Source organism: Natrix helvetica (assembly GCF_964273705.1).
Source record: "Natrix helvetica genome assembly, chromosome: 1".
Classification (NCBI taxonomy): Eukaryota; Metazoa; Chordata; class Lepidosauria; order Squamata; family Natricidae; genus Natrix; species Natrix helvetica.
This window is the reverse complement of record NC_138548.1, coordinates 289,005,501-289,582,216: the sequence shown is the minus strand read 5'-3', so window position 1 is coordinate 289,582,216 and position 576,716 is coordinate 289,005,501. Positions and strand designations below refer to the sequence as shown.

Genomic DNA, 576,716 nt, shown 5'->3' with positions numbered 1-576,716 from the left:
CCTCCACGTGCCGTCCACTAGACAGTGTCGCGGGGCGGCGCCTAGGAGTAGAGCCTTCTCTGTGGCGGGCCCAGCCCTGTGGAATGACCTCCCTCCGGATATTAGGAATACCTCTGACCTCCGCTCCTTTCATATTAAGCTTAAGACCCACCTATTCCAAGCAGCTGGCCTGGCTCAACTTTGATCTAACCATATCGCTCCTGACGGGTTTTTAACTGGGTATTTTAATTATATTTAATTATCTAGGGGTTTTTAAATACTGTATTTTAATTGTTTTTATTTATCAGCCGACCTCCTCCTTGTGTGTGCCTCGGTATATGTCTCTGTTATATGTTTGTTTTGTCCACATATTTATTTCATATGTTTCATTGTACGCCGCCCCGAGTCCTTCGGGAGAGGGTGCGGCTAAGAAATAAATATATTATTATTATTATTATTATTATTATTATTATTATTATTATTATTATTATTATTATTATTATTATTATTATTATTATTATTATTATTATTATAAATCCTGAAAAATAATAAATAAATAAATAAATAAATAAAGTAGTCTCCACTCAGGTCCGCCGCTAGGGCGGGAACAAGGGAATGTTCTGATTGGACGGGAGGTCTGCCAGCTCCCCATAAAAGGTGGGGGTCGGAAAGGAGCCGCGGGAGCAAGGAAGGAAGCCAGGGGGCCGCCGGAGGCCACGGGCGGCCTCCAGAAGATCAGCAGGCCGGGAAACTGGCCTCGGTACTTTGCCTATGCCTCCCCCCCCGCTGAGCTGTGATCTCCGCCTACACCCCAAGAATTGCCTCTGGGCCCCGATTGTTGATGTCTGTTTCCTCTCCCCTCTCTCTCGCTTTTTAGGAGCTCTGATTTCCAACTTACAACCTGGACTTGTACTTTGACACCCTGCTACAAATGAAACCCTGCCACAGCCATGGCTTGAAACCAACATTATAATCTACCCGAGGTCTGACCTTCTACGACTGCGAGGGTCCCCTCTCTCGCAGGCATGCCCCCCTGCCCTTGCCAGGGCCCACCTCGATGAAGGGTTTATTAACCCAGAGAGGTGGAGGAAGCGGGGGATTAGGGTTTTTTTAGTGAAATGCTTTTTAAAGGTTTTAAGGGGTTCCAGGGTGGCGGGGAGGGTTGTGTTAGGGTGTAACCAACAAGTTGGGTAGACAATATATTGCACAAGGCATGTTATGTATCTTTAAGAGAGGAGCTCTGCTAATTAGTAGATTACAGCCTTTAAATTGCAGCTGATGTTGTTGCTCTCTCTCTCTCTCTCTTGATTGCTGTATGATAACTGCTGCCTAACTGTTACTACTGTTGCTACTACTTACTGTGTGTAAGTTATTTGCTACTTGTATCCAAGTTATCTTGGTAGTATTGGACTGCTTTTTCTGTGTATGACTTTTTGGCTGTGTTTATGGATTTTGCTATATTCTTCAAAAAGTAAAGATTTATTTTGTTACTTTACTATCCATTATTCAGTGTGGTTGCTTTATCTATCGCACGCTGCGTATACTTTACAGGGTTGCTCTGTTATAACCTCGACCTGGGGTTCATTGCTAGTGCTTAATCGCACCAGTTCCTAACAGGTTGCACAGCCCAGGGGTGTGGATATTGCCAGGCGAATAGGTGGGGTCAGGAGGGAAGGGAGCGGAGCGGGGGAGGTGGGGGAAAACAGCATTCCTACAAGGGGCTCTGCAATAACGACGGTCGTAGGGAGGGGCGGGCGCGAGGACACTAGAAGAACGTGTAGTCGGTTGGGAGACCGTGGTTGCTGGACACGCCCGATCACGTGCACCAACCCCCGCAGTCTAGGTGGACAGGATCGACAGAGCCTGGGCCTTAGGCTGATGCTGTGTAACGCGAGGTCCGTGGTTAACAAGGCCCCCCTCAACAGTGACTTGATCACAGAGGGGGAGCCGGACCTCGCAGGAATAACGGAAACCTGGTTGGGCCCGGAGTGGGGTCTGCCCCTCGGGGAAATGTGCCCTCCAGGTTACCGTGTATTCCACCAGCCACGGGCCCAGGGTAGGGGCGGTGGGGTAGCGGTAATTATTTGGGAGGATCTGGCGCCGAGAAAATTCAGTGTCGCAGATATCCGGATGTGAGTCTCTGGGCGTGAGATGGGGCCCAGGGAGACAGTTGGGCCTGTTGATAGTATACTTGGCTCCTCGCTATACATCAACGGCCCTGCCCGGACTCCTCGAGCGGATCGCTGAGATGGCGGTTGAGACCCCCAAGCTATTAGTGATGGGGGACTTCAACCTGCCGTCGATGGGAGAAGCATCTGAGGTAGCTCGGGAATTCATGGCTTCCATGACAGCCATGGATCTGACTCAAGTAATTCAGGACCCCACACACGAGGGAGGCCACACACTGGACCTTGTGTTTGTCTCCGACCAGTGGACGAGTGATCTGGGAATAGGGGATTTAGCCATCACGCCCCTGTCATGGTCAGATCACTCACTTCTCCAGCTGGACTTCCCTGGCGCTACCCCCCGCCGCGGGGAGGCGGAACCAGATTGTCCTAGATGGTTCCACCCCAGGCATCTGATGGAACCGGACAGGTTCCAGGCGGAGCTTGGGCCACCTCCTGCAGACCTGTCCCGCTCCCGGGCAGAGGACCTGGTAGCTGCATGGAATAATGCGGCTGCCGGGGCCTTAGACCGGGCTGCGCCTTTGCGGCCTCTCCGGTGGCAACGATCGACCCGGGCTCCCTGGTTTAACGGGGAGCTGAGGGCGATGAAACACCACAGGAGACGCCTAGAAAGCAAGTGGAGATCCTCCCGCTCCGAATCTGACCGAACACAGGTAAGAGCCTACTTAAGGACCTACCTTGTGGCATTAAGAGTGGCCAAACGTCGATATTGTGCCACCCTTATTGCGTCCGCAGAGAACCGCCCTGCCGCCCTGTTTCGGGTGACCCGCTCCCTCCTGTCACAGGGGCAGCGGGATCCCCCCTTGCAGGGCAGGGCAGAGGAATTCGGGGAATACCTGCAGGATAAAATCGCTCAGATCCGGAGGGAATGGACCCCCTTCAGTGCTCCAGGGGGGGCGTCCGAGGCTAGTCTTGAGAGACCATGCTGTGAGGAGTTTGACCCTGTGGTCACCGAAGATTTGGACAGGTTGCGCGGGCGACTGCGAGCCACCACGTTTATTGGACCCGTGTCCCTCCTGGCTTGTACTGGCATCTCTGTGATGGGCCCTACCCTTTGGAATGACCTCCCCCCAGACATTAGGACAACGACTGACCTCCGCTCCTTCCGCACGAAACTTAAGACCCACCTGTTCCGACTAGCCGGCCTGGCTTAATTTAGAGCTTCTCCACCTCTTGGGCATTTTTAATTTTAATTTTTAACTTTAACTATCATTGGGGTTTTGAATTGTTTTAAATTATTGTAATTTATTTATTTATTGTTCCACCTCCTCCATATTGTATCGTTGTAACCGCTGCTGGTGTACGTCGCCCCGAGTCCCTTGGGGGAGAGGGGACGACTAAGAAGTCAAAATAATAAATAAATAAATAAATAAATAAATAAGTATTCAATTTTAATTCTGGTGATTGAATAAAATCACCCACTGCACTTTCCAGCATCGGGCTATCTTAATGAATAAATTCAGCCTTGGTCTCTGAACAGTTTAAGTGCTAATTCTCTTTGAATTTACTGATAATAATCTATGGACAAAATTGGACTGACAATCTGGTTATTTTGGGCAATTCCAGCTTTGCACAACTGATTGTTTCAGGAAAGAATAACTTCAGAGGATTATTTTATTATATAAATTTAGACATGATTCAAATTAATATTTCCCATACAAGTGTCTTAGCACCAGGTACTTCAACTTCTAGTAACACATTGTGGCAAATTAGTTCCACAATCCTTTATTTTACATTTATGGAGAATCCTGGATTTACAAGTTTTTGAAAACCACCCACACCTTATTTCCTATAGCCAACTTGCAATTTCACAGACAAGCCAAAACATATAGTCAAAGTAAGTTTTTAGATCCCCTCCCCCCCACCGTCCTATCTGCAATTACGAGAAATGTGTTAAATACAGTCTAGCAGAGGAAAATGGCAAGAACCTATTTTAAAATTCTTAAACACGAACACTTTTCCCAGGGAAGACCTGATTTTTTAAGAATTTGAATAACATTTGTGTGGTCGGCTACAATAAAACCCTGGCCTAAATAGTTCATGGCTCCTCTAAAACACGATAGGATTTCAGGAAATATGCACCACCCGAAAACAACCCCTCCCCGGCCCCTCAATCTACTTAAAGGCCTCTTAGTACGATGTCAAGAAGGGGGGAAAAGCGGCGGTATGGAGGGGGTTGAAAAAGACAAAACATCCATTAAACAACTGACTGCCAACGAAAGCCGCACGCGCAAGTTGCAACGCTCCGCCCCTTTTATTGCCCTGCGATTTGCTTCCAACGGCGTCTTTTTCGTTTTTCTGCTCGCGCGCTTCGGGGGCGCTCGTGCCTCCGCGGAAGCCAATAAGGAGAGCGGTGCGCCGCATGCATAGATTGCGCGCGCCGGAAGCGACTGTTTGTTGCTGAGGAGAAGTGGAGTGGATACTGGTAACTGATATTGTGGCACGGAGCTGCTGGAAGCCCGGCGACTGATCCCTTTCGTTGTGTCTGTGGGGGCAATATCAAGTAAGCCAAAGGTTTTTACTTCGAGATTCCCCTCCCCCTTCCCCGACACTCCTGTAGTGTCGGGATCAATTCTGCTTCCCGGTGCCCTTTGGGGGTCTGCATCCTGCAATTTTCCCGCTTGTTTTGCCCGAAGAAGAACATTAGAGGCCTGAGTTTAGAAGACTTCCGGTTTGCAGTTAGGGCGTTTTTTCCCCCTCTTAAATGATATTTTCGTGCACGGCGCCCATAATTCAACCAGCCTCCCCCTTGTCTTCCACTTAGATATTCCTTAATATGGAAGGAGAGAAGAGAGGTTAGCGGATTGCCCACGACTTTTCCTCGGACCAAATATTAAAAGCAATCATCATCCATGTTCGCATTCACGACCCCAAATCTGTTCCCTGCCTTATATTTGAATATAGGGCGGAGAAATTTTGCTGTTGACTCTCTTCTAAAAGTCAGTGTAGTTTTATATTTAGTGAAGAAGGAAAGAGCGGGAAGTTAGGAAAAATGTGATGTATATATAGACATATATTGGAACGACTTCTTCAGTTAGAGAGAATATACAAACACACCTAGGTATAGGTTATCAAAGTTATGTCAGGTTTTATCGTTCGTGTAATGTGATGTTTTTGTTTGTGTTACTCTAGAAGTGGATTTTTGCATAAGGCAAGGAAGTGGAGTAGATGATCTTCAATGCATTATCAAATTTGTGTATTTCTTAAAATATGTGTTATGGTTGGTAGAACCAAAAATACAATATAATCAAACGTATACATAATTGGCCCTTGACATGTACTCAACATGAGAATCTTTTTGACCAACTATCTGAACTTTTACATAATTGTAAAGTTGTGAGCAATAATATTAACAGGATATTAAAACAGTAAAGAAAACTCTTGTGTCAACCCTCTTACATTTTCTTGGGAATATATTTCAAGTGTATATATTGCGTAATGCAAATTATTTTTGTCAATTTATTTTAAATCCTATCAATATTTATAAACAGGTAGCAGATAATTCCATAATTCGTGTTAGTAAATAGTATTCTTAACCATTTGGTGTGTTGGACAGAAACGTTTTAGCTTTATTGTAATGTATGTCTTGTATGTGGTATTTAAATGCTGATTTTATTATGTTTGCAAATTTTATCTCTTCTAGCAATTTGTTCTGCTGCAATGGGTGAACCCCAGCAAGTGAGTGCCCTCCCTCCACCTCCAATGCAATATATCAAAGAATATACTGATGAAAATATTCGGAAAGGTATAGCTCCTAAGCCTCCACCACCTATTAAAGATAACTATATGATGTTTGGAAATCAGTTCCAGTGTGATGATCTAATTATCCGACCATTAGAAAGCCAGGGTATTGAAAGATTGCATCCCATGCAATTTGATCATAAAAAGGAATTAAGGAAACTCAACATGTCTATCCTGATCAACTTCTTAGATCTCTTGGATATATTAATAAGAAGCCCAGGCAGCATAAAAAGAGAAGAGAAACTGGAAGATTTAAAACTGCTATTTGTTCATGTTCATCACCTTATAAATGAATATCGACCTCACCAAGCAAGAGAGACTTTGAGAGTCATGATGGAAGTGCAGAAACGTCAGCGTTTAGAAACTGCAGAGAGATTTCAGAAACATCTAGAACGAGTTGTAGAAATGATTCAGAATTGCTTGGCTTCTCTGCCAGAAGATTTACCGCATTCAGATGGAGGAATGAGAATAAAAGCTGAACCAATGGACACTGAAGACAGCATAAACTGTATTGGATCGAATGAACAGCAAAGAACAATCTCTAGTGTAAAAAAAGATCAGGTTTTGGACAAAGATGCTAACATGTGTAGCATTATTGATGAAATGACATGAAAAATATTTGGGATTTTCAGGGAACATGCAACTGATGCTAAGGAATTAGAATATGATGTTTCTTTTCCTTTTGCTGTGACTCAACAGTAATGGAACACAATGTATAAATCAGTAAATATTGATAATTTATTTGTTTAGCTTTTGCATGTATATCTATACTTGACTTTACAGTATATCAGTCTTACTGATAACTTTACCCATTATGCTAATTATGCATATCAGTGTCCAAATTTTGCTGATGGTCATTTATTGAAATATGGAGGTACTTTAAGGAATTTAAATACATATGATGATTCCTTGTTTAGGTTAAATTAAATTAAACATGTATACAAAGTAAAAGTTAAAACAATAAATATTTTTTTTCTTGTTATGAATGTTTGTGAATTAAAGTAATTGCTTCTGATGATAAGGAAGCTTGGTGACTAACATTTATTAAAAAGAATGAAATTCTAAATTCTTTTGAGATAACTTTATCTTTAAAATATTTAACAGAAGACTTGATCCAAATTAGCCTTGTATTTTACAGGATGAGCCATATTGCTTCCCTCCTATTTAAATATAACTCAATTTTATTGGGTTGTAATACAGTTGTTCTTCAGATCGTGACTTCTTGTTAATGTTGACTTAAATATATTTGAATTACTGTGTTAAAATCTTTGTATGTGTGTTTACTAAAGAACTGGAAGTATGTAAACAGCATAGCCATAATATGTATATATTCAACATTTATACCACATAACATGCACTTAAAACATTTCTATATTTCTACACAATCAGGAAAAAAATCTATATAAAGTAGTTCTTATGGGCCAAGAAAAAAATACTTGCAAGAACAAATACTAACATATACATACCAAAGAACAAATTAAGTTGTGTAGTGTTACAAGGTAATGAAATTATTTTTGATCTCTAGAGATTGAATAATTCCATTTTACCAAATTCCATTATTTTCTGGGGAAAATGTGAGGGTGGCAGATATTTTTCTGATTTCAATCTATATAGAATTTTTACTTCGCTAGTATGGTGTAACCAGAGGTGGTTTTGTACTAATTAAAAGTATTAGAGAGAGTTAGTAACATTGGGCTTCTATTTGTCTTTACCACCAAGCTTATATTTCTTTATACCATATATCATGCAATTCAGAAAGTTTCAATTCTCAAAAGTAGCTTTCCAAAATAATACTAATTATTTTTGTGGTGACTTTTAGTGGTTGTCCCCCCCCCCCCCCCAATTTGTTCATATGTTGGGTATAAATATTTATTTTATTTTATTTGGGCTAATTTGAGTTATCTCAAAATTAGAAAATATAGTTTAGCTAACAAAGAGAACGGTAATTAAAATTCACCTCAGAAATTCAATTACCATATTATTCAGAGTATAGGACGCACCAAGATTTTGAAGAGGCAAATTAAAAAAAGTTTGCACTCTGTAATCCTCCCAAAAACAGCCCGTTTTTTGCGAAAACGGGCCTGCCCCCCCCCCAAGGCATGAATAGCCTTTAGGAGGCTTGTAGAGTACTCGGGGGGTTGGGAAAAACGAACAAAAAATGGCCCATTTTTTCTCGAAAATGGGCCCGTTTTTTGTCAAAAAAAGGCATGCATAGCCTTTAGGAGACTTATAGAGTGCTCCTCGGGGCTGGGGTGTGTGGCAAAATTGAGCAAAAAATGGCCCGGTTTTTCGCTCATTTCTGCCCTCCCCAGGCCAAAGGAGCACTCTGGAAGCCACCTAAAGGCTTTGAACAGCCATTTTGGTGAAGGGGGCAGGGTTTCAGGAGGAAAAAATTCTGTATTCAGTGTATAAGATGCACTCAGATTTTCAGCCTCCTTTTTGAGGGAAAAAAGTGTGCTTATACTCTGAAAAATATAGTATGTAACAAATGCTTATCCAAAAATTGTACTTAGATATTTTACCCTAGTATTACTAATGGTAATTGGTAGTAGTGATATTTTAGCTACTATCGTTGCAATGTTGATTCATTTACACTTTAATATTCATGAGAAAAAATTACAGTCAAATTTATAAAGAAGAGTTCAAGAAATACAAGTGGTTTTGCCTCGATGTTCCATCTTCATTTGGCATTTCAGATTTAGTAAACAACATAATTATACAGTGGCTACCAAACCAAGATAGCTTTTTCTAATGTCTTTATTTTTGCTTTTAATAATAATATAGTGCTGAGAATAGGTGAAAGCTCATGTAAAGAGAAGCAGAAAAATAGCTCTGCATTAAAAAGAATTTATAAACAACTGAAATAAGTTTAAAACAATTTATGATGGGTAACAATGGGAGTTGATTTTTTTTTCTCCCTTAATTATGTGCAGCTTGTTTATGGAGATTCCTGCAATAGTCTTAATATTAAAATATACTGTATGAGATTTTATGCCTCAGCAGGAGGCAGCACCAAGCCGACTTTGGCTGAGCTCAAAGGCTAAGTATGGATGTCTTCACTCAGCAATTGCTCATAGATTGTAAAAAGCATCAGATTTGGTAGTACCTATAAAAGGAGCAATACAATACAATAGCAGATTTGGAAGGGACCTTGGAGGTCTTCTAGTCCAACCCCCTGCCTAGGCAGGAAACCCTATACCGTTTCAGACAAATGGCTATCCAACATCATCTTAAAGACTTCCAGTGTTGGGGCATTCACAACTTCTGGAGGCAAGCTGTTCCACTGATCAATTGTTCTAACTGTCAGGAAATTTCTCCTCAGTTCTAAGTTGCTTCTCTCCTTGATCAGTTTCCACCCATTGCTTCTTGTTCTACCCACAGGTGCCTTGGAGAATAGTTTGATTCCCTCTTCTTTGTGGCAACCCCTGAGATATTGGAACACTGCTACCATGTCTCCCCAAGTCCTTCTTTTCATTAAACTAGACATACCCAGTTCCTGCAACCGTTCTTCATATGTTTTAGTCTCCAGTCCCCAATCATCTTTGTTGCTCTTCTCTGCACTCTAGTTTCTAGAGTCTCCATATCTTTTCTACATCGTGGTGACCAAAACTGAATGCAGTATTCCAAGTGTGGCCTTACCAAGGCATTATAAAGTGGTATTAACACTTCACGCGATCTTGATTCTATCCCTCTGTTTATGTAGCCTAGAACTGTGTTGGCTTTTTTGGCAGCACACTGCTGGCTCATATTTAAATGGTTGTCCACTAGGACTCCAAGATCCTCTCACAGTTACTACTATTGAGCAAGGTACCACCTAGTCTATACTTATGCATTTCATTTCATAAGATACAGAAGGATCTTGACAAACTTGAACATTGGGCACTATCTAATAAAATGAAATTCAATGGTGAAAAGAGTAAGGTTCTACATTTAGGCAACAAAAACGGAATGCACAGGTACAGTATACAGGTACCTCCAAGGTCCCTTCCAACTCTACTATTGTATTATTGTATTATTGTATTTTTCTTGCCTAAATGTAGAACCTGCTTAAAGATCACCTGCTTAAAAAGGACGCTAGTTCGGAGCCCAACCGCAGGGAGGGGGATCCCCCTCGCGTTCCTCATCTTCCCGGATGGGCTGGTAAGGGGACAGAAAAGGTTGTTCTCCAGTTGGGACGGAGAGAGGGACAGACAGACAGAGACACACACACACAGACACACACACACACACACACACAGAGTGAGTGATTGAGTGAGTGACAGACAGACAGACAGACAGACACACATATACACACAGAGTGACAGAGAGGAAGGGAGGAGAAACACAGAGAGATAGAGAGAGAGGGGGAGGGAGGGAGAGTGAGAGACAGACAGACAGAATGTGAGGGGGATCTCTCCCCTCGCGGATGGAGCCTCCTCCTTCCAATTGGGGGGATCCATGCAGAGGATTTCTTCCTCCACCCCCCAGTTGGAAACGAGGTGGCTGTCAAAGCAAGGCAGCCCCCCCCCCCCCCGCAGAAGAAGGAACAGGAGAGGAGTTCGCGCCAAACGCCTCTGCAGACGATCTTGAAAACCTGTGAGGTTGCTTTCGGAGGGGAAAGATGGGCAGCTGTGCAAAGGCTTGTTTTAAAGCTGCTGGCTCCAAGGCTGCAGGTGCCCAGGGAGGGCGGCAGGGGCAAATGCTGTCGCCTGCTCCTTCCCAAAGCAACATCGCAGGTTTTCAAGATAGTTCGGACAGGTGTTTTTTAAAAAGAAAACCATGAAAAAGCCGCAAGATCTGGAGAGAGATCCGGCCAGCCCGAGAAGACATTTCTGAGAAGAGATCTCGCCATTTTTTGCATCGGGATATGCTGCAAGGGGGGGGGGGAAAGTGAAGACCTTTTCCAGCTGGCGCAAAGGACTTCCCCGGACTTGCTTTAGTGAGTACGGGCCCGCACCTCCACCACCACCAATCCGGAAAAGGTCTTTGCTCCCTCTCTCTTGCAGCAAGCCCCGATGCAAAAAAACACCAAGGACTTGCGAGTGAGTGACAGGGGCGGGGCTTCCGGGTTCATTGACCAACCAGCAGAAACCCACCACTGCCCAGGTGGCTACATTCGGCCTATAAGGTGCACCCAGATTTTCACCCTCTTTTTTGGAGTAAAAAAGTGCATCTTATAGGGCGAAAAATATGGCAGTTCAGTGGTTCTGAGATCTCGTCTGCCAGTTCCTTCAGAACCCTGGGGTGTAATCCATCCGGTCTTGGTGATTTGAATTCATCTAGGGTAGACAGGTGCTCACTTTTCATTTTCTTCCCTATTTCAACTTGTGTTCCTAACCAGTTGGAACAACTGGGCCAACCTCCCTTTCCCTCTAACTTCACTAATTATAGAAGAATGGAATAACTGTAAAATAAATGTTCCCAACAATTATAGACAGCTTAAAATGATACTATAATTAGTGGTATTGAACACTACTGAGGAGCACTAAAAGGACCTAGAGTTGCTCTTCCTCATGGAAAGAATTTCCATCCTATGGGCAGGATTCCACCCCCAGAGCCTGGATATTGAACTCTCCTGGCCCCATTAGCTCTCTCTCTGTGTGTACATACATACATACATACATACATACATACATACATACATACATACAAACATACATCATACATACATATTAGCTGCACAAATCCCAAATGTACGTGGAGATGCATTTGCCTTGAGACCCTCAGGAACAATAAGATGGAAAGCAAGGCAAATGGCTTGAGTCTCAGAATGAAATATATAGTAACAGAATAGTGCTAAGAATAGGTGCGAGCCCAAAATTGTGCCTTCAACTTGATAGTGAGAACTGCGAAGTAAGTTACTTTGCTGCTATTATTGTTTCTCTAGTGACTATCCAAGAGAGAGTTTTCTGGATGATTAGAGGACTGTTACAATCAGGCACAGTTGATGGAGATGGGGGGATCTTCAGATGTCTGCCGTGACCAGGGACGTGCGGTCAGGGGAGGCAGGGGAGGCAGAGCCTCACCTCTCATCATGAAATAATAATATATAATAATAATATCCACAAGGGAGTTTCATATATATAAGAGGAAGAGGAGAGAGGAGGAGGAGTGGGCAACCGGCAGAGGCAGGAGGGTTCTCGGAAGCGCCAATAACTTTCCTGCCTCCGCTGTACTTTGCGCGCTCCTCGCGACTGCAATAGACGTCCAGAAGTGGCAGGGGCTTGATGACGTTGCTGCAGCTGCCATGCGCGGACAGATGGAAGTAGCCAGAGTGGTGCCGAGGCAGTCCGGCGGACGAGCGACCGAGGATCAGGCTGCCTGATCCTCTATCGCTCGCTCGCTCTTTCGTCCGGCCAGACCCCTCGGCGCCACTCTGGTTACCTCCGTCCGGCTGTGCCCAGCAGTGACGTCGGTGACGTCATCAAGATGAAGTGGCTTGGGGGCGAAGTGCTTTTCAGTGTTTTTTTGTGCGTCTGGCATTTAGGTAGATAGCCGGATGTCCTAAACACCAGACGCACAGAAAAGCACTGAAAAGCAGCTGCTGTTGGGGATCGCGGAGCGCGAGCCGGCGGAGTGCGCTCAGGAAGGCGGGGAATGGGATCACGTGTGCTGGAGGCTGAGGCAGCCTCAGCCTCTAGCACATGTGGTCCCATTCCCCGCCTTCCTGATGACGTCACCAGCCTCACCAGCCATAAACCTCACCGCACGTCACTGGCCGTGACAATGATGGAAAACCAGAAAGCAAAACCAAAGGAGCTTTCTTAAAGCTTGATGTTCATGCTTTATTGTAAAAGTTAAGGAATGGCATTCAGAGAACCACGAGTATGGATGTGTGGGACTGGTTTCAGCTGCCACAGTCTAATGATGGGCACAAGGTTTTGGAAAAAGTCTGACCACATGGATTCTTGACCTATCATGGCATGTAGAATCTAGCTAAATGGAATTGATTAGGCAATTAGTACATCTTTGAGCCATGGGCATAGTGGCCTTAATCTGGAAAACTCATCTACTCCTTAAAAAGAAAGCCTTACAATGAAACTGCTGGCTGCAGTGAACTTATTAAATTAGCTAATTCTTATTGAAGTTGATTTAAAATGTAGCTTTTTTCACAGTAGGAACCCTCCTTTTAAACATGTTTGTATATCCAAATTCATCCTGGTTTCTGCCATAATAACATCATACCTGTTTTCAGAGTTGCTTCTGCTGCACTTTTATTTTTCTATTGAGAAATATTAATTTATTCTTGTAATTGGACTACATTACACTTTGGAAGATTTGTGAGAATTTGGCCTTCGCTCTAACCAGGTCTATTTTTTAGATTAATTCCACTTCTGTGACATCTAAACAGTAATTACAAACTGCAATTATGTTGTCTTGTAAAGGTTTCATTTGCTTACATATTAAAAAGTTTCTGTCCAAAATGTATTGGCTCAAAGACTGGCCCACTCATCAAAAGTTGTGTCATGAGAATAGAGAGTACATAAAATATACAATCAGAAAGGAATGAGTTTTTTAATTGGAGTTCTCTTAATGTCATTTTTCCATTCTCTAACCTTTTATAAGGTTCTGCAAACTGTCAGCTTAAATTTTGCATAGGTTTGTTGAGAAAGTTAAGTTTATACTTGAGCAAAATTCTAAAATTAGAAATAATCTTCAGGTAGCTAGAAAAAAAACCATCCAACATATTGAATCCCTCAGACCAAAACTAATGGATTTTGGATTGATTAAATTTTAAACTAATTGTGGAACTATATGAGTTTGATAAAGCTTAATATGTACACCTAGATGGCCTCAAAAAGTAGTTCTAATGCTTTTGATAATTCTAGTCATATAGGTGGAATAATATACAGGTGGAATAAAACACCTGTATTCTGCTGTAATATAACACAATATTAATCTGTGTTTTCTATTCATAAAATATCCCTTTACCAGAAACCAATCTACTGAATTTATTTCCTCTCTTCCCCAATCTATGATCTTGGCATTTTTTTTCCTCAGGAAATTAGCACTTTTCCCAACCAAGTATAGGATTTTAACTACATCATTCTACCCCATTGTTTTATTTTTACGAATGCTTCAGAGGATAGTGTGAATTATAAAACTCACACTTAGATGGACAACATGATGCTTCACTGAATCTTACTTTAGTAGGAATGAAGTTGAGTATCCAGAACAGAATCCATGCCATAAGAATAATTTTTCTTAGCTGATTCTTTTCTCTTTTTGCATAGTGATGTAAAAATGTTGCCTGACTGAGTTTTCCCTTTTGTTCCTCTTATGGCCCAGTGAATTAGGATAAAGCCAGTCTGAGCTTCTTTCTAACACTTTTCCAGATTTAAAGCATGCTTTTGTTTTTGTTAACTGTCTTTACACTTTCCCCCTTCATTCTTTCTATGGTCCAGATGATAGAAGAAAATTGAATAAGATCAGGTTAAAAAAAGACAAGGCAACTGGAGATAAGAGTTTATTGGACAGCAAAACAGGCAATGTAGCCATGAATTAATAAGATAGCTATAGTGATATTTGTAGGAAAGCATGTTCAGGAAGCACACAACCATCTTTGCCTTGGGGGTACGTACTATGTAGGGTCCAATAGGGAGAAAATGCAGCTTTCTCACCCTGTGGGCATGATAATCTTTGCTCCTTTATGTGTTCAGGTGTTAGTTTTGGGGTGATGGGTCTGGTATCAGGTGAATCACATTGTGTGAGTAAAGGATTTCCATGTCTTCAGCAATTTTTCTTTGATTATGGTTGAGTTGCTGCTTTTGTCAATTTCTTAATGAGAAACATCCTTAAGTCAGTTTCTGCCTATGTGTCAATATAGGGGGGGGGGGGGAACTTAAGCAGTCTTTAGCATTATTGTGTGTTGGTTCACTGACCAGTCAGGAGTGGTGAGGATTTCACACAGGTATCAGGAACCTTCTGCCTCTCATTTAACATGGAATGGAACCTTCTTGTTACCCTCAGGTTCAGTTGGATAAAGTTAAAGTTGGCATGCAAGTGATAGAACAAACTATTTTATTAGAAAAAAAAGGGCTTACATTGCTCTCTACCATCTAATCCAGTGGTTCCCAAACTTTTTCAGTCCACCGCCTCCTTGGTGCTACAAACTGATCCTCAGTGCCCCCCAACCAGTGGTGGAATTCAATTTTTTAAACTACCGGTTCTGTGGCCGTGGCTTGGTGGGCGTGGCTGGGGGGGTCATGTGACTGGACGGTTTACACGACGGAAGGAAGATAGTAACAGTAAAATTCAAAACTGCAACAATTAATTGCACATTTATTCAAAATCCAATTTTAAAACCTTTTTAGTTAATGTTAATTCAACAAAATTGTTGAACATGATCCAGTGATATCAGGTTTTCAAAGTCTGATAGTCATTTATCAAGAACCTTAGTAACTAGTAACTTAGTAAACTCAATAAAATTTAGTAACAACTTCACTGTTCAGTAAATTCTTAATGTGATGGATGGGCTTGATGAAGTGATACCAGTTTCCCAATGTCTGCTTTTAAGTCACTTAGCAGGAGTCTTAAATCACCATGTTCAGTAATCTGGAGTCGATTTCTTTGCTTGGAGAGAAGTTGGATGACCACACTGAAGCCACGTTCCACCAAATATGATGTTGGAAATGCAACAAGGAGTTTCTTAACCACTGTCCATAGTGCAGGATAGCGATCAGAAATTTCTTTCTGTAACCAAAACTCTTGGTACGATTTCTTAAACCTTGGCTTCAGCTCAATGTCATTTTGCAGCTCTATGAGTTGTTCCTCCACTACCCCATCTTCCTCAGTATCTGAAAATGGATTTATCACCCAAACTGGAATTTCCATCAAAAGAAGATCCTGATATCACTCAGACATCTAAGTCTTAGAATGTCAGAGAAACAACTTTAGCTGGATAGTCACATCCCTGCAATAACCTCATTGTAATTTTCAGTTTCATTAATTTCCACAATATCAACACTAGCTTTGCTACTAACCCCTTCCAAACCATTTGCATAGTCTTTAAAGTTTGGTGGTCTAAATATCAAAAACGGTTGACTCACATCACACATCTAAGCAAAACTGAAGTACAATCTATTTTTCCTTTTTTTAAAAAAAAAATCTCAATTTTAAGATTTGTATTACTGTTTTCATCCAGTCCCCATCTAAAAATGGCAAGAAACTCTGGTGTCATTTTTTTTAAACAAAGTTTTATTGGTTTTCAAATATATAGGGAAGGGTAAATAGGTATACAAAATTTTTTGGCAGCTTTCATACTGCTGGTAGAGATCCCAGCACCGTACTCATTTATATAACATTGTACAACAAATTTATAGAAGAAAACAGTAAACCAAATCTTACTCTATATTGTTAGTCTTGTGTTCCTACATGTTTCTCTTTATCGTTTTCTAATATATCACTAACTGCTATTGTTCCAAATAATTTTATTTTTGAGATCTGAGCCTTTTCAATATTGCTTCTTCCTCCCTGTCGCCAGAGAGAGCGTCAGTGCCCCCCTCCTTCCCGTCTTGGATCTTACTGTCTTGTGTTTTACTGTCTCTTTCACTACTCCCACTCTGTCCCCCTCTGAGAGTGGAAAATTCTTTTTAATGAAGGCCTCCGCCTCCTGGACTGTATTGATTCTGATCCTGTTTCCCTCCCAGAAGATTAACATCCCCTCCGGAATCAGCCATTTAAACCAGATCCCTTTTTCATATAAATTTTTTGCTAGGGAGGAAAATTTCCTCCTTCTATCTCTTATTTTTTTCGGGATCTGTTTGAGAATGGTGATCTCTTCACCCTTATATTTCAATGGTCCCTCCCTTTGGGTCGCAAGTACCTCATCCCTTGTGGATCTCCTGACAAACTTAACATGTATCTCCCTCGGAACTTCTAGCATATGCTGAATTTATCCTATAAGCTAGATCCATATCCCACCATATTTGTTTTTTATCTCTCTTGAGATAATCTGCTAAAATTGTACTCATAATATCTTTAAGGTTTTCATTCTCTGTTTCTGGTAAGTTCTGGAATCTAAGAAAAAAGGACATTCTTTCAAATTCTACTTTTGTCTGAAAGTTTTCCATATCTATGTTTCCCTTATGCATTGCTTTCCCTTCTTCCCCCAGCCCCGCCATTCCGTCCTCTAACACCAAAATTCGTTGTGTATTTCCAGCTATATGTTCTTTAACCACTCTGAGTTCTTCTTTGATCTCAGCCCTCATTTCATTCTGTCCCTTCATAAGTTCTTTAAACATTTCTGTAACAGATAATTCCTTGGGATCCTCCCCAGCCATTGCTTTCTGCAACATTGACGATATCTTAGACTGTTGCATCGTGGGACTTGGGGCAGCCGATGAGGGGGCTGAGAGCGCTTTGCCGGTAGGGGGTTTCATTGCCGCCATTTGTTTAAGTTCAGAGATGCAAATCCTTGCCAAGGGAAGTGGTGTCAGAGGGTTTCACAGCTATGCTGGTCTCCGCACGTCTGCTCATCACCCCCTCCCCCCCCAGTTACTTTTACCCAGCAGTGTCTCCATGCAAAGGAAAAGGATGGCATGAAATATGTGACTGTTTTTTAAACCAGTGGCAAAGAGCTCTCTCGCAAGCTCAACTAGAATTCGATTGCTGGGGTTCTTTCCCCCCCTAACAACGCAGTGCACGATCTCCCCACCCACTGACCATTTAAAAAAACCCTTTCACAAGCCAAGCCAGTCAGTTAAGATGCTAGCGGTGTTGGGGGATGGGCGATTGAAGCGGCGTGCACCCCTCTCCTGGGATGAAGGCAGTGATTGGAGGGGAGGGTGGTGACGTTGCTTAAACGGAAACCCGCAGCTATTTCCAGGTTTGTTTGGGTAATTTCGTCCTTCTGCCGACGCCGACGGGCTTTAAACAGTCCATCTTCTGTTTGGCAAGTTTCTCCTTTCCATCTGAGAATTAGCTAAGGGGAAGCTACCAACCTAGGGGCGACGTCCTCTGCAGCCAACACAATACATGATATTTTTTCCCTTGCCCTCTTAACGCCCCCCTGCTGCCCCCCTTGTCTCTTAGCGCCCCCCTACGTCATCCCACCGCCCCCCAGTGGGCAGTATTGTCCACTTTGGGAACCACTGATCTAATCTAATCCTCCAGGACTTCCTCTAACAATCCAGTTTTTTGATAGATGGTCCCACTTCCCAACAAAGTCAACACCCACCCATGATTATGCGATTGAAACTTTATTTATTTTTGCTGCATTGATTGTATGGTTGCGCCTACATCCCCCCCCCCTCTCTGGATGACAATTTTTATTTTCTAAAATAGCAGTGGAGCCTGTCTATAGCTCAGAAGCCTTCTTGGAAAGAAAGAAAGAACTAGAGGTGGTGCTGGGGGTGGCAGCGGCAGTGGGGGGCAGCGGCAGTGGGGGACTATGAATAGGGATTTCCCTAGTCCAGGAATTGAGAAATCTTCCTGCCCTGGAAGGACCTGTATTCCCTTTCAAGAAGCAGATGCATACTGTGGCTGTTTTTAGAACTCTTGTTATCAGTGGAAGCTTTTATGGAGAAAAAAATAAGCTCTGATAGGAATTGCCTCTTGGTAGCACCACATTTGCCAAGAATTTGCTACGCAGCATCTAAAAATGAGACACTTTTGATAGAGAAGCTCCAACTGTAAAATTATCTTTTTGTTCAGTTTGGGGTCATGTACTTTGTAAGACTTTCATGCCATCAGTTCGGTGATCACGTGCTTGGAGTGCGCAAATGCAGCGTTAAAAATACAGTAATTTGAAGCTCAGCTGGTTACCTTCTAAGGCAGCCCCGGTAAGTAGAACAGCACAAATCAGCTGAACCAGAAAGAATGAAATATAGGACAGTATAGGGCAGGGGCAAGAGGGCGGGGCCAGCTGATCATCAGAACTACCAATTCATCCGAACTGGCAGCAGCCCACCACTGTCCATTAGACAGTGTATTTGCTTAATTAATTGCTTTAATTAAATAAGTAGTTTGAATTTATGCAGCTGCATCTTATGCTGACTCTGAATTAAGGAGGTATTTTACAGTTGTAATTTTTTTGGTATCCTCAATTTGGAATTATTATGATTGTAATGAAAAAAGGAAAATAGCATTCTGGAATAATAGAAGAACTAAAAAACAATAGTGGGATTTCAAAGCTAAAGCAAACCCAGCAGAAATCCAATTGTCAATTGGTGTGTTCTATTCTATTCTGTTCCGTTTCATCTCATCCTGTCCTGTCCCATCCAATTTGAGCATGTCCACAGTCATGTCCACACGACTGTTTCAGGCAAGACCTCTTTCTAGAGGCTGCTAAATTTATGACAGGAAGAGGAAGTTCTGCTCAAAGCTACATAAAGTGCACTGTGATTGATGACATGCAGCAGTCAGAAGTCAGAGAAGTTCAGAATCTTGTTTGGGAAACAAGCCATCTATTAATAAATAGGTAGGAAGGAATCTTTTCTACGGTTTGTTCTTTACCATGTTTTCTTGCGTGCTTCTGAAACAGATCCTGCTCATGATATTAACAGGTAACTAAATTTTCCTAAAGCTACACATAGATAACATCTTTGTAACAACATTGCTTCAGTCTTTTAGAGGATTTGGTAGTATGATTTTGGTTAGAATTTTGGCAAGTTATTGCATGTATTTTAAGACTGCCATTCCAATACTAGGATGCAAATTAGAATAGTTCACATCTGAACAAACATGATAGAATTGGGATGGATGAATGACTGAAAATTAATATATTGACATCATCTTCATATGTTATTTTTTACATGGTAGGAAACAAAGATAGTTTGCATGCTTATCTTAACCCAACACCAGCACTGTCTTCTTCAGATTATCCATTGAAGTTGATCCTATTAATTTCCAATATTACATCTGAATTATTTTTCTAATATGAGTGCAAGAAGAAGCAAAAGTCAAAATAAAATGTATATATTTTTACAAATAACATTTGCAAATTTGAGACTCCTTGATTACCCTGTGTAGGGCAACTAAGTATAGGCAGTGGGTGATCTGTAATCTTCATTAATGTCAATTGGAAAGGATTAGCTGTAATCATGTTGAGACTATATATCTAACATTAATTTCAATGTTCATGGTTATCTGTCTTAAAATAGACAGCGGCAACAACTGTGCGCTAAGAACTTCTGAGGTTTCTCAATTGAGCATTATCTCCATTGTGCAAATATGTGACTTAATTATATTTCCCCAGTTTTATAAAATAAGAATAAAATAGGAAAATGTGGCCTTCTATCCACTCTATATAGTGACAAAAATGGTGCGAAGATATAAGAAACAATCTCTGAAAAAAAAAGCTTTAAAAGTTTTAAATTGCAGGATATTATTTATTTATTTATTTATTCATTTATTTATCGCCTGTTTCCCCGGTAAGGTGACTCTTCATCATATGCTAGCTCTGAACCACAAAAGGTCTTCCTGTCATAGCAACTGAGTAATTAAGTGTTCTTTCATTTGTAGTAAGATACCACCGAATCCGCTAAGAAAACAGTTGTTTGCTATGCTGAGAAGACAATGAGTGAAGATGCTGTAGAACCTCCATCAGAAAAAGTTACAACATGTTATAAATAATGTCCTGTTTAGTAACCAACTATTACATAAACAGAAATTCCACAGTTAGGACATGTTGCTGATTTTTTTCATTTTATGAACATTTTTAAAAAGGTTACATCGCCATAAAAATTTAATTTGGAGGGAAGAAATAGAGTTCCTGGCAGGCAACCACAGAGTGTGCGTGGGTACGTGTTTTAATCAGCATTTCCATTCTGCTTTTATTTTCTTTATATTACTCAGCAAACTGAGGCAGTCATGTCATAGTATCTGCTTGGGAGGATATTTCAGATGATAAATTCATTCTTCTAAGGAAAGCTGATTAGAAGAAATATCTTTTAGAAGCCATGGCCTAATTTGTCCCAATCCAATATTGTTTTTTTTTAAAAAAATAATAATAATTGCAACATTTCTTCTACAGGTTGCTTCACATCATATGCTGAAACTGTCATACAAGGAAGAGTGGGTGAAAACATCACTTTACCCTGTGGTTATTCAGTTAAGGTTAATGGACTCACAGATACATGTTGGGGACGAAGCTGCCCTTCAGTGGGTAGTTGTCCCAATAAAATGATTAGCATTAATAAAAATCTGGAGATAGATGGGCAACTCCAAAAATACCATCTAATGGGAAGTGTCAGTCAAGGAGATGTATCTCTGACTATTGTTAACATTACAGAAGATGATGTGGGGACGTATTGTTGTCGAGTGGAATACGATGGCTTGTTCAATGATGGGAAAATGCTTTTCAAATTACTGATCAAGGAAGGTGAGCAGAAGATTTAAATTTGTCACATGCTCCTCGGTACAATACAAAGGATTATTTTTTTTAAAAAAATATGTTTGTAAGTTTGAAAAGTATTATTTTTATAAACTTCATCTAATGACTATCTCTCACTGTAGTGTCAGTACCATCTAAAATTATATACAAAATGATATTTACATGTGTTATCTATTTTGTATGTGCTATTTATGAATTATGATATAGTCATTAACATTACTGGTTGTGGGTTTCATTTGATATAGAATTCTTCTACTGTGTTCTTTATAAAATATACAACTTTATTTACACATATACACTTTGTTATGTATGTATGTATGTGTTCACCTACATGTATGTATATGAGTATGTATGTATGTATGTGTATACACACACACACAAACACAATATGGGGTGGGCAAAAATATACACCCTCCCCCCCCAAATAACCCCAGTGGACAACCCCCCCTCCAGCCGATTGGGCCAGCTGCCTGCTGCTGAGTCTTCCGGCAGCTGGGGCAGAGAGTCTTCCGGCAGCCGGGCAACAAACATAGAGCGGGAAGCGCAATCCCAGAATGACCACTGCTGGAAGACTCTTCCTCAGCTCCCAGAAGACTCAGCAGCTGGTGGCTGGCCCGACCAGCCTATCAGAAGAAGCCAACCTCAGTGGAGGGATGGCAGTGGCAGCCCTGGCCCTGCAGGGAGAGCTGGCCCAGGTTGTGGTGATGACTGGAAGGCACGTGAGTGGGGGGGGGCAGGCACTCATACAACCCCTCTTCGGCTGGGCAGAGTGCCACTCACTAAGGCAGCAAGATGAGCTCTGGTCCCCCCCCCCCACTCAAATGGCTTGGCACCTTCAGGATACCGCTGGATAAGTGAGTGGTGCTCTGCCCAGCTAGAGAGGGGGGTTGCTGGGCATCTGCTCTCTTGCGAGCATGCTTCCAAAGAGCCTGGTTCCAAAATAATAAGCCCCGTCCTCTGATATTAAGGCCAAGACTATATTTCGGAGGTCAAAAGAAAATAAGACCGTATATTCATACACACACGGACACACACATGCACACACACACACGTTTATATTTATAAGTATATGTATGGGCCTGTATTGAGAACTATCCTAAAAATACAAGTTCCAGGTGTAGCTATAAAAGAAGAGGCAGACACCACAATCTCTGGAACTTACAAATATATTATCCACTTTCATTAACCTCTGCTAACATCGTCAGAGTGTAAAAGCTACCATTGAGGAGATATTTGCCTTTATACATCATTGACCAATTTGACCATTATGCATGTGATAGATGAAATAATAAACGAATCTGGTTGATATATCAAATATGCCTGTGAAGTGGAAAGCAACAGTGTGTGGGAGGAGGCCAGAGAGAATGCTCTCAAAGCAACATCTGACATCATTCCCTTGGAATGAGCAGCCCAAGCAGTATGCGATAGGGGAGGAAGCAATAGGAGCTAAGCCTCCATCGATTAACATGTCTGAGGCAAAAATGACAGAGATAATTACAGGTGGGAAGCGGGTGTATCATGCATACAATAAATAGCCAAATTGATCAATGATGTATAAAGGTAAATATCTCCTCAATGGTAGTTTTTACACTCTGACAATGTTAGCAGAGGTTAACGAAAGTGGATAATATATTTTTAAGCTCCAGAGATTGTGATATCTGTCTCTTCTTTTATGGGTTTGTATGTCATTTGAAATGATGTGTTTCAAGTTATACGATCCAATTAAAACTATCATGAACCCCAAAAGGCATGTTCAGACAGAAATATCAGTCTAACACTGTAAGATTTGCTTAGTGGTGAAAATGGTGAATTTTGAAAAAATAGAATGAATGATCCTTACCAACTTACAAATATATATGATATTCTGTCTTCCAAAAGCTAGCTAGCTCTCCCCCACTCTCTTTCTCTCCCCCCTCCTCCTTCTCCCCCCTCTCTCTTAGAAAGATAGATAGAGTTATATGAATACAAATTTGTTTTACTCTGTATTAATACTCTTTTTCAGCATCGCTTCATACAACACCTATATATTTTAGTACGTCTAATTTTGTTTCTGAACCAAAATCAGTAGTTATTACTGAATCTCCACTCAATGTAAGTATCAATATAAAAGTGTGTATGTTTCTGTGTTGCTCTGTGTGTGCATATTAATTGGTAGCTATTTATGCTAAGTCTTCTGAAACCTAGCATGCTTTATCTACTTCTCCTTTGTGTTGTCAATTTCCAGGAATTGACTATAAATTTTAGTGAGGGTCTGAAGAAAAAAAGGGGGAAAGTGTCAGTGTCCCTGAATCATTGGGTTCCCATCCTTGCCATAACATAACCATCACGTTTCAAATGCTAGGCATCAAAAGGCATCATGATACTTCTAAGAGGTTTATTCTAGGTTATATAAATAATGGAAATAGCATTGAGAAAATACAGAATTAATTTCCTGAGGAACTCTGAGAGATGAAGAACCAGAAGAGAATCCTCGTATGGCTTTGGAGGAAGATGAAGAGCAAATTGAATCAAAATATAAGAAAGAACCCATACTATGGATTAAATTGTGGCAAGTGTTTGCCGATAGTGGCCCTGTTCCTGGTGGGAAGAGATGTGTTATTGGACTATGTGCAGGGTTACTATGAGGAACGTTATTGCTATCTGGCAAATAAAACTTCTTGGATCTGCTTAGAATTGGAATCTGAGTGGACATGTCCAGTTCAACTGCCCGAAGCAAAGTTTTATATAATTATCTTGAGTAAATTCAGTTCTTTAAAGTGTACTGAAGTTCTGCACTTTGTAAACTTGGACATCTATTAGATCCAGGAAAGGGTAATCCCTAATGCCTTGAAGGAGGCCATGTGGCATCTGCTTCTTAAGATGTTATCTTTGGACTTAATGATCCTGAGTAATTTCAATCCAGTTTCCAACCTTCCATTTTGAGGGGAAGGTGGTAGGAGAGGATGGTCAGGGTTCAGTCCCAGAAGACCCTACAGAAACACATTATCTGGACCCATACCAGTTTGCTTTCATAGTCAACATTGTTGTATTTATTAATGATCTGTGGTAGAACAGGGATGCGATTGATGCTCATCCTGGTGCTCCCAGCAGTTTCTGATATATTTGATCATGATATGCTGGGTTAGGTCAGGTATCAGCAACACACTATTATTCAGTTGTGCAATTCAATACCAGGCGGATTTTGTGATGCTGTTGAGGTCCTGACCCAATGCCTGGAGTCTGTGGAGATCTAGCTTGAGAAGAGCACACTCAGGCTCAATGTTAGCAAGAGTGAGGGACTATTTTTTTTACCTTCCCAGTTCTGGGAATATTCTATTTAACTTTGCACAGTTTGCAAAAACAAATAAAAACTCTAAATTCAAATTTAAAAAGTAAAGATTGAAGGCCAACATTATTATTATACTCAATTCTCTCCTTCTGTGACATACCTAATAAACAACCAGTGATGAAGAAAGTCCAAATCACAGTTGGAATACTATGGTGTATCCAAATACTATTAGTATCTACATCACCAAAATTCTAAGAATTATAATAAATGGAACTGCAACTATTTTATTGCTAGATAGTAAAGATACTATTTTTGCGGTCTCCCATCATGTCTCATTTTAAGATTGCTGCTAACTGCGTGGCATGGGCTTTTTTCACATCACCACTTCTTCTTTTAGCTTCTTCCTCTTCCTCTTCCTCTTCCTCTTCCTCTTTTAGCAATTTGCCAAAGTTTATCTGAAGACTTGAACAACATTTTGTGACTTTTCTTGTGACTAATTTCCCAAACAACGTAAATGTGAGAGCCGCTTGAATCTTTTGTGGATCAAATTTTGAATTTATAACTATATACTTTTAAAATTTGAATAAAACTTTCTTAAACACACACACACACGCACACCCTAGAAGTGTCAGTTCTGAGGAAGAGTTAGAAACAAATGAATGGGAAGTAATCTGATGAATGGCTTTCCTGTACTAAAATCTTGAATTAATGGGATAAATGCTCCTATAAACTTTAATGAATGCTAATAATGTTAATGATTGAAAAGGTGCTCAGAAAGGACTTCATTCTAAAGAACATAGAGAGAATTGTAGGCTGCTTGAATGATAGGAGAATTCTCATACATTGCCATCTTGCTGGCAGCCACTCTTGTGTAGTAGATCTATAAGAGTGAATTCACAGTGGAGTAGCTAGCTCAGCGACAGCCAAATAGCTTTTCTGTCTCTCCAACACCCTCTATTCACTCTGTTGTCGTAAATTTGCAAGGTAACTTGGTTAGTCTGCAGACTGTAGTTATAGTGGTAATCTCTTGGACCTTTACCTGATTGAGTGTTTTCTTCGTGAGTGTTGATATTTTTGGAAGGAAGACAAAGGCCTTCTCTAGTTTCATTTTCTAAATTAGCCATCCCATGTCCACACAAGTCCTTCTGCAGTATTTGAGTGGCTCCTAACAAACTTTGCAAAATATTATTTCAGGCAGTGAACCTTACTTATGATAGTTGATAAAAGTTCATAGATTGAGTTTACAGTTTGAGCTGTAAGCAAACATTGTCTAGAAAGGAAATCTGTCACCTTTTCCCCTTTAAATTTATTACATTTCCCTCCTGTGCAAGGAAGGCTGCTGCTGAGTTCAAAGGGGGGGGAACCATTCTCAGAGAGAGAGAGAGCAGGAAAGTTCTACACGCTGTTTGCTTTCAAGTTTGGTTTGTAAGTCCCATTCCAATGAGTCACATAAATTAAATTTATCTGATAAGGTGACTGCAGATGAGTTACTTACTGGAACAGACTGTTGGTTTGCGGTATAAGCTTCCATTTTCTGCTGCTTCAATGGCTTGGATGAACTCTATGTTGCAGAGTGATGTCACTTTCTTCTTTTCCCCATTCTTAAAAATCCTGGTTTATAGTGTTGTTAAAATGTATCTAAAACAAATAGTAGCCACACAGTATGTGCTTTTGTAAAATCCTGGCATAGATTTGTGTGTGTGTGTGTGTGTGTGTGTGTGTGTGTGTGTGTGTGTGTTTATGTATGTATGTATGTATGTATGTATGTATGTATGTATGTATGTATGTATGTATGTATGTATTTGTGTTACAACCCCAGGTATGCCCAAATATGGGAGCAAGCTCACTACTCCCTCTTTCTGTCCTTCGGCTCATTAAAGAAAATATCAGGTTCAAATCCCAGTAAGGGTATGGCTAGCTGATGAGAGCTAAATAGCTTGAAATGGATCTATACTAGTCTATATATCTATATATACTTTTGGAGGAGCTCTTTAAAGCCATTGCTGCCTGTCCTCCCAACCCTGGTTATTAATTAATTAATTTTATATTAATTAATGAATACTTAATATATTTTAGAGCTTACTGGCTCCAGTTGACTCTTGGTAGCTTTTATTAAATACACAAACACTTCAGCTCAGCGTGGTTCTACTGTGATGTTTTTTGTTTATTTGCTTTTCCAGAATATTTCATTATACACGTCTACTATAATGGTAAAGAAGCAAGCGAATAATTTACTTTATCAGATAGGCCTATACTTTGGAATTGGACTATGTGTAATTCTATTTGCCATTATAATCCTGCTACTTATAAAGCGTAAGTAATGTGACTTTTATTAAGAGGTGTTTTTTTTTTTGCGTGTGTGCTGCTCATGTAATAGTTTGTCTTGCCATACTTTATTTAGTCTTTCTTATAGGCCACTTTGGTCTCTCTGTTATTCAATAAGCCTTCATGGTATAGTAGCTTTACTACATCTTCTTCATTGTCCTTTAGATATTATTCCAATGGTTCTTTTCCCTTTTTCAGCCATCTGGTGGTTTTGCAACATTCCTCACCTACCTATTTTCCTTGATAATAGAGTCTGCATGAATGATCCATTGACATTATTTTTCTGATCTTCCTATCCAAGGCTTTTAGTTCTGCTTGAGTCTGCTCCACTATTCCAGCTGTGTATCTAATAATAACATTTGGAATTGCCCAAATGTTAATTGCCTGGATGGTATTTCCTATACACACTTTGAACTTTAAGATCTTCTTCACTCTTCATGATGTATTCACTTGTAACCTTCTTCTTGGTTTTAGTGTGTTTCATGCTCACAGCTGGAAAAATGCCCAGGTATTTGTAGTGATGTTCTTCATCCAGATTCTTGATGTTATTTCCAGAAGGGATCTTGATTCCTTCAGTTTTCACCATTTCCCCCGTTAATGGTAAGGGTAGCACATTTGTCCAGTCCAACTCCATTGCAACATCTTGGTTATAAATATGGATAGTATATCATTGAACAATTATTCTATGTCAGATGATATTTTTCTATACAGCTTTACATAATCCATATAAAGGAGGTAGGGTAACCTAGAAGATGTTTTTGATATTTGATAGTCATAGCCTTATTTTTGGAGTATAAGACGCACCCTTTTCCCTCAAAAAAGAGGCTGAAAATCTGGGTGTGTCTTATACACTGAATACAGCATTTTTTGCCTCCCGAAACCCCGTCCCATTAACCAAAATGGCCATGCAGGGCATGGATAGCTTCTAGGAAGCTTTTAGAGAGCTCCTGGGGGCTGGGGAGGGCAGAAATGAGTGGAAAATGGCCTGTTTTTTGCTCAATTTTACCCCCATCCCCAGCCACCAGGAGACCACTATAAGCGTCCTAAACGCTATACATGCATATATATTTTTTACAAAAAACTGGTCCAGTTTTGCAAAAAATGGTCTGTTTTTTGCTCGTTTTTGCCTCCCCCGAGCACTCAGCAAGCCCCCTAAAGGCTATCCATGCCTTTTTTGGGGGAAAAATGTGCCGTTTTAGGGAGGTTTGCAGAGTGTAAAAACTTTTTTTTTATTTGCCTCTTCAAAACCTTGGTGCGTCTTATACTCTGGTGCATCTTATACTCTGAAAAAAACGGTAGTTACTGCACTGGGATAGAAGCTGTTTTTCAGCCTATTTGTCCTTGTTTTTTATTGTCCTGTGCCATCTACCAGATAGTAATAGTTTAAAAGAAAGGGTGCCCAGGATGAGATGGATCTTTAAGAATGTTTTGAACTTTCTTAAGGCAGCTTTCTTAAGGTAGCTATAAAGCTCTCCCAAAGAGGGGAGAGGGCAGCCAATGATCCTCTGGGCAATTATGTTAACCCTCTGGAATGCTGTCCTATCTGCCACTGTGTAATTGGCAAACCATACACAGGTGCAGTAAGTTAAAATACTCTTCTATGGTGCAGTGGTAGAAGGTCACCAGAAGTTTTTCATTCAGTTGTTGTTCCCTGAGAAGTCTCAGGTAGTACAATCTCTGCTGGGCCCTTTTGACCAGTGCTAATATGTGAGTGCCCCAGATCAAGTCCTATTATATGATACGAGTCCCTTTTTGGGAGAGGGGGCGGTCTAGAAATCCAAGAAATAAAATAAATAAATAAATGATAACGCCCAGAAACCTAAAACTAGCTACTTGCTCCATTTGGTCTCTCTTGATAACCAAGGGCTGGTCTTAACCGAGGTATGATCTTACTAAGGTTTTATAAAGCAGTACTAATATTTCACATGATTTTGATTCTATGTGTGGGAGTCCAGATGATGTAATAAGCAAAGGTTAAAGCTTTCCACTTTTCAGAATTCTGGGGGACTCCTGACCCTGGTCAGATGTCATGACCTCTAAGACCTTCACCAACTTTCTTCTGGCTTAGCTAGATATTTCACTATGCCAGACCTCGCTAGAACATGAGTATTATCATTAAGTGAAGCAAGCAAGAGGGAAAATGGTTTTTAAAACAGTGGGAAGTGTAAAAGTTGTACTTTCAACAGGGGTACATAAATCAGGAGAGGCTGAGAAGAATTATTGCCCGGTAGGGCTTAATAATCTCCCTTTTTATAATAAACAATATTAGTAGGTTTGATTTTTGAAATTTTGATTTTGTGATTTTGTGTATGTAGTGATTTGAGCTTCACTACATGTGTGCTTTAGAAGCGGATGCTGTGCAAACGTACTCAAAGTACATGATTTGACTGCCCAGAAAAAAAGAGGAGTGATTGAATAAACCACATGACTTTCTGAAAGTAGATAATGAAAAGACATACATTGGGATTTCCTGTATATGTGTCTCATTCTTAAAATAATTGAGTAAATTGTTTCATCTTTTTTCAAGTAAAGATTATTTGTTGCTCTGATTATCTTGCAGGGTGTCTAGACAAGAAGAAGATGAGAATTAATTCTACAAGGTAATTACTATTAAATCTGTTTCTGTTGAATAGTAGGAAGAATAAAGGCCCCACTTATTGTATAACTGTTACAGGGAAACACAATACATGAATATGATATTAACAGTTCATGAATGCACTGACCTTCAAAAAGGCTGACTCCAACCTACCTTAAACATTGAAAGTCGTCACTTCAAACTTATTGGATGCACAGAAATAGTTCCCTGTATTTCAGACTACTAGCTCAGCATTCATGCACACAGGAAATGCTTCATGTGATCAAATAGATGCAAGTACAAATCTAAAAAAATAAATTAAAAAAATCCAAATTTGAAACAAGGGATTTTGAATATTTAATTTAGTTTTGTTGCCGAAAGAAAAAGAAAAACTTTGTTTAAATAAAACAATCTCAGTAGGCACTTGGTAATTTTCTTGGCATTTCTCAAGAAATAAATAAATAAAAATGTCTTTTGGGTTTGTTTTTTTTAGAAGAACATTCTGAGGAGAATGATGCCTGCTAAGATTAGTAAGAAAGGAGGAAGTAAGAAAGGAGGAAGAAAAATTGAACTAAAAAAATTTAGTTCCTATTTTTGTTTTGTTTTTGGCTTGAGATACTTTGAATGAGTTATGTAAATCCAAGCACGTTCACCCACCCACCCACCCTTATGAATTCCTTTCTAACCAACCAGATTTTCCAGAAATTGTATTATAAGAGCTGAGGTGGCGCAGTGGTTAGAGTGGAGTACGGCAGGCTATTTCAGCTGACTGCTAGCTGCAGTTCAGCAGTTCAAATCTCACCGGCTCAAGGTTGACTCAGCCTTCCATCCTTCAGAGGTGGATAAAATAAGGACCCTGATTATTGGGGGCAATATGCTGACTCTGTAAACAGCTTAGTTAGAGAGGGCTATAAAAGCTGTATGAAGCAGTATATAAATCTAAGTGCTATTGCTAGTGCTATTGCTATGACCCAAAATGGAGATTAGTTTTATTCTGAATTTTGTAGCATCTGCTGTCCTATGCCATTTTCTAATCTTTTTCCAAAACAACAACAACAACAGCATCATCATCCTGGAAGATAGCAAACTTATTGGTAGGATGCTGTTATATCATTATTAAGATGCATGAGGAGGTGAATTTATTAGCAATTTAAAAGAAGAAAACATTATATTGTATGTTGTTTAGGGCAGAACATTAAATGCAGAAAGTGAATCAAAATAGCTTCTCTTCCTCTTGCAACACTGGAACCAAATTAACTGTATTGTTAAGTTGAATCATGGAGGTTTGGCAATGAAGCTGAATAAGTGCACTCAGCATAAGTAAGCTGAATCAAGGAAATTGCAAGATGTAAAAGGTGTTATTCTACTGGATGTATAGTTAAAAATGAAAATCGCAAGAGATGATTATAATCTGCAATTTAAATGTCTTCAAAGAGGAAGGTAAGACAATGGTTGTCTGATAATCATAATGTAATATTGCATTCATGCCCAGACGGAATTCCTATGGCATGAGGGCAAGTCTATGACATAATTCACCATGGCAGTTAAATTCTAATCTGATTTGTACTTTTGATTTTTACAGTCAGGTGGCATTTACAAATTCAGCAGCTGAAGGGATTCCGTATGTTGTCAGCGCTCATGTCCATGCGACAGAAAATATTTATCACTGTTTTGAAGAATTACATGAGCAGACGCATTTCGATGAAGGCATTCTATTTGGAGCAGCACATTTGGCAAACAAATCTTGTAATAGACGTACATAGAATCAAGTTTTTGTTCATATTCATGAAATCAAATGAATGTATGTAGTATGAGGCAAGAGAATCTCTCACACAATTTTGCAGAAGAAATATTGTGCCTTGTTTAGCATCCCTCCCTATTAAAACCATGAAGGAGTCCTGCCAGTTTCAGATGATGCTCCAATACCCAGTTCTCCCTTCTTCTGACACTAAGCCCAGTGTCCTGGGCTGCTTGTTTGTCATCCATCCGCCATAGGTAGAGACAAACTGCATTAGTTTGCTTTCTCTTACTAGCTGAAATTCGGTGAAAAACAAGCAGCCATGGGATAGCTGGTTAGTACAAAATTATGAGCTCATGTTTGGCTGTTATGGTCCTATGAAGTTGGCACATACTGACCCATTACATCCCCTTTTGAGCATTTGGATGGGATATAGAAATGTAGGTAATACAGTGCTGATGGACTTAACCACAGTTGACATTTTTGGGCATAAGGTATAGATTTTACAAGATATCTCTTCATTATTATGAAATTCAGCCACAATCTTTGAAGGTGTAATAATATGTTATAGATTTAATATAAAGAGACAGAATAATAGAATCATTTGATGCCAAATATTTTTATATTTCTTTAAGACAATTCTCAGGCATTTCTTATTGTTTCTCAATGAAACTCAGTTTACCATCCATTGGTTATTTATGCCTTCTGATGTAGTATGCTGTGCTTCTCCCATATAGGTTATTTTGCTATCTTGTTTGCACTGAGTATGAATCATTTCCTTATCTTGCTTTTCTTTGTCATTAACTGTTCCCACATTCCTGTGAGCCAGGTTTGCAAATGAATGTAATTAATCTTTTTTTAAAAAATGCTTTTATTTCTGTATTACCATTACCATAGGCCAAAGGCAACAACTAATATATCCATAGGAATAAGGGCTGCATAGTAGATTGAACCATCTAATATTTGGATGGGGTTGCTTTTTTGAGAGTTTGGGGGTTGTATTTTTTTTAAAAAAACTATGACATGCCTATATCTCCCAGTTTTCCATTTCAAAATAACAAGAAAATATGCACTACTTTTCAAGAATTATGGCCACTGCTATCCTGCTCTGGAATGGGGTTTTGAGGATCAAGGGTAGTCATAAGGTTACAAATTGCTCTAATACCACCACTCAGATGATGCACTTGGAGTTATAATGTTTGCTAAGTTATATGTCTGCATTTTATTTTTCATTCTATTATCTCTTCCCAATTGAGGCACACTTTTCTTCCCATTGTACATAGTCCACATTTTATCCCTAGATTTGTCATTCTTTGATACCTAACACAAACCTAAGTGATATTGATGCTATTATATTTTAGATGATGTTCCCTCTGATAAAAATTATGTGTATTCTTTAAGTGGTCACTGAATTATCTTTGTTGGACAGTAAAGATTTTTTTAAAACAAACCACAGAAATTGGTAGAAAAGTATAGTTAACAAGGATTTTGTTGTGTTACTGTCTGATACAGAATGCTACTCGAACATCCAAGTATATTTTGTAGTTGCAGTATAACATATGCTTTATACACTTTTCCCCCATTATTATTTCCAGGGCTATCTTTCCCATTAGAAAGGTTCTAGAAAATAGGTTTGTGTGAGATGGTCCAATATATTGTTCTCGTAGGTGCTGTGTGTTTTCAGCACTAAAAAAAATGAGTTTTCTATATTAATTAGTTTTGAAGATTTCATGTTAAGTTGATTTTCAAACTGGATTTAAAAATCAAGAAGTTTCCTTTAAATTTTTTAGCATTGACCATTACAGAACTTGCTAAAGTCACATGTTAGAAAGTAAAAATAAGAACTACATTTTAATGTAACGTATTGTTAAAGAAGTAAGGAACAAAAACAGGGAACAGGACTTTTTCTGAACACTTTTGCTTTTTTAGCTGGGGAAAAAGAGAGACATTTACAGGAAAAAAACATACTGAAGTGATAAACTTGACACTTTTTAAAAATTGTAATACATTAGAAAAAAATGTCTCTTATGTCTAATGTAGAGTAAGACTGGATCGAAACAGCCCCAATACTTACCAATCCAAAAGTCATAATATATTTTGAATAAAAGGCATTGCATAGGCTTTGCTACCATCCAGATCAACTCAGTGACCCAGCCATGTTTTTAAGACCCTACAAAATGCCTGAAGTCCTAGAATGTTGTTTTCGCAAGATGATGTGATATATTAATGTAGCCATGACTTTTTCCAGGTTTACTTAGAAATGATTGGGAATAGCTTTTAATGTAGCTGTTTTAGCAATGCAGCAAGCGAAGCTTGCAGTGTTTTATTGTACATTCTATGTATTATTTTAATCCCTTCAAACATTTCTTTAATAAAAGAAGTTATATAAAAAGAAATTGCACCAATTATAAAACCTTCCTTTGATAAACATCTTCCCATTGGAGGCTACTGAAATTATTATGGGATGAGAGACTTATTCATGAAATTTTGGAAATGGCAACTTCTATAATCCATGTCATTAATCCTGGGGCAGAAAAGCAGCCTTGTGAATTATCCAGAACTAAACATTCAGTCTCTCTCTCTCTCTCTCTCTCTCTCTCTCTCTCTCTCTCTCTCTCTCTCTCTCTCTCTCTCTCTCTCTCTCTCTCTCTCTCTCTCTCTCTCTCTCTCTCTCTCTCTCTCTCTCTCTCTCCCTCCCTCCCTCCCTCCCTCCCTCCCTCCCTCTCTCTCTCTCTCTCTCTCTCTCTCTCTCTCTCTCTCTAGTATTTTCTCAGATTTTCTCTGAAACAAAAGGAAGAACGTTGTCATTTTTGCTTCCCCTTTTTCCGTGGAATTGGGAAATGAACGCTTATGCCTTATCTTTGGCATGGGATGTGTGCAGAGAGACTATAAAAACATGATTTATTGTGTTACTGCTGTTCTTCTGATTTGTGTATACACGATTTAATATTTTATATTCTCTTATGCTGTTTTTACCCTTTTTCAACTGAGAGTCCATAGAGAGTGTGTTGCTTACCTCAATATTTCTAGCACTCGGGCAGCAAGATAGGAATTTTAGTTTCAAAATAGCCATAGCCAATAATGCAAGAGCAAGAGGGAGTGGGAAGGAGCTAAGAGGAGGTGATTTACTGGATAATATATTCTCTCTTTCCTTTTACAACCATCAAATCAACAAACCAGGTTTCACTTCTGGAGAATGACCATTTAGTGTTACCTACGATCTCATGAAGGTCACTGAGGATCTTTGATGCAGGGAAAGAGACCTTTTAGAAAATAATGTTATTCTGCCCCCCCCCAAAAAACTAAAACAAAACTCAGAAATACTTTTTCAGTGACCAATATTAGAAATTCTAGTGCAGAGAACAAGAAAGAGGATAGGCAGCATTTTAGTCTGTCACAATATAGGAGTCCTGATGGCTATTTCTGGTATTTCCATTATTTCCCATGACTTTCAACTTACAGTTATGGACTGCATCTTATTTAGAAAGGACACAGGGGGAAAATGCCTTGTTAACTTCCATGTCATAATGCAGGGACATGCCTCATGTGAAAGTCAATCCATATTTAGCTACGTGCGTCAAGCTTTCCTCCTACAAGTGATGCTGGAGAGAAGTCAATACCTTTGAATGACATTGGTAGGACAAGTGTTAGAACTTAACCATGGTACTCATAGAGAGAGCACCCTGATTCAGTAAGTACCTTAACACTACCCACATTGTCTAATGAACAGGCAGGTTATGATTCCAATAACCCCCATAGACCAACCCAGAAGTCACTGGTTGTCATATCATACTGTCATGTCATGTCATATATCAATTCAGATTAATGGATTTAGGAATAAATCTCTATTTGAACCAAATTATCTTGAAGAGACTTGCTCCAGAAATGCAAATGAGAAGCAGCATAGGAACCTTAGCACCCTTTCTTTCTGCCTTGCTGTCTGTATCCCCACTTCTAATTATTTACTCAGACTTATGTCTGAATTTACAAAAGAGATCAGAGGATAGGAAACTCTATAGAATTCAAATGAATCCTGCTGGGATCTATTTAGATGGAAATGCACTGAACTAATTCATGAAGAACTGATACCAGCTGTCAGCATATTTAATGAAAGGTTAAAGAGAGTTTTCAGAGGCAACCATAAGAAGGAACTTTTCTCTAAAGGAGCCAGGGATTGAAAAGCTGGAACCCCAGGAGAAAGGAAGGCATGACACCTCTTGTAACTTTGTCAAGCAATGAAGCACTTAAATCTCAATATTCATAGTTTCCTTTCACTGGAAAAAAAAGTCCTTAGTTCTGGTTAACGATGAGTGAACTGACTCTGTTACGCTTCTGCCTTAGGCACAAAGCCAGCTAGGTGACCTTGGGCCAGTTAGCCCTAAGAAGGAAACTGTGGCAAATGACTTGTGAATCTTGCCAAGAAAACTGCAGAGACTTGTCAAAAGTCAACGTTGCCCAAAGTCAACATTGACTCGAGGTCTTCATTAGATCATTACAGCTTATGTGAAAGCTAATCAGTCAGACAGTCATTTTATTTCAGTCACTGATCTGCAAAACAAAAAGTTATTTGGGGGGGTAAAAATTAATATATTCTATATTAATATGTAGAAGGAGTATTATATGGATTTGCCACTTGATAAAGTAATAAATGCAGGATAAAAATTTAAGAGATGATATATAGATGATGATAGATAGATGGCTAGATAGATAGATATAGTTATCTAAATGAATTAAATAATTCTTTAAAATAACAAAATAGTGCAATTACTGATCTGATATATATAGAACCATTATAATATATATACTGTATATATATATATATATATATATATATATATATATATATATATATATATATATATATATATGTAGATATAGTACATACCTTTTTTTAATGAAAATTATCAGTACTTTTGATCAGTGACGTCATCAAAGTAAACAAACCCACGTGCTGATTACGTCACCAGGTCATGCCCCTAAGCGGAAGTGATGTGCACAGCCCCCACCCTCCGGATGTGGCGTACATAGCTCTCCTCCCCGGCTGGGATGTGTATAATTGACCCCCCGTGGTACAGGGTTCACAAAGGTCATAGCCCTAGCCGGATATTTGTATATTGGCCTAAGCCCATCATGATGAGTAGCCCTAACAGATAAGGCGTTGTGCAATATCCTAGCCCTATTTTTTCAGATAAGACGTGTTGAAACTTACCCCATCAGGAAAGATGGCAAGATTCTGTGTACATGATTAGTTTAACCCTAGATTAATTCTATGGACATTCAAGGGGGAGGGTGGGTTGTGAAATAAAAAATGTTTTTTATTTGTAATCATTCTCCTAAGGGCTTCATTTAAACCCACATTTTTTCCCTAGAAGGTATTTATTTCTAGGCAATGTTGGTTTTAATTTTTGTGGAGACAGGGGTCTGCATTTAACCCACCTTTATTTTTCTAAAAGGTATTTATTTCTAGGTGGATTTAAAAACATTTCCTTGAAGCCTGGGGGGGAAAAAACACAGCCCTTTTAAACCCTGCAGCTGGTTTTTACCTTTGTAAAATCTAAAGTCACATATTTTGCCAATTGCACACTCAAATACTCATGTAACCGATTTGAAGCCCACCTACAGGAAAAGACAAGGAATATTAACAGGAATTAAAATGTTCACAAGAGGAAACTCACCAGGTTGCATGCAAGGGATAAGTCTTGTTCAGGCATGCCTAGGAAATTCCCTGGCATGTCACACCCACCCGCCAACCTGACCCCCCTGTGATTCTGGGCATGCGCAAGAGACATGTGTGGGACATGTCCGGGCATGCCTTACCCACCCACCCACCCAACCCACTCCCCTGTGATTCTGGGCATGCGTAAGAGCCATGCAGGGACATGCCTGGGCATGTCATACCTCCCATGATTCCAGGCATGCGCAAGGCTCACTTGTCATTACAAGAGCTGTGTAGTTTGCCTTAATTTCAGCAGTCTCTTGAAGATGGCAACCTCAGATTCCAAAGATGTTTTTAAAACAGCAGCAAAAGCCAGCATCACATGCTCTGACACAAGACCCCAACCGCCAGAATGCAGCAAACCCTGTTGCAAAGGTTATGATAAAGAAAATTTTTTATTCAGACCTGTTTTGCATGGCTGCAGCATGGAGTGTTATAATTTTAACAATGATGTCCAGAGTACTTACCGTACAGTATGTGAAACAGTGAATGATGCTTCACTATCTTCCAGCAATGGTGAGTAAATATGTTTTTTTTGTTTTGTTTTTGTTTTTTATGATATTGTAAATGACACTGGAGTGGATAACTCACTAACAAGAGGCGATTTATATTTTGCAGACTCCAAAATAATAACTCCTAGACAACAAACTCTTCAAGACACCCCGATTTTATATTCCAGTGGTAATTACCGCGACCATAAAGCTTCTGCAGATTTTTATGATCTAGACTATAACTGGGATTCTGAGCTATCCCAGAGACCACACTATCTACCCAGTGAGCTAAAGAGCTGCAATTTGTGTAAAGACTGGTTTGCTTGCGGATGCGGACATGATTTGTGGAATACAGACACAACGAATTGTAAAATAGCGTGTTATGCACCTCTATATTCTGCTTCTGATAGTGGTGATGAGGGCTATTTTTCTGATGGAGGGGGCATGACCCTTTGAACTCTGTATAACCAATAAAAGTTTGTGTTAATGTCAACGCATGATCCATTTGTCAGTGTTCTTTCAATATAATGATGCATGAAAAAGTTCTAAGCCATATTTATTATACTCCAGGATATGTAGGGAGTTATGGAGGAGTAAATACCCTTTTTCAGGAAGCTAGAAAACATGATAAAAACCTGACCATGAAGCAAGTCAAGACGTGGCTGTCAGGGCAAGATGCTTATACGCTTCATAAGCCTGCAAGAATTAACTTTCCTAGAAATAAAACAGTAGTGTCTGGCTTAGATCATCAATGGCAGGCCGACCTCATAGATGTCTCCAAAATTTCTAAAGAGAACCAGGGAAAAAAATACATCTTAGTAGTTATCGATGTGTTATCTAAATATGCCTGGGCCTCCCCTTTATCTGATAAATCAGGGAGGGAAGTTACATCCGCCTTCCAGAATATCTTTGAAACAGGACGTGCACCCCGAAAAATACAGACAGATGCTGGTAAAGAGTTCTTGAATACGTCGCTGAAGAAACTTTTAACACGTTATGGCATTCATCATTTTGTCACCCATAGTGAAACTAAAGCAGCAGTTATAGAGAGGTTTAATAGAACCCTAAAAAACAAACTCTGGAGATATTTCACAGCTAGGAATACCCATCGGTACGTGGACATTTTGGCAGACACTCTTCAGGGGTACAATAGCACTTACCATCGTAGCATTGGGACTGCTCCTAAAGCCGTAAATTTGTCTAACGAAAGGGATGTGTGGCTGAGACTTTATGGGGTAAGTTTAAAAAGTAAAAGAAAGGAAAAGTGTCTTAAGGTGGGGGATCATGTCAGGGTATCTAGACTGAAGGGGAAGTTTGAAAAGGGCTATCAGCAAACCTATACGGATGAGATATTCATTGTCAAAGAACTGGGGACAAGGGGGGAAAGAGTGGTGTATAGATTAAATGATTACACAGGTGACCCTTTAGATGGAGCTTTTTACTTTGAGGAGCTCCAAAAGGTTCCTGCTGACCATCAGTGTATATACAGAATAGAGAAAATTATCCAAAAAAGAGGGCAGCGGAGACGCAGAGAGTTTCTAGTCAAATGGAATGGCTGGCCAGAGAAGTTCAACAGTTGGGTTAAGGCTACTGAAGTACAACATCTTTGAAATGTCAGATTTTTACATCACCCTCCCCAGCAATGCATCAGCAGAAATTTTCCCCCAAAACAAAAATTCTAATTTTACTATTCAATTAGCAAGATCGTTGGATCTTCCAGGGTCATGGGAAGTAGGTCTAGCAGAGATACAGTATCCGCATAGTTGGCACATATTAACTTCTCCTGGATATTTTGAAATTGCTAACGAAAGAAAAAAATGGCATTTTTCTTTGAGAAGCGGGTACTATAATAGCATCCGACAACTGTTAGAAAATATGAACAAGCTTATATCAAATGCCAAGGATGGACCTAAGACAACCCTACATTATGATTCAGTGGGTCGAAAAATTAATCTTAAAGGAGATGAACCGCATACCATTCTAGTTAGCGGAGAACTTGGACATCTGTTAGGTATGTTCCCAGGATTCAGCACCTTATATGTTTATACAGACATTGTAGAGCTCCAGATAGTAGGTGACTTCTATGTGCCGTTACTATGCTGTGTGCCTGTGCGGGGGCAAGACAATGATTTCATAACTGTGACCTATGACCGTCCACATTATGTGCCAGTCAGCAAACATCACATTGATACCGTTACTATAGAAATCAAAACCGACCAGGACAAAAACGTGCATTTTTATCACGGGAAGGTGATTGTCAAGCTTCATTTTAGGCCTCGGAAAAGTGAAGGATGGTTGTAAACAAGGAGCACGGGAGACCTCAAGACTACGTAGCTTACTACAGGGCACAAGCTGGGGGAGGCCTTCCATGCTTCCGAGGAGCCCCCATTATGTACGGGACCGGTTTAGGAGGGTTGTTCCGTGGACTTTTTCGAAAAGCAATGCCTTTTTTGAGGCGGGGATTAGAAATCATAAAGCCGCATGTGAAATCTGCTGCCAAAAACATCGCTAGAGATGTTGCGGGCCATCTTGTATCCCGTGTTGTTGAGAACGGGCAGGATGGATCAGGGCTGGTCATAGCCAGGAAGAATTACGCATTGGGCCCGCCTATTCCATTTAAAAAGAGAAGACTTGTGAAAAAGCCCCGTCATACCAAGAGGAAACATGCACAGAAGAGGAAACCCTGTGACAAGGAAGACATATTCTAATACATTATGGCATTTATTCATTCTGCTTCAGAGGAATGTGTTAAATCTGAACTGGATCTTTTTCAACTGGTGCCTACACAGACCAGTATTGAAAACAGTACCTATATCGAGATCCCTCCTTTATCAGCGCTAACGCCCAACGCCCCCCTGGAATTTTTCATCACAGGGCATGGTGAGCATTACACCGATTTAAACAACACCCTACTGTATGTGAGTTGCAAGATTGTAAAAGCTGACGAGTCGGATATTGATGATGGGGCAAGGGTGGCCTTGGCCAACTACCCCATAGCATCGCTGTTTAACCAGCTGGCTGTTACATTGGGAGATTGGCTCATTACACAGAGCCATCATTGCTATTCGTATAGGGCCATAATTGAACTGATTCTCAACTTTGGTGGTGATGCGTTGGGCACACAATTTACTTCTGGGGGTTTTTACAAAGATGATTCGGACCTCATGGAGAGTACTCTACTGACAGCGGCTGGGAACTCTGGTTTCAAAGCGAGAGCCAGACACACGGCCGGTAGTCGTAAATGGGACCTGCTTGGGCCTCTGCATAGTGATCTGTTTTTTCAAGACAGACTGCTAATTAATGGCGTAGATGTGAAAGTCAAACTCACAAGAAGCAGAAATGAATTTTGTGTGATGAAGGATGGCAATGAGAATTACAAAGTGCAACTCCTGGCTGCTTCTCTCTTTGTAAAACGTGTAAAAGTAGCACCCCGGGAGTGCGTCTTGGCCATGCAGAAGCTTTGCTCACCTCCAATGCCAAATACCCCATTGATCGAGTGGGGATGAAGGTTTACAGCATTCCCGCAGGTAGTCTTGTGTGTAATCAGGAAAATCTATTTCTGGGCCAACTACCTAAACAATTAGTGATTGGGTTTGTGGACAATGCAGCTTTTAGTGGGGATTATGAAAGAAATCCATTCAATTTTCAACACTGCAATGTCAGTTTTTGCGCCCTGCATTGTGATGGCGAACAGATCCCCGCAAAGCCTCTTCAGCCCGATTATGAGCATGGTCTTTTTGTGAGAGAGTACATGCAGATGGTTCAAGCAACAGGCAAAGGCATGAAAGACAGACCGATGTTAATCAGCCGGGAAGAGTTTAACCGAGGGTATACTTTGTATTGTTTTGACCTGAGTCCTGATCAGGGATGCTCTGAGCACTATTCATTGATCAGGAACGGTAACCTCAGAGCCGAAATTAGATTTGCACAGCCCCTCCCCAACACCGTTAACATGATACTCTATGCAATCTTTGAAAATCTTATTGAAATAAGTCACACAAGGAATGTACTTTTTGATTATATGTGAGTATGGATACACAGCAGCTCCTCCACTTGTTCTCTGGAAATACTACCTTTCAAGGAGTCTACCCTTGTGACCTGTTACCCCAGAGACAAATCTCCAAAAGACCTTTTGGATTAATCGTAAACACCCATCCTCACACATTTCCGGGCGAACACTGGCTGGCCCTCTACTTCCCATCTCCTGGATATGGTGAATTTTTTGATTCTTATGGAAGACCTCCGGATAGCCATGACTTTCCTGGCTCCATAGTGATGTTTTTAGAGCAGCAAGCTGAGAAGTACACATTTCACCAACGGCAATTGCAACACCCCAGTGCTGTGACCTGCGGACAACACTGTGCGTTTTTTCTACTGAACCGTATTAAAGGAGTGACCTATGAAAATATTTTAAAGATGTACTCCAATGCTGATATTAAAAATGATCAAATGGTAAAGCTGTTTGTAAAAACTATAAAGGTTGGGAGGGGGCTTGGAATCTGTAACCGTCACCAGTGCATGCAGGCATGCATGCCTTACTGTAAAATAAAGAAAAAGACTTAAACGTTTTTACGTGTATCAGTGTTTTTATTCATTTTAAAAATTGAGCCAGTCACCAAACCTGAGCTGACTTCTAGGTTTTATTGTCCAAGGGCTAGTGGGGGTGCCTGTAAACATAGGCTTCTGAGCCCCAAAAGGTGCTGTCGTCACAGAGTCAGGGCTAGCAGCAGTTTCATCCTTAACAACCAGAGTATCTTTCAACTTTTCTATTTGCTCTTTAACAGCAGTAGACCCCAACACAGAAGTTGGAACATTCACCTCTGCCATAGCATTCATAAAATCATCCCATCCTTTAGGTTTCCGCTTCTCAGTAGGGGCTTGGCGTTGCGAGGCGCCTTTCACCAAGTCTAAAATATTAGTACCGGGAACAGGTACACCTTTGTATAAAAAGGTACCGCGATCATCCCAGGTTGAGACGTCCTGGTGTTGCTTCATTTTGTTCAGCAAAAGTTCTGCATTTTTCCTATAACGAGCACTCACACCGCTTAGGATATCATCCATAGCTGTGCCCTGTGGAGTTGGATGTGGCGGCTGTTCTGGTAATGTTGGAAGTGGCTGAGGGTGTCCCGGTGGATAAATGAGATTCAGTTTGTCCTTTTCGGACTCATTTTGCCTGGTCAGTCTTAGATACCGCTGCAGTACAGAATTGTAGAGCTTAATCTTGTCATCCTCACTCAAATCAGGCCTCTGAAGGATGTTGCGCATCTCATCATCCAACCGGTTAGTGGTTGTAGTCCCCATAGTAGGTGTCCTGCCCTGTAGCTACTCCATCTGATGACGTGACACCAGATACATTTTCTCGGCATGGTCCATGGTTTAGCCTGCTAACAGGCTAGTCAACAGAGGAATAGCCGCCCCTAGTAAGGGCCCTATAAAACCACCCGACTGAAGTATGATCTGCTTCTTCTTTTTTGAGTGAAACCTTTCTATCACTCAACTTTTTAATGACACCCTTCTTACTCTTTAGAGACCGGAATTGTGAAGGTTTCAGAGGAAGATTTCCTTTTAGGGTATTCAGTGCTATTTCTGCTATTGACCCCACCAGGTCATTATTAGCATTGCATAAGATGGCTTTTCTCTGTCTTGGTCCGGTCTTTACTAAGATTTTTAAAAGCCCCCAATTTCTACGTAACCTCTCTGACATCTTAAATGAACTAGCACTAAGGTAACCAAGCTACAACTTTTTACTCTTCTTTTTCATTGTGTAAACTGTAGGCCAATCAGGGGGGAAGAGACCTGTTCTTAGCCTATAGGATTCTGGAGTGGTGGCTGACAAATCTACTAATAGGTACCCATGTGGTTTGTGAGTGGCATCTTGGAATACTTCTAAAAAATACTTTGTGTTAGTGGGGTACATCTGCCTGGCCAGTGTGACAATTTGCATCTGATCACGGGGGCTTTTGAATAATACCAAATATTTGGAATTCAGAGCTATTGTCCTCATTTTCTTACCTTGAAAAAACAGGTTTTGTAGTATGAGAATAATGCTAAGGTTTCTGTGATGAACGTACTGTGTAAAAGCCTTCTCTATTTGGTCACTGTCACCGGCAGATGCCATGAGATCATCTATCACAGCTAGAGTTATTTGATTTGGCGGAAACAAGACATCATCTTCAAAAGAAGACGGTAGACCTTCCATAAACTTAATATAAGGGAATTTATTAAGCAGATCTTTGTACAGAGGTTGCCAACAGCTATAAAACCATACAATATTTTGAGGACTTTGAGACAATACCGCATCGCCATGTTCTAACATTTGTTTGATAAAAAAAGATTTGCCAGAATTGGACGGTCCACTTATAATACAGGAAAAAAGGGTGTACAAATTGTGCAATGTTTTCCATAATCCTTAATAACCGTAAGGCAGTTTACAGTAATCCTCACTCTTTAATAACCTTTTATTATACACTACTTTTAGAGTTTTTCAGAGGACCCTTGTTTCTAGGGTCCACTGTTTCTTAATCCTGACAATCCCCAACTGTTCTACCCTGACCTCTTTTTTTCTCTCTGCATCAGACAGACAATAATCGTCTACCAAATCTTTCAAACTGTCAAAGTTAACTTTACTGCTATTACCACAATTTAGTGTGATTCCCTTCACCTTTACCACCGCTTCACCGTTGGACAAAGCATAAGCATACGTTTTGGGGCCGGCCGCAACAAACTCTGTTATCGTAGTGTTTGGTGGAATTTCGCTTGTCAGTTGTCCTAAATAATCACCCAAAGGGGGTGTCCACGCCCCCTCTCTACTTACAAAGATGACTGAATCAGTGTCATGGTACAGACACCTATCACCCAGCCCCTCCAGTAGTCTGTATAATTCCAGCCGTGCATAGGCAGTCGTAAAGCTGGCAATGAATACATTAGTGCATGAGGATTTGGTGGGGTGGTTCTTGGCTGTTTTCGACGTCACGACGGCTGTCTCTGTATCCACAAACTCACATGAGGAAACATCATAATAGGGTACAAAAAGATATTTGAATAATTCCTCAGGGTTTGTCACCACTGATGTGGTCAGGTGGTTGGTGCTCTGGCCAAACTTGCCCCACAGCGAATTTAAAAAGAGTTTGGCAATCTGTCTTTTAGCAGGATTTACTTCAATGTGGTCACGTCGTAAACGGACACTTTCCATCTTTTCGTAATCCTGAATATATTGCTCTTTATCCTGATCTGTTTTGCACCATTCAGGGTAACCACTGGCCTCCTGTTTCTGTCTACGATGCATGTTCATATATCCTGAAAATAGCTCATTTGAAGTTCTTTCAAAATGCCAGACCTCATAAATTTCAACAATTCTGTAACCTTTTTCTAAGGCTACATTCAATTCAACAGTACACCATGTCCCCGTCAGAGCTCTTTCCTCATCACTGTGTTTACAGGGGGAGGTTTGCAGCTTTTCTGTGCAGGTTGCGCACAAACTAAACATTAATTTGCCCCCTGATTTGTGAGGTAGGACTGGGAAATAGAGATTCCTTGGCGGGTACACTTTGACTTTGACTAGCCCAAAATATTGTTTTATGTCCCCAGAGTTTTGATAGATGATTTGAGGGTGCCCAACTGGATACTCCTTGGTCTTATTCACAAAAGGGTACAAACTGGTGAAATCGTAGTATAAGATTTGTTCACCAGGTTTTGGTTTGTAGTACAGACATGTAGCATTTGTTCTACCACCAAAAAAAGCATCTCGAGGATTCAAAGGAGTTGGAAGCTTATTCTCGACTAGAAACTGCTTCAAAGAGGTGTCATCCTCCACCATGGCCCGCCATTCATGTTCCCAGATGCAGCGCACAGCATAACCCTGTGCCCTGAGGTACTCTTCTTTAATCCTAGTACGGCTGTGCAGGCTGCCATATGTCGAATCAAGTAATTTGTTGAAGTCTTTTTCAGAGTAGCAGACAGGGCACCCATGAAAAAAACAGCCATGAAATTCAAAAGCCGTGGGGGTTCCATTTATGATAGCAAAACCATCCAAAAAATATTTGCCCACTTTCTTTTCACCGCCCTTCAGAGCATGTTGAATATTGATCTTCTCAGTGTGTTCTATATGCAACAACCATTGAATCGCTGGAGCTGAATACCTTTTCTGTGTATTGTGATAATTGTCCAAAGGATCTAAAGCAATGGTCTTGCTTTTCAAATACATGAACCGGTACTGAGCCATGCAGACAGATGCCAATGTGATATATTAGAAGGGGTCAATGCATTGAATCTCCTCAACAATATCCCCCCCGACCCCACAGTGGTACTCACGCTCAGTCATTTTCATCACTTGATCCCTAAATCGAATGCAGGCCTCTCTTAATATATCTACATCCTGTCTGCAATAGTAAGCCAGAGCCTTCTTTAGTTTAAACACAGTACCTCTATTAGCAGTGTGCCATTTCAGGAATTCTTCTCTCTCCCCGGGCATCATGGTTTCTGGGCTGTAATACTTGGTTTCAGGGAGTGGTCCCATGTAGTCTTGATTGGCCATTGTATTGAACAAGTGGGGGAAATATCCTTTGCAGCCTTGAAACCCCATAGCTTTTGGTAATTTGGATAATTTAAGTGGTAGAAATGACAGGCTATCGATAAACCGAATCTTATAATCTGGAAGGGTAATACACAGAAGTTTTCCCCCCTGACTTATAAGTTGAACCCTAACCTTTTCACGGATCAGCTGCCTCAGTATTAGGTACCCATCATAACCTTTGGTGTTGTGTGCGATAAAAGTACATCCTTTAAACTTATGATTTATAAATTTCTTTACAAACTGTTCTAGGCATCTAATACCATAACAATCCCACCTCACAACATCTTTATCATCCTCATCCTTCAACATATCCCTGGCGCATGTATAATTAGGTATATGTGTGCCTGTTTCTTGGCAGCATTCAAAGTCATAAATGATGTATCTTTCGCCAATTAATGGTCGGTCCAACGATTTTAGAAAGCATAAATGACCTTCCAAGCTTTCAACCTTCTCAGAGCACTGCCCACACTTGACTTCCTTGCACTTTTTGTGGGGGGTAAAGACATAAACCCCACACGTTTCACAATATTCCTTATTCTTACAGTCTACTTTTCCCTCCTTAGCGAGTTGTGTGTGCCTTTCAACACATTCCTTAGACCGACAATACACTTTGCACCTACAGCAGCACATCTTCTCCACCTCAATCTGCTGACATTCTTGCTTTAGGCAAGCTCTGCAAATATATTGACAGCGATGACTAAATTTGTGGTGGTAGGGCGTGTGGCAGAATTTACAGAAATAGCGTTCACCCAGAAAGCCCTTGATATTTTTTATACCATAGTAATGCTTGTTGTGTAATAATATAAATACTATTTTTTCTTGCTGTGGGCAACCTGTGACAAAAAACCGCCACTCATCCTGCATATAAAACAAGATCTTTATAGCGACCTGTAAATGTTTTTCAAAGATGTGTATCTGGGAAAAGTCAATCCTGTTTTCTGTGGAAATACCCAGTCTGCTGTGAAGTTCCCTGGCCCTGGTAATAATTTCTTGATTTCTAACATCAGCACCTATCAGACAGAGCAAACAGCTAGCAAAACAAAGAAATTCGCCTTCCACATTGAAATCTACTAGGTGCTGTCTTTTTTTCTCCAGTACTCTGGTGAGTAGCAAAGTGTTTAACTTCCTAAGCCCTCCTCCCTCCTTGTTCTTCACGATGGTAACAACTAATTGCAAATTACCCCCCCCCCCCCCCACAATATCTCAGCCTTACTTTGAAGCAGATTTTCAACACTGGTCAGAAAATCATCAGCATTTAAATCATTCACACACCTCCTAAGAGAAAAGAGAGGATGGTTTAAACCCTCTGCATCCAACCGGAGTTGAACAAAATCATTTGGGCCTATGTTCATAGCTACATTATTCAAAAGAATCTGTAACACATTATGAATAGCCTCTATAGCAACTACAAAGGACCGGATTTGGTCAAGATTAACAAATCTGTATCGCTGATAGTATTCCACAGCTCTGAAATTTCGGATAGGATTTTCCCATGCCTGCACCATATCCAGATAAACATTGTTCATATTCTGAGAGTTTGCAGAGCTAGAGGATTGTAGCTGAGGCATAGAATGGCATGTATCTTCTTCTGGTTGAGAGACAATCATCGAATCATAAGTAACACTGTCTGCTGGGGATGCAGGAAGTCCGGTGCCATGCATTTTTGCTTTTTTGCAGGACGGCTCTGGTTAAACAAACAAGCAAACAAACAAAAAGTTATCGCTAACATAATAAAGTAATGCCAACACACACACACACACACACACACACACACACACACACACACACACACCTTTAGTTTCTAAAAATAATACTAATAGAGTTGTAGCTGGGTAAAATGATAGATATTATACCTCCTAACATCATTCGTGTTGTGTGGCTTGTGGAAGGCTGAGGGGTCATGTTATGTGGGGACCCCTGGGGTTCTGCAGGAATTGTGAGATCCACGAATGGCTGATCGTCCTCCCATTCTGGAGGAAAAGAAAACACCCCCAATAGTCAGAATTGTTGCAGTATGTTTATAAGAATCTAAATATATGAAAGTATGAAAGATAAATACCTTCATATGCCCTCAAACATTCTGAGTCTGTCAATTCATTCTAGTGAAAAACAAACAAACAGTCAAACAAACAAGCAAGAAAGCAAGAATGTTATAAACACATTTTACATCTAAGATGGGTCAGTGTTTCAAAAAAATAGCCATAAAACTACTTACAATTGTAGCTCCCATCAAACATTCTGAATCTGTCAATTCATTCTAGTGAAAGAAAATATTCAATCAAACAAACAAGCAAGCAGGCAGACAAGAACTCTATAAAAACCATTTTGCATCTAAGTGTTTCAAAATTAGGCATAAAATTACTTACAATAGTAGCTTCCATTCTGAATAGGGGTCTTCTTAGCAGCTCAAATTGATCCAGAGGTATGGTTATGCCTGAAACCAGTAAACATGACTAGACAAGTATTGGTCCTACTTTTATACACCCTGGTGACGTCACAAATTAATCACATCAGAAAAGGGGAGTTCCTCACACCTTTTGCAAAACTGACCCCCCTGTCTATCCGGAAGATGCAGTTGAATAGAAGATAATGTTGCAAATTAATCCCGTCAGAGTTGGTGAGTTCTTCAGACTTTTTGCAAACACTGACCAGCCCTCCCCTGCCCCAACCAGCATAGGAAATCCTGAATGAATAACATCACATGAGCTTTCATTAAACTGTATCTCTGTGTTTAACATCTGACAAGATTAAACAGTAGGGTCAGCAAAAGAAAAAAACGTAATGCACCTTTCATGTGTTTTGTAAAGCACATTTTATTATAAATTTCATAGCTTTAACAGTTTCTTGTAATTAATTTCTGTTACATTCTGGCATATGATCCTCTTCAGAGCCAATGGCTATTGCCTTACCATTTGATATTTTGCAGAACCTGCAATAACAAGGCTTTATAAGTTCATTCTCTTCAATGAATCCAGGTCTTTTTCTTATTCTACGCCCACGCTTCGGAGGTTTGGGGGTCAAATTTATATCAAACAAATCTCCATCTGAGGTTGCCATCTTCAAGAGACTGCTGAAATTAAGGCAAACTACACAGCTCTTGTAATGACAAGTGAGCCTTGCGCATGCCTGGAATCATGGGAGGTATGACATGCCCAGGCATGTCCCTGCATGGCTCTTGCGCATGCCCAGAATCACAGGGGAGTGGGCTGGGTGGGTGGGTGGGTGGGTAAGGCATGCCCGGACATGTCCCACACATGTCTCTTGCGCATGCCCAGAATCACAGGGGGTCAGGTTGGCGGGTGGGTGTGACATGCCAGGGCATTTCCCAGGCATGCCTGAACAAGACTTATCCCCTGCATGCAACCTGGTGAGTTTCCTCTTGTGAACATTTTAATTCCTGTTAATATTCCTTGTCTTTTCCTGTAGGTGGGCTTCAAATCGGTTACATGAGTATTTGAGTGTGCAATTGGCAAAATATGTGACTTTAGATTTTACAAAGGTAAAAACCAGCTGCAGGGTTTAAAAGGGCTGTGTTTTTTCCCCCCCAGGCTTCAAGGAAATGTTTTTAAATCCACCTAGAAATAAATACCTTTTAGAAAAATAAAGGTGGGTTAAATGCAGACCCCTGTCTCCACAAAAATTAAAACCAACATTGCCTAGAAATAAATACCTTCTAGGGAAAAAATGTGGGTTTAAATGCAGCCCTTAGGAGAATGATTACAAATAAAAAACATTTTTTATTTCACAACCCACCCTCCCCCTTGAATGTCCATAGAATTAATCTAGGGTTAAACTAATCATGTACACAGAATCTTGCCATCTTTCCTGATGGGGTAAGTTTCAACACGTCTTATCTGAAAAAATAGGGCTAGGATATTGCACAACGCCTTATCTGTTAGGGCTACTCATCATGATGGGCTTAGGCCAATATACAAATATCCGGCTAGGGCTATGACCTTTGTGAACCCTGTACCACGGGGGGTCAATTATACACATCCCAGCCGGGGAGGAGGGCTATGTACGCCACATCCGGAGGGTGGGGGCTGTGCACGTCACTTCCGCTTAGGGGCATGATCTGGTGACGTAATCAGCACGTGGGTTTGTTTACTTTGATGACGTCACTGATCAAAAGTACTGATAATTTTCATTAAAAAAAGGTATGTACTATATCTACATATATATATCTGAAGAAAATGTGATATATAAGAAACAATAATATATGTAGTGATTATTGGTTTTAAAAATTAGAGTCCAATTATAGTGACTATTTATAATGTTAAAATGACACTGGCAGCTATTGAAAATAAGACAAAACATTGATTGAAAATTGAAATTAAATGGACAGCTGTTAGGTTACTAAGTAGTGAACTAATTTTATTGGATGCAATGTTATAATTTTTCTTTTGATTTGTTCCATACCATAGTAAAGGTATATAACCACAACAGTTAGCACTTTATATTTTAGGTTGTACTGTGCATGTAAGTACAAATTGGCTTGCATTGATGATAGGCTGATGAGCAACTGCAAGTGTAATATGATTTCTAATTTTAAAGTCACAGAGCACCATTGCCTCTTTGCCAGACAAACAAGAGATTAACTATCGTGCTTGCCACAATATGTGATATAGAGCGTTCTCAGTGTAATGAGAATTCTAAGCTATATACACTTTTTCAAAGCCTCCTTAATGATCCCAGAATCTATTTAAAAGGCTTCTGAGTGGCAATTTTTAGTGTTGTGGGGAAATGTGCAACAGCAATTACCAATGCATGTGTTAATTGTAAGTACATTTAACTTATTCAGATTTAGTTTTTTTTCTTCTTTGTGGAACATACTCAAAGGCCAAAAGTAATTGTCACTTCCAAAAATTGGGGCTTCTTACAGTAGAAGAATGCAATTAAGATAAGTTATTTTCTACAATTAGACCTAAATACTGTAGATAGTAAATGCTACCAAATGCTGTATTAGAGTTTTCCAAATGGACTAGAGTTACAGAGAATTATGTTGTATGGTGCCCTTTAGGAGATTTAACATCTGAACCTGTTCAATTTGACAATATAAGAAATAGCATTTTGCTTCTTGATTTAATTTTTTAGGACTGGCAAGTTTCTTTCACATATGTATAGCAGACTGTCACCTTCTCACTAAATTACTGGTTGATTTGGGAAGATTTGAAGCTGTTCATCTATGTTTTCTATATCTTAAAGGAAAAACAATTTATCATTTATGTGTGTGTTTTGGAATGACTTATTATATTTGCAGTGGGCTCGTGAAAAAAAGTTTGTTCAGTTAAAAAGGAAGTATTTCATTTAATGCACTGTGGGTAATCCATAGGCACTATGGCCCAAGTGGTTTTTAATTTGCTCAGATTCAATGTCAAGACTTAATAGTATTACATCCAAATGGCTTGACAAGGCAATATGGTAATTCAATCAAAAGTACTTTACTTTTCTCTGCAAAATAATTTCATATGGACCTATACCCACTGCTTAGTGAAAAATGTCTAGGCTAAACTGACAAACAGATTGACTCAGAAAAGCCTGAAGAGAGAGGATAATGATCTTAGCACCCTGATTAATATAGGCAAGCTGGAGGAAAGTCATTAAATATAAAGATATAACTGTTTTGGAAGAAGAATTGGATAATGAGGAAACAAAAGAAAGCTGCAGCAAATCCAGAAAGCAGGTGAGACAGGAAGACAAGTCCTTTAAGAGGAAAGTATTAAAAGATTATTTCACAATTAATGGAAAGTCGCAATGACTTTGTTAATAAGCCTCGCTGTTGCAGCTATTTTATTCCAATCTTTCCCTTCTTGTTTCATTAGTTCTCCTAAGACTTTTTAAAAAAGGATTCTTGAAACAAGCAAAAGCAACAGCCTTTGGGGGATTTAATAGGGCTGGGATTAATTTTTTTACTTCATCGCAAGTATATTGAACAGATATTGAATCTTGTGTTGAATTTTTATCTAAAGAAATGCTAGACATTAAAATAGGCGACAATTGTCTCTTTGAAGAAATTAGAAGACTGAATGTATATTTAAATTCTGAAAAATTAATACAATGGGAAAATCAACATGTTGAAATTGATAAAAGATGGGTGGATATTTTCAGCCATTTCAAAAATGAACATATTCCATGTGAACATTTATTTATACTTGTTCAATTTACGTTGTGCTGCCCTGGAACTAATGCAGCAGTTGAAACAGTTTTTTTCAATTGCCAATGATTTTTCGACAAGTGAGAAATCGAGATTGAATGTTGATACTCTAGCTGCAGCACTTGCCGTAAAATTCAATATGAAGGACATTTCTTGTTCAGATATTTCCAATATATTGTTAGAAGATGATACATTGACAAAAAATATTAATTCAATGGAAAAGTACTCATTTAAATAATAAACAGGCATGTAAGCATAATTACAATATAAAATGTTGCAAATGTTTTTATTATGCATATATCATATTTTAGTGTATTATTGTTGCAATGAATAAAATATTTCTTTTATTTACGATATATTTTTTCCAATTTATTTGTCCTCCTTTTCATTGTAAAAAAGTTGGTCACCTTAATATTTTGGACAATAGAACGTGTTTTGTCCTCCTTTTCATTGTAAAAAAGTTGGTCACCTTAATTACAGGCCCACTTGATTATTCTTAGATAATGACTTGCCTAACAATAAATCAAACTGTTTGATTTTAATATCTTTTTATATTATATTTTTAAAAGAAAAGTGTACAATATATAGATATTCTGCCTTTAACCATTTTAAAACTGTTATTAAACAATTAATTATTTTCAAATAATTAAAAGAGAGTTACATGATATAATATCTGTAAATCTAATATTTAAAACAATCCTAAATCAACAAGTTATCTATCTTGAGATACAGTATTTCAACACTATCTTTCTAGGCAGTACACATTCTGTATTAATCCTGAATAATTCAACTCATTTTAGCAAAGCATTAGTTAGAATTATACAGTAAAACTTTTTTTTAATATCCTCATTAAATATGACATGAATATAAAACACCCTTGAATCTATTGACAGCTCTTCAATGCATACATTAACCCAATACTACATGCCGTGATAGGATTCAGTGTCTAATTTATTATGCGGAGGAATGTTGCTGACAACCAAAAGATAAGAGTGGGAAATGTAACATTTTAAAGTATCTATTAATTTTTAAATAATAACAAAGTGCACCCACATTTCTTTGAAAAGGATGCAAGCACTTCATAAATAAGAAAGAAGTCAAGAGGACAGATGATACAAAATATCCACTGCTTATACAAAAATTAAGATTCTTGTGTTGAATCCTTATGATATGGATAACTCTCATCCCCCAAATCTCCAACCAACTGATGTAACATAGATAGCACTTCTACTACCACATCCCAGTTTGTTTCATTGCTGAGTTGAAAGCCTACCAAGTCACTTTTGGTAAAGCTGATGGCAGATTCCTAATGGAAAGATATTATAAGTGAGATGTATTTTGAATTGAGCTTCTAGTTCATCAGCATCAATCCAAATTTTCCTTTTATAAATAGAACCATCCAGTGATTTCCTTTCCCTTTTAACAAAAATCCCATGAAAGTAAATGTGACATGTTATTAGGTATGATTTATAGGGCAAGAAGCTCCATTGGAGTTATCTGTCCCAGTTAGACCACTCATTATTTACCTCCAAATTTGTACCAATTATTGACACTGGTTGTTCACTGTATTGTCTCCATTTTTTCTTGTAGAACTAAGAGGCCACAGGTTTTTTCCCCCTTTTATAAATGCAGGAGTGAATAGAATTCATCTTTGCCTATGAAAAAAAAAAACCAGTAGAGATGGAGGATAGTGATAGTCAATCTGGCCCTAGTCTTATGCCCCAGTACACACAGACTCAATAAGGCAAACTGAGGCAGGAAGATAATTTAATTAAGACTTATTCAGAATAATCTGCTAAAAGGAATTCCTCTCATTCCTCTCATTCAAACAGGGAATCCCAAAGTTGAAAGCAGCAATATTGTTTTTTTTAAAGTATTTTATGATGTAATTTTGAAAAGTAGCCAAAAGAACAAATTGTCATTTACCTATTTTGGAGAAAGAGGAAAAATACAGAACACGGGAGAATATAATTTGGTTACAACCCCCCCCCCCCCACCTGCAATGAGAAAAGTTGTGTCTTTCAATTGTGATTATGCAGGGCAATTGGAAGAAAGCATGGAGCTATCGTATCTGTGTTGCAGAAATTCAGACAACTACAACTATGTAGTGGTGCACAAATACTGAAAACAGTAATTCTTTGCTATCATCCAGTCCAATATTGTGGCTTAAAGATTGTTACTATTCTGCAAATAACATCACCATATCTTTGCGATCATGTTATTAGTGATTTTCAATTTCCCTTCTGTAGCTAAGTAACTGCTACCTCAGCCATGATATAGAAAAAAATGTTGCAAAAATAGGTTTGTGTCTATAATACTGAAGATGCAAGTTGATCAGTCCCTGGTTAAGTGCTGATATTTGCACCCTCACATTATCCAGCTAGAAGAAACATTGATCATGTAAAGCGGAATGCCTAAGAGCTGTTTCACTCTGGGTTCCCAAATAGCCTAAATATCTTTGGACTAATTGGGACCTATAGATGATACCCTTCTGTCTCAAGTTGACTGGACATATTCTGAAGCAATACACTCTTGGATCTTTACAAAGGCCCAGAAAAAACTAGGAATCTCAGGAAAATAAAAATAGTAATTAAAAAAACGCAAATTTCTCTGGAGTTTAATCAGTATCATATATTTGGAAAGCAAATGCCATAACCTTTGTGCTACTAGACCATTCATAGTAAAGTTAGTTCTAAAAGGCATGAGAAACTTTGATATGCCATTAACTCAGCTGAATTGGCATCCCTACCTCTGGAAAGTAGCCAATGAATTGCTGGGGATAGTCTGTAATAAATTGTAAGATGCTATCTCAAATGGACAGGAGTGCTCCAGGCAATATAACATGGAAAAGTATTATTTGGCTGTGGAACAGAAAAAACACACTCTTAAGTCACTTTGACAGTGAGTAGGAGTTTATTAGAGAGCAATGTTTTATCTGATTAGGCAGGAAAGCCATGTTGCAGGTCCTGTCAGTCAAGGAGTGTATGACAGGTCCTGTCAGTCAATGAATGTCATTTCTACCATGGCACTGCCCTCTGGAACCTCATCCTTCTGGAGATAAGATTGACCCCAATCCTGTTGGCCTTGGCCTTGCTCAAATCTGTGGCCCTGGGCATGTGACCATTACCTGACTATGCTGAGGGTTTTTTACAATTCTCTAGCTACTATGTGTATTATTTTGCATTGGTATATATTTATAAATATATATATGTATATTCTGTGTGTCTATCTCTGCCTCTCATCTCTCTATCTACACATGTATACATACACACATACACATGTACTCCTGCATATCTGTCTGTCTGTCTGTCTGTCTGTCTGTCTATCTATCTATCTATCTATCTATCTATCTATCTATCTATCTATCTATCTATCTATCTATCTATCTATCTATCTATCTATCTATCTATCTATCCAGTGGTGGATTCCGTACCTGTACACTGCAACGGGGGCGGGAGTCCACCACGTGCTTGTGCACTGTGTGTACATGCGCACCCACCACGCACAATGCTCCAGCTGCTCGGTGGAGTGTCGCGCAAGCACCGTACGCTCCATGTGTGTGCCCAAATGGCCTGGTTGGGTCAAACACAGGTAAGGAGGGTGGGTGGGCGGGTCCTCCGGAGCACCGTACTGGAATGGTATCTGGGCTCCCAGCAGGCACCGGTACGCCCATATTGGGGCGTACCGGCTGCAACCCACCACTGTATCTATCTATCTATCATATGTATATGTGAGTCTCACTTATTTTGGCCATGTCATGTGGGGGAATTCACTTGAGAAAGCAATTATATGGTAAAAGGAAACCAGGCCGCCAAAGAACACAATGGCTGGACATCATCAAAGTTGACCCTAGCCGGAGCACAAGAAAAACTCAAAGAAGCAGTGCAAGATCGGAAAGTGTGGAGAAAGATGTGGCCCATAGAATCACCAAGAATTGAATAGTGAATTGATGGATACCATTATCATGTTTTCATATTTTTATTTATATTTTGTTTGTTTTAATGTTGTGAGCCAGCCATAGTCTATCCCTGCAAAAAATATTGTAAAATCAGTCATGGTCATGTAATGACCCACTTAACAACTGACATGACTTACAATTGTAATTATAGACTCAATTATAATTGTAAGTCAAAGGTTACCTCTGTTTTAGGCTTAAGAAATGCTTGTTAATAATTATGATCAGTGGACGGCTTGATCTCAACAGAATGGTGATTTAAAATTGCACCTTGTGGTGATCCATTCCTTTTATATTTCCTCCCTAAGTATGAAAACAGAATAATAGAGATATCCTTATAGCTATATATTCTGAATTTGTCAAGCAGTATATAGTCCTTTCACAAGTTTAGATTTTTTAGAGTGCTCTGTCCATTAATCTGTTAAAAGAACTGGGAACAGTATATTTTATTGCAAACTATGCACTAAAAAGGAATTGTTGTTTTTGAAAGCAGAGCAGTTATAATGACATACAATCACAAGGAGGATCATAAACCTGTTAGGCCTCTGTATTTACAAAGGGCTTTGGCAACAAACAGGCATTCAAGCTTGGTTTAACTGTGAAAGCCTCTCCTTTCTGTGTTTATAGTTTTTTCCATCATTCCACTGATTTGTAACAGAAGATTTATATTTGCTGATAAGGCTTATTAATGGTTAAAAAGCTAAAATGATAAAGTTATATAGAATTTAGCAAATACTTTTTCCAAGTTAAATTGGTCTTGTTGAAGCGAGCCAAAGAGCTCTGATAATCTCTGAATACACAGCAATGGATATTTGCTTAGTAAAATATATGACTCTTTTTTTTTATATAACAAAGTTTTATTGGTTTTTTTGATATTTTACAAAGGAAAAAGGTAGGGGGAAAAGTTACAAATTTTGGCAACTGCAGTGTGCGGTAGGTGCGCCCCCCCTCCATACTCATAGTATACATTTGCACATAATTCATTATTAAGTAACAAACATATAGTCAGCATATAAATTCAGTTAATAATTTCGATCAGTTTATATCAGGTGGATTTTCTTACTCATTTTTGTGATCTGAGCTTTCTCGGTGTTGCCCCATCTCCCCCCGCCGACAGGGCTCCGGCCCCTCCCGTGTCCTGTGTATCTGATGGAGAATCATCAGGTTTTTCTAGGAGTAGTTTGTTTTTTTTCCATAAAGGCCTGCGCCTCTACGGGTGTATTAATTCTAACTCTTGTCTCCTCCCAGAATATTAGCATACCTTCAGGCATCAACCATCTAAACCACACCCCCTTCTGGTATAATTTATTCGCTAATTGCGAATAGCATTTTCTTTTTTCCCTCACTTTCTTGGGGATCTGTTTCAGAATGGTTATCTCCTTATCTTTGTATGTCAGGGCTTGCCCCCTTTGTGCACTCAGAATTTCATCTCTTGTACTTTTTCTAAGGAATTTAATGTGTACCTCCCTGGGAACGTTGTGTGTTCTAGCCTAGGCTGAGTTCACTCTATAAACCAGGTCTATTTCCCACCCCATCTGTTGTTTCTCTTTCTGGATGTATTCAGCCAAAATGTTTGTCATGATGTCCCTTATGTTTTCATCATCTACCTCCATCACATTTTGAAATCTAAGATAAAAAGACATTCTCTCAAACTCTATTTTCATCTGCTGGGTGTCAAGTTCTTTGTTTCCCTTCTGCATCCCCTCCATCCCTTCCCTCATCTCAGCCGTCCCACCCTCCAAAAGATCCAGACTCTGTGAGTTCTTATTAATTTGGGCCTGGTTCTCTTTAATTTCTTCTTTCATCTCCTTCAGTTGTTTCTTTATTTCCTCTTGCCCCTGTAGAATTTGTTGGAACATTTGTTGAAACTCCATCTCCCTAGATTTAGGTTGCATCAAAGCAGTTATCGTTGATTGTGTACTAGGACTGGAGGTTGCAGATGTCGGGGCAGAGGTAGCAAAGCCAGGCTTTCCAGGAGGTGGTCTTTTAAGAGACATTGTTTATAAAATAAAGAGTTCAGCCAGTGTAGAGAATGGTCAATCAGAGAGGCAGAACAGCCAGAAGAGTCCAGGAGACAGAGGGTCCAAGCAGAAGAGGATTTTTCTAATCACCCTGGCAATAGAGCAAATTTTTTCACTCTAGGGAGTTCAAAAGGTAGCAATCAACAAGAGATTTGTCTGAGTAGCACGGAGACAAAGACCAGAAACCTGAAGTTTTAAAGGTGGAGTCAGGTTTCACAGTTCATAAAGACAACAGAAGTGTGCCATCTTGCCCTGTCAGCTTCGGGTTTAGGTGCAACAATTAAAGTTTTCAAAGTTCAGAGTTCCCAAAGATTCCAGATCATCATTGTTTTAAGGTTTAGGTCCGAAAATTCACTTAGTAGGGGCGTGACATCATTGGTTGGCTCTCCCCCTCCTCCTTCCCCTGGGGCTAAGAGCTTAATCATTTCCAGCCGCCTGTCCAAGGGAGGGGGGGAATCCCCCTCCCTCCAGCCGCGCCTCTCCGAATCAAGCCGAAAGTAAAGTTTAAACAGCTGACTTTCTTGTTGAAGTTGTTAAAGTTGTTAAAAGGAATGGAGGGAATTCACGCCTCACCGCACCACAGCCGCATCCTTCTGTTCTCTTTTTCTCCGATCAGCCTCACAGCGAAGACGCCGGAGCGTCTCCCCTTCGTGCTCCCCAGTGCCTGGAGCGAGGCGGGGGGCCCCCCGCTGGCCGCCGCCGATCCAGGGATCCCCCGCGGTGCCTCCCCTTTGGCAGGACACCTCTACGGGGCGTCCTGTGCCCCCCAAGGAGTGGGAAGCCCACCGGGGATGCGCGGGGCGAGCAGGACTTGCCCGTCGCCGTCAGCCGCCGGAACCGGAGGTCCGTAAAATATATGACTCTTAATGGTTTTGTTCTTCCTCTCATAACATCTCAGTGAATCTCAAGAAAGTTAGAACAACCATAGAAGCACCCTGAAAATTTAATTGTTCAGACCATGTTTCTGACTTCTGAGATTCTTCTTTGAAGTGTGGATCTAATTTAGATATTTTTCTTTTCTTTTCTTTTTTTCTTTATATTTTCCACTTCCTATCAGCTTCCCCATTGAGTGTCCTTATGAGAAGCTGCCAGAGTGCCTTCCCTTCCCTATGTGCCTACAAGTTAGTGTTGCTAGGAGTCAACACTGACTTGAAGGCACATACAAACAGGGCACACCTCTTCCACTCCACCCAGTTGGGCAGTGTTGAGCTTCAGGGTTTCAAGACAGTGGCCTAGACAGCGTATTTCCTGAATGACTATACCACAACTGTGGCTGATATCTTCAGAGGAAGTTGGTCTACTATGTCGACCATAGACAGCAGATAAAAGGACTGACTGCACTCCTTTCTTTATAGTCAGGTGATCTATCTTCTGATTTGTATTTAGCTGATTTGTATATATAGGGAATACACCAAATGTTAAAAAAGGAGTCCTAAGAACCATGTATACATGGTGTGTTCCTTTTGCACTTTCAAACTAGAAGTGCAAGAAATGTGGCCTGATAGGATGAGAAAAGTGACCGTTAATGTTTCCTTGCTCTCACTTGTCCCAGGCTTCAGAGTCTCCTGTCAGCCATCCATTGACAGGAGTCTGTGACCACCTCTTATCACTATGATTGACTTTGCCTCCTCTGTGTTCAATCCCTTCTCTTTCTCTCTACCTTTCTGTACCACTTGTGGACAGAATTTGCATGTATCTTATATGTATGTATATGTGTGTGTGTGTGTGTGTATGTATATGTATATGTGTGTGTGTGTTTGTGTGTGTGTGCATGTGTATAAATAAATAATTAAAGTAACACCATAAGGCTACAAGCTTTGACCTCCCCCCCCCTTTGGGCATCCATGCAATGTCATGAAGCATGTCCCAAAAGAACAGAGTCCCAAAGGCATTTCATTGCCCCCCCCATGCTCCCTTTTCTATGGATGCTGATGTTTGCAAAGCTGATACAAGCTTCTCTGTGATTCTTTTGCTTCCTCTCCCCCCCCCCAAAATATTGAAAATGTTGTTCTACGTATGGAAGTCTTTATACTTGGGTGTATATTAAAGAATAGAATTGAATCACAAGGCACTGATTTACTTAAAATCTTTGTTCATGTAACTGTGACTGTCAATGAATGAATTAAAATGAATGATTTAATTAGAATGAATGAATGAATGAATGCACCTGAAGCAGTGGTGGAATTCAATTTTTTTACTACCAGTTCTGTGGGTGTGGCTTAGTGGGTGTGGCTTAGTGGGCATGGTGTGGCTTGGTGGGTGTGGCTTGGTGGGCCTGGCAGGGGAACAGTACTGTAAAATCTCCATTCCCTCCCCACTCCAGGGGAAGGTTATTGCAAAATCTACATTCCCTCCCAATCAGCTGGGACTCGGAAGGCAGAGTATAGATGGGGGTGGGGACAGTCAGAGATGGTATTTACTGGTTCTCTGAACTACTGAAAATATCTTCTACCATTTCTCCAGAAATGGCCAGAACCTGCTGAATACCACCTCTGACCTGAAGGCCAGACAAGGAATAATAGATGGAAACTGATCAAGGAGAGATTCAACCTAGAAATAAGGATAAATGTTCTGACAAACAACCAATGGAACAGCTTGTCTTCACAGAAGTTGTGGGAGCTTCATCACTGGAGGCTTTCAGGAAGAGACTGGACTGCCATCTGAATGAATGAATGAAGCAATCAGTTCTGATGGTTTCCAGTTCTGATGGTTTCAGTTCAAATGACAGAAAATATACTTTCTAATTGGAGAAAGCATGGAGGAGACTTAAAAAAGCAATTTCTCTTCTCAGGTGGGTCATCAAATATATTTCTTCTCTCACTTGCCATCTTGATTTAAATTAACTGAAAACTATTGGAAATATTAATCAGAACTGTTTCATTCATTTCAGTCAGGGGAAAGGAGGTGAACATTAAGCATGATATTTTACAATGAAATTGATCTGTTGTACAAATATAGTTAATTAAGGTTTCAGAACAGCACATTATTTTAATTGATAAAAGGAAGTCCCACCAAAGGTTATTAGAAAAGAGAACTCTTGAATCCATTTCTCTCCACCCGTGAACAGCCTAATGGGGTAAATTTTATATACACCGTCTCAAATGCAAGGCACATTAATGAAATGATAATTGAGCTGAGAGATGTGTCTCAAAAGCAGAGAACAAACAAAATGTTCTTCAGCTGTGTCTTTTAGGCAACTGAGGTACAGGCACCACTATGAATAACAAACAGTTATGGCTTTTAACACATCTTCGAGGGCAAGATTTACACTAGCAAAGGGATACGATTAGTTTTCCCTCTATTATTCTTTTTATCCATTTTTATATTATGCTTTTAATAAGTTATTAATAATTAACATACTTTAGACAAGCTTTTGGCATCCCCCCCTTCCCTCACAGTAGCAGAAATAGTGCCCTTATGGGACTATTAGGTAGGGAAGTTTAAGAAGTGCTACTGATAAGGAAGCTTACATTGCAAGAATTGATATGTTTTTTAAGGATAGTTGGGGCTATTTTAGCCTGATATAAGGTGATAAAAACAGACAGATGTCAGCTGACATCAGCTTCCTTACCGGTAGCGTTTTCTATTATCTCCAGTGGATGGAGAAGACGGAAAATGTGGAAGGAGATTCTGGTAGATTCAAGTATGCGATCTGGTATATGAATAGGAATCCATGGGTGCTGCATTTCCTCCTTTTGCTTTATCTAACTTTCTTTTGGGATAACTATAGTCTTATGACATATACTGTACAATTCCTAGACAGGAATCTAGTTTTCTTCATGACATCTTAATGCTTACTCTTCTGCAGTTTGCCATTTTTTTCTGACACAGTAGGGCATACACAGCTTTCAAAAGGACATTTGTGCTGACCTTTGGGAAGCTGCGTAGGGGATTTCTGTGCATTGCATACTTAAAAGTGGTTTGTTGCAAATATCTGTTCAGAAATGAATATTCTTCAAGATGACTGCAGGGAAAAGCTGATTATAGCCCTGATTCCTACAGGGAGAGAGCAAATCAGTCTACAATGTTCTCCCCAGATTAATACGCAGGAGTTGTTGATAAGGGGATGTGAGATGCAGATGAAAGAAGAATGATCTGAAACCAGCTTTAAGCAAAAATAGTGTTCCAAAGAACCGAACAAAAATGTGTTTCCTTTATAACAATCAGATGTGGTTGGATCAATTTTAATAAGGATAGTTTTTTATGTGCGAGAGTCAGGGCCGTCCCCCAGGAGAGTCTGCTACCCTATCCTCTTATTTTTTCATTGTTGCTTAAACATTAATAGAACCATTGTCATAATCTGGGACTGTGGTAAAACATAATCTCTAATTATAGCAAAGCAGTGATGAAAAACATTGGGCCACCACCCTTACAAGTAATAAGTCCGCTTCTCAGCCAAATTTCATCTAAACTAAAAGAGATAGCCATCCATCTCATTTCTGAGATTTTGGGCAATTAGCAATGCTTTAAAAACATAACATTTTTAAAATAACCACTATTATAATATTTATACAAGGCAGCTAAAGTCCTAGCCCAGTACCAGTGGGAACAGTCAAGTTATAAAAGATTTTTGGGATTATGTCACAAATCTGCATGTATTTTGTTCTGGAAACAGAATCCTTTGAAAATTACCAGAGTGCATGTAATTTATTATTCTTTTAAAGTAGCAAGTTTCTAGTTCCTCTTGTAAAAAAAGATTAAGGAACTATGATTAATTAATGTGCACAGGTCTATTACAGTGAATTTGCTTTGAAGTTTTAAACAAAAGAACATTAGGGAGAGAATGATTGGCTGTTTGTAAATAATGAAGCAACTGCTTTTTTCATGGTATTGCTGAAAGAAAGCTTCTTGATCTGTCTGGAATGTTCTCTATGAAAAAAGGCTGTAGCAGTCTGAGCAAAATGAACTTCTTATTCCCAGTGACATTTCTGTGTGTTTACGAGAAAAAACAGAAGATCAATTCAAGTCTGAGAATGAAATATAGACCAAGGGCAGCCAAGAGAACTGAAGTGAAATGGGGAGACATATTGGATTTAAGGATCTGGTGTGGGACTGCTAATCTGACTAGTATTCTGTTCAGTTTGTATGTTTGTGAAATGGACCCTAACATTTTTGGATAGCTGCATCTTTGTAATTTCTCTTTCTTAAAGAAACAAAGGCCAGAGCAGCACTGAATCTGCAACCCTTTATCTTTTGAAGAAGTGTAAAATGGGCATGAAACAATGCAAAGTTGATATGGTGCTTATTGCAGCTATAGATGATTAGAAATAGTCGTTGACCTAAAAATACATTTACAATGAGGTGACACCCTTTCCTTCTTTGATATTTAAATTATTTGCAAAAATAAAACAAAACCCAACTACTGTATTCTGTAGAACATCAATGAAAGCTATGGTAATTCAAAACAAATGTGTGTTTATTGTTCATGTGCATTTTTCTTTGCAATTAATTCAATTTGTACAAATCTGTGTTCTGTCTCCACATCAGTGCAGCAGATTGTTAAATGTTTAAGAAATGCTGCATTCTTTATCCAAAGGAAAAGACCATTATCTGCCTAAGAAATGCTTTAGAATTTGGCCAGTGGGTGCCACTATTTTCCTATAATTCAGAAGTTTCAAAGGAGCATGTTCATAATTTTGTTTATTGCCATTTCCCTGTCATATAAGTGAGAACAAGAACAATGACACTCATCATAAGATTACACCTGAAAGTATCACTAGTAAAAAAAAACTTGCTTAATTTTCTGAAACTCATTTGTATAATTCCTCCTCCATAGTTTTGCTTTATATAAGAGGACACCACTCTCATAAATTGCAGATGACAATGACTCAGAGAAGCACAGAATCCAATCAACAAACACTAACAAATAAAGAATAAAATATAATTTGGGGAGACCAAGTTTGATGTAATATAGCGGTTAAGGTGACAGATTACAAAGAGGGAAACTGAGCTCTCATCTCAGGTTTTAGGTATGGAAATCAGTTCAGTGACTTTGTATCAATCACGCTCTCTCAGTCAATAAATAAATATATAAATAAATAAAGTAAAGTAAAAGCAGGATAGCAATCAAATAATAATAAATAAATAATAAAAAATGATAAAGAAGGAAGAACAAGACAGGAAACAAACTCTGCTGAAGGAATCTATGTCATACAATCTGAGTTTGTCACCGGGACTGAAGGTTTATTCTTCCAAGTTTTCAGACTCATGATGGAGCCCATTTTCAGAGAACTTCTCCTTCTTCAGAACGGTCCTGGTGATCGATTCAAATTAGATTCTGCAGCACTATCCTGGAACATGTATATTTGCCTTCATCCACAATCTATGCAAATGGCCGTGGTGGCCACATATTGGACAGTGAGGACGCTGATTTGAAAGAGGAGTTAAAGAGGTCGTCTATCCCAAAATTGAACAGCCCTCTCTCAACAGAGGGGGAGGGATACAGCATCATCTATCTCCAGTCTACAACACAGCCAAGAAGGTTCCACAACCATTTCAATTACTCAGGTGACCCTGAGGACACACATAAACCTCCAAGTGGCCTCAACAACTCTCTAAAATAATGCAAATGACCAGCTGTCTGCAAGGAGTATAAATCCTTCCATTTCCATTCATCCAGTCAGAGCTGAAGAAGCTTCTTGGATGAGAAGCAAAACGTCTTCAAAGAAAAACAAGAAAGTCCAGTTGCCTCTTGAAAAAGCATCTTTGGGATAAGGATTGTAGAGAATCTATACTTCATATAGATGGAAAGAGCGAAGCATCTGATTTAAAGCAGGATTTGCTGTTTTAGAATCTGAATCTACTATCTGGTTCATGTTCAAAATGGAATTGGTCAAACAATTCTGAATTTTCCTTGTGTCTTTTTTTTTCTTCCCATTTTTTTGCCCTTCATTGGTTGGAGATTTGTGAAAGATGCCAGCATATATTTCTAGTGTGGAGACTTCATGCCTGTGCATGGAATTGCCCAGAAAGATATTCTGATGGCTCATCATTCCAGTACCAAGGCAAATTTCTGACTTTTTTTTAAAGAACTCCAAGAGCAATGTCACCATTGCAAGCCTTTTCTCACCTGTCTTTGGTGTTTTGGAATCAGTTCCCACCAGAATTGTTTTGGGCAACAGTTCTCTTGAACTTTGAAAAGCAGAAATGGCACGGCTTTTGAATTGAATTTTTACAATTTACAATTTTAAATCATCATTGTCGTCGTCATCATCATCATCATCACCATCACCACCACCACCACCACTTTAGCATTGTCTACCCACTGCAGGATGAAGGCCTCTTCCTCATTTCTCTAACCAATATAATCTTGAGCTTTCATTTGCCAATTGGGCCTATAATACGTGCTGGTGTCATCAATTCATTTTGTTTTAGATCTCTTTCGTGGACGTTTTTATCAAATGTGATCCATTTTATGACTGCCTTGGTCCACCTGCCATCAGTTCTTCTGTGTGATCAGCCCATTTCCACTGAAAGTCTTTTACTTCTTGATGACATCATATATTTTCATATGTTCTCTAATGCATTTCTATCTATCTTTCTACCTTATCTTGTAATGCTGAACATGTATCTGTCCATGGCTCTTTGTGCCACTCGTAGTTTTTGTATTGATTGTGAGGTTAGTATCTATATTTCACTGGCATAGGTTAGAAGCAGGTAGCACACACTGATCGAAAACTTTGCTCTTAAGGCATAGGGGGAGATTGTTCATAAAAATATGGATGTGGTTGTCAGGCATTCGGCAAGCTAAGGATAATTTTCAAAAACAACCTCCCCCCATGCCTGAAAATTTAAAATGGAAAGGGTTAATTTGATTGTACAGATGCTGATTGTGTTATAGGTCATAGGTCTTTTCATCGAGACTCTTCTTCTTTTATACTCTAATGTTGACAATTATTAGTAATTTAGTCATATGTCTTTACTACAACATATTTAGCTAGAGCCTCATGATAAACTTACTACTACTACTACTACAATGAGATCATATAAATGTCCTTATGTTTCCCTACTGGAGTAAAAGATATTTCATTCTACATGGCACACACTGCCACACACCAAAAACATTTCCTAAGCAGTAGAACACAGCTTCCGAGATCTGCAAGTGGGCATCATACACCAGCTAGAGGCTACCATATGAGGACAAATTATGCACCATACAGATCATTAGAAGGTGGGAGATACTTCCAATGTAATCTTCTAGATCCCCTACATGAATTGCCCTGTGACTGTGTAGGACAGGTGGGGAGTCAGACAAGAAGACACAAACGCATTGGTAGCCTCACATTGCAATGAACAAGGACATACATTCAATTTTGCAGCTACTAAGATTGTTGGATGAGCAGGTACTGAAACAGCCAGGGAAATAATTGAAGCCTGGAAAATGGGACCCTCATCAGTCAACAAGAGTGCTGATTTACCACTAGCTTTATAGCAATAGTATTTAGACTTAGATACCGCTTCATAGTGCTTTACAGCCCTCTCTAAGCGGTTTACAGAGTCAGCATATTGACCCCAACATTCTGGGGTCCTTATTTTACCCACCTCGGAAGGATGGAAGGCTGAGTGGGATTTGAATTGCCGAACTGCAGCTAGCAGTCAGATGAAGTAGCCTGCAGTACTGCACTCTAACCACTGCGCTACCTCAGCTCTTATCAAGTACTTAGGAGGCAAGGGCTTGGCAGTACAAGAAAATAACAGCCAATGACTTAATAACAAGACATCAACAGCCCAACCAACAACTAAAAAGCCACACAAAACCAGGCACCATATAAATACCACACATAGAATAGGCCAAAGCACACATTGTGCTAGAGAGAAGTTCCCTGAGGATGGGCTCCAGCACGAGTCCAAAAGCTCGGAAGACTAAATCTCTGGTCTTGGTGACTGATCCAGATTGGATCCTGTAAGTTTGCCTTCGTTTGTGAGATATTTTTCAGTTTGAGGAGGGAGTTCTATAGGTACTCTGATAACTACTGTTTTGTCCCAAGGATTCAGTACCTATTTGAATATATTTTCTTTATTCATGCATATATTATGGAACACATTCATTATCTTGGATACTATGCAAACATTCTCTGGAACCTATTTTTAATTAGTTTGGAAAGCAGCCGAACTTCGATGCTTTAATCAATTGCAAACTGCTGAAGTGTGGAACTCTGAGCCACGTACCTTGAATCGGGGGTCCAGCAGGTGGGAGCGTATTATTGTTTTTCCCGTAATTTGCACTCAGCAAGAACTGAACAATGGCTAAACTAGCAATAGGCTCACAAAAGAGAGACCTTGATGGTACCCCAATGGGGTTTTACTTTAAATAGCATAAAGATAATTAAACTTGACAGAGGTGAGGGACATAAATTTGATTTCTGCTGGGATTGTTTGTTATTCCTTTCTTGTTTTAAAAGTGAGCTTCAATACTAATACTATTGTTGGGTTAACTTTGGGTACTCACACACTTCTCAGTGTGGGCTAAAGTGACAGAACTGCAACAGAGAAATTTCAGAGAACTAATGAAGAAACTTGCAGTTCATTAAAATGGGAATACAATTTTGGGTACCCAACCTAGTACTATCAATATACAAAATAATCACTGTATGTCCAAAACAACATTAAAATTTACTTATTGATTTCTTTTTCTTCATTTAGTCTGGTTGGTTGGTTTAAAATAAGCCTGTATAACTTTATAGAGAGTAGGCAAGAAGTACTATCTTTATATGTGTTTCCTGATTGCCTGCTATTTTCTCACTTCATCAATTCGTTTCCTAAGATTAGATTCCTAAGGAACAACTTGCTCTGGTTCCGGGATATTAAGGCATTCACTAACTCTTAATTTGTTAATCAGTTTCTTGCCCAGTATTTTTATCCTCCCTCCTTTTGAAAATCTTGAAACATATCGTGGAAGATTTGTATTTGACTAAAAGAAGTATAGGTAAAGAGAAGCTCCTTTTTAATTTACCCTCTCCAGTAATTTTTCAATGTTCTTTTTTTCACATGCTGAAAAAGCTGCCCAGAGTCACCTTGTAGGCATTTAATAAATAAATAAATCAAATAAAAATATTTGTTTTTATTTTATAGAAAATGATAGTTTCTTTTTAAAAGTGAGGGCTCTTTCTCATTTATTACTGGAAACATTTCCTCCAAGAACACTGGGCATTGGTGTTGTCTCCATACTACATACAACTAAAAAACCTAAATTGATGTTTATAAAAATCACCTGAAGGTGGCAATATTTATATAAATCCTATATGGCTTCAGGCTATGAGTTAATTACCTTAGTTCAGAGGGCAAAGAAAGAGCCATATTCAACTGTATCATCCAGGTATGAAAAGGTTTGAGATATTATATGCAGACACAGAAAACACTTATGTGATATGTGAGTTATATTCTCCATTTATGCTCACTTATTCTCAATAATTATAGCCAAATTATAGCCTATAATAACTGTGCAAATGTAGAAATGTGAACCAAAGATATTCAAAATATAACTGTGAGTTCCACAATGTATTCTTGATTAGCTGGATAGAAATCTATTGTGGATACAGGAACTATCACTACAGTATTTTTTTTTTAAAAAAGAGGACTGTTATATTATCAGTTATTTAAAATACCGTCCAACCGAGTTCTGCTGCCTGGCTCTTTGTTCAAACTGGATTATGATTTTCTTTTCCATGCCTTTCTGGGTTCAGCAAACATTGCACATTTTCAGTAACTGCTTGTCATTGCATTGTAAGATTATAACATACTTTTTTATGATTGCATCTCCAGCAGAGGGGTCATAAGGTGCTGAGCAAAACTATGACAGTTTTTGTGGAAAACATAACACATTGGATGTTAATGTGTGATGGCTCTTATTTTGAATTTCTTTATGTGTGAAGGTAATAATCATTTATTGTTCTAACGTAGAAAGTTGAATGAGCATTATCTTTTCTTATAGCTCACATCCAGACTCTGGACATTGTGCGCCCACCTCTCTGTATGTAGTCTTTCTATTCACAGAGAGAGGAAACAGTAAATCTGAATACAGTATAAGTAATATATTGAAATACATGTAAACAGAGGGATAGAATCAAGATCATGTGAAGTACTAGTACCACTTTACAAAGCCTTAGTAAGACCACACTTAGAATACTGCATCCAGTGTTGGTCACCATATTATTAAAAAGAAGAAGTTGAGACTCTGGAAAAAGTTCAGGAAAGAGCAATAAAGATGATTAGAGGATTGAAGCTGAAACATAAGAAAGGACAGTTTCAGGAATTGGGTATGTCTAGTCTAGTAAAAAGAAGGACTAGGAGTGCATGATAGCAGCATCCCAATATTTGAGGGTCTGCAACTACGAAGAGGCATTGACCTGTTTTCCAAAGCACCAGAAAGCTAGACAAGAAACAATAGGTTGATGGAAACAAATCAAAGAGAGAAGCAACCTAGAACCAAGGAGAAACTTCCTGACAGTTAGAACAATTAACCAGGGTAACGACTTGCCTTCAGAGGTTGTGGATGCTTCACCACTGGAGGCTTTTAAGAAGAGAATGGACAGCTGTTTGCCTGGAAAGTTATAGGGTAGTGATGGCAAAACTTTTAGACACCGTGCTCAAACTGCGTGTGCATGCTTGCCCAAACTGAAAGGTGTGCATGCGCAGTCATGCGCAAACATGCATATGTGTGGACATGTGCAGACATGCATGCGTGCACAGCAGAGACCCGAAGACCAGCTGGCTGGTGGGAGGCGGAGCATTCCAACACTGGCAGTATGGCAAGAGGTAAGATCTGTTTCTTTCATGAGCTTCTGTTTCATTGTTTGCAGGGAAACAGAAGCTCACAAAAGATACACTACAGAGATCTGACACTACAGAGATCTGACCTGAGGGCTCTGTGTGCCATCTCTGCCACACGTGCCATAGGTGTGCCTATCACGGGTATAGGGTCTTCTGTTTCAGTGTACTAAAAGACCTGCAAAGTCCGTTCCAACTCTTATTTTGTTAAATATAAGAAACCAAGTAAAACCAAAACTGATGGTTTAATTCTTTCTTAGATATGATCCAATTTCTTGTATGTAATATTCCATGAAAGGCTGAGTGAGTGAGGCACCAGATTTTAGAGAAAAATAGAAAAACCATTAAAACAATCCTCCATTCAACTTTTAATGCCTTGACATACACATCAAAGGGCCTTTTTCTGAAGATCTTTGCTATTTTCCTTGCTATATGATAAAAATATAACAAATTACATTTTAGATATGCACTAGGTGTCTTTTTAGCAATAATTTTGTAATTATTTCTTATTAATTCAAATCCTAATGTGAATTAATTACACTGCTTTATAAGTACTAAACCCATATTTTCCAAGAAAATTTTTAAAAGATGTGCTGTTTGAAACCTGTACTGTGAACAGCTGGAATGTGTCTAGAGACAGAAAACATGGATATTTGCCTAATTATTTTTTTTTAAGATGGATTTTTTCCCCTTTTAATACAGTAATTGTAAGAATCACATTTTTGCATTGCTAATTCTTTAGCAGAGTGTCAGTATGGTAACCACATTTGGAAGCCTTCTGCTTGTTATACAGCTTACTGATGCATCATTAGGAAAATAAATTAATTCACTTTGCTAAATTAGAAGCATTGCCATAAGCACGGGAAATGTTAATAGGCATGTAGTCATGCAAAAATATTTGGATTTTATCTGTAATAAACACTATGCAGATGAAGTAAGCATAACACATCCATAATCTAAATACAGAGCGTGGAAGGAAAATAAAGTCTCTTTTCTCTTTGTCTTCAGGTCGTAATTTTCATCATGCAGTTTTCTCCCTAGGAACTGAACCTGATATGTGTATATTGAATTTCTAGGAAGGTAAGTGCTTAGAGGTTAAATTCTTTTCTCCTGGTGAATATGAACATGATCTATACAGCAATATAGTAAAGAATGACAAATGTTTTACAATACTGTCAGCTCTGTTTACATTCTCTTTTTTTTGTAATTTTGTATAACTGTGTGATTGAATTTCTCAGACATGGTATGTTTTTCAGTTACTTCTCACACATCTAGTGGTTTCAGATCTTCAAGGGATTTAGCTTATTCATGTGATCAGGTTGAGCTTTTAGAAATAAGTGATGGAAAAGGACACTGCATTGCAGTTGTGTTGGGAAACAGCTGATGACTTTTTTAAATGTCCACTGGCTGAAAAACAAATTGGGACAAAAAAAGGAAACCCTAGAAAATAATATTTTTTGCATCAGATATATTGATCTCAGGAAAGAGTAGTGTTTAGAAAATTCAGCAACTATGTAGAAAGGTATCCTCATTATATAATGAACAGCTAAATTTTTGTTATTATTGTGTTAGACTCTAAGATAGACAATTGCTATTTTGGTATGTTTGATTTCAGGTATCGTAAGGTCATCTTAGGTAGAAAATGTAGAGATTAAAGTCCAACACATTTGAAGGGCCTCAGGCAAGGAAAGTCTATTTTAAGACAATATAACTTGTTGCTATGCAATAAAACTGTCTCTGTGAAATTCTTGGATATGACTTGTCACTGCTATCTTTCCTCAAACATTATTAGTGCTATCATAAATAACTACCATTTATTATACTGATGTTTGAGATTCTGAGTGGCTACAAAATCAAAAATCAATGACTGAAGTGGGCAACTTTGTTTTTTAAAAATGTTGCTTCCTGAAAAACTTTTGTTGATTATGATAAACCCCTTCAAACTGAACACACAGATATAATTTCAGTTTGACAGTATCATGTAAAAATGTTGAAAATATGAAATTAATTTTAATTACATCTTTTTTTTTACACACTGCATGAATTCAGCAAGGCTGAAAGTGTTTTGCTGTGATCTTTGTTTCCAATCAGTGTCTGATGCATCTCACTGCAGTGTCCATCAATGGCCAGCCAGTACTGATGAATTCCAGTTGCCTTGATACAATTTTTTCATTGAGGCAAAGTCCTGGTGAAACCTTTCACCATATTTGTCACCCACTGCTGCTAGATTTTCAGAAAAGTCCAAATGTGAATGTAGAAAATGAATCTTCAGTGACACATTGCATTTCATGGTCTTGTATGTTGTGAGAAGTTTGTCAACCAGCTGAATGGTTTGGTGCTCTGTAGTTGCCAGAAAATTCTCAACTGCATCCTTGAATGCTTTCCAGGCAATTTGCTCTGGCCCTGCTATCAGATCTTTGAACCACTTGTCATTGATGAGACATCTTGATTGTCGATGTTGATTTATGGACCAACAAAAATGTCTTCCTTAATCTTGGCTTCAGTTACTTTTGGAAACATCTGTCTTAATCAGCAAAATCCTTTACTTTCCTTATTCATCACACACACACACATTTTCAACAATCCACCTTTTATATGAAATGAAGGCAAAATATCTTTGTTGGATCAACAAGTGGTGTATATGTCAAGTTTTTCTGGGCTGGAATCAAATCCAGCATGGCTATTTTTTTTAAAAAAAATGCAACTGTTTTGCACAGCTGTTCCATTTGCATATGTAATAACAGTACTTTGTATATCTGAGCTATATTCGAAGTAGCAAAGCCACTACTTTTAGATCTCCACAGATATTCCAGCTGTACTTGGTATATTGGATGTGCTTCAACAACAGTTCTATATTTCTTTCATATATGCAGCACAGACAACAAGTACGTTCTATGAAATGTATAATAAGCTAAATTACAGGTTATTTTTGTGATTAGCAGTCAAAACGTTTTAGAACACCCACAGGTGTTCAGGAAGCAAAATCTTTGTTGTCCAATGATTAGCCAAAGGTTAAGGCACAAAGCTAGAAACCAGGAGATCAGGAGTTGTGGTCCCATCTGAAGCACAAAGCTAAATGGGGACCTTATAGCAATAGCACTTAGACTTATGTACCACTTTGCAGTGCTTTACAACTCTCTCTAAGCAGTTTACAGAGTCAGCATATTTTCCTCAACAATCTGGGTCCTCATTTTATTGACCTTAGTGAGCCTGGTGAGATGTGAACTGCCAAATTGCAGGCAGCCATTAGTCAGCAGCAGTAGTCTGATGATCAGCCAGTTTTTGTGTAGTGCTTAAGGCATAAAACTAGAAACTAGGAAATCAGGAATTGTGGTCCCATCTGAAGCAAAAAGTAGATGGGGAACTTATGCCAGTCATTTCTCTCAGCCCTAGAAAGGAAGCAAGGGCAAACCATTTTAGAAAAACGTTGGCAAGTAAATTGCAGGGATTTGTCCAGGCAATGATCAGGAATCAACACTGACTTAGAGAGTGCGCATGTATGCATACACATATACACACAAAATGTATCTGTATCTACCATCTATCTAATGCCGTATATCCCATGGAGGCATCCAATAAGTATGAATATGGCCTCTGGAGGCTAACCTTTCTGTTTGCCTTTTTCTTTGATAAAATTTCTCAGTACTGATTTTTATTTTCCTCCTTGAATGGGAATGACCCATTTGAAGTCTTACCAGGAACCTGGAATGACAATAAAGCACACTTTATGCCTTAATCCAGGCTAAAGGGTGATTAACTTTGACTACTTTCTGAGCTGATCCTTTTTGTGGTCATATCAATATCCTTCAGGATAGGAAATGTAGAAGCAACTTTAGCAGGTGGGAAAATATATACCTTCCTAATATACTGTAGCTGTTCTAATAAAGTAGTTCTCTCTCCTAAACACACACACACACACATAATTTTCTTGCAAATAGAACATAATACTCAACATCCAGTGGCGTCTGCCAGATGCGTCCCAAAATGTACAAGATAGCAGATACGATGTTTCACACATGAACAAAAGGAGCAAGTTTCAATTACAACCCCATCTGCTTTCTTGCACATTTTGACACCCATCTCCCTGCAGACACAAAGGCAAACATCCAGACCCAGATAACAAGCTAGGAGATTTAGCATCTTTAAGACTGCCATCTTTTGATCCAAAATTTCAACAGCTCTGTTAAAACAAACAAAAACTAGGCACCCAAATGTGAGAAGAAAGAAAGAAAGAATTTCTATCACCATTAAATATTGATAAATGAAGTTTCTGTTGCACTTTGCAAACCCTAAATCTGTTAAAATCAGTTCATTTTAATGACATGAAAGTGAGAACTGTGTGAGTTGGGTGTAGGCAAAGAGCAGGAAACAGTACCCACGCATGCACCCAGCAGGAAGCACAATGATCGTTCACCTCATCAATGGATGGGAATACATTCATTGTTTGTTTCTTTGGCACTTTTAGTATATTTTGGATGTTTCAGATCAGTTGCCCATTGTCCAATGATGCAAATGAGCAAGTGGCTGCAACTCTAAAGTATCAGGCTGCTTTGTTCTGCTCTTGAAAAAAACAACCCCCTCAATCTCTGTAGTAAATTTGTCCTAAGAAGAAAAAAGACAATGCACCAATTTTGACAAACTAAACATCCTGATTGTGAGGACATGAGATAGAATTATCAGTTCTAAGATGCAAAAACCCAGATCATCCCTGTATTGCTGGAGGAGAGTTTTTAATATCTTCTTGCTGCCACCAAATGGCTGTCCAGATTTTTGAAACTGTTGAATTAAAAAGTAAGTGAAGGAATCAAACTAGGCCATTTTTGACAGTGCACCTTGGAAAACTGCTAGGTCAAGTAGAGAGTTAGTGGTTTTAGCGTTTCTCGCCTACCATCCAGTGGTTACAGATTGTAACCCAGCAACCCACATTTGGTAGACTTAAACGAGGAAGGAGATGAATGGAGCAAATCAACCTTGAAAAAAATAATTTCTGATAGCGTGCGTGGAAAGTGCCAGATTGGAGCATAGTTTATATGAATTCATAATTCTGTGTTTTGGTTGTCCCTCATCTTCCTTCCTTCATGCTCATTAAGCAGTTATTACTGGCATTGATAATTTGACTGCTTGTCAAATTTGGCACATTGTCTTCTTTCTTCTTAGGACAAATTTCCTATAGAGATTGAAGGGGTTGTTTTTCCAAAAGCAGAACAAAGCAGCCTGATGCTTGAGAGCAGTGGTTCCCAACGTGGGGCCCATGTCCCACAGGGGGGCGATTAAACCTTATTTACACCAAGTAGGAAGCATTTTAAGCTTCCTCTACGTGAGTAGAGTTCACTATTTGAGTAAAGTAAGAATTATATGTCATGGGGGGTGGGGAAAGCGGCATCAGGATTTTAGAGATGCTTAGCTGGGTCATGGCCAAAAAAAGGTTGGGAACCACTGCTTTAGAGCTTTGCTCAAAGTTACAGCCACTTGCTGATTTGCATCATTGGTCAATGGGCAACTTATCTGAAATAATACCTTTCTTTTCTTTATAATAGAACCTAAAAATAAGAAACTTTTATTGTAAGGTAAATAATTAATTTAATTAATTAGTGAAAAAGCAAACAAACCTGAAAGTCTGTTGGAGTGGCCTATTCCCAATTCCAACAGCATCACTTTTCTTTCTCTTCTCTTACCAATGCTGACTTGTTTTGATCTGGTCTCAATATCCAGTCTTCTATACTTAGCAGTATTTGTGATGACTTTTAGGAAGTTGGAATCTTCCTGCAAAGCCCTATGAGCACAAAGCAGTCTCATTACCATAGCTACAGCATCTGCAGCTTACCTTCTGCTCTGAGAGGGCTCCGTGGTTTCCTTGCCTCAAACAGAAGTTTTTTTTTTTTTTTTTACAAAAAGCCAAAAACAGAAAGAAAAACCCAAACTGAACAGCAATATCAGGGATGGCTGTAACTTTTCCTCTTTTGTTTTCTCAGCATCAGTGAGTTTCTGGAGAATTTTTTTTAATTGTAAGTTTTTAGATGAACCTTTGTAGCTTTAGACCAAAGTTTTCAGCTCTCACAGTTCTAAAGGCTGTCTAATGGTGTGTATCTCATCAGTTACAGGGAGTTTGTGAGTTCTAGTTCTGCCTTATTTACAAAGCTAGCTGGGTGACTTGGGTAGTCATTTTCCCTCAGCTCTATGAAGAAAGCAATGAAAAACTACTTCTAAATTTTATTAAAAGTTTAAAAAAACAAGATAAAAACTAATGCAAACTAATATAAAGAAAAAAGAAAGAAATTAAAGAGAAAGTTAAAAATGCAAGAAAAAAGTAAGTTTTCTTTAAGATTATAATAGTGAAAATTTCAATCCTTTCCCATTAGAAAATCTGTGCATTCTAACCCAAATATTTAGCACATTTTATTGTATATTCTTTTACTTATTCTTGTTCTGTTTCAAATTTCAATAAAAGTTTACCCATTTTAGCAATTATAGATTCTTTATCTATATATAATTCTATTTCAAAATAAGTCTTACAAAGTTCAATACCATAAACTCTTTGGTCCATTTTAAATCTTTCTGATAATAGTAAATTAGAAAACCATTAGCAACTATATCTCTCTGCTACCAATTGTTCTCTTGATTTTATTTTGTATTCCTCTTGACAAAATCATAGTATGTCATGATAAGTTAACATTTTGGTTTTTGCCTGTAATTTCTTGTCTCTAAAATGCTTCCGGTGCTAAGAAACACAACCTAGATTTCTATTTACTCCATATTCTTAATGTGGCATGTCTAACATAATGGTTTTTAAATTCCACATTAAACTTGACACTATCATGCTGCAAATATTCACCCAAATCTCAGATCATGTCCTTCTAACTCTACAAACCTTCTGTTTCTTAGCAACACCCACTCATTCATTCAAATCAAACAGCAAATCAGGTCTACCCAATCTTCCTCTTTCCTTTACATTTGTAGTACCTTATGTTTAACTTCATGATTTTCCCCCTTGCCACACAAACCTAGACACAGTATATCCTTTTGTCACCATTTAAGTAGTTCATCAGTTGTCAAAACAAAACAAAAACATCATTCTAGGCATTCATTTTTATCACAGAAATTCTCCCTAGCAATGACAGCTGTAGTTTTTCTCATCTTAATATGCCTTTTTAAACTTGATTCCATATTTTAACACAGTTATTTTGAAATAACATACAATTGATATTTGTAATGGTGATAGCCAGATATTTATTTTCTTCTTAATCTTATAACCCATTTTATTTTTTTTATTTTGCATGCCCCTCTGTTTTTGTGGGGATTTTTTCTTAACATTTTAATTTTCTGTTTGTTAATCTTAAAACTACTAATGTACCGAATTCTTTCAGTTTTCCCATTAATGTTTCAATTTCCTTTAAAGGATCTTCCAAAACCAACACTTTTGTAAAAGCCTTTAACAAGTTTATTTTTTATTCTTCACTCTCACAATCCTTTCATCTTGTCTATATCTCTATTCAATATGTCAAGGACTAAAATAAACAAGAGATGAGACAGTGGACATCTCTGTCTTGTTCCTTTTTTGTACCTCAGAAGGCTTTGTTAGATCTCCATTAATAATTATTTGTGCTTTCTGCAAAATATAAATCGATATGATCCATTTTATAAAGTTCTCTCTAAAGTTATATTTTCCAAAACTTTGAGCAAGAAATCCCAGTTCAAATTGTCAAAGGCCTTCTACATCTCTTAGAAAATCAATGCCGCTTGTTTTTTCCCATTATGTTGCTTCAAGTATTCCAAAATGCTCAACACATTTCTAATATTGTCCTTCAATTATATTTTATAGGTAAAAACCCACACCGACACTTATGAATAAATTCTTGCGAAATTATTTTCAACCCATCCGCCAAAATAGTTGTAGACAACTTGTAGTCATTATTCAATAATGACATCGGCCAGATAATTTGTAGTACTGAGGTCAGATATGGGCCAAGTCTCGTTCATTCACAGTAACTACTTCATTCCTTTTAACAGTCTCTGTTTCTTCTCCCACATTTATTTGCAAGAATAGATGGATGGGGAGGAATTGCTGTCTTCATGCTATCTTCAGGTAATACATTCAGAATGCAACAATATCTCCAATATTTCCTAGTTTTTGCTTCATAAATTATATGCGGCTGAGTTAATTGTTTACTGATGTATGATTTGTGTATTTACCCTGGGAACACTTGGCTGTTGTTAATTCTGCTTTAATGACTTGTTAAATATATATATATATATATATAGATAGATAGATAGATAGATATAGATATAGATATAGATATAGATATAGATATAGATATAGATATAGATATAGATATAGATATAGATATAGATATAGATATAGATATAGATATAGATATAGATATAGATATAGATATAGATATATAGATATATAGACTTTTTCTTGGTTCATTGGCACATTATTAGCAAGCACGAGGCCCCAGAATAAATTTCTGGCATAACTTGTTAGGTCTGAGAAGAGTCCTTCTTCAAATCCTTCACAGTCAGATCTTTTCGAAATAGGCTGGCATACAGAAGATAGACATATATAATCATAGGACTGTTCCCCCTGCTATGGTTTATATAATCCCCGAACAAATAGTTGTCCAATCCTTTATTGAAAACTTCCAGTTGTGGTGCACCCACAACTCTGGAAGGCAAGCTATTCCTTTGGTTAATTGTTCTCATAGATGATGTATTTTTCAATTTAATACACAGCTGTTGCCCCAACTAATTCATTCAACTAAAATTTCATGGATACATTCTCCTCCCCGACACACAAAGAGCCCTTCAATTTGAAGCAGACTAATATGGAAAGAATGCTTGATTTTGATCCAATGGGTCAATAGTTGCATCTTAAACTTCAGTCCTGATTTGCATCCCTTCCTGTGTGATCTTTAGGAGTGTGCTCAATTGCAACTTTACCTTGGATCTAGTTCTGTATTTGTTTGGAAGTCTGAAAGATGTTATATAGAGAGAACATACTTGGCTCATAAAAATCAATATTAGCCTTGTTGTAAGGGAGAAAAAAATCAATGAAAATTTAGCCAACACCTTTCTGGCATAACCTAAAATGGAACACTTTCCTCCAAACGTTGTGATTGCTCCAAGGAGCATCCTAGCAATGAGACAATTAACCAGTGGAACAGTGCCTTCTGAAGTTGTGGATGCTTTATCACTAGAGGTTTTTAAGAAGAGATTGGACAACATTTGTCTGAAATGGTACAGGGTCTCCTGCCTAAGCAGAAGGTTGAACTAAAAAACCTCCAAGGTCCCTTCCCCAACTATTCTATTCTATTCTATTCTATTCTATTCTATTCTATTCTATTCTATTCTATTCTATTCTATTCTATTCCCTTCCCTTCCCTTCCCTTCCCTTCCCTTCCCTTCCATTCCATTCCACTCCACTCCACTCCACTCTACTCTACTCTACTCTACTCTACTCTATTCTATTCTGAACAATGGACCTATTTTACAATTTCCACAACCATTGATTGGCATTGTACTGAAGAACTCATGATATATAAACAAAGCGAAAACATCCAGAAAGATATGCTTCATATGCTCCATTGCTCAGATTCAGCAATTCACAAGGCATAGTAATCCTGGAATATTAGGTGAAATTGGGCCCTTGTTGCACCTAATGCTAACAAATACATTCAGTCAAGGAACATTGTTTTAAGCCTGGATATCAATGGAAACATGGGTGTGTTCAGTTAGCTGGTTTATAAGCCAAGCTGTAAGAAACTTGTGTTCCGTATACATCTCTAACAAATATATACATTAATTTTGATGGATTAATGGAAAAAGGTATGACTGGATGACATCCTAAGATTAGTAGCCAACCACAAACATTCACAAGCAGTATCCAGTCATGCTTTCAAATCTAGTTTTCAGAAACAAAAATACACATTTCCAGATAATTTTTTTAGTATATTTTTGCTCATAATGGCTTGGGCTATTCTAATATTTTAACCTTTCATTGCAGCCAATCTTGAGAAAAAATAATAGCCACTAGCAAGGTGGTAATTATTTTCTGCAAGTTATACATGTGTAGTTAATGAAAAGGGGTTGCAGCACCTGAGAGACCAAATAGGAATTGAAGTAACTGTTCCTAGAATTAATGAACACTTTGCCTGTCAATCGAGGAGCAGGAGGTGTGGAATCTCTGCACCTCTGAGAAACATGTCTGCAAGACCCTGAATAAAGCTATGTGCTGTAATCAGGATCCTCGATGTGCTTTCTCTTTTGTCCTTGAAACACAATAGAGCAATCAGATTCTAATCCCATTTTCAGCATGTCTGAATTGCACCCCAGAACAGCTGCTGACCATGAGATTATCAATAATGCCTTAGTTGCTACTTTTGGGGAGGTAGGTAGGTGAAAAAGAATTTATGGCTCACAAGTACCCTAGGCCTGTCAGATGACTTTCCAATGTACCAAAACAATTGACGGCAGAATGCATCTGACTTTTCCTTTTTGACATACAGATGCATGGTATTTGCTAAGCAAATATTTGGTATGAACAAAGCAAAATGTTGGGTTTCCAGTGCTTGTTTTCTTTTGTTAACAGCCTTGTCATTCACTGTTTTTCATAACATGAACTGCTTTCATCTCAAAGATTTTATTGAGCTGTCTAGCAAGGAAAACATTCACTGGAATTTATACTTTTCCAGATTTCAGTGGGACATCAGTATTACAGTATTACAGATTATTTATATGTTGTAGCACTTTGGGCTCATAATTATGTCACAAATTCAGCATGTCTGGGGGAGATTGTTATCTTACATATAATCTGTACTGATCACACTTGATTTGCTTATTTAGGATCAAGTGTAATGACAGATACTACTACTACTACTAAATATTACATGTAAAATGTCCCCCAGACTGAAAATATTTTGCAATTGAGCTTAAAATAAAAGAGTAAGCATGGTTGTGTAACATTCTGAGTGCTGTTTACCACCAAAACTGCAGAATGATTTTAACAGACTAATAAAGATGGAAGATACCTTGGAGGTCTTTTAGTCCAGCTCCCTGTTCAAACAGGAAACCCCTATATCATTTCAGACAAATGGTTGCTTAATATCTTCTTAAAAGCCATCAGATATGGAGCACTCACAATTTCTGGAGGCAATCTACCAATTAATTATCCTCACTGACAGAAAATTTATCCTTAATTCTAGGTGGCTTCTCTGCTTTAGTTTTCATCCATTACTTCTGCTCCTGCTTTGAGGTGCTTTGGAGATTAGATTGACTCCTCTCTTCTTTGTGGCAACCCCTCAAATATTGGAACACTGTTATCATGTCACCCCTTCTTTTCATTAAACTAAGGGTAAAGGTAAAGGTTCCCCTCGCACATATGTGCTACTTGTTCCCGATTCTGGGGGGTGGTGCTCATCTCCATTTCAAAGCTCAAGAGCCAGCGCTGTCTGAAGATGTTTCTGTGGTCATGTGACCGGCATGACTAAATGCTGAAGGTGCACAGAAAGCTGTTACCTTCCCACCAAAGGTGGTTCCTATTTTTCTATTAGCATTTTTTACTTGTTTTTGAACTGCTAGGTTGGCAGAAGTTGAGACAAGTAATGGAAGCTCATTCCATTATGCCAGTGTTTCTCAAATAGTGGGGCGCCCCCCCCAGGGGGGGCGCGAGGCTCCATAAAGGGGGGCGCGAAGGCTCCCTTTCCATCTGGGTGCAAACGAGGAGCCAGGAGCAACAGGTGGGGTCCCGCCACCACGTTCAACAGTTTGCTTTTCCTCTCCCCGCTCGCGCGAAGGGCATCTGCGCTGCTGGCGCCGTCCGCCGCTTGGGTTTTTTTTTCAAAGCACGGAGGATGGATGCCGCTCTGGAAGTACGCTCTATGGTTGTGGGCTGCAGATTGTACAACCATAGAGCGTACTTCCAGAGCGGCATCAATCCTCCGTGCTTTGAAAAAAAACCCCAAGCGGCGGACGGCGCCAGCAGCGCAGATGCCCTTCGCGCGAGCGGGGAGAGGAAAAGCAAACTGTTGAACGTGGTCTATGAGTATAAATTCATTTAAAAGTCTCTTCATTCTTTCTGTCAACTTCCCTCTCCAGCCATGCAGAGCCCCATTCACTCACCTAGGGGCATTCTGAAGGCACCGAGCCGCGGGAGGTGGAGGGCGGCGAACAGGTGCTCGCGTTGCTTGGTGCCTTCCAGGTACTGCTAGGTCGGTCAGCGGCGCTGTACCCGGCTGGAAAGGGGGGTTGCCGGGCGGTTGCTCATAAGCTTGGTCACCTCATGGCTGCTGCGTTGCTGCCCAAGGCCATATTTCGTGGGTCAAAAAAATATAAGCCCCTGGGGTATTTTCGGGGAAACACGGTATCCCAAGGAACAGAAATAGCATTTTAAAAAGTCTTTTGAAAATCTCAAAGTTCCTTGTATCTGGTGGGTGTTATCCTTTATCTAAAAGGGTTCGAACTTTGAAAGATTTTTTTTCACTATTAAAGTTCATAACATGTCCTATTTATAGGAAACATTTGGACTGTATTTTTGTTTGATCCTGTTGATAGGACAAGGAAAGGATTATATCATATCATTGCAGTTGTAATTGGATTTGGAACAATAATTGTTATAGACAAATGATACTATTTACAGTCACGCGGGGGTGGGGGGGCGCGAAATGTTTTCTTCTTCCTAGGGGGGGCATGACAGAAAATAATTGAGAAGCACTGCATTATGCTAAGGATTCGAACCACCCAACTGCCGACCTTTCTGATCCACAAGCTCAGTGTCTTAGCCACTGAGTCACCATGTCCCTTTTCATTAAACTAGACATACCCAATTCTTGCAACCAATTTTCATGTGTTTTAACCTTCAGTTCCCTAATCATCTTTTAGATTCAAATGGATGAATGTTAGAACTGATTAAAAAAAAATACATTAAAATAAATTTCTTTGAAAAACAGAGACAACTGTTAAGCTCCCACTCATTGAACCAACAGATATGAAGTTAATGGGAATCATACAGTTATCCACTTGAGCCAAATCTAGCTGGAGTTTCCCGCCCCCCCAGTGTAAGTGACCCTCTGGGTCTCTCTACCAACAAATTGCAAAACATACATAGCAATTAAACTATTTAATGTTACCTTCAATTAGCACATCTCCTCTTTGAAATTATCTTATTCTTTTGTAATCTACCAGCCAGGAACAAGACTTGTAGAAACTTTTTCTTTGCTAGTGTTTTTACTTGCAGGTCATTGCTAGCCACAGTAAAAATGAATTATAAGTGCTTCTTACCCATATTAATAACTTTGCAAGACATAAGGGTGAATTTCCACCCTCATGAATTTTTTCCTCAGCCCAGTCCAGTACATTATTTTGAGACCCAGCAAAAATCGTCTCAATTTACTTATTGCCAATTCATAGTGCAATTCTATGCATATCCATTTCTGAGGGAAAGTACTTCTGAGTTCAGTAGGGCTTACTTCTAGGTAAGTAGGCACCAACAGTGCCAGCAGAGAAAAAAAAAACAAATATACTTCTCTATTAAGTGTTCAGTCAATAATTTTGTAACGATTTGAAATGTCAGAGCAGGTATGTAAAATTATATTTAACTATAAGCACTGAGGTATAGCAATGATATCAAGGATCACAGTGGAATACTGCAGGATATTAAAGTAATATGGTGCTTTTTTGAGTTTAATCAAGCTCAACTTGTGTTTCTGCATATGAGTCACGCAGTGTGACTATGTATAGCCTTTGAATAATTTTCAATACCGTAAATCTAAACCGGGCATTTTGCAAAAGGGCTTAATGTTGCTTATCACTTATTATGCCATAACCAGACAGAAACAAAAAAAAAATCAGTGAACTTACACTACAGGGAAAAGAACAAGTTATCTTGGCAAAAATTGGACCCACTTGTATAAATACATATATGAATTTTTAAGCTATTTGCAGCTGAAAAACAAGTTACTAGAACAGATGCTGTGCTTTGAGGAAAAGACTGAAAATACTGCTCTTGTGCTTGCTTTTTTGTGTGTAGAAGTAGACCTGATTCAGGTGTCCTTTCTGTTAATGATGCCAAGGACTAGTATGGCACTTCCAACATCTCAAATAACAAAGGTGTTGAGTCATTAATGTAGCATCTGTGAAAGGGAAACAGTAGAGTCAAGTTTAGTACTACTGTGTTTTATTTGTTTAAACAGATTTCTATCAACATCAGAGGAATATGATTTTACAGAATATTGACATAAAGAGGAACTAAGAAGGATTCCCCTCCCCCCCAATAATTTGATAGCAAAGATTTGAAAGGCTTGGCATGTGGATAGATCTGCATCTACATCCTGACAAAAACTTTATATGTCTGCCAGCCGTAGCTTCTGTGCTAACCAGTATTCAGGGAGGAACTGGCTTTCAGTATTGGTTTAACTAGACGTTGGCTTCCAGTTTTTTACGTACTGTTCAAGTGGTGTGATTATTGGAAAAATGAAGATGACCAATGTAGTTACTGTTAGTATGTTTTGAATGAAGAGCGCCGTGTGAGAAGCTTCACACACAAAGATATGATATACAGTCAAGACACCCCATCACACTGGTATCCCAACTAGGTGTCAGGGTTTCTTTTTCTCCTTTATAAACACTGCACTAGAAAGTGAATCAAAACATATTTATTCTTGACATTTGTTGCAAGTCTTAATTCATTCTGAGCCTTAACTTCCTTGATTTCATCTTTGCGCATTTGGGCTTTATGATAACAATAGCAATAGCACTTACATACTGCTTTACGGTACTTTATAGCCCTCTCTAAGTGGTTCACAGAGTAAGCATGTTGTCCCAACAATTTGGGTCCTCATTTTACCCACCTCAGAAGGATGGAAAGCTGAGTCATCCTTCAGCCCCTGAGATTCGATCTGCCAAATTGCAGTCAGCTGGCAGTCAGCAGAAGTAGCCTGCAGTACTGCACTCTAAGCTCTGCTCATGGTATTCTGCCTTATGTGTCCCTCTTTCCATTTTTTGTACTTGTCCCTTTTGTCTTTCAGTTTATCAGAGAGTTCTTTATGCAACCATGTTGGTTTCTTCTTGGGTTTCTTATTTTTCTTTTCAATGATACTGTGGTGGACTGAGCTTTTATAATCACATTTTTTCAGAGTTTCCTAAGTTTCTTGAATTGTTTTCCCTTTAAGATTTTCATCCCTGGAATCTTTTCCAAGCTCTCTCTATTTTTTGCTGAAATCAGCTCTTTTAAAGTCTAAGATTAAGTCTAAGTTTGACTAAGGTCTATTGCTCATGTCTGCATTATATTGAATTATAATATGTCATAGTTACTCTCCCACAAAATCCCTGCAACTTCAACCGCCTCTATCATTTCATCTCTATTAGTAAGAATTAAGTCCAATACAGCTGACTCTCATTTTCTCTTTAATCTTTAGGATGACAAAGGGTCAGCTGCTCATAAGGAACTTCTTTAATCTCCCACTTGATGCAGAGTTTGTTTCCTAGTTGATGTCAGGGTAGTTAAAGTCTCTCATTACTACTGTGGTGTTTTTCCTACATACATTAGTTATCTGATTAGTAAAAAGTTGTGTGGCTTCTAGTATTCACCTATGATAATGTGATTCTTTTGCTTTTCATATTAACCCATATGCTTTCATCCTTGGTTTATGCGTTTCTGTAGAGATATAGTGATTTTTTTTACATATAATGCAACTCCTTCTCTTTTGTTAATCTCTTTCATTTCAACAGTTTATATCCTTCCAGCAGTACATTCCAGTCATGAGTTTCATCCCACCAAGTTTTGGTAATGGCAACTATATCATATCTGTCTCATATGTTAGTACTTCAACTTCACCCTGTTTGTTTCCCACTTTATTCCCTAGACATGTTTTTTTCCCCCTTTGCTCTCCCTCAGTCCAAGCCAAAATTGCCCTATAGAATATAGACTGGTTGCAATTGATTTACTTACAAAGAACGTCATGTTCAGTTACTTTCATCCTACTATGGTTCTGCTGGACTGGTCTTCTGAGGAGGAGGAAGAGTAGACGATGAAGTAGAGCCAGGGAGCACCTAGAGAGAGGAGGTGATTCTAGTGGTATTGAAAGAAATGACTCCATTCTGGTTAAGGTTGAGTTAGCAATCTCCAGTATTCCCTATTCAGAAAGCCGAGTCCACAGGTTGGATAGTCTGTCTCAAAAGCAGGCCAGCAGTAGACTCTAAAAAGTAAGGTGCCTCAGCTTTGCATTCGGGTGGTGTCACGGCTTGGTTTATTCATTGGCTTTTCTCTGAGAGAAAATGCCAAGAATATCTTTTAAAGCTTCAGCTCTGGTGTGTTTATCTTGTTGTGCTTTAAATTCTGAACTCCACTTCACTGTGTCTCTTGTCTTATTCCTTGGACTTGTCCCTTGCTTATTGGGTTCATGGTCCTGACCTGTGCCAAGCCTTTGATTATATTACAGTTGCTGCCTTTAGATATAGGGAAAAAAAAGGATTCTAACAGTTCTGCCTGAGTTTGCATATCACTGGACTGTGGCAGGCAGCTTGCTGTCTTGTTGGTTGGGAGGAAACACCAAGTATTTATCTGGATGTTTTGATGTCTAATCCTGATTCCAGATTGGTATCTTGTTGCGCTGGTAGAAAACACTGGGTCCTTTATCTGTTGAGGTACATCTAATCCTGAATCCAGATTGGCATTATCAGTTTTGCTCTTGCCTCCCCTTCACTGAGTAAGGAGGTACTGTTAGGTAATCTCCAATTTCCATTTAACTGATTTTTATAAAGGCAGTGAGAGAAGAGGAAGACAAATCAGGTGAAGCTATGAACATGAAATCATAGTTTGGATCTAAGGAAATGACAGATAAGAAATGTGTTAGTTAGTACAATGGTGAAACCAAAGGCTCTGTAATGTGCATATCCTAATTTTTTTCAGCTCACTGCCTATTGCCCAAATGGCTGTCCAGCTCGAGCAATGTGCTCCTCAGCTAATTAGTTTTTATGCTGAGGGGGAAAAATAGCAAGGCAATCCTTTAATGTGCAACCGGGGCTTACTTTATAAGGCTCTGCAACGTTAACGGCATTTAACAGATCATAAATGTGACTTAATTGCAAATAATTCACCATAACTTATGTGGAAATCTTTTAAGATTCTAACCTTGTCTTCCTCATAGCTAGTTCCCTTTGACTGTTTCTATTAAAGGCTGCCTTGCATTTCGCCACAAAGCATTTCAAGATTCATTGGTATGTTTAAGCATTCAGAATGCCCGATTGGTCTTATTCTTACTTTGCCTTCCCTATCTGGGTGACTTTCTGCTTCCAGAATTCCAAACCAAAGAGGATGAAAGCAGCACTAGGTTAGGAAAGTTAATGTTAGCAACCAGGCTTTAAACACCATTAAAGTGAAATTCTCCCTGCTGAGCTTCTGAAGTTATTTGTACAGACAGACGAAACAATAACATGCAAAACAGAAAAACTAGGAATGGTTTTGCCTGGTAGAAATTGCAGTCAATGCTAGACAGAAATTAATACCTGCCTAAGGTAAAGGTAAAGGTTCCCTTCGCACATAAGTGCTAGTCATTCCCGACTCCAGGGGGTGGTGCTCATCTCCGTTTCAAAGCTGAAGAGCCAGCGCTGTCCGAAGACGTCTCCATGGCCATGTGGCGGGCATGACAAAATGCCAAAGGCACATGGAACGCTGTTACCTTCCTACCAAAGCTGGTCTGTATTTTTCTACTTGGATTTTTTATGTGCTTTCGAACTGCTAGTTTGGCAGAAGCTGGGACAAGTAACAGGAGCTCACTCCATTATGCAGCGCTAGGATTCAAACCCCTGAATTGCCAATCTTTCGATTGACAAACTGAGCATCTTAGCCACTGAACCACCTGCCTATCAACAACCAAATCAGTAACAGGATTTGGACTTTCATACTCCTTGTCTATTTAAACGTACTGATCTTAAAAGTGAGATTTTTTAAATGTAATTTTCTGTTACACTGGTTTCAAAACTCAGATTATATGTACATTGTTCCACTAAGATTTAATTGAAGGGGTTGTTAATTAAATTAATAACAAGTTATTATACTCTTATTTCTATGCAGTCATTTAATATGCAATATTTGACCCATCTTACTGTAATGGAACAATAAAGGATGGTGGTCACTAAAGGAAGCTCAAGATTGCTCCATTAATCCATACATTGTTTGTTTCATTGCAGAAATACCCTGATTATTGCTGAATTTTCTAAGAGGGATGTTAAAGAAGCTGGAATGGACTAAAGTGGTTTAAGCATGTAATTTTATGCTACAGTGGTGAGATTTGCCTTTGGACTGGATGTTCTAGATTAGGGAGAGACCACTGAGACAGCTGAAATAGATTAGAACTCAGATTCCTGATATTCTTGAAAGCTTCAGGAGACACCAGAGTTGGCAAGGTTGATATTTCAAGGCCCTTTTGGTCAGAATGAAAGGTAACACAAGATCTGGCATTCCCAGTGAATACCACTTTCATTATTAATTCCATCCAAACTCCACTATGGTCCATTTCAGCTTGTCTTTTAGAATTTGGGTCAGTGTTTAAAGGTGAGAACCAGAGGTGATATTCAGCAGGTTCTGACCAGTTCTGGAGAATTGATAGCGGAAATTTTGAGTAGATCAGAGAACCAGTAAATACCACCTCTGACTGGCCTTGCCCCCATCTATTCTCTGCCTCCCGAGTCCCAGCTGATCGGGAGAGAATGGGGATTTTGCAGTAACCTTCCCCTGAAGTGGGGTGGGAATGGAGATTTTACAGTATCTTTCCCCTGGAGTGAGATGGGAATGGATATTTTATAGTATCCTTCCCCTGGAGTGGGGTGGGAATGGATATTTTACAGTATCCTTCCTCTGGAGTGGGATGGGAATTGAGATTTTACAGGATCCTTCCCCTGGAGTGGGGAGGGAATGGAGATTTTACAGGATCCTTTCCCTGTCATACCCACCAAGCTATGCCCACATAACCAGTAATACATTTCTGACTTCCACCACTGGTGAGAATGCCTTCCACCACTGGTGAGAATGCCTTCCTTCATTAAATGATTCCCCTTCCCCTTAATATTCCCAAACATTGGTAATCTTGGAATACTGCAGATTGTCTCATTCTGCATTACAGGACCTTAATCACTGTATTTTTTGGACTCTGACAAGGAAAAATTATCTGATTTAGTTGTTATATATCAGTGGTGGCACGTGGAGCCATTTGTCAGGGCATGCGAGGCGCTGACCTGTCAGCTGGCCAGCGCGCATGCGCGCGCAGGCCAGCTAGGTTCACCTTTTTAAAAGCCATTTTTCGCCCTCCCCAGGCTCCAGAGGCTTTATAGGAGCCTGGGGAGGGCGAAAAGAGCCTCCTTCGCCCTCCCAGAGGGCCTCCGGAGGCTTCAGGGACCGTCCGGAGGCTTCCCTGAAGTCTTTGGAATGCTTAAAACCACCCTCCAAGCAAACCAGAAGTCACTTCCAGTTTGCTCGGAGGGTGGTTTTAAGCGTTCCGAAGGCTTCAGGGACCGTCCGGAGGCTTCCCTGACGCCTTCGGAGTGCTTAAAACCACCTTCCGAGCAAACCGGAAGTCACTTCCAGTTTGCTCGGAGGATCCTTTTGAGTGCTCTGAAGGCTTCAGGGACGGTCCCTGAAGCCTCCAGAGGGCCTCCGGGGGGCGGGGGAGGCTCTTTTTGCCCTGCCCAGGCTCCTATAAAGCTTCTGGAGCCTGGGGAGGGCGAAAAAAAGCATGTAAAAATGGGGGGGGGATCGCGGGTTGTGTGTGCATGCGCACTGGGGGTCACGCGTTGCATTATGGGTGCGGCACGCTCACACATGACCCTCCTGCGCTCCCCCCACTTGTGGCACACGAGCCAAAAAAGGTTCACCATCGCTGTTATATATCATGAAGCACAAGTCTGAAAGGTATAAAAGAAGCAGTTTGAGTTAGTTACACCTTGCAAAAATTTAGAAAAAGAAATGGCTGGGAGGCAGCTTATTGAGCTGGAGCTCTAGAGCAACTATAAGGTGCATGTTTGATTAAAAACCAGTATGGAGGAGCAGAAACTATTTGGATGCTAATACCATGAATCTCCATTCTGCAGTCTTTAAAAAAGAGATAGGCATTCAGATTTACAAATATACAATCAAAACATGATTCCACGTGGAATGGAGTGAAGTACTATGAACAGAAAGATGACATTTTGTATGGATGCCATATGATATTGTAACTTATTAACTAATGAGTGTCTATTAAAATCAAATGATTCTCTTCTTTCAACAGAGATGGTCACCCTCATAAGAAACAACTTTACACAACAAATTGTGGCTTGAAGCAAGAGGAAGTAGCAACAGATAAAATAAAATAAAATATTTTATCAAATAAAGTCAAAGAGATCTGTATTCACTGAGAGAAGCTTATTACCCAGGGCTGAAATGGAATATGATGTCCTATATATTTTAAAAAGTGTTCTCATAACTTAAAGTAATATGTCTCACAAGTTTTTTTCCCCTTGGTGAATATTATCTTACATTTTTCCAGGTGAAAAAAAATGTACAATTTCTTCCTCTTCTTCAATTGCTTTAGTTGCATTTATCCCAAATAAGCCTTTTTTATAGGGGGAGAATTCCTATTAAGTGAATGGAAGGATTTAACTTATTGTCAGGGAAAGTTGTGGCAATGAGGCATGTTGCTTTAGTTGCTGATTCCAGTACTATTTACTGGTGTCTATTGGACTGGGAGAGGTCTGGGTTAAGATTGTAGTTGCATCATCGGGTTAGGAAGCATCAGATGGAATTGTGGATATAAAATATAAGTTCTTTCCTTTAAAGAAGCAATCAAGTATGTTTCCAGCAGAATGTGTATATATATATATATATATATATATATTTGTTTTCGTAGATTTTCACGGGTGTAGGTATGCTGCCAGCAATATACATAGGGCAAACAAACAGGAGAATAAATGCACGCATCACAGAACACAAAAATGCAGTAAGAAAAAAAGAAAAAACTTCTTCCCTTTTCCAGCACCTTAAAGCTACAGGACACGAAATCAACTTTGAAGGAGCCAGGTTAATCTCCAAAACAGAACACCTCCACAAGAGAATAATCATGGAAGCCATCGAAATAGAGAAACACCCCCACAGCATGAACAAACGTGATGATACCTCCCGCCTACCAAACATCTGGAAACCAGCACTAGCCAACAAACGAACACCACCCAAGCCGTTAAAATACAAAACAACAATGCACACACAACCTGCACCAATCAGCACCAATCTACCAATCATGATACAACCACACAACCAATCATTCCACTTACTGAAACAAAGCCACCACCCCATCCCCTCCCACCAAGACTTACAGAAAGACGGCAGCTCCGTTCCCATTTTAAGCCCACAGCTTGAAGATGGCAGGTGTGATCCTGCTGAAACGTTGCAAAGACAATCTCAACCTTACACGGGAAAAGACCCTAATACAACAAAACCAGCATATATATATATATATATATATATATATATATATATATATATATATATATATATATATATATATATATATATATATATATATATATATATATATATATATATATATATATATATATATATATATATATATATATATATATATATATATATATATATATATATATATATATATATATATATATATATATATATATATATATAATGTAGGGATGTTTCTTACCTTCCAGTGATATGTCATTTCAGCAGAGGAACATTCATATTGGAGAAATTAGAAACCTAATAGTAACCAATTCCACTGACTGTGATTAATTCACCTACATTTCTTAGCATCCGTCCTTGTTTGGTGAGGCATACAAATCCTTCTTTAGCCATCAAAAGCATTCATTCAAAGTCATATGTCTTAATATTGCCTTGAAACCAATCCAGATAATTATCTGATACTATGAAAGAAACTGTAGCTAAAATACTACCATTTAATAACGGTTGCTAAATATTTCAGTTTTCCTTGTTACGTGTGACCTAAAAAATGTAAATAACAAAATGTTTAGTGTTCCTTGGAAACAACATACAGTAGAAAAACAATATCATAGATCTCTTTATAGCTCTTTAAGTAGATACATGGAGGAGCTCAATCAATAATTCCTAAGCATAAAAGCTATGCTTCAAGATTGCTCTCTGTTAGATACATTGCACCTGTCTGTGAGCTTCCCCAATGGGACCATTTAAGTTAATGGGAAAATCTAGCTGTTTGAGTTTTACCAGGATTTGGTAGTAACTGTTTTTCTATTCTGCCCTAGGAAGAGTGAACTACCAAGCTCTTAAATTTTATTATTTACCCTAAGAGAGGACCAGCTCACCAACTGTTAAAAATCTGGGAACACAATGGGAACCAACTGATGAGGTAATAGCAACATCTGTGGTTACTTGAGTCATCTTCATGAAGCTTAGGGGATTCCAGAAACTTTAAATCTTTTAATTTCACTCCTTGAGTGAAACTTCTAGCTGGAAAAAAAGGAAATATAAAAGGTTATTTTAGAGTAGGATATAAGCCAGAATGCCAGAAAAGTATACTAGAAAACAGGAACTATTTTTTTGCTCTTGGAAATCTGGAAATCTGTATGTTTTTCTCAGAATATACATCTAACAATATATAGAGAATATAACAAGCATCTCCTTGTTGCTTTTATGTATACTCTTTTGGAATGACTGATCTTCCAAATTATGCTTCTGCTGGGATCAGTTGAGCATAGAATATGGAGAAAAAATTGAAATATAGGTCTGCCACAATTATAAAAGTTAAGTGCCTATGAGTTCTAGAGCCAGGATCAATTCTTCTGCCCTAAACTAATATGTTTTGTTTTAGTTATTTCTAAAACAATGTCTGTGGCCATCCCACTCCAGAGCAACTTTACAGTGTTTGTGCATTCTCGTTCCTGGCCCTTTAAGGGGCCACCTCACAGCCCTTGCTAAGATTCAGCATACAGTGAGACTCCTTTCTATTATCAGTCGGTATTAATTTGGCATTTCTGATTCTTCTTTCATACCTGCAAATATTTTTTGCTTAGGCAATGGCCCTGGAATGAAATTAACAACAGACTATTCTCTCCTTCGTCTTCTTGTATGTTAATGAAGACTCAATCATCCAGGCCAAAAGTATCTAAAAGGGTTACCGGTAAATCATGGCACTTTAAATCATTGAGTCTTCATTAACATATTGAAATACATTTTGGGGAGAAACCCCTGCAGTTGGGGTGGCAAGAGTTGGTACATTCCAATGGCTCTCTGCCTAATTTCTTTTTTATTTTGACTGATGAAGCTACAGCACTTGGGTGACTAAGCGAATGTCTCAGATTAACAAATTTAGGTCCAGTTGCCACGATCTAACTTTTAAAGATATTTCTTCCTCTTGATTTTACTTCAGCTGATTATAAAGCAACAAGACATTATAAAGCAACCGGGAACTTCTTGGGGGAAAGGAGGGTATTTCTTTTATGGGTGGTATTAACTGAGTGGCTTTTGATACTTCCACTACTTAGAGAATGTCTGTAGTCATTTTTAAGAATGGACCTCTCCCATCCCCAATTTCAGTCACTGTAATAACATATAGGCCTAGTCATAATGAATGGGAAAAGTATGTCAGAGTTGCTCTCCTGGTTAATTTTCCCTCTCCAGGTGCCCTCCACCCTTGGTCACTCATTGTCCAATTATATTTGAATAAATAAAAATAACTGGTTGTAAAATTACCAGTCTGTTGTTATTACATCATTAGCTTGCAATAGTCTTTCCCATGCAACAGAGGAATGGTGACTTGCTGGCTTTGCAGCTACCAATGAGGGGTTTATTAACCCAGAGAGGTGGAGGAAGCGGGGGATTAGGGGTTTTTTAGTAAAATGTTTTGTAAAGCTTTTAAGGGGTTCCAGGGAGCGGGGAGGGTTGGTTTGGCCCTGGGGTATGGATACAACCAGGCCAACATGTAGGGTCAAGACGGAAGGGAGGGTCAAGACGGAAGGTAGCGAAGCGGAGCGGGTGGGAGGAAATAACATCCCTATAAGGGGAATTCCAATCACGACGGTCGTAGGGAGGGGCAGGCGCGAGGACACCAGAAGAACGTATAGTCGGTTGGCAGACCGGGGCCACTGGATACGCCCGGTCGCTTGTACCAACCCCTGCAGACTAGGTGGACAGGATCAGCAGAGCCTGGGCCTTAGGCTGATGTTATGTAACGCGAGGTCCGTGGTTAACAAGGCCCCCCTCATCAGTGACTTGATCACAGAGGGGGAGCCGGACCTCGCAGGAATAGCGGAAACCTGGTTGGGCCCGGAGGGGGGGTTGCCCCTCAGGGAAATGTGCCCTCCAGGTTACCGTGTATTCCACCAGCCACGGGCCCAAGGTAGGGGTGGGGGGGTAGCAATTATCATCCGGGACGATCTGGCACCGAGAGAATTCACTGTGTCGCAGACATCTGGTTGTGAGTCTCTGGGCGTAAAGTGGGGTCCAGGGAGTCAGTTGGGCCTGTTGATAGTATATCTGGCTCCCCGCCATACATCAACGGCCCTGCCCGAGCTCCTCGAGCGGATCGCGGAGATGGCGGTTGAGACCCCCAAACTACTAGTGATGGGGGATTTCAACCTGCCGTCAACGGGAAAGGCATCCGAGGTAGCCCGGGAATTCATGGCTTCCATGACAGCCATGGGTCTGACTCAAGTAATTCAGGACCCCACTCACGAGCGAGGCCACATTCTGGATCTTGTGTTTGTCTCCGACCAGTGGACGAGTGATCTGGGAAGAGGACATTTAGTCATCACGCCCCTGTCATGGTCAGATCACTCACTTCTCCAGCTTGACTTCCCTGGCGCTACTCCCCACCGCGGGGAGGCGGAACCAGATTATCCCAGATGGTTCCGCCCCAAGCGCCTGATGGAACCGGATAGGTTCCAGGCTGAGCTTGGGCCATTTCCTGCTGACCTGTCCCGCTCCCGGGCTGAGGACCTGGTAGCCGCATGGAATAGTGCGGCTGCCGGTGCCTTGGACCGGGTGGCGCCTTTGCGGCCTCTCCGACGGCCACGATCGACTCGGGCCCCCTGGTTTAACGGGGAGCTAAGGGCGATGAAACGCCTTAGGAGACGCCTGGAGAGTAAGTGGAGATCCTCCCGCTCCGAAGCTGACCGAACACAGGTAAGAGCCTACATAAGGACCTACCTTGTGGCAATAAGAGTGGCCAAACGTCAGTATTGTGCCACTGTTATAGCGTCCGCAGAGAACCGCCCTGCTGCCCTGTTTCGGGTGACCCGCTCCCTTCTGTCACAGGAGCAGCGGGACCCCCCATTGCAGGGCAGGGCAGAGGAATTTGGAGAGTTCCTGCAGGATAAAATCGATCATATCCGGAGAGGTTGGACCCACTCCAGTGCTCCAGTGGGGACGTCCGAGACTAGTCTTGAGAGACCATGCTGGGAGGAGTTTGACCCTGTTGTCATCAAAGATTTGGACAGGTTGCGCGGGCGACTGCGGGCCACCACATGTTTACTGGACCCGTGTCCCTCCTGGTTGGTGCTGGCCTCCTGGGAGGGCTCACGAGGCTGGCTACTGGGACTGGTGAACGCTTCGTTGGGGGAGGGCCGGATGCCGGCCGCCTTGAAAGAGGCGGTGGTCAGGCCCCTGCTCAAGAAGCCTTCTCTGGACCCAAAGGAACTAGCAAATTATCGTCCTGTCTCCAACCTTCCTTTTTTAGCAAAGGTTGTTGAGAGTGTGGTGGCTCAGCAGTTTCCGCGTCACCTGGAGGAAGATGATTATCTAGACCCGCGCCAGTCCGGCTTCCGACTCGGTCACAGCACGGAGACGGCCTTGGTCGCGTTGGTGGATGATCTCTGGAGGGCAAAGGATGAGGGTTGTTCCTCCATCCTTGTTCTATTAGATCTCTCGGCGGCCTTCGATACCATCGACCATGGTATCCTATTGCGCCGACTGGAGGGGTTGGGGATTGGAGGCACCATGCTACGGTGGTTCCACTCCTACCTCTCTGGCCGGACGCAGTGTGTGTTGATGGGGGAGCAGAGGTCGACCGCAAGGCCCCTCATTTGTGGGGTCCCACAGGGGTCGATTCTCTCGCCTCTCTTGTTCAACATATATATGAAGCCGCTGGGCGAGATCATCCGTGGTTTTGGGGTGAGTTACCATCTGTACGCTGATGATACTCAGTTGTACATTTCCACCCCAAACCACCCCAACGAGGCTGTCGAAGTGATGACCCGATGTCTGGAAGCCGTACGGGTCTGGATGGATGACAGCAGGCTCAGGCTCAACCCCTCCAAGACAGAGTGGCTGTGGTTCCCGGCTTCCCGATTCAATCAGCATATTCCATCGCTGACCATCGGGGATGAGCAATTAGCCCCGGTGGAAGAGGTGCGCAACTTGGGCGTCCTCCTTGACGATCGGCTGACCTTAGAAGATCACGTGGCGGCCGTGGCAAGGGGGGCGTTCCACCAGGTTCGCCTCGTGCGCCAGTTGCGGCCCCTTTTGGACCGGGAGGCCTTGCGCACAGTCACTCACGCGCTGGTGACGTCCCGCCTGGACTACTGTAACGCTCTCTACATGGGGCTCCCCTTGAGGTGCGCCCGGAGACTGCAGTTGGTCCAGAATGCAGCCGCGCGGGTTATTATGGGGAGATCGAGATTCTCCCATATAACACCTATCCTGCGCGAGCTGCACTGGCTTCCTGTGGCCTACCGGGTGCGCTTCAAGGTACTGGTTACCATCTTCAAAGCGCTCCATGGCACAGGGCCTAGTTACCTGCGGGATCGCGTCCTGCCCCATACATCCCTGCGACCCACTCGCTCACACAGGGAGGGGCTACTCCGGGTGCCGTCCTCTAGAGAGTGCCTGGGGACGGTGCCCAGGAGTAGGGCCTTCTCTGTGGTGGGCCCTACCCTTTGGAATGACCTCCCCCCAGACATCCGGACAACAACCGATCTTCGCTCCTTCCGTATGAAGCTGAAGACCTACCTGTTTTGTCAAGCCGGCCTGGCATAACGTTACTATCTTGCCACCCCAGGTCATTTTACAATGGGAAATTTTGTTTTTAATATTTTTGGGGTTTTAAACTTTGTAAGTATGCTTATTTATGGACTTATTTTTACCTCCTCTGCACGATTTTATGGTGCTATCTTGATTATTGCTCTGTACGTCGCCCCGAGTCCCTGTGGGGAGAGGGGGCGACTAATAAGTTCAATAAAATAAATAAATAAATAAATACCTCTTTGCATCATTTGTACAGAGTGTTCTGAGAATGTGCACAGATGATTTTTTTTTCTTTTGGAGTGGAGTGTGGAATGCAAGGGATTTTTGCTGTTTCTAGCCCTGCAGTAGCTAGAGATAGGTGGTGACTGGTTCATGTATCCCCTGCCTGATCTGAAGACCATAGTGCTGAAGGCAGCTTCAAGACAATTTGCAGGGATTACAGAGTGTGGAAAAAAATGTCACGTGACAATACTCTTGGCTGTCAGTTATAGCTGCTAATGTTCAAACACTGGGAAAATAGTTGATGGCTGGAAATATTTGCAGCTTTTCAGCCAAACCTCAAGACACGTTAATCTTAGCATCAGTGAGATTTTGCTTTTGCCAGATAAATCACTGCACCAGATGATAGTTTTCTAAATTATGTATCTGAGGAATATTTGAAAATTCCACCCCCACCATCTTTCTCTGAGAAAGAGCAGATGGTGCAAACACATCCCAGCCTCTCAAGGCAGTTGGCATTTTGCAATTACACCGGTGTATGTTCTGGTGAGATGAAAACAAAGGCCTTGCAAGGGAGGAATGAAAACTGTTTATGGGGGTGGGAGAACCAGGCAATTGCTGAAATATGTTGATTTGCAAATGTAAACATAATATGGTCCTACTAAGACAGGACAGTTCTTTTTGGAAGAGAAGGAAAACAGAGCTTCCTTGTCTTTTAATGTGTAACAAACACGCATCTTGCAATTGAGTTTTTGATTTTTGTTCTCATATTTGGTTTCCAAGCTCACATTTTAACTAATGAAGTGGGAAGGAATTAAAGGGGGGGTGGGGGAGACCTTTTCAGCAGCTGAAGCTGTCAAAATCCATACTGAAGAATACAAAGGCTTGATCAGCAAGAATAAGAGGACCGGCCTGCAATTCTCTCCAACCCCTAGCCTAGATATTACGTCATTGTCACTTTAATCTTTCCCATCTCTACTGTGTTGGAAAATCCAGCACTTTTATATAACAAACTAGCCGATAACCTGGCTATTTATTTATAGGAGGGAAATGTCTGGACCAAACATAACTTCTAATGTTGGATTTTCCCCCTTACCAGAGGGAGCCCCCTTGTGGAGTACTGTTACCACAGCAACTCCACTGCAGTGCATAGTAGAAGCCATTTTACGGCAGTACAGTAGAATCCATTTTAAGGCACAACAGGCTGTATCTTAACAGAACACACACACCCGATGGGTTTTAGGGGTGTCTTACCCCCACAATATTCCAGAGAGTAAGTCATCTGTATACCAAGTTTGGTTGAAATTGCTCGAGGAGTTATGCTGGAATACACACAAACACACAGAAACACACACACACACACACACACACACACAGAAACACACGCACACACACAGAAACACACACACACACACAAACATTTTAAATTTGGGAAACCTGTTTGTTCAAAGTTACTAGTTAGCCCCAGCATGGGTCAGTTTGCAATAAGAGTTCTATTGTGCATTATATTTTTAATGATTTGGACCCAGGGAATACAGAGCTGCTCAAGTAGTAACAAAGAATTTGGGTTTTATGCTACAGACCTGGAGTGGTATAATTTCAATAGGTATGCATTGGGAGTTGTCAGATGCCAAATTGATTAAATGGTTAGTGATCAGTAGGTGCTAAGAACATGTTTTGGCAGTTTACTAGTCATTTCTGAATTCAAGGTAAAAAAAAATTACAGCCTTACACACCCCTGTGCCTTCTGATTTGGGAGCAATGTAAAGGTTCTATTTTATTCACTTTGAAATTTTATATTTAACATATAGGGATATATGCAAATGTATAAATTGCCCAGAATTGCTGGGATTAAGGCAGCATAGAAGTTTAAATAATAATAAAATATAGTATACTCGGCATATGTAATCATGTTCTCAGTTAAAATACAGTGGGAAAGACAGTACAACATTGTTTCATTATGTGTTTAGGTCTGTTGTAATGGGAATTAGAGTAGCATATGCAATAATTTTCAGAAAAGTTATAACTCAGCTGGATTTTGTCGGTGTAGCATTTCTACAGGAAATATTTCAAAAAGCACAACAGCTTTCTCTTTGACACAGAGACAGCATTGCCTTTAGGTATTTGAATGTATTAGCTTACTGTTTTGATGCCCAAGTCTTGATTGAAATGGAATCTCCTAACCGATCATTTTGTTGAAAAAGAAATGCAGCTGTTCTTTTCTGACATATGGACTACAACATCTGACCATCCTTATAATTTATCTGTAGAACCTACCAGAGCTCTGCTCAGACTCTAGAACTGATGTTGGGATGAAATTCTGTAGCATAGCCATTGACAATTAATATATATTTTTAAAAAATTAGAAAGCTGTAGGATAAGAGGTAGGTTTCTACCAGTTCGCCCCAGATCAGGTGACTTGGTAGTGACAGCGCCAGGAGGCTCCACCTAACCACCCAGATGCTTCTGCGCATGCTGAAGCGTCACACAAGGGCACGGTAGTAAAATAAATTGAAACCCACCACTGTGTAGGATGTAAGGTAAAATTTCATTGGCACATATTCATAGATCTAAAGCAATAAATTATGCACGTCATATGTATGCATATGTATGAATAGAATGTTTTGTAAACATTAAAGTGAAATTATTTACCCCTTCTCGAATATGTTGGTACATTTATGGACATGGAAAACTTCTGTACAGGGTAAATGTTTTTGAAAAGATTGACCATTTATAGCTAGTCTTCTTCATAAAATATTTTATATATTTATTTATTTAATTAATTAATTTGTATGGCTGCTCATCTCAACACTGATTCTGGGCAGCAAACAGAATTCAAATAAAGTAAAAACAATTGCAACAATACAAAAATTAAAATACACAGCAGCTGAGAAAATATCATATCCCATAATCACATATTGATGTTAATTTGTTTTTGTTATGATTAAAAATGGAGCCGCATTTTCTTTCTTAATAATCATTATTTTATTAATATATTTTACAAGATTGCAGGTTGAAACAATTTTAAATACAAATCTTTTATACAGAAAGTGTAATAAAGTTAAAATAGTTCCTTGTGTAATCATAGCATTATTGCAATGCTTACAAAATTTTGCATAGAGTGTGCAAGGACTGATGTTACTTGATAAAAAAGCTTTTTTTTCTCACACAATCACACACATACATAAATTAAGAATAAAAAATAAGAATCCAAACAAAATGTGAACATCTCCATGAACAAAACATGATATAAAATTGTTGCGTTTACATAATGAAGGCCTTGATGTCAGACAATGCATTTTACTATAATAGATGGAAAACTCTGATGGCATATGGATGGTGTTTTAATGCTACATTCATAAACAGCTAGGATTTTGACAGCTTTAAGTTTCATTGCTTAAACCAGCAGAGAATGTATTCTGCTTTCAGTGCTCAATGCACAGTGTTTTAGTTGTTCTTAACACTAGTAATTATATGATACATTAAGCACTGCTATCCAGACAAGGCTAGCTATAAAATAAGGGGTAACTTATGATCAGGAAAATGACTGATCTGCAACCCCCAATCGATCTGTTCCGTAACTTACTACTTCCAATAGAATTGTGAACTGTGAACTCTATAAATCAATCTGAGCTAATAATAAGATGCTTGACCCAGATTTAATCATGCTTAAAACAAAACAACTGAATCAAAGAGGAAAGTAAGTATAGGGTAATTTAAATTCCATTGATTTCAACTGAATCAGTGGGTTTGGTGATTTCATTGAGTCTACTCCAAGCATGACTAAATCTGGATTCAATTTATTTTTAAACACTTAAAAACAAACACATCTCAGTTGAACACTACATCCTTTTGTGCACAGGTCACAAAGCTCAAAGTACAACTACGGGCTAGCAGTCTGTGAGTGCTTTCACACTTGGTAAAGTTTCTAGAACACAATGCAGGGTCTGGTTGATGTTGGAAACAGAATGCTAGGCTAGAAGGATCTTTGGTTTGATTCAGCAAAGTTCTTTGTTAACATGTGAACTAGTTCTGATTTTAGGACTTAAACCAAGAATCTGAAGGCATTTCAGATGTCACTTTAAAATAACATTTCAATCTCTCTCATCATATTAGTTTGCATATGCATGCCATCAGTGTAAAATTGTGAATGAAAAGTCAATTCTAATGAATGATTCACGTTAACCAATGGGAAAGTTCTACTGGTCCTGTAGATATGAAAAGTTGAATCAAAAAAACCTCAAATAATGTTACCTAGCTAATGATGAACCATTTGTCCTTTTGCTCAAATTAAGCTGAACATTAGATCAGTTTTAAACCCTAAAACCTCAGCTCAAAATTGAGGATTGTAAAGATGAAACCATATGGAATCATAATGGAGAAGTTTGAGGACACCTTTTTGAAATGAAATTTGTATAATATAATCTTAAGGAGTTTATAATATTTTAGATTAGTCACATGAATTTATGAAAAGTAGTATTACTGAAGGAGAAAAAAAACCCAAGTAGGCTCTTTAATTTAAATAGAAATTATATGCCAATGGACGTGACATGCTGCTAAACACAATTATAGTGGATGTAAGGGACACAAAAGCCATGCAAATAAGAGAGGATTCCATATAACGCATAACACAATCCTTATATTCTCTCCCCTTCCCACTGTCATTCTAATGCAGCTATTGTTGTGCTGTAAGCTACTTAGCTATTTCCCACAGTGATGGATAAATCAATATCATGGTAGCATGATTCAACCTTTTGCTCATTAAAAAGGCCTTGACAAAGGGACCAACAGGTCTTACAGAGATGTTCAGCAGTCAGTCAGCAGCCTGTCTCTCTCTATGTCTACATTTGCTTTGAAGCACTAAAGAGCTCAACTGAATTCTTTACTTTCTGCTTACTTTCTATCTACTAATTCCTCCTTAAGAATCTTTGCCGTGAATGGCAATGAATTACAAAATAAGAATAAACCTGACTGGAACTGAAAAACACCAGGCGGACTATTAGTATACGGGGTTAGATTTTCTTACAGGACCATTAGCCAACAGAAAGGGCAATAGAGAATCATTTCTTTGAGAATGAACAGGAGCATTTATAGCCTTAGTGGCGCATTGGTAGGAATGCAGTATTGCAGGCTAATTCTGCTGACTGCCAACTGGGCTTCAGAACTTCCAGTAGTTCAAATCTCACCAGCTCAAGGTTGACTCAGCCTTCCAATCTTCCAAAGTCATTAAAATGAGGACCCAGATTGCTGGGTGCAATATATTGACTCTGTAAACTGCTTAGAGAGGGCTGTAAAGCACTGTGAAGTGGAATATAAGTCTAAGTGCTATTGCTATGACAGTTAGGTTTAAGCATTTAAAATAAAGAGCTGCAGATGGTTCAATACAGGTTTAGCTCATTTATTGCAGTGAAAAAGAGCACATTTTTTGCTTCATGTTGGCTTGTGCCAAATCTGAAATCTAAATACCAATGTGCCCTTGGATGGCTGCCTTGCTCCTCACCAGCTCAGTCCTTCCTCCACCCCACTTCTCTTGAAATTACGATGATGCAAAGCAAAGGGCCAGTCTTCAGCATCATTGTTATTTACAAGAATGATTCTGGACACCGGAGAAATCCTATTTGTTTTCTTAAAAAATAAACAACAGCAAAATGTCACCTTTTGTGACCAGCCACAGCCACATTGCAGTTTGGTGGTTTACTGGTGAATTAAAGATGTTCAGAAACTGATGGGATTTTATCTATTCTTTTCTCAATAAGAAAGTGGATAGTTATCAAATTTAAGAACTGAAATAGATATGACAGAATATCTGGGGTAGAATCATTTTTCTAACTCAGTAGCAGCTGGGGGCATTTAAAATTTGATTACAGAAGCGGTGCTATGCGGGAGCAAGTAAGCAAGTAAGTAATTGAACTTTATCTCCTGCTAGCTTGTTGGTTTACATTTTGGCCCCTAATTTCTCTTGGTCCAGCAGGGAGCTGACTATCATGCCCATGTTCCTGCATTATTGCTGCCAACTGATTGGAAAAATGGGGCAGGAGCAAAAGTTAGCTTTATTCCTCAGTGTTGATACTCCTTTCAAGGCAGACTGCCTTCCATACATGTAACTGATTAGTAGTTGACATAATGATCTTAATGAATGTTCAGAGGTGAAAAATAAAATGTTAGAGGAGGTGATCATAATTTTTGATACTTTTCAACTATAAAGCCATATTGACAGTTTGTCAGCAAGTTATGCTTTAGATCAGGATCGGGCAACTTTAGGGTGGCTGGAGGGCTGATTTCAGATTTTATGGGGGGAAGGCTTTTAGATGCTAGGATTAATACAAAATAGAGGAAGCCATCTAGATGGATAGAGCCAGAATATTTTTGGATGGGCTATATGAATATTATTTTAAAATTTACATTATAGCTTTCCTGTGTGTGTAACATGACAGTTGGACCTGGGGGCTACTGTAAAGTCTTCAAGGCATCCAGATTGCCCCTTCTTGGTGCAGTGACGCAGAAGAAATGGATATCATTCCATTTTGTTCACAATATCATATAGAATAGTGTTGTGACCCAGCAGGATCCTTTGCAGCTACTGAGCGACTCAGATAGCGATGACCCCTATGAGTCGGCTATGGAGGAGGTGGAGGACCCTGGGCAGGGTTCAGATGCAGAGCAGGGACCAGAGAGGCTGGTTGACCACCAGGAGGCGCCTGAGGCATGGAGCAGTGGGGAAGACCGGAGAGAGTTTGTCTCTGACGCCAGATTAAGATGGGTGGAGAAACGAAGGCAACAGCTGCTCTGGAAACAAGCTCATAAAAGATAATGAAGCTCAGGTGGTTGGGGCGTGGCCCCTCCCAAGAGCTTATATAAACAGAGATTTTGGGAGGAGATTTCTTGCAGGACACAACCGTTTAAAGTAATCTGCAGTACGTCTGGTCTGATCTGTTTTGGATTCCTGTTTGTAACATGCTGGAGAAGCTGTTATCTTTATCTGTCGGAGTCTGGGTTGCCGCCAAGGTTCTTATCTGTGGGTTCATGTTTGGGCTTTCAGCCACCAAGATTGTAGTCCTGTTATTAAAATGTGGCATCCAGCTAAGCCTAAATCGGCATTCATTACTGGACGGAGGGGGGTCAGAACAGAATAGTATACAATGTTGTAAAGATTTTTATGACTACAGTATTACATTTCCTCTGTTCTAAAAATGGTGCTCATAAACTCTATATCATCTTCCATAGCTACAATTTAGATTCCAGTTGCAGAAAGTAACATGTTTTACACAAGTTTATATTAAATTTTTACAAGGATTCTATTAAATTTGTCTAAAAGTAGTATCATTTCTTTGTTCAAAACTCACCTTTTTGCCCTCTGACTTCAGCTTGCATTCACACCTATCACTATTCATATGAATAACTTGTTGCTGCATTGATATTGATATTAGCTTGATGGGTGTAGTATGGCTGGAAAAAACTGCAAAGCAAAATATAGTATTTGGGGTAATGCATTCGAGTGTCTGTGAATAAAATTGGGAATTTCATTAATACTCATTAAGTATCAATTATTTATTATATCAATATGGGTAACTATAATTATCCAGTGCAGCTGCCTGAAAACTCAGTCCAAAATAAAGGGTCTACTCTCAAAAACACAATAAACACTAATTTTATTATCAGCATACAAGAAAATGAACCAAATAATTCTTCAACTGAAAGTTATTAGTATAAACAATAGGAAACACCACATTGCTCCCTTTTTAAACCAGTGGACTGGTATGAAAAAAGTCCTACACAATTATTTATGATATGCATCATTATTGTTTTCAGATTGAAAACTGCTTACAGATGCTGCTTTGCTAGAGAAAAATCTTGTAAAAGCTTGCAGGAATAACACTGCTTTAGAAAGCAGTAATGCATTTACCAGCAGAAGTCTCCTGGTTTTGTTTTGTTTTTGCCTTGTCTTATCCATGATTATGACTTTAGTACAGAAAATGGAAGAAGACACAAACATGAATATAGAAAAAAAAATCTGTCACAATATAAAAAAGGATCTGACATATTGTAGTCAGCAAACTTATTCTTACAATTCACTATAAAGAAACTTTTTGAAGGACTTCAGTGTGATTTTTTTTAAAACGGGAATTGGGTGGATTTTTCTTAAAGCAGCCCAACTTTATTTCGAGTATTTGGTAGTGTAGCTATACTGCAAATATTAAAAAAATCAAATCTTTTCTTCTGGCACCTATAACATCTGGCAGAAAAATTAAGCAGATTCATCAATGGGGCATCTATTTTAGCTTTTCCTTTAGCACAGTGAAACAGCAGTAACAAAGCAAACTAAATTTGATAAAATGATCAACAACCCACTATTATCTGCAGGATCGCATCCTACCACACACGTCCCTGCGACCTATCCGCTCACACAGGGAGGGGCTCCTCCTGGTGCCGTCTGCTAGGCAATGCCAGCGGGCGACACCTAGGAGTAGATCCTTCTCTGTGATGGGCCCAACCCTCTGGAATGACCTCCCCCCAGACATTCGAACTACCACCGACCTCCGTTCCTTCCGGCAAAAGTTAAAGACTCACCTATTTCAATCAGCTGGCCTGGCACTTTCTTAGTTTTACCTCCCGGGATTTATTTATTTTAATTGGGTTTGGGGTTTTAATAGGCTTTTAACGTATTATATTTATTATTCTATTACAGTCTCACAACCTCCTTCACCTACGTATTTAATTATTTAACTGTTTTATGTATGTATTTTACAACGTATTTTAGTGACTGTACACCACCCCGAGTCCTCTCCGGGAGAGGGGGCGGTCTATAAGTGTGAATAATAAATAAATAAAAATAAATATTATCTCACCTTGCCTTTGAATTTGTAGTCTGATGTTGTTAAAAATATACTAGTGAGGAAGCAGAAAGATGAAAATATTGCCACAAAATCTATCTCCCTAATCAATTGAATTTCTGCTTCCATTAGCCCAGTGAGATGTTCTCCTATGCTATTCTTCCCTTCTGTAATCCACAGCTTTCTAATTTCCTCTAGTGGATTGAAAAGCACTCCTGAGAAAATGTTGAGGGTTATGTCAGAGATTACAGGACAAAAAGGGGTGCTATGAGATTTGAAGGACAATGGCTTCTCCATAGAAGGAATACTTGGCTCATACCGCCTTCCAGCAGGTTCTATAAGGTGTACGCTGGCAAAAGATGAGCCATTTGCAAAGTACAGGCTGCTTCATTTTTGAATGTATTTCCTTTTGGATGGAATAAGTTAAATTTGTTCCAGCAGGATTTGTGGCAGCTTCTTTTGGAACAGTAATGCTCATTTTCAGCATTTCTGAATTAACGGAAGATGATATTAGGACATTTCCCAACTGTTTTTAAGAGTTTGGGGGAAATAAATGGCAGGGGTGTGGAAGTACTTTGATTTGGCTGTTTCAGGGGTGTCAAACTCGCGGCCTGGAAGCATCTTGTACTGGTCATGACCGCCCACATTTAGTGAAGGGGGGAAAAAGTTGAGACACGTCATGTGATGACAATGTGTCACTGCGAGGTTGACACCCCTGGGATGACTTATAAAAAAGATCTTATTCAAGGCAGAATTAACTCTTGATGACTTCATAGTCACATACATCAAGGCTTCTTGGCAAAAGCATGTCACTAGTTTGCTACTGCCCTTCCTCCAGAAAAAGAAAATCAATATCCTTATCTAGAATACAGCCCTGGGATTCCCCAGCCATATACTAACCAAATATGTGTGAGAGTCAGACAGATGCTGCTACCTGTAAGCACTTCTGCATAATTGCATTATGAATCAAACAGGAATTGTAATTAGATGAACATAATAATGTAAATGAGCAATTTTTTTCTTTTCATTTTGCAGATTTTTTTGAAAAGCAACCCATGGCCCTGATTCAGATACTCTGCAGTTTGAAAATAAACTTAAAACAAATGCAAGTATCTTGATGCTTGCAAAAGCAGAGACAATTACCAAGAATACCATTTGTACTGGAGAAGGTGTTGTTTGATAGAGCCTTTGACCTCTGCAGCATAATTTATTCTCTCACAGCATTTCATTTTAAAATTGGATATAGCCATGGATGTGCTACAGCCTTTTCTCTCTTGTGTGTGTGTGTGTGTGTGTGTGTGTGTGTGTGTGTGTGTAGCTATATGGAGATATCAAATAACACTTTCTCCAGTATGAATGATATTCTTGGTAATTGTTTCTGCCTTTGGAATGAACATCAAAATGCTTGCATTTGTTTGAAGTTTACTTTCAAAAGAGTATCTGAACAAGGGACATTAGCTGCTAAAAAAGTATCCCCAACCCCCAAATAGAGATGTATGTTTAACACTGCAGTCTTAATAAATAACTACCTAGATCTAAATTCCATTTATTTTCAATGCCTTTAGTTATTTTCTATGAATGGCAACTTTTGGAGGTATACATATACTTTATAAGCTTGCTGACATATTTTAAAGTCACCTTAAATCTACATATGTTATTTAATAAAGTCCATATTAATTAGAAATACAAGCTACAGCTTTTTCAATTAGTTTTGAAATGATAAACTTTCACCGTAGTGTATGTGAAAGAGATCTGAACTGGGAGGAAGAGCAGATTAAAAAAAAGGAAAAATGACTAGGATGAAGAATGATTGGGTATGTTTAGCCTGCAGAAGAGAAGATTGTGAGAAGATGTGATAACTATCTTTTGATCAGATGTAGTGCAAGACAGAGTAAATTGTTCCAATTTGTTGCAGAAAGTAGAATAAAAAACCCCATGGATTTAAATTCCAAATAGATTTTGTTACGAGCTGCTCAGAAATGGAACATGAATTAGGAGGTAGAGAGAGGCTTAGGTATTGAAAACTGGAGTTAGAGGGCCATAATAATAGGTTCTATAATCATAGATTCCTGCACTGAGCAAGGAATTGGAGCAAATGATCTTTAAGCTATATTCAAACTCTTACATGCTATAAGTCTATGATTTTTGTAATTAAGGTTTTCATGTCACACTGAAGCTACCTCTAACTCAGTGTCCTGAGACTTCCTGCTATATGCCAATACTGTATCTGAAGTTTAATTCCTAATTTAGAGATTAAACCCACAAGTAGAAACTATTAAGGTATTGTTTAAAAATATTATCACAGGTAAGTCTAAAGTTGACTTGCCATTCTGTTTTCTAGCTTTTTATGTAATTAGCACAAAGACCCACAAGACTTCAATAAATACTGAGCAAGCTTTAAGTTGGGCACATTTCTAGAAAGCAACCAAGACTTGAAGAAAGACATTATGGGCCTAAAAGGTTCACAACTGTTCCCCATATTTTGCTTATTTGTGCGCCAGAGAATGACTTCCTAATAGATAGAGAGACTTTAAATTCTACTATTAGGGATGCCTCAGTATTAAAGAATAAGTGGAACTCTAATGCTTAAGAAGCTCTTGCTTAATTTTGATTTTAGTGCTCATGTATAACATTGGAATTAATCAAACAGAAACAATTATACCACATTAAACAATAATAGGAAATGATAACTTTATAGGGAGCCAAAGTTTGTGCGTGCATGCATGAATTTCTAAACTCTAGGTAGGAATTCAAAACTTTCCCAGGTGGTGGGCAGCCCTGTGTTGAACACATGTTGGAAGAGTTGGCTGTCTCATGATTTTTCTCAATTTGTATTTGTTACTTTAAAAAAAATGCTTTCAAATGGGGTCACGGAAGGAAAGAACCCTCGGTACCCTTTACTGGGGGAACCCTTGGGTGCTATTGATTCCTGCTATGTAATCATCAAATTAGAAGGGATCTCAAATATCATGCAGGGTGAAACCATCCTGCTTTTTACATGCTAAAACATTGTAAACAGTGACTATCCATTCTTTTTTTAAAGCTCCTGGCAAAGAGAAATTTACCACTTCATGTGGCAATCTATTGCATTGGCTGACAGCCTCTTACTATCCGGAAAGTCCTTCTCATTATTAAACTGAATCTTTTTCCTTATAGTCTCAGCCCAATGGTCCTAGTCCTGCCCTCTGGGATGACACTGAACAAGTCCACATGCTCCTCTGAACCGCTATCATACTGTATATCATCTCCAAGCTATCTTTCATAGGCTACACGTATCCAGTCCCTGTACATTATGTATTCTTATGTAGGTATGGGTATACTATTGCAAGATAAGTTGTCCCATGATTTTAAAGCTAGTTATATGAGATTAAAAATGACTATACCACACTTAACAACATGATCCCTAGCAACTGCATCTGTATGCAATTTGTGTATGCTTGATGTTTTGGGAGCTTATGATAGCAAATGATTTCATTAAGTGCTAGGTTCTCATCAGAGCATGAGTTGGTTTAATTATAAACAACCATTGCCTAAAGAGTGTTGTAATTGTTTTTAAGAATATTTTTAAATTGTGACCATTTTTCTAAATGACAACTTTTCATTTCGACTTAAAAATTACACTGACCATTGAATCAAACCAAACCAGAGAATAATGCAAACTGTTTCCAGTTAATAGGATTAGGTTACTTCTGTACAGACCATTGATATCAACCATATCTATCATACTTCTCAGATGTAAAGTTATTTTAAAGTGTGCTGAAAGTACTGCAGGCCTGTCTTCTTAACCATGGAGTTTATAGTTGGTTGAGGTATACTAAATATAACAAGAACTTTTAAGTATTTCAAAAATAAATAGCTGTAATGTAAAATGAATAACAAATATAACTGCTTGAAATCATCTACATGTCACTACATTTAACTAATGTGAATTGGAGAATAAGGTTTCTGATACTAAATCCTTACTGAGAAAACCCTTTGGATACCCATAGCTAGCATTTCAGCCTATTCTTCTTAGCCTGACTTCAGTGGAAGTCCACCATTCATATTTCTTCTTCTTGGCAACCAAAGATGAATACTAGTGGTTATTGAGAGAAAAATGGACAAAAATGCTAGTGAAAATAGCATAACAACCTTTCTTGAGCTGAAATAATTAGATAAAGCCAATAAAGTAAACTTAATCCCTCAAGACTTCTTTGAAATTCATCAAGCTCCATGGTTATTACATGGAAAAACTGGATAGTTTTTTTTTTATGGAGCAATCACTAATACAATTTGAGGTGACCACTCCAAAATTTGAGGCAACAATCCCTTTAGAGCAGCAGCCCCCAACCCTTTGGGCACCAGGGATCAGTTCATTGGAGAGAGGTTTTTTCTGTGAACCAGAAGGGGCATGGTTTTTGCATGGGGCTTTGTTTGTTTGCATGGGTTGGTTTCTGGATTGCTGCAGCCCATGCCGATCCACGGACTGGGGGTTGAGGACCTCTGTTTTAGAGTAAGAAGGTTTTTTTCCCTTGCAATTACTTTCCACAGAAGCCTGTAGAAATCTCTTTTAAAATTAAAATTGGAGAGTAGAAGAATATAAAGGGAAACAAATGTTATATTAAAATAACAAACATTTGTTAGAGGTTATCAGTTTTTAAAAGTATTAATAAAACATACTGTATATATGTCCAAATTGTTGATATATAATGCCTTATTTAAAAACATTCACACTGGTACAAATCTTAACTTTATATGGAAGGTATTTGTGACTGATCAAAATCAGAGTATACAAATAGTTAAATAATTATAATTGAGCTCCATATATTAAAAAATTTACCAATTACTTATTTTAATACTGAATCGTAACACTTTGAACATATTTTGTTTGTTATTGGGTATTATTTATTTTGGAAAAAAAAACAATATAGAGTACAATGGGAAAAAGTTATTGATCTATCTTTTCAACCAAGTGAATTGGAATAGTTTGGAGTATGGCATCCATCTTTCTCATGTCTGATTTGATAGATTTACCTGCAAAACAGGTAAGTATCTGCCATCTTTAAGGAAGCTAATTGTAAAAGCATGGTGCGTTGTTACAACCACCATTGCGGTTAAAAAAAATGACAGTCATACTACTATTGCGATTTTATGTACAATTATACATTGCATACAAATCATACTTTGAAGATTTAAGCTTCCTACAACTTAGATTGGGAAAGAGCAAAGAAAGGAAATGTTTTCTATGACTATATGTAATTTTACAAATATCAAAACACCTTCTTACATATGATTTTAAAAGAACAATAAATTAAAGCCTAGTAATTTTTAGCAAAGGAAGTAAATGACATCTTTTCCAATAGAGCTTTTGTTGTTTTTGGGATGGCAAACTTCTCCCATATTTTAAGACAGCCTTCTCTAACCCAATGTACATTAATGACTATGTTAGCTGAATTAATGGACTTTAGAACCAGGCCATGTGATGAGGTTTTATTTGTGGGAAGCCTAATTTAAATTGCTAACCAAATTCAGCACCTAAGCTTAGATTCTAAGAATCATTTGATGGTTGTTGTGAATGGCTTGTTTGTCTTACTTTTGCTATTGTATTTCTTCTCTCTCCATAAACATTCTTCATTACTGTCAATGTAGTTAACAGCCAAACTAAAGATCAGGAGCCAAATGAATATACATAAACTAGAAGAAAGTTAAGCCCTTCAGAAACAAAGAAGCAAATACCCAGATACCTGCAGTTCATTTCAATAAAATTGTTTCTTTCCTTATCGGTAAAATTGATGATAGAAGAAAAGATAAAACCTTGTCACACTGTCATATGACTATTTCCTCTGCAGCATTGAGTTCATTTACCATCATGGGCACCCTGACAAATGTTCCTTAATGAAATGAGTGAATCACTATTCAGTATGAAATGAACAACAAAAGCAAAAACACAATTCACAAACACATCTGATGATTTGAAGTTGTACCTTCAGTATAAATTTAGATGTTCATTACTCAGACAAAAACAAGATTGAGGTTACCAGTGCCTCTCAGCCTTGGCAGTTTTAGTTAAGTCTACCTCATAAGTCCGCATTCATCTTCCAAACATTGCAATCACCATTCTTTCCAACATTTAGTCTAAAGTATCAGATAAAATGGTTTTAATAATAAGATAAATATTGATGTGCTTCTCCTTGCTGAGTGCATTGACTTAAGGCATAGGCACAAGTCTCCCTCTTTTAACAGAGATGGTATATAGTTGTGTCCCAATACAATTATTATCCTGGGTGACCCCCTTGCATTTAAGTAGCTCAAAGTAGGTTGCAACAACCACTGAGTTGGCCAATGCTTTAAAGACTTAATATAGTCACTAAGGCTGCACCCTTAACTATGTAAAGTAAACCTCATAGAGCGTATTTGACCTTACTTCTGAGTAAGAATGTCTAGGATTGCACTGCAAATCTAATCTGTAACTACGCATTTTACTGTCCATCAAAAGTGCACTTTACTGGTATCTCCAAGTCTTTTTAACCAATGACTTGAAGCACCTAACTATATTTAGAAATGGCTTAATCCAAACTCCACTGAAACCATTAGTGAGAATGTTATCTAAACTGAATTCAGCTAGGAAGTGCTTGGTGTGCTCTAGATCAGAAAGCCTCAAAACTGGCTTGAGGTTTCAAGCTTGTTAGAAGAGTAACCAATAACTTATGTGTTCCCACAAATCTTGGAAGTTATAGATCAGCTAAGGAATCAATTGCATGAATCATGTGTCTTTTCCACAATGGAAAACACAAAATATTGGTGGACAGAACATAAACCACATGCTTCCTATCACCTTTTCTGAAGTGCAATTCATTTTAGGTTTTTGGTTTTAACAGTACGATTGAAAAGGTTTTTCTTTTTGCTGCTACCATTGCTTAATCACTATTTTTTTTAAAGAGTTGTTTTTAGGATTTTTTTTCCCCCAGGGAATGTTTGCAATGATCAGATGATTTGCTTCCAGGACACCATTCCCAGGCCCTTCTTGAAGCCTCTTCTGATTATATGATATATGGTGGTGCAGTAGTTAGAATGCATCATCGCAGGTTAACTCTGCTCACAGCCTGGAGTTCGATCCTGACTGGTTCAAAGTTGTCTCAACCTTCCAAGATTGGTAAAATGCAGACCCAGATTGTTTGGGGCAATATGCAGACTCTGTAAACCGCTCCAAGAGTGGTTTGTTTTATGTATGTTTTAAACTCGCTCTGTTCTTCTGTTTACTGAAGAACTTTACCTGTAGCTTGAATATCTTCTACCTTCCTTTCTACCTGTTACTTTCACGAGGAGTGCTGCCTTTGCTTTTTTGGTTTCATGTTTAGGTTGTCTTTATACACAATACTCTTTCTCCACAGATACAGATATCTATCTATATGTCCACAGACGAACCAACAGCACAGGAATCTGTGTTCAGCATCCTATAAATGTTATCTCTATCTCCCTTTCCTAGACAGCTGGGGAAACCACAGTTGCAGGTCTAGTGCCTTTACACATGACAGATTAAACCTGGGTGCAGTCTCTAGTGACATGATAGAATTTCTTCTTAGAGTTATGTAGATTAAATGTTACATGTGAACTAGCCTTTAAATTTGGAGAGGCTTGAAAACCCTTGACAAATGGAGACAAATGTTCAACAATCTGAATACTCTGGAAAGGATCTGCATCCAGTTCACTCATAGTTCTTACATTTTGATGCAGGAATGATAAATGCTACACCAAGAGGATCACCCTGGAATTTCTTGTACTGAAACCTTGTTTTTATGGAAAAGGATATATATCTATATATACTTATATCTATATATATCTATATATTTATATATTCACACACACACACACACACATGCACGCACACGCCCCCCCAACATACACACAAGTCTTTGATAGGCTTTCTGTGTTCTAGCAAAATTAAGTGGCAGCTTAACTGTCTTGCCATGAAGTCTGCTGCAAACAGTCCCTTTCAAAGGCAGATACTTGGGTTTATCTGGCAGGTGGAGCTAGATCCAGCCTGGGACAGAAACAGCTTCCCATTGGAACATACGCACAGCTCGTAGATTTTTTGATTGGATCCAGAAGGGGAGTAGGATCCCTGAGGCAATCTAGGTAGTTTGATTTTTGAAGCCTCCAACTTTATCTGAAAGAGAAGGAGGAGAAGAGGAAGGAGGAGGGGGGGGGGGAGAAAGAATGTTACTTTTGGTAAGGTTTGTGGTTTAAAACCCATGATGTAAATTAACTGCGCCTTTCGTTCTGTAGTATACATATGTATTCAGTAAAGAATCGGCAATTAGGCTAATATTAACATAGACCCCAAATATTTTATGTTATAGTTATATTTATTTAGGTACTTGCTGTTATAATTTCACATAGAATACGTGACATTCTTAAATGTGTGCGCATAAGTACATCCCATACTCTCAAGCAAATTGCTGGGCTGATTCTATCCCTATATCAATAGTGGGTTGCAGGTGGTATGCCCTGGTAATTGGTGTACCGGTGCCTGCCGGGAGCACCGGGTACCATTCCGGTACGGTGCTCTGGAGGGCCCACCCGCCTGCCTTACCTGTATTTGAGCTCTTTGGCGCTTCCGCATATGCACATGGAGCGTAGAGTGCCTGCGTGATGCTCCACTGAACAGCTGGAGCATCACGGAGGTGTCAAAGGAGGTAAGGGTGCATGTGCGCACTGCGTGCATTCATGTGGTGGATGCTGGGCCCCGTTGCACTGTATCGGTTGCAACGGAATCCGGAACCCACCACTGCCCTATACCATGGGTCAGCAACCTTAAACACTTAAAGAGCCACAAAGGCCCTAACAGGAAGTCCCCCCATTCAATTCTGGAGCCAACCAGAAGTCTGCTTCTCCCACCATGGAGTCTCCTCCAAGTGTGGTGTCCATTTTCTTCTACCTGTCCTAACCAAAATCCGTATCAGTTGTGGAGCTGACCAGGACAGGGACCTGCAGCAGAGGGATGAAAGAGCCACATGTGGCTTTAGAGCTGTGGGTTGCCATCGCCTGCCCTATACAAAGCCATAGCAAAGAGAAACATCCAGAGTTCACATCAAATAGTGCATCTTATAAATGTTGGCTAGGTAGCATGGTCTTATAGATAGATATAAGCCTGCTTATATCAGTGCTAAAAGTGATGAACAGGAAGAAAAGGAAGCTGAGGGGCTTTTTATCAAAATGTTTTATTGTGTTTTTAGGGGGTTCTAGGAAAGGGAGGGGGGATAACCAGGCCAGGAGGGAAGCCAACGCCAGACGAACAGGTGAGTCTACGAAGGAAGTGAGCGGGGTGAGGGGGGAGAGGGAACAAGTAATTCCAGTAGAGGGTTGTTTTATTACAACGGTCGCGGGGAGGGGGGGATGCGAGGACAAGAAAAGATCGCAAGGTCGGTTGGGAGACCGTGGCTGCTGGCTACGCCCGGTCGCTTGTACCAACCCCCGCAGCCTAGGTGGTCGGGAACTACAGAGCCAGGGCCTTAGGCTGATGCTCTGCAATGCAAGGTCTGTGACCAACAAGGCCCCCCTCATTAACGAGTTGATCTCGGAGGGGGAGCTAGACCTTGCAGGGATAACGGAAACCTGGTTGGGCCACGAGGGTGGTTTACCCCTCGTGGAAATGTGCCCACCGGGTTTCCGTGCATTCCATCAGCCTCGGGCCCTGGGTAAGGGTGGTGGGGTGGCGGTAGTTATACGGGATTGTCTAGAGCCGAGGGAGTTCACTGTTCCTCAGATACCCGGGTGTGAGTCGCTGGGTATGAAATGGGGCCCAGGGAGGCAGTGGGGTCTGCTGATTGTATACTTGGCTCCTCGCTATACGTCAGCGGCCCTGCCCGAGCTCCTCGAGCTGGTCTCGGAGACGGCGGTTGAGATTCCCAGACTCTTGGTTATGGGGGATTTCAACCTGCCGTCGACGGGAGCAGCGTCTGAGGTGGCTCGGGAGTTCATGGCTTCCATGACAGCCATGGGCCTGACCCAACTAATTCAGGGCCCCACACATGAAGGCGGCCACACACTGGACCTTATCTTTGTATCTGAACAGTGGACGAGTGATCTGGGAATAGGGGATTTAGAGATTATGCCCCTGTCATGGTCAGATCACTCATATCTCCGGCTCGACTTCCCTGGCGCTACCCTCCACCGCGAGGAGGCGGAACCAGTATGTTCAAGCTGGTACCGCCCCAAGCACTTGATGGAACCGGATAGGTTCCAGGCGGAGCTTGGGCCGTTACCTGTAGCCCTAACCCGCGCTCGGTCGGAGGACCTAGTCGACGCCTGGAATAGGGCGACGGCGGGGGCCTTAGACCGGGTCGCGCCTCTGCGACCTCTCCTGTGGCAGCGAGCCACCCGGGCCCCTTGGTATACCGAGGAGCTCAGGGTGATGAAGCGCCATAGGAGACGTCTAGAGAGCAGGTGGAGGTCCTCACGCTCCGAATCTGACCGAACACAGGTAAGAGCCTTTTTACGGACTTACCTTGTGGCATTGAAAGCGGCCAAATGTAGGCATTGTGCCGCTCTCATTGCGTCTGCGGATAACCGCCCTGCCGCCCTGTTTAGGGTGTCCCGCTCTCTCCTGTTGCAGGAGACGCGGGAGGCGCCCTTGCAGGGAAGAGCAGAGGAGTTTGGAGAATATCTGCAAGACAAAGTCGCTCAGATCCGGAGCGGATGGGCCCCCCCCAGTGGTCCGGACGAGCCGACATCAGTGAGTCTTGTGAGTCCACTCTGGGAGGAGTTTGACTCTGTTGCCCCCGAGGATTTAGATGGGTTACGGGGACGGCTACGACCCACCACATGTTCAATGGACCCGTGCCCCTCCTAGTTGGTACTGGCATCCTGGGAGGTGACGCGAGGCTGGCTTCTGGGCCTGGTGAACGCCTCGTTGGGTGAGGGCTTCTTACCGGCTGCCTTGAAAGAGGCGGTGGTGAAGCCCCTGCTCAAGAGGCCTTCACTTGACCCAATGGAGCTAGCTAATTATCGTCCAGTCTCTAACCTTCCCTTTTTAGCGAAGGTTGTTGAGAATGTGGTGGCGCAGCAGTTTCCACGGCACCTCGACGAATCCGTATATCTAGACCCACGCCAGTCCGGCTTCCGACCCGGGCACAGCACCGAGACAGCCTTGGTCGCGTTGGTGGATGATCTCTGGAGGGCCAGAGATAGAGGTTGTTCCTCTATCCTGGTCCTATTAGATCTCTCAGCGGCTTTTGATACCATCGACCATGGTATCCTATTGCGCCGGCTGGAGGGGATGGGAGTCGGAGGCACCGTTTTACGGTGGTTCGGCTCCTACCTCTCCGGCCGGATGCAATATGTGTTGACTGGGGGGCAGAGGTCGACCCCGAGGCCACTCTCTTGTGGGGTGCCGCAGGGGTCGGTCCTCTCGCCCCTTTTGTTCAACGCATATGTGAAGCCGCTGGGTGAGATCATCCGTGGCTTTGGGGTTGAGTACCATCTGTACGCTGATGATACTCAGCTGTACATTTCAACCCCAAGCCACCCCAACGAGACTGTCGAAGTGATGTCCCGGTGTTTGGAAGCCGTCGGGGTCTGGATGGGGGACAACAGACTCAAACTCAACCCCTCCAAGACTGAGTGGCTGTGGCTACCGGCACCTCGGTTCAGCCAGTTAATTCCATCACTGGCCATAGGGGGCGAGCAATTGCCCCCTGTGGAACGGGCGCGCAATTTGGGCGTCCTCCTAGATGCCCGGCTGTCAATGGATGATCATGTGGCAGCCGTGGCAAGGGGGGCGTTCCACCAGGTTCGCCTGGTGCGCCAATTGCGCCCCCTTCTGGACCGTGATGCCCTACGCACAGTCACTCATGCGCTGGTGACGTCTCGCCTGGACTACTGTAACGCTCTCTACATGGGGCTTCCCTTGGGACGCGCCCGAAGACTGCAGCTAGTCCAGAACGCAGCCGCGCGGGTAGTCATGGGGAGTACTAGGTACTCCCACGTAACACCTCTCCTGCGCGAGCTGCACTGGCTACCTGTGGTCTTTCGGGTGCGGTTCAAGGTTCTGATTACCATCTTTAAAGCGCTCCATGGCATAGGGCCTAGTTACCTGCGGGATCGCATCCTCCCGCACACATCCCTGCGGCCAATCCGCTCTCACAGGGAGGGCCTTCTCCTGGTGCCGTCCACGAGGCAATGCCAACGGGCGACACCGAGGAGTAGGGCCTTCTCTGTGATGGGCCCAACCCTCTGGAATGACCTCCCCCCCGACATTAGAACCACTACTGACCTCCGCTCCTTCCGACAGAAACTGAAGACACACCTGTTCCGACTGGCTGGTTTGGCATAATTTACAACGTCTACCCCCCTGGCATATACTTTTTACTGGCTTTTAGAGGGATAGTGTATAAATTGTATGATATTTTAAATTTTTATATTGTTTATTTATTAGCTGTACAGTTTTGGCCTATTTTATCCTCCTCCTATGCATACATGTATTTTATTTGGTGTTTTTTAATACGGACTGTACACCGCCCCGAGTCCCTTTCGGGAGAGGGGGCGGTATATAAGTGCTAATAAATAAATGAAAATGAAACAATATTTGCATTTATATCTACATTATATTGTAAATGTTTCTATCCCCAATACTATTTGCCTTAAAATGAAAGTCTGAATGCAAATAATCCCCCAGGATTGAATGTAGAATGATCAGGCAGTGTGAAGACAAGACCCTTTGAAGATGCTTATGCCAATACATAAATGGGGCCCTAGGAGGAGGCACTTATGATCATGAACATGATTATGCCTCTTCATGCACTATGTCTCCAGTAAGGATGGACAAATTTCGATGCATTAGTCTTTATATTAGTTTGGAAAGTCTAAATGAAAATACAATCTAAATTAATTGTTTCCCTATAAATGGTGAAAGTGGAACTACGTTTACAATTTTCACTGCTAGAAGCCCTTAATAATTGCCATAATAAACGAAGAACAGTTTTCTGCTCTTTCTACATTGTTATTTGTAGTCTTTGATACAATTTTTTTTATTCTTTCTGTTATTGTTTAATGACACACAGGAAATCCATTGTTTGAAATATATAAATATGTGAATTAAATTTCCCATAAGCAGATATTCAGTGCTAGAAAGATGCAATATTATTCGATTACAAGTGACCAACAAAATGTGCAATTACTGGGATAAAAGATGATTTTTTTGCTGATATATAATGCCCTTTAAGCATAATTAATCACAGCAAAAATTATCTACTATTCGAATTCCTAGAAATAGATTGCCTTGCAGTTGCCGTTCATCCAAATTATCTCTTAATATTTAATTTTTAAAGGATATCCTATTTGCCACACAACACTCTAAGTTATGTCCCTGTTAAAAAGAGTCTGCTTTGATAATGGCTAAGACGCTGAGCTTGTCGATCAGAAAGATCGGCGATTCGATGGTTCGAATCCCAAATATAGGTCTCCTGCATGAGCAGGGGGTTGGACTAGATGACCTCCAAGGTGCCTTCAAACTCTGTAGCTTAACTGTTAATGCCTTTTCAAAACGTGTACAGAGAAGCAAAGGAAAGTGAAGACAAGGGGGAAATCTAGACAAAGAGAGAAGTGCAGTTAGGATTTACCTTGAACTGAGTTTTATTGAGACTCACTTGCTGTATCTATTTTCAGTGTTAGGACTCAGTGAGATTCTAAAAATGTATAGCGTGTTTTCATATGCTCTCTTGGCCACCGAATTTATAGTTATTTCCAGCTCTCTGGACCAAGGCATTTTGGTCAGAACTCTTTCAATGTTTATTTCACAAATTAAGTGCAACTTGATAGTTGCAAATTTTTTTAGGAGAAATTATTACTTGAATAGTTAATTGAAAGCTTTATGGAAGCTTTTTGTAGTTTGCCAGAAAGTTGTGATTGCATTCAGTTTGTTTGCTAGGTGTCTGGGTGTGTAACTAGAGATAAGAGGGCTGTTGTGTCTATTGTTACATGAAACAGGACATTTGGGGAAGCTCTAGTTAGTTAATCGGTACAGATAAAGAGAAGGTTATGCTACTGTTGTTATTATAGTCAATGTGCTGGAGGTGAGGGTTATGAAACCTCAGACTGGAGGCTGTTACCCAGGGTTAGAGCCAGAGGTAAGCAGTATGTGTGAAGGTCCTGGTGAGGCAAATGGTCTTAAGGCAAGAAAATAGTCTATAGAGGAAAAAAAATGATCTGAGTTAATATGGGAAGTTTCTTTTCACTAAAAAAATAGTGAAATAAAGCTGATTTGAAAGTATGTTGAAAGATAGAAGGAAAAAAAAACACTTGTTCAATTCAAAACAGCACTGCTTATTCTTCTAGGATTATATGTACCACTTACTGATTACACGAATGTACTGTGAGTTGTAGATATAATATTCATTCAACATTTCCCTGAGACCTGAAAATTGTTTCAATATTCCTGCAAGTTATAAAAAGGTTGAGAAAGGCTAAAAGGTGGAAATGACTAAATTGTTGTTCTTTCTTGAGCTGAAAATTGGAATGTGTTTGTTATCATCATCAGTAGGGAAAACCAAGGAGAGATAGAAGAATAGGACACCACCCAAGGCCCAAGCAGCCACAAATGTATCTGGGCTTGACACTTTCATTATTAGGCAATGTTAAACTTTTACAGCCTTCATTGCAGAAACAGCTAGTTATAGTTGCTGCCTTATCTACACCTTTAAAAACTAAAAATCAGGACTATGCACATTCACTTCAAATAAAACTAACAAAATGTTAAGAAGTTATGATATTCATATAGTTACTTACCCAACACATTTAAATTATGTTAAAGTAACAAAGATATCTTTACACTCCGCAAGGCATGTCACTTTTGAGCACCCCTACTGTTTGGAAATTGAAAGTCGAAAAATTTGACACGCCCTATGAGTATGCAGTGTTTTGGATTCCATTTTTGAAATCGTGCTTTATAAAATGCATCAGCACAAACATACCACCAGAATGCAGCATCTTAAAGCAGCTACACGTTTTTTATCTGGAATAGTTTGGCAGTTTTTTCCAATCTTGGGAAAAGATGCAGTTGTTTCCAGGGATTGCAGGTGGGTCCTGTGTTTGTGCCTTTATACCTTCTGAAGCGCTGTTTGCATCTTGACTGCAAAGACCTTACCACAAAACCCTAGCTGTTAAATGGGGTGCTAGTAGTTTACATTTGCATGACAAGAAATTGAACTACAACTGAATATTAAAATATTGTATAGTTCCAATTATATTGAAACTGGCTTGATACACTTTGATTATTGGGTAATGGCTGAGTTATTAAATTTGTGGACTACAATTGCAAACTCCTAAATACCTTCAAAGATCTAAAGAGTTTGTTTTAACCCATTAAAAATGCTGCCAGGCTCTACAGATCAATAGGAGTGAGTTAATCCCACCTCACTAACAAAATAAATGATATAAGAGGTAATTATACTGGTCAAGAAAAACTCACTTTAAACCGTCAAACAAAATGGGAATTTAGTGGTACTACTCATTTTTACAGCTACATAAATCTGTTTCCTATAATCATTGCTATTATCCCAGCCTTTTAACACTATTGAATCAACTTGCCACTTTGTATGAGAGAAACACAGTTTGCATACAATGAGTTCCACCATCTTGATGAGGAACTTTAATATATTAACTATCCATATTTCTTTTTAAAATCAATGCTCAATGGAATTGCCAAGAGAATTTCCAGTGCTAAATGGAATTAACATCCAATTTTTAAATCTAAAAATTGCCTAAATGTACTAAGCTCTGTTCTGTACTCACTGCAAATTAAACAGCCTTGACAATAGAATGAAAGCAGAGTCCTGATCTCAGCTCTGAGGTGTACATTTTCTCCGTACCTCACCATCTTTGGATTGCAGCTTAAGCTCCGTCCTGCACGTTGCTTCCAGGTTGCCAGCTTCAGCATTAATCAAAACTCCCTTGGGAGCCTCCATCACCAAAGAGCGTGTCGGAGACTCAAGTCTGTAATATCAAAAAGGGCTCACATCAGTATCTGGGTTTTTGAGGAGGAGGAGGTGACTCATTTACAACTTGAAAAGATTTACTCTGAATTGATTCTGAATCTAAGGTAATACATTCATTTGGAAATAGCGCTAAGCAATAAGACTTGTATACCGCTTCACAGTGTTTTATAGGCTTCTCTAAGCAGTTTACAGCATATCCCCCCCCCATCTGGGACTTCATTTTATTGACTTCAGAAGGATGGAAGGCTGAGTCAACCTTAAACCAGTCAGGATCGAACCCCTGGCAGTCAGCAGAAGTAGCCTGCAATACAGCATTCTAACCACTATGCCACTACGGCTCTTGAAATACCAGTATTTCAATGACATGATGTTATATTTTCTTCATCCATTCAAGCTAAACCTTTCTATAGCAAGCATTCATAACACTTTCACATATGATGGACATAATCTACTTGCCAATTGATAAATAAGAGTTGGTGTCCAGTTTACTATAGAAAAAAAAAAGCCCCATATGTAGGCCCAGAAGGAAGAGCCTAAATGGTGTGTGAAAAAGGTTTTTAAGAAATTAACCCAGAAATGAACTATTCCTAATATATACTGCTTTTAACTTGGTAACATAGATATGCATGCACATTTCTCACATGCATATAAAATTGGGAATATCACATGAATATATAATTTTAGGTGAAGTGAGTGGCTATATAGATTTTCTAAATAAATAAAATATTATCCACAGAAGAACTCCCAACAGTGCAGCTATCTTCTATATGTATACAATATCATCTTCATATTCTCACTACCTGTACAAAAACAATTGCATAGCTCCTTTTTCAGCATGTTATTTTATCTCTAATCTCTTGAATCAAAACTGGAAAAGCAGAAATGGAGCTCCTACAGGGCTGTATTTTAAGAGGAGGGGTGGAAAAGAGCATACCCTTTCCAGACTTTGTTCAGATGGATCAATACTTTTCATTCAAGGATAACAACTAAATCTACCAGATCTGGGTTACAAAAATTGAAATGGCCGCTTACTGATAGCAAAAACTGTAGCTCTATTGCATCTACTAGTCATCTGGATTTTTAGGGCTTAATTTGCTAGTCTTAATTTTTGTTTGTATGACGTATACAATGGTGGCTACTGTTATCCAATAATCCGGGCCATTGAATTCAGTGGACAAAAACAATATAAAAATTACACTGATAAGATATTATAGTGGCGGGATGGTGGGGGAGTGAATATACTTTAGTCAGGGAACTCTCAAAAAGGCCCTTTTTGAGCAGTTAACTTTTTCTCCCAAAGTTTTTAATTTTTGAGGGAGGGCTCTCCAAAGGGGAAAATATATGGCCCCACTAATGATGGTCTGCTATCTACCAGGTAATGGTTTGATTTATTTTCATTCCAAAAGTAATGAAAAATACCTGCATTTTGTTCTTCATTTAAAAAAAAAATTCTGCCAGCAAAAAACAATCTTGAATGTAGGTTGACATAATGTAGAATATTTGAACTCTATTAAGATACTATTTAGTCATCATCAACATAGCATAAAACGTCTATATCTCTAGGTCAGGAATGGGATCATCTGTTTCTATGAAACCCACAGATAGTTATTTATAGTCCTGATTTACATTAGACAGTGGTGAGCATGATAGGTTACAAATAAGACATACTTGCTGCCTTCTGTTAATATTTAAAATCAATACTTTAAAAATCTTTAGATCTTTTTTATTTTTATCAAACCCACTTAGAAAGGATATTGAAGCTTTCACTGTGGCCTTTAACACACAATTATCTTGTGGTTAGATTCGTACCAAAGTTGCTGGATTAGCAACTGTGCTAAAAATAATTATCATGAAATACAAGCATGGAACAAGTCTACTAACTTGCTTTTCATCAAATAAAACTTCATAGCATCTGATGAATTGGGCCCTGAATTACTTAAATGTTGAACATAAAATATTTAGTAAGGAGGTTACCTATCCCTAAAGAGTCCCAGTAAGGATGAACTGGTTGGGTAGTGTATCAATTGGTCACGAGCTAATATAACATCTAAACTGTATAAGCCTCCCTTAAGAGCCTTAAGTATAATAAATACACAAGCCAGTGAAACCTTTGTAAGATTCCACAATTTCTGTACCATGTGCTGCAAATATTCTCTTCCAATGATAGATTGTTAATGCTATTGAAAAAAAATCAGATGAATGTCACTGCCTGATAATCTTCACACCTTATACACACAACCCAATAATACATAGGTACAAAAATTATTACTGTATGTCTAACAAGTGCCCAGAAATAAATGGCATTTGTCAAGGTGAGAGAGATGAATTATTATTATTATGTTGGGAGGCAAGAATTTCTTTACTATAATAAGATATTACTACAAAGAGGTATTACTACTTTAATAGTTGTACAAATAAGACTTTATGGGCTTCTCAACTTCCAACAACTCACAACTCTGGGAGGAATACAGTTAAAATATATATAAAAATGCAACACTCAAAAAGAAATGAGTGATCCCCAAGACAACATATAACCAGAAAATCCATTCAGTAGGATTCAGACCACATGTTTCCCCAAATCCTGAAAGAACAAAAGGTAATTTTGAGATCTTCAGAATGGCAAAATAGTCTCTTCCCAACTATTTGACAGCTCCCTCCAAATTTAGCTCCAACCTATCTTTTACTCATACTGTTTCCTGTTTATACATTCTGCTTTTTCCTAACATTCTAATTGTTTATTCCCCTTTTCCTTTCTTTTTTTCTTAAAATATATTTCAATGAAAGAGAGGAAAAAAAGTAGGAAGAACAGTTAACATCTTGGTCTGGTATAGAACTTAGTTATGGAAATCAACATGCTGACATTGGATACTTTCCTTGCTATACTGGTTCTTGACTTTTTTTGTGAGTGATCCTAAATACTTAGCTTAAATACTCTTTTCTTTCATGTTTGTTTCTAGAAAATTATAATCAGTCAGATTTCCTTTTCTCAGTTTGAAAATTGCTAGAGTAATTTATTGGACGTCAACCTATCAGGTTGTAGTGTGCTTTCAGAGATATCCATTCTCTTGAAGCAATCATTACTTATCCAGATTTCTAGTTTTCATTTCCTACATCATATGGAGCCTCATAAATCATTTCAGAAGGAAGACAGCATTTGAGATCATCATTTTTGCAATATTCCTATTTTTAATGGTACACACAGTGATGTTTTGTTCTTCCTTAAGTAGACTTGAAATGAATCTTCACAAGTATGTATAATTTTTGAACAATAACCTTTGCAAGAAAAATCAAATTCGCATATTATTGTGAATTCTACCTCAACTAGCCAACAAGTGATACACATTTGAGCTATAATATGTGTTTAATTTAGACGGTTTTTATTTCAAAATACTAATTTTCAGTCACAATAGCAATGTATCAAATACTTTCAAATGCTATTATATATCAAACACCAAATTCCCCTTATTACTAATGTTGTTAGGTTTTAAAAGGATCCCCTCTGAATTGTTGGAAACTTTTCAAGAATTTTGAGGTACCCGAGAATCACCGTAGAATTCATCCTTAAATCATTAGGGCCAATGAATCTCAGTTGTCCAGGTCATGGTCGTCCCAAAGGTGCTTTTTTAGGAGGCTGTTATATCTTATGGATATAATTATTTCTTTTTTAAAAATCACTGTAGCATTCCATTTTGGGCATAAAATTAGCAATTATTATCAACCAGGTTTTCCTGGTGGTAAATAATTATGTCCAAATCATTGGACATAATTATTTAGAGTCAAATCATTGTTTAAGCAAGTCCTCTCAGAATGCAATCTTTATTTTATTAAACTCAATAATTTTTCAGCCATATCTCTGTGATTCTGATATTTAAGTCTCCTCATCCAAAAAACAACGATTTCCCTCCAGGAGGACTCAAGAACAAAAGCAATAATAATACCCATTGATCAGAACTTAATTAGTCAACACACTTCTTATTTTTAAATAATGCATCTATAAATAGTTTCACTCTAATACTTGAACATCCTGTTTTGATTATGAGGATTCAATAAAAATGTTCCTATGATGAAAGTACATAGGTAGCTTGTTGGAAAAGATGTTGCCAAGAGATACAGGTAAGATTCACAATGAAATTTTCACTTTATTCTGCTGACCTCACAAAGGCAGATTGAACAGTGAAACCAATGAAGGATCTTGTTACTTACGCTAAAGAGGATTCTAACTATATGGAACAGCCTAGACTAGAGAGACATTCTATGGCTTGGTGTGTAACAACTCAGGAATGGATTCACTGAATTTGGAATGACATGCTGGAGCATAATTTCAAGATATTGTGTGTGTGTGTGTGTATGTGTGTGTGTATGTGTGTATAATACACACATGCGTGCCACACACACACCTTTTAAACAGTTACTTTGGTTCATCTGTATTCTGATGCCTGAATGTACTCATGAAACCATATTCTTCAAAAAAGCCATAGAAATATAAGTAGAAATCACCCTAAACTTGGGGAAAAGACTGATAAAATAGAAAAGCCAAACAATGCTGAGGAGGCTCGGGGTTCTGAAATCATCTTATAAACAATATTTGTAGGGCAGCATTGATCAACAAAGGCAGGCAATAGTGCTAGCATCATTGTGATTGTGGTTATCACCACAGCTACATTTTGTAATTCCAATTATATGAGTTGGCTGGTTTGCAAGTCTGTAGATGATTTGAATATTCCTGCCATTGGGTCATGCTTCTTGTTGTACTGACGATAGATCTGCTAATGATGAACTTAATAATAAGTCTTAAAATGCATCAGTTTTAATTGTTTAATTTATTATGATTGGATTTATAATCTTTCCCATTTAAAAAAGATTCTTAACTGCTAACAACAAAATATAAAGTTAAAACACTGTATGAACTTAATAATGGGAGAGATCAAAAGAAGCAAACATGATTAGTTTTGCTTTTGATAGTTACCCACATCATCCAAGATTGAAGGCATACTAAAACTGTATTGATTTTAATTGTTTTCAAAATATAACAACAGAGAAGATATTTCAAAATAGAAGAGGGAACTCTAGATCAAAAACCACTATATTAGCAAACTTATAACATTAGATTGCACACATTACAACACCCCACCACTATGGCTTGGCCAGAGTTATGTTTTCCATTCTGCTCCTTTTGATGTTTCACTCAAAGGCAGTAGGAGAAACTTGCAGTGGGAGGAACAGCCCTATTGTAAGGACCATCTATATAGAGCTCTAGATGGAAAAAGAGATGCCTGGTGTTCAAACTGGCTTTAGAAAAGGCCAAGGAGCCTGAGTCAATATTGTGATACACCCTGGATAATTGAGGAACTCAAAAAATAATTGAAAGAAGTTAGTATATGTTCTATTGATTATAGAAAGACCTTTGATTGTGTCAATCATGTCTAACTGGGGGACATACTTAGAAAATGGGAATTCCGGAAATCTCTGTATCACAACTATATACACATCTAGAACTCAAAGTACAGGCAGAACACAGTGGAAGAAACTGGCTCCAAGTTGGTCAAGAAATGAGACAAGGCTATATGCTTTTCGCTTATTTTATTGAACCTATATTAGGAATCTATCTTAAGGAAGCAGAATTGGAAGAAGATAAGGATTGAAGGACCTGGAGAACAAGGGTAGGTACAGGTCATCATGGAGAACATCCATGCAGTTGCTAAGAGATGACACTGATTTGGTGGCCCATAATCAACCAATCAGTTTATGTTCGGCTGTCTCAGGATACCATAAAGGAATATACTTATAATCTATTTCTCAACTTAGGAAAAATGGCCTATTTAGTATGAAGATGACTTGGAGCTTAAGAGTTTTTGCAGTGCCCATAAAAGGAAATAAATATTAATTATGATCACAGACCTTTCTTAATCATTGTGGTTCATGAACTGCATACACCCCTATAGAAATACCAAGATAATCAGCCTCTTTGTAAACATGCCCTCAATATCATGGCACACAATAAAATATTTATCAAGATCATTTATTGCATGGCACTAACATCAATCTTGTTTTCAATTATGTTCTAATGAAATGCACCAATTACTGTTTGAATGGTGACATACAATTGTAATCTCATTCAGCAGATAAATCTTGCTCAAACAAGCTTTTCAGCATACTTTCTTTCACAGTATTAATTACAAATATAAACAAAGACGCATTATTATCTTGGTATTCTGCAATAAATCCAGGGATTTAGTATAACATGCTCTTCTGTTTGACAGCTTTAATCACCACACAGTTTCCAACAATTATACTGCACATCCATAACAATATCCAAGATTTGGGGCAGTAGATTCTGAACTTGTTCCTGTGACCTTTTATTTAAAATGAACTACAACTCCTTTTATAGGCAGGTAAGAAAAGACACTATCTATTATAATATTTAAACTCCTTAAAAACCTCAAGTTGTTGTTTCTCTGTGTCATATAATATATGTGAGTATATGCATATTTATTTATTTATTTAGCCATGTTTATGTAGTGTATATTGGAGGTGGTGACCCTTTGAGAGCTGTACGCAACGAAATTTCATTTTAATGTATGCCGATTAGTGTACATTTAAAGTGACAATAAAGTTATTCTGTCTAAGTTTAATGCTCAAGGCTTATGCTTTCTGATATATAAAGGATGAAATTTCCATCATTGATAGTTACTGAGAATAATAATTGCAAACATGGCTTAATTAAAACTATGCACTGAATCTTGATGATGTTAAAACTCAAAAACAGATGAAGTCTGTAAACTCTCTTGATGATGAGTTAATTTTAGACCAAAAGTTATTTTAAGCCTCCATGTACATTGTTAAAAACTAGGTCTAGAAAAGAAACATATACTGTATTTTCCCATCTTTAAGATGCCCCCATATATAAGGCGCCCCCTGCCCACTTTTCTTACCCAAAATTCAGAAATCAATATTTTAAACATTAAATAGGAGACATTTATTTTGCAGAGTAAGACATTTGCTTAGCAATACCGATGTTTATTTATTTTTGTTTTCTGACATTTTTATAGGCTCAGAAAGCTCCGACATTACCGCTTCCTGTTGCACATGGGCACCGAGTACACGCTCTCCACAGCATCAGCTGATGTCAGTAAAATAAGGCTGATGATTGAAAGAAACCTGTTAGCTTGCCTTTGCAATTGGAAGTTTCGCTTGTGAGGCTAGTTTGCAGAGATAAGCTACTGGCAGTTTCTCAACCGCGGTTCTCCTCTCAGCCCCCTTGTGTATAAGATGCCCCTCCATTTTTAGGTAAATATTTTAAACAAAAAGTATTGTCTTATATACAGAAAATATGGTAAATATACATAATTACTAATGTATAAAATTAAAATTAGTGTATAAAAGAGCAACAGACTGAGGGTTTGGATGTAGAAGGTATATGCAGTGTAACCTATAGTATGCATTGGCATCTTTCAGTCTCAAAAGCCTATGGTATCGTGCTCTGGAAAGAAATCAAAGCTGGAGTGTTCTCTCCAGCACGGGGTCTGGGTAGATGAATATGGAGGATAGACTATTACCCAAGCAGCAGATCCCCCCCTCTCCATGTTGCTGAAATAGTTCAATGGAATGGCAGAGCCGATACAATTGGTTTCAGCATAGTTGTACGCAGTCATGAACTGCTTCCGGGACTCCGGCTCCAATTTTGCCTTGAGGTTGAGCCCTGAAGCCTTTTCCAGTAGTGGATATAGCCACAAGGCAGTGGAGGTTTGTAACCAGAGTTTCCCTTCTCCTAGAAGATGGTTTATCTGCTGTTGCGGCATAATGCCCACTTACTTCCGCCTTTAAAACCATTGACTGTCTTCTCCTGTAACCTTGGAAAGGGGCTCTTACAAGGTGCTACCAGCCAGGCCAGATTTTTTAAGGAAGTGTTACTCTTCCATACTGGCTCAGGAATTTTGGGAATTAAAGTCCACAAGTCAGAAAACGGCCATCATTCCCCACTCTGACTTAACACATGGAAAGTAAGCAAGTTCTTGGTAGGGAAAATAATTTGAGGCAGGTTGTTTCTACCAAAACCTAAATAGACTGAATATCCTTGACAAAGGACACCCATTGGTCTATACAGGTAATCCTCGACTTATGTACACAATTCCATTCCTAAAGAAGATAGTTATTAAGTTAGTTATGCTTCATTTTGCAACATTTTTCCCAGTTATTAAGCAAACCAATGCAGTTGTTAAGTGAATCAGGCAGTTCTTAAGTGAATTTAGCTTCCCCCATTGACTTTGCTTATTGGAAGCCAGCTGGGAAGATTACAAATGGTAATGATATAACTCCAGGCCAGTGCAACTGTCATAAATGCATGCTGGTTGCCAAGTGACCGAATTTTAACCACAGGGATGCTACAATGGTCATAAGTGTGAAAACTTTTTTCCAGTGCCATTGTAATTTTGATGGTCACTTAATGACCATCCTTAATGTAAATTAAGGACTACCTGTATCAGATTTTCTGAGTTGACCTGTCTTTTACCGCTATTCATCCACAATTGTTCCATTACTGGAGCAATGGAATTAAAAACAGAATTTGATCTCTCTCTTTCTCTCTCTCTCTCTCTCTCTCTCCCTGCCCCTCCCCTATTCCCTCCCTCTCTCTCCCTCTCCTTTGTCCCTAGGAGAAAGATAGGACTTGGAATATTATCTGTGAATTCATTTTATTCTTGAATTTAGGTGCTTATGTGGCACAAATTCCCAATATGCCATTATATTGCCATTATACACACACACACACACACACACCCATTATATTACATAAATAAGAATGTGATATTTGCAAGTGTACAAAAATCTAGGATTTTGCATAAAAAATCTGAGATATATTACATTATCTGCATGCCCTCCCATCAACTTTGGAGAAAAGGGTAAGAAATCACCATGTAATATAAACCAAAGTTTCTACAACAACCAGAAGTAAAGAACCATATGTTGCATGGCAAACTATCTCCTCAAAAGCAATGCATCACAGGTATATTAGCAACATCTGAGAAACATTGGAAAACAAGGGAAAGAAAACAATCTAACATTATATCATCAATAACAATAAAGGTGTACAACTGTAAAGGTTCTGCAAAGGTGATCTGCAGTGTGGTGTGTGTGTATGTGTGTGTGTGTGTATGTGTTGTAATTGTACATACCAGGGGTTGTAACACAAATACATATAGATATAGATATAGATATAGATATAGATATAGATATAGATATAGATATAGATATAGATATAGATATAGATATAGATATAGATATAGATATAGATATAGATATAGATATAGATATAGATATAGATATACATATACATATACATATACATATACATATACATATATATATATATATATATATATATATATATATATATATATATATGCACAGTACAATTATTCTGCTGGAAGATGCAATAAAAATATAGAAGCAGCAAATTTTGCATTTTGCTATATCAGTAAAGATGAGGATGGAAAGACTTTATGGTGTATAAATATTTGTTGAAATAGATGCAAAAATCTGTAGATAATAGCATGCACCTTATTATATGGAAATGATAATTGGGTATTTTAGGAAATAAATGAAAGTAAGTTGAATGCCATGGAAATAGGTTGCTTGAGAAGTGAATGTGTCAAAAGAGAGAGAGACAGGTTCAAGAATGACTTGGCAGGTGCAAAAGTATTACAGTATGTTGAAGAAGTTTGATCATTACATATCCTTTGTTACTGTTTGCATTTTAATTTTCTTGTGCTGGTCTTTGACCTTAATAAAGATTTTTGGTGAAACAGAATACAAGAAATGTAAAGACAAAAGCCAATGCACAAATCAATGTATGGGTGCGATGGAAGCAAGGACACAAAGACATGGAGATGTATGGAGAAGGTGCTGATATTATCCAGATATTAAAACTCTTCCCATATCCAAATATCCCACCTTTACTCTCTTTTATACAGGATGTACAATATCCCTCTTTGGAGAAAGGTCTTCTGCAGTCATGATATAAGTCTAAAATTGAAAATCTGGCTGGTCAGATGCTACATCTTTTCTATCCTGCGCTACGGAGTGGAAAGTTGGTTTCTAACAGAAAGCCACTTGAAGAGACTAAAAGCATTTGAAATGTGGATTTACAGGTGGCTGTTACATATAAGTTAAGTTGACAAAATCAGAAATGAGGAGATGATAAGTCACCTGGGAAAGCCAAGGGAAATCATCAAAACCATAAAAAAGCGAAAGTAGAATATATTGGACACATAATGCGACACCCAGAAAAATAAGCCATACTTCACTTAATTCTCCAAGGAAAAATTGAAGGCAAAAGGGATCCAGGCAGAAGGAGAACATCATGGATTCAAAATCTAAGGGACTGGTTTGGACAAAACTCAACAGCACTTTTTCGTGTGGTTGTTGATGAAAATAGGATTGCCACCATGATCGCCAACGTCCGATGAAGGATAAGGCACAACAAGAAGAAAAATCCCTCTTTGCCTACAATCTATATTGCACTGCTTGTCCTGAAAAGGAATAATATGATTGGTATGTTCCTATGAAAACTTTTTGGATAGTCAAAGGCTGGAAATAGTAGGAAGAAGTTGTTAACGAAGAAACGGACAGTTTTACAAGTAAGATATGTTTGGAAGAAAGTGACTAGGGAGGGAAACATCAAAAAGCATTCTGCATAAATGTATCTTAACAGTGGCTTTCTTTATATCCAATAAATGTTGTTCTGGGGATCCTGATATAGAATAGCTATAGAGAAACACCTTCAACAACCAAAACTGAATCAAGGAAGAAGGATGTGAGTTAGTAATTCCCTATTGAAAGATAACAAAGGTGGTTTATATTTTAAGAACATCTCTTGCAACATGCTTCCTGCTTATTTTATTTCAGGATAGAATTGGCATGCTGTAAAGACTTATGGTCTTCTTAAATTTCAGTGCCATGAGCCCATATCAACACTCTTCCTCTTGGGAAAGCCTCACAAATTCAATAGGAATCAGATTTGTGAGGGCTTTGAGGATTTTTTGAGGAAAGAACCACTGGGGATCCATAGCTGGGGAGTGGAGCTCTGTTTCTGAGCTTGATGCAGAGATCTTCCTACACTTCCAGGGATGCAGATGCCTGGAAATGCACAGTCAGAAAAGACTGCAGGGATAAGAATGCTTCCTTGAAGAGAAAGATTTTTCTTAGGTGTAATTAAGTTTTTACAACAGTAAAGGAGTGGTTAAAAATAGTTGAAATGGAAAAGGGCTTAAGTTACCTCAAAGTCATAATTCAAAACTAAGCTTGGAATATTTCCAAAATGACCAGAGGTTTTGCACACCTCTATTAGTAAGAAACATTTCTTACTGGCACTGAAAGATTAACAACTGTGCCTTGAATACAAAAGCATTAAAGCCTTCACTGCTGGAACAATGTATGACATTATTCTTACTGTCTGTGGTTGCTCTTTACTGCTCACCTCCTAACTCATGAATTCATCCATGCCGAGCCATCAAGCCCTTCACAGTATGCTTTTCAGAATACAATCTGACAGTGTTTGCCTCACTTCGTCTTTCTCTTTCTGCATATCTTCAGAGCCAGCTCTTAGAGTAATTGATTCCTTACTAATTGGAACCACAACCTTAAAAACGTAACAGTCAGCAACCACAAACTTAAAATCTAAGAGGAAAACCAGCAATAATATATAACCAAAATAATAAGAAGGTGTAATACTATGAGAAATAACTCAGAAACAACTAAAAAGTGTTCAGATTGAAAAACCTCTGGAAATAAACTAAACTGGTATTTGAGTCCTGGATATCCCAGTAACCTTCAATATCTGACAGGTTGCACATAAAGGAGTAGCATGGCAGAACTGGACTATAACCACTGGACTCAGGTTTTAGGAGAGGCTATTTGGAAGAAATGCCCCTGAATAGTGAGACGATCTTCCTCTTTTCTTTTTGCTCTAGGTTTTTGTTGTTGTTGCAACAATTAGATGTTGCCCTAGCTGACCTACAAGTTTTTCTCCAACTGCAAAATATAATGGCTCCAAAGAATATGGAAAAATCCTTAGAATGGTGAAACCCAAATGGCTACATATACAATTACTGATGAAAATGGATTATTCTCATACTACCGAAACTTTACTGTTTATTGATTTAATGTTCAGGGAGCTTTTGTCTTTATTTTTGAAATGTACTGCTGTAGCCCAAAGATATATAAGTTATGACTCTGCTTTTGTTCAGGGCTGTTCAGCAAACTGCCAATGTTTTGGTGGGAACTTGACATACACTTTATTGGTTGCATGTCTAATGAAATTGTTGTATCTTCAAAGTGATTTGGTTGCTTTAGGCCAGCGGTTCCCAACCTTTGTGGCTTGATGGCCCGGGGGAGAGGGGAACTGGGCCGTGTGAGTGGCAGGGCAACATACATGCAGGTGCAACTCAACTTGTGCAAGGGGCGGACAGCACAACTTGCACAAGTGAGCATGCATGCCAGCCCATTGCTCACACAACTCGATCTGCTGCCAATGTTTATTCAAATTTTGGTGTTTTTTTTCTTTTTTGTAAAAGTTGTCAGATTTGGGGGGATTTCTACCTCCCGCATGATGTAGCTGTCAAAATTTTCTATACCTATTTACCCTTTTCCTTAAAACATTTGTAAAAACCAATAAAATTTTTACAATAAAAATAAAAACATTTTTTTATGGCTGCTACACTAATTTATAGGGAATTTAAATCTGAATCCCTGTATCTTGTACCTCCTGAAGTGAGCTTATGTTGTGTGCAAATGTTAACTCAATCTGAAGAGCTCTCTTTGGGTGATGAATTGCCTGTAACCTGACAGCTATTTCTAAAGAGCACTTTAAAGACTTGACTTGGTAATGACATCTGTGGCATGCTCATTTATGTAGAATCAATTGATAATGATTCCACCAACTTAAGCCGTCATTAACCATTTGATTTCTTTAGGCTGTGACTTCTCTTTTAATTAACTTTAATAACATGACAAAAATAGCCAAGATGTCACCCCAGCAAACATTTTATTTGAAATCTATAGATTATTTTGGATAACAGACTTGTGAAAAAGACATGGAAATTAACTGAAATGTCAGTTTTCACACTCTGGTTAACTTTTTCTTGTAGCTCTCAATAGATGTTATTTGCCCTGAGACCTTACATTTAAAAAAAAAAACATCGGAAACGCATGTTGTTGTTTTAATGGGAGTAAATGGCATTCGTAAGATGGCATTTAATACATTAATAAAATATCAAGTTATACATTTTTCAACAAAATTGATTGAATTGTGAAGATCTGATTTGTCAAATCCAGAAGAGAAATTGGCATTGAGGGCATATTTTTGAATATACTTACTAGAAATTAAATCCAATATTTCTTTGTATATATGTGGCTGCAAAAACGTTGAATTTTTTTTTAAAAAATGAAGTACCTAAGAGATATGGTATATAGGATTAATCTTTACAAATGGACGCAGAAGATGTCTCTTTAAGACACGCTTAAAATAAGATTTAAGTAACCAATTTTGGGTGTCAACAATAACCAAATTCTGATCAAAACTGTACATCACTAATCCTACAAATTAAAAGTACCCTGAGAAACTAGCAATTACTATAGAGGCTAAGAACATGTCAGGAACCATATGGAAATAATAGCCTATTGAAGAAAAATGGCAAAATACTAATACTATAGTGATTCATAAATTTCATCAGAATATACTCTAGAACAGTGGTGCCAAACTTAAGTCATTATGGCAGCATCATGTGACATATTGGGAGTTTTTTTTCCCTATCACTAAACTGGGTGTGGGCATGGCCAGTGTGTGATGCATCAGGCTCATAGGCTGGGAGTTTGACAGCCCTGCTGTAGAATAACAGAGTTGAAAGGGAACTTGAAGGTCTTCTAGCCCAACTCCTGCTTCTTGCCATTCCAGACAAATGACTCAGCAGAACTAGAATCATAGAGTAGTAGTAGTAGTAGTAGTAATAATAATAATAATAATAATAATAATAATAATAATAATAATAATAATAATAATAATAATAATAATAATAATCCATCAAACTCTAGAAGAAGAAAAACAAAGTTTGAATGATTATGTGAACCAAAGTACAGAAAAATTGCTGTGAAAATGGAGAACATTATAAAAACAACAGAAACAAAGGCAGAATATAAGGAAAAACAGCTGGATGACAGATTAAATAGATAGAAAACCAAAGCTTTGCATGGAAAACACTTGAAAAACACTGAAGGAAAATGCGATGACAACCTTACATGGACATGGCTTAAGATGGGAACCATTAAGAAAGAAATGGAAGGTTTAATACTGGCTGCTCAAGAACAAGCACTACAAACTAATGCCATGAAAGCAAAGATACAAAAATCCACCGACAAGCCAAACTGCCAACTTTGCAACAATAAAGTCGAAACTGTTTCATATTTAATATGTGAATGCAGCAAAATTGCACAAACTGATTACAAAGCTAGACATGACAGAGTTGCTAAATTAATCCACTGGTCATTATGTAAAAAATATAATTTACCTTATCCAGAAAGTCATGGGAACATAAAGTGGAAAACGTTATCAAAAATGAGAAGGTGAAGATCTTGTGGGACTTTCGAATACAGATGGATCATCATTTGGTACACAACACACTAGATATCACAGTTGTCGGAAACCGAAACATACAATTTATTGACATCGTGGTACCAGGAGATGCCAGAATTGAAGAAAAAAAAACCTTGAAAAAAAATCACGAAATACGTGACCTGGCCATTGAAACTACGCGATTATGGATGAAACAGTAATGGTGATACCCATTGTCATCAGAGCACTTGGTACCATTTATAAGATACATCAACAAATTGCAGCTTCTTGCAATAACACCAGGGGAACTGCAAAAAACTGCACTACTCAGAACATTGTATATTTTAAAAAGGTACTTGGTTGATACCTAGGACGCTGGCAGCAATCCGTATCAACCATCAGTACCAGTCAATGGCATTTGTGATGCATCTTTAAATGTTCAGTTGACTGAGTTTCATGTTTAATGAATAAAAGAGATGATGATGATGATGATGATGATGATGATGATGATGATGATGATGATAACAACAGCAGATTACATTCTATAATATCTTTAACACTATCAAAGAGCAACATCTGGCTATACCAGGTCCTTGGGAAGAGTTCAATAAGTGGATAAAAATACCAATGTCCAAACATCTGACTGACTGATGAATCATATTGATATTAATTTTAATATTAATTAATATAATAAAATTGTTATTAATTTGCATAATATAAATTATGTTAATATGAATGATAATAGTGCAAAAAGCCAGAATTGAGAAGAGAGTCACAGACTGCAATACCACTTCTGCAAAGAAGCTGAAGAAACAGTGGACCACCGAATTAACTGCTGTAAAAAGATTGCACAGATTGACTAGAAATGACATGACAAAATAGCAACAATGGTGCATTGGAATATCTGTAAGAAATACCATTTTCCTGTGAGCAAGAACTGGTGGGACACAAAACAGACAAAGTAAGAGAAAATGAAGAAGCTAAAAGGCCCTGGAACTTTACTAATGCAACTGCCTGTGAATGAGGAGTTTTTATAACATTGTCAACCATTATAATTGCATGGGTTCCAAGGCCAATAAATATGCTAGTAAATATTTTCTCCACTGAAAAGAGAAAAGGGTACGGTAATTAAGATAACCAAATCCACAGGTAAAGTACCACATATGCAATCTTAGCACCCACACCTCTTTCTTCACAAAATGATATTTGGGATTCAGACACTGGAGTAAACAGGATAGTAAGAAATCCCCAATGGTTTCCGGTGTGTGCGTGTGTGTTGGTGTGTGAAATGCAATGCAAACCTGCCCCTTTTGTATGTGTGCCACATCCACAAACAAAAAGAGTTATAGTATGATGCTACTTCTGGCATGTTGCCTGTTTTTCACTTCATCCTAAATGCATCTACACCCCATATGTAACTCCTCCTAGAGGAACTAATTCATCACACTTTGACATGTCCCTATTTTCCTGTTCCCAAATCATACTCAAACAAGCTGTATTAACTCATTTCCAAGCAATATGGTCTTTAACCCATCCCTGCCTGTGCCCCCCCTCCACTTTTTTTAGCGGCTATTCAAAGAAATTTCATATCCTATCCCCAATTTGAAGCATTTCATGGATGCAGCGCAAACAATAAACTAGAAATAGTGTACAAATTTGCTCTGTTGAAAAATGATTTATAAAAGAAAATTCTTCTCAGCAAATTGGTTATCATATCTTTTATTTTAAAAGGGAAACATTTAAATAAAACATAATTAAAATTAAAATTAATGAAGTCTAATTACTTGCTTTCAAGACTGAACTGTTAATTTGTTGTGTTCATGAATCTTCTCCCACAAGGTACATTCATGCAATTCCCTGATACATGCAATTCTCTGATATGTCTTAGTTTACAGTCAATGTTAGATATTAGTTTTATCAATTAAGCAGCCTTTTGGCTTCTCAGTAGGTTTGAAACGAAACAATGGGAGTTCCTACAGGTAAAGGTCATCGTGAGGGATAGTTCACTGAAATAATAAAAAAGAGAAGCGAGGTTTGTTATTCTTAGCAGCTTATATAATTATTAAAGCTTTTCTTTCACAATAATGTTTTTTATAGAGATTTTAATTTATTTCTATTTTACAGTTGCAGAAAAGAACAAGAATATTCCAGTGACAACTGTTTTATATTGTTACTGGAGGTTTTTTTGGGGGGAGTGGGAGTTAGCAAAGGTTTGATATGAATAAAGGCTGTAGAAACTTGCTAACATTGGAATAAGATTGTATCCAAATTCAGTGTTCAACAGAAACATGCTATAACATTCGATAAACTCCCTGATTGAGTATTTGAACCAATGGAAACATGTTGGTGATTATACTGTTTTATGGATGGATGCATTTGTAAATTGTGCTTTTTCACATTCATTTCTTTTTAAATGTAAATTTCCTTCCATCTTGTTTAAGAAGAAAAGTGTGAATTTTAGAAAGTTTTAATATATAAAATAACAAACAAAATTCTAACTCAACTGTAACCATTCAGAAGGTGAAGAAAGAGGGTTGTGGTCAGGGATGGGTTCCTGCTGGTTCTAACTGGTTTAGTAGAAGAAGTTCCACAAATCTACTGTGCCATCTAGAACTGGTTCCACTGGTGGAACCGGCCCCCTCACTCGTTCACCTCTGCCTGTCTGGGCGCGGCTCATTCCCTTGCTCCCGCCCACTGCACCACGCCTTTAACAGCCCCATAGAGAGCCCTTGGCTCTCTATTGCTGCCTCCGAGGAGGTAAGTAAGGTCTTTGCTGGTGCAGCTACTTTTGGGGCTAATGGGGCTTGGGTTTCCAGCCCGACAGCCCCTGCCGCTTCTGGACATCTATTGCAGTCGCAAGGAGCCGAGGAGAGCACGGAGAAGAGCACGAAAGTTCTTGGTGCTCCGGGAAGCCGCAAAAGGGCATGCTTGGGGCTGCTGCAACATCCGGGGAGGCTAAACCAAGCCGTGCGCCTCTCCCAGCCGCTTTCATGGCTTCCCAGAGTGCCAAGAACCTTCATGCTCTCCTCAGCTCCTCGCGACTGCAATAGACATCCAGAAGCGGCGGGGGCTGTGGGCTGGAAACGCAAGCCCCATTAGCCCCAAAAGCTGCTGCACCAGCAAAGGAGGGCTCCACATGGCTGCTGGCTTACAAATATGGCCACCAGAACGCCCACCAAGCCTCTGGAGCCTTAGAGTCAGTGCACCCAACCCCCCAAGCAGCTGGAAAGGCCGCAGCCACCGCCAGGGAGGAAGGGCCTCAGAATCGCCAGCTGAGGCCTTTCTTAAAGTCCTCAACCTTTAAGCCAGGCTACCTTACCTGCTGCCTGGTTGCCTGCCTGCTCCTTGCATCCATCACATTGGAGAGCTGCTGATTCTGCCTTTTTTCCTTTATGCTTTTAATGTTTTTTTAAAAAAACTTTTTATTTATTGTGTATAGAATATTTTTAATGGTTTTATTTTAATTTATTGTGTATAGAATATTTTTAAATGGTTTTTAAGGATTTTATTATTATTTATAGAATATCTTTTAAAAATATTTTAGGCATTTATTTATTATTTATATAATATGTTTATTAAAAGAAATGTTATTCTTTTTTGCAAATGTTTTATTTGTGGTGCAATATGTTGCTTTAAAGTGTGTAGCTTGGTGCATGGTTTAAGTGTCTCAAAGTGGCTTCTTTTCTATGGGCAGGCCAGGTTGGTGCAAGGCAGCTTTGCCAGATTTTGTGTGCTTCTGTGTGATACCTGGTTGTTTAAGTAATTGTGAGGTGGTTGCTGATTCTGTGAGCTTCCTGGCACTGTCCTTTATAATTTCCCACAATGCCTTGATGGTTTTTCCCCCAGTGGCTTTGTCTTTCCTGTCCTTAGGGTTAGGGGAAAAAAACTGGTTTCATCTGCAGTCTTTTGGGGGGAAATTGTTTTTTGGTATTTTCCTGGCACTGTCATAGTTTGTGTGTGTGTGTGTGTGTGTGTGTGTGTGTGTGTGTAATGTCCTGCAGTTATCTACACATTAATAATGATCAGGTACTAATAATATTTCCTTATACATTTTAGTGACCTTTCCTTACATAATTGGTGTTTTCTTTCATACTTTTAGATTTCTAATTTCTGTTTCTGTTAGTTAGCAATTGATAAAACAAATCCCATGTGAAAAAGTATTCGAAGCCTTCTTGATTTTAATTGTGAATTTATTCATTCCTGCACATTCTAATATTTATTCATTTTCATATCTTTGTTTTTCCACTGTTGTGCAAACACAATTCCAGCAGCTGTTAACATGTGTAAAATTAAATATGTATTGAATTCCCTTTGAAATACACAACAAAATATTACTGGTTTTAAATCCATATCTTGCTTTAACATTGCTTCAAGCCATGACACCACTAACTCTTGAATAGCTACTTGGTCTGTCCTAAGTACTGAACCTAATTCATATATTCCTGTTTTTTGAACTGAGGAATAAATTTCAGAAAAAGAAATCTGTATTGCTTTGTGAATCTACCTATGACATTCATTCTTGATCTAACTTCTTAGATGAAAAACTATATCTTTCCTGTTTGATGGGGGACATCCTTCCTGAAAAGACTGTACATTGTTGGGTGAAAACAGAGGTCCCTTCGGTTACCTGTAGTGTAGTCCTCAGCTTACAATCACAATCGACTCCAATATTGTTTTATTTCTTCTGCAGTTAGTATTATTTAACAGGATGAAGAGGCAACAGAGTGTGACGGCTAGGACAGTCATCCTTCCTCTGTAAGTAGCTGTCTTTATTGTTTTGTGTGCTGGTTTCATCCTAATGCAGTGCATGCAATGGAAGAGTTCATTTCTGTGTTTCTTCTTTGTGCAGGCCATTCATTGGAGCAAGTGTGGTCAGTGATGTAGAACACTGGCAATACAATCATCTTTCCTATGTAAGTAGCTATTTTATTGTTTTGTGTGCTTGTTTCATCCTTAATATAGTAGTGCAAGCAATTAAAGTCTTCCTTTCTGTATCTCTTTGTGCAGGCCATTCATTGGAGCAAGGTGGTCAGTGGGTGACTTCAACACACAAAAGAACAGTAATCTTTCTTTTCTATTATTTTGTGTACTGGTTTCATCTTAATGCAGTGCATGCAATGGAAGAGTTCATTTTTATGTCTCTTCCTTATGCAGGCCATTCATTGGAGCAAGTGTGGTTTAGTGATATAGAAGACTGGCAAGGACAGTCATCCTTCCTCTGTAAGTAGCTGTCTTTATTGTTTTGTGTGCTGGTTTCAGCCTAATGCAGTGCATGCAATGGAAGAGTTCATTTCTGTGTCTCTTCTTTGTGCAGGCCATTCATTGGCGTCAGTGATACTGGCAAGGACAGTCATCTTCCTTCTGTAAGTAGCTCTTTTATTGTTTTGTGTATTTATTTTAATCTTATTTAAGTAGTAAGTGCACAAAATAGTAAATTTCCTTTTTTATATCTTCTTTTTGTAGATCATCCATTGGGGCAAAGAATTCAGTGATATTGTCTTGGCCACTCCCTCCCAGTCACCTGACTGCCAAGCCACTCCCACCTCATCACATGGCCGGCAAGCCACTCCCACTCAGTCACATGGCCAGCAAGCCACTCCCACCCAGTCACCTGGCTGGCAAGCCACTGCCACAAAGCAGGCCACACCTACAGAAGAGGTTCCAAAAGTTTTTGAAACCCACCACTGCATGTGGTGTATATGCCAGCTGTGTAGTGGTAAACGAAGAGGAATCTGGCAGAAAACCCTAATCCAGCACTGGATATATGGCTAAATATATATTCAGTTTTACCCTTGAAACAGATGAAGATTCAAATCTATTTCTAGTTATTTGATAAATGAACCTTCAGTCTGATATCTCCCAAATTCATTCATTCTTTTTTAAAAATCTCAACATTTTAACTTTTTTCAGGATGAACATTTTCCGAGGTTGTTAACTCAGGATAGAGTAGAAATTGAAATACTTAAAAGTTTAGACACTTTATAAATTTGACAGAATACTGTATCTCATTCTGCCTCTAAAAATATTGGGTTGGAGAGAAGAATTAGAGATGAACTTCTTGGGAATCACCAAGATAGATTCAACTGATAACATTACTTGAGGTGATACTTAATTCTTTTCTGTCTAACCTCTATGGTACACATAGACAACTTATGATGGTCCATGGCTTTAAATGTTGTTAAAGGCTCAATTAGAAAATCTGACATGTATGTAATAACATATTAAATAACATAAATAAATGTATATGAACAATCAATTGCCTAGATATAATCCTCTTCCTAATCTGAGATTATTCACTCATGGATAATTTGATTCCCATCTGGCCATTTCAAGTTTAAGGAAATGAGATAACCAGATCCATTATTTGTTAATAGTATGCATTTTAAGAGAGATGAGGGTGAACCCGTTATTAGTTCTCATACACTGGCTCTGTAAAGCATCGTGAGCTCTGGTACTGTTGGAGACTTAACAGGAATATAACTATATGAGGAAGGAAAGAAATGAAAGCTATGAGCATTTGCTTTTGGACAAATTCCTACAGAATATTTTAGTTCATACTCAAGTGTTGTAGTGTAGCTACCCTTCCACCTGTTTCTGGCCTAGTCTTCCTTGCCTACTCTTATTTGTTTGGATGACCTTGAGAGAAAAAAAAGCATTGTTTATGAGAATCAGTATTGAACAAGATGACTTCAAATTTATTCCAAGCCTATTATCATGTTCTTTTTGTTGTGTCATAAAATAATGTGATGTTGAGAGAAACAGCCTCCCTTTGGAACTCTAAGAAGCAATTTAATTACAGAGTCTCCTCTTCCTGGAACAAGACAATTTTATTCTCCCAGGTTTCCAAAAAACATTTTAAAATGTACTATTTTTTCTCATCTTTACCCACTGGGGATTATTTAATGTCTGTTGACTCCTTTTTATTTTATCAAAAAATCTTAAATATTTTATAGTAAAATAGAAATAAATAAGTTCCTTTCTGCAACAGATGGTAAAATAAGAGTAAACGCCATAACTGAGATCCAATTCCATTTACTTGGATATACGATAAGTATCATTGACTTACATAAGAATACTTTCGGTGTCAGGACAAGATAGTGTATAAAAAGGATTGTAGATCTGAATTCTGTAACATCATCAAGGAGAGTTTTAAGACCCTTTATTTTGTCCAATCCCCACTAAACTATTCTTGTTATATCTATCATCCAGGATAAATCTGTAACACCAGTCATACTGGTTTATGAATTACTTGAGTGATCAAATGACTTTGCAGTTCTGATTTCATTCAAGTCCAAATGCTTTTCTTTTGTTATACTCCAGATAAGTACTTTTGTTTCTTTTAATGTTAATACTCTAAAAAAAATTCTTTAGCTTTGGAACTAACCCTCAGAGGACATTTGCTTTGGTGTAAAAGTGATGAGCCAATCACATGCACATTAAAAACAACTCAGTGTAGGAGTCTATTATGAGGGCCCGGAAAAGCCCTTGTCGTTTTAAGCCAATTGGTCACATGAAAGTCACATTATATTTTGTTAACACATTCTTCACAAATATTTGGACTTGAATGAAATACTGCAAAAATATTTGATCACTTAAGTCATTCATTAAATCGCTATGACTGATATCATAGAAGGAAAAACAACTAATGGATACAATACTTTGCTTCAGTAAGGGTGGGTGGAAAATGATTTAATCAAGCTAATTCCTTGGTTAGATTAATATGCTTGGTTTCAGTGTTATTTGAAAATGTGGCTTATCAAAATGAATGCAAAATTACCCAGGAAAGCATTGCATTGCCATGACAGTAAAATTAATTTTCTTTAAGTGAAATTTCACTTCAGATATCTTTATGTACTTTTTTTGGTAGAAATATAGAAGTAGTTTACAACTGCCTTCTTCACGTTTTTTTTAACCTGCCAATTATCCTACATGTTCAAAGAATTCTCCCATCCAAGTAGCAACTAGGTTCAAAATGCTTAGTTTTTGAGTCTGGTAAGACAGTTCAATGCTGCCACCAGATAAGACAATATTTATCATTCAATAAAATAAGTTCCACTACGATCGAGATCTATTTGGTTCAAAGTTGCAACAGAAACATGTTATTATAATTTCCATTATTGTAAGTTAGATAAGGTGTTATATAACAAACAAAATATGTTGCCAGATGGACAGATTTTCTTTTCTTTTTTTAATTTCACAGCAATGCTTCCTGAATCCTTTTACTCCATTCCTCCATTTTAATTAGATAAAACTTAAGTTGCCTTGTAATTGCCATTTGCAATGAAAAACCTGTATAGCAGGTATCTTCACAAACAGATCAATTTGAATGGCTGTAATTTAGCAAGGAGATCATTATAAGCATAGCCACAAGACACAATTGCAGCACTAGCTGGACAGATATTTGGCCCCTTATCATGCAATCTTGCTAAATTGAAATTGCTTAATTCTCTCATTAGTTCTTCTGCTGCAGCAGCAAAGTATTTGGGTTTGAAACTTTTATTTTTCATGTTGTTTAGACCATATTTGAGAACTAAACTAAAACTTTTTTTAAAAAAATCCACTTTTAGGAAAATTCAGTTTATTTTATTGTTGATGCAATTTTGCATGATTTGTTTCATAATAGAAAAATATTTTAACTTGAAAAACAGCAAAAGCATAGAAGCAGCTCCAACTGACTCCTCCTTAAATCACTATAATATGAGGGAGGGGAAGATTCAATCAGGCTAAGTTTCTGTTATAATATTCTATATCAACAAAGCATAGTTGTAGTCAGAATTGTGGAGTTGTTTCCTTACCTAACCTATTTCAAGGAATGGCAAAATTTGGATGCATGATATTGGACCCGCCTGGTCCTGGTGGATTGTTCACTGTTCATAGACAATGGTATCCTTCTGGACTGCCTATGAGGGTCAGGTGTTGAGGGCACTTTGCTAGATTTGCTCTACTTCTTCCTGTGGGATTTCCCAAACAATAGAGATGGGGGTGGGGTTGTGTGAACAGTTGGATGCTTCTGTCATGGCCCAGGCTCAGGGTTAACTCAGATTCTCACACTGGATCTGGTGCAGAAGAAGCTGTTCCAACTGAGCCTGGAAAATGTCAGCCTCAGAAAAGACAAAGTCCAGAATCACATGAGCTGATCAAACAAAGGCATTACCTGAGCACTGGAAAAGTCAGAGGATTATAATAACATACCATTCTCAGCCCATGCACCTAATGAGTAGAGAACAGAGCAGAACAATGAAAGTCTATATAAGGAAATTTAATTAAAATAAATAAATAAAATAGCTTGGATGATGCTCTTTTGACTAGAAATAAGAAACTGTCTTGTGACTGTCTGACCACCAGTATTTGCATGTCTCTGGTGTATGGATTTTACTCTAGAACCCTGATCCTTTAACTGGATGACAACCTTGACCTACCTCTGAAACTTGGACTGATTTTGCACACTCCTTTCATAAACTATGTAAGCAAGTTTTTGTTTTGTTTATATTTTCTTGCCTCATTGTTTATCAGTTTTACTTCAAAGCTGAAGAGTAATCTCCTGAGAAACTGTGTGTGCATGTGTGGCTGCAATCTAAAACAGGATGTGCAGGGTTTGGCTCTTTCCCACACACTATTTAACATCTGTATGGAACTTGTGAGGTATCATCAATATAAAGATTATACCCAGATATGTTTATCCTGCACGAAGCAGGAGTTATAGTGAATATTTGTCCTGATGTATGGATGATATAGTGGATTGAATGCAGTGAAAAAGATGAAGCTAAATTCCCTTTAACAGCAATGAAAAGGATGAAGCTAAATTCCCAGTAACAAGAAGTTGGGATTGTTATTTATCTAGAAATCTTTGTTGCTGGTCTCTATTTTCCCTCTAAATGAGATCTATGATTATATTGGATCTATGGCTCTTCTTGCAACGATAGTTGAGTCAGTAGACAGCAAAACTATGGTCCAGGTTCAGTCCATTGTGGTCCTTTTTAGAGTGATGCAAAAATGCAACAGCCCATATCCAAGCAAGTAAGAGCTTTGCAATATTGCAGCTATGTTCCAAGTGCTGTATTGATTATCAATATATTTTTGAGTTCAATTTAGGATGCTGGTGTTAATCAATAAACTGTATATACCTTGGATCTAGGTCATTTACTGAAGGCATCAGTTTATTTTCACAGGATAATTATGAACCAGTAATTGTTTCTTACTACTGGAATTTATAGATTGTGTTCAGTCAACAGTAATGTAAAAATGCAGCTGTCTATATCTGGTTACAAAACAACTAATTTGCGAAATGAACAAGGCTGAATCAAATCTGCCATGCCTGATATGACATTAGGAAACTATATGCAACTAAATATTATTTCTAGGAATACAAGCTGACCCAAAAATGTATTTTCCATTTTTTAATAAAGCAGGCTTTATTATCTTGATTTTGTTTGTTATCCTGCCATACAGAAAAAAATGTCTTTTCTTTAAATATGTTGAAAATCTCTCTTGTTTGTAAAAGGCAATCATGATTACAAGTGTGTTTTACATAACTTTGTAAAACTTTGTAAAGATTTAATTATTAATTAAGTATTAATAATTGCTTAATTTGAGAGACAGGGTTAAGTGCCTTGTTTTTAAGAAATGTAATTTTTGCTATGAAATATATTTGTGAACTTCCATTATTAAATCAGTAAGAGCCTGATTGTCCCTCTATATGTCAGGAGCTACTCAAAAAGTTATTTCTAGAAAATAAATAAAACAGAATAAGATATATTAGCAAACCAATGACACTATTATGACACTATCAACTTTCAAGAGGAAAGAACACAAATAAATAAAAATAGAACAATAATACAGAGACTGAATAATTTGTTTTATAAAGAAATGATAATCTTTAACCTCTGAGAGCATCCATGAAAGTATTAGACTTGGCTCAGTAATTTTGATAACTTATCTTTAATATCCATTCAGAAAAATTAATCTTATATTAAAGGTAGGACAACGAAACCATAAAGGGAAAAAAATAAACTCAATTTGGCACTATGTGTGACTTGACTTTTTGTGTTTCTAAGTGCAAACAGTAGTTCATCTCTATAAAAATTCATCCTCCCTGTTGAAAAATGTTATGTTTTGATTTCTGTCCTCATAATTTTGAGTCTTAAGTGGATGTTTGTGAGGTTCATGGGAGGGGACTAGAGTAACCGCTTTTATTTCAAATTCTCTTTTATGGGCCTGACTTTTCCAAGTACTGAAGGCAGCTTACAATGTAATATTGTATCTGATTACTTCAGGATTTTCCTTTCTTTTTAACTCAGTCCCTGGTCTGCGGTTTTTAACTTTAAAAAAAAAAACTTTATCAAAAACTGCTGACATAGTAAGAATGTACTGTCTGTTTGAAAGCATGAACATATGTTTCCTTGATTGATCAAATTATCCTTCTTTTCAGTTTCTGAAAAACATTTTAAGGGCAATTAATTTTATATTACATTAATATATAAATAAAAATAGGTGTGATTGTGTAGTCATTCATAGGGTCTGAATGACCACACAATGAATTCACCATCCACTTCTGTCTACATAGAGATACATATAATTAGAATAGAAGATTGCTGATTCTTCTGTTTATGTCATGCTGATTAGTGCTATCTTTAGTGAGTCCTTGAAGCAATTTCTGAGTCCATTCCGATAATCCCATTAATTAAAAGATTTGATTTGTTCATAAATGGTGCTTGTGAAAATAGATAAAAAATCCATTTTTGGCATAAAAAAATTCATTGAACAAAGTATTAAAAAACCTGCTGTAGATAATTCATAGTTTCACGTGAAATATCTTTTACTGGCATGGATCACTTCAGATTGCAGACAGGAACTTGATTATCTACAGGCTTGCAACCCTTATAGGATTCCCAGTATACATTTTAGATGAGAAAACCCCTACATGTATGGAGGGGAGAGTTTCTCAAGAGAGAAGATTGAAGTCTTGTTTTTCTTTGGTCTATTAATTTTGATTGGACAAGGAGCTGGGTTCAACAAATAAATTAGGATAATTGCCTATGAGAGGCCTTAATTAGGAAAGAAAATGATTTAGTGCTTCTGACAGATGCTCGTTCCAGTTTATGCCTCACCGTGTTGAGAAAAAGCATTTTCTTTTTCTGTCCTCAGATGTGTTTGTTTCATTTGCGGCAAGTATTTGGCTTGGTTCTCTTCAAGGCAGTCGATTGCATTCAGCAAGCAAGTGTGATAATCAAATTTCTGTCTCTGCATTTTCTACTTCACCCTTCAGTCCTGTGATACTGCATGAAATACATTTCTGTAAGAGTTATTTATCCAAGGGCACCCTGTCTTTGTATGGTTGGAATGAAAATCAATTTATTATTTTACGTGCCAGCAAAACCTCTCACAGACATATTTTTTTTTACATGTATTTCAAACAGCTACTTTGGTTGATGGAGCAACAACTAAAGTGCATCTGTCAACTGCTGCTTTTACAGACTCAATCAAGATGGTTTCTCCTGCCCTTCGAATGCATTGCAATGTCAGCATTTCCATATGCTAAAACCAGGGAAGTGTCCTAATCTTCCTAATAAAAGACCGACTGTGGCGTTGGTTTAAATATGTGTCCTTGTACTTAAACATCTGGGAAATTATATCAGTTGATATAGTGTTCAGAACATTTGTGTTGGAACTATATCAATCACACACAGACGTTTACTAAAATCTAAGTTAGCTGCTTTGATATTAAAATATCTTTTCTAGAACATACCCCCATTTTTTTAAAACAATCGGTGTATTGCTAAATTATATTCCCCAGATCTGAAATTGGTCTAACGATGAATAACTTTGGATAATGAGTTTTCCAAAAATAATGGGTTTCTGGAAAAACACTTGTTTAAAGTTGAATTTGCTTGAAAAGTTTTTTTAAAAATATAATGACATAAAAGAAAGATAACAATTTCAGTCCTATGGTCAAGATTTAGTTAATTGTTTAAAACAGAATGAACTAAATTGTACAATTTTGATTATGTATTGGTTATATTCTACTGGTGTATTAGATCTAGATTTTTCCCTTTGGTTTGTTTCATTTTTTAATATATTTTGTTTTGTTTTATTTGCATTCAATTTTTTTCTTCCTTGTGGATTTATGAAATCAATGTGAAGTAATCATCATCACCATCCTGCTAGTGAATTGAATTTTATGACAATGAGATTTGGATTTGATAGGAAAATTACAGCTGTTTTGTTCCCAACAAGATTATAGTAATACTTAGTGTTATGCTATATTATTTAGTTTTACTTTTTACATAAGACTAGTGTGGAAAATCAGAACTATATTCATTTAACTTTTGGTTAGAGAATATTATTTAAATCAATGGACATCCATATATGCTGTATGGATCCCTAGGTGATATACATAATTTAATTATGCATAATTATGGCAAGCAAGTTTCTTCTTGAATATTCTTTATCTGACTCCATTGTTACATCCTCTAACCTCCACAGCTTCAACCTTAAACTGTCTACCTCACCCCATTCCTAAGTGGTCCGTAAAAGGGGGCACCTGTTATCTAGTACATGTTCAACAAATTAAACAAATAAAAATAATAATAAAAAATTATGCAAAGTACAATCTGTTAAATTGGAGATTTCTGAAATCAGTTGAGCCACTGGAAATGGACTTATCGGTGCTGTGACAACAAATTTGTGATTAAATAATTCAGAAATTAACTTTTGAATATGCCAACTGTAGGAAAAGAATCTGGCAAGGCAGGAACCACCAACTCCTGGTCTAGAGAGAACAATTAGGTCACTGGCATACCTTCTCTTCAGAAGCATCTCCAGACCTCACTGTGCTGAAATTTCATGGACAAGTTATTTTAAAGAACTTTCAGACTGTGAGTACTTCTCTTGGATTTTATTTGCTTAATTTGTGGGATGACTTTTGTTTTGACATTCTTGGAAAGCTTGGCAGGCTAGAAAGATCAGACATGGAAACATGCCTTCCAAGAATATCAACAGAATAGTCAAATAGTCTCATTGACTCAGGAAGATGGGAATAAAATGCTTAGAATATAAATCTAAGGATTTTAGATGGTATATAACATCAGACAACACCAACAAAAAAGGAACCCCGTGTCATGTAAAAATATATAATTAAATCAGAACTGTATTAAAAAAAATAACTCCAAATGGAAAGCAAATAAAAGCACCCACACTCTGAAAGCCCTTTAAAGTCCTTAAAATTCCTTTAACCTGTTCATGAAATTGCTGCAAGGTAAAGTCTGCTATTCAATTTGTCTGAAGTGGTGTAGGGTTTCTTGGGGGGTTGGACTAGAAGACCTTCCAACTCTGTTATTCTGTTCTATTCTATCTATCTATCTTTGGTAAGATACTGTATAAGTTTTGATTTCTTCATTCTATAGTAGGCAAATCTTCAGGGTATAAATATGTTTCATTCTTGCCTGCAATTAAAAGATTAATCTAAACAAATAGCATCTGACAGTATTCTGCTGAGTAATGTCACTTTCTAAACAACTGTGCAGAACCAAAACTTACAGTCAAAATTAGTATGAAGCATGATACCAATGGTATCTTTTATTTTCATGATTATTATTGCAGTTAATGTCCTAAGTTTGATTGGAGTTGAACTTCTTGCTCAATATTAACCTTTTTATCATCCCATGTAGATTGTTTTTCACCTGAAGGAATTTACAAATTTATTAAATTTGAGAATTTAATAAAACTGAACTCTAGCGCAGACACACTAATACACAGAACAAAGTTCACATTTAGTGCCCTTCTCCCATTATTGACAAGAAAATCGAAAAGAACATTTCAATCATATCTGACACTGAACATCAAAGAGGAACTTTAAAAAGGATATTTTTTAAAAAAGTGCTGTGCCATAATTTCATGGATATTGATTTTAAATCTGAGTTATATTGTAAAATCAATCCTTTCTAACTTCCCTGTCTACTCTGCTGGTAAAAATCTGCAATCCTCTTTGAAGTTAGACAGCTTTGACATAACAAGAGTGGTCCTGATAAACAATAGAGACACTGACAGAGCAATATATATAAACAGTGAGTAAATGTATATAAACAGAGAGTAAATCCTACATTCAATAGCACCAGTGATATTACATAGTCTGGTAACGGAATGTCTACAAACAAGTAACCAAGATCAGAGAGTATCAAGGACTCCACAGTTCAACTCTGAGCTACAGATATTTTCTTCTACTGAATTACTCTCTTTTAAAAGAAACCTAGTTAGCCCAATGGCCATATGTTTAAATCTGCATGGGGTTACACATAAATACAATTTGCTATTAAAAGATAAAATCACTTTAAGCTATAGGGTGGTTTAAACAGCTACAATTCATACTAAGGGTATTTTAACAGAGATAAAGAGTTTGTAGACGCAGTTATAAGATTTGGATTTCACACTGTTAAGTTTACAAAACATCGTACTTGGAAATGTTGAAAAATCCCACTATATTTCAACATAACACTTAGTTCTTGTAGGTTTTCACACTGTTATGATATAGCTATTGATTGCTGCTGCAGTCAACAGATGGAATGTTTAGAGCTGGATATTTGTTGTCATAACAATAGTGGATTATCAGCCAAATAATTTAATTTAATGATTCTGCAAATGCCGCATAATGCAACCTACAGTTACTTGACTACTAAGTTACAAAGATCATAGTGCAACGCAAAGTAGCTATATATTATAGTAAGTTACATTTTATGCTTGTTAAATGTGTTATTATCTAAATTCTTTGGATAATTTCCCAGAGTAGTTAGATGACTTAGTAATATATCATTTAAATATATAAATATCTATCTTTATCATGGTTATAGGTTATGACGTAAGAGAATAGGATAGAAAATAGTACTAAATCAAAATTTCTCTCTCTCCCTCTCTCTCATCTCTCTATCTATCTAGAGTGCATGTGTATAAAGATTCCTAGACTATTGTAATAGAGGATTTCAAGCACTGATGGAGTAAAATAGTGAAATCATTTTGAAGATTCTTCTCAAGGTTATGACTTAAAAGGATAGAATAGAAAATAGCAGTGGAGATGCGTTTCAAAATTTGGATCAGGATGACTTTATGAATGTGGAATGAATTGAAGTCAGTGTCAACTATGACTGTACTCAAGAAAAGGTGGGTGGCCCATAAGAATGATGGGGTAAAAGAAAATATAGTTATGCTATTAGCATAACTAATAGCTATTAATTAAAGAAATGTTTCTAAGTTATATTTCAAGACTTTTTATTTTTTATTATTATTTTTATTATCAAGATTCATATCTAAATTTGTAAGGACTCCACATATCAATTTTTGCCCCCTTGAATAAACATATATCCAATATAAACTAATTCAGAGGAAAGGATTGCATAATATTCTGCAAGAGTTGATACAAATTGCAAACAAGTTTCGTAATACACTTCCCTTTGAATCTGTAATTCTATAGTCAAAAAGGCAATATATTTACATGATCTGAAGAGAAATTAGATTATGCAGTCTTATCATCTTTACTTGATATTAACTGATAACATTCTGACTGTGACATAGCTAGCTATACATAAATAACGTAGGCTCTTTATATTTTATGTGAACAAGAGTAATAATTTATTTTACAGCTTTATTAAAAACATATTATTAACTGCAGCAACTTGCTATACTTCAGAGAAAAGTGTGATTATAATAATAGTGATTGGAAATTTAGATTTTATTAAAGTACTACATGGTATTGTAATACAAAAATACATTTATTGCATATTGTTTCTCAGCTAACAATGCATAAATATTTCACTGCAACAAAGAAAAGGATAAATGGCACGACAAATTGTTTTCCTTATTTCATGGCAGACAAAACTTGATTTCTAAACACAGAAGAGATGGCAGTGAATTAAAAAATAATAATGCTGATGAACTTCAAAGCTATTTAGAAGTTAAAGCTTCAGGCTCTTCTAATGTTGAATTCCAGAAGCATGTGAAGATATATGATCTTTCTAAAATGCTTGAAAGCATTATCTTCTTGATTAAGAAAATCTCATATACTGAGATTGACTCTCATATTAATGAAGTATCTAGCAATGCCATTTATCAGTTCAGTAGTTCATAAGGTATAACTTTATCTAAGAAAACAAATCTTGCACTTCACCTTGATTCAATCCAGCGTAACACCTCTGATTACATTCATCTTAATTGTACCTAGAGATCTCAGCATAATGACTTAAATGGCACTTTTCAACTTGAAGGTTCTATGTTTCTGTTATAAACTGCTCTGCACCTTTCAGAGCCAGCTTGGTCTACTAGTTAAGACACCAGGCTAAAATGCTGGAAACCACGAGTTCTAATCCTGTCTTAGCCATGAAAGCCAACTGGGTGAACAGTTTGGCCAGTCACTCTCTCTCTCAGCCCAACTCACAGGGTTGTGTTATTATGGGGAAAACGTTAGGAGAAAGGAGTATTAGGTATTCGTGGCATTTGTAAAAATTGTAAAAAAATTGTAAAAATAATAAAGATGGGAGACACATAAATAAATAAATAAATAAATAAATACCTTTGAAAATAGTTTGAAAATCTTAGTTAGGGGGTACTACCTAACTGCTTGCAGAGATCAATTAACAGGGACATGTAGAATACCTGATTACTTTAGTATCAACTGTATCCACTACTAATTTATATGGACATTCTCTCATAAGAATGAGACCTGGGAAAAGTTAACCCTCTTCAATCTGACTGGTGAGCAGATGAATACAGGTAAAGGGTTCTCATGGATAACCTGATCCAGAACCTGAAGTGAAAACCAGTACTCTGAATCACATCTGGAAGCCAGCAATCAATTGCAGCTCCTAAAGAAATAGAACCTGAATGTATTGGGACATATTTATCACTGCCTAGGCCATCCTATTTTATATCAGCTGTAGCCTCTGAAGCAGGGGTGAAATGCTCTAAAGTCTGCTACTGGTTCACTTCGTGTGCGCATGCATGCATGCGCACCACAGGCACTAAGTCTGCAAAGGTAAGTAGAACAGCGAAGGGGTGGGAACAGCTGTGCCATGCAATTCAGATTAGCTAGAAAGCAGGATGTTTTTTTTACAACTGAACCAGTAGTAAAATGGTAAACAAAGTAAAAAAAAAATTCTGATGATCAGCTGTGCGACTATCAGCTGTGCCAGGCGATCATCAAAACTTTTCAAAACTTTTTTTTCCACTACCGATTCGAGCGAACCAGTAGCATTTCACCTCTGCTCTGAAGGCCAGCCCCAGGTAGAGTGTATTACAGTAATATTTTACAGAAATTATCAAATTTTATATATATATATATATATATATATATATATATATATATATATATATATATATATATATATATATATATATATATATATATATATATATATATATATATATATATATATATATATATATATATATATATATATAATTTCCTGTATCTGACCACTGTTTATCATAGAGGTAGGTAGGTAAACCTTTATTATGGTTTTAACATGTGTACACATACATAAAATACCTAAAATATACATTAAAGACAAGGCAATTAAAATAAGTTGTGAGTTAAAGAAGAAGAAAAGAAGGAGAGAGAAGAGTCTATCCCAAAGGAAGTGACATCTTTATGCCACATAAGTTTCACTTACATTCTAATATTCTTGCTACAGAACTTGTACCCACATCCTTAAGAGCATTGGAGATTGCAGTAGAGAGTAGTCTATACGTGAAAAGAGTTCCTCACGTACAAATGCCACAATTTCCTCTTAATCAGCAGCAATGCCATTGGCATGCTGAGTTCTCAATGAATAACTGAGAACCTTTCCCACTTATTTTCCCCACAGATGTCCTTGTAAAATTTCATCTCCAGAAGGTCATGTGCACTTGAGGGAAAGATGAGTCTTGTAATTAAGTATTAAACATTTTTACTAGTCTGAACCTGCCTGCTATGGTATATGAACTGGTTCTTTTTTTGTTTTAATGGCTTGCATTTACTAGCCCCTTTTTCCTGGACAAAGTTTGTAGAGGACAGTTAAAATAGTTCGAAATGTCTCTCCCTTCCGTCCCCCCTCACCTCCCCCCTGTATTTATATATCTTGATCAGGGGTGGGTTCCGGCAGTCACTACTGCCAGTTTGCTCATGGTAGCAAATTGCTTTGCGCATGCAAAAAACAAGATGGCGGCGCCTACAGCACCACCCAGACAACCGGTTTGGGGACGTGGCAGGCATGGGTTGCTGCCGGTTCCAGCAACTCAGGCCACCAAACCATTACCAGTTCGGCCGAACCGGTCCAAACTGGTAGGAACCCACCTCTGATCTAGATATTATGTGAACAGAAATAGCTCGAATTCTTAAAGATAAAATTATAATTCATAAGAACATAACACTTTCAGAGATAGACCAGTTAACCAGTTGGACTGCTTCTATCAGTAAGAAAAGATATAAGGTTAGCTAAACAGGATGCAAAACAAAAATCGTGGGGATAAAACCCATAGATGACTGTACAATAGTGTCACAACGGCAACAAATGGTCTTTCCATTTTGATATTACAGGTAGTCCTTGACTTGCAACAGTTCATTTAGTGACTGTTCAAAGTTGCAATGGCACTGAAAAATGGGATTTATTACTGTTTTTCACACTTACAGCATCCCTGTGGTTATGTGATCAAAATCAGACGCTTGGCAACTGACTCTTATTTATGACGGTTGCAGTGTCCCAGGGTCATGTGATCACCTTTTGTGAACTTCTGCCAAGCAAAGTTAATGGGGAAGCCAGATTCACTTAACAACCATATTACTAACTTATCAACTGTTGTGATTTATTTAACAACGGTGGCAGGAAAAATCATAAAACAGAGCAAAATGCACTTAATAACTGCCTCATTTAGCAACAGAAATTTTGGGCTCAATTGGGGTCATATGTCAAAAACTACTTGTATAGGAAACCACATTTTGATAACTGTAAATGGAAAAAGTGAGAGTTCAAGGAACACCCTTCTCCCAACCTATTTGTCTTTCTCTGAATATCATAGAAGCATAGCTACCCTATGGGATATGCATAAAATGTTGCAGTTGTGGCAAAGAGGTAATCGGCAGGACACTTAATTTCATGAAAGCTTATTAAGCTTTGACTTGAATCTCTACTTTTACCAAGTGCCTGTATGTGTATGTTGTGTGTGTGTGTGTGTGTGTGTGTGTGTATGTATGTGTGTGCGTCTGTGTGTCTGTGTGTGTGTTGACTAGGGCTGGTTTCCAGACGTCTGGTAGGTGGGAGGTATTGTCACGTTTATTCATGTTGTGGGGGTGTTTCTCTATTTCGATAGCTTCCATAATTATTCTCTTGTTGAAGTGATCAGTTTTGGAGATTAATTTGGTTCCTTCAAAATTAATTTCATGTCCTGTAGCTTTAAGGTGCTGGAAAAGGAAGTTTTTTTCTTTTTTCTTACTGCGTTCTTGTGTTCTGCGATGCGTGCATTTATTCTCCTGTTCGTTTGTCCTATGTATTATGTATTATTTTAGGTTGGTAAACCCACCACCTAGGCTGTTACAACACGAAACAACAATGTACAAACAGGCAGCACCAATCAGCACCAATCTACCAATCATGATACAACCACACAACCAATCATTCCACTTACTGAAACAAAGCCAGCACTCCACCCACCCCCCAAGATTCATAGAAAGTCGGCAGCTCCGACCACACTTTAAGCCCAAATCCCAGTCTGAAGATGGTGAGTGAGACCTCACTGAAATGTTGCCAAGACAATCTCAACCTTACATGGGAAAATACCTGAATACAACAAGATCAGCAGGCTCTCTCCTTATCAGCTGAGCCAGGGAAATAGGTATGTATTTGTGTTACAACCCTCCCATGTGAGCTCCCTCCCATATTTGGGCATACCAGGGGTTGTAACACACAGACACAGACACACACAGACACACACAGACACAGACACAGACACACACACAGACACACACAGACACACACACACATATGTGTGTGTGTGTGTGTGTGTGTTACAACCCCTGGTATGGCTTTATTTATTTATCAGCACAAATACAACACAGACACACAGACACACACACCACACAGACACACACACACAGACACACACACATATATATTATTAATCACCAGGACAACAACAAAGTTATATTAGAGCCTTTAACATCTATTAATGATAAGCCTATTAATAAAAAAGTATCTCACAAAAGCCACAATCTAATGTCACAAAGAGCAGAAAGGCCAGAGTTGGTTTGCAACATTTCTTGCAGTTAACAGTCCTTCATTAAAGATGAAATTTCTTTTTAATAATCCCCTTTTAGCTCTATGGATTTAAAACTGCTGTAGCCATTTCCTTTCTAGCGATAGGTTTTATCTGTGAATAAATCTCAGCTTTGCCAGTGGCCCTTCTACCTGAAATTATTCGCTTAAAGCTCTCTTAGGATCAAATGATTTTTGTTCTACTTGCCTTTATCTTATGCTTCTCTTTCCTGCTAAGAAGCAGGATGAACTTCAGATGCATCATTGTCAGCCTACAGCATGCAGCCTTTTGCTGTTCACAGCAGTTGTGAAACAAATTTCTGGCCTTTTCGAATAGCCATGAAAAAAGACCCCACTTATTCATGTCATCTTGAAATATAATAACTATTGCCATGACTTATGTGACTGAACAGAAAGCACTGAAAACATAGTACTTGGGGCTAAGGAAGGGTTTTAAAAAAAAATACTTGGGAATGTACGTCAAGTACCTGTAATTCTTGACCATTTGTTTAGTGATCATTTGAAGGTACAACAGTTATGAAAAAATGACGGTTTTTACACTTACAACTGTTGTAGCATCCTGACAGTCACATGATCAAAATTCAGGCACTTGGCAACTGGAATGTATTTCTTTATTTATTTACATTGATAATTAATATTTCTAAATTGCCCATCTCCCCTATGACAGTTGCACTGTCCCGGGATTATGTAGTTGCTATTTTTAACCTTCCCAGCCAACTTCCGACAAGCAAAGTCAATGGGGGAAGCCAGATTCACTTAACTATGGCAGTAATTCGCTTAACAACTGTGGCAAAAAAAGGTTGTAAAACGTAACAAAATTCACTTAACAACTGCCTTGCTTAGCAATTGAAATTTTGGGCTCAGTTGTAGCTGCAATTCAAGGACTACCAGTAGTATATAAATTAGCAGCTCCTGGTATAATAACAAAGGAACTAAAAAGATTTGGGTTTTCTTTTTTTTAAATAATCTGATTAGCTCATATACGCCAAATAATATGACTGTATTTTTTAAAAGGGCTAATAATGGGAACCGGATAATAAACATGTAACTATACTAGATACAATCACTGGGTAAAAGGTGGCTCGGTGAATAACTTTCCATCTCTAAGTTTCTTCTTTAATTCAGCACAGACCTCAGAGGTTGTTGAACTGAATCTATACATACTTGCACTAACAGATGGTAAGCACAAATATCTCCATATTATTCGTCTCCTCATATTCCCTAGCAGCTGGTATTGAGAGGCATACTGCCTTTGATATTAGAGATAATATATAGCCATTATGATGGCACCAGCTTCATTGGAGTGAATAACTTCATTGGAGTGTGTGCTTTGTTGCACACATGCTGCCTTTCAGTATATACTGGCAACCATTCTGTTGACAGGATGGTGCTAGAAATCTTTGTGATCCCTTTATTCCAATTCCTTTCTTGACTGGGGCAAATTAGTCACAATCTTTTTATTCTCCCCCTCAATAGCCAAGCAATGAACATATGCTGTGCAGCAATTTTGTTGGAGTAAGAAATGCATAAACTAAGCTAGGACAATGGTCATTCTTGTCAAACAAGCTGGAAAGCTGCAGAAGACCTGCTGTTTTCCCTTTATGTTAAATGGCAACCATGACATTCACTCTAAAGGTTTATTACAAACAATACTTCACATTCATTTTAATTCTCCCACTGCCTTCAGCATCTCTGATGATAGCTAAGAGGCCAGTCTTCCCAAGAAAGAAGAGTACCGTGTCTGGAATTTTTTTAAAAAAACAATGATCCAGGGATTATAGAATTTCTGTGGAGAGTGATGGCGAGGTAATCACCTGGAACTCATTCTTCTGCATGATTCACAAGGCATCAATAAAAGCAACAAAGATGGAGAAGATGAAAGAAACCAAAAATATCGATATATGTGCATTTCAGGACTCAAACAATACAAATCAAAGAATTACAAGAGCTTCAAGCATTGATCCAGTGATGGTACAAGAGTACAAGGCAAAGAGAGAATTAGTGTTCAGTGAAACATGATGGTGCACACATGATTTTTTTTTTTTGAAGAAAAGCACATTGGTCTGAGCAGTTTATATCAAGCCTGAAAACGGCCAGCCTTTAGGTAATTCACAATTCCTTGTAAAGAAGTTATAAATGTATTGTATGGTTCATCTCCAGCTGGGTTTCCGGGAACTGGCACAATATACGGTATGCTGGTGGCGTTAGGTTGGAGAAGACTGATTGACGGAGAGGGTTTCCATATCACCAGGTCATACTGTAACTTTCTTTGATTAATGAAACATCTCCATATAAGGAGTGGTCTAATAATGAATATCTGTGCATTATGGACACTGTTTAGTCTAGCTCAATCTTTCTCAACTTTGGCAACTTGAAGATCTGTGGATTTGGGAGTTGAAGTCCACACATCTTCAAGTTGCTATGGTTGAGAAGCACTGGTCTAGTTAAAACTCCCCTTTTATGACCCCATAATCCCTTGATTTGGAGTAGTGTTGGAGCAACTGGATGGAGCTGATCATTTACTGGCCAGATGCCCTTCCTGACACCACACAGATAGTTTGCAGGAAATTATTTTTCTTTGCAACCTAGGAGAAAGAAACATTTGCCACTACCTAGGATTGAACTCCCAACCATCCGAGTGGGATACGAGGTCTTCATCACTAGGCCACCATCTAGCTACCACTTTAATATAATTGTGTGCCTATATCAACAATGCTTGCTTTGTATGACCTTTCATTCATCTATTTCATTCAGAGACATTCATCCTATTCTTTTAAAAAAATACTGTGCTTGGGGAAGGAAGATGAGACAAATGACTGGCATGAATTAATTCACATCAGTCATTTACTATAGTTGGAATTCAGCTGCTTCAGCTGCTGGGAATAAATTTAGCTTCTGTATTTCAAAGCACTGTTTCCTATACAAAGTGCTGGGTAGATGATTGCCAGGGCCTTCAGCAGGAATCTTTATGATAGCTGAGAGCCACTTCATTATGTACCTTGAAAAGTGGGAAAAACCCCAAAAGGGGGAAAAATCATGCTGTCATAATAGCTGCTGCATTGAGAGTTTGAAAGCAGGCAAAATTGGATAAAAAGAAATGCAATGGCTTGTGGATTGTGTCCTGCCTATTCTTCTTTTATACAGAATCTGTTTTTCCACTAACACATAAATCAGGTTAGTGACAGCTGTCACGGATGAATACCGCTTCCAAGTTATTTTATCTGTATAGAAAGTAATTTGACCACTGTACCACTTTTCTCCTTGCTGACATTCTGTGATACCTGGAGGCCATATTCAATCATTACTGACCAAAGAGACCTTTTTAGCTTCCCCACCCAAAGAAAATTCCAGCCACAAATATAAGAGTTTTAATTCCGTGAGCCAATGCTCTTTAAAAATTTGAAATTTACTTGAAGTATAACTGTTTTCTGCTATTCAGTGACATCTATGCAACTGCATGCTCCTTAATTACTTCAGGATTTGAAATATCACCAGCCAGAACACACAATTCAAGCAAGGTACCTTTGCGTTTACATTAGAACTAAATGTCAGAGTTTACCTTAGTTCCTTGAAGGGGTCTGCCCTGACATTAGGAGTTTCTATAGATTTGGGGAACACTGTGCCTTCTGCTCCTGAAACCACAAAACAGAACACAAGGCATAGCTGTTATAAACTGTTAGCAGAGGAATGGTATGCAAATCACACATCACATATTTTACAGTTGATGTAACTCCCTTCCAGAATATAAATACTACAATCCTAAAAATTCCAGAACCAGGACAATGAATATTTTTGCACTCCTATATAATATAAAAACCCATTTCCATTTTACAGTACTAGGAAGGAAAAGAAGACATGAGCCTTTCAATTTCTTTCAGTTTTTAATTTTCTCATCTTATATTTACCCTCATCTTTGCAGCCATTTGCATTTTTTTAAATGTATACCTTTTAAACATCATGAAAATACAGTTCTGTCCCTGATGATTGCCTTACTCTGAAGCATAAGAGATGGGGAACTGCTGGGAAAAGGGGAATATACACTTTTGCAGACAGCATTTGTATCTTGGTGTCCTTCCAAATTCTGAATCCACTAATAAAGAGCTAAAATTAGACTTGGGATGCTTCAGAAATGTTCTGCTTTGATCTGGACATTTCCTAAATCTGTCAAAATACGCCTACTTTGGTTTGGGATTGGGGATTCATTCACTAATGAAGGAGGTTTAGTTTTGAAACATATGTGTACCCACATGTGTGTGTATGCCCATGCATACAATGTTTTTGTTTTTTTTAAATGTATACACAAAGTACATTTACTTTCCCAAGCCCCCTTTTGCCTAAAATTACTCCTACTTCTATTAATAACCTACACCCAAATTCATTGTGGGTTTATTTGCGAAAGAAATAGTACAGATCAAAATTTCCCTCCAACTAGCTGCTCCCCTCACTGGCAGGTATCCCAGTCACTTCATTTTCTTCCTTTTTTCACATATAATATGGGCTTGTGCCATTTCCCTCCCCTCATGATCTTCAGGAGAGCACTGTTGGCACCTCCACTTCCTCCTCCTCCCTCCACTTCCTCGTTAAGTGACTCTTGGAAATTTCTGCCATTGTGTTGTGGCTAGAGAGAACAAAGGGAGACGCAGTGAATGAGGAAAACTGCCCCCATACTCCCCATTTTGGAATGTCCCAAGGGCCAGAGAGGAACAGGGCTCACCAGTTGCCTGCTGGCATCTCCCAGCCATCCCTATCTTGCTAGCAGGCATCTGAGTTGCTCCTCATCAGCCACCACTGTTAATAGATTTCAAATTTCAGTCTTGGTTCCAAAGCAACCAGTGGTTCCTCATCTTCTGGTTCTTGCCACCATCAATAAGATAGCTACAACTACAACTTTGCCAAATTTCAATCCCGCAGGAATCATGTGTCCTGGATCTTGGACACATTCTTTAAGTTGTGTTGTTTCAAAAATAGTTGCTCTATGGTGCATGATTTCATCAAATTGAAGGTTACAAAGTATGAAACAGACATGAGAGTTTTAATAGTGTGTGTGTGTGTGTATAATTATGTGAATAAATATATATAGATTCTATTGACATGGGATTTATTTAAAGGTATAAGGATTGGATTGAAAAAGACAGGAGGAATTTTCACTTTTACTTCTTTTAAATTGAAATTATTGCTAAAATACACAGTGGAAGTAATTTCATTTTCAGTTTAGCTATGCAAGAACGATTCAAAGTTTATAACAACTTTGTCACCATCTGAACAGATTCTCCCTTCCTTACTAATAAGGCAGTGTTTTAAGAATGTGAGACATTATAATAATTTTGCAATAAATGAAGGGATGTTTATCTAGTACCTGAGAGTAAGACAAGAAACAGCAAGTATAAGCCTTTTCACCAAGATATCCAAAGTGAACGAAGGAGGAGGAATTTCCTGATTATGAGAGCTATTAATCAGCTTTCCTCCCAAAGCTGAGGACACTCCTTCAAGGAAGGCTTTTAAGAAAAAACTGCACAGCCATTTGTATGATGCTTCCTGCACTGGGCAGACAGAAACTCTTACAGATATTATAGTATAGGTAGTTTTCAATTTATGACTGGTTGTTTAGTAACTGTTCAAAGTTACAACCTATCTGAAAAAGTGGGCTTTTGACCCAAATCCAGTGTTCTGACTTTTGCCCCCCCTCTCCCACCCCATGATCATATCATTGCAGTCCAGGTGCTCAGCAACAAACCACATTTACGGTTGTAACTCAAGGATTACCTGAGAGGTAAGGCTTCCTTCTTCTTTAGTTCATCAGATGAATTGGCAGCTGACCTCAGTCTAGCTGGCAATACTTGGATAAGTGAAACCTTATTTCCTCCACCACATTTCCACCCCACTGAAGGCCTTCTGCAACGAGCAGATTTAAGGTTGCATTGAAATTTTCTTCTCCCTAGATCACCCTCTCAAATGCTTTGTGGACTGCAAACAATTCATAAACTAATGGGCTTTCAACGGTGCAAACACTGTCTAATGCATTTTACGATCAATAGCTGCCTTTTTAATGCCAGTGAACATAACCATCCATGTTCAGCAACTAATACAAAATCATCTCCATTTCCAGGAGTCATCAGTTCCAATCCAACCCTAGTCCTCCCTAGAGTTCTTCTGAATGTTGTTTTAGATGTTTCCTTTTGCCACCCCTTCCCTTTCTAGGAAACTATTTCCTATCAAATTCCTTACTCTCTGGTAATAATTGAAAAACTGAGTTTTGTTTGGATATCTGCATGCAGACAAGGATATGTGGAGAGCCAACAAGAAGCTATGCTAAGAGCAGACACATCAGGTGTGTATGTATTAAGGAATATAAATAGAAAATTAAAACTTATTTTATTTTTAAAAAATAGGTATGCAGAAATATTTTATATATAATTCAGATAAGTAGTTTTCATTGTATTAAAGGACTATCTAACAATTGGCAAATAAAGTACTAATAGCAGGGAAGAGAAATAAAATAATGTCTAAAATAATAAGCAACCATTTTTAATGACATTGTAGGATTTAGTGCAATTTCAATGAGCGGAGTTGTTATTATAGTGGGAAAATCTACTTCTAATGTATTTTTGCAGAGACACAACTCTGAAATCATTTATAGTTTTATTTAGTTTACTTTGACTCTACCCTTATTCTTAATGAACTCTATGGTGATGAACAATAAAAGTATAATATGACTGAAATAATATAACCTATTCACACATAAGATAACATGCCCATAGTACACTGTATAAACAAGAACAATAAATCTAAAATTGTTGGGCAAGCAAAATTATTGTGCAATATTGTGAAAAACTCATAGTACTGGCATCAATGGATTTTCCTTAAATACAGTATTCTACAGTCAGATAACACATGGAAAAGGTCTTCTCTTTTGTATGAAATATTTAAAGGTATTTGTATGGTAGACACGCTAATGAACTTGAATAGAGTCATTCAATAGCAACTTTATGTGATAATATAACAAAAAGAGTACTGGTGAATAATAACTGCATGAATAATTGTAGCCAAGATCTCCTTGTATAGAAACTGCTTAGAAACTGCTGCTGTTGGTGAACTGGATGAAGACAGTACAATATATTATCTATTAATAAAGCCATCTTATCTCCAATGATTAGATAAACAACATCATAAGTTTATAAAGGTTGAAAACTGATTTCTTGGAACAAAAAACACAACACAATGTCTCTGCTCATGCTCCTTTTATTATTGTGAAGAATCGTAGAGATGACCTTAAAAAAGTAATGTGATAATTCTAAAGCATAATTTAAGGGCAGGAAAATTGGGAAAGCAAAAAGAAAGAGTTAGATTTTCAAGACTGATGTCAGCTCTTAGAGCTAGGCCAAGTCAGGAAAAAGACTTCACAAGAAATACTTGATAGATATAAGCCATAGAATCCAAATCTGGAAAGCCTGATGGTGTTTTTCCTTTCCTCTTTTCTTGTATCGAAGAAAATCAAGGTCTAGCAGTTTAAGTTTAAACTATATTAATATTCTCTTTCCTAGACTTAAATTTTGTTTTGCTAACCATCACACTCCTCTTTCAAAGTCATGTCTATGATCCTCTACCATTACTTCTAATCACTCATTAAATCATCTAGATTGTAATCGAATTGCCCTGACGCCAATACAATTGATGGGTTTTGCTCCAAAAGTCTGTAGAGATTCTCAGTCATCCAGGTCATGGTTGTCCCAAAGGTGCTTTTTCAGGAAGCAACTGGACTTTCTGGTTTTTTTCTTTTGAACATGTTTTGCTTCTCAACCAAGAAGCTTCTTCAGCTCTGACAGGATGGTGGGGAATGGAAGGATTTATATTCCTTGCAGACAGCTGGTAATCTGCATCCTTTTAGAGGGTCATTGAAGCACTTGGAGGTCTACCTGTGTTCTCAGGGTTACCTGAGTAGCGTTCCTGTAGTCTGAAATTTGTTCCCTAGCCAATCCATTCTTAATCCCACACCATTCATACAATCCCAAATTGTAAAGCTAGAAGTCTGTAGAGATTCTCAGTCATCCAGGTCATGGTTGTCCCAAAGGTGCTTTTTCAGGAGGCAACTGGACTTTCTTGTTTTTTTCTTTTTAAGTTTCCAGTTTTTGCTCCAAACTTCCATTTTAGCACAAATGGCCTGCAAATGTTAGTGGAACCCTTGGAGGACATCAAACTGTTTTCAATATAGTTGTCATTTAGTATTATCTTGAGAATCTCAGACCACAAACATTTATCCAAATCTTGTATCAGTTGGTAGAGTTCTATGCAATTTCGAGGTAATAAGAGCTAGCATAGAACTTTGTAAGACCTGATAATTTAATTACCAGAGACTATTGTATTTATTTAGTTCAAGTAATTTTCAAACTTCGATTTTCTAAAGCCCAATGTTTACTGTTTATTTAATTGCTCCCTCTATATAATTAACACAAATAGCATGTTTTAATAGCATAAAATCAAAATTCCAGTCTCAAAGTTACACTTTTAACCTAGTTAAGTATATTCCATTTTAATACCTACTAAATCCAAGTAGAGCTTATTTCCCAGTAAAGGAATAGAAGCTACGTGTTGTGCAAATGTCACAACAAGTTTTTAAAAAATAATTCATGAATACCCAAAAATAAAACATATTGTGCTCAAAAAAGCAAAGTAATTGTTACAATTCTAATTGTTTTTGCATTCACAATCAAATGCTATCTAAGAATCTTCATCATGGATACAGCCTTCAGGAATTTTAACTTCAGCTGATCAAATGGAAAAACTGAAGTTATAGTAACATCTCTAGAATTTTCTGAAGAGTAGGAGAGGAACCAGTTCTAGAAAAGAATGAATACATTCAAAAGAATGTAGAAGAATAAAAAGAAATGAAGACTATACTTGGATTGATATCAGAATAAAGCATCTAAAAAGGAAATGTGGAAGTAGAATGAATCAAAGGAAAACAAAAAGTTGTTGGGTCAAGCATGTTTGTGTGTGAATGTGTGCATGCGTGCACAAACACATACACAAAGTTAAGCCATCCTGAATGCCATCAAAGACCAAATCTGATTGAAGAACTGAAGATTACATACATATTAAATGCTTTTATTCATAAAGATGTGTAGCAAGATGAAACTTTGGGAGAATTCCATCAACCTCATCCCAAGTGTTTTAACTGCAGATCTATAAATTAAACTTTCTGAAACTGACTCTTAGAATAACTTTACTGTCACTTTGAATGTACTCTAATCGGCATACTTTAAAATGAAATTACATTGCAAACAACTCTCAAAGGGTCTCCACATCTAACATAAACATGACAAGATAAATAAATAAATAAGTAAATATATAGATGAATACATAAATACAAAATTATGCATGTACCCACATATATTTTATGACATGGAGAAACAACACAGTCCGTTTTGGATGTATATATGGACATGGCGAGAGAAACAAATCTTGCAAGTTTACCAGATAGATAGCTTAGGGAACAAAGCTGTTACAGAATCTGGAAGTCCTGCTAGAAATACTTGAAACCTCCTCCTAGAGGGGAGCAACAAAAACAGAACGTGAAGTGGGCCTCTGGGGTCTCTAACAATGCTTTGAGTTCTAAGCACATAGCGCTTATAAGCAGTATCTTGAATGACAGGAAGCGAGCTTCCTATAATCTTCTCGGCTGTCCTTACCACTCTCTGAATGGACTTTCTATCTGAGGCACGGCTGCCACCAAACCAAACAGTGATGCAGTTTGTTAAAACGATCTCAATCGTGCTTTTTAAAAAAGTGGCCAGGATAGAAGGAGAAAGATGTGCTCTCCTCTTCCGATGCAGGAAATGCAGACGTTGGCTTGCATGCTTCACTAAGAATGATGTGTGAGAAACCAGTTCAGATCGTTAATTATTAGCACCCACAGATACTTAATACTGTTCACTACTCTGCAGGATTAAGCAGCACCCACATTAGAGAAACTTTATTTAAGTATATTAAGAAGGTCAGCATTATTTATATTGTCTTTGTCAGTGTATAAGGATTTTGAACTGGAATAGCCATAGCAACAAGTTAGCCAATGGGAACTGTTTGGTGACTGAGACACAGGATTTGCTGTGTGAGCCATGTGAGATGGGTTGGAGCCTGGGCGTGGCTTAACTTAACTGTTCTGTGAGAGTTTGTTTGTCTTTGCACGAGAGTACTTGCTTCTTCTTCTTTCTATCACATTGCAAGAGCTGCATGGGTATTGTATACATGCATCAGGTTTTATATTTTTGTATATAAAGAAGTTTCTTCTATATAATAAATCCTGCTGAATTATTTGCTTGTGTGTTGGCTGGATCACTACAAACTCCAACAGTCTTGTCTTGTCATGTCATTTTAGACCACTAAAATAAAAACAAGCAGAGCAGAACAGTGCAAAGCACTGAACTGCCCCCATAATCATCCTGTCCCCAAGGCCTGGGTTAATAACCAATCTTCAGCAATTTCCTGAATGATGTACAGATAGGAACCATACCATTTCCTGGGGAGAGGGGGATCATTTCAGGAATTGCCACAAAATAGGAAGGCTTCCTGGGTCCTGCAGCATGACACTCTTTAATAGATGGGACTTGGAACACATTTGCCCTGCAGGACCAAAGCGGATGGGCAGAGAGAAGGAGAGATAAGGCTGCAGGGCAAAGGGATTTTTTAACAGCTATGCAGGCCATAAGATATTCAATATAGATTTTATTTTTCTGCTGTATATCTATAAACTACAAAAGAAAACAAGAAAACATTTCATTATTGCTTTTCCATCTTTACTGAGCACAAAGCAAACCCTGTCAGGTTGTTAATAAATCAATATCTCTTATTTCTTTTGCTATTAGAAACATTTCTCACTATATTTCGAACAAGGGGGAAAGTACCGTATGGTTTGTTTTAAAGTACTGCTTTCACCTAAGCAATTGATTTTGTGGTTCACAATCCTATGTTCTCAGTAAAATATAGAAAGCAATAGCAACAAACCTGTGTATTTTATCCTTATTCTAAATGGCAATAAAGTATTCTTTTATTATTTACAAAAGAACTTTTATTACAATCCCACTATACTAAATCTTTCTTTTAATGCTACATTATATATCAGCAACAAATGTTCATAAATACTTTGAGTGGAAAATCCATAAAGCTATTTCACCTTTATTTTAAGTTCCATTTAATGCTTCTCCAAAATGATTTCATCAATGATGAGTCCATCTGCTGGCTTTCTGCCCAACAGCCTAATTCCATGCACTCAATCAAGAATTTATAAAGCATGTGACACTATCGGTCTAAAAGGTTTTGAGTTACTGTAATTATTTGGCCAATGCTTTTTTTCTTCCCCTCATCCTATATCGGTGTGCAGTGGGAAAACCAATTTGCAAAACAAACAACAATCCCCTCCCCCCAGCCCACTCTCATATAAACTCAGTTACTATAGTTACAGTGAGCAAATTGCTTCTGTGAAAGGGATAATAAACACACAGACACATGTTATGTGAAGAGGAAACCCCTCTTAATGCTACTAAATAACATAACCATTACATAACGTTGGGTCAGGTTGTGAGGTAGACTAGATAAGAAGCACACCTAGCTCTATCTTTATTGTCAAGCCACATTAACAGAAACTTGTAAGAGTGAAAGTAAATATCCCCCCCCTGCCCCCCATTGTCCAGTAACCAGGAAGAGTCCTAGTTTGCCATTCTCTTGTTCTTTCTGCAGGCTCAGCTGTCTCTTACTTGTTGCTTGATCTGTGGCTCTTCCTCCTGTCTCCCAAGGTCATCCTCACATTACATCTGGACCTGCCATTTCACTTCTAAAAGCTGATTTGCAAATGTCAGGTCTGTGTTTCTTTTGAAGAAGCTCATTGGTGGCATACAGATTTAAGCTGTCTTTTATCCTTGCAGCCTGTTTCCCCACCCCCTCCTGTTTGCAATATTTGCTGTTAAATATTCAGAAGTGAAAGAAATATCTATGGGGATATCTACCCTAAGGTTTTGCACTATATCTCTGGGGAGTATATTTAGAAATCTTTCCTGAGACTGCCTCCATCTCACTGACTACTTCATGAAGCCACCTCACCATATGCCATCTTGGAGTGAAATAAATTTATCATTAAAGAAAAACATTTTTTTTGAAGAAGTTTAAAACCCTAATTCAATCTACCTCATTAAGAACCTCTGCATCACTGATTCTATTTTTTTCTGGTTTTACCATACACATAATGTAAATGTTCCATTCCCACTGTGCTTCACTCATATGTTTCTTCTGATGTACCCAAATGTCAGTTTCGTGTAACAAAGTGGACAAAGTATCATCATGCAGTCATTTTTACTTCCTTTGGAAAACATTCATTCTTTGGAACAGATAGCATATCAACCTATTACCCTTCTACCAACACTGTCACATTTTAAAATTTCTTCTCCCATTTCCCTAGTGTTAGTAACATTCTACCAAGAAGCACGTGTTAATCAATTTGCACTAATTTTCTCCACCTCCTATCATTCACTATCTTGGCTGCTGTGTTTATTTATGTTTTTTTTAATTGTTTTAATACTTTTGGAATTGTAAGCTGCCTGGAATCATTGATTGAGATGGAGAGATATAGAAATGGAGTAAATAGTTTCAACTCCATTTCCTTCAACTATTAGACTTCAATACATTAATATGCAGATCTATTACATCATATAAATAAGTGGTACACATTGTCAATCCCTTGATTTGTCCTTAATGCAACAGAACCCATATAGTAATTTCTTAAGTAACATAAGTGTAACATCATCACAAGTATTTCTTACAATTTTCCTTACACATTAAATAAATTAAGTAACCAAGAAAATGCCAAATATCCTTGACTTATTTCCTATTGTGTTTTTAATGCTACAGGCACTGCCTATTCCAGCAATATTTTTTCCTAAAACCGATAGCACAAAACTGGATGTCCTATAATCACAGATCTCTATAACCACCACAGAATTTAAATCTACATAAATCATTTTTCCTCAGATACAGTACATAACAAAAAGCTCCCCACAAGAAGGCACAATTTACCGGTACATTGAGAACATTTACTTGAGAAACAAGCCCAAAGTGCAAGCGCTTCAAATTTCCAAAAATTATTTCTTCCTTTTCAATGAATAATTGTTAGCAATAAATTTTTATTTAAAAATTGTTTTTAGAAAAACAAACATGAGACTTTTTGTGTTCACTTTCTTTGAGGAAATTCATAGCGGTACAATAAGGATAACATAGAAAAGCCTAAAGACAAAAACAGGTATGACAAATTATGGATCCTTGTAGTTTGCAGCTGTTGCATCATCCATGTAGTCAATTCAGGTGCATGGCAACTGGCTCACAATTATGACCCCCGCAGTATTTTTGTGGTCATGTGATCATCATTTGTGATTGTCACTGCCAGCTTCTGAAAATCAGAGTCTGCAGACGCAAAATCTAGTTACTTAAGGTTCTTGTTGGAACTAGAAATAGTACCTCTCCAAATAGATACTTCTTCTGCAGATGGAAGTAGGTGAGAGTAATTATTATGCAGATGGAAGTAGATGAGAGTAAGAAAAATTGCACAATTTGGGGGTTTCAATGTGGACAGTTCCCCAGGCTCTGATTTAATATATTTTAACATTCTTTTTAAAATGAAAATAGCTAACGAAATTTTATTTTATATTTTTCTTTTATTTACAAGAATAGCATAATAACAGAATGCACTTTGGAGGTCTTCTAGTCCAACCCCCTGCTCAGATAGGAAACCGTATACCAGCGTTGGTGAACCTTTTTGGCACCGAGTGCCGAAATGGGAACCCACATGCGTGGGCAGGGAGCATCAGAAACTACAAGAGCAGCTCCCCACCACACATGCACATGCTGGAAAGCTGAGCTTCTGGTTTTCCGATTTCTGCATGCATGCGCGAAGACCAGCTGGCCGGTGCATATGTGCACACTGGAACCCAGAAGAGCAATGGGCGATGGCTGGCATGCCCAGAAAGATGGCTCTGTGTGCCACTTCAAATATGTGTGCCATAGGTTTGCCATCACACCCCTATACTATTTCAAACAAATGGTTGTCCAATCTCTTCTTAAAAACCTCCAGTAATGGGGCACTCTAGATACAAGTCATTCCACTAATTAATTGTTCTAAATGTAAAGAAATTTCTCTTTAGTCCTTGATTGGTCAGGTGGTCACCTACAGGTGCTTTGGAGAATAAGTGAACCCTCTCTTCTTTGTGGCAGCCCCTTAGATATTAGAACTCTGCTATTATGTCATACCTAGTCCTTTTCATTAAACTAAACTTATCCAATATCAGCAACCATTTTTATATGTCTTAGCCTGCAGTCCCCTAATCATATTTGTTGTTCTTCTCTAGGGTCTCAACATATTTTTTATGTCATGGTCACCAAAACTGGATGCAATAGTGCTTTACCAAGGTATTATAAAGTGATATTAGCATCTCACATGATCCCTCTGTTAATGGAGCCTAGGACTGCATTGGCTTTTTTGATAGTCTAAGATCCCTCTGGCAGTTATGTGTTGCTCAATGAGAAGAATAATCCTGAGTCTTACCACAGACACATAAGCAATTTTAGAATATTATAGCTACTATTTTGAAGGTTGTTGCCTTGCTAAAGTCTCTTAGTTTTGCCTCCCGGGGATATATTTTAATTGGGTTTGGGTATTTTAATTGGGGATGTTTTTTAGGGTTTCTATAGTATATTTATTTCTTGTACAGTCTTATCTCCTCCATCCAAATGTTTAGTATTTAATTGTTTTATATTATTGTATTTTATGCATTTTATCTGACTGTACACCGCCCCGAGTCCCTTTTTGGGAGAGGGGGCGGTTTAGAAATCCAAGAAATAATAATAATAATAATAATAATAATAATTATTATTATTATTATTATTTAAAGGAAAGGTGGGTTGATCATGGCATCAGCTGTTTGACTTCTGCTAAGTGGGTATTTTATGACTGCCCATAGCAACCATGACAACAGGCACCTGCTCTTTGTGATTTGATAAAACCTGGCAGCATCCAGATGTATCACTTTACAACTTTCAGAATGACAGGAATTATAATCTGACATATCAAGAGAAGCCAGGTCCCTGCAAAATTGAATTTAACAGTGAAAAACTAAGCAGTTTTCATTGTAACAGTGTGACGGAGAGAAGCTATTGGACTGGACTAATTTTATTTGGATAGAAATTAGCTGGGAGGCTTATAGTGAAAAGTAATTTGGAAGTTTGTTTTGATCAAAGGAATATAAATCAAAAGTGGTGTTAGCAGAGACTACTTTTAACATTCTGTATGTTCGTTATTGGATTGCCTATTCAATTACTGCTAGAACATTGACTGTCCTTCATTTGTTGAGATACATTTGTCAGAAAACTAATAATATTGAAGCAAGTCAGGGCAAGGGTCACTGTCTCCGTTGCAATATTAGCAAGATACAGAGCAGACAGGTTATGATTATGAATACCATTTACTTATTATTGTAAATCTATATGTGGAAGTGCTTGTGAAGAGGCAAAGAGATAAAGGCTTCCTGTTTTTGAAGTTGCTTTGGACTATTTTTTTTTTCACACTCTGTCCTGCTTTTGGTGCCTGAGGACAAATTTATTCATTCAGCTACTGCTTATCCTACTGTGGTGCTGATTAAATGAGAAACAGGGACTGAAGACAAAGCAGAGTCTTTGGAATTAATGTCAAAACCTCTCCCTAACCACCCTCCTTAGTAAGTTTAAAAACATTATTTGCAATTATGCAGTGCAATTCTTACAAATATTTGCTTTTGAATTGATTCAGATGCATTTAGTCATGTGTTAAACTCAATGAAATCAATGGGAATTAAGTTAATGATTTCACTTAGACTGGATGCCATCATTTCAGTTAGACTGGATGCCATCATTTTTAATTTCATCATTTGGAAGGTTGCAATTCAACAAAGCTACCAGCTAAATTAATTTTAAGGGTATATGTTGCCCCATGAGAAGTTCCACCCAGTGCACTGAGCAGTGAGGATGCTTCATTCTGATCTATTTTGAAGATTTCTTTGCAATGTTTACTTTTATGAAAAAAATAATCTCAAAAATCTAAACTACCAGAATATTGGACAATCACTGTTCTTCAAAGTACACAGAAATAAATGTGGACTCTATGTCATTGCCTGGGGGACACCTGAGTGTAGGATTCCTACACTCTTTAGGGAGGCTTCTTCCTTGTCCCTCCATAAATGTGGAAACTGACAAGAAAAAATGCTACAAAATTAAGTGCAGTTGTGGATAGTTCTTATTACATCCTCTTCTAGTTTAGTGACTGAATTCTGTTCCCATGACTTTATTGTTAAGTGAAACGGTTAAGTGAATATGTGACACAGAAAGAGAGAGAGAGAGAGGATTGCTGGGAAGATCACTGATGGCTGCCATCTCAGACGAAGTTCTCTTATTCAATGACCTATGTCCGACCCATTCCCCTCCTTTTCTGTCCCCCATTGCTTACATAAACTTTCTCCTCCTGAGTTACTGTTCTCCATAGTGTAGCCTTTCCATAAAAAGTGCTAACTACAAGTTAACAACCTCACCTCTATGAACTTAATTAGTTGATTAGAACTATTCAATCTGTTTGCATGGCTTCCTGAAATTGACTGGCACTTAATCAGTTTCACACTGATTGCTTTTGTTGTCAGGTGCACAAAATCAGGTTGTAAATGCATATACTAGTGGTAGAATGCATTTTTTAAAAAAATTATTTATCATTGTTGTATTTGTAAATAGCTGTTAACTAACGTAGTTGTTAAATGAGGAGTGGTTGTATAGATAAAGCATAATTTGCTCGAGGACTACCAATTTATCATGGCCCTTTCTCTAGGAGCTACAGCATCTTCTGACACACCTCCTTACAAAAAAAATGGGTAAGAGAGTAGTAAAAAGAAGCATTACTAAGAGGTAAGGGACACAGAACCAACCTATTTATGACATTCAGAGGATTTTTTAGTTATTATATCTGTGGATTTTTTTAAAAAATTGGATTCTGCTGTTTCTTGTTGGTAGCATACATAGTCCTGAAACTATGGTTATTCTGTCCAATTCCATCTTTGAAGATGATCTTGGAAGTTATCCTGCACTATGGGATAATAAAATAACATTCAACATTTGGCTTAGTTGAGACATTCCATTTCTACAGGGTTATCCAAAACACTGTACCAACAAATGTACCAACTTCAAACAATGTACTAATCCACCTTGTACCCATCTTGCACTTTTTTGTTTGTTTGCTTTTGTTTGTTTGCAGGGCAGAGATTGGGATTACAGAAGGGATTACAAAATTGTGGCTATATTTCTTTTTTGCAGATGGATTTTCATAACTGAGATGAACAGAAATGTAAATAGCATAAGCATACAAAACAAGCATTCTTTAGGCAAGGCTTTGTAGTTCAAACAGATTCGTAGGAAACCAAATATGTACATAATAGTTTCCAGTTTTCTTCATCTTGAACAATAAAATTTACATAAAATCCTGACTATACTTTTATAAAAATAACAAATGCACAGGGTAGTTATTAGTTCCTTGATGTACATGATAAATATTCATGGAGATGTGTTGCTTCCCCCTCCCCTTTCTCCCACCTAAGTACGTATTGCAAAACCTGGGTGAGAATGCCTGTGATGCAAAGGCCTGAGACAATGAGGAAGATTTTATACAAAGATGGAATTATTAAATCATCGCATTCACCTCCCAAACTAAGCTAAAAAGCATCCTAGGGGCAAGGCAGATTATTTCTTCTTCACCTTCTAGAAAGAATGCCAGCTCCTGGGGATGCAAGGCTGCACAAAGAAGCAGCTTTTGGAAACCAGGGGAAAGAATGCTATTAGCTTAAAGCTCTCTGCTTTAATTCTATGAACATTTACCAGGAAATAATCCCAACACAGAATTATATTACATATGACACACTCTGGTCATTACATTTTTAAATAAATCCTGTAAATATCTTGATGAAGACATTTTACAAATAAGAATGGTAAGGTTAACTGTCTGCACAAATTCTGAGTTGACATGTCTGCAGTTCTTGTTGTACTTAACTATCACATTTTGAAAAAAATATCAAATACGAGTTTTTACCCAACTTGTCAGGATGGGGGAGAGTTGCCATTTCTTTGCGGAATTTTCAGCCCTCCTGCTGATTTAATCAAGCAGGGGGATGCTGAGCTCACAGTTGCAAGAGATAATTAGGCTTTCCTTGTTGGAGGAGTAAGCCTCCCTTTGCCTAAAGGAGGAGGTGGTGAAAACTTTATTAAGTAAACCTTCCCTTGATGTGAAAGAGTTGGGAAATTACTGGTTGTTTTAAATGTGTTGGGTGGGGGCTTTGCCCTATGGAGGCTGTTGATTATCTGAACCCAATTTAATTAAGCTGTTAAGTAGGGTATGGCATTGTGGCTGCTTTGTGGATTTTCTGTGATGAGAACTGGGTGTAAGGAAAGGGGGCATAGCCATTTTAGTACTCTTGAATCCTTCATCAGCTTCACTTTCTGTATGAAACTGTTGGAAGTAACCAATACAAACTCCAGAGACAGGTACTATCAGTATGCTGATGAGACCTGGATCTACCAATCCTTGCTATTGAATGTCATGAAAGTACTTACCGTATTTTTTGTACTATAAGAGGCACCGGTGTATAAGACGCACCAAGATTTAGAAGAGGTAAGAAAGAAAAAAAGTTTTCACCTTCCCTCAGCCCCAGTGGTGGGTTCCGGATCCCATTCCAACAGGTATGGTTGGAACGGGCCCAGCGTCGCCCACATGGATGCGTGCGGTATGTGCACACCCACACGTGGTATGTGCATGTGTTGTAGCTGCCAGGGACACTTTCGCAAGCCTCCGTGACACTCCAGCTGCTCGTTGGAGCGTCGCCCAGGCGCTGTACACACCATGTGGGTGTGCAGAAGTGCCAAAGGACAGGTAAGGAGCTCGGGCGGGCGGGTGAGCCTTCTGGAGCACCATACCGGAAGGGTACCCAGTACTCCGGGCAGGATCCAGTATGCCTGTACCGGGGCGTACCGCCTGCAACCCACCACTGCTCAGTCCCCAGCAGCACTCTGCAGGCTTCAGCATGGCTGGGGCAAAGTAAAAACGACTCCGTTTCTGCCTTGCCCCAGCCCTGCTGAAGTCTGCATAGTGCTGCTGGGGGCTGAGGTAAAGCAAAAAAGCTTCTGTTTTTGTGAAAAATGACCCATTTTTCACAAAAATGGGATGTGGGGATGGGGCTTCAGGAGGCCAAAAATGGCTGTATTCAGTGTATAAGACGCACCAACATTTCCACGCTCTTTTTTTGGGGGGGAAGGTGAGCCTTATACTCCCCAAAATATGATAATTTCCTTGACAATTTCCTTACTGCAATAGTAGAATGGATAATCAAAACACAAAAGCCTAATAAACACTTTTTTGTAAAAGACCTAAGCAAATGGAGCAGAGAGAAGGAAACTTAAGAAGACCACACTGCCAGTAGTGTTAAGATCTCATTTCATTTCCTAGCTAGTTGGTATTTCCAAAAATCTGTTTACTGGTCTTTATGTCCACTACTCATTTTTTGGGGGGTTGAAATCTGCCTTGAGTTGCCTAATCTCTACCTTCACCTGGACAGAAAGGTAGGATGTAAATAAAATTTTAATTATAAAATAAATCAGAATTATGCACAAGTGTATTTTAATTTTATTATTTTACTATATTGAGTACTGCTTGATTGATCTCAAAATAACAAATTTTACTCTATATGTTGGTCAGCTAATTTAGTTTAATTTAATTTAAATGATTATATGGCTGCCCATCTCACAACAGTGGCTCTGGGTGATGTATACAAATTAAAACAACTGCACCATAAAACCCATGATCCTCAAGGTTAAAACAAATTCCAAATCGAAAAACAACAGCCTTAATAGCAGAGCTTATATAACTTTCTGGCCTAAATATCTTGGGGACCAGCAGGATCTCCAAAACCTTGTGAAAGTGAGAGCCATTCAATTCCCAAGAGGGATGTTTATCCACAAAACAGGTGTTGCCAGAGAAGGCATGACCCCTGGCTTCAGCAAGATCATACTATTTGATAAAGAGAACCCAGAGCATGCTTTCTCAGCAAATATGGTGGGCTGAGCAGAAATAATGGGGGAGAGAATTGTGGTCGTACAAGTAGGGCTTCATAGGTGATAACCAGTATTTTGAATCACAGCTAGAATATAAATGTGAATTGTAGCTCACAGAGCAGTGGTATTGTATGAACATAATGAGAAACACAAAAAAACTGTGCTTGGAATAGGAGGTGACCAAACTTGACAGTTCCAAGGACTCCTACAATCTGCTTCAGGCAATTACATTGGACTTATATGGCCAGGCTCCAAGTGAATCAAAGTTATTTAATCTGTCAGATGCCTAGAATAGTCCTTATAGTCAAGAGATGGGTTGCTCCCGGTTTTACTACTGGTTCACTTTGTGCACACTTTGCAAGTGTGCATCAGTTGCATGCTGCGTGCACGTGAGCAGTTCAATGTAAATTGTTGTTCGCACATGCTCACACACTACTAAACAATGGCAGCAGAGACCAGGGAACTGGTTTGGGGGCGTGGCCAGCTTGGGTTGCTGCCGGTTCTGCGACCCAGGCCAAACCAGGAGCAACCCACCTCTGTTACAGTCCTGCTGGTGTTTCCACAGACGAGACCCTGCAGGTGTGATCCAACTAGGAGGAACCGGGATACCCTGAAGAGAGCCAAATGCCTTTATGAAGATGATAGATGCCTTCTCTAGATATTATTCCACTTAAAAAGCAACATTTGGGGTCATTCTCCCCTTAAAGTCCTGCTTTATATGAGAAAGTCCTGCTTTATATGATAAAACATAGCATGCCATTAACATCAGTGGTGGGTTTCTATTATTTTAACTACTGGTTCGCTCGTGGATGCACTCGCACACAACGTTTCTGCGCATGTGCAGAAGCTGTAAGTGTTCCAAATATCATCCAAAATTAAATCAGAGTTCAAGGCAGAGCTTTCCTCAAAGTTCCAATGTATTAAGAGAGACATGTTGGTACATCTGTGGGAACCTGAATCTGAGCTTCCTGGGTTTCCCCACACAGTTGAAAGTTCATGATCTTGCCCCCACACCCACAAGTCCATCACATGGTCCAATCTTCCACTGCCAAGCTGGCAGTTCCACCCATCCAGTTCCGGTCAGGTGCAGAGGTTCAGAGACAAAGAATGACCTTGCTTTCTAGAATGGATTTTTTTTGACAACAACACACTCTATTCCTTACTATTCCCCCCTCCCAATTCCCCACTAATGAAACAGCATAGTAAAATAAGAGAGAGTGTGGCAGGCCAAAGATCCTAAAAGGAACCGGCTGCAGGCCTGACAGGCGGCCTCTCCTACGAAGAAAAACATTTCCTGAAAAGAGAATAACATAAGGGTTAACACAACAAAATTAACCACCTCCCCCCCCCTGGCTTATCGGGATACTTCTCATGGAATTGTTTTACTAACTTATCTGCTTTTAGGTCCCAGCTTTTCACCCAAGTAGCTTCGAACAAAGGGTACCCGTTCCAATGCACTAAATGCTGTAAGCGACCCCTATACAGCCTGGAGCCTACGGTTTTTTCCATGTCATTTTGTGTTTCCCCCTCTATCACTACAGGAGGAGGGAATGCTTGGGTGGATGGTCTTATGCTGGACCCAATTACTGGCTTCAACAAGCTACAATGAAATTCTGGGTCAAATTTCCCTAGACTTCTGGGTAGACCTCTGAGTTGAACTATAACTGGGTTAATTATCTTCACTATTGGGAATGAACCTAGAAATTTAGGGCCAAATTTCTTGCTAGGCATTCTTAATCTTATGTATTTGGTAGATACGAAACTTTGTCCCCCACACGAAAGGGAGTTGGAGCGAGCGGTATTTATCAGCTTGCTTCTTGTAGGCTTCTGCCGCATCTGCTAAGGCTTTGTTCATATTTTCCCATTCTTTTTTAAGCGTGTCCATCCATTCATTCAGAGACATGGAGGAGGGAGGTTCTCTAGGCAGCTCAGGCATGGGAACTGGTAATCTGGAAAGGAGTTAATCCAGTGCTGCTGTGGACCACATTGTTGTACGTCACTTCAGCGAAGGGTAGCAAGTCCGACCAGTTGTCTTGCTGATAGTACACATAACGCCAGATATATAGTTTCACCATCACATTGGCCCTCTATGCTGCATGGTTCATGCTGGGATGAACCTCTGAGCTCAGTACTTATGTAGACCCAATGGACTTCAGAAACTCTCTCCAGAACTTGTCTGTGAACTGGACTCCGTAGTCTGAAATGATCCTCTTGGGCACCCTGTGCAGGCGATAAATGTGTTTCACAAACATTTTTGCTAATTTCTTTGTGGACGGCAACCCTGAGCAAGCGATGAAGTGTGCCTGCTTGGAAATCAAATCAATAACTGTCCAGATTACTCTATTCCACTGCTGTCTGGGAGTTCGATAATGAAGTCCATTGCGATCTCTTTCCATGGTTGGTTAGGGCTGGCCACTCGTAGTAGTCCAGGGGGCTTTTCTGGCAGTGTTTTCATCATTGCGCAAGTAGCACAGATTTTTACATAATCTTCCACCTCCAATTTCATCTTTGGCCACCAAAATTGATGCCTGGTGATGTGAAGCATTTTTAGGAATCCAAAGTGGCCTCCTAGTTCCACCTCATGGCTTCACTGTAGAACTTCCAGCCTCAACCCCGCGGTGATGTACAGTTTGGACCCCTTCCAGGCTAATCCATCTTTCATCATTAGGATATGTTTGTTATTGTTGAGCCACGGGTCTGCTGGGAGTACCAATTTCATCGCTGTCATCAGCTTATCCTGGCTTCAGTTGGTGACTTGGCCTGCCTTTTGGTGGGAGGAAGAAAGGATGGGGTGAATAACTTCTCCCTTCTTACTGTCGTACTGCGATTTTCTCAGCAAAACATCTGCCAACAAGTTTTTTGGTACTTGTTGGATACCTAGGGGTTTTGTCTCTGCTGCAGGTGCTGCAGGTTCTGGGCTCTTGGGTCCAATCGTCCCTGGGTGGCCCTTTGGCTCCACCGGTGGTAGCAGCCCAAATGTGACCATCAATTTCCTACTGCCGTCTTCCCACTTTAGCGTTGGTGTCCACTTGTCAAGTCATGCAAGGCCCAAGATAATTAATTCCAGCATCTTTGGAGCCACAATGAATCTGAGAAGCTAATAGTGGCGGCCTACTTGTAACTTTACCAGTTTCAGTCATTAGCATTGCTGGGACCCCCCTAATTAGCATTCCATCTACCAGCTCAACCCGAATGGGACAGGCTAGAGGTCTTGTGCGTATGCCTAGTTGCTTTACAATTGACATGCTGATTAAGCATTGAATGCAGCCAGTTTCCACAAATCCTTTAACTTCCCCTTCCACCCCTGTTTCGGGTACTTGGAACTTGGCTTGGAAAGCAATGGGACAGATGGGTGCACTCACCATCAGGTTGTCTTCCAAAGTTTCCCCATTGGGTGGACTCTTCATCAACTTAGGTTGGGATCAGTTTTCAGAGGTTGTGACCCAGATGACTCTTTTCTGGTGGCATCTGGGGCCTTCTCTTTACCGCCCTGGCGGTTGGTGCACACGTTTGTGATATTGGGGCTGGAGCCAGGCACTCTGGCGCTCCATGGCCAAGTTGACAGCAATGGTGGCATTTTATTGCCCTCCCGAGGGGCGGAACCCAGTTGCAGCTCTAAACTTAGGAACCGCCTCATCATTGTTCCGATAACACTTTCTAAACGAAGAGTTCTGATACATTTACATGACTGCATTGTTAGTAAGAAGATTCAACCTGGTTAATGACTGGTTAAACATATTATAGGAATATGATAACTATCCTTTGATACCTTCCAGTTATCCCTTTTGACTTGTATTTTTATCATTGATTTGAAAGAAACCAATTTCCACCTCACTCCAGAAAAACAAAATCTGTTCAGATGAGGTTTGAAATGTTTATGTATAATTAAACTGGCAGACTATTTTATGTATGTCCAAATGCCCAATAAACACACAAACACACACACACACACACAATCTAATCCAATGTTTTTGTATAAAACATGAGATTTAAATTTTATAAGAATTCAAATAATGTATTTTTAAATCTACAGGCCGTTTACTAATTAACAGGGAAATGTTCTCAATTATCATGTTTGGCACCACAGATATCTCCTGCTTTTGACATTCAAATCTCTAGCTACTGGACTTCAAAATTCTATTGTTTTCTATGCAAAATATCAGCTTCTACTCTCATCCTATAAACTTGTGTCTCATGATGGCTGATATATGTATGGATCAATGGTGGGTTCCTACTGGTTTGGCCCAGTTCGGCTGGTAGTGGTTTGACAGCCTGGGTTGCTGGAACCGGCAGCGACCCAGACCTGCCACCCCCAAACAGGTTCCCTGGGCAGCGCCATTGCTGCCACCATCTTGCTTTTCAGTTCTACGCATACACAGAACAATTTTAATTGCACTGTACATGCGCGCGAAGAGTGCACATGAGCAAACCGGCAGTAGTGCCTGCTGGAACCCCTGGTATGGATTCTCAAGCATGGATTGATAGTGAACAAAAAGTTTCACTGCTGACATATGACATATTTATAACATTTCAGGTAAGTTTAACAATCCTCTTTACACAGTGCATAATAGTCTTCTCTTAATCCATAAAACAGAACATCAGACATCTCAGAAACAAGGATGGGCATGATAATTTCAATAAATGTTGCTATTATTAAAGGTCTAAGGGTACAATATTAGAATCTCAGATAAATGCTGAAAATTGTTTTTATTCCAAACCAGCCTGAAATATCTGAAAATTGACCACATTCATTTGATTCCAACTAGTGTTTTGTCTTTTTAGTGGAGTGTAATTATTTTTAATCATCATTCATTAAATTTATTAGTTGGTTGCACTATACAAGCTACACAAACCACATTTGTATTTCCATCTCCTTATTATGTAGGTGTAGGTCTTGATATAATGCATCCAGTAGGTGGTATGATATTTATGGAAGGCTAGAATATTAAAAAATGTATTGTTTCTGTAACATCTTTGAGTATAGTTTATACCTCTTCGACCCATCCTGGACTTGACCACTATTGTTCAACATGAATTAGACACATGGGATTTTGTAAGGAGTGCTCTTCCAATGATAGGAAAACTATTTTTTTCCTTTCATTTGAGTTTACCAGAATCTTAAAAGTGTGAGAGCAATATATTCACTTCTTTCGCAGGAATTGTTAGGAAGTGGATTTCTCCTATGAGATAAAATGAGATATTCCCCTTTGGCAATCAAACTCATTACAGACTGCAAGTATCCAATTGTGTAAGTTCTTGAAATATCCCATTATTTCCTTGACAGGGAAAAAAACAGGTGCACCTAGCTTTTGGGGAGGAAAACAAGAAAACAAAAAATCTGCCTCTGCCTTCCAGCACCAGCACATGGCTCGTCAAGGCTCTGCTCCATTGCGCCCACCACTAGTCAGCTAAGAGACAGATGGATCCCAGCCTCTCGCAGCCCCACCAATCAGCGGGCTGGCCCAGAAATGATGCTAATACTGCCTCTTCTATTTCTGCTGTCTCTGCCAGAGAACGCTGGAGCCTTTGCCAGCATTTTCTGCCTATCGCCACTGTTCATCACTGCCGCTATTCACCACCTATCAGTAGTTGGACTGGCTTCTGGAATAACACCGATCAGTTGTTCCAGGCACTGCCTATCTCTGCCTGTTGGTGCCACCGCTTATTGCTGCTGCTCGCTGCCGCTGCCTATTGCCACCACTCATCACCTATTGCTGTCGCCTATCGCCATTGCTTGCCACCTTTCACCATTGCCTATTGCCGCTGCTCACCACTGCCGAAGAGCGGTGGTGGCAACAGGCAGTGGCGGCAATCCCTGCTACCTAGAACAGTTGATTAGCGGTATTATGGAATCTAACCACTGATAGGCAGGGGAGGTGACTGGCGGTAGCAGCAACAGGCGGTGGTGGCGACAAACAATATTAGGTCCATAAGATATACAGACATTTCCACCCACTTTTTGGGGGGGTCATATAGTGGGTCATATAGTACAAAAAATATAGTACTACAAGTTCACTTCCACAACACTTGTGTGTTAGTAGCCCTTTTGGCCTGGAGCATACTATATTGGCAATGGCCTGTCCATAACTTGAATCACAACAGTTTGGATATTGTGTACCTCTTTAAAATATCAGTATCCCGTTTTTCTTTCCACCAACAAACAAATAATTCAGGATCAATGGATCAGAAAGTAATTGATGAAAAAAATAAATTTCAGCCTCTCTGCACTAGTTCTAGATAAAGTCCAGCTGTTCAAAGTGAGATTTGCTTAGTATAGAACTGAAAAGGCGAGTTGATGTTTGGTAAGAAGCAGCAGCACCTGAATTCTTCAATTAGGGGATTTATTACGCAAGATTGGACAAACGTCACAATAATAAAACTTCATGCTTTCTCAATTTTCATATTTATTCTTCTCACTAGGGTTCCAATATCATTATGTTTGAAATCAGTGTTGACTACATGTCAATTATTGTTGGTCTATACACTAATTTGATTGTGGTTTCTTTTCTTAAAAAAACTCATTCTAATTTAAATTATTTTATCTTTCATTAAAATATTTTTATGTAGTGATAATAATTTGACTCTGCTAGTGAGTGACTAAGTGGCATGTAGAGGACATATCTAAAACTGATCTGTAGTATAAAAATAACTAATTAACAGAGCAAACGTTATAATTACTCTTTATTTGTAAGTGCTGTAATATTCAATTTTCATTAAATAAATAAGTAATTAATGAACATCAAAACTAATTTTCAATATTTTCTTATTAAAATATAACTTAGCTACAACTGTTGTTGCTCCATATGATCAGTAAAAGAAACAAATCAATGTTTCTTTTTTTGGATAATCCTAAAACAACATCACCAACAAAATGACTTACAAGTATAATTAAGTGTTTCATGTTTCATTGATCACTAGTAATTCTGGATTCCATTTGCACACTTGCTCAGGAATACCTGCAAAGAATGCTGAAAAATTTTCTATAATTTAGAATTGCCATTGCACCCTTAACCAATGGGTCAGAAAACACCAGGACAATATCTATACTCTTAAACATTTTGAAGCAGATCTTTGTGGTTGCTATCAGTCGACATTTGATTTGATGACACATGAACAATCAAGCAATATGTTCCTAAACATTTCAGGCATATATCTGAAAAATGTCTCCGTAGCCATCAATGAAAGATTTAATTTTGTATATTCATCTCTCTTCCTTTGAGAAAATGACAGATCAATAATTTAAATTACTCTCTTAAACATACATTTGTTTCTCTACCTTGAGACCAATGATTTGCTGATATAAAATTTAAACCACTGTGGCTGAATCTCCAAACAAAAGCGTGCATGCAGTCAACTGGTACTAACTGGTTCAGTAACAGTGGTGGGTTCCAGATCCCATTGCAATCGGTACGGTGCAGCGGGGCCGGCTGTCCACAACATGAACGTGTGCAGCGTATGCCATGCCTACTTACTGCTTGCGATACTCCATGACGCTCTAGCTGCTTGGTGGAGCATTGCACAGGGGCCATACGCTCCATTCACGTGTGAGGAAGCCCTGAACACCTCAAATACTGGTAAGGAGTGCGGGCAAGCGGGTGGGCCCTCTGGACCACCATACGGGAACGCTACCCGGTGCTCCCAGCAGGCACCGGTAATCCCCCACCACTGTTCAGGAACCCACCCCTGATGGGAATGAGCATGATGGTAACTGAATCCTGAAAAAGTTGATGCTGGATTACATGTACATAATGACCTAAGTGGTTGATAGTAAGAAAAGTGTATATACAATAGCCATGAATATACTTTATTTCAATGATTATATTTGCTTTAATGATTATAATGATGAGCATGTATCATTAAGTCATTGTCAACCGTTACCTACCACATGTATAGATATTTGTCCATGATCATCTGTCCCTAATCTGGTCCTTCAGTTCTTCCAATGATATACACATTCCTACCATAATTAAGTCCATTTTTCTGGTCATCCTCCTCTTCTCTTTCCTTCCACCTTTCCCATCATTAAAACTTTATCCCCCAGTGTTGGGTCTTCACATAATATAGGTAGGATAATTTAAGGCTGATCAGTGTCTTAATGTATGCCAATAAAAGTAAATTAATCTTTAAATGTTTCTCTCAAACTTCTCTTCTTCATGAAAAGGACAGACTGTAATATTTTCTATGCTCATCATAGCTGGTAGCTGGCAAAACAATATATATGTTCATGTCTTCTTTTTTTACAAAAAGTTCTAACTTTCAGATGTTTTAAACATTGTTTTTCGCTCCTTGCTTTGTTTTAATGCTGGAAAAGATGTGGATAATTCAAATTTTAAAAAAAGAGAGACAATCTTATTTTATTACTTGGAGGCCCTGAACTGCTTTAAAATTTCAAATCAAGCTTTGAACAAGTACAAAGAAAAGAAAATAATTATCATTAGCTAGATTGAAAATAGATTATGTATCCAATCGTTGCTGTTCTTACCTCTCCGAAACAACTTTTCTGCCAGATTATAATTTTGTATGTATGTATATATGTATGTATGTATGTATGTATGTATGTATGTATGTATTTATTTGTAACAAGGACATGCGAGGGAATAACAAGAGTATCTGAACATTGTTCACGCAGAAAAGAGATACTAAAGGAACCTTTGCCAATGCTGAACTTATTAGTAGACATACCCCAACCTAAACTAATTAGATTACAATCAATGTAAGAAATAAGTATAATGCATATCAAGGGGGTCATTAAACCTGTTATAAACTCAGCTTTGATGTCATTGTCTCATTTTCCTTTGATGTTTCTTTTAAGAGAGAAAAAGAAAAGCTGAGGACATTTTGCTCCAAACATAAGCACCTCACCGAAACTATACAAACAAGTTTTTAAAAAATCTGATTTATTGGCTTTTTTGAAGTTCATAAAATATAAATCTTTTAAATAATAAATATACATCTATACAAAACTCTCAAAAAATATACTGAAAATAATAATTCCTCCTTTGGAGTTAATTATTGCTTTATGGGGCATGATTGAAACCAGCTAATGCAAATGTTGTTAAAATCTTTATCAAAAGTAGAATAAACAAGTATCTGTTGATATTGTCAATTTGTATTATTTCACCAGAGATTCTAGAAGTTTCAAAATTATGCATAGTTGAGCTGCTTTGTGAAAGGTGTTTGACAGCCTAAAAACTTGATTGCTAATAACTGCATCATAAACCTTAGGGGAAGAGTACTGAAAATATTATTTTGTGAGTCGAAAGTGAAAGTGGAATTGAATGGAAGTGGAATTCTGTAGCTGATTTCATACCCTTAAATATCCTCCAGAAGGCTTCCAATTCTCCAGAGTGGGTTTTAAGGGTGTGCAGAGAGACATAGATAAAAAGAAAAACAATGGAAATTCCATTTCACAACCAGACATCTGCTTATATAAAACAAAATTCTATTTTATTTCTATTTTATTACCTAATGGCAACAGTTGATGTTATTGCCTAAGTAAAAAAAGTATTATGGTTTGGGGATCACGAATGGAAATGGACTTAACATAAGACTCTAAATAATAATAAAACAGCCTACAGGGGCTTAACTAGCATCTTGCCCCAAGGTCTAGCAGTACAGACACATTTTTTTAAGTGATTTAAACAGTCTTAGCTGTGTACCTGGATGAAATAAATTGCAGGCTTCTAAAGTGATATACATGCTGGCAAAACCAAATAGCTTTAATGCAGAATGTTAGATTGGAATGTGCAGCATTGCTACTTCCATTACTGAAGACAGAATGCCATTTCATTTTTAAGCTTTAAGGCATAAAAACCATTTAGAAATGGGTTTAGATGGAATGGCGTGGCTTACTTGCCCACATCTGCTTGTGAAATAATGAGAAGCAAAGACATTTGTCTTTCATAACACTGTGCTTTGTAATATATGCCATGACCCCAAGATGATGGTCACCCTGATTGATTTCCCAACATCTTTAACCTAAAAGTATTTAATTTAAAAAAAACCTGAATATGTCACGAATTTGCAAAAAAAACATTTGATCAATGTTTACCGAAGCCATGAGAGAACATTCTTTCATAATGACTGCAAAAGAAATCATATACATAAACTATTTTCAAAGTAATCAATATGCTGATAATAAGAGAAGCTTAGATGAAAATTGTTTACCTAAAACTTTCAGTCTTTCTGCTCCAACGACCACTTCATTATCATCTGCAGAAAATAACAATTTCCCTGAAGTGGTTAGCACTTGAAATTTTTGGCTGTAGGCTTCCACTGCTTTGGGACCTAAAGAAAATAAAGAATTTAGTGGTCTATATAACTAATCTAATCCTGGAAATTATACATAACTAATACTTATTGAGCATAATGAACAGAGCTTCTTATTAGTTTATGCTAATAAACCTGAATAAATAAATACATATTCCTTGAAATACTGATAAACATGCCTGCCTATATTCTATTTACAGCATGTTACTTTAAATCAATTAAGCATGTATTTTAAATTTATATTATTTTAAAAAATCACTACTCTGTTGTTTGTTATTGACTTGAACACTGTCAAAAAACATTTTCAAGTTGTCATTACAAGCTAAAAATCCATGAAATTATGAATCAGGTGCTTCAACATTTCCAGTAAATGAAACACTAGTTCCCCTATATCTCCATAAAGGGGAAGAAAAGATGTCTAGTAGAGATAATCTGAGAAAGAACTGACTGAGTGGCATGGAATCTATTTATGTACTGTATTTTTGCAGCGTATTATACAGGTGTATATTATGTAAATGCCATAGAGTAACACAGCTCACCTCTGACAGTACCGTTAAGATTAGAACTTGCATATTGCTTGCATAAAATTCTCATTTAGAAACTCAGAGTAAAATTCAAAGTATATACAGGTGAAACTGTATATTGTGCAAAAGTTCATTTATTTCAGTAATGTAACTTAAAAGGTGAAACTAATATATGAGATAAGACTCATTACATGCAAAGAAAGATAGTTCAAGCTGTGATTTGTCATAATCGTGATGATTATGGCGTACAGCTCATGAAAACCCCAAATCCACAATCTCAGAAAATTAGAATAATACATGCAATCAATAAAATAAGGATTGTACATAGAACAATATCAGACCTCTGAAAAGTATAAGCATGCATATGTACTCAGTACTTGGTTTGGGCCCCTTTTGCAGCAATTACTGCCTCAATGTGGCGTGGCATGGAAGCTATCAAACTTTGGCACTGCTGAGATGTTATGGAAGTCCAGGATGCTTCGATAGCGGCCTTCAGCTCTTCTGCATTGTTTGGTCTCATGTCTCTCATCCTTCTCTTGGCAATGCCCCATAGATTCTCTATAGGGTTCAGGTCAGGCGAGTTTGCTGGCCAATCAAGCACAGTAATCCCACGGTCATTGAACCAGATTTTGGTGCTTTTGGCAGTGTGGGCAGGTGCCAGGTCCTGCTGGAAAATGACGTTATGGGCATCCCCATAAAGCTCGAAATGCTCCAAAATATCCTGGTAGATGGCTGTGTTGACCATTAATGAAGCACAGTGGACCAACACCAGCAGATGACATGGCTCCTCAAATCAACACAGACTGTGGAAACTTCACACTGGACTTCAAGCATCTTGCAGTGTGAAGAATCTCCATTCTTCCTCCATACTCTGGGTCCTTGGTTTCCAAATGAGATGCAAAAGTTGCTCTCATCAGAAAAGAGGACTTTGGACCACTGAGCAACAGACCAGGTCTGTTTTTCTTCAGCCCAGGTAAGATGCTTCTGATGTTGTTTGTTGTTCAGGAGCGGCTTGACAAGAGGAATACGACATTTGAAGCCCATGTCCAGGATCCGTCTGTGTGTGGTGGCTCTTGATGCACTGACTCCAGCCTCAGTCCACTCCTTGTGAAAGTCCCCAACACTTTTGAATGGCCTTTTCCTGACAATCCTCTCCAGGCTGTGGTCATCCCTGCTGCTTGTGCACCTTTTTCTTCCACATAACTTTCTATTAATGTGCTTTGATACACACTTTGGGAACATCCAACTTCTTTTGCAATTACCTTTTGAGGCTTTCCCTCCTTATGGAGGGTGTCAATGATGGTTTTCTGCACAACTGTCAGGTCAGCAGTCTTTCCCATGATTGTTATTTCTACTGAACCAGACTGAGAGACTATTTAAAGGCTCAGGAACCCTTTGCATGTGTTATGGCTTAATTAGCTGATTAGAGTGGGACACTTTGAGCCTAGCATATTGCACCTTTTCATAATATTCTAATTTTCTGAGATTGTGGATTTGGGGTTTTCATGAGCTGTAAGCGATAATCATCACAATTTTGATAAATCACGGCTTGAACTATCTTGCTTTGCATGTAAAGAATATATTCCATAAATTAGTTTCATCTTTTAAGTTGCATTACTGAAATAAATGAACTTTTGCATGATATTCTAATTTTTTGAGTTTCACCTGCATGCATTTATTACAACACTTGTAGACCAACCATCCCTACACATTTCTAAGAGACTTACAAAAACACAAAAATGATTGTAGAAAGATAAATAAAACAAGAAATAAAAAATGAATGAATAAATAAATATGGTTTTAGCCTATTCATAGTCTGTTATAAACAGAGGCTTGCTTTAGTACTGCAATAGTAGAAATACATTTCATAACAAGGGCTTACTATACAGAAAACTGAATTTATCACTGATATTTTAAATGTCTTTGTAACCCTCTCTCCTGCATTTAGGTTTCATCCATTTAACTAAATTAGATATATAATAAGAGACACAAATTATCTTGTTTCTGAATGGAAACTTCCTTTCCACCTACTCATGTGAGGAATTCCATTGGTGGAAGACACGTTTTGCATTCCCCAGAATTACCTTCCATAACATATTTGACAAATTTATCAATCAGTGAGAGAACACATTTGGAGAGTGTAAGTTACACCAGTGGGAATTAACTAAAGTAATTTATTTTCCTTATTTCTGAGTAAGAGCAAATACTGAACAGAGCTCTATTTAAGAAAGCTCCCCAACCCACCCCCATCTCTCTCCATATATATTAAAATTTATGTATATTAATATCAATCATTTAGTTCTTTCAACAACATCAATCATTGGTGTGCCTGACACTACCACAGGCAAAGATAAATTTTTCCTGAAAAACAAAAGGCCAATGGAAATGAAAAAGAATTTTAGCCAAACTTGATCGACTAGAACATCTTAAATGTTCTTATTATTTTTTCAACATTATAGAAAATATTGTTTAGCCTGAGCTCAGAACAGAAAAAAATATGCCCTATAAAGATTTGAAATACAGCAAAATAATAATAATAATAATTCAACAGCAGTTTATTCTTTTCTCCTAACAGAAAACTAAGCCTCAAAGAAGCCTCCCATCCTTCTATTAAATCTTTTTTGAATAAAATGCCTGACCCCTTCTCCCACAAATCTCCATTTATTTGCCATAATTTCTGATTGCTCCTATTTCCTAAAAAATAAAATAAAATAAAGAAGTACAAGCTGCTCTTCATTTAACGAAAGATTGGGCATCACTTCTATACCTATTAAGGTTCTCTTGTTGCCTTTTAATCAGGAGCAAAATCATATTTAAACAGTCATAATACTGTACAAAGTACCTTTCTTTGAATACATTTTACAAAAATTGATCTATAACTATATCTATATCGTAAGTTAAGCTTCTCCTTCTACAGACATGCCCTATATCACTTCTGGTCAACAATTAATATGTGTGTTCATAAGGAGTACAAGGTATTTGACACAAAAGATAGCTATATAGTTCAAGGAATAAATTAGGAAACAAATTCATTCAAACACAACGTGGCCAAGGTCTACATATTTAGGAGTGAGGGAAAAGTTACTTCCATTCTAAATATAGTTTTCAATTAAATACATATATTACAGTTGAATTTTATTAACATTGGTAATTACCTGACATTTTTCACTTCCAAAGGGGAATGCATTTTTACCATTTTAATATATTTTGTATTGGATTATCACAGTGAAATTAGATTAATTTTTGCATTACTTCAATAAAATGGAATCCACAGTGAAAAGGGTTATGTAGTATTGTTGCAACTGTAAATATGTCTCACTGACATATTCCAGTTGTCATTGCTATGCTATTATTTCCCAAAAGAGAGAGGTTAGGACATTATTATAGTATAATATATTACTGTTATTATTGTAATGTTTAAAGTTATCTAGCTAATCGCAGACTCTGTATGGTTCATCAATTGCAGGATAATTTGGGAGCTGATTTTTACAAGTGTAAAGTCAAAGATCAAAGCTAGCAAATAATGAAATAACTCACATTCAAAATCTTAATGTGATTATATAGTACTGTACTATACTAACCGTAATGCTGAATATTATTACATATTATTCAAGTCAGATGTCACAGGGTTGAAATTAACTTCTTGGCAGCATTATTTCACAAAGGTATTAAGAATTAATAACCAAAGATGTCATTATGAAAACTTTGTTAAATGAACTTTTTAAATTTTTTCATAGGTACATGCAAATAAATAGACTCCTCACTTTCTGCCTGATGGAAGAGATATGAACTAATCTCTACTGGGTTATTCTGTGCTAGAACTACTGAAGACTGTATTTGTCTTCAAATCAGGGGAAGTCTATGGAGATTCTCAGTCATCCAGGTCATGGTTGTCCCAAAGGAGCTGTTTCAAGAGGCAACTGGACTTTCTGGTTTTTCTTTGAAGATATTTTGCTTCTCATCCAAGAGCTGAAAAAGAAAACCAGAAAGTCCAGTTGCCTCTCAAAAATTCACCTTTGGGATATGAAGGAAAGATTTTTTCACACTGTCCCTATGTCAATCTTTTACCTTTCCCATAGTAAATTAAGTGAGTCTCTGTGTTTAAGAGAGATAAAGGTTATTTTTCCTCCCATTCTTATTTCGCTTCAAGATGTAGCTTAGACAGAGGCAGGGCTTTCCAATCCTGTCTATTTCTTAATAAATCTTGCTTTTACTTCAAATAAAATGAGTCTTTGCTAGAAATCACCAATTAGGAAAACTGAGTGTGTGTGGCATGTGTGTGTTTTTGTCGGCTTATATTTTGGATCATATTCTCTCCCAACAGCATCTGCTGTATCAAATCTCTTACAACAGCTGGCTAAGTCTAAAAGAAGAGGACAGACTGGCCCAATGACACAAAGCACTATTCAGGAGGTTGCTCACTCTTGTGGCAGGCTACCATAGTTGAATGGTACAAGAGTAAAGATTCTGAACTAGCCTTCCCTTGCAGATCCCTTAATCCAGAGTTTCCCCACCAACTGGGCCACCATGTTAGGAACTGGGTTGCAAAGCTGGAAATGAGCAGCGGGCGAGCAAGTAAGCAAAACTGGAACCATCCTCTCCAATCTGTGGAAAAATTATCTTCCATGAAATTTGTCCTTGATGGGGGCCATCAGATTTGGGACCACTGCCTTAGTTGACAATCTGGAATGAACTTGATATCAACATTGGAGTGTATTAAGCTTCTTTTCTGAGAAGGATGGTCATATCCACTCTGGCAAGCAAGGACCCATTTCAAAAATATCCGAAGTGTATCAATGAAAGAAGCGTATTATATGTTTGGTATTTCGTTAGAAGGAAAGAGGGATTCCATATATTTTCATGCACTGGTTAGGTTAGCCTGATTACAAAGGTTAAGACTAATTAGTGTTAACTAATCAGTTACACTGATGAGAAGGGTTAGAATGCTGATGGATTTGATTAATCTCATCGATACCCTTGGAGTTCTTCCTGCTTTCTTTAGTTGTGATGGTGTCACTTCTAACCCTAACCCTTTGCCAAACAAATCAATGATGTTTCAATCATCCTGGGCTTTTTACCTTTGGTTGGTTACATTTTTAAGTATTAGTCATGTAATTTTCTTAAAATGGTAGTATACTAAGAGGTTTATGTTATATTTTCTTGTTTCTTGTTAGCTATTTTGAAAACCCTATGGGTAAAAGGAAGGATACAGAAGGAATGAATGGAGTCAATCCAGAAATGATCCTTTTTCAAATTTCCACTTACAGCCCAGTTCAAACCAACATCATACTCTAAGAGATGGACACCACTAAATAATTACTTTCCTGTGACTAGTCCACAAAGCTCATTACATTTTTAATTTTAGTCTTACTTACGACTAAATCGTTCCTCTTAGTTCTAAGTAAGCATTATTTTATGGGCATGCATAGAACAGCCTTAAATTAAATCTTCTCGATTGTGTTTGACAAACTCAAATACATGGTTTTTTTTTATATCAATCTATAATTTATCTACAGGAGTTTTAACAAAACTCTTTGTCCTATGCAACACAAAATACCTGAAGTTTGTAAAATATCTACTCTATTGATTCCTGTCAATTTCTATTTCTTCCAAGATACAGAAACTCAAATTGGAATGTTCAAAGCAAACTACGAAACTTAACAAAAGCCACAAAGTACATAGTTACAGGACTGTATAAAGCTGAAAAAAGGTAGTGAGTTTTGTTAGGACTTCAGATGAAATACTCCTTTGAAGCTGCTGCATGGAAAAAGGAGAACTTCTGCTTGTAAAGCTCAAAGCAAAGCTACTGTATTTTGGCATGGTTCAGTACTTCTAATAGAAGAGTCTGGCTACAAAAGCACTGGGCAAAGTCTCCAGTGTGACCCCTCCCCAGCCCCTCCATTTTCGAGGAAATGGAAACAAAGAGTGAGAAAATACAGATTTCTTCCTATCGGATGCCTACGCCATTTACACTTTTTTTTTCTTATTTACAAAACTGGAATGCATTTCTTTTTAAAATCAACTACGTTGAAGAATGATTGCATAGCTGCAAAACATGCATGCAAAAAACACTGGATGTGGCTTCCCCTGTTTTGCTCTTCTTGTTTCAAAAGCGAAGTTGCATTTTTTGAGAGAAACTCACACTCCAGACATTTTGGCAGATGGCACAAGTCTTCTAATAGCAATACCTCCATGGTGTTTGTGATTCCTTTGCTCCTCTTACTATTTTCTGTTATTCAGCCATTGGTACAACTCCACAAGTTCTGCCCTCCAACAGCAGATGAGTCACCAACCATTCAACCCTAAAGCAAGTGTTGACCAAGCTCCTTTATTGAATTACTTAGTCTGCTGTCTGGAACACAAAATAAGCCAGGTGGTCTAATTTCACCCAGAATGATATGTGGTTGAGTGATCCCCATCTCCCAATCCTGGGCTGCATTCTTTGCTGCTGTTGCTGCTGCTACTGTAAAAGCTTACCCATGCTTAGAAATGACAGGTCTGCTGGGGAATTTCAGAAGCCTCCACTTCCCTGTCAAACATTGAGTGTAGCATTTTGTGAACATAAATGGTACTCATCTGCACGAGGGATTTTTTAAAAGATTTTTAGAAATCATTTAAAGACAGAGGACTTCTGTGCTATGAATATTAATCAGATTGGTTCCAGTTGTTTCAGGTATGTGTAAAGTATTCAGGGATCGTCTTCTACCTGTTCCAAATCTTTGAGACAGCTGGAACTTTACTGTTTAATATTTATAATGGTATCAGAAATGACAATTCTATTCTGAAGTTCTGCTAGAATAAGGGAGCATTAGTTTCTAGATCTGTGAATTCTCAGTGTCCTGAACGTGCCTGCTTCTTCAGTTCGCATGCAGGCTTTGTCTTTCTTCAGTTTTGCAAGGGCAAGCTGGGGGTCATAGTTTGTATCAATGGAGGTATGTTACTGATTATTATTCCAAGGGCTAATGCTCTCATCGTCCTGCCCTTTTGGTTCCCCTTTTCTCTTCCTCAGATATTTCCCTTGCCTTACCTGTTACCAGACGTGTAAGAACTTTACTCTCCTCATTGAGAATGTTCACTGTAACATTCTGAGCAGACTGGAAGTACAGAGGGTTGCCCTACAATAGGAGCACAAGAAAAAGAAATTAATGAGGTGGACATCACTTCCCATAAGAAAATGCACTTTCTCTGACCTTTTTCCTAACCCAGTAGGGCAGAAATGCCTAGATCAGTTTTTTACCTATTTGGTAAAATGTTCCATGGCTTCTTTTCAGTTGCTCAATATAATGCCTGGGAAAGTAGAGCACTGTACAATATGACCAACTTGTTTTTAAGTGGTAGAAATTTGCATAGATTTGGATAGATATGTGATAGCAAATCACATTTTGAAGTTTGGTCAGAGGCATAGTTAATAGTGTTCTGCCTGGTATTGGTAATTAAAAAAAATCAAAATAGATAGAAGGATAAAAGAGATTGAATGGAATGTTGAATGCTACTACTAGCTATTACACTGATTTGCTATAGTTTCAAGTTACATTTTCCTATACCATATTTTTTTAACTTTTCTTTTTTAAAGGACGTCTATTAGGCTACTTGCCCAACATACATTCCTAACTGCTATCATGAGAGACTTGCCTCAGATTGGCTATTTTTAAAGTTCATCTTTAAAAACACAAAGTGGTATTCAAACCTAAAAGATATAATTGTGGCATGGACATGGTTACAAGTGTTACTCCATTATGTCACTGTCCCTGCTACTTGCAGATTGAATCTCCATTGGGGAAAAAAATGAAAATAATCAAAACTGAATGAAAATATTCATACGGTTTAGCCGAATTTTTTTAAATCCCAATATCCTACTGGATACTATCCTACTGGACATTTTATAGTGGAAAATGGAGACTGCTTCCACTGCTTGATCTTTGCATTACCAAGATAGCCCAGCCACGCTCTTCCCAAGCTCTACACAGATCAAGGAAGCAAGAATTATCAGAATGATCTCTTTAAGCTAGTTAGGTGTAGATACAGAATCCTAAAAACTGTGAGAGGGATTTTCCATCCCCATCTACAGTAAATCCATAAGCCCCCATTAGCAGCAAATCCATAAAGCAGTGTTTCTGAATGATTTGGAACACCGCTTCACAGGTTTATCTCCACCTGGTCTAAGTTACACTACAATAACTTGATATTTGACTTGCTCATTCTCTTTAGATTGCTTATGTGTATTTTCTCTTCCATTCCTGCCCTGGCTTGTCCAGAAATGCCCATACAACTCCCCTCTCCTGCTCCCTACCCCTATTCACCATGGAATGGAAAGGAAAATTCTGTGAACACCCCTTCCTGTCCAGAGAGGGATTAGATGACTTTTTGGGCCAAATTCTACTGAGAAGATGCAGAAGAAACGGGATTGGCTGCCTGACTCCTGTACAAGAAAGAAGACTCTTTAGTCTAAGGAAGAAGACTATGATGAAAGTGGGGACAAGAACAAGGACTATATTTCAGTCTGAATCAATAATCATTAACCAGACAAAGACAGTTTCAAGGGTTTCCATTTACAGAGTTACTGCAGATGCACAGCTTGGGATATATGCATACTAATTGCAATTTCCCAAAATCTATTAGGGTAGATCTAGTGAATTAAGTATTCCAAATTGCCCCATCGTTGTTTAAAATCTAAAATACACTCTACTTTATATTGTTCCTGCCAAGAAAAAAGGGAAGGAATAATGGAGGGGCGGGTGGGTTACAGAGCAACATGTTCTTAATAAACAGCAGTTAATAAAGAATAGAAATCAATGGAAGGCCAGATGGATCTTCACTGAAGTTGGCACTTGTAAACAAAAGGTGACCACCAATTGGTGTGGATAAAGAAAAGGGGCTGATAAATTTTGAAACTAACTTCCTTGAAGGGCATAAAAATGGCAAAAACGTAGTTGAAGCCTCACAGCAATACTTAAGCACTCTTGTCTATGGCCATCTGTCATATATTTATGAGCCACTGTGGCAAGATCCAGCTGCTCCTTGAGAAGGAGTTGTGCTGCTTGTTTTTCCTTTAGGAAGGTGGATGTATTCTCATCTGAGAAACTGCAAATGAGGGCACCTTGGAAGATTAATGGTACAGATTACAGCTATAAACCATCTGGATAAATTGTGGCATGCAAAGGGTTGTTATAAGCAAATTCTGGGCACCAAGTCTAACCAATTGACCTGTTGATACAAGACATAGCAGTGTAAGTATTGGTAAAGGGTTGTGTTGGTTCTCTCTGTCTCCCTATCTGTCTTCAGGGGGTTGGTGGACGATAAATGAATTTGCATATGAAAAATCTGGAAGAAAGATTTCCAAAAAAGGGATGCAAATTGGGCTCAATGATCATACCTATAATGAAAGACATGGGTTAAAAAGAGCTTGACAGTTTGTCCTGCAGAGAGTTACATACAGGTAATAAATTGAACCATCTCGGTAAACAGATCAATCGTCATAAAGTCAGACAGATGCGTAATAACATCCCATAAGATTTTATTCCAAATTCTAGCCTAGGATGGAAGGGTTTGGCCACAACAGACTTGCCTTGATAATAGGCATGATAACAAGAAACATAGTCCTAAGCATCCATCTGCATGCGAGGACAGTCAAAGCAGGGTTATATCTTGGGTCTTAGAAAAGTTACACATATTAACAAACAATGTAGAAAAGACCAAAGAACTATGTTTGCTCGACTCAGTCTAGACACATGGATACTATTGCTGCTGTAGTCTCACATAGCCTAGAGCAGGGGTGTCAAACTTGTATAGTCACATTGTGTGTCACAATGTATCACATCTTTCCCCCTAAAATGGGGGTGGGCGTGGCCAGCGCATGACGCATCCAGCCCATGGGCTACGAATTTGACATCCCCGGTCTAGAGGATCAAAGTTTCTAAAGTTTTGGAAAGTGAGTGGCTGAGGTGATGGGGAAAGCAAAAGATTCAGATTTCTAGATAGTGGTGGGAGATTGCCAATTGATTTACTGATTGTTTATGTCGACTCTTCCAATATTTTCCAGCTTCCCCTTAATATATCACATCTGTTGAAATTAGCAGCAACTTTCCATGTTCCTAATAGGAACTCTAATGCCAGTATCTGTTATCCTTTCAAAGATGCCAGGATCTTTCCTGCTCTTGATGACTTGATGGCCGGATGGATGACTAAATCCAGGAATTGTTCAATTAGTGATCAGCATCGTCACAGTTCAGAACATAAACTGTTTGGTAGCAATACCCTCATGTAATGAAAAATGTTGCATGCATTGAAGCATGTGAGTATCTCTGAATTAATGGAAGCATGTGAGTATCTCTGAATCAATGAATCTGCATTTCTATAGTTCTTCTATGCACGTAGTACTTGCTTTCTGATTGAGACATTTTTAATTTAGAGGTGCTCATGTTAAAGAATATAATTAGGCATATATTTGTTCTGCTAAATGCAACCTAGCTTTTGCTTTTCAAACCAAGTGGAAAGACAAAGTTGAGAATATAAACATCATATTTCATCTGTGTGTGGGGGGGCAGGTAACATGACTTGACTTGTCATCCTTCTGGTTGAATTTATTCTGGACTATGAATTACAGATAGTCCTTGGTTAATGATGGTTTGAAATGACAATGGCTCTAAACAAGTGTTACCACTGATTCTCAAAGTTCAGCTGTTTCAGCATGGGATCATGATCTGGGCACTTGGCAACTGGTTCACACTTATAACAGTTCCAGGGACCCGTTGTCATGTGATCTCCAACCTTCCCTGATGTCTTCTCACAAGCAAACTCAACATGGAAGCCACCAAGAGAAGTCACAAGTCAGTCCTTTAAGTCATTCCCACTTTTAGCGCTTTTTCCCCCTGAGAAGCCTGGCTACAGAGTACAAGATCCCAGGGACCTCCTACTTCAGTGTGCATGCCTGCCTGCAGCACCCTCTTCCCGCTTTTGGCTGTGCACATCTAGCTGGCTGTTCTTGAGTGGTGCATTTACTTATTCACTGGTCAGCTGGACCTATAACTTTCTGCCCACTTCTCCATTGATTTTGCTTGTTGGAAGTCAGCAGAAAATTGCAAGGAGGTCCTCACTTAACAATCCATGATTCTCACTTAATAACAGCAATGTTGACTGCTCAAAATCACATGTAGATGATATCAGGGTACAGCCCAATGTACAAAATCTTCTCTACTGCTTCCCCACAGCAGCAAAGAACATTATTTCACACAGCAAAGTGCAGCCCTGCTCCAAATAGCTCTTGGCCCACTCCAGCTTAGTGCCTTTTGTAAGCAAGCATCGTAACTGAAGACATGACTTCCCCATAAAATAGAAGAATTGCTTCCTTAAGTTAGTTTGTTAGTCAAGGGTTATGACAACAAATTGCTGGTGATAATAATATAAAAACTACCATCATCACTCTGATCCAAAATTATTCACTACGATCATCATAAAAGGGTGGGAATTTTTTTTCCTATTCCTACTCCATCCACATCTCAAAGCTGCCAAACTGCACTGTTTGTTGCATTTAAAACCTGTGAAATTATATTACTTTGGCATGAAGTCTATAGCTAAAGGAGATGGAATGGAGCTAGCTTGACTTAAAAAAGCCAGGATTTGAGTAAGACAATTAAAAAATGTCCACCCACATCTCAAACAGAAAGATCACAATTTATAAGATTCAGATACAGCTCAGCTGCTGAACAGTGACAAGGGTTTACAGGAGTTCACAGTTGATTCTGGAGGCTGAAAGGCTCCATATAAAAGAACTTGTTGGGCTGCTCACTTCTTTAATGCTCAGGTAGTTAAGCAAAGTCCAAATCGTTTTGACACCTAGGATGATACAATTGCAAATGCCAAGTGCCAATTGAAACACAAAACAAAAAAAATTCTGCCTTCAGTATAATTATAAGAACAGTATGTTGATGAAGAACAGATAAAAGACGGTTTGGCATAAACCGTGATTAAATCTAGAAACTGGAGACCACGTGTTCTTGCCCTCCCTTAGGTGTACAGCTACCTGGGTGATTTTTAAAAGCCCATGGAAGAAAGGCAATGGCAAACCACTCCTAAAAATGTTGCCCCTAAAATGGCATGAACTTGTTCAGTCAAAACAAACTTGGAAGGAAAAAAAGTAACTACTCATAAATAACATTTTAATATTCTAGACAAGGGCTCACCAAACTCTTCAACTATATCTCTTTGCTACCATCCAATGACCACTTGAATCTTCCCAGTGAAAACATGGTAGCCCTATACAAATAGAATTGGTATTTGTTCCCACATGCCCCATTTAGAGTGATGTATAAACACAGAACAAACTCTGACAATTCTAATATCTCATAACTGTCTTCTCAATGAAAAAAAAATATTTTATGCATGGCAACTTTTGATTTTAAACCCTCTGATACTGAGAGATTTCTGTGGTTTTCTTTTACTTTTGTTTTTTGTTCTGTTTTCCGTTTTGAAAGATTCCTGTTTAGAAACCATTCTGACCAGTACTGCTCATCTGCTTCAATTAGATGAGCTGTTTTGGAAAAGTCAATGAACTTTTCAGTCTCCCTTACTAAAAAGAACTTTTTATTACTGATTTACATAAAACGGGAACATGTTGTTTAAAAATAACTATTCTGTAGAGGAGCCAAGATGCGTTTTGAAATATTTAATTCTTACCCTTTTAAAGATAGTTAGTTTACACATTCAGACCTTTGCGTCTTGTGGTTTTCAGAAGGCTTAGTTTGTCTGATGAAAGAGTAATAGTTGCAACAGTCTCTAAGAGATTTTTCATGCTGCCACTTAATTTCCATAATTCATATGATTAGAGGCTAAAACAAGCTAACAAGCAAGGCTGGTACTGTGTTACGAGACATTAGTATCCAATGCCTTGTGCCAAACCTTGCAATGTTTTATTTTGAGATAGAGAGTCTTTCATATTTACTTGTGGCACCCAGTTTTCAAGATAAAGCAATGAGAATTCTTCCCCAACATCGACTGCAACTGATTGCAAAAAATGGTTGCTCATAACAGGACGGATACTGTATGTTCTTACTGTATGGAGCCCTGCTGTATTTGGAAGAGTGCCTATTTGTACAATAATAATGATTGTGAACATCTCAACAGCTGGTAGTATGTCTGGTTCATTCCACTGGTATTTTCAGGGGTGAATCACATAGCATTCAAGAAGTGTGTGAACCAGAACTTTGTCTCAGCATGATGTCTCAATCAATTATCCCAGTATGTTTACATCAAATAAAAGCATGATTGAATTCTGATCCCTACAATATTTTTGTAGCCTTTTAACTTTCATGGGGTAAAGATATTGTTGTTGATACATCATTATCACCTTCATAAGAGTGCAACATTTGTTTTTAGCACCTCAGCAACAACTGACTGTTTGCAAACACTATATGGATTTTTTTCTAGGCTTTTCCCTCCCTCTCTCTTGTGATAAACAAATGCAATCATGGACAGCTTATGAACAAAACTAGCCATATCAGAGAACTGAATTTTCTCTTGGGTAGCAAAGAAGAGACTATGGCTTTCCTAAAATTCAGGTGAAAAAGAATTAATGATGTGGTTTGAACATGAAATAGGTTCCATACTTATATCAGGAATAAAAATTGAAAAAAAAATTCAAACTAGAAACAGCTAGACAATTCTTTTCATAGAAATTGTTTTGAACTTCAGAACAAGGAGTCCATGGCTGCAAAACACAATATTACCGTATTTTTCGGAGTATAACATGCACCTTTTTTCCTCAAAAAAGAGGCTGAAAATCTGGGTGCGTCCTACACACCAAATACAGCATTTTTTGCCTCCTGAAGCCCCGCCTCTTCAAAACCTTGGTGCATCTTATACTCCGGTATGTCTCATTCTCCCAAAAAATATGGTAATTGCAGAATGATTCAGATATAATTGCATGCTTGAAATGCAGCATCTGAAAAACCACAGGATTTCCTGTACCCTGGAAGTTTTACATAACACTTAACAAACACACACATTGTGCTAGTAAAGGTATGGTATCCGAGAAACACAAACACAGCAGGTCCTTGAGCAAGATGAAGTGGCACAGAGAAGGATTCTTGTACTATAGTGCAACAACAGGCCCGAACCTTGTTCATGGATTTTAACTGTTCATACTGTTGGAAGACCCCACCCCCAACCCCAATTTTGGGAAATATTAAAAAAGGCAGAATATTATATTTCCCTAAAGGAGAAATAGAGAAACATGTTTTTAGAGGCAAAAAACAGCCGCCAAATCTTTCTTAATAGCCCACAGTAGATGCCAGCACTTAAGAGATAAAGAGCTTATTGAAAGAGTAGACAATTATCTCGATCTCTATTCATAAGCTAAGCAAATACTGCAGGCAGAAATCCATTCAAGACAGGATATTTTGAAACTGCTTGCAGCAAAGTTTGACAGCTAACAAAAGCAGAGTGATAGGATAAGAAGCAGCCCCTCACCCAAGATCCAACACAGGATGAAAACCATTAGCCACAATAGGAATTGCCCAACACATTTTCAGAACACAAGCCCTTTCATTGCATCACCTCCAGAACAGCTCAAACTTCAAAGTCATAAAAATCTATAAAGATCCATCCATTCATTAAACCATTGGTTCAGCTGACCAAGAACTGTGGCTCTGTTCAATAAACCATTTTTCCAATCAGCTTCCATGTTGTCTCCAATGCCTTTCTCCCGGCTTGGAACTGAACCAGATAGATTTTCCTCCCAACAATACTTTCACAAAAGGGCTACAATGTACCCACAATATGACAGCTGGGATAGATGTGGACAGTCTAAACTATAGTTTTTTTTTAGAAGGCAAATACATTAGCCTCAGACTCAGAACCAGAATGTTTTGTACATTTAAATTAGGAAAAATAATTCATGTGGAGTCCTTGATATTCTCTGAACTTGGATGTATACTTGCAGACATTTTATGATCAGACTAAGTAATATCAGTGTTAGTGAGTATGGTGTTTGATGCCTGTTAATATATCTGCCAGATCCTTTGCAGAGCTGGTGGAGATATTGTTTTCCTTCTGGTTGTTTGTCTGGTATTTATCCCTGCTTATCTGAATATAGACTGCTGGACACAATGTCTTCTTATTGTTCCCTTTTTTGTTTTTTATTGACTTTTTTTGAATGGTGTGCAAACATGATTTAAGTGTCTATTGATGGGTGATTTGTCTAAATACTAAACTTCCAGGAATTGTCTAGCAATTCTGGATTTAACTTGTCTAGGAATCTCAGTTTTCCAGTTGAAACTATGGTTGAGTTTGCCCGTAAATTGTGAGATAAAGAATTTCTGACTCCTAGTTGGTGTTCATGCATGCAGATTGGTATGTCTGTCCTACAAAGTGGCTGTTACAGTCCTTACATTGTATATTGTGTATGACTCCTGTTTTTTCTTCTTTGGCTATTGGGCCTTTTGTGTACTTAAGATTTTTTGGAGCACTGTAGTTAATTATTATGATGACGCCATTGTGAATGTGATTGTGATAGTCTGTTGGCAGTTTCTGAGATGGTTTTGAATATATATGTAATAATCTGGTAATTTGCAGAAAACAATAACCTTATCAAGGAACTACCAAGGAGAAAACCACAACCCTACAAACATTGGCAGGCAAGATACTGTATATAAACGGGGAGCAATTCCCATACTTACTAGCAGTGATGAAGTTACCTAGTCAGGTAAAGAAATGTTTGAAAGCAAAGAACCAAGTTCAGAGAGCACCAAGACTCTGCAGTTGAACCCCGAGCTACAGATATTCTCTACTATTGGATTTCCTTTTCTTTTTATATTGGAAGAATCTTATTTTAATGATAGTAAATTGTTTATAGCCTTTCATTTATTTGAGTGTAGATTGAAATACTGCTTTATTGTTGACAATTTTGCCTTCCGCATTAATAGTAAATCAGATAAACTAATGAAACGTAATAACTTGCTGAAGAAACTGAATACAAAAGCAAAACAAAATAAACAAACAAGAAACAAAAAGCAAATCTCCAAAATACTAAAGAATTATTTAATTGACCATTTTCTGTTCTAAGAGAACATTTATTTCACTAAGGCAAATTTCATCTCGGCCAAACAAAACATCTTTTTCACACATGGTAATTTTGCTTTCTTTGTGAAAGGGGCTTAATTCATTCCATAGAAGAAAAATCTCCATCTCCTACTAAACACACAAACACACTCACTTACACAAACACACATTTCTAAAAGGACAACCACAACTTTCTCACTTAGAAACAGAATGCAATGCACATTTTTTCCCCACTCATATCCAACCAAGTTTTGTCTCTTCATCTTTTGCCCCATATTTCTAGTAGAAGAAATCCACTCATTTTTTTGCTCATTCCACTCTGTATTCAGCAGAATTTTTCATGAATCTGACCTCTTCAATGGAACCTGGAAGGTTGCAATACAATTCTAAAAATCATATTTCTCTTTAGCTTTTGTACCAGCCTCTCATTAAGGCTTCCCACTAGGATTTCATTGTAACATTGTGTGGTTGGACATGTATCTGTATTAACTGTTCCAGGCACTCAGTTCATTAAAACACATTAGATGCATTGAAGAAAACAATATCTGAAAGGTGGAGCAAATCTAGCAGTACAATGTGGGCTTTTCCTTAACAATGGATGAGCCACTCAACCAAACATTTTACAAATATGAAGAAAAGATATTGATTGATGGTTATTAGGCTCAATATAGTAAGTACCACTTAATGTCTTTGTTTGCTTCACTTCCAAGAAAAAGTAAAATCATTGTGTTTAGAAATGGAAGGCTAGGTAACAAAGGGTCATTCTTCTTAACATTTATTAGATATTTTACACTGATATAATTCTTTGATATAATTCATAGAAAAAATATAGAAAAGAGGAAAGCGATTTTTATATGTTGTATGTTTGCCTACAAATTCATAATAATTCAATCTTCCTTTTTATTTTTATTTTTAAGAAGCTGATTAAAGACCATCATGCAGCAATTTAAATGGAGCAATTCAAAGGCGAAGTGAGCACAAATTATCCTGAATTTGACAGAAGGAACAAAGATGCTTTTTAAAATGTATTGGTCTGTTACAAAATTAACCAAAAGGTATATTAATTAACAATGAAGAAAATGTATTGGGTTTGTTTTGTTAAAGAAAAGAATACATTTGAAAAGAATATAAATTCAAGAGAATATCAGTCAAATAGAAGGAAACTAAAGTTGCCAGATTTGAGCTATGGAATTCGGAGAACCATTAAATAACAGCAAAGAGATAAGAGAAAACTTTTTTTCTCTGTCATCTAGTGGCCTTCTAGACTTTTAGAGTAACTGAAATCAGGTAATGAAAATTGCTTTAAGTCGTGCCATACTGCTAGAACAATGTTTTAGGTTTAACCAATGTAGGAAACCAGAATTTTAACAGAAAACAATGTGACAATCAACACAGAATACCAAGTTTAAATTAATCTTAATGCAATCACAAACACAGAGTGTTAGTTGAATATATTTGTTTTTATTTATTCACATATTTGTTAGGTTTTTGACTTTACATTTTGGAGCATTTAGGTATGATGTTCATATAGCTAAACCATGGGGAGGGGATGTCAAAATATATAGGTTTTAAAGAATAATAATAAGTACAGCCTATGATTAGGATGGAAGGAATAATGGGATACATTAAAATGAGCACACTATATCCCACATCCATTTATAAAGATTTTGCTAAAATCCACTGTTTCTTTCTTAAAAACAGAGTTAAAATGTTACTCGGTATTTTTCTTCAATGGTACAGTACTGATCTGGAAGGACATGGTAACAGTTTTGATTTGCAATATCTACATTTCTATGACCTTCTATAAAGCTGTCTATAATGCACTACTCCATTTTACATGCTGTACCAGCATTATTTTCAAATGCCTCCAATTTTTAAAAATTCCTCAAATAACTCTTCCCTTAGATAACAACCAAATCAGCAGTTTAAGGCTTTAGCTTGCAAGAGGCAATGAACATATCTTCCCAGTGGCATTCCTCACCTCCCAAGAATGAAGAATTGACTGTTCATCACTCAGAAAAAATTACCTGCAGGGAGCAAACTCTGAAACTTTACATATGGGTTTGGTTAAGGATAGCAGTATGTAGCTCAAATGGTAATCCAACAATATTTGTATAGCAAGTTGTTTACCTCTCCCACCAGGCCAAAAATCTGTTGGCCTGAACTGTCACCCCTTCCAGGTAAAACAGACAGGAAACATAGCTAAATGAGGTAATTCTACTTTGTTGTAAACCCGTGTTAACACAATCTTGCAAGTCTGAAGGTATAAATCTCCTGCCATCACTTTTAATCATCTGAACAATTAGGTGGGTCTTTCCTAAGTTTCTTTCTCTGACTGTTAGGCCACTGTGGGCTCCTACCTCTCTTGTTTGATTGTTTCCTAAGCAGCATCTCCTCCCCCTGTCTCCCAAGGACATTTACCCTGTCTACTACATATAGTAAACGCATGATCAAAGTTCCGATTACCCTTTGCCCTCATTGAAATATTGAGAGGTTATTCTCCTTGGAATTAACAAGAAACTTACATTCATTTACCTTTTCCCTTGAGAGAAAATTATAGCATCATGTTGAATGATTTAGAGTCCACAGTTCTAACCAAACTATGTCAGAAATCTAAAGAATGATTCAGTGACCCACAGACTGGAAGAGGTCAACCTACATAACAATGTCAAAGAAAGGTGATGAATAAAGTGCACAAATTATTGTATTATTTCCTTAATTTCACATGCTAGCAAAATTGTGCTTTGGATCCAATACAGATCAGAACCCAATGTGAAAAGAGAAATGACAGATGTTCAAGTGTTCAAGCTGGCTTAAGAAAAGACTGAGGAGCAAGTCATAATTGTTGTCATATGCTGAATAATTGAGAAAGAAAAGGAAGGGGAGGGGAGAGGCGGGGAGGGAAGGAAAGGTAAAAAGAAGTTAGTATATCTTCACTGATTACAGAAAGGCCTTTGATTGTGCTGATCATGCCAAGCTGTAGAACATGCTTAGATAACATCCCAGAACATTTGGTGTCTTCCCATGAAGCTTGTACTTAGTTCAAGAAGCTATAGACTGAACAGAACAGGTGGCTCCAGACTGGCAAAGGAATGTGGCAAGGCTGTATACTCTTCCCTTATTTATTCAGTCTGTATGCTGCCTGTACAGTATATTGAGGAAAGCTGGACTGGAAGAAGATAATGATGATCTAAAACTGGAGAAAGAAACATTTATAACCTCTCCTCAAGCTTGATGTCACCATTCGGATAGTTCAAAATCCAACTGATGTGCAGGCTGTAGTAAAGAAAGTCAGTAAATATAGTGAAAGAAAGGATGAAGGTCAAATATAAAGACGTTAAATATAAAGATCATTATATCAAATGGTATAATAATCAGTCATAGAATCAACAGTGAAATTTTTGAAATGATAGTTTCAAAATAGTATTTTGGGATCAACTATTAATAGTCATGGAACTGGCATTCAACCACAGACTACGATTTGGTAGAGTAGCAATGAAGGCCTTAGGAAAAAAAAATCAAGTGTCAGGATGAGTCTATAACCCACAAAGATAAAAACTTCAATAATTGTCTTTGTGTCATTCTATAACAATGAAAATTGGGCGTTGAAGAAGCAGGATAAAGAAAGAGCGCTGTTGTTTTTGAACTTTGGTTTTGAAGAAGATTGCATGGATAAAGAAAATAAACAAATGGATCACAGAACAAATTAACCAGAGTTCTCATTCAAGGAGATAATAACCAGACTCAAATGATCATATTCTGACCATATTATGCAAACATAATGGAAAAGGCTATAATGCTGGAAAAAGTGGAAGGATAGAGAGAGGATGACCAGCAGCATAGTAGATGCACCCAATAACAGCAGCAGTGGGCACATTATTGGAAGTCCTGAAGGACCAGGTTGGGAAAGATTGTTCTGGAGAAAATCTATGTACATGAAGGCAGGTAATCAAGGTAGATTTATTTGTACACTGAGCTTATGTACCGGAGACAAATTCCTTGTGTGTCTAATCACACATGGCCCATAAAGAATCTATTCTGTTCTGTTCTGTTCTGTTCTGTTCTGTTCTATTCTATTCTATTCTATTCTATTCTCAACCGAAACAAAATTGCAGGCTATCTAAATATGACATGCATTTAACTTTTTCATCTTTGAAAGTGCCCATTTCTAAGAAGCCAGTAATGCTGCTATTTAATCATATCATTTGAAAAGGATGCACGTACTACATTCATTCAGCATCCTAAAAATTATCAACCCTCCCCCCCAAAAAGATCAAATAAACCATTACCACAAACAGAAATGCGTTTATGATGACCCAAATTTGAATTTTTTGGCATTATTTGGCTCAAAAGATTTGAACAGAAATAAGATAGGCTGACTCCTGTAGGCTGTATGAATTTACAACAGAATAAGCTCACATACAAATGCATTTCCAAAAGGGATTTGTGAAGAGTGGGAATGATATGCAAGCTCATGTCTCCAAATTTTATCCAGATCTAATTAGGTTTTATATCTTACTGCTATCATCTGTGCATAAAACATGTTCCCCAATCTCTAGTTATAATGGACATTCTGCATAGCTAAAAAGAGAGACTGTAGGATCTTGTCAGCTGAACAGACTGTTATTTTTTTTTGCCAGGGATCATTGAGATTATATTAAAAGACAAGCATGAAGAACGCTGCCTATGTGGGACAACTGTACTCAAGCTGATTTGAGTGGTCCACTGAATACTTAAGAAAGTCTCCAAGGTTTTTCTCCCAATCAATTGTAATACTTCAATCAGCCTAAATAGGAGTAACTTAGGTCCATTTCTAACTTCTAATCTCAGTGAAATTAACACAGTTAAAGAACTAGCAAACCAATTATGAGACTGGAGCACAACCATGGAGCCTGGAGTCATTTGGAGATAGGGAGGTAAGATAGCTCCAGGCAGCAAAGAATATTTTCCAGCAAGCATGAACAATTTTTAAGAAAAAGATGCTGAGACTGGAAATAAGAGAACTGCAGTTTGCAGGGAGATAATTTAGCCTAACAGTTACAGAACAGTCTTCCTGATGTTTGTGCATTCCTCATGGGTTGTCTTATACCTCCCAGCATTAATAGTCAGTTTGGTCCAGTTGCTGATTGTAATACTGAGATTTGTCACTCAACTCATCCAGAAGGCACTGGCTTGCTTAGAACAGCACTGAAAAGCCAATAAGCCCCAGTAAGGTTACAGTCAGATGGTACTTGATAAACATATGAGAAAATATTGGTTAAATTCACATGCAGGAAGCTGGGACTTTCTTTTCAACCTGTATACATACAATATTGTTTTGATTTTGCATTATATGGTGCCAAATTGCTGTTCTTTGATTTCTGAAGATACGGACAATGCAGCAAACATCTCTGGGAGCAAATGATTTAGAAAAGAACATTTGTTTTTGAGCCATTCAATATTAGGTGCACTAATCTGAAACAGAATAATAAAGGATTATTACCAAAGAGAGAAGGAATCATAGATCAATTGTTCAATACAAGTAAGTGTATTTCAGAGAAATGTTTGTAGAAAGAATATAAATGTAATATCCAATGTGCAAAGATTATAGTTTTCTTTGGAACTTCAGTTTCATTCATCACTCTCCCTATTTTTATAACTTGCATCTACCCAAGCCAGCATGCTTCATGATAACTAGAACAAACTATAGAAGGCATTCCATCTAAATTTAAGAAAGAATTGGCCAGGGAATAGGTTTTATTGCAGAATTACTGAACAAGCTTGCAATCTTGACTAGCATAGCCAATAATGAGAACTGTTGGGAATTGTAGTATAATTGAACAATATTTAAAGATCTGAAGGTTCTATATCTCCAGCTTTTATTCTCAACAGATTGTTATTACTGATTTATATAATTGATTTATAGGGCCACCCAACTCAAATAGTATGGCAAACAACAGAAAAACTAACCAAAAGCGTTCGACCGGAAGTTCCTCAGCTAGCCAGACGGGAGAGGTGTGGGCTCAGAAGAGCCTCACATGAACTCTGTCTGACAAACCAATGCCAAGATCCTTTTGGATCAGAACCTCCCTGTGTGGGGAGGGGGGGTGAAGAAGGGGCAGCATCTAATCACACCCCAAGGGAGTGCAACAGGTCCCTCGTAGGTCAGAGATTTGCCCTCTGAATCGGTGTCGGGAGAGGCAGCATGGCTGCACAAGAAGCTGCTGGCTTCTGGCCAAAGCATCGAGGAGGAGTGTGTAGGAGATAGGATGAAAAGCCTGGTAAGAAGATCTAATTAACCAACCGACATAAATCAGAATTTGGAAAAGGCAAAGAACCTTGAGAGTATAAATAATATCGATGGACAGAACGAGATTTTGGCAGAAAGAAAGTAAGGTGCTACAGGTTGTCAGCGATTTCCTTCTCCAGCACATGGATAAATACACCTGGAAACATTTACCTACCTACCTACCTACTCTCTCTCTCTCTCTACCTACTGTATTTCCCCCCTCTCTCCCCCTCTATCTACCTATATACCTACCTACCTACTCTCTCTCCCCCTACCTATCTACTGTATTTCTCTTTATTTTTTTCTCTCTATCCCTCTACCTACCAACCTACCTACTCTCTCTCTCTCTCCCTACCTATCTACAGTATTTCTCTCTCTCTCTCTCTCTCTCTCACTATCCATCTACCTACCTACCTACCTATCTACACACTCTCTCCTCCCCTACCTACCTACTGTACTTCTCTCTCTCCCTCTCTATCTATCCCTTTACCTACCTACCTACCTACCTACCTACCTACCTACCTACCTACCTACCTACTCTCTCTCTCTCCCTCACTACCTATTGTATTTCTCTCTTACTCTCCCTCTCTATCCCTCTATCTACCTACGTACTTTTGTAAAAAATGCCTCTTCAAAAAATGAGTGCCTCTCCGGTGCATCTTATACTCTGAAAAATATGGGTAAATATGGTGCATGGAGAGCAGAAGAGCCAATAATCGTTTTTGGGGGTTGATGGTAAGACAAATCAATGTAAACATTTAACAATATAATAGAATGTTGGTTATGTAATAGAATATATGTGGTTATTTGTTATGAAAATGAAAAAAATGTTTAAAAGAAAAACTAACCAAAAGAACCATACAATATGTAAAATATAAGATGATAGCAAAGCACAACAATAAATACAGTTAAAAGAGGACACCACTTAACAGGACACAAATTTCTGGGACAAAAGCTAGGAATTATTGACTTTTCTAGAGGTGAACAGAGTTGGACCTGTTGTGTATCAGAGGGATAGAGCAGAAAGGAATCCTTTTTATGAAATGTTAATACTTAAAGAGGGAATCTTCAGTATGTCCTCCATGTGGGAGCATATACAGCAGTCAAAAATTCTTGGGGGAAGGCAGTCTCACAAATAACTTGATCCTAATCAATGTAGGGCTTTAAATATAATAACCCATTACAACATTTATCTTTTCATCCCATATGCCATCTCTTATCTGTAAACAAATCCATAAAACATCTCTTTTCAATCCTGGTCTCATCAGAAAGTCCATAAAGAATTTCCAGAAATATCAACATATCTGCTTTAATGTTTATGAAATAAACCAATATTATATATATATTCCTTCCTTTTACTTCTAACAGTTCTTTCAAAAATTGCTGTAAGATTTGATTTCTATTTATTTCTTTTTATCCTATCATAGAGTGTTCTTCAAATTTTAACAAGCCTCTTTTGCAAATCCTGTAGAAAAAAATTATCCAGGTCACTCTCTTAGTTGTCATTTGTATTTCCCTTTTAAATTTTAAAATCTCAGATAATTTCTTTTGTGAAGCATCCCTTTTTCAATCACTCTAGTAGCCTTTCAGTTGCAAAATCCATTTTCGATACTATCTCTACCTTGCAAATAAAAATTGATATTTATTTTAGATATCTTTTGAATATACAGTAGTTTCTTCATAGAAGGACATCACTATTGATATTGTTGATTTAATGGCTACAATTTTCTAATTCCGTTATTAAGAAGTCTCCTTTCGTATTTTTATTGTTAGAATGTTTTGCGTCATCTTTCAAATATCTTTCCTGTTAGTCCCATCAACATACAGTTTTTAAAATCATGAAATTCTTTATCTATGTTATATTTTGTAAAAACCAAAACAGGATCTTATTTCCCACATAAACACTTTTTATGCTTTATAATTAATTATAAAATTTTATTGTAGCTTCAACATTCCAATTTTATCTGGAAACAGTCCATTTATAACTTTCTAGGATCAAAATCTATTTTGGGGTTTTTTTTTGCTATTCATTTCAAATTCTTTAAATTATTAAGTTTATGATTAACATTTTCTTTCATTCAGGTTTAAAGACAGATTTACCCATCATTTTCAAACTTGCTAGTTCAAGCATCTCTAATAGCTTAGAAATAGTTAATGAGCTCTTTCAAAAGTAATTAGAAAGTGATGTTTGTGAACTTAGTGTCTTAATAGTCACTGCAGTTGTGAGCAATATGACTAATTTCATTGTTTCCTGGCACTTAAGCCAAGAAAAACTGTCCTGTAGTCTTCACATGGAGAGTAGCTGTCTGGAGCACATGTGGGAGATCTCCACCATGTCTTTATCTGGAAAGTTTCCAAGGAATTGGTCTATTCACTAGTTCCTTGGTTGTGGTTGTCAATTCTGCCAGTCATTTTTTAAAAATAGAGTGATACAGGTTAAAGTAGGGGTGTCAAACTCATGGGCTGCAGGTCAGATGCATCATGTGCTGGCCATGCTCACCCTCATTTTAGCGAAGGGGGGAAAAGTCACAGTATGTCATGTGATGACAACATGATGACATAAGTTTGACACCAATTTTATTACCAATTCCGAGATCAGTAAGATCCATGACTAATTAGATATCTTTTTTTTTACAGAAGGTTGTTGAGAAGGGGTCTACTTGAAGCTCCAGAAGAACCTGGAGAAAGTGGATATCTTTCAGTTGATCTTCAGACTTGGTTACAACACTGAGAGGGTACTAATTGCACCTCTTGATGACCATGTATGTCCATTTCACCCATTTCTGCATCAACTGACCCTGCTCACAATAATTTAGTCATCTCTCAGTTGGGTTGCTTTAATGCTCTGTGTGGGACAAGTTGCATTTTTCCAGAATTCAGTGGTATGGATTAAGTAGTAATCTGCAACGATGTGAAATAAACTTATTCAAATAATTATATTTGATTTTTAAATATTACAGGCTATAACCATAAAATATGTTCATTTAATTAACTGAAACTTCTTACTATGTTTTGAACTTGGGCCAAGAACTAGAAGAGGACTGAAAGAAATCAGATTTAGTCTAATATATCTCTTTCTGATGGCTAATATATAAGAAATGTTCTTCCACACCATTCAGAATAAGGTTGTTTTTGAAGCCTGCTTAATTAGAGAGAAAATGAGAAATTATAGCAAGAGAGTTTGGCTGCTCAATGGCCTTTATGAGAATGAAGTAACAACCACCATGATTACATCAGGATCAAACCAGATTTTTATTGCAGGGTTTTTTCCTATCAAGTAATGGTTGATCAAGGAATTGATGAAATATAGTGTCAGATTTATGAAGACTAAGGTTTTCTCAAATTAGAAGCTGTAAGGAATATAAGTCACACTGATTTCAGCTCAGTAACAAATTTGTCAAACATATATTTTATATAAATAGGCTGGTAATGATAAAGTCTTTCCCAGCAACCTGTACAGGTGAAAGATTATTTTATTTTTCAAGGCCTCTCCTTAGGTGCTTGCTGTTGATGCTTGGATGACTAGTGATTTCCTACAGTTAGCCTCTGAACATTACTTATCTTTATTTGACTTGCACTTAAAACAATCAAACTTTATTTACAACATGTATGATTTAGGAAGAAGAAAACTTAAGAAAATTGTATACTTAACTACAATTCTATCATTAAGTATGCAGATGTAATAGACTGTGATGTGAGTGTTGTCAAAGGTCATTAGAGAAGGATATGCAGATACATATGAAGACAATGCAAAATGCTTTTATTAGGAGTATCTATTAATCTGAATGTGCATACTACGATATTTTGACTGTTATAGTTATGGCTTCTGACATCTTTAAAAGGTATTATCTGATTCTGTTTTCAGAAACAAAAGACATGATCTTGCCTTTCTCATTTGAAAAGGCCCTTGCTTTAACTCACTATTTTATCTTTGAAACACTTCCAGCATTTCAAATGGCCCAGATTGATTGTTTAAATGAGATATAGGCCTTTTTGTACTGATGTCACTTTTAGGAAACTTCACCACAAAAGTTATTTTAAATGTATTCTTTTCAAACTATGCAGAAGTTGTGTTTTGATGGTCCCTTGATAATTGGGCCAAGATGTTAGGCAACAAAAGTTTTGTTTAGTTGCTATTTTGTCACTGATTGTGATTTTTTTTATATACCTTAGGCATATTTTCTGACAATAGTCTCTAGATGTTTACTTTAATAAAATGTATTAGTTTGGTGTTTTTTGCTTGTTTTAGTCTTTTATTTGCCATTTAGAGTAACTGTTTGTAAGAATGGCATCCATATGAACAAGCGATAGGGAGGGAGAGAGGCAGGGAAGGAGAGAAAGAAAGCTTCCCAAAGACCACCAAGTAGGAGAAATTGACACATTTTTGCTTACTATTTTTTCTGATCCCAGTAATGATGAGTCCTTAAAACTGACAACGAATCAAACAAGCAAGAAAATACTGTCCATTAAAAGAAAATACAACATTATAACTTTATGTCTAATTCATCTCATGAATGCAACAATGAATTGTGTCATTATATGAAACAACAATGACAACATAGCAATAGGCATAAAGTGACCATGCCAAAGATAAGATGAAAGTATTAAAAGAAAAGAGAACAAGTACTTATACTAGAAACAGACCACTATCCTGCCTGTTCTCCAACTCACTGTAATTGCCTTTTACCACTCTCTTTGGGGTGGTGATATGCTACAAAGTAAAAGCAGAACTCTGGTGATGATCTAGTCAGGTGTCATCTGTTAAGACACCTAATTAATCTCCCCGACTTAAATCAAAACTCCCAATTTTCTGTGCAGAAAATAGGAAGGGCTTGCTTCATGATGGCTGTTGTTATTCTGCTCTTCCTTTTCCTCTTGCTAACAGTAGAGGATGAGGAGGAGGAAGACCTGTTGAGATTTCTTTTTAATCTTGTCTTTATTTTCAATGTGAGATATAAGTGAGACAACATACGTTCACTTGAGCATTAACTAATATATGACACAATGAATCAGAATCAAAGTAGTTACTGATAATGCTTCAGTCGCAGTTACTGATAATGCTTCAGTCGCGAGCCCTTTTTCAGAAATTAAGATATGTTTGACAGTAAGTTAAAGCATCTTTATGCAACCTCAGAGCACTCCAGACAAGGATCTTGGAATGCATCATCTTGAAAAGAATGAGAAAGGATGTAATAGCAATTTGCCAAGGTAACTCATGGATATGTATAAGAGGAAGCTGAATGGCAACCTTTTATGGATGGTTTTGGTTTTTGCACTGAATGCACGTTGAACTCAGTGACCTAAATGACCTCTTCCAATCCAATCAGTGCAACAACAGATGAGAAATAATATGCAAAACAAAACATGTTATTATATGTAAGCTTACAAATCTTTATTTTTAATCTTCAACCAAAACAAATACACAAAATGAAGAACCAAAGCTTTAATATTTTAGCAGGTTTTATCTTTCTTTGTATTCCCTTTCAAAGATCATCATGGGGGAGACACACAGAAGATTCTTTTATAGAAGATCACAATATGTAGACTAGTCAACAATGGATATCAATAAACGAAAATTCAAAATAGTGAATGCTGATCAACTCTAGGCAAATTGCCGTAAGGGTTTTTGAGCTATTCATTAGTAGATTCATACAGTGGAGGCTGAGTATTCAGTGATTTTCCTGATTGGGGAATTCCCAAGCGTGTGCCTGGAGAATTGTACATATTATAATGTTAGTACATCTGAAAAAAAAAGAACGAGAAGATATACTGTAGTGAATATACTGCTTTGCAAATTTGTAGTACGCAAGGAATTAGATAATCTCTGTTATAGCTCAATGACAATGTAAAAGTTCAGTCATTTCAATTGGCATGCAAAGAAAATCTGTTAATAATTTAGCAGACTGACTTTCGGGTACTGCAGCAGAAGCCTCTAATTGTAACAAAATGTAAAGTATAAGAGCAAGCAAGTCACACTAACATTTATGGTTCATAGGCTTTATTGTTATGGGATATAAAATATGTTTACAACAGTGAAAATTGCTGCTACACATATAATCTGGAAGTTCTCTGCCACAACTAGAGTAGAAGACTGTTTGGATGGTTCATGTCAGCTGGTAGGTATCTTGTTTGTAAATCAGATTACAGCAATCTTTAAATTCCCAATTTTGTATTTTGCCCACAGACTTTGAAGGGGGGTGCGAAAGCTTCAAAGACAAGCTTCACCTACTTAATGTCTCTTTTGTGAGACAATTGGAAGCGAAAGCAAAAGCTTCAAAGACAAGAAGCACCTACTTAATGTCTCTTTTGTGAGACAATAGGACAATATTCTTGTTTATAAGAGCTTCACTCTGTTTTGGAGTGATATAGACTCTTCCCAAGATGATCAGTCCAAGGGAAATCTCTGAGAACTGAGAGGAGTCTTCTTCCACTTTTGCAAAGTATTTCCAGAGAAATAAACATATGTACACAATCCATGTAATTATATACAAAACTTCTAAGGGGATATGGCAATGGCCTCATAACTGGATGTTCAATTTAGCTGTCTAGGCGATCGCTTCTGGTGTTTCTTTGTGAAGATCTTCTAGGGAACCAGAGAATGCATGTTGTGGGCAATCTTGTACAATATGTTTAACATTGTGGCACAATGGTTAAAGTGCAGTATTTCAGGCAAAGTCTATTGACAGCCTGACAGGACTCAAGGTTGATTCACTCTTCCATCCTTCTGAGGCTGGTAAAATAAGGACCTAGATTGCTGGGAGCAATATGTCAACTCTGAAATGAACCAGTCTGAAGCCATCTTTTGCTGCCTCATAGTTGCCACAAGCCCTGGGAGGGGGAAGGGAGGGGGGAAGTAGATAGACTGGCTGATCCATCAAAACAAAGAGTTTTCTTGTGGGAACCAAGGTCATCTTAACAGATGGCTGTGAAAGGAGGAGAGGAGTGACCAAGCAGCCTGCCAGCACTTTCATTGGACAATGTGACCAGTGACATGTGGGAAGGGAAACCTTTACTTTTTAAAAATTAGGTGAAAACTGTGGGAACTTTTAGAGTTGGTTTTCACCAGCTGTGCCTAGATGATGTATTTAGTAAACATGTTCTTTGAGAAATCTACCTGCCTCAGAGTTCTGCTTTCAATGGGTGCATTATTTGGAATGCTAACACAATATGCTGAATTGCAAACCACCCAGAAAGTGCTGCAAAGCATTATGGGGGCAGTATATAAGTCTAAATGTGATTGCTATTCCTAATAGTTTGCATATCAGCACTACAATTGCAACAAGGGGAATCTTTCCATCCCCACTGATACAGGACAGAGGCACTTCTTCCAGTATCACACCTTTTAGTGAACGTGGTAAAGGTCTTCCATATTAGGCCACTTTAGATGCTCTGTAAAGAAGCCCACTGTTAGGGTTCTAAATACCATGCAGAAATAAATCATTGTCCAAGGCAAAACATCCTTAATGGTGCAATTTATTCCGCAGGCATGTTAGCACGGCTATGGAAAATTTCAACTCTGAATTACATCCTGTAAGTTCACCCAGTAGAAAGTTCATGATCTCTCCCCACACCCACAAATCCATCACATGTTCCAATCATATTCTTCCACGCTGGCATGTACACCCATCTTCTTCCGGCCAGGTGTCGAGGTGCGAAGACAAAAGATGACCTTGGCTTCTACAAAAGAATGTCAACAATCCATTCTACAATCCTACTCCTTTCTATTCCCCCCTCCCTACTACTACACTATTGAAACAGCATAGAAAATTATAAGAAAGTGTGGCAGGCCAAAGATCCTAAAAAGAACATAACTACAGGCCTGACACCCACAACCACTGAACCTGAAAACACTTTGTCCTGTGCTGGTGGAGAAGACCGAGAAGAGTTACTTCCACAACACTAGTTTAAGCAATTCAAGGACACACACATCATTGAAACAAATCAAATAGTCTCTTCACTTTGATGAAGTGGATCATGCAGCCTCCACTTTGTCAGAATGAATCTATGATGCATTGCACAGACATAAAAGCTACCCCTCTCCATCCATGCATCTTAGTTGGTGATGAACTTTAACAGCACTGATTCTATCAAAATCCAGTGACAGAACACATGATCATTTATCTTTTTAATTCCTTTCCTCTCATATTTAATTTTGAGAAACTCAGTGAACAGAAGATTAATCTATTGCTTAAAAGAGAATTTATGACAAATTGCAAGGCCTATCATCAAACTTTCTGATTTTAGCCATTTAAGCATGTATTTGCATCCAAATACCTCTGCAATTTGTCTAACAGGTAGTCACTCTTGATATGGTGCAAATGCTGTATTTTACAATCAAGCGAACCCAATGTGAATAGGCAAATCTAAGGCAGGTAGTCCACTTGGGCCAGTTGATAGACTTTAATAGGCTGATTATGCTGTTCATATTGCATGAAATTAAAAAGCTTACAAATGTCATGAACCATTAACCTTCCATTTGAAGAAACCTATGACATTTTAGGAGGATTTAATGAAATTATTTTCATTATGCTATGGGTAGCTTCAATGAGATTGCAAATTACCTATTTAACTAGGTTTATTGTTACTAATATAATTATTTTTCCATCAAATTCATTTAAACAGTATGTTAATCACCAATATGTTTCTATCCTTTTATAAGCTTCTCAATGAAAGGTCTTTCCCGAAGATGAATAAATAAAATACAGTTATACAATGGTTTTGTTAATTTCTTATCTTTGTAGTATATTCTTCTATTTTAGGAATGGGAAAATTAAATCATACCAGTTTTAGTGGCAGAAAAAGAGTGAGTTTATTTTGAACACAGGAATGAAAAACCAGTTTTGGTGTAACTGTTTAGACTTTTACAAGTAAAACAAAAAATCATGAACAAATTCTGGACTTCTGAGGAAGAAATGGTAAATTGAAGATGAGCAGAATGACAGAATGAATACCTGGTGAGTAGACAGGCTCTAAGTCATTTTCTGGACAAAGACAGGACTGGAGACCACCCACGAGTGCTCCACACAATTGCCTCTCCCAAGAAAACTGTAAGACACAGCCTTTGGTAGGTTTGATGGAAAAGCCAACAATTTGCTCAAATCATCCTTCAAAAGGACACTGAGATGGCATTTTCTTTTCTAATCACTTTTTGAAATTGCTTGTTAGCTGCTTTTCAGCTATTAGGAAACTTTGGATCAATACGTTTTAGAGCAGTGAGTATCAAACCCTGCACCAGTTAACAGCGGTGTCCCCCCCCAGGCAGCATTGTAGGACCCACTCTCTTTCCAATTTACATAAATGACCTTTGTGATCATATTATAAGCAACTACGCTCTCTTCTCTGATGACGTAAAACTATTTAACACCACTGAAAATGCTGCTGCCCTACAAAGCGACCTTGACTATGTGTCAGAATGGTCGAACAATTGGCAAATTCAAATCTCAACCAACTAATGCTCTGTCTTTACACATTGGCAACAAGAATCAGAACACCAAATACAAGCTGGGCGGATTCGACCTCGTAGATGACCCCCACTCTGTTAAGGACCTAGGACAGAGGTGGGTTCCTATCAGTTCGCACCGGTTCGATGGAACTGATAGTGGAAATAGTGACTGGGTTGCCAAACCGGTAGGGACGGCATGCTTGTCACACCCCTGAACTGGTTCCCCGGTTGCCTTGACATCTTTTTTTAACACTTTAATGTTCTGTACATGCGCAGACCTATTTAAAGGCCACTGCGCACGTATGTGGAGCATGCGCACAAAACTGGCAGTAATGCTGGCAGAAACCCACCCTGATCTAGGAGTGCTCATTTCAAAATATCTAAGCCCCAGAGCTCACTGTAGTAGCATTGCCAAAAAGACATTAAGAGTTGTTAACCCAACTTTGCAAAGTTTCTTCTCCGGTAACATTGCACTGCAAACCAGAACATAAAAAACCTTTGCCGTACCAATTCTTGAATACAGCTCATCTGCCTGGAATCCTCACTGTTTAATGGGCATTAATACAATTGAGCGACTCCAGAGGTATTTCACGAGAAGAGTATTCCACTCCTCTGCTCGCAATAGAATATCTTATGCCACTAGGCTTGAAATTTTGGACCTGGACAACCTAGAACTACTCCACCTACGGTCTGACCTAAGTTTAGCACACAAAATTGTCTGCTACAATATCCTAGCTGTCAATGACTCCTTCAGCTTCAACCACAATAATATACGGGCAAACAATAGATACAAACTCAAAGTAAACCGCTCCAAACACAACTGCAGAAAATATGACTTCAGCAACAGAGTGGTCAATGCCTGGAATGCTCTACCTGACTCTTGTTTTTACATCTTCAAACCCCCAAAACATTAATCTTAAACAGTCTACCGTCAACCTCACCCCATTCCTAAGAAGTCTGTAAGGGGGCATGCATAAACACACCAGCATGTCTACTGTCCCTGTCCTACTGTTCCCATTTTTTGTACTCATTTCTTATGTATATACATATACCTGCTTATACTTATATGTTTATATGTTATATTCATACTTATACTTGTTTTCTCATACATGCTTGACAAGCCAAATAAATAAATAAAATAAAATAAATACATTTCCTTCAAACTTGCAACACAGGTTTTAAATGCAAGTTTAAGGACTTCAAAATATTTTAGAATAAACGGCAAAAAGGTGTTTAGGATCTTGATTTTGGAAAATAACAAATGGGCTAAGGATTGAGATGGATTTGAAATAAGTTTTAAAATTAATTATTGGAATTCTTCATGTGGATACAATGTTTTTGTTTTCAATTTTCTTTTTTAAAAAAATGATGAAAGTCTGAAGGCTGGACGCTACAGGGAACCAGAAGGAACTGAAGATTACCAATAAAGTAGAAGAACACTTAAATTTGACTTAGTAATACAGAATGGAGCAAAATACTTTAACATCAGATGCATTGAAGGATATTTGTTAACAATGGACCCAGAAGTTAATTTTAAGTTCAACAGAAAATGTCTAAAATGTTATGAAAGAGGAGTACATCTTATCCGAAAAGACGGAGCCTGCTCTGAACATAGATTTAAGAATGGCAGGTTACAAGAATGATATGGAAAAAGATATGTTGCATTGGATATACAAGTGAAACCAGCTAATGTCTCAATAATTAAAAGGAATATATAAATAACAAACCAAAAGAGTGACCTGGATATTGTTCCAATATTGAATTTACACACACACAGACAAAAAAACCTTGTTAAAGCTTTGAAGAATTTTGAGAGAAACTATATCAAGTCTTTAAGAACTTGTTTATAGATAAGAGACGGTATGTGGGAAGATAATTTATTGTATTTTAAGAGAAGGTGATAAGTCATACTTGTGATAAAGGGGCAAGATATTATTTAAATATCGACGTGTTTATTTAGATATTTCTTTTTTTCTTTACTATATTATTTTTTCTTTCTTTTCTGTTTTTTCTTATTTTTGTCCTTTCTATTTTTTTCTTTGATTTTGTTTGTATAGGTTTTTACCTTTTTAGCTGTAATTTTTAATTAAATTACAAAACCTGAGCAAATTCTCCTGCTATAAAAATGCTCTTTCTCATACTGCAAAAACAGATGCTGAACTAAGTTTCAATATTTATACATGCTAGCATTTTTACATTTAAAAAAAAGCATACATATGTGCATCAAATCCAGTAGTTTCTGCTTGAAAACTTTCACTTACGCTATACAAATGCCAATAAAGATTTTATATCAACTTGTGATGGTTGTATTTAGTTGACAGTTCCTGCAACAGAAACAGCTGCCACATTAATGGTCTCTGCTTGGTTTATTCTTCTGGTTGTCTTTCCTTATCTTGCTGTTTACATTTGGCCAGAGGCAAAAAAAAATATTAAATCGAAAGAAACATGTCAAACTTCCCACAATGCAAGGGAAATAATTGTATTGCCTTGAAACAGAGATATATATCACCCCATAAAGTTTCAGTAGTAAGTAGCTAGATTTTGCTATGCAAAATATACATTTATTAGTAGCAGCTGAGTAGAATGTTTTATGAATTTACTAGTGTTTTAAAATACAAATATCTTGTGCTTGCACAACTCTAAAACCAAGAAGCAACAAATAGTACATGTGACTTCAAACCACTGCCTTGCTCCACATTGACTGAACTGTTTTATATTTCAGAAAGAGTATGACCTTAATTGCCCAATATAAATATTCTCATCAGATTTCACTCTGCAATCCAACGCTAAAAAAATTATCCTCAACTTACAACCATTTTCTAAATGATCATTTAAAGTTACAATGGCTTCTGAGAGTGTGCTTTATAGCCCGTAAAGCACTTCCAGCTATCATAAAACATGATACCACCCCTTGCAGTCATATGATCATAGTGTGGGTGCATGGCAACATGTTTGCATGTACAAATGGTTGCCAAGTGCTCCATGATCATTTAATCCCCATTAAATGAGCTATGGTGGTGCATTGGTTAGAATGCAGTACTGCAGGCTACCTCACTGCTCAGTCCAGGAGTTTGATTCTGAATGACTCAAGGTTGACTCAGCCTTCTGAGGTCAGTAATATGAGGACCCAGATTGTTGGGGATAATATGCTAACTCTGCAAACCACTTAGAAAGGGCTGTACAGCACTGTGAAGCGTTATATAAGTCTAAGTGCTATTGCTATTTGCAACCCTATCCGCTGGCTTCCCCAGAAAGTCAATGGGGAAGCTGACAGGCAAGGTTGAGAGCTGCTACACCTGAAGAGAGGACTCTGGGGGCTGGTTGAAAGAGCTGCTTGGTGAAATGGAACTCAGACCCTGAAAAAGCTGAGCTCTGTCTTGCAAGCCACCAGAGCCCTTTTGTTGTGCACATAGAGATGAACTGAACTTCTCTGGTAGGAGGCAGAAAAAGAGTTCAAATCTCAAAAAGCTGTGTTGTTACTTTCTACACATAAAGGGAAGCTGAACTCAGCAGGCAGTTCTCCAGTCTGTCCACTTATGATGAAGGAGATTGCTTAATGACTGCAACCAAGAGTGCTGGAATTGCAGTTGTTGAGTGAATTAGTTATATGGCCATCACACTTTAAGTTTTGTTTAACAGTAAAAACAGCTATCTTCTATTTTAGAAGTCCAGACTGGGATGAATTTCAGAAAGAAAGTTTATATTGCATTATAGGTAAATGTTTAGACTTGCTTTTACATTAAATGAAAGAGGATCAATATCTGTGCTGAATGTGGGTCATCATAAATCCATAAGAGGATTGGCTAATATATTCTTACGTAAGAGAAAGGATCCTGATACTGAAAGAAAGCAATAAAATATCAAATTATCTCCCTGCCTTTTTACTGGTCTCCATGCTTGATTTTTCCCTATGGATTGGAAACTTATAATTGTAGTAAATATATGAAGGCAGGGGTGGGTGGGTGGGTGGGCAGAAGTCAAAATTTGAAAGATTTATAACGCTCTGAAACCTTTTCCATGGCCTCAACAAATGAGAATTCTATATTAATATTATTAGAAATAATAATAAATAGAAGAAACAACAATGTACTTCTTTTCTACTAAGAAGGTTACAGTCCTATATCTTAGAGTTAGAATTGCTGGATATCATTGTTATTCAAATTAGTATTTTAGTGCTCAGTAAGCCTATCCAAGAGAGCTTTTCTCTAAGCACAAATAAAGTAGTATAATAACCTGAATTATGAAACACATTCAACGTTAAGATTTTTCCTTGACATGTATTTTAACATCATACAAGTGAGTTTGCAAAATTGTTATTTCCCAGTAAAGAAAACGTGTAAGAAATAATAAAAGCAGGAATTTTTATGAAGAGAAACACAGAACAAAAGATTAACCTTAATTAAGTGAACAATAGGTCTATGAGAATCAGGCACTGATTAACTCAGATTCTTCATTCAATTTGGAAAAAATAATTTTGTTATGTTTGCATGCTGAAATAAAATTGTTGAACTGGATTATTTCAATTCAGATTTCCAAAATCAGTTTAGAAGAAGCATAGCACAAATGCATCTAAATTATTCGATCAGATTTAGAGGCATTCATTTTTCAAAATTAAAATTCTTTAGTCTGATGTGGTGAAAACATGTATCTATACATTCTTATTGTATATCCACAGAGTAGAATGAAATCTGCAGGTTAGCAAGAGATTTATAGAAAGTTCTAAATTTCACAAAACTCAGCATCCAACTATCCATCTGTCTGTCACTATGATCCCCACCCCCACCCCCACCCCCGGTGGAGTCGTATTGAAACAGAATGCTGCAGAACTTCTTTTGCAGGAACTACACATGCTTTACACAGAGGTGTTTTTTCAAAAAGCAACTGGAGTTTCTGGTTTTTCTTTGAAGACGTTTCCCTTCTTATCCAAGAAGCTTTTTCAGCTCTTCTTCAGACCTGGACCTAGATGACTGAGAATCTCCACAGACATATATCCATGCTTAACTTTAGGCAAACAGTATTTGTACTTTCCTGACAATATAGATGACAGCAATGCCTTTATTAGGTGAGTTGTCATGGGGCAAAATGAGCCAAGAGGATTGGCCATTCAGGAGCCACACTGCCGATCTATTAATAAATCCTTTGAAAGAAATTTGGAAATGTATGGGAACCAGAGGTGATATTCTAGTTTGGGCGAAACGGTAGCAGCGGCTGCGGGAGGCTCTGCCTGTTGTGTCTGAACCAAGCAAACACAAAGGTGTCAATCAACACTAACCGTATATTAATTTAATATAAGTACATAATACTGCCCACCTGCCCTAACATAATGTGCACACTCACATTTGCGAACTAGTAGGAAAGGTAAGTGAATCTCACCACTGGTGGCAACTATATGCATTTCGTCCGATCTTCAGAAATTGCTCTTGAATTTCTCAATATGCATGCATAACTTTGGAACACTTCAGAAAGCACTTTTGGTCAGTCTTGAAAAAGCTGCTTTAATCACTCCTAAAGAGAGGATTTGTAAGGCATTCCCATACATTCCAAAGCATCTCTTTAAAAAAATGTGCATACCTATCACACAGCTTCTTTACAACTGACCCAGGTTTGTATAATTTGGGATTCCAAGGAATAAATGGCAAGAAATTCCTTTCTACTGATGCCAGTATGAGCAGCATAAGACACAATAGCCATGTTATTAAAATAGTACGAACATGATTGCAACCTGGATTAGGATTGCACACTGAATTTCTAATTTTGTCACCGTGTGTGTGTGTGTGTGTGTACGTGCCGCACTCATGGTTATATGTTCCAACATAACTTTGGAATGCCTTGAGCAATTTCAAGGAAACTTGGTACACAGATGATTTATTCTCTGGAAACAAACACTGTGGGGATAAGACACCCCTAACACCCCTCGGGATGTATGTTCTGTTAAAATACAGCCTGTTGTGCCTTAAAATGATTTCTACTGTACTGCTGTAAAATGGCTTCTAATGACTTCTACTTTACTGCTGTAAAATGGCTTCTAAAATGGCGCAGTGGAATTGCCATGGTAACGGTTTCACAGTACTCCACAAGGAGGCTCCCTCTGGTAAGGGGGAAAATCCAACATTAGAAATTACGTTTGGTCTGGACATTTTCAACACCATCAGGGCTTTTCCTGTCTAATACAGGATTAGGATAAAGAAATACCCGGGCAATGCTGGGTTATCAGCTAGTCGGATAAATAAATAAATAAGTACACCTGAACAATTTTTGATACAGGAGATTTCTTCAGAAGTAGTGATGCATTTTCTTGAAAGAAGCCTCCAGGTATCTAGTACATGCTAGGATAAACCTGAACTTATTTTGGTCTTGGTGTTTACTGACCTGCATAACACTGGAAGCAAGGATTTACTTCTGACATTTTTTGATCGCTAAAGGGCTTTCAGAGTTTGTGAAAACTACTATCCTCACTTTATGTAGTCTTCAAAAGGTGACTGATTTTTTTAGTTTATTATGTTTTGCTTTTTTTTTTTACCTCGGCCGAAATGTTATGTTCACTGTGTAAATATATATTAAGCGAAGCTAGGAGTACTAGCTTGTCGCTCACAGTAAATTAGTGGCAGTTCTTGCTGTGGTTGGATGCTTAGCAACTAAAACTTGGTAGACTTATTTAGTTTTATCAGAAAGAAATATAAGCCAAGGTGTTCTCACATATAATAATGTATTCATTTGACAAAGGATAGCACCTATTAAAGATTCTAATCATCTAATTTGTGTATCTAGATATTTATCTGATCCAAATTACCGAATAATATTGAGCATGCTGCAGAAAGGAAAAAAACAAATAAATTCATTAATGGACACCAAGCGTCTCTCAAAATACTGTAGCAGTTTATCAGCACATAAATAGATGGATCTGTTTCAAGACAGAACATATTTATATTTTTGTAACAAATGTGGAAAGTTATTTCTTAAAAATGATATCTTCTAACATTATTACCTATGGCAGTTCATATATATGAGGAAATGCAAGATTATAAAAAATTCATAGAACATACAATTAACAAATTATGCAAAGTCTAATTTTCACTCAGACTTTGTGAATGCAATTTTTTAAAGCTAGCAGATGGTTTGCGCATTAGCCCACAATAAATTATAACACTTATAAAGACAGTTATGTACTAGGAATTGCAAAGAATCCAGGCTACAGATGACCCTTCTGATTTTTAATAATCTGTGTAATTGATGTACAGGCAAAAAAAAAATAATACACAGATGTCTAATGTGGTTTCTTGATGAAGCACAAATCACTTCTATTTACTCAGGCAATGCTTCATGGTCCAGTTCATTTCTTAATTAAAGACATCAAGATGCACACAAATGGCATTGAAAAGAATGTTTAGTGTGGTAGATGTTGAGTTGGGGTTTTTAGATACTTTGCTTGCTTCTCTAAACCCTGACTCATTTATCATTTCCCTTTAAAACATGACTAAAACACATTTAATCCTCGTGTAATGAAAGACATTGTGGCTTCTCCTTAATTTGTTTTTATTATTTCCTTAGAATATTAAACTATGTTATCAAATATTGGAAGTTATACATCAAGGATTTTTGTAAAAAGAACCAGTGGGATTATGGTTAGGTAATGCTTAGCTGAAAAGTATGGAATAATATAAATAATATAAATATGATAATCCTTCAATATATATTTGGAAAGCTAACATTTAACCTGGATATGGTTTAACCTGGACAATTCTATGGACAAATTGCCTTAGTTTGGCCTTCTGAGCAAACAGCTTTGTTGTATTTTTTTAAAAGATGGGTGCCATATCTTTGTTTGATTTTGTTTCATGATAAAAAGATTGATTCTAAAAAAGGACGAAGAAACAAATTATCCTTATTCTCTGTCCTTGAAATCATTTCCTAATAATTTTTCAGGATATTCTGAGCAGGCATTGTCCATCTCCCTCAGTTAACAAGAACCAAGAAAACCCATGTATAATGTTTCTCAAATAAGGAGATATATTAAAACATATATGATAAATTAAATAGTAAATGTGATGTACACTAATCAGTTCCTTAGAGTTGGGCTTAATATCAAACTACTTTTCTTAAGCACAACAACTTGAGATATTGACATGAATGCCTTTCAAATCCAAAATATTTGAGCTCAAAATGCCACATTTCTGATTTTCTGGAAATGGGTGTATATGTTTGAGGGATAATAATAATAATATAATAATAATAATGCATTTCCAAATATTTTTCCCGTGGAACTCTGCAGCTTCATATTTAGGAGGAATGTTGGTGGCTTGTGAGAAGCAGAGTCAAATCAAAATCCTGAAAGTTGTACAAAACAACAAAATTGCCTTCTGAGGAACGAGAAGGCAGAATTTCTCAGGAAACTGCAACTAATTTCCAACAAGATGCATGGCACAAAATATTTAGAAGATATGTTTTTTTAGAAGAAGATTCTCACTTCTGATGAACTATGACCAAAAAGGAGCATACAACATATAAAATTCCTCAGCCTGATTTTTATCTCTCTCTCTAGATGTTAGCCAACACAGAACCTTTAGGATAGCATTTATTACTAGAGACAAAAGACAAATCAAGGAATTATATCTCTTGCTTGTGAATCTGCCACAGCATGTAACTGGAACGGTAGAAGGGGAGTACCTGACTTGTGGAAACTGGTGAAAACCAAGAAGGCTGTTCTATTTGTTAATGAATAATGTTGCACATTCTTCCTTCTCCTGTGGAGAACTCAGTAAAGGCTTCCTAAAACACAGCTAGACTGTATATTCAAATGAAGCCACTTTAAGCCATTGGCTATCAAGATAAGAGTATGATGTTCATACCTATAGCAGTTTAAAACTGGCATTTTTTTCATGTTAACGGACATCCTGTTTGGCTTCTGGACCTTGGGGCAAAGGCCCAGTGGACTATTAGCACGGAATGGGTCAACTTGCTGCAAGACAACTTGCCATGGCCAATTCACCATGGTCAATTTGCCACAGGCAACTCACCAAGGTCAACTCACTGCATGACAATTCAACAATTTAATTATTTAAAATAGTTTTAAAATATTTTAAATTTTGTCATTCACATTCCATTTTGTCTCTCCTTGGCATCCTTTCTTTAATGATTCTATTCCTCTATTTCTTCAATATTACTGTAACTCTTGTTTTGTGGCAAGTTGTGCAGTGGTGAGTTGGCCATGGTGAATTGGCTGCAGTGAGTTGGACATGGCGAGTGGGCTGTGGCAAATTGTCATAGACGCCTATTGGCATAATCAACATTTCTGTTACAAAAAATCCCTCTCTTTAATCTCAGAGGCAATAACAACCCCCATAACTTCCTGTCTTTACAGCAGTGGACTTGATGTTTAGTTCACATTGACTATAAGCTAGTTGTCCTGTGATTGATCCACTTTTTCAGTTAACAGAGGAAGAAAGATTGTTTCAACAAGCTAGCTGTTGTTAAGCTGCTTTCCTGAGCAGTGTGCTGCTCGCTTACCAAGCAGGAGCTGTGAACTAACAAGCTCCTCTTTCTGACCCTAATCGGTTGATATATATTTTCCTTCTCCTCCCATGAGGTTCATGCCTCACTGCCAAATGACATTATAAGGGAAATTGCTTGTGCTACTGTGTACATTTCTATTCGCTTTTCCTATTGTTCACCTAAATGTCCTTTTCTTCTTCTTTAGAAGCTGAGTAATAGAACATCCAATTTCAGAATTTTTGAGATTTAACAGAATTTAACTGAATAACAGGATTGGAAGGGAGGTCTTGTAGTATAACCCCCTGCTAAAGCAGGAAAACCTGTACCATGCCTGACAAATGACTGGCAAATATCTTTTTAAAAACCTCCGTGTTGGAGCACCTACAACTTTTGGAAGCAACTCCCATTTTATTGATTAATTGTTCTAACTGCCAGGAAATTTCTCCTTAGTTCTAGGTTTCCATCTGCTTACTCTTCCCTAGACCAGGATGAACAGTCCAAGGGATGGAAGGAAGAGTGGAGAAGTTCTAAGATCTGACCCTAAAGGCAACTCTTTTGTAAGAACTGGTAGATGGCATGACATTTCCTGCTTGTCGATTTGGCTCATGGTGAGTGATCTATGACAGGGGTTTCCAACCTTGGCAATTTTAAGACTTGTGAACTTCAACTCCCAGACTCTGGGAGTTGAAGTCCACAAGTCCTAAAATTGCTAAAGTTGGAGACCCATGGTCTATGATGCTGTAAGTACTGCATTTTCATTAATAAGCCCCAGTTAGTTGTGATTATACTGACAACTTTTCTTGTTTTTTTTCAAAATCCAAACTGCAAATTCTAAATTTGCAGGTTGGATTTCAAAATTGCAACTGCACTAGTCATGATGTAGTAGTGGCATATTTTTAGTCCTATGAAGAAATAAGCATTTTCAGAAGTTTTGACTTACTGTCCTGGACCGGATTTCTTTGGCGTAGAGAGGTTTCAAGAATTCTGAATCTCCTTCTAGCTTTAAACCTTTTTCTGTAATCCTTAGATTTCCCATTCCATCCTGAAATATAGAAAGGAGTCCCATTACTATGATTTTATAAAATCAAGGTTGCAAAAAGTAAAACACAAAATCTTAAGAGAAAACACCACATAAGTTTTGCTATTCAATCATTTCTTTTAGCATAGGTTTTGTAAGAAAATTGTGTTTCAAACAAGCTAGAATTAATGTCTCTAAATAAGACATTTATTCAGGTGAACTATGTCATCAGGGAGAGAAGCTATAAAAACGAAGCATAACCCTCTTTCTGTCTGCATAACTCACTTTTTTTGTTTATGAATAGCCTCACTTTGCCCAAACAACCTTACAAATATCCTATATAGTTAAATATGCTCATCAGAATTCTACAATAAAAAACAAATAAAAATAATGTTCAAGTGCCAAAAAGCAATTTACCAGAATGAATGCTTTTATACCCTTCCCCCTTAATCTGTAGCTTTTTATTTTACTTTGTAAAATTTAGCACAGGGCTGAGCATCATTCTTTTGTGGATGGCTACATCTCCTTAGAAATCTATAGATGACCACATGTAAATGAATGCTAAGGCTATTATTGCTTTTTCTTTGGCATCCATCTTCTTTTATCTCCTTTCACATGAAGTAGATTAGAATGAATTGCTGTTGACAAATATCTGAACTGATAGTCTACAGAAAGTTTTGAAGTTAGGCTGAGGACTAATCCTTTCCCTAGCCATTAAATTTGATAGTGAAGCCGATTATCAAGAAACTTGTTGTCTGCCATACCAAGCACTAGTTAAAATGATTCTTATGGTTTAACTGGCGGATCCTACTCCCTTGAAGTTCCATTTCTAAGGATCCTGCCAACAACTCTAGTATCCAGAAGTTTTGAAATAAAGTGCATGGATAGTTATTTGCACACATAGGCCAATGTATATTAGACCTCTGCTTTGTGAACTGCATTACTTGTCAGTCTGAGTCTGGATCCAATTCAATGTGCTGGTTTGTGGCATGGAACTGGGCTATTTGAGGGACTGCTTTTTCCTGCTTATATCAGCTTGGACCATCAGATCTCACACAAAAGGCATGCTGTAGTTATCTTTGGCTAGGAATCAATATTTGCTTGGTTCCAGGAGACGTACTGTCTCTGCTCTGGAATCCACATTATGGAATATTCTTGTCCCTGAAATTAGATTTGTTCCATGGCATTCGATATTCTGATATATGTCCAGTCCTGGGTCTCCCATGGAACTGGAGACTGATCTAGAATCCTCCATTGTTGAAGGAGCCATTTTTATTACTTCAGGTATGGGATTTTGAGGTTTTTTAGGATATTTATTATGACGATCTTTTAGATTTATATTTGCTATTTTTATCTAAATGGTTTTTATCTATTGTTGTGCACTTCCAAAAGTCACCTTGGGTGAGATGGATGGCTATATCTATTTCATAAACAAACAAACAAATAAACAAAGCTGACAGGCAGGACCAAAACAGTAAGAAACAGTATTGCTTCTCCTTCAATTTAATTGTTTGGGTATGATTTAAAGGTTCTTGGTGTTGGAAAGAGTGGTGAGGTATCAGGGGATCCTGGTCAATCTTTACTTTGGTTGCAGATGGGTATAAAATATATGGAATTACAACCATTCAAAGAATAAGGATTTTATATATGAAATCAGATGTTAATTACAAAGTTATAGGGATTACTAACAAAGAACCATAAAACTAAGTCTAAATTATAAATTAAATGATAATATTTGTATTTGTTATGGAAATGATTTATTCATATCCCACCTTTATTATTTTTTAATAAATAATTAAAGGTGGTAGACCAGGGGTGTCCAAACTTGGGAACTTTAAGACTTGTGGACTTCAACTCCCAGAATTCCCCAGCCAGTCCATGGCTGGCTGGGGAATTCTGGGAGTTGAAGTCCACAAGTCTTAAAGTTCCCAAGTTTGGACACCCCTGCGGTAGACATACCTAATATTCCTTCTTCCTCCTATTTTCCCCAGAAAAACAATCCTGTGAGGTGAGTTGGGCTGAGAATATGTGTTAAAATTAGAAAGACCAAGATTTGGTAATACAATATAAAAATAAATAAAACAGAAAAACAAAAGAAAATGGAGTAGAAATGGCAGACAAAACTATATACTCATCTTCTCAGAGACTTGATGACATAAGAAATTTAGTGTGAATTCATTAGGCTATATGAAGTTAGCATTTAAGATACAAAATCATATCAACCTTACAGCTACAACACTGTATAACTTTAACATTAAGGTTTAATTGTACAAATGGTATTTACTGACATTATTGACTGTTAAGACTATCAGAGCAATATATTATAGCAGAATAGCAGAATATGAATAAAATAAAACACTTAAAGTAGTTAGTCAAACAGTGTAGAATATTTGGTATAATAAAATAAGCATTTACATTCGCTACCATAAAACTGTATATAATATTTAATGAATTTAATGTGATCCAAGATCAAACATGTGGAACACAAAAAGAAAGATCAATGCACACAAACAGCAAGTACTGAAATAGGAAAAGAAAAACTCAAGGTTGGTATATAGAAATATGTCCAAGGTAATGCAGAAGCTTTTTCTCCTAACATTAAAGAGTTTGAGAAGTCTGATCAGTACACCCCACTAGAACAACCAAAGGTATTTTAACTCCAAGCATGCTTACAGTATAGTGCACAAGCGAGGATTGCTGAAAGCTAACTTTCAAGACAATGTTATTGGTCTATTCTTCTTCTCCTCCTCTTCTTACCAACTTTATGGTGCTGACTGGGGAATTCTTGGAGTTGAAATCCCTGCATCTTAAAGTCACTAAGACTGAGAAATACTGATCTAGGGAAGGCATTCAATGCAATTCCACACAGTTTCGATCAGTGGCCCCAACCTTTTGGGCACCAGGGACTGGTTCCTTGGAAAGAGGTTTTTCTGTGGACTGAAGGGAGTGTGGTTTTGAATACTCCCTGCATTCCATGGATGGAGCTTCACTGGTTTGCATGGCCCAGTTTCTGGCATGCCACAGCCTAGCACCAGTCCACCAACCAGGGGTTGGGGATCCCTGGTCTAGATCAGTGATGGCTAACCTTTTTCCCATCGTGTGCCAAAAGTGAAGGAGTGCAGATGTGCCCACACCCATAATTCTATGTGCGTGACCCCCACGCTTGCACACATGACCCCTGCCCTTGCGCCCACTTTTGGCATGTGATGGACCCATTTTTGCCTTACCCAGGCTCCAGAGGCTTTCTAGGAGCCTGGGGAGGGTGAAAAAAGTCTCACCTGCCTCCCTCGGAGGCCCTCCGGAGTCTTCAGGAGGTTTCCCTGAAGCCTCCGGAGGGCAAAAAATGGCCCTATGGGCAACCCGGAAGTTCAGGAGAGAACTTCTGGTTTGCTTATAAGGCTGTTTTTCACCCTCTGGAGCATTCAGGAGGTTTCCCTGAAGCCTCTGGAGGGCAAAAAAATGGTCCTACGGGCAACCCAGAACCAGTTTGCCCAAAAGGCCATTTTTTGCCCTCCGGAGGCTTCAGGGAAGCCTCCTGAAGGCTCTGGAGAAAGAAAAACAGCCCAACGCGGAAACAGGAAGTCAGTTCCTGAACTTCCGGTTTGCACATTGGGTTGTTTTTCGCCCTTCGGAGCCTTTAGGAAAGCCTCCACAGGGCGAAAAATGGCTGAAAATGAAGGACGAAGTCAGCTGGCCAGCGCGTGCCTGTGCACTGGACCTGCAGGGCAACGCTTTGGATATATTATGGAAAATACGGAGTTTTACTGAGCAAGGGGCATATTTATATGGTGCATAAAAAGGAATTTTTCACATACAGGTGAAAATGCTTTCCTATTCAATAAAGGAATAATATGGGTTTAAGGAAAAATTTGTAGATCCATAATCTTCAAGTTTCTTTTTCCAAAAACAAATCAAGTGTTGTTTGCTATCTGAGATCAAAAAGAGAAAGAGATAAAAGAAGTTCAAGAATCATGTTAGCTTTTACCACTTCCATTATATCTTTACTTTATGTCATCCATCCTAAGGTTCTGTACTCTAAATTTATGTACAGATGGACAATCTACAACTATGGATTGCATATAGCCTCTAATAACCCATTTAGATTCATTTTCCCTTTGCACATTTTATCTTTTCATGATTATAGAAGGAATATAACCCAGCAGTATAATATAGCAAACAAATAAAATTTAAACCACATAAAGAGAAGCATAATTTCCATATTATTATTAGTGTTGTTCTTTATATTTAGATTTATTATATAGGTAGTCCTCACATTTGCCTTATGATAACAGACACTTTTGTTCTTGCTTCATAAATATTGGTTTTATATTTCCAGTGATCAGATCTTAAATTACTAATATATTTTGTCTCTTTCTTTTTAATTGAAACCAGGGTTTGAGATGCAGGAGAGAAAAAAATGTTAATTTTAGGATTTTCAGAGATACACTGTCAGTAGGTAAATAGGAGGCAGCTTTTGGGAAGACAGGTGGATCTCTTAAGCTTACAGATGAATTATCCCAGCCTTGAAGTTTATGCAAAGAGGGGGAGAATTGTGTGAAGAACAGGAAGCTAGACTGGGAGGAGGAAGAGAAAGAGGTTGTTGCAAAACTTATATAAAAATCCTGAATGTCAGTGTGGCAAGGGAGAAAAGAAAGCAAGGGAAAGAAAAAGAAAATGCATTTGGAAACACAGGGTAGAAACAACAGAGTCTGCTCTTCTGCTTTAAAAAGGGCTATCAGTGAGCAAGAAATGGAGAAAAGTATGAAGCTTTGGAGAAACCAGAAGAACAGCGGGCAACCAAGTCAGGATGAGGCCTAAACAGCTTTACATGGAAAAAACAGTTTGCTTTACAAGAAACAGTTTGTGGGTCTAAGCCAGGAGAAGGAAGACCACAAGAAAAAGGTCTGACTTTCAGTGTGTTTCTTTCCTCTTTTTCTCTTGGCAGACACAAGTAGAATAAAATACCTTTTGGGAGGGTGGAGGAAAGCTGCTTTGCTTACTTATTCATTCAATCATGCAATATAGTTTAAAGTTTCTACAATTACCTGTGCATTAAGTACATACTATTAATACTTCTGTACACAGTTTCTAATGATGCAAGTAAATTCTATTAAAGATTCACAATACAAGGTGTATAAAATTCTTTTTCTTATTGGATGCCCCAACAAAGAAGGAAGACCCTTGTTCTCCCCCCCCCCTCATCCTACAATATTGTGAGCAGGTTTAGTAGCAGACATGAAGAGAAAAAGAGTTGAAAGATACCCTGCTTTGAATTTTTTTTGGGAAAAAGTGAGGTGTTAACCTTGGATTTCTGATTTCAGGACTACAGTAGAGGCTGTATCCTTAGCCATCATGATTATCTTAAAATCTTCTCAGTCAGGCATTGTTTTAGCTTCTCAGCTCTGGGAACCTAAGCTAGGTTCCTAAATCCACAAACCTAAAATTGTGCAGTTCCTAATTCAAAACATTCAAAGTTCAAAACATTCTTAAAGAACCATTTCATCCTGAGCATTTTTTATTATTATTACCATTACTGGCAAGACAGTACAGGATAATAAAAACAAGGACAAATAGGCTGAAAAACAGCTTCTATCCCAGGGCAGTAACTATATTGAATTCTACTGTATAGTGCAATATTAATGCAATATCATGTTTTCAGTTCAATTGTATAGAATGTGAAGGATGTGTGTTTGTGTTTTATTTTTATGGTTATAATACACTGAAGATGGCATTTAATTTTGTTGTACGAGGTGCAATAAACTAAACTAAACTAAAATTCAGTGGGGAAAAAACTTTCCAACAATCAGAAAAAGTTGTATCCAAGTCATTGCAGAAGAGTGAAATAAGACTACTACTTCTAGAGATGATTTAACTATATATTTTCAACACGGAACAAAACTTTTATTAAAATGTAAAGCAAACACAACATGTTAGAATTACATATAATTCTTTCCTTGCGATTTGTATGCACTACACTAAAACAGTAATTAGAGCCATAACGTATTCTGTAAACTCAAGTATCTGCTATGTAATTAAAGAAGTCATATGGAGCTAATTCCTTCATTCTGCTGCTATGTTAAATATATACAGTGTGAGAAATATGGTAAAGGATATATGCATTGGAAATGCCATTTCTGATGATATAAAGTTATAAAAGAGAAAGTTAATGGGTTCAGTTGTTAATTTTGAACCTGCTCAGGCAGGACAATAATATTCATAGTAGACTTTTGACAAGAGTCAACATTATCAGATGTACTTTTCCAACTTAGATAATAGATATTAGAGAAGAAAATCCTTTTCATTAATACTCAAGTTTATCAGCATGTTTATAATTGGAGAGTACTTATGAAAAGTACTGTAGGCATTTCCATCTTTCTCTCCATAACAGACTTTCAGGGGTAAGAAAAAAATATGAAATAAAATATGGAATGCTTATAAAAGGAAGATAATGGGTAGTCCCACATGATGTGGTCCTTGTCTGCATCATTTTGATTCCTCTGGAACATTTAACCTATTTGTTGAGTTGATAAACAGTTGGCTCATCTAAGAATGGGCATTATTGGGAGCTAGTTTGGTCTAGTGGTTAAGGCACCAGGCTAGAAAGCAGGAGATTGTGAATTCAAGTCCTGCTTTGGCCATGAAAGCCAGCTGGGTGATTTTGGGCCAATACACTTACTTTCAGCCCAACGGCATGAACAGGGTTGTTGTTGTGGGAAAATAAAAGAAAGAAGGTATGTGTCAACTCGCAAAGCATCCCTGGCCTGCTGTCGAGTTGCCATAGGCAAGGGGGATGGGAAAATGAACTTCGCAGCTGCATCAAGGAGCTGGTATCTCAGTCAAAACAAGGCACATTCCATCTGATAGTTTAGTTTATTAAATTTATAAACCGCCCCCTCTCCCCAAAGGGACTCTGAGATACCCTGAGGTCGTCTCCACGGAAACCCACAGTGGCCGGAGGGCAGTGACTTTTACAACCCCCGAAATTGTTCATTGGGGAATGTGATTAATGACACATATTGGAGGGAGGGGAAAATAGGATCAGAGGCAAAACATGAATTAACTAAGGTCAGAATTGGCTCCACCTTGATTTCATTTTTTTAAAATTAGGATTACTCAGGAATATTATCAACAATTAGCAACTTTTCTTGGCACTCAAGAGTGAATCAATTTGGTCCTGAAGATTTAGAATGATTTAAGAGACTTTTCTTGTCCATCTTTTTATTGGTCTGAAATTTAATTTTTCATGTTTTGTTTTATATTTCTATCCACAATCTTCAGATAGAACATCAATCTCTTGTTTGAAAAGCCAAAACAAGATTTGAATAGCTTTGCTTTTTCTCTGTTTAAAGATAAAGGTTCCCCTCACACATGTGCTAGTCATTCCCTACTCTAGGGGGCACTGTTCATCTACATTTCAAAGCCAAATAGCCAGCACTGTCCAAAAACATCTCCGTGGTCATGTGGCTATCATGATTAAATGCCGAAGGTGCATGGGACACTGTTACCTTCCCACCAAAGGTGGTTCCTATTTTTCTACTTGCATTTTTACATGCTTTTGAACTGCTAGGTTGGCAGAAGCTGGGACAAGTAACGGGAATTCACTCCATTATACAGCACTAGGGATTTGAACCACCGAACTGCCAACTTTTCTGATTGACAAGCTCAGCGTCTTAGCCACTGAGCCACTGTGTCCCTGTTAAATTACCTATTAGTAATTTACTGATTACATTAAACAACTGATATACTGGTTCCTTTTTGTTGTTCTGACCTAGGCTTCCTGATACAGTAAAATGCACACAATTAAGTCCAAAAACCCTCTTTTTATTTCAAAGGCTGTTAATTATATTCATTCACAGCCCGTAATGAGTTCCAAATAGTAGTAAAGAGTCCTACAGCAGGCTGCCAAAGTCCTTTGGGATAAAGCTGATAAGCACCCACCTTTATCTTCTTTGAAAAGGCTTACAAATACTTAATTGACAATTAGCTTGGCAAAGCCACACAGAGCAAAGAGTCCAAACGTATTTTTCAGAAGGTAAACTGACTACCATTAACCAAGTTGCTTCCTGCAAAGGCTCATGTGCCTTTGCTCCTCCTTTATGTCCTATGGGAGGGGCCAATCACCTCCAAATCTTACTTCCGAGTCATCCCTTCTGCTTTAACTGTTCTTGCCTTTTGGCAGCTCTGTGCATGTGCACACTGAGAACAGGGGGAGCCTGTTCCTCTGCCTTGCTGCTGTCTGACAATGGAGGCTCCGGACGCAGCACATAACTCCCAGATTGCTCTGGCTCTCTCTCTGCCTCCGATGCAGAACCCTCGTCCAAGCCTTCCCCAGACTCCAGGACTGGCCCATGTTCCTCCCCAACCTCCTCACTGTCCTCACTCTGCTGTAAGCTCTACAGGCTGCTGGCGGACCACAATAGTTGTCTCAGCATCAACATAAGCTCATTTTAGCATTCCTAAAATGAGGCATCCATGGGAGGGGGGGATGGATTTTTTTAAAAAAGGAAAGACATGCAATGACATGTCCCTGCATCTTCACTTTTAGTTGACATGTCCCTCTGCAGGTATCATTTGCTCCTGATACCTACAGCTCTGAACTACATATTCCAGCTTCTCTATAATAAATAGCTTTTTTTGGGATTTTTTTAGTAGGATTTTTTTGTGAAATTTGGATTCTTCTGTTGTCCTGTATTTTCTCTCCACTAGAATAATTAGCAAAAATGATTTTCAGGATCACTTTTTTACAACATGGCCACATGGCTGTTGGCCAAATATAACTGAACATCTACTTGCTGGTCTTCAAGAATTTTGTTTTCTTCAAGCCACCCTTGAAAGTTGTATCCTTGTAATGAAAAATCCTATTTAGACTCAGTCCTATTTTACATTTAAACACCCATCATTTTAGCAAAAGTACATTATACTATATTTGGAATATAATATACTATATGTAATATGCTACTTCTAAATCAACAAGTAATTAAAAAAACACAATCAGATAGCATTTTCAGAAGGTGTTTCATACAAAGACACATTTGAATACTTTTTGCAGATGCAGCCATAAATCATAATCAAGTATAGATGAGATCTATCCTTTTGTCTCTATGAAAGAACCAAATTCAGCAGAAATGGTTCATCCTTTCTTTTTACATATTTGCTTTGATTGTTTTATTCTTGGCTGCTATTGCTTATTCACTGAACCACACGAGAAAAATGAATCTACAGGGTAAAATTACTAGTTGAATACCATATCCAGGATTAAGAGAAAACAGAGGAAAATAGGCAGTTTTAATGATAATTAGAAAGAATACCAAAGTATTAAAAAAAATCCTTATCATCAAATACATTTCGCGCACAATATGCATACAATAAACATATGCTCAGTAACATCTGCAGTTATCTCATGCCAATTTTTGCTTTGTTCAATGGGCACATTAGAATGCTAAACTGGCCAAAACCATTTTCAGCTTGGAGAATCTTATTTTCATAAGCTTATTCGTTTTTGGATATTTCAAGTCAATGTTCATCTTAAGTGTGTGAGTAAAAGCCAACCGGATTTGGATAAATTCCATTTTGGTTTATAGTCTATTGCCATAATTTCATTTCCTAAGGTGGATGTAAAATCAGCTAATATTTTTGTCTTCTGGCTGGAATACGTAGCTCACTGCTGGATTCAACTTTTATTTGAAACCTTAGCCATTATGCTATTTGCTTTAGGGCAAAATCCAACAGCCATTAAATGACTGTAGACCAATTTCTTAAGCAAAGAAAAGAAAGTGTAAATTGTGCTTGCTAGTTAATTTTGCAATTAGCTTAGAACTAGTAAATACATTTTTAATGGCAATCTGTAACATAACCTCTACAAATAAATCAGTTTATTTTATGCCCCAAATAATCCTTCCCCTTTTGCTTTCTGTATAATATTATATTACATTTCTCATATTATTCTTTAATTATTATTATGGATACAGGGATTTTATCTTAAACTGCTCCCATGTCAGACCACAGTGCTATGATATACTATACAAAATTACTGTGACTCTTAAATATATTACCATTTTAAACATATGTAAAAGCATTTAACTACTGGCATATATCAAGCTAAAATATGAATTTGAAATGATTAATTCTAATCAATTTTATATTAGCTTCCCACTTTGAAAATTGTCCCCAACAGCTAGTAAAATATTCATGGTAGTTAACAACAAAAAGTCTTTAGGAAATAGCATTAAACTATACTTATATAGTTAATATTTCATATTTCTATATTTAATAAATATAAAATGAATATAAATACATTCTATATTTTCCATGCTATTAGGGTCTTATGATCATCCCAATTTCATCCTTGGATTTATAATGGAGCATTGTGTTCTAATGGAGTATTCTGTTCTAGTAGATACTGTAAAATTATTCATTATTAAAATGAATCCTGTCTGTATTTTTGCCACACTCCCCAGTACTGATAGCAAGATTTTATTCACCAAATTAATTCACTAAGTTAATAGGACTAATAGGGCTTAAGCAACAACATAACATTACATCCCACCTATTCAATTCCTTCATTATTGAGAACTTATTTAATGCTTAAATAAACTTCTCCCAAATTCCATAAATGGAGGAAAAATAGTATAAAACCATTATTTCTTATAACAACAATGCTAATATGAGAACCATGCCAATTATTATTAAAGCCAGAATCCCTTGAAAAAGGATTATTTGGGGATTCCAAATACATGAAAAGAGATCACAAACAAACATATAAAATACAAGGATATTTTTTTCCTGTTAAATTCTGGATCAATAATATTAAAGTAGACAAGAAACATCAGATGTTATTCCTCTGTCAATTGACAAAAGGTTATCTATGATATTAATAAGTGAGTAATTATTCCCTATCTATATTAATGCTCAATCAAACCAGTATTGATAGTTTTTCTACTTCTTTGTTAACAAAATGAGCAAGAAGTAACTTTTCTGATAAATAAAAACAATTTTTATTGAAAACAGAAAGTGAAAAGAAATTGTCATGCATTACTGCACATACACACATGAAGTAATAAAGGTGTGGATAGCATTTATTCTTTCTAATCCGAAGTGCATGGCACAAGCACAAACTTTTTTCAGGATTTTCAAGTGCATTGTATAGAATATAGAATATATTCTCTATAGAATATGGAGTTGGAAGGGACCTTGAAGGTCTTCTAGTCCAACCCCCTGCTCAGGCAGGAAACCCTACACCTTTTCAGACAAATGGTTATCTAACATCTTAAAAAATCCAGTTTTGGAGCATTCACCCTTCTGGAGGCAAATTGTCCCACTGATTAATTGTTCTAACTGTCAGGAAATTTTTCCTTAGTTCTAGCTTGCTTCTCTCCTTGATTAGTTTCTACCCATTGCTTCTTGTCCTGCTCTCAGGTGCTTTGGAGAATAGCTTCACTCCCTCTTCTTTGTGGCAGCCCCTGAGAAAAAACCAAAGAAAGAATCATCTAGACCAGGAATCCCCAACCCCTGGTTGGTGGACTGGTTCCAGGCTGTGGCATGCCAGAAACTGGGCCACACAAACCAGTGAAGCTCCATCCATGGGATGCAGGGAGCATTCTTGCTTCTTCTCTTACCCTCAAGTGCATTGGAGAATAGTTTGACTCCCTCTTCTTTGTGGCAGCCCCTGAGATATTGGAACACTGCTATCATGTCACCTCTAGTCCTTCTTTTCATCAAACTAGACATACTGAGTTCCTGAAACCGTTCTTCATGCTTTAGACTCCAGTCCCCTAATCATCTTTGTTGCTCTCTGCACTCTTTCTAGAATCTCAACTCTCAACATCTTTTTTACATTGTGGTGACTAAAACTGGATGCAGTATTCCAAAAGTGCATCCTTTATAATGCATATTATGCATATTTTGATGTCAGTATAAATAAAATGAATGTGTTTATGACTATGTTTATACAGTAAATGGCTCCCAGTCCTTTTCAGATAACCCATTTTAAGAGTTTATTTGGTATAGAAATGGCTAGTTTATATTATTATGAAAAACAAAAACAAAAAGTTGTGGTTTGATGTTAATGCTTTTTTTTTTTTTACTGTCGGAAGTCAATGTTTCTTCTTTTCTTTTCCCCAGGTTTTCCACACTTTTCTCTCCTCTTCCCCTCTCCTGTGTTTTACTATTTACTTTTTTATTTTGTCTTATAACTTAATTAAAAAAAAAACATTAAACTATAAGAATTTATTTGGATGGGACTTTTCAAAAATCAAATTCCCTTATCTTGAGAAGCAACTCAAACATTCTTCTTTAAGAAACTACTAACCAGAAGTCAAAGAATATGCTGTACAGTAATATTTATTAGAGAAGCAATTGAAGATTTGGAGAAACAATATTCATACACCATTACATGTCTGTATCTGCAAAATATAATACCATGCATGATACATAATGAACTGTTATTTCCTGTGACATTCTACAGAAGTGAAAGTTTAATTTTGAAAAAGTAGGATAGAAAGACCTTCGATGCCTTTGAACTTTATTATTGCAGAAGGTTCTTGAGAGTACCAAGGACAGCCAAGATGACAAATAAATGAATCAGAGAACAAATCAATCCAATTTTCACTTGCAATAGCAACGAGAAGGCTCAAATTATCATATTTTAAACCATTATGTGAAGTCTATAATACTGGGAAAAAAAGTTAATAAAACCCTTATTTAGAATCTCTGCTATCAGCATTTCCTTTGTAGTAAGGCACCAGCAATATTTCCAGTAATGACACAAACCTCACAACTCCTTGGATATTCAGCCAATCATAATTATTAAAGCATCCTTCAATAATTTACTTCTGGTTTATGCACATGATCAACCAATTACTTGAAATAAAGAAAAAAATTTTAAACAATTATTTTGGACTAGAATGCCTAGCCATGAGTTTATTAAGTGTGAGATACATTTGTAACCAAGAGTCTACGAATCTCTTAGAGAGGCTGTATTTTACCCATTGACTGAGCTAATTTTCTACTTCGACAATCAGCTGTCTTACACACCTTCTTTAATGAATACATGTTCCTCTGATTAAATTAACATTTTTGTCTATCTAATTAGCCTGAAAAAAAAACTATGCTGAACTGATCCAAGAGCAGCTTCATTACTGTTCACTAGTGCATGTTAGCTCCCCATCATTGTCAACTCAATAGACTAATGGTCAGGAAAACATTACATTTGGTTAATTTGGCTTTCCTTGCCAATCATTATGCCAATCAAATCTCTGAATTGACCCTTTAGGATAGAGACAGATGCTTTAATCTTACTGATGAATTCATTAGCTTCCATCACTCTACTTGCCAGGTTTGTGGGATAGGAATATAAAACTGAAGCTGATGAAGTAGACTTTTACATTACATTTTAGTGCATTCTTTTTTTCTACCAATGTTCTGATCAGAGTTATAAATAAAACTATGTTTACTTATACGTGGGTGCATTCTTAAGTGCAAGTGCCAGAAAGTTATGGAAGCATAATTACCTTAATACCTCAGTGATCAGCTAATAAAGTCAAGCCAGGGAATGAACCAGGTGAGTAGATTGATGTCACGTAAGCAAGTCTTAGCAGAGACGCTTATAATTCAGAGCATAGATGATTAGAGAAAGCCCCTTAAGTCAACGGAACTCTTAGATGTCAAGTATAAATATAATCTCCTGCTTGGTGAAGGATAGAAACATTATTATTCACCTTCACAAGTGACTATTCAGTCAAGCAGATTCAAGTTCAAAACAACATGTACTTGTTGGTGAAAGGGACTAAAAGCTTCAGTTTGACTCTGTAGCACCATATAAAATAGGCACCATACAAACTATTTTTTTTTGCATGAAATACATTTACAACAAAGTAATTTCTTCTAGAGATAAGAAGCCAAGAAGTGTGTTGATCTTGGGGCATGTCTAAACAAAAGTAGCTTTGCCACTAAGGACTAAGAAGTGTAACCTTAATATGTTCACTCTTTTCATTTGCAGTATTGTGCTGCAAATGCATCTAAAGATAATTCCCAGGACAGGTGGAAACAAATGAACAGGGACAGGATGATTATTTCCTTTAACGTGAGAATTGCAAACTATCAAGAATTGTGGGTTGTCAGAGGAAGAGCAGCAATATTCTTGCATATCATCATGACACCTGTTTAGCTTGTATGCTAACAGAGGTATCGGGTTCTACATCATTTTGCTGAAAATTCATATGCACCAAAACAATGTCATCCTTACTATATTCTGATCCTCTAACAGTCTCTGTCTCCCATGCAATCAGTATTTTTGTCTCTTGAAGATAAAAATTTAACCCATGTAAATGTGAGAAGCCCACATTCCAACATCTCAGTCCTTTGTCGATTAGATGGAAGCTGCATTTCTCCCCCCTCTTCGTGGCTACAGGAGTGAAGGCAAAAAGACCTCCATGGGGGAGGGAAGAGGTACAGTCATCTGCAATGCAATTCCTCAACCTGCCCACTGCCTTTACTGTATCTCCAAAGGCCAATATCTAAAAACAAAGCGAATGTAATAAAAGATGGACTATTTCTATAATGCTACTAAGTTTAAAAATATAGTTATGGAAACTGCAGCAAAAGAATGAAAGCAGCCCATCTTCCAGTGTGGGCCATTCTCTGGCCCACTCCTCAGCCCATTCATCCAAGAAACAAGCTGAATGGTTCTGCAGAGCATCCCAAGTAAGACCTTCCACAATAGATCTTTCCAAAGGAACCAAGTAAAAGTTCATAAACGTGGTCCGTACAGTCAGTATGGCCAGTGTCATAAGACAGCAACTGTTGCCCTCCTCCAACCTGAAGTCCTCCAGTTTGCATAGGTTGGAGGATTGTCTGAGCAGTTCCAAAAGCTTGGTTTTCATTCAGGCTGGCAAGTGCCACCCCAGAAACACATAAGCATGCAGAACATAAAATTCCAAGGACAGCAGCTCTGTGACTCCCACTCTCTGCAGCATCTTAAATTACAAGTGCCATTTTATGAAAATTAAATGCAAATTATCCAGTGGTGTGATTCAAACTTTTTTACTACCGGTTCTGTGGTCGTGGCTTTGTAAGTGTGGTGTGGCTTTGTGGGCGTAGCAGGGGAAGGATACTGCAAAATCCCCATTCCCTCCCCACCTCACTAACCTGCTTTCCAGCTCCGTTCTCCTGTTCAGGGCAACAAAAGAAGATGAGTTGGGAGGCTAGGAGGTAGTGGGGGCAGGGCCAGCATATTTGCCAACTCTCCGAACTACTCAAAATTTCTGCTACCGGTTCTCCAGAACCTGTCAGAACTGGCTGAATACCACCTCTGCAATTCTCTTAACTCTGGATCAATCATGGATATTACTTTTTAAATTCTGGTCAAATGCTTCTGATTCTTAGAGATGGTCTAGACTTCTCCCTGTGGTTTTCTTGGCAAGGTTTCTTAAAAGTGGTCTCCTTCCTAGGCCCGAGAGAAAGTAATTAGTCCAAGGTCACCCAGCTGACTTTGAACCCCAAGATGGGACTAGAACTCACAGTCTCCTGGATTCTAGACTGATGCCTTAACCACTACACCAAACTGGCTCTCATATATTATTTTTGTTGTTCCAAATGATCACGCATTTCTGCCTGTTCAACTTTCTAATTCAAATGCATATAGCATTATCAACAACACAGATCGTAATTTGAGCTGTGCTGTTCCTGTAGTTGAAACTACTAACAGGTGCAATATGTTATGAATGCAATTCTTTCAACATTATGTAAGCTCACATGCATTACTTAAATTAGGAAGGCAGTGGCATATTTATATCACAATTAAAATGTTAAGTATTCCCTTGGGCAATATTCCTCCCAGTTATTTTATCTAAAAGTGAATTAATCTTCTAATATCATGGAACTGCCTAATAAAAACGTTTGGTTCTTTAAGATTTAAGTTGATGCTGTAAGAAACTTTTTTAAAGAAAAAGAATAATAATGTTTCAAATTACAAAATACAGTCATTTATTCAGTACTGCAACTGTGATTTCCAAAGTGGAATGAGATACACTAAGCACTCAGTAATATTATTTAAAAGGTAAGATGCGGCAAGATGAGCAGCAAGCAAATTTAATATATAAAATATATAAATAAAATAAAATTATGCATTCCTCTCCTGTTCATTTCTACCTAAATATCTTGTTTTGTTCAGTAGATTGTTTCTAAATAAGCTATATTTAATTTCAATATTTGATTACATTTTACTATGAGTTAAATATCCTTACAGAATTTTTATAATGTATATTTATCCAAAACAAGTTACTTATTTCATTAATTAAGTTTACCCAGAAGGAGCTACATGTTTCCCAAAAGTGAAATGTAACACAATATTAAGCAAGTTTATCTGAAAGCAAATACTACTGTGCTCACCATTTTTTTAAAATTCCACTTAGCTTCATAGAAAGCATGTTGTCAGGATCTGAAAACAACTGAGAACCAATAGTTTTTTTTGCATATTACAGGTAATCCTCAACTTCTGACCACAAATGGAACCAGAATATCAATTGTTGAGTGTAGCAATTGCTAGGTAAGTTGTCTATGTGACTGCTTCACTCAATGACCACAATCCTGGCTTTCCTGGTTGTGGTTGTTAAATGAAAGTAGGTTGTTAAGTGATGGTGCAGGGGTGCCTCAAATGATTTGAGAAGTCGTGGGAGACACAGTACCCAATGGCATGTGGGAAAATGCTGCAGACCTGGAGGCACAGGTCCTCTCTCTACTCCACCATGCTTGAGAGGCATGGGTCCTCTCCCAGTCCTATCACACTCCAGAACTAATTAGCTTTGATTTTTCTGCAGCTCCTAGAAGATTTTTTCTAATCTTCAGAACAATTGATTTTGCTAGCTTTTGGCCAGAAAACTGTATTTCTAGTCTTCAAAAAAAAAAAAATATCATTCTCACTAGCTCTAACTAGTGGCACTTTTTGGGGGGTGGGTGGGGGGTGTTGGTGGTGGCTACAAAGACCCTTTTCTGGCCCAAAAGCTAGCAAAGATGGGTGAGGTGGGAAGAAGTACCCAGGGAGCAGGCTGAGGGCTCAAGGATGGTGGGGACTTTGCATGTGGGTGAGGAGCTGTGATGGATGAAAAAGATGGTGGTGAAAGTTGCAGTGCCCCTGAAATCTTATTTATTAAGTTTCTAAGAACCTGAATTTTGATCACATGACCATGTAGATGATGCCAGGAGCTGCAATTTCAAGTAGAAGTCATTACTCTTTTTTTGTGCCACTGTAATTTTTAATGATTGCAGAACAAACGAGTCATAAATCAAAAACGGCCTGTATATAATTATTTCATAAACAGGTACATTCTAATGGAAAAGAATCAAGAGCAGTAAAAGAAAAAAAAATCTGTTTAAAATGAAACAATATTTCTAGTTATGAGAGCAAACATTGAAGGCCTGTTCCAGTTGAATTGGCATTTTGAGTTACTGCAGGTGATCAGTTGGTCACAGAACTTTTCAATACTCTGGCAGTGGCTCCACACCAAATGAGATCCTAAAAAATTAGGTAAAGAAAAGCTCAAGCCTTTATTTGTCAATTCTTCCTCTTAGCAGAATAACTCCAAAGTAATAACAGAGTGAGGCCAAATTTGAGGTAGTGGGAGAAACTAGAAAAATATCATTCAAAATAGCTTAGATAGGCCTGTGGCTGGTAGTGAAAAAAATCCTGAAATATTCTTCCTACCTTTAGACCAGTGATCCCCAAGCTTTTGGGCACCGTGGAGAGAGGTTTTTCCATGGACCAGAATGGGCATGGCTTCTGCTGCCTGCATCCCATGGATGGAGCTTTGCTTGTTTGTGTGGACTGATTTCTGGCATGCTGTGGACTGGTGCCAGTCCATTGGACATGGGGTTGGGGACTCCTGCTTTAGACAGCTACATCTTTAGCTTCCCTCCCTTCTAGTACTATAAGGACTAGGAGAGCTGATGCAGCTTTTCCATGACTCCCAACAGACACATGCCTGCATAGGTGGCATTTGCTTGTATTTAGGTTAAAGAGAATTCCAGAAACCATGCTCTGTATGTTCCCTATCATGGTTGTATTTATAGTACAAAACCTTATTCTGTTGCTTTTTCTGCTGCCATTTCATCAGTAATAGTACCTTCAAAGTATTTCTAGATTTTCTCTGCTATTCAAAAATTATGATTGTTAATTACTGCCCTTATTTATTATTCAATGAAATTATTTAACTTTTTATATTGTTCCCTACGCAGAGAACTTTTATTCGTTGATTTGCAAATATTATTGATTATTCAGTAGCAGTGGTATTAAACACATCTAGAAGCACAACAAATTAATTGGATTAATCACTGCAAAATCATCACAAGAATTGTCTATTACATAGAAATATAGTTTTCATAAGTCATTTCCTTTACACGTACCGTTTGGAGAGACAGTATGATCATTATTAAATCAAACCAAAGACAAAATTGGTATGGTAGAAAGCTTATTGCATTACACAGAATCCCTTTCATGTCTGAATGATATAATCCTTTTACATCACAGCTGTCAAGAAAAATATATCATTTTTATAGATAATGGCTGAATGCTTTAGATTTGGACTTTTCCATTTTCTGTGTGCATGTTCATATTTCACATCTTATTTAGTGTTTTGAAGGAAGAAAGATGACAACAGAAAGTTATGAAGAAAATATACACTATATATATATATATATATATATATATATATATATATATATATATATATATATATATATATATATATATATATATATATATATATATATATATATATATATATATATTTGTGTTGTATTTTGTGCTGATAAATAAATAAAGAGAGACTAGTATGGATCCATTTCAAGCTATTTAGCTCTCATCAGCTAGCCATACCCTTACTGGGATTTGAACCTGGGATGTGTTATATACTAGGCAGACTTGCTAGCCACTACACCACTGGTTCTCCTCCTTTATCAGCTAAGCCAGGGAAATAAGTATGTGTTTGTGTTACAACCCCTGGTATGCCTAAATATGGGAGGGAGATCACTCCTCCCTCTTTCTGTCCTTCGGCTCATCACAGAAAACCATGCAGGCAGAAACCCATATTTTTATTTTTAATGTTGCCTTTTTATATTTGTGTTGTATTTTGTGCTGATAAATAAATAAAGGGAGACTAGTATGGATCCATTTCAAGCTAGAAGGACAGAAAGAGGGAGGAATGATCTCCCTCCCATATTTGGGCATACCAGGGGTTGTAACACAAACACATACTTATTTCCCAGGCTTAGCTGATAAAGGAGGAGAACCAGTGGTGTAGTGGCTAGCAAGTCTGCCTAGTATATAACACATCCCAGGTTCAAATCCCAGTAAGGGTATGGCTAGCTGATGAGAGCTAAATAGCTTGAAATGGATCCATACTAGTCTCCCTTTATTTATTTATCAGCACAAAATACAACACAAATATAAAAAGGCAACGTTAAAAATAAAAATATGGGTTTCTGCCTGCATGGTTTTCTGTGATGAGCCGAAGGACAGAAAGAGGGAGGAGTGATCTCCCTCCCATATTTGGGCATACCAGGGGTTGTAACACAAACACACACACACACACACACATATATATATATGTTTGTGTGTGTGTGTGTGTTGTATTTGTACTGATAAATAAAGGGAGACTAGTATAGATCTATTAGGCATACCAGGGGTTGTAACACAATATATATATATATATATATATATATATATATATATATATATATATATATATATATATATATATATATATATATATATATATATATATATATATATATATATATATATATATATATATATATATATATATATATATATATATATATATATATATATATATATATATATATATATATATATATATATATATATATATATATATATATATATATATATATATATATATATATAATCAAAATGTGGGCTTAAAATGGGAACGGAGCTGCCGTCTTTCTGTAAGTCTTGGTGGGAGGGGATGGGGTGCTGGCTTTGTTTCAGTAAGTGGAATGATTGGTTGTGTGGTTGTATCATGATTGGTAGATTGGTGCTGATTGGTGCAGGTTGTGTGTGCATTGTTGTTTTGTATTTTAACGGCTTGGGTGGTGGGTGGTGTTCGTTTGTTGGCTAGGGCTGGTTTCCAGATGTTTGGTAGGCGGGAGGTATCATCACGTTTGTTCATGCTGTGGGGGTGTTTCTCTATTTCGATGGCTTCCATAATTATTCTCTTGTGGAGGTGTTCTGTTTTGGAGATTAATAATATTTCTATTATTATGTAGCATAAAAGGACCTAGCATAACAAACATTCTTGGATTGGCATACAAACATTCTTGGATTCAGTTTCTGGAATCTCCAGAAATAGCTGAGAAACAATCCTGTTTGTTTGAAATTTTATCAGCTCTACAGATAAATGCTCGATGGATTACAGGAGTGTAGTCTAGTCTGGATTATAGGAACTTCATATATGTTGGGACTAATTGCCATGATATACTATATCTTATAAAGGATGCGGTGGCTCAGTGGCTAAGACACTGAGCTTGTCAATCAGAAAGATCGGCAGTTCGGTGGTATGAATTCCTAGCACCGCATAACAGAGTGAGCTCCCGTTACTTGTCCCAGCTTCTGCCAACCTAGCAGTTCAAAAGCAAGTAGAAATGCAAGTAGAAAAATAGGAACCACCTTTAGTGGGAAAGTAACAGCGTCCTGTGCACCTTTGGCATTTAGTCTTACTAGCCACATGACCACAGAGACGTCTTCGGACAGCGCTGGCTCTTCGGCTTTGAAACGGAGATGAGCACCACCTCCTAGAGTCAGGAACAACTAGCACATATGTGTGAGGGGAACCTCTACTTTTGCCTTTTACTGTATCTTATATTTCAGTTGCTCTATGGCTATGCATTTGACTGCAATCTCTTGAAGGTGGGTGTCACTGCTATCATTCACTTTGCATTTCCTTGGAACAAATGCCACAGAAACTCTACTTTGCAACCCCATAGCTCATTCTTAAAATATTTTCAAAAGACATTAGACAAAAGTTTAGACAATAAGTCTAAGTGTATAAACAATTTGCAGGCCTAGGTACATAATGTTGCTCCCTAAATATCAGCTTCATCTCCCTTATTTGAGCCATTGCACATTATTTTAAATTTATTTATTTAACAAACTTATAGGATGTCCATCTCACAAGAGTGACTCTATGCAGCTAAATTTATGGACAATAGATGCCATAAATCATAGCATCTTCCATCTTAAAGACACACAGTTTCAAAGTAAGACCGATACACTTCTAGTGGGAAGTATTGCTGAATATTCTACCAGTGATATTCAATATTACAATAGTAAAGACATGAAACAACTCAAAGATTGGGCCTTTAAAGATGTCTTGAATAAACATATGAGATACATCTCCAGTCCTGGATGGTGAAGTCGTATGTTGAACATTTTCAATGCACATTTTAAAAGCATCTTTCAAATTTTCACAGATTATACAGACACTGATGCACTTAATACCTCCACTTCCTATCCTTATGATACATTATTAATAGTCTGTTTTTTGTTTCCCTATTTCTTACTTAAAACTATAATTTAATAATTAAATTAAATATAATAAGATGGAGAAGGAATGGGGTTGAAGTAAACAAGAGAATAGAAAATTGGTATGGAAAAGTTGCCGAATTTTCAAACCATTTTCCTATCTGTCAAACTGACCAAGTACTATTCTCTTCCACGTAATTATATATCAAATATAAAGATGAGAATTTTCTGTGATTTGGCTTTTGAGGGGTGCATGCTTGTGGGCTTTGCTTGAAATGCAAAAATCAAACCCTGGACAACTTATTTATCATTCCATGAAAGGTCCTTACTTTTATTAAATGTTGAAATAATTCTACTTTTAAGAGATCATTTTAAATTCCTAATCACATATTGGTCTGTACTATGTCTAATTAAAAACAGTATGACTTTCACATTGACACTGATTGCTAAAGTAAAGCTCCCATGATAATACACATATTTCAGTATCTGCATTTTGCTCTGAAATTAAAAAGAAATGAATCAACAGCTAAAACAGCCTTTAACTTAGAAAAATGGTACTTCAAAGGAAAATTGCTATGGAACTACATTAGAGAAGGCCATAATTCCTTTCCTTTAATCAGGACGTGTAATTTATTTAAATAATGTCAATCTCAACTACTATCTTGTGTACCAATGAAGATCTACAATTGCTTTCTCTTTATGAATTTTTCCTACTATTTGGGATGGGATTTGTATGAAATTTGGCAAATATTGGCATCAAACCCAGTACATTTTTCATATAGGTTTGACAAAAAAAAACCTAAATTGAATATATGAAAAATACAACTTATTTTTCAATACAAGAGAATATATGCATTCAGGGTTGCAAGCAAACAGCAAGATCAGAGAGTTGCAAGGACTTTATAATTTATGTTACCTCATTAGTGAGTTTATTCCTTCTTTACTCCATTTTCTATTTCTTTTTTTAAAAGAATTTTTTAATTTTTGGTTAAACAGACAAACACGACACAAAAAAATAAAAATAAAACCATCTTTCGTTACATATTGTAGAACTGTCAATTGGTTACAAATAACTTTCGTGCATCTCTTCCACAGTCATTACTTATAATTCATATCACATTGTATATTTTAAATCAAAAATCTTTATATATCTTACTATCAACATCCCACAATTCTCATTTGACTATAATTGTTTTAACGCCCTTTTGCATAAAATAATCCAAAATTGAAAAACACAACCTCATAAAGACATTTCATTAATTATTTCTAATATCATCCAATAACATTACACCTTTATAACATGTTCTAAGTAAGAATTAATTATGATTGATAACAAAATTTCTAATCCTCTTTTTCAAGTCGCTGTTTACTATTTGTATCCCAGTAGCTTTTATTGAGCCAGTACATATATATATATATATATATATATATATATATATATATATATATATATATATATATATATATATATATATATATATATATATATATATATATATATATATTGTTAAGTATATCCCTTGTCATTTCATTGTTATTATTATAATTGTTATTTATTAATAGAAATTAATTTGCTAATTATATCAGGTTTCCTCTCTTCAAACCAACACATGTGTGCACCTTGTTATCATTATCAATTATTTATTTAACATATCACTCTAAAGATTACTAAATAACAAATGGTTACAAATAACTTTCATGCATCTCTTCCACAGTCATTGCTTATAATTCAAGTCACATTATGTATTTTAAATCAAAAATCTTTATATATCTTACTATCAACATACCACGCTTCTCATTTGACTGTGGTTGTTTTAACATCCTTTTACATGAAATAGTCCAAAATTAAAAACACAAGCACATAATAGCATTTCATTAATTATTTCTAATATCATCTAATAACATTACCCCTTTATAGCATGTTCTAAGTAAAAATTAATTATGTTTGATAACAAGGTTTCTGATCCTCCTTTCCAAATGGCAGTTTACAATTTATATCACAATTCCTTTTATTAAACCAGTACGTACGTACATACATACATACATACATACATACATACATGTGTTGTATTTGTGCTGATAAATAAATAAAGGGAGACTAGTATGGATCCATTTCAAGCTATTTAGCTCTCATCAGCTAGGCATATCCTTACTCGGATTTGAACCTGGGATGTGTTACATATTAGGCAGATTTGTTAGCCACTACACCACAGGCTCTCCTCCTTTATCAGCTAAGCCAGGGAAATAGGTATGTATTTGTGTTACAACTTGTAACTTATTTGGGCATACCAGGGGTTGTAACACAAATACAAATACAAATACAAATACATATACATATACATATAAATATACATACATACATACATACATACACACACACACACACACACACATATACACATACAGTGTGTGTGTGTGTGTGTGTGTGTGTGTGTGTGTGTGTGTGTGTGTATATATATATATATATATATATATATATATATATATATATATATATATATATATATATATATATATATATATATATATATATATATATATATATCACTATATCCCTTGTCATTTCATTGTTATTGTTATAGGTATTATTTATTTATTAACAAAAAAATCGTTTGCTAATTATATCAAATTTCCTCTCATCAAACCAACACATGTATGTACCTTATTATCGTTATCAATTATTTATTTAACACAGCACTCTAGAAATTACTAAATTACTAATAACTAAAATTACTAAAATTGAATAATTTTTTATTATCAACTTTCATATATCAGCCTGTTTCCTTCCAGTAATAATAATAAAAAAGTAATAATAATAATAATAATAATAATAATAATAATAATAATAATAATAATAATAAATAAATTATAATAATAATAAAAAGCTTGACCAAAAAAACCTAAATTGAATATGTGAAAAATACAACTTATTTTTCAATACAAGAGAATATATGCACTCAGGGTTGCAAGCAAACACCAAGATCAGAGAGTAGCAAGGACTTTATATTACCTATTATATTTATGTTACCTCATTAGTGAGTTTATTCCTTCTTTACTCTCTTATTTTCTATTTGTTGACAGATGTTTCCAAAACGGGAGAAGAAATGGCTTAAAGAATGGTGAACAGAAAAATTCCACTTAAAAACCAGAAGACACATCAAGCAGGCAAGTGTTGGCAAGATCCATGCACCTTGGGAGAAAAAAATACTGCCAATGTCCACCCATGGAATAGAATAAATGTGGATATTTCTAAATGGAGTTAAAACTGTGTATTATTCTGTTTAAGTTCAGTGCAGAAAGCACATACTCCTTTACTTTCTTCGGCAACATATTCTGTATTATTTCAAGCCACAGGCAGAATAGAACATTTATATTCAATGCTTTTCCATAAGAGCTTATTCAGACTTTCGCTTTAAAATACTATGCTTCCTTTATGGCAGGAAATGTATTCATGCAAATACTGACAGTTCAAAAGAGTTTCTTCAAATTTAAAAAATTGGGGGAACTAATGGGGACATTTGAAGGTGTGTTATTATTATTGTTTCTCTGTTTGCACAGATGAGGGAGAAGAAGCTGACCCCGTCTATCTTTTGGGGGGCTGAATTATTCCAGGAAACATTTCCTAAGCGAATCCATGAATTGATATCGACCTTGGAACACTTTCAAATTAAATGAATTCATTCAGGTTTTGATATTAAACCTTAAGACGATTATGAGAGCTGAGGGCAGCATATTTACGTGAAAAGAAATAGTGTTATGAGTATTTGCTAGGGGCATGATTCCTCAGTCTGAAAGGGAGTGTGATCGTGATGGACAGCTACACAGGCTGCATGATCTTGGTGGAACTCCAGTCTAAAGGTGACATAATACAAGTATTCCATCTCCATTTGAATTGCGATCTTTTCTCTCTTCTCTAAATGACACACTTGCAGGATGTTGTCCTACAAGTTCAGGGTCATATTCATAATATGGATGATATCCATAATGTAGAGATGGACAATAAACTTTACTCGCTGTGAACAAGAAATTTCATTTAGAAAGCAATGTGCTTCCATTGGTATATATGTGTTCAATTAATCTGGAATCTGAAGAAAAAAGCTTTGGGCTTTGATGGACAGATCTGCTGAGATTAAAACAGTGCTTTCCTGTCATTATCTTTAATAAATTTGTATACTGCATTTTTCAGAGTATAAGATGCAACTTTCCCCCCCCAAAAGAGGGTGAAAATTTGGGTTCTTATACACTGAATGGTCCCCCCCCCCACTAGAGACCAAAAATGCAAGGCATGGAAACAGCAACGGTCTGTGGCAATCCCTGAAGCCTGGGACAGATGATTGGGAGTATTCCGGCAGTCCGATCCACCCGCCAATCAATTGTGCTGAGTCAGGCAGCAATAAGTGCTGAAGCTGATCTGGCTGATCAGAGTTTGCAGCAGCAATCATATTCAGAAAGCCCAGTAACTGATTCAGCAGGTTTCAAAATAATAATAATATATAATACATTACCAAAAGCAGATTTTCCAAGGTAGCAGTAAATACAAGCAAAACACAAGCAGTTTTACTTTCAGTTCTTGACTAAGTTAGGCTCCTTCCTGTCTCCTTGTTGCTCACATGACAAATACTGTTTCAGAATCCAAATAGCCCTCATTGGCTGACTTAGTTGCTATGCCTACTCATTGGCTGACCTTGTTACCATGTGTCAGTTGAATATCATGGATGATGGTAGGCAGAGACAGAATTTTTCTTCTTATTTTCCTCTCCCAAAACTAAGGTGCATCTTATACTCTGACAAATAATAGTTTTAAATAATCTGAATGGAAACATCAAAGAGGGTGAGCATTGAACCCAGCTTCTACTGCATTATTCAAGTTCTAACTCTCTTGTGGAACTATGCATAGGTTCAACTGATAGTGAATATTGCTTTTTTTCCAGGCTTCTTATGGAAACATGTGTAGTTTGGAGAGAGATGGGACAGAACTACTTGATATTTTCTTCTCCCCATGAATATCTTTTTCAACTTTCAGATAGATGCATGAATGGGATAAAATTTTCCCCACATAGTTCCTTGCAGATGTAGAACATTTTTATTTCCCATCAGTATTTGGTGAAGATTCTTATAATATAGTATGTATGTATAATATATATACACTGCATGTAGCTTGTGTCATTCAAGATTCCAAGCTATGAAATTCATTTATTCATTATTCTCTCCATCAACTTCAATTGGGCTTTTGAGTTGGTTGATTATGATTGTAAGCATTATTTAGGTATTTTAAAAACTGCTTTTAATTGTTTTATATTAGTTCATGCTTTCATGTCTGTTAATAGCCATAGGTGCCTTAGGATGGAAAACCAAATTACAAATGAAAAAAAAAGTTTCATTTATATTCAGAAAATTAATATGATCTCTGACACAGATTTTTCTACCCCAATCATTGCTTTAAAAAACCCCCAAGATAAACACAGCTGTAGATGAATAAACTATAGCATTTTCTACATCACCAGGAAACCAAACAAATGGATCATCGAACAAATTAAGCCAGAGTTCTCAATCAAGTCAGAAATGACCAGGGTTAAATCATCCTGCATTGGACACATTATGCAACTCTTTGGAGAAGACTCAAATACTGGGAGAGGTGGAAGGAAATAGAAGTTGATGATCAGCAGCAAGGATGCCTGTTCAGAAGACCTGATGAACCAGATCAGAAACAGATTATCTTGGAGAAAATCCATGTACTCACCAAGGATTGACACTTACTTGATGAAACATAGTCATTATCATGAATTATGTATTGTTAGCATATGGAATTCTGTTTCAAGGGAACACAATTTAACATTTATTGATACGCCTTTAGGCTTTCCATAGTACTACAGTCACATTTTTCAAAGGACTGGGCATGTTGTCATTAGGATAATATTTAATAACTAAAAGGGAAAATAACTCTCTTTTTAAAGGCACATATTCATTTAAAAACATTAAGGGCCTCCTTGCTGGATTATACACATAGGTCATGCTGCCAAATGTTTGCCTTGTTACAGTGACCAGTCCCTATGAAAGGTCCTCCCAGGAATTAATATATTCAGATTTATCATGCCTGCAAACCTGGGGACTTATTAAAACCTGTAGCTGATTCCTGCTATAAGATTCAACTTCCACAAACTCGTTTAATTCTGTTTTAAAGCTTTTTAAAACAGTGACTACAAATGTCCTTTGTGGTACTGTGGGAGTTCCATGAAGAAATAGTATCTTTAGGGTATTCCAAAGCTATTGCTGGTAAGTTTTACTTGGTGCGAATGCATTACTTGATTGAAGTATTCAAATGAAAAATATAAGGTATATGCTAGCTATATTACAAAAGAATCATAGAAAGGAAAGACTGTCAAGCTGTGTGTGTGTGTGAAAGAGAGATCGAGAGATCAATATAATCACATTTAAGATGGAAGCCATACATCACTCTTCTTACAGATCTACACTGTGAAGTCAAGACTAATGGGGGTCTAGAAAAGTTGTTGATATTGGTCTTGAGTTGAACTGCTTTTATTTACAATTACATTCTGAAAGAGTGGGTGTGCTCCAGGTATCTTCTTCTAAAAGGTAACTTCTGTTAAAAGTTGTCATCTTTCAGGACTTAGGAAGCATTCCTTTTCTTTCTTACTGCCCCCTGAAACATGTTCCTCCGATACAAATGGTGGCCTCTCTCAAGAGATTCCAAAAAGCCCTTAAAACCTGACTTTGGTTTCAGGCCTGGAGTTAATGCTTCTGTGGGGGGTTGTCATACTTTGTTTTAGTGGTTGCTTTAATATTATATTTTGTAAGTTGACTGGACTCCACTAGAGAGGGTGGTTTTATTGAATTTATATATTACTATTACTACAAGTAGTAATATATTCTGCTGCTGTCAATGTTTTGAGATAGCATCTTTTTTGCAAAAGATTACTCAGTACTGAGTCAACAGGAAAATTCTTTCCTCATATTCTCATGTTGTTTTCTAAGCATTAAATAGTCATCATTCAATGCTTAGCCACCCAGAGACATTGCCCTCTATCCCTAATGTCCATCCATGAAGACTCAAAAGGACACAAATTCAATCTAACGTGTATCACAATTGTAACTCAGGCAAGATCAAAGACAGAAAGGGAATTCCTGGAAGCCTGGTTTTCCACCAATAAATGAATAAATAGACACATGATATCTACTCAATCTACCAACCACTCAGAATAAAAGAACATCAACCATGATCCCAAAGGCAGCATTTAAAGACTAAGGAACAGCCACGCTGCAAAGTCACAATTTGACAGATCACAAGAAATTGGACCACATCACACACCGCCGATCAAATCAACCTGAAACCAGACCATGACATCATCAGAAGACATCCTAACAATAATACCAGCACTAATTTACATCACACAGATGGTACTTAAAACCAAAGACTTAAAACTCAGCAACTACAGCCAGCCAATCACACAACCTGAAATCAGACCAGGACTCAGAAAGGTATTTAAAGGACAGGGCTCCCCCAGACAAACACAATCCAAAGAGCACTAAAGATGTCTCTTTGAATGGGGATGGAAGGTTTGCAGCCGAATTGCCAAACTCAAAGTTCAAACCAACAACATAACTACCAACCTGAGCTACTAATATTCAAAGACATTTCATAACCATCATTGCTTGAAGCAATAAGCTTAACAAATGTAAGATACTTCTTCTTCTATAGCTCTAACAGGTGGTCACATCTGACATAATTTATCTAGACTCCAAAGGCAAGCTACATCATGCCCTATTATTTCATGAATGAGATATTATCAGGATATTCAGAGTTCAGAGGCTACATTGGAAAGTTTCTGTTAAGTTGGCACAAAAGGCGAGCGGAGACGTGAGGCGATTCAACAGGATTTATTAAACACAGGCACAGTCAAACGTATTTACAGGAGAGAAGCGCGCTGGGCTAGTCTGACAGCTATTTATGTGAAGCTGTCAGACGAACCAGCCAATACACACACCGGATTTTCCCCGCTTTCAGCCAGGTCGCGTCTTATCCAATCAGATGCGACCTGGCTGTTGCTAACGCAGATGCCGGCTGTCAGGGGGAATTCCCTGACGTCATCTGCTCGGATATAACACTCCTTCCCCCCCAGTGAGTGCGCATGTGCGGACGACGCACATACGTACTCACGCAAATAGGCTGGGCGCCGCCAAACCCGCCCAGAACGTCTCAGTTCTGCAGGAGACGCCGGAAGAGAAGGAGGTGTCCGGGCGCCATTTTGAGGGCCTACCATGGGAGGTGAACTACCGGAATCAGGTAGGCAGGGCCGAGGGGGCGCGGCCGAAGGCGGGCTTGAGCGGGGAACAACAGGGTAGGCCTGGCCTGACTCGGGGAAGGCCAAAGGAAAACCAGGAGGAGTTCGCCAAATGGGCGGAACACCCCCAACCATGGACGGCCGGGAGGCGGCGTCCAAAACCGGAACGGCCCAGGGCAGTTGGACCGGGTCAACTGGGACTGGTGGAAGGGCACCAGGAAGCGAAGCGTCGGTGGGCTCAGTTGGAGCGACGATGACGGCCGACCCTGCAGGGCTGTTGTTGATGTTGCACGGTAGGCGGCGCCTCAATTGATCCAGGTGGCGCTGCCATTCGGTCCCATCATGTAGCTGGACCCTGTAAGAACAGGGGGCGGTTATGGAGGTGACGGTGGCAGGCACCCACCTAACAGCCCCTGAGAAGGCCTGAGCCCACACTAAATCTCCCACTGCGAAGACACGGGAAGGGGGGCCCAGGTTGCCAGGCTGTTCCTTTGAATAGAGCGGGTGCAACCTATCCAAAGTGGTCCGCAGGCGCCGGCCCATCAGCAGCTTGGCTGGAGACTTCCCGGACAGGGGGCAAGGAGTGACATGCTGTACCAAAAGGTAAGCAGCCACCCTTGATTGCCAGTCCGCCCCATCCATCCTGCCTAACGCCTCCTTGGCCGAGCGGACCGCCCGTTCCGCCCGGCCATTACTAGCTGGATGGTATGGGGAGACCGGGGCATGGCGGATGCCCTGAGAGGCCAGGAACAACTGGAAAGCGGTGGACGCGAATTGAGGCCCGTTGTCAGAGACAATGACGTCCGGCAAGCCGTGGGTGGCAAAAAGCCTAGTCAGTTCTCTGACCGTGGCCTCGGCTGTGGTGGATCTCATGAGAATGAGCTCCACCCAGCGCGAATAAGCGTCCACCACTATCATGAAGACCTGGCCTCTGAAAGGGCCCGCAAAATCAACGTGCAAGCGGGACCAAGGCCCACGGGGCATTTCCCATTCCCGCGGTGCGGCCGCCGGTGGCGCCGGCCGGGAAAGTTGACAGGGGGAGCAGCCGGCCACCCAAGCGGCTATCTCGTCGTCCATGCGGGGCCACCACACATAACCGCGCGCCAGGCCTTTCATGCGCACTATGCCTGGGTGGCCCTCATGAAGGCGAGACAACACCTGGTGGCGCAGGCTGGGTAGAATAACCACCCTGTCACCCCACAGGAGGCACCCACTGTGGAGTGACAGCTCCAGCTGCCTGGCCTTGAAAGGGCGAAGGTGCTCAGGCTCCAGTCCTTCAGGCCAGCCCCTCTGGACCCAAAGCATGACCTGGGACAGGTCAGGGTCAGCCCTAGATTTTGCGGCCACATCTCCGGAAGAGAGTGGCAGAGCCAAATCTGCTATGGCCAAAACCGACAGGCAGGGCACTGTCGGAGGGTCAGAAACAGGAAGGGGGCAGCGACTTAGGGCATCGGCGTGCCCTATGTGCTTGCCCGGACGGTAGAGCAGAGTGTAGCTGTAAGCAGCTAGGAACTCTGTCCACCTGGTCATGCGAGGTGACAGGATGGGAGGGGTCGGCTTGTTACCAGCCAAAAGCCCAAGGAGTGGCTTATGGTCGGTGAACAAAGTGAAATGCCGCCCATAGAGGTAATCGTGAAACCTCTTAATCCCTGACACTGCAGCCAGAGCCTCCTTGTCGATCTGGCTGTAGTTGCGTTCCGCAGAAGCCAGTGTCTGGGAATAAAAGGCAATGGGGGCCTCCGAGCCATTGGGCAGCACATGGCTCAGGACCGCCCCCAAACCCACGGGGGAGGCGTCACAGGCAAGAGTCAAAGGCAGCTTGTCCGAATATTGGACGAGGACTGCCTCTGACGTCAGCATGTCTTTGACAGTCGCGAACGCATGCACTTCGCGGCTCCCCCAGCGCCAGGCTGCCGATCGGTCGAGTAACCGATGCAGCGGCTCGGCTAGTGACGCCTTATGCGGTAAAAATGGCGCATAAAAGTTTAGCAAGCCAAGGAACGCCTGCAGCTCCGACTTGGAGGCAGGCGTGGGGGCGTTCCTGATGGCTGCTACTTTAGAGGGGGTAGGGTGAATTCCCTGGGCATCAATGGTGAAGCCCAGGAAATTCACCCGCGGCACAGCAAACGAACATTTGCTGCGCTTTAATTTTAAGCCCGCGCCCCTGAAACGTTCGAGGACCTTCTCAAGTATTTCGATGAGGCCTGATCGGCTGCCAGCGGCGATCAGGACGTCATCGAAATACGGAACCACGCCAGGGAGCCCATGGAGCAGACGCTCCATAAGGCTCTGGAAGATCCCCGGGGCAACGGAAACGCCGAATTGCAAGCGGCGGCAACGGAAAGCTCCACGGTGGGTGACGATGGTCTGTGCGGCCGCCGCCTCGTCATCCACCGGAAGCTGCTGGTAGGCCTGCGCCATATCCAGTTTTGCAAAGATGCAGCCTTGTCCTAATGAGTGGAGCAAGTGCTGCACTACCGGAACTGGATAGGGGTTCGCCTGGAGGGCAAGGTTAATGGTGGATTTAAAATCAGCGCAGAGACGGATAGAGCCATCCGCCTTGACAGGGATGACCAAAGGGGTCTCCCACTTGGAGTAATCCACAGGCTCCAAGACTCCCTGCGCGATGAGCTTATCCAGCTCCTCATCAACCTTGGCCCTCAAGGCGAAAGGCACCCTACGGGCCTTCAGCCTAATGGGGGCAACCTGGGGATCTAGGTTGAGGGAAATGGGAGTTCCTTTATATGCCCCCAGCTGCCCATCAAAGACGTCAGAGAACCTCGTCAGCACGTTGGCCATGTCGGGAGGCGTGGCCACTACTTGCCGTACCCCGTGCACTGACAGCCCTAGTGCCGGGAACCAGTCTAGGCCCAGGAGGGCTGGCAAGGGCTTTTCTACCACCAAAAGGGGAAGGCATCCCGCAAAGTCCCCATACTCCACCCGCACCAGGTGACAACCCAGGGTAGGAATCAGAGTCCCCTGGTAGTCCCGAAGGGTTGTGTCTGGGGAGGAAAGTTGGGTCTTGGGAATGCCTGGGCAGAGGCGAGAGAATTCTGCCCACGAAAGGAGTGATCGGGATGACCCCGAGTCCACTTCCATGGTGCAGGGGGAGCCTTCAATGAGGAGCGACGCCTTGATGCGCTCCGCACCTGCACCAGTGTGGAAGGCCAACTCTGCAGGGCTGGCGTGCTGGTCAGCGTCCACGGCGTAGCAGCCTCCGCGTGATGGCTGCTGCTGCTGCTGCTGTCGTCCGGAGGGGGTCACCGGTCGCGGCTTAGCGGCTGCTGCAGTCGAGGAGTCATCAGGGCGCTGAGGCAAGGGAAACTGCGCTCTGCAAACCTGAGCCAGATGTCCTTTCTTAAGGCAGCGGCGGCACACAGCGGCCTTAAAGGGGCAACCAGAGCGTTCATGGTTGCCTCCGCAGCCCAGGCAGGCGGTCGCTGCTTCTCAAGCTCGCTGAGGGGCGCGTCTTCGGGTCGACTGGCCGATGCGGGCCATCGCTCCTTCCTCCGGATAGTCGATCAGCAGAGGGACCAGCTCGTCCACCAGACAAGTGCGGCCGGGCGGAGGCGGCAGGTTGAACATCTCCGCCATCGACTCGTCAGAGAGTTCAGCCGCCCTTGCCTGTTCAATGGCCCCGGTGAGCGTGATGTCCGCTTGGGACAGAAGCCGCCGGTGCAAGCGAAGGTCTTTGACGCCGCTAACAAACTGTTCAGTGAGGTTGCGGTCCAGATCAGCGAACTTGCACCTCATCGCCGCTGTGCGAAGCGACTGGAGGAACTGGCTCACAGATTCCTCCGGCTTCTGCACACAGCGTCTGAAGGCATAATGCCTCGCTACCCGGGATGGGGTCAGGGCATAGTGGCGCTGAAGGCGCTCCGTTAGAGTGGCCCAGTCCAGCGAGTGGACCGGTTGAGGAGCCGCCAGGGAACGGGCGGCGCTGAACATCAGCGTGCCGCAACAGCTCAGGAAAAAGCTGCATTTTTCGTCGTCCAGCACATCGCGTCTGCCGTTGGCGATCAGGTAGCACTCGAAGCGCTCCAGGAACGCTTCCCAGGTCTCGCCGTCGCAGCCGAAGGGGATGAACGTTGGCATCGCCGACATGGTCTCCTCAGAATTCCGCTAGGCAGGAACGGAAAGAAAAATCGCCGGGATGTTGTGCCGAGGTGGTAACGTGCGGTGGGTCAGCGGCAGCCTGATCCCACCTTCGTCGCCAGTGTTAAGTTGGCACAAAAGGCGAGCGGAGACGTGAGGCGATTCAACAGGATTTATTAAACACAGGCACAGTCAAACGTATTTACAGGAGAGAAGCGCGCTGGGCTAGTCTGACAGCTATTTATGTGAAGCTGTCAGATGAACCAGCCAATCCACACACCGGATTTTCCCCGCTTTCAGCCAGGTCGCGTCTTATCCAATCAGACGCGACCTGGCTGTTGCTAACGCAGATGCCGGCTGTCAGGGGGAATTCACTGACGTCATCTGCTCGGATATAACAGTTTCCTTCTTTTTTATTTTTCAAATTTATCAAATAAGAGAGCAGTTTGCCTTTGTGGTTCAGGCACTAGTCTAGAAAGTGGGAGATCATGGAGACCATTGTGGCACAGTGGTTAGAATGCAGTATTGCAGACTAATTCTGCCAACTGCCAGCAGTTTGATCCTGACTGGCTCAAGGTTGACTCGGCTTTCCATCCTTCTGAGGTCAGTAAAATGAAGACACAGTTTGTTGGGGGCAACATGCTGACTCTCTAAACCACTTAGAGATAGTTACAAAGCATTATTAAGAAGAATATAAATCTAAGTGCTACTGCTATCATGAATTCAAGTTCTACCTTAGCATGAAAGCTGGCTAGATGACTTTGGGTCACTTTTTTGTCAGTCCAATTCACATCACAGGGTTGTGTGGAATACAGGAGGAAGATGATGTGTTGGATAGGTTCACCTCCTTGAGTTATTTGTAAAAATAACAAAGGTGCAATACAAATAAAATAAATAAATGTGACTGGTCATCTCATGAGAAATGATTCCAAATAACTTCATGAATAAGAGGGTGGAAAAAATGCCACTACTGTTCAACAAGGAAGCACAAGGCCATGAAGTCCCAAGGAATTGACTCAAACCCAAGTTGACTTCTTGATGAAAACTCTTAGTGAATGCATATGCGGGATCGTATTCTGCCCCATACATCCCTACGACCCATCCGCTCGCACAGAGAGGGACTTCTCCAGGTGCCGTCCACCAGACAGTGCCATGGGGCGGCGCCTAGGAGCAGAGCCTTCTCTGTGGCGGGCCCAGCCCTGTGGAATGACCTCCCCCCGGATATTAGGACCACTACTGACCTCCGCTCCTTCCGTGTAAAGCTCAAGACCCACCTATTCCAAATAGCCAGCCTGGCTCAATCATAACTTCATAACACTCCTGATGGGTTTTTTAATTCAGTAATTTTATTTAATGGGATTTTAAATTGTGTTTTTTAATTGTCTTTCACTTATGAGTCTACCTCCTCCATGCACATGTATATGTCTTTGTTCTTTATGTATGTATGTTTGTTTTTATCTGTATTTTATCTGTTTTGATTGTACGCCGCCCCGAGTCCTTCGGGAGAGGGTTGCGGCTAATCAAATAAAAATTATTATTATTATTATTATTATTATTATTATTATTATTATTATTATTATTATTATTATTATTATTATTATTATTATTATTATACGATTGTATCACAGCGGCCAGTTGATTCGCCGGATTTGGCATTGATTACTAGTCGGGCCCCACCCAGGGGCCTAGGACGTCGTAACGTATTTTCGTAATATACGTGCAGATCCAAGCAGTGCAGCTTTTTGCATTTGACTGATGGTGATTTTGTCAAGTTTTAACTGTTTTAAATGTAATTCCAGTGCTTTTGGAATAGCAGTGTGCCGATTACCACTGGAATTACCACTGCTGGTTTGTGCCATAATCGTTGGATTTCAATTTTTAAGTCCTGGTATTTCGCGACTTTTTCATGTTCCTTCTCCTCAACTCTGCTATCACCTGGTATTGCGATGTCTATTATTGTAACCTTCTTTTTCTCAACCAGTGTGATGTCTGGTGTGTTATGCGCTAGTACTTTGTCTGTTTGTATACGAAAATCCCACAGGATCTTGACCATCTGATTTTCGGTGACTTTTTCAGGCTTATGTTCCCACCAGTTTGTTGTTGTTTTAATATTATAATTTTTGCACAAATTCCAGTGGATCATTTGTGCTACTGAATTGTGCCGCAATTTATAATCAGTCTGCGCGATTTTTTTACAGCAGCTGAGTATGTGGTCAACAGTTTCATCAACTTCTTTGCAGAGTCTGCATTTGGCATCATCAGAGGATTTTTCGATTTTGGCCTTAATGGCATTTGTTCGGATAGCTTGTTCTTGCGCAGCCAGGATTAGTGACTCTGTTTCTTTCTTTAATGTACCTGTTGTTAACCATAACCAAGTTTTTTCACTGTCCACTTTATCTTTTATTTTTTCCAGAAATTGACCATGTAAGGCTTTGTTCTGCCAACTCTCCATTCTTGATTTTATCACATCTTTTCTGTATTCTTGTTTCGTCTGTTGGGCCTTCAGTAGATTTTTGTTCTTTACTTCGATTAATAGATGTTCTTGACTTTCTTTTAAATAATCAGCTAGTGCATGTTTTTCTTCTTCAACTATTTGCTTCACTTGTAATAATCCTCTGCCACCTGATTTTCGGGGCAGGTATAGTCTATCAGTGTCACCACGTGGATGTAAACTGTAGTGCATTGTCATTAGTTTCCTTGTTTTTCGGTCCAAAATGTCCAAATCAGCTTGTGTCCAGTTAACTATACCAGCTGTGTATCTTATAACTGGTATTGCCCAGGTATTTATGGCCTTGATTGTATTTCCACCATTTAATTTAGATTTCAAAATTTTCCTAACTCTGTTGGTGTACTCTCTCCTGACAATATTTTTTACTTGTCCATGTTTGATGTTATCCAACTGCAAAATGCCTAAGTATTTGTAGGCTTCATTTTCATTGCATTTAATTAGTTGGCCATTGGGCATTTCAATTCCCTCACATGTAGTGATTTTGCCCCTTTTTATGGATACAGTGGCACATTTTTCCATGCCAAACTGCATTGAAATATCGGTGCTGAATACTCGGACAGTGTTTGTCAGTGATTGGATTTCTATTTCTGACTTTCCATAGAGTTTCAAATCATCCATATATAATAAATGTGAAATTTTTTCAGCTTCTTTGGCTGTTTGGTAGCCTAATTTCATTTTTTTAAGATTACTGATAGTGGGATCATCGCAATGATGAAGAGAAGAGGTGAAAGTGAATCACCCTGGAAAATTCCTCGCTTGATATTAACCATTCCATAGTTCTCATTCCCTACTGCCAACTCAGTTCTCCATTGTTTCATCGCCTTTTCAGTGAAGGATGTAATATTTTTACTAATGCCAGTTGTTTCTAAGCATTTTATGATCCAACTATGTGGCAATGAGTCAAATGCTTTTTTATAATCAATCCAGACCATATTCAAGTTCGTTTTTCTTTTCTTACAATTTTCTAATATCATTTTATCAATTAGGAGCTGATCTTTTGTGCCCCTACTCCTTCTTTTGTTGCCTTTTTGCTCTACTGGCAAGATGTTGTTTGTTTCCAAATAATCCATAATGTTATCTGCAATAATGCCTGTGAGTAATTTAAAGGTTGTTGGCAAGCATGTTATTGGTCTGTAGTTTTCAGGTATTGTTCCTTTAGTTGCATCTTTCTGAATCAAGTATGTTTTTCCAGTTGTCAACCATTCATCAATTTGACCATTTTGTAAAATTTCATTCAGTTGCCTGGCGAACATTGCATGTAAACTGGTCAGATATTTGAGCCAGAAACCATGTAATTGATCATTTCCAGGTGATGTCCAATTCTTTACTTTTTTTACTCGATTATTATTATTATTATTATTATTATTATTATTATTATTATTATTATTATTATTATTATTATTATTATTATTATTATTATTATTATTATTCATTTATGCATCATGTATTGAATTACTTTTCTCCCATACAGAAGTACTAATATAATGAACCTATGAGATATGCTCCAGATGTAACATGTACACTTGAAAGAAGCCTTTCTCTTGAAAAAAGTAGGATTAATGGTTTTAGTTTCAGATTTGTTCTTAATGCCTTTGGCTGTTCAGTTAATTTCAGATTGTCCCACTATTTTCACTTACATTTAAAAACCTCTCTTTCCAAAATGACATAAAGAAATTCACCTTTTCTGAGAAAATGTTATTAAAACACTGAGTAGTAGCACATTTGGACATGATACATTTGGAAGAAAGTATGGTTTATGGGTTATTAAGTATAATGTAGCTAGTGCTATATCTATAGAAATAAAGTCAGCTAGAAAGTATTAAAATGAATTAGTATGAATAGATGAAAGACTGTATACAGTATAATGCTAGCAGTTCAGAACTAGGTATAGAAACATTAAATAATCTTTAACATAAAATGTGGAGCTGCCATTAAAGTAATTCTAGCTAATTAATCCGAAGGTTTTTTATTAATGGATTCCACAATTACACTTGGCAAATCCAAAGGAAAGGAACAGAAAACAAGCTAGGAATCACTTTCTCTCAGCTCAACCTAACTTACAGGGTCATTATTACGGGGAAATAAAAGAAGGGAGTGCTATGTATGCTGCTTTGAACTTCTGAATGAAAGCAAAATATAATAAATCCATTTTTATCAGGAAAATTGATGTTTTGTCCCTGACATATAGTTATTCTCAAAGGACCCCTGGTTTTTTTTAGAAACAAGACATCACACATGGGATCCAGCTTTCCTGCACTGAGAAATTTAAAATTTGATTAACCTTTGAGCAAAATATTCTTTATATACATATTGCTTTAACTATAAAATAATTTATGATTAAGAATCTAAAAACAAAAGGTTAGGCAACTTATAATTGGTCTTTGACTAGAGGCAATGTGAGCATTTTGATTTGTCTGAAGCAGCAGTTTCTCATTCTGAATGAAACTAACCTATAAAGCAAACAAATTTTCAGCTTTCTTCTCCTTTTTATGCATGTCTGTGAAGGGGAATCACATTTTTAGTAATCCAAAATAGCCTGAGGTTAGGAATGACAGATATCACCCAGATAATAATATCTCATTGTCCTAGAGGACCAAATCCCTCCAATTTAAAGTCTCCAAAAATAAATGCACATTGGAGAACAATACAAGCACTTTATATTTTAATTTCTAGGAATTTTTTTTAAAAAAAATACTATTGGCTTCTCAACTGCCAACATCACAAGCTCATTTATCATAAACTTTACTCATGTAAATGTATGCAGTAGATGTATCATTAATACATATTTATTAGTGAAATATAGAAGTTAACAAGACACCATGATATTGCATAAATATTTGGCCACCACTTAGACACAAAGCTACTAGAGAGAACATCATAGATTTGGAAATTAAAAGGGCCCAACACAAACAACACCTCAACTGTTCAGCAGTAATATCAAAGCAAGTGCATGAGCATTTGAATCAGATTAAAAAGGGATAGAGTGGAAAAAAAAACAGTATTTTTGGTTCTCTCAACTGAAGGATCAGAACACCCACTCAATGCAAAATTTTACTTCACTGTTGGCAATGACACCACAGTCTTCACTATGCTGAATGGCTGTAGAGTCTTCTGTTCCAGAAGACTCAGAAGGCTGGCTGGAGAATTCTAGAAATTGAAGTCCGTGCATCTTAAAGTTGCCAAGGTTGAGAAACACTATTCTGAAGAATAGAATACCCTTTTCTGGTTTCAACAATCTCCACTATTCCTTTATTTCAACTGCTAATCGAACAGCATATCCACTGAGATGCTGAGAGTCTCATATATTTCAGAATTGTACTTCCAAAAGGATAAAGCCTTTATGGAAAGGATTTTACTAGTCTGGTTTGGGTAACCTCACGCTCCTTTTCCTTTTCTAAATGGAGTCTCCACACCTGATCCCCATATGCATTTATTGCACACACACCCCTTTTATTGAGATTGGATACCAATGACCTGTCACATATTGGTAATACTTATCGTGTCTGCATGGATGCATTTGGTGTTTGTTAAGATGGCATGTATAAAGAGCAATTACACTTACACCCTGGAAAAGTCAGTGTTAGACATCTATCTTGTTCTGGAACTTTGAGCAGAATAAACTTTTCATTGTAGCCAGGGCATAAGATTTTTATATTTTCCCGAAGTGAGATCTATGATTCTGTCAACCTGAAATATATGTATATGTATATTCCCATAAAATTATGCCATAGCAGAAACTGAAATGAATTTGGTCACAGCAGACATTACCTAATCTAAATCTCAACTATTTCTAAGTTTAAAACACACTCTCTGCACATATGTATATACAATACAATAATACAATACAATAGTAGAGTTGGAAGGGACCTTGGAGGTCTTCTAGTCCAACCCCCTGCCTAGGCAGGAAACCCTATACCGTTTCAGACAAATAGCTATCCAACATCTTCTTAAAGACTTCCAGGGTTGGGGCATTCACAACTCCTGGAGGCAAGCTGTTCCACTGATTAATTGTTCTAACTGTCAGGAAATTTCTCCTCAGTTCTAAGTTGCTTCCCTCCTTGATTAGTTTCCACCCATTGCTTCTTGTTCTACCCTCAGGTACCTTGGAGAATAGTTTGACTCCCTCTTCTTTGTGGCAACCCCTGAGATATTGGAACAATGCTATCATGTCTCCCCTAGTCCTTCTTTCTCTTAAGCTGAACATACCCAGTTCCTGCAACCGTTCTTCATATGTTTTAGTCTCCAGTCCCCTAATCATCTTTGTTGCTCTTCTCTGCACTCTTTCTAGAGTCTCCACATCTTTTTTACATCGTGGCGACCAGAACTGAATGCAGTATTCCAAGTGTGGCCTTACCAAGGCATTATAAAGTGGTATTAACACTTCACGTGATCTTGATTCTATCCCTCTGTTGATGCAGCCTAGAACTGTGTTGGCTTTTTTGGCAGCTGCTGCACACTGCTGGCTCATATTTAGATGGTTGTCCACTAGGACTCCAAGATCCCTTTCACAGTTATTACTACTGAGCAAGATATCACCTATATTGTACCTGTGCATTCCATTTTTGTTGCCTAAATGTAGAACCTTACTCTTTTCACCATTGAATTTCATTTTATAAGATAGTGCCCAATGTTCAAGTTTGTCAAGATCCTTCTGTATCTTAAGCCTATCTTCTGGAGTGTTGGCTATTCCTGCCAGCTTGGTGTCATCTGCAAATTTGATGAGTTCCCCATTTATTTCCTCATCCAAATTATTGATGAAGATGTTGAAGAGTACTGGGCCTAAAAGAGAGACTTGAGGTACTCCACTGCATACTTCCCTCCATGTAGATGCAGTTCCATTGAGAACTACACGTTGAGTGCGGTTGGTCAGCCAGTTATGAATCCATCTGGTGGTGATGCTGTCTAGCCCACATTCTTCTACTTTATCTAGTAGTAGGTTATGGTCTACCTTATCAAAAGCCTTACTGAAGTCCAAGTAAACTATATCGATGGCATTCCTCTGGTCCACTAATTTTGTCACATTATCAAAGAATGTAATAAGATTAGTCTGGCATGACCTGTTTTTGACAAATCTATGTTGGCTTTTGGCTATTACTTTGTTTGCTTCTAGGTGTTCGCAAATTCGTTGCTTGATTATTTTTTCCAGAATCTTTCCTGGAATTGAGGTCAGGCTGATAGGTCTGTAGTTTCCTGGATCTAATTTTTTTCCCTTTTTTGAGGATGGGAACCACATCAGCTCTTTTCCAGTCCTCTGGTAGTTCCCCGGTGTTCTAGGATCTCTGAAAGATATAATTCAGTGGTTCTGAGATCTCGTCTGCTAGTTCCTTCAGAACCCTGGGGTGTAATCCATCCGGTCCTGGTGATTTGAACTCGTCTAGGGTAGACAGGTGCTCACTTACCATTTTCTTCCCTATTTCAATTTGTGTTCCTAATCTGATTTTTGTGGTTTTGCTGCTTTTGATAGGTTGGACTGTTTTATCCCTTTGTGTAAAGACAGATGCAAAACATGAGTTAAATAGTTCTGCTTTCTCCCTGTTGCTTGTCACCTTTTTGCCACTTTCTCCTAGCAACGGATATGAAACATAGCAATAGCACTTAGACTTATATACTGCTTCATAGTGCTTTTACAGCCCTCTCTAAGTGGTTTACAGAGTCAGCATATTGCCCCCAACAATCTGAGTCCTCATTTTACCCACCTCGGAAGGATGGAAGGCTGAGTCAACCTTGAGCCTAGTGAGATTTGAACTGCTGGACCGCAGTAAGTAGCCTGCAGTACTGCACTCTAACCAGTGTGCCAGTTCGGCTCTAATGCATGTTACAATATTTAGGTTTAGCTATTGGGACTTTGAGCCTTAGAAGATGGCAAAACAGCTGTGGATTCCATATAGCTCAACAGCTGAACTACTATGTTTTTAAGATTAATTTCCAGATAGTAGGGTTCTGTTCCTTCAATGTGTTTGAAAGGGAAAGAAAGAAGAATCAGAAAACTAGATGTTCTACCCTGAATTCTTTAAACTTCTTCTCACAGCAATATTCTTCTTTAATCTGGCACTTAATATTGTCTTATTGTATGCAAAACAGTGTACACTGTTGACCTACATTTCTGGGACTAAAAGTACAGTGTGCTGAGCTGCAAAATATGCATTGCCTCTTATGTCCAGTGACAACAGGTGTGTGGGAGGAAAACATAACTATCCTGTTGTCGTTTCAGCAGATTCATTGTGCAGATTGACAGATGACAATGTATAGACATTGTCTGAAGCTTGCAAAATTAATTAGTTTGTCTGCAACAAGACATATCAATGTCAAAATCCCATCTGATATAAAGAACAGTATGCACTGATAAGATTTTAAGATTTAAAAATAAATTTAAAAGTTTACATCATCTTTTTTAAAATGAAAGGAACTAATGAAAGTGAATTCCTCCAGTGTTTCACTGTGTATTCAAAAACATCTTTTTAAAAGCAGAAGCTTAAAATACCACCAATTTCCTACACCGCCAGTTTCAAACAATTTTTCCAGATATGACTCACTTGTGCCCTCTTCACCTTGAAACAATAGATGATTACTGATACATTTCATCTATGTGTATGTGTATAGTATTGTTAACATCTTTTTGTTGTCTGATTTCTTGCAAAATCCGGGATGTTCACAATCCTTCTCAATGGAAAATGTAATTTTGGCATACTGCGTTTCTGATGACTTGCTATTTGGAAAAGTGAAGGTTGAGCCAGCAGTGCAATAATATATAAATTCATAGTGTTTGTCAGTTGCATCTTAACGTGTATCAACCTAGGGTTACAGGTGAAGAATTTCTGAGAAATTTCTAAGGTTTTTCATGCATCACAGCCATCATCTAAGCCCTTTTTTCCAGTACATGGGAAGAGATCACAGCATATTTCTTTGAAACATCTGGCAGGAGAGGAGAAAAAGATGGCAGGGGAGCAAAGTCTAGTGAGATGACAGAACAGGTGCCTCAACTGTCTGACTGCCAGTTCTGTTAACATCTCTTGCTGTAGGGAAAGGAAACCAAGAAGGAGTGTAAGTTATTTTTATCTTAGTTGCTCTGAGGAATAAAACAAAGGAAATTATGACAACACTAAAGCAATAGACAGCAAATATTGTTGGTCAATTTGCATCACAAGCCTAGTGAAATAGGGGTTTAAACAGGGGTGAAATGCTCTAAAGTCTGCTACTGGTTTGCTTTGCTACCAGTTCACTTCACGCGCATACGCAGCACAGGCACTACCGCACAGTGCTGAAAAAGGAGGATTAAGAAGCCTTTTCTGAGTCTGCAAAAATAAGTATAACAGTGAGAGGGGGAATAGGTGTGCTGCACAATTTAGATTTGCCAGAAAGAAGGATTTTCTGCTTTCTAGAGAATATAAATCATGTGGCACAGCTGATTGTCGCAGAGCTGATCGTTGGAACTACCAGTTTGCCCGAACCAGTAGAATTTTTTTACTACTGGTTCCGGTGAACCAGTCCAAACAGGTAGCATTTCGCCCCGGGTTTAAACATTCACAGGAATCTCAGCTTCTTTTTAAATACATTTCTCAATGTTTTCATGAGTCTCAGGCAGGACTTGTAATGGAGAGATAGGAAACAACCAGGCAGAGTTGGCATCAGTTCAACAACAAGGCCCATTCCATATATTTCTGGCTAAACAATTGTAATGCCTTTCATATGGAATTATCTACTTGGATATATATTTTTAAAGACCCATAAGTAGTACATGTCTTACCACCAATCTGTTTAGTTGAAATAAACTATGAAAACAAAGTTAATATCAATGCATTCCAAGATGGGGAATAAATAGTGGAGCTTGAAAAAACTAACTGTGCAGCTCAAAAAGGATATACAAGGAACAGTGGTGGGTTCGGGATCCCATTGTAACTGGTATGGTGAAATGGGGCCGGGTGTCCACCACTTGCATACATGCAGTATGGGTGCATGCGTACTTACTGCCCGCGATGCTCCGTGATGCTCCAGCTGCTCGGCGGAGCATCGCGCGGGTGCCGTATGCTACATGCACGTGCGCAGAACCCCAATCAAATACCAGTAAGGAGGTCGTGTGGGTGGGTGGGTCCTCCAGAGCACCGTACCGGAATAGTACCTGGTGCTCCCAGCAGGCACCTGTACGCCCGCACTGGGGCTTACCAGTCGTATCCCACCACTGGTAAGGAAACACAGTAATTGAAGACTAAATTATGTTTAACTACATTTACAGAGTTCTATTTTTGTATGTTTTTATTAAAGTGTTTTCAAGATAATTTCATAGAGAATCCTGACACATTCTTATACTGCAAAATGTACTCCTTATCCAAATCACAGATTATGAAACCAATCTGATTTGTTGGCTTTAAAAATACATGGTTTTAAGAACATGGTGTCAGTGTTCCAAATATCATCCAAAATTAAATCAGAGTTCAAGACAGAACTTTCCTCAAACTTCCAATTTATTAAGAGAGACATGTTTGCACATCTGTGGAAAACCCGAATCTGAAAGCTTCCAGTTAAAAGTTCATGATCTTCCACTGCCACGCTGGCATTTCCACCCATCTAGTTCCAGTCAGGTGCAGAGGTGCGAAGACAAAGAATGACCTTGGGCTTCTAGAAAGGAATGTTTTGTTTTGACAACAACACATTCTACTCCTTACTATTCCCCCTCCCAATTACCCCACTAATGAAACAGCATAGTAAAATAATAGAGAGTGTGGCAGGCCAAAGATCCTAAAAGGAATATGACTGCAGGCCCGACACATGGTTCTAAAGGCCTCATTTAAATACAGTTACCAAAGATGGAGATAAAACCAATGACCTCTGAAGAGTCCTGGGTCAAGTGCCTTGTGGGGTGTGAGCTACTTTCTTCTCCTACTTCTAAGGATGTTTGCAGTGACCATCATAGATTTCAAAACAGCCAATTGAGCGATAAAAGGCCCTGACCCCTTTTTGTGAGCATTCCATGCATGCACAAAGGACCAGGTCATCATTCAGCTGGTCATGTCCATCTTTTGTAGCCAATGACTCTCTCTGCAGGTGCTCTTCTCCCTGATTCTGTCTGATTTTTTCTACACCACTGATTCCCACATCATTGCTTTCCTGCCATTGTTGCTTCTCTTTGGGTTCATTCTTTGCCACATTGCTGTTCGTCTTCCATTCTCTCCTTTAACTTCTCCTTCAGCAAGGAGAGTATTGTTCCAGTTAGCCATTGTGGGTTGCAGCTTAAGATAGAATGTTGAAGGACAGTATACATAATGGGATATAAGAAGTAAAATGAGATGTAAAATGTTTCTAAAATGTTTTTCAGTATTTCAGTTTTCAGTGCATCCATAAGGCTGGGCCAGCTTATCACTTATTATAGTGATAAGCGGGGGGGAAAATAAAACTGAGTATGGCTGAAACTTCAAAGGAATGACTGGTTTGGCATTATCTATATTTAGATAATGGGTACATTTGAGGTCTCTCCAACTACAATACAAGACTCTGAATCTGCCTTCATATGATTTGTCACTAGGAGCACTTCTGACTTCATTGATTTAATTATAAATCTTTTAATTATGTCAAGTTATTACAAACTTAATAACAAGTTTTATCTTAATCACTGTAATCCTGCAACAATGGTAGCTTTTAACAGTTCTTCTTGCTCAGCATTTAAATAATATGCAGATGACCCAATGCCTTCAATGCCAAGTTACAGCATAAGCATAATCACTGACCCCTTAAAGGTGACATTAACTTACTTCTGAATTTGCAATGATTTTTAAATAAAGCCTCATACAATTTCCCTAGCTCAAATAACAATAGTCTTCCGACACCTTATGAAAATGAGGCTGTGCTTGTCCTCTGCTATAGAATGGCGGCATTTGAATTAAATGACATGTACTGCATTTTGTGAAACAGCATTTTTTAAAAGAAAAATAAAGGAATGCCTATTATGGAATAGAGAAGCATCTGTTTTTGAAATGTGGGCTAATATTTTAAGTCATAATTAGCTTTTAAACTAAAGTACTTCAGGCAAACCTACTTAACCTTCATAATCTAAAATATAATTCCACTTCTTAGATGAGCTAAGAAGATGACAATAGGAGAGATGAAATTTATTCCAAATTTCAAGTGGCAATTGCAATGCAAGAATGACTTCAATCACAATAAAGCGACAGTTTCTATACCAACATTTGATAATTACCTGGTCCCTTTATTAGGACCGAGGCTAAGAGACTTAATGGTATGGTACTCCACAAAAATTGCTTTCTTATCAATTTGTCTACAAAATTGAATTCACTTTATAAGTGCTACCATTCTCAGTAATGAAGCTGGGTTTCTATATTCTTTTCCTATACACTTCAGGTTGCTTTGAATTAAGATTAAGTCAACAGCAAAAAAAAAAGGGGGGGGGGAAATAAACTATGTTTTAATTTATTTTATTGATGACTTTGTATTCCACATTTGGGCTTGGGCAAATACTCACAGCAGCTAAGAGATTTAAAACAAAAACATTGCAAAGCCTTCTCCCTCAGTATAATCTTTTACTGAAAATCTGAGTTCATGTGTTTATATGAACGTATGTTCATATGTTCATGTGACTAATGGTGGAAGGTGCCAAAGGTAAAGGTTCCCCTCGCACATACGTATGTGCTAGTTGTTCCTGACTCTAGGGGGTGGTGCTCATCTCCGTTTCAAAGCTGAAGAGCCAGCAATCCATGGCCATGTGGCTGGCATGACCAAACGCCAAAGGTACACCGAACGCTGTTACCTTCCCACCAAAAGTGGTCCCTATTTTTCTACTTGCATCTTTTTACATGCTTTCGAACTGCTAGGTTGGCAGAAGCTGGGACAAGTAATGGGAGCTCACTCCGTTACGTGGCGCTAGGGATTCGAACTGCTGATCATTCTGATTGACAAGCTCAGCATCTTAGCCACTGAGCCACCGCGTCCTATGGAAGGAGCCAAAATTGGTTATCAAATGTATTGAAATCTGATGGTTTTAGTCAAATAGAAGGGCTATTGTGTTTGAGCTATGCTAGATGAAAGCAAAAAATTCTCTATATTTCTTGGTTGCCATCTAATGGAGATTCAGAGTTTGGCAATCCAAACACAATAGTTCTATTAGACGACCTAACCGTTAAATGTACAGTATATGAGAAGTATATTCCTCGGCTCTGGGATGTAATCATCCATCTCAGCGTAGCGAAAATATTCTCTTTAGCTCATGACTGTCATGTTCGCACTACCTTTGTGGTTTGAAATCTCTTTCAACAGCAGGAACTCTTATATTTACTGTCCCTGGCTAATGTGCATACTGACTCTAATGAGCATGATGGCAGCCTTCTAGAAGCACTTCTGCATTAAAATTGTATTCTGCAAGCCCCAAACATTGTGCCATCTCTTCTCTAAACACCTGATTTTAACAAAGCAGACTGTATTATTGCATAATGGCTTCTACCTGATACTGCAAGAGATATCTGTCTAGAAAGACCTAGAAACGTGGTACAAGCCGTTTGAGTGCGTTTGTCAGAGTTGGGTTTAAGGTGGGACATCATACAAATCTTTTAATAAATAAAGCTTCAGAAAAGAATAATCATTTAGGTACAAGACTACTTCACAAACCTTATCATGACGAGTTAGTGCAAAAAAAAGGTCATCCTACTTTTTAAAAAATTGGCTCTGTTCAGAAGGTGATCCCTGATACTGACAAGAGATAAGTCGAGGATGTTCACAGCTTCATGTATGAGCTTTTTAAATATACATCTTTTAAAATATAAACATTAAAAGCAATTCACTAAAAGCTATTGTTGCTAGAAGAAGAAATTGCAATGCAATTGTACAATTAACATTGTACTGTAATAACATTATTCTTTTATTAGTTTCTCTGCAATGTAGATCTCCCTTTATAATTCACACCACTCTCAATAATCAGGTCTGAGTTGTTTTGAGGCTGTGTTTTCTATTGTTATTCTCATTGCTCATCAGGTTGCTTTGAATTAAGAATATTCTCAGTCTTATTCTGAAACTGGTTCATGTTTAACCTTTGGTGCTCTGGTGCATGTAGAGATGTGAAATTATGCGGGAAGATTACATAGGAAGTTACAGACTTTATAAACTTTTCTGTATATGCAGTATCAGAATATGCAGTATCAGAGTATCAGAATGGAAAAATAAAGAAGAATCATATATGTTTCTTGGAAACCTAATAAGTTAGTTTCTGTCACAGTCAACTATGTGTCTGTTAATGGATAGAGATGGGAAAACTGACTTTTATATTTATTTGTACCATTCATCTTTCACATTGCTATATAACCTTTGCATCACAAAACAGATGCTTTAATATTCTGGTACAATCAGTAATTTAAGTTTTTCCAGAAACAATGCAAAAATTATTCTGGTCCCTGTGTTACCACTAGGCTATATTCATATTAAGATTGACAATCTTCCCACCTCGACCACTTTAATTATTCTCATCCACTGAATAAATGCTAAAGTACTATTTCATTCAAAATAATGTTCAAATGGCAGAAGATTTTTCCTGCAGTTGTTAATGACCAGTATTAGCCAAAAGAGTCATATTTGAAAAATGAGTAGGCATTTCAACTGTTAAAAAAAAACCAACGATATTCTTTGTAATTTCACATTAGGAAAATTGTATCTACTGTACTTCTTGAAGAGAAATTGAATTCTTCCAAATTAATTCCCACGTATCACTATAAACTGAATAGCAATAGCACTTAGACTTATATACCGCTTCATAGTGATTTTACAGCCCTCTCTGACTGGTTTACAGAGTCAGCATATTGCTCCCAACAATTTGGGTCCTCATTTTACCCACCTCGGAATGATGGAAGGCTGAGTCAAACTTGAGCCTGGTGAGATTTGAACTGCCAAATTGCAGTCAGCTAGCAGTCAGCAGAAGTAGCCTACAGTACTGCACTCTAACCACTGTGCCATCACTCAATCACTGCATAAACTTATACATCTCTCCTTCTGTCTTGCATAGGATTGAATTAATGAATTTTTGACAACATTGCATGACATTTTGTCAGTCCTTACTTTTTTATGTACTTTTTAGATTATTATCTTCAGGCTAAGCTACAGTCTTATTTATTCCAAATATTTACGGTACTTAGGTCCTTAAATTTATAAGCAAATCATAAATTTCAAGTACAAATTAAAGTGGGATGGATGAAATTGTCAATTTGAGTATCTTTGAATTTTTCAAGCTTATGCTTGGTTAAATTTTTCCTGCTTCGCTTTGTAATTTCCTTTAAAAAAAAAAAAAAGAAAGTCTGCATGGAAATAGAAATGAATTTTCATGCACAGTTTGCTGACTGCATATATTACTCTGTACCCTTTTGCTATATACATTTTGAAAGCAATTTTCATAATATAGTGCATGTAAAACTGCACAATTCGTTTGTGGTGGCATTTTTCATTAATACTACATATTGGTACACATTTTCTCATCCATACTTGATCCATCAAATTTGGACACCACATAGCTGGGAAAGGTTGATGTATTGTTGATGTATTAATATTACAACCCTCTTTAAAATGAGCAGATCATTTCTTAATTGGAAAAAATGGTATAGACAGAATGTATCATGGTGAAATTAAAAGCACAGATGACAAAGAGTCAGTAGTTGGACAGCACTACTGTGACATATTCAGAAACTCTGACTGGCATGTGATAAAAGGAACATTGTGCATATAGCTGGAAAGATCAAAACGAGGGAACTGTAGTAGAAAGCAAATTAAAGAGGTAAGGTGTTTTTCCCATTCCAAGTTCAGAATTCATATGCAATTTGGATTCTTGGCTCCTGCTCAAACAGCAAGTGGCAGATGTGACAGGGGAGGGGGGCTTTTGAACACTTCATCTTTTGCACCAGTTATGCCCATTCTTAACCTGGAAACCTTAGTCAGTTCCTATCTGGATAACTGCAAGATGCTCTGCAAGGGACTATCCTTGAAGGGCATTTAGAAGCTGCAGCCGATATAGAATGCAGTGGCACAATCAATTTTGGTTTTTCTGGTTGTGCCTATGTAACACTGTAACTCTGTAAACTGATCTGAATCTGGTAGGTGCAATTCAAGGTGCTAATCCGCACTTAAAAGCCATCTATGATGAAGAACCAGGCTACTTGTCAGACCATCTTTTTTCTCTTGTTTCTTCCCACTCTACTACATTTAGTAGAAACAGCCTACTCTGGGCCTCTTTGACTAAACAACTTCATGTACTTGGACTCTGGAGTTATAACTTCCCAATGGCAGCATCTTTCCTGGGGAACAGATTCAAATGGTCCCAGCCCTGTTAGCCTTTCACAAGACATTGAAGACTTGGCTAATCTCCCCAAGTTTTTGGATGATGGGAGATATGAGCAGTGCTACTATTGGAGATTAGTTTTTAATAGTTTATCCTTAGGCTCTAGTTGGGTGTGTGTGTCACTTGAATGACATGGGCAAGCTATATGTATGATAAACAAAGAAACAAATAATTTTAAGTTTAACCAGAATCTTCCATCCTTTGCTTCAAGTTCATTCTATCCATCCAATATTCATCCTGAGTAGGAATGCTGATATTTTCTCCCCTATATTTGATTAGGGGAGAGGACGAAAGGCCATGCTTGTGTTTTAAGGTACCAATCCCCAGCATCAACAATCCTCAAAAATCTGGAGCTGACCTTTTGTAATGTTGTCAAAGGACACTGAGGGTTATTTTTTTCATTTATTTTCCAAGAACTGTGAAGCTCTAATGCAAATCCAGGCCTTTCCAACTTTAGATCCAAGTACCAGCACATTCCTAATTGTCACCATATTGCTATCGGTGTTATCCTGTGTCCTATGTTATATTGTAAAATTTTATTGGTTTTTTACAAATGTTTTAGGGAAAAAGGTAAATAGGTGTAGAAAATGTTGACAGCTACATCATGTGCCCTATGTTGTCTCCCTCTGTAAAGCTTGCATTCATTGGTTCTTCTTCCACTCTTGGGAGATGGGGAGAATAAATCTACATCCTCTTTTATCTGTTAACCTTCATGTATTTTGAAGATAGAAGGAAAATAGTTGTGGCCATCATTATTGGGGATTTTTTTTAGAAAGACAAAAACCATTTGCAAGAAGGCCTAGGGTAGCACAGGTATACTGAAAGAAAAAAAGAAACAAGTAAAGAAATAAAAATAATTTCTCTTCTTAGAAATGACTTGTGTCAATACTGTTTCCCAAGTTTCTGCTAACCTGGCAATCGGATGAAATAAAAGAGTGCTAAGAATGGATTTCCAGAAATTTGAACTTGTGTGAAACTCTATCTTGAAGAAAAGATAGGATCAAGCAGTGGTTCCCTGTGTTATTCTAAAAAGAATCTTCCTCAACCTGATAACTGTAGATGACAAGAAATATAAAACAACACAGGTGTCTTCGTAGTAGTCTGTGCAGTATAGATCGTACAAAGAAATCTGTACAAAAACTACAAAGTTCATAAAATCTGATTTTTCTATAATACATAACTTTTCTATAATTTCTCTCATCAAATTTCTGTCCATCTTTATCAGGGCTTTGGCTTTTTCTACTTATACCATAATATTCTCTTCTCCAAAGAAGCATGGCACAGCATAGCAGGGAATGGAAAGTGGTCAAAGGAACCATCTTCTTCAGAAAGAATGAGATCCCAAGTTCTATTTTTTGCCTTTGGCTAGCAGTATAGATTATAAGAGGAAAAAAAATCCAGCTGAGAAAATAGCTGCATGTTAAACAGAAGGCTATATACAATGCAGCATGCCCTAAGGAAATGCTATACAAATATCCCTAGTGTAGTATAATCCCACTTTCTACATGTCCTTGACAACCAAATCTACTCCCTATTATGATAATTCCTCCATTCCTGCATTTAACAAATCTAACTCATGTAGTGATAAATGCCCCTCAGAAAAATTAATAATTTAAATTGCCTTGTTAAAAAAAATCTATTTAGCAACCTTTAAAAAAAAAAGACCTGAAAATCATTGTATACAATAGGCCATGAAAACCACTAGAAAGATCCAGAATTGTGGTCTAATGGTTTGTAACTGTAATGCCTCACCAGATAGCCAATCTTTGCTGATCTCAGATGCTAAGCAGAATCATTCTTTTTTGGAGCCTTGACTGTACATGGGTAATTGGGACGACCTCAGGAATCTACAGTATGTTGTTGGCTAAAGTGGGAGAAATTTCTGAGAAGTAGGCACCAGCAAGCCATTTATATAACACCGCTGTGAACATCACATAGATTTTGGAAAGTTTGACTCAAGGACACCTGTATGTACAGCAATACCTTGCATAGGTACTTTAAAGGTCTTTCAAGAGAAGATGGGGAGATACAAGAGCTACCTACAGTGTCCCTTTGTTTCTGCCTACTGTAACATTTTGCTCTACCTACAGGGCCATTTCTGTTCTCTCTAAGATTCACTGGACAATGGTTGCCATGGGATACTGTACATTTTTTCTCTTAAAAGACAGACTTTTTCTCAGCTTCTCAGAACAACTCTTACAAGTTGCTATGGATAGGAACAAAGAGAATTTACTTAGGGCATTTTTCAAAATTCATTTTATGTCAGCTTCAACGCAAGCACATTCCCCATATTTACATAGCAATGGTGGTGTGCTTAAGAAAAGCTTCAATAATATACAAAATGAAAACTGAAATTCTACTGCCCTAGCAACAATCAGCACTATGCTACATTTGTATACATGTATATTTACATGTTCACACACACACACAAACAAACACACACACACACACACAGAGTAGTACTCATTGTTTGATACATCTATTTTAACTATATATTTACACATAAACACACACAATTATTTGCAAGAACAGTACATATTCCATATAGTCAAAAGAAGTGGGGGAAAACTTCCTTTACGTTGAGAGCAGTCATTCATTTTAGGAGGCCGTATGAGCAATAAAACTGACTTTTAGATCAAGAATAACTAATATATATATATATTTATTATATATTTATTTTATTTATTTTTAATTTATTTATTTATCAGTACAAATACAGCGCACACACACACACACACACACACACACACACACACACACACACACACACACACACACACACATATATATATATATATATATATATATATATATATATATATATATATATATATATATATATATATAATTTATTTATTAATCAAATTTATATATCTGTCTATATACACAGAAGACTGGACAGAGCAAAAATTATTAAAAAAACAATATAAATCAGTAAACCAATACATATGTACAATCAATAAAACCATATAAAGTGGTTATGTGGTCACTGCCAGTGAGTGGATTAGTCATATAAAGTTTAATAAATAAATAAATAAAACTTTTGGGACTAGGTATTAAAATGTTTATTTCTCATTTCCCCAGTAATAAGTCTGATAACGAATAAGTATTTGTCTCTATTCCATATTGTAGAGCAGAAGGCTACATTGTATATATACAATGTATATATAATATTACCTATGTATTTGATAAGGAGGAGAGCCTGTGGCTTAGTGGCTAGTACATCTGCCTAATATGTAATACAGCCCAGGTTCGAATCACAGTAAGGGTATGGCTAGCTGATGAGAGCTAAATAGTTTGAAATAGATCTATACTAGTCTCCCTTTATTTATTTATCAGCACAAATATAACACAATATTCCATATATATGTACATATGTATATGTATAAGAGAGAGAGAGAGAGAGAAAGAGAGAGAGAACTTACATATCCAAATGGCATGCTTCTGACTTTTAGAGGAATTTTTATTTTGTTCTAATATTCAGAAGATTGATATTCTGAGGCAGGATAAAACACATGAAGGATTATTGATGACCATTTGAAAATTCTATCAGAGTAGCCAGTGAGTGGAAATTAATTTGAGAAAAGCAGTAATTAGTTAACATGGAAAATTGTATTGTTTAAATTACTAAGAGATACAATAAAGAGCAGAATAAAGACAGAAAAGAAAGGGAAAAGGACAAATTCAATATGATATATAATTAAGGACTGTGAAAAGAATTAAGAATGCAATGCTTAATAAACATTTAATTGTAGTTTCCTATACTAATAAGGAATTAAAATAAAAGATAACCTTAATATCAGATTGCTGCATATTGTACAGCAATTTAATGTGTAAAATTACTATTTTAATGTATTCAATTTTCCCCAAATGAAATGAGGAGCATTTTCAAATGAACAGAATGTTGTAGTGCAAAATAAATAAATAAATAAATAAATAGTTAGTTCGTTAGTGACTGGAATACTATTGAGTACAATAAATAAAAGTGGAATGTCTTTTCTGGAACACCTGACCACCTTAAATTCATAGAATAATTGAGTTGGAAGTGGTCATTTCACAGGTCCAGTCAATACAGAAATCCAAATAAAAGCAACTCTTTACCTATTCCAGATAATATCTAGTGAGGAGAAGCCAATTATCTGTCTGGGAATCAGTTCCCTTGTAAGATTGCTGTAATAATTCAACCCCCATCTCAATCTTTTCTTTTCTCAGGCTAAATCTTTCCTGATTCCTCAGGCTCTCATTATAGAACCTAGCCTCCTGAATATTCTCATTGCTACTTTCTGGAACTGTTCCAATTTGACAGAATATTTCTAAAAGCTGGCTAAACCTGCACATAATATTTAAAGTGGGAACCATAAAAAATGTAGAACTATTATTTTGTATATTTGGAAAAAATCTGTTTATGAGGCCTAAAATTTCACAGAGGCCTTTTTGATAGTGGATCTCATACACATGGCAAATAAAAGTGTAGATTCAATTATGAAAAAGTGCAAAATGTATAATCAAGCAAATAGCCTTGAATTACTGAAGGTTTTGCAGGTTGCAGAGTTGAAGGATGATTGTTGAGAATAGTAAGAAAGGTAGGTGATAGAAATAAAAATAAATGCTTAGCCAATGGTTTAATATGGAGCAGGGATAAAAATATCAAAAGGTGATGCCCCTTTGTTATTTAATACTTTTACGGATCGTGTATAAAGAAAATATGTGTTGATGGCAGAGGGCATTTTCTTTTGAGTGTAGCTGATAAAGATTAAAATGATTTGCAGTGAATATCAGCTTGTACAAAGCAGCGAAGAATTTGGAGACTAAAACATATGAAGAACGGTTGCAGGAACTAGGTATGTCTAGCTTAAGAGAAAGAAGGACTAGGGGAGACATGATAGCAGTGTTCCAATATCTCAGGGGTTGCCACAAAGAAGAAGGAGTCAAGCTATTCTCCAAGGCACCTGTGGGTAGAACAAGAAGCAATGGCTGGAAACTAATCAAGGAGAGAAGCAACTTAGAACTGAGGAGAAATTTCCTGACAGTTAGAACAATTAATCAGTGGAACAGCTTGCCTCCAGAAGTTGTGAATGCCCCAACACTGGAAGTCTTTAAGAAGATGTTGGATAGCCATTTGTCTGAAACGGTATAGGGTTTCCTGCCTAGGCAGGGGGTTGGACTAGAAGACCTCCAAGGTCCCTTCCAACTCTACTATTGTATTGTATTGTATTATTGGATCTAACAATGAATGTACTGGCAAAGAAAATCGATGGAACAATTGTAATATATACGTATCTTGATAGAACATTTTCTAGAGGTGAGGAATATTAAGAGATACAAATGTTGGCAGAAATGGAGTTGGTAGTATATGGTATGTTGAAGGAATAAATGATTGTTAAAAAATATAAAGAGCTACATAAATAAGAGACTGCCTCTGCTGATTTAGTTACATGGAAATGACACTTGGATATGTTAGAAGAAGCACAAAAGCACCTTAGACTGAAAACTTGGGGAAAAACTATAGGAATTTGCTACTATAGGATATTTGACACCAGCCTTAAATTGTCACCAGCCTCTGTTCAAACACTTTTTTGAAGGAAACTCCACCAACTGCCTTTGAAGTCTATCCTATTATTGGATACGTTTGTCGCATCTGCAACTGAAATCTACTTTTTGTAAGTTTTAGCCCATTGGTTCTTATCCTATGTTTCATAATAATTCTGAACAATTAGTCTCATCTTCTGCACAACAACCCTTCAGATATAAAACAGCTGTTAGGTCTCTATGAAGACTTCTTTTCTTCCAGTGTAAAGGATGTATGAATTATGAATTGTTACATGAATCTCTGCAACAACAGACATTGAGAAAAGATAGAAAGATAGAGATGTAGTGAATGGTTGGATGAAAACTTTTGCTTTACTTTTCTTACCTCCTACCTTTAATTTCCTTTGCTTACTATATCTTACTTTCTATCTGAGCTTTGCATAACTTTTCTTAGCACAAAAAGGAGCAGAATAATGGGTATTCTGTAGGTGTAGATAAATTTAAAATATTCTACACCTCTTCTCTTTCTATTTATTCTGTTTATTTCTAACACATTGCATCCTTTAGACCTACACAGTTGTCATGGGAAACATTCTAGAAGATCTCCACTGTACCTATTAAATCATTCTTGCCACCCTGTTCAAGCTCACAGAAACGATGCAGATATGCCTTATTTGTTTTCTATTGGTGGGGATTTTGGCTGAGAGAGATCTCAATATCTTTAGAAGTTATATGAGCCACTGAGAAGGCCCTAAAACACTAGTTTCATCCTTACTGGGTCTATGCAGGCATACTAGATGGATGGCTATATAAATTTGATTGATTGATTGATTGATAGATGATCAATAAATACTAGAGATTATGTTCAACATTTTAATCATCTGCTTCATGAAATAAGTTTATGGATTTAAAATATACTTTTACTTTTATTTATTTTTATACTTTTACCTTTACCTATCTCATCCATCCATCATCTATCTATCTATCTATCTATCTATCTATCTATCTATCTATCTATCTATCATCTATCTATCTATCTATCTATCTATCTATCTATCTATCTATCTATCTATCTATCTATCTATCTATCTATCTATCTATCTATCTATCTATCATCTACTGGAGGGAGGTGTCAAAGGGAGCCCAATCTGGACTCTTTGCACTGTAGGAAATAGCATAGACTTGATCTCCCCCAGAATCCTTGACACCTTATCTTGCCATTCGCAAGAGAATACAGTCAGTGTGGCAAGATTCTTGTAACATAGTTGATTAGCAATAAAATTGCTCTTGAGTCATTTCACAAGTGTTTCTGGTTGCTTTTGCATGACAAGTTCGAGTGACGGCCTCTACTTCTAGTAACTTATAAAATTGTTTCCCAAAGAAAGAAGGAAACTGCCTGAACATTTGATTACAAAGTGATGCAGGTAGGTTGTTTCATGTTTCAGTGCACATTAATAAGTTAATAAACAATGACTAACCAATTCATTCTGTCTATTAGAAAAAAGAAGCAGAAGCAGTCTCAGCTAGGGTCCCCTTTGACTAGACTTCACTATTATTTGCTATTTAGAGCAAAAACTGGTTTATGTTTAAGATAGCCCAGGAGAAACAATTAACAAGGAATACTGCTAGGTGATTAAATTTTATTCAGAAAGAATCTTAATGAAAAAGTAATTAAAACAAAGCCTATTACTTTAAATATTTAATGTCTAATACATCTTTCCTACTGCATTATCCCATGATTGTCATTACAAAACTATAATGAAACAGGTAGCTTTCACACAAGAGAGAATAAATATATTAAAAATAACTTTTCTTACCCAATTAAAAATTATCTCCAAAATAAAGCAAAGTAATGATAATAGTTGGCATTTAAATAGTACAAATTAGCATTCATTTTATAAAGCATTAATCTTATATCTGGATTTTTATACAGAAATTATCATCTACCTTTTATTGGGGTCACTAACATTACTGAAATAGTACAGTATATAATTGCACATATCAGTGTCTATGTAGAGATATTGAACAGTAATACGAAATGCCAAAAATGTTACACTGAACCTATTATACCTTATCAGCAGAGCGTATTCCAATGGCTTAGTCTGGTGTTAATAATGATAACAACCTATGGCATATCAGCACAAATGTTATTATGATAAACATTGCTGTTGGGTCTTTGATATCAGGTGATGCTCATGGAACTTATCTACCAGTCACAGTAAAATAGGGTATGAGTTAAGGGTAACAAGACCCATACTGTGTTTTTTATGCAAATGAGCTTTCTGAACTGCTGATGGCAAGATATCAAATTGCATTAGCATAAAAGCCCTGTTGAATTTTTGAAAGGTGAGATGCTCAAAGCATCTCAATGATAAGGTTTGAAATGATTCTTATGACATCTCAGCTCAAGTCCGAATATGGAGTTCTATGTTCAGAAAACTTTTGGCCATGATCTGTTGATAAGATAAAGCCAAAACACTTCAGGAAATATCCATAGTGCTGCAGTTTGTCAACATTGCCTCTTTTCAGGAAGATTGATATTGCAGCTATTGACCAGACTTTGAGAAGTCAAACCTTGTCATAGAAAGTTAAGCCTCAGCTAATAACTGAATCTTTATTTCAGCCATTTACTTCCATTAGCATGTCTTTTCCATGGGGATAAGAAATTATCACTTTGTTAAAGATAACAAAGAACAGTTGAGGGGAAGACAGTTTTTCCTCCTTGGCTGAAAGCAACACATGTATAATACTGTATGTGTGCTTGCTCACTTTCCTATTCTCTGCCATCTGTTATTCTTCATATTTCCTAAATGCTCTCCTTTCACTAGAGTAGAATACATTGCCAAAGAAAGTGTGACAATTAGCTCATGTAGAGTAAGAATCTCCAGTTAAAACATGCTCAATGTTTTAAAGCTACTTGAAGAATTATATGAAAATGAAGTGGCTTTATTTATTTACAATTTGTTTTTCAAATAATAATAAAAAAGAAGCTAGAGAATTTCTAGAATTCTGACATTCTGGCAAATTAGCCATTAATAGATACATAGACATAAACAATATCTACATACTGTGCCAAAGAGACAACCAACAAACCAAAATGGGAACAAAAAACCCAAAATACCTTCCCACCAGTAATCAAAACCCTAATGTGCTGAAATTAACACCAGTCCAACAATCAAGTAAACAACACCCCAATCAAGGAACTGCCAAAGAAGTCAACAATAAACAGCCTAATCAAAGAACCTTTAAGACCACACAGGGCAAACTGTTAGAATATAAACTGAAAGCAAACTCCAGTACTTATTAGCACTGATGATGTTACCTAGTTTGAGTAATAAAATGTCTGCAAGAAAACAACCAAGCTTAGAGAGCACTAAGGACCCCTAATTTCAACCCAGAGCTACAAATATTCTCCTTTATTAATTTCATTCTACAACCACCATGAGAAGCTTGAAAAACAAAAACTAATCAAAATAAGTGTTAGGAGCAGAAAACTGCATTCCAGAAAGCTATGATTTAATATACTTTACCACCCTAAAGAATATGTTGTTGTTGTTGTTGTTAGTTGTGAAGGCGTGTCTGACCCCCATGGACAATGTTCCTCCAGGCCTTCCTGTCCTCTACCATCCTCTGGAATACATTTAAGCTCATGCTGACTGCTTCAGTGACTCCATCTAGCTACCTCATTCTCTGTTGTCCCGTTCTCCTTTTGCCCTCAATCTTTCCCAGCATTAGGCTCTTCTCCAGTGACTCCTTCCTTTTCATTAGGTGGCCAAAGTATTTGGAGCTTAGGTGGCTAAAGACCATGGACACACCTATTTACTACACCCAATCCTCTTCTGTAAATTGTGTCATCTATTAGTCAAAGATGTACACTCAGTAATTCATAAATAGAAGCCCTGTCCCATTCAAAAAATGTATACCAACATTGTATGGTAAGAGAGGAATGTCAGCAACTTTCTCCCAGGAATAGATCAAACTTGAAAAATCTCCTTGAATGTCCAGCTGGGTTAAAACATCAATGGGTGGGAACTACTCTAAATGAGGGTGAGGTTGCACATACTTGTGAATGCAGCCATCTGAGCCTTCTTCTGCTATCCCTAAGGCTTCCTGCCCAAAACCTGTATGAGTTTAGTACCACAGGCTAGCAGGGCCACTCATTAAATTACAATGAGTGCTCATTATACCCAATAAATGCTCATGGCATTTTTCATACTGCAAATTTTGATTCAAGCATCCAGAATGAGAAGAAAGCATACAATATGTCACATAAACATCTAAACCCACTCAGACAAGCAAGACACCAGAACACAAACTGACAGCAAACAGCACTCCTTACCAGCACTGATGATGTTACCTAATTAGGGTAAAGAAATGTCTGCAAGAAAACAAGCAAGCTCAGAGTGCACCAAGGACCCCCCCCCCATCAGTCAAAAAAGAGCCAGACTTTGCAGAGGACCTCATGCAAGAGTAGTACATATAACTCAGCTGCAAACTCTGTTTTGTCAATAGAAAGTTGCAGTCCCCACTTAAAATATTTTTAGACAGGAGTGCAGACAGTGTTCTCTCTGGCTTGGCAGATGATAGCCTTGATAGATAGAACTATGACATATGCCAAATCACAATTGTAAACGTGTTATGTCAAGTCTGAAGAGATCTAGAAAATGCAAAACTGGACGGTACATATTTGTGGGTTGGAATCTGAATTAGCAACTTATAGTGCTACCACACCAAACTGGTTAAGGATATACAGTATATGTTTAAAGCAGACAACCCAGTGGTGGGATTCATTTTTTTTTTACTACCGGTTCTGTGGGCGTGGCTTGGTGGGCCCTGGCATGGCTTGGTGGGCGTGGCAGGGGAAGGATACTGTAATATCTCCATTTCCTCCCCACTTCAGGGAGAGGTTACTGCAAAATCCCCATTACCTCCTGATCAGCTGGGACTCAGGAGGCAGAGAATGGATAGGGCCAATCAGAGGTGGTACCTACCGGTTCTCCGAACTACTCAAAATTTCTGCTACCAGTTCTCCAGAACTGGTCAGAACCCGCTGAATACCACCTATGAGACAAACCATGGTCATAAACCCAATAGCACAAAAGCTCTGCAGTTCTGCTGAATGCTATCAATTCCCAGACCATTATTTCTAAGGCAGACCCTTGTTTCACCAGATTATGTAATAGTTGTGTGCGTATATTGGAGGCATTTTTTAAAACTTTTGGTCCTTACTTAAGTTTCTCATTTCCCCCTTAGTGTTTTAATTTTTATGCCCCACAATCGATCTAGAACATTTCAAGCAAAGGTGATTATTTTGATTATAGGAAAGGAAATGAAGGGTGATTGTACTGTTGCTTTTATATACATATTAGACTCTTTTTTATTTTCCCTCATTTGGAAAAACGTTCAAGTCATTCTGATAATTTCAATATATATCTTTTGCTTGTCTGATGTTGCAAAATTCTGGGACACTGCTAGTATAAGATCCAAGCTAACTAATGCCCGCCTCTCAGAATAATATAACTCTGGCTAAGGTTTGAACATCAATAATTAAACAACCAAATGAACAAACAAATAAATATTTTTTATCTTATTTCGATCTTAGAATTTTAGTTCTATTCTTTAGTTTTAGACAAATAGCATTTTATAGATGTAACTTATACTAGTAACAGTAGTGACATTATTCTGAATTATATTGTGCTTCATATCTGGTCCTTCTCCTCCTCTTTTACTTTTAAACAGTTCATTATTGTTTCACGCTATATTGGTGTTTGACTGAAATAAACCTTGACATGATTAAAGGTTCTGTTCATGCTATTCTCATAGTATTCCTCATAGTATTCTTCATACATGTATGTATGTATGGCACTGAGACTTGGACTATATACAGGGGGCACACTAGGCAATTGAACTACAGGCAATTGAAAGCAGATCGCAAGGGGGACAAAGGAAGCGATACAAAGACATGTTGAAAGCCTCCTTTAAGTCTCTGGATATTGACACCACCTCCTGGGTGGTGGCACCTCCTGGCACAAGATCGAGCGACATGGTGCACGCTGATCCACCAAGGCTGCCAGGCATCTGAATACAGAAGAATAACCACAGCACAAGAGAAGAGAGCACTCCGCAAATCCAGAGCTATAAATGCTGCAACAATGATGCCCACAATGGTGCCCACACATGTCTGCCTGATATGTGGCAGAACATTTTGTGCCTTACCAGCCACCTACGGACACATTGTGTCTGTGTGTCTGTATGTCTGTCCGTCCATCCATCCATCCATCCATCCATCCATCCATCCATCCATCCATCTATCTATCTATCTATCTATCTATCTATCTAGCCTTTGCAACTTTACAACATCGCATAAGTTTCATTGTATCAGGCATTACAAATGACTTCACAGATACACTTTAACAGATAACTTGATACACATCTAGCAATTGACAGATTTACTGGGTTGTGAAGATTGGAATGACCAAAGAGAATGTAACAGTTGTATAATGGCAGTGAATGTTGTACACATAAACTACCATTTAGATCCTGTGCAGCAGTATGATGATAACCTCAAAATAAGTGCATCTGGAAAACCCTGAAGAATCATGCATGGGAACATATGATTTATTGCTTGTATGCACTAATTCCAAAAATACAATTCAGAATAAGCCAGGTCTCACATGTTGCCTTTCCTTATCATCACAATGGTTTTGAATGATTTTACAATTGATATATCACCTAGTCGTTTGCAACAAGATAACTGTCCCAATACGGGTTTCACTAGAACTTGGATAGAAAATGGACAGAAAAAGGAAGGGATGTAATATGACATGATTATTCACACTTGCATTTTAGACTGTCAATGAAAATTTTATTTACAGATTTGTCATAAGACTTATTTTTCAGTCATCTCCCCCCATTAAATTCTCATGGAAAGTGTTTTATTTAAATTATTATATCTCTTTTATTCATTAAACATGAAACTCTGTCAACTAGACATGTTGTTGTTGTTGTTGTTGTTGTTATTATTATTATTATTATTATTATTATTATTATTATTATTATTATTATTATTATTATTATTATTATTATTATTATTATTATTATTATTATTATTATTAACTTTATTCATTAAACATGAAACTCAGCCAACTGAACATTAAAAAATGCACCTTCTTAAAATATAAGATGTTCCGAGTAGCACAGTTTTTTGCAGTTCCGCTGATGTTATCGCAGGAAGCTCCCGATATTATTATTATTATTATTATTATTATTATTATTATTATTATTATTATTATTATTATTATTATTATTATTAATCTCTTTTATTATTATCCTTTTCTCCTCAAGGAACAGTGAATAGTGTAGTGAAGACTGTTTTTCAACCTTAAATGCATAACAAAAGAAATCATACTGCCCCAGTGGCATTCTCTTTCACTATATATCCACCAACTTTTAGGTCACTTGCGCAATGTAACAGTGTAGGAAAGTGTTCATTTTTAGGAATTATACTAACCTCCTTCTCTGTGATAAGTTTTGCTGCATAGACAAATTTGGCAATTTTCCTTTCCAGCAAGGAAGATAGATAACTGTACTTTTTATTATACTGACAACTAGGACTGAAAATATTGTAAAATATGAAAATTCTGCATTGCATTTTGTTTGTTTTTCTGTCTCATTTTCTTACAAACAACTATTTTCAAAGGTCATCAACTATCTACGGGGAATGTTTATTTTCTAAGCTGGACTTATATCTCAAGAAAGCCTTTGATAGAGTGCTTTGTGATATTTACCTTACTCAAATGTTAAAATATGACTGATGATCTCACCATTAGATGGACACAAAGTTGGCTGAATTATTGCACTGCAAGAGTCCTTGTCAGTCACTCCCCACATTTGCCTGGAGAGAAATATTGAATAGAATTCCACAGGACTTTGCATCCTGTGCTGCACAATATTTTCATCATTAATGATTTGAGGGGGACACTTATAAAGTTGGCACATGACCAAACTGGTGGAATGGCTAATATTTTAGATGGAAGAAGGAAGATTTTAAAAGAACTTTCAAAAGGGCTTGGTATAACAAATTATAAGAGCCATTATGGCACAGTGCTTAGAATGCAATATTGCAAGCTACCTCTGCCCACTGCTAAGAATTCGATCTTGACCAACTCAAGGTTGATTCAACCTTCCAACTTTCTGAGGTTGGTAAAATGAGGACCTAGATTGTTGGGAGCAATATGCTGACTCTTTAAACTGCTTAGAGATGTAAGTGATATATAAGTCTAAGTGCTATTGCTAGAACAATTTATAACCAACCGCTGAGTTTTAAGCAGAGTATATAATGGCTGACTTTATACAACTCTTTCAAGATTTAAAAACAAAATGCTAACCTTCATCTGGTACTTTAATCTATGCACAGAACCGACTTTAAAATGAGAAGGAGGAGTATAGTCTGAATGTATGCAAATGAGTGAAAGAGTGGGAAACAGAATAAATAAAGGAGAGCCCTATAAGCTTGAAGTGTTCCCCATTTTTTTCTGGTTAGACTCTCAAGAGCTGCCTTGGAAGAAAGAGAAGGGAAATTTATGCCTTGAAGGTACTAATGAAGAAAGCCAAAACATTCCAAAGCATTATGTGGAACTCTTAAACTTCAAAATGTTCAGTGAAAGAGGACAGACCCACAAGGGAACATTTAGGTAGTGATCCAAAGTGTTGAGTGGAACTCTTAAGATTTATTTTATCTGTTTTTATTTTAGATTTTTTAAAAATCCTGCCTTTATTATTATTATAAATAACTCATGATGGAAAACATATCTAATACTCCTTCTTCCTCCTATTTTCCCCACAACAATAACACCGTGAGGGCTGAGAGGAAGAGCATGACTGGGCCACAATCAACCAGCCAGCTTTCATGCCTAAGGCAGAACTAGAACTTAAGAGTTACCTGGTTTTTATCCTGATTCCTTAACCATTAGACCAAACTGGCTACCGGGAAAACTCCAGAATTAACGTACAGACCCACTAATCATCATGTGAATTAAGAAGAGAGAAAGTAGATCCACCTCAAGTCTTGCCTACGACTAATGCCTGAGCTCATTTTAACCATTCTTGAGAGCCAAATGGTTAACTACTATTTCAGCTGTATTTTCTAACTTTGAAGCCTGGCGAAAATTTGTTATGTACAAGTCTTTTCAAGCAAAATATCATCTACTTACAATTGTGAAATTCATAACTTTGAGAATCCAGATGGTCATGGCAAGATTCACCAGGATTAAAATCATTAGAAGTAGCACAAAGAAATAGAGGCACCTCTTCCGCCAACCATAAATCCCCACTTTGTATACATGTGGTCCTTCTGAGCTCTGCATGGTGGTTCTCTGGGCATACTGTTCCTGAGGCATCTGGAAAAGAAAATACAACCAGACGTCATAGGCACAAACTGTAGACATGGTGAGGCTATGTATTCCTTTATTTAAATGATTTAAATGGCTGCCCATCTCATATGAGGCAGTATACCAGGATAAAACAATATGCATACCACAAATCTCTAGGTCACCAAGGTTAACACTATGATCCTAATCACAGGGGTGGAAGGATAACAAGGCTCAAGACAATCCAGATGTATGGAAGAGTGCTTTTTTGAGTGCAGGCACAGTTTGTAGGTCCAACAAGATGGTACCTAACATATGTCCTCTCCAAGATCAGGTGACAGAAACAATGGAACCACCACTGACTTCCGCTCCTTCTGACAAAAACTAAAGACTCACCTGTTTCGATTAGCTGGCCTGGCACACTCATAGCTTTTACCTCCTGGCAGATATATATTTTAATTGGTATTTTTGGGGAACCATTTTAAATTTAACTCTTTGGGGTACTTTTTAGGGGTCTTTTTAAAGATTGTATTTTAAATACTTTACTTTAATGTACAGTTCTTTTAACCTCCTCCATCTAAGTATCTAACTATTTATGTATTTAAATATCTAAGTATTGATTTATTTATGTATCTTTTATGTATTGACTGTACACCGCCCCGAGTCCCTTTTGGGAGAGGGGGCGGTCTATAAATATGAATAAAAGTAAAGTAAAGTAAAGTAAAGTAAAGTAAGGAAGTCCTGAAAATAGCCTCTTAGCAAGTGAATGTAAAATAAAGCATTTTGGAAATACCTGTGTAGATAAAATACCTTTTTTTGGCTTTGTGAGTGTTATGTAAACACAGATGCTTCATTACTGAGTTGCTGAAGCCTAATTTTAAAAAATGTAGGAGGAAAAAACCATTTATTGTCAAAATAGTGCTATTTATGGTATGGTTACATTCTCCTTTCTTATTTCTTTTTGCTAAAATGCAGGGGGGGGGAAATCTAAAGAGGTGATGGGGAATAATTTAAATTGGTCTATATTGATAAAATGAATCGACCTAATTCACACTTTCCAGAATAATAATAAAAAGGACTTATATGCAATCATTACTCAGATTTCATCACTCTCTGGATTTTGCAATTATATTTTTGCTAATACAAAAAATATTTTTAAAGAAAAATATATGTTAAAGGATATTTTGCATACCATGGAAAATAATGTGGAAATATACAAGTCAGTTGTTTGACAGTTTTTAATTTTTAATTTGTGTACTGGCCTAGAAATCGAGTAGCATGGATTTATGAATAAAAATATGTATGAGATTGATACTAAACAATGAAAAAAGGGGTCGATCTAGTTGTATTTGAGTCAGAAGCAAATCAGGAAATAAAAGGACTGTAGTAAGGGCTCAAACTGGATGAAACCTTACGTGAAAATTGAACAGATTGACCCCTATCCTGAGGTCAGAAAGAAAACAACTATACATCCATTGACTCACAAAGGCAAGAAGACTTTAAAGTTTGAGTAGACATATGTGAAGAGCTTGATTTCTATGTTTTGGGGGAGAGGGAGACACACTTTCTGTGCAAATACAGCATTTAAGTCATGAACACTATAAGCCTACAATAAAGCATAATCTAGTCATGTCTTCTCTCCAAAATTCTGCTGTAATCAGATTACTAAATGTCTGGGCAGTCAAGATTTATAGCTGAACCTACTAGGAAGTCTGACCAGGGCTCTGGATTAGACTGGGAATCAAAGTAAAGAAATGTGAAACTTCTCTATGATAGCTTTATAAAGATACACTGCAGATGCTATTTATAGTTCTCCTAGAAATTGCCCTATTAAGTCTTTTGTTTCAATAACTTTACTATATATGGTTGTATTACAAATGACAAAATGAACAATCATTACTTAAAAGGAAACAAAAATGAAACATATCAAAATGTTCAAACATCTAGAATTTGTACAATTTGCTTGCTTATTTTCCCCTTCTATATTGCTCCCAAGCTATTAAGTTCACTCAGAATGTTGCTCAGTATTTACTCTTTCCTCCTTCAGGAAGAACTCACATTCTTCTTTACTATCTAGGCCTGCTAAGCTTGAGTTAGTTTTAACATAGGTTTTAAGGCTTTCTCTTTCTTTTTAAATTATTTCCAGTTGTCTTAACTACCACATAGGCAGAAATCCTAAATGCATATAAGTTGATGTTGACTGCTGGTGATGGCCTCGACTGATCTGGACTGCCTGGACTTGCAGGTTTTCTTGGCAGGGTTTTTTGGAAGTGGTTTGGCATTGTCTCCTTCTTTTGAGGGCTGGCTGAAAGAGACTAACTGGCTGAAGTTCCCTCACCTGTCAATGATACAGTTGGACAGATACTGTTGGATGGAGAGATATGTCTGGTTTTATGTTTTTGTGTGTCGATAGAAGTGTGGGAGGACAGGTTAAGAGAGCTCTCAGTGACCTTATAAAAACCTTTCACTAAAAAGAATAATCAGTGGATGAAAACCAAGGGTGAACCTGTCCTCCCATACTTTGATGGACTACCCAAAGCACACAATCTATACATGCCTGTCTGTTCAATTGTATCATTACCAGGAACCTCCAACCTACAAAAATGCTAAAGAGTTGGCAAAAAAGCTTGAACAACTCATAGAGGGAAATACATATTCCATCAACTCCCCCCCATAGGGCCTTCAAAGAATCAAAGTTGTGGCAATAAATGAAGATGAAACTGTGATCTTATTTAATGTCACGGCACTTTTTACATCCATAGTCCTAGAATTAACCAAACAGGATCCAATCTGAGTTGGTCACCACATGCTTATTCTTCCAAGCTTTTGGATTTCTGCTGGACCCAACCTCAGGGAACTCTCCAGGATGTGTGCTAAACAGTCCATGACAATTCTACTACACACTACATCTGCCATAACCAAACATACCAAGATTGAGATACCCAAAATCATGGATCTCATCAGCTTTTGCCTAATCACATACTTTTAATATGGGGGACAAATATATCAACAAATCAAAAGAACCCCCATTGAATCACTGCTTTCAGGGCTCATAAGAGTGACCATAATGCATTGTCTAGAATCTATAATACTCACATGGAACCAAAGTTTGGATCTGGTATATAGTTGATACCTTTGTCATAAAAAAAAAGAACCAACTAGAGAACACACACAAAAAATCTTCAAAGGAATATTATTCATAATAGAAAAAGAAAATATGCTGGATATACCATCCTGGATATCCTCATCAGCAGAGCCAATGATGGTTAAATTAGAAAGAGAAGTCTGTCATAAAACTACCTAGACTAACTCAGTGGTCCAGTGCAGTGGTGGGCTGCCAAATTTTTTATTGCCAGTTTGGGTGCGCCTCCTGCCAACACTACTACTGGTTCGCCTGATCTGGGCTGAACCAGCAGCAACCCACCTCTGGTCCAGTATCAAAGTAACAACCCAACCTCCCACAATATAAGCTGTATAAGAACATGTAAGAACACTACTTAAACAAGTATAAACACACTTCACCAACCCTGAACTTCAGAAAAAAGAAACCCTTATCTATACAACATCTTTCAAGAAAATGGATATCCAAGCGACTTTGCTCGCTCAACCCAATGAAGCACAATCAACGCAAGCTGTGAAAAGTATAATACTGCTATACATAAAAAAATCTCAGAAACAGCCGACAATTAAACCTCATGGCATCACTGGAGCTCTCAAAGTCTCAAACCAACTAAAGCCTTGAAAAATGTCCTAAGTAAATCAAAAGACCAGGAGACCCAGAAGAAAATACGGAGGACGTCTACAACATACAGTATAATAACTTAACAGCCAGTATATGGGATAAACAGGCATCCATGAACACCAACCAGCAAACAGAAGACATGATGAAAACTCCTTAATTTCATAAGACATGGATACAAATTAACACCATGATTAACACTAGACCAGCAATCAAGAAATAAACAACAATACCTCAATCAAGGAACTACCAAAGTCTGACATCAAGCTAACAACAAAGAGCATCCTAATCAAGAAACGAAGACTACTCTCACCGACACTGAGAAGGCAGACCACTAGTATATACCATATTTTTCAGAATATAAGACGCTCTGAAGTATAAGACGCACCTAGCTTTTGGGGAGGAAAACAATGGTAAAATATCTGCCTCTGCCTCCTAGCAATTTGCCTCCTTGCAACAAACAGCAAACAATACAGATAATATACACTGTTTGTAGTGTTACATTTCAGACTATACTTATACAGATGTTGTTAAAATTGATGTGCTTTCTAGAAGTATTAATTAATTTAATTTAATTTATTAAACTTCTAAACCGCCCCCTCTCCCCGAAGGGACTCAGGGCGGTGTACAGGTACAAATTTAAAAACCATACACTCGATAATATACATACTAAAATTGAATTAAATATCCCCTGTACAAATTTATAAGAATTAAAAACTTAAATCTTAAAACCAAACCATAAAATTTAAAAATACAAACTGAGGTGGGAAAGCTGGAATTAGGCCAGGCCGGCTAGATGAAACAGGTGGGTTTTGAGTTTCCGGCGGAAGGAGCGGAGATCCGTAGTTGTTCTAATGTCAGGGGGAAGGTCATTCCAGAGGGTCGGGCCCATCACAGAGAAGGCACTTCTGCTGGGCGTCGCCCGCTGGCACAGCCTAGTGGACAGCACCCAGAGGAGTCCCTCTCTGTGTGAGCGAATCAGCCGGAGGGAGTTATATAACTAAGTAATAACTAAGTATAGTTATTCTCTACTATTTAAAAGAAGGTACAATAGCACTGGGTCTTTTCAGATCAAGCATTTATTTGAAAAAGCTTCTTCATTTTGTTAAGCTGTCTAGAACAATAATAAAGCAGTCTTTTAAAAGTAAGTCTAATAATTTGAACATTCTACAGGCATTTATAGTTATTGACTTAGCTCCTTGCAGCAAACAGCCTGATTAGCACAAGAAAAAAAATCTGCCTCTGCCTCCCAGCAATTTGCCTCATGGAGCAAACAGCAAGTTTCACTTTCAATTTCTCCCGCTCATCAGCTGTTTCAGGCTGTAGTGATTGCTATAGCCTATAGCAGGCTCCACAAGCTTTTGCTGCAAGGAGGTAAATTGCTGGGAGGCAGAGGCCAAAGGATTGGGGCCGGTCGGTGGGGCTACATTCAGTGTATAAGATGCACCCAAATTTTCACCCTCTTTTAGGGAGGAAAAAGGTGCATCTAATACTCCGAAAAATACTGTAAAATGAGAGCAAACCCAACTCCTTTCTAGCACTGATGATGTTACCTGGTTTGCTAATGAAATTTCTGCAAGAAAACAACCAAGTTCAGAGAACACCAAGGATCTCACATATAGAAGAGTCCTAACCAAAAAATTAGTGCACCATCTATTGCAATTGCTTGAACTCTGAATGTGACTTGAACATGTAATGCATTTCACCTGCTAGCACTTCCTATCATGGCAAAGATCATTAACCAATGTTAAGATAAATAAAGTAATACATGTTACCATTGAAAGAAAGGATCCCATAAGGCAATAGGACCATCATTATATTGTCTATTAAGTAACTGCTATTGTTGCCTGAAACATGCTGCACATCAGGAAGCAATGGATGTTACTATCCACTTATTAGTGTTTAACCTATTTCTTTCCCCGTGAGTACAATTTTGCACCTTCAAAGTCCAGTGGGAGGCTAAATGAGGAGCTTCTGAGGGAATAGAGAACATCCTATCGTGTGAGTAAATATCCAGTTGTGCAACTTTTAATAGAATAATGAATCCATTCTGCTGTTGTAGTGAGGTAGAAGTAAGTTTAAAATATTGAAGAAACATCTGAAAATGAAAAAACATATGAACCTCAACATCTGAAACTGACACCCATTCTATTCTTTTGATATATGACATGTGGAAATATAGATAACAATATTTATAGACCTATAGTGGTTGGAAGAGATGACGGATCTTCTACTGAACAATATTAGGCTGCTCACATGAGTGCTAGATACTTTGAAGTAGAAGACTGAATTGAAGATATCTTTGGCATAGGCTCATTAGCAGGATTCTGAGCAAAAAACTGCAGTCTGAAGATGCTTAATGAGCACGTAGGCTATCAGTTAATCAAATGTAAATGAAATAGAAAAGCTTATGTTTGTCCTTTATCTCTGATTTCAGAAGGCAGTTAGTTATCGGATTGTAAATAAATACAATCCAGTGCTCTGTGCCAATAATACAATCACAACTAAACAATGAAAGTTTCAAATAGTGTTGATTCTAAATCAACAGTCTGAATTTTGAGAGCCTGTGGCCTCTTCTTCAGTCCAGACAGAGAAATAAAATGCCATGACCAACTTAGGCAAAGAATCCGCAACACTAACTTTATTTATAATCAGCCCAACGCAAGGACGGCAGCTTCTGGTCTGCTCTAAGCAATAGGAAAGAAAATGGCAAGATGCCACAGAGAGGCTGATTGAAGCTGTAATCTTTTACCCACTTAACCGGGAATAAGTCCATTCAGCTCAGTGACTTTACTTCTAACCTTTTAGCAGTAAATCTCACTCTTTCTAGCTTATTACAATGTGTAAGGCCAGAGTAGTAAGATTTATTCTGGTGGCAAATTGTATATAATGCAATTGGGTTCTGTCTTCTCTGTGTTAAAAGGAATATTGGTGATTATTTAATTAGGAAGTGTTAATTGCCCAAGAGTTGCGCTAATTGCAAAGCTTATGCAAGCACACTATTAGAAAGATAGAAAGAATGTAAGACATAGTTTCTACACATGAAGGGGATGGCAGAATGTTATTGACATACCTGGTTTTTTTTTAAATTCTTCATTGAAGAAAATACATGAGCATGTACCAGAGAAAACACAAAAGAGAATAAAAGAATATAATATGCCACTATTTAGAAAGTAGAACCTTCAATCTATCTTATTTGGGGAGGGGAGGGTGAAGGAAACTAAGGGGCTTTTTTTGAGATTTTCATTCCCCCCCTGGAGTTATAATGACAACTTGATATGCACAGAAAGAACCTTGTTTACTCCTACAGAAATATCACATGACAATTTGATGGGAGGTAGCGGGGGGAAAGCGAATGCAAAATGAAAGTGATAAAAATGTGACAAGAACAAATGGACTGGAAAAATTCCCCCCCTTTTAAAAAGTTAACCTTACAGATATCGTTCCTCTACAGGGCTCGCTGATTTCAACGGTCGTAGGGAGGGGCAGATACGAGGACAGATTAAGAACTCATAGTCGGTTGGGAGACCGTGGGTGCTGGTTACACCTGGTTGCTCGTACCAACCCCCGCGTTCTAGGTGGTCAGGAGCTGCAGACCCAGGGCCTGAGGCTGTTGCTATGCAATGCGAGGTCCGTCGTTAATAAGGCCCCCCTCATCTTCGATCTAATTTTGGAGGGGGAGCCGGACCTCGCGGGAATAACGGAGACCTGGTTGGGCCACGAGGGAGCTTTACCCCTCGTGGAAATGTGCCCACCAGGCTACCTAGCATTTCACCAGCCCCGGGCCCAGGGAAGGGGTGGTGGGGTAGCAGCGATTATCCGGGAGGATTTAGAGCCAAGGGAGTCCACTGTGCCACAGACGTCCAGGTGTGAATTCCTTGTTGTGAAATGGGGCCCTGGGAGACAGTTGGGCCTGCTGATAGTATACCTGGCTCCTCGCTATACATCAGCGGCCCTGCCTGAACTCCTCGAGCTGATCGCATCGGTGGCGGTTGAGACCCCCAAACTCTTAGTGATGGGGGATTTTAACCTGCCATCGGTGGGAGAAGCATCCGAGGGGGTTCGGGAGTTCATGGCTTCCATGACAGCCATGGACCTGACTCAATTGATTCAGGGCCCGACACACGAGGGAGGACACACCCTGGACCTTGTTTTTGTCTCTGGCCAGTGGTTGAGTGATCTGGGAGGAGGGGACGTAACCATCACTCCCCTGTCATGGTCAGATCACTCACTCCTCAGACTCGACTTCCCTGGTGCTACCCCCCGCTGCGGGGAGGTGGAACCTGAAAACACTAGATGGTTCCGCCCCAGGCACCTGATGGAACCAGATAGGTTCCAGACGGAGCTTGGGCCACCTCCTGCAACCCTGACCCGCCCCCGGGTAGAGGACCTGGTGGTCGCGTGGAATAATGCGACTACCGGGGCCTTGAACCGGGTGGCGCCTTTGTGGCCTCTCTGGCGGCAACGATCCACCCTGGCTCCTAGGTTTACTGAGGAGCTAAGGGTGATGAAACGCCGTAAGAGATGCCTAGAGAGTCGTTGGAGATCCTCCCGTTCCGAATTTGACCGAACACAGGTACGAGCCCATTTAAGGACGTACCTTGTGGCACTGAGAGCGGCCAAACGTCAATATTGTGCCGCTCTCATTGCATCCGCAGAGAACCGCCCTGCCGCCCTGTTTCGGGTGTCCCGCTCCTTCTTGTTCCAGAGGCCGCGGGAGGCCCCTTTACAGGGTAGGGCAGAGGAGTTTGGGAAATACCTGCAGGATAAAATCGCTCAAATTCGGAAGGATTGGGTCCCTGTCAGTGGTCCTATGGAGACATCCATGGCGAGTCTTGAGACTTCGATTTGGGAGGAGTTTGACTTGGTTGCCATCGAGGATTTGGACAGAGTGCGTGGACGACTGCGACCCACCACATGTTTATTGGACCCGTGCCCCTCCTGGCTTGTACTGGCATCCTGGGAGGTTACACGTGACTGGCTCCTGGGCCTAGTGAACGCTTCGCTGAGTGAGGGGTCTCTCCCGGCCTCTTTGAAAGAGGCGGTGGTGAGACCCTTGCTCAAGAAGCCTTCCCTGGACCCTATGGAGCTGGCCAATTATCGTCCTGTCTCCAACCTTCCCTTCTTGGCGAAGGTTGTAGAGAGTGTGGTGGCTTATCAGTTTCCACGACATCTGGAGGAAGATGATTATCTAGATCCGCGCCAGTCCGGCTTCCGTCCCGGGCACAGCACGGAGACGGCCTTGGTCGCGTTGGTAGATGATCTCTGGAGGGCCAGAGATAGGGGTTGTTCCTCTATCCTGGTCCTATTAGACCTCTCGGCGGCTTTTGATACCATCGACCATGGTATCCTGTTGCGCCGACTGGAGAGGCTGGTGGTCCGGGGCACCGTTTTGCGGTGGTTCGGCTCCTACCTTTCCGGTCGGACGCAACGTGTGTTGGCAGGGGAGCAGAGGTCGACCCTAAGCCCCCTTATGTGTGGGGTGCCACAGGGGTCGGTCCTCTCGCCACTCCTGTTCAACACATATATGAAGCCGCTGGGTGAGATCATCCGTGGTTTCGGGGTGGAATATCATCTGTACGCTGATGATACTCATCTGTACATTTCCACCCCGAACCACTCCAACGAGGCCGTCGAAGTGATGTCCTGGTGTGTGGAGGCCGTACGGGTCTGGATGGATGACAACCGACTCAAACTCAACCCCTCCAAGACGGAGTGGCTGTGGGTACCTGCTCCCCGGTTCAGCCAATTAATTCCATCCTTGGCCATCGGGGGCGTTCAACTTGCCCCCGTGGAGCGGGCGCGCAATTTGGGCATCCTCCTGGATGCCCGGCTGTCCATGGATGACCATGTGACAGCCGTGGCAAGGGGGGCGTTCCACCAGGTTCGCCTGGTGCGCCAATTGTGCCCCCTACTGGACCGGGACGCCTTACGCACAGTTACTCACGCCCTGGTGACGTTCCGCTTGGACTACTGAAACGCTCTCTACATGGGGCTTCCCTTGAAATGCACCCGGAGGCTACAGCTGGTCCAGAACGCAGCCGCGCGGGTAATTATGGGGAGTACTAGGTACTCACATGTGACACCTTTCCTGCGCGAGCTGCACTGGCTTCCTGTGGTCTATCGGGTGCGTTTCAAGGTTTTGATAACTATCTTTAAAGCGCTCCATGGCTCAGGACCTAGTTACTTGCGGGATCGTATTCTGCCCCATACATCCCTGCGACCAATTCGCTCGCACAGAGAAGGACTCCTCCAGGTACCGTCCACCAGACAGTGTCGAGGGGCGGCGCCTAGGAGTAGAGCCTTCTCTGTGGCGGGCCCAGCCCTGTGGAATGACCTCCCTCCGGATATTAGGACTACGTCTGACCTCCGTTCCTTCCGAGTTAAGCTCAAGACCCACCTATTCCAAGTAGCTGGCCTGGCTCAACCATGATCTAACTATATCGCTCCTGACGGGTTTTTATTAGTATAATTCAATTGAATTTATTTATTGGGATTTTTAAATATTGTGACTTTTTAATTGTTTTACAGCTATTAGCCTACCTCCTCCTTGTATACGTCTTATATACGTCCTTGTCATATGTATGTCCTGTCCAGATTTGTATTGTACTTTGTATTCTATTTGTTTATTGTACGCCGCCCCGAGTCCTTCGGGAGAGGGTGCGGCTTAGAAATAAATATTCTATTCTATTCTATATTTTAAACTACACAAAAGTCTTCATAAATAAGATTCTTGAATTCCAAAAAGAGTGAAATTCAGCTTATGGACCATCTTGACTAAATAAGGGAGGGAAGGAGGAAGGAAAGAAGGAAGGAAGTCTGTGTAAGAAGTCAAACCATGAAAATAGGTCTGGTGACAAAATATTTCAGAGGTCATCAAAAAGAAATTGGGTGAGATGGGGTATATTGATTGTTAAATTGACTGTGAGTAGTTCAATACCTCTGATTCAAGAGATCTGTCTGTTCACAGAGAGAATGAAGGTTATTAAACAAAATTTGTCCAATTCTGTCTAACTGGTTTTTATTGTGCACTACAGAAATGTGCATGTTTGAATTTGATGCACTGAAAAAATATTTTGTATATTTTTGTAAAAATATGTAGGTTTTACATTCCTATATGTAAGTATAAATGTGCTCTCTAATGTCTTTGTGACAAGTGTAAGTGTGACATCATAGATATGGAACTGGCTGTAGTTTTCTATTATTTATACAGTGGTAAATGTTCACTGTCTTGTAATACAATGTTAGGAAATCCCCAAACAGCACCAGATGTCCCTTTAGGAATGGAGCCAGTGAAATGTTAATTCTCAACTCTGCCACAGCCATTTCCTCTTACTTTCCACACATAGACTCATAAGGTTGCAAGTGGAACAGAGTCTATTCAGATCCAGGGGTGGGATTCAGCTGGCTCGGACCGGTTCGGGCAATCCGGATGTTAATTTTAATCTGGTTTGCCGAACCGGTAGTTACAAGGACTGGCTGACCCCTCCTACCCTGTCCAACCCAGGAGTCTTCACGTAGGCCCATTCATCATCCCAGGTAAGTGCAGGGCCCGTGCAGAGGCTCTCGGATGGCAAAAAACAGGCCTACCAGAAGTACTGGAAGTCTGGAAATGGGCCTGTTTCCGGCCTCCGGAGCCCAGTAGAGGCCATTTTTGTCCTCCCAGAGGTCAAGGAAAGCCTGGGGAGGGCAAAAAATGGGCCTACTGGAAGTACCAGAAGTCCAGAGCGCCACCAGAGCCAGAGTGAGGTCATTTTTGCCCTCCCAGAGGCTTGAAGAAAGCCTCCAGAGCTTGGGCAGGGTGAAAATGTCCTCTCTGCTACCATGGTTCAGGAAGCCAAGTAGGTCATGCCCCCATGCCATGCCCACCCAGCAACCGGGCAGAGAACCAGTTGCTAAAATTTTTCAATCTCACTCCTGTTCAGATCCTACTTGAGGTACCACAGTTGAAAAAAGGGCAAACCAGAGCCAGTTCAGAGGAGACTATCAGGATGGTAAGGGATCTGGAAGGCAACCCCGATGAGGGTCTGGATAAGTTTAGCCTACAAAAAAGACAAGCAAGTGAAGATATTTATTCATTTACTTACCTCCTTAATAAATGTATAAGGCTGCCCATCTCATATACATGACTTTGGATGCTAATACAAGTAGTCCATGACTTACAACAGTTCATTTAATGACTGTTTAAAGTTATAATGGAACTGAAAAAGTGACCATTTTTCAGATGACTGTTGCAGCATTCCCTTGGTCACATGATCAAAATTTGGACACTTGGCAACTGGTTGATAGTTGCAGTGTTTTGGGGACTACAAGAAAAGTCAATGGGAAAGCCAGGTTCACTTAACAAGTGTGCTACTGATTTAACAACTGCAGTGTTTCACTTAACAACTATGGCAAGATTAGTACTAAAACTAGATTAGACTAAAACAGCATAGATTTGGGGCTAATTGTGGTTGTGAGTCGATGCTACCTATAAATAAAATGGTATAAAAATAAGTAATAAAAAATAGAAACAACATAAATAATATTAAACAATAGCTGTATACTCATGACATCACATCTTCAATATAAAACTATGACCAAGAAACAGGCTCACAATAGAATCAGGGTTCCAGTCCGGATAGCAGAGTCAGATTTTTAATGTGCTGCAAAAGGCCAGCAGAGTAAAGGCAAGTCTAATCTGGTATAGTAGCAGTCTTTTACATAGAATTAGGTTTAGGACTAGAAAACTGTTCTAGGAAGATATAAATATTCAGGTAATGCAGCCAATAATAATACAAGAGTTTGATTATTTTTTATTAATAGGTAGATATTTAGCCATTGTCCCGAAATAATCTGTTCTGTCTTGTGATTCTAATAAATAGGCAGACACAGGCTTGGCTGTCCGCCACGACTAATTACGGAGATAAAACCACCCCTTGGCTAGGAGCCCAGAACACTATCTTCAAGAAACCAAGATTAGATTTACGGAATGCTTTCTCAACAGCTAGTAAAATGGACTGTTGTTTCCTGCAAAGATTCCCCTCCCGTCGCTCCACCTATAAACTCTTTGGGAGGGGCCACAACCTTAGCCAGCTGTCCCTACTTCCTTCTATGATGTCTTCTCCACAGCTGTTCCTTTCCCCTTTCAGCTCTACGCACACGCACATCAGGACAACCTCCCTCTGTTCTCCTCACTGCTCCCTGACTCAGATGCCACCTGGTGGTCAACAGGTCTCTCTAGTCCCTGCTCTGACTCCAAACACCCTCCAGAGTCTTCTTCATCCTCCAGAGCAGTCCCAGAATGGTCATCGCTGTCAGAGTCCACCAACAGCTCAGCTGGCCGTTGCTGGGCCACAACATAATCTTGCTTTCTTTTCTTATGGATTATTGCTTGGGCCTGTTTAATTTTCAGCCCAGCCATCAAAGCAGCTGAAACAAACATTTTACCATGAAAAAAAAAATCAGTTTTAGATGATCTATAGAATATTCTTTTTCCTCCATTTGATTTGATTGATGTATTTTGCTTAATTTAATTTTATAGTCTGTATATTTAATAGTCTGATTATCCAGACCTCATGTCTCTGATTAAAATTAACCCATCAAATATGGCCATTTATTTATATCTACAGGCGTTATTTCCCTTTAACCTATTTTGTTAATAATAATTTCTTAATAGGATTTAAACTATTTTATTTTATGGACTGATCACTTGTTTCTTTACTTCATCTAGTAATGACTTTTGCTATTTTATCTAAAAGTTGACTGTAAAAACTGCTTCTCCTAGACCTCTCTATTCTGGATTTTCATTCTGCTCATATATCCTAAAATATTAATATCAGCACAGTTTACACAGTTCTACAGGCCACTTTAACTGCTGCCAATTAATGCATAAATATGGCTTCTGCTGCCCATATATTATTAATTCAGCCTTTTATTTTAATACAGCTTTGCCTCTTAAGACAAAGTAGGGCAAGGGATATGCTCAGAGCAGAAGAAAAATTCATGTTGAACAGATCTGAGAAAAATAAACTTCCCTGACACTGTAGTCTGAGTCTAGACAAACAAAAAATGGAAGGGTTGTTTCAAAGTACTTCTCATGCTGTGCAACCACATTTAAAGAAACAGCAAACAGGCCAGCTAAGGTTTAATGGTCACTGGTGAGGAAAGGCAATAAACTTTAAGGCTTCAAAATAGGACATGGAGTAACAAGTCACACATTTGCTTGTCATTTGCAGGAGAGAAGCCCGACTTTTAAAATAACGTGTTTAGGAAATATTTATTTGGCAAAACATCTCATGTAATGAAAAGTAGCAGGTGGTGTTGAATGGAGCAGCTTGGAGAGAAAAATAAAGTTTATCTGAAACTTTCTTGAATTATGGGATACTGCAATTCTATTATAAATAATTGTATTATTTTACCCCAATTCTGGTAACCACAGAAAAATAAATAGGATGGTAGCATTATAGCCTTGTGATTTACAAATGTATTGCTTACTTTTAAAAAGGCTCCAAACTTACTCAGCCTTTGCCTCACAGCCTCTTTGTAACGTAGCTATATCTGAATATTGTAGCTGCATTGACAGCAATTTCTGAAACATACTAGCTGGTGACATATTCTATACAATAAGCAGAACTGTCCAACTTTCTGTAGCTCATCCATACACACCACTGCGTAAACTTTAGAAACAGTAATATGTACTGTTGGGGGAAAGGTTTGACAAATATGCATGCCCACTTAAAGAGAAAACCTCCCCCCCCCCGCCCCCGGCCGTTTGCAAGAACTTCAGTAGAAGTTGGAAAGATAATCAGCTGATCCCTCTGTAAATGTAGTGGGAGATCTCCAACTTCTTTCTCAGTTAAGGGAGTACCTCGACGGGTCCCTTTACTTGTAAAACAAAAGTGCAGCAACGCCCAAGAAAGCTGTATTAAGAAAGAACAAAAAGCCTCTTACCTCTTCTGGGGGAGGGGGGTAGCCCAAAGAACAGAACAAAATCCAGTGATATGCCAAAAGGGGGGCAAGAGGGAAGATGCCGTGTCGCTTTCAGAGGAGTGCAAGGCCTACCCTGGGTTCAGAATCTGCCCCTGTCAGATTTTCCAGCAGCAGAACCGTGGCCAAGTCCCTGCCCAGCCCGAAGAATTTCCTGAACAGCATTCCCCTTCTTTCTCTAACTGCTTTGAAACCACACTCTGTCTTTTACTTCAATGAGGCTTTGTCAGGCCAAGTTACAGCTACTGGTCTGGCTCCAGATAGCAATTGAAAACACATGTGTTTTGCATGAAAGCCTTCCCACATATTATCATGCCTCCGCGCCAAACACAGGGGACTGGCATGTTTCGCATTTGGAATCATTTCTGCAACAACTGTACATGCTATTTTTATTTCAAGACTGTTCTACGCTTCTCCTTTATTTTAGCCCTGCAAACCAAGAGAAACTTTTCTTAGTGTTAACTTCTTTCCCTGACCAAACCTGCAAAGAGAAATTCAGATTCTTATGCAGTCCACCACCTCCCTTTACCTAGTTTTCTCTTGTGTTTTAATTTCAATTGCGTAAAGCAAGGTTTATTTTTAGAAGCTCTAGGCTCTGCTCAGCACATTGCTGTGTATCCTAATCTTGACATGTAGCACTGTAAACTGAATATACTAAAAATACTACAATTATGCCTGAGCACTTGGATTCTTCTCTACTGTGACAGTCTCTCACAATAATTCCCAAAACAGCTTTTTTTAGATTTCCTATAGGAAAGTTTTGGTTTAGCTTAAGTTATAGGAGAGACATATACTTTATCTTTTGTCAAATGGATCTCCTTGATATTTTTCAGTTCCCTATGATACCATAGATCTAGGTTTGCTTTTTACAAATACTTTATTTTTCTCTTACTTCAAATATCCATACAGATAACATACAGATCCCTTTCTTCTCCTTTCCATTTCTCTCCTCTTCTAAGTGCCACCAGAAGGGGGGAAAAAACCTTCTGGCTTGAAAAATCCCAAGCAGATAATTATCCTTTTTTTAAAAAAAAAAATACTCATTTTTCCTAGTGTGTTGTCATTCAGTAGACCCCTACATATTAGTCAGAGATGGCTGGATGAAAGTGGTACTTATTTCATATTCATTCCACATGTATGGAATAAATACACATTCGAGGGAAATAGTGAATGGTACTATTTCTTACTCATTTTCTATAATCTGCATGGCATTGCTTAATCCAGCGATGGCGAACCTTTTTTGGCTCGCGTGCCACAAGTGGGGGGAGCGCAGGGGGGTCGTGTGCAGGTGTGCCACACCCATAATGCAACGCGTGACCCCCAATGCGCATGCGCGCACAACACACGACCCCCCATTTTTACATGCTTTTTTCGCCCTCCCCAGGCTCCAGAGGCTTTATAGGAGCCTGGACAGGTCGAAAAGAGCCTCCCCCACCCCCCGGAGGCCCTCCAGAGGCTTCAGGGACCGTCCGAAGGCTTCCCTGAAGTCTTAGGAACGCTTAAAACCACCCTCCGAGCAAACCGGAAGTGACTTCCGGGTTGCTCGGAGGGTCGTTTTAAGCATTCCGAAGGCTTCAGGGACCGTCCGGAAGCTTCACTGAAGCCTTCGGAGCACTTAAAACGACCCTCCGAGCAACCCGGAAGTCACTTCTGATTTGCTCGGAGGGTCGTTTTAAGTGCTCCGAAGGCGTCAGGGAAGGCTCTGGACGGTCCCTGAAGCCTCGGGGGGGGGGGCGGGGGAGGCTCTTTTTGCCCTCCCCAGGCTCCTATAAAGCCTCTGGAGCCTGGGGAATGCGAAAAATAGCTTTTAAAAAGGTGAACTCAGCTGGCCAGTGCGCGCATGCACGCTGGCCAGCTGACAGGGCAGCGCCTCGCGTGCCCTGACAAATGGCTCTGTATGCCACTTGTGGCACGTGTGCCATAGGTTCGCCATCACTGGCTTAATCTGATAGGGAGTAGTAGGATGGGGTATGTTTCTTCATCATTTCATGCTGTCCAAATATTTAGAAATTTTACAAAAATATTAAATCTAATGGAACTGTCCTGTTTACTTTATGAAGGAGAAGACCAGTTCTTCTAAATGAATCCTCATGCAAACTTTTATATATAGCAAATAATTTTTGTTCAACTAACATGAACATAAGCTTTTCAAATAACATTGAAAAGCATTTGAACATACCTGTCAGCCTTCACATCTCAGTTAAGGTGGCTGCTATCTATGCAATTCTTTCTATAGTGAACATCACTTTTGCAAAAACTACATCCACATAACAAATATAAACTTATTAACCAAATAAGTTTATTATCAACAATATTAACCAAACAAATCCATCTATGCATTTTAAAGGCCAAAAGGTTTAGATAAGGCCAAGAATCTCTGTCCTGCATACTGAATAATGACTATAAACTTCCCAGAGGGATGGTGATGGAAGTCATTGTAAAGTCTACTATATGGAGCATGACGTAAATAATATCAAAAGATCTCTCTGCTCTGAAAGCTTATAAAGTTGCCAGCGTGTATCCTTTTAATAAATGCAAGAAACTAAGATACTTGTGAGGAGGGGGAGTATGACAAGTAATTTAACTTTGTACTTTAAATCTTATGTAGACTCCTGTTTTACATTTTATTATTAGTAATCATTTCAACATATTAGAGAGATGCTAAGTACTGGAGCCACACATTTGCAAAATAATGGAGAATTGTCTCTATGAAAATACTGTGTTTGTGGCAGAAAGTATCATTCCAAGGAACAGTTAGGAGAGTCACTTTCCTTAGCTATGCCCTATTAGTTACTTGCTATATAATGTAGGCTGTGGAATTGATGCAGATCAGTAAGTTATTTAGGTGTATTTCCTGCAAACTTTTATATTCCTACATCTATTTCTATAAAATGCCAGAGGGGAAAGAATAATCTATCTTTTTGGAGATTCACTGTCTAGGTTAAGTACAGCATTTCTAGTACTGTTGGCTGAAAATATAAACTGAAGCATGTATTACATTCATACGTACAAAAGGAATGCTATTATGGGGGGAATAAAGAGGGGAGGGAGGGAGGGAGAATTAATGAGCTTGTCTTCAGGTAAGAACGTGGATATCTCCTGATTATTTTCTTGGAAGTGGTTTTCAAAATAATCTTTTGGGATTATTTTCTCCAGGTAAATTTATAGTCCTTCATTTATGGATGGTTTTTCATTTAGACACTATTTAAAGAGAAATTCACTCAAGATGCAACTTCCTATAAGAAAAAGATTTATATACTTGGTTAATTTTAAAAAAATGAGGTGACAGATATCTGCTTCCATTAAAAAAATGCCTCTCACACAGTTTCCTATGACACCCGGAATTGGGGAACAGTGTTTTGTGGAAACAAAGCTTGAATTATTCATATTGTTTGGTATCTTTTCAACATACAGCTGTTCTGGAAACTGAAAATCACAAAAGAAATCTTTTCTACAAAAGTAATCCAGAAAGTTACAATAGCACTGGGAAATAAGTAAGTCTGATGCAAGGTGTCAGGAGATTTACTTGGAGAAAGAAATAAGTTAACCGAAGTGCTAATGGTATGACTTTATTCATCTGCAATTCATAAAGGAGTCAGAAACAAAGGAAAAGGGCGAAATGTTAATCCATTATGGGAAAAGTTTGGGGACCATTGGTAGATATATTAGAATCACAAAGATCTCCAGGAAAGAGGGTAAGGTTCAGTGGTGGGTTGCAGGCAGTACACCCCGGTATGGGCATACCGATGCCCGCCTGGAGTACCAGGTACCATTCTGGTACGGTGTTCAGGAGGGCCCACCCGTCCGCCCGAGCTCCTTACCTGTATTTGAGCTCTTTGGTGCTTATGCGAATGGAGCATTGTGGAGGTGTCACAAGAGGTAAAGATGCATGCGCGTGCTGCACGCATTTATGTAGTGGGTCCGGAACCCGCCACTGGGAAGGTTGTACAAAAAATAGAGAGGGAAGAAAAAATCCCTCAGAATTTGGGGAAGATCTACCTAATGGGATCTGGGTGCAAGTCACTTCACATAGATAGATACACCCAGACAAATAGGCAGGAGAGAAAAGAGAGAAGTGGAAGTTTGCCTGAACAGAGAAGTAAGAAAAAGAGGAGAAGTAATAAACACTTTAGGAAGTTGAAAAAAAATGGGATTGGTTGGCAATGTCTGAAAAGTTTCAGCAATGTGCAACACCCCTTGAGTTTCAGCTGTGAGATGATCATGACCAAGAGGAAGAGAAGCTGACTATATTCAGGGAGGTCAGGATAGAAGAAATTGAAGAATAAACAAGCTAAGAATAGAGTAAGACACCCCGCTGAAACTTACGGAGGGCAGCATGACTGCAATCTTCTTTACCAAGGGAAATGGGTAAAGAAAGAGGGAAGGAAGGAGAAATCTTTGAGAGGATTCACCGAGGGATTAATTTCCATTAAATTCAATAGTTACCGTTGTCTAAAGTTCTTCTTGTGTCTATGCAATATGCATGGGTGCATGTATGCATGATGATTATTTGTTTCTTAATGCAAGCTGTACAGTAAAATATAGCTGTTCTTGTCCACTCATGACTACAGATACATTTTTCTTCATGGGAGAATGTGGTTGAAGTAATTCATTAATTCTAGCTGGTTGGACAGCAGGGAACAGGCTTGTTTACAGAGATTTTGAGAGAAGCTAAAAGAATCCTACTGGAAGATCCCCTGAGGAATCAGTTTCTTAACTACTACAAGAGCTACACAAATATGAAATGCGAGGAAGGGAAAGAGAGAAAAGCATGATCCCAAGATCCACTGCAAGTGTTTCCTTTAGTGAAAAACAACAGAACCAAATTGTGTGTGATTTAGTCCAGTTACACAATAGTGAAAAGAATAATTTTGCTTTGGTTCTTCCAAGTAGCTAGTTGGGAAATTCTGGGACTTGAAGTCCACATGTCTTCAAGCTGCCAAAGTTAAAATACCATAAGTGTTGAGTTAGATTATTAAATCATTAAATTGTTTGAAAAGTAATCCACATTCCAGTTTTTCTTGGACTAAAGCCAAAAAGTAAGCAAACAAATATTTGTTATCTGGGTAATCGTATTCAAAATTCCCTTTTTGTTGTTGCAGGAATAGGATATGGCCAGTCTAGAGAAAAAAAGGACTAGGGGTGACATGAAAGCAGTATTCCATTATTTTGAGGGGCTTCCACAAAGAAGAGCAGGACAACTTATTTTTCAAAGCACCAGAAGGCAAGACAAGAAACAATGGATGGAAACTAGTCAAGGAGAGAAGCAACCTGGAATTAAGGAGAAACTGCCTAACAGTGGAACAGCTTGCCTTCAGAAGCTGTGGGTCCTTCATTACTGGAGATTTTTGAGAAAAGACTGGACAGGCACCTGTCTGAAATGGTATAGGATCTTCTGCTTGAGCAGATAGCTGGATTAGAAGACCTCCAAAGTCCCTTCCAGCTCTAGTCTGATTGACTGACCTCCTGAGAGCCAATGTGGTGTAGTAGTTAAAGTACAAAGCTAGAAACCAGGTAACCATGAATTCTAATTCTACCTTGGGCATGAAAGTCAGCTGGGCCAGTCCCTCTCTTTCAGCTTCAAGAAACAATCAATGGCAAGCCATTTCTGAAAAGCCTTGGCAAAAAAACTACAGGGACTTGTCCAGGCAGATCCCAGGAGTAAACACTTGAAGTCATAAACAAACAAACAAGCAAATGAATTGTACGGTAAGAGTTACATTTAAGAAATCACATGCCATATTTGCATTATTTATTCAAAGTGGCTTTTAAAAGAGTAATTATAATTTATAAAATATATTCAGTTATTTCTTTTAAAAAAAACTCAAGGGTATCAGTATCTGTAAATCAAAAACATGCTTCTTTGTGGAGACCAAGTGCCAGAAGAAGGATTTACAATATTAGAAGAAAGTCAGGCAATTCTAAAGTGGGACAATTTGTGTAGCCTTGGTAATATAGCTGAATGCAAGAGCTGGCCTTTCATGTTGAAAATGCTTGACCTGTGAAGTTAAGCATGCTTTTATTTGATTTATCATTGTATAGAAAATGAGTAAAATCAACATGTTGACAATGCTTCCAGAGCTAGCTTAAGTTATTACAAGTGTAGGCTATAGTGCACTGAATGCTTGGTTGGCATTAGATGATATCAGAGTTAAGTTTTCATTAACATTCAGGAACACTCAAAATAAGTGGATCCTATCCAAATGTTCAGCCTTCTGCAGCACACATAGATGTTTTGGCCTGTCTCTCTGCCCCCACATCAGTGGTGAAATGCAATTTTTTTTTACTACCGGTTCTGTGAGCGTGGCTTGGTGAGCATGGTGTGGCTTGGTGGGCGTGGCTTGGTGGGCACAGCAGGGGAAGGATACTGCAAAATCCCCATTCCCACCCTACTCTGGGGCCAGCCAGAGGTGGCATTTGCCAGTTCTCTAGACTACTCAAAATGTTTGCTACTGGTTCTCCAAAACCTGTTAGAACCTGCTGGATTTCACCCCTGCCCCACATATTACATTTATCTGAATTCCAACATCATTACATTGAATTCATAAGTAAAAATTCTGGCCTCATTTTAACTATGTAAAAATATATTTAAAATATATTTACTTGCTTTTTCTCACTCATTTTTTTGAGAAATAGTATATTGCCTGAAGAAAAGGTCCAGTGAGCTCTTTTTTGTTATCATGTTTTTTTTGGTCCTAATAAAGGATATGACCTAGCTATGGATTAGTATTCCTTCTTGCAGCCTCAAAATTGCTTTTTTATGTTTCCTTTAAATGGCTCTCCAAGGGCCTAAGCAGAGATCTGGAACACATTTGAAGGCTTCTCTGTTTATGGGGCCATTCAGCCCATCATTATATATTTTAGCTGTTGATGACTCTTTGAAGGTATCTGAAGATAACCTATTACAAAAGTCCTTTATGTGAATGTCAGGTACTTATCCTGGCATTCAGTTGACTACCTAGATATCTTCCCCCAACTTTCAATAGGGCTAAGGTTTTTTTTTAATTAACGAAACAGTCTTGTATCCTTGTATTGTATGATAGCAAGCTATCATATCTGGGCTATAAAGTTCAGATAGGCAATAGGTAACTGCAAAAGGACATAGGCCAATCCAAGTATCTACCAAGTATCAATTAGGGGTTGTCTGGTTTTTACAGTACTGATACTTAAGTCCTAGCTAGCAAGTTCAGGTGAAGGGAAGGGAGGGCAGGCCAAAACTGCTTTATCAATGAACAGATTTGCTGGAAAAAACTGGGGTGGCACCTATTTTTTATCAGGTATGTAGTTGCTATGGGAACTAACTGGTCAGCCAATTGTTTCTCAATAGGTGGCTATATGAAAGATTTTCCTGGATAAGAATAATTTTGATATAAATCAATAGATGTTTCTAGATATTATCTGCTCATTAAACATTTTCAGTAAGGTTTCAGTAAGGAAGGAACTGCTATCTGATATGAGATATAAGATTCTAAGAGTAGTATTTGTTAGAGTACAGGATCTTTTTCTTTGATCACCTGATAGATTTGTAAAGAAATGTATATATTACAAAATCAATCAAAACCAATTAATTGCTCTTTACAACCAGATGCCATATGTTCAAAAATATGGCAGATGTTTTCAGTAGCGTATGATTCCTTTAAAGGCCAAAGATAAAGAACTTCAAACACAAATGTGCCATTCATGAATGATAAGGTGACCAACTTTTTTACAATGAAAAGGAGGACAAAACACGTTTTATTGTCCAAAATGCTAAGGTGACCAACTTTTCTACAATGAAAAGGAGGACAAATAAATTGGAAAAAATATATCGTAAATAAAAGAAATATTTTATTCATTGCAATAATAATACACTAAAATATGATATATGCATAATAAAACATTTGTAACATTTTATATTGTAATTATGCTTACATGCCTGTTAATTATTATTTAAATGAGTACTTTTCCATTGAATTAATATTTTTTGTCAATGTATCATCTTCTAACAATATATTGGAAATATCTGAACAAGAAATATCCTTCCATATTGAATTTTACAGCAAGTGCTGCAGCTAGAGTATCAACATTCAATCTCGATTTCTCACTTGTCCAAAAATCATTGGCAATTGAAAAAACTCTTTCAACTGCTGCATTAGTTCCAGGGCAGCACAACGTAAATTGAACAAGTATAAATAAATTTTCACATGGAATATGTTCATTTTTGAAATGGCTGAAAATATCCACCCATCTTTTATCAATTTCAACATATTGATTTTCCCATTGTATTAATTTTTCAGAACTTAAATATACATTCAGTCTTCTAATTTCTTCAAAGAGACAATTGTCGTCTATTTTAACGTCTGGCATTTCTTTAGATAAAAACTCAACACAAGATTCAATATCTGTCCAATATACTTGCGATGAAGTAAAAAAACACTGTTGAAAACTGTTATTTCCCGTGATATTTGTTTCAGACCGTTCTTCGATATATTGAAAACATGTTTGGTAAAAATTCTGCACTTCTTTGATAAACTTTTCCGTTATGCCCGGATTTGATTCCTCTAAGTCTGACAATTTTCTTTTTATAATTAAAGGAAGAAATTTATCTTCAAATCGAGATTTATTTTGAAGGATAAAGTCATTCAAAATAAGACAAATTTCTGTAGCCGAAATGCGTTCACCTTCAATCTTTTGAATCGCTTTGTGAAAAATAGATGCTTGACTATGTACAAAATACATTAATATCTCAGATATTTCATTATTGAAAAACGATTCCAGGATTTTAGGACATTTGTCTAAACTTAAAAAATATGAACGGAGAGGCTCAAATAATTGTAGAACACGCTCTACAGCAGGTGTTAGAGCAAGCCATCTAACTTTTGAATATCCTAAAAGTTTTTTGTATTCAACATTCGCTTCTTCACAAAATTGTTTTAAAGTAGCCACACGAACGGTAAAACGACTAAAATACAAATAAATCGTAGTTATAATTACTTCTACATCAATTGGCATGGCACATGACGCCGTGTTGATTGCATTTGACAAAATATGTGCATTACAACCTATTCCTAGTATTTTCTTTTGGAGTAAATGTTGTAATTTTACATACACATTATTCACCCCTTTGCGTCTTCGCCCACCAAAATTTGTGTTTGTATTATCAGCTGTTAGTGCAACAACTTTGGATTTCAAATTGTTTTCATTTATTACTCTGTATAGATGGTTTGACAAAATTTCAGCAGTTTCACCCTCAATGGATTCTAAATTTAAAAATTTTACTTGAATCCCCTTGGTAACATTAAAATATCTTACTAGTATTGGATACAATTTGGTTTCATTATGATTTGATGCATCAGATAAAACCGTTACAAATGCTGCAATTTTCAAGTCTGCTGTAAGTATTTTATCACAGTAATTTTTAAATACTGATTTAATAATAGCCTCGCATTTTGTCCTGGCGCATGAAATCTTAGCATTGTGAAACTTTTTCAATAAAATATAAAGCTGCACGAACGATGCAAGCACATTATGAATAAATAAAATTAATTATTACAACTGAAACTTTAACATAAGCAAATAACTTCACTAAAATTTAAATTTAAATTATTTTACACTTCTGTTGACAACAGGGTTACAACTTGTAAATAAAAGTATACATATTTGCAGTGAGGTTTATAGCTAGTGAGGCAGCAATTTTTTTAGACTTGTGGACTTCAACTCCCAGAATTCCACAGTCAGGCATGCTCAGTTGCGACCTGCCACCCTCCGCCCTGGGATTCAGCCACGGCACCGCCTGCCAGAGCTGCGCGGAATCCGGGGCGCACTTGTCGGGCGAGGGCAGCGCAGATGGGGAGCGGACGGAGCGGAGGAAGCCTCTCTTCCCCCCCGCTTCCCACACCCGAAAGAACAAAGGGAACCTCTGCCGCCGCCCGGGCAACCTGGCCAGCCTCTCTCGCAGCGGCTCTCTGGTGCCGAGCTTGGGAGTCCCTGGAGGACTGCAAGCACCGCAGGGGGCTGCAAGCACCACAGCCTGGACTGGAGCCTCGAGTCTAGGGCAGTGAGTCATTCGATAGGAAACTTGCCTCTTGGAAGGAATGACTCGGCTTGGCTCCTGCTTTGTCTTTCCTGCCTCTTCGCTTCTCCATTCGGTCGTTGGGCGGCAGATCAAAAGCGGGAGCCAAGCTGGGTCATTCCTCCCAAAAGGCAAGTTTCCCATCAAATGACTCACTGCCCTGATGATGAAAGGTTAGGCTGTGCCTCACTTGCCTCACCAAATTATTAAATAGATAAATTAATGAATTAATAAAACGTGAATTGTACTTGCCTCTGTATTATTGACTATTCACTGAGAAAGAAATAATTACCGGGAGTCATTCAATTGCCAACGTGCCGTGTCGTGTTTTGATAAACAAAGCCACTTGCACGCGGCGCTCTATCTCAATATCTCTCATGTGGAGCGCATGCATGCGTCTCATAATTACTGGAAATATCGAAAAGGAGGACATGTAGGAGGACACTTTTCGAGGGAGGACAGAACTTACAAAAGAAGGACTGTCCTCCCTAAAGGAGGACGGTTGGTCACCTTATGAATGACAGACAAAAGCACTGTTTTGAAACAGCTCAATGTCTATTTAACTAAAATAGAAACATTCAGTGACTTCCTGGTTTTTCAGCAAACAACCCTGCATGGGAGGGGGGGGAACCCAGAAGAAAATCCACCCATTACAGACACAGAGTGGTAACAGCATTATATGACAAAAGAAAAAAAAAGAAACACAATATTCCACTTTCCATCAAAACAGGGAAGACCATTTTAATTTGAACTATTTTCTATTAATTGTTCTATATATATATGACACACGGCTCTACTTTCCTTTTCCTATTGATCATCTACTGTAGTGATGCTTCTGCAAAGTTCAGGCTGATGCTATCCTAAAAGTAAAAGAGCCAAAGGCTTCTATATATTAATTACTGAGATTTGAAAGTGCTCCCTGATCCTCAGTTGTCACTAGACTCATAAATGCTGGCAAAACCCACTTTTCCACAATATCATCTGACATCCCAGTGATTCCTTTTGAAACTAGTTGGATTTGGTGATGGGGAACCACACGTTATTTGCTGCTATCAAAGGGATGGCTGCTATCACTATTAATCTATCCAGTAATAAAGGTTACAACTAAGGATCACCTTCTCTTACGTTAAATATTTCATATTGCCACAGTAGATTAAATGCTATATATTGGATGTCCAGAATAAAATTCTAATGTTTCCTAATTACTGCTAATCTTATATACAGTAAGAACTGAAATGCAAGACAAAAGACTTGTCAGTACTACCAATGCCTAAATTCATACTTCACTAAATAAAACATAATATGAAGATGCAGAAAATTTATTATAAGACAGCCTCATCTTAAATTTATTTTCTTTGCAATATTTAAAGAATATGTAGCCAATATGTAGAGGTTACTCACAGAGACATACCTTATAGCTGATGAAAGATTTCATGAAGGTTTTGAATGAATATTTTTGGAAATCGTGCCTCTGGGAGAAGCAATTTTATGTAAACACAGCGTATGTGCTGGCAGAATGTCATATTAACATAATTTTATGCATTTAATTTCATAGAATATTTGCAAAAGAGAACAGAAGTAAAACTTCAAAGGTCATAAAATATGAGCATCAACCTAATGGAAAAGAGGATCAAGGAAAAGGATATGTATCTTTCGATAGCAAGTGTCAAAGGTTTTTAGTAGCCCATGATGAAATTAATTGGATGAGCACAGAATAGCCAGAGTAGGTCTAGGAATGCTGAACTTAACCAGTACTTTTTCAGAATAATTACCAGAATCCCTATCCAGAATCAGTCCTTTCCAGCCCTTACACACATATGTTTATTGGCACTTTTTCCTTTACTGGGAAACAAACTATTACTGGAATCAGTACTGACTATTTATCTCCTATCTTTGTCATTTATTTCCTTATGCTGATCTCTCTTCCTTTTTCTGATAGCTTTAGCCGTTCCCCCTCTGTATTTCTCTGGAATATATTTTCTGAATGCCTTCAGCCACCCTCTCTTTTAAAATGTAAAATCCACGGAGCAAGATGGCACTTAAAATGAACAATATTCTAATGATAAAGGCAGCACATTGGCCTTTACTTATTTTGGTCTCTTGCAATATTTTCATCACCTTCAAGATGACCAGCTACCATATTTTTTGGAGTATAAGATGCATCTCCCCCCCCCCCAAACTAGATGAAAATCTGGGTGTGTCTTATACACCGAATACAGCATTTTTGGCCTCCCAAAACCCCGCCCCTGCACATCGTGTTTTTCGCAAAAATGGACGTGCAGAGGGTTTGGTAGGCCTGCAAAGTGCTCCTGGGGGCTAAAGAGGGCAAAAAATGAGTGAAAAAACAGGCCATTTTTTGCCCTTGTGCTCTCCCAGCCTCCAGGAGAATCTACAAGCCTCCCAAACCTATGCTGTTTTTAGCAAAAAACGGGCCTCTTTTTGCTTGTTTTTGCCCCCCTAGTCCCCAGGAGCACTTTGCAGGTCTCTCAAATTCTCTACATGCTCCGTTTTTCACAAAAAACAAGGTGCGCAGAGGGTTTGGGAGGCCTAAAGAGTGCAAAAACTTTTTAAAAATTTATCTCTTCAAAATCTTGGTGCGTCATACTCTGGTGCGTCTTATAGCCCGAAAAATATGGTATTTATAACTAGAAGAGACAACCTCTGAACTATTTAGTTAATCCAGAGATGCCAACAGGGGTGGTTTTCACTTACATTCTCTACCGGTTCACAAATGTGTGCACGTATGCGTCTGGCTATCTGCCCATGTGCTTTGCTAACAAACGTCACTAAATAGGACAAAATAGAGCCAGAGAGACAGGCCCACACACCCTCCATTTCCGCTACCAGTTCAGGTGAACCGGTCCGAACTGGCAGAATACCACCTCTGGATACCAACTATATGTCCAAAATGCAACACTATTTCAGTTGTTTATTATTAATTATCTATTCAATAAATACTGCAATGTCACAGCTGTTCAAGGTAACATAGGCCTAGATTTAATAAATATATGAAAATAATAATTAAAATTAGAATATTCATTTGTTTCCAAAATATGATTTGAAAGTCTTTTTTTAAAAAAAATCTGCAAAGCAATTTTCTTCCTTTGACAATTCCAAAGACAGGGGATTAATATGGTATATCACAGCAAGCCAGTGCATCCATTGGAAAAGTTGTGTTCATAGAATATCTTCTATGATGGAAATAAATGTTGTAGAACCTATGTGGTGAGAGTTAGAATAATAAGAAAAGACATGTCATGTGCTTGCTTATTGTACTTTATTAATATTGATAGTATTTGCTATCAATAAATCAAATTGTTATGCAGATAGTAAGAGATGAATGCAATAAAGAATTAGAGCTTCCTATAATTCGAAGATGATGGGAGAGTAACTTCTGTAGTAAAAGAATCAATAGAACTTAATCTACAACTTATGCAACAAAACTAATGTTTAGAATTTATCATACTCCAGAATGTTTATATAGAAAAGCATTGTCTAGGATAGCATTTGTTGGAGATGTAATATGGACAATACTACTCTAAAACAGATGTTTCCACAATGTCCTCTACTTACTGAGTTTGGGGAGAAAGCAAGGGGGTATATAAATGTGACTGTGTGACAAACGTTAAAATTTTCATAATTCTCTTGAATTACATCCAATTTGACAATTAAATAATATAAATGGTTTCTCTGCGTCCTTATAGTTAAAAGACTGATTTTGCACAATTGAAAATATAAATTAAAGCATTAAACAACAATGATCTAGGTATTATGTATCCAGGTTATGTGGAATTACGCTCTCTCTGTCTCAGATATAATATGCATAGCATCTTTTATATAACTTTGATTTCCAACACAAAATTGGTAGGGTATCTTAGAGCTAAAAGTGTGTAATGCAACAGAATACAAGCCCCAAGAAGATATAGGTCTGGTCAATGCCAGGTAAAAAAATCTCTGTTAGGAAACATATTGTGTAATTAATAAATAATATGTACCTTAAAAAAATAGGCTCTGAAAAGTAATCAGCTTTATCGTGTTTGTATCTTATTTTGCTTTAACCACTGTAGAGATCACATTACATGTTATCTTAAGAATATTTCAATAGTTTAAGATAATTTCATGGCTGAGTGAGGATTTAAACCCAGATACCTATTTATCTCGACCATATTTCACTAAAAACGCAGCCTGCTAATGTCTCTATATACCAAGGTGTGAAAATACTGCTTATTTAACAAAAAGGAACGATGCTTCTGTCAGAGTGAGTTATCAGCAGACCAAAATGAAGCACAGAGATTTTTAGGAAAATAAATCTTAAAGGAATAATTCTTAAAACATTTTGCTGAACATGTTTCTGATATTTCACACAACCCCGTTTTCACTTCCTTATTCCTTATAGCAGTTTTTAAAAATGATGTATAATTATTTTCATAGTTGCCAGCCTGCAATCATAAGGACCATGTTGAGATTGCCACATGCCAATTAGTGCTCCCTTAAACTGATCAGTTAGAGAGCATCCACGATGTTCAGTTATTTCCCCATCCATTGATCTTCTTTTAATTTCCATAGTCTAGTCCTGAGGATCAAAACAAAAGCATCTTTAAAACTTGCATAGCCTCTCCCCAACCCCTGTCTGAAGGTACATTTTCCAATTAGAGCAGTGTTTTTCAACCTTGGCAACTTTGAGATACACGGACTTCAACTCCCAGAATCCCACAAACCTGTATGGTTGAAGTTTGCACATGATAAAGTTGCCAATGTTGAGAAACACTGAATTAGAGGTTGCAAAATTAAATTTTCTTTGACTTCTTCTTGTTGTTGTTAGTTGAGAAGTCATGTCCAACCCATCATGACCCGATGGACAACGTTCCTTCAAACCTTCCTGTGCTCTATCATCCTCTGGAGTCCATTTAAGCTTACACTGACTGCTTCAGTGACTCCATCCAGCCACCTCGTTCTCTCAATTCTTTGGCGCTCAGCCTTTCTTGTGATCCAACTTTCACAGCCATACATTGCAACTGAGAAAACCATAGCCTTGACTATATGCACTTCCTTTTGGCAGGGTGATGTCTCTGCTTTTTAGTATGCTGTCTAGATTTGTCATAGCTTTCTTCCCTAGGAGCAAGCGTCTTTTAATTTCTTCATCTGTGGTGATTTTGGAGCCCAGGAAAATAAAACCTGTCAGTACCTCCATTTCTTCCCCATCCATTTGCCAGGAATTGAGAGGGCCGGATGGCGTGATCTTAGTCTTTTTAATGTTGAGTTTCAAAAGCCAACTTTTGCACTCTCCTTCTTTATCCACATTAAGAAGCTCTTTAGTTCCTCTTCACTTTCTGCCATTAGAGTGGTATCATCTGAATATCTGAGGTTGTTGATATTTCTCCCGGCAATCTTAATTCCAATTTTAGATTCATCTAGCCCCGTCTTCCTCATGATGTGCTCTGCATCAGAAGTATGTTTCTACCAATTTGGCCAAATCAGTAGTGGTATGCCAGCCTGGGTCACAGAACACCCAAACCGGTTCCCTGGTTGCCACCATCACTGCCACCATCTTTTTTTTTTAGTTCTGTGCATGGTTAGAACAATTTCCATTGAACTGCACATGCGTGCAAAGCATGCACACGAGTGAACAGCACTAATGCTGCCCAGAACCCACCCCTGCTCTGCATAAAGGTTAAATCGGCAGGGTGACAGCCTTCCCGGACTCCTTTTCCAATCAGTAGTTCCGTGTCCAGTTCTCCCTGTTGCTTCTTGAGAAACATATAGGTTTCTCAAGAGACAAATAAGATGGTCTGGTACTCCCATCTCTTTAAAAACTTGCCATAATTTGTTGTGATTCACACAATCAAAGGCTTTAGCATAGTCAATGAAGTAGAAGTAGATGCTTTTCTGGAACCCCCTAGGTTTCTCCATGATCCAGCGTATGCTAGCAATTTGATCTCTAGTTCCTCTCCCTGTTCGAAAGACTACCTCCCTTAAATCCTATTTCTTAGCCTTAAGAAGGAGACAGTGGGAAGTCACTTATGAAATTGTTGTCTGGAAAACACCATAGGCTTGTCTAGGCAATTGACAGAGGTCAAGATTGACTTGAAGGCACTGTTTGTTGTTGTTCCAAGGTGGATGGAGAATGATGGATGGAAGTGCTCTCCATAAACTCCATACTATGCCTATCAATCTAAACGTCAGATCAGATTTCATTTTGACAGTGAATTGAAGTGTTCAGATATGTACTGAAATGCAGTTAACATGTTTACAAACTTTAATCTGAATTCCTGGATGTATTTTATTTTAACTTATCTACATATAGAGAAAAATGTAGTTTAATAAAACTTGTTTCAATGAAGTTATATTATATAGAACTTATACCATTACTAAAATTTCTTGTGCCTTGTTGAGCTAATCTTTTATTATGGGGGGCGGGATTGCCAAATAAAATATGGATGCCTATAAAATTATATTCATATTATTCAACTGCTTGTATCTGCATTTCTTTGTAAGCTAGTTTATTCTAACTGTGAACCCATTTTTATGTAAAATTGATGGAATTACTGTAATATCCAAGAATATATCAGTCTCTCATAAATATACCTGCTGTAAAAGTTACAATCACATTTTTTTCTGAATTGTTCCATTTATTTTGGGAGAAAATGTATTAGTGGATAACTTACAACATTCTTCAAGTCTTCTGGGACTTTCTATCCAAGTTATCTGTTACTTTACTACTTCAACAAGCTAACCATCACTTTCTTGATGGACTTTTTACAAGTTCATGACACAAATCATTTCTAAAATATATGCACCCCTACTGCCTTCCAGCTTGCAAAATAAATTGGCTCAGCAACTATTTTTGAAGGCAAAGAAGAAAAAAAGACATTTTATCCTTGCCATTTTGGTTATACAGAAGAAATAGAATCTCCTTCTGGCCAGAAATAATTCAAAGCTTCTCTGTGGAGTTGGGTTTATATGTTTTTTAACAGTTACATAAAAGAAACAAATATGTATATGTTCACAAATCTGGCAGATTTTGAATCAAATGTAAAACCAGCTTCCCAATAAACACCTCTAACTACAGAGCAGGTGATAAACCACATTTCTAGATGTTTTTCTGAGACAACCTTTTCTGATCCAGGAAGTTTTTATTCTGAGGAATAACTTGTAACTCGACAGGAAGTGTGAAAATATCTTCATTTTTATTCCTCTATATGGGAAACAAATATATGCAGATTGATTGAACTAGTTGTGGAGACTTCTCAGCTATAGAATGCCTTCTGTTAGATCTATTAAAACTTTCTATTTGTCATAAGAATTATTATTATTATTATTATTAATAATAATAATAATAATAATAATAATAATAATAATAATAATAATAATAATAATAATAATAATAATTTTATTTGTTAGCCGCAACCCTCTCCCGAAGGACTCGGGGCAGCGTACAATCAAAACAAATAAAATACAGATAAAGACAAACATACATAAGAACAAAGACATATGCATGTGCATGGAGGAGGTAGACTGATGAGTGAAAACAATTAAAAAACACAATTTAAAATCCCATTGAATAAAATTACCAAATTAAAACCCGTCAGGAGCAATATGAGGTTATGGTTGAGCCAGGCCAGCTATTTGGAATAGGTGGGTCTTGAGCTTTACACGGAAGGAGCGGAGGTCAGTGGTGGTCCTAATATCCGGAGGGAGGTCATTCCACAGGGCTGGGCCCGCCACAGAGAAGGCTCTGCTCCTAGGCGCCGTCCCTCGGCACTGTCTGGTGGACGGCACCTGGAGAAGTCCCTCTCTGTGCGAGCGGATGGGTCATAGGGATGTATGGGGCAGAATACAATCCCGCAAGTAACTAGGTCCTGAGCCATGGAGCGCTTTAAAGATCATAATCAGGACCTTGAAACGCACCGGATAGACCACAGGAAGCCAGTGCAGCTCGCGCAGGAGAGGTGTCACATGGGAGTACCTTGTACTCCCCATAATCACCCGCGCGGCCGCATTCTGGACCAGCTGCAGTCTCCGAGTGCATTTCAAGGGAAGCCCCATGTAGAGAGCGTTACAGTAGTCCAGGCGAGACGTCACCAGCACATGAGTGACTGTGCGTAAGGCGTCCCGGTCCAATAGGGGGCGCAATTGGCGCACCAGGCGAACCCCCCTAGCCACGGCTGTCACATGGTCATCCATGGACAGCCTGGCATCCAGGAGGATGCCCAAATTGTGCGCCCGCTCCACGGGGGCGAGTTGAACGCCCCCAATGGCCAGAGATGGAATTAACTGGTTGAACCGGGGGGCCGGAACCCACAGCCACTCCGTCTTGGAAGGGTTGAGCTTGAGTCAGTTGTAATCCATCCAGACCCGTACGGCTTCCACACACCGGGACATCACTTCAACGGCCTCGTTGGGGTGGTTCGGGGTGGTTCGGGGTGGAAATGTACAGCTGAGTATCATCAGCGTACAGATGATATCCCACCCCGAAACCACGGATGATCTCACCCAGCGGCTTCATGTATGTGTTGAACAGGAGTGGCGAGAGGACCGACCCCTGTGGCACCCCACAAGTAAGGGGGCTTAGGGTCGACCTCTGCTCCCCTGCCAACACACGTTGCGTCCGGCCAGAAAGGTAGGAGCCGAACCACCGCAAAACGGTGCCCCGGACCCCGAACCCCTCCAGTCGGTGCAACAGGATACCATGGTCGATGGTATCAAAAGCCGCCGAGAGGTCTAATAGGACCAGGATAGAGGAACAACCCCTATCTCTGGCCCTCCAGAGATCATCTACCAACGCGACCAAGGCCGTCTCTGTGCCGTGCCCGGGGCGAAAGCCGGACTGGCGCGGGTCTAGATAATCATTCTCCTCCAGATGTCGTGGGAACTGAGAAGCCACCACACTCTCTACAACCTTCGCCAGAAAGGGAAGGTTGGAGACAGGACGATAATTGGCCAGCTCTGTAGGGTCCAGGGAAGGCTTCTTGAGCAAGGGTCTCACCACCGCCTCTTTCAAGGCGGCCAGAAGAGATCCCTCACCCAGCGAGGCGTTCACTAGGCCCAGGAGCCAGTCGCGTGTAACCTCCCAGGATGCCAGTACAAGCCAGGAGGGACACGGGTCCAGTAAACATGTGGTAGGTCGCAGTCGTCCACGCAATCTGTCCAAATCCTCGATGACAACCAAGTCAAACTCCTCCCAGAAAGGTTTCTCAAGACTCACCATGGACGTCTCCACTGGGCCGCTGAAGGGGACCCAATCCTTCTGGATTTGAGCGATTTTATCCTGCAGATATTTCCCAAATTCCTCTGCCCTACCCTGTAAAGGGGCCTCCCGCGGCCTCTGAAACAGGAGGGAGCGGGACACCCGAAACAGGGCGGCAGGGCGGTTCTCTGCGGTTGCAATGAGAGCGGCACAATATTGGCGTTTGGCTGTTCTCAATGCCACTAGGTACGTCCTTAAATGGGCTCGTACCTGTGCTCGGTCAAATTCGGATCGGGAGGATCTCCAACGACTCTCTAGGCATCTCTTGCGGCGCTTCATCACCCTTAGCTCCTCGGTGAACCAAGGAGCCAGGGTGGATCGTTGCCACTGGAGAGGCCGCAAAGGCGCCACCTGGTTCAAGGCCCCGGTAGTCGCATTGTTCCACACGGCTACCAGGTCCTCTACCCGAGGGCGGGTCAGGGGTACAGGAGGTGGCCCAAGCTCCGTTTGGAACCTATCTGGTTCCATCAGGCGCCTGGGGCAGAACCATCTAGTACTTTCCGGTTCCGCCTCCCCGCAGCGGGGGGTAGCACCAGGGAAGTCAAGTCGGAGGAGTGAGTGATCTGACCATGACAGAGGAGTGATGGTTAAGTTCCCTCCTCCCAGATCACTCAACCACTGGCCAGAGACAAAAACAAGGTCCAAGGTGTGACCTCCCTCGTGTGTCGGGCCCTGAATCAGTTGAGTCAGGTCCATGGCTATCATGGAAGCCATGAACTCCCGAACCCCCTCTGATGCTTCTCCCACCAATGGCAGGTTAAAGTCCCCCATCACTAAGAGTTTGGGGGTCTCAACCGCCACCGATGCGATCAGCTCGAGGAGTTCAGGCAGGGTCACTGATGTATGGCGGGGAGCCAGGTATACTATCAGCAGGCCCAACTGTCTCCCAGGGCCCCATTTCACAACAAGGGATTCACACCCGGACGTCTGTGGCACAGTGGACTCCCTCGGCTCTAAGTCCTCCCGAATAATCATTGCTACCCCACCGCCCCTTCCCCGGGCCCGGGGCTGGTGAAATGCTCTGTAGCCTGGTGGGCACATTTCCACGAGGGGTAAACCTCCCTCGTGGCCCAACCAGGTCTCCGTTATTCCCGCGAGGTCCGGCTCCCCCTCCAAAATTAGATCGTGAATGAGGGGGGCCTTATTGACGACGGACCTCGCATTGCATAGCAACAGCCTCAGGCCCTGGGCCTGCAGATCCTGACCACCTAGAACGCGGGGGTTGGTACAAGCGACCGGGTGTAACCAGCACTCACGGTCTCCCAACCGACTGCGGGTTGTTAATCTGTCCTCGTATCTGCCCCTCCCTACGACTGTTGGAATCAAGGAGCCCCATATGGGAATGATATCCTCCCCCCCCTCCTCCCCTCCGCTCCTTCTGCTCGTGACCCCACCTGGTGACCTGGCTGTGTCATCACTCCTGATCTGACCCACCCGCCCCCCAACCCCTAAACCCCTAAAAGTTTTTAAAAAACATTTAACTAAAAATCCCCTAAGTCTCCGCTTCCTCCACCTCTCGAGATTAATAAATCCGTCATCAAGGTGGGCCCTTGAAAGGGCGGAGGGCCACACCTGCGAGAGGGGGGACTCCCGCAGTAGGATTAGGTCTAGCCTTGAATACATATGTTATTAAAAAATTCATCAGGGCCTAGGCTCTGTGCTGAGGATGTTCTGGCCGGTAAGCCATAATCCAATAAATTTTTTTAAAAAGCCGGGTTCCGGTGCAAAAGAAAATAATACTGTTAATTCTAACACAGCTACTTAATGCAGCCTTTTTTCAAAAATAAAAATTCATTTATCTCTTGTATGGTAACTTTTTTCAGCTTCTCTAATTAAAATAAAACAAAATTTGAAAGTTTAACTAATATGATGTGTTCTTGTTTAGTTTCATGTTGTTCTGCTATATTTGCACTAATATTTTAATTTGGAAAATATTCTCAGATACTTTATCAATTTCAAATCTGTTTCAGTTCAAAATTTGCACATCAAGAGTAAGGTTTGTTCACTTTTAAGTGACCAATAGAAAGCATGGATTGTTTTTTGTACTAATAGATATTTCTTCAGCAGCTGTGGATTTTTAACTGTTATAAAATTATTGTAAAGGGATAAAGTTTGACATAAAAAAGGCATGAAAACTTTTATTTCTGAAAATGTGGCTCTGGACTCTTCAACTGTGACACCTATTGCATCTCTCCCATCTTATAAGCCCTATAGCCATTGCTAGCTAGAGGATATTATAAGGGAAAAATACATCAAGGTCAATAATTTTCCCAATTATTATATATAAAAGGCAAATACCACTCACTCACCACGAAATATCCAGAACCATAAAGCTTACAAACTTGAAATTTGACACATATGTTCCTCTTGGCTTCTAGATGCTTGCTAAGAAAGTATTTTTCAAAATGACCATCAAATCATTAGTATTTCTTATACAGTAATTAACATGTTCTGATATTAAGGAGTTCTACTCCTCCTCCCCACCTGAAAAGAACTCTGTTCCAAATGCCAGTTGCCTCACATTCCGTTACCTCAGTTCAAACTGGCAGATGTTCCACCCCTTCACTCAGGAGCGGTCTGAGGTTCCTTACAATGTCATTACCTCACCAAAATGTCTATGCCTTTCACCTATGGACTCAAGATGGTGGGAGCAATATTCCCTTATGTGTTTCAATCACCAACCACCACTGAGCCAATTTCTCCTTATCACATGGTTTTGTCGTGAAGCATGGGTATCCAGCTAGTATTATATAATTTGATAATAGAATGTAATATAATATAAGCTCAATAGATTAAGGATAATGGTTGAAAAATTCGAACTAGGCCAAACAATTCCTTGCAAAGGGAATGTTCAAGTACTTCCAAGAAGCTTTCCCAGGGACTGAGAACACATCTCAAACTAGAACACACATTATTTCATAGAAAAGTTCTGAGTTTACTTAATTAAGATGCAAATGTATTTTCCCCATGTGCCTTTCAGTAAATATATTGTTATAACATCAGTCAGATATTCTTAGTGATTTGAGTTCTATCTCTAATAAGGTAGAATTTAAAATTTTGAAATATTTCAATCAAATCATATTTTGATGTTAACATCATCTTCAGATATCTTCTTTAAAATTATTTATCAAAATGTAAAAAAGATATTAAAATATTTGCATAGCAGCTAAACAATTGATAACACTGAATGGCAAATAGGCATAATTGATTGATTGACAGACAATACCATCGTCAATGTAGACTCCTAGCATCCACACAGATAGATTTTCTTCATGGTTATCTGACTCAAACTGGTCTTTAAAGGTCTTCCAACAGTGCAGTCATGGTCCCTGAAACTGAGTCCATTCACCTTTCCTTCTACCTTTCAAGTATTATAGACATCTCCAGAGTTAGGTTTTTACATATTTTGTCTAAATTAAAGTAGTCTGTGACCTGGGTGAGAACTCTGGGTTGATTTATTCGAATATCCAATTTTTATTTTCATAGAGTGTTGCATTAGGAATATCATGGTTATGTGATTTCTGCCCCCCCCCTATAGATATAGAGTTATCATGCATTTGAATATCTTTTCCAAGGGCTTCACAGCTCTTCTATCAAGTGCTAAGTTTGTAATGTATTTCTTGACTCTTTGTTCCTTTACTATTGATGGTTGATCATAAAAGACAGAAGCTTTCTACCACTTTGATATCTCCGTTGTCATTTCTAAAGCTGGCTGTTCTGCCTAATGCAATAATACATTATCTTAAAGTGTTAGAGGGTTTGGTGGCTTAATTAATTAATTAGTATGGAAAGTGCTTTTCACTCTATCTTTGAAGCAATATTAAGCAGATTGTGGATTCTGTTTAGCAGTTACGTTTTTTTTCTAACAGAAAACCATTTCGCCATTTTCTAGAAGCAAGTTCTAAATTAAGTAAAAGCTGTGATGATAATGATTATTATTATTACCAAAAATTTCATCATTATCTTCTGTTTAAAATTATTTATGAAGTGCTGTACATATTAAAACATTCTTTCAAATGCCAAAATTGAGTAGTGGAATTGAATGAATTGCATTTTCTAATTAAGAATTGTTGCTGAAATGTTATTTAACAATATTCCTTAATGTAACTATTTTGTGCTTGTAAATTAATAGTATTCGTAATCTTGCTGTTAAGATATGACACCTCTTTATGAGTCATGCAGTTTTTGCAACTAAATTTTACATAGTTTGGAACAGGAAAATAATCACGGGGCTCTACAATTTCTTTAGGCTTGAACTGCATTATTTTCTACAGACTACAGTTATTTTATTAAGAAACATGAAATGGTTCCTAAATTATTACTATATGAACTTTAGAACTGTTGAAACCTCTCCGCTAACAAGACAGGAAATTTAACAAGAAGCACTTATTAGTAACTATATTGTCTTTTACAGAGCCATGATTTCAGCACAAAGTTACCACAATTATATTTTCAACAAGTTTAGGACCCTTCCCATTTATAAAAACCCATTAATTTTTTTCATGGGTCTTGGATAATGTAGGTAAACCTCAATAAGGAATAGGCTTAGCCAGGACTCTGTAGGATTTCATATATGGACAGATAAGAAAGAAGGATTTCTATTACCTGCTAATTGGTCATATGAAAATGCACATACTCAAATTCATTACTTTCTAGTTCCCTTACAAGATGGATTGTTAATTAATATTTTGTTCAGACATCAACAATTGTTTTTTGTTCCACACATTCTTTACTTTCACCCAGTAAATCAGCAGTTTTCCTTTTTCTCCAGAAAATGTATTTACTAAGATTCTATTAGTTGACAGAAAACCCTCCCGTTCAGTTGCTTCTTTTCCCCCCTCACTTAATATTTAATTTTCTGTCCTTGTGATTATGCTATAAAATCAGGAGAAACACATGTTTACATCAGGCAGCTGCAGCTGTGCAGAAAGTGCTTCAAAAGAAAACAAGAGAAATATCATCAAACATTTATCTTTTTGAAAAATATCAAGTGGAGCTTATTGCCTTCCCTGCCCTGAACAAAACATTATGTAATTTCCCATAATTTCTGGCTATCCCAATTCTTTATTGTTGCAAAATTTTTATTGGTTTTAAAATATATAGGGAAGGGTAAGGGTGTACAAGAAATTTTTTTGCAGCTTCCATACTGGTGGCGAGAATCTCCCCTAGAAACTCACAAATTTAACAATCTTAGAACTAAAATATAAAAGAAAGCATCAGAACAAATTTAACCATTATTATCAAACACGTGCTCTACTATTTTTTCTCTGTTACTTTTGTAGTATCAACAATTACAATTATTCCAAATACATTCATTTTTGTGATCTAAGCCTTTTCGATATTGCTTCTTCTTCCCTGCCCCTTGGAAGGGCCTCGGCGCCCCCCACCCCCTCCTTGTCTCGCGTCTTGCTGTCCTTTTCCCTACTCCCACTAAATTCCTCCTCTGGGGGGGAAATATTCTTTTTAATAAAGGCTTCCGCCTCTTGAATTGTATTAATTCTGATCCTATTTCCCTCCCAGAAGACCATCATCCCCTCTGGTAACAGCCATTTAAACCAGACCCCCATGTTATATAATATTTTTGATAAGGGGGAAAATTTCCTCCTTCTCTCTCTTATTTTTTTGGGGATCTGTTTAAGAATGGTGACCTGTTCCTCTTTGTATTTCAATGGTCTCTCCCTTTGGGTCGCGAGCACCTCATCCCTTGTGGATCTCCTGACAAATTTTACATGTACCTCTCTGGGAACGTTATGACTTCTGGCATATGCTGAGTTTATCCTATATGCCAGATCCATATCACACCATAATTGTTTCTTATCTCCCTTAATATAATCTGCTAAAATTGTACTCATAATCTCTTTAAGATCTTCATTTTCTTCCTCTGGCAGGTTCTGGAATCTAAGAAAAAAAGACATTCTTTCAAATTCTATCTTTGTCAGAAAATTTTCTACATCTGCGTTTCCTTTGCGTGTTATTTTAAGCTCCTCCCCCATCTCCGCCACTCTCTCCTCCAACACCATAATTCTCTGTTTATTCCCAGCAATATGTTCTTTAATGTCTCTGAGCTCTTCTTTAACCTCTGCCATTTCTTTCCTCATTTCATTCTGCCCCTTCATAAGTTCTTTAAACATTTCCGTAACAGATAGTTCCTTTGTGTCCTCTCCAGCCCCTCCTTTCTGCAACAATGAGGTGATCTTAGACTGCTGCGTTGTGGGACTGGGGGCAGCAGATGACGGGGCAGAGTGTGCCTTGCCAGTCGGTGGTTTTCTTGCCGCCATTGGTTATGTTCAGAGATACAAATCCTTTCCAGGGAAAATGGTGTCTGGGGATTCCACAGCGGAGCTGGCCTCAGAAGGCAAATAAATGCAGGGAAACCCACAATTCCAATAGAGAGATAATCCAAGAAGTAATTCCAATAATCAAAGCTCAGAAGAGCCACAGAAAGAGGTGCCAGCTTCCCTTTGAGAGAGTGCAGCCAAAAATCCACTTTTCTTTACTTTCTCTTTGGGAGCAGTTTCAAAGGACAAGTTTCATTCATATGTAGACAAAGGAAGGAGGGCGGGCGCCATCTTGGCCCTCCCTTCCGCAGGGAGAGAAGTCACAAAAAGTTTTTCTTTCCCTGTTTTTTAAAGGCGAAGGTCAGCTTTAAAATCATTTCTGGCAATTGTAAAAAGCCATTCTCATTCCCATTCATCCAAGTAACTAATCAGTCATTATTCTCTCTCTCTGAGAGAGTCCTTTCAAATGCCACTTATTCTGAGGGGGGGTGTAAAGGGACCACCCCCCTCTAATTTCCATTTCAAAAGCCAGAGCACACCAACTCACGCACATCTGTAGCTTTCTTTCAAAGTAAGCAAAGAGCACCAGGTGGAATCCACGCCTCCAGTCTTCAGCCATGCTTCTCCTTTGATCTGAAACCTCCCAGGGCCGTCCGGCGAAGAGGCGACATGATTCCCCCCACACACTGCTCCCTGACGCCTAGGTGAAGCTGGGAAAAACACCCCCACCGGCTGCCGCCTCTGCGGGGGGTCCCAGCAAGCCGCCTTTCGGCAGGAGACCCCTTGCGAGTCTCCTGTGCTCCTTTCGGAGTCCGCCAAGGGAGCAACCGGCAGACTACAAGTCCGTCGCCATTCGGTCCCAGAAGCGGAACCCAATTCTTAAATCATTCTGAAAACTGAAATATTTGTGAAAAAATAGTTAAGCATTTCTCATTTTACACATTTTTATTTAGGGGTCAAGGAAATCTTTTGAAGTGGTCTTACAATATCTTGTTTAAAATAGAAGGAGCACCCTTTGTCAAAGAACGAATCAAAATCTCTTGAACTTAAGAACATGGGAAACTAGTTTATACTAAGTCCATCTTCCACCTTATTTTCTGTATTTGGTCACAGTAGCCATTAGGTTTTTATATAGGGGCTTTTACCTGGAGAAATCACGGTTTTAACTTTGTATCTTCTGCATGTAACTAGCATTCAACCACATACATTCAGACTTCCCAAAGACCAATCTCTGGGTTTTAGTTTTACTGAAATTATTTCAATTATTCTATTCTATATTTGGGATTCCAAGGTAAGTCTCTTATTCATCATTATCCAGGGCATCCCACTCAACAACAATTGCCAAATCTCAGAGATATGGGCATTAATAGTGAAATTTGGCAAGGAGTAAGGTTTGGTTTTCAGATAGAATTGAACTGAATTAGAAACTAATCAAATATTGACAAGACCAAGTCAGAATCAGTCTTTTCAACTGATTTATTTTTTATTACCAATAGGATAAATAATTGATTACATGTCTCTCAAACATCTGTAATATCTAACAAATGGTGAACAACAAACATCTGTTTAGGAATGATTTGCAGTACAGCTACAATGCCAAGCTTAAGAGCAATTACATTTGAAAGACAGGATAGGATATGCCACCTCTTACCAAAACCTTTACTGATTACAAAGCTCAAAATACTATTAAGTAAAATAACATTGCTTTTTCTGAAAGAGTAGCAAGAAGAAAGCACAAAACACAGGATATTCTCTCTGTTGTTGATTGCAATTTTTCATTTAAAAAAAAAGAAGACGGAAAAGAGCAGCTTTTAAAAACTAGGTTTTAATTACTTCACTTGATTACCATTTCTTGGAAAGAGAGCAATGAACAAATGTTTACCTTTGTATGGACGGTGCTTTAACTACTTTGACACATCTCTATCATTTTAGCTTACATTCATTCTTGGCTTATGGACCTTTGTTGCTGAGATTAATATGATATGTAAGCAATCATAATGGAGAAGGAGGAAAACAATCATTTACTGAGTTTTCTAGAAGTCCCTTTTGCTTGTCAATTTATCAATTGAGTAGCACTCTAGAGGTAGCAGGTCAAAATTCTGAAGGGCCATCTGTCAATGGAAATCAGAGCATGCACAAACACATAACCTTTCCTAAAAATACAATGCACACACAATACACATCTCTATGCAACAACATACTTCTCCCAAGCTATTGAAAAGTGATTTATTCTCTTTTCTGCTGCAATTAGAAGCAAAAACAGAGTAATTCTGTACTCTGCCTAGTAAGAAACCCCATGAAGCTTTCATTCCTCTCCCTTGGGTAAGAGAGCAAATCAAATTTATTTTTTGCTGCCTCAAATAAAGAGTTCTACTTTTGCAGAGAGGAAACTAAAAGCTACAATATTTGGAAGCTGAGGAAGGTGCTTGGGGTTAGGGTTTCCCTTTAAGAAAGGATTTCCATTGTTCAGTTTTTCTTGTTAATTACAGCAATTTTGCTTTTTCCCTTATCCTCACCTTTCCTCCACCTCTGTCCTCCACACACTTTTGTTGTCCACAGTATTCTCAGGAATCTTCAAAGTTTAAAAATGTCAATACTCTTTCTATTCTGCTTCTTCAACGCTTCAAATGCATGGCACAATATATGAGAACAAAGCCATCAGGACAAGATTCAGTAGTCCATCTGCATTTAAAAGATAAAGGGCACTGTTTTGAAGACAACGACGTCCACATTTTGAACAGAGAACACCACTGGTTTGAAAGAGGGGTCAAAGAGGCCATTTATGTCAAAATTGAATAGACTTCTCTTAACAGAGAGGGCAGGATATGACATCATCTATCTCAACTCTACAACACAGTCCTTTCAGTACTTCCAAGAAGGCTCCACAGCCATTTGCACTAACGTGACCCTGAGGACAGTGTTAAACCTCCAAGTGGTCTCAATGACTCTGCAGAAAGAATGCAAATGACCAGCTGTCTGCAAGGAATATAAATCCTTCCATTCCCCACTGTGCGGTCAGAGCTGAAGAAGCTTCTTGAATGAGAAGTGAAATGTTTTCAAAGAAAAACAAAGAAGTCCAGTTGCCTCTTGAAAAAAGCACTTTTGGGACTTCAAAGCTTAACCTTCACTTCCACAGAGTGTCACAGGGACTAACATAGTTTACACCAGTGGTCTGCAGACCCCTGGGGGGGGCACAATGTCATCACAGAGGGTCCACGGAGATTTGAAGAAATGTTATGATTTAAATCTTGAGTTAAGTCTTGGTGGTGTGTGGCCATGGTCCGTGGCCACAAAAGGTAGTTAAAGGGGTCCATGGTGAAGAGACGGTTGAGAATCATTGGCTTACATAATTCTAATCTTTGCAGACACATCAGAGTATACAAATACCTTCATTTTGAGGACTGCTCCTCTACCAAGTGCTAATCTGCAGATTTTCTTGATGGCTTGTCCCTTTAAAGTTGATTCTAAAAGGCAGGCACTATCCACCACTTCAGTATCTCCATTATCAGTTCTAGTGTTGGTTTTTCTATCTGTTTTCAGATTGGTTTTCCTTACATTTGATTTTTGCCCTATTTTTTCACTGACCTCCCTAACTTTTATTACTAGAGCTTACAAATCAGTTTGATTTTTTTACTGCCAGCTTTGTGCAGACTATTGATCTTTCTTCCTCCGATTTTAAAACCATGTTCATCTTATTCTATTCCATCTTTCTTTAATATATATTCAACATATATATTGATTATATAAAGGAAGAATATACAGCCTTTGCTAACTGGAGATAGTATTAGAACAGGAGAGTATTAACTATTTCTAATAATCTCCTTTCCAGGGAGAATTAATATAGGGTAGGGAAAGGGAAATAACATTACAGTTGTCACAAATCACCATACAAAGAACCCAAACTGTGTAATTTTGTAACTGCATAAACATTTAATTACATAATTCATGCCATTTGCATAATGACATCATGATGTATGCAATGTCACTCTGCTCCAGGCATAGATGCTTCTTTCAAATATATTTTTCTTACGAAGCTCTGTTCAGGAATCCCAGGTTGTCTGCTACACAGGAATGGGAGACAAATATTCACTTTACATTTTAATGGTATTGTAATGAGAACTCATCCAATTTACATTTCCCCAAACTATTTATGATCTCAACTGCAGGGAAAAATACTGGAACATGCAGAGTTCATCAGCTAATGCTCACTCTTGTGTAAATCGCTTAGAGAGGGCTGTAAAGCACTGTGAAGCGGTATATAAGTGCTATTGCTATTAAATATTGCCATGAAGCTTGCAATGCAAAATACTTACATGTAGCAATATAGACTTAAAACTGAATATTTAAGCATTACAGTTAGTAAAATTCTTGGAAATATTAATGTAATCTTCCTGTGATCAGGAAACAAGTAACCTATCATTACTGATGTCAGGAAATTGTTTTCCTTCTCAGGCAAGATGTTAGTACAATTACATCTGGTGAACTTAAGACAAAAATGATGTTGTCAGGGCTGAAAGTGACCTTGGAAGTATTCTGGTTCAACATCCTTGTCTAACCAAATGCCTGTTCAAACTTTATTTAAAAACTCCCAGTGATGTCATCACTCCCAACTCCAGGAAGCTGGCTGTTCCACTGATTATTGACAGTTTTCACTGTCAATAAATTCTTTCTTATTTCAAGTGTAAATCTCCTTCTATAAGCTTTCCACCTTCTGGTCTTGTCCTACTCTCAAGTGCTGTGGAGAATAAAACTACATGTGCTTTCCTGTGAGACTCTTTCATTGTTTTGTCTCCATTGAGTCCTTCCGGGATGGCCGGACCTTCAAGGACTGATTGTTCAAGGACTCATTCAGTGCCACCATAACTTTGAATAGTCACTGAATAAGTCCTGGTTAACCAAGGATTCCCTCTACAGTAATAAGCCTTTATGATTAGGCAGAATGTATCTTTTGTTTTTGCTCTTATTTAGGCAGCCTTCCACAATATAAATATAATATCCAAATACGCTGAATTTTAGTTTGTGTTATTTCTGTTAGCATTGTTGTTGGATGATAGAATATGTACTCCAACGCATTTGGAGAGCAAAGATTACCTAATCTGGGATTATTGTATTCAGGGTTGTTTTGTGCTAAGGAAAGGATTAGCTAAATAGATTTTATTGCAAAATATATGTGAAATACAAGGAAACTGTTCTGTTTTGCAGTGAGCAAGCTGAAGCATTAGGAAAACCTTTGGCAATTAGTTATTCGTCCAGATTTCTGGGTATTCTTGCTCCAAAACTGGGATGTGCTTGTTCCTTTGTCTCAATAATTAATGGGTTGGCATCCATTTATTTAGTTGTTGCTTGATTGTTAGCCGCCTTTTTTAACAGAAGCTTATGGTGGCATAGTCGGTTCTCTATTTGGCTATTTGCCAAATCTGTGGCAAATAGCCAAAGCAAGACATCATTTGAAATAAGAGGCAGCAATTGACCTTTAAGTAAAGTATGCTTGACATTATATTGATTTTAGGAAAAATATATTGATTTTCTATATTACCAACTCCATCGTCTTAAACATCTTCTATTTCATATCAAATATCGGTTGTGGCTATTTCACATCTTGAATAGAAAATGTTTTGATGCTAGAGCATGACAGAAAATGTTCGCAGGAAGTAAATGTAGAATGCTACTCCGTTCAAGGTCAGACTACTAATGTACATAGTTAAGTATCTTCTATTGACCAGAATTTCTTCTTCTATCACAGTCATACCTGCAGAGATCAGGGATTGAAAGTGAGGCTTCTGTACACATTTTACACCCGTGCACTACCTAAATAACTTATCCTCTAGTCAATTTGACATTTCGGCTCCATCAAACATTTTTTTACAGCACTCCTTATAGTGAATTGTTTCAATTTTTACCAATCCTTTTTTCCCCTTCTTCCTAACACACAGACCAAAAGCTAGCAGTTGCCTCCACTTGTTTCTGCTCAGGCACTGCATAATACTGAGCTCACCGCAGTGCCATAAGACTGTGTATTTTCCTTTGTTCAGTTTGCTGTTTCAGAGGTTGCTCAGGGCTGGTTTCATATTGCACAGCAGGTTTCCAGAAGAAAGCAAGAGTGTCTTGACTTTCGGCACAACGGTAACTAGAATATGGGATTAACATCCAATTAACCCTTACTTTCTATGATGCACCTGCCCAGGTTCACAAGTGACTGCACAGGCTTTTAAACGTGATTTAAAGTGTTAAAGATTGACACATGTTTGCTTTCATATAAAGACAATTACCTAGCTGAATTAATTAGAATTAATTAATTAATTAATTAACTGAATTAATTCCGTCTTTCTGTTCCTTTCAGTCCAAACCATGCTGACCATGTTACCATTTTCCTCAATGAAATGTCCCTGCAAACAATAAGTTGAATCCTTTTCTAATTATATACAGTAAATTATATTCTACGCAGTTGCTTGCTAAATTTAGTTTTAAAAAACATTCCAAGCAAAAACAACTGTCCATATATATTACTTTATTGACACTTAGAAAAAAGAGATCCTTACTGCATTATTGTAATTCCAAATATATATGGCATAGGGTTTGGAATCATCATCATCATCATCATCATCATCATCATCAATATCGAGTCGCCTCATTATGTTGTTGTTTGAGATAATGTATGCTATAATGTAGATTGGGACTTTTCATTTAGTTAGTATTAAAACAACTGAGATATTTCCTTATTTAAACAAAAAACTAGAATGACCAGGGGCAGGCAAAAAAGCAATGGGAGAGGAAACAACTTCTAACTTCCTTCCAACCTCTCCCAGTGTCCTTGTGGGAAGCTGGCAAGATCATCAGAAATCTCCCTTCCTTGCTTGCTTCCTTGCTTCTTCCCTCCCTCCCTCCTTCTTCTTTCTTCCCCTCTTTCCTGCTTTTCCTTCCTTCCTTCCTCCCCCCTCTCTCCCTCCCCTGTTTTTAAGCATTTTAACAACTGTTAACCATCCAGAAATGTTGGGTATGAGACTACATATAAATTTAATAAATTATTACCAATAATATACCTGTAAAGCAATCTGACTTACTGGGGCATTGGATAGATCACAAAACACAAATAATTTTGTCTTCAATTTTTCACTATTGCTGCCTCTCTGATATTTCCTCTACCTGTCTAAATATAGTACTAGTCACCAAAGTAAAAAGCTCATGTAGGGAGAAGTTGAATTTAAATGAGCTATAGTTACTTATTAAATATAAATATATCCAAGTGCACACATGTAAAGGATAAAAATACTATTAATTATTTGATTCAATCCCCGCTTTCCCGCTCTGGCAAACACAATTATAAACACATAAGTAATTATATCAAACAGAAAACTAACAGGGGCTTATTTGATACACATGGAAAAGAGACTGATATTGCCAGTAATATAAATAGTTTTCTTGTATTTTTCATAATGTACCAGCAGCATCACACTGTGTTACTGCATGTGAATATAACTGCCTTTCACTTATTCAGGTTGAGATCTAAGGCTAAAAATTAACTACTTAGATGGAAAAAAGAGTAAGGTAATGAAAGCTAACCATGCATTGATATTATTTCAAAGGTGTTGTAAACAGGGCTTCTTGGACAGGTTCAGAGTCAACTATGGCTGTAATGCCAAGAGGTTATTTATAAATTACCATGGACTAAAATAATAACACTATAATTTCCATTCATCAGAAGCACCGATATTATACTGCAAGTCTTTCGAAGTTAGTTTATACCGATGTGCTGTCCATATCCAGTCTTTTCATTTTAAGGAAGTTTCTATGAAATTTAGGAGATCCCCTGCTCCTTGTTGAAGAACCAATGGCAGTCAGGGTAGTTTCCTACAATGAGCATGATGATTGGATTATATTTAAAGCATATTAAACTTCATTGTTAGGGATGTAACCCTAGGCTTGACTTGGCAATGTATATAAGCTATGATTACTTTACTGTCACTTTAAATGCTTAAGAGATGTAATTGGTTTATTACCTAAAGCAGCCATAAGAGGGAGCCAGAATGGCTGTTAGCTCTCTGTTTTGTTAGATGCTGGTTGGTGTATTTTGAGGTATTGTGGTTTGCTACTGTTTAGCTATACTTTGTGTATTAGACTGACTATTTTGATAACTGAATTACTGAACCGTGTATGACTTGGACTGTTAACCAGACACTGAATACCTCTATATTTCCATATAGTAAACTACTATATTTTATACTATTCAGTGTCTCTGTATGCTGGTTTGTGCGTGTTATTCCATATCACCCTCCTTACACTTTTCTGCATACTCGCTCTTCTAACGGGGAGCTTAATTACTTAACACTCATGATATATAACAGCATCAGGTTTTCTGGACATCTCTATCAATAGTATTCTTGACACATAGAAGAGATAACTACATCTCATCTTTCCTTTGTAGTGGAAGTGCATAATGCTGGAGGATGAAAGAACCAAAGCAGATTTTTAATGATAGTATTCAAGTATTTCCATCTGATGGATTATTACTATTAAGTCAAAGCAATGTCAAATGCAACCATTGTTCCCTAACGGCCGCCTTCTCCAAATAAGTCTCCCGTTTCTATAATTTTGCTGCTATTTGCCACTTTTCCTGGGGAACCAACTGAAGAAAGTACACATTAACTGAATGGGTTAATGATACAACATACATACAAAATCACAAATCATGCAGATTCTCAAGACATAGTCCTATATCTCTGAAGAAAAAAATAGAACCCTCAAAAGTAATATTTCTGTGACTTACAAATCCTGAAATATATATCCACAGTCAAAAGTTTTCCGAACAAATCATAAAACAAGAAGCTCTCTTTCTAGCAGTCTTAAATCATCCTGACAGTTACTATAAGTGTAAGCATGGAAGACAAAAATCTTAAAAGGGATGATGAAGAATTAGTTGCCTTCAGACAGAAATACCATAGGATCTGCTTCTTTAATATATGGATTCAATTTTAAGATCCAGATATAATAATGAAAAGATGTGACCGCTCTGTAAAAATAGATTATAGAAGCCATAACTGAAGATCAATGATCAATCATACTATTATGTGGGGAAGAACAATATTTTGAGTCCAAGAGTTTAGTTTGAAAAACACGGTTCCATAATCTCAAAAAAAACAAACAAACAAAAAAAAAAAACCACCAACCCCACCCTTTCCTGTTTTATTTCCTCCTATGGTCACATTGGCTGAGATTCTGGGAAACAATCCAATATCTGAACAGCAACAGATTACTAAATGCTGCTTGCAAGAATAAATTCTCACATTTCTTTATGACTTTTAAGCTCATTACAACCTCCCATCTTCCTAAACTCCTATGCATTATCATGTCATTATCGATAGATTTGACAATGCCCTGTTGTGACTCCAAAACACATTGCAAAAAACGGTGCAAAAATCAGCTTTTACTCTGGGGTTGTGAATAAATTTAAGTGAAGTCAATATGCTGCATATTTTGCATGTTGGAAGATGACATACAAGATAATCTTGAAATATTCTGGTATATTATCAACCTACCTGCACCAGGATCTTATTCATAAACCAATTGTAATTGATTTTATCTAATTCTAAGATTCTAAAGACCTTCTGACAAATTGAGAATAAGAGATTTACCCCAAAGGTGCTTTCTTTCAAAAGGCAATTGGAGAGCACAGATAAACACTAGCAACCACATGGCTGCAAGGAATATTAAAGCTTCCATTCTCCACTATTCAGTCTCAGAACTGAAGAAGCTTCTTGAATGAGAAGCAAAACCTCTTCTAGGCAAAACAAGAAAGCCAAGTTGCCTTTTGAAAGAAAGCACCTTTGGGACAACTTTGATCTGGATGACTGACCAAAGACAATAAGACATTTATTGAAGAAGGGAATAACAATGGGCAATTAATTGTCTGTTCCTTCTAAAGAAACCTTGAAGTAGTAGTATACTAGTATAAAAGTCATATGTGCCCTGTTACCACTGAAATTATTTGTGAAATGTTTTCAGTCTTAAAGAGGTCATCCATAAGATTCTCAAAAAAAATTAATAGTTAAAAAATAACACTACATATGTAAATGTTGGTTCACACAATGGCTGTAACGCTCAGTCTGTTCTTTCTGACATTGAAAGAAGTATTAGTTTATAGTAGCAAAAAGTCAGGAGAAGTCTGGTAGCCCCTTTTCTGACCCATACATTTTATGGAAAGGCTTTCATGAGCTGTAATACCCTGTAAGTCAGTGGCCAATGATCAGAAGTCCCTTGTCCAAATGACAGGACAACCTGTCAATCACTGCAAAGACTAAGAGGAAACTACCAATTCTTCCTTTTGGAGGTTCGGGGTTGAAAGGAAGATGTAAAAAACCTGCAATGCTTGATCGTGTTAAAAACTACCTGTGTCTTTCTGTCCTTGCTTCACTCAGTTGGAACAAATGTCCATCTGAGTTCAGTTCCAAATGGGGAAAAAGACACTGGATTCATGGAAGTTGCTTGGAAAGAAGGCTTATTGATGAATAGGATCACATGCCTTGAAGATCTTGGGCAAAGAAAAAGGGAGGAGATGCTGAGAGTGCCTGGGTCTTATGCCATCTCTGGGCTTTTGAATTCGAGCTTCTATTCTGATTGATTGTCAGATTCCCATGGGGCCATGCAGGGGTAACTTTGTAGGTTGTGTTTTGAGTCCCAATCTTGGTTGAGCCTTGCTGAGTGATGTAATCTTGCCAGGTGTCATGTGGTGAGTTCTGTTGCTAGATGGGTAAAGGGCTAATCCTACCTTTGTGGGCTCTTGGGTGAGGGCATTTGCCTATGAATAGTCCTAGCTATTTCTTAAGTGCGGATATCTGCTGTGGGCTATTGAGAAGGGTGGGGCTGTTAAGAGAGAGTCTGTTTCCTGCCTAAAAACATGTTTCTCCATTTCTCATCCAAGGAAACATAATATTCTGCCTTTTTAATATTCCTAGAATATTTCATTTTTCTAGGAATGGGGTGAGTGCTAACTTCCTCCATGTGACAAATTATCTAGAATTCCTAGAGCAGTCCCATCACAGGGCATTTATGCCAGTAGCAGAAACAGAACTTTAATCCTCTGTATTTGTCTCTTCTAATTAAATAAAACAGCTGATTAAGATCAGTTTGGCCTAAAACAACACAAATGCACTTTGTGTTTAAAATCAATCCTCTCTATAACCTGGAATGATTAGCTCTGGGGTCTACATGACTTATCCACTCTACCAAAGGCTGCAGCTAGTGTGTTTTATTAATCCACAAAACCAGCCTGAGCTTTCTTTGGGACATGCATGTATGGCAGGGGTGGGTTGCTGCTGGCATTACCGCCAGTTCCACGTGCAAAAATGTTTACTCCACATGCGTGCGCATTTGCCCCTTAAAAAGTCTGCGCATGCGCACAACATTAGAAAAGGAAAAAAATAATTTTTGCAATGAAGGTTGTTCTGCGCATGTGCAGAACTGAAAATCAAGATGCTGATAGAACTAGTTCGGGGGCATGGCAGGCCGAGTTACTACTACTTGGCCGAACCGGTCTGAACCAGTAGGAACCCACCTCTGATGTATGGGGATATCTGTTCTGCCTGTTATAGGTTTATCAAGAGAATTCCTGAGATTGTATTCTGTTTTTTTTCAAAGTAACTCTTTTTTATCTTAAAACATTTGCTTCCCTCATCTAATTCTAACCATTACCTTTTGCTTATTCCCTTCCTATAGAAGGCAAACATTTCCGATAATCAGAGAACTTATTTGTTTGTTTCTAGGACTACAGAAGAATGCTGACTTTTATTAAGGCTTGAAGCAAGAGCAGTCAATAGATTGAGGGTGATGTTTTATTCGAAGTGTGTATTCCACTAACACATTCCACACAACTCTCCTTTCTCTCAAAGTTATATAGACCCATTAACATAGTATCTGATGTCACAAATACTTTAATGCATCCTTGCAGCGTTCCTTGAAGTAATGAAGTGCTTACAGAGAGGGAGAGAAAACTAAATGACTTGTCCAAAATAATCAGTGAGGCTGTGAAACAGCTCTGTGGAAATTAAAAATGCTGCTAAGACCATTACTTGTGTGCAAGGTAATGTTGTTTGGAAAAGTTTAGGCTTTAACTCATGCTGCTTTTTCAGCTTACAGCAGTACCCATTTTTCTAAATGTGTCCATTCTGTGATGCTCTTTTCCACTTCAGCCTAATAATACAGGCTGACAATGTACATTACGATGTGGATAATATTACATTCTCTTTCAGTTTTGTCTATGAAGACACAGTATATCATTTTCAGGGTATGCAACAGCTTGACAGAAAACAAACACAGGAAGTATCGGTATAGAAAAACTTACTTGGGAAACCCTGAAACATAAATCATAAAGGGTGCAGTTGTTGAACTCTTGAATGAGTATCACATGCAACTATTACATGTAGGGCTCTGAGGATCCTCAGAAGTTGCCACTCAATCATTTTAATAAGCAGAAGTAGGAAATTGTTAAATAATTGGGGAGCACTACTTTAGTTGTATTTCATTAATTAAATGTTAGTGTAATTAAATGTAAAAATAAATGCCCTAAAAGGTAAAGGTTCACATATGCTAATTGTTCCCAACTCTAGAGGGTGGTGCTCATCTACATTTCAAAGCCAAAGAGCCAGCGCTGTCCAAAGACGTGTCCGTGATCATGTGGCCGGCATGAGTAAATGCTGAAGCTTAATGGAACACTGTTACCTTCCCACCAAAGGTGGTTCCTATTTTTCTACCTGCATTTTTACATGCTTTCGAACTGCTAGGTTGGCAGAAGCTGGGAGCTCATTCTGTTACACAGTGCTAGGGATTTGAACCGCTGAACTGCTGACCTTTCTCATCAGCAAGCTCAGCGTCTTAGCCTCTGAGCCACCGTGTCCATCTTTTTTGCCCTAGCTTTGCTCATATCTTTAATCTGCCATCTTTTCAGAGTATGATCCTAGGTGTGGATAGCAACAGCTAAATGCAAGCCCTTCACTCTACTCTCTGGTGATGTATATATGCTTGTTCCACAACTAATGGCCCTAGATGTTCAATCTCCAGGGCTTCTAGGCTGATATGAATTTCTGGAGGAAGCTTTTATTGTGTTCACCTAATGGCTCAATTAAGTAAAACATGAAACAAAGCAGAGCATCAGAGTGACCTCTGTGTCTCTGGTGTGGTACAAAGATTTATATCTGTAGCCAAGCCTAAATTTAATAGTTAAATCATAAACTGAACCATAAGACCGAATGGCTCTAGGTTTGGGGTTCTTTGGTCCTTGGAGAACTGCCACCTTTGGTCTTGGATGGGGTGGCAATTCCCCTCCCCCCAAATGAGTGCATAATCTGGGTGTTCTCCTTGCAATTCCTGATTGAAAAGCAGGTGGCAGTCATGGCCAGAAGGGCTTTGTGCAACTGTGAAGTGTGCACCAGTTATGCCCTTTTCTTGACTAACAATTCCTACTCATGGTCATTCATGTCCTACTCTACTCCTGTCCTGGCTATTGCAATATGTTCTACATGGGGCTAAATAATTAATTAAAAATGATACATAGCATGGAAATTCTACTTTACAATAAGATATGGGGCCACCATCTTGGAGAGCTTCCACTCTTCCCTCTTATTTTCCAAAATACTTCCCCATAAAGATCTACCTTAAAGAAAGGAGGAAAGTGAGAGCTGAAAAATAAAGAGCAAACCATTTGCATACTATATATCTGGGATGGCGAACCTATGGCACGCGAGCCATGGGTTGGCACGCATAGCCATTTGTCAGGGCACGCGAGGCGTTGCCCTGTCATCTGGACAGCATGCATGTGTGCACTGGCAAGCTGAGTTCAGCCTTTTTTAAAGCCATTTTCACCCTCCCCAGACTCCAGAGGCTTTATAGTAGCCTGGGGAGGGCGAAAAGAGTCCCCACCCGAGGCCCTCCAGAGGCTTCAGGGACCTTCAGGAGGCTTCCCTGAAGGCTCCGGAGGACTAAAAATGACCCTAGGAGCAAACCGGAAGTCACTACAGTTTGCTCGTAGGTCGTTTTTTCTGTCCTCCGGAGGCTTCAGGGAAGCCTCCTGAAAGTCCCTGAAGCCTTTGGAGGGCCTCCAGAGGGGCAGGGGAGGCTGTTTTCGCCCTCCCCAGGCTCCTATAAAGCCTCTGGAGCCTGGGGAGGGCAAAGAAAGCATGCAAAAAAATGGGGGGGGGAGCGCCTGTCATGCACGCATGCACACGGGGCATTGCGCACTGCATTATGGGTGCGGCACGCCCACACACGACTCCCCTGCACTCCCCCCACTTATGGCACACGAGCCAAAAAAGGTTCACCATCGCTGCTATATTATGATAGTTTGGAACATCATAAAACTCCACACTGCTTTCTCCCCCTCAGTTACATTATTTATTTCTGGGTGCTTGCATTTAGGATTGGATGCAGCATCCTGCTGCCACATGACCATGATCGGTTTCACTTATTAAATACATGGTTCATTTAACAACTTAAGGAACTTGGTTTACAACTATGATAAAAATGGTAATAAAGCCAAGGCAGGTCACATGGCAGCTCTGCTTCCTAACTGCCCTTACTTACAAAATTCTGCACCCAATTGTCATAAATCCAGGACTACCTGTGTAAAGGGGGAAAGAATTCTTTAAGACCGTAGCACAAAATACACACTCAGAAATCACATACGCAAAGGGAGAAAACATGAGTACTGGGTGGCATCTTCGGTCTTGCCCTCCCAAAAATGATTGGTGGCATACTCTGGAGATGGGCAACTGGGCAATGCACCTAGAATGTAAGTCTATCTTGTTCTTCAGTGTGTCTTCTGGCTATGTTTAGAATACTCTGTACTGTCTGTTGCCATGGCAATGCAAATTTCCTAACTGTGGGGAAGATGGTTTATTAGCTCAGCTGAATGGGCAAAGGATCCTCCTTCAGAAGTTAAAGGGTGGAAGGAATATGTGTGAAGACGCATTTGCAGCCTGATGTATGAAATCAGTGTTGCTTGTACTGACAGAAGGGTAGAGAAAGGCAGTGAATTGTGGTAGAATAAAGCATCTACAGACTTCTCAAAAGTCAAGGAAAATTACTTATAGTAAACCTGTCATCTCTGTCAATATGATGATGAATGATTTTATGTTAAAGCTCCTATTGATGAGTCATCTGGTCGGTGAGTCTTCATTGAATGGTCTTCTTCCCCAGTGATAATGAAGGTAAGTAAAAAATAGTACAGTGCCATTCTCACTGTCAGCTCTTTCAGTTAGACCAAGTCAAGAAGAATGCATGACAGGGATTTCAAGAATTATTTTTATTGTTGTAAATAAAAGTTTTTCTCGGCCTCATCATATGTTAAACAACCAAGATGGTTAAATTTTGAATTCTTGTATAACCTGCCCCTAGAACATACTTTACATGGAGCTACTCCTGAAGAGCATCTGGAAGTTACAATAGGTGCAGAGTGCAAAGGTGCAGGCAGTTTTGGAGCCCACATAGGTAGCCTCTGTAACACCACTGTTCCATGAGCTTCATTGGCCACCAGTCTGCTTCCCGGAACAATTAATGGTATTGGTAATCACCTTTAAAGCCTTCATGGATCCAGGCTACTTGAAGACTGTCTCATCCCACTGGCAGAGAAGCAACACAGTCAGAGAACAGGTCTAGTTCCCATTTATTGTTCCATCTTTGCCATCAAATGTCCCTAACTACAAGTCCTGTAGCCAAGCTCTCACATGCACCTTCAACAGCCTCTGGCTGCTAGTAGTCCAGTAAGCAAGGTTAGCAAAGCAGTAGCCAAGGCCAGCAGTCCAGTAAGGAAGATTAACAAAGCTGTAACAAAGGTAGGAAGTCCAATAAGCAAGGTTAGCAAAGTAGTAACCAAGGCCAGCAGTCCAGTGATGTAGGCAAACTGGGCATGGCACATAAGACAGAGCACAGTAATCTCCAAACATTGGCAAGTCCACACGAGGTGCCACAGATTCAACTCTTGTTCCCAACAAATGCCCCTCCCCACAGCATCTCCTTAAATCTCAGTCCCCAGGTATGCCTTGTGAAGAAGGGTGTGGCACTCTCCTCCTGAGTCGCTGGCTCAGTCTGTACTGTTCTCAACTTCTCTCTTCTCTCCATGCTCGAGGACCAGGAGGAGGTGGTCCTTGCTCCTCGTCTGAGCTTTGTCTTTCCTGCTCACTACCTACTTCTCTTGGTCCTCCTGCCCCTGTTTCTCCCTGCCTACAAATCGTTCTAATCCTGAAAAGCCCTGACCCGACTGGCTCTGCCCCTCCCCATTTTCCTCTGAAGTAAACAAAGCCCCCCACCCCGTTCTCTGTCATCTCCAGTTCCGGCTTGTCTTCCCCTGCAGATTTAGTCTCTGATTGTATTTATATTATTATAAATTATACAGTTTCATCTTTTAATACTGTAGGCTGCCAAGAGTTACCATGAGGCAAGATGGGCAGATAATACATTTTACAAATGAATGAATGAATGAATGAATGAATGAATGAATGAATAAATAAATAAATAAATAAATAAATAAATAAATAATAAATAAATAAATAAATAAATAAATAAATAAATAAATAAATAAATAAATAAATAAATACTTAATCTTTATTGCAGGCTTGCTTAACAGCTTGCTCATTTATTCCCTATCCCTTACATTCCTTCCCACTCACAAACTTGGCTTTCTTTTTAAAGGCAGAATATAGAGTAGTCTCCCAAAATCTTCCCTCCCAATAAAATTGCTAAAAGGTCATGAAATCTCATGAAGGAATGTCGTACTCTCAAGCTATTCCACTGCAATGGCATAAAATTCTTGCTGTCTCATATACAATCTCATGATATTTCACTGACTTCTGATGTCTACGGTTGACACAAGAGGCATTGTGCAAAAGCAAATACTGTCTGCAGCAGAGACACATGGGCATTGCTCTCTCTGTGTCACAAGCTATGCAAAGGGTAGTTAATATGGTAGTTCTTCCGACCTGAACAAGGTCTGTTGTTGTGAAGTTCATCTGTGGATATGGAGGTGGCCCTGCGATCCCATTCTTGAAGTGTGGAGTCTAGCACAATAGGGCCATTGTTGTAGAAACTGTGGGCATAGGAAAACATGGATCGCCTAAACAGCAGCATAGCAGAAGAACAAATTACAAAGGATGCAACTGAAGTCAAAAGGTGTGGGCACAGAGGAGGAAAAAGCTGTAGGGATATGTCAGTCTCTAAAAACATAAAAACCCAAATGTTTACAGGGAGGGAGAGAATCAATCCAGGAGTCCTGCAACAAATAGTGATAAAGGTGGAGTGAAGAGAGAAGTCTAACTTTGGAGAAACAGATAGCTGATTTCATGGAAATGTTAATGGAGTAGATGTTTACTGAGTACATGAATTTCAAAAGTATTTAATGAAGACTCACCTTCATACGTAGATCAGATAAATATTATTTAATATTTATAATAATATATAATATAGTAGTAAGATAATATTATTAGTGCGCATCATTTTTCTCGTGTAATCTTCATAGAGAAGGTAGTGTGAGATTTGTAGAGCTTCCCTTGTAATAACTTATTTATAAACCCATTCAAATGTGCCTAACAAGAAAAAAACCATGTATGAAACCTGGTTTAGAGGCTGAATGAAACAGGTTAAATCAGCGATGGTGAACCTTTTTTGGCTCATGTGCCATAAGTGGGGGGACCGCAGGGGGGTCGTGCGTGGGCGTGCCTCACCCATAATGCAGTGCGCAATGCCCAGTGTGCATGCGTGCATGACAGGCGCTCCCCCCATTTTTTGCATGCTTTCTTCGCCCTCCCCAGGCTCGAGAGGCTTTATAGGAGCCTGGGGAGGGCAAAAACAGCCTCCCCTCCCCTCTGGAGGCCCCCCAAAGGCTTCAGGGACCTTTAGGAGGCTTCCCTGAAGCCTCCGGAGGACAGAAAACGACTTACGAGCAAACTGAAGTGAATTCCGGTTTGCTCGTAGGGTCATCTTTACTCCTCCGGAGCCTTCAGGGAAGCCTCCTGAAGGTTCCTGAAGCCTCTGGAGGTCCTCGGGGGGGGGACTCTTTTCGCCCTCCCCAGGCTCCTATAAAGCCTCTCGAGCCTGGGGAGGGTAAAAATGGCTTTAAAAAAGGCTGAACTCAGCTTGCTAGAGCGCACATGTACGCTGTCCAGAAGACAGGGCAACGCCTCGCGTGCCCTGAAAAATGGCTACGTGTGCCACCCATGGCTGGCGTGCCATAGGTTCGCCATCCCAGGGATAAATACTGACTGGTTGAGTTCCCTTCTATCTATTTTTTAGTTAGGGCAAACAGATCTGGGCTGCAAAATACCAAATCATTATTAAGTGGTAGTAATCTCTAATAATTATTAGATTATTAGACGCCTGTTCTCAGCCAACAATGACTATCACAGGAAATATTTCCCAATATAACTAGAGGGGAGGAAGGCTGGTGACTCTGCTTGTGTAGGAACTCTCGCCCAAGAAAAAGTATTTCAGCCTCAGCTTTATTGGAATTTCAGATACAGCATGAGTAGCATGAGTCAGCCAGAATGCAGAGGTAAGACTAAGATCATGCCAAGTCTTAAACTATACATTCCAAATTTGTGCAGATATGTATATTTGTCCTGTAGGCTAATTTTGGTTCTGTAGTTTAGAATAAAATCAAAGATAATGTACTATTTTTCTATTTCCTTTTCAGACAGATACCATTATTGTATAAGCAAAAACCTTACAATATACAGAAATATGAAGACTCTGAATTTGGAATAGCTGTTTTTTTGTCATTATTAAGAATAATTGTACCTGCAATAAACTTTACCATTCTATCCATGCCTCATCTTTGGCCTCTCATGAAAGCTGGTGAATAGGATTTGAAGTGCTTAAAATATTTTTTTGCAATGGCTTGAATAAAGGCTGACTAGAACAGATACAAGGAATGGTGTTGGTAAAATATTCAGCTTTCATTGTCAAGGTTTTCTGTTAGTCTTATAAAATAGAGACAAAAGAGAATCAGGAACCTTCTGCCTGTGTAGAATTTCAATAGCTAGAAGATTGCTCCAGAGAATAGTACTCTAGTAAAGGATTGTTCACACTATCTAATTTCTACATCACCAGGATGAACAATAATATATATGGGGTTTTTTTTACAGATGGGAATGGATGACATTGCACTTCATCCATTCTCAAATGCATCCCAAAGATATTTTCCTGATGCTTTTTAAATGTGCAGTTTATGTTGCTTTAAGGGTTCCTTGGCCAGTGTGCTTTATTTCCTTTACTGCTTAATCCCAGCAATTCTTTGCCTAGTTTACAGAGGAAGGAATGCACCTCATTTTATTTATTTATGACAGCTTTGCTGCTTTCTATTAAAATGACACCCCCCTCCCGCTCCCATATAAAGTTTGGTGTAGTGGTTAAGGCACTGAGTCAGAAACTGTGTGACCATGAATTCTAGTCTCTAGGTCAGTCATACTCTCTGTTTGTTTCAGTCCTCTTGCCAAAAATCTTGCCAAGAAAACTGCAAGGCTATGGTCCTGGAACTTGCTAGGAGTGAAGGCTGATTGGAAGACACAAACTAACAACTCTCCCCTCCATCTCTATAAGTCCAACAGTCCATCATTGCATCATTTCCGCATTCCCTTGACTCTCCAGTCACTTGAGATTAAAGATTCATATATGTGTGGTGAGAGTTGTCCATAGTCATCAACCATTGTTTTCATAGACTGGAAAATTGGGACACAGCAACTGGCAAATTGTCCAGATGGGGGAGCCTGAATCTTTCTCAATATGTTGCCAAAGTTGACAGTTTTTTCTTCAAGCCAGTTTGGAATTGAACTACCAGGATCATAAAAAAGGAACAACTTAAAAATGTACTACATATATGCCCTAAAAACCTCACATTGCAGCAATATGATAATTAATTGGGTACCCTCAAGTCAGACTCAGTTCTAGTTCTGTGTGAACAGATATCCATCATGTTGACCTATCTTTTTGTAGCCCTTTTACTGAAACTCTTCATCTCATTCATCTACATTATCTGCTGTCATCCACATTATCTGCTTTCTTCCCAATCTACGTATTTCTCTAAACGCTGTTAAACACAGTAGATTTTTTCCCCTCCAGCTCATATTCTGAATTATATACCCAAAGTACATGAGGTCCTGCTTGCTATCATGGCTTCAAGAAAGCAGATGGTGGAGAATGGGTTGGGTTTTATAGGAGTCCATGGAAACTACAGGTAGCTTTTAGTATATGACTCCAAATCTATGGCAATATATGCATGGCTTGAATAAATGTGGAGGTCACCAAAGAAGGAAGAGATTAATTCTAAATAACCTACTGAGTAGTAGGAGAAAAAAGGGCAATTTATTATCACAACAGATATCTAGCAGGCAACTGCTAGTCTTTCATGGTCAATGCTGCCTGTTCATTTTTCAGAAGCAGATAATGTAATGAAGGTAGTGGGTTTATGACTTCCCTTTTCATTGCACAAGCTAAGATTCAAAAGAGAAAACTACAATCAAAAATGCTCCTGCCAGAGGGTAATATGTATAGTAAGGTAATTTTTTTAAAAAATGTATAGAAATGGCATGTTTAATGTTTATATACATATTTGATCAGCTGTCAATATTTTCTCACGCAGAGGTTCAGAAAGACCCATTCAAGGAAAAAATAGAGTGAAACATTATCTGCATTCATTATTTTAATTACCAGTTGTTCTGTGTAATTATACATGCTCTTTCAAATATATGTATAGCTGGGTGCTTTTTATGTTGTTCAGTAATTTATACAATTCTTTCAGAAAGCAAAATGTAAGTTTACCCTATTCAGGTCAACAACTGAAGCATCTTTTAAAATGAAAGCGAACAGGAACTTTAGCTAATGCATGGACAATATGTCACAATTGTCACAAAATGACAAAGGGTGTAAATTGGCTAACACCATTAACAGCACGAATCACAGAGACAAGATGGAGGCTGCAGTTTTACAAAGCAAATATTCCAGCATAAAGTTCAGTGGTTCAGTTCTAATAAGAAATGTGTTTCTATATTTGTCCTGGCAATTTATCCCTTCAGAACAAAATGCATTTACACCAGATAGCAGAAAGAGTAAATATTTATCTCCTGACACTAAAACAAAGCTGACAGGCTTTTGAGGCACTATGGGGTAAACCATGCCAAATCCATCATGACAAAGAGATAGTAAATGAGATGGGAAAAGTGAAAATGGAACATTAAGAAAGTATGCAAATAGAAGATTTCATGTTAAGAGAAGCATCAAAATGAAGACAATTTTCTGAGCACAATCAGCTAAAAGCTGCTCTCATTTCAATAAAAAGGCCCACTTTTCTACAACCCATGCTGAGTATCTGTCATCTTTAAATGCACTCAAAGGGTTCTGGGACAAAAAATGTTTGTGGAAAGACATAAGGAAGACAATGTGGAATTTAAGACCCTCCCCCCCAAAAAGAATAGATAGGATAGAAAAGTGTCACAGATTCTGTACAATTTTCAGCTTCACAAACATTATTTCACTGTTTTCAGCAAGTCATTAAAGAAATAAACTCCTAGGCAACCAAAGTTTTGTAAATCCTAGGGAAGCTGAAATTTACCATCCCTTTCCTTATATCAATAATTATAAACTAAAGAAAATAAGAACACATTAAAATATGACTCATGTAGCTTGAGGCACATCTGCCAGCTTTTATGTTTAAATCATTCCTGGAATTCACATCTACCTGGTCAATTGTGGTTGCAGTGAGGCAGGTAATCCATGTCACTGCTGAAATAGATTTAAAAACATTCCTACCCTCGTAACCCTAAGCGTGGCCCTGATTATTGGTGAGACGTGGAACAGTGGAACATTGGCGACAGTGGAACTTTAAGTCAGGAAGGGCCATAATGTGGGAAAAAGTATATATTCCATCTTAGGTAAGCAAGGTTCCACAAAGTGGCAATGATAATGACAACGACAACGACGACAACAACAATAATAATGGCACTTGGTTGATACCTAGGACACTGGCAGCAACCCGTATCAACAATTAGCACCAGTCAATGGTATTTGTGATGTGTTTTTGAATGTTCAGTTGACTGAGTTTCATGTTTAATGAATAAAGTATACAATAATAACAACAACAACAACAACAACAACAACAACAACAACAATAGGAACATCGTATATTTTAAGAAGGTACATGTTGATACCTAGGACGCTGGCAGGAACCCATATTAGCACCAGTCAATGGTATTTGTGATGCATTTTTGAATGTTCAGTTGGCTGTTTCATGTTTAATGAATAAAATATAGATGATGATGATGATGATGATGATGATGATGATGATGATGATGCACGGCAAAACTAATTCAGATTTCAGAATTCAGACTGACAGGCACTTGGCCCACAACACACCTGATATAAAAATAGTTGAAAAGAAAAAAAGTTTGGTTCGCTGACATTGTAATATCTGGTCATGCGTGAATTGAAGATAAGCAGCAAGAAAAAAAGCACAAAGTACCGGGACTTGCAAATTGAAGTTGAGAGACTGTGGAAGAAGAAATCAAGTGTTGTCCCAATTGTAATTGGAGCCCTTGGAGCAATACCTAAAGCAATACCTACCTCGCTATTTGAAAATTCTGAATTCATTGGACTTGAACATTCTGATTCTACAAAAAACCACCCAACTTGGAAAGCTTATATCCTCCGACGTTACCTTAACAGTTCCTAGGTCCTTGGTTAGGACTAGAGCTGTTGAGCTACCAACCAGCCCCAAAGGCTGTGAATCTCACCAAAGATTAACCACATAACAACAACAACAACAACAACAACAACAACAACAATAATGCACGGCAAAACTAATTCACATTTAGGAAATTCTTTTTTATCTATGTAAATCTATCTTAGGAAAATAGAGATCACTGAAGATATTTGATAAAATGCATTTTGTGATTTGGGGTTAAAAATAAATTTATGATAAAGTTTTAATTAACTGCCCCACGTCACTGGGAATTGGATGGCATATAAAGTTAATAAATTATTTATTGTTTATTATGATGTTTTCTCAAAATAGTTGCTCATAAATTTCTTGTGTAACATAAAACCTGAACTGTTAAATTAAAACAATATATGGAAAGAATTTATGATGCAGCTAGTTCAGTTATCTGAAATGGCCACTTGTTAGGCCTCCCAGATAAATCAGACCGGAAACATGAACATTTAACTAATTCTACTCTATTGTAAGGTCACACATGAACAGAATCTTGCAAGTCTTAAATCTTTTGCCTTCTCCTTTACAGTCTGAGAATCGAGAGAAGGTTCCTTTTGAGCCCCTTCTCTGCCTATTATGCAGCTATTATGCCCCCTCTTATCTGACTGTACCTTTGGCAACATTTCTTCTCTCATTTTTAAGGTCTTTTTCAAATACTATCACACTGCCTCAATTCCTTTGCTACAACTCATATATAAAAATCTGACTGTGATTGTGTGAATGTTATATTAATTTTGGGATGCCCCTTTTAGGTTGGTTTAACATGTTAAAGTTAATTAAGGTTAAATTTTCATGGTTTTTAATTAATTTTTTTCTTAAAAGATGTCTAAAAGGTAAATAAAAGCATGTAATACCCAAAGGAAACAAAAATTGCATTTCTTTTTAAAATAAATGCATCTGCTAACTGCTAAATTAATGTTAAGACTAAAACAGAAATCCAGAAAAGACATTTTAAAACACAGGGCTCCAATCACAATTTCAACATTCTCCTCCTAAATACCAGATCTTTAAAATTTGGCAGGCATCACTGAATCAAATTGATCCCCTCACCCCTGCTCAGTCAAGTTTTGATCTTGTATAACACATCAGTTTGTTCAACAAGGATCAAATGCTAAACCTTTTCTCAGCTATAAACTGCATGATTAACAGCAAAGTTAAAGCCATGTAAAGCACATTGCAGTAATTTATGCAAAGGGTGATGAGGACATAGGTTACCATTAGAAGGGGTATTTTAATTTAAATGTAGATCCTAAGCCAATATTATTTGGAAAAAAAATTTAAGCCAACTAACTTTCATTGTCTCTCTACTGAAACAGAAAGGTCAAATTTCCAGAAAAAATAATAAAGTTACAAACATATTTACTTCAGTTAAAATAAATTATTCTGCTTTCTTCTCATGCCCAGAATTGCCATTTCACATCTACCGGCATTGAGCAAAATAAGAGACCGCATGTCCTTGAAGGCAACAAAAAGAAAAACATTCAATTGACATAACTAGATCATCTGATTAGACTTTGTCTATTTAGTTCCTGCAGTATCACATGTGTTATGACTTACTAAAATCAAACTGTTCATTCACTCTCATCAGAGGAACCATATCAAAAACATAATACATGGCTAAATCGTTTACATAAGCTAAATCATGATTAATGTATACCATATGGGAGCGTGTGCTATTACTAATGAATAGTTCCTCTATGGCAACTGATAATAGGGTTGCAAAACAGACAAGTTGGCACTTACCAGAAGAATAGGATAAAAGATCAAAATAGAATAATAGCCAACTGGCTAGCAACTTCAAAATAGCAACATTAGCAATTAGAATGAATACAGCTTTCAAACGAAGGTTCAAATGGGGCAGCACTATTTGGATGGCTTTCTGAACAGATGCCTGGGACAGCAATATTTATGTCTCCTTCTCTCTTGACCTACAATATGAAGCTAAAGCTGTGTGTCAAGAAATAACTTTGTCAACAGCTTGAAAAAAGCCATTAAAAGAATGAATGCTTGTCTTCCTGAAATTACTTATAAATCTAACCAGGTAACAAATTTAGAGGGAAATGAAGTCAGATCAAAGAACTTCTATTACCCAATCGAGAAAAAGGGCTTTGGGGACAGAAGCCACTGCTTTTCATCCACATACCCTTGATATGCATACAAATGCCGAGACCTATTTATTTAATAACACTTAACTGAACTCACTAGTTCCTTTTGATATGTCTTTTAAAATGGAAATCTGTCATAAATCTAGCCTGGATTATGCATGACATAGTATGTGCGATTCTTCATACCATTAAACTGAATTTCCATTGGCTGAGTTTTTCTATTATTTTTATTACCCCTGCTAATAATAACAACCAATTTCATTGTATACATGATCTGCAATGACAATAAAGGATAATAATAATAATAATAATAATAATAATAATAATAATAATAATAATAATAATAATAATAATAATAATAATAATAACTATTGTCAGGAGAGAGTACACCAACAGAGTTAGGAAAATTTTGAAATCTAAATTAAATGGTGGAAATACAATCAAGGCCATAAATACCTGGGCAATACCAGTTATAAGATACACAGCTGGTATAGTTAACTGGACACAAGCTGATTTGGACATTTTGGACCGAAAAACAAGGAAACTAATGACAATGCACTACAGTTTACATCCACGTGGTGACACTGATAGACTATACCTGCCCCGAAAATCAGGTGGCAGAGGATTATTACAAGTGAAGCAAATAGTTGAAGAAGAAAAACATGCACTAGCTGATTATTTAAAAGAAAGTCAAGAACATCTATTAATCGAAGTAAAGAACAAAAATCTACTGAAGGCCCAACAGATGAAACAAGAATACAGAAAAGATGTGATAAAATCAAGAATGGAGAGTTGGCAGAACAAAGCCTTACATGGTCAATTTCTGGAAAAAATAAAAGATAAAGTGGACAGTGAAAAAACTTGGTTATGGTTAACAACAGGTACATTAAAGAAAGAAACAGAGTCACTAATCCTGGCTGCGCAAGAACAAGCTATCCGAACAAATGCCATTAAGGCCAAAATCGAAAAATCCTCTGATGATGCCAAATGCAGACTCTGCAAAGAAGTTGATGAAACTGTTGACCACATACTCAGCTGCTGTAAAAAAATCGCGCAGACTGATTATAAATTGCGGCACAATTCAGTAGCACAAATGATCCACTGGAATTTGTGCAAAAATTATAATATTAAAACAACAACAAACTGGTGGGAACATAAGCCTGAAAAAGTCACCGAAAATCAGATGGTCAAGATCCTGTGGGATTTTCGTATACAAACAGACAAAGTACTAGCGCATAACACACCAGACATCACACTGGTTGAGAAAAAGAAGGTTACAATCATAGACATCGCAATACCAGGTGATAGCAGAGTTGAGGAGAAGGAACATGAAAAAGTCGCGAAATACCAGGACTTAAAAATTGAAATCCAACGATTATGGCACAAACCAGCAGTGGTAATTCCAGTGGTAATCGGCACACTGGGTGCTATTCCAAAAGCACTGGAATTACATTTAAAACAGTTAAAACTTGACAAAATCACCATCAGTCAAATGCAAAAAGCTGCACTGCTTGGATCTGCACGTATATTACAAAAATACGTTACGACGTCCTAGGCCCCTGGGTGGGGCCCGACTAGTAATCAATGCCAAATCCGGCGAATCAACTGGCCGCTGTGATACAATCGTATAATAATAATAATAATAATAATAATAATAATAATAATAATAATAATAATAATAATAATAATAATAATAATAATAATAATAATAATAATAATATTAAAAAATACAATAAACCACTGTACTTGGAACAGCTTATATCCTCCGACGTTACCTTAACAGTTCCTAGGTCCTTGGTTAGGACTCGAGCTGTTGAGCTACCAACCAGCCCCAAGGCTGTGAATCTCACCAAAGATTAAAATAATAATAATAATAATAATAATAATAATAATAATAATAATAATAATAATAATGATGATGATGATGATGATGATGATGATGATGATGATGATGATGATGTAACATGCATAGAAGGTATACAACTTTGTCCAGTCAGAGGACTTCTGCTGTTGTTTAAGTAGTATACTTGGGTTGATTTCCCAAAAGTTATGGATGTGGTAAAAGTGTGATTAAAAAAACCCAGTTTAATTTACTTGTAAATTTAATTGCCATTCAATTAAATAATCCAGAAAAATGTATTTTGTATCAAAAATTCCAATTTGATAACAATTTTGGAGGTCTCTGGAAGACATATCTAAGGCTATGTGAATGAATGCAGACCTGGATTGGGAAGGGAGAAAGGGTAATCAAACTGTTAAGGAAGGATTTATGTTATTCAGTTTTGAAAAAGGTAAACACATAAGAAAGAAATGCAAAACACTAGATGCATTTGTTTTAAGATGGAGTAGAGACAACTGTCAGTTTTCCTTTCTGTTGCTGACTGAACAAATGTTGCTCCTCTAATATAGAAGTTGGACAAAAGATTGGATATGAAAGGTATTCAGCCAAATTTGAATTGGGTAGGGCTGTTAATACAGTTTCACAATAAATTGGTTTATATCTGCTTTAATGCAGTGAATAAAGAAACTGGGAGATTGTGAATTCTAGTTTGCCTTAGGCACAAAGCCAGCTGGGTAATCTTGGATCTGTCTTTCTTAACCCTAGGAAGAAGGCAAAGGCAAATCACTTCTGAAATCTCCCAAGAAAATTGCATGGACTATAGGCTCGGTAAACCAATGGTTCAGGCTAACAAGCTGACAGAGGACACTTAGGAGCCAATCCATTGATGGCCTGGGACAACTGACCATTGCAGTCAGTCACCAAAGTTTTGACCACGTGATCTGTTGGGTCAGCAAATTTCCCCACTGCAAACTGAGGCATTTATCATATCCAAAGGTTGCAATGGATCAGTTTCAATTCTCACTCATTCTTCAGTCAGAACAATAGCACTTTATGTCAAATGAGTCATACCTTGCTATTTCACCTTAAGAGTAAAACTAATGAAATACATGAACTGCTTGGCTAGATATTGTCTGACCAATGGAAGTTATGACATAATAGTAGATTTTGGATGATTAGATCATCTCTGAGAACAATCCATCTAATTCAAGCAAAGAGGCAGTGGAATAGTGTGGCACATGGTACACAAATTCTGTATTCTGCCTTGCTTTCCAAGTGTTATTATGGTCAGATGTTTAGACTGGCTTTGGCATTATTATTCACCTATTGAAACCTTCCCAAGTACCTAGGGCAGGCAGATGTTCACTAATGTCTATGGAGTTGTTCACTAATGTTTAAGGTATGGTTGTAAGATGTAAGCTGTTCCAAGTAAAGTTACCTTTTGCAATTGACTAATGGTGATTTTGTCAATGCCGATGGTGTTGAAGTCATGCCCCAGATGTTTTGGGACTGCATCCTAGGTACCTATTATTTATTAGTACCGTTTCCTTTCCCATAGTTTTACTTCTATTTTCAGGTCTTCGTATTTCCAGTTCTTGCTCTTCTGTTATGTTGTTTCCAGGTACTACCAGGTCCATTATCCTGACTTTTTCATGTTTCTTATAACAATTGTTAAGTCAGAAGCAAGTGCTTGTTTGTTTGAATTCTATAAGCCCCAGAGAATTTTAGCATCTTCATTTCCTAGTTATCTGATTTGTGATCTTACCCTATTTCTTGTAGAAATTCCAATGTACTATGATTGCTACTTTGTGGCTGAAAAGTTAGCCACAAAAGCATCACCTATCAGAAAAATTGTTTGAGGCCACTGAAACAATAACACAGTTATAGAGGCAACCCTGAAGAAAGCCCCAAGAGAAATAAATCCCATGCTATTGGCAATGGCAGGAAGAAGGCAGAAGCAGCATCCATTAACAGAAGAAATCAACAGGCCAAATTATTGAGAGCAGCAAGAGATGTTACAACAACTGTGCCAAAACCATTGTAGCAGCAGCAATTGAAACCAACAATGTCAGGACAGCAGGGCGGCATCCATTATAAGTTGATTTAATAGTGGTGAAGAAGAATGTGACAGGACAGCTGATAGGAGCTGTGCTGCCCTGCGCAGTCATGCAGCGCTCATCCTGCATGTAGAATTTCTTGGAAAAGGTATGTTTGGGGCAGATAAGGCATTAAAAGATTAATTCCAGGGGAGTTAGCTTTGCGTGTAGAGAATAGCACATTGGTGACATATAGAAGTGAGATACTATGACTGAGGATTTGAGATAGAAGAGATTGAAGACACTGAGGTAGACATCAGCTCACAAAGTCTAAAAAGACATCAGTTCAGCAACAATTGGTGACCAAAGTAGCCAATGTGGGAAGATCCATGAACAACTGTTATTCGCTGATTGTTTCTGACATAGCAATAGCACTTAGACTTATATACTGCTTCACAGTGCTTTACAGCCCTCTCTAAGAGGTTTACCAAGTCAGCATATTGTTCCCAACAATTTGGGTCCTCATTTTACTCACCGGGGAAGGCTGAATCAACCTTGAGCCTGATGAGATTTGAACTACCAAATTGCAGACAGACAGCAGTCAGCAGAAGTAGCTTGCAGTACTGCACTCTAACCTCTGCGCCACCGCAGCTCAAGAAAGGCAATAAGATAATCTCCAAGAAAGGCAAAAATACTAAGAAGACTAACTGATCACGTGAAGTGTTAATACCACTTTATAATGCCTTGGTAAGGCCACACTTGGAATACTGCATTCAGTTCTGGTTGTCACGATGTAAAAAAGATGTGGAGACTCTAGAAAGAGTGCAAAGAAGAGCAACAAAGAAATTAGGCGACTGGAGGCTAAAACATACGAGGTACGGTTGCAGGAACTGGGTATGTCTAGTTTAATGAAAAGAAGGACTGGGGGAGACATGATAGCAGTGTTCCAATATCTCAGGGGTTGCCACAAAGAAGAGGGAGTCAAACTATTCTCCAAGGCACCTGAGGGTAGAACAAGAAGCAATGGGTGGAAACTAATCAAGGAGAGAAGCAACTTAGAACTGAGGAGAAACTTCCTGACAGTGAGAACAATTAATCAGTGGAACAGAAGTTGCCTCCAGAAGTTGTGAATGCCCCAACACTGGAAGTCTTTAAGAAGATATTGGATAGCCATCTGTCTGAAACGATATAGGGTTTCCTGCCTAGGCAGGAGGTTGGACTAGAAGACCTCCAAGGTCCCTTCCAACTCTACTATTGTATTGTATTATTGCATTATAACTGTGGGAAGCTGCAGCATTTAATGGCACAACCCAACCCAACCAGCCTGCCAACCAACCAACCAATCGCAGTCAAGGAGAGTGGCAGGAAGGGCAAGAGAGAACCCCTGTATATCTCTTTAATTTTATTCTTTGGCACAAGCACCCGGTTGTGAAAGTAATTGGCAAAATAGCTTGAGAAAGAAAGAAGGAAAGGGACTGTATTTATTAACTACAGGGGCAAGGAATGCCAGCAGTAGCTAACCAGCAGTGTCTGTCACTATAGGAGAAAAGGAAAAGGCAGGAAAGAAATATCTTTGAAGTGCTGGCTGGAGAAATAAGGAAGTAGAGACAATTCAGTTTTTACAGAAAAGCTATTTGAAGTCTCACCTGGCTAGGGATATGGTAAATTGCCATACACTAGCTTAGAACAAATTTTTAAAGTGAAAGTCAGATAAATATATAATCAGAGAATGGACAGGTAAGAAAAAGCAACCTTTTATTTTTATTTGTTCAGTAATAATAAATGAAATTCATCACAAAAAAACCTTTCTATGTAATTACCATACCAAACCTCACAAACAACTACAAAAATAAAGGGGATAGCAGTAAGAAGAAAATATGGTCATTGTAATATAATCCAACTGCATCAGGAACATTAATTTTAGGCTCATATTCAGATAATACATCATCAAGGAGAATATAGTAAAATTTTCAGTGGTAAAACAGTGAAAACAGACTTTCATATTGGAGAGGAAAAAAAACCAAATCAGAAAATCAGATTGAATCATCAAATCTAATCAGATTTACTTGGACTCCAGCAAGGCATTTGATAAGGAAGACCATAACCTACTACTAGACAAAGTAGAAGAATGTGGGTTAGACAGCATCACTACCAGATGGATTTGTAATTGGCTGACCACTGCACTCAACATGTAGTTCTCAATGGAACTGTATCTACATGAAGGGACATATGCAGTGGAGTACCCCAAGGCTCTGTTTTAGGCCCAGTACTCTTCAACATCTTCATCAATGATCTGGATGAGGGGATAAATGGGGAACTCATCAAATTTGCAGATTACACCAAGATGGCAGGGATAGCCAGCACTCCAGAAGATAAGCTTAAGATACAGAAGGATCTTGACAAACATTGGGCACTATCTAACAAAATGAAATTCAATGGTGAAAAAAGTAAGATTTTACATTTAGGAAAGAAAAATAAAATGCACAGGTACAGTATAGGTGGTACCTCGCTCAGTAGTAGTAACTGTGAGAGGGATCTTGGAATCCTAGTGGACAACCATTTAAATATGAGCCAGCAGTGTGCAGCAGCTGCCAAAAAAGCCAACACAGTTCTAGGCTGCATAAACAGAGGGATAGAATCAAGATCATGTGAAGTGTTAATACCACTTTATAATGCCTTGGTAAGGCCACACTTGGAATACTGCATTCAGTTGTGGTCGCCACGATGTAAAAAAGATGTGGAGACTCTAGAAAGAGTGCAAAGAAGAGCAACAAAGAAATTAGGCGACTGGAGGCTAAAACATACGAGGTACGGTTGCAGGAACTGGGTATGTCTAGTTTAATGAAAAGAAGGACTGGGGGAGACATGATAGCAGTGTTCCAATATCTCAGGGGTTGCCACAAAAAAGAGGGAGTCAAACTATTCTCCAAAGGACCTGAGGGCAGAACAAGAAGCAATGGGTGGAAACTAATTAAGGAGAGAAGCAACGTAGAACTGAGAAGAAATTTCCTGACAGTTAGCACAATTAATCAGTGGAACGGATTGCGTCCAGAAGTTGTGAATGCCCCAACGCTGGAAGTCTGTAAGAAGATGTTGGATAGCCATTTGTCTGAAATGGTATAGGGTTTCCTGCCTAGGCAAGGGGTTGGACTAGAAGACCTCCAAGGTCCCTTCCAACTCTGCTATTGCATTGTATTATTGTATACGTAAATACACTGCAGTGCAATAGAAAATATGACCAGATGGTTTTGAAATGATTGGGATTTTTGCTTACATGCAAAAATGCCTTTTCTGAATTGATCTTAAAATCTATATGGAATCAATAACAAGTGTCTACATCACTTGTAGACATGCCAATCTATATAAATTTTCTAATTGAATAAAATCAAATTGCTGAATCAAATCCATTATTCAAATACAATCTTACCTGATTACAGAAGTCAATTACTGATGTCTTCATTTTTCTCTTTCTTGATCCACTTCTATTTGTATACTATAAATATTTCAATTAATTTCAAATATTCTTCTTGAATGTCAGTTCAGATATTGGAAATATATTGGGAATATTGGGAATCAAGTAATAATTGAATAAGGCCACCAACTTTTGTTCTTCTTTCTTCTTAAGTTGGCTTTATGCATTGCTAGACCTGTTTCTCATGTTCTCAGAACAAAACCCCTTTAAACTTGTAATAAAATTTGTAATTGCCACCTGAATATTGGCAGTGCATAAGAGGTAATATTCTTAAAATCTCTCTGTAGCTCATGGCAAGCTTCTGATAAATAGTCAAAACATCTTCCAACAGCTTCCATGAAACCAATTCACTGATTCCAAATGACAGCTTGACTGGTAGTTTCAATTCTACTTTTCTTTTGATGCTCTCAGTAATTATTCTTTTTACAGTGCTGATAAAAATAATAGCTCACAAATTGTTTAGCCTTTTTTGTTTAGGGGGACAATACATTTTGTATTAATACTAACTAGATCAATGAAATGAGATAGAAATGCAAGTATCCAAGAAAGATTTCAAAATCACTCACAAATAGATATGAGCAATAAATTGTTTTGGCTTATTTTAAATGAAACTCTCTCTCCCATTGTCCTTATTATGAAGGAAAGGGTGAGAAGGAATCTGTGTCCAACAACCATGTGAATCCCAAACCTTTCCAAGCGAGCATTAAAGTTACGTAAGAAAAAAAATGAACAAAGAATTTAAATACATTTAGTAATACTTATAATTGTTGCTTTCCACGGGCTACTCATAATGTTAAAGATGGATTATATCACTGTATGGAAGAGTAGCTAACTACGTTGCAGGCATAACCTTCACTGTCTTCAATAATGTATTATATTAAAAGAAGTAGTGGGTTGCCAATTTTGTTACTATTGGTTTGGGTGTGCACTTGTGCATGATGCTTCTGCGCATGCACAGAAGCATCCGGGCGGGTGAGCAGAGCCTCCTACCACCAATACCGGTTCACCCAATCTGGGCCAAACTGGCAACAGCCCATCTCTGATTAAAGTAAATCTGGCACAGATTTTAATTTAATTTGGAACTCACTTTTAGATAACAATATAATAAATTGTAAATAAATTGAATTTGTAGTTTTTCTCTATGTAAAGTCTTAATATTTCAATTTTATAGAACTTCTTAAATTATAACAGTCTTTTAATAGTATGGACTAGACAACCCAGCAGCTATTGGGTCATCATTTCACAGTTTCAAAAGTAGTCATTGTTTCAATGATATTTCCTTATACCCGTGATGGCAAACCTATGGTATGCGTGCCACAAGTGGCACGCGGAGCCATTTGTCAGGGCATGCGAGGCGCTGCCCTATCAGCTGGCCAGCGCGCATGCGCACGCTGGCCAGCTGAGTTCACCTTTTTAAAAGCTATTTTTCACCTTTCCCAGGCTCCAGAGTCTTTATAGGAGCCTGGGGAGGGCGAAAAGAGCCTCCCCCCCCCCCGGAGGCTTCAGGGACCATCCCTGAAGCCTTCGGAACGCTTAAAACCACCCAGGTCACTTCCGGTTTGCTCGGAGGGTGGTTTTAAGCGTTCCGAAGGCTTCAGGGAAGCCTCCGGACAGTCCCTGAAGCCTCCAGAGGGCCTCCGGGGGGTCGGGGGAGGCTCTTTTCACCCTCCCCAGGCTCCTATAAAGCCCCTGGAGCCTGGGGAGGGCAAAAAACCATGTAAAAATGGGGGGGGTCGCGTGTTGTGCGCGCATGTGCACTGGGGGGGTCGCGTGTTGCATTATGGGTGCGGCACGCTTGCACTCGACCCCCCTGCGCCCCCCTCCACTTGTGGCACGGGAGCCAAAAAAGGTTCGCCATCACTGCCTTATACAAACAGAGAAACAGAATGATCATTTGTAGGGGAAAAAAAACCCAGTGGCATGAGCTACTTTTAAATGCTGGCTTCCCCTTATGTAAATCTGGCAGACAGTGTCAGATACCTTCCTTCCTCCCTCCCTTCCTCCCCTCCTGAAGAACAATAAATAAACTATATCATTTGAATTGCTTTTACTTTTTCTGAGCTTCCAGATTTCATCCAAAACTAGCTGTGCATTTATTTCATTTGTCTACCATACATTTTTGGTTCACTTATTTTGGTATTAAGCAAGCTCTTGTTCTTCAAGTGTAGAAGAGAGAGAGAAATGCTCAATAGAAGAAGAAAAAAGGAACAACTAGAGAAGTTGTATGAAACAACAACATCTTCAAAAGAATGAAATTCTCAAGGCAAGAAGAAAAAAACAATACACTACCCTTTCTGAATATCCTCATCAGCAGAGGAAATGACAGCAAATTATAAACACAAATCTATCAAAAGCCAACCCACACTAACCGTTACCAAACTAACAACCCTACCTCCCACAGGAAGAGTTGTAAGACATTATTCAAATGCACTGCAGCAACTGAAAGACCAGCAAAGGGAAGCAAACCTCTTATATAATATCGTCAAAAAAAATGAATAGCCATAGAACTCTATTAAAAAGGTGCCTGATCATTCAATTCACTATAACACAATCTATGAAAAGGATAACATTATCCTACATAAAAAATATTTCAGAAACCAATAGACTAATTCAACAACATGGCATCACTGTAGCACTGTAGCACACAAACTAATTAAAGCCTTGCAGACCATCTCTAATAAATAAAAAACCAGTAGAAGAAAAAGCAGGCGCCATCTATAACATACCGTATAAGGACTGCAATGGCCACTATATAGGACAAGCAGGGAGAAGACTAGCAGAACACATCCATGAGTACCAACTAGCAGTCAGAAGACATGATGAAAACTCTTTAATTTCACAACACATGGACAGACTTAACCATAGTTTCAAGTAGGAAACCATGATTATCCTAGACTAAGCCAGTCCCAAAACATTAGAGAATTCATGGAAGCACAGGAATTCTCTAATGCACAGCTAGTTTTGGGTGAAATCTGGAAGCTCAGAAAAAGTAAAAGCAATTCAAATGATGTAGTTTATTTATTGTTCTTCAGGAAGGAGGGAGGGAGGAAGGAAGGAAGGAAGGTATCTGACACTGCCTGTCAGATTCACATAAAAAAACCCAATGGGGAAGCCAGCATTTAAAAGTAGCTCATGCCACTGAACCAAACAACCAATCATTCCACTTACTGAAACAAAGCCAGCACTCCACACATTCCCACCAAGATTTATAGAAAGACGGAAGCTCCGATCACACTTTAAGCCCAAAACCCAGCCTGAAGATGGCAAGTGAGACCTCGCTGAAACGTTGCCATGACAATCTCAATCTTACACTTGAAAAAGACCCGAATACAAGACCAGCATACCTACACTCGTGAAAATCTACGAAAAAACACACACACACACACATTTGTGCTGATAAATGACACAATATATTGTGTCATTTATCAGCACAAATACAACACAAATATAACAAAGGCAACATTAAAAATATGGTTTATTGCCTGGATGGTCTCCTGGAGTGAGCTGAAAGACCGACAAAGGGAAACAGTGTGTTCCCTCCCATATTTGGACATACCAGGGGTTGTGACACAATACATACCTATTTCCCTGGCTTAGCTGATAAAGGAGAAGAGCCTGTGGCTTAGTGGCTAATACATCTGCCTAATATGTAATACAGCCCAGGTTCAAATCCCAGTAAGGGTATGGCTAGCTGATGAGAGCTAAATAGCTTGAAATAGATCTATACTAGTCTACCTTTATTTATTTATCAGCACAAATACAACACACACAAACATATAATATAGTTAGTCTTGTTGTATTCGGGTCTTTTCCCGTGTAAGATTGATATTGTCTTGGCAGTGTTTCGGCGAGATCTCACTCGCCATCTTCAGGCTGGTGTTTTCTTTTGTGTTGTAATGACCTGGGTGGTGGGTGGGTTTCGTTTGTTGACTAGGGCTGGTTTCCAGATTTCTGGTAGGCCGGAGGTATCATCATGTTTATTCATGTTGTGGAAGTGTTTCTCTATTTTGATGGCTTCCATAATTATTCTCTTGTTGAAGTGTTCTGTTTTGGAGATTAATTTGGTTCCTTCAAAATCAATTTCATGTCCTGTTGCTTTAAGGTGCTGGAAAAGAGAGGATTTTTTTTCTTTTTTTCTGACTGCATTCTTGTTTTCTGAGATGCGTGAATTTATTCTCCTATTAGTTTGTCCAATGTATGTGGCAGGGCAGTGTAGTAGTGTAACTCTACTAGACAGAGCTTTTACTATTTTTCTTTGCTATATTTAGATCCCATACAGAATCAAAACTGACTCATTTGAGATACAAGCAAAGTTGCATTAAAACTGCATACATGAATCATTTTAGATAAATATAAGTAGCTGTTACAACTCAAGTTTTCCATATTTTTAAAAACAATAGTACAAAACAAAATTATACAATATTTTCAAATATTTAGTAATGATACAATTATTTAAAAAAATGCTAACATGATATGTCTTTTATCCCAAAGGATCTCATTTCTAATCATCAAGGTCTTGGTTAATGCTATGAAAATGTTAATAAAAGTATTGACTGTGGCTTAAATAAATTGTACACAATAGTACACTGAGGTACCACCTATCTAAACTACTACAGATTGACTATTTCATGTCCTCCTGGCTCATGATCAGAAATGATACAGTTACATATTGTACCATCCAAAATGTTTTAGAAAAAGAATCAGAGTGCCCAAACATTTTAAGCCTAATTTAGCTTTTACTAAACTCCTGATTATAAAGGTATTAATTATAGTGCTAGATATCTCAAAAGAACTGATGTTCCATAAGATTTTTCAAAATGTTTTTACAATCATTTTTAATATTTGGTCCAGACAGTCTCTACATTAATTTGCATGGTTCTGTATAGTATACTAACATGGTAACTTGCAATTCTGAGTCATCATTGTCTTAAACATTTATACTTAGGTTCATAATTCATGACATGTAATGCTGAGAAAGATCACTGAAATACTTTCAATGTCTGAATAAATTAATATATTGGCAGATAATGTATGTTTTTTCCCCCCTCTGGATGATACAGAACATAGTGAACTGTTTATTTAATAGGTGCAATTAGACTTAATAGATTTTTTTTGTCAAACCCATAACTAAACAAACACTTCTAGATTGGCTGCCTAAAATTGCAGAACAGCTCTGACTCACAGCTTCATCATCACTGGGTTTTATACAACTCAAGAGGCTGATATAATTGTCATCTTAAACTTACAAAAATAGATTCTGCAATTTTTATGAGTGCTGACAGATTTGCTTTGGTTTGTTTACATGAACATATATTATATATTCTTATACATCTTCAAAGTGTGAACCAAAAAGGTAAGCAGCTGTAACAGCCTGAGATTAACTTGAAATGATGCATTTGTTTGTTTTGTCTTATATTCACATCACAGCCATACTTCACTCACTAGCATAGATATGTTATCCTAAAGGATTACACTTGTTTACTATGCACCTGAATCTTATGCATCCAATTAGAACTGCTATATATTTATGGAGTCATCACATCCCTAAGAAATCCAGATTAAATCCCCCCCTCCCAAAAAAAAACTGTAAGCAAACTTTATATTTCACATTATACACTATGTTCAATTGCATGTGATTATGAAATGAATTATTCCATGTGTTCAGCCTTTTATTTTTACAGTAACCAATCAGATGACTTTGAGAAGTTCATGCACAGTATTGTCTTCTCACTTAAGCTGCCTGGCAGCTAATACTCATAGGAATACAATCATCCATACTGAAGGTAATATGAAACTTTTATGATTTGTAGTAGCAATCATCAATAACCTGATCTGCCAAGATTGAAATCTTTTTTAAATATAGGTAAGTTCACAGATAATTACTTTACTGATAAGTTCCACATTAATGCACTGTGTGTAACAATTTCATTTCATCTGTCCCAAATTCCCATTATTCAATTTGTTTGAATAACTCTGGATTTTGTGAGAGGGGCAAAGAATCAGTCAACTTATTCACATCCTGTATAATTTTATATATTTCTCCAAGCTATAGACACCTAATTGTTTTAATCTTTCCTCATAGGATGCTGTAATTGATTATTACTTTGGAAACCATTTTATGCCTTTTTTTCAGTTTTAAGATTCTTTGAGAAGAGTACCGTGTGATTAGATTGCAAAACTAGAAATGATTTTTAAAATATTTTTCCAATATTCCTTCTTATTACTTAGCATGCATCAAAAAGTTGATTCCCCCACTCCAAAAACAGAGATCAAATTTGAAAGTGGATCAGGTTTATCTGCTATAGAAAAAAATCCAGGAAAAATCTCCTGATGAATCATTATCATTTAGGAAGTTCCACAGTACATTAGAATATTGCTGACTGTAGATCTTTAGCATGTTAAAGTCTCCACTCTTTGCTTCTTAATGTTTTTGCACCAGAAATCAAAGAAAGAAAGAAAAAGGAAAAAAGAAAAAGAAGATTGGAATTTTAATTTTCCCTTTTTGCGCATCTGCTAATGTACAATGTTTATAAACATTTGTACCCCTTAAAAGACAGATTGTAGATGTTTACATTAGTTGTATTGTATAATATATTCTTGGTGTGGGAAACATTCTTGTTTAAATTTGGTTATTATTTATTTTTCATATTTACAAACAACCCATTTCTCTCACAGGGGGATTCTAGGTTGTGTACAATAAAACATTAAAAGCACAATTTAAAATCTATAAACTTAAGTTATGAATATATCCTTTAATTGTGATTTTGCTGCAAGTTTAAGTTCCTAATTACATATTATCGGAATTAAATTGTTCTTCCATGATTGGGCAAAATTTATTCTTGCTCCTGATTATTTTACTTGCAAAGCAGACTCTGAACTGGCATTAATTCAAGTATCCTTTCCATTTAAAACTAAAATGTGGGTTATAAGTGCTTATTAGACATATATACTACCATTATTTCATGGTAACATATAAAGCACTCCATTCTCCAATTTGTTATCAAAAGAACTTTTGAGGTAGGTTGGGCAGACAAAGTATAACTGGCCCAAAGTCAGCTAGCTACTTTTCATGATTAAGATTGGACCTACAGCAATGGCTGTAAGGTCCACTTTTCCCTATTGTAGTTCAAGATCTTACTACACCACTCTCAAACTACCAACTGGTTCCTGGCTCACTGGAAAATATTTGGAAGGTTCATTAAGTCACCAAATTAATGCAATTGTAATAGTTCAGTAGTTCATTTATTATTATGCCATCTTAGTGTACTCATATAAATTTTTTCCTTCTTTGAATTCCCGTAAAAATAGTAATCAGAAATTAATTTGGACGTTTTCAGTTAAAAAGCCATTTCCAGGATTTCTGCATTGTTTCTTTTCTCATTTCACACATATTTTAAATGTAGCATCACAATTGAAAGTAGGTCTGAACAAGATTGACTTTTACTGCGGCCTCAAACTGAATTTCTTTAAAGTCTTAATTTAATTTAATTTAATTAGCACTTCTAGACCGCCCCCTCTCCCAAAAGGGACTCGGGGCGGTGTACAGTCCATATCAAAAACATCATACATAATAACAATTAAAAATTATTAAATGGATAAACACATCCCATCATGATAATGATCAGTCCAACTAGCACAGAAATATACAATCAAAAGAGGATTCATAGATTTTCACCTCTCTTAGTATCTCTGGCATTTAAAAAGGCTAAACAAAGCAACAATGACTTTTTCTTTCATAAGTTTGTGATAGTCACTTAGATTTGGCCAAAGTAACCGATGTCACTTAACCCAGTAGATTTTTTAATCTTTCACAACAAGCCAGATATCTTATCTACTTCATGCCTTGTAGGCAGCATATTTTTATTAATTCACTAAATTTCCCTATCAATTATCTTAGAAGGTGAATATGTTATTTTTGAAGGTCTGGACTTATCCTTGTGGAACAGGATAGCCAAATACTTTAATACAAGTTTAATTGAATGATTTATTTTATGAAAACATTTGAGCTGCGTATTATTACTTCTGCTGCTGAGTAACACATAGGTTAGAACTGATCTATTTTAGGACTTTTGGAAGATCCACATTCAGTAGCTTCTCTTAGTGTAGCCACAATTTGTTTTGTATACAGAAGCAAACAACCCTTTGGACTGAACCCATAATTTTGTATGGCAGATGTAGGTATGACGGTAGTAGATCTGCTTTGCTGTGTCACATTGTTTTCAGTCTGTATTGTTCTAAGACAGTAATAAATACTGCCACCACACTATAAAATGTCTATGCATAATCATACTAATGAAATTTAGATAGCCTTCAGACCAACATGTATTTATTTCAACTGTTTACCTCTCACCTGTCAAGATAACAAACTTCCTAGCAGCAATATAAACATTATAAATAAGAAGACTATATGAAAACTTTCTACTAGTCACATAACAGTAGTTATCAGCCTAGGGTGGGGCAAGAATCTGCCATTCCCGGACATGGAAGTAATATAGCCAACCAAGGGGACTTTTCCAGTAGTTATACTTTGCTTTCCTAGTTTCTCTTCAGGGAATCTTTCCCATGGAGCAGTTTGTGGTAATTGCCCTGTGAGGTGGCATCCTTCCCACAAATAGTTTGTGGTAATGAGCCTTTGGGATGGGAGGAAAGATCCAACTGAGAAACCTTCATGGTGGGTTATTTTTTTTTACTGTCTCCCTGGGTCTTCCAACAGATAAGTACATTTCTTCATTAAAGTGCCATTTATATCTCACTAATATTTAGTGCTTTAATAACACCACAGTGGTGATATAGATAATTAGGCAGTTTGCAAGGAACCTATGATCTGTAATGGGTTGATGATTATTTTTGTTATCCTTTAAAACAGTAGGTTCATCCAGGGATACAGCCATTCACTTATGTAATTAAGTTTAGAGCCAGTACTATGTGTCAAACATTTTAATAACACCATGTTTTGCCATCAGCTGCCAGTTTTACTTGTGGGGATTATTGTGGGGCAGATTTAAAAAAATCCTCTCTTTAAAATTTTAATTTTAGAAATTAAATTTGAAAAAGACTTTCTTGTTTAAAAGGATTTGACAGTCACAAAAACAGAAACACCTAACCCATGCTTTTATAAATTTTAAAAGTGGCCCCAATAACGAAGCACCAGAAAATGACTTTGTGGCATATTTGCCAAAATAACTCATAGAAAAAGGGAATCAGTTTTCTGCAATTGTTTTTGATTTAAAAATAGACAAGAAAATTAGCTGCCTTTGTATCAGCCAATCAGCTATGTCATAATGCATTCTACAAACATCCACCCACACCATTCTATATTTAATGTATCTCATATGAAATGCTCTCTATATACATGGATTTCATTCTAGCTGTCAGATTTATAAAGGTTTTATATTGCATGAAATTCTCCTCTAGAACATCTTTCAAGAGTTGCTTGGGGAAATACCAAGACTGCAATATAGCAAGCTATCTTCTAGAATTAAACATATGTAGGAAACATTTTTTAATACAGTGGCCAAACAACCACTTGATTATCATTACATAATTTATTGATGGGTATATTTTATGCTTACATTAGGATTAGATTTTTTTAATTTTCAACAATGTATTCAACAAAAATCATTTTGCTGATCTTTTTGAGAACATTTTATTCGTAGATATATTAATTACCAGACATTAATACTTTACTATATGACAAAGTGATGGATTGGATTAAGGCTTTATAAGGACAAGTTGATTGGAATACTGTACGTTGCAAATACGATACGATGACAAGATTAAGCATGAAATCTGCTGAATTTGCAACTTGGTAAAGAAATAATTAAGACCCATTATTTCAACAGTCAAGTCTAAATAATTTGACATATTATGAAACACTGTGAAATACTGTGCTACACTGTGAAATAAAAATGAAATACCAATTTCATAATTTAATATTTTACTTGTACAATAAATGCATACATTTTTAGCAATGAAGTAATTATACATGCAATATCATTCCATAGTATTTGACAGGTCTTTAACAGTTCCTTAAGCAGAAGCAGAATGGTCATTGTTCAGGGCTATTCTAATGGATCGTTTATGGATCAGGGAATATACTAGATGGTTTCTAAGATCCCACCAACTCTTGTTACTTTATTGTGAGTAATAAGATCAGTAAAATTGCAAGAATCTAGCCTTAAATAAGCCACATTGATTTCATTATCCAAGCAGTCATCAGAAGAATAAGGCTATTACACTGTCACTAATGCTTCTTCCCATTACTATCAGTTGTCTATCAATTCATATCAAACTTTGACTTTTCCCTGCCTCTCAATTTTGAACCCAAGAGAGTCATTATTCTTGCTTCCCTATAAACATAAAGTTCTACCCTGGCTGAAAAATCAGAATTTTATACTATCATCACAGTTTTCATAGGAATTTGTATGCAAATAAATTTTGACAGCCATGCTATTTGCATCAAAGGTGAAAATGTTTTGCAAAACAGATAAAAAGACAGCATATACTCATTTTTTATTTGGAGGGGGAGAAGCAGCAATTTCTTGTTAAAGTTAAAATATTCAAGAGCTGCCATAACTCAGAAGAAGGGCATTGAATTATGATTTTGTAAATTTCTATTAGTAAACTGGCAAAAGCACTGATCAGGTTAATATTTTCCTTGTTCGCTTGCAGTATTCTGAGGTCAGTGGGAAGGAAGATGAAGACTTTCTAGAAACATTACAAGTGGAAGCAGTACTATTCAAGTTCCTTGGAACATGGACTTTGAAAATTTCAGTGGATATCACAATGTAGGGATATTCCATATGCCATGGTTTGTAAAAAAAAAAAACTTTCTTTCATAACCATAAGGAACCGATTAACTTACTAGTTTTATTACTGTGTCTTTCAAATCTAAAAGTTAACTTTCTAATAAACCCATGAAAGAAAGAATCTAATCTACTGCTATCAGTTCCCAACATGGTAAAATATCACTGATGTGATACCCTCATTTCAAAAAAATTATACCAAATTGATTATTTATTATGGAAATAAAATGCTTTCTTTAAAAAAAAAGTCCATAGGGAATTCCATAGCTAATGTTTTCATCTTTTAAAATAGCCTATGAATAGAAAGAATGTGAAAAGAGACTGCCAAAAGTAGTGGATAGCTTTTACCTTTTATGATCAGCCATCAATAAGACTAGTACTTGGTGAGCAGCTATGGAAAAGATATTCAAATGCTGTGATATGTCTATACTGAGAAAGATCAGAATGATGCAATCATTGTGTGTTCCCTATGACACTCTATGGAAGGGAAAGCTGGTCTTTGAAGAAACAGGATAGGAAGGACATTTGAATTTTGGTGTTGGAAAAGCCTCCTAAGAATACCATAGACAGTCAAGAAAACTAATAAAAAAAAAAACCTGCAAACAAATCAACCCAGAGCTATCACTCAAGGAACAAATTATCAGGGCAAAAATATCTTACTTCAGACACATTGTGTGAAGCCCTAACTCTCTGGAGAAGGCCCTAATGCTGCATAAGGTGGAGGGAAAGAGAAGAGGATGACTAGCTGCAAGGTAGAGGGACTCGCTTAGAATGGTGATAAGTGCGCCACTTCAAGATGTAAGGACAGATCATCATGGAGATAAATTATCTATTTGGTCACTAAGAGTAAACCGCGACCTAATGGCACAAATTTAAAATAAAAAATAACTCTTAGTTGCTAACACCTTTCCTGGGCATTTGACTTAGTTTACTTTTCTTATTCCTACTGTTTCTTTGCATACTCCCTTTTTGATGAATTTGCTTATGCATATATGAAACCTGGACTGCAAGTTATAATCAAAATAATCTTGGTAGATTACAATCTTAAATCAGATAAGCACTTCCATTTGTTCAAAGCAAAAGAATGCTAAGTGTTGTAGCCAGTCCTTATTCCTGCTCTTAATCATTTTGATTGGCGTCTCTGTACCATTTTGCAATATCCTTTTAAAGGTGATTAGAACTCTGTATAACATTCCAGCCAGAGTCTCATCGGAGATTACTATAATAGCATTATTTCATGAGCAATGCGATCTTCAATTCTCTTTGTAATGATTCAAAAGTGGGAGTTTGCCATTTTCACAATTTTTTGACATTTTCATCATTTTGTGATGCCAAGATCTCTTTCTAGGTCAATCATTGCTATGTGAAATTTTATTGAAGTATAGGTAAAGTTTGGTCACTTTACTGTTCAAGCCTACTTCATATTTACATTACAGCAATTTCTGGAGGAATCCCTCTTTGCATAACTCCTAAATGTGAGAATTGCCCTTTTATTCCTTTGCTTGCTATTTTGTAACAAATTGCCAATTTATGAAAGCACCTTTCCTCTTATCACACAGCTTGAGTTTGCTCAGGAGCCTTTCTTGTAATATGGTGTGAATATGCAGTGAATTAATATTTTATGATTTCTAAGTTTGTGCTTTACATAGCCTAAATAACATAACTGCGAAGAATAAATGTTGTAAGTAAATTGACAATATTCCACTGATGAAAAATAGAATTTCCTCATGTTAGAATAATGCAGCTTTCTAATGGATTTTCATCATCAGCTGAATAAGGGAATACAAAATGACTTAATTTAAAATGTTTAAACAAGAAGTTTTAACATATTTTTTAAAATCCTATTTAAGTTTCCCCCCGCAAAGAATACAAACAAAATGAAACCTACTTTAAGTGGTTTATGGGGGAGGGGCGGTCTGTTACTATCATATGTCTGTTAAATAAAAAAGGATGCCATCATAAAAAGTTGTGTCATTTATATAATTATAGCATTACATCAATTGTAAACATGCAGTAGTTTACAGTAAATATGATGTACAAATAATATAAAGTAAACTTTTATTCATTTAAGCTTAACTCCTGAGGACTTCAAAGACACGCCCATGAAGGTACCCTTGCCTTTTAGTAGAGTATTGTTTCTAACATCTCAGTCTGATACTTAATGACGTACTCGCTTATTTATTATATTTTAAAGCACCCAATAGTCAAATATTTCTTGGCAATTAACAACAAAGCACAGAAGGAGGAGGAGGAGGAGGAGGAAGAGGAAGAAAAAGAAAAAGAAGAGGAAGAAGAAGAAGAAGAAATCCAATTCAAATTAAAACATAAATTAAACCAAATAAATATAAAAATGCCACATAAATTAGGTAGCTGCAGCAAGGTCATCATGAAATTCAAATACAATTACAGTATGATGAAATTGCCACTGAGGCTCTGGCTTTTCCGAACAACTAAAATGGTGCCACTTAATTGGGCAACAGGAAGGAAGAGGCATCATTTTTAGCCTCTCCCTTTTGAAAACCTGGGGAAATGTTAGAGCCAATACCAGTGTCATCACAATTCACTTTAAACTATTGGATCACTCCATGGGGACCTCAACAAATATAATCTTTAGGCAATTAAAAACTGAGATATGAAATACATTTCTTCATAATGATCCCATATTTTTTCAGAGGGTTTTAAACATACTTATAAGATTTTTAATTACTTCTATGTGTTACATGCTGTATTTCTAGGGTTTGGTTATGCATTTACAATAGTAGCACCACATGTCTTGTAAAGAATTCATTTATATTATTCAGCAAAACACAGCTAGTTTTAGATAACAAATGACTAATTTGTTCTGTAGAAATAATATGATCCAAAGCAAAGATGTAGATTTGGCCTACAGTGCAAATGTTAGAATAAGCAGCTTGCCTGTGCAATGTAATTTCCTGTTCCCCAAAACCATTAAACATACCGTGCTTCTTTCCTTATCTCTTTCTGTCCAGTCAAGTTCTGTATTACTTGATATGCCATTGCAAAGCTAGTAAAATCTCTCATATTTAAAACAGAGCAGTAATGAAATAGAGCAGGATATTTCATTCAAGGTCAAGAAGGAAATAAGATCAAGATAACAAGCTGTAACTGTGCTATGTTCTGACTCTCTTGTTTATAAATATTCAGAAAGCATTGGCAATTTGTTTTTCAGGTTACAAATGCATGCTTGTAGCTGTTGCATACCAATCAAAATCAACAGATAATCTAATACAAGTACAGTGCATTAAGATATTGCTATATAAATGATTAATTAATAACAGCTATGAGCAAATGCTTAAGATTTTATCTTAAACAAAGAGCAAAGAGTTAACCGAAGCATAAGTGTATACCTTGGCAAGCCTGATAGTTCAGAGTTGTTGATCCAGATTTTGTTTTCAAAGCAACATTGGAGTGAAGACAAATGATGTTCCTCAGGTTACCGCCAATGAGAAATCAGTCTGAGTGCCAGAAGCTCTTCTGTGTTTACACACCCATGTGGCTTTGCCTGATGGGGCACTATAATTTCTTCTAATTCTTTAAGAGTCATAGAAGGGAAGGGAGGGAAATAGAGAAATTCTAGAGTCACTTGTTTGGTTGATTCAGAATAAAACATAACAAAGCATTTGATGGAATAAAAAGTCACAAGAAGAAAGAAAGCTTCTGATAATATGTATTATCATATGTGACACTGTTTTCAGAATAATCTTTGAATTCAAGAATTCAGGTGCAAGACAATTCAAATTTTCTCTAACATTTTTTTTCTGTGATATAATTACAAAATGAACAGAAATTTATTGTAATTTGAAATAGCAAGTATAAATTGACATCAGTACCAAACCTTCAAATAATACGTTCAAAACAAATGTGTATTGTTCAAATTACAGATTTAAAATTTAAAACCTAAATAGAACAATACACCTACAATTTCATGCCTTGTATGTTATGATTCTTCTGATAATTTTTTCAGCATAGATAAGCACAATGCACTGGGAAAGAGAGCCAAATTATTTCCAAAGTACACTTCTTAAAATGCTCAAATATCTCTTTACCATGTGATATATTAGCATTGTAACTCATTGTTCATTATATTGCAAAAAATATAGTATTCCCAATATTGGTAGCACCCAACTTCATAACTATTCATCAAATATGTATTTGCCTAGATCATAATGCTCAAATGTATAAACATTTCACTTAAATTCTCAATTAGAAAGTTATTCCGTATAGCAGCATTGATAAAAGCTTAAGCATTCTCTGCTTTGGAGAGAATTGGCTTAGTTCACTCTCTGTTCTAGGATTAGTTCTTAGAGAAGAATAAAGGATAAGATCTGTCCAATACTTGACTTTGATCTGCTTCAAGAGAACTTCGAACTGAAACCATATGTTTTTGAGACTGATCTACAGAAAGATCTGAGCTCTTTTCCTATGCTGTTTATGTTGGGCTTGTTTGGAAAACCCTTGCCAGCTGCTAATTATGTTTGCCAATATTTTATGCCTGAATCATAAAAGAATCTTTCTTCTTCCAAGATATGAGGTCCTGCCATCATCACTGCTAGAAGGGAGATTCAATAGCAGTCCTCTGAAGAGTCTCTGTCAATCTCATAGAGAATAAGTAGAATCAGTTTCATAATATGCGTCTTCATTGTCTGTTCTAGTGTGAGGATATATGCGTAACTCTACTAATCAGTTATCATGAAATCTTGAAAGAGAATTTTTTTTTCAGTTGAGAGCTAGTGTCAATCTCCAAAAAGGTTGTAATTTTTTTGCTGAATTGCCATTGTAACCCACTGTTTAATATAATAGTTTATACTGTTTACTATATCATATGAATCACCAAATCATGCAGATTTTGTGTTGGAGTATATATTGCAGTCTTTCTAAATAATTACATTGATCGATGTGGTGATACAACTAATTATACAATAATGGTACAAATAACTAATGATAGAACTATAGTTAAAGCATTCACCAATTATGCTTGTTAATGCAATTCCATTTCTGAGTAAAACTAGGGAGTGTTTATGCATCAAAGGTTTTCTGTAAACACCATCAGCAATATAGTCCCTGTTCTGGAGATCAAACAAAGGTCTTTCTAAGAGTAAATATGGAACAATAGAATTCCACCTCCTCCCACTCATTCAATTGTTCACTCACTTGCTTCTTCATAACAATTCAAGAGACAAGTGAACTTTCACTGGTGTTCTTCAACAAAATGGAATGTTCACATTAACAAAGCAAAGGTTATTCAGACAAATTTGGATGATGCTGTATTGTTGCAGTCCTAGAAATATTTCACCTCCTCAATATTTAATTGCTAATGGTTCATATTTTAAAATAAGTCTTCTTCTGCATTCCAAATTAGAATGGAATTGTTTTTTTCTGAACATGAAGACCAATCACGCTAGCTAAACATTATTGAATTTCAAATCTAAAACTACCGCTTCAAATTTGGAAAAAAATGTTTGCAATTATGTTCTCTGTATTCCACTGTGCTTTGCAATTCTGTGTTTTGCTCTCATTTTTCACTCACTAGAGTAGTGCAGGTAAAACAGAGAAGGATATTATTTTTCCAAAGTTTCTGATTGTAAGAAACCAGAGGGATGTATTTCCAGCTCCCCAAGGAAGGATAAGGGAATGATATTTTTTATGTAAGAGGCAAAGTAGGTTTTCTTTCCAGCTATTATTCAGTCCCAGGGCAGGACTCCTAATGAGCTTTTCTGACTTTGATTATATACTGGAACAATCAACCACTGAAATGAAAATTTGTACTACCACTCTTTCAGTTGTGAGTTTGGGAAGAAGAATTCTGTAATAAAATTGTGAATTTTGTTTAATATTTCCACTGTATCTTCTGTACTGTTTTTAAGCATCCTCTTCCTTCTTAATATGCTTCAGAAGAAGGGATATTATTCAGAGAAAATACAATATATTCAGAAAGAGTAACATACAATACAATATAGAAGTCTGCCCTGACATCATTTCTCCACCTGATCCCTTTTTCTTCTCCCTTTGCCCACACACCTCCCTCTTTTAATACCTTATATCTGTATTTCTTAAACTTGGCAATTTTAAGATATCCAGACTTCAACTCTCGGAATTCTCCAGCCAGCATCTATTATCCATCTGGTGAACTAAATAATCTGCCTGGTGAACACTCTCGTTTATGCTTTGTTTCTTTCCACAAAACTTTACTAAATTTCAAAAAAGTATAAAATGCAACAAAGAAAAAAAAAACAATGTTGGGAATTGCAGACAAAAGAGGAGAAAAAAACTTTAGAAAGAAGTAATTTTCAACTTTCTTCCATACAGATAAAAATCAGTGAGTGTTTGAACTACAATAAACCATAACAAACAATAATTCTATTATCATAAACAAGTCTAATCATCAATGCCCAAGGCTAAATTTTTATTTCTTTCAGTTTCAATAAAAAAAAATTCCAAGAGTGTTTTCCAAGTAGAAACCAAGTTAGATAAAATCTTTTCTTTAATCAATGTAGTCAGTTTTTCCCTCTTTGCCAACTTCCTTAATCTCACCAGCCATTCTTCTACTCTGGGTATATGTGAGTCTTTCCATCTCTGCACTTAGTCTTGATGCTCTTGTACTGTAGAAGAACAAAAATCCATTTTGTTTTTTCAATTTATTTGTCCACACTTAAAACTTCTGGTTTAAGCTGTACATTCAGCTTAAGAATTCTCTGACTTAAAATACATATCTGATTTCAATAAGTCTTAGCTATCTTACGTGCCCACCATAGATAATAAAGTGTCTTTCTCCTTCATTCTTTGTTGTATTCATTTTCAGTGTCCTTTCATTGTCTCAAGTTGGCTATGTATAATATAGAGATTGATTCTATCTCTGTCTTCTATATTGTACTCTATTGATTCTGATGCAGCCAAAAAGACCTTTCCCTTATTTTTTTGGTTGTATTTCTCCCATTTGTTTCCAGGGCTCTCAGATTGTTCCATTCTTCTTAATCCTCAGTTTCAGAAGACTGATTGGTAATTAAGTGACTGGTGACCATTTACTGATCTCATAGCAAGAATTGCCAATTTCTATTTCATGACATTTGAAGGATGACAAGGATGAGAGGTGGCTGTGCTTGTGAATCATCACTGACTAAAAGACCATCAGAGGATTCCAAGAACGTTTCTCCACTTAACCATAAAGTGGCCTGAAAAAGTTTGAGAAATGTTTTTTTTCTCCTTCCTATTTCACATCAACCTTAAACCATTGAAAGTTCTTATCAGTCAGTTTGGAGTTCAATATTATCTGACCTGAAAAAGGGAGCTAGAATTGAATTCAAAGGAGACCAAACTAATGGCAAAAGATAGAACAAAAATTATTAGAATTGATAAGATTTTGAGTAAAGTAACAGGAAGTCAAGAAATAGATTGTAGACTCTACCAGAGTAGAGTAGCAATGAAGGACCTGGAAAACATTTTAAATGTCATCATTTTTATATAATTACAAAGAGTAGAAAAGCAACAGTTTTTCTGTGAGATTCTATGGAAATGAAAGTTAGACTTTGAAGACTGAAGCTTTTGAGCTTTTGTGTTAAATAAGACTTCTGCAGATACTATGGATAACCAAGAAAACAGAAACAAATGGAGCAAATCAATCTGAAGTTCTCATTCAAGGCACAAAAGGTCATTATATCTTGGATATAGTATGCAAAGTCCTAGGTATCAGGAGAAAACTCTAATGCTGGGAAAGGTAGAAGGAAAGAGAAAAAGAGGATGACCAACAGCAAGTCAATACATGGTTTTTATTTTAAAAAAGGTTTAAAAAAGGTGGATTGACTCAGTTACAATGGCAATAGGTACACTGTTAGAATACTTGAATGGCCAAGCTGGAGACAGACCTTCCTGGAAGGAATCTATTTACTGGTATGTAGTTTCTAAGAGAAGACATCAAGCTGAAGGTACAAAATCAATCAATAGTCAAAACTGTCATACCTAAGGACTTTTTTTGCCACCTCATTTCAATAGTTGATAAAGAAAAATAACATTCATCAGTAAAAAAGACAAATTGTATACACATTTATACATATTTGTACATTTTTATGTAAGTGAAATGGATATGAAGCACTTTAAAACAAATTATAAGTATGTATGTATGTATGTATGTATGTGTGTTTGTGTGTGTGTGTGTGTATGTATGTATGTATGTATGTATGTATGTATGTATGTATGTATGTATTTGTGTTACAACCCCTGGTATGCCTAAATATGGGAGGAAGGTCACTACTCCCTCTTTCTGTCCTTCGGCTCATCACAGAAGACCATGCAGGCAGATATATATATTTGTGATTATGAAATGAAGTAAGCATAAATCTTGTAATAAAAAAGAGTTAATAACCAGATATACATACTAGTGGAAAGTTTTCTATGCATTCTTCAGAAATGATTAGATTAGATGATTAGATTAGATTTATTGTCTGATGGTCAATATTTACAGATGTTAATATGTTTCTTGCCTCTTCTAAAAATTCTATGAATTTTTTTGTTAAATTCCTTGGTGAGATTATTTTCTTTCTTAGCTTTGAATTTATCTTCTTTGCAATTTCCACTGTTTGTTTTAACATCTAGTTTGGTTATTTTTTTCTGTTTCTTTATTTTTTATATTTGCTTTTCACGTTATTTCTATTTGTAGATTACTTTAAAAGATGAACACTCTAGATATGGGATTCCCTATGTGTCTCTAATCTACAAGGAGGGAAATTACTTGCCCATCCATTCATACCTATTTCTTTTTTCAAAGTAGCGTATTAGCTTTTATGGCAATCATTCTGATTTTTTTAACCCAAATTAATGCATTTTAACTCTACTGAAAGAAATGCATGAAGAACAGTATCAGGTATATCTTGAATGCTATTGACTTTATAATCAGAGTAGCAGGAAGATAACTGATCTTTCTTAACAAGGAGTTAACTTTTGATAATTTGGAATAGTCTTTTATTCTTACATCTCTGAAGAATATGCATTGTATCTGACTTTTTTGTATTGATACAGAATAATCAAAGAACATGAAGACAAGATCATAATACTTTCCTTTTCATAAAAATGGACTATAATGTCCCTCTTCTCCTGGTTTCTACTAGCATTGGCAAAAAGTTGTCTGGAATTAAATTAGTAATTCAAGAACATAGGCTGAAATTATATGCTACTGATTCTCTAGTTAACTACTTATTCAGCCAAAATACTTTTTAGAATTTGATAGAATAAATATAGTGATATGGTTGAGTGATACTGGATCAATAAAGATGAAACTCAAATGTTGACATGGCACTTAATTGAAGTAGGAAATTTAAAAAATGAATTAAATAATGGGGTTTAATGCCACTGCTGAAGAAACAAAAACAAAAAATAAACAATGCCAATCCAATAGCTGGGAATTTACTTGACAAAATGAGCAAACACTTATTTTAAAAAAAAGTATTCACATCTGGAAAAATATTATGAATATGAAGAAAATTTAAAACTGTGTGGGATATGAAGAAATGCATTATTAAAATGAACACTGCATAAAGCTTAATTTTCTATACTAAATGAGTGCAATAAAAATTGAAAACAAGGTATTAAATGACAGAGACAAGTAAAAAAATGTATGGTCTAATAAATGTATAATCTGGTTTCTATTAACTTAAAATCTTTAGATGCCTGTGTTAGGGATGTAACCCTAGGCTTGGCTTGGCAATGTATATAAGCCATGATTGTAACAAATGTATATGTTACTTTAAATGATAGAGATGTGATTGGATAGCTGTTACCTCAAGCAGCCATAAGAGGGAGCCAGAATGACTGTTAGCTCTCTGTTTGTTAGACCCTGATCGGATACTGTATCGTGAGTTATTGAGTCTTGCTACTGTTAGCTACTTTGTGTGCTAAACTGTGAATATTGATAACTGACTGACTGAACCATTTATGACTTGGATGTAAATTGGACTCTGAATACTTCTACATTTCTATATATTAAACTACTATATTTTATACTATTCGGTGTCCCTGTATGCTGGTTTGTGCATGTTCTTCCATACCACTCACATTACGCTTCTCTGCACACTTGCTCTCCTAACGGGGAGCTTACTTACTTAACAGCCTGGATAGATATGACCATAATTCTAAATCTAGATGAGATCATCTGACACCATGGGTTGAAATATCATCAATATGCTGATGACACTCAGTTTTACATATTCAACTCTGGAGATCCAAGCGATTCTGTGGCTGCTTTTCATAATGCCTGGAAGCTCTCAGGGTCTGGATGGAGTACAACAGCTGAACACAGACAGACAGACACAAGATGTGGATGTAAAGGACCTAAGTATCTGGTTGTTTATCATCATTAGTTCTGGATGGGGTTCAGGAGTGGGTTGCTGCCGGTTTGCTATGTATGCATGCATAGTTGACTGTAAATTGTTCTGTGCATGCCCAGAACATGAAAAAAAATACTAAAAAACATGCCAGCAATGGCAGCGGCAACAAGGAAACTGGTTTGGGGGTGTGGCCAGCCTGGGTCGCTGCCGGTTTTGCAACCAAGGCTAAAATATCACTACTGGTTCGGCCGAACCAGTGAGAACTGGTAGCAACCCACCTCTGATGGGGTTGCACTACCCCCAAGAGACCAAGTGCACAACTCCTGCTCAAAGAGCAGGTGGTAAAGAGGACTTTTGCACAACTTTGTATTGTGCACCAGTTCTACCCTTAACCTGGATTGTGAAGTCCTACATGAGGCTACCCTTGAATAGTATTCATGAGCTGGTACAAAATGCAGCAGTGCTCACCATTCTAGAACTCCAGTTGCACATATAACACCGCTACTGCATGAGCTGCATTTGTTATCAGTTTGCTTCTGGATCCAATTTAAGGTTGTTACTTTTAAAGCCCTCTATGACTTGGGCCTAGGGTACCTGAGGGGATGTCTTTCCCCAATGGGACTAGTCCACTCCACTAGAGCCAGCAGAAGAGCCTACTATGCATCCCATCTTCTAAGGAATTCCAGCAGATCAAGAAAAGAGTTTTTTTTGCAATCTTGTGGACCGTTCTACCACTAGAGGTGAAACTGCTCCAGCCATTTAGCCTTCCAAAAGGGTATTAATACTTGGCTTGAGGCCCAAGAGGAATACTCCTTTCTAGAGGTGACTAATGGGGTAAGAACATCTTATCCCCTACCGTCCATCTCTTAGTTTTGGTTTTTGTATAGTTAAAAAAATAATCTGCATATTTTTAATATTTTAATATATTTTTATAACCTGTAAGCCACCCAGAGTCATGTTATGGGGGAGATGGGCATAATAACAATCAAATAATAAACAAACAAGTAAAACTGATAGCCATATAATCCTCAGCTATTAAAAAATATTTGTAGTTTTTAAAACAATATATCACTTACTTTAAAACTAAGAAATGAAATAATAAAATGTAAACCTAAGTCTATGATGGCTATAAACTTCCCAATAATCCACTTTATTTTGATTGTGTGAGTTTTTTCTTTCCATTTAAAAAAAAGGCTAATAAAAATATAACTATAAAAAGATTTACATTAAACATGTAGATGTACAAAGAAAAGGAAGATGCATTTTGAATCAAAACAGAAATTGCCAGGTTTCAAGTACACCACAGGAAGTCACTGGTTTGCTACAACAGATCATTCTTTGCAACATTTCATAAAAAAGGACTAAGTAAAAGTTTTGAATAATATTACAGTTGATAAAAAAAACTAATTGTTATCTTCACAAGTAGCCTGATGGATAAAGGAAGGCTGAAGTTTAAACACTCAGTTCTGTAACTCAGTCAGAAGAAAAGAAAATAATAAACATAACATAGGAGGAAAAAAACATCAAGGGTCTATCATAAATTCCTGGCTAGACTTCTACCTGTTGCTATCTAATTAGTAATCTTTATTTATTTGATTTAACCCAACATAATTAATGGACTCTTGATGTAGTACTATTTGAAATCAAACAATCAAAGTCAAAAACGAAATTCAGAGAAAAACACATTTTAAGCCATCAAAGAAGAAATCATGAGACAGATGTATTCAAAAGGATTCTTCAATAGCTGTTTTTAATAACTTCTCAAAATCTAATAAAGAAAGAGCTATTTGAATTTCACAACTGCAGGATATTCCAAAGCATAGCATCATCACAGAGAAACAGTGCATATACACTAATACCCTGTTTTTCCCTGAACTACGGTAACACATTCTCCTGGGAATTTACCATGGACAAGTCAAACTAAGGTGCAAGAGTTCCTCCTGAAGGCGTTTTCCTTCCAATCTACTAGATTATCCAATTCTTGGACATTCTAGCCTTTAATCAAATGTTGTGATACTTTCTTGGTCCACAACTTCTTTCTGAGTTCTGTCTCTATTTTTAAAAAGACCAGCCTTTTCCTTTTTTGAGAAGATGATGGGATGGACTCTACTCAGCCTGATTTTTAATGTAGCCAAGAGCCAATTTGTCTATCTCTATGACACGAGAAAACCAAAAGAAAGTTTAAATAAATAAATTTTCCTTATTTTTCAGAAAGCCTGTTTTCCTTTCAAAGTGTTATACACTCAAATTGCACAGTTCACTGTTACTATGACTGACATTAAGCCCTTGAAAAGTAGCTTACATTTTCTTTGACAAACAGAGAGATGCCATGAAGGAAACATGATTCTCTTAGCTGAAACAAAGAGGCAATGTAATTTTCTTCAACAGTAATGTGCATCAGTACTACAAATCATTTTGGGTCAAAATTGTGAGGAAAGACTCTTTCAGCCTTTTTACTCAGTGTTGGTCAAAGTTTTTCCAAGCAAGCCTATATTGAACAATATGGCTTCCCTTGCATTGCTCTTTGGAGTGAAGGAAAGATCGTGGTTTGTACAATAGCTTTGAAGAAATGCTTTATTTAAGCCCCCATCCAACCAAAGTGTCCTTTCAAAGATTTCCTATTCGCAAGCAACAAATCTAATATGCAATTTAACTATCAGCTAAACGGATTTACCTCAGAAGCATCTATTTCCTGATACAACCACTATTATATGACTGGCATCGTCTTAAAAAAAAAACAATTGTTCTGAGCTTGGAAATTAATGATTTCTATTTCATCCTGGCCATGAAATCACTGGAGAGCATTAAATACAATATTCCACAAAGCAGCCTTTTCTCTTTAGCACTGAAAAAAATGGTGTATGCCTGCTTTATGTCATATTATAAAGCCTGTAGAGATAATACTCCTGAATCACTCCCCATGTTTGCTTGGATGGCAAAAGGAAGTGATTTTTCATGAGCAAGGCAATATGTGAACACTTCCCAACTCATCCTTTATAAAACATTTTCAGTTGAAGCAGGTGAGAGTCCTGGGAAGAAGAGACATATCTCTGAAGAACAGATGTAGATGGTAGGTAAGTAAGTAAGTAAGTAAACAAGTAAGTAAGTAAACAAATAAATAACTAAAGAAATATTATGCTGCAAACGCTTTAGGAAAAGCTTACCATATAATGATTCATTACACAGAATTGTGAGTGAAATATTTAAAACTAATGTATGATCCATTCCTAGCATAATTAATGGTAAGATTTATTGCAGAGTGCTTTGTTTCCTGTTTTTCTAATAAAGAAAAGACAAATATACAACTACATGGTCAGCATCAACTTGAGCTCAGCCCATTAGATATGGAAACTTAACGCTTAATTGCTTGATTTAAATTTGGTTAGTAAAAATGCATAGTGTAGCATTGCTCACTTAATTATGTTAATTTATATCCAAAAAGCTAAATTTACAAAGGCAACACCATTAATTATTTATTTTGCCATTCAGGTCAAATATATGCTACTCAGCTAATTAACTTCCTTAAGTCTCCTTCCCTCTAAAAAACCTCCCAACTTTATAAATTGATCTATATATTAAAAAACCCTACGCTGCCTGTCTAAATAGCTTTTTTTTCCCCAGCTGCTTTTTTTTTCTATTTTGTTTACAACAGGAGCAAGGCTATAATCATTTCATTGATAAGAATAAGGGCATAACTTCTTAAGCATTGTAAGATTAGTTTCTGGTTCTCCCTTCCAATGGAGAGATAAGTCTGAAGTTTTACTAAAGTTTCTCTGTGATGGTCATAGGTTCTACAACTTATGAGGGGAAGTGCAAACAGTGCAACATGGGGTATTAGATCCAGAGGATTTAAAGCTGCCTCTTCTTCCTTCCACAATTGCTTCTAGAAAGGAAGGAATCTTGCCCCCAATGAATAGCTGGATTATTTATTTACCCTCTCTGAAAATAATGGTTATGTATATTTGTTCTTTTTGGGGAGGATGAGGGTGAAGCTTCACAACTTTTATTGCAGCAAGTCATAGAAAAATACAATTCCACCAGCTGTATTTTTTTCACCTATTTTTTCAATTTCAGATTGGTTTACTGTTTCCAGTGAACTTACAGGTAAATGGAACAATTCTGCAAATAGGCATATCAAACTAGGCATACATCCAAAAATATTTCAAACTCTTAATCAGCTGTCCAAAATTTGTTTTTCTACAGAGGCACCCCCCCCCCCCTATTTTCAGTCTCTATGTACAGTGTTTGACTAAATAAGTGCTGATTAAACTTTCCATGATGTAGCTCAAAACCCTTTTGACATGAGGTGGATGGGGGAGAACATATGTGAGATGGTAAGCTATATAAAGTAAATAAATGTAAATGATGTGTGCAATAATTAATGAACAATGGTTTGGTGTTAAGGACATTCTCTGAAAAGAAAAGAAAAATGAAATGTTGGGAAAATGAAATAACAGAACATGATGCAAGATAGTTATTGGTTCCAGGTCAATGAGGAGCAGCAGTAATAAACAGTATACTAGAATAATTTCAATTAAAGCCTAAGAAATGTTTATTCTGCATAAATAAAATGAGTTCATATCCAGTGATATTCTTGTATTTTCATGCTAAAAGATCTACAGTGTGGGAAAATGCTAATTTTGGAATTCTGGAATAACACAACAAATCTAAAGAAGATAAAGTACACTGAAATGAAATATTGTAATTCTTGCAAAAAAAAATTAGCATCTCTGCCTCACTACAACAACAATCTATCAGTAATCCTTCTGATTAACAGTCGAATATATTTTTAGAAATTCATGGGGTACTGTTACTGAGGGCACTGGTTTCATTAATATTTTATCTTTCATTCTTCATGAGTTGGGTAGCTAGAATGTTCAATGAACATTTACGCAGGCATGTTGATAACAATAAAATAGAGTACTAATGGCTGCAACAATTAGCATTGCATTAATACATGCAAAAAGGCAATTTGCACACTGTCAAAAAGAATACTTTAATCCCATTTGACTATGTCTTTAAATTTAGGAAGCAGTAAAGCTCTTTTCCCCTCTATACTTCAGCATTGCAAATTTGATCCTTGAATGTGAATGGAACAATTGCTAAATTAAACTTCGGTTTTGTATCAAAATGGCATTTCTTTCAAAAAGAAAAAGAAAAAGAAAGGTGGCTAGACTTAGATACAGTGGTGATGAGAATACCACTAGAAGACTTGGAAGACCAGATTAGGGATAGATGGTCAAGGAGAAAATCTATCTGTACAGTCACTAAGACAGTAAAAAATGACTCCATGGCACAAACATAATCAATCATTCCACAGTTAACCAAGCCAAAAGGCATCACTGTGTATTTGCCATTATTTGTATCAAGTGTGATCAAGTCTGTCTGAGAGGGAACAAGGGTGTACAAGCAGGCAGACAATGTAGATGGTTGACTTAAATAAGGAAAAGGTAAGTTATGTTCCAAATGAGAATACACAGTTTTCCAGCAAGAAAATGATAGGGATTCATTTTCAAGAATACAGTTGCCTCTTGAAAATGCATCTTTGGGTTCTCCACCATAATTCTTCATTATTCAATTGGAACTGAAAAAACTTCTTGGATGAGAAGTGAAACATCTTCAAGGAAAAACAAAGAAAATCCAGTTACCTTTGGAAAAAAACACATTTGGGAGTAGACACAGGGTTTCATTGCTTTTGAGAAAACAGGTTTCATTTGGCTGATTTTCCTACAGACTTTATTATTTATTGGGAAGTACATTAGTATTTGGACTACTCTAACACAGTTTTACATACTTCATGGGCTACTTTTCAGGCACAGCTACCAGACTGCCAGGCAGATACTCACTGCTAGGATGGCCGTTCCCCTAGGTTAGGACACAAAGATAGATAAATCAATCAATAAACAAGCAAGCTGACAGATCTGTAGCGTGTTAAAATGTGAGGGATGCAGCAGAAGACTACTCATAGACACATCAATAATGCCCTTTTGACCCATCAGTAATGCCCCTTTGATAATTAATTTGGCATGGGGACTTCTATCTTGTTGATGACTAGCATTTCTATATCTATAGTAGCCTCCATTCTTTGTTGTATTTATGTTTCTTGTAACTGATTTACTATGGCTAGTTGACTCTTTTGGTATTGTTTGGTTATATTAATTTTACTGGAGGAAGAGAAAGTCTCTTTGGAGCATTATATAATAAATTATCAAAATTGCAGGTGACACAAAACTAGGAAAAAGAGTTATGTTTCTGAAATGAAAGTCCTGCATGCGGGGAGAAAGATGGGGTGATCGGGCTTGCCAGTGGTTTAAGTAAAAATAATCTGAGCTTCCTAGTAGATCAGAAGTTGACATTGAGCCTGCTTTGTGATGCAGTCGCTAAAAGGATAACTGTCATTTGGCTAAGCATTTACAGGAGCACGGAAGTCATGTAATGGGAAATAATTATTCCATTCTGCTCTGCCTTGATAGATTCGTTCACTCTTGATATGTAGGGAGGATCAGAATCAATGGGTTGGAATTATGGAAAGTAGATTCAAGTTCGCTACTAGAAGAAATTTCCTGATAGGAAAAACCATCAACAAGTGAAACATGCATCATTACAGGTTTCCAAACAAAAGCCTATGTATAATACCTCGGCAGATCATGCGCTGAGCCAGAGGTTGGAATAGAAGACGCCTGAGATCCCTTTTGACTATGATTTTATGATTCTATGACCTCATGTGATCAATATTTTTAAACATAAACAGTATGTTGATAAAACCTTAGGAATATTCAAAGAATAATAAAATTGATTAAGGGTGTTGAATTTCTTGCCCTATTTACTTATATAGAACATCTCTTAGAAACAACTTCAGTGTATTTTTCCTTGAGTCTGAAAGAAATCCTATACAAATGAATATGCATTCTTGTGAAGCACTGGCATAATAGGAATGCAAAGGCTGTGCAATACACCGCAAGCAGATGTGAAATATAATTGGTCGTTCACAGATGATTTATGCCTTTAGAATTAGCAGCCCATTATTTGTTGAAATATTCATACATTTCCAAAAGGTTCCTCAAAACCCTTCATGTTTTTTAAAGAAGTTGAATTGAAAACACAGTAAAACTTCCAGATGATGACATAAAACTTTAAAGACCATAAAACTCCAGTCATATAATAAAGTTACTGAAGTTCAAAGCCCTGTGCCTATGGGAAGAAGCTATCATTTATGTATTTCGCCTCCAAAACCTTTTTGTTCACCAAACAATTCGAAGCTAGGTAGCTGGTATGAAAAGGCCATTGACTCATTTGTTGAATTCACCTTGAGAAAGCAAACAAGACTACATTTAGTAGTAGCTAACACTGTCAAAACTGTTTCTATGTATCAGGGGTGTTCAGAGGGTATGTCATAAAAGTCAAGATGTTGACTGTAATGGTGCCATCAAAGTTCTGCCTTTTTTGTTCCACCTGGTACCCAGTGGTGCAGCATAGCTTCAAGTGGCTCTGTAAAATTCTGTGCCTTTTGATTTATGTACATCTATAGATACTATAAACTGTTCCTATTGTTTATATGTTGCTCTCCTGCTTTTGTCTGCCCTTGGTAGTATTTTTGGCAGCTGTCAAATGATTTGCATGTTTGTTCTGACCTGGATGTAGACAATGTCTGGAAGCTTTTCAAGTGTAAACTGTCAATTACCCACTGTAATTTTCCACAAACCTGGTCTCATCCAATGTGTTGTATCATAACTTTCATTATCCCCTTCACCTTCGTTTGGGAGTTACATTCAGGGGCTTTTTAAGACTGAGCAGTTTGAGGACAGAACATTAAACATTAAACCATTTCCCCTCCCCCACTCTCTCTCTCTTTCTCCCCCATCACTTCTTCCTGCAGCCTCCTATGCTGATGCAGTTTTTCTCTCTGTTGGTGTCAATTGAAGTTAATGGCCCATTAAATGGGAAAGTAAATCCTAACTGATTAGTTTTACTGCTATAAATGGGAAGTGTCAATTATTTGATCATTTCAAATACTGAACTGTAGGCTAGGGTCCTATGTGGAAGGTCCATGGCAATTATTCTCCTTATCATGTTTCCCATCCCCCAAATGTTTTGTATAAAGGGCACTATATGGTTGTTTTTTAATAGTATCAGGAAAAGAAAAGGCACAAAACACCAAAATACTGTACTTACATTGTCAAAAAAGGAACCCCAAACATAACAAATGCTTTAAAAAAGTGAAAATACTACAGAAATAATAAAATGTAAAGTATGTATCATTTCAACAGTAAGCAGTTACAGTTCTAACACAATTTTACTAATGCAAACTTTATACAAGTGTATCCCTATGCGTATATTTCTAACACACATAACTACGATGCTCTCTTTTCAAACTTCTGTATTCTGCATAATTGATTCCCATATTTCATTACACTTATCCATCCAAAGTCTATGTTTATAGCCAATACGTTCATAAGAAGCAAGTGTAAGCAGGTCTTCAATTCATTGAATAGATGGGGCCATACATTTATTTTTTCAATTCTGCAATATCAGTCTTTTAGCCTGGTTGGAGTTGGGCTACATCAACTGCTAATGTAACAATATCAAATGGAACACAGTAAGATACTAAAAAGCTGCAAACAGTGTGTAAGCCTGATTGCTCAGTCAGTACCAACAAAAGTGAAGGACAAACATCTATTTTGAACTGTAAAACAGCAAAATAAATGAAAGGAATCATAGCATGCTCAGGAGGGCCAATTTAGCCACTATACCCTGTCTTAATAAAAACCTTAAAAATCACTAACAATAATATTATTTGTGTTAGGTGGAAAATTGTCGGATTTGCTGAAAGGCAAACTTAAAATACTTTGACAGAACAGACAAGAGAAACAAGCTTCCAAATTATTCAGTAACAATCTGAGAAATCCTCTATTATAGCAAGGAGTCAGGATGATTAGATGATGTGGAAGTATCTGTTGAAGAAAGATAATACACCCTTTTGAACTGAAATGCACTGATTCAATTTAATGTGTATGTCAATTCTTGGTGATCACATAGACAGATTTTCTTTTTATTGATGTGGCTTTCTTGGTAAAAATGAGGAGTAGTTTACCATGGCTTTCTGCCATGCAGAAATGCTACCTTGTCATTAAAGTGATTATCTGCTTCCAGCATCTTCCTATATTGCAGTTTACCCAATGTAGGTGCCTGTTTGCTTTAGTGGGCAGCTGGGATCTCCAAGCCTGGGATAACCCTGTTGAGAATATATATTCTTGGCATCCATTCCCTGCATTCATTCCTCATTCCTTCCAGGCACACTCACCTCCCCCACAAAGAGACAGCACAGCAGGACTTTGCTGGAATAACTTTACTACAAGTTTAGTATAACAAGAAAATCTTGAAAGACCTATCGAAGGATATTTCAATCAGTAAACTCAATTATGAAGTTTAATGAAAACTTGATTTACAATTTTCCACCCATAGAGACTAAGCTGAACAATAAATATTATGCAAGAAAACATGCAAAAGATAAGACGTAATCATGCAGCATATGTTATTGATCTACAGGAAGATTTATAATAGAACTATACATTAATAAGGGATAATTGTATTACTTTTGCATTGTCCCTCTGGGACCAAAAATGTCATTTTTTTTAATATGTACTTTGCTGAATGGAATTCAAATTCATTTCAGTTTTCAGGAAATGCTTCAATACCAGTACTAAATGAATTATTGTTATCACAACTGTTGTCTAATGGATTTAACAATAAGCATTGATGAATGTTCAGGATTTCTCCAGCTTTTACTGGCTGAGTATGAATGAAATTATCTTTTTAAAGTTTTAGACATTAGACGTTATACAGCAATTATCCTATACAGTGGTCGGCAAGCCGCGGCTTGCGAGCCACATGCGGCTCTTTACACATTTTAATGCGGCTCTTCTGTGTGCCGGGCGCCCGCTCCCCTCCCTCCTCTCGGGCACTTCAAAACAAGCGCCCCTTTCCTTTTTTTCTTTTCGACCCACAATGATTAGGGAGGATACTGAAGTCGGGCGGGGACGAGAAGCGAGGAGGCAGAAAAAGAAACGGAGGCTAAGGAGCTTCCCCCCCACCCCCTCCCAGCAAAAATCTAACCGGGGAGCCGGGCGGGCAGTAGCAAATTAGCCGATCATGCCGCATGATCGGTTAATTTGCTACTGCCCACGGCGTGATCGGCTAATTTGCTACTGGCCGTCCGGCTCCCCGGTTAGATTTTTGCTGGGAGGGGGCGGGGGGGAAGCTCCTTGGCCTCTGTCTCTTTTTCTCCCTCCTCGCTTCTTGGGGCTCCACCAATGGGGGAGCAAGGCCCACCCAGCGCCAGGCTTTGGGCTAACACAGAGGTCTGCAAAGTTGGCTGTTTTAAGACTGGTGGACTTCAATTCTCAGAATTCTGGGAGTTGAAGTCCACCAGTCTTAAGAGCCAATTTTGCAGATCCCTGGGCTAATATGATTGATGCCCTTGGTGGACTTCAACTCTCAGAATTCTGGGAGTTGAAGTCCACAAGTCTTCAAGCTGTCAGGTTTGAAGACCCTGGGTTTTTTTTTCTAAAGGGTTGGGGGTGCAAGGGTCTTGCGACTTGACAGCTTTAAGACTTGCATGCTTCAATGCCAGAGTTTATTGAAACTAAAAACAGTGTACCATCCTATGTATTTTCGGTTTTAAAAATGTGGCTCTCAAAATAAATTTCAATCGTGGTTTTGGCGAGATTTGGCTCAGTTGAAAAAAAAGGTTGCCCACCACTGATCCTATAGAAGGGGAAAGAGATATAAGTAGAAAATGCAAGCTTAATGCATAAGCCTAATCTGTAATTTCATTATTTATTCAGTTCACATTTGGGAACTTCCACTTCCACTGAGGTATAATCAAAGTATCATGACTCCTGATTGAACCCAACATCTTGTGCTACCCTGAAGAATGTACAGATGAAAATGAATTAGATTCTGCTTGATTTATAGCAGAATCATGACTGCTTTTCCCCTAGGAGCTCTCAGACTGATAATTTGTTCTCCACTAAAACATCCATTCTCCTTGAATCAGGCCAATCAAAATCAAACCCCTATTCTTACAAGGAGGTGATATAGCTTTAGGTTTAGCCAAGAACCAGTGGTTAGAATATAGTATTGTAGTTAATTCTGCCGAATGTCAGCAGTTCAATTCTCACAGGTTCAATGTTCACTCAACCTTCCATCCTTCTGAAGTTGATAAAATAAGGACCCACATTGTTGGGGGAAATATATTGATTCTTTAAATCGTTTAGAGACTGTTGAAAAGCACTGTGAAGCAGTATGTAAATCTAAGTGTGATTGCTATAGTAAAGAACTGCCAGCCTATAAAAAGCTCCTAGACACTCCTCCTCCACTAAGAGCAATCTTTTCTAGAGGTTAGCCAACAAAACACACTGCAGCTAGCCCAGTTACTCACTTTCTTTCAAGTGTAGCCATCTTTGTTCAAGGCTGAGTTAGCTCTTTTTTGTCCTTACAGTAGTAGTTAGTCAGAGATATTCTGGCTTGAATTTGTATTTAATTGTTCCATAGAAGGAGAGTATTTCTGCTTTGTTGGTAAACAACTTGCCAAGTGATTCCATGTATTCCTTACTGTACACCCACCAGAATCACTTGCTTATTAGATTGATGATGGTGATGAAGATAGATAGACAGACAGACAGACAGATAAGACAACCAGACAGATAGATGACAGATAATAGGCAATCTGGAAAGGAAATCAAGCTGAGCTGAACATTAAGCATTTTAGAAATAGAATAAGTAGACAAGTTATGTAGGCCCAGGATACTTGCGAGACCACCTACTGCCACCAGTAGCCTCCTACCGTCCAGTACGATCCCACAGAGTTGGCCTCCTCAGGGTGCTGCCGGCCAGACAGTGTCGGCTGGTGACCCCCAGGGGGAGAGCCTTCTCTGTGGGAGCGCCTTCCCTCTGAAATGAGCTGCCCCCGGAGCTTTGCATAATCCCCGACCTCCAGTCCTTCCGATGCACCCTAAAAAGTTGGCTTTTCCAGCAAGCCGACCTGGCCTGTTAATTTTAACTCATTTTTAAATGTATTGTCTTATAAATTTGGTTGGGTTTTTTTTTGGATATGTATTTAATTTCTTTTTAACTTTTGGGATTTTTTTTTTAATGTTGTACGCCGCCTTGAGTCCTTGGGAGAAGGGTGGCATATAAATCCAATAAAAACAAACAAAAACAAAACAAACAAAATCTGAATTACTTAGAGATTTTATGGATGTTGTCACTCAAAAGGCCAACAGTTTACAGACTACTTTGTTCATGATCATTAACAATTCTGTATTCAATAAATTCAAGTCTCAATTGAATGAATTCTCTATTCATTGGAAAACTTATAAGTATTTGGTTCATCATTAAAGTAGTTCCTGTTCAAGTACATTAAGGCTGTAACTAATGGTAACTATGAGTGAGAATTTTGCTAATTGGACTAGGCAGATGAGCTCTCCTAGCCATAGATTATCATCCATCTCTCTTCAGGGCCCTTCACCTTTCTTTTATCTTTCACACGTCAAAAGGCTGGAGGGAAAAATTTACCAGAGAAATATTCTTCCAAAAACAAACAAATTATGACTTCCTTTTAATCATACATCTAGATAATTTTCACATCTGAAGTAAACAGCTGTAATAATGTGTGATATTCAATATTCCTACCACCTAAGATATAGAAGGATACACTTGTTTGATATATATATATATATATATATATATATATATATATATATATATATATATATATATATATGTGTGTGTGTGTGTGTGTGTGTGTGTGTGTGTGTGTGTGTGTGTATGTATGTGTGTGTGTGTGTGTGTGTTATATTTGTACTGATATAACACAAATATAAAAAGACAACATTAAAAATAAAAATATGGTTTTCTGCCTGCATGGTCTTCTGTGATAAGCCGAAGGACAGAAAGAGGGAGTAGTGACCTTCCTCCCATATTTAGTCATACCAGGGGTTGTAACACAAATATATATATATATATATATATATATATATGTATGTATGTATGTATGTATGTATGTATGTATGTATGTATGTATACATACATACATACATACATACATACATACATACATACATACATACATACATACATACATACATATATATATATATATATATATATATATATATATATATATATGCATTTGTGTTACAACCCCTGGTATGGCCAAATATGGGAGGGAGCTCACTACACCCTCTTTCTGTCCTTCGACTCATTACAAAAGACTATCCAGGCAGAAAACCATATTTTTATTTTTAATGTTGCCTTTTTATATTTGTCTCCCTTTATTTATTTATCAGCACAAATACAACACACACACACACACACACACACACATGGATAAACCTTGTACCACTTTTTAGAAATATATTCAAAATTGGTGTTCTCTAACACAGAAAAAGAAAAGTCAGAAGTACTGTGTTTCTTTTGACCCCTGAAATAAGCCCTTGGGCTTATTTTCAGAGAGATCTTATTATTTTTGAGGTGTAGGAGGTGGCAAGCATGATCACCTCATGGGTGCTGCTGTGTTGCAATATTTTCGGGGAGGGATTATTTTCAGGGGAAGGCTTATTTTAGTGCATGGGCTCAAAAGCCTGATTAGCCTTATTATCTGGGAAGGGCTTATTTCCAGAGAAACAGGGTAGGAAGGGAAGTTACAAAAAAATAAGTTAATTTTCTGAAAAATATTTAAAATGGAAGAAAATAGCTATGTAATTTTCACTCAGAATAATACATTCTCATGAAAAAAACTGGTTATTATATTTTTCTATAGAAAAATAAATAAATGAATCATACATCTCAGTTTACTGCCATCAGTATTACCACAAAACGGTTTTTCCAAGCTTTCAGAAATTTTATGGGTTGTTTCACGCATTGCTTTGAATCTTTTTTTTCTTGAACAGTCTTACATCATCAACCTACCATGTCACAATTATACTTTATATAATTTAGTCCTGAACTCTCAAATCCTCATCTTACTAATGGATTTTAAGGGCATTTTAACAGTTTATAACAATTTATAACTAAGTAACCCTTTAACCCCTTTTTTAAAGCTAAGCTCATAATTATACTAATATCGTATTTTGAAAATAACATAGAAGCATAGGTCAGAATAGATTCTAAGTATTAAAAAAATATCCCAAATTTTTCCCAGAAAGTTAATGCGTAGAATAGTCACTGCAGGAGGCACTTTAGCTGGCTTCAAGGAAAACCAAATTAATAGGGGGAAAGCTTTAAAATAGTTTAGGGGACTAAATACAATAGCACTTTGAAGGACTAGCAACTCTGCTATAACACGGAAATCATGCAGAGAAGACAGAAAAAGACAGAGATCAACAGCGAAGAAGAACCTGGCAATTCCAGACAAATCCTGGCAGTTGAAGTCTTCCTTACATAAAAAAATAGCAGGACATTGTATTTGAAATACTTGAAAACCAACTGAAGTTTTATATAATGAAACTATGGTGAATTCATTTTGCTGATCATACAGTTGTGTGACTTCTTAAAAAGCTGACATCTGACACTCCAGTCTCAAACATCATCTTGAATGTAAGTATGATGGATTATCTGCTTGGAAATATCATCAATATGGAATTTTCTCTCTCTTTTTATGAATTCTTGTTCAAATTTTCTGCCACATGCAGAAACACTGCATGTGGCATGATGATAATACATGTAGCAATTAGCACTTAGACTTATATACCACTTCACAGTGCTTTACAGCCCTAGGAAGTTTACAGAGTCAGCCTATTGCCCCCAACAATCTGGGTCCTCATTTTACCCACCTCGGAAGGATGAAAGGCTGAGTCAACCTTGAGCCTGGTGGGATTTGAACTGCCCAATTTCAGGCAGCTGACAGTCAGTAGATGTAGCCTGCAGTACTGTGTTCTAACCACTGAGCCCCCACAGCTCTTAAAGAGCTTTTATGGAGAATTTGCATGACGCTGAATACATCTGTTTGGCAAAATATCCAGAGAATTTTAATTGCACTTATTACCATTACCTGTTGGGAAAGGTAAATTTAGTTTCCACACATTCAAGTTTACCTCTGGGAATTTAGCTGAACATCTATTACTGTCTTGAATAAGGAACTTAGAATTTGGGGGCTTAGTTTGAGAGTAATTATCTCAACCCATTTAAATCTTAACAAACACTGAGATCCCTCTTTCTGTTGGAATTGGTTTCAATACATGCCCTTAATGCTGCAAGGCATGTATGGGAAATATTGGGTCAAAGATTTAACTTTGCCCAGTTTATCCTTGAAAAGCTTACATTATGATAATCTCAGTTTAAAAATAGTTTCAAAATTGGTTTTGTGAATAAACTGAGCCTCTCACAATGGAAAAAGGATAGCTCGTCTTAGAAACCTACCTGAAGCACAATGCCAAACTGAAAATACCTGAGCACGAATTCGAATATTTTCACACCAGGGTTATTTTAAGAGAAAACGTGAAGCGGTTATAAGCTATTTCTGAAGATCCAATCCTGTTTTCCCAAGCTTGCATGGAAATTACATTTTCAAAGCATAGCATTTCTTCCTCTCCTTATCTAGCATTCCTGATTGCTGCTCATGACAGTGGAAAAGATCTACCAAAATGCAAGCCTTATAGGGATTATTTTATGGGTTTTTTAAAATAGTTCTCAAAGCTTAGCTCCTCCACCTCTTGAGAAAGCTTTTTTAAAAAAAAGATGTTACTTTACCCTCTTCCAGTGTTTGAATAGTTTGTATTTTTTAAAAGAGTGAAAACATGACCTTCCTGTCACAATGTTCCTCTCCATCAGTGCTTTTTTTTTTTTACAAAAAAGCTGAGTACAATGCATTCCTTGCATTTCTGTAAAATATGTTACCATATATACTACACACACACACACACACACACACACACACACACACACACACACACACACACCTTCTTGGATTCCATAAACATAAATGCAATGGTGGAGTGGGAAGGGTTATATGTCTGCCATATTTTTATGTCGTGCCTAATATATTGTGGAATAATACTTAAGAGACTGAAAAACTAATACAACAGGATGTGCAGTAAAGTACAACTTCTTGGGACATTTCTTTGGCATCTGCAAGCTATTTCAAGTATATCTGCAGGGCTTTGATAGAGGATAATTTGTCTAAACATTAGGCAAAAATTATTTTCTTCTTAGAAGTTTTCCCTAAGGGAGAACTCAGATGAACTGTTCTTTCTGGTAGAAGCAGAATCTTCCATCTTGGATTAAATTGTTCAGGGCTGAAGGCAAGGAGCATTCACGGGTGATGGCTCAAAAAAAATCAAGATGTCTGCTGAAACTGTGTGATGTAAGGCCTACCTCTTATTTTGTGTGTCTTGACTTTTTTTGACTCCTTCAAAGATGCCCAAAGTTGAAGACCAATAGATTTTAGCAGTATATCATGATTGAAAAACAACAACTCAACAATTGATGGGTCTATTTGCTACATGAATCATACTAACTATATTATTATTAGAGCCAGTTTGGTCTAGTGGTTAAGGCACCAGACTAAAAACCAGAAGACTCTGAATTCTATTTCCACCTGAAGTAACCCTTTCAAAATCCTGCCCAAAAAACAAGTCCAGGCAAAACACACACACACACACACACACACACACACACACTTATTATTAGTTAAGGTTAACAAGTCATAAGTCAGTATTAATAAATTAGTTCATGTACAAATAAGAAGTCAGGCTTTTTTGTGTAACTGGAACAAAAAAGGCTCTATTAAAGAACCTGACTAATTCAGATGAACGTTGGAGACAAAGTGTTTTTGCTAATGCAAATTCTTTTGAAAAGAACTGATTCTAGATGCTATTTCAAATACTAATAATGTTATTGTTTTTTTATATATAAGTTGCCTTTCATTTGATTTCCACATTGTCAGGAACATTACATTTTTAAAATGTCTTTGTTCATCACCACTACGGGATGTGGCAGAATTATTATGGAGGAAGGTAAACATCCAGCTCATTTAAGGAATCAAAGGAGCCTCAGCAAGCATTCCATATATCTATTACTGTGAGCTCCATTCAATCAACTATTTTATTTGTTTAATGCTCATTTAAGTTTTAAAATAAAAGATTAACAAAATGCCATTTAAATTAAAATACCAAAAGAAAAATAAACTGTTTTAATCATAACAATTAAAATATAAATAATGAGAAAGAGCGTTGGTCCTTACCTGAACGCTTCTTTTCAGTGGCGAAGGTGGGAGGGGCTACAGCAGGGTTTGTTACAGCCTGATTGGTCCAAAGACTGAAAAGTATCCTCCTTTCCCTCCTGGCTCCCAGTTCCCAAGGTCGAACGGAATAGAAACAGGACAAAAAAAACCATCGACCACCCCGACCCCTGAACCCTAATCTAGGGTGGGAAAGTAGCCCCTCCCACCTTCACCACTGAAAAGAAGCGTTCAGGTAAGGACCAACGCTCTTTTTCTAGTGGCTTCGGTGGGAGGAGCTACAGCAGGGACATACCCAAGTTAAGTCCCAGGGTGGGTTGGACACTATAGGGGAGGGGGGGGGTCGCTACCTGTTGGAGCACCCTACGGCCGAAGGCTGCATCCCCTGAAGCGAAGTGGTCTAGACAGTAGTGTCGAACAAATGGGGAAGGGGAGGCCCAAGTGGCCGCCCTGCAGATATCTTCCAAAGGAGCCCTGGTAGCCCAGGCGGCGGTGGTAGCTGCGCTTCTAGTGGAGTGGGCTGTGATACCCTGTGGTGGAGTCTGGTGAACTACCTGGTAGGCCTCCGAGGTGGCCTGACGGACCCACCTACCAATAGTGGCAGAAGACACCCCTAGCCCCCAGGGACCTGGGCAGGAAGGACAAAAATAAGGCCTCTGACCATCTGAAAGTGGAGGTGCACCTGAGATAAATGCGAAGCGCTTGGACGACATCCAGCTGGTGCCAACTGACCTCCCTCTCGTGTACAGGAGAAGGACAAAAATTGGACAGGATGACCTCCTGCAACCTATGGAACAAGGAATTGACTTTTGGCAAGAAGGCCGGGTCCAGCCGCAGGACAACTCTGTCCTGATGGTGCTGACATAAGTCCTCCTTGGACGACAAGGCGCCCAACTTGGAGATGCATCTGGCCAAAGTGACGGTCACAAGAAACACCACTTTCAGGGTAAGGAATCTAAGATGTACCATCCTCAAGGGCTCGAAAGGAGCATCCGTCAGGGCTCTAAGGACCAGGGCCAAATCCCAAGTGGGGAACCTATGTACAGGGGGCAGACACAGATTGGCAGCACCCTTGAGGAAGCATTTCACCAAATGTGACTGGGTTAACGACCAAGGCCCCTCCCCTGTTAGAACTGAGGACAGGGCTGCTGTCTGTCTCTTCAACGTATTATGAGACAGCCCGCGATCTAACCCATGTTGCAGGAATTCGAGGACCTGAGCGACCGAAGCCAAGGTCGGGTCTATCCAGAACCTCCCACACCAGGACGCAAAGGCCGACCACGTAGAGTTATAAATACGCATGGTCGAGGGGCGCCTGGATGCCTCGATGGTGGAGATTACTTTGGCAGAAAGGTTCGCGCCCCTCAGGATGCTCCGCTCAAGAGCCTGCGGTCAGCTGGAGCCACTGGGGCTCTGGGTGCCTTAGGACCCCCTGGCGCAAGGTGACTTCCTCCTGAGAAATCCACCAATGTGGGGCCACTGACAGCTGGACAAGGTCCGCGAACCATGGGTGTCTCGGTCAAAACGGGGCCACCAGGATGACAAGGGCCCCTTCCAAAACTATCTTCCTCAGGATGCCCTGTATCAGGGGTAGGGGAGGAAAGGCATAAAGCAGACCGGGAGGCCACGGACTCCTGAGGGCGTCTGTGCCCTCTGCGTTGTGAGCGGGAAAACGGGAAAAAAAGCGGGGGAGCTGTGTGTTGCTCGGGCTGGCAAACAAGTCCATCAGTGGATCACCGAACCTGAGGCAGATTCTGTGAAATATCTCCAGGTAGAGCCACCACTCGCCATGATCCACCGTCACATGGCTCAGCCAGTCCGCCTGGTGATTGACCACGCCCGAGATGTGTTCTGACAGGATTGATGCCAGGTTCTTCTCCACCCATCTGCCAAGTTTCTGAGCCTCCAGCCACAGGCTTCTGGAGTGGGTCCCCCCTTGACAATTTATATGGGCTTTCGCTGCAACATTGTCTGTCAGGAGATGCCGATTGGAGATCGAGGCCCGGAAATGAAGCAGGACGAGGCGGGCCGCCTTCAGCTCCAGCCAATTGATGTTGTGGCGCAGGTAGGACTTGGACCATCACCCCTGCGCCAGGCTGGACTCCATCACTGCTCCCCATCCGAAGAGACTCGCGTCCGTCGTGATGGTAATGCGGTCCGGCTCCCAGAACTCAGCCCTGCAGTTTAGGGATGGGGACAACCACCACTTCAGGGACCACTGGAGGTCTGGTGGGATCCGAATGGGGCGCCGAGAGTTGCTCAGCCTCCGCCTCTGGAACGGAATGGGAATCCACTGGAGCGTTCCGGAGTGCAGTCATGCTCATGGCATGATCCCAATACATGACACCATCTTGCCCAATAATCGTGCTAAGGTCAGGATGGAAGTGGACTGACTTGTGTTGACGTGTCGTGCGAGCTTCTGGAGACTTGTTAGAAGTTCCGGGGAGAGACGACCCAGGCCCGACCTTGAGTCTATTACTGTGCCCAAGTGAAGAATTGTTGTTGAGGGTGAGAGATGGCTCTTGGGAAAGTTGATGGAGAAGCCCAGGGATTGCAGCGTCTGGATGGTGGTCTGCAAGTCCTGGACCGCTTGCGACCGGGATTGGGCGAGGACGAGCACGTCCTCGAGGTAGCAATGAAGTCTCACCGGTCTTGACCGAAGGTGAGCCGCCATTGCCGCCAGAACCTTCATGAATGTACGGAGGGCTGAGGCTAGGCCGAAAGGAAGTGCCATGTATTGAAAGTGTTGACCCCCTTGGGAGAAACGGAGAAATTTGCGGTGAGTTGGCTGAATTGGAATGTGTAAATATGCCTCTGTTAGATCTATTGATGCCATGAAGTTGCCCTGTCTGATACCTAGGAGAATTGATTTGAGGGAGGACATCTTGAAGCACCGGTAGACCAGGTAGGAGTTGAGACGCTTCAAGTCCAGGATCGCTCTCCATCCCCCGGAGCTCTTCGGGACGACGAACAGGTTGGAGTACATGCCTTGACCCCACTCCTCCTGGGGGACCAGTATGATTGCCCGAATGTCCAGCAGGTGCTGATTTGCGAGGAGCATCAGGCGGCGTCTCTCCGGATCCCTGGAGAGGGGGAAAGTCCTGAAGAGCATCGGGGGAGGGGCGAGGAACTCCAGCTGAAGTCCCTCTCTGACTGTCGCCCTGACCCAGGCATCGGATGTTATCTGATCCCACTGGTCCGCAAAGGATGCCAGGCGGCCGCCTATGTGTGGACTCGGGTTTGAGTCATTTCCCCCTGTGGAAGGGATGGCCGCCCCCCCCCCGCGAAAGGGCCATTTGGATTAACTCTGGAACCTGTTCCTATCCTGATAATACAGCCGCAGCCTCTGCCTATCATACCTATAGGGAGTGTACCTCTGCTGTCGGTAATCCTGATCCGACACCCTAAATGAAGAGGACCTACAGTATGAAGGCGGACGGTTGTCTGTCTTCTTTGCATTAGAAGGAAGGACCTTCTTCTTATTCTTGTTTTCCACAAGGATGGGATCTAGACAAGCCCCGAAGAGGTTGGGACCCCAGAAGGGCGCCGCCACCAGACTCCATTTGGACTTGTTATCCATTTGCCAATTTCAGAGCCACAAGAGCTTCCGTGCCATCACAGAGGTGGATAGACGTCTGGACATGAATTTGATGGAATTGAGGGTGGCATCCACTGAGAATTGGGTGGCCCAGATAATTTTGGTGAGGTCTTGGTGAAGACACTCATCCTGAATTGGTATGCGGTCCTGCAATTGCCGAAGCCACATAACCATAGTGCGGTTAAAGTAGGAGGCTGTTGTGGCCACTTTAATAGCCCAGGCAGAAGCATTGACATTTTTACACAGAATAAGCTCTGCCCACTTGTCCTCTGGTTTCAGCTTGTTGGCCATGTCACCCGAAACTACAGAGGAAGTGTTGGCTAGCAGGGTGACCAGAGCGTCCACCATGGGAAGCTGTAGTGCCTGAGCAAAGGCTTGCTCCATGTTGTAGTAACGTTTGTCGTTACCACCTGGGTTGGCAGGGAAGAAGGCCTTGCCCACTGATTCTGAACCACCTCCAGGAAGAGGGGAGGAGCTGGGACCTCCTCCTTATCCATATTGGGATTTATGAACATGGCCAGATTTTGATCCCTATGTTGGGACACTGGAGGAGCCCCCGTGCCAATTTGTGTGGTCTTCTTGGCCCTGCGTAACATGGGCTTGAAGGCAGGGGGAGGGAAGAGGCCCGGGAATACCGAGGCCTCAGAGAACCCAAGGTCTAGGTGAGCAGGCTCTCCCAAGATAGAACCCTCGCTGACCACTGAGGGAGAAGGAGGTCTAGGATTATCGTGACCTCTGGCAACAGAGGGAGACCTGCCCCTGGCAGCTGCCACAGGACTAGGCCTACCCTGGGATGAATCCCTCTGAGCTAGGCCCGAGGAGATCCCTTTGTATATGGCAGTAGATATCAGTCTCCTGATGCTGGCAAGTAAGTTCTCTAAATCCTCAAGTTCCTCCTCTGAGGGGTCTCGAGAGGGCTCTCATGGAGCTAATTGAGCAGGTGGTAAATAGTCTCTAGATCCCCCTTCCCTTGGGTCTTCCACTCTTGCCCTGTATTTCTTGGGGAAATGGATGGGGAAGGGGAGGTCACCTCCCTTCTGGGCCTGGCCGGCGAAACAGAAGGTGATGAAGGACTGAAACCCCTAGCAGGTGAGTCAGATGTCTGAGACCGGGCCCCAAGGGGAGACCTAGATCAACTGGGAGAGTCAGGCCTAGATGCTTGTGCTCACCTCTCTACCCTGGCCACCTGTTTTTCCCAGGGCCTTTTGTCTTCTGGACTCATCCCTGGCAGCAGCTCTAGAAGAGCATTGCTCTGCCATAGGCTTGGAGGCCGCTGTTCTGGGCCTAAGCCTGCCCTGGGTCTCCTCCATCCCCTCTCCTTGGGCCTGTGCATCCGAAGTTGTGGAGGCCATGCCTCACTCACGTATCTTGCTGGGGTGTCTGCCGGTCTCAGATTCAAGCCTCGCTGCAGTTGTTCCATGAGGTTTGGCCTGCCTCTCACCAGCAACTGCCCAGGCCTTGTCCTCCTTGCACGTGGGGAGAGGCCGTCACCCACGAGATCGCACCAAAATGGCCACTGAGCCTCGTGGGTGAAGCTCTGTGCGATCCGATTCTCTGTTTTTGGCTCTGAGGAGATTTGCCTCGCAACGAGCCGAATCAGAGGTTTCCTTCTATCTCCTCTGCTCTGACGATGCTTCAGCTGCCTTGCTGACTACGAGCGGCGCTTGTCAAGCAAATTAGCAAGTCACGGCAGCCCTTTGAAGTCACAGCAAGCGATTGGAGAGATAAGCGCCACCGCGGAGCTTTGAAATTGCTGCAAGGCTCAGGGCAGCACGAAAACGCCGATCGTGGGCTCTCTGTTTATCTAGGACTGAAAGTCTCAGGAAACTGCCCATTTTTAATGCTAGAGGAGATTCAAAGCTCCGGAAGAGCCAAGGCTCTCAGGAAGCTCCTGGGAGCATGGAGAAATTCTCCCTGCTCCCTCAGTAAGACAATAAGTCTCCTGACAATACTTTGAATAATTTGGAATATCCAATTAACCAGATTAAATTCTCAGAATTAATAAAGCTACTTCCAGGAGCCACAGCTAGTGCTTGGACCAAAGACTGAGGGAACTGGGAGCCAGGAGGGAAAGGTGGATACTTAAGAAAAATCCCTCAGTTTTTGGACCAATCAGACTGTAACAAACCCTGCTGTAGCCCCTCCCACCGAAGCCACTGGAAAATTATTATTTCTCCCTCATTACAAATGCATCCTAGAGTGTTACACTGCAGGATTAATTAAATGGTACTTTATTTTGTGAAAATGTATCTGTTTATTTGAATTATAACATTTTACATGTGTTGAAAAAGAGGAGCTTGAGTTATTAGTGTTCTCTGAGTTTACGACTTTTCTTGCAGATGTTTTATTAACAATTTAGGTAACTTCCTCAGTTACCTAGCCTGATGATAAAACAACTGCAAGAAGAACAGAAAGCTCAGAAAATGCTAAGAACCCAATTATTCAACCTTGAGCTATACATAGTCTCCTCCATTACAAAGTGAACTTGCTTCAAGAGGTTCAAGATATGATTAGATCATATTGGTCAAAAATCCAGCACTGAAAAAAATGGGACGATAGCATTAAGCAAATACATAATTAAATTAAAGCAATATTTTCTTTAAATCCTTACATGGCTTGGGGACCAGGTTATTTGATGGACTGCCTCTCCCCAATTAAAGCTACAAAACCCACCCCAGCAGGAAGATAGCCTGTTGTGGGTCCTAACTGTCAAGGAAATACATCTGGTGGGAAAAGGTCCTTCTTCTCTGTGTTGGATTCCTCCCTTTGGAGCATCATTTTTCCAAAACTAGGATTGGCTTCCACCTTATTGCATTTTCTCAAGGGAAGACATGGTTATTTCAGCAGGTTAGGGACCCCGCTTGTGGTTGATCAAGTGGCTGTTTTAATTCTGGTCACCACCATGGGATGGGGTTGGGGGGTTAAATTGGAACTTTTAACTGTGGATTTTTAATATTATATGCCACTTGGACTTCTGCATGTGAGTTGGGTGGCTATCTAAATTTGCTTAATGATTTTTTTTTGTTCTGAAAAAGAAAGATCTTCAGCAGTCAGATAAACAGTGAAAGATTCATGGAGATAAGAAGAATGGCAATAATGCCTCATGAAAAGCAAATGATTGAAAGGCTAGCAATTCCACATAGTAAAACTTGCAGTTGGGCCTTGGCATAATTTGGAAATTGAAATGGACAGTAGTTCTGCACTCTATCCCTGCTATTTAATGTCTATCTTCTTCTTAGGGAAGATTCAAATTAATTGCAAAAATCATGAGTAGTTATCACTTCAGAAGTAAAGATGTTATAGGAACTTAATACATTTTGGCAAATTCCTGAAAACAATGGATTAACTCTTCTAAAATTAGAGAGAAAATGGAAAGGAAAGCATCAATCCTTAGCAACACTAAAAATAAGCTATTCCCTCCTCCCAACAGTTCTGAAATACCAAAGAATACCAAAAGACAAGCAGCTTTTGCAGTCATGGATCAGTTATTCTTAGAGGTAAGTGTCATCCTTGGAGAAAAATTGCTCTCAAAGCTGCTAAAAGGCATTCCAACAGCATCTGGAGTGCAATATTTAGGTTTTCAAAACACTTTTTGATTGCATCTGAAGCCTGGACTTTGAAAAGCTACTGCAGTCACCAAATGGCCAATGTATTTAACAGAAGGCTCAAGGAAAGCAGAAAGCAGCAAACAAATAGTCAAAGTAAACCTCCCTTTTTTAAATAATTTGAATATGTTAATACATTTAACTTCTATTGAAACTGTTGTTACTTAGGGGAATAGAATTTGATAGAGTATCACTATCTACCAAATTGTTTCCTTCTTGTTTCAGAATGCAAGTGGTTTCATCTGGTGTCTGCTTTTCATCTCTATTCTCAACTGTTGTACACACTTAAAGCTGGAATAACCAAAAATCACTTATCTTAAAACTGTTCATGCTACATACCCAAACACTATTTCCTGTGGCTCTGGAAAACTTTGTCCCTTTTGGCATAGATAAATCTATACCTAATATAAATGTCTGTTATTTATGTATATTGCTTCCTACTTTTGCCTATCTTTTGCCAGTTCACTGTTTCGAAGTTTCCTGGCATATAATAAATAAATATCAATCTATATTTTTGCTAGCTGTATCGAGGCCAAATATATTTGCTCTTATCTAGCCCAAATTTTGCCACTTTATGAGAAAAAAAATCTGTGAAGGCTTGCTGAAGTCCAGGTATATTATGTCAGAACAGCATTTCACTGATCTACTAAGCTACTAACTTTAACAGAAGAGAAGATATGGTTAGTCTGAAGTAATTTGCTCATAGCAAATCCATACTGGCTTTTGTTAATTGCATGTTTTATAAACTTCACATTGAATTTGTCCATGAAACTCAACCTCATGTTCTTTTGCAACAATAGTTAGAGCATAAACTCGGATAATAATCATATTAAAGAGCTGTGCATAATGTCTAAACATCTTTTCCTTCTTTCATTTTACACATTGAATTTTCCTACTCATGTTCAAAATATGTGAGTTTCTATTTGATGATCAGTCCCCTCAGAAAATCAATTACTTTTCATTTTGTCTATATTTGCTTTTCTTCTCTTTTCCAAATTTCAAGTTTTCAGACACAAACATACTATTGAAAAAAATATTGCTTAAACTGTGGCGGCACAATGGTTAGAATGCAGTATTTGCAGGCTAATTTTGCCAACTGCCAGCAGTTCAGTTCTCATAGGCTCAAGGTTGACTCAGTCTTCCATCCTTCCCAGGTGGGTAAAATGAGAATTCAGATTGTTGGAGGCAATATGCTGACTCTGTAAACTACTTAGAAAAGGCTTTAAAGCACTGTGAAGCAGTATATAAGTCTAAGTGCTATTGCTATTCTGAAGTTTGATGTTATTCAAAATGTCATTTTTATTTAAGATATTCTATATCATTGCCTGATTTCATCCAAAGCATTAATCTTCTCTTTATTTCTCTAGCACACTATCTATCTTTGTGTAATACTGAGCTCAAGAAGGGAAAAATATTTATCATATACAAAAATATTTTCCCAACTGTTGTTCCATCAGTTCCAAAACAAATACCTCTTCTCTCAATTGTGTGTTAATCTTTAAAATAATCAGAATTAGTTAAAATCTTAAAGATATTTTTATAAAATATAAATCAAATATATATAACATTAATAGTTGATATATGATACCAGGGAGATTGTCTAGAATTTACAAAGAAAGTTTAAATTTAGATGGACATGTAAACAACAAGAAGTGTCCTTTGGTGTATCATATAAAAAAGGTAGAAAATTTTGGATTTAAATAATACATTTTACCATCAAGTATAAATTTTCTAAGCCTACAAGTTGGCATTATGTTTCTCTTTTTATATGAATGTAATTTTTGTTTAGCTATTCTTAACCTTTATTTTCAGCTAATAAAATAGTTTCTAATCTGATTTCAGCTACCATCTCTTCCAATGTCATAATTGTTACTGTACATTCACTACACAGGTTACAGAGACAAGGGGACAATTGTATACTCCCATTAGTATTTTAAATCATTCTATTCTCCAACCATGCTTTCATGGTCACGTGTTCCTATAGTATAGTTATTTGTTCAGTGCAAAGATTCTTCAAAAGATTCTTTAGATACATCCAATAGCCTAAGCATCTTCCTCATTCTGGTATTATGTACACAATTGCTTTCCAGTGAAGGTGTCAGGGTTCCAAATGACATCCAAAATTAAATCAGAGTCCAAAGCAAAGTATTGCTCAAAGTTCCAATTTATTAAGAGAGTTCACAGATGTGCCAATATGACAAGTAATACACTTTTTTGTGTTTTTCTTCTTCAGCCCCTTCTTAATTTTTGGCTACCTGACTGATCTCATGTTTCTCTGCCAGCTATGATATCCACCAGTTCATTTAGCTTTTCTGTGCATGAATGGTTATATTCCTCTTTGTAAGGGCTTATGCAAAATTTTGCTTGTGTGGAGGATTAGTACAGTTCTTTTAATAATTGTGCCTTTGCCTTTGTATTCCCACTGTTCAATATAGGTATATTCACTGGTCTTTTCCATTCTCTAGGTCACAGAGCTTGTTGGATATTTGTTGACATGGACCAGTTAATTCTTTATTGCCTCTTGTCTTGCAACTTTAAACAGTTCATTGGTGTTTTGCCTCTGTCTGTTTGACAGTTGACCTATTGTCTCTCATACATCACCATCTAATGAAATTGGTCCCCCAATGTATTATCTCTATACAAAAGTTTTTGTCATTCTTTAATCTATTTACAAAATGTTTCATTGTCCTCAAATATTCCTTTACCCTAGGCCTTTATCAAATCAATCCTGTGATTACTGTTGAAAATTTTTATCTTAGCTATACACTCTTTCTTGAAAAGATTTTTTTCTTTTCCTTTATTTGTTATATTCCCTTATTGACTTTCTTCATTGAACTATTTTTCATGTGTCTTACTTGAGACTAGAAATCTGTGTTCACTTACTGTATTTTCTTCATGTGGCCTAAGATTTTCAAGTTCTATATTTCTGTGACTATAATGATAATGATTATTCAAAAAGCCATTTGGAATTTTCCCTATCTGAAATCTGGGCATTTTTTTTTCTGCTTCAGTTTTCATAATATTGTTTAATTTCTCTCATAGTTTCTCTGATTTATTTTACATAATTACCTCTGCTAAATCTTTTCTTAGATTGATGTTATCATCTGACTGTATGTTAATATGGTCTTATTTTATTGGCATATCTTTGCCTTTAATTTTCCAGTACAGCAGCTTATTTCATCATCTATTCGGCATTCTGCACCTGGAAATTAGCTTAATTGCATTCCTCTTTTTTCTGGTTTTCTATAATGTGGTCTTTTTGAATCTATGTCATTCATTTGTGAACATTTATGTCTAGTATCTCTATTTACATTGCTTGTACAACATATTAGCAATAAAGAAAGAAATGTTTTAGAAAAACACAATTAACATATCTCCTGTAGTATTGGATTTACATAAACCATATCTTCTAATTATAGGTTCTTCCATTTCTCCAACTTTTCTCTTACAATCCTCCCATTAGTAATTCTATATTCCATTTTGATATTTCACATGGACTGCTGAATAGCTTATCATCTAATCCTCTGAGTTAGAATAATGTATTCAAGTCTGTCTAAATTCGCTTATTCTTAAGACCTCCCTGTTAACTTTGCTTTGATAATTTCAAATTCATCACATTTTATATTTCAATAATATATTGTTCTTTCAATACTGCCTGTTGTGACCAAACTTCCTAGTAGCTTTGATCTAGCTATGTCATTATCTCCAGATCTAGTTTGAAAGTCTGATGCTTTTCCACAATAATTTAAAGAATAATTTCTAACTGGGGTGAGGATCTCATATTCTGTTATTCACATTCTTTAAAACATTACGGCTATGTCTACTTCATTTTTTTCATCAGTACAGAAGTGGTCTGCCATGGCTTTATTCTGGGTGGGTGGTTTCCCTCACGTCTGTTCTTTGTGAATTATTTACTGATTGCAATCCACAGACTCCCTTCTCTTCTTTCAACAATACTGAAAAGAACAGTTACTAAGAGTTCTTACTTCTGAGACAATGGCCACTGCTTTTTCTCAGACAAAAGTCACTGCTAATTTCACTTTCAAGGTTGTATGTGAATGACCTTGGGAGACAGGAGGAACAGCTGCAGACTAGTCAATTGTAATGTAAAAGGTATTTCACCCCAAGAAGAAAAATGCATGAGGAAGCATTTCAGAAGGGATCCTACCTATTTTTCTGGAAAATTAAAAATAAAGAAGTGCTTTTAGATTTGCAAAAGTCTGTTATTGTATCCCTACAATAGTGTTAGTATTCGGGTTGTGCTTCTTATTTGGACTACCTCAAAGGACTGACAGCCTAGGAACTATGCAGATCTCTGAAGAAAAGCTGTTCTAGAGGGCAAGTACCAGGAAGGCATACAATCAAGATCTCATTAGGAATTGTTTATTTAAGGAAACTTGAAGTGTACTGCCAAATTTCACTTGCTAAATGGAAACTATTAGAAATAGGCAATCCATCAAATAAACTGGCCCTATGCCATGAAAACCATATAGGTGGTAACCAGCATCTTTAATTGGACTAGGAAGCCAGTGATCAACCATGCAGCTTGTAGAGCAGTATTGTCACATGAGCACATCAAGTTATTTCCATTATCACTCACACTGCTGCATATCTGATCACCTATAACTACTCAATGGTCTTCATACACAATGCAGTGGATTAGTTCATTGTTGAGCTGACTACATCATTCCAATTCGGAAACAGGCACCACTAGCATACTAAATGGATCTGTGCAAACGTCTCTAGGCCACAGCCACTACCTGTTCTTCAAGCTGGAATTGTGAGTTCAAGATGACCTCTCACACACAATTGTGCATCCACATTGGTCAGAGATGAAGTGAACAGCACAACTCAAACTCAAAATAATCTGAAGGGAGGTGGAAACAATTTAGACAGAGACTTAGTTTCACAGGAATGTAAGCGAGAAGGCAAAATAAAATGCAACTATACTTGCAAGTATGATTCTTGGATGGAAAACCACCAAAGAAAGTCTGCAGCTGAAAACTAGCTTAGGAAACTATAAAAACATCCAAAGAGAAGATCATAACAAAACAAAATGATCTTTACCTTTTTTAATTGATCAATTAGAACAAGAGTCCCCAACCCCCATGTATTCCACTGGTTGGGCAACCCAGTTCCCCTCTCCCCTCCCCAGCCAGGATGCCAAGCTGCAAAGGTTGGGGACCGCTAAACTAGAATGCTATATACCAGCAATGGCGAACCTTTTTTGGCTCTCGTGCCATAAGTGGGGGGAGCGCAGGGGGGTCATGTGCGGGTGTGCCACACCCATAATGCAATGCGCGACCCCCAGTGCGCATGCGTGCACTACAGGCACGAACCCCCCCCCCCATTTTTACATACTTTTTTCGCTCTCCCCAGGCTCCAGAGGCTTTATAAGTCACTTCTGGTTTGCTCGGAGGGTCGTTTTAAGCGTTCTGAAGGCTTCAGGGACTGTCCGGAGGCTTCCCTGATGCCTTTGGAGAGCTCAAAACGACCCTCTGAGCAAACCGGAAGTGACCTCGCGTGCCCTGACAAATGGCTCCGCGTGCCACCTGTGGCGCGCGTGCCATAGGTTCGCCATCACTGCTATATACGCAAATGATCATACCATAGACTACTTTTATTTTTAAAAATCTATGCTTTTTGACACATTTAAAAATGTTTGCACACTTTCTGGCCTTTTGTAATTCAAGATTAGCATCTTTAGTCCTTGATTTTTAATCAGGCAAAGTGAACTGTGGGGAATTATTTTATTATTGTTTGTTCCAAGTGATAGACCAAAACCAATCTGTAATTATTCTTCAGACATCATTTGCCCTTTGTGTGAATGACAAATCTCATTCAGCCCATTTCAAAAGAACCTAAGCGAGGAAGAAAAACTTTGGCATTGGTTCTGATGATGATGTTATCCATTCAGCCATGTTTGATTGTCGGTGAATTCTATGGGCCAGAGTTCTTCACCTCTTTCAATCCTGCACTACTTGTTTCAATAGTTTTATACTCTGGCTGGTGTCAGTTTTGATGGAGATCAGCCACTGTGTTCTCTGACAGCCTGATGTCCTTTTTCTGCTAACCCTTCCTAACATAATTACTTTCTCCAATGAATTCCTCCATATTACATGGCCATGGCATTGGTTCTACTAACCTTCAAAACTTCAGAATTGAAGCAAAAGTACACTATAAATGCTTTATGCTACATACTGCAAAACCAAAAGGCTAATCACACGACCAATTTTTGTGACAAGAAACAAAGAAAGGAGAAAGAGGAAGAAACTAATATTTACCCAACACACTTTTCAATTCATTTGTAAAGCTGTCCATTCTTTAGCAATAACTTCTTTTTCATATGTCATCGCACAAGATATAGCTAATAAAGTTTTTCAGTCTGTTAGTCATACTATACAATTCCTGAATTGGCATGGCTAGCAGATGCTTTACATCTCAATTCTGTCCACGTCTACTCAAATAGTCCCATGAATTAAATGGGCCTTTCTCCCCCATATCCATATGTGGTTATGAAGTTACAGTTTGACTAATGACTGGAACGACTTGCTTGATACAGTGAACAGAGAGGAAAAATCAGTTTAGGAATCATTAAAAGCCATCTGAGGAACAGCTTAAAAGTAGTTATATTTTTATAACTCCTGTCATTATAGATGGTCACAAGTCAAAATAATAATTCTGAAATAGTATAGTTCTATTAGGAGGAGAAATTTAATGAAAGCTTATCAAAAGAGCTTTAGGACAGCTGCTCATATCAGAACTGAGTCTAATAATGACATTAACAACTACCATAGTTTTACAGTGACAGGAGTACATTAACTTGTGTGCCCCCATTTTAAATAAATGGACTGATACTACTACTTGATAATATATATATATTCTGCTAGTATTTTAAAATGGATTCTCTAGCAGGGGCTGTGGAATAAAGCAGCATTGCAGAGGGCTGGCGAGTTTAATGGCTTCCAAAAGGGGAAAAAAAGTTATGTGAAGAAGTTATATTTTTCAAGAAAATATAAACAATAATGAATATTTGATACACTTTAAATCTAGAACCTACAAAGTTAATCTTATCTGAAAAGATGTGTTATGATGTGCAACTTCTGTTCCAAGGTGACTGTCAATTTATAACATGGCATTTTCATTATTAATAAGGGTTGTAATTGTATTGAGAGCCAATTAATTATATTGGTGAGGTTCATATTTGTTTCCTTCAACCAATTAATAATGTTCATTTATAGATTTCATTTTATTTATCAAGTTACATGGTACCTCAACCAATAGTAAATTTAGGGAGTTTAATTATAAAAGATGCTAGGAACATCTCTAAATTTGAGTATTACATCTACCACAATTTTGACCTGAGGTTGGGTTGGGTTGCGGGGGGAGGAAAATAATTTCAACCACAATACTAACCTTAAAATACTATTGTTCTCACTGCTAGTAGAATAGAAATCGTTTAACATTATTGACAAAATACACACATCAATGTGAAAATAAACTACTAAATAAATATAGGGCGGTATTAGAAAAAAAATTGCATACATTTTCTCTTTTTAATTGGATTATCACTGAAAAAATGACATGATCATTTTTCACACTTATGACCACTGCAGCATCCCAATAGTCATGTGATCAAAATTCAAATGCTTGGCAACTGATTCATATTTATGATGGTTGCCATGTCCTGGGGTCATGTGATCATCTTTTGTAAACTTCTGACAAGCAAAGTCAATGGGGAAGCCAGATTCACTTAACAACCATGTTACTAACTTAATAACTGCAGTGATTCACCTAACAATTGGGCAAGAAAGGTCATAAAATGGGGCAAAACTCACTAAAGTCTCATTTTGCCACAGAAACTTTGGGCTCAGTTATGATCATAAGTCAAGTATTACCTGTATAATATGCATTGCTAAAATGCAATGTAACATTTAAGCAAAAAGAAGAAGAAGTAAAAATAGCCATCGATCAGTTGCATTGGTAGAAACTCTGAAGGGAAACTAAAAATGTTCACTTTTTACTTAAAAATTTAAATACAGTTGTTACCCAACTCTTTCTTTTTGCTAATAAATACAAAGGCATAATATATGTCAGTGATGGTGAACCTTTTCATTTGTTCATTCATTCATTTGTTTGTTCATTCATTCATTCATTCATTCATTCATTCATTCATTCATTCATTCACTATAGATGCCCATCTGAATCAATGACTGTAAGAATTCAAAAAATATATATTACAGTAAAATGCTGGAACATTTTAAAAGAATAAACAAACAATAGAAAGTAATAAAAACATCTAAAATAAATAAATATACATAGTAGCTGAGATGCTTGACCAGTTAATAGTACAACCAGCAACCTAGACTCAGAAATATGGCCAGGGTTGGGGCTATTCTAATCTCCAAAGGGAAGATATTCCATACAGCAGGGACTACCTCAGAAATATAGGGTTTTCATTAAAAATGGAACCAAAGCTCTGCCATTATATCAATAGTCATGTATTAAGTTTCAATATATACTCTTAGTGCAGAGGTAGGTTTCTGCTGCTTCGCCCCAGATTGGGCGAACCTATAGTGACAGCGGCAGGAGGCTCCGCCCACACACCCAGATGCTTCAGCACATGCGAGCGTGCATGTGTGCATGAGCGAACTGGTAGTAAAATAAATTGAAACCCATCACTGTCTTCTTAGTAGTTTTGGAATTTGGTCATTTATATTTTCATGCAGAAATTAAAAAGTACATGCCCCATGATAAAACTGGAAGTTAGTGAAATTAAGAAGTCCTATTATCATAATGTAAATTAATAATATCTAGGGAGTTGTCCCTGCCATAAAAATAGTACTAAAATATTCATAATTATTTCTGAGATATAATATATCATGCAATACGAAAAATTGGGTTCAACTCTAGCTGTTTTTATGTCAGAAATGCCCTTTGATTGCCTTAATGATACCAGGATAAAATTAAACATAAGAACAGACATTCTTGATAAGTTCCATGAGATATCTTGGTAACTTAAGAAAAAATTCTATTTTAATAAAATTGTCCCAAAGAGTAGAATTTTAATCCAATTAATTAAAAAGGGAAAATTGCAGTTGGGCAAAACTTGTTCTCAAAATATCAACTGCACTGTAAAAAAAGACCTTTACCAAATTCAGGAAGACTATTGCTGATTGCATTTTTTTCAATTGTTCCTAAAATATAAATCAGTAATGTAGTAGGATTTGAGGAATGTCAGCCTTTTATAAAATCAAATTGCACCATATGGCCAATGAAAGGTAATATTGTCTACTGTCTATCTCCAAGGATTGCTGTCAAAAATTTGGCAATAATATTTAACAAGGAAATTGGTTAACTTCCCCAATCTGCAGAATCTTTACTAACCTTCCAAATCACAGTTATATAAGCTACATTAAAGAAAGGTGGCAACCTTTTATTCAAGAAAGAATCATCATAAACCTTCAACAACAAAAGAAAAATGTTTTATATCATTCAATATGATAGCTCCTAACATTGGAACTTTTCTTGTTTTCACAGATTTAATAATGGCTATTATTTCTTGAAGTGCTAAAGCTGCAACTAGATAAAGAATTGAGTCATGTGTAACCTTTGGACAAACTAAAGTTTAAAAATCATGATTTTTTTTCTCATGGTAATGTTTTTTTTCAGTACTTTAAACATGAATACATTTTTTTAATAAAAATGAAAAAATGGAGGAAGAGGAGGAGGAGGAGATACATCTACTATTTTTATATTCTGAATATTTCAATATGTAAGTTTAACATTTGAATATGGATCAAAATTGCACATATGCCTTGAAGTCTTTATAGCAAGAAACACTGGAGAATTACGGTCAAAAGAAACCATGCCTCTATAAGGGCTAAATATTTGTTGAACGAAGCATAAATGTGATAGGTATGCTTCTTCTGACTGGAAAAAAATAGGAGGCATTATGTCAGGGAGCATTTGGACATGGTAGGAGCAAGGAAACAAAGGTCCAAGGATTAAAATATATGGAGATATATGTTGACTCATGTTATATTGAAAGGAAATCGTATTATGGGTAAGTATGTAAATATGGTGTCAATGAAATTGAAACTTATAACTTAGATGAAAGAAACAGCATAACCTGACTTGGCTCCATTGATTTGGACTGATCAATGTAACAAAGTAAAATTCCTTCTCATCACCTAATTCAAAATAGGTTCCAACAAGAATGTAATAAACATGCTACGATTATGATATGGTGCTGGAGTTATTTCTTCAGGCCATGTATTAGCAGATGGTATTTTAGATTTTTATCCCTTTATTATTTTTACAAATAAGTCAAGGTGGCAAACATATCTAACGCTCCTTCCTCCTCCTCCTCCTCTTTTCCCCACAACAACTATCCTGTGAGGTGGGTTGGGCTATGAAAGAGTGACAACCCAAAGTCACCCAACACTTTCATGTCTAAGGCAAGGCTAGAACTCCCAGTCTCCTGGTTTATAGCCTAGTATTAATAACAAAATCAAACTGGCTCTACTTTACTCTGCATTATAAAATGACTTCTTTGCACATAATGGCCAAGGTCCATTTCAAGCTACTTGTTCCAGAGAGTGGTAATGTAATAATAGGAATCAGATGCGAACAAAATTCATCTGCTTCTTTCATGTGTTTTTGTTTGGAACCAATCCAATAAAAGCATAATATTCTCTAGATGTCCTTGTATATTGTGCTAATATTGGATTGGTTTCAAATCTCCTGGCTTTCCCATAATTAATACTTACAGAAAAAAGGAAAGAAAATTCACTAAGGATAAATGTTTTAAATGGTAGCAAATAGAATAATACTCTGGCCAAAACATCGATGACATGTGGAAAAAGATTGAATATATGCATAAATTTGGGTGGGGAGAGATCGTATGTTATCTTATCAATACCAGGGTATTTCTGTTATCATCAAAAACCAGTGGAGTGCTGTGAATGATGCTTACAATAGTGTAATTAATAATCTCTATAAATTTTTAACTTTCTTTTTACCTTACAGTTTACACTATAATTCATTCCAGCTACAGAATCTTAAAAGTGATAGCAAAGACACTGTACCTTTAATGAAATATTATTAATTTTATCCTTTCTTCCATGTGCTTTTTGCACAGAGACCCCATTTCCTTTGCAGAAACATATCTCAACCTTCCTATATGACATCTGGAATACATGTTTTCTATAGTGTCTCTGTTTGGAACAACTGTTGTTGCTACAAATGTTGTTATAAGAATTTGTTGCAAACCCTGGAATTTAAAAGAGAAATTCCTGCATTGGTTTTGTCATTGGGGAGTTGGATCCTCTTGCAAATCTCTTGTTTCCCTACATATGATGTTCTATTCTTCTAAATATATATCTATACTAGTTTATTTATACACACACACACACACACACACACCTGATCATATTGTTCGTGCTTGCATTTTTTTCCTAAATTGTAAGAGAATAGATCTCCAGTTAATGAAATTTCCATCTGAATCCCAACCTCAAATTATATTAGGCAACTTCTGAAATTACTAGTACTAGATTGGCCTGTCCTGAAACTGAACTAGGTTGGAAGATCTATGTAAATATCTGCCAGTCAGAACATTTTACATATCCCAATTAGTGACCTTGATGACATGTTTTAACTGGGACAGATATTTGAATATCTGTTAGCTTTGTTACCCCTTACTGCAGTATTAAAAATCATTCCAGACTTCCTCTCACAATATTTCCAAAAGGGTAGTCTTGTTATTCCATTGTTTTCATGGAGCACTTTAGGATTGCTCCAATTATCTCAGCAAGCAAAAGAAACAGGCATAAAAACTTAAATCACAGTCTCCTCTTTTTCACACATACTGTACATATATCCAGAATATTTCACATGTGTATCATCACAAGCTTTATTCTTGTTTCGTAAACCAACTGGTGAATGATGGTAACTGAAGCATTTAACAGCGGCTTCTCTAATATTTGGCTGAAAGGTTATTTCGTACGTTCCATATCTCCTATTATTTGGCTGCTACTTTATCTCTGCCTCGCTTTCATTGGCTGATTTAGCTTCTGTCACATTCAACAGTTGGCAAAAATCACTGACAATTGTTATTTCCCAAATTAGGAATACTATTGTACCTCTGTATCCTTTATATGCTAGCAAAAAGCCTCATGCGCAAAGCAAAAGATAAAAACAGTTCTGATTCCAATCGCGTTCCCAGCGCTTCGCAGCTCTACTTACTTTTAGGTGCTGATCCACTTGCCAGACAGAGGGATGATTTCCAGCCATACTGTGGGAATTACGCTGAGTGCCAAAATTTCCTAGAGCAGGAATGCTGATTAAGTCAACAATCAGCATCAGACCTGAGAAACGCAAAGCAAGGTATCCGTTAAGCTGTTGGAAAGGTGGGAAAAGCAAACGCTGGATTTAAACTGCAGTAGGTATAAAGGGGACTGTGGTCTCATGTGGACTGGGGGCAACTAACTGCTTCAAGTGGCATCAGCCTAGTGTGCAATAAAGATTCTTGTTGAGCTGTGTTGTGCTGAGCATGTCAGTAGCTTTTGCTGAGTTTGAGCCAAGGAGCCTGACACATTCACCGAGTTGGCAAAATCCCTTCATAATCCAATACAGCTATTGCTATGAAACAGAGAGAGAGAGAGAGAGAGAGAGAGAGAGAGAGAGAGAGAGAGGGAAGAGTAGCAAAATCAAAAAGTATTTTCAGTTCATTACTGTTTCTTTAGTTTGGAGACATGACTATTTTAAAAAATTGAAAAGGCTTCAAAATGAGGTAACAGAGTTAAAGCCCCCCTTTAGACTTCGCGTGAAAAAAAAATCTTCTGAAATATATTGGCAATGAGATTCAGGAAAAAAATTGTTCAGGCTCACCTAAATAAATAACCAAAAGACTGCTGAATTGAAAGGTAAAACATTGCTTCAAAATTGTTTACTGGACAGAAGATTTGTATATAAAGCCTGCAAAGAATGCAAGAACCCTGAACCAATCATTTGCCCTGGACATTACACATTTCTTCATTTATACCTAGTATTACTATTAACTGACTACTACTATTCTTCAGCAACATCATATATTCAGCATCTTCATCATCATTTCTAGAGTCAGTCATTTCAAGGCTCAACTGTCATGCATTCAAGTGATTCCAGTCCATATATTTTATGCTGCTGTGAGCTGACGATTCTTTCATTAATGCTGCAATCAAAAAGGCAGCAAAATTAATAATGTCCACAAGTAATCAACTGGAACATCCAGTTAATGTAAAACAAGCCTAGGTTCTAAATTAAGAAACATACATTTATGATCTGTACAGCCTAAGTGCCACTCTTTCCAGGCATACCAGATAGGAAACATAATCAGATCAACTAATACAAGTTTATTATAAGGCTACCTTAATAGAATCTTGCAAGCTTCCCAGTTCTTTTACAGCTTAAGAAGTTAAGGGAGGGTCCCTTCCAATTCTCTTTCTCTGCTCATTAGGCAGCTGCAGGCTATGCTCTCTCTTATCCGACATTTCCCTTGGCAGCATCTTTTTCCTCCATCTCCCAAGGTCTTTCCCATGAACCACTATGTTAGGTGACACTTTTAACAAAATGCCTGCTGTTGCAAATGCAAGTGCCTTGTACACTCAGCACGTGTGCTAATAAAAGTTATACAAGAGTTCAAATTAAATTGTTGGACTCCTATATTCTCAAATCAGCAAAGTTCAAACATGAAAACACACACACATACACACACACACACACACACACACACACACACACACACAAACACAAGCCAGTAGTAAGAGTGGCAAACTCAAAAAAAACTCTGAGCGAATTACCCTTTGCTTTCATTTAATACTAGGGTTCAACAGGCCCCACAGAAAATGCTTTTGGGGAGTCACACCTATTCTTGAGTATTCCTTTTCCCCATTATTGTCTTATTGACTTTCCCCCAAGAGCTCTTTCTCTCCCCATCCCTCTTTCCCCTCTCTTCAAAGCCTTTCGTCTTCCTTCTTTCCCTCTCCTCTTTATTCTCCTTCCAGTTTTATTTAAAGAAATTTTGATCACTTTTTCTTTTAAAAACATAGATATGTTGCGGGAACAAAGCAGCAGTTGCACATCTTTATTTCTCCAAAGGGCCTCTTGGGGGGTTCAAGTGACAGCTGGACAGTAACTCTGCTGACTATTATTTTTATAATTACTTTTAAAATGTTTGTGGTGCAGAATTAGAGAAGTTCTCGGCTATAGGACCTTGGATGTGTGCCCAGCAACTCAGCCATAGCAGCAAACTGCTTTCATGACCGTTAGACTTCTAAGGCACAGTCATAATGTGTTGTTACAATCATTACATATCTCTTCTACAACTATGAGTAGGTCATAACTCCCATATTTGCCCACCATCACCTACCCCTGATGTGCCTTTAATCTGTTTACATTTACTACTTTTCACGGAACACTTACCTCAATGGTATTGCACTCTGCTCTAATGCCAATGTGTACAGGTTAACAATGCAACAAACTATTTGGCTTAGCAGTCATAATTCAAATATATGAGTCACTTGATGTACTGTTTCAACTATCACTGAAATGTCTATAGTACACACTTTCAGCTATTCACTTTGCAGTCAAGTTCTCTCCTGGGAACTCTCTTAAATGAAAATAATGCTCCTGATAAATCAAAGATACTATTGTTGTGAGATACAATTATTAGGAGGGGAAAAGTATCATCATTATTATTGCACATGGGATGGGAACCTGTACATAAATATTCCCAAATTGAAAGATTTAAAAACAAATGCTAAAATACCCTAAGCTTTAAATAAGAGTCATACAATAGATCTTGCTAGTTTTTATCTACACACGGTTATCTCAGGGAAAAGCAAACATAACAATAAAAGAGCTATAATTGGTGCATATATAGTACATACATGCAAGATGACTGGAAATGTGGGCTTTTCCAAGCATTACAATGCATGTACATCAGAAGGCAATTCATTGAAATGAAGGAATCCTATAAATAAGACTTTGGCTGCCTGTGTCCAATCTGGGGCGGGCATCAGCAGTGGAGCAATGTTAAGGGAGGTGATGACAGGGGGACAGAATTTCGGCAATGGAGAAGAGGGCAGGGTGGTGGTGGGGAGCAGGGAGACATTGCCAGGGGTAGGGTGGCACACAGAGGATGTGGTTGCAATGGGGGTAGGGGTATGGCAGCAGTGGTCTTCCACAACTGTCCCAGTTTCTCATCTGGCCCCTGTGGAAATTAATTGCCCACCCCTGCTATTAATAAACCTACACCCACTCTTACTCTTTCCTGATTTCAGACACCTCATTATTGTTAGAAAAAAGAATTTTCACAATGCCCCCCCCCCCCAAGATGGAAGCTCTTTAGGATATCTGAAATTTTTAAAATAAAAAAATATGCTAGTTAATGCAGATAGTCCTTGAGTTACGACCATAATGGAGCCTGCCCATTAGAATCTCAAGTCGGGGAAAATGTTAAAAAAAAACTGCCTCAACCAGCAATCCTTGCTCTCACCAGAACATTTGTTAATCAAATGTGTTGGTCACTAAGTGGAGCAGGGATTATGCAGGATTGGGGGAGATCCTGGGAGGCATAATGCAGGCATGATCCCACCTGCCTTGGGTCTTCCCAGGCCTCCCCCATCCCCAGAGATATCCCATGTTCCACTCGTGACACGGCTGATTGTTTCGCCAACAAGAAACAGTGGAGAAAGGAAAATGCTGGGAGTGCCTGACTTTACTGGTTCTGTCACTGACCTTCCGCCTGCCAAGATACCCCTGACTTTCTGGGGCAAAATAAGGACTGGTTCTGTAGCCTGTCAGCACTTTCTGCTCTGATCAGTTGGTTGCTGATCAGCTGGTCTTCAGGAGATTGCTAACCTCTCCTGTCTCTTGCTAGCCTTTAGGAAACCAGATCCTGCGTGCTGAGGCAGCAGCTTCGGGATGAACTTCTCAAAACTCTTCTCTTGCTTTAACAGTAACAAAGTTGGAAGGTACCTTGGAGGTCATCTAGGCGCAACCCCCTGCTTATGCATGAGACCTATCTAGGGATTCGAACTGCCGAACTTCCTGATTGACAAGCTCAGCGTCTTAGCCACTGAGCCATCCCCCTTCTCCAGAAGGCCACATTTCTTCAATTTTTTTAAAAAAGAGCTAAGTTTAGTTTTAGGTGCTAAAACTAAACTCCCCACCTCTGCTCTCCAATATCTATCCCATTTAAAAACCTTATCTTGATTCCAGGCTGAAGAGTAAAGGAAGGGAAGCAAGTAAGCAAAGAAACTCTTTCTGCAGCTTTTTTTCCTGGAGGAGCAGCGGCAGCAAAAAAAATAAAATAAAATAAACTCAGAAAGTGCAGCCATACACAGCGACAGGACAGAATCTGGATCAATGGTGGATTGCTGCCGGTTCAGCTGAACCAATAGTAGTGGCGGCAGGAGGCCCCACCCACCTGCCCAGATGCTTCTGCGTATGCGGAGAAGTATTGTGCGCACTTGCACGCAGCAGCAAGCCTGAACCAGTAGTAAAAATATTTGTAATCCACCACTGAGCTGGACGGTTGCAAAGTCTGTCTGAATCCCTGTAAGGCCCAGTTAGGAATCGCCTTGTACATGAGCGGGCTAATTTGAGAATGGGAGTAGAATTAATTCCTTTTCAAACAGAAGGTTTGGTTGTTTAGGGTGTGTAGGAGGGCAACCGAAAAATTTATCATGCAAGGGCCTGTTATCTATCATTACTCTTAATTCTGATGAAAGATATCTTTTAGTGATAACAATGTACAGGTAGTCCTCGACTTATGACCACAACTGAGCCCAAAATTTCTGTTGTTAATTGAGATATTTGTTATATGAATTTTGCCTCATTTTATATCATTTCTTGCCTCAGTTGTTAAGTTGTCAAGAAGAGATTGGAGTGCCATTTGTCAGAAATGGTGTAGGGCAGTGATGGCAAACCTATGGCATGCGTACCACAGGTGGCACACAGAGCCATTTGTCAGGGCATGCGAGGCGCTGCCCTGTCAGCTGGCCAGCATGCATGTGCGTGCTGTCCAGCTGAGTTCACCCTTTTTAAAAGCCATTTTTCGCCCTCCCCAGGCTCCAGAGCCTTTATAGGAGCCTGGGAAGGGCGAAAAGAACCTCCCCCACCCCTCCGAGGCTCTGAAGCCTCCGGAGCGCAAAAAACCGGCCCTATGGGCAAACCGGAAGTTCGGGAACGGACTTCCGGTTTGCTCGGAGGGTCGCTTTGACTGCTCCAGAGACTTCAGGGAAGCGTCTTGAGGGTACCTCAAACCTTCGGAGTTGTCAAAACGACCCTCCGAGCAAACCGGAAGTCACTTTTCTAAAGGTCCTAAAGGTCCCTCAAGTCTCTGTGGGGGGAGGCAGGCTGTTTTTGCTCTCCCCAGGCTCCTATAAAGCCTCTGGAGCCTGAGGAGGGCAAAAAAAGCATGCAAAAAATGGGGGGGGGAGCACCTGTAGTGAGCGCATGCGCACCTGGGGGTTGCACATTGCATTATGGGTGCAGCTCACCCACACATTACCCCCCTGCTCTCCCCCCACTTATGGCACGCGAGCCACAAAAGGTTGGCCATAGCTGTTGTAGGGTCTCCTGCTTGAGCGGAAGGTTGGACTAGATGAACTATAAGGTCCCTCCCAACTCTGTTAAAGTGAACCACTGCAGTGGATGAGTTACTAACTGGTTATTGAGTGAGTCTAGCTTCTCCACTTACTTTGCTTGTCAGAAGGCCACAAAAGGTCACATGATCTTGCGACACAGCCACAACCATAAATATGAATCAGCTGCCATGCATCTGAATTTTGATCACATGATCATGGATGGGAATGCTGGAAAGGTTATAACTGTGGCAAAACAGTCGTAAATTGCTTTTTTCAATGCCGTTATAACTTTGAATGGTCACTAAGTGAGCTGTTGTAAGTCGAGGACTACCTACACAGCCAAGTTGTTATCTTGAAAACAGTGAATTATCTTTCAATTCTGTCGACCCAGGAGCATATCCAAGGCAAGGTTGAAAAATAACTGTTCTGCAGTATTAGTTTATAGCCCAATTCCCTAATGGAGACATGTTTAATACATTCCTCCATAAAGTAATAACTGGGCAGATTGCCATGACTTTAACTCTTTTTGTCTCATAGTGGTCTCAAAGCTGAAATTGCTTCTGATTTTCTTTTAGCTGAGGTTACTGTTCTTTAATTTCTTCTCAATCATACTGTATCTTTTCTATATGTTATAAACACTATCAATATATTTTAAAAGGAGAAGGTTAATTTCAAATTATGCTATCCCAAGCTATAACATCAGATAGAAAAGTGATGGCTAACCTTTTCCGGACCAAGTGCCCAAAGCGCACGTGTCTGAACCCCCAAAATTCTATGTGTGTGCCAGGGGTGGGTTCCTGTCAGTTCTAACCTCTTCTATAGAAGAGGTTCCACAAATCTACAGTGCCGTTTAGAACCAGTTCCAGCTCCCCCCCCACCTGTCCGCACATCATCAAGATGAAGAGCGAGAGGAGGAATTCTGGGAGTTGAAGTTCACAAGCCTTAAAGCTGTCAAGTTTGAACACCCCTGGGATTTTTTTCTAAAGGGTTAGGGGTGCAAGGGTCTTGTAACTTGACAGCTTTAAGACTTGCAGGCTTCAAATGCCAGAGTTTCTGAGCCAACATGACTGGAAGAGGAATTCTGGGAGTTGAAGTCCATAAGTCTTAAAGCTGTCAAGTTTGAACACCCCTGGTTTTTTTTTTTGATGGGGGTTAGGGGTAGAAGGGTCTTGTAACTTGACAGCTTTAAGACTTGCGTGCTTCAGTGCCAGAGTTCCTGAGCCAACATTTTGGTTGCTAAGTAACAGCGTTGTTAAGTGAGTTTCACCTCATTTTACAAGTTGGCCACACCCACCCAGTCACATGGCCGGCAAGCCACTCCCAAAAATCAGGCCACACCTACGGAAGAGGTTCAAAAAAGTTTTGAAACCCACCACCAGAGTGTGCACCCCCTCCACATGGACACGTACCCCCCACATGCACACAGCCCCCATGCATGCACCCCTCCTCCATGCATGCACACATGTCCTCCACAAATGCCTCCCGCACACACCCTGCCCCTAGCGCAAATGCCCACCGCATGCGCAGCAGAGACCTGAAGACCAGGCTGGCAGGAGGCGCATGCGCATGTATGGCAGAGCTGAACTAGGGTGATGGCTTACGTGCCATCAGAGAGGATTCTGCGTGCCACCTCTGGCATGCATGCCATAGGTTCTCCGTGATGGAGACAGAACTTCTGATGTAAGAATAACTCTCTGTAGCCTTCCAGCCTGGACTGGAGTTTCAAAGTTCTCACATAGTGAGGGAGGTGAATTTCTCACAGGAAGCCTTACTCGTTAGTTTTGTAACAACAGATTTGTATGCTACATAACAAACAAACCCCACTAAGATTTTGTAAATAAGATTCAGTCTGAGTAAGCCTCCTCAGGGAAGCCACGCTTTAGTGAGAACTGCTAACACTCAGAAGTAATAGCGTGAAATTCCTCATAAATAGTTTGGGGTAGTGGTGAAATTCAAATTTTTTTACTGCCGGTTCTGTGGGTGTGGCTTGGTGTCATGGCAAGGGAAGGAAACTGCAAAATCTCCATTCCCACCCCACTCTGGGGCCGGTCAGAGGTGGCATTTGCCGGTTCTCCAACTTACTCAAAATTTCCGCTACCTGTTCTCCAGAATCTGTGAGAACCTGCTTGATTTCATCCCTAGTTTGGGGTCATACAATCCCCAAATTCCCATTTATATATACAGACCTTCACTTAAAGCTCTTCAATGCAGAGATGAGCTCATGTTTAGATACCACCTTCCCATGCCATAAATACAAGAAAAAAACACTTATGAAGCAGTTTGGAATCTTTTAGTTTTCAAACAATTAAACAACAGCTCTCCTAGCCTAACTTCCTTGATTTGGAATGAGTTTAGAGGAGAATCAGAAGAATGTATCTGGAAGCTCAGCTCTCTAGTTAAAAGAGCTAGACATATTTACTTTGCAAAAAAAGAAGAGTGAATGGAAACATGACAGTAGTCTGCAAATATTTAAAGGCCTGTCATATGGAAGAGGAAATGGGCCTGTCCTTGACTGAAATGAGAACAGAACGAGGATCCTGGGTTGAATTTTAGAAAACTATTATATTTAGTAGTTACTCAATGGAATGCTCTGTTTATAAGAATGAGGTCCACCTCTGATTTTCAAATCCCGTGAATAGTTTAGGAGGTTCCTAATTGGAGCAGGAATTGGAGTAGACTAGGTGGATGTAGATTTCTTCCCAAGCTAAACATTCTGTGTTTGTACAGCTATACAGAATTATTCATCCTAAACACAGGAGTACTAAAATGATAGTGAGGTCAAGACTCAAGAATACATTTCAAATCCACTAATATCCCAACTTTCATTACTGAGTGGATTCCATTACTGACACATTGAGCAGATAAATTGGAGGGGAACGGAAATTTCAATGGAGGGATTTTAAGAATAGGATTTATGTAGGCGATCTTATCTATTAATTTTCAGATACAGTACATTGGTTAAACTCCTGCAATAAATTGGATCTATGTTTTATTCCAATAACCTTATTCCAATCCAGATGTTTAAAACCATAGCTTGAAACATATATTTATATTAGATTCTCACTGCCTGAGCTGAATGTCTCAAACCTCTAGTGACCTAGCTTAAATTTGACATAAATGGATTTTCATTCTTGCCAAGCTAATTGGTCCAGCATAAACTGAAGATATGTAAACATCTGGAATTATTCAATGTGGTTGTTAACCCCAATGGCAATAATTTGGTTGTTGCTATTGTTGTTGTTGTTGTTGTTGTTATTATTATTATTATTATTATTATTATTATTATTATTATTATTCATTAAACATGAAACTCAGTCAATTGAACATTCAAAAATGCATCACAAATACCATTGACTGCTGCTAATAGTTGATATGGGTTGCTGCCAGCATCCTAGGTATCAACCAAATACCTTCTTAAAATGTATATTATTATTATTATTATTATTATTATTGCATCAACAGAATTGTATCACAGCGGCCAGTTGTTTCACCGGATTTGGCATTGATTACTAGTCGGGCCCCACCCAGGGGCCTAGGACGTCGTAACGTATTTTCGTAATATGTAATATTATTATTATTATTATTATTATTATTATTATTATTATTATTATTATTATTATCATCTTCTTCTTCTTCTTCATCATCATCATCATCATCATCATCATCATCATCATCATCATCATCATAATCATCATCATCATCATCCTATGGTTCATTCCTAAAAAATAGAAATGACTAAAAAAATAAAATATTTGTTCTATATTCATGCTTGCAACTGTTAAAAAAATGAGCACCGTAAAATAAATAGAGGGGAAAAAAAACAATCTGTCAGATTAATCTGGAAGTTAGATTCTTCTCCAAGGTGACCAGACATAATCATCTGTCTTCTGGAGACCCTATTGCCAGAGCTTGTCAGGACACTCATTTGTCATATGCCACCTCATACAGTGGTCCTTGAATTGTACATACACATTAAAACAGAACAGTAATTCAACAATCATTCTTCCAGACATGTCAACTGTGAAGTATATAATCTAAAATAACCCAGGCCAGTTCATCTGAAGTGCAAACAAGGAGTTGGTATGCATCAAAAAAATTCAGTAAGTGACTTTCAAAAAGTATTGCATCTACAATGAGAAAAATACTGAAGTTTGAATGAGAATTCCAGAGGGGTTATCAGAAATGTTAAGTTTTACATATCATTTGCCAATCTCACTGCATTAGCAGCTTTTAAAATACACTGACAAGACAGAATAATATTTCTTCCTGTTCTCCTTTTCTTTCTAAACAAATCCCATGTCAACTTTAATTACACTGTCAATTGCTTTTGTCCTTTAAAAAAGTTCTTCTTCTCTCAGCAAAACTACAATCTGTAGTAAGAGAATCCATCTCTTAGGTTCTTTTAAAAAAAACTCCAAAAGCATGAGCTCATTTTACTTTATTAAAGTTCAGTGGTTGTCTTATACATGAATTGGAAAGACATCCAAGTTAGAATAGGAAAACAGACAAGCAGTGGTCAGCTTGTGACCATTTGTTCAGCAATAATTCAAAGTTCCAATGGTGCTGAATGAATGATGGTTTACACCTGTTTCTGGATGTTCTGGACTACAGCATCCCTATAGTCATGTGATCATGATCTGGGTGCCTGGAAACTAGTTTGTATTTATGACCAGATGCCAAGAGCTCCATAATAATATGATCACTATTTGCAACTGCCCCAACCTGCATGGCACCTCTCATGTGCCCTCATACCATTCCTGCACATCCTCCCCGATTCCCACATAGGGAGCCAGAGCCCCAGCTACCTGCCTCTTCCAAACATGACTAACACTTTGCCTGAATTTTTAAATTGTACATCCACAAGCTCTGTCTGGAAACCCCTTTGGTACATCACTTATGTGACATGGGCTGATTGAACAGGCCCCATCTTCCCCATGGAGAAGAATGATGCCAGCAAGGCTGAAGACCAGCCCTGTCAGGCTAAGCCCAAGAATAACCAAGAACAGTTCAGCCAGTGTTCACTTCTTTATTTGTTTACACATGTATATCAGACAGTCCCTTTTTGGGAGAGGGGGCGGTTTAGAAATGTGAATAAATAAATAAAATAAATAAATAAACCTTGCCAGGCTAAATTCTTACAACTCTCATCCTAATGTACCTGATGGATTCTAGGGAGTTGCTATCCTTCTACTTCTTGGGTCCTCTATCCAGCTCTTGGCTGTGTTGCCTCTTCTCTCTCCCTTTTCTGGAATGTACTCCCTCCTTCCTGAAAAACTGTCGCTTCACTGTAGTTCATCACACCAACTTCCCCTCCCCAGGGGCATCATTTCTCACACTCCCAGAGTGGTCTGTCCATAGCAAATGATCGATGTAAGTGTCTTCCACTACCAGGTCTAAGATCATGTAGCAGATTTAAAATAATAATTTGCTTTAAAAATATAGAGAGAAACAATGGCAACTCTGAAAATATTGCTAATAATGGACAGGTAGAATAGGTGCGGAAATTATAAAGACAATTACTGGGGAGAATGACAGATTTAGAACTCCTGCATCTTCATTCTCAGATCATATGTTCATATTTTTCACAGAATTTGTAGACTGCATAACTGAAATGATGGTAACTTTGGGAACATTCCTAGTATGACATTAATCTGACCTATTTTGAACCATTTATTTTTTTAGCAATTAACGACTTACTGAAAGTCTTGGTAAACCAGGTAAATCATACTTTCCAGCAATTACTCACTCAGCCACTAATAACATCGTAGATTTTTAAGTTGTGAATAAAACTGCATATATGTTAAAATATTGTTTGTATAGTATTTGTTTCGAGAAAATCAGAACAGACCGGGCTGTTACAACATGTGATGGAGCCAACCTGGCCATGGGAGGAGATAGCCATGGACTTTATAATAGAGCTTATAAAGAGTGGGGGGATATTCATTTAAGTTTTGCATAAAGAGATTGGGTCATCTCAGCCGTGCTTGCTTTTGGTTGGATTCATCAGTCGCAACATTGACATCAACCCAGAAAAATGTATTCACACAGCATCCTAACATTAATTAATTTATTATTCAAAAAAATCAATTTAAACACCAGGAAGGCAGACCCTGGTCATTTAAAAAAAAAAATCCAAACAATAGAAATAGTGGAATCAATTAGCCAAAGATATGATCTTGGGGTTAGCCTGGTTTACCATGTACATTGGCAAAGATAAACTGACAAAGGTATGTGTCAACTGCACAATGGAATGTCAAGCAGCCTTTGAGTAGTTTGACAGTATGCTGATATACTGACGTACAAGCTGAACACCCATTTATGGGCGATGCTGTAATTTCTTGTTCATGAATGGAATAGGAATTTGGACTCAGTAATCTACAGATTTTTTTTCCACCTTGGATGATTCTATGCATTAAATTCTGACCTGAGGATATAGAAAACAACAACATACCACAGAAATCCTCAAAATTAAATGCATGGTGACTTAACATGGTGATGAGGAGATAGATATGACACTATACATGTCAATGAATACTTACTTGCCACAGATACCATTTGTCATTTATATAGGAGCTTCACTAATGAGCAAAAATCATGCTTGCAATCCCTCTACTAAGATACAGATAAAATGCACTTCCTAACTCACACTATTTTTCAGTTGTAATTCTACCAAAAACTCTCCAGGCACACTTAACAAGCAGATGCCCCTGTAGTTAAAGCATTCATTTTTTTACCCTTACTTTTTTCTTTTTGCATAAGGAGATAAGTTACCTAAGTCCAGTCATTGGGCAAAGATGCTACTTTCACATTAAATGAGTTGCACAGCCACTCGATCCATGGCCATGTTTAACTTTTCTCCAATTACACTTTCAATATCTGCAGCCTTACAATTTTTCAACATTCTCACAGCATGTATGACTTCATTATTTCTTTAATTTGGACACTATTTTTATAGCATTTGTTTCAATTCCGCTGTTTGACATTTCATTATCATTCTCACATAAATTCCTCAATAACTCCTTCAGCACTTTCCATACCAATTTTTAAATAACTTCTTCCATCAATAACCCAATCACTTTCTTGCTTTGTTCGTAACCATCCATTAATAACATTTAGCAGAATAATTTTTCTCCTTGATTAAATTCAGCATGTTGCTCAATGTTTCTCACATCTCATCTTTGCTTCTTCCATTATCAGTGTTTACTGAAGCATAACAAACATCACTAAGCTATGGATTCCAACTTTCCCACATATCCATAACAACTTAGATGGCATATATTAATATGTTCAGAAATACAGTTTTATCCTTTTATTTACATTACTGTTATTCTTCTTGTTGTTATTATGGTCTCAAAGTATCTCAAAGTTTTCAGAACTCTTCTTTGGAAGTAAGGTTGGAAATAAGGATAGATTGGAGACATAAATGTAGAAGAGAAAGAAGTGGATGCAGATTGCAGGTAAACAGAAAGAACTGGACAAAAGTGAAATAAGACAAGAGAGGATATTTGGATGTCAGTTGACAGATGCAACTACATCAAGAAAAGATAGTTGGACAGAGTCTGGAACTATCTTACATCATCTTCCTACTTCTTTTAAGACTATCACTATCACCCCAAGTCCTTTCACAAGTAGGAGAAGCACCAAGTTATCACCAACATTTTATTGTAACAAGCCACTAGCTGAGCTGAAATTTTCAATCATTTAGCAAACTTAACTGGGATGGCAGTGATATAGTACAAAGTTGAGTCAGAAGAAGAAACTGACATGAATCCATTGGATGTTAGACAATGGAGTTGATTCAAATAGAAAAGACTACCACAGTGGATGAATAGACAGGAGACAAAGATAATGGCTGGTGCAGTGAAACATACAGAGGTAAATGCAAATTAAAGCTAAAGGACAAAGACAGATGCGAAGAAAGAGAGCATAGCACAGTAAGGACTATCAGTATAGTTACTAAGATAAACTGAGGAAGATCTAGGCATCTAGAGAAAAAAAGAAGGTTGAGGGAACTGAAAATGGGACAAGCAACAGATTTAATTTGATTTGATTTGAAACTGGGAGTCTGTGATATCTAGTGCTGTTTTAGGCACAAAAACAGCTGTGTGACCTTGAACCAGTCACTTTCTCTCAGCCCTAGGAAGAAGGCAACAGCAAACTAAAACTTTGCCAAGAAAACTGCAAGGAAGAATCTATGCAATCTAGGAGAATTGGACATGATTGAATGGAAGTAAGAAAAAAATAATTGGTTGGGGAAGATATGGGGGGGAGTAGCTTGGCAAGTCATTCCAAAGAAAGGGAGGGAGTAGTTGGGTGTCTAGTTCTCCTATTCTGGGCCAGTTACGTATCCCAATATCCAAATGCTGGATTGCTGATAACATTTGAATCACAAATGTTTCTGAAAAATTCCATGTCTGTGGGCAATAAGATCATACACAACTACAATTTGGTTTCAAATAGCAAACACATATGACCTATATTATCAAATGTCTGGGGGTTGACTAGTGATATTGCTGTCTCTGAAATCTGTCTTGCTAAATTTCAAGTTCTGGATCAGCCACAAACCCAATGTCAGCTTTGGAAGCCATATTAACACTGGATGCTTCCACACTGCAACATCCTTGTGCCTGAGAAATAGGAAGGGGGAATTTAGTAGAGGGGATGTAGTTAGATAAAATAGCATTCTTCTTTTCGGTCAAGGTCAGGGTACTTCCTGTATCTGGAGAAGGAGTGGTTAGAGTGATGTCTCGAGTTGGGATGGCTTGGGATTAGACAAGGTGATGAATTGAGGGTGCTTGGGATGGGTTTGGAGTTTTGACTTACTGAAGGAAAGCCTGGAAATCTCAGATGTGCCTGTGTACCTACTCTGATAAATGGGAGCTTTGAGAAAATGCCTGTCTTGGAGTTTCATTGGAGTTGGGGTTTTCAGGAACGCTGACACCCAAGGTATAAATGAAAAGGGATGGCAAAGGTACTTCTGTGGATGTAATAACCATGAACATGTTTGTAACAATGGGCCATAGGCACATCATAGGGATTGTGTTTGTGAAAGGCCCATCTTGCTACACAACCCTCCCTTCCTTGCGTCCTCCAAGTAGTTACTGATGATCTGTAATTGACATCAAGATGAGTCGTTTGGCACGGTCAGATCGCTCATTGATTACTATAAGACTCATTCCTATTGAGAGCCTCCAATCAAACTTTTTCACACACATAGATTTCCCCCCCTCTTTTAGGAAGGGCAGGCATGTTTCAAAGTTGATCTTAGGATAGGAGATATGCTTGCTGCCTTGAAAAAGATGGTGAAGCACTTCCTCTTGAACAGGACTTCCTGGGATCCAGTAAACTTTGATATTGGCTGCCAAGTCTCCAGCTATCCATTATTGTGAAAATAGATGAATTTGGGCACTCTTGGCAGAATATTTTGTGGATGTGGGAAAATGGAGAAAGATATGCAAATACTGGAAGAAAGTTAGTGGTTAGCATGTGATCTTATAAGATGGCTGAGAAAAAGAGGACTTCTACAAATGAGCAGATAGCAAAGTTCATTAGTGGTTTTATCAGTAAAACACTAGTTCACTGTAGGGTGCAGAAAGCCTGCGGAGAGTTAACACTTTCGAAGAGACTCTGACTTAATGAACTCACTAATGAAAGGGGGCTGGGCATTTCTTTCACATTTGCTAAGATTCTATACCACAAATTTAATTATTCCATTAAAACTTCTATGTGGTGCTTGCTTCCTTATCTGTGGCCTGCTGTACAGGTTTGACAGGACTGATGGAAGGCATAAATGTTTGTTGAAAGAAGTAAAATAACTTTGGACAGGACTTAGTTCTGTTACGTGGAAATGAGAATTAGTATGTCTAGTCCTGCAAGGTTGGCAAATTCAGGATACAAGAATTGCTTGGATGTCTGGAAAGATCTTTATTGCTAATAGGCTAATGTAACAAAACCCTAAGAGCCTGCCAAGCAATTCTCCTGCTTAACTTTCAACTACCTTAATTAAAGAAAAATAGCTCTGATTCCCTTTCTCATGCTTTCTCCCTCCCATCTCAAGTGTGTCTTTTGCAACAATCCTATTTCTTTCCTGTTTTCTACAAGTCTGAGCACCACAGTACCTATGCATATATAAGACTACATCCCAAAGTACCTGGGTTAAATTAATAGAAAATAGAAAATTAATGTGAGCTCTTCTATTTGCCTACAATTTTGAACAGCAGTCTAATCTGCTATATAATTATTATGAATTTGTACGAGGATGCTTCTAAGCATAGGAGATCATAGAGACCACAGTACTTCTGAATGGAATAGAAATCAATATGTGCAATACAGGGAGTTGCCATTATATACAGTAGGTCAACTGTGTTAAATCAGACAAATACAGTAGCTCTGGAGAAATTATGCAATCTTAAGTAGATGTAGTTTGAAAGTTGTTAACCATCTGGAGGAAAGACTGGACTTCTTTCTGGGTTCATTAGTGTAAATAGAATTGCAAAAAAAACTAAGCTTTCTTTAGTTTTTGTAAGCATAGTACACAAAATTGTCTGCTACAATATCCTACCTGTCAACGACTACTTCAGCTTCAACTGCGGCAATACACGGGCAAACAATAGATACAAACTCAAGGGAAACCACTCCAAACTCGATTGCAGAAAATATGACTTCAGCAACAGAGTGATCAATGCCTGGAATGCTCTACCTGACTCTGTTAATATATCCTCAAACCCTCATAACTTTAACCTTAAACTGTATAGCGTGGACATCACCCCTTTCCTAAGAGGTCTGTAAGGGGAAGTGCATAAGCGCACCAGGTGCCTACTAACTTTTCCTATTGTCCCCATTTATTTCTATCCATTTCCTATGTTCATGTCCATGTTTATACTTATACCTGTTATCTCGTACATGTTTGACAAACTAACTAACTAAATAAATAAAATCTATGGCCTCAGAAAATGTTGTAAATGCAACCATAAACTACAAACAGGATCATAAAGCCACCAAACGATATAGTTACCACATACAGCTTCCAGTTCAGCTGAAGAATCACAAAAAGAAGGAATATAATATGAGTTATTTGAAGATTCCCTTGAGAAAAATCAGGAAAATAAGGCTTGTGATTGACTATCCCCCATCTGTGTAATCACTCACCTACTGTGGCTTTGTCTTCTCCCAAATGCCAAGTGTGGTTGCTGACCACCTAAAGGTACCAAGTTTATAAAATATAAGGGAAGTTTGCATGGTCTTCCTATATATCAAACTAATATTTTTATTGTATTGAACAAAATCCCTTTTATTCTATATAACCAATAATTTGTACTGAGATAAGAAAAATGTGCATCATCATGTAAGCCATTTATAGCACTCACAATTTTCTTTATCTTTCAGTATACTATCTCCTCCTACATACATGAAAGTGGGACACAACTTTCTTTCTCTGTGTTACATATAGTACATTGCAATACAGTAAAATAAACGGAATGGGAAATTGAAAAGGAAAGTGGAAGATGAAATAGCAAAGGTCTAAATGGAACTATAACCATAAAACAAGGAACAAAATGAAGCGACGTTTTGACAAATCATGTAATACATTTTTAACAATGTATTTTAAATACAACAAAAAGATGCCACTTTCCTAAATTCCATGATATTGCTGGGATACTGTAATTCCTACTTTGGTAGATAGAATTCTCATCACCATAAATTAATTGTAGAGCCAGATTGTTACAAATCTTAAATTATGGGGATTTTTTTAAAAAAAATACACTTGGCATATGATAATAATCATATTATTCTCTGCATTCATACGTAATGGAAGGGAAAAAAGTTGTCTTATTGAAGACAAGCAAATATATTATTCTATTCTACTGTAATAGAAACCTTTTTAACAAAACCTGCTTATTCCATCATTTCTTTGGATCCTACTAAATTGCAGTATTTTGTTCAAAACAAAATGGAAAGACCTAGAATAAAATGGAGCAAATTGAGCAATGAAGAATACATCTGTAATTCAATTTCATGGCACCTGGTTTCACTATATGCTGCCATTGCTGTACTGAAAATGTGTCTGAGTGTAACAATTCTTACCTTAGTAAGCCAAATTCTCAAGACACAAGTGAGCTTTAAATGGCAAATATTACAAGCAATAAGCAATTTGTACCACTTCCCTAAGGTTTTTTAAAATATCTCTATATTATTTTTTTATTTCAAGAAACTCCTAGGAACAATTTTAAAATAATTCTTGATCATTAGTACTACAAATATGCTTGACTTGCAGAAAATATCAGAAAGGAAGCTCACCCCACCCCAAAACTAATGAAAGAAAAAGAGAAACTTAGGTGTTGATATAATGGAAACAATTATAAAACAATAGAAGAGAATAGAAGAATCTCAACCATAATTTCAACTGGGAAACTGTAAGCATCCTAAATGAAGCTAAATTTAAAAATCCTAGGGAATTCCTGAAAGTTTGTCATTCAAATAAATCAGCCATGAGCATAGCACATATAGATAAACCATATTCACACACCATTCAAGAGACAATAAAAAACTAAGACAAAAACAAAAAGACCAGAACACATCCTTCTCTAGCAAGCCACACCCAAATAAGCAGGAATTAACCCTAGACAAACAATAAAGAAGAAAACAACCACCCAATCAAAGAAATGTCTAGGACAGCGATGGCGAACCATTTTTGGTTCACGTGCCATAAGTGGGGGGAGCGCAGGGGGGTCGTGTGTGGGCGTGCCACACCCATAATGCAATGTGTGACCCCCAGTGCGCATGCGCGCACTACAGGTGCTCCCCCTCCCATTTTTACATGCTTTTTTCGCCCTCCCCAAGCTCCAGAGGCTTTGAAGTCACTTCCGGTTTGTTCAGAGGATCGTTTTGAGCACTTTGAAGGCTTCAGGGACTGTCTGGAGGCTTCCCTGACGTCTCTGGAGGGCTTCCGGGGGCGGCGGGGGAGGCTGTTTTCGCCCTCCCCAGGCTCCTATAAAGCCTCTGGAGACTGGGGAGGGCATGCTGGTGACTGGGGAGGGCATGCGCACTGGCCAGCTGACAGGGCAGCGCCTCGCGTGCCCTGACAAATGGCTCCTTGTGCCACCTGTGGCACGTGTGCCATAGGTTCGCCATCACTGGTCTAGGAGAAAGCCATACTCCCACCAACATTGGTAGAGTAACATATATAAACAGCGAGCAAATCCCACACTCACTAGCACTGTTGATATTACCCAGTCAGGTAATTAAACATCTGCAAGCAACCAACCAAGCTCAGAGAGTATCAAAGACTACAAATTTTAGAATAATTTATCTTTTGCAAAGCAAAATAAGCAAAAACATCACTGAGAAATGGGAACGGAATTTCCAGTGGAGGCATGGAGAGTTACATATGTATTCATGATGAATATAGATCATAGGTATCCAATCTCTTGGTTTGCCTGAGCCATACAGAGTGAAGAGGAATTGTCTTGGGCCAGACCTTCTCATACGGTACAGGTAGCCCTCGACTTACAACCACAATTAAGCCCCAAAATTATGTTATTAAGTGAGTTTTGCCCCATTTTACAACTTCTCACGTTTGTTAAGTGAATCACTAAAGTTGCAAGTAACACAGTTGTTGAGTAAATCTGCCTTCCCCATTGGTTTGCTTGTCAGAAGAATGTAAAGGTGATCACATGACCCCAGGACACTGCAGCCCTCATAAAAATGAATCAGTTGTCAAGCATTTGAATGTAAATCATGTGACCCTTGGGGTACTGCCAAGGTTTTAAGTATTGAAAATGGTCATAAATCACTTTTTCAGTGCTGTTGTAACTTTGAATGGTCACTAAGATAACTGTTGTAAGTTGAGGACTATCTGTAAATCACTGTAGGCTAAGTGCACTACCAGTTCTCAGAAATGTTCAATTGTTTGCAAGTTAAACTTAGAAAAGATAGTTGCTGCCTCTTATGACATGCCTGCCAGTATGTTTATATTTCATTGCTGTCAATGAAATAGGTCTCAAGTGCTAAAACTGTAACTACATTGTTCCAAATATTTGGGTATAGCATTTACCGGAGCTGGTAGAGCTATAGGTTTATCTTTAAATATGCAACTACCGTATAGAAATGAAATGAATTAATTCTGCTTAGCGCTCTGATATTTATCCTTCTGTGAAAAGGGAACCATAACCTTAATGTTTTCCGATTTCATTACTCCTGGCCATTACTAAGGTACAACATTAACGAACCACTCTATAATAGAAGTAGACAGCCAGTGAGAAACTTACCCTCATCAGTTTATAAATCTAATGAATATGCTAAAATATTTTCCTTCGAAAACCTGTTTTTCATTTTTACTTCTAACGCTGCATGTGTGAATTAAACTAATTGTGAAGAACACCACACAGAGAGAATAAATTAACATCAATTATGTTTTTGGGTAAAAGAGGCAGTATTGCAGGCTAATTCACTACTCATTGCCAGGAGTTTGATCCTGGCAGGATCAAGGTAGACTCAGCCTTCCATGCTTCTGAGGTTGGTAAAATGAGGGCCCAGATTGTTGGGGGCAATATGCTCACATTTGTAGACTGCTCAGAGAGTGCTTTAAGGCTATGGAGCGGTATATAAGTCTAAGTGCTACTGCTGTTGGCATCGGTTATATTTTTTATTCGTAGAACTTGATAAAATCCATTAAAAAAAAATCTCAGTGTGATTAGAGTACCATCATGTTCCTCCAGGTACGAGGAAAACAGTGCTTAAACTCAGTGGAAATTAACTAGCTTTATACCTGAAGTTTCATAATCTATACTAGACTGTGCTTTACTGCCTTATAGTAAATTGATTCTATGCTGCCCTTCATTAGAGGTACAACACATAGATGAGCAGCAGAATGAAGGTATAGCAATGCATATATGATAAAATATTTGCAAGCCTGAATTTTAAATGTAATAAAATTTTATAAAGAGGATAAAGAGTAATATATTCAAATTACCATATTACTTTGCAGTTCCTTTGTTTTATATCAGTAACAGAAGCCAGAAAAGAGAAATTCTTGACCAAGGTAATTAACTTCAGAATTTTAATACAACCTCTGCAGTTTCCATCATATCCCAGAGCAAGTGAATAGAGGTACCTGATGTTTCTCAACCTCAGCAACTTTAAGGTGTATGGACTTCAATTCCCTGCTGGCTGGGGAATTCTGGGAATTGAAGTCCACACATCTTAAAGTTGCTGAGGTTGAGGAAAACTTTTTTTACAGCACCAAAGCAGAAAATCAGTTGAGATGCAAAGAACTATAAAGTAATGCAAAGAACTATAAAGTCACACATAATGTGACAATTCTTTCTCCCAAACACCTATGGAATAACTTTTTTTAAACAATTTCTAGAAGGCCAACGATAAAGGTGCCAATCTGATCTCAAGGGGAAGAGCGTTCTAAAACATGAGGACTGCCACAGAAAAGCATTGCTTTTGAGCCTTGGCACCCTTCTCCTTTCCAATATTGAGACAATTTAAAGGTATTGGTTGGAGAGTTTTACTGGATGAGTTGGGGGAGCACCTTTATGTGAAGATGTCAGTACAGTAAGCATTAAAATGCCAAATCACACCAGACCTTATAGATCATTTGGGATTGAATCTGAATTAACTGGTAACCAATTATTCAACCAGAAAATAGATGCCGGATAACTATAGTGTACAGGTGTCAAACTCGCAGTGTCACATTGCTGTCATGTGACATTTCATGTTTTTCCCCTTTGTGGAGCTGGGTGTGTGTGTGTGGCCTGCGCATGACGCATCCGTCCTGCAGGTTGGCAGTTTGACACCCCTGCTATAGTGGCTTTGATTTGAAAATGCATTGGCCATTATATTTTTCACTAATTACAGTGTCCAGGTAATCTTCAGAGGCACTGCATGCATGGAAATAATCTAAACAACTGGGGATAAAAACACAAGTTACTATGTCAAGTGACCCCTACTCCAATTAATACTGCACCTGTAACACCGGCCCACGCAGGGTAAAAGTCCCCCCCCCAACCATAATAGTTACCTGTCAATAAAGCAGTAGTTATGGGGACTCCCAAGACATGGACCTGTTCTTTTAAGAACAGTGGCACACTCAAGTGTTAGCTCTGGAGATGAAAGAGATGCCTTATTCACAAATAACAACTCATTCTTGCTTGAGTTTAATTTCAACTTATTTCATTCTGGCCAGAAACTGGTTTGATACTTCCAACAATTTCCAGTTCAGCTCACCCTAGAAATATTACCGAGTATCTTCCAGTGGTGGGTTTCAATTTTTTTAGAAACTATTCTGTAGGTGTGGCCTGTTTTGTGGGAGTAGCTCAGCGGTCATGTGACCAGGTGGGCATGGCCAACTTGGAAAATGTGGTGAAACTCACTTAACAATGCTCTTGCCTAGCAACCAAAATTTTAGGTTCAATTGTGATCATAAGTTCCCTCCCTCCCTTCCTTCTTTCTTGCATCTCTATCTCCCTCTTTCTTTCTTTCTTTCTTTCTTTCTTTCTTTCTTTCTTTCTTTCTTTCTTTCTTTCTTTCTTTCTTTCTTGTGCACCTCTCTCTCTCTCTCTTTCTTTCTTTCTTTCTTTCTTTCTTTCTTTCTTTCTTTCTTTCTTTCTTTCTTTCTTTCTTTCTTTCTTTCTGTGTCTCTCTCTTCCACTTCCTTCCTTCCTTCTTTCTTGTGTCTCTTTCTCCAACTTTCTTTCTTTCTCTTTCCTTCTTTCTCTTTCTTTGTCTCTGTTTCTCTTTCTATCTTTGTCTCTCTCTGTGTCCCTCTGTCTCTCTCTCTCTCTCACACACACACCATTTCTCTCATGTCTGCCACTGACAGCTCTCAAGAAGAAGAAAGTGTAAGGACTCCTGCCTTGGCCTAGATTACCTCCACGTTTCCTTGAATCCCTCTATGATCTCTGTCCCATTTAGTCACAAACAGTCCCATTCACTTTGAAGTTGGTCACAAACACCACTCATCCCGCGCGTGCCCTGGTCCCACCCAAGGAGGCGAGCTGTGGGGTGGGGGGAAAGGGGGGAGTCTATGGCTCCATGTCTCTCAATCTTCTTCCCCACCTCAGTGTTGCACATTTGGCACAATCAACCACCCTGCCTCTCCCGGGGCTTTGCCTTTCTCTGGCGGGCAGGCGGGGGCTGTGCCGGGGAGGCAGCCACCATCTGCCATAGAGCTGTGGGTGAAGGAGTGGCCGGTGCTCGGGTCAGCTGAGATTGGTGGGACTTGGCTCCCCCCACGCTCTGACTCTGGGTGCTGAACCTTTGGTCCTGCCCTCATGGGCTTCAGACACCAAAGGTGCCAGGCAAGGTTGCGCAGGAGCCTGCTGCTCTGCCTGGCTCCTATGTCGGAGGATGAGAGAGAAGCAGCAGCCAGAATGAGGTCCAGTGTGGTCCCTGGCCCTTCCCCGGAAGATCCCGGGACAGGGACCCTCCTTCGGCCCTGCTGCTTCTGGGGGGCACAGAGCCTTGGAGGAGCCTGGTGGAGTGAACGAGTCCTCTGCTCCTGTTCCTTCCTCGGCTGTTGGAAGAAGCCCACGTGGCGTGTGCTCCCTTTTCTTTGAGAGTCGCCTGGTTTCCAATGTGGGGGAGAAGAAATCCAGGCATTTTCCTCCCTCTCTAATGCATGGATTTCTCCCCCCCCCCATTGGAAATCAGGCAGCTATCAAAGAGAAGGGAGCATGTGCTACGTGGGCTCATTCAAACAGCCGAGGAAAGAACAGGAGGGGAGGATTCGGCTGTTGGTGCAGAGCCCTGGGAGAGCCTGGCGGGAAACGCGAGTCCTCTGCTCCTGTTCCTTCCTCGACTGTTGGAAGAAGCCCATGTGGCGCATGCTCCCTTCTCTTTGACAGCCACCTGGTTTCCAATGGGGGGGGGAGAGAAATCCATGCATTTTACCTCCCTCTTTAACCACTGGTATCCTCTAGGTATTATCTATGTGTACTATGTGTTTTTGTACTATGTGTTTTTGTACTATGTGTTTTTTAATGCTGTACACCGCCCTGAATCCTTGGGAGAAGGGCGGCATATAAATCTAATAAATCCAATCCAATCTATCACCCTAGTGTGCTGATAGTATCTCATCTTTGAAAAAAATTTCTCGCAGTATTAATTGTTAAGTAGGAGGGATAAGAGAACTTATCTTTCTCTCGCTGCTGCTGACTGGTACTACTACCATGTGCAGGTAGAAGTAAAATCAATAGAATAGTGCCCCCTAACCCTTGTAGTCAATCAAGAGGATACCATGATTTATTATTTCAAGTGCCACTGAAAGGTATAAGAAGATCAAGAATGTTTGCACTCTCCAAATCAAGGTCTTAACAGAGATCCTCTACCAGAATGACCAATGCAGTTTTCATCTTATGATCTAATCTGAATCCCATCTGAAAAAAAATCTAATCTGCTTCCTTGAGAGGTATACTTCAATTCACAGAATACTGCTTTCTTGACACCTGTCTCAAAAAAGGAAGGCTGAAGACAGGGGCAGTAGTTTTCTAAAACTTTCAGGTCCAGGAGTGACTTTATCAATCAGCTGATTAATTTAACTAATATGGCTACCCATATTACAGCAGCACCCCTGGCTGCCAACATGCCAACCACCTTATCTGCAAATGCATCAGGGGTGGGTTACTACTGGTTCGCAACCTCGAGGTTGTGCGTGCATGCACTGTTCAATCTAAACTGTTCTGTTTGCGTGCACAGAACAATTTACAGTGAACTGCATAGTCACTAAAATACAACATGGCAGGGACATCAGCGGTGGTGAGGGAACCAGTTCGGGGGCGTGTCAGGCCTGGGTCACTGCCGGTTCTGCAACCCAGGCCTGAATTCCACTACCGGTTCAGCTGAACTGGGCTGAACCGGCAGCAACCCACCTCTGAAAGGCATCCATAGGAACAATCAAAGGGAAAGGCGGCTTTTGATGAAACAACATTCCAAAACTGCAATGCGAGCCCCAAACCTTTTGTGGATTTTCCACATATACAATATTATGAAATGGGTAAATCTTATATGAAAGAACAATGAAGGTTTTCTCATTTTGACAAAAATCTCCAATCCTGCAGATGCTTAGCTAGAAATAATTTAATAAGATTTACTTCTATATAGATATATCTTGGATGGTAGTGCAAGCCAGAACTTTGCTTATTTATTGTTCTGTTCAAAATAAAAGCAAAATGACAGTGCCAGGCCAAGGGGGGAAAAAAAACCACTCTGAAGGAAATTCTTTAATGTGGTTATCCAAGAGCCATCCTTGTGCTTCTTTCAAAATGACAGCTGGCATCTGTGGCCTTCTGTGAAATACTTCTGACACTGATGGAGTGGGACAGATGGCCAAATTGGCAGAAAGTGCCATATTTGATTGATAAAGCATTCTAAGTGTCACAGGCTTGTAGACTGTCATTAACAGTCAATAATTCCTCTGCAAAAGAGGTAGATCAACCAGCATAGCAGAGGCTCTAGTAAGAATATGAGCAGTTGTAAGGTGGTTTAAGGAAAGCCCATGCTCTTTTATTTATCTAGGGATCTTGCTTCCCTGAACTGCCTGCAGTGGTAAAATTAAAGCAAAAATTAAAACCTGAGCTTGCAGAATGCTTTCCTTTATAAAGACATAATTTGTACAACTATATTCTTAAATTCTCATCAAACATATATAAATGTTCGATATCAGGATATTAACAGGATGCACAGTATTAGAATACTAATTTAAAAATCTGTTTCTTGTCTTTTAATAAGTCTTCTACTATTTAACCCATCTATATCCGGCCATTATATTAAAAAATATATATATAAAAATGAGGAAACTTGATGGTAGCTTGGGAATATTTTCCAACTGAGAAGTCTGACACTGAGTCAAAATCTAAGTTTTGATTCCATCAAATCTAAGTCTGCTTCTCACGCCTATTTCCAGGATGGGTTACTTGGGCCTCTCATCTTCCTGCTGGACAGTGCTTCTATTAGAATGAAGCTTCTGCCCACCCTGATCCCTTCTGTCAATATATCTGTGCTTTAGATTCTTTAGGAAGTATTGAAAAGCTAGCAATTTAATGCTATTTAAATAACAAAAGAGAAAAAACATATTTTAGCTTATATTCAGTTTTTCAAATATGAGTTATTTTACCTTTTAACATGAAAGAATTGTTCAGCCTTCTGGATCTTAGTAATACTAACAATTCAAAGAGGATGAATTAACTAAATTAGAAGATATGAGGAACAGAGCAAGGGTAAGCAGTTTGATATTTTCCAGCTCTCTTAATCTATCAACATTGGCCATTCTGACTGGGACAAATGGGAATTCTAATCAAAACTGATGAAGGATGCCTATTCCTGAATCAGAACATGATTTTTTTTTAATAGAAGACTTATAAATCCCTTAAACTTTCAGCTTTGGTATACAGAAACTTCATAGGGACAAGGAAAAATAGGAATGGATTTTTAATCGTCCCTTCCCACAAACATTGTGATAATATTTGTAATGTGGGAATTAAAAAACAGGAGTTAGAAAATGGGAGTTGTGGTAGTTGTATTGTGGGTGTTAGAAAATGTGCCCTTTCTATGACAGTGTCTGCACTATAGAACATTCTGTAGTTCAACAGGCTTCCATAAAGTTGTAATGATCTGTTTTTTCTCCCATATATTGAGAGAGATGATGGTGTGTTACTATGAATTAGTGCCAGGTTTTCCTTGTTTTAATGTTTCATGTTTTCACCAGTTATGTTTTATAGTTTTTAAAATGATTTTATATGCTCTTTCATATTTTTGATTGGGAGCTGCCCAGAGTTTCCTGAAAGTTGGCAGCTATATGCATGTTTTAAACAAATAAATAAAGGTAAATCAACATAAAGTAGGCTTTTTTGGTTTCGAAGTTAAAAAATTTAAAGGAATAAAAGGTAAAATAAGGATGTTTTTAACTGCACACAGACAAAAATCTGTAGAATTGTCTGGAGGTTCATGAAAGAGATCCACCATTGTCTTCTTTTGGGATATTTTTTCAGCTTTCCAGTCTATGCTACAGCTCTGGGATTGTCTGGTAATCTCCCATCCATGTACTAATCAGGCATGAGCCTGCATAGCTTCCAAATGCAGGTAACATCTGCTAGGTATTGCTTCCTGCGGTGATATATTTCAAGAACATTTGTTCATAAATTAAGAATATACAACCTGCTTCCAAGAGCACTGAATTTCATAGTAGAAGCATTATACAAAGCAGGAGGCATTTTCTCCTTCCAAGAATTATATTTTGCTTTATTATTTTACTAATATTTTATGTGTTCAGTATCAGACCAAAGGGATCTTGAAATGAAGCTGTGATCTAGGGTAAGGAATGATGATGTGGTTTAAATTTTCAATTCTCAGGCTAGATCAGATAGCTAATGTAGCCCATCAAACACTGTCAAAACTTTCTTTTTCGAGCTGCATTTTAATTCTCCTAGTTCAGAATGTTGAGAGAAATGCTATTTAAAGATTAATGGAAGATGCTATTATTTATATTATCATCTTAATGTGAAATGTAATTTGTTGACATGAATCCATCATTCCAATATTTATTTTAGATGGGGTTGCCATTATTGAACCAGATGAGAACTTCTCTTACATCATGCAGGCTAGGTTTTAGAAGTATTGTATAGCAATATAAGCACACGAGCAGGGTCCTAATATATTGGATCCTTGGCCCATCTTTCCCAGCAATGTGTTTTTACAATGGCCAACCAACTGCACAAGGAAATCCATATTCACCCATCAGATAATCTTCAGAAATGCTCACAAACTCAACAAAGCTAACAGCTATTGAGCCCAATGACACCCATGATTTGGCATATACCAAAATTTAATTATGTATTTTGTAGGGAAAAAAATCTTTTCCTTTTGCCTGTTCTGTCCTGACTTTGTATGGATGCATTTTCTGAAAGCCAAGGAAAATGTATTTTCTAGATCTCTTACCTGCCTATTGGAACTTCTGAAAAATAATAATTAAAGTACTGTGCTGCGAGATCTTTCTTGTTACTCAGATAGTGAAATCCCTTATCTTTATGTGTATTCAACTTTTGAAGATGCCAGTAAATCTCCAGATTATACACTTCTGATTTCACTTTTTTTTTACAAAATGATATGAAAAAAATCCCCCCATTCACCCCATTAATTGATGCAATATTTAGGAAGGATTTTTTCCCCTTAATTCAATTTGATTAATAAAGTTCACCTTTCATTCCAACAACATTTATTTATTTATTTATTTTATTCGATTTATCAGTCGCGCCCTCTCCATGAAGGGACTCGGGGCGACGTACAATCAAATAAATAGGTGTGTGGCATGGAGGAGGTAAATACATCAACATTTAACAATTCAAATAGAAATAAAAGCCACAAAATTAAGATAAATAACAGTAAAATTACAACAATTAAAACAATTAAAATACCCAAAAGATTTAAATTTACAATTTAAAATTGCCAGGGAGGTTAGAGAGTTCTAATTAAGCCAGGCCGGCTAGTTGGAACAGGTGGGTCTTGAGTTTCGTACGGAAGGAGCGGAGATCAGTCATTGTCCAATATCTGGGGGGAGGTCATTCCAGAGGGCTGGGCCCATCACAGAGAAGGCCCTACTCCTGGGCGTCGCCCTCTGGCACTGCCTAGTGGACGGCACCCGGAGGAGTCCCGCTCTGTGAGAGCAGATTGGTCGCAGGGATGTATGGGGCAGAATGCGATCCCACAAATAACTAGGCCCTGTGCCATGGAGCGCTTTAAAGATGGTGATTAACACCTTGAAGCGCACCCGGTAGACCACAGGGAGCCAGTGCAGCTCGCGCAGGAGAGGTGTTACATGGACTAATATAGTAATATTAGGCAGCTTGGCAATGGGAACTTGCTTCATGTTCATTTGCTTTCAAACAGTTTTCCTCATGATAAAAATTTATAAAATTGTTTTTGGGATAAAAAAGCATTATACTTTTAAAATGCTAGAAAAATAATTGAATACGCCTATTGATAATAATTTTGTTGATAACAGATACTGGCTTTGATCTCCTCCCTTCAGGAAATGTTCATTTTCTCTAAACTGAGGATTTATACTAAAGTATTTTGAATCAAGGATTCCAGTAACAAATTTTGAATTAAAAATTTATATCTCAAGAGAGTTGAATGTTGCCACTCTCAATACAACATTTTGAAAACTAAAGTGGGATGCTAAATATATTCCAGAATTGTCTAGGACTGTTACACTACACAGCCTTACTTTTTTAGATAATTGAATTATCTAGCATACCATATTTGCATTTACTGCTTCTATGGTTCCTCTTTTAAATGTATCTTGGGAGCAATAGTGGCATCATTTTTGCAGAATAAAAGCAACTATTATACTGACAATCCTCATTTCTGTCATTTAAAGCAATGTTGTCATCTTGAAAATCACAGACTGTAACTGTCATCTCTTATAAAGCAAATTTCAATTGCATTGTTACAGTACAGGACTGTTACTTCTTAGGCATTAAAACTTACTCCACTTCCTCTACATATCATAAATGTACAGTAGGACTCTTTTTGATTGGCACCATCTAATAAGCTAGTTAGAGTTTCAAGCTTACTCAAAAGACAACCTGTTTTTGTATATATTTTTAATATGAAGAAACTAGTAAGATTTGTCTCTGAATCTTGCTATTAAACACAAAATCCTGTAAGAGAAAAAAAATCCTGTGTAAAGGATTTCCACTACTCAGTATTGGGCGGCTTACTGCCATCAATTTATTAGCTTTAGAAATTTAAATGAACATCAATAACTACATAATGTATTTATTTATCTACGGAGGAGGAGCATGATGGAAAGCTGATAGTCTGGGTTTGAAGACCCAGCACCGCACGATGCGTGAGCTCCCATTACTTTCCTGCCAATCTAGCAGTTCTAAAGCATGCAAATATGAGTAGATAAATAGGTATCATTTCAGTGGGAAGATAACAACATTCCAGGCACCTCAGCATATAGTCATGCTGACCACCTGACCATGGAAATGTCTTCGGACAACACTGGTTTCCTCAGTTAAGAAACAGAGATGAGCACTGCCCCCTATTCAGACATGACTAGAAAAGGTAAATCTTTAGTTTCCTATTAGTTTCCTATCTATTTAATTTTCTATGGTACTCTTTTTCAGAAGAATCTGAATGTCTTCCAACACGTCATCAAACAGGATTTTAAACTAATACTAAAATCCATTCACAGAATTGTAACTGCCACTATTCATTCATAACATTGCTTTACTCATCTCATATTTTCAGAATTTTTACAAGCTGTAAAAGAGAAAGGATTATTCAAAAAGATAGGGAAGTTCACTGAGAATTTTTCTAGTTGTATAACAATACTGATGTTTTTGCTCTAACAACATTTCATATTGAAATAATTGTTGCTATTTACTCCACAATGGGCATTTTATTAACAATGTATTAATATACATGGCATCATTTATACAGATCTTCAGCACTGCATTCATCCAATTTGCTATTCAAACCAGTATTCTGTATCAACTATATACTTTGCAGGTATCAAACAACAATAAAGTTATTAACAAAGGGACCATAGCAGATTGGAAATCAGCTTATTGGTATAAGGGTAAATTATTCTTCAGTTTAATATCAACTTCTTCCAGTGTATTTCACTAAAGTGTAAACTATTCTGCATACAATAACTATTCCAGTAAATGAATTATGGGATTTTCAAAATGGAAAGTCCTAAGGGAGCAAATTCCAATGGATTCCAACAGCATTGGTTTTAAAATAACAATAAAAAAGCTACTGATCCACTTCAGAGGCAGGTTGCTCCTCGTTCGGCCCGGTTTGGAATGCAGTGGAATTCAGGCCTGGGTCGCAAAACCGGCCTCCGAATCAATTCTTTCACCACTGTTGGGCTGCCACCATTTTGGTTTTTAGTGACTGTGCGTGTGCAGTTCACTGTAAATTGTTTTGCGCATGCTGACAAACTGAAAGACAAAAAAGGTAAGTATAAAAAGTGGAAGGAGGGGGACATAACTAAGGCAGAATATCAGCAAATAGCCCGAGCCCGTAAAGATGAAGTGAGGAAAGCTAAGGCTCACAATGAAGAAAGGCTTGCCCAAAAGTAAAAATTAACAAAAAAAAAGCTTCTTCCAACATGTTAAAAACAAGAAAAAAATTAAGGAAACAATTGGTCCATTGCTAGGAGAAAGTGGCAAGAAGGTGACAAGCAACAGGGAGAAAGCAGTACTATTTAACTCATGTTTTGCATCTGTCTTTACACAAAGGGATAAAACAGTCCAACCTATCAAAAGCAGCACCACAAAAATCAGATTAGGAACACAAATTGAAATAGGGAAGAAAATGGTAAGTGAGCACCTGTCTACCCTAGATGAGTTCAAATCACCAGGACCGGATGGATTACACCCCAGGGTTCTGAAGGAACTAGCAGACGAGATCTCAGAACCACTGAATTATATCTTTCAGAGATCCTGGAACACCGGGGAACTACCAGAGGACTGGAAAAGAGCTGATGTGGTTCCCATCTTCAAAAAAGGGAAAAAAATAGATCCAGGAAACTACAGACCTATCAGCCTGACCTCAATACCAGGAAAGATTCTGGAAAAAATAATCAAGCAACGAATTTGCGAACACCTAGAAGCAAACAAAGTAATAGCCAAAAGTCAACATAGATTTGTCAAAAACAGATCATGCCAGACTAATCTTATTGCATTCTTTGATAATGTGACAAAATTAGTGGACCAGAGGAATGCCGTCGATACAGTTTACTTGGACTTCAGTAAGGCTTTTGATGAGGTAGACCATAACCTACTACTAGATAAAGTAGAAGAATGTGGGTTAGACAGCATCACCACCAGATGGATTAGTAACTGGCTGACCAACCGCACTCAACGTGTAGTCCTCAATGGAACTGCATCTACATGAAGGGAAGTATGTAGTGGAGTACCCCAAGGCTCTGTTTTAGGCCCAGTACTCTTCAACATCTTCATCAATGATTTGGATGAGGGAATAAATGGGGAACTCATCAAATTTGCAGATGACACCAAGCTGGCAGGAATAGCCAACACTCCAGAAGATAGGCTTAAGATACAGAAGGATCTTGACAAACTTGAACATTGGGCACTGTTGTGGCCCAGCAGGAGCCGTTGGAGTTGCCACCAGACTCCGACAGCGAGGGTCCCTCTGAGTTGGCTCAGGAGGATGTGGAGGACCCTGGACAGGGTTCCAACTCTGAGCAGGGTGCAGAGAGGCTGGTTGGCCACCAGGAGGCGCCTGAGGCATGGAGCAGTGGTGAAAGCCAAGGGAAGGGGGCTCCTGATGTCATGCCTTGGAGCAGTGGGGAGGAGTCATAGGACAGTGAGTCAGACATCAGCAGTGAGCTATTAGATGCTCGTTACCGGTGTGCTACCCAGCGAAAGGAGCAATTGAGCAATTATAGGAGGTAATTGCTCTCAGCTGCTGATCATTAGACTCCTCTCCAGACTATAAAGGGACTGCTTGTGGACACACCCTTTGCAGGAATCAACTGATCATTGGAGTTGGAGAAGCTCAGATCTGTGTCGTACTTTGGAAGGCTGGATTGCTGCCAAAGGATTTACCTGGATTGCTGCCAATCTGTTCCCTGGACCTTGGCAGGCAGGAGTGCTGCTAAGGTGATTATCTGGAGCTTGGTAGCTGGATTGCTGCCAAGGGGTGTCGCTGTAGCTGGATTGCTGCCCAGAGTGCTATCTTGACCCTGGAAGGCTGGATTGCTGCCAAGGTGGAACCTGTATGTCAATAAACATCTTGAAGAGACTTTGTGTGTCTTGGAGTGTCTTGGTGACAAAAGGGGGGGTCAGAACAGGGCACTATCTAATAAAATGAAATTCAATGGTGAAAAGAGTAAGGTTCTACATTTAGGCATCAAAATGGAATGCACAGGTACAGTATAGGTGATACCTTGCTCAGTAGTAGTAACTGTGAAAGGGATCTTGGAGTCCTAGTGGACAACCATTTAAATATGAGACAGCAGTGTGCAGCAGCTGCCAAAAAAGCCAACACAGTCCTAGGCTGCATCAACAGAGGGATAGAATCAAGATCACGTGAAGTGTTAATACCACTTTATAATGCCTTGGTAAGGCCACACTTGGAATACTGCATTCAGTTCTGGTCGCCACGATGTAAAAAAGATGTGGAGACTCTAGAAAGAGTGCAGAGAAGAGCAACAAAGATGATTAGGGGACTAGAGACTAAAACATATGAAGAACGGTTGCAGGAACTAGGTATGTCTAGCTTAAGAGAAAGAAGGACTAGGGGAGACATGATAGCATTGTTCCAATATCTCAGGGGTTGCCACAAAGAAGAGGGAGTCAAACTATTCTCCAAGGCACCTGAGGGTAGAACAAGAAGCAATGGGTGGAAACTAATCAAGGAGAGAAGCAACTTAGAACTGAGGAGAAACTTCCTGACAGTTAGAACAATTAATCAGTGGAACAGCTTGCCTCCAGAAGTTGTGAATGCCCCAACACTGGAAGTCTTTAAGAAGATGTTGGATAGCCATCTGTCTGAAACGGTATAGGGTTTCCTGCCTAGGCAGGGGGTTGGACTAGAAGACCTCCAAGTCCCTTCCAACTCTACTATTGTATTGTATTGTAATTTACATTGAACAGTACACATGCGGGTTGCGAACAGCAGTAAAACCGGCAGCAACCCACTCCTGATCTACTTGTGCATAACAACAATTGAATTTTGCGATTTCACTCATGAATGTATGTGCTCTAACTATATCAAGATTATTTGACAGCAGACACTGAATGTTTATTTTTTAGCATTGATTAAAAATGAGGGGCATAGCTCAACAGAAGAAGGCATCTTAAGGCCAACCCTGTCATATCTAGTTAGTTTTAAAACTGGAAAGTACAATGCACAAGAAACCTTGGAGTAATAAAGTTAGTCAACACTGATTGACAGTAGAGACAGATACAATAATTCAGTGATACTTTTGTTTCAAAACAGATAAACTGCAACACAGCCTTTCTTAAAATTATCTAAAAAAGCATTTGGTTGCTTCTGTTTGTCAGAATACTTCGCAATTTATGTTGCCTTTGTTGCTGCTGTTGCTGGATTTTTTTTAGGTGTGGACATTTGTGTATGTTAAAATTAACTGCATTTTTGTGTGTGTGTGGGGGGGAAATTTTATTATGTATCTCTCTGTATTTTCTGATTTCCAATGTTCACTATTTTTGCCATTGAAATAAATAATTATTATCAAAAGAAAGCACAATAGTAATTTTAGCCATCCTCAGAATAATAAGAGCTTCTAGAAACAGCCTATGTATAAATTCATAGGCTAGATTGAAGACAAATACTTCCCTTTGTAACAATTATAGATTCTTTCTTCCCATTCTTAACCAGGGACTATGACAGTGATGGCGACCTTATGGCACGCGTGCCACAAGTGGCACACGAAGCCATTTGTCAGGGCACGCGAGGTGAAGTCACTTCCGGTTTGCTCGGAGGGTGGTTTTAAGCGTTCCGAAGGTGTCAGGGCCTCCGGGGAGGCGGGGAGGCTCTTTTTGCCCCCCCCCCAGGCTCCTATAAAGCCTCTAGAGCCAGGGGAGGGAGAAAAAAGCATGTAAAAATGGGGGGTCACGCATTATGCGTGCATGCACACTGGGGGGGTTGCACGTTGCATTATGGGTTTGGCACACCCGCACACAACCCCCCTGCACTCCCCCCACTTGTGGCACGCGAGCCAAAAAAGGTTCGCCATCGCTGGACTATGATATGCTTGACATACTTAGACTTGGGCCACACCTAGAATATAGTGATCTACATTTTTTTTCTTTCCTACTTTAGTGTTGACCAAATGATTTTTTTCCCATCAATCATTTAACTATTTGTGTTATCAATGACTTGCTGCAACAAAGCCGATTTCTCTTGGCTGAAAATTAGGAGTTGTCTGGATTTGTCCAGCCAAAATACAGTGAGTAGTTAAATGTTACTAAAGAGCTGAAAAGGGGCTTTAATTTCCCTAAGCATAAAAGCATTATGAATTTTATTAAAAGAGATTGAAGGATCTGGAAATGTTTGGACTTAAGAAGAGAGCTCTTTCAAGAAAATAAGTCTTTCAAAATCTGAAAATATAGCACACAGGCCTGTTGTCTACCATTCTAAAACATAGGATATGCAGTGACGGATTTAAGAGAGCAGATCCTATTTGAAAATTAACCAAAGAGTCCCAACAATAAGAGCAATTTGATGGTAGAACCAATTTTCAGAGAGACTGGATGCTTTCAAGCAGAAGCTGGATAGATATTGGCTGCAGATGCTCTAATCTGAATTGCTGCATGAAAAAGAGAGTTAGATCTGATCACCTAAATGTCCCTCTGCCAAAGTAACCAGACAAAGTTTTTTTCCTTGTGTAATCACTCTGCTGAACATCTAATTTCCACAGTACTGGCTTATATCAAAGTATATTTACCCCTGTACTATAGCTGTATTACTATTATCCTTCTCATCTTTTCTATTACCTTCTTATTGGTATTATTTATTATTATAATTATTATCTGCATTGAAGACAAATTCCTTGAGTAATCCCTTTTAGCCAAATACCCAACCCTATCCTACTATACTCTTCCATTTCAATTTGATTATTTTATCTCTTCAGTGAGGAAAGCCATCTATACTGTCAGTCTTCCATTTTGGGAATGTATCTTTCCATAACCATTTTTCAGATGGCATTTTCATGTTTCTCATACCCATACATGAAATGGAATAAATAAAATACATTCTACCCTGTGTTCCTGAAAATAAGACCTCCCCAGATAATAAGCCCAATCAGACTTTTGAGTGCATGCAGTAAAATAAGTCCTCCCTTGAAAGTAAGCCCTCCCCCAAAATATTGCAACACAGCAGCAGCCATGAAGTGACTATGCTTCCTGCCTCCTGCACCTCAACAATAATAAGACTTCCCCAAAAATAAGGTCAAGTGCTTATTTTATGGTTCAAAAGAAAATAAGACCCTGTCTTATTTTTGGGGAAACACGATAGATTAGGCCATGATGTAAACCACAGATTCATTCTTAATCATATAAAAACAGAGAAAACAATATCATCTGAATGAACTTTCTGAAAACAGAAGTTAAATTATTTTCTTTAGAAACTCCTTCAATAGTCATGTAACAGAGGCAAACATCTACCCAATACTTTAGTTAGTTTTGTAATACACTTGTGGTGAAAAAGTTCACCTCCTTCCAGATTACGAAATCAAAATAATCAAAAATCAAGGCATAGCTCATTAATACCAGTGAAAAAATTGTTTTTCCAGGGGCTTAAAAGAACTAGATCTCACTGTTGTATCTTACATATAGCTAATTGTCTATTTTCTGTAGCTGAGGTAGTTCTTGACTTATGATTTATTCATTTAATGGTGGTTCAAAATTACAATGACTTCAAGAAAAATTCACTCACAACATGTATTTGTACCACCCCTTAGTCACATGATTACAATCTGGGTGCTTTGCCCTGGCTCAGATTTATGAATGGTTGTAGCATCCTGCAGTCATATTATTGTGATTTTCTCTGATATTGCAGCACTGGCATATGACAAAATGGTGCCCGGAACCACCACAGGCAGTTCAGGGAAGCAAGGAGCTGGTAGGATGCCGAGTTGTCCCCATGTTCAGTTGGCCAGGATATATTCTGTGCCAACCAGCCTTGCCCACCCAGTGTACCAACACAGTTGTGCCAACTGGGGCACAACCATCTGGCCACCCTGACTTGGCTGTACCCAAGGACTTCGTCCTTTCTCGCCTGGACTACTCCAACGCTTTCTACATGGTGCTGTCCTTGAAGAGCACCCGGAGGCTTCAGCTGGTCCAGAATGCGGCCACGCAGGTTTTCATGGAGATACCTAGGAGCTCCCATGTTACACCCCTTTTAGGTGGCCTGCACTGGTTGCCGGTTGTTTTCCGGGTGCGATTCAAGGTACTAATTATGACCTTTAAAGCGCTCCATGGCTTAGGCCCAGGGTACCTGCGAGACCACCTACTGAAACCAGTAGCCTCCCACCATCCAGTGCGATCCCACAGAGTTGGCCTCCTCAGGGTGCCATCGGCCAAACAGTGTCGGCTAGCGACCCCCAGGGGGAGAGCCTTCTCTGTGGGAGCACCTTCTCTCTGGAATGAGCTTCCCCTAGAGCTTCACATAATCCCTGACCTCCAATCCTTCCGATGCGCCCTAAAAAATTGGCTTTTCCAGCAAGCCGGCCTGGCCTGTTAATTTTATCTAATTTTTTAAATGTTAGTGTTATATTAATTGGGTTTCTTTTTTGGATTGTTTCTAATTTCCTTTTAACTTTTGTAATATATGTTTTTTAATGCTGTACGCTGCCCTGAGTCCTTTGGGAGAAGGGCAGCATATAAATCCAATAAAACAAACAAACAAACAGCAGCCGCTGCCACCACCAGGCTCAACATGTCCAGCTTTCCCTGCAGCCGCTGCCACCACCGCCGGGCTCCAAGCATAATGTCTTCTCCAGTTCCAAACTCCCAAACTTGGCTGTTGAGTCTTCCAGCAGCGGCCGCTCTAGGAGTGCACTCTGTGGTTGTGGGCTGGCTGCTGGAAGACTCTCAGTCTGGAAGACTCTCTTACAGAGAGTTCCAGCAGCCAGCCCACAACCGTAGAGCGTACTCCTAGAGCGGCCGCTGCTGGAAGACTTGGCAGCCGAGTTTTGGAGTTTGGAACTGGAGAAGATGTTATGGTCGGAACGCAGTGGCGGCAGCGGCTGCTGCAGGGAGAGCTGGGTCCGGACATGTTGAGGAAAGGGAGCAGCCACCCGGCAACTTCCCTCTCCGGCCAGGCAGAACACCACTCCCCAACCTAGCGGTATCCCGAAGACGCCAAGCAATGTGAGTGTGTTTCTCCCCCCCATCTCCTGCGGCTTGGCGCCTTCAGGATACTACTATGTTGGTGAGCGGTGCTCTGCCTGGCCAGAGGGGGGGGGTTGTACAGGGGGTTTATTTTCGGGGGTGGGCTTATATTTTTGCCCACATGAAAAATGTGGCAAGGCTTTAGTTTCAGGGCAGGTTGTATTTTCGGGGAAACACAGTAGAGCATCAATATTTTTGTAAAAACGAAATATTGGCATATTTCCAAAGTATTTATCTAATTTTAAGCTACATTCCTGTTTATGATGGCAGATTATTGGTATGATTTTCTTTCCTTCTTGGTAAAATAGCCAGTTCTTCCTAATTTAGCATCAGCTGTTCATATGTATGCCTTTTGTAATCATGAGAGTCAGAAACAGTTTAGGGCAGTTGAACAGCAGGTGTCAACTCAGCATCAAGCAGAACCAGATTTTAAATTTGGCTAGCCAATGCCATGATATACTAATTATAAACTGAATGTTCCCATAAAGCCATTTTAATTTATCAATTTTTGCCTTCAGATATTTCTAGATGTTTTGAATTCCAACTTTCATTTAATTAAACTTAGAAGTATTTCTTGGGCAGAAGCTGGCAATGCGCTGCATCTTCTGAAGGTCATGTGAGAGTGATTAGGAGAAAAACAGGAGACAGAAAAAATCCTCAAACAATAAAGGAAAAATAGAAATGACAGAAGGAAAGTTTGTTCAGTTCATATCTTAGCACAGACTCCTCAAATCAGTGCTTCTCCACCTAATGTGCAAATCAAAACACAAGTTTTCATGTTTTTCCAAGTTTTGTGATGCAGTAAACGTATATAAAAATGTGTGGGTCTGAAAAAAAACACTCATGTTTGGTTTGATAAAAACAGCAAATAGAACTGTATATCATCCCAAAATTGCTTTTTCAAAAAGCAACTGGACTTCGTTTTTCCTTGAAGACATTTCGCTTCTCATCCAAGAAGCTTCTTCACTTCAGGCAAAAGCAAAATCTCTTCAAGGAAAAAACAAAGTCCATTTGCTTTCTGTCCCTTTGGAACAACCATACCCTAGATCAGGGCTGTCAAACTCCCGGCCCGCAGGCCAGATGCATCACACTGGCCACGTCCATGCCGGTTTATCAAAGGGGGGAAAGTCCCAATACATTACGTGATACCGCTATGACGACGTGAGTTTGACACCCCGGACCCAGATGACTTAGAATCTCATAGATAATTGCATATTGGGTTTCAATATAATAGACAGATATTATAATATGTATCTATTTATATAATGGATTAATTGTGCAATAATTCCTGCATATTGTAAGAAATCTTCATGAGATTATGTAAAAAAAATGTTTTGGGTTTTTTTAGAAAAAGAACTTATCTGCATTAGTAACTCTGCTTATCTAGCAACAGATTGGGCTTGTTTGCATGACACATTAAGCAGACAGTGCGGCTTAATAGGAAGTTGTGCACAGCTGTTTAAATTTGCACCAAAACATCTGTATGTATAAGCATGACCCTGAGAATTTGCTGGAAATGAGTCGCTATGTTCTGTTAATTCTACTTGGAATAGAAAACCATATGTATGCATTAATTTTAGTATCAGTTAGTGATAACTAAAAAGTTTACATTCACATGTTATTCTAAATCACAGAGCTGATGTCTATGGAGGACCGGGATAAGTAGATAGCATGCCGGTGCATGGTAATAAAGGAGAATGGTTTAACACATCTTCAGAATATGCACATAAGTAGCTGTGTGAATGCTCTGCTGTCAAAATTAGAACCCAGCATATGTTTAAATCTCAACTATTGACAGTTTCAGAGTGATTTAAAAAAAAATCTTGCATAGCTCAGTATTCCCTTTAGTGTGCAATTATTCACTTCTGCCATCTCTCTTGACCTATTTTGTCATTCAGAAATAGGGCATTCAATGCACTGCTCAAGACTTTCATAAAATAATAATTTCCAGAGCTGTTATTCTGGCATTCTCTCTAATTAGTTATTTCTTAAGTTAACACAAAACTAGCGTAGTTTTAAAAAGGTCAAGTAACATTGCTTTAATTTCACAAAATAAGGGTAGTTTTTATAAGACACTATTCCCCCCCCCCAAAAAAAAACAGAAAGAGGAAGAGACCATTTAGATTAGAAAATGCAATAAAATCCATGGCATTTTCCCATTTGACATATTAAATAGAACACAGACTTCCATGGATTGTCTTTGTTTCAAATAGACATGTATGTACTACATTTGTTTATTTACCATATTTCTACTCTGCCCATCTCACCTCTGGGCAGTCTATGATTAATAAAGGAACTACAAGTCAATGACAATTCAAAGTATGTCTGCAAAATAAACTCCAGTTCTTCAGACAGCAGTGATGGATAAAAAGAGTGATGGTGTAACAACACTGATCTTTTATGCCCATCTTTAGGAGGGGGGGATCCTACTCAGTCCCAAATGAACATAATTCAATATTTCTAATATTTTGATGAATTCTAATTTAGCAGTTTTAACATGATTATATTGATCTTGTTTAGAACTATTGCTACAGAAGATTAATACACTGGATCCCCATTTTCAAATAGGAAGCTTTTCCTTGTTCATTTTCAATGGTAGGATAAGCCCAGTTGAACTTAGGAAACCACTCAGCCATGAAAGTTAAGTGTATCTGGGTCATGCATTTTGAGAGCCAGAAAGGTCTACAGCAGAGGTCTCCAACCTTGCCAACTTTAAGGCTTGTGGACTTCAATGTCCACAGAACCAATAGTAAAACAAATTCAATCCCACCACTGGTTGAGGCATCCATTGGACTGGAAGTAATTTTACAGCTTTTTCATAGTAGTAATTAAGCAAACACCGTGGTTGTTAAGTGAACCCATTCATTTGAATGTGTGGTTTTTGCCAGAAATCAGTAAAAAATGTTGGAAATGGCAAAACCCTCACCATCATGAATCACATTATATCAGCTCACATAACTGAAACCTCTAATTTTGTCAATGAGAGCCTGTTTGGCATGGTGGTTTAGATGCAAGGCTCTAGAACTGAGAAACTATAAGTTTCAGTTGTTTTGGGCATGAAGCCAGTTGGGTGACCTTGGTCCAGTCACTCTCTCTCAGCCCTAGGAAGGAGGCAATGGCAAACCATGTCTGAAAATTTGCCAGAAACCTGCAGGGACTGGAGTAAACTTTGATTCAAAGATACCTGCTGTGTTGTCGTCGTCCCCCAATGAGCCTGTCAAAAAATACAAGTTTATAGTGTTTTTAAAAAGGAATAATGCCAAAACGAAATTATTTATAGCTTAAGATTTAAAATTAAGTTTTCCATGCTTCCAAAGGGCCATTTAAAAAATAAGGATAGTGTTTCAAAATATATTTAACAAAACAAGAAAATAAACCATATGTGTTTATAACACAGTGAAAACATTTTGGATCTTATTGAAACTGCATGTTGATGTGACTCATTTCCCTTAAAAAGTATTATTTCAGTGTCAGATCAGAGATAAAACCCTCAATATGGATTATTTCAAACTGCACAGTTGAAATATTTTGAGGCAAAAGCATTTTGCACTCTTCTATTTTTAATTTGTCATTTCAACTGGCAACAACTTTTGTTCTATTTTATCATATACTCCAAGCAGACATTTATTTTTCTCTTATTCCCACCACACCATGACACAAACAAGAGAATTTCATGAGAATATACAACCTTGGTGTGTCTCATAAGCTAGACATTGGTTTATAATAAGCCTTTTTTTAAAAAAAAACATGGATTCATGAGCAAGCTATAGCAATTTCCATTATAATTCTAAGTTATAATGGATAGCTTTGTGTACCATGATAAAATAAGACAAGAATGCAGAATAGCCTTTTCTATACAAAGCTAGAATTTTCAGTCTAGACTCAAGTACTCAGAAGCAATGAATATTAACACAAATATGAATATAGTGAGCCAAGAAGGATAATGCATAAGGGTATTTGTAAACAAATCAGACTACTTGAGAGAGAAAAAGCCATTGAACTGCATATACACAGTAAGAATATGGATTTTTGCCCCATATAAGCTCCTGGGGCTGAATATTATCTGGAATTGTCTTCATCACAGTTGTTCGTAACAAAACAAAAAATAACATGTTATGGAAATATTTGCAGAAATTGCTGTTGCAAAGAACAGATCTTTTCAACATTAACTTCTTGTTCATTTGCCCAGTGAATTTTAAATCTTGCTATTTCTTTTATTTATTTACTTTTAATCCTACCTTTATTGTTTTTATATAACTCAAGATGGTGAACATACCTAACACTCCTATTTTTTTTCCACAATAACAACCATATCAGGTGGGTTGGCCGAAGAGAGAGTGACTAGTCCAAAGTTATCCAGCTCATGTCAAGGCGGGATTAAAATAATTCCTAAATAACACTCACTCTTTCTTTTCTACTTTCTCCTAAATAACACTCACTCTTTCTTTTCTATTTTCTTCTCTCCAGGCTGGTTTTCAGATGGACATTGCACTTTCTATTTATAATCTTATCTGTAGACTCTCCACATGGGGTTATTTTACTTCTTGTAGATACAAATTTTATCTAATTGGAAGACAAAGTGCATTTCCTAAATGGTTGTAAACTACTGGGAGGGCCAGGTTACACAAATTGAGAAAAACAGAAGACACTTTTGAAAATAAATGGGATTTTGTAATAATTACTATGTTAGTTGACTATGTTGATGATAAGAACAGTCAGAAGTAGTCATTGGCAATGTCTGAGTTTTGCGAGCAACAGCTGATAAAAGTTAATGTGTTTTCATAAAATGTGTTAATCAGAAAAGGTGCTTCCAGCTTTCTTTCAAATAAATAAAAAGAAGTGTAAACTCTTAATTGAAGACGACAAGAAAGGAATACACAGAATTGTTTTCCTAGAGTAAATGAGTAAATAACTTTATTGCTGTAATCACAGACCATAATATATATCTTTGATCAAGAATCTTCCAAATGCAAATTATCATTCTTATTCCAAAATGCCATGTCTAATACATCTGTATTTATATAACTGGCGAGCATCTGAGTGGAAAAAGTTGATATAGTATCTAGAACTGTCCAGTTTCCACATTTTTCAGAAATAGTTTTATTAATTTCCTTTGATTAAGTGTTGTATCCTTACTTAGCAGGCTAGATACATCTGCTTGTCCCCTTTAAATACAAATATAACTCTTGTAATGATTCAAATCATCTTGCCAGGAGGAATGATCATTTACTGAAAACAGAGTTTCTTTGATAAACTAAAAACTTCACATGGTATTCATTTAATCTCAGAAATTAACACAGAGAAATATATTTAACACCTAATAACAATTAGAGATTTGCTGCCTGTGAATAATAAAAAACTGCTACAGAAGATAAAAATATTTTTTTATACTTCCAACAATTTGGGGCCAGATTTTTAAACATTTTGGAGAGGCATGCTTGGGGGCGGGGGGAGATGATGCACTTTCAAACTTGCAAGAGTCTGCTAATGAAATCTTGCAGTAAGGTTAAAACTAGTACTCCTAGATATACTTGCATGAACTATCTAATCGGGCTAACAAGTGGAGGTGGTATGTGATAAGCCATATGCAAAACTCCAGAGTCATATAGGATTGTATTGGTTGTGAGAATGGAAGTCCCATACCAAGCAGATATGGAGATGTGGTGGTGCAGTGGTTAGAATGACAGTTGATCTTACCTGAACTGTTGTTTTAGGAGATTTGCAGGACTAGACAGGATTGGGTATTGTGATGTCCAATTGGCCTCGAGACAGAGTTAAAATGGAAGCCAAGTCAAGTCCACTGCAAAACACCTGAAAACAAGTCATAAGGGGACACGCCCTACCCCTGAACTCCCCACCCCCTGGACCAACAGTAGGGCGGGAACCTGGCTAATCCTGCAAACCTCCTAAAACAACAGTTCAGGTAAGACCAACTGTCATTTTCTGGAGGAATTTGCAGGATTAGCCAGGATTGGGACATACCCAAGTTAACGTCCCTCAGGGGGGACACTATTGGTCCTGGGTTCCTCATGCGCTACCAACTGCTGTAACACCCTACGGCCAAATGCTGCATCAGCCAATGCAAAAGCATCTAACGTGTAGTGTCTGATAAAGGGAGATAGGGACGCCCACGTAGCAGTCCTGCAAATCTCTGCAATACAATACAATACAATACAATACAATACAATAGTAGAGTTGGAAGGGACCTTGGAGGTCTTCTAGTCCAACCCCCTGCCTAGGCAGGAAACCCTATACCATTTCAGACAAATAGCTATCCAACATCTTCTTAAAGACTTCCAGTGTTGGGGCATTCACAACTTCTGGAGGCAAGCTGTTCCACTGATTAATTGTTTCCACAATAGGTGCCTGTGTGGCCTAAGCCGCTGAGGTAGCCACACTCCTGGTGGAGTGTGCTGTGATGCCCTTGGCCAATTTGATCCGGCTCCCTATAGCAGAGGAGGACACCCTCTTCCCCAAGGAAGATGGATAAAAGGTTCGACGAGCCCTGGAGTGTGTGCCACCCTGTCGGTTGATGTGGGCCTTCACCACCAAGTTGTTGGTTAGCACCAAGACATCCCAATCTCGAACATAGTCCTTGAAATGCCGCAGTGCCAAGTGAATCGCCCAAGCTCCACCCAATTTATATTGTGCTGGAGGTCCAACCAGGTCCAACGGCCCTGCGCCATCTGGGACTCCAAGAGAACTCCCCACCCATACAAGCTGGCATCCATGGTCAGGATGAGGCGCTCCAGCTCCCTGAACTCGCAGCCCTTGTGCAGCGCCGGAGAAAGCCACCATCTCAATGACAGCTATACCTGCGGCATCACCAGAATCTTTTCCTCGGAATTGCTGGAGTTGGACCTCTGATGTGGCAGGAGTGGCCTCGTATGCAGACGAGCCCAAGGCACCACGTCTATGCAAGAAATGAATTTCCCCAGCAAGCTGGAGAGCACCACCACAGGAACAAAACACTGACTTCTATCTTGTCTAACTAAAGCTACCAAACTAACCTTATGGTCGTGGGATAGGAACACCTTCGCCAACCTGGAATCTATGATAGTCCCCAGGTGAAGAATCCTGGTGATGGGGACCAGCGAACTCTTATCTAGATTAACTGAAAAACCTAACTGTTGGAGAGTGGACACTATTATCAAAATGTCCTCCCTCGCATGCTCAAACATGACGCCTGGACCAAGATGACATCAAGATAACATTGGATCCTGACAGCGCTCTCTTGGAGGGAAGCCGCCACTGCAGCTAGGACCTTAGTGAAGGTCCGAAGCGCGGATGCCAGGCCAAATAATTGGGCCCTATACTGATAATGCCTACCTAAATAAGAGAATCTGAGATATTTACGATGACCAGGGAAGATGGGAACATGGAGGTAAGCCTCCGTCAGGTTGATGGAGGCCATGAAGTCATTGCACCTGATCCCCATCAAGATGAATGTAAGGGACACCATTTTGTATCTCCTATAGACCAAGTGAAAATTTAGAAGTTTTAGATCTAGTATTGTCCTCCATCCCCCCAAACTTTTCGGAACAACAAAGAGGTTAGAATAGAATCCTGACCCTACTTGATCCAGTGGAACCGGTTCCACCGCTCTAATGTCTAAGAGGTGTCGGATCGCCTGCCTCATGAGACTGCGTTTAGCCTTACTCTTGGCGACCGAAAACATCCGAAAGTGGTTCGGGGGAATGAAGAGGAACTCCAGGCGCAGGCCAAATCTGATGGTGTTCAGAACCCAGGCATCAGAGGTAAGCTCAGCCCAAACAGAATCAGTCTGCTGCCTATGGGTGGGGTCGCTATTGACCTATCTGCCCCGGCGGTAGGGATGGCCAACTCCCCCCCGAAAGGGCCTCTTCCCCTGGGGTTGGAATCTAGGCCTATCCCTGGTGTAGTGCCTATCCAACTGCCTATCTGATCTCGAAAAATACCTGCTGCTCTGATGAGCTTCCTGATCTGACTGACGATAGGAATGATTCCGAAAGTAAGAGCAGATTTTTGCTCCAACTTCTTAGCATGCATGGGCATGACCTTCTACTTATTTTTGTCCTCAATGAGGATCAGATCCAATGGAGTACTGAAAAGGGATCCCCCGGAATAAGATGATGAGGCCAGATGCTATTTCGCCTTGTTCTCAGCTTGCCACCCTCACAGCAACAGGAGACGTCAGGAGGTCAATGAGGATGCCATCGCCCGGGAGGCATACTTCATGGCATGCAGAGTGGCATCAGCCAAGAATTCCGCGACAGCAAGCAGCTTGTTGAGATCCTGATGAGTACGCACCTCTTCTGGAGGAATCCGCTCCTGCATCTGTTGGAGCCAAAGGAGAGCCATGCGGCTGAAGAACGACGCTGAGGCAGCTGCCTTGATGACCCACACAGAAGACTGGAATGTTTTGCGAAGAGTCAGCTCCGCCTTCTTGTCATTGGTCTTCAGGTAGTCAGTCACATCGCCGGACAACACTGTAGACGTGGAAGCTAATGCCACCACTGGAGGGTCAACTGTGGGTACCTGCAAAGCCTCATAAAAACTAGGCTCCATGTTAAAAAATCTCCTATCACTGCTACTAGGGTTAGGGAATGTCCCTGGCTTTTCCCACTGCTTAACCACTTCTAAGAACAACTTAGGGGCAGGGATATCTTCCTTCGCTGGAGGAGGCTCTGAGTAAACTCGGTCCTCCGGCTTCTTTTCCAAACCACCTTCCTTGGCACCTGATTTGGCACTCTCCGTCTCACCCAATTGTGCTGTGGCCCTGGCCTTGGCAACAGTGATTTGAACAAATCCAGGGGAAACAAGCCTGAGAATGCTGGTGCTTCAGGCTTTGAGGGATCCTCATCATTGGACATATCCACTTCTCTCTGAACCTGATCCCCAGCCATGGAATCTTCACTAGCCAGAGAAGGAGAAACTGGCTGGCGCATACCTGAGGGGGAGGGTCTTGGCCTGGCCTGGGCAGCACTGCCCTCCCTCCAGTGGCTTTTGCCACAGTTGCCAGGCTCACAGTCCCTTTCTGTAACCCAGTAGAAATTCCATGTGAAATTGCAGAGGAAATAAACTTCTGAATGCTTGCAGGAAGCGTTCCATGTCTCTAATGAAGGAATACTCCTCCCCCACCTGTGCACAGTCATCAGACTGTGGGCCAAGGATGGCGTAGTGGGACTATCCCCCCGACCCCCCTGCATTAAAAAGGATCCCTTAGGGGTCCTGGTCTACCATGGAGGGGTGGAAGGGAAATATCCCCTGCATATAGCCTGAGATATATTGGGGAATCCCCCTTTGGAGGAGACCTAGACCTAGATCTAATGGGTGATCTGGACCTCAGGGGAGAACTAGACCTACCCCACTGTTCAGCCCTGGATACCTGCTTTTCCAGGGCCCTGTGCCTCCTTTCTTCATCTCTCTGTAAAGCCTTGGAAGGCTTCCCAGCAGCCATAGTCTTTTGCAGCCTTGCAGAGGCTATGGGCCTTTCCCGGATCCAGCTGGAAGTTCCCTCCCAGGAGACAATGGGGGGGGGGAAATCAGACCTCTCCACACCATCTGCCATGACTCAGGGTTGGGGGCTCCCTCAGGCTCAGCCCACCCAACCAGCAGCACAAATCAGCTTCCCCCAGTTACTCACAGCCTCCGCGCAATGATTGCAGCCGCCGGTAGACCTTCCCTTTTCCAGCAGCATGGCTGCTGGCAGCACCACATGGTGTGGCGCACAATCCCCATCATCCTGCATCACTCCAGGCCTCTTGGCCTCCCTCTGGGCCCGCCAAGCCTCTTCGCAGCTGCCGCTGTGGAAGGGGTTGCCCCCCAGATGGCAAAAATGAGATCAAGGCCCATAGCAGCCTCTGCCCCAGCACATGTGGTTCTCCGCAACACGAGCCCAAAATGGTTGCCATAATGGCGTCCGGCCTCTAAAAAACCCAACAACGAGTTTAAAACCCTTACTGGCGGCCGGGAGTGAGCCACACCATGGGGAGGCTTCCAGGACGCTGATGGAGGCAAAAGCGGGAAGGCAGGGAGGAGGAAAATGCAGGATGGCACTGGATTGTTGTTTGGATTTTCAGGAACCAAAAGCAACTCGTCCTTCTTCCGCCAGACAGAGTTGAAACTGGGAACCAGAAGCAAGGAGCACAGAGGCGTGGCTTCAGTTTTAACTCTGTTTCGAGGCCAATTGGACATCACAATACCCAATCTGGGCTAATCCTGCAAATTCCTCTGGAAAATGCAGTACTGCAGTTCAGCAGTTCGATTCTCACCAGCTCAAGGTTTCCATCCTTCCATTGTCTGAGAACACAGATTGTTGGGGGCAATATGCTGACTCTGTAAACCGCTTAGAGAGGGCTGTAAAGCACTGTGAAGCAATATATGTCTAAGTGATATTGCTATGGGGAAGGGGGTGGGGGATCATGTTAATTTAAAAAAAAAACTCTCTTTGTTGTAAAAAACCCCCCACTATAGATACAGTGGGGAAACTTCAACTGAATAAAGTGGTGTAAGTTTTGAAGCTTCTCAAATTTCTTTTCTCTTAAATTCGCCTTGCAAAGCGAAGTTTATCTTCAATACTTTCATAGGTCTGATTTTAATTTGGATTGATAAACATTTTTCTAATTGTTCTAGCTTCCAGTTTCAAGATCATAATAAACTGAAGCTAATCTTTGCGGTTTCTTCATTGGAACATGCCGCACAGATTATGACAAGATGCTAGCGTACGTATGTTAGTAATAACCAAACATTCCCTTATTTATTTGATATATGAGCATATTTTTGGGTCAAAGACCCCAAAGATTTGTTTAGAGGCTTGGATTCTATGCATGTTGGTTTTTGATAATATCAAAGGGTGGAAATGAAACTGCAACTTCCTATTAAACAGCCATAAAGCCAGCCTTTCGGACTGTCTATGGAGATTATTCATCATCCAGGTCATGGTTCTCCTAAAGGTGCTTTTCCAAAAGGCAACAGAACAAAAAAGCCCAGTTACCTTTTGGCAATTTTTGACATTGCTATTATAAAGCCTTGGAGAAAAGCACAACCCAATCCTAAATCCTTCCTTTCTTCAGTAGGTCAGTTGGACCTATGACCCTCTTCATACGCTTCATAACGTATTTTCTTTTGCATATTTCAATCCAATAGCTTTAGCTCCAGTCTATGCTTATATTTCAGTCATAGGAGGCTGAAATATCAAGGCGTTGGCCTCAGGTGATACAAAGTGCAATACACTTTGGTCTCATTAGAGATCTTATTCAGAAACCTTCATGTCTGATCAGTCTGGTTTATTGAAAAAAATATTCCAAGTAAGAGAAGAAAGGAATTAAAAATTGATCTGGTAATAAACATAGTGCAAAAGTATATTTTCATCCAAACATGACAAACACTGGGAAAAGAGAGAGAGTTCACGTAATTGCAGTTTATTGTCACCGTTCCACAAGTTTTACCACAGTGCCTATTTTATCAGCCTTGGCATCTCAATTTAATGATGCCTTTCCCAGTTAATCATCCAGGCAGATCTGGTGAAACTGCAACCTTTCTCTTTATTTTATTTATTTTTATTTTATTTTATTCGATTTATAAGTCGCTCCCTCTCCACGAAGGGACTCGGGGCGGCGTACAATTAGATATACAAGCATATGACACGGAGGAGGAATATACAAAAAACATTTTTACAATTCATAAATAAAATAGCCATAAAGTTAAAAGCAGTCACAATAAAATTAAAACAATTAAAATACCCTAAAATTTGAAATTTATCATTTAAAATTGCCAGGGGGATTAGAGAATATAGTTCTAATTTAAGCCAGGCCGGCTAGTCGGAACAGGTGGGTCTTGAGTTTCTTACAGAAGGAGCGGAGATCGGTAGTTGTCCTAGTGTCGGGGGGGAGGTCATTCCAGAGGGCTGGGCCCATCACAGAGAAGGCCCTACTCCTGGGCGCTGCCCTCTGGCACTGCTTAGTGGACGGCACCCGGAGGAGTCCCTCTCTGTGAGAGCGAATTGGTCGCAGGGATGTATGGGGCAGGATGCAATCCCGCAGGTAACTAGGTCCTGTGCCATGGAGCGCTTTAAAGATGATAGTCAACACCTTGAAACGCACCCAGTAGACTACAGGGAGCCAGTGCAGCTCGCGCAGGAGAGGTGTTTACTTTACTTTTCTTTACTTTATTTCGTATTTCTAGACCGCCCCCTCTCCCAAAAGGGACTCGGGGAGGTGTACAGTCAGGCTAAAACACAAATAGGATGCATATAAATAAATACATAAATACATAAATACATAAATGGAGGAGGCTATATAAAACTGTATCTTCAAGTAAAGCATTAAAAGCAGTATTTAAAAACAACCCCTAAAAATAACCCCTAAAAATACCCCCAAAATTGAATTTAAAATAATTACCCATGAAATTCCCCAATTAAAATATCTGCCAGGAGGTAAGATAAAACTATGAGTGGGCCAGGCCGGCTAATCAAAACAGGTGAGTCTTTAGTTTTTGTCGGAAGGAGCGGAAGTCGGTGGTAGTTCTGATGTTGGGGGGGAGGTCACTCCAGAGGGTTGGGCCCATCACAGAGAAGGCTCTACTCCTACGCACCGCCCGTTGGCATTGCTTGGTGGACGGCACCCAGAGGAGTCCCTCCCTGTGAGAGCGAATTGGTCGCAGGGATGTGTGCGGTAGGATGCGATCCCGCAGGTAGCTAGGTCCTGTGCCATGGAGCGCTTTAAAGATGGTGATCAACACCTTGAAACGCATCTGAAAAACCACAGGCAGCCAGTGCAGCTCGCGCAGGAGAGGTGTTATGTGGGAGTACCTGGTACTCCCCGTGATGGCCCACACGGCTGCATTCTGAACTAGCTGTAGTCTTCGGGCGCGTCCCAGGGGAAGCCCCATGTAGAGGGCATTGCAGTAGTCCAGACGAGACGTCACCAGCGCATGAGTGACCGTGCGAAGGGCATCACGGTCCAGTAGGGGGCGCAATTGATGCACCAGGCGAACCTGGTGGAACGCCCCCCTTGCCACGGCTGCCACATGGTCATCCATCGACAGCCGGGCATCTAGGAGGACACCCAAATTGCGTGCCCATTCCACAGGGGGCAATTGCTCGCCCCCTATGGCCAGTGATGGTGTCAACTGGTTGAACCGAGGTGCCGGTAACCACAGCCACTCAGTCTTGGAGGGGTTGAGCTTGAGTCTGTTGTACCCCATCCAGACCCCGACGGCTTCCAAACACCGGGACATCATTTCGACAGCCTCGTTGGGGTTGTTTGGGGTGGAAATGTACAACTGAGTATCGTCAGCGTACAGATGATATTCGACCCCAACACAACGGATGATCTCCCCCAGTGGCTTCACATATGCGTTGAACAGAAGGGGTGAGAGGACTGACCCCTGTGGCACCCCACAGGTGAGTGGCCTCAGGGTCGACCTCTGCCCTCCTGCCAACACACATTGCGTCCGGTCGGAGAGATAGGAGCCGAACCACCGCAAAACGGTGCCTCCAACTCCCATCCCCTCCAGCCGGCGCAATAGGATACCATGGTCGATGGTATCAAAAGCCGCTGACAGATCTAATAGGACCAGGATAGAGGAACAACCCCTATCTCTGGCCCTCCAGAGATCATCAACCAACGCGACAAAGGCCGTCTTCGTGCTGTGCCCGGGTCGGAAGCCGGACTGGCGTGGGTTTAGATATTCGGATTCGTCAAGGTGTCACGGGAACTGCTGTGCCACCACATTCTCTACAACCTTCGCTAGGAAGGGAAGGTTGGAGACTGGGCGATAATTAGCTAGCTCCATCGGGTCAAGGGAAGGCCTCTTGAGTAAGGGCCTCACCACCGCCTCTTTCAAGGCGGTTGGTAAGGACCCCTCACCCAACGAGGCGTTCACTAGGCCCAGGAGCCAGCCTCGTGTCACTTCCCAGGATGCCAGTACCAGCCAGGAGGGACACGGGTCCATTAAACATGTGGTGGGTCGCAGCCGTCCACGCAGCCTGTCCAAATCCTCGGGGGCAACAGAATCAAACTCCTCCCAGAATGGTCTCACAAGACTCACTGTTGACGGCTCCTCTGGTCCACTGAAGGGGGCCCATCCGCTCCGGATCTGAGCGATTTTGTCCTGCAGATATTCCCCAAACTCCTCTGCTCTGCCCTGCAAAGGGGCTTCCCGCGTCCTCTGTGATAAGAGGGAGCGGGTTACCCGAAAGAGGGCGGCAGGGCGGTTATCGGTGGACGCAATAAGAGCGGCACAGTGTCTATGTTTGGCCGCTCTTAATGCCACAAGTTAGGTCCGTGAATAGGCTCTTACCTGTGTTCGATCAGATTCGGAGCGCGAGGACCTCCACCTGCTCTCTAGGCGTCTCCTATGGCGCTTCATCACTCTCAGGTCCTCGGTAAACCAAGGAGCCCGGGTGGGTCGTTGCCGTAGGAGAGGCCGCAAAGGCGCAACCCGGTCCAAGGCCCCAGCGGCCGCCCTATTCCAGGCGGCCACTAGGTCCTCCGACCGAGAGCGGGTCAGGGCTACAGGAAGTGGCCCAAGCTCCGTCTGGAATCTATGCGGTTCCATCAGGCACCTGGGGCGGTACCAACTTGGACAGTCTGGTTCCACCTCCTCGCGGTGGGGGGTAGCGCCAGGGAAGTCCAGCCGGAGAGATGAGTGATCTGACCATGACAGCTCCTACCTGTTGGATCGGTCGCAGTTCGTGTTGACTGGAGGACAGGGATCAACCCCGAGGCGCTTCACTTGTGGGGTGCCCCAGGGGTCGGTTCTCTCTCCTGTTCAACAAATATATGAAACCGCTGGGCGAGATCATCCGTGGTTTTGGGGTACAGTATCATCAATATGCTGATGATACCCAACTTTTCATCTCTACCCCAAACCACCCAAACTATGCCCTTGACATGATGTCCCGATGCCTGGAGGCTGTAAGGATCTCAATGGGGAGGAACAGGCTCAAGCTCAATCCCTCCAAGACTGTGGCTGTGGTTTCTGTCATGCCGATTTGTGCATCTTTGATGATAGGGGGAGAAATTTTAGCCCCCTCAGAGAGAATCCGCAATTTGGGAGTCCTGGAGACGTGGCTTAGTTTAGAAGAACACCTGACAGCCGTGACCAGGGGGGCCTTTTACCAGGTTTGCCTGGTATGTCAGTTGCGCCCCTTCCTGGATCGGGATGCTCTGTGCACAGTCACTCATGCCCTCGTCCTTTCTTGCCTGGACTACTGCAACGCTCTCTACATGGGGCTGCCCTTGAATAGCACCCGGAGGCTTCAGCTAGTCCAGAATGCAGCCACGTGGGTTATCATGGGGGCACCTAGGTGTTTTTTTTTATGTTGTACGCTGCCCTAAGTCCTTTGGGAGAAGGGCGGCATATAAATCCAAAAAACAAAGAAACAAGTATAATATGTTAATTAGGAAGACATACTTTTTTATTGTCAGATCTTGTAATAGTTTTTATGGACTACTATGCAGTTCAATTAATCACTTTTTAGATTTACCTTTAGCTTTATTTTGTCTCTTGCTTTTCTTTTCTGCTTGTTAAGTGAATTGTATTTTGAACAATTAGTCAAAGTCCAGCCAGCAATCAATGAATCAATCAATTTGTAGAAAGGCTAGCACAAAGACTTCCTCAATGACAGGTAAATCAGGGATAAGTAAAATATATACGATTTAAATCTGCCCACTTGTTCATGTACATTGTCATCTGTCTTTACCATCTGTTTACCATAGACCTTTTGTGCCTGTATGAAAATGGGGTTTCTTAGGACTCTAGGGGTTATTTTTCCCCATAGGTACCCAACAGCTATTCCTATAATGCCTGATTCTGCAAACCAATGCACAACCAAATAGATCTTAAAGTTAAAAAAAGTCATTTTAAAGGATTATGTTCCCATTTCTAATCAGTTTTATCTTTTACAAAAAGCTACATTTGCATCTCAATTATATTCTGAATTAGATAACAAGCTTTGGCTGGCAGAACTTTTAGAAATGTTCAAAATATTTCCAGCAAGCAGAAGTGATAGCAGAAAACATATCTTTAAAAGGCAGGCATACAAGCTATGTACCATAAGATAAAGAGAACAAATTGTCTTTGGTACTGACAGCCAAATTCTGCAGCATATATATTCTCAGCACTTAACCATTTTGCACAAAGCATCAACAGAAAAAGTTAGGTGTAAGTTTTCTGTTTTTCAGTCAAATCAAACTCTTTGCTTTTCATATAAATATTTATTTTGTATGTCTTCTTTTTACATCTTTTTCAGTCATGATTCTGCTTATGCAATGATCAACCAGTAAACTTAAAATGCAGCATTGGCAACCATAGATAAACTTTAAAAAAACATATGGGGCCAAAGCCACCATCCCATCCCACTTTTTTTTCTAGCAAGTATATAATTGTATAGAGTTTGCTGTATTCTATGCTGTGTTTCCCTCCCATTAAGAGTAGTGCATTCAACAGCCTTCAAAGTATTTCAAAATTTTAGTATGAAATGTGAACTCTTTTGGACTTGCCTGACCATACAGTCTAGACAACCTATATTAGTTTCAAATTTGTCATGGACACAATAAATTTGACTCCACTTTTTTCTATGAAACGGCCCACAATTTAAGATCCTTTGTGTGAGTTCTATTATACAGTAGATATCAATATTAATATGGGGTTGGCAATAACACAAAATAATACTTCTATAGCAGCATAATAATAATGAAATACTTTATTGTAGGATTAGATAGTGTATAGGATTTAGTTACCATATTTTTCGGAGTATAAGACGCTCTGGAATATAAGGTGCACATTATTTTTTGGGAAGAAAATAATAAGAAAAAAAATCTGCCTCTGCCTACCAGCATCCATGCTATTCAGCTGACACATGGTAACAAGGTCAGCCAATGAATAGGCATAGCAACTAAGTCAGCCAATGAGGGCTATTTGGACTCTGAAATTTGCCATGTGTGCAACAAGGAGACAGGAAGGAGCCTGGCTTAGCCAAGAACTGAAAGTGAAACTGCTTGTCTTTTGCTTGTATTTACTGCTACCTTAGAAAACCTGCTTTTAGTAACGTATTGTATATTATTATTATTTTGAATCTGCTGAATCAGTTATTGTGCTTTCCGAATGTGATTGCTGCTGCAAACTCTGACCAGCCAAGTCAGGTTCAGCATTGGCAGGTGGATCGGGAATATCCCCAATCAGCTGTTCCAGACTGCAGGGATTGCCACAAGCCATCGCTGCCTCCATGGCTTGCGTTTTTGGCCTCTGGTGGGGGGAAATTTTCACCCTCTTTTTTGGGGGAAAAGGGTGCATCTTATACTCCCAAAAATACAGTAGTTAGTGTATAGGGAGAATAGACATTCATGAGCTTTTCATTAACGATTGGAATTTTTTGTGAAGTTTTATCATCTTTTGACTAATTTCAGATTGATAGTATTAATAGGAGTGACTATTAATAGTATGACAGTTTTCTGATATCCTGTTTGTTAGAGCAGTGGGCGTAACCTTTACAACTTGGTGGCCTGGGTGGGAGGGGCATGCACACTGACTCACCCCTGTGCAAGTTGAACTGCGCATGCGCGCGCGCACACACACATACACACACACACACACACACACGTGCAGCACTCAGCCACTCGCATTTCCAAAGAGGCCATGGCCTAGTAGTGGGCCGTGGCATGGGGGTTGGGCACCCCTGTGTTAGGGTACAGACCAAGCATGAATGTACACTAACTACCAGTTCTTCTTCTTATACTGTCAATCCACATTCCCAGAGAGATGCTGCAGTATCTACACTTTAGCTCTTCCCTTTCCTGGAGATAGAAAATGTTTGATTATTTCAAACAAACGATATAAATTGGGAGGGGGGGCAAGGAGTCCAGTACAGTTTATGAAGCAAAACAAGGAAAATCATAGTACTGGCATTTTTCGTGAGAAATAGAGTTTCTAATAATTCCAGGTGAATGAAATCTAAACTTTTCCTTCAAATTAGCTATAGCAACAGCAATAGCAACAGCAATAGCACTTAGACTTATATACCACTTCATAGTGCTTTACAGACCTCTTTAAGCAGTTTTACAGAGTCAGCATATTCCTCCAACAATCTGGCTCCTCATTTTACTGACCTCGAAAGGCTGTCAACTTTGAATTGCTCAGAATCGAACTCCTGGAGTGAGCAGTGAGTTAGCCTGCAATACTGCATTCTAACCACAGTGCCATCATGGCTCTTTGCCTAGACAACCTATATTAGTTTTAAATTTGTTATGGGCACAATATATTTGATTCCACTTTTCTGTATGAAATGGTCCACAATTTAAAATCAAATTGTTACTTCTGTAGAAATTTGTAAAATATCTAAGTAGTTCATAATTCTTTTTTCATTTCTTGTGCTAAAGTTTCATGTTCTTATTTTTCTATGCAAATTAAAAATTGAGGGTAATTTCAACTTTCATTCTCTACTTCAGGTTGCGTTCAAGCAGATTCCTACAATTTCTAATATTAATTTGAAATAATTATCCAGTTCCTTTTTAAAGAAAACATTGGGACAATGTGCTCTTTAAAAAGATAGGCTGTAATAGGCTGGCTTTATCTTATAAACAAGAGGATTAGATTTCTCTTGAATTTTTCTACTAATTGAAACTAATTTGCAGATTTGAATTTTCCTAACTAATTTACAAATCGTATCCTTTCAGCTATACAATTCTTTAATTATCTTCTCTATCAGTGAATGTTGTACAGTATTTTAACAATTAAAGATAAAGATGGCAGCTACCCTTTATCGTCTCTCTTTTCTAAGGGATAAAGTTTTGTTTATCTCCTATGAGATTGGTTTATCTCTCAAAGGGAGGGAGAAAGAGCTAAATTTTCTACTTATCACAGCCCCTTGATATAGACACAGGAGATAATACTTTGAATTTTTTACCTTTTAATCAGCCAAAAGGCGGCATGGTTGTTTATTTATAAGGTTTATGTGGCTGTTCATCTCAAAAAAATCACTCTACGCAGTGAACAAAAAAACCCCCATAAAATGAACACTATTATAAACATGGTTTCCTGGCTATATTGCTAATGTTCCAAGCATCTTGCTCCTATGTATATTTAATCTGGGTATTTTCATTGTTTTAAAATAGTTTAAATACTTTTCACTGTAATGTTTTTAAGTTATTGTTGTTTATTGTATTATTATAATTATTATGTGGTTAATCTTTGGTGAGATTCACAGCCTTTGGGGCTGGTTGGTAGCCTAACAGCTCGAGTCCTAACCAAGGACCTAGGAACTGTTAAGGTAACGTCGGAGGATATAAGTTGTTCCAAATAGGGTGTTTTTTTGTAGAGTCAGAATGTTCAAGTCAGGTAAATTTAGAATTTTCAAATAGCGAGGTAGCCCTTTAGGTATTGCTCCAAGGGCTCCAATTACAATTGGGGCAACACATGATTTCTTTTTCCACAGTCGCTCAACCTCAATTTGCAAGTCCCGGTATTTTGTGATTTTTTCCTTGCTGTTTATTTTCAATTCGTGCATCGCCAGGTATTGCAATGTCAATGAACCATACTTTTTCCATACTTGTTTCTTTTCAACTGTTGTCATGTCAGGTGTGTTGTAGGCCAAGTGCCTGTCATTCTGAATTCTGAAGTCCCAAAAGATCTTTACTTTCTCATTCTCTAAAACTTTTTCAACCTGATGGTCCCAATGGTTTTTGCTGTACTCAAATTGCTGTGTATTATTATTATTGTTATTATTATCATTATCATTATCGTTATTGTTATCATTATTATTAACAACGTGGAACTTAGTCAACTGAACATTTAAAAATGCATCATAAATACCATTGACTCAGGGGTGGTTTCCGGTTGCTGTTACTGCCGGTTCGCTCAGGGACGCACTACCCTCGTGCATTTCATGCACGCATGCACAGTACTAAAAAAGCAAGATGTGGCACCTACAGAATTGGTTCAGGGGTGTGGCAGGCCGAGTTACTACCTACTCGGCTGAACTGGTCCAAATCAGTAGGAACCCACCTCTGCATTGACTGGTACTGATGGTTGATACGGGTGCTGCAAGTGTCCTTGGTATCAACCAAGTCTCTGAGTATTCTGAGTAGCACAGTTTTTTGCAGTTCTGCTGGTGTTATTGCAGGAAGCCTGCAACTTCTTGATGTGTTTTGTAAAACTCTTGGACATGGTACCAAGTGCCTCAATGACAATGGGTGTCACTGTTAATGTTTCATCAAGTCATGTAGTTTCAATAGCCAGGTCACGGTATTTCGTAATTTATTTCAGTTCTTCTTCTTTGACTCTGGCATTTCGGGGTACAGCAATATCAATAAACAGTACGCTTTGGCCCTCAACAACTGTGATATCTGGCATATTGTGTTCCAAATGACAATTATTATTATTATTATTATTATTATTATTATTATTATTATTAATAATATTGTTAATATTGTTAATATTATTAATATTGTTAATATTATTACTATTATTACTATTATTAATATTATTATTGAGCATTAGATGTTACAATGTCACCAATTTATTCAATCATCATTTCCTTGAGAACCCAAAGCCTGTTGACGGAGACAGCTTTTGAGGGATTTTCAGAAAGACATCAAGCATCTTTGAGGGATGATGTGGTGAGTGGCATGGTAGAATAGGCTTATATCATGAAAGTATTATTTCTGAAAAACTGGTACTCTGGGATTAAAATTAATGAATGGTCTCTGGAAGACAGATGATGGCAGGAGCAACCACTAGGTCAGCAGTTTAAAGTAGGAGGCAGAGCTATGATATGAAGAGGGCTTCTGAGAGAGGAATTTTGAGACCTTAAGCCTTCCATTCTACAGGTTGAGTCATCTACTACATTAAGCACATCCTTCTCTTGCAAATTTGGTTTAGAACCTTTTTTCTGTATTCGGACAAATTTGGAATTTTGTCCAATTATTCTGGAATAGAGTGATGCCAGTAGATCGTAGAAAGTAAATATAAGGCTTGGAAATTCAGTTAATGTTCCAATTCTTTTGTTCAGTTTTCTATAAGAATTATCAGGACTCTTTACCAACTGTTAATGTGAATTTATATTCTGTTACTATATAAAAGGAAGACTGAGACAGATGGTCTAAAATTCCTTTGAGTACTAGAGGTTAGGTAAGATAAATGTGGTTAAAATGAGTTTAACTCTTAGGTTGATTTTCACTTTGAGAGTCCTTTCTACATTTATTCCATCTTATTATTTAAACAAATTTATGGAATACTGAATAAATTAATTTGGCAAGTATACATTGTGCAAATTCTAAAGTGTAAATTGTAAATATCAATTGGAAAAAGTAGTTTAAACTTTCTATACTTTCAGGCTGATCACTGGGCATTTGTCTTAGCTTTAGGTTCAGGTTGGAAAAATGGACATCAAAATTTAATTTTTCTTTGGACTAGAGAAATAATAATAAATTATTATGGTGGTTGCATGGTCAGCCACATGTTTAGACTGCTTTAGCATTTTTGTTGACCTATCAAGCCTTTCTCAAGCACCTAGGGATAGGCAGATGTTGTCAATGCTGATGGTATTAAAGAGGCTCTCCAGATGTTTTGGAACTGCACCTAAGATGCCTATTGTTATAGGTAATGTCTTTGCTCCCTCTTTCTCTCTTTTTTCTTTTTCTTTTCTTCCTTTTTTTGTTACATTCATTGTACTTCTATTCTACAAAGATCTCTTTATTTTGTGATTTTATCTAGTTCTTTCTGTTCTACAAGTAGTTCTCAACCTATGACCCCAGTTGAGCCCAAAATTTATGTTGCTAAGTGAAAAATTTCTTAAGTGAGTTTTGCCCATTTTACGACTTTTCTTGCCAGGCTTGTTAAGTGAATCACTGCAGTTGTTAAGTTAGTAACATGATTTTTAAGTGAATCTGGCTTCCCCATTGATCGTGCTTATCAGAAGGGTGTAAAAGTGGATCACATGATTCTGGGACACTGCAACTGTCATAAACATGAACCTGTCAAGCATCAATGTAACACATGACCATGGAGATGCTGCAATGGTAATAAGTGTGAAAAATGTCAAAAGTCACTTTTTTCAGTGCCGTTGTAACTTTGAAAGGTCACTGAATGAACTACTTAAGTCAAGGACCAGCTGTATTCTACTGTACTCATGTATTGCACTAGCCAGACATTTTTGTCTTTCTTATCAACAGATATTAAGTCTGGAGAATTATGTGACAGGTGCTTTTCTGTTTGAATTCTAAAATTCCAAACCACGTTAGCCACTTTACTGTCTATTACTTTGTCTATTGTGTGGTTCCATCAGTTTTTGCTTCAGGCAAATGGTATATCCTGCAGATATTCCAATGTACCATTTTTCTACCTTGTCATGCATTGCTTGATAGTCAGTGCAACTTTTTTAAAAATAATTACATTTAAACATTTAAATTTAAGTTTTATTAATTCCCACAAAGAATAAAATATGAAAAATTAACAAAAAATGAAAAGAAAAATAGGGAGGGGCAAAGTGCAAAGAATAAATGAGAAAAAAATGGAGAAAGAAAAAAAGAGGGCAACTTCTGTCTTTCCTTATAACAGCCTCCAAACAGTAACATTGATAAATTCCACAAATTCAGAAAGTATGGTCCCTTCTAAATTAATATATTTATATATTTAATCTTGTCTCATCTGGGATAATGAAACTGGTAATGCAACAATTTATGGCAATATTTCTCAATCTCAGCAATTTTAAGTCTCAGAATTAGAATAGCACCTATTTTATTGCGCCATTACATATGTCAATTGATAGCCTGAATAAATAAATAAATAAGTAAGTAAGTAAGTAAATAATACAGCTTTGGAGTCACGTGCTTTCATCAATTTCCTATTCCACTAAATTAACACTTTTATAATTAATTAAATGTTCAATTTGGAACTTGAATCATAATTATTTTATTTATCAATGAAATTGTGATTGGAACTCCTGAAAAAACGATCCAAGAAGAATGTGCCACATTTGAGAATATTGAAATTATGTCCTTATCACGGCTTCCAAAATTTTTAATTCACCAATTTCAGTACTGCAAAGCAAAAAATAATTATTATTATGTATCTAGAAATACCCACTGGGACAAAAATGGACAAATACACAAACTATGTATTTTTTCTTGAAGGAAATGACATTTGTTTTTGTGCCTTATTCCTCATGGGAATATTTCTTATTGTTAGGTAATATGTATAAGAATGAAGATATACAAGTCTGCTCTACACACTCACTCACTCTCTCTCTCACACACTCACACACACACATGAACATTACAATATTTTGTTATAGAAAACAAAAAATAATAATAAACAGTTGCCTCTTATAGTCTATTGGGAAATTTAAAAAAATGTTTTCTATGTGCTATTCCTACATTGCAGTAACTGATTAACTATCCTAAAACTTACACTAAAATAATAACTCATCTTCCTTTGCAATACAGATTGTTGAGAAAATGAGATTTACATTTTACTACCCTCAGAGTGTGTCAGATTGGCACATCTCACAGGATCATGGATCTGAGCAAGGCACTCATATGAAATGATTTAATTACATACAAACTAAAAGTACTATAAATTGTGCTTCAGGGCTCAGTACTCTCGCCACTCCTTTTTAACATCTACATGAAACTGCTGGGTGAGATCATTTCATCACCCCAGGCTGAGGTATCATCAGTATGCTGATGACATTCAACTTTATATCTTCACCCTGGTGATCCAATTGACGTTGTGGCTGTCCTCTTGTGGTGCCTGGAAATTGTGGAAGCCTGGATGGCGGAATAACACACTTTGACTGAACCCTGGCAAGACCCAGTTGCTTTGGGTACATGGGTCTTTAATATCTTTAATTCTAGATGGGGTGGCACTACCCAGACAGATCCAGTCCACAATCTGGGTTTTTTCCTGTGCATGCAACTCTTGTTCAAAGAGTAGGTGGCAGTCACAGCTAGGAGAGCCTTTGTACAAATCTGTCTTGGGCACCAGTTGCAACCTTTCCTAAAGTCCTTGAGTCCCTGTGCTCAGTCATTTAAGCCCTAGTCATCTCACATTTAGACTACAGCAATGCATTCTACATGGAGCTATCCTTGAAGAGCAATTGGAAGCTACAGGTGCAGAGTTGGCAGGGCCCCTAGAGTAGCCCATGTTACACTACCACTTCACAAGTGCTTCCAGGTGTCAGCGTTCCAAATATCATCCAGAATTAAATCAGAGTCCAAAGTATAGCTTTCATCAAAGTTCCAATTTAATAAGAGAGACATGTTGGTACAATCTGTGGAAACCAGAATCTGAAAGCTTCCAGGGTTTCCTACCCAGTTGAAAGTTCATGATCTTGCCTCCACACCCACAAGTCCATCACATGGTCCAATCTTCCACTGTCACACTGGCATTTCCACCCATCTACTTCCGGTCAGGTACACAGGTGACGAGACAAAGAATGACCTTGATTTCTAGAAAGGATTTTTTTTATTTTGAACACAAACACATTCTACTCCTTACTATACCCCCTCCCAATTTCCCACTAATGAAACAGCATAGTGAAGAAAGAGAGAGAGTGTGGCAGGCCAAAGATCCTAAAAGGAATATGACTGCAGGCCTGACACCAGGTACAGTTCAAGGTATTGGTTATTACATTTAAAGCCCTGAATGCCATGGGTCCAGATTAGTTCAGGAACTATCTCATTCTCATAGGACTGGCCCACTGCACCGTGCCTGAAGTGGGGGGGGGGGCATATTGCAGTTCCTCTCAGTCAAGGCTGACAGGTTCAGGGAAGTCTTCTCTGCCCTTTGAAATATCTTACCCCCTGAAGTGAGGTTGGCTCCCACCTGTCTGACTTTTCATAAGAACCTTAAGTCATTTTTCTGCCAGATGGCTTGGACCCGAATAGGAGAGCTTCAAACTGGAGCTGTCTGATTGAGAGCTAAGCCCAACTCTCTCCCCCCCCAACCCCCCCGGTGCTTTTGGCTGTATCCTTTTCAATCTTGTGTCAATGATTTTATTACGCTTGTATTATGATTTTATTGGGTATGTTTATATTTGATGATTTTAATCTTTTTTTTACACTGTAAGCCACCCAGAGTCTCTTTGAAACAAGATGGGTGGGAAATAAAAAATTAAATTAAATTAAATATTAAATTAAATTATTAAATTAAAAATAGACTTTATTTTTTAAAGAATAGAAAATGTACAGTTTCAAGCTTATATGATCCGTAAAATGTCCACATTTGGAAATAATGTCTTTTATACCTTTCATTGGTATACATTTGTTATACCAATGTAGTAACAAATTACATTCTTGAAATCTGAGTGGGGGAAAAAACACACACACACATGGGTGTAGGGATTTTTGGATGTATAATAAAGTCCCAATAAATTCCTCTCTTTTATGCCTTCAGGTAACTGTCAAAACAATTCTCATTTCCCCAAGCAGCAACAGACTTGTATCTTTTCCTGAGCCTTTTATAATCTAAACAGATCTCTACATTACCAGCCCTGTGAGAGTCTTTGGATAAAAAGAGCTGTCCCCTAAATCTCCTCAATTTACCAGAGCCTACAGATATGAAAAAATAAATACATGCAGTCTGAAAAGTTGAACTGCAGGAAGGAAAAAATTCTAATAGCTCTCATAAGCTCTGAGTTCACATTTATAAATGTAAAAAATCAATTGGGTGAGAAACAGAAGTGTTGTTTTCAAAATAATGGACGCAATGTTTCTATAAAGATCGGATGAATAGTATTGTTAGACATTAAGTAGGTATACTTTTTTATAATTTTAGTTTTAATATCTTTTTCATTTATGTTGATTGAGAATGACTCAACGTCTGAAACACAATTAGTAAGGAGAATATTCAATCATTTCAAATTGACAAAATAAAATTTAGGATCAATTAACAAAATCATTTTAAGGATAAATATCATAAATGGGCAAAATATTGCCTACTTGGCAAACACAGTGAAGACATAACTTCAAATTGAGAGATCAAGCTGGACTGTGAAAAAAAACCAGGCTTATAAAGCAAAATATTACACTCAAATGTTATTGTATTGAGATCCGTCATTAAAAATTCAATACAAATCAGTGCTAACACAAACGCTAACTAGTGCAAGAAAAAACAGTGTGCACTCAGAAGGAAGATCAGAAGGAAAGTACAAGAATGTGTGACGTATTATGAGACGTGTTATGAGACATGCGCAGTAAATCATTGTCAGATAAGAAAAACATTTCTACAGTATAGTTCAGAATATAAGCTCAAGTAGGCAAACCAATTAACGCAGTGACACTCTTCTACCAAGAGAAATCAAAGGTATTAAAAGGTATTAAAAGGTGGGTGGAATCCAAGAATTTGCCAGGTACAAATTATACATATTTATGAATTAGGATATTAAACAAACTAGGGTTGTCTAATTAGGGCCTGTGGACCGGTACCAGTCTACTGCATGTTAAAAACAAACAAGCAAAGCCCATCTGCATGATGCAGGTAAAACCATACCTCCTCTGGTCTGGGCAAAAGCTTCCTTCTACAGAACCAGTCCTTGGTGCCCGAAATGTTGTGGGGGAGGGCAATGAATGAGGGTGTAGTTTTGCTAATCCAAATATAACTGGAGCTATGTTTCAAACTGTGTTGATGTTGCAGATTGTTCCTAGCAAGAAAGCTGTTTTGTCTTTTGACTTGGCTTCATGTGCAGAATAATCTGGATGGTACATTCATATTTCAGATAAAGACACATTTACTGGTACATTCTGTTTGATCAATTGGCCCACCAGATTCCTCTCAATCTGTTATTCTACAGCCAACATCCAACTGCCTTATCTGAAAAAGCTTGACCTCAAGCATCAGACCAGCCACTTTCTCCCTGATTTTCAGAAAGTCCATTAAAAACATGGCTATTTTACCAGGCCTGGTAGAATATGGCTATTCTACAGGGGCTGGAATGCTGTGATTGCTGGTGACAAATGGTGTTTTCATTTCTACTCACTGAATGTAGTGTCCTTAGTTTGCTTTTGTTTTTTTAAAGAAAATCTTTTTTTGTTTCCAATTTGTTTGGCCCATGGGGATTATATATATATAATTGAAGCTTCCCTTCAAACTCAAGATGGGGTTATTTTTGCTGTCCGTCAATTATGAACCTGTAAATTAATATAAAGAGCAGATGCATACTGGAACTGGTCTTCATGGGTAGAGATGATCACTGAAGAATGGAGGAGTAATTTAAGATGATGGGTCATGAGGAAGATAAAACTAGGGGGGGGATTTGGATGCCAAGACATCTGGTAGTAAAGGAAATCCACCACCCTCAAGAATGGATGAAGAACTGTCACTAACTTAATATTTTATGTTTTTATAAAAAATAAATCCTATAGCAATTCATAGAGCCTTTATCTGAGAGAAAATTAGCAGGAGATAAATATTATCAGAATCTGTAATTAGATAGTTTGAGTCAAGCTTGACTATTTGTAACTACATGGACACTTCCATGTAACTTTCTTGTGAACAATATGGAAATGACATGTAAGAATATGTGCAGTGTTAAGATGACCTGATCAGTTTTCCTGCTTCATGAACTTTTTTTCCTTCTCTTGCTTGCAAAGTTCAGAATGAATAACATTAGGGAAACAGACAAAAATGATACAGTATGTGTTTTTCTCACAGCCCTCTATTACAATCTTGAATATTTTATTTTACAGACAGAAAACCTAGGCTCTGCTTGATTGGCCCTCATCTCTTATAACAAAAGGACTTACATCATGTCCTTTTCCATTTCAACATCACTTTCCGTTCTCCCTAGAAATATAGGGGGGGGGGATTTAAGCCATACTCTGAAAATTATCTACATGTGGGAACTGTCACCTCTTATTACTTTTAGAGTAACGAATCAGTTCTGGTCAGCATAATCCTTCTCTTGAGTAACCTTCCCATCAAATAAAGGACAGTTATAGATTCATAAAACAGAGGTCACCAAGATCAGGCAGCCATGAAAAAGCTTGTTACAGATATAGCCATGAAACAATGGATTTATATTACTAGTGATAGTGTGGAGAACAAATCTATACATACTCTCAATAAAACCAATGAGCCTTATTCCCAAGTGAATGTGCATAGTTGCCTGGGATAGCTGTTTTACTCCTGATACAACAAGAATTATTTAAAAGCAGCTGCTAAGTTTCAAACAATATGATCATCCATTAAGTAAGTCCTCTAACAAGTTACCATCAAGGACAATAGGAGTTACTGTCCTGGTCTATTTTAGACTTTTCTTAAATTGCATTTACAGTCTTGGGGTATTAGATGTTGGCTCAAAATACCTACCTTCACCTATTGTGGAACTCAGTTCATTGAAGAATTACTTCAATGAAGAGAAAATGCAAGTTTTACTAATTTATTTTCATTTCTACAAATTTTCTGTTCTCTCCAAGAAGATATTGTCTCTTACCTCCAAAGTAGCAATACCCTTTATTTAGAGTCCCTTCTGTATTTCTCCCCATGTAGCTTAGAATCCAATTTGTTTATAATTTATAAAGTATATTTTAATGATATACATAACTTTTAAAAGAAAGAAAATGTACATGTGTACATAAATGCCATAGAGACAAGATAATTCATACTAGATTTGAATTACATTTACAACCTGGTAAAACTTTGTTTTAAAAAATAAAGATAGAACTTGCTTGGAAAGATATCAAGAGCAAATTACCTATAATTCTAGTAGTATTAAAATAGTTACTTTTAAAAGAGTTTGCAAAACAAAAATGTAACTGAGCAATAGTTAAAGAAGTGTTTATGGATAGGCAAAATTTATATTCCATAACTGGGGAAGCTGTACTCCTCAAAAAGCACTTTTTGTAGTAGATAATCTCTAGACTACAGAATGAAAGGACATCTCCAAAGGCAGAGAAAGACCCAAACAGAAGTGCTCTGATCATCCATCCATTTATCCAATAATGACATCCTGAGAAATGAAGAGTTTAATAAATGAAGCTAACACTTTGAATTGGGCTTCATATGGCCTACTGGATGTATTTAAATATATATATTTCAAAGTAACACCTTTAGTCAACCCATAGGCTTCACAGGAAGCTTAACACAGTATGTTTACACAAAGCAATAGGTCTGAACTTTATTTATTTATTTATATTCACATTTATTGTTTTTATAAATAACTCAAGGTAGTGAACATACCAAATACGCTTTCTTCCTCTTTCCCCCACAACAACAATCCTGTGAGGTGGGTTGGACTGAGAGAATGTTACTGGCCCAAAGTCATCTAAATAGTTTCCATGCCTAAAGTCGGATTACAACTCACAGTCTCTTGGTTTCTAGCCTGGGACTTTCACCACTAGACCAAACTATCCGATTTCTAGTATGTTACTGCTTCTGCAGCTAGTGCTCTGTAAAAAATATAGTATTTTTATAGTATAATATAGTATGAAATATTTCAGTTATTCTACAACATGTAGAAATGTAGTAGATTCAGTTTTACAGTCTATTATTTGTTCAGGATAGTTTATTATTTATAGATTAAATTAAATGAAGTCATACATAAAATGAGGATCCCTGGTAAGAATAACTATTTAGGGTTTGTCAGATAGGAGATATGTATGTACACACACACACACACACACACACACACACACACACACACATATATGAAAGAATCAAGTAAGCAGAAACATATGACAAACCATATAAAAATTCCAGAAGGCAACCATGAGATCTTTCAATACACTAGGAGAGATTTTGTTCTCCACATACATAATCATAAATGACTTAGTGTCACATAATTGCAAAAGTAGACAGCAAATAGGTAGGTGCTGAAAAACTCAGTAACAGAGACTACATACATGGAGTTCAGCTGCTCCAGTAATAGTGTATACAACACAAATATCCACACACTCTATCCTTTGTTATTACTTATTCCAATGCAAAAAATAACATGCTATTGCCTATCCACAAGCAGGGATTTAAATATCTCAGCTAATATAATACAATTAATAAGATCAGATGCAAACAGCAAATGAGTTCATATATGAACAGGTTATAAAATCATCATAAATATTTATGTGTGAGAGAAAGAGAAATTGTGTGTGCGAGAGAGAGGGAGAGAGGGAAAGGGAGATCTATACATTCACACTCAAATATCAATATTGCCACGGGCAAAAACATAAAACAGCCTGATAATATTTTTCCAGTCATTACTTTACATGGTCCGGTAAGCTGCGCGGCGTCCTGTGATCGCAATACAAAATAAACAAACACTGCAATTGCACAAAGATCCATATGGTTTGGTCCTATTTTACTAAATTGAAAGGCATTTCTTAGAGCCCGGGGAAGAAAACATAAAGCACAATAAGTGGAAGGTCAAAGGCATAAGTTTACTAATTCTTTCTTCATGTTTCTTTTGCAACATCATCCTCACTATACAATTGGATATTTCAAAACCTTTAACATCTGACATTTCAGATGAAATGTCAGCAGTATTACTGTGAATCTCTTGATGTTATATCTTCAGAATTAGCAGTACTAACCCTTCTTCTCATATCCTAAAAAGTAATAGGAAAGAAGCCTTATTAGGAACACCACCACACCAGGAGAATGCAGTATTGCAGACTGTCTCTGCCCACTGCCAGGACTTAGCCTTCCATCCTTCCAAGGTCGATAAAATCAGGAGTCAGATTGTTGGGGGCAATATCTGCAGAACACTTTATGTGTTGATTTAGGCTTCCTTGTGCATAAAGTTGCCAGACCACACAACTATCTTGCTTTTTCATTTAAAAATTCCATAGGAACTAATAAAATTAATAAATATGTTTTCTGCTTCAAATAGAACTGTATAACAATTTGAAATGGTATTTGCAAAGGCAGAGGTTTGAGGGAAGTGCCATCTTGATGTTGCTATGTGAAGCAACATGGCAACATCACTGATAAGAGCAAAAAAAAAACAACTAAGATGTAGATTTGCTTTGCAACCTATCACAAGCTTTAGCGAACAGATGTTGTTCAGCTTCCTCCAGACTATATATCAAAACCTTTGGTGAACACTACAGAGGAATTGTCACCACCTCCAGCACCACTTGTTGAATCTTTTTTTGGTAAGTCATATTTTGGAACAGGCATCTTCTCCAGCAATCCTTTGCCAAAGCCTTTTTGCTGGAAATACTATAGCAAAACAGAAGTACTTCATTGAAACATATCACATTGATTTGTTGTGTCAAAGAGAATGCCCTCTCCATAGTAGAAATGTCTTCTTCAATAAAAATGCAAGTTGCCTTACACAGGCTCATTTCCAAATTGTGTTAGTCATTATGAGCTTTTAGCAAACCTTCTCCTTGGCACTAATGTCATTCTTCAGGTTCTCCTCTGCCAGTTCCCTCCCACCCTGCTTTCCCACACATCTGTGGATATACTTTCCTTTACATATGTGCTTAAATAATTGAGAGAGGGAAAAGAATAACTGCAGCTGCATATGTTAAACTATTCCTGAATGAATGGAAGCTTTCAGATTTTTTAAAAAATCCTGATTCTAGCTTACAGCAGGAAAATGTTGTAACAAGAAAAAATTGGTACAATAAAGAATTTAATACCTATGAATCTTCTAGACATAGAAAACTAGAAACAAATAATCATACACAACTACATTTTCAAGCTTCAAGGAAAACATGGGAGAAGGGGGAAAACTAGCATAAGCTTCATGTTTAGTTGAAGGGTTTTTTTTCTAAGAGCCCAAAAGTCCTACCTCTTTTTATTTCAATATAACCAAGTTTCAGAAACACCAAGAGGTTCTTCCCCTTTTGGTGAATTTGAAAGAGAATGTTCTTGATCAGAAAGTACACCCCTTAACAGCATATTAGTTGTTTCCTCTTTGTAAACTACAGAAAGCACCATAATTATTTATTCATAGGTTTAAATACCAGCTTTCTTCCTAAAGCTCAAAGATAGACCTTACATTTAAATTACACAGCGTATGGCCCCTGGCCACAAGTGTAGCCCCTCCAGAAACTGTCATCACATTGTTAGTGTTTTGTCACAAGAGAAGAAGAGACTTTATTTCACTCATTAATATTAAATTTTATTTTAAAATTCAAACACATTCAGTTATTCTCCAACATGACATTCAAAGGCCAAGTGCTCAAAAACTCTTTGACTTCTGACATACATAATACCTATTTTCCCCAATTATATGCTAACAGCAACAAGTCTGTGAAGTTTGTCCCACTGAGGAATAGTGAAGGCTTAAATAGTACTGACTTTTTTGAACATTGAAGGGTTTTCCCCCCTGAGAATAGCATGATAGCCAAGGGGAAAATGGATCATAAAATAAATAAATCAATAGCACAAATGACCAAGCTCAAATTATTATATTTTACTATGCAAAGAGCTAGTTCTCTTGAGAAATCTATAATTCCAGGAAACATGGAAGGAAGGAAAACAGGTAGAAAGGTGGATGGACTCAATTATAGTGGCAATAGGAGGACATGAAAGGTGAAAACAAATCATTCTGAAGAAGATCTATATGGTCATTAAATGTTGACACTGATGGCACATAATCAATCAATTAAGCCTATAGGGATAAAATTGGGGTGATCATAATAGTAATTAGAGGGAAAGCCTAGTCTTTCACTCTTTTCCCTTGGTTTTTTTATCCACTTCTAAGGTAAATTGTATCCACCCTTGAATTGATAAAAACTATCCTAATGTGAAATTTCCCTATGGCTTATCCCTATCTGGTCTCATTTCAATGTACTGCAATCACTAGACACCTCTCAAAATAACAGATGACAGAGTCTACGAGTGTATACATTTTTAGAGTCTTACTCCTACATAGTCTCAGAATAATGAAGAAAAAAGTGAAAAAGATAGGAGACTATATGTTAAAGAAAGTACTCATCTGGGATCTTGGATAGGAGTGACCAATCATGAGAAAGATATCAATAGATACTTCCATGTACTTGTTACCCAAAAGAAAAGTATTGCAATAGCACTTAGACTTATATACCACTACATCGTGTTTTACAGCACTCTCTGAGCAATTTACAAATGTCAGCATGTTGCTCCCAACAATTTGGGTCCTCATTTTATTGACCTTGGAAGGATGGAAAGATGAGTCAACGTTGAGCCAGTCAGAATCGAACTCCAGGCCATGGGCAGAATTAGCCTGCAATAATGCATTCTAACCATTGTGAGACCAGTGTGGTTAAAATCTTACAGATAATTTCAGCAAAGACCCAGGAAAAATAGAGATACTTGAATAGTCATTTTAATTCATTCCTAGTCTCTGAATAGTCCAGATACTTATGTATTTTCTTATCTCATTCCCAACCAGCCATTTCCCTTCCCCTGGATTACGCTCATTCAAAATGTTGAACAATTTTTCCCAAAACTCATTTCCATCACTAACATTCACTGATGTATAACATTCAGTTATTTCCAACCAATAGACTCCTGCATTTATTTGAAATTTCTGCCATTACAAACTAGATGACAGCAACATTCTGTCCTTTCATTCACAATGAAACTCATATCTTCCCTACATCTATTCATCAACTCCTTTTCATAAGTTAATGAATAGATCAATGAATAGACTATTGAAATCTACATTCTTACTCTTCTTCTTAATTTCACAAACAACCTACCTGTACTTCTTTGTTTCAGTTCACAGTTAATATATACTGTTTATATGTACGCTGACTTCTTTCCAAATTATATTCTTCTAAATATCAGGATTATTACAAGATGGGAACCATAGGTACTGAATTATATCACCTATCATGGATTGGTTCAATCATGGCTTTCAAGTGTAGGCTAGGTTATCAGCCTTGGGGTCTATCTATGCCGAACCCTTAAACTGCTTTTGTCCCATGAAAATGCCACCTGGACTTTATATTAGCTGAAGAAAATTTTGTCTGTATTGGGACATTTTGTAAGTAGCCTACCAGCCATGCATATATAATTTTTATATCAATATAATATAGTGTGTGTGTATGTATCTGTGTGTGTCTATGTACACATACACATACATATTCATACATAAACACACTTTATATATAGGGGAGAAGAGAAGATAAAAAATTGAAACTTCCGATTTCCTTTTCACCAAATGTATGTATAAATACAAGTTACCACTTATTGTATGATTACAAAAGAACTCATTTTTTCTATTATCCATTTTTTCTAATCATCAAAAATCACAAATCATAAGTGCACTTATTCTGTTTCATGCAAAATGTCTGTAAGAGGTTTGTAGTTGGCCATAAATGTAGATATTGTCTCTTCTTTAATCAAAGAAATTAATTTACACATCTCTGCAACTTTCATCATTTTCACCAACTATTCCTTCACTGTAAGTAGTGTCAAACCCTTAACACTTATAATAATCTTGCTGCACTTGTTACATATATAAAAACAATGATTTTTTTTCTAGTTTCCCATCCATTAGTCCTCAAGCAAAAGCCTCTGGTTTCAATTGTACTTTAACCTTTAAAATCTCATGAAATAATGTATTTGTCACCAATTGTTTTTGCTTTTTTACATGTACATCAAACTTGATAAAGTTTCCTTTCAGATTGTTCAGTAACAAGCTGGTGTTATAACAAACACTTTTATGTTTAGATGTAATCAAGGCAGTGAACTAACCCACACCCCTTCCTCCTATTTTCCTCACAATAACCACCCCGCCAGATGAGTTGGGCTGAGAGAGGCAGTAATTGTATCCTATTATCTTCACTACTAGTTCGGTAGCAGGAGCATGCGCAGAAGATCCGTGATGACGTCTGGGTGGGTGGGCAGAGCCTCACACTCCCACCACTACCGGTTCGCCCGAACCGGTGCAAACTGGCAGAATACCACTTCTGCTGAGAGAGAATGGCTGAGCCAAAGTTACCCAGCTGGCTTTCATGGATAAGGCAGGACTAGTACTCAAGTCTTCTGGTTTCTAGCCTGGTGCCTCAACCACTACTAGACCAAATTGGATCAGTCTAAATTAAGTCTAAGTTAGGCACCAGGCTAGAAAGCAAGAAATTGTGATTTCTAGTCTTGTCTTAGTCACTCTCTCAGCCCATCCAACTTCACAAGGCTGTTGTTGTGGGGGAAATAGTAGGAGAAAAGACTGTCAGTTATGTTCATTGGTTTGAGTCACTTATAAAAATAATAAAGACAAAATCTATTATATTTACATATAATTATAATTACATTCTCTTAAGAATTATCTGCCTGATATAATGGTTTTTGAAATCTATATTAACTTTAGCTTTGTCGGACCATAGATATCTATGCCACCCAAATCTCAAATCATGTCCTTCTGTCTCCCATAGCCTCCTATTCTTTAACAGCACCTTCTTTGTTATCCAGGCTAAACTGCAGGCAACAATAGATAATTTTGAATCTTATAAACCTAGCCCTTCTCTTTCCTTTGCACCTTATAGTAGCTTATATTTAACTCATGGGTTCCCCTCTCCCACCATATAAATTTAGACATATCTTTCTTCCATTAATAGCACACCAGTTGTCAAAACAGGCATTGTTTAAAACAAAAACCACATTCTATGTAAAATATTCATCTGAATCACATAAATTCTATCCACCAGTGACAATTGTCACTTTGTCCCATCTTGACATATCTTTCTTAAGTCCATTCCATGTCTTATCATAGTTATTTTGAAATAATATTTGTCATATTTCATATTTGTCATTATTATACCCAAGTATTTTATCTTCTTCTCAATTGTAAAACCCCTTTTATTCAGCAATTCTGTTTGATCGTGTATATTCATGTTTTTTTGTTAACATCTTCTGGGGCAATTCTGTTGCTGTGTAAATTGCTTGTCTTTCCTTACTGGAATATCTAAGTGTACACACTTTATATACAAATAAAAAGCTCAGCAGAATTATTTTTATTAAGTTCAAAGGGAGGGGGTGGGGATTCGAACAAATAAGTATGCAAGTAATACCAAAAGTTGTTGAGTACTTCATTCATCTGAGCTAGTTGAAAGGAAGGGAAGAGAACTCAGGTTCAGCATTCCAACAACCCTTTATCACTGAACATTGAAATTTGAAACAACAATTATTTTCAAAGTAATGAATTGGATCAGAGATTGGATTACTTTGTAGCTTTCTAAAGTACTTTTCAAATTTGACGTTTTCTTCTCTTGTTTTTGTGATGCAGCCCATACAGGCAGTCCTCGACTTACAATAATAACCATATTTGATCTTATGATCCTTTTCACAGTACTTGTAAAGCAAACCCAGCAGTTATAAAGCAAACACAGGGATCATTAAGTGAATGCTTGCTGGGATCATTGAGTGAACCTACCATTTGCTATGGACCAGTTTTTGCCCGAAACCAGAAGTAAACACCGGTTTTTCGCCAAAACATAAGTTGTGGTCATGTGACCCTGGGATGTTACAAATAGCTGTAAATATAGGCCCATTACCAAATACTCAGAATGCAGACATGTGATTGGGGAAGGGGGGGGAGATCATAACTTTGAATCTGTGTTGTTAGTCTCATTTTTTGATGCATTATAATTTCAAAAGGTTGCTAAGCAACCATTCATAAGTTGAGGTGATAATATTTTGCATCTTAATTGTATATATGGAGAACTCATACCAAATACAACCTCTCAAAATTTTAAATGCATTTAGGAGGAACCCCCATGGTTACTGCTGAGTATCCCGGCAGAGTGTGCCTCATCTGGCAGATTTCCCCAAACTTAAACTCAACGTCTGGGCTTAAATGATAAATTCCTAGTAATAGCCTCATCTGGAGGAAAGAGCTGACATAAAATAAATCTAGAGAAACACTGAGAATGGTTTTATGCTTTTATGGATATTTGCACATTCTACTTACTAGCATATATAGATTAAACATATAGATTAAGCATATCAGGTGATAATGTACTGAAAGAATACATTAGAGAGAGAAGAAAATTCTACTGAAGGTTGCTAGAAAAGTATTCTATGACTTGCTTCTAAGTGAATATTTACTTCGATATAAGCCATTTTCCAATAACTTATTTTAAACCTCCCCTATTTGTCAAGCAACATTTCTGTCTGGGCAACTTGACTATATTTTTGGGCTGACAGTGGGGTATTCCCAGACTTGTGATTCTAGGGGAGTTCAATCTGTCTTTGCTAGAAATGAGGTCTAAGGCAACTCTGACTTTTCTTCTTCTGTGTCCAGGTCAAACTTTAGACTGCCAAAGCGAAGCCAGCTTCTTGGCTTTGTTGTTAGCCAAAAATAAGTCATTGTTGGTAGATGTTTCTGGTAGTAGCCAACATACCAGCAGATGGTCCGACTCTGCATGTGTCCACATTCACACATGTTGTTATTTGCTAAAAAAAAAAAAAAAAACCATGGATGGATGGATGGAAGGAAAGAGACAGACAGACAGATCTTGTTAGCATAGCATTAATTTTTTTCCAGACCAACTAAAGCTACTAGCTGATGCAATGGAGATATGGATGGAGATATATAGGTATAGATATAGATATAGATATATATGTTGTATTTGTACTGATATATAAATAAAGGGAGACTAGTATAGATCTATTTTGAGCTAATTAGCTCTCATCAGCTAGCCATACCCTTACTGGGATTTGAACCTGGGCTGTTATATATCTCAGGCAGGAGTCTTAGCCACTAAGCCACAGGCTCGCCTCCTTATCAGTTGAGCCAGGGAAATAGGTATGTATTTGTGTTACAACCCCTGGTATGCCTAAATATGGGAGGAAGGTCACTACTCCCTCTTTCTGTCCTTTCGGCTCATCACAGAAGACCATGCAGGCAGAAAACCATATTTTTATTTTTAATGTTGCCTTTTTATATTTGTGTTGTATTTGTACTGATAAATAAATAAAGGGAGACTAGTATAGATCTATTTTGAGCTAATTAGCTCTCATCAGCTAGCCATACCTTTACTGGGATTTGAACCTGGGCTGTTATATATCTCAGGCAGGAGTCTTAGCCACTAAGCCACAGGCTCGTAACTGTGGTATGTAACACAAATACATACCTATTAAATACATACAGGCATGTAACACAAATACATACCTATTTCCCTGGCTCAACTGATAAGGAGGCGAGCCTGTGGCTTAGTGGCCACAGGCACTAAGTGAATGATATATATATCATTCCTCAGCTCTCTTTTTACACATTTCCTCTTGCTGACCATATTCCAAGTTCCTACTTTAAGAGATGATGCACACACAGACACGCTGCTTTGTTTAAAGGGAGGGTATAGGCTAGCCTGAAATCTCAAGCTTTTGCCTTTATTCTCGTTAAATATGAAATCAATTATCTACATTATAGTATTATAGTTGGCCACTATTAGGGCTTTAAAATAAGAATAATCTTGCAAAAAGCTAAAATTCATGCACTTCCATTTCAAAAAGCCAAATCTCTACTTAAGGGGAAGCTTTTTAACCTTTTTCTAATAATTTTGTCATGGCTTCCATGGCATGAAACTCCAGACAGCTTTTAGAAAATTTGCAAAAGGACAAGCAGAACTGCCAAGTCAGAACTGTGGCACAAGTTCAGAAAGAAAGACACTGGATATGCAAGAACACAAAATGTTATAGTGATGTTTTAATTCAAAAGGAAACTTCACTAATCCCTGGAAAGATTTATTACCTATATAGACAAAAGGACTGCAGTTAGCTACATAATAAGCTACTGGATTCCTAAGGTGCAATGAGAGTATAAAATGATGGACAACTAATCCTAAAAACCCAGAAGTCAGTCAGAACTTCACTCTTAGCTTTCATTTGATTTAAACATTCAACATTGCTAAAATGAAAATGCTGCATAGGGGGAAATCTATAGAATACACCACATTAAGTATCTTCACCAGCTTGAAGTTATTCTTACAAAATATTTGTAGAAAGGCTTTGCCTTCCCAATATGCCTTATTAAATCCAAACAACCAAACTGCAATGTCTTCAATCTTTAAAAGATAGAATTGAAAATCCAAACAGATGGCTTGAGTTTGTCCGACCTTTAGGAAAATGGAAAGGTAACTATTTCTTGCTAAGCTCACATTTCAAGTTGCAGATAATAGAACTTTCTGAAGAGCTCCACACATCAGTAACCATGACAAAATTAATGACAAAGTTGCTATTTTTTAAAATTTATATGCCACCCATCTTACTATCCAAATTTATTCATTAAATCAGTGTGCTACCCATCTAGCTATGATCATATTAAAGAAGCAAATGATTTCATAATTAAGTTTAATGCCAGCAATGATTGTTGAAGTTGCTCACACAGAATGATTAACAAGTGATGCATTGCAGAAGCATCCTTTTCTCAACTTACTGAAGAAACCCCTATTTCTTCTACATTATTCTATTAAATAAACCATTTAACAAAAAAGCATAAATTCTAAACTTTAAAAAGAAGTGATGGTAGTGATCATAGGGAGATTTATTTATTACATTCACTGACCTACTTCAAAAGACTCCAGGTAGCTGTCAGGGTTCCAAGTAATGAAAGAAGACACCGAGGCTTGAGTTTCCTCAAATTCCTTCCATTTTAATAGAGATGCCACATCTGGAAAAACACGAATCTGGAAGTTTCCAAGTTTTCCCACCCAAGTGAAAGTTCAAGTCCCTCCCCAGCACCCACATGTCCATCACATGGCCCAATCAGGCATCATCCCAACTGGAGATGCTTCCCAGTCACACCACTCAAGGTGTAGGCAAGGTGTCCTTGACTCTCTGAGAAAGGAATGTTATTTAGATTATATATCTCCCATACTCCATATAGTCTCCCCTTCCATTTTCCTACAGCATTCATTGTGGCAGGCCTGAAAGCCCAATGCAAAAGATGGTTTCCAGGTCTGACAGTAGCATGTACAAATGCAAGAACATTTATTCGAATATGTAGTGCATGTATAAACCAACATGACTGAGGTCACACATCCAAAAGCTAGTCTTTCTTGCCTAAGTATACTTTGAGTAATATACCACGTTGGCTAAATCTCATCAGAGTTTGTTTGTAGATTCATAACAAATGTTTCTGTAGATAAACTGGTAAAGCTTTAGTTTAATGCTTTATTTAAAATAAATAAACCCATATTTAGTAAGTACTGAATTATACAAATCATGTAACATTGAGCAGTGGATTAAGGACTTAAGCAGATCCAAAAGCTATGGATTTATGTCGTGAGATTATATCAGGCATAATTTTCATAGGAAAATGTTCAGATATTGCTTTTTATTTTGCAACATCATCATTAGAAAGCATAGGATACACATTTAGACAAGATGCATGACATCACCAAAAGCTATATTCATCCCAGAATTCCAAAAACCAATGCTTTAATGCCTATGAAGCATTGTTTTAGTTATTTTATTTTATTATTCGCCACCCACCTCATTTCAAAGTGATTCTGGGCACCTTACAGAATTAAAAGCATTAAAATCATAAAAGCTAAATATTTCTAAGTGATAAAAATAAGGTTACAAGCAAAGATAAAATTATAGTTAAAAGAGGGGGAAGGAGGGAGCAGAATGTGCGAAGGGGGGGAATTATATGATGCTATCTTGCTAAAAAGGATATAAACCAAAATAAATGATAGGCACCCTCTCTATTTCTATTCATGAATAATAAGGATCTACTGTTAATCACTTAGATTTAGAGGGGAAAATTCATTTTACATCACCAAGGCAATAGGACAATTTCAGTAGTCACAAAGACTATTGGTTTTTTTGTTGAAAGAATACAGGGCAATTTTGTTATAGCAAGCTATGCTATATTATAAAAGATATTTGGGATAACAAGATGATACTTTCCTGTTGGGACCTATAATAGTTTTGAAATTAAGTACTTATTTACAAATAAGCTATGTGCAGGTAAAGATATTTGGTTATGTATAAGAAGGCATGCTATACCACAGAGAAAATTGATTGGCATTTAATATTAGTCTCCTCCTGAAAATCAAATTATATAGGCATCAAGGAAGAGTGCAACTCATTTGTTCAATTTCTAGAAGCAAATATTAAATGCAATTATTCCTTGTTGTAGATAAGAGAATGTTATGATCGATTCAAAATGTCAGATTAATCTTATAATTCATTTTCCAAGAACAATCTGAAAAATCATGAAGTCAAAGGCAATGGGTGCATTTGAACAACTTCTTTGGACATTACTAGAACACTGTGATCTGTTGGATTATCCTTTGAGAGAAAGGTAGTGAAGTAATGAGACCAAAATGAAATTAAATTTTAGGCTGACCATATTTTTTTTTATCCCAATGCTGAACATCCCTCTGATCTAAGACAAATATATGCCGTAAATAGAAAAATAATTGGTAAATTAACTTCAATAAGTCAATATTTACTTACTAAACAGATAAACCAAAGGACTATAGACAGGCATATAGAGGGAGCGAGTTCCAACTTCCTGTTAGCTTAGTTATTTATTTATTTACTTTGTCAAACACGTACGAGATAACAGGTATAACTATAAACATGGACATGAAAATAGGAAATGGGTATGAATAAATGGGGACAGTAGGAGCGGGACGGTAGGCACAATGGTGCACTTATGCACACCCCTTACAGACCTCTTAGGAATGGGGTGAGATCAATAGTAGACAGTTTAAGGTTAAAGTTTTGGGGATTTGAAGATGTAACAACAGAGTCAAGTAGTGCATTCCAGGCACTGACTACTCTTTTGCTGAAGTCGTATTTTCTGCAATCAAGTTTGGAGCAGTTTACATTGAATTTGTATCTGTTGTGTGCTCTTGTATTATTGTGGTTGAAGCTGAAGTAGCCATTGACCAGTTGACATTGTAGAGGATAATTTTGTGTACTACGCTTAAGTGTGACTATAGGTGGCATAGTTCTAGGTTGTCCATGGCCAAAATTTCAAGCCTGGTGGTATAGGGTATGTTGTTGCGAGCAGGAGTGTAGTATTCCTCTGTGAAATACTTCTGGCCTTTCTCAATTGTATTAATGTCTGATATACAGTGCAGATTCCAGACAGATGAGCTATATTCAAGAATTGGTCTGGCAAAGGTTTTGTATGTCCTAGTTAGCAATTGATATTGCCAGAGAAGCTTCGAAAGCTTTGTCACTAGTTTTGATTGACAGCAGCTTTCAGGGATCATTGACAATCACAATAATGTGACCTGAGATGGTGAATAGCCACAAATTTAAAAATAAAAACAAAAACCCTGGTCTAAACATTGTGGAAATTACAATTCCACATAACTAATGGCTCCCAGATTTGTTATACATTCTTTAAGTTAGCAGATGTTAGGTACCTTGATTAAAAAATTGTTGGTATAATGTACTTTTGGGCTAACTTGAGGGTACAAGCAGACAAACAGATAAACACAATTAGAATTTAATAATATATAGATTATTTGTTAAAAATAAAACATTGTAGTAAGTTATTAATAATGCATAACAGCAAAAATAGCAGCATTTTACTGATCTTATATTCAAACAGATTCTAAACTATATTTTCTCAAATTCATTTGAATGTCCTATTAATGTTCTGATAGAGACAAGGAACAATGAAATCACTGGGTGCTTATGATGGTTTTTAAATACTTCACCTCTTGTCAGAATCTCTAGTACTACTCAGTATATACCAGTAGACCAGATTCAATGTTAATGTTTGACTCATGAATAAGTAGATTAAAATTTTTATATCTGTTTATTCCACATTATTGTGCTGATGATTTTTGAGTTTCAGTACTTAAACCAGCTTTGTCTCTTCTGAAGGAGAAAGAACCAATGATGAGGGTTCATGTACTCATAACCTGAAATGTATCCTTTGGCTGGGACAATCCATGAAATTTTCCATGAAGTGGAAATAACTCAGAATATAGCATCTCAAGTAGCATGTGGCTTTTTCATGTGTCCCAAGTAATACTTTTATAACCAGGCACTGTATCTTACTATCTCAGATTATTTATCCTAGGCTGTAAAATCTGCATACATAGTTAGTCTTTGGCAATTTATTTAGGACTTAACCATATAGCAATAGTACTTAGACTTATAGTGGTTTACAGATTCAGCATATTTTCCCCAACAATCTGGGTCATCATTTTGCCAATCTCAGAAGGATGGAAGGCTGAGTCAACCTTGTGAGTCACTCAGAATCAAACTCCTGGAGTGAGTTAGTCTGCAGTAATGCATTCTGATTACTGCGCCACCACTGCTCAGTAGTAAGTCTCCCCTGTGTAGGATTCTACTGTAGGTGACCACATGAACATGCTTAGCAACAATATGTAACTGTTTAGGCACTGTCATCTTCTGGAATGTTTACTCAGTTTCCCAATCAATTCTATAGATCTGAGATTTCATAGTGGCCTGCCATTTACATATTAAGCATGTCTGATCCTATTTAACTTCATTTATGATCAGACAATTTGTTTAGCAGGAGCCATCTGCCATAGGTAACTCTAAATATTTTTATACAGAAGAACTGTTTATTGGAAGAGCTGTGCCTCTCAGACCATAGAAACTGTCGTGTAAATTATCTGAAATGTATGCATTTGATGTGTGATATAGGATCATCAGCAATAAGGAAGAAATTATTTTCAAATATTTTACAGGATCATAAAAAAATCAACTGTTTATTGATGCTTTAAAATCATCCATTAACTTCTGAACTATACTTTTTAAATCTTAAATTGTAATAATTCAAGGTCTCAGTATAAACATTATGTAGATCCAGTGAAATCAAGGCACAATTTAATGATAAATATCTTAATGTTTTTATCCATTGTTAATCATTAACTTCAAATCTATCTTTTTCTTTTTAGATCTAGCATAGATATAATCAACAACTTAATCATATCCTATATGATACAATTAAATCAACAAATATACATTTTAAACTGAGTGTTTGACATTTATTTAAGACAAGATTCCTCTCCAACATCTTTCAAGCTGTACATTTTGGTGATTGTTTACAATTAAGAAATAAATATTAAATAGTATGTACTATATCTAGACTAAAACATAAGGTAAATGTTCCCTTGCACATATGTGCTAGTTGTTCCCGACTCTAGGGGGTGGTGCTTATCTCCGTTTCGAAGCCGAAGAGCCAGCGCTGTCCAAAGACGTCTCCATGGTCATGTGGCCATCATGACTAAATGCCAAAGGCACACAGAACGCTGTTACCTTCCCACCAAAGGTGGTCCCTATTTTTCTACTTGCATTTTTACATGCTTTTGAACTGCTAGGTTGGCAGAAGCTGGGACAAGTAATGGAAGCTCACTCCATTATGCAGCGCTAGGGATTCGAACACTGAACTGCCGACCTTTCTGATCGACAAGCTCAGTGTCTTAGCCACTGAGCCACCATGTCCCATACTAATAACAAATGCACCCAATAATTTGAATAAACATTTAGATATAAAACAGCTGCAACTATTTTTGTGTGTGTGAAGCACTGACTTGCCATGATCACCATATAACCAAGCCATCAACAATCTGCTGCAAAACATATTCAGCCAAAAAAAGAACTTCTAGTACTGACCCAGCAAGTCCCAGCAAGGCTTTTTCATTTTAATCATGCAACAAAAAGAATGCAAAGTTCCTGCAGTGTTCATTCATTCTTGTACAGACCTTTTTTTTCAGTTAACAAGAAATCACAGCTGTGCTTGTAAGAAGTAATATAATGGCAATTCAGAATAGGAAATAAAGCTGAGCACACCTGGGATTGATCGGACACAAACAGCATTTAGAGAAGAGATGTGAGGGGGAGGGGCAATTTACCTACTTTTTAAAACAAGAATGGATGTATTCATGACTGAAATAGCCTTCATTCTTGCCTGAATGGTTACTGGATTAAAACTTGTGCTAACCATTATGTGGATTGTTAGTGCTGACTTAGTTTTTTGGGGGGATTCCAGCACTCTAGTATATCTACTTAAGCTACTTTTAAGTATAAATTTATGGAACAGGAAGAATTAAGTTTACAGTGAAAAAATACATTTCATAATTTTAGTTTGTGGGCATGCCTGCCTGGGATCTGGATATTTTAAAGAAATCTCTATCTTGAGTGCTTGAGAAGGTAAGCTTTAAAACAGATTTGTTTTAAAGAACCTAACATTCTTGAAAACTTCTTTCACACTGAGTTTCATAAAATCAGTTATCTCTTGCTATCAGATATATGGAACAATAGTATTTAATCCAAGATCATAGTATAAAATACTATAACTTGTCCCTTCCATGAATAGCACAGTTGCAGAAGTCTAGGCAGATAGTGAATAAGGTTTTCTGTATTTGTTTACTGTATTTTAAAAAAAGAAATATGGAGAAAGTACGTATAAATAATTATGAAGTTGTTGAACCAAAAAAATAAATAAAAATGAAATATAATGGACTAACAAATCAACAGAAAAACAGATGAATTTTTTAAACAAATCTTACCACTTTTCCATTTCTACTTTCAAAGAATACACATACGCAACATTAAATCATGGAGACAATTCTTATTCCAGGACTTCCATACATTTACTACATATTTTATTCCAGAAAATTCAAGCAATATGACTGTGTGAAGTTTTAGCATATAAATACAATTAAGCGTTTTATTTCCACAGGCAAAAAGCTATTCAGCCTACAATTTTTTTGTAAAGAAAAAAATTGAACAATGCAAACTACAATGTAATTTGAACATAAAAATTCATCGGTGTTATATTTTCTTCACAGCTTTATTGGAACAAATGGAATAGAGGGAAGAGTATGTAACTCAACACAGCCAGAATTAGATATAAGCTAAACAAATTATAGTTTATAGCCTACAAAGAATTATTCTCCTTTGTTCTGTTTGAAAACATGAAAGTAAATTAAGTCCTCCCATACCACTGATACGATCCTCATTGATTAAGATATGCTTTGTTTCTGCAATCATTCACACTCTTATGTTCAAAGGATTTTTCCATACCACATCACGGAGTATGCTTTTTGCTGGCATTCCTGCCAAGTTTAGCTGTTATAAAGTCTTATATGCTCCATTAGCACTTGCCAAGGACAGCTTCTGTAGCTTCCCATAGCTTAGGGCCTCACAATGTCTAAAGCTTATAATTCATATTATCCTCACCTATTAAATATTAATAAGGTAAAAGTTAAAGGTCCCCCTCACACATATGTGCTAGTCGTTCCCGACTCTAGGGGGCGGTGCTCATCTCCATTTCAAAGCCGAAGAACCAGCGCTGTCTGAAAACTTTTCCATGGTCATGTGGTTGGCATAACTAAATGCCAAAGGCACACAAAATGCTGTTGCTTTCTCACCAAAGGTGGTTCCTATTTTTCTACTTGCATTTTTACATACTTTTGAACTGCTAGGTTGGAAGAAGCTGGGACAAGTAACGGGAGCCCACTCCGTTACGCGGCGCTAGGGATTTGAACCACTGAACTGCCGACCTTTCTGATCGACAAGTTCAGCATCTTAGCCACTGAACCACTGCGTCCCTTAAATATTAGTAACTAGTTACAATTCAGATTACCTTCATCTATTAAATAACTACTTTTGTTATTATATAACTACTAATATTATTTATATTATTATTACTTGGATGCTATTTTTGGGCTGCTATGAAGCCACCATTTTTTGAAGGATATAGTAACATAAGAAAGCTTCACTATGAGATAACAACAGTGAAATTCAAACCATATTCACAAAATTAAGGGAAAAATTAAATTAAATTGAGACCTTAAGTCACTTAAAATATAACCTGTACTCTTCATTCATGAATCAATTTGCCAAGGGTTTACAATCCTAATGGTTTACAGGTTTATAATCCTAATGATAAATTGAGCTAGTCATTTAGAATCTCCCACATAAGAAAGCAGCAAGTACAAAGTACAATCTCAGCCATAAATCAGGTCTTTCGCTATATTATGTCAGTTCTCTATGTGGGTATATGGCCAGTATCTTTAGATGTAACTATAATAAGTAGTAACAGAGGTGGAAGGGACTTTGGAGTTCTCCTAGTCCAGGGGTGTCCAAACTTGGGAACTTTAAGACTTGTGGACTTCAACTCCCAGAATTCCCCACCCCTGGACTAGTCCAACCCACTTCTCAGGCAGGAATCCTATGCCATGTCAGACAAATGGATGTCCAATCTTTTCTTAAAAACTTCCAGTGTTGGAGCATCCACAATTTTCTGAGGCAAGTCGTTAGTTCTAGGTTGCTTATCTCCTTGATTAATTATTTTGTCAATTATCAACTCCTTGGATTAGTTGTACTTTGTCAATAAAAAGAGCATCTACCAAATTTCCAAATAATAGATCAAATGACATTAATTCCAAGCTATGATTTATGGCTTATTAATGACATCAAGGACAATGCAATTATGGCTGCATATGGGCTAGATTTTAAATATTTTAATGGACTGATTCCCTGCGTCAAATGTTCCTTTGGATGGCTAAGAACAGCTGGGGCTGCAAAGGTGACAGAGAGTTCATAACAGAAAACAGGTATACAAATGGAGCTGACCAAATGGTTGGTCTGATTTTATTGTTGTTATAGGTGATATTTATGTTTTTTTTAATATTGTGGATTTTTAATGTTCTAAGCCTACCAGAGTCATCTTTCTCTGGGAAGTGAGGGTGGGAAGATGTTAGGAGAATTGTTGTTAATATTCTGCTTCATATGTAGGTTGTCCCCTTAGCAGGCTTCCAAAGAAAAAGTTTTTCGCACTTAGCAATAGCTGATGTTGTTAACAATATGTGCAGTTTTTGAAGGAGTGAAATAGCAGCGAGGAAAGGTAGGCAATGTTGTTTTTAAAGCAGAACCAATCCTAAGCAAAAGGTGTAAAACATGAAAACTATTTTCTGTTTGTTTAGTTTTATTAGGAAAATTATTATTTTAAAACAGAATCTCACTGTGAAAATTGCTGAGATATTCCTCATATCATAAGTGTATTTTATTTATTTTAACTTTTAACAAAACACTTTTTAATCTGCATATTGACAGCTAAACACCACTTATATCTTAAATAAAAATCTCTACAATTTTGGTAATGCTAGAACTTATAGGTTGGCTTCAGAAAATTGTCATGCTACAATTGACCAAATGAAATTTATATTAAAAAGCTCTTTACAATTAATACCTTAAAAGCATCTATAAATTCTAAGAGGTAAAGGGAATTTGTTTAAGTGGTAATTCAGGCCAGATGTACTTTTTCCAATAAATAAATAGGAAATGCTAAAGCTTGACATAATTATTTTTAAATTTATTCATATTTAAACAACATATGGCTCCCTAACTTGCAATTGTAATTCTGGCAAGGTGACATAGGGTTAATCAGCACAATTTATTTAAAAGACTATATATTCTATATATAACTTCCTGCCACACTGCTAACAATGGGTTCTTAATGTGAATTCATTGGATATAGTCATCTAAAGTGCAAAGGTCCATGAGTTCAAGTCCAGGACCTATGGAGACTGCACCCAATAAAATAACATCTATTTAAAGGTAACAGTTTCCTGCCCAGTTTTTTTCAGTTCTAGGGAATGGTGTTTACCTCCATTTCTTAGCCAAGGGAGCCAGCATTGTCCAAAGATATTTCCACATGACTATACAGCAAGGCTGTATAACACTGTTACCTTTCCACTGAAATATTTTTTATCTAATTGCATTTGCATGCTTTCACACTGCTAGGTGGGCAAGGATCTGGAGCAAGTGACACTTGGGTCTTGAACCTTGTCAACATTCTAGTTGACAAGCTCAGCATCTTTTCACTACTGAGCCACTGTGCCCTCATAATATCTGTTTAAGGTAAAGGTAAAGGTTCCTCTCACACATATGTGCTAGTTCTTCCTGATTCTAGAGGGCGGGGTTCATCTCCGTTTCAAAGCCAAAGAGCCAGCACTGTCCGAAGACATCTTCGTGGTCATGTGACCAGCCTGCCTAAATGCTGAAGGCGCATGGAACATTGTTACCTTCACACCAAAGTGGTCCCTATTTTTCTATTTGCATTTTTACATGCTTTCAAACTGCTAGATTGGCAGAATCTGGGGCAAATAATGCTCATTCCGTTACGCAGCACTAGGGATTCAAACTGTCAACCTGAACTGCCAACCTTTCTGATCGACAAGCTCAGCATCTTAACCACCGAGCCACCACGTCCCAAGAGTCAGGAATTAAAACTAAATTACATTTAGCTTAAATGAACTGAAATTGTACTAGTCTCGTCTTTTTGGAATGTAACCTATGATCTACCACTCATAGTATTGGATTGGACCTGCTATAGCTTTTTTTATCTAAAAATACAATAGGCTAAATTGAATCAACCCTATCATAACAGTACAAATCTTGTGTGTCATTTGTGTGAGATAGGTAGCTGTTGTGGCCCAGCAGGAGCCGTTGCTGCTGCCACCAGACTCCGAGAGTGAGGGTCCCTCTGAGTCAGCTCAGGAGGATGTGGAGGACCCTGGACAGGGTTCCGACTCTGAGCAGGGATCGGAGAGTCTGGTCGGCCATCAGGAGGCGCCTGAGGCATGGAGCAGCGGTGAGAGCCAGAGGAGGGGGGCTCCTGATGCCATGTCTTGGAGCAGTGGGGAGGAGTCACTAGACAGTGAGTCAGAGATTAACAGGGAGTTCCTGGACGCCCATTATCGCCGCGCCCATAGACGCAAGGAGTGAGGGCGCAATTATCGGCTGTAAGGGCTCACAGCTGCTGATCAGGAGACTTCTCTCCAGGCTATAAAGTGACTGCTTGTGAACACGCTCTTTGCAGGAATCAACTGATCACTGGAGTTGGAGAAGCTTAGATCTGTGTCGTACTTTGGCAGGCTGGATTGCTGCCAAAGGGTTTACCTGGATTGCTGCCAATCTGTTCCCTGGACCTTGGCAGGCAGGAGTGCTGCTAAGGTGATTATCTGGAGCTTGGTAGCTGGATTGCTACCAAGGGGTGTCGCTGTAGCTGGATTGCTGCCCAGAGTGCTATCTTGACCCTGGCAGGCTGGATTGCTGCCAAGGTGGAACCTGTATGTCAATAAACATCTTGAAGAGACTTTGTGTGTCTTGGAGTGTCTTGGTGACGAAAGGGGGGGTCAGAACAAGTAGCTATATCAATTGTTTGTATGTATGTATGTATGTATGTATGTATGTATGTATGTATGTATGCATGCATGCATGCATGCATGCATGCATGTATGAAAGATGGTCCATCCACCTTGCTTCCAGTTCTTCAGCTATTTACTGCACCAGCTTTTACAAACTGGTGCTTCCCAATTTGTTCATCTCTTAAATAAAGTAGCCATAACTTCGAAACAGCAAAAGCAGGCACTGCCCAACTTGCTTTCATTGCATTAAAACCTCACCTAGTGGAGTACAGATGATATCCAGAAAAATAGCAAGTTTCCTTGAATGAAACAATTGTTCTGGGAAAATATTGAAAACTGAAGTTGATAATTGAGGATGTAGAAGACCATAGCATGATTTCAAACAGATGTATGTCCAGAGGGAATTTCGGCAGGTAGTTCTGGAATAAAATTAATTATCCTGGAAGCATTTCTTTCCAACTGGGAAGAATTAGTTAGGATAAATTTAAGGAATTTTAGCAGGAAAAACTTCTTAATTAATTAATGAAAATTTCTAAAATATGGGTTACTATAAATAGTGAACTTCCCGCAAAGGATGTATTGTGTCTAGATTGATAGATAGTTATCTTTCAGGAGATTCTTTCATTTAAATTCCTGCATTAAATAAATCAGTAGATTGTCTCACTAATTTCTTTCTCCCTATCAACTCAACTCTGACTCCTGGAGATTACAGCATCAAGTCCCTGCAGTTTTCTTAATAATCCTTGCAGAAGTGGCTTTGCCATTATCTTATTCCTAAATCTGAGAAAGTAATTGGCCCAAAATCATCAAGTCACTTCAATGCCTAAACCAGGACCAAAACCTACAACCTTCCAGCTTCTATTTCCAGTTTTAAGCACTCAACCAAATTGGTTCTCCTCAATTAAAAGGTTTCTTCTAAATGTGAGATTTTAAATACATTTAATGCTGAATAACTAACTACCTGCATTTAATTAATTTCACCCTAAAATGTGAAATAATGTATTTTCAATATAAATATTGAACATTTTGAATATTTGTATGAGTTTGTTTTAAGTGGTGATGCTAGTCCTGCATCACTTTACTATGAGACAGCATTTTTATGACAGTATTCCACAAACCAAATGTAATTAATGTTTGAAAAAGGGAGTAACATGAGCTTTGCAACAATGTTGTATATATTTCATTTATATTTTATATTCATATTGAATTTATTGTATGTGCAAAATAAATTATTTTATACTTCTGCTACTTCCTAGAATTTTGAAATGTTTGTTATGTACCTGCATGGTTTTTAATTTTACTTTACTTTAATTGATTTATCAACTGCAGCACAAAGGGAAGAAAGCTATTCCAGAACTGTTAAATTAATTAACTTGTCTAGAAAAGTTATTGTAAATCAAAGGCATGTAGAATTTATCTGTTTTTATTGAAGATGAAGAAACTGTTGATCTTTAGAGAAACAATAATAAAACTTATTAATAGCAGTAGCAAAGGACTTAGACTTATATACTGCTTCACAGTGCTTTACAGCCCTCTCTAAGTGATTTACAGAGTCAGCATATTGCCCCCCTCCCCCAACAATCTGGCTCCTCATTTTAGCCATCTCAGAAGGATTGAAGGCTGAGTCAACCTTGAGACTGGTGAGATTTGAACTGCCATATTGCAGGCAGCCGGTAGGCAGCAGAAGTAGCCTACAGTACTTCACTCTAACCACTGTGCCACCACGGTTCATTAAGCTATGCAATAGGTAACAAAATTTCATAAACGCAATGCCATGCCCACGTATAATATATAGGAGGTTAAAAATCTCATTTATGTGTAAATGGTATATGCTATTGCTAACTTTGCAGCTTTTATAGGAAAAAACCAGAATATTGTTTTATTGGCAACTACAGAACAATAATTGGGTAGTCCACATGCAGAAAATGTTCAGGTTCACTTGGGTTGAGAATAAATTAGAAGCAAGAAAAATAATACAGATTTTCAATTCAATCAAATACCTATTTAGAATGTGTCTCACTAAAATGGCACTTCAGTTGCCCTCTGGTCTAGCATAAAAGAAGCCCATGTGACTGTAACTTTTTTGTTTGGGAAAGCAAATAAGATTACATTTTCCAGAATATAACACTGTACATCTTTAGTCTGCCAATTATCAATGAATCTTATGTTAGGCTTTCTGAGTTAAATTCCTGGAACATAGTGTTTAAATGTTCTTGTAGCTTCTTTCTGAATAGCATATAAAATATATGTTGAAATTTACATCAACCATTAATTTGTACCAAATTTCAGACAGGTAGGCTGAGAGTGACAGTTTGTAGTCACCCAGTGTTCCCAGCTGTCCCATCAAATGTACTACCAGCCTGGCGTGTTATTCTTTTTAGCTCTGAATGTGGAAAAAATAGTTTATTTCACCATTGGGAAAGGAGGGGGGGGAGATACGATATAGAGCAGGTAGAGAAAACTGGAAATGAAAAAGGAAGAAGATGGAGGAGTGTGTAGATGGCAAATCGAAATGGATTCTAGACATCACTGACTGTTAAAGATTTGTTGAAGACTCTTGAAATGGAAATGAGTGAATGTTCTGGGGGTAAAAAACCACTGAAAGAAGAATGGGCACAATTGAAATTGGATATGATAACAGATCTGGCAAGTCCAATTATGCTGTGCCTTCTCGTCTTTTTTACACTCCAGTGAATCTGGGCAGCCTCTGTCCGGGAAGTTTGCAAATATTATCTCCTTTTGTACTTTAAAAATTCTTCAACTCCTTTTGCCTAAGCAACAGACTCTGCATATCTCCATGAGGATCATGGATCCTAACTTAGATTAAAATGCTGTGGGGGGAAAAGTACAAACTGTGGGATCCTTGGTGCTCTCTGAGTTTGATTGTTTTTCTACAGACATGTTGTTATTCAACTAGGCAACATCATCAGTGCAAAATACGAAACCCATCAACCCTTTTCAGAAGGCCTTGAAGGTTCTGCAGTAAACAGAAACAAAAGCCATTGACCCTAGCACAAAAGGCGACAGAAATGCAGAATGGAGCATTAGCTTACCTGATACGCCCATTTTCTGAAGAAGTGGAGACAGCATACATGTGTGGGTTATTCTCATGTGCCATCCAATAGAATTGAGTTTGCAAAGTTTAAGTCCCACCTCTTCCTGCTGCTTTCCCCAGCTTTTTTGATGAGAACTAATATGTAGATAGACGTGCTTAAACAGAAAAGATCTCTCCGAGAACAATGGACTGGACCCCAAGGGTGGGGCTGGATGCTGTCTCCACTTCTTCAGGTAAACCAACGCTCCATTTTCCTGATTCAGTGGAGATAGCGTCCATGTGTGGGACATACCAGGACTTGTCCACTATAACGAGTGGGAAACTGTCTGGACGAGACACCCTGTCTGACACTGACCTGTTGTAGTACTCTTCTCCCAAATGCCACATCAGCCGATGCGTACCTATTGATCCGGTAGTGCCAAATAAAACTGGGCAGTCCATGTGGCTGCCCTGCAAACCTCATGTAAGGGGGGCCATGTACCCCAAGACGCCGAAGTGGCTGTGCTACGTGTGGAATGGGCTGTGATGTGTTCCAGAACTGGATTGCCTGGGAGGAATAAGCTTTCGCAATGCATGCCCTGATCCACCTTCCTAACAAATGCAAAGACACCTTGTGTCCTATAGCGTTCGGCTGAAAAGAGATGGATAATGCCTCTGTGTGTCGGAATGCTGATGTTCTGTGCAGATATATACATAAGGCTCTTCTGACATCTAGTGTGTGCCATCTACGTTCCAGGTGGTCAACCGGGTCAGGGCAGAAATTGGGGAGAACCAATTTTTGCATGTGGTGAAAGATGGAGTTCATCTTGGGAATGAACACCGGGTCCATTCTGAGAACCACCCGGTCCGAGTAGAAGGTGCATAGATCTTGCCGCATAGAGAGGGTAACTAGTTCCGAAATCCAGCGAGCAGATGTAATGGCTACCAGACATATAGAGGAGAGAGGAGTCTCTCAGAGGCTTGAACAGTGCCTATGTGAGTGCTTGAAGGACAAGAATCAGGTCCCACGACGGATAGCAGTGACCATGGGCAGACATAAATTGGTGGCACCCCTCAGGAATTGTTTGATGAGCAGTCATGCATCAGGGATTTGTTGGGCCTGGCACACAGTACAGAAGACAGGGCCACGACCTGTCGCCGAAGGGTGTTGGGTGATAGGCCTGAAGACAGTCCCTCCTGCAGGAAGTCGAGGATATGACATGTGAGCACCTGTGGAGGGTCAAGCTTCCTGGACCCACACAATGCACAGAAGGCCTTCCATGTAGCATTGTAGATTCTATTTGTTGATGGCCTCCTTGTCACTTGAATTCTGGGGAAAGGCCCTCCTCTATCATTGAGCACTGCTCAGCTTCCATGCGGTCAACTTGACCCGCTGCGGATCCAGGTGAGCTAAGGTTCCCTGAGACAGAGATGTCCTGGAGGGAGGAATCCTCCATGGTGGAGCTGTTGAGAGTGACAGGAGATCCACAAACCATGGGTGGCGCGGCCAGTGAGGTGCTTCGCCTGTTCCTCCAACATCTTCCCGATGACCCGTTGGATCAGGGGAAATGGCGGAAAGGCGAAAAGAAGACCCAGAGGTCAACGACATCAGAGGGCATCTGCGTCTGAAGAAGCGTACCTTGCGTAGAACCTTCTTGTTGCTGCTGGTGGAGAAGAGATCGACCACCGGTACTCCTAACCTCTTGGTTAACTCCTATGACTGACCCTACAGACTTGGCTGCGAACCTGTCTGTGGGAAGTGAGGCATCAAGTGAGAACTGAAGGGCGGCCTTCAACTTGTTGAGGTTTTGGTGGGACCTCGCATTGCTGGCCAGGATCCTGTCCCGTAGCTGTTGTAGCCACAGGAAGGCAGTCCTGTTGAAAAAGGAGGATGCAGTGGACGCCTTGATTGCCCAGGCAACTGATTGATGGCCCTTAATGAGGACATGTTCTGAACGCTTATCCTCTGCCTTTAAGGAATCCACTGGGTTGCTCTGAACTACATTGGGAAAGGACAGCGCTGCTATCGGAGCTTCCACTCAAGGGACCTCTAATGCTTTGGCCAAAGCAGCCCTATATTATAGAAGTGCTTGTCCTGATGGGAATGGATCCAAGCCTGGGGACTTCCACTGACGTTGGACAACGTCTAGGAATAGAGGAGGGGAAGGAACCACCTCCTTTTGGATAGTGGGCTCCTTGAAAACTAGACCCGCTGAATCCCTGTTCTTGGCTGTCGGAGACAGTGGCTTGGGCTGCCTCTAGGTTGACAATCTTTTGGGCCTTGATCAAAAGAGACCTGAACATAGGTTTGAAGAGGCCAGCCAAAGTAGATTGATCAAGATCGGATTCTTCGTCCTCCGATAGTTCGGAGTCCCTAATTGTGTCGTCCTCCTTGTCCTCAGAAGAGGAAGAACTATCTGACGACTCTGGGTTCCATTCCTCTTGAACAGGAGAAATCTAGCTGCTGATTTCTCCTTCCGTTTCTTGTGTTTTTTGGAACTAGAGGAGGACTTTTCTTTCAGGCCTGAGGCAATGACTTATATAATGGCCTCAGATATGATGGCAGCCATATCAGGGGAAGATGAACCCCTGCGCAGTCCGGCAGCAACTTGTGCCAGGGAGAAATGACAGAACCTGCTTGACCCAGGCTGCCTGTCCCTTCCGGGACAGAGAGTTGCTGGGCCTCTTCCATGTCCTGGTCCCCTATCTTAGAACCATCACTGTCTGGTGATATGTTTCCCTCTGAACAGAGAACCTCAGTCTGGGCAGGAATCTCAGAGGGAGAGGGCTCTGCCGCCACCTGGGCCACGGCCACTGACTGTTTTGTGCCTCTTTTTGAGCTTTAGCAAATTGCTTGTCTAGGGCTTTTTGCCTCCTTAGTTCTGCTCTCTGTGTGGCCTTTGATTTTCCTTTGGTTTCCCCCCCTTCCCACTCTGGGCTGATTAATATCGGGTGCATCCAGAGTCTAAAAGGGCCAGCATCTTCCCCTGGACTCCAGTTGAGGGCACTTTTAATTCTATTGGGATGGTCATGGGGCCCGATCGGGGACTCACCAAGTGGTTGTCATCTGAATCATGTTCACTTTCTCCCATGGAAGAGGAGGGTTCCTTCTCCTCCTGGCCTGGAGGAAGGACATCAGCACCTTCCACGTCTTCCAGGGCAGTTTCATAGCATCTCCATAGCAGCCAGCCAGGTTCCTCCCCACCAGCCGAGGTCAGGAGTGGGCCATGCCTAGCATAGCAGCTGAGCTCCCAATCCCCCTCCTTTTCTGCTTTTGGTGCCTCCTTGGACCTCCCCCTCATATGCACAAACAGCTCACGGAACTCCTGTGTGTACCCAACCTCAAGCCTCCCCTCCTGGGTTAAAGGTATCATCCTGCTTTTCGCCTTTTGATTTAGGAGAGGGTCATCAAAACGTTTCCTCAGGGCAGTCATAAACTCCTTGTAATACCTCAGCAGGGGGGGGGGGAATCATCTTTATGCAAGGCTATCATCCAGGCAACTGCTTTGCCTCCCAAGGCCATAGCAACACTTCTCACTTTGGCAACTTCCAATGAGAAAACTTCCCCATACTGTTGCATGTAATCTCAAACAGTAAAAAAAACCCAAAAAGAACCCCAGTTCTTTGGAATCTCCTCCGTAATTCACTCCAAGTGAAGGAATCTGAGGGATTTGGTGCCTTCGGGGGTTTCACCCCTCCTTGGTGGAGCTCGTACTGCTGCTGCTGTGGCTGGGGGCCCTCCCTCTTGCTTAGCTCCGATAGCTGTTCCCAGGGACGTTTCAGGGCTAACCATGTCTTCTGCTCCCCCCTCTGCCTGCTAGGCTAATCCACTTTCCCTTTCAGCAAGACTTACACAGAAGCGTCGTCGTTCCCAAGCCTCCTGAAGAAGATGTAAAGCATGGATCATCATGAGATCCTCTCTTTCAGCCTCTTGCCAGTCATTCTCTGGTTTTAGGCTGGTTGTGACCCTTGCCATCATCTTGTCCTGCTGGTTGTAGGGGTTAGACATTTGGGTGCTCCCCCCACGGAAGCTTTTAACCCCGTGATGGGTGCGAAGTCAGATCTTGCTTAATGTCCAGCATGCCTCTTTCAATATCCAAGAAAGGAAAACTTCAATTCCATTTTAATAGAGATAAAGTACTTTTACTAGATATGAAGTGAAAACAGCAAAAGGAAAGCAAGATCTGAGCCAGAAATCCGGGAACACATACATATCAAACATTTATCCAGCACCTTCCCCCCAATTCCCCAACCCATTGTCAAATCTGCAACTCCCTAAGGTGTCATATGGAGTGCATCTTCAAGCAGCCTCATCAAGTTGGTATGCAAAATGGTTGGCCTTGACCAAGTCCAAACATCAGCCACCAGCATGCGCAGAAGATGGTGAGAACAAGACTCTTCCAGTACAACATAATTCCCTTCCCCAATACTATGCACACACACACCCTGTTCCTATGGCAGCAAACAAGCGTACCAAGCAAAACAGAGGCTGACACTGGGTAGGATAGAGATCAGTAATGAGACCCTCTAGACAGGCACGCCTGGGCCTGTCCCTTAATCCACACCAGGAGGCCCCACTGGGTTCCTGTGCAGCAAGCCTCATTGGTGGCAAAGAGAGGCTTGAGAGCCTTGGCTTTATATGTTTTGCCTCCTGGACTTGGGGAAAGCTGACTGTCCCTGTCCCCTGGGATCTCCTAATCCTGGTGGTCTGGCAGGAATACTCCTAAGGCAGGGCCCCTGATGCAAGAAGAACGAATGCTAGAACTTCCAAAATGGCGGCTGCCACCCCAGCTGAATTCAAAATGGCAGCCGCAACTTTTTCACGCCTAATTTGGGACTCTGGAGCACCAAAACGGGGCAAAAACGCCACCCCCAGCTAATCATGCTCCTCCGACCTCGCAGTGACCACAGATACCCTCCGGAGGTGGGCAGCAGCCGATCCTAGCTGAGCCGGCATGCGCAGTGCAGCTCCATGAGGAGCCAAACACAGGAGGGGTTGGAGCAAGCAGAAATAACCAGGGGAAGGAAAATAACCTAAAAATGAAAGAAAGGGAATGAGGAAGAATAACTAGCTATTGTAAGGCAGAAAAAAACCAAGAAGGAACCAATAATTCTAGGAAAGATCAATAGCATATCTGTTCTGTTTGATAGCTGAGTCACAAAAGCTGGGGATAACAGCAGGAAGAGGCGGGACTTAAACTTTGCAGACTCAGTTCTATTGGATAAGAATAACCCACACATGGATGCTGCCTCCACTGTATCCGGAAAAAGGCAGGTGTGTGCCTTTGTATGTGTGTGCACTTGCATGTGTGTGTGTGAATACATGCAAAGCAGCCTGGTACTTGAAGCCCTCTCCATCATATGAAGTAAACGGGGAAATGGATTAAACTCTTGTCAATTTTCCCCTATTGATTTTGTCTGGGTTACTAAGGGAGAATTACAAAGTTTTCAGGCTATAATTTTCCTTATGGAATATGAGGAGAAGTAGCCATGGTAAAAAATGAAGCAGGAATTAACTCAAACAGGAAACTGGAACCACAGTGCTGGGAGAGAGGGAGGGAGGGAGGGAGGGAGGGAGGGAGGGAGGAAGGAAGGAAGGAAGGAAGGAAGGAAGGAAGGAAGGAAGGAAGGAAGGAAGGAAGGAAGGAAGCTAACTTTGCCTCTCTCTCTGTCACTGAGCCAGAAATAAATTATCTCAGCTTTCTAACACTGCTGACATACAGTAATCCAGAGCTGCTTTCAAACTGGCAGAGAATCCTTATGGAGAAATGCTTAGAGGGGTGGTTTTTCTTTTTTTACTCCTCTTTTAAGTGAATGGAGAAAATACCTCAATTGCCTTGAATCAGGAAAAAAATCCTAACTCAGGATTTTTCTTTCAGAATTGCAAATGTTCCAAGATACATGGTTATAAATTAATTTTTTTATAGCTGGCATGGAAAAAACCCAAACTTTCCAAAATTCAAGGGGGTCTCTATGATAAGAATATGGCATTTTCTTTCTGTTTTTCCTTTTAATACTTCCTAATACAGTATGCAAAAATTCTACATTGCATACAATATAGAAAATCCATAAACTTGCACTATAACACAAAATGCCAAATTAAGGTTATTAGGATTAAAACATGTTTAAATATATATTGAAAAAGCAGGCTGTAGTAGATTGGATTATTCAAGTTACTGGATGATTAAGCATGGCTATGTTTTTGCATTATTATTTATTGCCTTGGGGCTGTCTGTTTATGTTGTAATTCTTGCAGACTCACTGGCATTAGTTTTGCTATAAGTTTCAATGACACAAGGAGCACAAAAACTTACTCCTCCCTTTGATGTCTTTTGTTTGAGTAGTAGAAATGAAACAACACAGACAAGAAGATGTGTTAAAATGTCACTCTGAAAGCTTCTTCCATCATTATTAGTTGTAGGTCTACTGAAGAAAGGCATACTGTATCAGCTGCAGGAAAGAAAAAAGAGTTGAGCCTCTTTCTCAACTGAGCAGTTAATAAAATCACATTTTCAACACTAGCTTAAGGAATTTTCATTTAAAATAGTCTTGGATTGCTACACAGGCCATTACATTTGGACTGCCATGCAGCAAAATGTGAAATCAATAGTCATGGAAAGCCTGCTGCTGAAATGTTAACTTTATATAAAAGAGCAGGCGAATAATCTCCAAACTGTCCTTGTCTGCATGCAAATATTCAGGTGATAAAGAAAGCTGGAGTGACTGTCTTATATTTCACTGCAGTTCCCAGGTTATGCAACCACTACCCAAAGGTCTGCCTTTAATAACAAACACCATTCCAAGGACATGCAACATTGTGATGCCTATCAACATTGATACAGGATGCTAATCAATTTAGATGTAGCATCAGCCTCAAAGCAGAAATGAAATAACATTAAAAGAGAGGGTACTTTTTCTAATCATTATGTTAGCACTGCTGGAGCTGGAAAGCCAGTTTGGTCTAGTGCTAGCTTGTTGGCATCAGGCTAGAAACTAAAAGACCATGGGTTCTAGTCCCATCCCAGCCTTAACCACATGTAGGAAATGTCTGTGGGTGATGTTGGTTACAAAAAGGCAATTAAAAGGGTCTGTAAAGGAGCCAGCAAAGGGAGCTAGGCTCTTCTGCTTCAGCCATGACAGCTGAGCAAAAAAAAGGGTGAAAGAGGAACTAAGAAGGAAGGCAGCTGGGCAAGGCACATCATTCTGGGGCTTCTTGCTGTTTGTTATGCAAGGCAATGTTTAGGGTGGCAAAGGTATAATAAATGGGGAGGGTAGGTGGATGAGGGAGAGAGGGGAATTGAAGCAGTTGCAAGTTTGGATAAATACCTGAATAACAGACTTGGAAGGGGCCTTGGAGGTCTTCTAGTCCAAACCCCTGCCTAGGCAGGAAACCTTACACCATTTCAGACAAATGGTTGTCCAACCTCTTCTTTAAAACTTGAATTGTTTTCACTGTCAGGAAGTTTCTTCTTAGTTCTAGGTTGCTTCTCTCCTTGATTAGTTTCTATTATTGATTCTAGTCCTGCCTTCAGTGCCTTGGAGAATAGGTTGATCCCTTCTTGTTTGTGACACCTCCTCAAATATTGAAACACTGCTATCACGTCACCCCCAGTCTTTCTTTTCATTAAATAAGACATACCCAATTCCTGAAACTTTCCGTATGTTTTTGCCCTAATCAACTTTGTATAGTAACCTGAATTTGGATCACTTGACCCCATGGACGCTGCAACGGCTATATCTTCAGGCAGCGGATGTACAGTAAGTACATTTTTTTAACTAATTGTAATTTCAAATGGTCATTGAACAAATGGTCATAAGTTAAGAACTATCTATGTACATAGAATTCTTTCAGTTTTCAAAGTAAGTTAAAAAAAAAGGGGCCCTAATAATTAATGATACATCAATAGATAAACAGTTTCTACATTTTTAAGTCCAATGAAGTTTGAAACAATATTACAGTACTGTAACTATCAAGTAATATAGAAACATTATAATTCATGCATTTGGAAGCAAATAATTTAGAATGAATTAGCTGAATACCAGTATAAAAATATAATAAAAATCATGGGAGTAATATACAATTGTGCCACCTTTATAACATAAGTAAAAAAGCTAAAGGTTCCCCTCACACATATGTGCTAGTCGTTCCCAACTCTAGGGGGCTCATCTCCGTTTCAAAGCCGACATGTAGCACTGTCTGAAAATGTCTCCGTGGTCATGTGGCCGGCATGACTAAATGCCGAATGCAAGGAATACTGTTACCTTCCCACCAAAGGTGGTTCCTATTTTTCTATTTGCATTTTTACGTGCTTTCGAACTGCTAGGTTGGCAGAAGCTGAGACAAGTAACAGGAGCTCACTCTGTTATGCAGTGCTAGGGATTCGAACCACCGAACTGCCAACCTTTTTGTTCGACAAACTCACCGTCTCAGCACTGAGCCACAGAGTCCCTACCTTTATAACATAAGTCAACTCAATTGAAACTAATTTCTCTGACTGAAGAAATAAATAATTAGCCTTATTGTTTTACAAAAACCGGTAACAAAGGTGAAATGTGAGGGCAAATTTATTTCTTGACTTTATAAAACGTGTAAGGTGTATATTTTTAATTATAGAACATGTAGACATTATTCACTTTAATAGCAAAACCAATTTCTAAACTAACCCAATATGTTGTGGTTACAGCATTTAATAAATAATGATTGATTTTTTAATATGGATTTTAATAGAAATGTTTAAATAACATACCAAAAAGTATGCTCACTTGTGGTTTTACAAAACATGCTCTTCACAAGTATTTTCTATGTAAAGAAGGAAGAGGAGGAATAATGTTTTTATGAAAATATTCCTTCATCAAGCTAAAATAATATTCAATACATTTTTAGATTTTATCTTCTCATCTTCCCAGGTGATTATTTTGTCAATTTTTAAAATGCACAGTAGCCAAATATACAAAAAGTTGGAGGAGTTTTTAAATTTTTGTTCTTTGTTGTCTTTCTGTAAACCAGTGGTCTGATGGGTCTTTTCACTGATAATAAAATAACTTGCAGAAAACTATTTATAAGTGTCCTGGATCCTAATTTGCCTGGCATTTTATTATTATAGTCTTCTTTTGGACTTTTGATGGCACATTCAGGTTGTTTTTGTAAAGTTCCATTTGTTTTAATTTTTACTTTTCCATACTTGTATGCACCTAAAATTGGGAAAAGCTATAAATATCTTAAAACAAGCAACCCATACTCTTTTAGAAATCTTAAAGATTTTAAAAATATGGGTAAGACCACACTTAGAATACTGTGTCCATTTTCAGTCATCACAATACAAAAAAGATGTCGAGACTCCAGAAAGACTGCAGAGAAGAATAATGTCACAAAGAAATAGGGGACAATTTATTATCCAAAATTTATTATCCAAAAAGATAAGACAAGAAATGACAGGTGGAAACTTTCATAGATAGATCTGACCTAGCATTAAGGAGAATTTTTTTTGATAATGAGGACAATTAATCAGTGGAACAGCTTGCATTCAAAAGTTATGGGTGCTCCATCAGTGGAAGATTTTAAGAAGAGACTGGACAGCCATTTATCTAGAATGGCAGGCATTTCCTGTTGAGCAGAGATTTGGATTAGAAGATCTCCAAGGTCCCTTCCAGCTCTGCTATTCTGTATTCTGAAATCATTATTTAGTTCATTAATAAAGTTACCTAGTGGTTTTGTGATCACTGTTCTTAGGAATGAGAAATGGTACATATTTTAAAGCTGACTGAGGACTTCAAAGTAGATGAAGCCACTATTTGTTGGGTGAGCAATTTATTGTGACTATTTTAGTTTACACTATAGCTCTCATTTTGTTCCCTGCTTTGTGGAATGCACAAAGGCTCTCAAGACTGGTTCTTCCAATAACCTTTTGAGTGGCTTCCCTAATAGAAGTGACTATATTGGAAGCATATTTTCCCACTGCAATAAGATTTCTAATTGTTAGGATAGTCTTTATAAATTCATTTCCAGGTTTATAGTTAAAACAATTTTTACAATTACTAAAATTAAAGCTACACTGTTTGCCAAAAGCAATAACGTGGAATAAAAGTGTAAATTACTAAATAGTAAATTAGTACAACTCCTTTAGCAAAATATAGAGATAGTTGATTCGTATGAAACTCTACCTTGGTCTTATCTTTTGCAGTATGTGTTGTCAGAAAGCAGAAAACATAGTTTGTCTTGCATTATCTGTAATAAGATAGACAGTCCTTCATTTTAACTAGGTGCCACTGCCAATATCAGTCTTGCTGAATGAAAAGTCAATGCAGTGCTTTCTTTTCCCTACAAGTAGAATGAAACCTAGGGAGACCTGAAGCAATTAATTATACTTTCCACCAGCTGGCAGATACTTTGTATTCAGTCTGTATCTTGGTAAAAATTATGGCAGCAGATTAGACTCCTAGCACAATACATCAAGGCATCAAATGACCTACTTCTACCAAGCTGCCAACAATTAGTTACTAGCACCATGCTTCAAACCACAATAGTAGTATTACAATTCATTTGAACCTTTTTCTAAGAAGTATAGAATTTGGCAAACTACCTCTGAAAAACCTTGCCAAGAAAACTGCAGGGACCTGTGCAGGCAATTTCCAAGAACTGGACAGAACTGAATAGGATAAAACATTTTTTTAAATCCTAGTAATTCCCAAGAAAGTTCATTTGTCCCTTTCTCAATTTATGAAAACAACAAAAATGCATTTTATCACTAAGATTTTTTTAAAATTATAATGCTGATTTTAATTCACTTCTAAGAGTCTTAATCTTTAGTTGATTCAAATATTGCCATAAGATTTGATTTCTTTTCAATTCTTCTTTATTGCATCTCATAAACCTCTTCAAGATCTTTAAAAACCTCTTTAGTAGATCCAATAAGAAAAATTTCTAAGTGATTTTCCTGGTGTGTCATTTGTATTTCCTCTTTAATTTTTAAAACTTCAGCCAGGTTTGTTTATTTTCTTTGTATATCTAAAAAAGCCTCTTTTTCCAAATGATACTCTTGGCCTGTCAGTTGCAGTTGCAATTTTGTGTAAACTAAAATTACCTAAAAGTTAATTTTGCTGCTAGTAAGATGCTAAGATACTGTACCTATTTGAGCCTGGAGCTGGGCTATGAAAGTCACAATTGTTTATGTTCAGCTGCTACTCAGCAGAAGGCAAAGCAATAAGTATTAGAGTGAGTATGAGACAGGAAATAAAGAGAAGGCCATCACCTAATTTTCTGGGTGACAAAACTAGATGTCTTCTGCCTTTCTTTATTATTATGTTTAAATAATAAAAGAAGGAAAACTGCTACTGAAGAATTTTAAAGAAATGAGCCAATCATACTTCAGCAGCATCGTAGGAACAGGTTTCACCATAAAGAGATTACTACTTTCATAAATAACGAAGAGCTCCATTTAATTCACTTTGAAACAAATCAGTGGCTTTTTATAATTTACCTCAGAAAATCCTTGATGTGACTTCAGATCAATAATTGATCATTGTGGATTGGCTCTTGCCATCAGTAAGAAATTTTATCTTATTTTCTCAACTAAGGAAATTATCCAGAAAGTAATTAGTTTAGGTTTGACAACTCAATTTGTCTGGAAAATATGATTATGAAGAGTTTATTAAAAAAAAACCTGCATATTACTGTCAGGTACAAGAAAGTAGGAACCGGGATAAGAGTTCAAAACTATTACGAGTTTATTTCATGGTACTTATATACACAAGAATCTGATTTACCAATGGTCAAGGCAAATTGATGCTATGTTAAGAGTCAATAGAATTCACAGGGGGCTGGACTTAGATCTCTTGTGGGAACGTAGTGATTCTTAATTGATGATGCATTTGACCCACTCTCGGGTTCAGTCTGGCCATCTAGTACAGCCACATAATAATAATAATAATAATAATAATAATAATAATAATAATAATAATAATAATAATAATAATAAATTGAATTTATTAGCCGCTCCCTTTCCAAGTAGGACTCGGGGCGGCGTACAATGGAGCATATAAAACATAGAAAATGTATAAAAAACAAATAGACATACATACATACCAAACACATATACACATACACGGACACGGACACGGAGGAGGTAACAAATTACATCATATAGACAGTTAAAATTAGCATTAAAATACCCCAATTGTAAGAACTCAATATGTAATTAAAAATTTAACGTTTAAAAACAATTTAAAAAACAGTTAGGAGGAATAAAAGAAAAATTACGATTGAGCCAGGCCAGATAATTGAAAGAGGTGGGTCTTCAGCTGTACACGGAAGGAGCGGAGATCGGTCGTAATCCTGATGTCACGGGGGAGGTCATTCCACAGGGCTGGGCCCATCACAGAGAAGGCTCTGCTCCTGGGTGTCGCCCCCCGACACTGTTTGGCGGACGGCACCCGGAGAAGTCCCTCTCTGTGTGAGCGAATCAGTCGTAGGGATGTGTGGGGCAGGATGCGATCCTGCATGTAACTAGGCCCTATGCCATGAAGTTATGCAGACTTCAAAAACAATGCAAAAGAGATATTTTGAACTTCACATATTCATTAAAGCAGCCTGGGTTTCTTATTTATTTTTGTATTTATATAAATGTCTATTTTAAGAAATATAATTTTGGTATATGGACAGAGAATTGCTAAAGTTATACAATTAATGTTCAATGTAACATTAATAAAAGCACATTGTGTTGTTTTTATGATATAAAAAGCAGCATGGATTGTTTTACCCAAATGCCAAAATCTTTACTTTATTTATGTATATTAAAAAGGGAAGGAAAATTAAAAAAAAATAATCAAATTAATATAAGTAAATATTTACCGTAATTTCTGCTTTCCCCTTTTTTTGTAGTTTTGCAAAAGCTATAAACTGCAAGCTATAAACATAAACTTTAGAAATCATACTCTTAAGCCTTGTATTTACCTTGTTATGTAATGTGTGTGTGTGTGTGTGTGTGTGTGTGTGTACGATTCTTGCTTAAATTTAGTTAAACTTGTTTATGTTTATGTGATGGCGAACCTTTTTCGCCTTGGGTGCCAAAAGCACATACGTGCGCGCTATCACACGAACTCGAGTGCCGACCCACATAACGTAATGTCCCCCGCTCACCTGTGTGGACCGTGCATTTTTGCACAAGGCTTCCTCGCCACTCCCTGCTCTGGCTGCTTCCCCTTGGATAACACCCAGTGAGGGGAGAAGTTGCTCTGCCACTAACGGGCAGAGATTGGGGTGGGGGTGGGGGATGCTCAAGTGTGCTCCTGTGTCAAAAAACCTTCCCTTATCATTCTCCTGTGTAAAGATTGGGCCCTTTTTACAATGGCAGGTGTGAGTCCAGTTGCTAAATTCTCCCCTTCTATTAAAGAGGATCCTGGGCACTACAGTCAATAGACAAATGATGAAGAGAGCTGCTGGCACAGGGGAAAGAAAAGCAGCAAGAAAAGAAGAAAAAGCAGCTTTTTCCCCTCAAGGTGGCTGCTCTGTTTCCCCCCCTCCCCTGTGCTAGCACTACTCCTGCCTGGTCACTGCAGTCCAAAGGGAAATGAGGATGAGACCAATCTGCATGAGGGAAAGACAAGTAGCAAGGAAATAAGGAAAAGCAGCTTTTTCCCCCTCAAGGTGGCTGCTCTGTTGCCCTTTTCTCCATTTCAGCACCACTCCATGGAGCCTGCCCCACCCCCCATCGCCCAGGTCCTCGCTTCTCCCAAGCATTTCTTTGCCTATTTAATTTCCCCTCCGTAGCATTTTTCCATCGTGTTTCTTGCCGTTTTGGACAGGAAAACAAAGTTTGTGGGACTAAAAAAAACTCCTTTCAATCAATCAATTCCAACTTTGCGAGATCTCTTCCCCCTCCCCAAGTTGTAATTGATTGAAGTTTTTTTTTAGTCTCACAAACTTTGTTTCTCTGCACACGATGGCAAGAAACGCGATGGAGCTGGAAATCAGGTAGGCAAAGAAATGTTTGGGAGAAGCGAGGACCTGGGCGATGGTGGGTGGGGCAACCTCGATGCCCTAGCACTGAAATGGAGAAAAGGGCAACAGCAGCCACATTGAGTGAAAGAAGCCTCTTTTCTTCTTTCCTTACTGCTTGTCTTTCCCCCCTGCTGGCAGCTCTCCTCATTTCCCTGTGGATTCAAGCAATCGGGCAGGATCCTTTTTAGTAGCAGGGGGGAGGGGGGAACAGAGCAGCCAGCACGGGGGAAAGACAAGCGGCAAGAAAAGAGGCTTCTTTCACTCGTGCTGGCAGCTCTCTCATTTCCCCGTGGATTCAAGCGATCGGGCAGGATCCTTTTTAGTAGCAGGGAGGAGGGGGGAACAGAGCAGCCAGCACGGGGGAAAGACAAGCGGCAAGAAAAGAGGCTTCTTTCACTCGTGCTGGCAGCTCTCTCATTTCCTGGTGGATTCAAGCGATCGGGCAGGATTCTTTTTAGTAGCAGGGGGGAGGGGGAACAGAGCAGCCAGCACGAGTGAAAGAAGCCTCTTTCCTTGCCGCTTGTCTTTCCCCGTTCCGGCAGCTCTCTTTGCATTGGGCTGTTTTTCGCCCTTTGGAGGCTTCAGGGAATCCTCCGGAGATTAAAAAAAACTATCGAAAATCAGCTGGCCAGTGGGTGCATGCGCACTGGAGCTGACAGGGCAATGCCTCGCGTGCCCTCAGAAATGGCTCCGCGTGCCGCCTGTGGCACATGTGCCATAGGTTCGCCATCATGGGTATATACCATGGTATATACTTTTGGTATATACTGTTAACATGCTGCATGTTGTCCAAATTTAAGTTTTCAATCACATATAATGGTACTATGCCTTTTTCTCCAGTGTTGTGCAATGTTTTCCGCAAAGTCGAATATGACTTAATATGATATCATATTTTAATTGATATGTTTTGGAATTATACCTAGTTAAAATGTGGTTTCATTTCAAATTTGATTTCTTTCTGAATGATGATGTGTAAATCATTTCAATAGTCAGGATGGTTTGCATGTCCACCTCACATAGTAGAACATTCCTTCTGTGACATAGCATTTACAGCATTTATTAATATGTTATTTGTCTATTTTGGCAATTGTTGAAATTGTATATCATCTGAAAAACTCTCTCTCTCTCAAACCTCAGCTTGGGGTAAATTTTATAGTTATTCAGTTTTTAACAATGTTGTATTAGAGCCATTTAAGTTCTGCACTTAGTTTAAAATTCATGTTTTTATTTGTTCTATCTCCGTTTCATATCTAAGCAGCTTCTTGTTTTAAAACTTTGCATGAGTGGGAGCGGAGGAAAAGATGTTGCTGCTTTAAGGAGTTAATGAAGCAACTCTTAAAATAATCATATCTTTTTCTCAGATTCACATGGATCCCTGAAAACAGATGGTGGTATTTAATGAAGAGTACAGTGCTGCTGTGTTACATGAGGTCCAAAGCATTTGTGAACCATACTTACTGCAAAAACAAAATGCTAAGCTTTGGTCTTTTATATGTATTATTCCAACAAGGTAGAATACAGAAGACTAAAATTCTGCAAACCTTTAAGAGGATGTTTCACTCCAATGAGAACTTGAACAAGCAACTTCTTCCGTCAAAATTGCTTCACAAAAGAATGTAGTCATGCTACACTGATTTGCGCTTTTATGAATCTTCATCCTGCACTTACAATCACTGTCTTTTCTAAAAATTCTGAGCACTTAGAATAATAGTAGGCTGTAGATAACACAAAGTGCCTCATGAAGGTATATCACCTTGTTTCTTCACACCATCATGTGATACATCATTTTGTCTTCACAGTATGTAGCATTTCATCAAGGAAAATTATTTCCATAAAATCATAGTTTTTTACATGCATACATATCTTCACACACTGAAAACAGATACCCTGTAATACAGCACAATCTAATTATAATTAGAAAAGTAGAAATGTATATGGAATTAGATGTTGCTTACCACTCACATCCAAATCCACCCTCCCTTTTTTAACTTTTGTGTCTAATTGTCAACCTACTTTGAAGTTCATTTAAATTGTGTTGTTTGGAACTACATTAAAATTCTTGGGCAAATATTATAGGATTTTTAAGAAGGAATAAAAAAAATTAATGCACAGGAATAAGGACATAAAGAGCTACTCTTGATCTCCTAAACATGATTAGCAGAACTGGTAAAACTGGCTTATCTACATCATTTTGTTCCTTCCCTTTTAACATTTTGAGATTAAAACAATGCACATTCTTCATCTTCTTTGTTTAACTATAATTATTTGTAGAATCCTTAGGTATACATCATACCTCTAATGTTTTTTGTTCAAATAAATACTACTAAAGAAATCAGAAAATCATGTTCAGCCCAAATCTAACTAAGTAAAATGTGTGATGGTACACCAATCTCAATATGTGTCTTTCATACTAGTTATATCATATTATTCCCACAAATGACAAATAAAGATTAGAATGGCAATTTTGTTCCCTCTGAAAATACAAACCACTTCCAGTCACTTTTGTCCATGGCATTACAAAAACAGAAGATCAATAGTTTATATATAAATGGTTCATGATTCAATTTTTGGAATCTTTAAATAGTATTGCAAAAAGTTCCTGCCTATGAACCCCCCAAAATGCTATCAATCAGTAAAGCATACAATCGATCAGAATCTATTTACAGTATATATTGTTGGATGGCTTGGAGTGGGGTTACAAGGACTTTTGAAAGATATGTTGATGGTAAAAAACCTGTATCACCAACTCCACAAAATATTTTCTATCAGCATAAGAGAAATCTATTAATAATTGTTTCTTTTATTTTTACAATTATAAATAACCTAGGGTGTCTTGGTAAAATTCAATAAAAAATAACGACAAGAAGAATAATTTAAACCCTAAGGAAAATGTCTAAAGACTCTAAATGGATAAAAACAACAAATGATTATCAGCCATATTAGTAAGGTTTTGTAGGCCTAAAATGCATATTTTAATACATCCACCTATCTTTTATCTCTCTTGGCTTTTGAGAGCAGCTCAGGGGGTGACATGAAATTGGGACTATGTGGTAGTGTTGGCCTTTTTTGTGAAATGGAGTGGTTCTACCGGCCTTCAAACAAGTGATGGTATGCCCCTTCCTCAAGAAGCTATCACTGGGCCCAAAGGACCTATTCTCCAGTTGCTAAGCAATCAATTGCAACTTGAGAACTACCTTCTTTGCTTGCGATATTTGTAATTTTTCACTGAATGCAGCGAAAATATCTTTGTGAAACTGCTAATATTTCTATATTGTGGCATCTGTTTTCATAGGCCAAAAACTATTTTGCCTGTTAGGTTTGGGTGGATGTGTGCCTATTTCTTTTTATTCTAATGTTAAACAAAATTGGAAGAGAGAAAATTTGAAAGATTTGTAGTTTGTCTTCAAATTTTATCGGAAAAGAAATTCTATTAGACTAAATCTAGTGCTTCTTTGAGAGGTTGTCCCTTTCTCATGCAGAGATGGGTATTGGTATTACATATAAACAAAAACCCAAAACACTGCACTTATACACAATATGTTTATACCATTCTAGTTGTAAGTGCACCAAATGGTGAACCAAATGGTGAACACCATTTTTTCATTGAGGTAAAGATGAAAAATCTAATCAATGTCTTATTTTCAAGCAAGTAATACATTTTAACTAATCATTACTATTTTTCTTTCTCTTAAAACTTATCTATGCGTTTAACCATATATTTATGCTGGAATATTTGAACATATTAATAGAAAATTAGTATCATTGCTCCCACTCAAAATGGTAACTAGCAGGTCAGCACATAGAAAGATAATACAGCTCTCAAAGTTGCAATTATTTATCTTTTTATCTGCTACAAAATAATTTACAAAATGTTTTGAAGAAATGCATTCTAATTAAAATGACATTTTTGTAGTTTAAAAAAAACATTTCTTTTGTTTTAAAAAGAAGAATTAGAAGAGGCAAGTAAAGGGATTTATTATTTTGAACTCAAAATAAAGTACAAGTATGTTCTGGTTTAGATTATGCATAAAACTATTTCTTGTTAACAGCATGTAGAGCATCATGCAACATAATTGGGCAAATTACTTTGGAAGCTTTCTGTTATTTTTAATATCTAACAAAAGGAAATGTATGAAAAACCTTACTGGGATGATGTAACGTACACAGCCGGTGGTACCAAGACTTGCTTTTACACTGACCAAAATCTTGTAATGATCAATTATTCTATTTCCTAGCCTTTGCTACTGAATTTGAATGCCAAGATCCTTAAAGAACCAAGATAAAGCAGCCAAATGTTCACTAACCCTTTGAAAAGTCAATTTGTAGTGAACATCTGGGTCTTGCAACTTATATAGAAACTGGTTTCTGTTAGAAACATTATGCCCCCCTTTGATCATGCCTATCAATTAACATCTGATGTGACAAATCCACTAAATACCTTTAAGAAATGCATTGGTCTTTCAATACATTTGAATACTGCATATATGGCAGTATCAAAAACAAAAAAGTACCCAGCATACCATCAAATTATTAGATTTGTTGATTTTGGCTGAGCAAATGGACAAACTACAGGTAGTTCTTGACCTACAACAGTTCATTTAGTCACAAGGCCACAGGGCAAGTTGTTCAACCTCTTGTCTATATGCAGATTCATCACTGTCTTGAATGAGACCAATGACCATTGTATCATCTGCACACAACAAAACTTTAACAGAGGGTTCCCTCGAGGTGCACTTATGTGAACATACCACTTATTGACAGCAATCCCAACAGTCAAGTAGATGTGGCATGATGTAAGGACTGTTGAGATGGGCATGGCTTGCCAGGTGAGGGAGAGTGCCTACAGTGTTACTGCAAAATGAGTGTAGCTGCACTGGGGGTGGCTGCTGCCAGGTGAAGGAGGTCATGCACACAGCCACCATGGTGCAAGTGCAGTGGTGAGCCACAGGTGCCTGCTGCCAGGTAGGGAATGGTGCACAGATAACTGCAATGGGTGGGTTGCTTCACATGGACATGCTACAAAATATGAAATCCCCTAAATCTCGTACTCCATAGCCAGATTGCTACAGAGAAAAAGTGACAGGATTGTGAGTTACTTATAGAAGCATCTTACAGCCTTCCTTGCCAGTTTCCCTGTTGACTTTGTTTATGGGAAGCCAGTGGGAAAATCACAAATGGTAACCACCCGAACCAGGAAACACTAGTTGTTGTAAGTGTAAGCTGATTGCCAAGCACCTGGATTGTGATCACATGAGCATGGGGCTGCTAAGATACCTAGAACTTTGAGCACCAGACATAACATAAATTTGTTCAGTGCCACTGTAACTTTGAACTGTTACTGAAAGAGTGATTGTTAACAAAGAACTACTGTATTAAAAGGTAATTTTATTTTGTTGGCTGTTTAATCTTGTGTTTTTTATCGTTTATGATTTTATGACATATATATCTCTATCTTGAGAATTATGGCTAAAGGGCAAGCAGAAATACTGTAATAAATATTTAAAATCATTACGAGATTTGTCACATCCGTTGATTGTTAATTTATAGTGGAGGTGGTATTCAGCAGGTTCTGACCAGTTCTGGAGAACCTGTAGCGGAAATTTTGAGTCATTCGGAGAACCAGTAAATACCACCTTTGACTCATTCTCTGGCCCCGCACTCATCTATTCTCTGGCTCCCAAGTCCCAGCTGATCAGGAGGAAATGTGGATTTTGCAGTATCCTTCCCCTGCCATGCCCACCAAGCCATGCCCACAGAATTGGTAGTAACAAAATTTGAATCCCACCACTGATTGACAGGCATAATAAAATAAAGGCAAAATGTTTTAAAACAGAAATAAATAAACTGAGACTTTCTTGTCCATAATGCAGTATCTTTGGTATCAAATAATGAGTTAACAGTATGCCAACTGTATTTTTAACTTCAGAAAAGAGGTTACAGTATAACTGAAAGTGTTCTCATTGAACTGAGAAGTATTGTACAGAACTAACACCAGTCAATGCTGCAGGGAGTTGAAACTTTAAAATAGCCTTAATACAATTTGTACAAATATGTACAGGACTTCTCTAAGCTCAGAGCCAGCTTCCACCCAAGAATGACATCTAACCAGATGTAATTTTGAATCGAGGAGGCTGCACTGTCTTCAGATAGTGCAGTAATTCCATCCAGTGGTTAATTTGCATAATAAGAATTTCGCAGTCCTACTCAATCTTTTTTTGCACTTTCAAATTTACTCAGGACAGTTTTCCAAACTTGGAAGACACAAGGATCATATAGGAGAAGATGAATCCATTACACAATTGGAAGACAGATCTCTGTTGGACAAATGCAATTGGGTACAATCCATTATTTTATATTCAGAGGAAAAGACCAGTGTACATATAGATCTTTATAAAATCCTGAAAATAAAGAGCATCATGTATTGAACATGGAAGGAACAGCTTATTACCAAAGACAAATGCAAGAAATGATGGAGATTGAACCAGAAATGCTAAATTTCCATCCCTCTCCAATAACTTCTGAAATATTTGAGTTCTGAATTAATTTCATTCGCAGTTTGATCAGTAAAATCTTATTGAAAATAAGATTAAAACATTCTTCCTGAAAAATATCTTTATATAAACATAGATGATAGAAAAATATTTAAAGACAGGTATGAAAACCTTGGTGAAATCTGGACATCAAAGTACAAGGAGTTTTTTAAGGTCTTTCTTTATGATACTTAAAGAGAAAGCAGCTATATATTTAGTTTAGTATAATGTACAACATTCTGCTTAAATCTTGTTTTCTCATTCAACAATGCTTCAGCACAGGTGTCTTAGTCTGAATTAAAATCTTCTTTCTTATTGGCATTGTCGGGACTTGAGAAGAGTTAGCTCCAAGGGTTAATTGTTTGGAACAACTGGTCATGTGCCCAGTTTCTTGACTGTGTGAAGGGCCCCATTTCCTGGTTGTGTTAAAATCTATGGCTTATAGTATTTCTCAGTTGCTGTGTATGTTTATTTTTTGTATTGTGTTTTAATTTATTTAAACTGACTTTATGATTGTTTGCCACCCAGCATTGTTTGACCCTAGCAGCTACCCTGTGCTACCCTGCGCGCGCGTGCACACGCGCCCACACACACTACAAAAATTTCTAGGTTCTTTATTCAAGACACACTCCACCAAACAGGTCCTCAAGTGACATACACGTCGAACAGGTTGAGTTCCCAAAACCTGGCATGACAAGAGGAACTAAGCAAGTCCAGTCCAAAAGGCACAAATGAAGTCAAAGAAAGTAATCCAAAAGTCAGAGAATGAAGTCATGAGATACATGAAAACACACAGCAGGCAACTAGACATGTTCCAGTGATGCTCAATTCCTCAGTGCGTGATTAAATAGGTGATGCCGTGTGGTGCTTCACAGTAGGTGAAGTTGTTTCCTCATAGATAATAGAGCCAATTGGCATTGTGCCTCTCTCTTATCTGCCCTGTGCATCCTTGGATTGGAAGGAGGTATGAACTCCACCTCCTTCTCATCCCTCACTAATCCCTGATCTGAGTCCACACTTAGCTCCATGTTCCCTTCTCTCAATTCATCCCACTCCTCATCTTCTGAACTCACATCCCGGAGGGTTCTGGGGGAAGATCCATGATACAAATTTGTTTGAGACCCAGAAGAAAAAAACAGGAGTCTTCTACAACATACAGTGCAAGGACTGTACATAGGACAAACAAGCAGAAGACTAGCAGACTATATCCATGAAAACCAACTAGCAGTCAGAAGCAGTGATGTGTGGTGAGGTTTATGGCTGGTGAGGCTGGTGACATCATCAGGAAGGCGGAGAATGGGACCACGTGTGCAGGAGGCTGAGGCTGCCTCAGCCTCCCTCCTGCACACGTGGTCCCATTCCCCGCCTAGTATTTCCTGGGTCCCCATCTTAACCGAAGATTAATCAAATCTGACCCCACTTAGAATGACTACGGATCTCCGCTCGTTCCGTCAGAAACTTAAAACCCACCTATTCCAGCTAGCCGGCTTGGCCTAATTCCATCTTCCCACCTCAGTTTTATTTTCTAAATTTTTAGGATTGGTTTTAGGGTCTGTTTTTAATGTTTTTAATTTTTATAAATTCGTACAGGGGTTGTTTAATTTGATTTTTACCTATGTATATGATTGTTTGTATGTTTTTAAATTTATTCCTGTACACCGCCCCGAGTCCTTCCGGGGAGAGGGGGCGGTCTAGAAATTTAATAAATTATTAATTATTATTAATTCTTGGAATCAGTCATGGTCTTCTAAGCACTACGTTCAATATCGTATCACAAAATAATAATTGTAAAAAAAAATACATCTGCTTTTTCTCTGTCTCTTTCAGCAGCGCAATTCTTAACAAGACGCCAGCCACGACTCGGTTTCCAGGGTCCTTTCATGAGCGAGCTGGCAGGGAAACGGTAGCTGCCGGTCCGAAAAGTCCGTTGCACTTTCCGCTTTCGCGAGCAACTTCCCATAAACCCACCATTGCTCAGTGCGAGGAAGGGAGCCGCTCGCACATGGGCATTCGCCCTGGAACCATGAGCTCCGGCGTCAGAACCCGACAGAAGGCGGGGAATGGGACCATGTGTGCAGGAGGGAAGCTGAGGCTAGAGGAGCCTCCTGCACCTCCCTCCTGCACACGTGGTCCCATTCCCCAAGGCTCCTCAGTGCCTTTCCCCTTTTTTTTCTTTTCATGATGAGAGCGATGAGGCTCTGCCTCCCCTGCCTCCCCTGACCGCACGTCCCTGGTCAGAAGACATGATGAAAACTCCTTAATTTCAAAATACATGGATTCAAGTATAATTTCAATTGGGAAACTATGAGCATCCTAGATCAAGCCAAGTCAAAGAACATCAGAAAATTTCTGCAGACCTGGCAGTCAGACAAATTGGCCATCAACAGGCATATAGAGATAAACAACATCCACATACCATTCAAAAGAGACAAATTAAAATCTCCAAAGGAAACAAGAAAACCAAGACTCCTCTTCATCAGCAATCAACCATATGAGCAGAGATTACCACCAAAATTAATAGTATACCAGCAATCAGATGAACAATAATGAACCAGTGGTGTGAGGGAGCAACCAAAAAAGATAATGCAATACTTCGTTGCATAAACAGAGACATAGAATCAAAATCACATGAAGAATTAGTACCGCTTTATAAAACTTTAGTAAGACCATACCTGAAATACAATATCCAATGTTGGTCACCACATTACAAAAAAGATGCTGAGACTTTGAAAAAAGTGCTGAGAAGAACAATTAAGATTTAAAGGGCCTGTAGACAAAAGCATACGAAGAACAATTGCAGGAACTGGGTATGAGCAGTATTTGAGGGGCTGCCACAAAGAAAAGGAGGTCAATTTATTTTCCAAAGCACCAGAAAGCAAGACAAGAAACAATGTATGGAAACTAATCAAGGAGAGAAGCAACCTGGAATTAAGAAGAAACTTGTGAGGACAATTAACCAGTGGAACAGTTTGCCATCAGAAGTTATGGATGTTTCATCACTGGAGGTTTTTAAGAAGAGACTGGACAGCCACTTGTCTGAAATAAGTCCCTTCCAGTTCTAGTCTGATTGAAATACTCCAATCAAGGAACTACCAGAACAAATAAACAAGCTAACAGTAAACAACAGCCTAATCAAAGAGTCACCAAGAACACTCCCATCAACATTACTGGATGGAAAGCCATTAATATATAAAAATAAAGAGCAAACCCCATTCCTTTCTGCCCCTGATGATGTTACTTACTTTGGTAATAAAAAATCTGCAAGAAATCTACCAAGCTAGAGAGCACCAAGAACCTCACAGTTCAATCCTAAGGTACAAATATTCTCTTCTGTTAGTATCACTTGTTTGAGACGGGCATAAAAGTCATAAACGAGTCATAAAAATTGAATAAATGAATAAAAGTAAACTCAAAAAGCAAACATGACTAAATAGAAAATATGAATCTAATTAATTACCTGTATTAAATCTCACAGAATTCAACATCTCATTTCAAAAAGGCTGGATATAGAATTACATCTTGAATGTCACAGGATTTATTCTTACTTGAATGAAATTCAGTGACAGGATTCTGTGGGGAAAAAATGTGAAAAAAACAGGTCTCATGCTATTTACACTGTGAATTGGACCTTAATTGTGTGATTGTTGCTACGCACTCCTCATTAAATTATTTGCAGACAGTAATTTATTTAAAATACATTTATATCTGCCTCAATGCGTGACAAAGGATTACTCTTTCTTCGATACAAAAGAGTTTACTAAGCATATCTAACCCACATTCTATTTCATCATTAAGGGCAATTATCTAGTTTCTAAAATATGTTTTATATTTAACAAATGGAGAAACATTTTTTAATATGTCTTGAGTTTTATTCACTGTAAAAAGATTTTTTCATGCTCAACAATTTTCTAAACCTTTTATTGTTATTCAATCATATATGAATTTATTCTTGTCGTGACCTACCTTTTATATATGAAATGTTACATATTCATATTTTTGAGCGGGGACAAACCAACTGAATCCAGTAAGATTTGTCTTTGAGTAGATATTTATATGATTTAACTGTAAATAAATATCTTTTACAGAATTATATCTGAAAAAAAACTTTAAAGGAACGTATCATGTTCCAGGCTGGTATTGTATATATTGTTTAATATTGGTACATATGAAATATGTAGAGCTCTCAGCGGTCAATAGCTAATATTTTTCCCAGTCCTAGTTGTGAAACCTACTGTTTTGCAAATGTCTACATTCCAGTAACATCACACTGTTTGTGACTAAATTGAGAAGAAAGTGTCAATGATCCAGGGATAAAGGAACAGCAACAAAGCATCAAATAACGCAAAGTTTTCTTCTAGCTTCAAAGAATCATAAAAATTCTCTATAATGGAAGTAAGCCTGAAAAAATTAAAAAGGAATGCAGAAAGAATTGTATTTAAGGATAGAGGTGAATTTATCAAAATATTGGACACAATAAAACTTTGAAAAATATGAATTAAACTATTCTTTAATATATGTCACCAAGTTTTTCAAGGAAACAATAGTTCTATACATTTGACTTTTAAACATTTCAGGGGAACTTTTGCTTTTTCATGTGTATATGTGTTTTGTTGCTTTTGGACTCCTGACAATTGCTTGGATTAGTCCCTGAAATTGTTTTGTCAAGATTTACAGAAAAGGTTTGCTCTTGTCTTGTATTTAGGGGATGCAGCTGAAGCTCACATACTTTGGCCACCTAATGAGAAGACAAGACTCAATGGGAAAGATGGAAGGCAAAAGGAGAAGGAAACAGCAGTGAATGAGATGGTTATAGTGTCACTGATGTAATGAAAATGAATGTGAGCAAACTCCAGGAGACAGAGGAGGCTGGCCTGCTATGGTCCATGGGGTCACAAAGAGTCAGGCACAACTTAGAGATTGAATAACAACAACTTTCTTAGGCTAGAAAAGAGTGATTAACTCAAAATCATCTGGTTTTGTACTTAAGGTAAGACTAGATCTCATGGTTTCCCATTTTCTAGCTTGATGCCTTAAGCAGTACACCAACTGGGCTCTCTTTTGCTTCATTTACTCATCTTGCAATATCTAACATTCCTTTTCTACAAAATTAACAATGTTTCTATTTTCCCTTGCCTAAAAGCTTTAATACCTTGTAGGAAAAGGCAATGGGAACACTCCTCTATTTCACCAGAAAAACCACATGGGTATACAAGATAAAGTATCAGATGATGGGCCTCTCAGATCAAATAGCATTCAACATGCTACTGGGGAGCAGCTGAAGATCTTTCAGAGTACAAATGGTATTTATGATGAGGTAAATAAAACCTTTGGGATGTCTGATGCTGCCATATAGAAAAAGAAAATCTGAAGTTATGAAAAACAAATTACAATGGAACACAATGTAAGAAGCATGAACATGGGAATGCTCAACACAGTGAAAGATGAAATGAAATAGACTACAGGTTGACATCAGGCATAAATGAATTAAACTGGAATTGGACATTTCAGTCAGAAGTTCATACAGTTTGCTACTCAGGATACATACATGCAAACACAAAAAAACAAGGAACTCACTGATTTCAAAGTCGGAAAGAATAAAGCAAAGACAGCACTTACAATATTGTGGTGGAACCATTGGCTGAAGGGGATGAGGTCACTTTAGGGGGAATAAAGAGGCATTCCAAATTACTGTCTATTAGAAGAGGAGGAGGAGAAAGAGGAGGAGGAGGAGTTTTATTGTTCAGTTCAATTTAAAATTCGCAGAACAACCAAGCATCTGGGTTTGGAGACTGGAATAACAAAGTTTTATGGATGAACATTTAGTTGAATTATACAGCCTAAGAAATCAAAATGAAGCAGGGGAACAACTTATACTTTTTTTTTTTTTTGCTAATCCAATGTTTCTTTGTTGCCAATACAGTCTTCAAACCACAAAAATGATGCCTCAATACATGGACATCAGCACCTTCTACAGCTGAGACGGCTGAAAGTCACCCAGTTGGTTTCATGCCTCAAAGCAGGAGTAGAACTTGAAGTCCTATAGCCCAGCACCTGTAACCACTGCTAAAAACCAAACTAGCTTTCATATACATTTGAATACATGGTTCAAATCAGGTATTTGAAACAAAAATATACAGTATTTTCCCAACATTCACCATCCTCGTTCATTTTCAGATATCCAAATAACCCAAACATTGTTTTCAGAATTCTCTCATTTTGTTTCCACTTAGACATTCATATCACTTAACAGAATACAATACAGAGGTATGTTGCTCCCGGTTCGGCCAAACCAGTAGTGGCAGCAATGGGAAGTGTATGTGTATTCTGCACATACAAACTCACCACTGATAAAATAGTATTTTTTTCCTGCTAACTTTCTTTTCTTTTCTTATTTATTTATTTATTTATTTGAACTTATTAGTCGCCCCCTCTCCCCACAGGGACTCGGGGCGACGTACAAAAGCAACAATCAAAACAGTATCATATAGAGGAGGTAAAAATAAATAAATAAATTACAGTGCTTAGAAAAAGTTAAAACCCCAATAACATTAAAAATTTAAAAACTAAAATGTTTTAGGAACATTTTATGCAGCATGCCACTATTAAGTTTTATTTATTTATTAGCTCTCTACATGGGGCTCCCCTTGAGATGCACCCGAAGGCTGCAGTTGGTTCAGAATGCGGCCGCGCGGACAATTGTGGGAGCTACTAGATACTCCCACATAATACCGTTGCTGCGCGGGCTGCACTGGCTACCTGTGGCTTTTCGGGTGCGTTTCAAGGTGTTGGTCATCATCTTTAAAGCGCTCCATGGCATAGGACCTAGTTATTTGCGGGATCGTATCCTGCCCCATACATCCCTTCGGCCGATTCGCTCTCACAGAGAGGGACTCCTCCGGGTGCCGTCCACTAGGCAATGCCAGCGGGCGACGCCCAGGAGTAGGGCCTTGTCTGTGATGGGCCCGACCCTTTGGAATGACCTCCCCCCAGATATCAGGACTATCACCGACCTCCGCTCCTTCCGTAAGAAACTAAAGACCCACCTGTTCAATCTAGCTGGCCTGGCCTAATTCCTAATTCCCAATTTTAGTTCCTCAAGCCTGCATTTTTTAAAATTTTCTAGGGGTATACTTTTAGTTGTTTTTAATTTAATTTTTGATTTTTACTTTTTGTACAGTTGTATGAGGTTTAATTCGTTTTTAAGGGTATGGGTTATTCGTCTTTTGTATTCGTTTTAATGACACACCTGTACACCGCCCCGAGTCCCTTTGGGGAGAGGGGGCGGTCTAGAAATATTGAAAATAAATAAATAAATAAATTATTTATATATTACACATTTCTTCAAGACACTGGTTAGCAATAAGTTTCTTCCTGAAGTATATGTACAAATGCAGACTTTTTAAAAAAGAAGCACATTCATTCCTTTTTTGAAACTTAAAGAATCATTTAAACAAAAATGATTTTAAATATAGCTATCTACCATGCAAGATTGCAGTTCTTGCTCAATCATAAAAAGTCTTTCTTATTCAGTGCATCTTGAAAAATGAATAGAATATACAGTATGTATGTGAGTGTGAATGAAACCTACCAGCTTCAATAAAATAGCATTTACTCAAACCAAAAGAGAATTTAGTTCAAATAATTCAGGCCATAATGTTATAATTAGATATTCTGGATCAGCAAGTTTTAATGAGGTTAAATTATGCACATCAACACTTTTTAATACTAAAAGGATTTACATTCTGCAAGATATTCTGGCATGATATTTCCAAATCAAATAACAAATAAGGATGTATTATTGGCCTATCATTTTGTACTTCTAAGGTTATGATTTACTGGTTCTATGAGTCTAAAATATATACTGATTTAAGCATAAATTAAAATTGTCTAAAGCAACATGTTGTCATAGTTTTCTGGGGAAAGAAGATAGCTTGTCAGTTATTTTGAAGAATGCCTCATTAAATGTTTTTCATTTTAAACTAGGCCCTGATGAGTTTTTCTCATTTTACAGCTTTTTGTTATCAGCTGCCGAAGCATACAAAAACTAGTAGCAAGTTGATTTCACATGGCAGTCTCAAAACCTGACAATGTGGCAGGAAAAAAATAGAACCTGGCTAATGCTCCTAACAGGTAGTCATTTATCATGCAATCTTACTTACCACATGATGTTGACTGCTTCAAAGGATGCAGACATTCAGGGGCAGAGAGGAGTACAGCCAATGGAGATAGGTATTTCTAATTAAAAAAGGCCTTTATTATACTTTTATTCTATGAGCTAAACCCTACTCTGGTACCTTACCTACATGGCCTGAAAAAAGTATTTTTTTTATTACTACATGATGCTTTCTAATGGTCAACATAAACAGCTGTACTAAACATTGATATTTTCATTACTAATTACATTTACGAAGCTTACATTGATATTGAAAAGCATATATTGATTACCTTTATATCTTTTTTTAAGACCCTGTTATCCCTTTTATGAGGATGGAGTTCTGAGTATAAGACGCACCTTTTTCCCTCAAAAAAGAGGCTGAAAATCTGGGTGCGTCTTATACACTGAATACAGCATTTTTGGCCTCCCGAAATCCCGCCCCTTCACCAAAATGGCCATGCATAGCCTTTAGGAGGCTTCCAGAGTGCTCCAGGGGGCTGGGAAGGGCAGAAATGTGCGAACAATGGGCCTTTTTTTTTTTGCTCAATTTTGCCACCCTAGCCCGCAGGAACACTCTATAAGCCTCCTAAAGACTTTGCATGACCTTTTTTTGACAAAAATGGACCATTTTTTGCTCATTTTGGGGGAGGGGGCTGTCCCCCCCAGGAGCACTCTACAAGTCTCCTAAAGGCTATTCATGCCCCCCTTTTAAAAATAGGCCTGTTTTTGGGAGGTCTGCAGAGTGCAAAAACTTTTCTTTAATTTGCCTCTTCAAAATCTTGATGCGTCTTATACTCCAGTGCGTCTTATACTCTGAAAATATGATAAGTGGAGTTGCTGCCCTTCCTGATGCCTACACAGAGTTTACAGCAGATATTTCTGTCTCTTTGCACCCTGGCAGAGAAACATCTATTGCTGCCTATGATTGAACTCTCAACTTTCCAAGTGAGAGGCAAGTGTCTTCACTCTAGGCCACAGTGCATCTCTTGATTATCTTTATATCATATAATCCCAATATAATTCAGATAGAGTCAACCAAATGCTACTGCCTTTGCCTGTCCAGATGAATGGAATAGACAGAGAGGAAGTAATGAAATGAACTCACAGCCAGTGAAGACTCCAAATATTACAGTTCTTTAGGTTGTATAAATGTGAGTCTCAACTTCATCAATTTTTGTTGTTGCAAGAAACTTCAACATTTTCTTCAGAGGTATATAACCCAAATCCTCAGAAACACACGAAGACTTAAATAGAACTACCCAAAACACTCCAAAATTTTTAACTTTTATCAAATTGCGTTTTTACGGCACCAGAGGAGAAAGTGTTAACTATATAAAGTAATATTTAATATTAATTTTAAAATTAGTGAAATAAAATTACATTTAATCTTAATACTGCCCCTTATCACTAGTTCTAAAGGTGAGGCTTTTGGCCCATGACATTCAGCATCAGTCTACTATGGCTCTTCACTCAGAAATTTCCAAATCTGTGTAATATCTCATTGTATTTAATACATTTTAAGCTAGTTTTCTTGTTCTTATCTAAGTTTGCAGCATGATTTGTTTTAGACTGGTTGTTCTAAAACTTAACTCACGCTCCCAGTCTACCCGGTCCATAAGTTAAGTCCTTAGTTTAGATAGCAATTTAGCTTCCATATTATAAAATGAGCTTGATCTCTTCTTCTTTCCAGATCTTCCAGGTTGCAGTAAATCATTAAAATTCATGAGTGAACATGCATAGAAGTCAAATATATATGTTAAAAAAAATCTTAATTTACCTTCTTAGGAAAAAAAAATGCAAATTGGGTCTTGGTTAACCTTTCAATTATAACTGAGTTTGATACCTTTAAAGCAAATTCAATTCAAGATCTTATATCATTAATATATTATATAGGTGTTTCTCCCCAAAAGAAAAAAGTCTTTGAAATATTAAATCATTCTCAAATCACAGGAATCCTAAGATTTACTGTCAGCTTTAAAAACTTAGGCAACAAAACTGTGAATGCTCCATTGCCGTTTTGACCTCAGCGGTACCCTTGAGACTCTGAGACTTTGGATAAAGATCATGGAACGTTGAGGAAAAGAAACTGTAGATGCATTCCAGGGCAAAAGATCATTGTGCTCAATAAGAAAATTATTAAATATCATATTCCCATTGAAACTGAAATCTTGTACAAAAATCAATAGATATGAACTATACACAAAGCTCCCAAATGCATTCATTTAGAAACTATAAAGCAAAAGTAAATTATCCCTGAAGCAATCTAAATTTATAATGTCTAAGAGGGAATTCTAATGGTAGTGTCTAGCTTTCACTTGCACAATAGTGTAAATTACACCCTCTTGCAGGCTTCCTCCCTCAAATCTGCCCCATGGGATTCAGAATCCTCCAGTTAATCTAACGAGGCAGGAAACTACAAGGAGGAAAGGCTATTTGATCCAGCGGTAATTTCCATCCCATTGGTGGAAGGATAGCATTTAAATACTATCCTAAATATGCAATTCTTTGCATGCTCAAGAATAAGATCCATGTAATCCACTGGGTTTTATATCAGAATTGGTAGATTGACTGCAATATTTGTTTAAAAATTTACCAAAGTTGTAATATCTTTCAGTTACTACTTCTGCTCCTTCCAGCAGCAAGCTACTTTCAAAGAACTGAACCTGTAGGAGGTCATTTATAAAGTGACTTAAATTATGCTAATCCTGCATAAAAGTAAATGAGATCATTCACACACTGTTATAGCTTGAGGTCACAGCCAAAAAGGCACTTCAGTTGTCATCAGTATGCCTTTATTTGCATCAAAATTCTATCAGAACGAAAAGATGTGAAATATAGCAAAGAATTTTTGTTCACAGATACTAGTCCAAGTCCTAGAACTTAATATTTATCGCTAGGAATCGCAAAAAAAACCCAATGTTTAAATGTATCTTATTGCCAAGACTCTTTGGCAACAGGAAGTATGCCACAAGATTTCTACACCTAATGATTTTACAGAGTAGGGAAATTCATGGGAACATTTTAGTACAATTCAATAGATGTTTTTAAGTTTCTTGTCAAACTTAAAACTTATTCCTTCTAAGCCATTGGCATATTTATTTCTAGATTCTAGAATGCTACCAAAATATAAACAAAATCCAAACATGGCAGCATAAACTGAATCCATTTAAGTAAGTTTCTATCTGCAGTCTGAGCTTGTAAGATGCTTTCACCAATATATCTTTCCCCCCATTACCATGTTATTCTGACAGATTTCCCTGATGTTAAAAACTTCACATTGGATCTGTTAAAATCAAATACAGTCTCAGAAAGACATCACAAAATTAAGTGAGTTATTGAAAAGACTACCCAGAAATCCAGAGTTGTATAATTCATGGCTGAGAGATTTTGTGACTGAAAGGCTATTATTTTCCCAGAGGGATTGCTGCATAACATTTTGCTGAAAGCAAGAGAAATGCTCACATCGATGTATATACTTATCAACCCACCCACCCACCCTATTTAAATTTTCCATCCGTTCAATCAAAATGGCATGTCAGATTCCCCCAAAGTTCATGCCACCCTTTCAGGACATTTAAAGTGATTCAGCTGGGAATTTACTATTGCACAGCAACATCCTACAAGAAAGTGTCATCTCTGACCAATGGTTAAAAAGAAATGCAGGTTGTGTTATTCTTTATCCCTTCTATGTACTGTTTGAAACTAGGACAAGCTTCAAATGATTGGAAGTCCAGTCTTTCTGTTCATACATTAAATCCCCCACCTGTTGAACAGTATGGATCCATCCATCCAAGTTTATCTGAGGAAAAAGACACAAGTAGCAGAATCTCATTCACTATGATTTTTCACTGGGCACTTGGATTTGTCCTAAGACAACCTTGATTTACTCGCAGTGACCTCCTTTTCTTACTTGAATTCTACTAGGCACGCTGCCTCCACTTTAACCGAGACTGAAAACCTACGGAAGACCGCTTAAAGCCGGAGAAGAGCATTCCCGATCGTTAAGGCAAACCGGGCAAAAGAGGGGGGAAAGTCGGTTTGCTCGCAAAAGTCAATAGATCATAACCCCCCCCCCCATTACAACATCCCGTCGATGCATTTATATGATCCGATTTTCCACTTTGGAATGCAAATCAGGAAGGTGCACTCCCGCGCGCAAAAACGGGCACCTTACGCGCGCGCGCGCACGCACGCACACACACACACACACACACAAAAAAAAAACCACTAAGAACAGGAGAGAGAGAGAGAGAGAGAGAGAGAGAGAGGGAGAGGAGAGAGAGAGAGAGAGAGAGAGAGTCTATTATCCTCTAGACACGGTACCCAAAAACAGAAGGTGCAAAGCTGGAAACGTTACAAACTTCGGGCAATGTCAAATTCCTGGTTCCTTGAGAAGCAACGAGACGGCCGGGGATTTACAAGTAACTGTCATAAAGCAACCTCGTTCATTGCAGCCGATCCAAAGAAACTTGGTCGCTCCTCCGCTTTCTTTCCCCACTTGACCCCAGCCGCCCCAACTTATTTCCAGATTAGTCCCCAACGAGCCAGGCTACTCACCCCACCTTGGTTGTTGGAGGGTGGTTGTTTTTTCCCCGTAACTTGAATGCCTCTTCTCCAAACTGCGTCCAGGATGGAACAAACTGTGTCCAGGATGTCTTTCGAGGGGGCGGGGGCCTGTCCCGAGCAACACGAGTTTTTCAGCAGCGCCCCTTCCAGCAGGGTAATTCCATGGAGAGCGGGGAGGGGGAGGGGAGACCGTGGAAGCGCGAAGCGAAGCGCGAGTCGAGCAAGCCCGTTAGGAAATCATGGTGCCTCCTGCTGCGGGGCCAGCGGCGCGGGCAGTTTCGGGCAAGGAGGAAGCCAAAAGCTCGGCCGCCTCTTTTTTTGGGGGGGGGTAGCTCCCGGGGGAAAGCCCTCCTCACGCCCGGGCAGTGCGGGGCATCCTCGTAGGAGCGGGAGCCCAAGTGGGTACTGCTGCCTGTCACAAGTCCAGCCCGCTTTCGGCACTCAGCGCATGCTGGACTCACCCGGATGCTGGTGCTGCTGCCGGCGAAACATCGCTGTGGAGAACACACCTGGAGGACCCGCTGCTACTGCCGCTGCAACCGCTTGGCAGTCTAGGGAGAAAAAAGGAAATTCCCGCTTTCGCTGTCACCTTCCTCTTCCTGGCTCGGCTTGCCCGTTGCCGGGCTTCCCCTGGCGCTCGGCTCTCCCCTCCCCGCGCCTCAGCGGCACTCTCCTCGCTTCCTGCCTGCGGGATTCCTGGCGGAGTCCAGCGAAAGAGGCGGCGCTGGCAGAGGCAACAGAAGCCGCGTTTAACGCCAAGCTCGCCTCAGCGGCGGCGGCGCCAACAACGATAGAGACAACAACCACCGGGAGCTCCAACCAGCCAGTAGAAAAGCCCCCCCTCCCCTCGCCTTATAGCTTTCCCACGTGCTGCGTCTTTCCCCGGTTTATGTTGGCGAAGGGGGGGAGGCCAAAAGGGGAACAGCGTCCAGCGGCCGGGTGTTCGCTCGCGCCTGCCCCACCCCCTCTGCGCGCCGTGCTACTGGGACTTTCCCCTGCCTCTGGTGCCAGGAATCCCGCTTTGCCAAGCTCGCATCTTTGGAGGAAATGGAAGAAAAGCCTGGCCCGCCTTCCAAACCTGCAAGATCGGACGCCGGAGTAAGCAAGCCGCCTTGCTTTACAGCCCAGGGACCTGTTTCTAAGCCTTCTCTCTCCCACTTCACCTGACGCCACTCGCGGTTAGTCATCCCGCTAAGTGTGCAGGCAGCATTTCAACTTGTTTGCTCCTGTTTGGATAAGGTCACCTAAGCTGGGCATGGGACAAACATGATAACCTGAGCAGAGTAGTCTTTTCTCCCCCTACCACATCCCCCATCATTGACATCCTCAGGAATGGTGACCTGTGTAAAATGTGTGTCTGTGTGTGCAAATGATACCTCTTGCAATGCGATGCTGAAGTCAGGCAAATGTTGCCTCTAAGAAGTATTTGCATGCAAATATGAAATCACATTATTTGCATAGGTAGGCATCCTCGTGGTTTCTTTCCTAGCTGCTCTCTGTCCTCATGACATTACCTTCATCTGATTTCTAGCCCATGAAGGAATGGTTTTACAAGATGGCTACACAATTTTTAAGGAATGATTTCCTCCTTCAGCTAGCAAGTAACCAGTGTTAGTTTCAAGGTGAGTGTATTTTGACACGCTTCACTGTATTCTGTTTATACTATAGTTTGACGGCAGGAGGGGGGGTAGAATGGATTGGTGGGAATACCCAGCAACTATTGGCCACTTCAGGCAGCAACACCAGATGCAGTCGCACTTCCCTCCCTTGGAATCCTGCCTCTATTCCTCCCTTTTCCCTCTAGTAAGAAAGATCAAAACAAAGCAGCAGCAACTACACTTTCGATGTAGTGAATAAGGGAGACGACCTTGACAGAGATCATTTATTTATTTGTTTATTTAATTTATATAGCCACCTATCACCAAAAGCAATCATGCCTAAGGCTGAAGCATTTTCAAAGTCCAGGCTGGCCAGATAATACTCAGAAAGGGGTCAGACACATACAGTATTCACTGAGCTATAAGGAGGAGGAGGAGATACAACACAGACTTGTAAGATTTTGTCATTGTAATAAATCTCAATAAAATTACTTTTGGATTCCTTGTGGAATTGATTTTCTAATCAAGCCTACCTTGTGGGGCTGACATATAAGTAGTTCTCTACAAACTGCCAAACATCTGAATGAATTATCTTGGGAGAAAAGGGAAAAGCTGCAGTAAGGGCAGTGGTTAGATAAGGTGCAGCTTATCCCTTCCTTCTAGGGACGCAGTAGCTTAGTGGCTAAGACGATGAGCTTGTTGATCAGAAAGATTGGCAGTTCTATGGTTTGAATCCTTAGTGCCGTGTAATGGAGAAAGCTCCCGTTACTTGTCCCAGCTTCTGCCAACCTAGCAGTTCAAAAATATGTAAAAATGCAAGTAGAAAAATAGGAACCACCCTTGCTGGGATGGTTACAGTGTTCCTAGACATCTTTGGATAGTGCTGGCTCTTTGACTTTGAAACGGAGGTGAGCACTGTTCCCTAAAGTTGGGAACTATTAGCACATATGTGTGAAGGGAATCTTTACCTTGACCTTATCCCTCCCTTGGAATCATCTCAGAAGGGACCCTCTCTAGTTTTTTGAGCTATAAAGGCACAGGGGAGGAATATACAGTACTTTTAGACTTGCAGGATTCTGTTAACGTAAACTTACAATAAAATAGAGCTAGTTTTTCTTGCCTGGATTACCTTGCGAAGCTGACATCAGTAAAATGAGTGATGTGCTCTCTCAAATTTCAGGAACCCCCATTTTACGTGTTGTTCTCCCAGCTGCTAATCAGCTGTTAGACAATCTTGTTTTGATAGTGGGTTTAGCATGCTTTCAAACTTCAACAATTCCACTCACAACCCCGTTGCCCAAACAATGTCTATGACCAGCTGATTGGCAATAGGGGAGAGAGGAAGATGCTTACTGAAGCAAGAAGCCTACCAGTTGATTGTTAGAATTATCCAATAAAGTGGACAGAAAGTAATTCTTTATGTTACATTACTACACATTCAGAAAAAAACTGCAGCTGCCTGTAATGCAAACCATTGTTTTGGTCCTCATTTCCGGAACAACTCTGAACAATTATTCTGCTTTGCTTTCCATATAACAGCCCTTCAGAAGGGAACTATCAGCCTCCTCACAGCCTTCTGCAGGCTATCTACTTCCTCCAACCATTTCTCAGTGGGTTTTCTTACCTCTCCCCACCCCCGTCTTGTCATCATTCTTTTTTTTTTTCCCCATTAGAAGGAAATTGCAGTTTTTCAGTGTCCCTTCCAGAGTGCCTTAGTGGTTCATAACAAACAAGGCAGCAGCTGTTGTATCATGACTGGAGCTTTTGCACATGCATAAGATTTGACACACCTAGAAAATAGGTCTTAATATATATAACTATATAATTAATATATAACTATTAATAACAGAATAATAATAGAATAAAAGAATTGAAAGGGACCTTGGAGTTCCATCCCATGCTCAAGCAAGAGACCTTATATCATTTCAGATGAATGGCTATCCAATCTCTTCTTAAAAACCTCTTGTGATGGAGAATCCACAACGTCTGGAGGCAAGGCATTCTATTGATTAATTGTTCTCACTGTTACAAAATTTCTCTTAGTTCTAAGTTGCATCTCTTGATAAGTTTCAAATCTGCTACTTCTTGTCTTGCTTTCAATTATGATGTCAATATCACGATCTTGTTTGTTTTGAGCTCATTTACAGATGCTGCTTGTACTTTCTAAAATGAACTAGAACTGAATGCAATAATCTAGATGTTTGTTGACCCACAAAGAGGAACAATGTTTTCCCTTGATCCTGACAGTATACTTCATTGAATATATTTCTTTTTTTCATAGATGCATCACACTATGGGATGGTGTTTAGCCTGTGATCTATTGCAACATCCTTCTTGCATGTGGTGCTGTCCAATATCACCTCCTCCCATACTCATATCTTTGATTTTTCTAATCCAAATCTAGAACTTTGCATTTGTCCCAATTGGAGTACATCTGGTTAGTTTGGACCCATTTGTTAAGCTTGTCAAGTTCCCACTGAATTTTAAGACTGTCTCTAAGGAGTTTGCTGCCCTTCCCATCTTTATCTCATCTGTAAGTGCACAATTGAAGTTTTGTAATCATTGTAATCATCCAAATTATTAATTTGTTAAGCAGCACAGAGTCTAGAATGCAGTTGAAGACTTCCTTTCAGCTTGAAACAGAGCTACTGAGGTACACTGTTTAGATAGGATTGTTCAACTAGCTTTGATTATTTTTTAATAGAAATTGAAGACATTTCCAATCCACTTGAAAATAAAGTAAAAAATAAAGATGGGTGGAGGGCTGGGAAATGAGAAACTTTCTCTGCAAAGTAGGTAATAATTCAGACAAATGAAAAATAAAATTTAATACAGCAGGTGGCAGCATATAGCTGACTTTAGCTGATCTAAAAATTTAGGAAAGGCTTGGATGGGAGACCATAGAGAAATTCAAGAGTGAAAGGTTAGACTGGGAAACAAAAACACATGGGAAGTACACACACACACACACACACACACACACACACACACACACAAATTTGGGACAGAGGCAATGCCAGATTTCCATGCTGCTTAGATGTATCCTTCTACAAGAATAAACATATGTTGTCTTCTCAAGATTAAACAGATCAAAAATTATCCAATCCACAAATCATTCCTATAGCTGAAACTGTGGTTACTAAGATTAAATGTTCAGGTACTTTCTGGATTCAGACATCCCCAGTTAGATTCTTTTAGGTGTATTCTCTATCTAGGGATTTTTTTCTATTGTGTTTCTTCCAATGGTATTGTTTTTAATATCAAGATTACAAAAGAGTATAAAAAAATAAACACAGTGGTGGAAGCAACAAAATACTGAAGTCAATAACAAAAAATAGAAATGCAATCTTGGAACAGAAAAAAAGAAATAACATTAAACGGTTTAATGTTTTAGGAAAACATTAAATTTCTATAATAAAAGAATAATTTGTTGATACACCCCATGCGAACTATGAATTCAAAAGGCTTTTTCAAACTGACTGTAATGTCATTGCACAGTTTCGGACAGTCCAAATTGAACATGGCAATAACTCATCAGTTAAAAATTTTCAAAACAGAAAAACTTACTTGCCATTTTTAAACTGGGATTATTCCAAGGGGAATAAAAAATATCTTCCCCAAATACCCTGATGCCTTTAATAATGGAAATAAAACAATAAAAATAAAATAAACAATAAAATAAAATAAAGATAGGACAAGACAAGATCTTGCTGGATACAAGGGGTGAGTCAGAGAGGCAAAGAGACTGAGGTAGGGGCCTCCGTGCCTAACAGCGCACGAATCATATATCTATAAACCAAAATAGCAATAATACATTCTGGATTAGTGTGTTTGAGATTGTGATTTTATTTTATTTCAAAATGACCCACCTGTCTTTCGCAGTACTCTTTTCAAATTTGTAAACAAATTACTAGTCTACATAGACAGATTACCTATCTTAAATCTCTAATCTGTGCTCTCCAAGCAGAAATTAGGTGTCCAATTCGGCCATTCCACTCTATGGATATGCCAGGCTATCATCCCCCTCTACCGCAAAGATCCTGCAGGAGAAGAGCAGTCTGTACAACCATGGGATCTGGCAGGGTGAGACCTGGGAACCATAAACACAAAGCTTTTGCTGTGATCCAGCATAACAGATATAGCACCTATGTAGAAGAATGTGGTTTAGACAGCATCACCACCAGATGGATTCGTAACTGGCTGACCAACCGCACTCAACGTGTAGTCCTCAATGGAACTGCATCTACATGGAGGGAAGTATGCAGTGTACCACCCCAAGGCTCTGTTTTAGGCCCAGTACTCTTCATCAATGATTTGGATGAGGGAATAAATAGGGAACTCATCAAATTTGCAGATGACACCAAGCTGGCAGGAATAGCCAACACTCCAGAAGATAGGCTTAAGATACAAAAGGATCTGGACAAACTTGAACATTGGGCACTATCTAATAAAATGAAATTCAATGGTGAAAAGAGTAAGGTTCTACATTTAGGCAACAAAAATGAAATGCACAGGTACAGTATAGGTGGTACCTTGCTCAACAGTAGTAACTGTGAGAGGGGACCTTGGGGTCCTAGTGGACAACCGTTTAAATATGAGCCAGCAGTGTGCAGCAGCTGCCAAAAAAGCCAACACAGTTCTAGGCTACATAAACAGAGGGATAGAATCAAGATCACGTGAAGTGTTAATACCACTTTATAATGCCTTGGTAAGGCCACACTTGGAATACTGCATTCAGTTCTGGTCACCACGATGTAGAAAAGATATGGAGACTCTAGAAACTAGAGTGCAGAGAAGAGCAACAAAGATGATTAGGGGACTGGAGACTAAAACATATGAAGAACGGTTGCAGGAACTGGATCTGTCTAGTTTAATGAAAAGAAGGACTAGGGGAGACCTGATAGCAGTATCTCAAGGGTTGCCACAAAGAAGAGGGAGTCAAGCTATTCTACAAGGCACCTGAGAGTAGAATAAGAAGCAATGGGTGGAAACTGATCAAGGAGAGAAGCAACTTAGAATTGAGGAGAAATGTCCTGACAGTTAGAACAATTAGTAAGTGGAATAGCTTGCCTCCAGAAGTTGTGAATGCCCCAACACTGGAAGTCTTTAAGAAGATTTTGGATAGCCATTTGTCTAAAATGGTATAAGGTTCCTGCCTAGGCAGGGAGTTGGACTAGAAGACCTCCAAGGTCCCTTCCAACTCTGCTATTGTATTGTATAAGATAAAAGACTATCAATATCAAATAGATGTTATTAGGAATAATCCTCAAATCGCAACTACAATTGGAACCAGAATTTCCATTGCTAAGCAAGAGGTGGTGTTTAAGTAACTCATGCTTCATTTTATGACCTTTTTGGCTACGGTTGTTAAGCAAAACACCACAATATTAAAATGAATCATATGGTCTTTAAACAAATCTGGCTTTTTCCTGTGACCTTGCTTTAGGAAGTATTGTGGAAAGGTCACAAATAACAATCACATGATCCTGAGACCTTGCAATGATCATAAATACATTCCAATTGCCAAGCCCCCAAATTTTGATTACATTACCATGGAGATGTTGTAAGAGTTGTAAGCCACTTTATTCAGTTCCATTGTAACTTTGAACGGCTACAAATAAAGGACTATCTGTAAAACGAAGTGGTCATATAAGAACTTAGTTGTGCCTATAATGTTTTTTTTTTCAACTGAGCACTTAAATTCCATGAAACAGAAATCTATAAGAGCTTTGGGTTGTGTTAAAGCAGAAAATTAGGAATAGTTATAATTTAGATAAAATCTAGAGGCTTGTCCTTGACATAGAAAATGTTTTAATAAATTACAGATCTCTATAAATATCTTAAAAGGTATTAAAACTGGAATATCTCTAAGTATGTAATGTTGAAATAATACATTCATGGAACATATATCTTTTCTCATTTAACTATTAGTTTATATCAGATAAAGAGTTTGTTTTCGTTACATTTAATTGTTCCAAGCGAATTAGAGTAAAAAGTAGAATTCCCACTTTTACTATCACAGTACCATGGATGCATTAGATCCTATAGAAAAAATGTGAGACTTATTCCAATTAACTGAAAAACCTGAGAATTCACCTAAGTATTGTAGTATATTAATATGTATCAAAGTAGTAGATTCACAATTTTTAATATTTCAAATTATTATTATTTTTTGCAGGTCAGCAAGCCAGAATGTATAAAACTTATCAAATAAAACCTACACAGCAGAGCCTACAATTGCATTTGCACTATTTTGCTATCAGCAATACATGGGTTTTGCCAGCTGCAAAAACAAATTTTTGCAATAGCAAGAGTTACCTTGGGGTTCTTATCTGCTAGTAACAATTGCATGTAGAACTCTTCAGTCCATCTGAGATATGGAATTAAGAAGAGGTGTTAAGAGGTCTTAGTCAGAGGGGGGTTGCTGCTAAGTTCGGTCCAATTCAGCTGAACCAGTAGTGGAATTCAGGCCTGGGTTGCAGAACTGGCAACGATCCAGGCCTGCCACGCCCCCGAACCAGTTCCTTCACTGCCACTTGGCTGTCGCCCTTTTGGATTTTAGTGACTGTGCGTGTGCAATTCACATAAATTGTGCATGCGCGCAGAACAATTTACATTGAAGAGCGCACACGTGCAGTGCATGTCTGGCACATGCACACATTGCGTGCGGGTTGCAAAGCGGCAGTAACGCCGGCAGCAACACACCCCTGGTCTTGGTGTATGACTCGATAGAAATTATAACATAACAGAATATCAGTTTGTGTTTCAATAATCTCACCATTACAAGAACAAAGCCTTTACGCATAAGTTTTTAACAGTTTTCTTTCCATCTCTGCTGATGGCATCATACTGAATTGCAGTAGTTTAAATGCTCATTGAAATGTATTGCTTGTGAATTGATCTAGGTAGAAATGCCGCTTTGAAATGTACATTCTTATGTCCCAGTTGTGCTCTTCAATCTCACTATAATTCTGACTGTGTTTCAAGAAACCTTTGCCTGATCTTGTCCCATTGTGTGCATATATTTTTCTCAATTTGGAGTTTCCAGGAGGTACGATATTTAGTAATTAATGTTAGTTCAGTCAGACCTTGGGGTTAAAATTGAACCAATATTTAATTGTTCAAACCATACCCTTGTTTTGACTTTGATAAGTCCTGCCTCCAGCCTCAAGATAGGCATTTTGCAACCTGGAATAGCTTTCTTAAGAATTTCTGCTGTATCCTTTCCAAGTTCTGGTAATTGATTCCTAGGTTTAACTGGGCTCTGTATAATGGCTGGGATAATGTCTTAGCTTCAGAAAGCTTGAGGGCAGATGGTATATATTGGGCACTTCTGGAGAACAAGAAAGAAAGAATTGCTGCTCAACTCCTCTGGGCATGTGGTGCTTCGTGGAGTGGTAAAGCACAAATCCCAAGAATTGAAGCTGGGAATCTGTTCTATTTTTCTGCCTTCAAGAGTCCAATGCAATTTTTTAAAAAAAGATGGCAAGGACTTGGAAAACTACCTATCTGAACTGATGATAACTTTCCCAGAAGCAAAAGTTATTATAGGAGGATATTTTAATGCAAGACTTGGCCCGGGTGACTTGGTCTTATATTCAAAGTGCCACAAACATCCTACATATATGTACTGTATTTGTCACCAATGTTGGGAGGGAGGGATGAAGAAAAGAGGGAAGGAAGGAAGGAAGGAAGGAAGGAAGGAAGGAAGGAAGGAAGGAAGGAAGGAAGAGCACTGGGGGAAGAATGAAGGGTGGGAGGCAGGGAGGGAGGAAGGAAGGATGGTGAGCCTGGCAGGAATTTTATAATTGCACTTACTGTACATTTGCTGCAAAGAAAATAAGAAGCTACTTTCTATTTCTTTTCATCCTTTTTTGTACTTATTATTTTTGTGTTTTACTGTATACTAGTTTTTAATCTTCCTCTCAAAATTCTTAATAACAAATAATAAAAACACATAATTATATAGCCCTTTTCTGAGGATTTGTGAACTTTCTAAGACTTTGAAATAATGGGTGCAAAGGATGACAGGATAGAGCTAGCAGATATTCCCTTTCTATTGGACCAGAAGGGGTGGTGCTATTCTCAGAACATTAATAAGACGGAGCATATTATCAGCATATAGTAGCTATATTCAACTAATCCAGTTTTGTTTCTATTCCAGAAGAGCCTTCAACTTCTTAATAAGAGGCCAGTGATTCCAATATTGTATTAAATATAAGAAGAAATAAATGAAACATTGGCAAGTTCTACTGCACATCTTAATAGACTAAGAAATAATTCCATTTGTGATAACATTGGCAAAAGGATTAGAACACCATATATGAATCCAATTAACAAAAAAGAAGTTCCATCTTTGGCAAAAGCTACTATACATTATCAAAAACCTTTTGACCTGGAATGCAATGAGATCATTAGTGTTTATTCCATTTTTTATTAATGTGTGTCCAAAATATAAATTAATGATTTAATATTATCTGAGACCTGTCCACCTTTCATAAAGAAATATTGCACATGCAAGATAATCAAATATAATATTATATTTGCCAGGTATGCTATCAAAATCTGACATCAACATTCAGCAAGGAGATCAAACAGTGGCCCAAAATTACCCAGCCAGCTTTCTTGTCTGAGAAAGAACTAGAATTCACAGTCTCCTGGTTTCTAGCCTGGTGCCTTAATCACTAGATCATATTATTGGAGAGAGATAAAAATTCTAGATATCTTTTACCACTCACTAGATAGCCATCAGGATATTTTTCAGTTTTCATATTTTTAATAGTATCTGTATTTCTAAAATAAATAAATAAATAGTTTACTTTGCCAGGGCTATGTTGCATCAATTTCTTCAGTAATCTTTGATTCAGTATGATACAAGTTGGATATATTAAAAAATACTGATTCATAAGATTAGCTACATACTCTTGATAGTAAAAATAAGTACCTCTGCCTTATGCATTTCTACTGAACACCTACAGGGAAATTCAGTTCTTGTTTAGCACAAAAAAAAAAGCCATTTACATAATTCCTGGGAAGGCTGACTTGCAACTTACAACATGGAAAAAATACTTAAGTTTTCTTTTGCTAGATTTTTAAAATCTTTCTTTCTATGTTACTACTACATACGTGTTGAAAACACCTACCAAGCCCCTACCAAGATGCTTCTGGGTTGAAAGGATTAGCTAGTGATATTACCATTGCCCAGAGTACACCCAAGGAGGCTCCTTTCCTATCCCTGGTATTTTCCTACCAAAGTGATACCTATTTATCTACTTGCATTTGCTTTCAAAATGCTTTTGAAGTCCTAGGTGAGCAGAAGTGGAACTAGGACAAATTGATGGGAGTTCATTGTGTTACATGGCTTGCAATCTTGGGCTTAGAACTGCTAAGTTGTCAATTTCTCAGTGGTCTTTTGACTCAGAATTCTAACCACATGAGCCACTGCAGCCCTTATTCTCTTTTTATGACACATATACAATGATGCAACCATGAATATGTTTCCTAAAATCACTGCAAATAACTATTACATTCTCAGTTTGTCTATTTGTTTAAAAACCATTTAACATTTTGTTTCACCTGTTTAATAAAAAATGGATTATTTAATAAGAATGCATTTAAATACCATCTTTTTATGAAAAAAATTAAAATATTTTAGAAAGCTTTTTAAAGCTACAGAAACATAGAAGAAAAATATAAAAAGATTATAAAAGGATTTTTAAAAAGTGAATAACAACAAAAAGCAGGAAAAGGAAAAATATATTAAAAAGTGAGCATTCTAGCAGTTACAAAAATTACCACCCTGCCAAATTGCATAGTTCTTTCCCAAATAAATATTTTTAACCAAAAGTCCCAAAATCAATTTCTATCAATGTTCAGCAAACAGTCTATAAAGGGTTTCCAGTCTTTTATAAAGGAATGCCATCTTAAGGTAATGAAAGATTATTAGATACTGAAATATCTGTGTTACAATTATCTAGCTGTTCAATTAAGATTAAGAAGGTAAAAAAATTCCTTGGATTTGTTCTTGCCAGGAACTAGTCTGAAGCCAGGCAAAGAGCCATGCTGTAGCACACACACTTTCCCCCAGCCTCTTTCTTTTGGAAGGCTCGTATCGGCTCCCCTCCGGCTTCTCTGCCTCTCCTTTCACCCCAGCCTCCCAGCAGGAGGTGAGTGGCTGGGCTTTATTGCGTTTCAGGCATTTCTCACAGACAGCAGGCTGCATTTGCAATGGTGGAGGTGTTTGGGGAAGGCAGCAGGGGAATGGGGGGGATGACAGAGGAGCTACTTTCAAGCCACTGGAAAAGATATCCAATCCAACTTTTGTGTGTGTGTGTGTGTTTGAGAGTGAGTGAGAGAGGGAAGGGGGTGTCAGGCCTGTAGTTATGTTTCTTTTAGGATCTTTGGCCTGCCACACTTTCTATTATTTTCCTATGCTGTTTCATTAGTGTAGTAGTTGGGAAGGGGGAATAGAAAGGAGTAGGATTGTGGAATGTATTGTTGTCATTCTTTTCTAGAAGCTCAAGGTCATCTTTTGTCTCTGCACCTCGACACCTGACCGGAAGCAGAGGGGTGTAGATGCCAGCGTAGAGGAGGAAGATTGGAACATGTGATGGATTTGTGGGTGTGGGGATAGATCATGAACTTTCAACTGGGTGGAATTCCAGGAAGAAGATCAGAGTTGGAATTCATAGCATAATGCCAACATGCCTGTATTATTAAATTGGAACTTTAAGGATGATTCTGTTCTGGACTCTGATTTACTTTTGCATGGTATTTGGAATGCTGACAGGGGGTAGGAGACATAGTCCAATCCAACTTTTGTGTGTGTGTGTAGGTTGGTGGGTGTGTGTTTGAGAGAGGGGGAGGAAGGGAGAGAGGGAGGAAGGAGGGGAAGGGAGAAGAAAAAGAAAAAAGGAAACTTATTTCACAAAGGAGAAAAACAATGCTGTCATTTTAAATCAGAACTGAGCATGCCTGGCTGTGGAATTCTGGGAGTTGAAGTGCACAAGTCTAAAAATATTTGAAACCCACCACTGTGTCAGTGCACCAGCCATAAACCTCACCGCATGTCACTGAATTGTAAGTAATAGAACTTCCATTGACAAAGCCATATTTCCATGTCAAAAAATAAAAACAATCAGTTTAAAAAATTAAAAGAAAATGAAAAATTACAAATAAATAAAATTAAGAATAGAAAAATATTTTAAAAGAAGGAATAATATAAAGCTAAACTGAAAAAATTATATCTACAATTCCTACAAATACACTAAAAATTCAGTACAGTCATGTGCCCTAAATCAAGTTGATTAATCTGTTGTCTAAAAAAATATATTAAGTGTTCATTAAGATCCCTACCTTTTCATTTCAGATAACACAAAACATCACATTTTTTCTTTTGCTCTTTCATAACAGAATCCATATATTCACTCAGAAAAAAAATCCTATTCTATGCAGCTATTAGCTAAGCTTTACTAAATGGTTTGTAGAGGTAGATCTAGAAAATGAATTATCTTCTTTGCATTCAATTTCAAAAATCCTATTTGCTGAGATATACAATATGCAGAACATGGTGCCATTCTCTAGATCTCAAAAATATCACAAGAAAATAGAACTAGCTTTTGTTCAGAATAGAAATGAAAATTGAAACTATACTTTAAGTAGCTTTGTTTTCAAGTTAATACTTTGGTAATAAAAACTCACCGTATATTTTCCCCCAGAGTTTATCTTACTCATGTTGGGTTCTAAAATCTTAAGTGATCCTCTACATCAGGGGTGTCAAACTTGGGGGCAGGGGCTGGATAGGTCACACTCTGTGTTAGAAACTCTCCTCTCTAGTTGTTGCAAGGACAATAGTAGTTTCCAGTCAGGTCATCTCTTTTCAGGCAGGAACAGAGAGAGACCTGATTGGCTGAAGCGCTGGCCAGCTCCCCTTTAAAAAGGGAGCTGCCAGACCTCTCACTCAGTGGATGCCTGTACTTGACCAAATAAAGAGCTGTTGTTATCTTAGCCTTTTGTGCCTTTCATTACCCAATCTAACACTCTGCCCACCCCACCCTCAGTTTAGCAAAGAGGGGAGAAGTCGTGATACGTCACATGATGACAATGTGACACCACAAATTCAACACCCCTGCTCTATACTTTGCAATTAGATTACTTTATTCTGTATATTTTTATTTCAAAACCATTTCTACATCCATGACACTTTTTTTAGCATTTTGAAACTAAGTGATTGTAATTTCATGTGACTGAATCAACCAATATTGTTGACCATTGTTCTCTAATCTAAAATATCAAATCTGAAGTTCATCTCCAGAAATGTATATATCTACATAAATGCAGATATTGTAAAAGTATATAATCCTGTGAAATAACTGTTAAAAAGGGAGACAACTTCACACAGGTTTCTTTCTTTATTACCATTTATTTGGTTTTATAGCTTTTTCAACCTGTTTAAAAAGCTGTTCTCTCTCTGAAGGAAAAGGAGAGGAGTTTTTTTTCTCCTCCTCCTCCTCCTAACTCAAGTGAAAACAAGATAGTGATTTAAAGGAAGAAAAATGATATGAGTTTTCTGCTTATAAGTAGAGCAGTAATGGATTCAAAAGATCAGGAGATAATCCTTAACACAGAAATGAAAGTTTGTAAATCATTCTTTTGTCATACCAATGGAAATCTTAATTAATATCTACCTCCATCATGTTCTAGTTTGCCCTAAAGATGCACAAATATTTTTCTGCTGCAATAAACATTATTGCAATTAATTGGGCCAATAGCAGCAGCTGGTGCTAACTCCTTCACGTGAATTGTTGTTTTGGTTAAAACAAATTATTTTGTATGATTTTCTGGTGAGTGTTGTTTTTTTTTTTTACTTTGAATGGCTTTAAGATAGGAAAAAAAGACATGATGCATGTTTTTCAGAAAATATTCTTTGGAGATAATTATTCAAGTCTCATTAGGTTATATGTATGCTGCTAGGTTGGCTTTTATGTTGGTAAAGGAAACCTGACCTCAAATTCAGTTCAACTCATGGACAAATCCTGATGGTTGTTCCCCTCCTGGAGACAGAATGAAAATAGCTTGTCATTATCTTTTCCTTTTTTAAAAATTTCTCAGTTCTGGAATTTTCCCGTGGTTTCCTCATCAGATACTACTCTGACCTGATGTGCTGATCCAAACAGTAGCAAGATGCTGCTGGGATTAGTTTTGTTAGGTGCCAGGAAAAAAAGCTGGTTTTGCCTAGATATTTTTAACACCATGGTCAATTTTATTGAGAAGGGGCTCTTTACTGAAATTCTGACTTTATTCTTTACAGTTCTGCTGTTTTATATATTTTTTAAATGTAGATGGTTGTTGTTTTTAATTGATAGGCATTCTTGTGATAACGGGGCACGGAACCACAGGATAAAAATGCATTGAATAAGTAAATAAAAAAGCAGAATACAGATAAAAGAGACCTGGAAAGCTCACTGGGGACAGTCTGATAAAACCAACAAAGTTATTACTGTGCCCTTTTTTTGCAAATATACTTGCATCATCCTGAGCAAACCAAATAAAGTTGATACCATATCCTAATTTCTGCACTTGTTTCCCACCAATAAAATGAAATAACACTTGAAGGGTTTTTTTTTAATGGAAAAAAATGAATGGAAGTTGATGGAGACTTCCTGTGGAATAACTTGAGAAAAATATATATTAGGGTTAAGGATGTTTATATTAAAAACAGAACATAAGGATAGGTAGGTAGGTAGGTAGGTAGGTAGGCAGATAGATAGATAGATAGATAGATAGATAGATAGATAGATAGATAGATAGATAGATAGATAGATAGATAGATAGATAGACAGACAGACAGACAGACAGACAGACAGACAGACAGACAGAGTTGTCACAGAATCAGAGAAAGTGTAAAATTGATGGGATGAGAAGAAAGTTCTAATCAATGTTCATTCAGTATTAAAAGAATAAATGAATACATGACACTTTTTTTTACTGAAACCAATGCATTAGTTTGGCATTTGTGGAAATATTATATTATATTTATATAATATAAATTTATATATATATATATATATATATATATATATATATATATATATATATATATATATATATATATATATATATATATATATATATATATATATATATATATAATATATATAATATCTATAATATTATATTATAGATTACATCTAGCTAGTAGTTCTGACTAGCGGAATGGCATTTATCAACAGTATAATTCACGTCCAAGTTCCTTGTCCTCTTTATGTTGTTTGGTACATCTCTAGAACAGATGTGGGAGTGAAGATAAGAAAAGAACTGTTAAAACTAGAGGTATCAATAAAAACATTACATTCCCTTTTAAACACCATCTTTTTTACCTACCTGGCATTATATCTTATTTTAAATCAGGGCGTATTAAAAAAAAACATACTCTATATTCAGATAAGAGCAAAGAAATGTATTCCAGAATAATCAAAGTATCAACACAGGTGATCTTGATTTATGACCACAGTTAGCCCAAAACATATGTGGCTAAGCGAGATAGTTATTGTGAATTTTGCAATTGTCATAAATATGGGTCAATTTTGATCACCTGACCACATTGATGCTGCAATGGTGGTAAGCGTGAAAAACAGTCATAAATCACTTTTTCAGTGCTGTTGTAACTTCGAATGATCACTAAATGAACTGTTTTAAATCGAGGACCACCCATACTTAACAGTCAGAATGTACCTTAGATAAAAAACATATTTGATCTGTATGACATGTAAAATGTTTCAGATTTTGGAATAGTAAATTGAGCATGACCGAAATCCAGAAATCCTCTTTTGAAGAAGGCATCTTCTTAATTGTATGGAATCCCCCTTAAATGAGATGCTGAAGAAATAATGCCCAGAAGACTCCCATTCCATGGAAGCCTTGCCAAAGGCTTCCCAAAATTACTTCAATTTCATAGTGAAACCTCCTGAGGCTTATCGTTTATCACTTAACTCCTCAGAACACTTGCAGCTAAGAGTCCGATATTTCAGAGCTCACAGGAATATCTAATTGGCCACTAGAGATCCTACTTAGAAGAAAAGTCTGTTTGGTAAAAGAGTTCTTTTCAAGAGGAATGAAAGGTCATAGCTGTAAACAAAGAATCAGCAGAAGATGAAGAAGAACAGACATGGCTGCAACTGTTTAAATAAACTTCAGTCTGAAATTATATCTGGTTCAAGGCCTTCAAATATACATTTATACACTTATGAACTGTACTTACATTGGGACTTGGGACTTGTAGAGAACTAATTTTGAACCTGCACACAATAGGTTTAACAATTCACCAATTAATCTAATTATTATTTATTGATAGTAGAAAGTAATAATGAGCAACATTGTATGAGTAGAGTAGTAGAAGTATAACTACAATCCTTGGACTTGGACTGTATAAGGAGGCATGCTAGGCAGTTGAACCACTTCCACATGACCTGCCTTTGTAGAATTCTGAGGATCCAGTGACAGGACAAGGTGCCAGACACAGAAGTCCTCTCCAGAGCAGGCCTGCCATCAGTTCACATCCTGCTGATGAAAGCCCAGGTATGCTGTGCGGGCCATGTTTCAAGGATGCCAGACCATCACACAGATTGTACAGGGGACAAAGGAAGCTATACAAAAACATGTTGAAAGCATCCTTCAAGTCCTTGGATATCAATTGTAAATCACCACCTCCTGGGGAACCCTGGAACAAGATCGATCGACATGGCACACGCTGATCCACCAAGGCTGCCAGACATCTGAGGACAGAAGAACAACCAAAGCACAAAAGAAACAAGCACTCCGCAAAGCCAGAACTGCAAATGCTATGACAATGGTGGCCACACATGTCTGCCCAACATGTGATAGAACATTTCGTGCCCATATAGGCCTTACCAGCCACCTGCGGACACATTGTGGACAGACCACAACTTGTTAGATGTCAAGGTCCTCTTTGAACACAATGGACGAACATCAGTAGGCATTGACATTTTACAGAAATATAATTTTGAGATACAGTTGTGGCATAATTAGTTATCAGGGAAGGAGGTTTGGAATGCAGTGTGATGTAGTAACAGAAGCCACATTTATGTGGTACCTTTTGGATAATGCTGCACCTATTATGCACATTAGTAACAGGAGAACTTGCTCAAAGCGACTACACTAAACTAACAATTGTTATTAAGGCAATGACGGCATTAGCCATTTGCAGCAAAAGGAAGTCTCAGAGGGCCAATTACATTTAAATTTGTATTTAGTTCTCACAAATTTTAAAAGACAGATTGCCTCTTTCTGTGAAGTTTTCCCCTTAAGTACATGCATGAATCTTTGAAACAACATCCTTCTATGCAATCCTTTATGTCAACAGTAGCAAGAAGAACCATTTTCTGTGATTTTAATCCCTCCTATGAATATGTCTTTTACAGTCAATATTTTTTAGAGATCATCTTTGCACTTAATAAAAAATAGATTATTTACTATGGAAGTGCTGTCTCATTGCTGGCCCTTGCTTCAATATATAGCATACAATATTGCAGGTAAACTCTACCTACAGCCTGGAATTCGATCTTGATGGGATTCAAGGTTGACTCAGCCTTTCATTCTTCCCAGGTCACTAAATGAGGACCTAGATTGTTGAGGGCAATATGTAAATAAAGCTTCGACATTGTAAACCACCCAGAGAGCTGTAAGGCACTATGGACCTAGGTGTTATTGCTGAATGCTATTCCCAAACTGAAAGATGAAATTTGTTGTAGTGAAATAAGTATAACTTTAAAGAAATGTCCTGAATTATTATATAATATGTATGTATGTATGTATGTATGTATGTATGTATGTATGTATGTATGTATGTATGTATGTATGTATGTATGTATTTGTGTTACAACCCCTGGTATGCCCAAATATGGGAGGGAGCTCACTACTCCCCCTTTCTGTCCTTCGGCTCATTACAGAAGACCATGCAGGCAGAAAACCATATTTTTATTTTTAATGTTGCCTTTTTATATTTGTGTTCTGTTTGTGCTGATAAATAAATAAAGGGAGACTAGTATAGATCTATTTCAAGCTATTTAGCTCTCATCAGCTAGCCATACCCTTACTGGGATTTGAACCTGGGCTGTATTACATATTAGGCAGGAGTCTTAGCCACTAAGCCACATCTATACTAGTCTCCCTTTATTTATTTATCAGCACAAACAGAACACAAATATAAAAAGGCAACATTAAAAATAAAAATATGGTTTTCTGCCTGCATGGTCTTCTGTAATGAGCCGAAGGACAGTAAGGGGGAGTAGTGAGCTCCCTCCCATATTTGGGCATACCAGGGGTTGTAACACAAATACATACCTATATATATCAAAGGGAGAATTTTTCATTCCAATTTATTATAGCCTCCCATTTTGGTTTTGCCTAATTTATGAAATAATGGCATATATTTATGACTTCTACCCTGTTTCCCTAAAAATAAGACCTGTCTGGATAATAAGCCCAATCGGGCTTTTGAGTGCATGTGCTAAAATAAGCCATCCTCTGAAAATAAGCCCTCCCCCAAAATATTGCAACACAGCAGCAGTCATGAGGTGACCATACTCGCTGTCTCCTGCACCTCAAAAATAATAAGACCTCCCCGAACATAAGACCAAGCACTTATTTTGGGGGTCAAAAGAAAATAAGACCCTAGCTTATTTTCGGGGAAACATGGTAAGTAGCAAATCTTTCTTTGCTTCTGACAATACACCTTAGCATTCACTTTTATAGATACCTTGTCAATTTGAGTAATAACAAAGTTTTTAAAACAACACAAACTGTAATGTACATTGACACTTCTTTTGATTTTTCTGAAACAAAAGTGGTCTTTTTCTATGAAACTGCTCTAAGATTGACAAAGCTCTTTTTCTTCATTTCAGTTTCAGTAACTATCATGTGTTCTTTTTCCACACTAATGATGAATAAATTCTGATGAATGAATTCAATTCTAGGGAAAAATGGTATCAGAGCAGAGACTCTGTATTTTCTATACAGCAGTAAAACAGAACAAGAATACCATACATTCTATTTGATAAGAGTCATCCACCTGAAGGCACCCTTAAAGAAGATGTATTACCTGGACTACTGTAGATCATCATGTTATATTCTGTCCTAATATGTAATTTTGTGTATTATGAACATAGCCAAGACAAAATGTAATGTTTTTCTTCATTAGAAGGGAGCTTACAGTAACTGTGGAGTCCTTGGTGTGTCTGAGCTTGGTTGATTTCTGCAGATACTTCATTACCCAACTGCATCTGCAAGAAAACACAACATCTGCAGGAAAGCAACCATGCTCAGAGAGCATCACAGTTTAATCCTGAGTCACATATATTCTCTTCTGTTAGTTTACAGTAAGGACATAGGAACATGCTTTTGACCTGTTATACAGCAGGTCAAAAGACAGACATTCAGAGAGAGAAAGTATCAAGAACAAGTTTGGTTTCCTTTTACATCCTATGACACAGAAAAACAACTACCAATGAATTCATTTTAGATGATCAGTTGCAGGAATGACCCCTAAAAATAAGATCTTCCAAAATTTGGAGTTTTTTCTGATAGGGTTTTAAACCAGTATAAATAGGGTAGATTTTAGAATTTATCTTTCAATATAATTTTTCATATTTGTCACTGATAATATATTACCGTATTTTTCAGAGTATAAGGCACACCTTTTACTCCCCAAAAGAGGGTGAAAATCTGGGTGCATCTTATACTCTGAATGTAGCTCCACCCACCTATTCCACGTGTCACATTTTGGGGGGGTTCCATTTTCAGGGGGTTCCATGCCTGTGCAATCCAGGTGGCTAGCAGCTGAACCAGCAAGCCAGGAATCGGCTGGCTGCCTCTAATCTGCCTGCCCTGTGTCCGTGCCCAGCTCCTGCACCCTCACCCGACTGCGCTGTCCTCTCGCTTTTCTCCATGCCTCCCCCAGCCGATGGTGCTGGCCAGGAGAAAACAGGTGGTGAGTCTGTAGAGGAGGAGGAGGGCGCGTGTCTCTGCGATGTGCACAAGAGACCTGGGAAGGAAAGCATTTTCAGGTGGCAGCATGTGCTGGAACCACCTGCCACTTGAAACACAATGCACTTGTTTGGCATCTGCACGTGCCCTTTTGGGAATCGGGGAGGGGACTCTACAGCCCAAAATGCTTTCATTGAAAAGGCTTTCATTGCAGTTTAATTTACTAGTAGGCCTAATGAATTAGACCCTACAAATGATGCTTAGGTTTCAGAGCCTTCTTAATCTGTCTAACAAAGCATTACCCAGCATTAGATGAGTCATACTGCAAGAATGTGTGTGGAAATAATTAAACAATAATATAACATCTGCTTTTTTTACAATTTTTTTTTAGTATGGCCCATACTGTATGGGCCATCTATATTGTTCTATGTCTTGAAGCTGCTCAAGTCCCTTTCGGGCTATGGAGAAATAAATATAAAAACATACCGTATATACTTGAGTATAAGCCGACTCGAGTATAAGCCGAGACCCCTAATTTTACCCAAAAAAACTGGAAAAAGTTATTGACTCGAGTATAAGCCGAGGCTGGGAAATGCAGCAGCTCACGGTAAATTTCAAAAATAAAAATACAGGTAGATAACAATAAAATTGCTAAATGTGTGTGTGTGTGTGAGTGAGACAGACAGACAGAGGAACAGAGAGAGGGAGAGAGAGAGGGAATCAGAGAGAGACTGACAGAGATGAATCAGAGACGTACTTTTAACTACCTGGCAGTGGTGTTTTGCCTTGGGGGGCTCCTCAGAACATCCCAAGACTTCGGAGGGAAGTTTACAGCCCTCCCTCGGAACGCTTCGGAGGGAAGCTTCTGCAAAGGCGAGTGACAACAAGTCTCCCAGGCTTTAATTTGCCGAGCTGTGCGCACGCACCTGTTTTCCACGGCGTGGAGCAGCGGCGAGATTCTGCGTGGCGAGCGATGATTCCAGGGGCCATCCGGGAAGATGAGGAATGCGAGGGGGGACCCTGCCCCCCCCCACTGATGGCCCCCGGAATCATCGCTCACCGGGAGCGGGAGCGTGCGTGTGGGGATGAGGGAGCACTAGAAGCTGGAAAAGCAGTACCCCGGCGCACACATGGTACTGAATATCCTATCCTATCCTATTCCATTCCATTCCATTCCATTTCATTCTAATGCAGTATAGGAGATTTATGGTTTGATAAGGTTCTCCTTTTCCCCTAAATATTAATACAGATGAAGCTAGGGTCAAACATTCTGATTCTAAGGGAAAAGAATTCCGGATGGCCCCTGGACTCATCGCTCGCCGCGCAGAATCTCGCCGCTGCTCCACGCCGTGGAAAACAGGCGCGCGCGTACAGCTCGGCAAATTACAGCCTGGGAGACTTGTCACTCGCCGGGGTTATGCAGAAGCTTCCCTCCGGGCGCCCGCTTCCCTCCCTCCTCTTGGGCTTCGGAGGGAAGCTTCTGCATAACCCCAGCGAGTGACAAGTCTCCCAGGCTGTAATTTGCCGAGCTGTACGCGCGCGCCTGTTTTCCACGGCGTGGAGCAGCGGCGAGATTCTGCGCGGCGAGCAATGATTCCAGGGGCCATCCGGGAAGATGAGGAACGCGAGGGGGGACCCTGCCCCCCCCACTGATGGCCCCCGGAATCATCGCTCGCCGCCCAGAATCTCGCCGCCCAGAATCTCGCCGCTGCTCCATGCCGTGGAAAACAGGCGCGCACGTACAGCTCGGCAAATTACAGCCTGGGAGACTTGTCACTTGCCGGGGTTATGCAGAAGCTTCCCTCCAAAGCCCGAGAGGAGGGAGGGAAGCAGGTGCCCGGCACACAGAAGAGCCGCATTAAAATGTTTAAAGAGCCACATTTTTTTTTTGTTCACTGGAGTATAAGCCGAAGTGGATTTTTCAGCCCAAAAAGTGGGCTGAAAAATTCGACTTATACTCAAGTATATACGGTAACTATTTAGAAGTTGGGAATTTCTTGATATAACCACATTTTGTGAGCATATGTTGTTCCCACCATGAATGAGATCTGGCAATATTGTGCGATTTTAAACATTAAACATATATATATATATATATATATATATATATATATATATATATATATATATATATATATATATATATATATATATATATATATATATATATATATATATATATATATATATATATATATATATATATATATATATATATATATATATATGTTTCTATTTAATGTTGGGTTTTGTTGGGTTATGTGTGAGAGAGTGCTGTGTTAATAATTATAGGAATATGTGATAGGCTGCAAAGCTTGATATGTATGTATGTTTGTTTGTTTGTATGCATATATGTTGGTTTGGGAATCCCATTAATACTTCTACATGAGTCAGGGGTCATGTTAGGAAGCCATGGGAAGATAAAAACCCACTAAAGCTCTAAACAGATTTCATTCTCATTGGTTATTCATGAACGATCATGGTTACTTGTTCTGATGCTTAGGTCCACTGGGTGGGAAAATGAGAAGTCAATGACAGGAACCAGCTTCTTAATTGAGCAGTGTCTCATCTTTCTTTCTTGAGTGTATGCATGACTTAGTAAGAAGACATCTGCTGCTCAGTCTGCTACAGAGGCTGATAGTTGACATTCCCAGAAACAAACTTTTTCAAGTCAATCAATCTGTAACCTGTAACCTGAGGAGAACACCGACAGATTTTGCAATCTGTTTTACAAATAAACTTCAACAGAACAACAAAAGAGAGGAAATTCTTTAAGTTAAAAGAAAATAAATATTTTTTATTTTAAATTTTGTTTAGACTTTAACATTTTGCAATTAAAGCTTATATCACTTTTCTGAAGTCAAAGTTCCTCAAGCTAATAAAATTCTATAGAGACTCAGCAGCATCTTAATCCAAATCCCAGAGAAACAGTCTAGAAATTTCAGAACTTTTTATATATCTTCAGGATGGAGGCCATTTGAATCGCTGGGAAAATACTTTTCCAAAGAATAGGCATTATTATAGAGGAGACCCCATAGATTCTTGGGACCACATAGATTACTTTGTTTAGTCAAATAAATTATATGCAATGAGCAGAAACTATCAGAAATGAGAGTCAAGTAACCAGGCCTTAGGACTCATGCCATTAAGGGCTTTCAAGGTAGTAACCATCCAGAAGCCAAATGGTAGCCAATACAGTTCAAGAGCAATAGGTATCACATAAGCATACCAAGGCACATCCATTATTGCCTGCACAACTATATTTTAGATCAGGGGTCTGCAATATTAAACACTCAAAGGGCCATTTGGACCCATTACCCACAGAAAAGAAAACACCGGGAGCCACAAAACGTAATAATAGCAAAGCCACCTTCTCTTCCAGAAAGCTGCCACCACTGCAGGAATCCAACCAAATATTACCTCTTGAATAATTTCAACAAGACAGGAGGAATATTTCATAGCCCTTACCACCATGATTACAAATATACCTGTGCTCAGTCAGATTTGAGTCTTTCTCCAACCATGCTTCTGACATTCCTTCTGCAGCTTCATCTTCCAGATTATAAAACCATGCAGCAACCTGGGATTGGTGCATGTCTCCAATCACATTCTTGAAAGGAGAGGGGTGGACAAAGAATAGTACAAGCAAGACAAAAAGCAATCAGAGAGCGATAGTAACATCAGATTATGCCGCTATTGCCTCAACGCAAAAATCAGATCTAGTGTGCAACAACATCTGATGGGTACACATCAGACTTGCAATTACTTAGGATGGCTCCATGGTTGCCATAAACTCTGAATCTTCCCCAATGTCTCAATGTCACCATTGAGAGATCAAACACAAAGGAAGATATGTCTGAAATTATACATCATCTTTATGTTCTACTCATTCTTGGCCTTGCATTGGTCTTAGTGTTCTTATAAATGCAGGGAGTTCTAACATTTGTATTTTACATTTTCTATATTGTTTACAATTATACTTAGGGAAATGCTGTTTAGTGATGTGCACTTAGTTTCCTTGCTATGCGTGTTCTGAATGGGAAGCTGTTGCATTGAAGATGTTGGCACTTAGAAAGAAAAAGCCTGTCATATCTCACCGTCTGGAGCAGTGCCTGTTTGCAAACAGAACAACAAAAATAATGACAAAAGTCCTTCTTAGTTGAAGGCTCAGTTAATTAAGCTCTCCTTTTTAACATCCTTAAGGAACTGTCAAATTAACTAAAACTAAACTCAATTAATATGTCAAAGGGTATCTCTCCATGCCCATTAGTCATTATTGACATTATTAACTCCCTAATTTGACCATTCAAGAGAATTTTAATAAAACATTGTTCTTCTAAATACTTTCAAAGATGTCTGTTTTTGTTTCTTCATAGAGCTAACAAACATGAACTATCAGTACAACAAAATGATTAAACAAGATGAAGCCATTTGTGAATACATTTATTTTCATAGATTTCATACAACATTGTTAAGGATTAGATCATCTATTTAGGAATTCTAGAATAGGTAATCCACACACATCTACAGGATACGAGATGGTAGAAGGCTGACTTTAACACCAGGTTTTTTTCTTCAATTGTTCCATGATCCTTAGTTGTTCTATGGCAATGAGAGGGTATATGTGCAGATCCCAGGGCCATAGAGCCCCCAAATCACCTTGCTCAAACCCAATGTTTACCATCAAAATGTTGTAACCTTTACTTGGCCTCTGAATGAAGCAAAAAGGGTGTGTTAAACCACAGTGCACCTTTTCTGTACACCAAGACTCCCTCATCCCGGGGGGGGGGGGGGTGAAGGGGGTCCAGAGAGGAAACCAAGAACTTGAGAACCATCAGATAAAAATGGAATTTGAAAGGATGTCTTTTTTCCTTAGATTTCAAAATGTAATTGAGGCTGATGATGAAGACCTGAGGGATATTATGACAAATTTACTGGCTGAATATATTAAAAAAGACAGACAACAGCTGGGGTGGGATATTGACCTGGTCTATAGAGTAAACTCAGCATATGCCAGAGCACATAACGTTCCAAGGGAGGTCCACATTAAATTTCTCAGAAAGACTACAAGAGATGAGATTCTGAGTGCACAAAGGGGGCAAGCATTAAAATACAAGGATAGAGAAATAGCCATTCTGAAACAAATCCCAAAGAAAGTTAGAGTTAAAAGATAAAATTATTCGCTTCTAGCGAAGAAATTATACCAGAAAGGGGTGTGGTTCAGATGGCTTATGCCAGAAGGTATGCTAATATTCTGGGAGGACACGAGAGTTAGAATCAACACAACTATGGAGGCTGAGGCCTTTATGGAAAAAAACAAAGTCCTCCTAGATAAACCTGATGACACTACACGGGACATACAGGACATGGGAGGTGCCGGAGCCCTGCTGGAGGGGGGAGAAGAGGCAACATTGAGAAAACGCAGATCACAAAAATGAACTAGAAAATCTGTTTGATATAAAATGATTGAAATTACTTGAAGATAAAAGGTTATATGATGACAAAATACTATTAAATAGAAACAATTTAATGTATTAATAAATGAAAGTTATGAGAATGGGGGGGAGGGCCATTTCCTGCATAATGTAATTGTCAAAATTTGTAACTTTACCCACCATCCCTTTTCCTGATTATTTTTCTTAAAACCAATAAAAATTTTGTTTTAAAA

The 576,716-nt window shown here is 38.5% G+C and overlaps 3 protein-coding genes across 4 annotated transcripts; 2 read left to right on the top strand and 1 right to left on the bottom strand.

The window, feature by feature from the left end:
- Window positions 1–4,496: 4,496 nt before the first annotated feature.
- Window positions 4,497–6,948, top strand: MED7 (mediator complex subunit 7). The gene is made up of 2 exons (XM_081936549.1): window positions 4,497–4,668; window positions 5,809–6,948. Exon 2 carries the CDS (start codon window positions 5,826–5,828, stop codon window positions 6,516–6,518), a length of 693 nt encoding a protein of 230 aa, XP_081792675.1. The 5' UTR covers window positions 4,497–4,668; window positions 5,809–5,825; the 3' UTR covers window positions 6,519–6,948.
- Window positions 6,949–19,251: 12,303 nt separating this feature from the next.
- Window positions 19,252–33,675, top strand: HAVCR2 (hepatitis A virus cellular receptor 2). The gene is made up of 6 exons (XM_081938427.1): window positions 19,252–19,390; window positions 20,860–21,207; window positions 23,222–23,310; window positions 26,668–26,800; window positions 29,373–29,412; window positions 30,970–33,675. Exons 1-6 carry the CDS (start codon window positions 19,342–19,344, stop codon window positions 31,148–31,150), a joined length of 840 nt encoding a protein of 279 aa, XP_081794553.1. The 5' UTR covers window positions 19,252–19,341; the 3' UTR covers window positions 31,151–33,675.
- A 77,049-nt stretch (window positions 33,676–110,724) lies between these two features.
- On the bottom strand, window positions 110,725–550,449 carry SGCD (sarcoglycan delta). Of its 2 annotated transcripts, XM_081934767.1 has the most exons (9): window positions 550,440–550,449; window positions 426,862–426,983; window positions 296,405–296,590; window positions 230,827–230,928; window positions 195,662–195,749; window positions 188,009–188,128; window positions 161,253–161,325; window positions 121,676–121,799; window positions 110,725–113,976 (listed from the first exon to the last, which is right to left on the bottom strand). In XM_081934767.1, the coding sequence occupies exons 2-9, from the start codon at window positions 426,976–426,978 to the stop codon at window positions 113,803–113,805; spliced, it is 984 nt and encodes a 327-aa protein (XP_081790893.1). In that variant the 5' UTR covers window positions 426,979–426,983; window positions 550,440–550,449; the 3' UTR covers window positions 110,725–113,802. The 2 variants fall into 2 exon arrangements, with proteins under 2 accessions (XP_081790893.1, XP_081790894.1); XM_081934768.1 differs by lacking the exons at window positions 426,862–426,983; window positions 550,440–550,449 and adding an exon at window positions 311,232–311,419.
- Between the last annotated feature and the right edge of the window lie 26,267 nt (window positions 550,450–576,716).

Coding starts and splice junctions, on each gene's coding strand:
- MED7 (XM_081936549.1), top strand. CDS start 5,826: ATGGGTGAACCCCAGCAAGTGAGTGCCCTCCCTCCACCTCCAATGCAA.
- HAVCR2 (XM_081938427.1), top strand. CDS start 19,342: ATGTTTTCTTGCGTGCTTCTGAAACAGATCCTGCTCATGATATTAACA. Junction 19,391..20,859: donor CCTGCTCATGATATTAACAG/GTAACTAAATTT, acceptor TTTCTTCTACAG/GTTGCTTCACATCATATGCT. Junction 21,208..23,221: donor CAAATTACTGATCAAGGAAG/GTGAGCAGAAGA, acceptor ACTCTTTTTCAG/CATCGCTTCATACAACACCT.
- SGCD (XM_081934767.1), bottom strand. CDS start 426,978: ATGCTGATTGTTGACTTAATCAGCATTCCTGCTCTAGGAAATTTTGGC. Junction 296,591..426,861: donor AAGTGGATCAGCACCTAAAA/GTAAGTAGAGCT, acceptor TTTCTTTTCCAG/ATGCCTCAGGAACAGTATGC. Junction 195,750..230,826: donor AAGAAATCCGGTCCAGGACA/GTAAGTCAAAAC, acceptor CTCCTATTGTAG/GGCAACCCTCTGTACTTCCA.